Raw genomic sequence first — 576,716 nt, 5'->3', positions numbered from 1 at the left:
TGGCTGGTACAAATGTGTGTTGGAAAAGATTCACTTGGTAGCAGCTGGGCTAAAGAAGTATGTTTCCCTTACACATCATTGCTTTAGTTTGGAGGTAGAGAATGACACGGTGATTGTTACCCGCGGCTAACCTGCTGAAACGGGGGAGAGGAAGGAAGTGGTTGCCGCAGGTACGGGGAGAAGACCATTCACCACCCTGTGGAGCGGTGAATAGCCTTATCTCCGCAGTGAAGGGAGGGAATGCGCGCAGTCACCGATTGCGCTCCCTCCATCCATACTGATAGCCGCCGCCCGATTGCTGCCACCGCCAAAGCATCTCCCTCCCTCCTGATCCCCACCGCCGCCGCCTGATCCCGATCGCCACCCAAGCATCTCCCTCCCTCCCTCCATCCTGATCGCCGCTGCCACCTGAGCCCGATCGCATCTCCCTCCCTGCCTTACCTTCGCGGCAGGGAATTTCTCTAAATGTGCTTCTTTAGAAGCAGCCGGAGTATTGAAATCAAGTGTGGCTGCCGTAAAGGTCATCTCCGACACAGCAGGAAGTTGCATCAGAGATGACCTTTCCTGCAGCCACATGCGATTTCAACACTCCGGCTGCTGATAGGAAACATATTTAGAAATTGCCTGCAGCGAAGGTAAGGGGCAGGGAGGGAGAAAGGGAAGAAAGGTGGGGTGGAGAAAAACAGACGCTGAAGGGACCTGGGGAAGGTGGGGTGGAGGACGTGGGGAGAAGATGATGGGAAATGGTGAAGAGAGAGTGGGGAGAAGACGCTGGAAAATGGGGAAAAGATAGTAGGGAGAAGATGCTGGGAAATGGGAAACAGAGAGTGGGGAGAAGACGCTGAAGGGAAATGGGGAAGAGAGAGTGGTGAGAAGATGCTGAAGGGAAATGGGGAACAGAGAGTGGGGAAAAGATGCTAAAGAGAAATGGGGATGACAGAGTGGGGAGAAGACGCTGAAGGGAATGGGGAAGAGAGAGTGGGCAGAAGACATTGGAAGGGAAGAAGACAGAGATGCCAGCCTATGGGGGAGCGGAGGGAAGAAGATGGGTGCCAGATCAATTAGGGGGGATGAAGGGAGAGGCACAGTAACAGAGTAAATGGAAGGCGCAGAGAGAAGGCAGACAGTGGATGGAAGGAATTGAATGAGAAGATGAGGAAAGCAGAAACCAGACAACAAAGGTAGAAAAAAAATTATATTTCTTTTTCTTTTCTTTTTCTTTTTTTGCTTTAGGATAAAGTAGTATATTAGTTGTGTTGATAAAAATTTATAAACAAAGCCCTGCCAGCTGAACATTTCTTTCTCTAGTACAGCAGCCAGAACTTTGATTTATAAGGAAGGAATAAGCTAAATATTGCAGTACTGATGCTTGTATGGATGCTGTGGGGACGGGGATGGGGCGGTGAAGGGGATGGCGGTGACGGTGATGGTGGGCTGGGGACGGGGCAGTGCGGGGACAGATTTTTTTCCCCATGTCATTCTCTATTTGGAAGCTCAAGGAAAGAACCCTGGTGAAAACCTCCCTATGATGACCATTGTCAAGGAAAGACATGACATGCTCTTATTTCTAAATCTAGAGAGAAATATTTGGCTCTTTATGGGTGTGTATTTATTTTGTGCATGTACCTGACTTCCTTATTTAGGGCACTGTATAAAACTTACAAATCGAAAGAGTTGGTCAGTGAAATAGAGAAAAAAGCAAAAGGGGAAGATCTATGATTGCCGATGATGGTCCTTCTTTGTGGAATTTGCTGCCAAGATCATTTAGACAACAGTTGACTATGTGGCTCTTTCAAAAATATTTAAAGTCAGATTAAACAGTTGTGAAAAATGGTTACCTTTGGAGTTTCAGAGGAAATCATAAATGGAACGCACAGAACTGCTTGACTGGGCAAATTGATGCTCTGATGCATTATTAGGTGATCCGCCTTGAACCAGAAGGTAACTTGGAAAAGAAATGCACAGGTTAATATTACCTTTGTACCATGGGGTTTGCAGCAAATACTGACATGCAATGCTGTCCTTCAGGGTTGGGGCGACTATTGAGGGAAACTACCCCTTCCAACTGGCACACAGTATAGGAGCCAGTCCCAACCCAGTTCTTGGACACACCTAGTCCCGTTGGTTTTCAGGATATCCACAATGAATATTTATGAGTTAGATTTGCACTCACTTGAGGCAATGCATGCAAATCTGCCTCATGCATATTCTTTGTTACCAAAATATCAATAAATTTAGGACTGATTAAACCAATTCAATAGTTTTGCTACAATGGGAACTCACGGCAGCCATTTTGATGACGGCTCTACATGGGGAAGATCGCTCCTGCCCTCTGTCACCGCTAGACCAGCAGGTAAGGTCCGGAGAGCCTAAAAATAGAAGAAAAATTAGACAAAAAATAAATCACGAATAATTGAATTCGCAAATATGGAAACCGTGAATCCGGAGGGAGAGCTGTACATAAAAAATTGAATTGTCAACTAGCAATCATATTAGAGAACCAAACAACTTTAAAATTTTGAAAAGACTGTTCTGAGTGAATAATTAGAGAGTGATGTGTGGACATAAATTCATTGCAATAAAGTATATACACTAGGTAGGATAGAAATAACCACAAATACACAATAACTCTGTCCTCTCCTACTGAGAATGAGGCAACTGAGGTGGAGAAAGAGACTTCACTTCATACGACAGCTATTTCTGAAAGCGAGTAAGGGCTAGAGTCACTAAATCTTCTGATCCTGTACCGACGATCGAATAACCAGTTTTACTGGTTTTGCGATCATTCCCAGATCCCCGACCCGATTCATTAAACAGCTTCCCAATCAATCTCCGATCCGATCCGATCCATGCAAATGAGGGGAATTTGCATGCAAAAGTAGGAAGGGATCGATTCACTAAGCAGAAGAAGAAACACCGATTGGGTTTGCCGATCCGAAAAGAAGCGACTGCAGAGGACCAGTCGCTTACTATCCTTGCCGACTCTCCTGCCCAGAAATATCAGTATCGAGGTTACAACCCCATATAAAACAACCATTAAAATTAAAAATAAAACTGTAAAATAACTTTACATATGCGTAAGAATTCATTCCTGTTTTATATATTCTGTAAAAAGCGCATTGCGAGTCTGTTGTTTTAACCCACGGATTTAAAGCGTGTTCTGTTTGATAAATATCCATAGTCTGGCTACACAAAAATCGAATCCACTGTGTCGGTCACAAATCATTCCTTTTTAAAAATGTCCAACTTGTAGGGCCAGCAAAAGTAAACTGCAGCCACCCCTCCCCCTTTCTTTTGAGCTCGCTTGTGCTTTGCAGGCGGCGCTTTCGATGCCCACCAATGACGTGCGGGAATAATCCCCGCCCACTAACTACGTAGAACAAGCACAGGTGTAAATTGCACCAGTAACCGACAAGGATACTTTGCGCATGCGTTTCAGTCGCTCTTACAGAGAAATGTGGGATCGCTATAGGGCGTGCGACCAATCAGATCATTTGCATGTCGAATCGGTTCTGAATCGGTCGCTTGGCAAAAATCAGCCATGAATCGTCCAACAACGATCCAGTTGGCAAGGTTAGTGAATCGGGCCCTTAGTTCACTTATTATCATTGCCTACCTAAGCATTCATGCATCTGCCAGCACTAACCTAGCCTTGCTTTGGGGGAGATGGGGAGGGCTGTTTCCTCCTGCCCCTTCGGGCTTTGGGCTCAGTCAGCACTGCCTCTGTCTGGCAACTGGGGATTCCCCCTATTTTCAATTGCTCAGCAAAGTCACCTAGCCCAGTCATTGAAACAGTAGCCCTTGGCCCAAGACACTTGCTTGGATGAGCATTACAGATCTCTCCCCCCTTCCCCCCACACCACGCTTTCACCCTCTATTCCCCGCCCCCTCCTCCCATATCTCTATAAAATTTTCACCAGCGCAAGCAACTACTCTAACCTGCTGCCTGGCTCCCTCTAAAATCACTTCCGGCGTGCAGGGCCAGGAAGTGACATCAGAGGGAAAGCCAATGCCAGCATGAGCAGCAGGCTGGAGAAGCTGCTCGTGCTAGTGAAGATTTAAAGAGGCACGGGGGTGGGAAGGGAGGGCCCGAGTGTGCCATAGGAGTGTGGAAGGAACGGGGGGCTGAGATGAGGGCACATGGGGTGCCCCGGGCGTCTCCTACCCTCGCTATGCCACTGTTTGAGATGGACTAGGAGTTTACTTCTCTTAAGGGCTCCTCACTAAGGTACAACTGAGTTACAACTTAAGAACTTAGGAAGGGGAACGGTCGTTTGAGGCCAGGGCCTTATAGTTGGTGGCACTCAGTGCAGCCCTATGAATCTGGAAGAGAGCAGAGTCAGTCAAAAGAGACGATGCTGAGGGATGAGTCAGGCCTGTTCCTTACGGTTGGTGGAAATGAGATCCTGGGTGATATGAAGAAGGCCTTGGCTAATGGAGGAGAGGCAGCGGAGAAGTATAAGGTATAGAGAATGTGATGTTCCATTTTGAACGGGACCATCCCGTTTTTAGCTCCCCTGTCCCGTTGTCCCCATGCACAGCTTTGGGACGCCGAAATGTCCCGTTTTCAGAAAAAGCGAGACAGGCGAGCTGCCGCTGCCTATTTCTCCAAGCCACTACCACACTAACATATCATCTTCGTGCAGCGACTGCACAAACCTTCCCCCCCCCCACCTCCAATGTCAATTCTGATGTCGGAGAAGTAGTTCCGGGCCAGCCAATTGCTGCCTAACTGGCCCAGAACCTCCTCTCTGATGTCAGAATTTATGTGCAGTCGCTGCATGAAGATGATCTGTTAGTGCGGCGGTGGCTTGGAGAAATAGGCGGCAAAGGCAGCAACTTGGGGAGGGGGCCAGGAGAGAGAAAGAAAGACAGAAAGGGGGGCAAAGAAAGAAAGGATGCACAATCAGAAGGAAGTGCAACCAGAGACTCATGAAATCAGCAGACAATAAAGGTAGGACAAACGATTTTATTTTCAATTTAGTGATCAAAATGTGTCAGTTTTGAGAATTTACATCTGCTGTCTATATTTTGCACTATATTTAACGGGTTCGGGGGGGGGGGGGATCCTGTCCCATTTTGAGGGAAAACATAAATAGTCATGTTAGTTAGAGAGCAGATGAATCAGTGGGTCTGATGTCGATGGATCTGGAGCTGAAATGAAAGTCATCTGTTGTTTCTCTTCTGGCCCTTGGTTTGGATTGCAGCCAATGGCCATTACACGTGGCCCTGCCTGGCAGAGCTGCCTCCGACATTGATTTGTCAGCTTTGTATGGAATGGAGATGGATGTGGTGCGCTATTGGACTGAACTGACGTTTTGATTTCTTTTTATAGATTGAAATGTCTTTTTATTTGATCTTATTTTTTTATTTTGCTATGTCTACTTTTTGCCATTCTGTTGTATTTCCTTTATATTCTATACTCGATATTATAAATTTCATATTCTTTCTTCCTCAGGCACTGTGGTTTAGATTGTGAGCCCATTTGGGACAGAGAGGGAAGTTTAATGTGCCTTTAATACAATATATATAAACTGATTGATTGTTATTATTTGCATCCTTATGTAACCTGCACAGAAATGTGGATACAGCGGGTTATAAATCTTTAAATACATAAATAAATTTTTTTTTTTTTTTGGGGGGGGAGGGGTGCTCCTTGTAAAACTAGAGGAGCAGAAAAGGATTTTTAAAAAAAGAACTTGCAATGGTTTGAGGGCCTTTTTCTCTGGAGACCCATCACCTGGAAGGCTACGTCCACTTCTTTTACAATTCCAACTGAATGCAAACCAGGGCTGGGACATGACACCAGGGGGGTCTCCATTTGCAAATAGCTGGGTGGGGGAACCTTTCCTCTGTTTTATATCCTCTGCCCTCAAAGTGCCCAGTCTGGTCTTTGCAGTTCTGGTCCAGGACCAGGAGCTCTTTCTGGAACCCTGAAGACATAGGCCTGGAATCTGGTCACATAAAAACAACATGATCTCCACCCTTATTGGGGGGGGGGGGGGGAAGCTGGGGGCTATCAACAATGCCTCCAAAGCATCCCAGAGGCAGCAAATGGAAAGATGAGCTAGGGATCTTTCCCATGCGGGGCATTGCCCTTGGCACAGAGACGTCAACTTTTTTTTGTTAAAAAAAAATGCACGTTTAAGTCACTGAGACAAAAGGAGCTGGCTATCATAATAGGATTGTAATCAGTTTGCAAGAATGTATGTGTTATTGCAACACCCGATGCTGTAACCCAGAACTCTTAATACCAATATATCACTAACTTAATTTAATTACGCAGTCTTGTAGATGAGAAACTTGAGGCCAAAAATTCCAGAACAGGATATTCAGAAGAGCAATAGAACTTTGCTTTCAGGTCCTGGGATCCCTCCACATTCAGCTCTGTCACCCTACATCTCACAAACGAGTGCTCTGAGGAAGACCCCTTGTGTGAAAACTGGAGTGGAAACCTCCACACCCGCCCACTTCCCACTCACAGCCAGGTTAACACACCACAAGCTCTGCGATGCTCATTCACTCTGTGGTTGCAAAGAGCCTCTCGGTACATTTTGGTGTCTTCCTGTGTTTGGGTACATCCATTACCTCAAAGGCTCTCATGCGAGTCACCCTGCCGAAACTCTTAGGTGTTGATGCGCTAACGGGTTGCAGAGAGCAGCTGACGGAGCAGATCCGCAGCCCTCACCTTTCCTGGACCGAATGAGACCATTTCTGGCAAATGATGTCACTGCCTGGCCTATTTGTTTTCTTGTTTGTTTTAAACTTTCTTACTCACACAGTAATGGAGAAGCTGCTGTATTGAGAGTTATGAGAAAGACATTAAAAGAACATGAAATCTACGATAAAGCATCCGACTGACTGTGGGACTCTTCTGAACTTAAACCTATAGAAACTCATAGCTGAGTAGAAAAGTTGTAATGGAGAGCTGTAGAAAATCCAACCGATGGGTACGGGTGGAAACTAAAGACTGGGGATAAGGGGGAAGCAGGGGGAAATGGGTAGGGCTCAGGCATGCCCAGTGGGGCCCGGGCACTGCACGTGCTCAGAGAGAGAGAGAGAAAAAAAATCTCTCTGAGCTATTGGAGAGCTTATCCGCAAATTGGGAGCTGTTGGGACAACACCCATATGTGGCTGACTCATCCTGCTTGTCCTAGGAGAAAGTCTTTATAGCCATCCATCTCTTCTTTTTGACATCCTCTGGGCTTAGAAACATACAAGATGGTGGATAAAGACTATACGGCCTATCCAGTCTGCCCATCCATACCATCTACTATCTCTTCCTCTCCCTAAGGCAGGGGTGTCAAAGTCCCTCCTCGAGGGCCACAATCCAGTCGGGGTTTCAGGATTTCCCCAATGAATATGCATGAGATCTATTTGCATGCACTGCTTTCATTGTATGCTAATAGATCTCACACATATCCATTGGGGAAATCCTGAAAACCCAACTGGATTGCAGCCCTCGAGGAGGGACTTTGACACCCCTGCACTAAGGGGTCCCACTTGCTCCTCCCACACGTTCTTGAATTCAAATGCAGTCCTTGTCTTCACCACCTCTATTAGGAGGTTATCCATGCATCTACCACCCTTCCTGTAAAAAAGTATTTCCTTAGATTACTCCTGAGCTTATCATCCCTTAACTTCATCCTATGCCCTCTCATTGCAGAGTTTCCTTTCAAATCATAATCCTATATCTGCAAAATCTTCTCAGAAATTCCTGCAAGACTTCTTGGAACTCCATTTTAGTTTTCTAAATGATTTGCTAAATTTGAATTCTAGTTTTGAATATGATGAAATCACAGCTGTATCTGGAGACAGATTTGCCTAGACCGAGATTAAGAATCGAGTGCCTGACTGTAATGGCTTTGCTGCCAGCTCTACTGCATTACTAGAGGGAAGGCTTAGGGGACATTCCCTACAGGTCATCAGAGCAGTGCCCCAGGGGTGAGAGAAAGAGAGACAGAATTGATCAAGGGAAAGCCCCTAGTTGCAATACCAAAGACCGAGGCCTATAGGGTAGTGTAACGCTTCAGGCTGTGTGACTTAAAATAAAAAGAATACCAGAAATGGAGAAAGATACATTGGCAACACTGATCATATGGCATCGGTGACATAGCAAAGGGTCTGCCCTGGGCACATTCTTGGTAGTGTCATCGCCCCCCTCCCCCCTCACTTCCTACACGGACAACCTCACTAACTCATTGTCCACGCTGGTGTCGCCTCTCTCTGATGTCACTTCTGGACCCTGCATCTAGGAAGTGATGTCAGAGGGATAGCCAAGGTTGCTTGCACCTGGAAAATTTGAAAAGATACGGGGGTGCACGCATGACAATGGGGGTCGGGAAAGAGCGGGAGGTGGAGGGGAGAGTGGGGGAGAGGTGCCACAGCCCCAACCGCCACTCACACTCCCTACGCCACTGTATGGCATTATTAACAGGAAAGGAGTCTCATAACCATATCTAGGTATCCCAGAACTCCATCTTTCCTAATGCATTTCTCATACCATTTGGGGACATAGACTTAGGCGCTGATGCTATAAACAGCACATTGGGGAAGAATGATCCAAATCACAGTTATCGGATGCTACGGTTCACCTTAGGGGGGGTCAGCACTCAAGAAAAAGATCCGGGTGTTATCGTGGATAATACGCTGAAACCTTCCGTCCAATGTGCAGCAGGGACCAAAAATGCAAACAAGATGCTAGGAATCATTTTAAAAAAGGGATGGTTAACAAGACTAAAGATATTATAATGCCTCTGTATCGTTCAATGGTGCAACCTCGCCTTGAGTATTGCATTGCGTTCTGGTGTCCTTATCGCAAGAAAGATATAGCAGCACTAGAAAAGGTTCAAAGAAGAGCGACCAAGATGGTAAAGGGGATGGGACTCCTCTCGTATGAGGAAAGACTAAAAAGGTTAGGGCTCTTCAGCTCAGAAAAGAGATGGCTGAGGGGAAGATAGGATTGAAGTCTACAAAATCCTGAGGGAAGTAGAACGGGTACAAGTGGACTGATTTTTCACTCCGTCAAAAATTACAAAGACTAGGGAAAACTTGCTGAAACTGCAGGGAAATACTTTTAAAACCAATAGGAGGAAATTTTTTTTTCGCTTATAGAATAGATAAGCTCTGGAGTGAGTTTCCAGAGAATGTGGTAAGAGCGGTTAATGTAGCTGTTTTTAAAAGGGTTTGGACAAGTTCCTGGAGGAAAAGTCCATAGTCTGCTGTTGAGACAAGACATAGGGGAAGCCATTGCTTGCCCTGAATCGGTGGCATGGAATGCTACTACTTTTGGGGTTTTGCCAGGTACTTATGACTTGGATTGGCCTCCGTGAAGACAAGATACTGGGCTAGATAGACCATTGTTCTGACCCATTAAGGCTATTCTTATGTTCTTACCATTAAGATGCACTTGGGAAAATCCACTTCTTATTTCTAGGATAAGGACCATAAAATATGATTTTTCTTTTTTGGGCTGTTGCCAGGTGCTTGTGACCTGTTGGAAACCGGATACCGAGCTTGATGAACCTTTGGTCTGTCCCAGTATGGCAATTCTTATGTTCTTATGTGAGCCGAGTATAGGACAATGACACCATTGTGACATCACTGATGGTGCTGGCTCTTAGGCATTGGTGGAATGAGGCATTATGACATCACAATACCAGCTCTGGAATGTTGCCACTATGGGTTTCTGCTAGGTACTTGGGACCTGGGTTGGCCACTGTTGGACATAGGATACTGGGTATGATGGACCTTAAGGCTGTCCCAGTATGGCAATCCAGATCATTTCAGGGTGGGTGTACACATAAGCAGAGTCTGGTCAGGGCATGGGCTAGGTGTAAAGTTATGCACATAACTTATAGAACATATGATACGCCTTTGTTGCAGATATACACATGTAACTTATCTTACCTGTCACACTAACGGGAGGAGTTCATGAAGGAGCGCTAACCACATTATCACATGCGAACAATTAATGCACATTAAATTCTGAGACACACCCAATTAAGAATTACCCTCGTAGTCGTAGGGCTGAGTTACCCAGGTAACTCTTTAAACTCTGCCTCAGCCAAGCTTCTGGAGATGTAGTGAGAGGAGCCCAGATGGTCACAAACGTTGGCTCATGCCCACAAATAATGGAAAATTTGCCTGGTCCAAATACCAAATTTAAGAAATATTTGGTAAACTTTGAGACTATAATACAAGCTCCTGGCATGATTTAAAAGGCATCTGTTGTTGTTAAGTACCATCGACTCATGTTCGAATCCTAGCGACCTGATGAATTTCGAATCTAAAAAGAAATTGGTTTTGTGCTAGTCTAGAAAGATCCTCTGGCGTCATCTCCGTGGTTGTTTTCAACGTGTCCAAACCGCTGATTGCAGGTTGCTCTCTTCGCCTGGTTCCTTCGATCTTCCCAAACATGGTGTCCTTCTCCAGTGATCTCTCTCTTCTAAACTAAACTAAACTAAGCCTTAAGATTATATACCGCATCATCTCCACGGAAGTGGAGCTCGACATGGTTTACAATGTTTAAAAATATAGGAAGAGAGAGGAGAAAGATTTACCAGACCATGTGAATAGAGGAGGATGTGGACAGGAGAAGAGATGTTAGATGTTAGAGAAAAGCCAGGTTTTCAGTTGTTTTCGGAATAGTTGGAGGGAGCCCAGGTTCCACAGCGGGATAGTGAGATCATTCCAAAGGCCTGTGATTTTGGAGAGAAGGGATTTTCCCAGTTTGCCAGCGTGGAGGATGCCGTGTAGAGAGGGGAAGGATAGTTTATATCTGTGAGCGGATCTGGTGGTAGCAGGCACCCGGACGAGGAAGGATAGAGGGATTAGGGGCGGAAGGATGCTGTGAATGATCTTGAAGGCGGTGTGACCAAAACAAGACAGTCGTAATGTCATCATTTGGGCTTCGAGTGACATAGCTGGTTTGATCTCTTCCAGAATCGATTTGTTAGTTCTTCTGGCGGTCCATGGCATGCAGAAAATCCTTCTCCAGCACCAAAGCTCAAATGAGTCAATCTTCTGTCTGTCTTGTTTCTGTAGTGTCTAGCTTTCGCATCTGTAACTGACCACTGAGAAAATGAGAGCGTCGACATCTAGAAATAAGAAATTCAACCTCCTGAGAAAGTAAAAATAAAATCAAAAAGGTTAAGGCAGCCATTTTAAAGTGCTATTTCTGCTTTAAATGACCCAGTCCTGGCAAATTATAAGTGTTTGTGGCCAAAACGTATCAGCTAATATTTTACAAAAGAAAAAAGCCACTAAAATGTCTGGGCTGGACAGAGGTATGGAACTATCTTGGCTGATATGGCAATCTCTACGACCATCCCCGATGTCTAGGTAACATAAGATCAACGCTGGGACTTACATTACCTTTAAATCACAATAAGTGTCGCCTCAGCTTTCCCCTGTGGCTCTTTGCGCTGATTTTACATAGAAACATAGATGACGGCAGATAAGGGCCAAAGCCCATCAGGTCTTCCCACTCTACTGACCCACCCCCAAGTCTACTATCCTAGGGATCCCACTCCTGATGACAGGTTCCCTTGGCTTAACCCTCTAAGGGATCCCACATGGGCATCCCATTTGCTCTTAAATTCTTGCACGCTGTTTGCCTTGATCACCTGCACCAGGAGCTCGTTCCAAGGATCAACCACTCTCTCGGTGAAGAAATATTTCCTGGTGTCGCCATGAAATTTCCCGCCCCTGAGTTTGAGCGGATGCCCTCTTGTGGCTGAGGGTCCTTTGAGAAAGAGAATCTCTTCTTCCATCGCGATACGGCCGGTAATATACTTAAACGTCTCGATCATGTCTCCTCTCTCCCTACGTTCCTCGAGTGAGTACAGCCGCAAATTTTTCAGCCTTTCCTTGCACGATAGATCCTTGAGCCCCAAGACCATCCTGGTGGCCATCCGTTGCACCGACTCTACTCTCAGCACATCTTTTCGGTAGTGTGGCCTCCAGAAATGCAAATGAGGCCTCGCCATGGTTCTGTATAATGGCATTATGACTTCAGGCTTCCGGCTGACTACAAGAGAGCTGAGCAAAAGAGTCTGTGAATCTGATTCTCATTTCTAGCCACCCAAGTCTGTCATATGTCTAAATTCTTAGCTCTGGCACACTAAACAGAGCAAATGTTTTTCAAGGCACATTATAATCGAAATGATAAAATTAAATTTTGAGAGTTATTTCTTTAAAGTTCTTTAAGCTATGTATGTGGATTTGTAACAACGGTGAAACTAAAGTCGATAGGATTGCTAATCAATGCGATGGATGAGCTTGTTTTTGAGTGCAAATTAACTCAAAATGCAACTCGATAGTCGACAAGCAAACGCGCATTTCATCATCTACCATCTGCCATCATTCTCTTTATATTTTTAATGTTATTTCCGTCAGAGCTGAAAATCCAAGTTTGCAAAGATAAGAAGATTCAAATGGTGACAAAGCCTCGATTGCTTTGTGGCTCAAGTTAGGAGAACTACTGCATAAGAAATAAAAATTAAAAACTGACCAATGACCAAAGAATGAGGCTTGTCTGGGCAGTTGTATCGTTACGCACACAGGCGCCCATAACATTGAAAGACTCTTGCGAACGCGATGTACATGGCATCTATTCTACTTATGAAGGGGAATTTTTTCAATGAAAGTATAATTCTGGAATTTCTTGTGGCACACAGTTTGAGAGACACTGTTCTTAATGATACAACCAAAGGGACTGACGATGAAGGGTTAAGTGGCGTACCCAGAACCCTAAAAAGCCACAGTGGGAATCAAATCAGTTTCCCCTCTGTGCTAAGAATCAATTCATTAGTCCCTTGAACAGACCACAGTGCTAAAGAGTGAGCTTGGCCATGGCAAGTGTGTTGTTACTTGGTTGTGCTACCTGAAATGGGGGGCTTCGGACTCCCCTCCCTGTCCTCAAGAGCTACCTGCGGTGTTGCACCTTTCTTCAGCCCATTCCATACGGTTGAGGTTATTTGTAACTTTCTGGATTAAGCAACGCAGAGACAAAACTAATTTTAAAAATATATATCTATATATACTGGTCTAACTCTGAGCCAATGGTGGTCTTCACTTTCCATTCTGGTTGCAATAGCAATAATAATCATAATTTTCTGCCATTTGAAACTGCTCCAGGTCAGTGACCTAGCAGATGAAGTTCAAGTTTCAAGTTTATTACCTTTTGATGAATCGCTTATACAAACTTTCTAAGCGATGAACAATTTAAAAAGCCACTAGTTAGTGGTCTCACAGATAATTGGGTATAAAAGACAACATACAAATTAAATAAACCGACTGACATTATTGCAGTCAGATTAAAGACAGACATGATTAAAGAGGGAAAGGGGGGAAAAGTTACAAATTCATTTTATATTGAAAATTACATAAAAAGGAAAAAACGAGAGGGAGGGAAGGGGTTAATATCTGTTACAAAATATGAAGGGTCCAAAATTAGACATATTAAATATTAAAAGCGTCTTGAAACAAAAAAGTTTTCAAAAATTTTTTAAAAGAGGTAAGATCTTTTTCATTTCTGATATAATGTGATGAACCCATCACAGAATCATTCTTACATGGGTCCAGGAAAATCAAGCACTGCCCACACAGAATCCAGTTTCCTCCTGGCCCAATATAGCTGCTTCTGAGTCTTTCAAATCACCGTTATGAAATTCCATAGAAGCAGCAATGCCTGGCTGGGCTAAGAAAGGAGCAGAGAAGTCATGTGGAGAGAAGAGTCCCCCCAGCCCAAGACTGCCTCAGCCCTTCACCAAAAGCAAAACCTCCAGAGTACAGGATTGCTTAAGGGGGCACATTTGGATGAGTAATGGCACGGCCAGTGTGATTGTGAATGTACTTGCTCAGACATCACGGCAGTGTCACAAGAGTGAGAAGGACATTCTGTGTAACATGTTACTATCACTCGAAGACTCCTGGCAACTGCGGTCAGGAAAAAAAGAGGGGATTTTGGCAAATATGAAATGCACGTGTGCTGGAAACCCAAGAAGAGAGACAATGGGCTTTGTTGGGTTTTGCTTCTTTTAATCATTTATAACCCGCTTTTAACAGACATCAACATACATTATACAAAACTACATCAGCTCTTCCTCTGATGTCACTTCCTGGACACGGCAGCAGCTTGGGGGTTGCTGCTCACACCGGGAATGTTACAGAGGACAGGGGAACGGAAGTGGCGTGTGCGGCAGGAGGGGATGGGGTAGGAGCTTGGGAAGATCGAAGGAACCAGGCGAAGAGGGCAACCAGCACTCAGATGGCTGGACACATTGAACACAACCACTGGATGACGCTAGAGGCTCTTTCTAGACTAGCCCAAAACTGTTTTCTTTTTAGATTCGCAATTCATCAAGTCCCTAGGACTTAAGCATGAGTCGATGACACTTAACAACAACAGATGTCTTTTAAATCATGCCAGGAGCTTGTGTTATAGTCTCAGAGTTTACCAAATATTTCTTAAATTTGGTAAACTTTCCATTATTCGTGGGCATGAGCCAACGTGGTGGGCAGGGGAGGGGCACCATTGCCCCAGGTGACCTTCACCCTTGCTACGCCATGGACTGGACGTGATGAAAGTTCACCTTTCTCCTGCCACTGATGGGACAACGATCGTTACAAGTCTCTCCAGCATCAGCTTTGGCAACAAAGCAGTCAGAGCCAGAGCTGCCACTCTGTCGACCAAATACTGGATTTACAAATAGGGCAGTCAGTAATGTGCCATGACACCAACCAGTCATATTTGGCACAATCGCGGAAGAGTGATTCTATAACTGTCTCTTCTCTTCTATATAACACTTATGGTCCACTCTAATCTCCAATCAGATTCTAGGCGGATAAGAATATTTAAAAATAAAACATCAAAGATCTCAGCAAATTCAAAATTATGAGTTTTTAAACATTTTCATAAGATATAATATGACAAAACGTTCCTTAATTCAGCAGGATGATCATTCTATATGCAAAAGATTTACTAATCAAAGACTTCTGATGAATATATTTACTGGTCGGATGACTGAGCTTCAAAGAATCCTGGAAAAGAGAAGCAATCCTACTTACTGGAAAGGATAAACCTTCAGGTCCCAACCATTTAGCATTTTCTAGATCAATGTAGCTACCTTAAAATTTATTCTCTTCTCAATAGTCAACCAATGCAATTGATTCAAAATGGAGTCATATTTCTTAGCTTTGAATATCAGACGTGCCCCTGGGTTCTGAAGAAAATAAGAACCTAACTGGGCTAGACCAATGGTCCATCAAGCCCAGTAGCCCATTCTCACGGTGGCCAATCCAGGTCCCTAGTACCTGGCCAAAACCCAAGGAGTAGCAACATTCCAAACAGAATCCCAAAGAATAGCAAGATTCTAGAACCCTAAAGAGTAACAAAAGATTCCGGAATCCCAAAGAGTAGCAAGTTTCAAGTTTATTAAATGATATTTTATGCCGCCTATTCAAATTTCTAAGCGGTTTACAATATATAATTACATAAAAGCAAATTATAAAATTACATAAGAACACGTAAAAATGGGGGATACAAATAACATCCAAACATAACAAACAGCTATGATCAGAACATTCATAACTTAAAGCAAAGGATAGTGGGGAAGAAGTACAGTAGGTTAGGATAAAAACGGCAGTTAGTTTAAATTTTAGATTTTGCCCTCATATGGTCAGTTTGGGCATCTTTGTGGCACTTAGACCCTTCTAAAACAGGTCTGGTTCCAAATGTACAAGTTCCATCCTGGAAATCTTGCCAAATGTCGGCTTATCGCTGCATGACGTCCATGTCTAATCCACCCTTGAGACTGCCCGTAACATGCCTCCACCGTATCCATCTCGTGCTCAGAAGGTACAAAGGCTGGAACACCTCGCTAGATGTACAGAAAGACGGTTTTATCGGCACTTGGACATTCTCCTGATTTAGAATGCTTTTTGGTTGCCCATATTTTGGGATTATTGGCCCCGAAGACTGTAACATATGTAAAGCAATCCACCTCTTACCTCGACTTCCGGAAGAAACTTGAGACACACCTCTTTTCTCGTTAACCAATCTTCTGGACCTGTTGGGCCACCGCGTGTGCGTACTGCTGGGCACGATGGACCTCTGGTCTGACCCAGCGGAGGCGCTGCTTATGTTCTTATGTTCTTCTATCCTCAATCTCTTCTCTCTAACAACCATAAGATCAGGATCTAATTTTTATTGTAAACCGCTTAGATTCCTTGCAGAGAACTGCATTATATAAGACCCTGTATTGTATCTGAATTCAAGCAAGCTTGGGAGGAGAAGGTCTAACAGATGGGAGTAGACTGGATAGGCCATGTGACCTTGTCATTTGTCCTTTTCTAATGTTGGAAAATAATTTCAGGGAGAGATGAGGGACAGAGAGAGCCTTTCAGCTGTGTCTCTTATTTCCTACTGCTTGTCCATCTGCTGTTACTTAAAAGCAGACTATTTCCAACAAGAGCAAAGCCCCTCCGGTCCAAACCAATCACTGGCCTCACCCCCCAAGCTCTCTAGTAGAGAATGACATGGGGACAAATCTTTCCCTGTCCCCGCAGGAATTCCTTATCTCATCCCCACAAGTTTTATCGCTGTTCCTGCCCCATTCCTGTAAGCTAGGCCTCGAACCCTTATGATTTGAGCCTTGTGCAGATGAGGAGGGAGCCTGCAGGAATGGGACAGGAAAAGAACTCGCCGGGATGGGAAGATGAGCTCCCACGGGGATGGGGGAAAATGTGTCCCCCCTTGTCATTCTCTACTCTCTAGCTTCTAGGAACGTGACCCCCAGGGAGCCACCTCATTCCACTGCCTAGGAAGCCCAGTACCGTTTGGAAGGAGAAGGAGTAACAGCACAGTGGTGTTAGAGCCAAACCGAATACACAGAATACAGGCTACATGGAGGCCATGAGAACCGGTCTGCTCTGGCCAGTTAATCAGAGAAAGAAAAAGAAATGCAAAACTCCACACCAGGACGGAGATTGTCTAGAAGGGCTTAGAGTCGTTTTATTTCAAATTTGATATACACGCTTATCAAATATTTCTAAGCGATTACAATTTGAAAATGGGAGGACAATAACATGCAAGGACAAACTTTAAACACGTACAAAATGGGACTAGTACAGGATGGAAGAGGGAAAAGTAATAGTGCAGAAAGGAACATGTAGGGTTAGAACAACCAGGAGGGGAAAAAGTAAAAATAGAATATACACCATAAGAAATTTAAACGATATGGAAGTCTTGGTCCTTGAGTCTAACTGCCTCTTTTGCAAAGCCGCACTAGTGGCTGCCACGCGGCAACGGCCCCGAAGCCCTTTAAATCTCTATGGGCTTCGTAAAAGAGGCCCTAAGTTTCAAAGGCATCCTTACAAAGGAAACTTTTGAGGGAACCTTTGAATCTATCCAATGCTGTTTCATTTTGCAGGTAACCTGGTCCCAGAGCCTTTTATCCCCCTTACATAAGTCTGGCTCAGAATTTTGCGTGATTCAAGTTGGGTTTCTGTTTCCAGTCAGCAGGGGGAGCTGTTCAGAACTCTCAGCCTGCTTGCTGAGTCACTAGTCTGTGGCTTTTAGCAATTGTAATGGAATATTTTGACACTTAAGAGGGGTGCCATTGAAGGCCCTGGAGGTGAATGATGTGGTTAGGCAGAGGATGCCATTGAAGGCTCTGGAGGTGAATGAGATGGGTGGTGCTTTTGAAGGTGACACCACTGATACCATGTGGTTTGGAGGGCGGCTGTCACCCTGGCAGCTAGGGAGGCGCTGACAATTTCTCTCTGTAGTCCGACCCCTTTAGAGAGCAGTAGAAATCTGGAGCAGGCTTGAGGCGGGATCTCTTTAGACATTGTGATCAGTTAGTGACAAGACTGGCAGGGCTTTATTTCACAGTCTTCGAGCTTCCTATGGGTTTCTTTCGCAATCAATGCAAAGGGATGACGGCTGATCTGAGTTGGGTAAAAGCATATTTCTTCCAAAACTAGATCTACTGAGGCTGACAATCACTATCTCATTCTCTGACTCATTCACTAATCAAGAACTCTAAAGGAAGACCAAGGCTTTGCATAAGAGAAGGAAGGCAGGGCTGGGCAGGCCTGTCTAGTTTCATTTCTCTTGAGGTGTAATGGGGATTCACCATCTTTGCCAATTGTCCAGAAGGGGTTTTAAGCACAGATAATCAGCAAAAACTTTATTTTGAAATCAAATTAGTGTCTTGGATTTGTAAAGTGCTGATGTCTAGAGAGGGAAGACCTGGCTTACATAAGGTATTTGGTGTGGTTTAAGCAGACAGGAGGTTCCTGTCTGCATAAACCATTCTGAGCTGAATATTGGCTATGAGATAGAGAGAATGAGACGGGGACAAATGTTTTCCCATCCCTGAAGGAACTCATTTTCCTGTCCCCGCAAATTCTTTTTCCGTCCCTGCCCCCATTCCTGTAAGCTCCGTCCTCATCTGCAAAAGTTTCAAACATTTTAAAATCATCAGTGTTCGAGGCTTATGCTGTTAAGGCTGAGCTTACAGGAGTGGGGCATTGAACCGCAAGGTAATGGCTTCTAGAAATCTCTAATGTAATGTAATGTAAGTGATTGTTCATGTCAAAGTCTGTGAATAGGTGTGCGGGTGTGAGCAAGAGACCCTTCAGTCCATCCCAGTATACTGAAGGTCACCCAATGGCAAGTCTCAGCTTGCTTCGAACAGATTTTCAGGCAAAGAGGGGGAAATGTTGCTAAAAACGACCTATGCATTTTGACTTTCAGCAGAGAAAAATCACAAGTTGGCTGGAGATGGGGCAACATTCAGGAGGTTTGAGCATATAGACCTGTCAATGATTGCTGAGGAGGGTCTCCATGAGAAGAAACGGAAGTATGCATGAGAAAAGAGGGGATTTCTGCCATTACTACTACGACTACTGAAAAGCATATGCAGTGCTGTACATTTGGACATTTAATAGATGGTCCCTGCTCGGGACAGGCAGACATGAATAAATTCATGTAAACCATTCGGAGCTCCCCTGGGAGAATGGCGTAGAAAATTGAATAAATAAATTAAAATGATTAGTTGTTAATCTTTTTTAAAAATGTATTTATTAACCTTTAATCATTATTCACAAGAACATTCTTGTTAAAGAAATACAGAAGGACATCATAATATCAAAACATTATAACAGAAATGAGAAAATTATATAAATCTTCCTTAGACCCCTATTAGAGGGGAGGACGCAGGAAAAAATGAAAGGGATTACTTATTACAAGAATCTATTATATAGGAATGACTTAACAGCTATCCCACAATTATATTTAACTGTTCACTAACACTGTACATTACCAGTTACCAATTTCTTCATATCTATAAATTCTTTTAGCTGCTCCGGAGCAAAAAACATATAGTATTATAGCCCAGATATTATTTATTTCCATGGGTAAGACAAAAGGAACGAGGCCCCCAGAAAAACCACTTCAGGTCTCATCGCAAGAAATAGTTTTCTTTGCTCTCTCCTTTGTCTAGTGACGTCTGGGAATATCCATACCTTTTTACCGGTGGCAAGTCAAATCTGCGCAAGACAAATGCAGGCAGTCAAATGCGAGCAGGATAAATGAGCGTGAGACAATAAAACAAGACATTCCCGAGCAAGACAATCGCACGCACGACATACGCACCTACGCCGCGCACATGGCCAACGCATGACGTAAAGGGTCGCTGGGTCACGTGACTGCATTTTCGTTACTATGCTTACGTTGGCTCTTTTTATATATGCTGAGAACATGGGTCACGTGTCTGCATCTCATGCAAATGGGTTACAAGAGTCCACGCATAATATTTAGTATCATAATCATGATCCAATCCTACTGCAGAGACACTAGCGCAGATGGAGAAATCACAGCAATCAATGAGAAACTTTCTTTTTTTTTTTTTTTTTTTTGAAAACTTCAGTTCAATATTTTTATTAAGCTTTATGAAAAGATACAGTCCAAAAATGCATTCAGATACATGTACGATACCGGGATCTCGAAACTAATAACATTTAGTGTAACACAGCAGTAACTACAATCAATTGTAATTGGGTTTGAAACCTTCTAAGAGATCCAAAATACTTGGACTGCTTATAAGAAAACAGAAAGAAAGAAAGAAGGAGAAAAAAGATAAAAGAAAGAGAAGGAGAGAAAGAGAAAGAGAAAGAGAGAAGGACAGGAGTGTCTATGAAACAGATCTAACATAGGAGTCTAAGAATTTCCAAGGTGAGTTGCATAGTGTCATGTTCATGGATAGTCGAGCAATATTTTTCTTCTCATAAGCATATGATTCAAATTTATGATACATGCACAAAGATTTCCACCAAAAAGTATAATCCAATGATGAAGAGGATTTCCAATTCTTCAATATATGCATAATGAGAAACTTTCTAAAATATCAAAATGGCCCTCAATACATCTAAAACCAAGACTATGCTCTTTCCGTGTTGGGAGGGGCAGAAACAAGGAGCCAATATAGCCATAAACACAACTAACCTTAAAGTAGATACTAAGGTAAAGATTCTCGGGGTCATATTAGACCAAAAGCTTAACTACCACAACCAAATTAGTTCACTGGTAAGAACTTGTTTCTACAGGTTAAGATTAATCAGATCACTGTCTGCGTTTCTCGATAAATCATCACTAAACATCTTAATACATTCCCTAGTCATTTCTAAAATTGACTATTGCAACGCCCTATACAAAGGGACGGCCTTAAAAGAAATTCGTAGACTACAAAACACCGCAATAAAAATGATCATGAAAAGGAAAAAATTGGATCACGTAACTCCACTGTTAAAGGAAAATCACTGGTTACCGGTAAACCATAGAATTACTTACAAAATAGCTTTACTCACACATAAAATATTAGTAAATAAAACCCCAGCATTTTTAGAAAGATTTTAATACTATACATCCCTGTAAAATCTTTAAGATCAGAAGAAAAATCTCTGTTAGTAATTCCCTCATTAAAAATCATCTATTCAAGGAGGAATATGATCTTTTCTGTTAAAGCTCCTCAAATTTGGAACTTGCTTCCTTTCAACATAAGAGAAGAAAAATTACTTAATAAGTTCAAAGGCCTCCTAAAAAGTTGGCAGTTTAAGGACGCCTTTAACTGACCCATATGACCTCATTCTGGAATTTATCCTTTCCCACCCTCTTTCATTTATTATGGAATTGTATTTAATCCTTTTTTTTTTTTTAGCCCCCTCCCCCTCAATTGCATTTTTTTGTCATAACTGGTTTTTATGTTTTGTTTGTTGGATTTTTTATTTTGTCTATTTTTAATCTTTGTAAATCGCAGTGGATTTGGATATTGCGATCATATCAAATATTTTAAATAAACTTGAAACAGGTGACAACCCCACAGCGAAGGAGACAGAAGGACCAGGAGGGGAGAGGGGGAGGGACAAAGCAGGTTAGCTTGGGGTCAGACAGGCACACAGGTAGCGGGCATAGGAAGGAAACACTGGGGGAATAGAAAGGAGGCACTGGGGGCAAAGGAGCACAATTGCAATAAGTAAAAGGAAACACAATACTGAATATAGACCTGTGCGCATGTGTCCGCGTGCATTTATCTTGCACGCTATTGTCTAGCGCAATATAGACCTGCACGTATGTGTCCGCGTGCATTTATCTTGCACGCTATTGTCTAGCGCAATATAGACCTGCACGCATGTGTCCACCTGCATTTGTCTTGCACGCTATTGTCTAGCGCGATATAGATCTGCACGCATGTGTCCGCGTGCATTTGTCTTGCACGCTATTGTCTAGTGCGATATAGACCTGCACGCATGTGTCCACGTGCATTTGTCTTGCGCGCTATTGTCTAGCGTGATATAGATCTGCACGCATGTGTCCGCGTGCATTTGTCTTGCACGCTATTGTCTAGCGCGATATAGATCTGCACGCATGTGTCCACGTGCATTTGTCTTGCACACTATTGTCTAGCGCGATATAGATCTGCACGCGTGTGTCCGCGTGCATTTGTCTTGCACGCTATTGTCTAGCGCGATATAGACCTGCACGCATGTGTCCACGTGCATTTGTCTTGCGCACTATTGTCTAGCGCGATATAGACCTGCGCGCATCTATCCTGTGCTTCGTTGTCTTGCGCTTATTTGACTATGAACCCTTTTTACCATAGAAGTGATACCTGAGAATTTAGTTGTTAATCTTTCATAGCTGAAAGTGACGCTATCTGCGGAAGAGTAAAGGTGAGTGAGCTTATCTAAAATGGATCCTTGTAAACTCAGTCATATGAGAGACCTACTTTTAAGAATCCCCAAAGGCTCTTCAGGGTAACATTTCCACTGGTTTTGTATCTCTGTTCTATTAACAAATGTTCTGTGTTAACACGTGCCGAGGCATTTAAGGTGCATTCAAATGCCAAATGATATATTGCTAGCTTTTGCAGTTGTAGATGGGAAATGACAGAGCACAAGCTTCCTTGTGACAGCCGGCTCCATTCATAGTACAGAGAAGCTCACAACTTACACAGAGTGGAAGTGTGTGGTGCAGTGGTTAGAGCTACAGCCTCAGCACCCTCAGGTTGTGGGTTCAAATCCCATGCTGCTCCTTCTGACCCTGGGCTTTAGACAGAGTTTGAGCCCACCAGGACAGAGAGAGAAAAATGCTTGAGTACCTGAATAAATTCTGAGCTCCCTTGGGATAACATTATAGAAAATTGAATAAATAGCATGAAAAGTTTCTGTCTCTGATAACCAGAGCTGGCATTGTGATGTCATAATGCCTCATTCCACCAATGCCTAAGAGCCAACCTCATCGGTGATGTCACAATGGATTTATTGGAATCACTTTTACTACATTTTGATTTCTAGAATAATGCAGTGGTTAAAGCTACAGCCTCAGAACCCTGAGGTTGTGGGTCCAAATCCCATGCTGTTCCTTATGATCATGGGCAAGTCACTTAGATAGAGTGTGAACCCACTGGGACAGCTAGGGAAAGTACCTGTAGTGTTTTCCAAATTCCATAGACAGTCCGCTCTGTTTTTCACCCTCTTAACCGTTTCATTACAGTGTGAAGACTCAACATCCTCCCCCCCCCCCCCCCTCCATCGCTTCCTGTGTGACACTGGGCAAATCATTTGGTCAGATTGGCAGACCTGACATTTCTCAGCAGAACACCTGTGATCAGTCTTAGACAAGCTCCCTATAAAAGGGAACTTCTAACCTGAAAGGATGGGCTAGTTTGTCCTTTCCCTGCCATCATCTCCTATGTTACTACAGTATAGCAGGACTTTATTAGTATCAAATTAAGAATTCTGGACATCATCTGTGTAGGACTGTGCAGGTTACGCCCCCTACAGACTCCATCTGGTATGTCTTTAAAGAGTTCTTTCTATTCTTCTATATAACACCCATATTAAGTATCTTCAGAAACAGCTTTATCAAGAAGCCAGTGGAAGTGTCTACGGATCAGAAATTTCTCCCCATCAGCTTGACTTCCACATCCTAAAAGGAGTTGCTGGTTTGCGGGTCTCGCAATGTCTCGTCAGGTAGAAAGTGACATTTCAGCCATCATGCTGTGGCTTTCTTCAGGGTCTGTACTTTGTCTTTGTAAATAGTGGATTCGCTGACCTGACTGGGAAAGGGCAGTCCACCAATTTGAATGTTGGCGGGAAAGTCAGTTGGTCTCTTTTACCATAGCACGGAAAAGTCTCTGGGGAGTTTAGGATGTTTTCCCCATGAAGCTGGGTCACACGTTCTCTCCGGGTTTCCACAGCTGCCATTGTGCTTGTTGCAGGCTTCTGGGACTCACTGCGTCTTGTCAGGTAGAAACCAACTAGAAGTATTTGAGTTTAGTGCCTTGGCGTATTTATTCATTCTCTACTGTTCTCCCAGGGGAGCTCAGGACAATTGACATGAATTTCTTCAGGTACTGAAGCATTTTTCCCTGTCTGTCCTCACGGGCTCACAATCTTTCTAATGTACCTGGAGCAATGGGGAATCAGGCAACAGGCCCAGTGTTGCAAGGAGCAGCTCTAACCACTGCACCCCACTCTCAGGCATACCCAGTGGTGAAGTGAGGGAGGTGCGGGGGTGGGGCGTTCCGCCCTTATCGCCTCTTCCTCTGGGCACTGCTCCCCTCCCCCCACCTGCTCTCTGCCCCCCTTTCCCACTCCTCCTCCTGCCTTACACCACAGTGTCGCTGCTCACATCGGTTTCGGCGCTCTCTCTGATGTCACTTTCAGGACCCGTGCCAACGTGAGCAGCCACTTCACGAGCACACATGCATGGCGGGGGGGGGGGGAGGGGGATGGAGAGGGGTGCCACTGCCTCGGGCACTGCTCACCCTCGCCACGCCACTGGGCATACCCTCTATGTATTTACCACACAGGCTTTGTTTTAGTTAAGGTGTGGTCCGTTGAAAAACGTTGCACTCTCACATCACTCCATGGTGAGACTCCGTTTGAGGACTGCGTACAATTCGGGTCACCACATCTCAACAAAGGAGTGGAATGAGAAGAGCGACCAAAATGATTCGGGGGAAGGGATAACTTCCCTACAAGGACAGGCAAAAGAGGCTAGAGCTCTTCAGCGTGGAGAAGAGATGGTTAAGGAGAGATATGATAGAGGTTGATCAAACCCTGAATGGAGTGGAACGAGTAAATGCAAATCAATGCTTTACTCTTTCAAAAAGTACAAAGATGGAGGGACTTTTTAAAGAAATAGGAGAAAATATTTTCTTACCCAGTAGCTCATTGCTAGAACAAGTGGCAAAAGCAGTTAAAAATAGCTGATTCCTGGAAGAAAAGTCCATAAACCATTCGGGGAAAGCAGCTGCTTATCCAATCTCACTGCCTTTTGTGATTTTGCCAGCTGCTTGTGATCTGGACTAGCCACTGGACACATCGATCCTGGGTCTGACCCAGTACTGCAATTATGTTCTAAAAGATCCCAGTGGTGGTGCCCAACCCAAGCTACAATCCTCATAGATACCACTCAAAAATGCCATCTTCAGCTATTTCTGCTTTTCCTGAGCATGGCTGCTGGTGAAAACTGAAATTCAGAATTCTGTCATTCTCCGGTTCATCCTATACACACATACCCCTTCCTAATTTATTCCACAAATGGTCTGAAATTAATTTGTTCCTGTCCGAATATTCTTTACAGAAATGGTTCCTACAGCTTTCTTCTCCTGAATCGAAAACTGCCAACTTACCAACTTTAAGGCCAGTCCTGATTTTATAATTATACTCTAAAGTAGTGGTTCTGAATCCAATCCTTGGGGACACCCAGCCAGTTGGGTTTTCAGGATATCCACAATGAATATGCATGAGATAAATTTGCAAGCACTGCCTTCTTTGTTCACAGATCTATCGTATGCATATTCATTGTGGAAATCCTGAAAGCATGACTTGCTAGGTTGAGAACCGCTGAGATACAGAAATGGCAGTCACCAGTTCCATCCATTGAAACCAGTGCTGCAGATCCCATAATGCAACAGAATAGGGTTGTCAGAAATCCAGAACTGTCCCACAATCTCCACTCTAGAACTCAGTAACTTGGCATCGCTGCATATTTGCATCGTTAGTGGTAGAAAACGTACCAGTGATCAGAATTTAGGTTTTACACTAAGGCACGACCGTTGGCGGCTGCTGCATTAAAAACAGCCGCTGATTACGTAGCAATCACGCAGTGCCATCGTTTATAGAATCTCAGCTTTGGGAAAGGCAGGTGCTGAAACGTAGGCCAGAGTTTTCAAGGCCTACATTTCCAGTGCATACCTTTCACGTGAATCGCGCCTACAGAGGTGATTTATGATGCCCATCACCACTTTCGGCGTAAGCCGTGCTTCCAGTGGTATCAGGCATCGTAAAGCGCCTCCGTAGGTGTGACGCTGGTGCTGTTTTTCAGGCCTTGGTAGATGCTTAGATTTTTTGTAACACTTTTAAATGGGGCCTCACGTGATTAACAGAGAAACACCCACTCTCCACCCCAGACATGCCCCCTCAGCCAAAAAATAATATTTTTTTATAGCACATGGGTAGTGCACACACATTTGAAACTTACCACGGGATGCCTCAGCACAGTAAGCACAGCAAAAGGACCCATTTGGATTTTACTGTGACTAGTGTGCCCTGCCCCTGTGATCTAAAAGATTCTCTATGTAATAAGCAAATACAGTTCCATTGGGATCTGAATCCTAGATGCTAAGCGTGGTTTGTTGATATTTATAAGTTGCCATGGATGACAGAATTTAGACTGAAGCTTAATTCAGAAAAAAACAAAATTCTTTGTAGCTTCGCCACACCCGCCTGATACGAAAACGTCACTATGCATCGATAAACGTAGTTACCCTATTCAATCTACTATGAAGGTTTTGGGTGTAATATTGGACCAGAGCCTAACCATGAAAGACCAGGTGGACTCTTTGGTTAGAAAGGGTTTTTTCACTCTCTGGAAGCTTCGGCCCATTAGGGCATATTTTGATGTTTCATCGTTTAGAATTTTGGTACAATCCCTTATCCAGAGCCAGCTCGATTACTGTAATATCGCTTATCTGGCAATTTCCCAGAAAAATATGGAGCGATTACAACTGGTGCAAAATGCAGCGGTCAGGCTGATTTTTGGGTTGAAGAAGTTCGATCATGTGATTCTCTCCTACCGACTTCCGCATTGGCTGCCGATGGAGGCATGTGTGACGTTTAAGTTTGGATGGTTTTGCTTTAACCCTTTCAGGACCATAAGGATCGTAGGCCAATTTTTGTGGTTTTGACGACATTTTTATGGTAAAAAGGGCTTGCAAATGCCAAAAAATTGATTTTTTTTGTGAAATATCATTATTTTTATTTAAAAAAATCACACTTCTGGCTTATGGACAGTGTGGCAAGTGAATCTTCTCGTCAATCTAGCAACGACGCTAATGAATGAATGTCGGAACCAGTTTGTTTACATAAAGGCAGTATCATATGGAATCCGTACATATCAAATTTAGAACTGTAGACTATCCCAATCAAAATTTATAGGATTTTAAAGTTATGGGACAAATATGTCCCTTGGTCCTGAAAGGGTTAAGGTACTGTTCGGTTTATCCCCTAAATACATCACTGACCTTTTCTCTTTCTCAACCAATAGACGTAAGAGAAGCTCACACTTGAATTTTGTGTCTCCACCGGTTAGAGGATGTGAATTTAAAAGACATCATCAACATCTGTTCTCATATCAGGCAGCATTATGGGGTCAAGATCTGGAACAATTGCTTATGCATGCTAATACTTATGGGGAATTCAGGAAAAACCTGAAAACATATCTGTTTAGGTAACTGACCTGTACAATCTTAGTCCACAATAACTGATCTCCAGAGCTGTTAGTCACTAGCTTTTAACTTTGTAGCATTTTTAATCATTGTATACTTCACGGTCCTGCGGTATATGAACTGTTGTTATTATTATTATCACCTATTCAGAGAGAAAGAACTTAAAAATTATCTGGTGACTGAGAGGAAAATCCAGATTAGGTATGAAATGTAACATCGCAAACAGCAAAAAAAATACACCTTCCATGACTGTAGACTTGAGGGCACGAAGTGTCTCGTGCTCTTTACTAACCACAGAAAGACAAAATTTGCAACTCATGTAAAGTGATAGGGTTTTTTTTTTCTTCTTCTTCTTGCATGGGGAGGGGCTGGGGAAGTGAAGTTGCCAGGAATTACTAGTGACTTTACCTTAGACCCACTATTATTCGGGGGAGGGCAGGAGAAAAAAGGAAAATCCATTACCCTCCTCCTCGAGTATATAAAAAGCAGCTTGAGGGTCAGGGCTCTGGGGTTCTCTTTCTGTCGTCAGGGGGTGCATTTTAGGGTGATTGACCTAGAACCAGAAACCTATGGCTTCTTCGGCTGAAATGATGAAGGCTGTGGCTGTGCTCACGCTGATGCTGGCTTGTGCCGATGTGGGCTACCAGGTCCTATTGGTGGATGAAAGCTGCAAGAACATTGCCAATGTATTCCCAGCCAAACTCAGAGAACTCCGCCTCACTTTTGACAAAATTAAAGAATATTTTGTGAGTATGAGTCATATTGCCTTAACTCTTTATTCCGATTTAATGTGATGACAAATGCTGTTATTATGTCTTTCTTGTTTCCCCTGAGATAGAATGCTTAATTCCCAGTGGTTAACCTTATTCCTTAAGTTACTGGAACATATTCCAAGTAGACGCTCTTTGGTTTTTGATATCTGCCACGTCAACAATATTTCATGCAGGCAATAATTTTCTTAATCAGTTTTCCAGCAGGTTTCTTTTTTTTTACTTTTTCCAGCTTCTAATATTAATTTCTAAGGTGCTGAATACTTGAAACTTTTTCTGGGCTTGAAGTGGTTTTATTTGCCCTTCTGAGACGGATATTTACCTGAGCATGGCAAAATCAAAAACTTTGAATAATCCAAAATCAATTCAAATATTACCATAGAAAGCAGATGCAGAAAGCATGTCTAGCATGCCACAAATATATTTGGGGTCCAGGAAATAGATTTGCAAGGTGCACCACAGATAATGGCAGGGTGGCACAATCCGCAGGCTCTAAAGGGTTACAAGTGTGGCATTTGAGGTCACTGTTAAGAAAGGACAGACACATCATGATTTGCGGAAGAAGAGAAGCTCTCCTGGCACTGCTAAAGTGCAGTTAGTCACTTGGAGCGGATTGGCAGTTACGGGGGAGGGGAGGGGGGCAATACTGGAGAACAGAGACCCGCAAAAGCCTTGCAGACATTTAGCAGGTGCCTGGGCTCCCATGAATGCCAGAAACATTTTAGGAAATGTCTACAAACACATCTTATTTTTCTTTCTAATTGCTAACTAGATCTGATCTAAATCTGTTAAGTATTTTTATGCACAGAAGATTCGGTCTAAAAATCTAAAGATTAGATTAAGGCTTCTTTGCAAGAATTTTAACTCTATTTCTTGCCTTCTCGTTGCCATGAGTTGTTCTGGCTTCATCAATACAGGATGTTGTTATTATTGTCAAGTGTCAAATAGGTCTTGGAAGCAACTTACCTGATGCCTTTAATTGCAGCAAATGAAGGACGAGGAGCTGGATATTCTCCTCCTGCGAGACGACCTGTTGCAAGACTTTAAGGTGATCATTGATGTCCCTTTCCACCTCTGGGGGGGGGTTTGGGGGGGGAGATGGTGCAGCCACTGCCTGGACGCTTCCTTCATCCCTTTTTTTTTCCACTTTTTAAGGGATCCCTGGGTTGTGAATCCGTGTCGGAAATGCTCCACTTTTACCTGGAGGAGGTTCTGCCCAAAGCTGAAGCCAATGACCAAAGCACCGAAGTAGCCCTGGGCTTCCTGAAGTCGATGTTGCTGGACCTGAAACGCAGCCTGAAGCGTTGTGTGAGTATTAAGCCCAATTGCTTATTCCTAATGGCTAAGGAGGGAAGAGGCTAAGTAGCCCAATCGGCCCTTCCTCATGACACCGGGGGGGTTAAAAAATGTGTGCATCTGACCTCGCGGACCTCCCCCATCTGAACTGCACATCCTTAAAACGCTGAGGTCCGTACCACTTTTAGTCTCAGCCTATGCCACTTTAGTCTCAGCTTAGGTTATGGCTTGACCGACCTCTCTGACGGATCCTAATGCTGAGCTAACAGTGGCAAAACTTTTGCCCTGAAGTCGGTGCCACTTTTAGGCTCAGCATAGGGAGGAAAAAGCATTAGGGTCCGTCGTAGAGATCTGTCAGAGCCATAACCTAAGCTGAGACTAAAGTGACATAGGCTGAGACTAAGTGGTACGAACCTCCGATTTTTAAGGACCTTCCCGTGCCAGTCCTGCCTTCCTCTGTGCACACACGCAAACATCGCGCTGCTGCCCCCCCCCCCCCTTCCACACTGACCCCGGGACCCCCAAAGAGGCGGATTTCCGAGTCAGCGCTCACCACCGAGGGCTAGTTCGAGGAGGCACCCAGCAAGTGCAGAGCCGGGGGATGGACGACCAGAAAAGAAACCCAAATATCATCTTTATTAGGACTAAAGTCCCAACAAGGATCTGAGTCTCTGCACCTTCTTCAGGGGACACTAAAAAGCATAAAACATACAATAGGATCCAATGTGAAACATCAAATGTGAATAAAACCTATATGGTTAAAAGAGGAAGAGCAAACGTGGTTAAATATAGAAACATCGTAGCGTATGGGAAATCCCAGGAGATAGATAAGAATTCATCAAACAAGGTCCTAAAGCGGCATTGCTGACTTCCTATCTAGGCACAAGGAATCATTGATAGGATAGAAATAAACCCATTGTAGCTTGCTAACTAGGCGCCTATTCTCATCCCCTTCCACAGATTCGCTCTCCAGCACACTGAAAAGGAAAAAAATGTTAAGAATAATTATATCCTGCCATACCACAAACAGTTCTAAGCGGTTTACAATGATAACAGTATCTGTTTTCCTCTTTCAGCATCGATTCTTAGCTTGTGAGGGACGAAGCAAGACGATAAAGCAGATCAAAGAGACGTATCACCAGGTAGGTTCTTAATGAGGGCTCCCAAATCAGGAAACTCTGTTCCCCATAGAGCAGATTAGCTGTGGCCTGCCAGGGATTGTATTAATCAGAAGTAAAATGCTGTGGGAACCATGTTGGTCCACTTCTAAAGGCAATATATAGAAATAAAACGATGTTAATCAGGCTTTCGGTTCAATTCAAGGTCGGATTATATTACAAGAGGTTGGGTCAGTTACCCAGGAAGTTATAATGGACACTTTGACACGGACATTCAATAGAGTTGCTGGTACAGGTAGATCAGTTGGGTCATAGTTCCAAATACGAAGTTAAGAGTTCAAGGACAGTGTTCCACCGGTCGTTCGCGGTCCCGGTCATTCGTGGTATTCTCCGACCAGGACTTCCTGTGCTAAAGTCGGGCTTCACCAATCAGGAGCTGCGTGTCAAAGCAACTTCTGATTGGTGAAGCCTGATTTTAGTGCAGGAAGAGGCGGTCGGAGCAGACCGCAAGTGATTTCCTTAACTCGCCGCGCTCCAGCTGCTCTCTCCTGCCTCCCCAAGTGAAAAACCGTATTCGTGGGGTTTTTTATATTCGCATAGGTTCCTGGAACGAAACCCCCGTGAATACTGTAGCTCATCGTGGGCTCATCGTTATGTCCCAGGAGTTGCATTAGACAGTTTAGAAATGGGCTTTAAGAGTTTCCATTTTAGTTACTTCATGTCTTGGTACAGAAATGCTTTTAAAAGTGTAAGCGATAATTGGGTCCAGCATTTTGCTAATTGATATTGGATAGATAAGGAAATTTGCCTGGTAGACTTTATATTGTTGCATGCTGGGAATTTTAAGTGGAAAAGATTTCTGGTGGAATATCCCTGGAGTAGGACGGGTCAGGGGTCATTCCCTCTCAGGATCTTAAAGGCAGTGATGCCTAATTTAAACTTGATCCTTGCTGTTATCGGCAGCCAATGTAGTTTCATAGAGTACAGCTGTAGTTGTTCCGATTTCCATAGTCCGTATCCACGTCTTACTGTTGCATTTGGAACTAGTTATAGATGCGAAAACAATGTTTTAGAGCAAAGAACTGGTGTGTCATTACAGTACATTTTTGATTAGGATATAAGCGGGATCGAAATGTTAAAAATTGGGAATGCTTTTATGGTTCACTTAGTTATTTAGATGTTTGTCAAAACTTGCTGATTTCTGACATGCAAGAAGGAGGGTTACTTTCGGGGGAAAAAAAGGTATCCCTCTTTTTCCTTGAAGTTTTGTTTTATTTCCATATATTGCGCAAACTCTGTATTGCCAAAACTTCAGCTCTAGATACAAACAGGTGGGCAAAATTAATTTTTTTCTTTTTTCAACCTGCTGAAGCAGAAATTTCTCTATAAAGAAACCAGCTATTAATGGCAAATAATCCCCCTCATCTCTAGACATCGGAGGTGCAGATGTAATAAGCTCTGCGTTAGAACTTCTGCGCTAAGCTTCAGTACAGACCATTTGAACACATGTAGGTTCAAACTCCACGCTGCTCCTTGTGACCTTGGGCAAATCGCTTAAGCCTCCCATGAACCCACCAGGACAGGGAGGGAAAAATGCTTGAGTACCTGAATAAATTCACGTAAACAAGTCTGAGGTCCCCTGGGAGAACAGTATAGAAAATGGAATAAATAATAGTGTGAGAGCTGGTATTGTGATGTCACAATGCCTCATTCCACCAATAAGAGCCAACCTCATCAGTGATGACACAATGGCTTCATTGGCCTAGACTTGGCTCACTTTTGCTGCATTTTGATTTCTAGAGTGGTGCAGTGGTTAAAGCTACAGCCTCAGCACCCTGAGGTTCAAACCCACGCTGCTCCTTGTGACCCTGGGCAAGTCACTTAATCCCCCCCCCACACACACACACACCACCACCACCACTGCCCCAGGGACATTAGAGAGATCATGAGCCCACCAGGACACAGGGAAAAATGTTTGAGTGCCTGAATAAATTTATGTAAACCATCCTGAGCTCCCCTGGGAGAACAGCACAGAAAATTGTAGAAAGAAATAAGGCACACAGATTACTACAGGGTTTAAAAGTAAAACATGCCATAATTTGCATGGTTTTCACATTGGCCGCAATTCCTTCTTCAGTGGGTTTGCACAGAACCGCACTGCTGATTGTTACCTTTAACATAATGGCTTTACTGTGGATTTTTTATTTTTAAAAATGTATTGTCCACAGCATCCCACAATATAACGTGCAAAGTCACAACATTTTTTCCACTCTAACGCTGGCTTTTACTGAACCATGAGTCAGCCAAGTAAATGCTCCGATGCTTAGAGGAACTAAATGAGCATCGTAGCATTTACCTCGCCAGCGCCTGCTCTTCTGTGGTTTAGTACGAGGAGCCCTAAATGTTCACTGTATCAGGAGTAAAGTTAGTACATAAAACCAGCTTTTTACTGGACTAACCATGAGAGAAATGCAGCTCTTGGGGATAGGGTCCTTTCATATTCCTGTGAAAATTCTAGCTCGATTTTTCCTCTGCGTGTGAAAATCACCATTTCGGAGCTTCAGTGTTTGAAACGGTAGGAGTAATGGAAGTTAGTGAAGAGGCTCCTATTAGAGAATGGCACGGGGACAAATTTGTCCCCATCCCCACAAGAACTCAATTTCCCCATTCCATCCCCATGAGTTTTGTCACTGTTCCTGTCCCTGCCCCATTCCTATAAGCTCTGCCTTAACCGCACAAGCCTCAAACACTTATAATTTTAAAGTGTTTGAGGCTTGTGCAAATGAGGGCGGAGCTTAGGCATTGGTGGAATGAGGCATTATGACATCATAATCTGAGCTCTAGAATGTTGCTATTTGTGATAAAGTGCTTGAGGCTTGTGCAGATGAGGGCGGAGCTTAGGCATTGGTGGAATGAGGCATTATGACATCACAATCTGAGCTCTAGAATGTTGCTACTTAGGATTTTAAAGTCTTTGAGGCTTGTACAGATGAGGGCGGAGCTTAGGCATTGGTGGAATGAGGCATTATGACATCACAATCTGAGCTCTAGAATGTTGCTACTTAGGATTTTAAAGTCTTTGAGGCTTGTACAGATGAGGGGCGGAGCTTAGGCATTGGTGGAATGAGGCATTATGACATCACAATCTGAGCTCTAGAATGTGGCTACTTAGGATTCTAAAGTGTTTAAGGCTTGTGCAGATGTGGACAGCATTTGCAGGAATGGGACAAGGACAGGAAAATAATTTGCAAGAATGGGAAAATGACTTCCTGCGGAGATGGGGAAAAATTTGTCCCCGTGTCATTCTCTAGTTCCTATTTCAGAATGTACCTTTCAACCCTATGACATATTTGGACTCCTGTGTTCCCAGTATTTCCAGTGCTGCCCTAGAAAATTGGTTCAATCTTCATGTTCCTTGTGTGTAACCGTGAGCAGCAGTGAGGACAGGAAGACCCTAGAGATCTGCTCCTCTTCCACATGAAACATTTGACGGTTGCTTTGCTCTCTCTCCCCAGATGCAAGAGAAAGGAATCTACAAAGCACTGGGGGAATTTGATATTTTTATTAATTACATTGAAGCCTATGTTATGGAAAAGAAGAAGAGACAATAGCGGGGGACTTTGTGCTACGTTTTGGCCATTGATGGACTCAAACACTCTTCTGCCCCCTCCCCTGATTCTGAAGCTCAGGAGGAATGATGGATTCTACTGAATGATGACGACATCATCATTCCGGGACTGAAAGAACCTGTGAACTCATTGCAAAGTCTATTTATTTCACCATAATATACCTCAGCTGTTCTTAATGTTTATTGTTTGTATTATATTTATGGTTATATTAGAACTGTGGTATTCTTTATTCTCAATGTACGTTGCCAAACATAGGGGTCTTTTAATTAAGGTGCGTTAACTGATTTAGTGCGCATTAAATGCTAAGATACCCATAGGAATATAACGGATGTCTTAGCATTTATCTTTAGCATGTGCTAAATTGGTTAATAAAAGGACCCTATAGTGTGGATATGATGTACAAAAATGGCACAGACCAGTCATTACAGCCTTCACCACCTTACTGGCAAGACAAGTCGGGCCATTGAAGTCCATTGCTGCTAAGCAGTTAACAGAACTGTGAGTATGTGTTGTTAGCATAAGCTAATTCCCGCCTTAGCTAACAAGCCTGGAATGCTGCAGGAAATGGGCAGAGACTGCGTCGTACCATGCATTAACCGTTAACGCTGCAGATCAAGTGGGGCAGCTAGTGTCACCTTTGCAGATGGTATTACAGGCACGGCTGTCTCCTGCGGTACAGTTAATGAAAAGTAAGTATATTGTCTTGGAAGATGCAAGCATTCCCCCCCCACCCACCCACCCCCACCCACCAGTGAGCACAAGGTAACACAGTAAAAGAAGACAGATGCAGACCACGTTTAAGTGTTGTAGCTGTCACTTTATTCAAATTGCATCCCTCGGTGCCTTTCTAGATGGTTCTTACCCTCCCCCCCCCTATGAAAATCATTTACATTTTGATTTGATTACATCCTCCTGCTCTAAAAGGTCCTGATGCCTTTTCAAATTCTCTTACTGTTATAATAGCATAGGAGCAATATTCAGTGGCCAGGGTTTCTTTAAAGGCATCTAAATGACCCAATATTTAGGGCCAGCCCCTATCTGGTAATGGTGTTGAATACAGAGGCAGAAGGGTACCACCATTATACGACTTCAGCCACTAGCTGGGAAGCTGAGTTTCGCTCATTAATACATACGTCTGTTTTGCATTTTCATCTGTTTCAAAAATGTCATGGGCTGCGTGATATGTTTTGTTATCATATGGATTACGATTTTGTAGCTCTCTCTCCCCCTCTTGTATTAAGGCGTGCTAGCCGATTTTGCGTGCATCCGTAGACACGTTAGCATTTAGCGTGCGCTAAATCGGCTAGCGCTTCTTCGTAAAAGGACCCCTGTGGTTCTCATTTTGTTATCCGCATAGAACTGGAAATAAAGCGTTATGTTGATTTAGGATAGTTAACCGGAGAGTTATCTGGGCAGTGCCCACATCACTCCTGGTTCTGACCACCCTAGCACTAACCAGAGAGTGACTTGGTAGGGTAGAGCTTAACTGGCTGGTTAATGGCAGTGTGCCCACACAGAGGCTTTTCAGTTCCTGAATGCTAATTACGCCAATTAGCATGCAGTAAGTGATACATTTGAATGCACCTTCCAATCTGCCACCATTGGCGGTCTTACTCTTCTGCGCTCGTGGTCTGTGCCTATACCCTGCAAACAGTAGCCAGGGCAATTCTGGTCGCCATGTTGGACAGCTTGGGTGGATGATGCAGGTTTGGGAGGTGAGCTGCTGCCTCTGTACCCAGAGGTTGTGGGATCAAATCCAACCACTGTTCCCTGCGACCCTTTATCTGTCATTTACTGTACGTTACCATGTGTCTAGTTTGAATTACACTGCCTACATGTCTGGATGATATGTTACTTTATGCTATGTTTGGTGCAATCTTGTTTTGATACAGTTAATAAAATTCACAATGATACAATTTGGGCTCTTATGGTCTCCTTTTATTTCTATAAAAATAGAGGATTACAGGTACCAGAATCCTCTGGGATGCTATCTGCTTACAAAGATGAAAGGGAGAGACCCACCTTGCAATCAGAAACCTAACTTTATAATCGAATCATGACTTCTTAATTGCACTTATCCAGTACAGGTTCCAGGCGATTTACAAGCCAAGAGGCTCATGCAGTGTCATGGGGAAAAGGTTACATCATGTCACAGAGGAAGGTTACACTGTTACAATAGGGGGAAAAGTTGCAACACATTATACAGGAAGGTTACACTGTTGCAATAGGGATTTAGCTCATTAACAGCGACATCCGGATAGGCCCACTTATCCCCTTCTAACTCCCAACCCCCCCAAGCTCAAATGCCCCCAAATCATATAACATCACCACAATGACACATATTGGTGGAAACATAGCCGCAGCCCTGTAGCAACAGAACAATTTGTCCCAAGCTACAAAATATCAAAGTATAGCCCCCAACCCTGCCATGTCAGCAAGAATCTGAGGGGTTCCATGTACCCCATATACCCCATTAACCAAGGTCACCTGACCCCTAGCCATGGCTCCTCACCTGCCTGCAGCTCATCCCCCCGATGAGTCCCGAAGCCAGTAGCTTGGGATACCACATCCAAGTACCACCTGTGAACAACCCTCAAAAGCTCCCACAAGGGAGGGTGGGTGGGAAAAGCTGCCTCGGAGGACTAGGAATGCCCCATGTCCTCTGAGGTCCCGGCTTTTAATCCCTCTCTCCCAACTTCCTCCGCGGCAGCGGCCATCCAATGGCCTTCAAAATCTTCCCCCACCCACCCGCCTAAAAAAGAGGGTTACTTTGTAACCCTGAAAAAGACATAATAGTATCCAATTGTCGGAGTGTATTTGATAGGTCATCTCCCATTCAGTACGTGAATTTGTTGTGTGCGCAATTGATGAGTCACTGGCACCACCTGCCTACCTAGCCAATGCAGCTCTAAAGCAGGGGTAGGGAACTCCGGTCCTCGAGAGCCGTATTCCAGTCGGGTTTTCAGGGTTTCCCCAATGAATATGCATTGAAAGCAGTCCCGACTGGAATACGGCTTTCAAGGACCGGAGTTCCCTACCCCTGCTCTAAATCTTTGGAAAACTATTTTTATACTCTGGCCTCAGAGCTGGACTGTGGTTATCCATTTTCATGAGAAGAAGTTTTAGATGTATGTGAAAAAAAGACAGAATCGTGGAGGAGGTGGCTTTGAACTAAAAATTCATTCAACTTTTTCATTTCTAAACTCAGGACTTTAGCAGCAGAGAGCTCATTGGTGGCACTGCTGTGGTCAGATTTTCAGTAAGCCCTTTTTAATGCTGGTTAAAAGAACCAGAGGAAGGAAGTTGGGGATGGAGGAGGCAGAGACAGAGAGAGCAGTTGGTTACTGGCCAAAGGCAACCTCATTCCTACAACTTCAACCTCCGCGCCTTCTGCATCTCTTGTTTTGAGACTGAAAGAGTTCTGAAATTCATCATCCTGACCATGCAGAAGAAAAAAGGATCTATAATAGAGCACTTGAGAAATATATACGAAAGAGGATTTTGTTTAAAAAATTACCTTCATTTCTAAATAGTATACACTTCTCCCTCTTTATTCGTGGTTTCGCTTATTCGCGATTTTTCACCTGCCGACCCCTCCCCCCCAAAATTACATCATGAGTAAAGTACTGTACCGTTAAAAAGTTTGGCGCTTACCAGCTTTCTGTCTGAAAATCGCTGCTATTATTCATGATTTTAATATATTAAAGGATGTTACAAAAACCCCACAAATAACATATAAAAAGTTATATGCAGGTTTTCTGGATTTGCGGTCATGTTCTGCCCCTAACCACCACGAATATGGAGGGAGGAGTGTATATATACAGTAAAAAAAAAAAAATATATATATATATATATATATATATACTGGTAAAACCAGAGGACATAATTTGAGGTTGAGGGGTGGTAGATTCAGGGGCAATGTTAGGAAATTCTACTTTACGGAGAGGGTGGTGGATGCCTGGAATGCGCTCCCGAGAGAGGTGGTGGAGAGTAAAACTGTGACTGAGTTCAAAGAAGCGTGGGATGAACACAGAAGATTTAGAATCAGAAAATAATATTAAAGATTGAACTAGGCCAGTTACTGGGCAGACTTGTACGGTCTGTGTCTGTGTATGGCCGTTTGGAGGAGGATGGGCAGGGGAGGGCTTCAATGGCTGGGAGGGTGTAGATGGGCTGGAGTAAGTCTTAACAGAGATTTCGGCAGGTGGAACCCAAGCACAGTACCGGGTAAAGCTTTGGATTCTCGCCCAAAAATAGCTAAGAAGAAAAAAAAAAAAAAAATTTAAATTGAATCAGGTTGGGCAGACTGGATGGACCATTCGGGTCTTTATCTGCCGTCATCTACTATATGTTACTATATGTATATATGTTTTCTGTGCAAGTGGCTGGTTTGGTAAAAATTGAAAAATTATAAATAAATTTTTTTTTTTTCTTAAAAGTGCATTTTGTCCCAGAGTGGCATCAATGTGCAAAAAACAATCCAGAAAGCTACAATTTAATGTCAATCCATTGCATTTTGGCAGCACATAGGAGCCCTGAGAATGCGCAGAAGGAGTCTGCCATATGACGGCACCTGGGCACCCAGGCTCTGCGAATAACTATAGGGCTAACTCTGGTCCAGCCCCGCAATTTACTTTTTAAAGCTCGGTGGTCTAGCGGTGAAGCGGGGCAGTAGCAATCTTCCTGCGCTTTTGCCCCATGCAGAGCCACGAACAAAACTAGCTGTCATGAGTTCCTGCTATAGTCTCATGGCAGCCATTTTGTTACAAAGATTGCTCCTGCCCTGCTTCACAGCTAGACCACCAGGCTTAAAAAAGTAAGTTGTGGATGGGTCCAGGAGGCAGGAGGGAGCCTGGGGTGGGTCAGAGTCGGCCCTAAGTGGGTTGTGGAGGGGTCTGATAGGCGGGAATGGGTCCAAGTTGGCCCTAAGTAAGTTGTAGAGCTTTAAAAAAGTAAGTCCAGGAGGGGGGAAAACCCATGAATAATCGAAGTCACAAGTGCTGAACCCGCAAATATTGAGGGGAAGTGTACTAGCATAACTCGGTATCAGCACACTTAATTTTACCCAGACCCTCAGTTACAGCAGCTATAGACCTGGCTTAACTGCACTGCATGAGGGCAGCAAGGACAGGTTAAACATAGTGTTCACTTATCTCCCCTCTCCCTCCCCCCCACATGATCTTCGCTCATCGGGTAAGCCCCTCTTATCTGTACCCTTCTCTTCCACTCCGTCCCTTCTTTCTTGTGGCACTGTTTGCCTGGAACAGGCTGCCTGAATCAATGCGTCGTGCTCCGTCCCTGGCAGGGTTCAAATCCAAGCTAAAGGCCCACTTTTTGGAAACTGCTTTCAACTCTTAACTCCCTCTCACTGCTGTCAGATACCTAGACCCACTATAACCTCCCCAACCCTGAAATGTCCTGTCCAAATTAGGTTGTAAGCTCTTCCGAGCAGGGACTGTCTATTGTATGTTAAAATGTACAGCGCTGTTTACGCCTTTTCAGCGCTATAGAAATAATAAATAGTAGTGAGTCACCTGTGTAACTGGGAGCCCTGCCAGTGTAGACACTTTCTTCCATCTCCACATGCTTTAAATTAGGTTCACTGGTACGGAATGGTGCTTAAATGCCCTACTGGCACTCATGTGGGTAGGTGTAGACTTCCAAGCCTACCATAAGTGCCAATATCCTAGACATTCATAAGTAAACAGGAGAACCTGGATTATGGAATTGCTTTTCACATAGTGACATAGTAAACGATGGCAGATAAAGACCTGAACGGCCCAAAAGTCACACGCAACCCCCTCCCCCTTTTTACTAATCCGCGGGGAGCTGCGCTGAATGCTCCGTGCTGCTCCCCACATTCTTAGGAACGCTATGAGCGTCGGGAGCAGCGTGGAGATTCAGCACGGCTATCGCGATTTAGTATTAATTCATGATTAAATGGTCTTTCTTTGCCATTTCTGGGACACAGACTATAAAGGTCTGCCCAGCCCTGTCTTTCAGTTCCTAATTACTACAGTTTCCATCAAAGTTTTCTGCAGCCCACCCTAAACTGAATTGCCATATACAAGACTTTGTGGTTCACAGTGCAGTGATTTGGACAGGAGATTTCAAGCCGGTTCCTTTTTTGTGTTCGTTTGATCCAATTTGGTTTTCTGACATGATAATAATAATAACTTTATTTTTCTATACCGCCATAGTCAAAATGACTTCTAGGTGGTTCATATCATGTGCCACCAGAAGGACCCCTGAGGAAGGAGTGTTGCTCCAAAACACGGACCGTGTTAGTACGGTCCATCTGTATATCAGGCCCAGTTTTGGGGATATGTTTATTTAAGTTATGTTGCATATGTTTTTAAGATTTTTGTCTTACAAATAAATCCCTGCATCCCGTACATTGTCCTGCAGTTTTGTTTTGGTTTTGATATACAAGGCAAAGACCATGCAAGTGGGCCCAGTGTGCTAGCCCTGGCGAAGGCCAAACCCCCTCTTGCTCATCACAGTATTCTGAATCCCCATTTCCCAAACTGAGCCCATGCCATCCTCAGACAGCTGCAACCAGGAGGAACTGGACCCACTCCATTCCCACCCCTGCCCCGAGCACTCCTCTCTCGCTCTTTCTGATCACAGTTTCCCTCATTTTCATAACAATATTTTTGTTTCTTCATATTCCTTTCTCTAGAACAGTCTGTTCAAATAGATTCAACTGCGATAAACTGAAATAAGTCCCCACACTTTTTCCCACCATGGCTGAGTCAGTGACTTCTGTTACAGCACACCCTATGGCTCCAGCGGCAGCTTCACCCAAGCCCTGACGTTTCTAAAATTAAAATGACTTGGTAAAACGGTTCAGGAAATCTTCAAACTATGCAATCCTGGTTTCCTATTCCTAATAAAAAAAAAAGCTAATTAGAAAGTGCATGCCCCAAGAATTGCACAAAGGCAAATTTCACTGACTGAGTAATTAATTGACTGGGGGGGGGGGGGGGTGTAGCACTATGTGGCTGATAGTGGGAGAATTCTGGGGGTGAATGAATGTAGTGCAGTGGAAGTATTATTCCCTGGCTATTTTTAGCCCTGTGAGCCCTCCCTTAAGCCTTACCTGGTGGTCTAGCGGGTTTTCAGGCAGGGACAATCTACCCATGCTCCTGCCCCATGCAGATTGCTCACAGGAAATGGCTGCCTTGAGCTCCCGTAGTCTCTTGAGCCATTTCCTGTGAGCAATCTGTATGGGGCAGGAGCGTGGGAAGATCGCTCCTGCCCCAAAAACCCGCTAGACCACCAAGTAAGGCTTAAGGGGGAGCTTACAAGGCTTAAAATAGCCCAAATAATGAAATTTATTTATTTTTTTTTTTGTTTAAAACCGCGAATAAGCAAATCCATAGAAACGAAATTTGCAAATACAGAGGGGGAAGTGTACACTGTTTTTTTTTTAAACTCCAGAATACACGGTGTCTCGTTCCATTCTGCATGCCTCATTTCAGTACATATGCCGAAACACAGTGTCACTTTCCTGGTTTATGGGATAATGGGTACGTAGGCAAATTCAGTCCTATTAATAGCAATGGCTGTTGCCGTACAGTGAGAGATTAGAGAAACTGGGCCTCTTCTCCCTTGAAAAGAGGAGACTGCGAGGGGACATGATCGAAACATTCAAGATACTGAAGGGAACAGACTTAGTAGATAAAGACACTCTCCAAGGTAGGGAGAACGAGAGGGCACTCGCCTTCCCTAGTCATTTTCCCTTTACTGAGTCTTCGCGATTATTGTAATATTATCCATCTGACAGTCACCAAGAAAGAATTAGCAAGACTTACAATAATACAGACCTTTAGCCAATGACATTTTAAAATCATAGATTGACAAACTGATTGCCCCACTGCATGAGCAAAGAGCTCCTCAAAGTCCAGCAAGTCTCCGCCATCGTCAAGGCAAGACACACAACGATCTCATTTCGGATTATTGATTCGGTGGAGGCCCAAAACACTAAACACTGAGGCCTGATTTCTGCCAGGGTAATACCGCGGCCAAACACAAATATGATCATGTTACTCCTTTCTTTAAGATACTTCATTGTCTTCCTGTGTTTTGGAGAATCCAATTGAAATGCACTTGTGTGATATTTAAAATTTTGTATGGGATTTTTTTCCCCTTTAATTCCTGTTATTTTTAATTCTTGCCTATCATCTCAATCAAGAAGTATTCAGAAATACAAACTTAAGCCTCCTTTTACAAAACTGCAATAGTTTCTAGTGCAGGGAGCCGCGCTTCTCCCGACGCTCATTGAGTTCTTATGAGCGTCAGGAGCAGCGCAGGCCATTCAGCGCGGCTCCCCACGCTAGATACTGCTATTGCAGCTACGTAAAAGAGGGGGCTCTGCTTTTCCATCCATTAAGAGAATCAAAACCATATCCAATCTGCAGATTTTTTTGTATTTTCATTTGCAAAAATTTGGAATGAGCTCCCATCGGAGATTAGATTACTTTCTCGATGAACAACTTTTCAGAAAATGATAAAAACCTATTTATTCTAGAAATCTCTGATGAACTCACCTGCCTCAAATTAATACTTGAAGTAGAAACTATTTCTACATCTGAATTAGGAGATTTTGTTAACCGAGTCGAACCCGTCTTGTGAGGGATGAATCGGTAGACAAAGCCAAAGATTGGGTTGGATTGGACAAAAGGATTGTCAGACCTCCCCCTCATTTTGACCGATGAGATAGATAAAATACTGTGTAGTCATCTGGTAGGGCTTGGAATATATGGGATTCTTCTCTCTTGTGGAGCCACATTTCTGTTACGCAAGGGAGATCTAGTTCGTGAGCTTGAATAAGATTCTGTATAAAATAAGATTCATTCCAAACAGATCTACAATTCAGTAGGCCACAATGAACTGGAGCCTGAAGATGGGCAGCAGGGCACTGAGTCTGACAGATGATAAAAATTAAAGTTACTAGTTACAGCACGGAAAAAGTAATACATATCTCTCTCTGTATTCACAGGTTCAGTTTTCTCAACTTCGGTTTTTCTTTTTTTTTTTATAATTCTTTATTCATTTTCACAAATTACATTAAGTGTTAATATTTTCATTCACAGTAATAATAAATACATCACTTATAAACAATCATTGGTATATTACATATATTCTTATCCCTATCCCTCGCCCATCCCCCCAACCATATACTCCATTATTGTATGATATATGTAATAATAAAATACCCCCCTCCCTACCTCATAAACTGATAAACATAAGGGAAATAATTTTACTTAATCCTGACAATATTTTGTTAATGGTTTCCACACAACCTGAAATTTCTTAAAATATCCCTTTTGTAAAGCAATAAATCTTTCCATTTTATAGATATGGCATAAAGAATTCCACCAAAAGTTATAATTTAATCTCCTCCAGTCTTTCCAATTATATGTGCTTTGTTGAATGGCAACCCCTGTCATTATAAGTAGCAATTTATTGTTGTTCGCAGAAATCTGACTTTTTGCTCTCATATCCATACCAAATATCACAGTATCATAGGATAATGCCACTGGGTTCTCTAATAAATTCAGTTTTTCACAAGTGTCCCATCATGATATAAACAAAGCCTCTTGTGCTTGTAAGTTAGCAATGTTAATGTATCCATTTTTCATACATCTCTCTGAGATCATTGCGGAACAACAATAAAATCTGCCCAGAGGGATGTTGAAGAAGCTGTCTCCCTTCTCCACCACCCCCTCTGAAGGGACACATCCTCTTTTTCTTGTGTGAATTGTGAGCCGGGAAGCAAATCCACTTGCAACCTGCCTCAATCCCTCCTGCGGAGCACAGAATGCTCTCCTTGACCTGGAAGCAGTCAGGAAAAAATAGATCAGCAACCTTATTCCTTCCAGCCATTCTAGAAGGCAAAGGCTGGTGAGTTCTGGTTCTCGAGCTTGACAAGCGGTGGAATTAATTTAAGAATATAAGAATAGGCATACTGGGTCAGACCAGTAGCCCATTCTCACGGTGTAGCAACATTCCAGAATCCCAAAGAGTAACAAAAGATTCTAGGACCCCAAAGAGTATCAACATTCCATGCAGAATCTCAAAGAATAGCAAGATTCCGGAATCCCCAAAGAGTAGCAACATTCCATGCTACCGATCCAGGGCAAGCAGTGGCTTCCCCCGTGGCTTTCTCAATAATAGACTGGACTTTTCCTCCAGGAAATTGTCCAAAACTTTCTTAAAACCAGCTACGCAGTTCTTTGACATAGGGGTACAGGTAAAATACTATAACACTGAAACCTTACACACAATGTCTAATACTGCATGAGCCATCGTAGCGCTATATGACTAACTGTGACTGCTTGCTTGAGTCAAGGCATCTTTAATTCTTTCTAAGTTTTTTGAGAGCTCAAAAGTCAAGGAAATCTAAAACACCCGATAAAATTTTGTAAGTTTGCTTAAACTTTTCTGAGCCCTGGACACTATTTCTTGTTGTAATGGAGAGAGAAAGTTATTTGTGAATTTATGGTATTCGCAAGGGGACTGTGCCCCAAAACCCCACGAATATGGAGGAAAATCTGTTAACCGGAACTCAAGCAACCATACAAAAAAAAAATCTAAGAAATACTGTAATACTTTAAATAAAAATTAAAATAAAATCAATTTCTGGCGGAAATTTAAGTGTAAACTTGGCATGTCAGTTTGCCGACCACATGTCCAGTAGTTTGTCTGGAACAGTTTATGGTATGGTATAGTATTAGTTAGGAATATTTTTAACAGTAACTCTCAAGCAACCAGAAACTACATTTATCCAGCATCTATCAATCCCCATGGGTGCCGGTTAACTGAGAGCCCACTGTATTACAGTTACTGGTTACGTGTATAACGACAGTAATAGGTTAAGTTACTGTGTAATATGTTACTTTTTATTACACTTACAGGAAATTAATCATTACAGTTACTCATTATGTTTTAAAGTAATAAATTACTGCCCAACGTTCCCCCAGAGTCCCTGGTCCCCAGCTCCCACCCCCTATTCTATGCAAAGCTTTTGCTTATGCAAGGGCAAGAGCCCACAAGAAAAATTGCAGAAGCAATAACATCCAAATAGGAGTATTTTTGATGCTCTGAATCATTGTTGAGGGAATTGGGCACATGCTTTTCAGTGCATTTCCTGGGTGGTTCCCCTTGTTTGAGCTCAGCTGAGACACATCCATTAGCAGATGGATGGTGGATTGGTCCACATTATTATTACAACAAAGAGCTACGTTAGATAACACACGTTATGCAACCACCTTAGACTCAAAATTCACAAGAATTTCTTTTGCACATATAGAAAGGAAGTATTCTATTTTGAAATGTTCCGTACACTGGTTTGGGGTTTTTTTTTTGTTGTTTTTGTTTTTTTCAAAGAAAATGAGGAAAATGAATGGCCTAACTAGGGCTTCCGATTTTAATTTTTATTGATAAACACTGATTTAAAACAATCCTTGACACAGGGCTCCTTTTACTAAGCTTACTGCAACTTAAGAGAGCTTATTGCGGGAAGCATGGCGAGGACTGGCCTACAGATTATCCAAGGGTCAGACGCGGCTGAATGGATGGCAGTGGAAGTATGCCTGATGAGAATCCAAGTCCTAAGTGTGCCTAGGATTTGGACACAATGGAGACAAAACAACCAGAAATACGTCTAGAAAGCCTGTTTTGAAAATGCCCACTCGGACGTTTTGACTAGTAAGACGTCCGAGTGCTGATTTATGCTGTCTTTTGGATGTCTATCTTTTTGAAAATCAGCCCCCTACTCATGTTTAACTAGGTTACCTCAAGTGTCTGAAAAGTGGAGTTTGAGTGAGAGGGAGGACTCCCACTAGAAAGGAAAGTCTTCAGTATGGCTGTCACACAGGGATTAAGGGCTCATCCGCTGCGATTTCAGGCGTCCTACACTTTTCCAGAAAACAGAATCTGCATCCCGTTTACACACAGAAATCCCAAGGTGGGCCCCTCTCCGAAGAGCGCTTTCACTAGAACAGACAGGGTCTTTGGACTGCATTTACAGACCATACCGAACTGCTTGTCAATTCATTCCTCTGCATGGAATACCCAGTGAATTATTTTTCTTTGAGCCCCAAACGTATGAAGTTAAGAGGTAATAGGCTCCGAAGTAATCTAAGGAAATACTTTTTTTTTTTACAGAAAGGGTGGTAGATGCATGGAATAGCCTCCCGGAAGAGGTGATGGAGACAGAGACTGTGTCTGAATTCAAGAGGGCCTGGGATAGGCATGTGGGGTCTCTTAGAGAGAGGAAGAGATAATGGTTACTGCGGATGGACAGACTGGATGGGCCATTTGGCCATTATCTGCCATCAAGTTTCTGTGTATGTGGTGTTTTGTTCTGCTGCAGCTTCGCAAGAGGATTTCTTCACAAGCCTAAGGACTTAGAAAGATTATTGCTTGCCCCTTCCACCCCCAGTAGCATGGACTATTTGATGGCCTGTGATTACCCCAAGAACGCATGTCAACAAGAAGGCAAATGGGGCTTACAAAAAAGATCATTTATAGTACCACTGCTGCTATTTTAAGAAATAGTTGAGCGTGTAGTTGGGGAGGAGAGGGATAATGGCAAGAAGATCCGTACAAGGCTGAAAATATGATTCCGGATGCAATGAGCTTCCAGTGTAGCAGCTGCCGACCTCTGACCCCTGTACATTCTTGTGAGAGAATTACTCAGTAGAAGAATCACTAAATTACTGAGACCTGCAAACCTGCCACCCCAGAGAAAAGGAGAAGATAGATTCTGAGAATGTTTCAGCCAGATCATACTTGACTTCACTCAGCCAGAGACCCTTGTATAAACACCACATTACTACAGAACTTACAAATCGAAAACTGCTTTTGGGTGCTACGAAAAACGGTTTGAACAGCTGCAGAGGGCAAAACTTGTCCAGAGAGGCAGCAACAGGCATCAGACACCCTTTAAACAGAATGCTTGGGTACCAGAGTTGAGGGGGAGGGGGGCACCAGTCTGGTTCAGCTAAGGTTTGTCCTTGATATGGCAGGGGAAGAGGTGAGTTGAAATGGGGGAACCCCAGGTAGCTGCAAATGAAAACTCTTTCACCACAGCCTAAGTAAAGATTTGCTTGAAAGGAACAGGAGGAATATGAGGGGAAGGGGGATAGAACGAGCAACAAATATGGCCATGAAATAAGCATCAGGCATTCCACGTTTTATGGAATAATTTACCTTTAGATCAGTGATTCCTAAACCTGGTCCTGGAGCCACTCCAGCCAGTCAGGTTTTCACAATGGCATACCTAGAGTATGCGACACCTGGGGCCGATCATTTTTTTTAACCCCCCCCCCTATAAAAGATCAGAGGAGAACCCCCTAGGAGCTGCACCCCCCCCCCCCACTTTGGTGTGCCACTGTCTGAGGAAGGGGATTTGGGTCACTAAAAGTTAGTAAAAAAATGTATTAAAATTAATCCAATAAAGAGATTACCTTTCTTCCATTTTCTATCTATAAATGTTTATCAACATAGCTACAATACTATTTTACTCTAAAGAAACAAAATCTTTTTTCTACCTTTTGTCATCTCTTGTTTCTGCTTTCCTCATCTTCTCTTCACTCTCCATTCCATCCAGCATCTGCCCACTTTCTCTGTCCCTTCCATTTTTCTCTTTTTGTCGCCACTCTCTCCCCCATGCTCTGGTATCTCTCTCTTCTTTTTTTCTTCCCACCCCAACTCGTCCCATGGTCTAGCATCTGCTTCCTTTCCCCTATGCCCTGGGATCTGTATCCTCTCTTCTCCTTCCATCTCTTCCTCTCCCTCCATGCTCTGGCATCTCCTTTCCTTCCTTTTCCTCCCTCCCTTCCCGAAGGTCTAGCATCTCAGTCCTTCCCTTCCTCTCGCCTCTCCTTCCCATATATCCTTCCCCCTCCATGCTATGGTATTTCCTCTCTTTCCTTTCCCTCCCTCCCTTCCCCATGGTCTTGTCCATCAAACTCAGTGTCCCCATGGTCAGGCATCACTCTATCCTCTCTCCCCAACCGGATGGCTTTCTTCCTTACCCCTCCCTCCTTATGTGCATGGTGCAGCATTTCTCTACCCCCCTTCCAATGGGTACCTCTCTTTCTCTCATTGTTAGCAACCTTCACAATTTACTGCTCTGCTGGGTCCCATCTACTTCCTGCTTCCATGAAGGCAGGACCCGGCAGAAAGGATGGCACAACACCAGAAGAACAGTGAGTTGTAAGGCTGAAGCTGCTGGAATGGGAAGTTCCTGAACCATGACGCTGATGCTGACCCCGGGAACAACCCCTTATGGTCTGCACCTGAGGCGGACCAGCCCCCCTCCTTGGTACGCCACTGGGTTTTCAGGATATCCACAATGAATATTTATGACAGTTATTTGCATAGCAAGGAGGCAGCCCATATAAATCTCTCATGAAAATTCAGTGTGGATATCCTGAAAACCTGACTGGCTGGGGTGCATCCAGGTTTGGGACCCACTGCTTTAGATAGAGCAAAACTCCTCTTGTAAGAAATTCTACTCCCTTCTGCTTTTGCCAAGTATTCACCTCTGGGATAATTAAGAACCCCATTTCCTTATACTATTCTGATATTGTTCCCTTCCTACCAAACTCTTTTTGTGGTGGATTTGGCATTCCCCCCCTTCCTGTTCCTTTTTTGCCTGTTGTGTCAAACTGAATTAGAAGATGTAAAATTTAACTCCCCTCCTGCACCCTTTTTGTCTGCCCCAAATTTTACTTAACTATTGTAAACCAATTTGATGTTTTAAGTAATTTTGCAGTCCATGAAATAAATGTGAACGATAAACTTTTTTAACAGTCATCTTTCTCCAACGTGGACACTTGGGGGTCTTCCATCTCTGCTGTTAGTATTTTTATATTTAAAGAACCCTTGAATGAGAGCATAAGTTGTCAGGCCCTCCAGGAATTTGGCTTCAGGACTTGGCATGCATTAAATTCTCTGTGATGATTTGTTTAGAGCTCTCACTGCCCGTAAACTTCACTCAGATCAGCAGTCAGACTCTCATAGCGAGATATTCAAATTCATCAGAGCTTTCCCTCGGCGGGGGAAGGTATTTTCTGATGTGTTGGCGGGCTAAGTGCCTTAGAAATGTGCCCACTGGGGAGAAAGTCTTCTTCAATTACTTTCAGGTCTTGCTCTAGAAAGTCAGCTGAGTTACTCCAGAATCTTACACAAGCCCTAGGAGCCAACTTTGAGGATACTAAACCATGCAACTTCCATCTTCTTGAAACAGTTTGCTTAATAGCAGGGAAGCTCATGCCTTTTCCTAAGTGGCAAAATTCTTCAAATGTCTGTACTCTTTTCACTTGTGAAATGCATTAAAGAGAGCGCTTGAGTCACAGTGAATCTACGCAATACAGTGGAAATAGTAGAAAGATAATTAATAATAAATAATAATAAATTTATTCTTCTATACCGCCATTACCCAAGAGTTCTAGGTGGTTTACACCATAAGAAACTGAACAATCAGCGAAATACATACATATCATTAGGATGAAGTCAGTGAGAACCATTTCCTTATCAAAATTATAATAATAATAGCAGTTTATATACCGCAGTAATGTAATGTAATGTAATGTAATTTATTTCTTATATACCGCTAAACTCCGTTACCGTGAAGTTCTATGCGGTTTACAAAAGATTAAAAGACGGAACAAATTAAATGAACTTAAGAGTTGAAGGAAAGTGGTTAATAGGTCAAGAGAACCGTATTGAGGAGAAAGAGATGTACGGGTCAGCTGTCTAGATATTTCAGGAACAGATATGTTTTTAGGCGTTTCCTGAATTCCTCATAAGTAGCGGGTGAAACTGCCTGATGTGAGAGAAGGTGTTCATGGTGTTTTTTCAGTTTACATCCTCTAACTGGGGGGAAACAAAGTTCGAGTGTGAGCTTCTCTTGTGTCTGTTGGCTGAAAAGGAGAAAAGGTCAGTTATGTATTTAGGGGCTAGTCCATATAGTGCTTTAAAGCAGAGGCAGGCAAATTTAAACTTTACACGTACTTCCATCGGTAGCCAATGCAACTGCCGGTAGTAGGGTGTCACGTGATCAAATTATAATGCATTTAACAACCCACAAAGCAGTTTACATAAGAATTGCCATACTGGGACAGAGCGAAGGTCCATCAAGCCCAGAATCCTGTTTCCAACAGTGGCCAACCCAGATCCCAAGTATCTGGCAGAAATCTAAAGAGTAGCAACATTCCAGAGCTGAGATTGTGATGTCATAAAGCCTCATTCCACCAATGCCTAAGAGCCAACCTCAGCAGTGATGTCACAATGGCTTCATAGTCCTATATTTGGCTAACATAAGAGTTTCCATACTGGGACAGAGCGAAGGTCCATCAAGCCCAGAATCCTGTTTCCAACAGTGGCCAACCCAGATCCCAAGTATCTGGCAGAAATCTAAAGAGTAGCAACATTCCAGAGCTGAGATTGTGATATCATAAAGCCTCATTCCACCAATGCCTAAGAGCCAACCTCAGCAGTGATGTCACAATGGCTTCATAGTCCTATATTTGGCTAACATAAGAGTTTCCATACTGGGACAGACTGAAGGTCCATCAAACTCAGTGTCCCGTTTCCAACAGTGGCCAACACAGGTCCCAAGTGCCTGGCTAGATCCCAAGGAGTAAAACAGATTTTATGCTGCTTATCCTACGAATAAGCAGTGGATTTCCCCAAAATATCTCAATAATGGCCTACGGACCTCTCTTTTAGGAAATTATCCAAACCTTTTTTTAAATCCCGCTAAGCTAACTGATTACACCACATTCTCCAACAACGAATTCCAGAGTTTAATTACACGTTATGTGAAGAAATATTTTCTCTGGTTTGTTTTAAATCTACGTAGTAGCTTCATTGCATGTCCCCTAGTCCTGGCATTTTTGGAAAGAGTGAACAAAAAATTTACACATCTACCCTTTCCACTTTTCTCTTTACGTATATGGTGCTTCTGGTGTAGGGCCCTTAAAACTGTTTCCCCTTAAAATGAGGTCAGGCCAAACATCAAGTTTCAAGTTTATTTACATTTGATGGATCGCCTATTACAATATCTAAGCGATGTACATATTAAAAACCAACAGATTTTGGTAATACATTTAATATTGTAGGACAAGACATTAGACAGAGGGATTGGACATACATGAATGAGTGGGTAAGAGGGGAAAAAGTTACATGTATAGTTCATGCTAGGTTTTTCCATTCCCAGCATAAAACAGAGTGGAAACCAGGATGTTCAAACAGCAGGATCCATCAATTTAAAATGCAGTTGCTTGGCAATAGCCAGGCCAATGGAAAATGTAGCCAATGACATTTGTTGGTTTAAAGGGAATCCCGAGATGAGTCTAGAACATACATAGGCAACTCCGGTCCTTGAGGGACGGAATCCAATCGAGTTTTCAGGATTTCCCCAATGAATATGCATTGAAAGCAGTGCATGCAAATAGATTTCATGCATATTCTATTCATTGGGGAAATCCTGAAAACCCGATTGGATTCTGGCCCTTGAGGGCCGCCCATGTCTGATCTAGAAAGAAGGGAAGAGATTTTGTGCATGCTATTTTCAATTGTAGTTCGAGCTTCTCCAGTCATCTCAGTACTACCCTTTTCCTATTGAGCACCCAAAGAAAGTGAATGGCTTCTTCCAGTAGAGAACAACCATCTGTCAACCCCTCCCTTCTACTTTGACAAACCAGGTCATGTCTGTACGTGAGACTGTGGTGACCTAAGGAGTGGGGTGGAGGGTTTTCTTAAAAAGGTCATATTTCCAAAAAGCCTCAAACAAAAGGTGGCAATCGCTCTGTATCACATAGCACAATTCTGTCTCGGTGATTGGTGTACAATTTCTTTCAAGAAGCAGCAGTAGCAAAGCCCTATCAACACTGCCTTGTAAAGTCAGAGCTTGCAGGCCCTTGCTACTACGTAAGCAGCACCAGGCCCATTTAGAACTAAGAGTGGAACCACAAGGAAGAGTTTGCATGATGGGCTGCAGAGGTCAAGGGTAAACCAGTGCAATATGGTGCTAGAAATAGGAATCAGACAATAGGGCAGTGCTGTGATCGCCCCACTGCTGACAAGAGCCAAAAATTATCATTCGTTCTTAGGGAGATATGAGTTTTTCAAAGTTCCTTCCACTTACTCCCACAACAGTTTAAGTAAATAGAGGGTGCTGCTGGACTGATCAACATCAGAAGCCCCTGCAGTCATCACAATGATACACATGAATCAGAGACACTTGAAGACAAGGAGATCTTTGAAGAGTCAGGAAGTGTCATACTAAATACACTCAAAGCAGGAACACAGCACTAATGACACGGGGGTCCTTTAAAAAGTTTAAAACAACATGCAATCAAAACCAGAATTTTATAAAAGAAAGGAGATTTGGGAATAGGAGGCATCTAAATAAAGAAGCTGACAAGCAAGTTGCCCAGTGTTATTGCAGAAGTTAGGCTAAGCAAAAACCAGGCCCTTTCTCACCACACAGCGCACACCTGAAAGCCAGGCTTGTAAAAGAAAAAGGGTGATTCATTCTTTCAATAAGTCAAAGATTTGCATGTCTTTCTTTTTTTACAAGAATAGGTAGGCTTTCACATTACAGAGTGTCAGGACAGATGCTAATTAGGTCAAGAATGTAGGTTGAATATAGAAGACCTGACTTTGTATATGCTTCCTGTTCTCTAAAGGTCTATATGAGCCACTGTGGCTATGCTTGCTGTTATAGCAGTTTTCTATATGCATGGCTAAGTGACAGAAGCTCCCTGGCCTTTGGCTTCTGATGCTGCAGAAGGACTCACAGAACAGCTTGTCTCTGCACTTCATGGGCCATTCTTTCTAATAACAGGGATCAAGAGAAAATATGCCTCAAGAATTGCCATACTGGGACAGACCATAAGAACATAAGAAGTGCCTCTGCTGGGTCTGTCCTATCACACCCTCCGGAAGCACATTCCAGGTATCCACCACCCTCTGAGTGAAGAATTACTTCCTGTCATTGATTCTAAACCTGTCCCCTTTTAGTTTCTCCGAGTGCCCCCTTCTTCTTGTAGTTCCCCGTAGGCTGAAGAATCTGTCCCTCTCCATCAAGCCCAGGACCTCATAATCACCAAACCAGATGATTAATTAATTTTTTTGCTCATTTAGCTTGAGAAAATTGGGCTGTGGCCCAATTGCCTTAGCGATTCAAGAGTCTTGGAGTTTGAGTCTAGTGCTGGGCATAGCAGGAAGATATCAGCATCTGACAATACATATAGGCCTAAGGAAATTAAGAAGTCCCATAATGATTCTAGGTAAATGTTGACTAGTAAAGGAGAGAAAGGTGAGCCCTGTGGAACTCCACATTCTGCTTACCAAAGAGCAAAAATTTGACCTTTCTTCTGTACTCTGTGTGATCATTTGCAAAGAATTTCAGTCAACCATGCTAGGACAGTTGCTGTGATACCCAACTCATTCAGCCAGAAAATCATGACATGGTGATCTACATCAGTGGTTCCCAACCCTGTCCTGGAGGACCAACAGGCCAATCGGGTTTTCAGGCTAGCCCTAATGAGAATATGCATGGAGCAGATTTGCATGCCTGGTACTTCCATTATATGCAAATCTCTTTCATGCATATTCATTGGGGCTAGCTTGAAAACTTGATTAGTCTAGTGGTCCTCCACTGATCTACAGAACATAAAAACTCACTTGTATACTGCAAATACGATTAAGTTCTTTGCGGTTCACAGAGATTAGCAATACAAATGAATAAACATCCAATGTCTATCTTCCAAAAGATTCTATAAAAAGATGTGTCTTTAAAGCACATTGAAATTGTTGATACAAATAGGGGGTGTAAATATATGAGTTCTTCTTCATCCAGAGTGGTAGAAAACTGGAACGCTCTTCTGGAGTCTGTTATAGGGGAAAACACCCTCCAGGGATTCAAGACAAAGTTGGACATGTTCCTGCTAAACAAGAACGTACGCAGGTGAGGCTGGACTCATTTAGAGCACTGGTCTTTGACCTGGAGGCCGTCCCATGAGCAGACTGCTGGGCACGATGGACCACGGGTCTGACCCAGACCCGTTCTTTTGAGTCAGATCCCTAATCCATGAGGCTACCTGGAAGGACAGCCATCATTCCTGGAATTTCTTATATTGCATCCCGTTGCAGAAGGAAATAAAAAAAAAAAATAGTGAATGAGAGTTTCTAGAATGTTTAGAATTTGTAATGATGAAACTCTGCGATTAATCTGTTAATAAAATAAAACATGTCCAGTGCTTTTGTTTGCTCTTCCATGTGTTTTTCATTGGGTCTAGGTTTATAATTACATCTGCTACTAATACTCTTTATTTTTATGTCACTCCTATGCAATTTGTTTTTATATAAGATTGTATGGTCTTAATATATTCTTTTTATATGTCACCATTCTCCAATAGTGTCCCCTTAGGCCCACCTCCTGCAGGTGGCTCAGAGGAACCGAGTACAAGACACTTTGAAGTAACTGTTAATCAAATGGAGATCTAGGCCTGAAGCCATGCAGAATTTTTCTCTTCCCAGCTACAGCACCTGCGTGGAGAGCTTTGCTCTTTTCATATAGCTTTCTGCTTCTCACCAGGCTTACTGACATCGTCAGGCACCAAGACTGCCTCTGTGAAAACGTGATAAAGAAAACCACCAGCTTGCATGTCGCCCTTTGGTTGTTTTGTAGTCTAGAAATGAGTCACTGGACCAGCACATACCAGAGGTGAAAACTTCAAAGAGGAACTAGCTATACTTGAGGCATTTGGTTATGCAACAAAGAGGCCCAACACAGCAGCACAATGAAAGAATCCAGACTGACAGGATGAAGCGGAGACCTCCTTTCTTCCCAAGTCTCATCCCAGCTGTGGCTAAAGGTGCCACATCGAAGCAGGAAAGTAGTATAAGAAAATCATATTTAAAAACAAACACACACACCCTTTATTCATTTTTCAGTCTAAAAACAGTGCATAAAGGAATGCATACAAGTAGTTTGAAAAACAGCACTTACATCTATCAATAAATTCATGAGAAAACCATTTTCACCCCCTCCCACCCCAATTCCAATGAATTCAATAAAACCTTACACCAGTACATACATGTAGTTAATAAACAAATCCTAATAGAAGATCCCTCTCCCTCCCTCCCACCCACCCCCCTTCCCTGGATGTACAAATCAAACCAGTAATAGGGGGGAAAACCCATTTAATTTAAATTAAAATTGGTCAATGAACCCCATGTCAGATTAAACAACTTATTACCCATTAGTTCAGAACTCATTTTCTCGTTTATAACACAAGCATAATAAATTCCACCAAAAAGTGAAATTTAATTGGTCAAAATTCTTCCAATTTTTAGTGACCGTTTGCATGGCTACCCCGGTCATTATACCAAGTAATCTGCTCTTATGTCTATCTATTGGAGGAGTAGGAGATAACGTCCCACAGATTACCGCTTCACACGACAGCGGAACCGCACTCTCCAGAATCAAATTAATATGTCTCCATACAAACTTCCAAAAATTGATTTATCAAAGGACAATAGAACAACAGATGATCCAGTGTCCCTGTCAAGATGATAGTGCCAGCATCTATTAGATTTTGAACTATCTAGCTTTTGTAATCTAACAGGGGTCCAAAAACCTCTATGCAACAACAACAACAAAAAAAAAAACCAACCATGTTTGTCTCATAGATGGAGGATGAGATGTACAACATCGGCAAGTCCAAATTCATATTTTTAAGTAGAAGGATCCACCCAAATTCAAACTGTAAGATTCCATATTAGTCAATATCACAAAAAAAATATAAATTTTCCCCCATCCCTGCAGGATCTCTCTGGCCCCATCCCATCCACATGAGCTCTGTCCATGTCTCTGCCCCATTCCTGCAAGCTCTGCTCTCATCTGGTTACTGTGCATGGGCAGACTAGATGGGTCATTTGGCCTTTATCTGCTGTCATGTTTCTATGTGACCCCACCAAGAGCGCTTTATCTGCACAAGCCTTGAACAGTTTAAAATCATAAACAACCTCTTTGGCACAGATAATAGTGCAAAACTACTTATCTCATGTTAACACCAACGATGGCCAGCGTTTCACAATTCCATGCTGCCTCAGGGTGTAACCGCTAGTCGATCCTCCTCGGTAACACAAACAAGCACTGGCGTGCCGATCCTTCGCCCGAGATAAGTAGTTTTGCACTATAATCTGGAACTTTTGGGTTTTTTCACTACGTTGCACATAGTCATTCTTAATGTGTTGAAAAGGAGGGTTTTTCCAGACAGTCCATGAGCTGCGGCTGGCGTACGCTGCATTTTCTGAGGCTTTTTCCTCCTTTTCACATTTGAATTAACTCGTGCACCTCACTTTTTGACTAAGTTCTTTGTGGAGTCGCATCCCACTTGAGTACTGTCTGGCCCATTACTAAAGAAATATTACACATTGAATGTTCCCGCTGTCCTTTCCATCTGTCCTGTGTTTTGGCTGCAGCTCTGTGTTCAAGTATACATTGATCTTTCTTTTAAAAATTCAAAGCATCCAATAACTCAGAATTTGTTTTTCTCCAAAAAGCATGCAACAGCCCGATTCTTCATCCAGGTGTACTTTGATTCGCTCACCTACTGTGACTGGAGACAGGTGGGTTCTTCTTGTTGGCCTGGAGGCAATTTGGGGACACAGCTAATTTGACTTTGCATAAATCTTTAAGCCTTGGTTATAACACGCCTAATCCTTATAGGGATATTCTAAAAGTAAGAATATTTTGTTCTCACACATTGGGAGTGAAGCAGCAGCATAAAACTGCCCCACTGTAATTTGAATTGTACTTTTTAGGAAGCAGAGCAAGAAACATTTACAAGGCATGGGAGGGCCCTCTTCTGGCCTGTATGTGGCATTGCAATACTCAAAACAGAAGTGCCCCTGCCAAGCAAACCAGTTCTTGAATCCCCTCCACTCTTAAACATCCTTACCTGGAGGGCTCAGGCAAATGGTTCAAACTTCAAGGCAGCTCTTGGCAATGACAGTGTGAAGTGGCCACATCCAAGGGCTCTAGCAGAAACATTCACAATCACTACTCCCATTCAGATTTCTATCAATCAATCACTAATGCGGTGGCCAGGGTGACTTACTAAACTCAGCCTATCAAACAGGACGCTGCTGGAGGGCAGTTCCATCAGATGGAGTTACCCACTTGTCTGCGTTATCAATCCTGCCTTCTACAGAAAATCCCTGTTCTGGCTTAGCAGACAGCCCTGTGATCAGCACAATGCATCATCCGAGAAACTCTCTCAATGGATTCTCTGGTTGGATTTGAGGCAGCGCCAAAGTTACAGAAAAATGCTGATTAATAGCAGATACCTTATAACATCTCCCTCCAAAAAAGTCATCCTTAAGGCATGCATGGCTCCTGCCCAACTCATCCACCCAAAGGCCATGCACCACCCATTAATAAAATGCAAAGAAAACACGACAAGCGTTTCCAGTAGTAAAACTGCTTTAGTAAAACAATTGATCATACAAAATTATGTTTTTACCACAGTTTGATTGGAAAATGCATTTTGGGCAGAACATGAGTTTTTAAGTTAGAACAATTGAATTCGATTTGGGTCAAGTTGAGCAGAAAACCTTAAATACAAGATCAGTAATACATTGCGATATTCAGACACCAGTGTTCCTTTGTTACCTGCTATGCTATATGGCTTATGATGGATTTATAGAGGCAGAGAACCGAACCATTGTACAACAGCTGTGGCCTTTTTGGTACATTGTCCCATAAGACAAGGCCCTTTAGAAGCTCAGTCCTAGATACAGTATCTCCCTCAGTAAAACAGCATCTAAAATTAAACACAGGCCTCTGACATTTCCAAGTTAAGAAGCATCTCGTACAGGTAACTCAAGAGGACTTAGCAGAGAAAGCAAGGGGAAAAAAATTTTCAGTCAGTCCTAGAGTCTTTTGTGCTCTCCCTTCCTATTTTCTCATCACATCTCACCTAACCCAAGGTAGCTTTTCCCACCACAGTCCTGCGAAGCTGCATCAGAACTTCCTGAACTGGCTTTACAATATTCATGAGCACAAAACATCAAGTTTCCAGTATATTCAAAACTTAGCACATAAGGAATATGCATGAGAAAAATTCTACACGGACTTCCCGAAAAACCCAACTGGCTACGATGTCCAGGACAGGTCTGGGGAACCTTTGTATAATTACTACCTCAAGAAACCTAAGCTTAAAAATTCAGCCCCAGCCTCCACATTCAAAATAATCTTTAAGGGCCTGTGATTTTTTTTAAAAATTGCCCTGTCTCCTTCAGCTTCAATTTCTTAGAACAGCACAAGAAGGAGATGGTCCAAAATTAGACCTGACCTCGACGCTTCCTCCTGCTCCTCTAGGCTTCTGGTTGAATTAGAGCCAGGGTTTGCATCCGGTGCCATAAGCCTACAAACTATGCAATGACTTCCTTCCCACCTCCCCCCCCAGAAGAACGGAGCTGGGACTCATACTCTAGCCCAGTGGTCTCAAACCCGTGGCCCGCCAAGTACTATTTTGAGGCCCTCGGTATGTTTATCATAATCACAAAAGTAAAATAAAAAACTGTTTCTTGATCATGTCTCTTTAGCTATAAATGACAATATTATTATTAAGACTTAGTCAAAAGGAAAGATTTATAAACTATAAAGAGTTTTTTTTACCTCATGCAAAATTGTCATTTCTTTAATAAGACATTAACTACTTTTTCCAAGTACCTGAAAAATCCAAAACGTGGCCCTACAAAGGATTTGAATTTGAGACCACTGCTCTAGCCCTACCAGGTTTACCCTAAATTTGGTTTTACCAGACAAAACCTCCCTCCTTCCCCAACATATCTCTCTGTTAAAAAGGCTGAAGGGAAGTTATTTCCCCCTTTCCTCTTCTCGTTTGACATGTCTAGTACGAGAGGTAAGAGCGCTTTCCTTGCTGGAATAACAAGTGAGCCCTACCAGCCTGAACTGAGCACAGTAATTAATCTCTGGTCTCTGCAATCCAGAAACAAGAATCTGGGAAGCAAACCGCTAGAGCGAAGCACAAAAAAAGGGGACACAACCTCTTTGGCAAATCAACACACATTTTGTCACACAGTGCATGAGAACAGCAGCCTTTTCATAGAGTCCAAAAGGAACTTTTTAATTGCTAAGAGATGGCTTTATGGTTGATCGCAAGAAGTAAAAAGTAAGAGACATTTACACAAACCAGAAAAAAAGAAAATACATTTCAGGACACTAACATTTACATTTTAAAACAGCTTTAAAATGGTTTTAAAACCAAGATAAGATTAACAGAGATCCACAGTGGACTTCAAGTGGTCATTAACTGCTCTAAAGGAAACCGTCTCAATTTAATTTAAAAAAAGATATGGGGGAGGGGGTGAATTTTCAGCCACTCGGGGATGAAACTAGCAGCACATCAGTGAAACCTGGTACAAGGGCTCAGAAATCCAACCCCCTGAAACCAATGGCCTGGACATGCCAGAGGGAGGGGCCCTGGCACAGATGCCTCACGATGGGATCCAAAATAAAGTCCTAAAATAATCCCACCCTTAGGAGGAAAAGCAGAAGAGACAACTGTGGAGGGTTCCAGAAGTTAAAAGGACAATGGCTGGGCCAGAAATTCATACACCGACAAGCTGAATGCACCCGGGAGCCACACAGGCAGCCTACCAGCCACCTTTGCAAGACACTAGCCCTGGAAGTCAGAAGAGGGGGATGTTAACCCTTAACAGGGAGATCACGGTGGAAGTTACACGCTAAAACATATGTGCAGTTCTTTGCGGTTTCTTTTATGCCTCAACATGGCAGTTACAGAGCCCAGAATGGAAAGGCGGAAAGGTACGAAAGCTGTCAAAGGCAACACCTGCCACAGTTAAGGCTGCTTCAAAGCTACCAACACAGCATATCACAGCCTTGTGGGAAGTAACCTGAGCAGAGGCGGAGAACTATCAATACTGCACAAAACCACCCGCGCTCCACAGGGTAAGCGTGAATACGAGTCACCTGAAGACTGGGAGAGGGCCCAGCCTGACAGGTTCATTTCTAAAGATCACCCCCCCCCCCCCTGAGCTCCGCTCAGCTTGAGAAAACACAAGACCCTGCACAGCAGTGCTGCAATATTAAAAGCACGTGCCCCGGATGCCCCCTTGTGGCCAACCCATGGAGAAGCCACGGGACGGAATGCGCAGGAAGCAGATCATTACAGCAGGTAGTGAATTCATCCCCAATAGAACATTTGCTTGGTTTGGCAGCTCAACAGTGGCTGACAAGACGCTGACGAGCGTGGAACGAGCCCTCAGACAAAACACACATCTACTGCTTTGGTAAAGCCCCTCTGCATTTGAGATAGTAAGTGTGAAAATAGTGCGGGTTTAATAGCACTGGCTTTAGTGAGGGTTAATACAGGCTTTAATAGGCACAATGCTGTCCACACCCCTTGGCTTCTGGCACACGCTTTTATTACTAATATCAGTGCCAGTCAACCAGGGAGGCCTGAACAAACTGTTCATCCGGTTCCCGGAAAGTACTCGGGATTGCCATTGGAGAAAAAAAAGGCACACATGTATGACGGAGGATGGAGAGGAGGGACGTGTGTCTTAGCTTGCAGCCGAGGGACAGAAATCTTTTTCTGGCTGCTTCAGACAGTTTAGGCACTAATACAGGGAAAAACTATTCAGCTGTTTGGTACTGGGCCACACCAAACAGTCCCACCAGTGTGTGGCCTGTGAGTTTCCACTACAGGCTAAAATGGGTAGCCCCCCAAAAATAAGATTAAATAAAAACCACCACACGTCACTTATGACTTCAGGAAAATGGGCAACTCTGGACAATTTATCCAGCCACCGGTCCTTAAAATACCCCGGGGTGCCCAATGCCCGGAGAAAACACTGTTTAATTATACAACATATAAATAGGACAGAGGGAGCAGAACCTCAGATAAACAGATGTTAACACTACATTGGCCTTGAATACATACAAAATTGACATAATACATGATTCCTCTCTCTGCTCCCTCGTCCCTGCATAGCATCTGTTGCACTGAAAACGTCCCCTCCAGCACAGTAATAAGACCTTAGCCAACTGTGTAGCTGATCCGACTCCTGACAGTTTGCCGTATTCAGGCCAGAGAGGAACGAGATGGGCGTTGGAGACCGCTTTATGAGAAATCGTCACTTGCACCAGCTGACTTGGACCCACTGCCACACCGCAGGCAGCGAGGAAGCCTTTGATGGACGCTGAGTGGGTGGACAAAGCGGGTTTTCATTAGGAACCTGAGCAGCAACAAAAAAAAGGTCTCATTCTTATAAAATGAACTATTTGGAGGACATTTTCAGATGGTAACAGTGTTTCGTTTTCACAGAGCAGCTTAAAAAAATATGTCTAATATATATATATATATATATATAAAAAGGTACAGTTTAAAAATCACAGCAGGCACACGCAGGGCCTGAGAAGCAGTTATTTCAGCTTTCAGTCCCATTCATTTGGGAGTCTGAACCAAAACTAAAACAGAATCCTCATTCCGTGAAGGCCACAGGCTCAGTTAGGAGCCTTGAAAGCAAGCCCACCAGAATGGGCTCAGCTCCAGGCCACGATGACCACAGTTTTTCCTCACAAATAAAATTCACTTCATGGTTATTGCTTCTGTAAAAATAGCAGGGCGGATTTGGTGAGTGAAGGGGTCCAGGAGAGTTCAGTGGTCAACGGCCTGGCTGGGAAGGGTCCCTTTCTTCCGTCTCTTCATGAGCAGCGGGTTTGACGAGTCTTCTATCTTTTTGATTTTGATTTGTTCATAGTCAACCCTCATGGTGGCCAAAGCACTGGTCATCTCCTCCTGAGAAGCGAGAGAGAAGAGCGAAGAGCCAGTTACAGCCAGACTGCAAAGGATCTCACAGACCAGGTCAACCTACCTAAGCCTAGGTTGTCATTTTCACTCCATACAAGCAAGAAACATGGCACTGGAATCAATGTTCTTGTTGCTTATAAACAGGAGAATAAGAGCTTCAGAGCTCCCTTGCACCAATCTCAGACTGCACATTAAGCCCAAACCCTAGATACTATCTATATTTATAATAAAGTGTCCAACATGGAACAGAAGCACCAGAAACTTCTAAGCTTTGTGTATCAAACTTAAGAGTAAACCTAGGATAAAATATACCAAAGTCTGTGTTTATACGATGACTCACTTGAAACTAAAAGCGGGCGAATCTCCCCAAAACCTAGAAAGTCAAGGAAAAAGCTAGTTACCTTCACATCTTCCCACAAGTCCTTCTCCTCTTTCAGCACCCGGCTGGTATGCAGTGGCGTCTGGGGAACCTGCGTGGACTGCTGCAGACAGACAAGAGAAAACAAAGAGGCCAGAAATGAATCATTATCTCACAAATTAGAAAACATCCCTCAGAAGCCGCACCGGAATTTCGAGGTCTCTGAAGCGACTTTACGCTGGAGCTCTGCTACGTTTCATCAGGATGAGGCATCGTCCCTTGCCTGGAACCTGTGCTCTTTGCAATGCTGCACACCACAAAACACTGCACTTGGTAACGTTAAAGCTAGTGACACAGGCCAGAAGATTAAGCTCGTTGTGCTGTAGAGGTACGAGCCCCTCGCCACAAACGGGTGCATTATAGAGATCGACATACAGAGCAGGAGAGTCACCTCCGCGAGTAAATCGCAAGCCAACAGTGGAGATGTCCAAAGAAAACAGGTGTGCTGATCTGTTCGACCGCTCTGCTTTATTCATTCAATGGACTCGACGTGTACATGTTTTGGCCCAACTGGCCTGCATCAGGAGTCTTGTGCTCGAAAAACTTTGCGACTGCTTCACAGGTGTCAAAGTCGGTCCTCGAGGGCCAGAATCCAGTCGGGTTTTCAGGATTTCCCCAATGAATCTGCATGAGATCTATTTGCATGCACTGCTTTCAATGCATATTCATTGGGGAAATCCTGAAAACCCGACTGGATTCCGGCCCTCGAGGAGGGACTTTGACACCCCTGGCTTAGAATGTTAGCCTCTCTCATTGTGCAAGAGTGCTTTATGAGCGCATACACTTTTTATCATGTCAAGTGGGCCAAGCCAGAGGTTTGAATCATCTCATCAGTGTTTCTGCTAAGCATGACTCCTGTTTGCAGGCCAGTTGGACTGAAACATGTACACGTCGAGTCACTGAATGAATAAAGCAGAGCAGTCGAAAGATCAGCACACCCGTTTTCTTTGCTTATAGAGTGACAACATAAGCCTGGTGCTTCACAATTTGCTACAATTAGAACTCTACAGAGTTGTGCCTGTTCTAAATAAAGGATTTTGGCATGCTTGGGCCCTTGCAATACAAGAGTCAGTTGATGCAAAATCATTTTGAAAGCCATAACATAAAAAAGGGACACAGCCAACCATCTTCTGAGATATTATCAAATCAGACATTATTGGTGGCAAAAATGATAGAAACGCACCTGCCAAGGCACCGATGATCACTACAACATACCAGTGGCAGCATTGCCTATGACCGAGGCCTGCCGTCCCAGCTGTCTCCAGGAGAAAGAGACTTACTTCACCGCCAGGTATTAACCCTTTCAGGACCAAGGGACATATTTGTCCCATAACTTTAAAATCCTATAAATTTTGATTGGGATAGTCTACAGTTCTAAATTTGATATGTACGGATTCCATATGATACTGCCTTTATGTAAACAAACTGGTTCCGACATTCATTCATTAGCGTCGTTGCCAGATTGACGAGAAGATTCACTTGCCACACTGTCCATAAGCCAGAAGTGTGATTTTTTAAATAAAAATAATGATATTTCACAAAAAAAATCAATTTTTTGGCATCTGCAAGCCCTTTTTACCATAAAAATGTCGTCAAAACCACAAAAATTGGCCTACGATCCTTATGGTCCTGAAAGGGTTAAGCTAAGCTCAGTGACCACTCCCACTGGGGTACAGACAGGCAGCACCTATTTTGTGTGATTTGAGGTCCCAATATTTGATTAGCACCTTTCCTTTTGCCAATACAGAATTCCATTTTTGTATATAATCCTATTTCTTTATAATAAAATCCTATGATCACTTTTTATTGGGTTAACGTGATGCTTGTTGAGTACTATGTGTGTACCGACTACTATTTTTTACTTCATATGTTATCAAATCATCATATGTATATATTACCATGATCTGCACAGTTAATTGGTAAGTTTGTTCATTTATATCATAATATTAATAAAATCTATTTAAAAAAAAAAAACATTCTTATTTTTATTTGTTTCATGCTTTAGGGCTCCTGTTATGAAGCCAAGGTAGAGGCTTCTACTGTGGGCCTGCAAGGTAAGTGCTCCAATGCGCCCAAGAACTCTATGAACATTGGAGCATTTCTCTTGCCGGCCCACGGTAAAATCTTCTACCGCTGCTTTGTGAAAGCCGGCATTAGTTTTGCAACATAAACATAAAGCAGCGAGAACTCAGGTGTCAGTATTATATTATTTCCAGAGTGCTAGCATATTATAGGATGCATGTTTCTGCCTACACGGACCAGTAGGGGGATTACATTTCTACCCCTACACTGCCCGTGGTAAGCAGACTATCAGAACATAGGGCAATTATGTTCCCTCTAAGTGGACTGTGCAAGTGAGAGAATGACACGGGGAAAAATCTGTCCCTGTCATCGGGCCACCGTCCCCATCTCCGCAGCATCCACCCTTCCCTCTCACCACCTCACTGTCCTTAGGCACCCCTCGCGCAGTCCATGCATCTCCCTCCCTCCCCTTTACCTTCTCGGCATGTTTTAAGGTTTCAGAATACTTGTTGAAAGCCGCCCGAGCCTCCGTGCATTGCTTGCATATTGCGAAACTTCTCCTCCGACGCAACCGAAAGTCAGCGGTAGAAGCTTCTGCCCACGCACGCAATGCACGGAGGCTCTGGCGGCTTTCAAAAAGTACTCTGAAACCTTAAAACGCACCGCAAAGGCAAGGGGGAGGGAGGGAGATAGATTCGTAGGGAGGGGGACGCGCGCGTTCCCTCCCTTAACTGTGGGAACAAGGCCATTCACCGCTCCACGGGGCAGTGGATGGCCTTGTCCCCGCAACTGCGGTGAACACCTTTCCCCCCCTCCACCGTTTTGGCGAGTTACCTGCAAATACTCACGGCTAGCCGCGGGTTACATCCACCGTGTCATTCTCTAAAAGTGATCACTCAGATTTTACATGGTCACTGACAAAAAAAAAAAAAAAATACCGACCTGACTTTCAAACACAATTAAACTAGGTTTGATTTTTTTTTTTGCACTATATACAGAAATGCATTGCTAACACTGGGATCAAAAATTGTTGATTTTTAGAAACTTGTTGCTCACATGAAAAAAAAAATTGCACACACCAGGCCACTTCTTAGGAGGGAATATTGATAAGGTGGTCTGGCAGTAAGTGAACTGAGGAAGGCTGCATGCTGAAGCCTCAGCTTACCATAATCCAAGGGTGATTCATGAACTCTGCGATGGTCATTCTCTGTGTGGGGTCCGTCTTCAGGAGGTTCCTGATCAACTGTTTCACTAAAAATGGAGAAGAAAGTCATTTGCAGCACAGCTTGGGTACAAAAATAGCAATCCTCCTCTATTCTAGCCCAGCTCTCTCCCCTATATTCACAGACATTTTAACAGTCACAAGAGAGTCGAGTGAGGAGGGTTTTGTTGAAGTACTGATCTCCTCTCTGTACTTGATATCCTGTTGCATATGATGCGTCAATATTTGACCTCTGAATCTTTTGTGTTTCTGTGTATTGCTCGCATTATTGTATGCATCAATAAAAATTGTTTGAACCTAACAAATCACCAAATATACCCCCGCCCAATCACACCCGGCAGTCCTTACTACACTCTCCATACCTTCTTCAGACATCTCTGACCACTCTGGATTGGGAAACTCGTACTGCCCCATGCGGATCCTTTTCTTCATCCCTGGAGATATAGCCAAGCCGTGATTGGAGTAGAAAGGAGGGTAGCCACAGAGCCTACACAGAGACCAGACTGTTTTAGATTCTAACATAGTTATCGGAGCATGTAATGACCTGTCAGCAGATAAAGACCATAAGGCCTATCCATGCCATCTATTTCTGCTATCCCTTCCCTTAGAGACAGACTTCGTGCTTGTTCACTTCCCCTCTATTTAATAAAGTAGTATATCCTTGGATTACTGCTAAATCTGCCCTCCCTCACATAGAAACATAATGGCAGATAAAGGCCAAATGGCCCATCCAGTCTGCCCACCCGCAGTAACCATTATCTTTTTCCCTCTCCGAGAGATCCCAAGTGCCTATCCCAGGCCCTCTTGAATTCAGACACAGTCTCTGTCTCCACCACCTCTTCCAGAAGACTGTTCCATGCATCTACCACCCTTTCTGTAAAAAAGTATGTCCTTAGATTACTCCGGTGCCCATCATCTCTTAACGTCATTCTGTGCCCTCTCATTCCAGAGCTTCCTTTCAAATGAAAGAGACTCGACTCATGCGCATTTACATTACGTAGATATTTAAACATCTATCAGATTTCCCCTCTCCCGCCTTTCCTCCAAAGTATACAGATTGAGATCTTTAAGTCTCTCCCCATACGCCTTATCACAAAGACCACACACCATTTTAGTAGCCTTTCTCTGGACTGACTTCATCCTTTTTATATCTTTTAGAAGGTGCGGCCTTCAGAATTGTACACAATAGTCTAAATGAGATCTCACTTTGTTCCAGAGTATTCTTTCAATTGAAACCCCCCCCCCCAAAAAAAAAAAAAAATAAACCCTCACTAGTGTTAACACATTTCAGAAAACAAAAAGATGAATTTTAGCTTAGATTGATAGTTCAGAAGTACTCACAAAATGTACATGATCACGCCCAGAGACCACATATCGCAGGACTTGTCGTATTTCTCTGGTCCAAGCACTTCTGGAGCTGAAACAAAAAGCAAAGTGAACGGGTTGATCAGTTTCTATCAAATCGATAAGTTCTGAGCAGGAGCAGCAACCACAATTAGGCAACTTACCCACATAGTAAGGTGTGTAACAGGGGGTGGCGAGGGAATTATGCGTTGTCGTCTCTTTAGCAAAGCCAAAGTCTGTGAGCTTAAGGACCGCATTGGGCCGTTTTGAGGTGTATAGAAGATTTTCTGGCTGTAACAAATAAAAACATTTCATATTTGTTAGTTTAAAAAAAAGGAAGCATTGAAAAGCGTGTGTGAGGTTTCAGCACTGGGACTGCCAGCGTGGCAGGACTATTTTTTTTTTTTTTTGGGGGGGGGGGGGAGAAGAAAGAGTGTAGCATAGCTTTCAGGATCAGGGTCTGCCATGGTCCTCCCTACTTGCTCACTCTTCTAACTTTGATCAACCAAGGGCCACAACCCAGTCTGGTTTCCATACATATTCATTGAACAAAAGAATAGCCTTCCTGGGTCAGACCAACGGTCCATCAAGCCCAGTAGCCCGTTCTCACTAGCACCTGGCCAAAACCTAAAGAGTAGTAACATTCCATGCTACCGATCTAGGACAAGCAGTGGCTTCCCCCATAACAGACTATGGACTTTTCCTAGTACCAAACCAGTACTTGCAAATTTACTTCCATGCATATTCATTGAGGAAATCTTGAGGACCCCCACTGGTTTCCCCTCCTTTATGTTAAAGGCTATGGGATCTCGCAGACCTGAAAGAACCCCCTCTCCCCCCCAGCACTGTCTTTACTTTTGTGAAAGGAACAGGTAGAGGATGGCATCAGAAGGAAAGAAATGCTGAAGACCTGAGGATGGCAGGTGGCTTGCCGAGGGTAAACCCCTCTGGGATGGTCCTGAGCATCATTATTCTTAACAATTCAGAGCCTTCAAGCACCAGAGACTACTTGGCCAGACGGTCCTCCATAGCTTATGCGTCTTGTCATTTCTGTTACTCCAGACTAACCTGGATGAACCTTTAGGGATGTTGAGAATACTTAGAAACATTTCCAAGTTAGACTCAGCAGCAGCAAACCAACCTGCAGGGCAACACAGCCTACTGTGCCAGCTAATCCCAAATCCTGCAAGCCCTCAGATCTCATCGACAGACGCCCTTTTAAAGATTTATATCGCTGAACAGCAAGTCTGCTTTCTCATCCTGCAATCTTGCTATCGGAGCCTCCTAATCTAATCTAATCTTTGGTTTATAGACCTGGTCATCTCCCAGTGGAGCTCGACTCGGTTCACATGTAATTAAAAGACTAGAGTACATAGCAGAAAACACAGGAGAAGGAAGAACTAATTAAAAACTAAAGTACATAAGAAAAGCATAAGAAAAATAACTACAATATTATCATTTCGTTGAGGCTGTAGTTAAACCATTTAAAAATTGCGAGAACAAAGTTTTCAGGAATTTACGACATAATTGCAGCTGGCCTAAAAGCCTAATGGAGTCGGGAAGTTCATTCCAGATCTCTACAAACTTAAAAAGAAAAGATCGACTGAGCTTCCCAGCAGATTTAATTCCCTCACTGGTCTACCTGGAGCCTCTGCAGCTAGAGCAAAGGGTCATAATACCTTAACATCTCTATGTGCGATGTTGATGGAGTGTAAATACAGAATTGCTTCTCCAATACTCTTCATGATGTCCGAAGCTTCTGCAGTAAAAAAAAATATATATATCACTAAATAGTGCCAGCAATTTTTCCAAATTCAGCATTTTCCTCCTGCTCTTTGTAGTTTCCTACAGAGTCAGATCCAATGCCAAGATCCCAGGGCTCCTGCCAGACACCTCAAAATGTTGACCATGACCCCCCCTCTGGGGGCTGTGAAGACTGCACTCTCTCAACATTTTCAAGTTTCTGGCAGGAGCCCTGGGATCTTGGCATTAGATCCAATTCTGTTCGTGTCCCTATCCCGCAACTATGTACCAGAATCATCCGGCCAACCTCCTTCCTGCCTTTTAACGGCTCCTACAAGCTGCCCACAGCTGACCCGGAAGTCTTCCTCCTGACAGCTTCTTTGTGAAGCAGCAAGTGCAGCTGGAAGGCAGGAAGAAAAAGGCCTACTTGGACACCTTACAGTAAGGTAACAAACCCTTAGGAGCCCCAGAGGTGTTTCCATCCCCGCGGGATCCCCGCAGATTCTGCGGGATTCCCATCGGCTCCATTCTCATGGAAATCTCTACTGCTGAAACACGGTTTAGTGCCAGTGTCCAAGCCGAGCGTGGATCCCAAAAATTCTGTAATACTGCACATACCTTTAGGGAAACCCCTGACCCGCCCATGCTCCTACCATGGCCACACTCCATAAGTTCCACATTAAGACCTGCACGCACATTTTTATAAAAGTGCACTTAGGCCAGATGCGCACAGAAATCCAAAATGTCACCACCAGTGATTATCACCCAATCATTGGAGTGTGCCACTCAGAAAGTGGCATAGTGAAGGGGTGGGGGGAATTTTGGAAGGGGTGTAGGCACCTGTCCTCCTCAAATCTTCTCCTCCCTGCTCCTCAGCTCTCCTCCCGATGCCACTTCTTGGTCCCGCCAAGACTGTGCCCATGGAGGTCCGCCCGCCACCTCACTATGTCACTGCCCAAGTTGCATGCGCTAATCTGCTCCAATCATCATTGGTGTCGGCAACGTTTCGGATTTGTGTGCAGAGGCACCACTGCCCCGGGCACTTCCTTCCCTCGCTATACCGCTGAACTCAGATGACGTAACTTTAAAGAATCTGACAGTAGGATTACACGCACATATTTCCATCACTTTCCAGGGCAAGGAGAAACCATGCACAATGCTGGGGCTGGTTCTTGGTGCTATCTTATAAAAGATGGCTAGGCTTATTTTTATTAGTATTTATATACCTCTTATAGCCTAACTCAGGGGTGTCCAACCTTTTGGCTTCCCTGGGCCGCATTGGCCGAAAAAAATGTTTCTAGGGCTGCAAAAACGCGCAAATGCTGCAGCAAGACAGAAGAGGGAGCCGGCAAGACAGTAAACACCCGGGGGCAGCAGAGGAAAACACTGCATCGCCCTCGACCGAGGCCGCACAAAATACTTCACTGGGCCGCAGGTTGGACACCCCTGGCCTAACTGGTTCACATTCAGGTACTCAAGCATTTTCCCCTCTCTGTCCCAGTGGGCTCACACTATCTAATGTACCTGGGGCAATGGGGGATTAAGTGACTTGTAACTATATTATACAGGTCTTACTAGGAGAGCAAGTTATCAATAATCCCCCCCCCAAAAAAAAACCCAACAAATAAACCTCTCCAAAATTACCTTATTTATAAGCAATATGTGACAATAACAGTTCAAATGGAGACTGCTACAGTCTATATTTGAAATGTTATTTTCACAAATTGCTTATAAATAAGGTGATTTTGGAGAGGTTTTTTTTTTTATTATGTTACTTGCCCAGGGTCACAAGGAGCAGCATGGGATTTGAACCCACCTCAGAGTGCTGAGCCTGTAGTTGTAACCACTGTGCCATCTTTCTGGACTTCCCACATAAATGACCAGTTTAAGATCAGGACCTTCACAAAAGGATGCCAGTACACCAGGTCCAAAAACAACAATGGATTACATTAAAAAAAAATTTTTTTTAAAGTGTGCCACATTATACGTGGCAGATTGTAAACTTTAGTCTATGGGACAGAAAAAAGGGTTGGAGATGTATGTTTTGGCAAAGGGATCCACAATCTGTGAGGGATAAAGCCATGGGAACAGTACCTTACCTCGTTCTGTGAACGCCTGGTCCGCTCTGTCCTGAATCCTGCTGAAGAGCTCACCCCCATCCAAACTGAAAGAGGAAAGTGAATGTTTAGAAGCTGGGTTTCGTCAGAGAATTCAGATAGGCAAATGTTCTCTAGCATAGGATCATCATCTGTGTACTCAGGATTAGAGAATGACACGGTAGTTGTTATCCACGGCTAGCCGCGAGTAGCCGCAGGTAACCCACCGAAACGGGGAAAGAAAAATAGTAGTCGCTGCGGGGACAGTCTTGTCTCCGCAGTGAGGCATCAAGGATCGTGCGGTCCAGCAGCCCCCAACCGCCTGATCGCAGCGTTTAGCTAGCTCCCTCCCTCCACCTCACCTTATATGCTGTTTGCCGGCTTTCTTTTTCCCGAACCGCATGCATTGAAAAAGACGCGCAGCTGCGCAAGTTGATCAATCTTCTCTGACGCAACCGGAAAGAGGAAGTTGCAGGAGAGGAGAAGACTGATCGTCTTTTCAGCTGTGCGTCTTTTTCAATGTGTGCGGTTCGGGAAAAAGAAAGCCGGAAAACAGCATATAAGGTGAGGTGGAGGGAGGGAGCTGGCTAAACGCTGCGATCAGGCGGGTGGGGGCTGCTGGACCGCGCGATCCTTGATGCCTCACTGCGGAGACAAGACTGTCCCCGCAGCGACTACTATTTTTCTTTCCCCGTTTCGGTGGCTTTTTGAACGCGTGTGACTCGGGAAAAAGAAAGCCGGCAAACTCGGCATACGAGGTGGAGGGAGGGAGCTGGCTAAACGCCGAGATCGGGCGGGTGGGGCTGCTGGACCGCGCGATCGCGTGTGTTCCCAGCTCACACTAGGAAGGAGGAAGTGAAAGGGAAAAAGATTCTGGGCCAAGGGGATGAAGAGGGAAAGAAAGAAACTCACAGTAGGAAAGAAAGGGGGGAGAACAGGCAGGTGAGCCAAATGCTGGAAGTGGGGGGGGGAAGATAGAGGGAGAGAAGCTAGATGGGATTGAAAAGAAGAGAAACACTGGTATGGAAGAGGAAGACAGGGGAAATCTGGGCACAGGAAGGTAACAGAAAGAGGGGAAATTATATGCATGGGGCATAGGGACAGAGACATAAAGGGGACATGCCATGGGGATGGTATATGGACACAAGGGGGGGACAATGCCAGATACATAGGGAAGATATTAGAAATGGGGAAAATAGGAACACAGAAGCGAGATGGTTTGTGGGGATGGGACAGGGACCGAACTCGCAGGCACCAGCTGCTTGCACAAATTACATTGTAACGTGCCACGAAAATAAGAGGGAGGGAGGTAGATAGATAAGCCACGTGAGAGGAGCTGAAGGGTGGTAGAAAGGAACAGATGGTGAAGGAGGGAGGGAAGGGTGGTGGTAGAAAAAAATAGAACAGACATTGAAAGAGGGTAGAGAGGAACAGACCTGAAGGGAAATGTGGAAGAGAGAGTGGGGAGAAGACGCTGGAAGGGAAGAAGACAGATGCCAGACTATGGGGGAGCGGAGGGAAGAAGATGGGTGCTAGACCAATTGGGGGGGGGGGGTGAAGGGAGAGGCACACTAACAGCAAATGGAAGATGCAGAGAGAAGACACACAGTGGATGGAAGGAATTGAATGAGAAGATGTGGAAAGCAGAAACCAGACAACAAAGGTAGAAAAAAAAAATTATATTTATTTATTTATTTTTTGCTTTAGGATAAAGTAGTATATTAGTTGTGTTGATAAAAATTTATAAACAAAGCCCTACCAGCTGAACATCTCTTTCTCTAGTTCAGCAGCAGGAACTTTGATTTATAAGAAAGGAATAAGCTAAATATTACAGTATTAAGGCTTATATGGATGCTGCGGGGACGGTGATGGGGCGGAGAATGGGATGGCAGTGACGGTAACGGGGGTGGCGGTGAAGGGGACGGTGGGCCGGGGACGGGGCGGTGACAGATTTTTTCCCCGTGTCATTCTCTACTCAAGATCTCCCAAATGTCTTCATTTCGACACGCTCGCAGAAGTTTATGAACAAGAGTGGGCTGAAGTGAAGCAATTTAAAAAGAGGGGATGTTGAATGTTCTCAACCCTATCAACCAACTTTGTACACTGAGCGTTATTTTGCCCTTGTAGCTGAAAAGTGTGTTCTTAGTTCATTAAGAGCCAACTTGCAGAAATGAAATTCTGTCTTGACATTGTTTCAGATCATTGATTGAACCATGTCCACGTCATTCTCTTCTTGGTCGGGCTGAGGAAAACACCCTCGCAGTGTGGGGAGTTTCAGTCTCTGCTAACCAGAGCTGAGACTGTGATGTCATAATGCCATGGTGACATCACTGATGAGGTTGGCTCTTATTGGTGGAATGAGGCTGGATTGTCCTATACTTGGCTCACTTATTACATATGGAGGGGGTGCTGAAAAGTTCTCAGTCCAACCAACCAACTTTGTACATGGGACAAATTTTTCCATCACCGCAGGAGCTCAATTTCCCCTTTGTCGCTGTCCCTGTCCCATTCCTGTAAGCTCTGCCTTAACCACACAAGCCTCAAACACTTATGATTTTAAGTTACTCCTCCACCCTATACGATTTCATCACTTCCTTCCTGGTAATATAAACCCTATCCTTTTTAAAAAGAACTAATTTGGCAAGATGATCCTTCTCCAGCCATTTAGATCTCTCGGGGCCTTCACTCCATGGTGGAAATCTACTTAAACAGGGTTGTTAACAGTTGCCCCTGGAAAGATGGAGTGATCCCAGCTATCGCTATCTGTAGGAGGAAACTGATAAGGGATGGTGGGGGACTTGCAGTAATGGCGAGGAAAAGGGGATGTGAACAGGGTATGGGGACCTGTAAAGCAATATGATATGCATGGCGGAGAGAGCTGCGAGATGGGGTAAAAGGTAGGATGGTAGTTGAGTAAGACAAACTCATGCAGACATGTCAGAAAGGAGTTGGAGGGAGGAATGGATCTAAATAAACCCCAATACAATAAATAGCTAGCTCACTCCCAGATAAACAAAAAAACAAATAGACAGAAGATGCTTTGCCCCTCGCACAGACTTTTGCTATTCCGCCCCTAGGGAGAAAGGTACAGAGTACTATGTAGGTTGGCTGAGTGTTGTCATTTGAGTCTGGATTCAGGTTTGTGGTTTTAAGGGCAGCAGAGAAGGTGGGGTTTTCAAATGGATTATACGTTGTTTTGCAGTTTCTGATTAAATTACTGCTTAGATTAAATGGAAACAAAACTGGAGATCTTATTTTTTTAAGAGAATAAGTTATACGTGCCCTTGCCACACTTAGATGTGCTCAGTTACACACCTCTAAGGCTGGTACAACTGCGACTGTCCAAGATGTGCTAATGTGTATTCTACAATGGATCTGCACATCCAGATGCCGTTATACATACCCCGCGTAGAATCAGGACACCTACATGGAGGGGCCCACTTATAGAACTGCCACTTTAAGAGACCCCCGATTATTATAAACGGAGCGGGTGCATGTGTGTAGCTAGGAGTGTAAGTGTCTGAATACAGTTTAAAACTCCTCTTGCTGACCTACAAGTGCATTTGCTCTGAAGCCCTCCACCCCTCTCCCCCTATGCTCTCTACTTGTCAGGCAACCCTTATCATCTGTACTTTTCTCTTCCACTCCGTCCCTTCTTTCTTGCGGTGCTGTACGCCTGGAACTGGTTGCCTGAATCAATGCATCGTGCTCCGTCCCTGGCAGGGTTCAAATCCAAGCTAAAGGCCCACTTTTTGGAAACTGCTTTCAACTCTTCAACTTCCCTTCACTGCTGTCAAGATACCTAGACCCACTATAACCTCCCCAACCCTGAAATGTCCTGTCTAAATTAGGTTGTAAGCTCTTCTGAGCAGGGACTGTCTATTGTAAGTTAAAATGTACAGCGCTGCGTACACCTTTCAGTGCTATAGAAATAATAAATAGTAGTAACTAACGACGCTCACTCACCATTCCATGACGATAAGGAGACATTTTCGACCCTGATACAAGTTTTCATACACATCTATAATCTTGACAATGTGCGGGCAGTGAGATGCTCTCCAGTGCAGTTCAACTTCTCTACGCGCTTTGGGACAGTCCTGCAGCATCTAAGAGTAATAGAAACATAGCACTTAAGAAGAGAAAAGGCTTTGTACATTTGTCAATACACCCAATCTGATGGTCATATATTGCAGTGTCTATCCATGCAACAGTCCTCCGGTGCACTGACTAGAGCATGTGTTTCTATGGAGACTACTCTCCAGGGTTTGTGCATATTTTAGCATATGATTTGCTTATTATATTGGCCTTCTCTTATGTGATGCTAAACTGCAAAGTTTTAAGACACAGCTCATGGACTCGTGCACTAAATCAAGTGCACATTTCTGGGCTGAGAATGTCATTAAGCCCCTGTGCAGAAAGACATAGCAGTGGCCTGCAGTGCCACCTAGTGCCTGGATTTGAGACAGTGGCAAAAAGGCCCAATGGCCAGAACTAGGAAAAAAAAGTCTACTGGGTCCTAGACGAACATGTGTTTGCAAGCCCCCGCCTCCCCTCCCCACCACATGGTCTCATTTCTTCTTCCCTCATCCTCTCCCAGTGTCATTCAATTTTCCCTGATCTCCCCCACCCCCGTCTTCATTTCTAACCTAAAAACTTCCCTCCTGAACTTGGCCGAGAACTAGGGAAGCCAAGCAAGTCATTTTCACTTTCTATTACCTCTAGCACAAACTAAATGTTTGTAAGGGTGGATGGCTCCGAGGAGCCAAGATTTATACATAATGTACCTGATACACTACGTACGTATGGAAGAGACGCCCTTCATAAATAAAAAGTGGCTGCAGAAAATTTAGATGTGGCCTTCTTTGCTCTTGTGAAAGGATATAGCAGGGGTGTCAAAGTCCTTCCTCGAGGGCTGCAATCCAGTCGGGTTTTCAGGATTTCCCCAATGAATATGCATGAGATCTATTTGCATGCACTGCTTTCATTGTATGCTAATAGATCTCATGCATATTCACTGGGGAAATCCTGAAAACCCGACTGGATTGCGGCCCTTGAGGAGGGACTTTGACATCCTGGGATATAGTGAGAGTGAGGGCAGAGTTAGAGCATTTGTACCAGTGGACCTCTGCATTTCAGCTCAGAGGGAAGCTCCATTTAAAGCAGGGATCTCAAAGTCCCTCCTTGAGGGCCACAATCCAGTCAGGTTTTCAGGATTTCCCCAATGAATATGCATTGAAAGCAGTGCATGCACATAGATCTCATGCATATTCATTAGGGAAATCCTGAAAACCCAACTGGATTGCAGCCCTCAAGGAGGGACTTTGAGACCCCTGATTTAAAGAGACTTTCAAACCCCTGATTTAAAGAGACTGTCAAACACCATGTCCTCTCACTTTGAGAGACACATACACCACCACATTTCAGTCACACACCGTCTCCTGCTGTTCGTGTGCTCAGTCACTTGGTGCTCATCAATCAGCAATATCCACTGCCATAGGAAATACTTGACCTACAGCAGACCCTCTCACTTCTCCCTCTTTCCATCCCCTATTAACACTTCCAAATGTAGTACAGTGGCTCCAGATTCAAGCACAAGGTTTACTTCCCATTATAGCTCCTTATGACCGTGGTCAAGTCACTTCTCCAATGCCCCAGGTACAAGTATATATGCTTCGATTGTAATTGCAGAAAAGTGGTATCGGAGAAAATATCTACAAGGTTTGACAACTAAACCTTAAGCTTATATACTGCATTTCCTCTATAAATATAGAGCTACATACCACATTGCTGAATAACACTACATAAAAAGAACTCCCCTTGGGAAGCTTGCCACCCCACCCGAATACTGCAACTCCCTCTACTACGGTGACACAGAGAAAGAATGAACGTGCCTGCAGATGCTCCTTAACTTGAGAGGGCAAGCCTCCTATTATACAAACCACACTGGCTCCCTATGAAAAAAAATAAAGAATCTACTATAAGCTAGCCTGCATGATTGACAAGTCCATTTTCGGAGAAAACTCCAGCAGACTAGTGACCAGCATTCCAGTCTCACACACCTTCCTTAACTCAAGGACTATGCAGCAATTTAAGATCCCATTTCCATCCTCTCAAGGAGTACATTGGAAGAGGATGTTTAACTCCAACTTCGAGTTCCTAGGGTTTTTCAGCCCACCCTCAATGACTTCCCACACATTACCTGTTCAAGAAAAGGATTAAAGACTTTCCTCTATCCCCAGTAGACCCAACTCCTCCCAGCCTTCTTCCACACACTGACATCCTCAAAACCAGGGCTATGGAGTCAGAGACAATTTTGGTACCTGGAGTCAGAGTCATGGGTACCAGAAACTGAGGAGTCTGAGCAGTGGTGTACCTAGCATATGTGACACCCGGGGCCCATCATTTTTTGGCACCCCACACACCCACACCCCCGCCATCTGTATGAAAAACATGATTTTTAGTAACAAGCCACACGTCACACATGAGTACCTAGGAAAAGGCAGCATCTTACATACTGCAGTGAACAGTACAACATCAATACACCCATTGTAAAACTAAACAAGCCAGACTAGTACAGATCAATCCTACACTGTCAATCCTAACAGAAAACCATGTCTTTCGAACACACAGAAAACACCTTCGCCTAATATGAAATATGTAATCACAAACTAACCCCTCCCCTTTTTACAAAACTAGTGTGGATTTTAGCCACGGTGGTAACAGCTCTGACGCTCATAGAATTCCGAGCATCAGAGCTGCTACCACCACGGCTGGCGCTAAAAAACGCTCCACAGTTTGTAAAAGGGGGGGGTATAAAATAGAAATACATAGACAAAGGTTAAATTGAATCAGCAAGAAGCTGGACTCTGCATACAATGCAACACCACAGAAACAGTGACACATGTCCCCTAAAGCAATAAATAAATAGAAAATTTTTGTTCTACCTTTGTCTTCTCTGGTTTCTGCTTTCCTCATCTTCTTGTTACTCTCTTCCTTCCGTCAACTGTCTCCCTATATGGCATCTTCTCTCCTTCTATGCCCCTTCCAGAAACTGTATGCCTCCCCCCCCTTCCATCTCTCCTTTCACCCTCATTGGTCTGGCATCTCTCTCCTCTCCTTCCCTCTCCCACACCTCTCTACTGCAATCCCTTTCTTCCCTCATTTTCCTTTTCAATTTATTTTCTGCATCCATCTAGATTACGTTCTTATTACCCTCTCATCAATTTCCTTTTTTACTGTCTACCTACAGCTCGCCACCTCTTTCCCTCACCCCCTCCAGTATTTCCCTAACTCAATCCTTTTCCCCATCATCTGCCCTCTTCTCTCTCCCCACTTCCATCATCTGCCCCCTTCTCTCAATCTCTCCATCCACCACAGGCCCATCTTTCTCCCTTCCTCACCTTTCCGATTTTGGCAACAAGATCTGCAAACCCCCCCCTCCCCCCGCGATGACACGTAAGATCCGCAACGGGCCTCCTTCTATCCCTGGCATCAACAGAATTTCAGATCGGCAATGTGGTGCTCAGTCAAAAGCGGAATCAGGAAGCTGAGTCAGAGAGAAGCTTTGACGTGAGCACTAGAGAATGCCATGGGGAAAAAATCTGTCCCCGTCACTGCACCGTCCCCTTCATCGTCCCGTCCCCGCCATCCCATTCACCGTCCCCGCAGCATCCATACAAGCCTCAGTACTGCAATATTTAGCTTATTCCTTCCTTATAAATCAAAGTTCTGGCTGCTGAACTGGAGAAAGATGTTCAGCTGGCAGGGCTTTGTTTATAAATTTTTATCAAACACAACTAATATACTACTTTATCCTGAAGCAAAAATAAATAAATAAATAGAATTTTTTTTCTACCTTTGTTGTCTGGTTTCTGCTTTCCTCATGTTCATTCAATTCCTTCCATCCACTATCTCTCTTCTCTCTGCGTCTTCCATTTGCTCTATTACTGTGCCTCTCCCTTTCTCCCCCCCCTTCCAAATTGGTCTGGCACCCATCTTCTTCCCTCCGCTCCCCCTATAGTCTGGCATCTGTCTTCTTCCCTGCCAGCGTCTTCTCCCCACTCTCTCTTCCCCATTTCCCTTCAGCGTCTTCTCTCCACTCTATCTTCCCAATGTCCTTTCAGCGTCCTTCTCCCCCCCTCCGTCTTCCCCATGTCGTGTCAGCGTCCTTCTCCCCCCGTCTTTCCAATATGCTTTCAGCGCCCTCCTCCCCTCTGTCTTCCCCGTGTGCTTTCAGCGTCCTTCTCCCTCCTCTGTCTTCCCCATGTGCTTTCAGCGTCCTTCTCCCTCCTCTGTTTTACCCATTTCCCTTAAGCGTCTTTTCCTCTCCATTCCACCTTTCCTCTCTTTCTCCCGCCCCCCCTCCCCCCGCATCTTTCCTCCCTTTCTCCCCCCCTCCCCCCCACCCGACCGACAACAGGCCCGGTCCGACAAACCTCCCTGCCCTGTGGCCGCAAGTCTAAATTACCTCAACTCCTCAATTTCACTGCGCCACACTCTCCCCTAACCAGAGCTCTTGCCGTATTACCCTTGTAACTTTTTTTTTTTTATATATACGTTACTGAGGAATATGTAGGTCTTGCTTTTGTGTGTTGATATTAATTTGAAGAATGACTTGTACTGTTTTTGTTTTTGATTTATGCATGTTCATTTGGAAACTACTGTGACTCCAGGCGGTATAAAGTTTTTTTAAAATAAATAATGAGTGGCCATTACTTTTTGCATAAGAAGTGGAGGTTTTTTAGATTTACTTTAAATTTTAATGATGATTTGTGTGTGTCATATGTATGAGACAATCAAATCTCCATAAAGTACAATATATTCATGCAAAGTTGTGTTTGTGTGAATATTTCTGGGGAAGGGGGTCCATAGCTTTCAATCAAATTCTTAAAAGGGTGCGTGACCCAAAAAAAGGTTAAGAATCACCAACTTAAGCTGTTCTCTCCACATTACATCCATCCATCTTCGGGAAAAATCAAATCTCTCATACGTTTAGTTTGGTGAACAATTGCTTCTCCATAATTCACACTGAAGAGCTGGAAAACCCTCCCTAGAATTAAAAGCTGATCACTAGCAATGACAAAGGAGGAAGAGGTAACAGTTGAGGAAGAAAGGGGTGGAAAAGCATAACCTGGAATTAGTCAAGGTGGTTTTTTTTTTTTTTTGTAATTTCAAAATCAAAATTTCCCAGCTCAAGACCCCCTGAATGAACAGGCTGACTCATATCCTTCTGCTTCCTGTTTCTCCATAAAATACACAGAAATAAGAAATACCCACATGTACATCGTAACTTTGCTTTTTCTTCCTCCAGAACAGCATTTAAGACTCTAGGCTGTGTCACCATTTATGCAGGAAAGATCCTAGCCCAGAGAGATTAATCAAATTTTCTGATTGTCCACAAAACATGCCACAAAAATCAATTTGGTGTCATATTTCCTTGAATTATTTAATATAATAAAGAATGAATACTACCAATGGCAGTGTTATAGCCGTTACACTGGTTGCCAGTGAACTGCTGAGTATCGTGAAAACTGCTATCCTAATCTATAAAATCCTAGAAACATAGAACATGACGGCAGAAAAGGGCCACGGCCCATCTAGTCTGCCCACACTAATGGCCCACCCCCTAACTACCTCCATGAAGAAATCCCACATGCCAATCCCACCTTTTCTTAAAATCTGGCACACTGCTGGCCTCAATTACCTGTTGTGGAAGATTATTCCAGCGGTCAACCACCCTTTCGGTGAAGAAATATTTTCTGGTGTCACCATGAAATTTCCCACTCCTGATTTTCAACAGATGCCCTCTTGTTGCCATGGGTCCTTAAAGGAAAAAGAGATCCTCTTCCACCTCGATATGGCCCGTGACATATTTGAACGTCTCGATCATGTCTCCCCTCTCTCTGCATTCCTCGAGTGAGTACAGCTGAAACTTACCCAGTTGTTCCTCATACGAGAGATCCTTGAGTCCTGAGACCATCCTGGTGGCCATTTACTGAACCGACTCAACTCCTAAGAACATAACAGCCATACTAAGTCAGACTCAACGGTCCATCTAGCCCAGTATCCCGATTCCACAATGGCTAATCCAAGTCACAAGTATTTGGCAGAAACCCAAATAGTTGCAAGATTCCATGCTACCGATATCAGGGCTTCCCCCATGTCTATCTCAGTAGCATACTATAGACTTTTCCTCCAGGAGCCTACCCAAACCTTTTTTGAACATAGCTACGCAAACTGCTGTTACCACATCCACTGGCAGAGTTCCAAAGCTTAACTATTCTTAGAGTAAAGAAATATTTCCTCCTATTGTTTTTTTTATAAAAAGAAGATTAGGTTCTTACCTTGATAATATCGTTTCCAGTAGATTATGCTGAACCAAGGGTCTTGCTCCCGCGAGCCCATTGCAGGAGATACTAAGCGCTGTTTTCAGTACCTCCTCCTTCTTCAAAGGAGGAGTCCTCTTGAGCAGCTACATTCACCCTATAAAACTTGGTGAAAGTAGGATGGAACGACCAAGTCACCGCAAGGCAAATCTCATCTGAAGGAATAGTCCTGGCTTCAGCCCAGGAAGAGGCAATCAGCAATCCCTATCATTGAATGCGCTCAAAGTGCAAAGGGAGGCTGCCTACCGCAGGCAATGTAGCAGGAAAAAAATAACTGACCCGATTCATCTTGAAATGGAAGCAGTCTAAAGTCATTCATAACCTCCAAGTAACGCAAAATCGCCCTCCTGACATCCAGCAACTTCAGGACTTTGTCCTTTTTAGAATTTGAGGGCTAGAAAGCTGAAGGGGAGAGTGTGGCACAGTGGTTAATGCTACAGCTTCAGCACCCTGAGGTTGTGGGTTCAAACCCACGCTGCTTCTTGTGACCCTGGGCAAGTCACATAATCCCCCCATCATGTTCCTATGTCCAGTCTGCAATCCTGTTGATCCTTAAGCCACTACACCCTCTCACTGGGAAGGGATGTGCGCTTGGTCACCTGAGCCACCAGAGATTCAACTTTTGGCAAAGCAAACATTTGCTGAACTCCTGATCCATAGGTATAGCATGGACATTGCTTTTGCCACTTTAAGGGAGCCTTTCAGGTTCTCACAGTGCTCAGAAATCAGAACATTCACATCCAGGTGCTGGGAAAAGATGGTGGTCTGAGAGTGAACCCCGCTTAGAGAACAGTGGGAAGTAGATAAGAGGATCAATTTTGAGCTCCTTCAGAGACTCAAAGAGCAGATCCGTCAGAGTACAACAGCCTGCGAACTGAGGGGTCCTTGCCCTGATTTGCAGCAGCACAAACCCTGATCCACTTCGCCCAGTGTCGCATTCTCACTGACCAAGGCATCTCCAGATCATCCTCAGGAACCCCGTCCGACCAGGTCTCCGTGGAGAAGCAGAAGCTGGAATACAGGGAGGCTGCACAAGTGGTTGCTGTCCAGCTGACCTAGAAGGCACTGTGGCGCTGTCGACATAAGCAAGTTCACAAAGTCAAGCGCAAAGGGCATAGAGGACCGAGAGCCCCCTTCAAGAGGAGGGTTAGAGCCATCAGAACCTTTAGTAGGCACTGGTACTACATTCCAGGATCCCGAAGAGGGTAAAATTGCCCCTTATTCATCCCAATAGTCGTTTGGCAGCATCAATAAGATAGTCTAAACCAAGGTTCTCGCCTCCCCAGCATGCGCGGCAGAACACGCAGCACAAGGCGCTCTTTGGATGCTCAAGATCGACTGGGATGGACTCCTCAGGCTGTTCTACCCCCTCTGTCATGCCAGTTTTACGCTGGATGGATGGCCGAGGAGCATCCATGTACTGAATGCTGCGGCGCACGCAAGGGAGGGGGCGGGAGCTTTGGGCTTAGCCTCCTCAGAGTCCTCTAGGTCTGGGGATTTGCAGTGGTAGGGAGAAAATCCCTCCTGGAAGGCACAAAATGAAAGCGCACGGACACGGGGGCCCAGAAGCCAGTCTATAGTCCTTCATAAGAATAGCCTTACTGGGTCAGACCAATGGTCCATCAAGCCCAAGTAGCCCGTTCTCACAATGGCCAATTCAGGTCCCTAGAACCTGGCCAAAACCCAAGGACTAGCAACATTCCATGCAAACAGTGGCTTCCCCCATGTCTCTCTCAATAACGGACTATTTGCTTTTCCTCCAGGAGCTTGTCCAAACCTTTCTTAAAACAAGCTACACAATCTGCTCTTACCACAACACTTTAAATGCTTGTATTGTTCGTAGCTGCTTGCCAAGAAGGCTGATCTGGAATAAAGTGGTTAAGAAGGAAATTTTGAATAATTCAACCAGAACCAGAAGATATCTGAATCTAGGGCAAAGCACCATATATGGAATTTGTTCTTAACCACTAATTATTTTAGAAAAGTGGAAAATTTTAAGAACATAAGAGTTTCCATACTGGGACAGACCGAAGGTCCATCAAGCCCAGTATCCCATTTCCAACAGTGGCCAACTCAGGTCCCAAGTACCGGGCAAGATCTCAAGGAGAAAAATAGATTTTATGCCGCTTATCCTAGGAATAAAGCAGTGGATTTCCCTCCAGTCAGTTTCCAAAGTGAAGAGAGTCTGACCTTAGAGTCACTTACAGCTCTGTTCAAAGTAGATGGAAGCGCCATCATGGCAGCTAGGGAAGCCGATGCCAGTGTAACATCACAGGTACCTAGCTAACACCAGCCACTGACAGTGCAGCACTGCTCATCCTCCAGCACGCCCCCACCCACCCGAGATCCCTCCACTGTATATGTTCAGACAGGCAAGCATGGTAGTGCAGAGGTAGGAGCAAATGGGAAAGAACTTGGGATATGCGATTCCACACCCTGCAGCCTGTCTGCCAGATCAATATTTTCCTTATTTGGGAATCTGTCCAAAAACCTGGAATTTTATTTTTTTTTTGGGGGGAGGGTTGTGGCAGGGGTAGTGTTTAACACTAGGGAACTTTCTTTACAGTCATGGGGAGGTCAGTCAGACTTTTTAAGTAGAGGGGGGCTTACCTTTTTGGGTCTGGGATGGGGGAGTCACGTCAGGCTGCTAGACTCCCAGGGATGGGTTACCAATACGCACTGCTGTTAATTTTTTTTTTAAGCCCTGCTTCCTGTCGGTGTGTGACCAATCACCACTCAAGAACTAACAGGAAGGGCAAAATTTTGCAATGAGCTGCAGATTACTGATGCAGTTTAAATGGCAGTAATTTGTTATGTTCAATGATTACTGAATCCTGGTGGGTTTTGGGTTTTTTTGTAGTAACCAATTTAAAGCTGTAAAGCTTTCTGCAACAGGCCTTACGTTTGTACCCAACAATAAAGGGTTCAGCAACTTGTCTGAAGGTCGCACAGAACTACAGGGGGCTTCCCTGGTTCTCAGCCCACTCTGCTCTACCCATTAGCACCCAAAACCAGTTTGAAAGATCACAAGCAGACCTTCACAGCATTGATCCAAGACACATCAGGAACAGTTTGTCCCAGTTCAGCAGGGCTCCTTACCCATAGGCTTGCAACACTTCACTGCCTGGGGCAAGCCTTGGGAAAGACAAGCAAGGCTAACCACCCACAGGCACCCCGACTTATGTAACAGCACCAGAGACCAGCTGTCGGATGAATCGAGCCGAGACGGAGCTACAGGTCTAAAAAGCCTGAGCTATTTTCTATTTCTGCCGTCACGTAGCACAGAAATAAACCTACAGCTGACAGCACAGAATGAATCAGGTCACAACAGAACCAGTGAAGCCTGTTTTCCCTCCCGTTTCCTGTGTCAAGGAATTAATCACTAGTAATTTATGGAGCGATGCTGAGGCCTCATTCACGTTCCCCCAAGTCGGCCAAACTTTTCAACAACTTGCCTTACATATAAGGATGGGAGTACAGCGTTAATACTCGTGAATTACCAGCAGGTAAAAATATCAACCCCCCACAAATACGCTTTTTGTAGTATTAAATAAAAAATGTTTTCATACAGGTTGGGGCAGAAGCAGCAGCTGTGCACATCAGAGCTATAAGCACAAAAATATGCCAAAACCAGTCATCAAACAGGTCTCTAGTGTCGGATCAATACAGCCGGCAGCACAGAGGACACTACATTTTAAGGGCAAAGACGGTCCTGTTCCTGATACAGCCATAAGCATCACCATGACAAGAGGCAATTTGGGACCACTTTTTGGCAGCAGTACATATGAGGGGTAGAACAAACCAACACTATCCGGCCATAATAGCCTTTCAGCATTCTAGAAATAATATAGTTTGCGCAGTCCAAATTACACATGTTTAGAGAAAGTAACAGATCAGATGTACATCAGCTTTTATAATTCAGTATACAATGCTGCTGCTACTACCGTGTTTCCCTGAAAATAAGACAGTGTCTTATATTAATTTGGGGTCCAAATAATGCACTAGGACTTATTTTCGGGGTAGGTCTTATTTTTTTTCATGTACATGATCATCTCTCCCTTCCTCAATTCTTCATCTTTCCTTTCTCTCGTCACCTTCTCCCAATCCGAGAACTTCCCATTTATGCCCACCCTCTGCAATCTGTTCTCCAGCCATTTGCCTATCCATCTTAGTATATCCCCTTCTATTCCATGGCTTTGTAGTTTCCTCAGAAGCCTTGCGTGTGGGACCTTATCGAACGCTTTCTGGAAGTCCAAGTTTATTTTTTACTTGAAATACATGGTCAAGTCACATTATTCTGACCACTGCCTACCTCAGCCAATGAACGAACGCATGTCTCATGTGCCGACTTCGTGTGTACATAAGGTGCGATGTCTGCAAGCTGCCAACATAGCAACCATGCTTGTCGTGGGGGAGGGGGCGGGGCGATTTATCAGACATTGAAAAAAAGGCACAATCATCTGCTACCAGGTCAAGGGCACAGCATTTCAGAAACAGCAGAGTTTGGGAACTGTTCACTTGTTGCTGTGGTTAACGTGTACCATAAGCAGATGAAAGGAACCTTTAAAACGACATAAGAATTGCCACTGCTGAGTCAGACCTGTGGTCCATCATGCCCAGCGGCTCTCTGGTCTAAGATCAGCACCCTAACTGAGACTAGCCCTACCAGCGCACGTTCTTGTTCAGCAGAAACTTGTCTAACTTTGTCTTGAATCCTTGGAGGGTGTTTTCCCCTATAACAGCCTCTGGAAGTGCGTTCCAGCTTTCTACCACTCTCTGGGTGAAGAAGAACTTCCTTACTTCCTTACGAGGTAGTAACTGAGGGACAGCATGAGCCATCGACATGGCAGGTGAACGTCAGCTGCGTAGGTTGGTATGGGCCAATTGGCATGCTACCATAGAGCAACTTTCTATCCAATATGAAACAGGGGGCTTCCACATGTATGTCCAAAACAACTGTGCAGTGAACCCTGTTGCAAAGGGGGCTCTGCAGCAGACTACTGGTGACTGCACTCATCTCATGAGCATTCCTTGCAAAAAAATAAAACAGCTGCAATTTGCACAGGAGTATTGACAGGTTTGGACAAGTTCCTGGAGGAAAAGTCCATAGTCTGTTATTGAGAAAAGACATGGGGGAAGCCACTGCTTGCCCTGGATCGGTAGCATGGAAAGTTGCTACTCTGGGGATTCCGCATGGTCTTAGAAACATAGAAAACATAGAAAAAAGCGGCAGAAAAGGGCTATAGACCACAAAGTCTGCCCATTCCAAGTATCCCCCCCCCCTGAGTTTACTCCCTTAAAGATCCCACATGAATATCCCATTTTCTCTTAAAATCCGTCACGCTGCTGGCCTTTATCACCTGGAGTGGGAGTCTGTTCCAATGATCCACAACTCTCTCGGTGAAGAAATACTTCCTGAAGTCGCCATGAAACTTCCCTCCCCTGATTTTCAGTGGATGCCCTCTGGTGGTCGAGGGTCCCATGAGCCAGAAGATATCATCTTCTGACTCGATGCGTCCCGTGATATACTTATATGTTTCAATCATATCTCCCCGTTCTCTTCTTTCCTCAAGTGAATACAGCCGCAATTTCTTTAGTCTTTCTTCATACGTGAGATCCTTGAGCCCCAAGACCATCCTGGTGGCCGTTTGCTGTACCGACTCGATCCTCAGCACGTCCTTTCGGTAGTGTGGTCTCCAAAACTGAACGCAGTACTCTAAGTGAGGCCTCACCATGGCTCTGTACAACGGCATCATAACTTCAGGTCTCCTGCTGACGAAACCTCTGCGGATACACCCCATCATTTGTCTTGCCCTGGAGGAAGCCTTCTCCACTTGATTGGCAACCTTCATGTCCTCGCTAATGATCACTCCTAGATCGCGTTCCGCTGTGGTCCTAACCAAGGTCTCACCATTTAGTATATAAGTTCTACGCGGGTTTCTCTTTCCCAGGTGCATTATCTTGCATTTTTTAGCATTGAAGCCTAGCTGCTAAGTAGTTGACCATTGTTCTTGCTTTGGGCGTTTGGGATTTGGACAAAATTTTGGTCAAAAATGTGGTATAAGATAGCATGTCCTGGCAGTCTGGGCAACACGATGGCCTTGGTGTCCTGATACGACGATTTTTTAAAAAAGAAAAATTTTTAGACGTATTTTTAAAAAATAGGCATTTTTCCACTGTCAACTTTGGGCATCATAGAAAACATAGAAGATGACGGCAGAAAAGGGCTACAGCCCATCAAGTCTGCCCACTCTGCTTACCCACCCCCTGTCTATGCCCTAATGACCCAATTTCCTTATCTTGACCCTCGTAGGGATCCCACATGGGTATCCAATTTATTCTTAAAGTCTGGCACGCTGTCTGCCTCGATCACCTGCACTGGAAGCTTGTTCCAATGATCAACCACTCTCTCTGTGAAGAAATACTTTCTGGTGTTGCCATGAAATTTTCCGCCCCTGAGTTTGAGCGGGTGCCCTCTTGTGGCCAAGGGTCCCTTGAGAAAGAAAATATCATCTTCCACTTCGACACGTCCCGTGAGGTACTTAAATGTTTCGTCATGTCTCCCCTCTCCCTACGTTCCTCGAGAGTGTAGAGCTGCAATTTGTTCAGTCTCTCTTCGTACGAGAGACCCTTGAGCCCCGAGATCATCCTGGTGGCTGTCCGCTGAACCGATTCAATTCTGTGCACATCTTTACTGTAATGTGGCCTCCAGAATTGCACACAGTACTCCAGATGAGGTCTCACCATGGCCCTGTACAACGGCATTATGACTTCAGGCTTTCGGCTGACAAAACTTCTATTGATACAACCCAATATCTGTCTTGCCTTAGATGAAGCCTTCTCCACGTGATTGGCAGTTTTCATGTCTGCACTGATTACTCCTAAATCTCGTTCTGCTGAAGTCCTAGTTAAAGTTTCTCCGTTCAAGAAGTACGTCCTGCATGGATTTCCGCTTCCGAGGTGCATGACCTTACATTTCTTAGCATTGAAGCCTAGCTGCCAGGTTGAGGACCAACTTTCCAATGTAAGCAGGTCCTGCGCCATATAATTCTGTAAACTGCATTCACTTACTATATTACATAGTTTGGCGTCATCGGCGAATAGTGTTATTTTACCTTGAAGCCCTTGAGTCAGATCCCCTATGAATATGTTGAAAAGGAGTGGACCCAGGACCGAGCCCTGCGGCACTCCACTGGTCACCTCCGATGTTTTAGAAAGGGTACCATTAACCACCACCCTCTAAAGTCTGCCACTCAGCCAATTATTGACCCATGCAGTTAGTGTCTCTCCTAACCCCATCGATTCCATCTTGCTTAGCAGCCTGCGGTGTGGGACACTGTCAAAAGCTTTACTGAAGTCCAGGTACACGACGTCCAAAGACTCTCCCAAGTCCAACTTTCTTGTTACCCAGTCAAAGAAGCTGATGAGATTGGATTGGCAGGACCTACCCTTGGTGAATCCATGCTGACTGGGATCTCGAAAATTCCCTCCATTCAAGATCGTGTCCAATTTGCTTTTAATTAGTGTTTCCATGAGTTTGCACACTATTGATGTGAGACTCACCGGTCTATAATTCGCAGCCTCTGCCCTGCAACCCTTTTTATGCAGAGGAACGACATTAGCTAATTTCCAGTCCAGGGAGAGATTGAATAGCTCAGCCAACGGTTTCGCCAGGACATCGCTCAATTCTCTGAGCACTCTTGGGTGCAAATTGTCTGGTCCCATGGCTTTGTTCACCTTGAGTCTTGCCAGTTCACTGTAAACTTCACCTGGTGTGAACTGAAAATTCTGAAACGGGTCTTCTGTGTTTGTGTTGCCTTCAACTGGGGACCGTGTCCTGGTGCCTCACAGGTGAAGACAGAGCAGAAGTATTCATTCAGTAGTTCGGCTTTATCGGAATCTGCTTCCACGTAACTTCCGTCCGGTCTTCTAAGGCGTACTATCCCGCCTATGTTCCTTTTTCTGTCACTAATATACCTGAAGAAGGATTTGTCCCCCTTTTTAATGTTTTTTGCCAGAATTTCTTCCACTCGAAGTTTTGCCTCCCTAACTGCCATTTTGACCGCTGTAGACCTGGTCCTATATTCTACCTTTGCCTCTCGTTTCTCCGTGCGCTTGTAGGAGAGAAACACTTTTTTCTTCTTAATGAGGTGCGAGATCTCCGCAATGAACCATTGGGGTTTATTGTTTCTTTGTCGTTTATTTACTGATTTTATGAAGCGGCTAGTTGCTTCATGTATGGTTGATTTCAGTGTTAACCACTTAGCTTCTACATCATCGGTCTCCGCTTGGTCCCGCAGCATCCAATGGACGAAATCTCCCATGCGTGCGAAGTCTGTGCCCCGGAAATTGAGTACCTTTGTTTTCGTGTTTGATCTAGGGAAGCCTTTCCTAAGGTTGAACTATACTATGTTGTGGTCGCTGGAGGCTAGCGTATCTCCTACTGAGACCTCTGAGACGCTTTCCCCATTGGTGAGGTACAGGGGGAAGGTAAAATGAAGGGAGAAGAGCTGCTGCTGGACAGGGGAACCAGGGAAGGGGTGCTGCTGGATAGGGGGAAGGTAAAACGAAGGGAGAAGAGCTGCTGCTGGACAGGGGAAGCAGGGAAGGGGTGCTGTTAGACAGGGGAGGTAAAAGGAAGGGAGAAGGCCCACTGCTTGGCAGCGGGAGCAGGGAAGAGGTGCTGCTGGACAGGTGGGAGGTAAAACGAAGGGAGAAGAGCTGCTGCTGGACAGGGGGAGCAGGGAAGGGGTGCTGCTAGACATGGGGGAGGTAAAAGGAAGGGAGAAGGGCTACTGCTGGACAGGGGGAGCAGGGAAGAGGTGCTGCTGGACAGGGAATAGGTAAAATGAAGGGAGAAGAGCTGCTGCTGGACAGGGGGATCAGAGAAGGGGACACGGGGGAGGTAAAAGGAAGGGAGAAGGACTACTGATGGACAGGGGGAGCAGGCAAGGGGTGGTGGTTGACAGCCGAGGAAAGAGAGAGACAGAAAGAAAGAAAGACAGACAGAAAGCGGCCAAGGAGAGAGAGAGAGAGAAAGACAGACTCACATATCTATTCTAGCACCCGTTAAATGTAACGGGCTTAAAGACTAGTTTCTATATATTCACCTTTCTGACTTTGTGCACTTTTAAAAGTTAACTCATTGTTAATTCCTGGTTGTTGGCCAGCTCCTCTAATTGTGATTCGCACTAGACTGAAAGGTATGTTGCGGAATAGATAAATTGTTCTGTTGCAGTCTTGGAAAGCAGTAGCCATCTGTCAACCATGTGCATAAAGCAACAGAAAACACCTTACCCTAAGCCATGCAACCTCCCCCCCCCAACCCCGCATCCCCCTCTCAAAATAGTTTGGACACCTTCAGAGAGGTCCCTGCCCTCTTATAAGTCACAAATGCAGCATAAGCATGCGCCAGGGCCCATACTGTATGACAAGCATCACAAAACACCAAGATGCCTCTGAAAAGAAATATGCATGCCACCAGCAAAATTACACAGTAGGAATTCCAGACCTATGAGCTCAGTAATAGAACCAGAATGTGAGCCACTATTTAACTCCCAGAAAGAAATTAAGCGTCCCAAAAGTATCCATATTAAAAAACCAAACAGCAGCCTCTGAGCCTGGAATGCAGTGACGCCAACAGGGCTCTCGCCAGCCTCACTTATGAGGTCACGGAAACAGCCTTGGCCACATCGCTAAGACACATGCTCAGGACGGCTCTGCTGTGACTCAAACGTTCTTTCCAAGTCAATAGCTTTGCAGAACACAATTGTTTACACGTGACAAGTGTTAAAGAGAGACAGAACACTGTATGGAACGGTTCAATTGTGCCACAACATACCTGTGGCACCATCAGCACCTCTTTCTCACCACAAAAAAAAAAAACAAATACACAGGAGAATCTTACGATAAAAAAAATCCTGAACGTACCAAATCAGATGGGATCATGTGACCCTAAACGGAACAAGCTGCTGGCCCTCAAACACACACACACCTACAATGAGCTAAAGGCAGCAAAGTCCATTCACTTCCCTTTTCACAAACAGACTGCTAGCATCAAACCAGATACGCCAGATTGTGGGGGTGTGGACCAAGATAAAGGAGCACCCATCGCTCACTGTGTGCTCAGCTTCGGCAAGCCGCACACAATAGGACCCTACTATACTATACAACAAAAGCTGTGTGTGTTGTGAAAAACCTGTTTTGGTACATGTTTGGTAACACAACATTCGTTTTACCGTGAAACCCCTCATTACAACCGACTCCTTATAATTACCGTCACTGTTGACCGTACCCTAGCCATCCAAATGGAACAACTGGTAAAGCAAGTACCAACGGAAAACACAAGCGGCTTCAGTCTCTGCTTGAAAAAGCTGAACTCGGTCCAGAGTCCACATTATTTCGGCATCTGAAACCTGCTAATCTTAGGCCAATGCCTCGCAGTCAGACACAATCTCACACCCGCCCAATAACCAAGAAGAAACTGAACACACTTCTCCCTCCGGATTAGCTGTGATAGGGGATTAACATTTAAAACAGTTATTCGCGGTTCTGTTATTTGCTGTTTTCTATTAAAAACCATTGTGAATAGGGTGAAACCGCGAATAACATGGTGGGAGGCCTGATCTGTTCCTGAAGGAGAGGCAAAACACGGCGAAGAAAGTGCCGGGAATCGGCAATTTCTCTATGCAAGCTGATATAATTTGGGGGAGGGGAGGAGGAACCAGCAACCTAAAAACTGTGAATAATCGAAACCGTGAATATGGAGGGAGAAGTGTAGGACTTTTCTAATTTCACTTCTAGGAATTGCTTACTCTACTAGCCAGTGGCGTATACTGGAAGAGGTTAGTTGTGTTCATAAACCAGCTAAATACTACTACTATTAATAATTATTTCTATAACACTACCAGACATATGTAATACTGTACAGAGTACAGTCCCTGCTCAAAAGAGCTTACAATCTAAACAGACAAGAAGAAAGAGCACAGAAATGCTCCTGGCACTTGATTCCATGGGTTCTAGGGACTGTGTCTTACACGTTGAATGTACAGCGCCGAGTAAGCCTTTCAGCGCTATAGAAATGATAAATAGTATCGTAGTAGTAATAGTTATGGTTTCTTTTGAGATACCTACAAAAAAGTCATCTAAGCATTACCTGGAAAAAAAAAAAAGTGAGCAACTCTCGTATGAAGGAAAGACTAATGAGGTTAGGGCTCTTCAGTTTGGAAAAGAGACGGCTGAGGGGGAGATACGACTGGTATAAAATGGGTTCAAGCGGTCAATTTTTTATTCCATCAAAAATTACAAAGACCTGGAAACACTTGATTTTATAGGGAAATACTTTTAAAACCAATAGGAGGAAATATTTTTTCACTCAAAGAATAGTTAAGGTATGGAACGCATTGCCAGAGGTTGTGGTAAAAGCGGATAGCGTAGCTGGTTTTAAGAAAGGTTTGGACAAATTCCTGGAGGAAAAGTTCATAGTCTGTTATACTCTTGGGGGTTCTAGAATCTTTGGGGATTCCGCCTGGAACGTTGATACTCTTGAGATTCCTACTGGAACGTTGCTACTCTTTGGGGATTCCGCCTGGAACGTTGCTACTCTTTGCGGTTTCCTCCTGGAACGTTGCTACTCTTTGGGGTTCTAGAATCTTTGGGGATTCTGTCTGGAACGTTGCTACTCTTTGCGGTTTCCTCCTGGAACGTTGCTACTCTTTGGGGTTCTAGAATCTTTGGGGACTCCGCCTGGAACGTTGCTACTCTTTGGGGATTCCGCCTGGAACGCTGCTACTCTTTGGGGATTCCGCCTGGAACGCTGCTACTCTTTGGGGATTCCGCCTGGAACGCTGCTACTCTTTGGGGATTCCGCCTGGAATGCTGCTACTCTTTGGGGTTCTAGAATTTTCAGGGATTCCGCCTGGAATGTTGCTACTCTTTGGGGTTCTAGAATCTTTGGGGATTCCGCCTGGAACGTTGCTACTCTTTGGGGTTCTAGAATCTTTGGGGATTCCGCCTGGAACGTTGCTACTCTTTGGGGATTCCGCTTGGAACGCTGCTACTCTTTGGGGATTCCGCCTGGAACGCTACTACTCTTTGGGGATTCCGCCTGGAACGTTGCTACTCTTTGGGGTTCTAGAATCTTTGGGGATTCCGTCTGGAACGTTGATACTCTTGGGGTTCTAGAATTTTCAGGGATTCCACCTGGAACGTTGCTACTCTTTGGGGTTTCCTCCTGGAACGTTGCTACTCTTTGGGGATTCCGCCTGGAACGTTGCTACTCTTTGGGGATTCCGCCTGGAACGTTGCTACTCTTTGGGGATTCCGCCTGGAACGTTGCTACTCTTTGGGGATTCCGCCTGGAACGTTGCTACTCTTTGGGGTTCTAGAATTTTCAGGGATTCCGCCTGGAACGTTGCTACTCTTTGGGGTTCTAGAATCTTTGGGGATTCCGCCTGGAACGTTGCTACTCTTGGGGTTCTAGAATTTTCAGGGATTCCGCCTGGAACGTTGCTACTCTTTGGGGTTCTAGAATCTTTGGGGATTCCGCCTGGAACGTTGCTACTCTTTGGGGTTCTAGAACCTTTGGGGATTCCGCCCGGAACGTTGCTACTCTTCTAGAACCTTCGGGGATTCCATTTCGAGGGCCGAGGCCTCCGCCTTACCTTGAGCGCGTACTTGGTGCCGCTGCTCTTGCTGTAGATCTCCAGCACGCGGCCGTTGATGCCGAGGCCCAGCACTTGGCTCGTCACCTTGTAGTCGTCCGTGATGGCGTTCTTCTTCACGGGGGGCCCGGGGGGGGCCGGCGCCAAGTGCGACATGGGCTCGCTCCGGCTCTCCGGGCTCGCTCCCGGCCTCTCCTCTGGGCCTCCGACGGCCGCCTCACGGGCTGAAAGCGACGAGCGCGGCGCCGCTTCCCTTCGCCTCCGACCCAGTGCGCGTGACGTCACCGGCCGCCGCTCTTAAAGGCGACGCGAGGGACGTCCTTAAAGGGGAGGAAGCGCGACGGAGCCCAGTCCCGCCTCCCGATGACCTGAACGCGCTGGGGGTGGAGCCTCCCTCTGGCTCGCGCCCTTTTCCCCACAAGCTGACACTCCACTCTTAAAGAAAACAAAACGAAGTCAAGGGATACCTTTTTATTGCCCTGACTAGAGCCAGTGGTGCCCCCTGTTCCTTCTTCTCTGCCCTCCTCACCACCCCATGCTCCTACCGTGCCCCCCCCCCACCCCCTTATTTCTTCAAATCTTCGCCAGCGCGAGCAGCTTTTCTGGCCTGCTGCTCATGCTGGCTTTCCCTCTGATGTCACTTCCTGTTCCCAAGACCCAGAAGTGACTTCAGAGGGAGCCAGGCCGGCGCTCCTCGTGCTATCGAAGATTTTACAGAGCTACGGGGGCAGGGAAAGGAGGGCGTGAGCATGGTGTGGGGGTGAAGAGGTGACAACACCCAGGGGGTCCACCTCCCCGCTCGCCCTTACTATGCCACTGACTAGAGCAGGGGTAGGGAACTCCGGTCCTTGAGAGCCGAATTCCAGTCGGGTTTTCAGGATTTCCCCAATGAATATCCTGAAGGGCATAGACAGGGACAGATTCTTCAGACTGTGGGGAAGTACAAGTACAAGGGGGCACTCGGAGAAAGGGGACAGGTTTAGAAAAAACACTAGGAAGTTCTTTTTTACCCAGAGGGTGGTGGACACATGGAATGCGCTTCCGGAGGTTGTGATAAGCCAGAGCACAGTACAGGGGTTCAAGGAAGGTTTAGATAGATTCCTAAAGGATAAGAGGATTGAGGGGTACAGATAGAAGTAAAGGTAGGTTATAGGAATAGTCAGGGACCACTTCACAGGTTATAGGCCTGATGGGCCGCCGCGGGAGCCAGTGGAGGCAACTTCTTATGTTCTTAATATGCATTGAAAGCAGTGCATGCAAATAGATCTCATGCATATTCATTGGGGAAATCCTGAAAACCCAACTGGAATACGGCTCTCGAGGACTGTAGTTCCCTACCCCTGGACTAGAGCATCGTTAGATTAGCTTTCGAGATTCACCTCATGCACATTTATGCTAGGTATGACTCCCCTCTCCCACCTTTCCTCCAAAGTATACATAGCGAGATCTTTAACTCTGTACCCATCAGTGGCAGGTGCCCAGGGCAGTGGTAGGCGTACCAGAGGTCTGGTTTTCCCCAGACAAGTCCTCCTTTTGAGAACATGTCCGGGGGTCCAGATGGCTTTTCAAAACCCGGCACTGTCTCCAGGTTTTCAAAAGCTGTGTTGGGCAGGAAGGAAGTCTGCGCACACGCGGACTTCCTGTCTGACAAGAGCAGGCAGCGGGGGCAGGGCTTGGAGGCAGAATTAAGGCGGGATGGGCGTAACTAGGCAGCCCTGGGGGTGGGGCTAGGGATCTGGAGTTTCCGATATGAAAACCTGGCAACCCCAGGCAGTGGCACCCGGCCTCCTCACCAGACATGCAAATAGTGGAATCAACGATCGAGTACTGAGCCATATGAGCTAAAGCAAGCTACTAGGATCTACTCTATCGCAACCCAAACCAATAAAATATGGAGTACCATAGGGTGCTCTCCTGTCCCCTCTGCTTAATCAAACTGGTAATAGGCATCGCCTTAAAGCACCACATAAAGATCCACTTGTGCCCCAGCACCCCACTGTGCTTCGTCGTATGTCTGACCATGCCATATTTTGCCATACACAATTCTTCCACACTCTGTCATACTGTTCGCCATCTTTGTCCTACTACACCATATTTGCCATACGATATCTGCCATGCTACAATCTCTCATGCCATGTTTGCCACACAGTGTTTGCCGCTCCATGTCTTCCATGCGATGTTTCATCATGCACGCTGACCTTACCATTTATACCAAGTTGTGTTAACTATGGTTTGCCATTCCTGGATCGGTACCATGGAATGCTGCTATTGTCTGGAGATTCCGCATGGAATGTTGCTACTCTTTGGAGATTTTACATGGAATGTTGCTACTCTTTAGGGCTCTAGAATCTTGCTTACTCTTTGAGATTCTATGTGGAATGTTGCTACTCTTTGGGTTTTGGCTAGGTACTAGGGACCTGGATTGGCCACCGTGAGAATGGGCTACTGGGCTTGATGGACCATTGGTCTGACCCAGTAAGGGGCAACATTTTGGGGAGTGGGCATCCTAGTGGAAGAAATGTTAATGTGCTGGGAAGCAGGAAACCAGGGTTGGAAGTAGAGTAGTGAAGTAGAACGGGTACAAGTGGATCGATTTTTCGCTCCGTCAAAAATGACAAAGACTAGGGGACACTCGATGAAGTTATACGGAAATACTTTTAAAACCAATAGGAGGAAATGTTTTTTCACTCAGAGAATAGTTAAGCTCTAGAACGCGTTGCCAGAGGATGTGGTAAGAGCGGATAGCGTAGCTGGTTTTAAGAAAGGTTTGGACAAGTTCCTGGAGGAAAAGTCCATAGTCTGTTATTGAGAAAGACACGGGAGAAGTCACTGCTTGCCCTGTTTTGGTAGCATGGAATATTGCTACACCTTGGGTTTTGGCTAGATACTAGTGACCTGGATTGGCCACTGTGACCTGGATTGGCTACTGGGCTTGATGGACCATATGTGTTTTTCCTTAAATGTTTCTTTTTCTTTCCTTAAAAATTGTAGTTCACCCCCTTTGCCTTTTGTACCAGTTTGTAATAGAATGTGAAAATTTGTTTATATTATCTTGTTTTGTCCTCCCCAATTTTTTAATTGTTATTTTAAAAAACAGTTGTTATACGCATTGAAATATATGATATTGCGTAGATAACAAATCCCAATAAACTTGAAACTTGACTTGAAACTTGAACTTGTCTGACCCAGTAAGGTTATTTTTATGTTCTTATCAGGCCATCTTGTTCCCCTCTCATTTCATGTTTTCTCTTATAACCTGCTCATCCTTAATAAATGTTTTGCTTCTATTCGATTGGGTTGGAAGGTGCCCAGGGCAGGGACTCATACGCCTATGAGCTCTACTGTACTACACCCTGGTTTATGGCAATCTTTCAACAGATCCTAAGCCTGCAACGTTAACCAATGATTTTTTGACTGTGATTGCAGATTTTAAAAAAAGAAAATCTGAGGAAAATGTCAAGAGTGCTTTAGCTTGTCTGTTGGCCCTTTGCAAGCTTTGCTTACTCTAATTTAACTGGAAAGCTAAGGCGATAGTCAAATCGTGGACTATCTGAAAAGTCATTCTGCTGTCATGTGGCATTCAGGACCGCTGCACAACGACTTCAGAATCTGTTGAGGCATTTCCTAATTACCTTCCAATGTTTTTTAATTACATAAGCCATGAGGAACCTGCTTGGTATTCTGCCTGTTCAACGATGATCTAATACGTCATTTGGAAGGAATGCCGCTGCTGCTTATGTCTGTGGCAGCATTCCCAGGCTAACATCCTGAAATCCCATTTGCTCCTGGGTTTTTTGTCTCACATGCCGGTGCATGCTCTCTCTTATTTCTAATTAAACTTATATACTGCCTTCCTTTCAAAGCAATTTAGGTGGCAAAGCTAGTGGTCATTATATGATAGTCTGAGCTTTTAATTACCTGATAGTTTTCCTTTGTTTGTTATTTTTATTTTGTGCTGTCTTGCTGTCAGTTATGATTTCATGCTTTTTTGTTTCTGGAAAAATGACTTATGGATGCATTATGGGAAGGGGGTAAAACGCGGACCTCGCGGATCTAAACCCGCACATCCTTAAAAATCTGAGGTCCGTGTCACTTTTTATGTAATCTATTTTTATTTTCAAACAGAAAAAGCAACCTACAAAGTACAGGCAACTGTGGAAGAACAACAAAGTAGAACCAGAATACAAACAGACTATCCCAGCACCCTGCCACTGTTAGTCTCAGCATAGGTTATGGCTCTGACCGACCTCTCCCTCCCTATGCTGAGACTAAAAGTGGCAAAACTTTTGCCCTGAGGTCCGTGCCACTTTTAGTCTCAGCATAGGGAGGGAAAAGCATTAGGATCCGTCAGAGCCATAACCTATGCTGAGACTACAAGTGGCACGGACCTCAGATTTTTAAGGACGTGCGGGTTTAGGTCTGCGAGGTCCACGTTTTACCCCTTCCCCATTATTATCAGTTCATGAGCAACAAGCCCTTTAGTTTCCTCTACAACTTCCTTGAATTGATTAGGCAGAGAGAGGAAGGGGAAGTGGTGTTTTTGGGTGAGCCTATAGGTGTGGTTCTGACCCTTGAAACACTGTAACTCCCTATCACTGGGGACCTTCTAGAACCTATAAGTAGAAAACAGCTGAAGGCCCTCTGTATAGCTACTGATGCAGAGAACATTCAACAGAGTCTCAGCCTGCCTGTCTGACATTGCCGCCTGTATGTCTCACACCATCTAAAACTGAATATGGCTAAAACAGAGCTGCTCATCTTCCCGCCTAAACCCATCTCCCCGATTCCCTCGTTTTCCTCATTTTCTGTCTCTGTGGACAACACTCATCCTCCCTGTTTTGTCTGCTTGTAATCTCGGGGACATCTTTGACTCCTCTCTCTCCTTCACCATCCAGATACAACATATCGCTAAAACCTGCTGCTTCTTCCTCAGTATTACCAAAATCTGACCCTTCCTCTTTGAGCACGCTACCAAAACCCTTATCTAATCTAATCTTCTATTTGTGCATCGCTCATACCTATACAGACTCAAGGCGACTGTAAAGAGAGGCAAGAGGGGAGAGGATGGGTAGGTAGGAGAGAGGAAAGGGTAAAGGAGATTAGGTGTCGAACAGATGGCTTTTCAGTTTTCTTCAGAAGATGATGTGGCAAGGTTCAATTCTGGTCCTTTCTGTAAGGCTATTCCAAATTTTTACTGCTAGGAAGGTAAGCATGGAGTGGAAAATTTGTTTGTAGAGAAGATCTGTTGTGGATGGGAGATTTAGTAGCATCCAGTTGAGGGTTCTGCGAGAAGTAGGCCATGCTATTGAGAAGAGTTGGATGAGTGGGGCTGCAGAGTTTCCATAAAGTATGCGGTGAATGATGCAATATATTTTGTGATGGGATGGGTAGCCAGTGCAGTTGTTTGATGAAGGTTGTGACTGAGTCGTATTTTCTCAGGTTGAAGATGAGTATTTTGGATGAGTTGCATTTTATGAATTAGAGCAGTGTTGATTCCCATGTAGATGGAGTTGCAGTAGTCTAGTTGTGGTAGGATCATCTGCTGTACGATTAAGGCAAAGTGGTGTTGGTGAAAGTACCCTCATTACCTCATGCTTAGACTACTGTAAACTCACTACTCTCAGGACTTCCGCTTAGACATCTCGTTCCCGTCCACTCCATCCAGAATTCAGCTGCATGACCGGGAGAGCCGCTATACTCACAGTACCCCTCTCCTAAAGTCACTTAATTGGCTTCCCATCCATTTCCAAATATAATTCAAACTCCTCTTACTGACCTACAAATACACTCACTCAGATGTCCCTCACTATCTCTTTTCACTTATCTCCCCCCTATGTCCCCCCCCCAAGAGAGCTCCGCTGAGCTGCTAAGTCTCTCCTATCTGTGCCCTTCTCTTGCTTTGCCAACTCCAGACTCCGTCCCTTCTGCCTTGCTGCGCCATATGCTTGGAACAAGTTGCCCGAATCCCTTTGGTAGGCTCCATCTCTGGCATTGTTCAAGGTCCAGTTAAAAGCCACCTCTTTGAGAGTGCTTTCAACTCCTAACTCCTCTCACCTTGTGTTCTGCATCCCCAACCCTTTATGTCATGTCTGTCTGTCTAAGTTAGATTGTAAGCTCTTCCCAGCAGGGACTGTCTATTAAATGTCAAAATGTACAGCACTGCATAAGTCTTTCAGCACTATATAAGTGATAAATAGTAGTCAATTCTCCCTTTTTATTTAAAGTGTTAGGACAGATGGGCTTGAGGAGTTGTTTTGGGTCATGAATTAGGTCACTGTATGCAGCTCCTATATGCATATAAATAAATATATATATATACATACATACATACGAGGAGCATTTAATAATTTATCTACCTGTGTATGACAGAAAGTAGCAAGCATGCGAGTCTAACATTTCAAGAGACAGGATGTCAGGAAAGTCCTCACAAAATACTGTTGAAATAAGATAGATTTAATCATTTATTTAATCATGATCATTTCACTAGTATTATGTGCTTAACAAACCTACCCCCCTTTTATCAAGCTGTGCTAGAGGTTTTTAATGCAGACTGGCGCAATAAATGCTCGGACATTCATAGAATTCCTATGAGCATCAGCAGTGCTGTAGCGAGAGTAGGAGGTGCCCCCCCGTACCCTCATTTCTGCCTCCTCCCCACTCCTTCTGTGCCCCCCGCCACACTCATGACCTCCCTTTCCACCCCTGTACCTCTAAATCTTCACCTTCATAGAAACATAGAAACATAGAAATAGACAGCAGATAAGGGCCCACGGCCCATCTAGTCTGCCCACCCTAATGTCCCTCCCCTACCTTTGCCCTGTGAATAGATCCCATGTGCCGATCCCATTTGGCCTTAAAATCAGGCACGCTGCTGGCCTCAATCACCTGTAGTGGAAGACTATTCCAGCGATCAACCACTCTTTCAGTGAAAAAGAATTTCCTGGTGTCACCTCGTAGTTTCCCGCCCCTGATTTTCAACGGATGCCCTCTTGTTGTCGTGGGACCCTTGAAAAAGAAGATATCTTCCTCCGCCTCGATGCGGCCCGTAAGATACTTGAACGTCTCGATCGTGTCTCCCCTCTCTCTGCGCTCCTCGAGCGAGTATAGCTGTAATTTGTCAAGCCGTTTTCCCTCTGATGTCACTTCCTGGCCCCGTGACATGGAAGTAATTTCAGAGGGAGCCAGGTTGGCACAAGCAGCAGGCTAGAACAGTTGCTCGTGCTGGCAAAAATTTTTGAAAGAGGGATGGGGAAGGGAGGACGCAAGCTTGATGTAGGGGGTGGAAAGGTTTTGGTGCCCCCACCAAGATGGTGCCTGGGATGGTCTACCCCTCCCCCCCTTACTACAACACTAAGCATCAGAGAACTTACTTTGCCTGACTGCACAAAAAGCATCAAGCTTTATGTTGAGCTATCCCTGATGTATAGCACCTTGGGCGGATTTCTTCATAAAAGTGGTGATTAAATCCCAATAAATATAGACATTTCACTAGCCTGCCTTGTTTGTTAATAGTCTTGTCTTGCAATTTTATACCCTGTTCTAAGCTCCTGGGAGGACGAGTTAGAAATTGAAGCAAATAAATAAATACAGTAGACTCTCAGTTAACCAGCACCCATGGAGATTGGTAGATGCCGGATAAATGTAGTTTCTGGGTGCTAATAATTTAAACAGAGGATACTCAGCAAAATAGATCATGAATAAGTAAAGAGAATCCAGTATAAAATCCAATTACCCGACTCTATTAGACAAAAGAATTTATTCTTAGTAAAAATATATTAATCAACTTTTATTACTTTCTAATATAATAGTCATTATAAAGAACATACAAAGCCACACATATATATAAAATTCAGAGGACTGACATCAATAAATGAACAGTAGTTACATAGAAACATAGAATTAGACGGCAGATAAGGGCCAGGGCCCATCTAGTCTGCCCACCTTAATGACCCTCCCCTACCTTTCTCTGTGAAGAGAACCCACGTGACGATCCCATTTTGTCTTAAAATCGGGCACGTTGCTGGCCTCAATCACCTGAAGTGGAAGACCATTCTACCACTCTCTCGGTGAAAAAGTACTTTCTGGTGTCACCGTGCAGCTTCCCTCCTCTGATTTTCCACGGATGACCTCTTGTAGCCGTGGGACCTTTGAAAAAGAAGATATCTTCTTCCACCTTCATACGGCCCGTGAGATATTTGAACGTCTCGGTCATGTCTCCCCTCTCTCTGCGTTCCTCGAGTGAGTATAGCCGCAACTTATCCAGCCGTTCCTCGTACGGGAGGTCCTTGAGTCCTGAGACCATCCGGGTGGCCATTCGCTGGACCGACTCCAGTCTCAGCACATCTTTGCGGTAATGAGGCCTCCAGAATTGTACACAGTATTCCAGATGGGGGTCTTACCATGGATCTATACAATGGCATAATGACTTCAGGCTTATGATTGACGAAACCCCTACGTATACACCCTATGATTTGTCTAGCCTTAGATGAAGCCTGCTCCACTTGATTGGAGTGTATTAAACTCCCCAAATTTACACTGCTAGAATAAAGATATACTTATTGGTAAACTGATATACTCTTTAACAGATAAAGTGCACTTATCTGGGCCAACTCCTAAAAGCAGAAGTTAGAAAACAGTCCCATAGTTATTGAAACTTGTTTGTTGAAATCCGGGAAATAATGTCTGTCAAATAGGTAGTGAAGTCCAATTGAAGAACTACAATTCCATGTGATCTCAAATCTCAAGCTATCCAAAATAAAACCATAAAGTGCATGTGAATATATCGGTGTAAATCCATTTTCAAAGTGATCAGTGCAAATTCAGGGTGAAAATTCAAGAATCATCGTTTTGTTTTATTTCTATATATTACCTTGGAAAGCGGACTAACATGGCCACCCCACCATTTCACTCAGGCTATGAAAATAAGAGAAACATTCCCAGGCAGCGTGGATGAAGCCCGACAGTCTCAGATTTCAACCCAGCATGAAAGGAAAGAACTGCTGGGTCAACCATGAGAGAGACTGGCAGGGTTAGCGCAATTGTTTAAATATGCTATATTGGAAGCACAGATAAATTGCATTCCCCATATGAAAAGAAAATGTTTAAAGGCTAAGTGATGAAGTGAGAGTGTGGTACATAGTAGAATGGTACAGTATATTTGATACAGCCATGAATCTCCTTGATATGTTTCTTATGCAGCTTTTTTCTGCTTTTCTCCACTTCCAGTGAGTCCATTGAATGTGACTAATGCCAGGAAAGCAAACAGAAAACCCTTGGTCCTTCTCCCTCCAGCATCATTGCAATGTGTGTGTGTGGCCTAGTGGTTAGAGAAGCCAGGGTTTAAGTTTCAACTTTATTTATTCTTCATATTCCACATGTTTGCTGGCCGTCTGTGTGGTTTACAATACAAATATATAAAAATATTAGCATTAGGAAAAAAAAAAAAAAAAAGCCTGACAAGCAAAGTTCTAAAGTTCTCCCAAGTCCTTACACTGTCCTTCCTCAAAATAAGATTAAAAGAAAGATTTTTTGCTCTAACATGCTCAAATCTCACTGACATTCCTTGTGACCTTGGGCACGTTACTTCACCTTCCATTGCTTTAGTACAAACTTAAGGGCTCCTTTTAAAAAGTCGCTGTAGTGATCCCCTCCCCCTCCCCCAGCAAATGCACCAAAGTCCATTCAGTCTCTAGGGCAGGGGTGTCAAAGTCCCTCCTTGAGGCCCGCAATCCAGTCGGGTTTTCAGGATTTCCCCAATGAATATGCATGAGATCTATTTGCATGCACTGCTTTCACTGTATGCTAATAGATCTCATGCATATTCATTGGGGAAATCCTGAAAACCTGACTGGATTGTGGCCCTCAAGGAGGGACTTTGACACTCCTGCTCTAGGGGCATTGGTGCAGCTTTGTGAAAGAGACCCTAAAACTAGGGTTACCATAAGGCTCCAGAAAAAGGAAAACGGATTGAGACATCCGGGTTTTACTTCTATTGCTTTCTTGTTTTGAAAAATCTTGCACTGCAAGGATAACTATGGCAAATTGTAACCAGTAAAACTGTGTCTTATGTGTATTAATATTAGACCCCTAGTATGTATCAAGTTAAGATAAAAACCTCTATTGTAAACTTGTGCTGAAATTATGGCAAATTGTAACCTATTAACTGTATATTATGTACTAGTGTTTAAGCCCGTTAGATTAACGGGTGCTAGAATAGATGTGTAGACTTAACAGATCACAAAATTTAATGAAAACTTACCATGTGAGTGTCTGTCTTTTTTTTTTTTCTCTCTCTCTCTCTCCTTGGCCACTGTCTTTTTTTCTTTGTCTCACTCTCCTTGGCCGCTGGCTGTCTGGCTGTCTCTCTGGCCCCCTGTCTGTCTGTCATTCTTTCTATTTGTCTCTCTCCCTGGCAGATAATGTTTAATGTGGACAACTGCAAAATAATCCTCAGGTATAAGCACACATATGGAGACCTATATGGGCCATCCAATCTTCCCAGCAAGATAAACTAATTAGCATAAGATATTGTGGGCTCCCTAGTGGTGGAGTGGTGCAATTACTTCTAAATATAAATTGATGGGAATGTCACAGTGTCTGGAAAGGTTCCCAAATAACTCTACACAACCAAGGGATTCATCAAGAAAAATAATTGTAGAATTTATTAAATAGAGATAGAAGATGAGTGACGGGTAAGCTCTTCACATGGGTACATAAGAATTGCCATACTGAGACAAACCGAAGTATCCTGTTTACAACACTTGCCAACCCAGGTCATAGGTACCTGGCAAGATCCCAAGGAGTAAAACAGATTTGATGCTGCTTATCCTAGGAATAACTAGTGGATTTCCCCAAGTCAGTTGGTTCAGCTAGATGGTACAAGATGTTAATACTTTAGGGTACATTACAAAAGTAATAGGATGTTACATTTAACCCCTAAAGCTGGCAAAAGTTCAATAGTCTGTTTAACTTCTATAACCAACAACCACAAAGGAGACAGTCTTCAAACCCACTTTAATAGCAACCAATAAAAATCATACATGAAACAGTCATGTCAAGCATAGGCTTCTGGTAAATCAAGGATTGTGTTTCGGCTAGAGCAGGGGTGTCCAATGTCGGTCCTCGAGGGCCGCAGTCCAGTCGGGTTTTCAAGATTTCCCCAATGAATATTCATGAAATCTATTTGCATGCACTGCTTTCATTGTATGCTAATAGATCTCATGCATATTCATTGGGGAAATCCTGAAAACCCGACTGGATTGCAACCCTCGAGGACCGACATTGGACACCCCTGGGCTAGAGTGCCTGGATCAGGAGTCCTAGAATAAATTATAAAAATGTTGCATGACATAAATAAACTAATCAGTAAGGGAATACAGCAGTATATAATTTAATTTAATTTAATTTAATTCTTATATACCGCTAATAACCGTGAGGTTTCTAAGCGGTTTACAAAAATGATGCATTAAAAGATACAATAAATAAAAATAAATAAGATAGGTAGTTGGAAATTCAAACTTGGAAGTACAAACAAAACAAAAAAAGTGCTGATGGTGCGATTAGCAGGAATTCACATTCCTCCAATAAAGCAATAAAAGTAGACAAAAAAAATCATTAAAAAATGGAGAAAAACGGACCTCACACACGGACAGCCAGGACTGCAGTGTACCCTAAGCCATCTGGTCTGACAAAAACTCCATACATTGTTAATAAGTCATGCATGATACACTGTTGCAAGATCATACATCAGCAGATAATGGACTCTAAGTGGGCTTAAATGAGGTGGTTAAAAAGACTTGAATGTGGTAGTAAAAATTGTCTACACAAGTTTAAATAATGTAGTTAAAAAGGAAGATGAATAAAACGTCATATCAATTTAATCACCATATTACCCAAGCTCTTAAAATGCTAACCACCGATATATAAAACATTATGGGCTCATAATCGAAACTTAAATATGTCTAAAAACCCACCAAGTCGGCACTTGGACGATCTAAAAGACAGGTTGTCCAGGTGCCGATAATTGAAACGACTTTTTGGCCTCTGAATCCCACTGTGCACCCAGAGCTGAAAGGAGCATTTTTTTGAGGAGTGGTTAGGGCAGGATGTGGGCCGACCTAGACTTAACTGTCCTGCAGGGATAATCAAATGTTTGATGAGACTGCCTAGTCAAAACTTATACATTGTGAGAATGGACATTTTGCTGCTGCCGACTTTGTCCAAATTGGACTTAGACGTTTCTTTTGATTACGACCCTCCATGGCTCTTTACACCTGCATTGTAAGGTCATAGAACTTTATGGTTATAGAAACATAAACCTGATGGCAGACAAAGGCCACATGACCCATCCACAGCATCCACTAGCTCCTCCTCTCCCTATTGGCTAAGGCTCTTAACATTTGCATCTCCTCTTCCTATAGGCTAAGGCTCTTTACACCTGCATTGTGAGGTCATAGAGCTTTATGGTTATAGAAACATAAACCTGATGGCAGACAAAGGCCACATGGCCCGTCCACAGCATCCACTAGCTCCTCCTCTCCCTATTGGCTAAGGCTCTTAACATTTGCATCTCCTCTTCCTATAGGCTAAGGCTCTTTACACCTGCATTGTGAGGTCATAGAGCTTTATGGTTATAGAAACATGATGGCAGATAAAGGCCAAATGGCCCATCCAGAGCATCCACTATCTCCTCCTCTCCCTATTGGCTAAGGCTCTTAACATTTGCATCTCTTCCTCCTATAGGCTAAGGCTCTTTACACCTGCATTGTGAGGTCATAGAGCTTTATGGTTATAGATACATAGAACATGATGGTCGATAAAGGGGATAGAATGGCTCCTATAAAGAGGTTAAACAAGTCAAGGCCCTGGAGCTGGGAAAAGGAATGTGATGAAGTTTATAAAATAAAGAGTGAAGTGGAGCTCATAAATAGAGAATAAGCGTTTCCCCTTTTAAAAATAGAAAAGTACAGGACACACCATGAAACTAGTAGGTGGCACAATTTTACAACATGCCGGAGAAATTATGTCTCTCCTTAATGCACAATCAAGCTGTGACATTTGTTGCCAGAGGATGTGGTTAAGGCATCTTGGTTTCAGAAAGAGTTTACACAAGTTCTGCAGGAAAATTTCACAAATTATTATTTGCCAAGTCACTGGGTGGGAGGAGGAGTTGGTTTGAGACCCTTGGAACGGGATAGTAAGATTGAATAAGCTTGGAAGCCGTAGCTTATCCCTGCTATTGGTCAGCAAGAAATGGCTCTGCTGGGTCTTTTAAAGACCTAGATTGGCTTCTGTCAGGTGTACGGTGCTGGGCTGAACTGACCTTGGCTCTCACATTGCTCTTTTTTTTATTCAAAAGCTTTCATATAAATGAAAAGAAACAAGGCACATAATCCATAGTCATCCAAAAAGGATAATCCAATTGCTCTACTATCCACGTAGCCCACTTCAAGGGGAGAATAGAAATCACAAATTAAAGAACTATGTAGCAAAAACAATCTAATCTTAACCCCCCCCCAAACTGGTACCATAAATTCTAACGCCAATTCTACCCTAGAATATTGGGCATATTGCATAGGATGTCATTGGAATGTATGAGGGATCTTCAAAAGGTTTCGGCACTGTAATTTTTTTTAAACACAATTTATTAAATATAATAATAATAAATTTATTTTTATATATCGCCATACCCGGGAGTTCTAAGCGGTTCACAAATTACCTCACTACCTGCAAGGTGAGCCGGCTTGCCTGAATGACTAGTCACATGACATCCTACGACACGCCCTCTTACCACTTCTCCCGCCCTAACCATTTCCCATGAAAGTGTAGACATTTTTTTAAGTATATGTGATGGGTGGAACACAGAGCACTTCCAGCATTTTTTTTTTTAAATTGATTTCAGCCTGATTTTAACAGTTTTTTAAAATATCATTTTCTAGCACTTAGATTGCAGGAGTGCCTCTGTACAAATTTTAATTGTTTTTACATTGTTTGAGCCTGTAATCTCGGATCCTTATACATAAGTATAAGTATAAGTAGGGTTAGCAGACATCTGGATTTAGAGGTATCCAGATCGTTTCCTGGACCAGAGAGTTTGTCTGGGTTCTGGACTCACTTCCTGCAGACCAGCCCCCATCCCGGAGTCAGGTCTGGCGCTCGTGAGTCTCCCCTGTCCCTAGTACTTTCTCCAGTGCTGCAATTTAAAAGCAGCGTTAGCGACATTATCCTTCTGATGTCAGCCTGCCCCAGAAGCCTCCACTTTGCAGCACTTGCTGTTCCAGCATAGGCAAGACAGCGGCAGAATGAAGGCTTCCGGGATAGGCCGATGGCAGCAGGATCACCTGGCTGCTGCTGGCGGCCAGCCTGAAGATTACATATTCAGCAGAGGAGGTAGGTGGGGGACAAAGCCTTCATATTTAGAAGGATGTTCAGACACCCAGATAGTCTTCCAAAAAAGAGGACATGTCCAAGTAGATCCAGACATCTGGTAGCCCTGTTTATAAGGGACTTTTTGACTTCCTGTCTCTTTCACAGACGGACTACTTTGCTGTGAGTTAGGTTTATTTATTTTAAAATTTACATACCGCATAAAACTATGTGGTTAACATTTTGGTTACACACATAATATCCTAATCGCCCTTTAGTCGCATACATATATACAAACAATAAACCAACACATCATCAATCAAAAATTCAGCAAGTGGAACAGATGTAGCAACCTTTTCCTAGGAAGTTGCAGGAAGTGTGCCTGCCAGCTGTTTGGGTAAATCCTTTCAACATAGTTAAACCTCTTTTCTGAATGATGCTGCTGTACTTTTGTATTTATTTATATTTATTGTAAGTTTTCCCTGATTTTTTCTTTATTTATTTTGAAATTTTATACCAGAAGTGCAAAACCATCAATCACAGTAACTTCCACAACTTTTCAACTGTGATCACTCATGTTGTTCCTTCATGGAGATGTACTACTGTAATATACAACGCAGTTACTTAGTTATTATTCCCCCCTACCATAATTCCAATCCCACCTACCACTGTTCCCTCTAACAGAATGTCGAGAAGGGCAGTATCACAGACTTGTACGGTGTAGCTGTAGAGCAGTGGTCTCAAACTCACGGCCCACCAGGTACTATTTTGAGGCCCTCGATATGTTTATCATAATCACAAAAGTAAAATAAAACAGTTTCTTGATCATATGTCTCTAGCTATAAATGACAATATTATTATTAAGACTTAGCCAAAAGGAAAGATTTAGAAACTATAAAGAGTTTTACCTCATGCAAAATTGTTATTTCTTTAATAAGACATTAACTCTTTTTTGAGGCCCTCAAAGTACCGACAAATCCCAAAATGTGGCCCTGCAAAGGGTTTGAGTTTGAGACCACTGCTGTAGAGCATACAGTCCCTCTGTGCCATGTAGACTAGTCTCTGATTGTCCAGTAGATGGCGTCAGTCTCTAACAGTAGCTGCCAGCATCAGCTTGGTGCTAGAGAATGACACGGGGACAAATTTGTCCCTGTCCCCGCAGGAACTCAATTTCCCCATCCCATCCCCATGAGTTTTGTCACTGTCATTGTCCCTGCCCCATTCCTGTAAGCTCTGCCTTAACTGGTCAAGCCTCGAACACTTATGATTTTAAAGCATTTGAGGCTTGTGCAGATGAGGCATTGGTGGAATGAGGCATTATGACATCACAATCAGAGCTCTAGAATGTTGCCACGTAGGATTTTAAAGTGTTTGAGGCTTGTGCAGATGAAGGCGGAGCTTGCAGGAATTGGGCAGAGACAGGAAAAGAACTCACCAGGACTGGAAGGGAAAATGAATTCCCATGGGGACGAGGAAAAATATGTCCCCATGTCGTTCTCTACTCGATGCCTGCTTTGTACTTTCTTCTCTGTATTTGTTGCTGTGCCACAGGAAAATCCCAGGTTCACTGCTGTATCTCATATATTGTTAGCATAGGACCTTCAGCCTTCTAGTTCTAAGGCATGTAGAGCAAGCATGGCCCCTACCCCAAAGCATATGTCTGTACTTGTATATAAAATTAAAAAGGCTCCCTTTTGGCTATGCATCCAGGCTTTGGGGGGGGAGGGGCGGGGGTTCCTTTGTTACAAAGGCTATGTATTAAACCTGTTAGATCTGGGGCTTTTAGTAACATATCCCTCCCCCTTTTATAAAACTACGCTAGTGTTTTTTAGTGCAGGCCGGCATGCTGAATTCTCTGCACTGCTCAGAGCATCGGAAGCAGCATGGAGCATTCAGTGTGCCGGCTTGCGCTATAAACCGCTATCACGGTTTTGTAAGAGGGGGTTTACCTAGGTAACATAGTAAATGAGATCAGAAAAAGGTCCATCCAGTCTGCCTAATAGTTATAGACATTTTAAATTCATTTTAAATTAAATTGAACTGGCCTTAGCTCTTCGATTTATAGCCTTCATTTTCTGATTAGAGATCTTCTGTATTTATTCCGTGCTTTTAGGAATTCTGTCACCGTTTTCCTCTCTACCACCTCCTTCGGGAGGGCATTCCAGGCATCAACCATCGTCCTAAGGGAGATAGTGGAGAGGAAAAGGGTGACGGAATTCAAAAATGTTTTTACTATGTTATTGTATTTGTTTTTTTGATACCTCTGTTTATAAAAGTAACAATTTTAAATTAAAAATAAAATACCCCACAATAGTACATACCATCCTAATGTATATCTATAAGGTCAGTGCCATGTAGTATGCCTAAGAATGGGCTGTGTAGTAGTAAACCAGGAACCCCAGACTGAAACTATTCATAATTTTATTTGGTGGCTCCGTTAATCTTTGAAAAAAGAAATGGGAGGAAGGAAGAAACTGAATTTGTGTCATCCTAAAACCTAACCATAGACTTGTACTATCAAGACTGCAGGTGGGTCTCAGAGATTACTGCATAGTGTATAATTGATGTTTAATTATTACAATCCCATTTCTTCCTCTTTAAAAAAATGTACTGTATTCAGAGAATCAAATGTATGTTTCTGTCCTGAATCAACAGAGGGCGCCATTGCTGCATTCCTGGCTCTGCCTTATCTTTTTTTAAAGCAGTACTTTTTACTATCTGTACAATGATCTCAAATCATTCCCATGCACTGTCAACTATATTTCAGAGGCTCATATACCCTCTTACCTTGACTTGCTCCCAGATGTGAGATTTTGTGGTCTGTTTATTTTACACCAACTAGCAGTGATGACAGGAAGGGAGTGGGTCATTGGTATGGGCAGACTTGATGGGCCATGGCCCTTTTCTGCCGTCAATTTCTATGTTTCTATGAAGGGGGGAGGAGACCCAGGGGACCAGAGTCTGGTCGTGGCTCTGTAGAGTACTGGTTGTTGGGTGGACATCAGTGGCACCCCTAGGCTGAAAAAAAGGCACCATGAAGAAAACAGGGGACAAAAGGGGGGGGGGGAATCTGCTTTAAGTACCGGATCATTGCATTTTCTCTCATTTACCAGACATTGTGTGGTTTGACCCTTTCTGGAGCTAGGCAGAAGATGAGGCCAAGGGAAGGAAATTCAGTAGAAACAGTCAGTATTTTGCCGGGATTGTACCAATACGTCACATTTCACTACAACCCAAGGTTAGGTTGGCAATAGTGAGGATAGAGAATTTTAGCTTTCTAAACAGGTTGATGGAATCTGATAGCTTTATAACACATGTTTTAGTCAGAAATGAGGATCTGGTTTGAGTCCACTCCATCTCGTGTGCCTTCAATGAAGGACTTTCAAGGGAATATAAAGTCTGCTGTTTTTCTTAATGAACAAGGACAAGCAGAGGTCTGTGATGCTTCTGAACAACTTCAGACCCTGAGCAATTGGAAGGTGCCCTGGTCTCCCTTCAACCGGCCTAAGAAGATGGTGGCAGGGGTTCTATTTTTATCCTTCAGTGAAGCAGCTGTTGGCTCATGAGCACATTTCTTTTAGAATGAAACCTAGAAACATGATGATAGATAAAGGCCAAATGGCCCATCCGCAGCATCCACTATCTCCTCCTCTCCCTATTGGCTAGGGCTCTTAACATTTGCATCTCCTCTTCCTATAGGCTAAGGCTCTTTACACCTGCATTGTGAGGTCATAGAGCTTTATGGTTATAGAAACATGATGATAGATAAAGGCCAAATTGCCCATCCACAGCATCCACTATCTCCTCCTCTCCCTATTGGCTAAGGCTCTTAACATTTGCATCTCCTCTTCCTATAGGCTAAGGCTCTTTACACTTGCATTGTGAGGTCATAGAAACCTAATGACAGATAAAGGCCAAATGGCCCATCTGCAGCACCCACTATCTCCTCCTCTCCCTATTGGCTAAGGCTCTTAACATTTGCATCTCCTCTTCCTATAGGCTAAGGCTCTTTACACTTGCATTGTGAGGTCATAGAGCTTTATGGTTATAGAAACATGATAGCAGATAAAGGCCAAATGGCCCATCCAGAGCATCCACTATCTCCTCCTCTCCCTATTGGCTAAGGCTCTTAATATTTGCATCTCCTCTTCCTATAGGCTAAGGCTCTTTACACCTGCATTGTGAGGTCATAGAGCTTTATGGTTATAGAAACATGTTAGCAGCTATGTATGGTGTGATGAATGAAGGATGGGTAGGCTGGATCTTTCCAGTGGACATAGCCATCAAGAAGGTGAGATATGATGGTTCAGTAAGATTGAAATCTCTCGGGGGCAGCCAGTCATTTGGTGCTGAGCGCTGTACTCAAAACTGCTCACAATAGACGTGAACCTCAAGCAGTGAGATCTGGAGAGACCATTACAGCCGTTGCTGTGCTGGGGGGGGGGGTTCCCCCTGCAGACAGAAATGATGAGAGGCCCAGGAGCACTCTCTTCTCCAGGATGTCATGTCAGGGTATTCACACGTTGCCACCTGCCAGGGCTCTGAGAGCTTTGGAATGTAAATAATCCAAATATAACCCTTCCAAGCAGCTCAGCCTTAACATAGCTCCTTCCATGGAATAATGCCCTCACCTTATTTGTCCATTACTCAGGAGGAAGGTCAGCAAATGTATTCTGTGTGATTGATGCCTTTTTACTGGACTGAAAGACTTGCTCGGAAGAGAAGTCGCCTCTGAAGTATCCTTACTAAGTCTTTGTTTCATAGAGCAGACACTGGATATATGAAATTGAAAACCTTGCTTCCCTTGTGCCATGTGACTGAGGTAGCTGCATCCTTTGCACCTTTCCAGCCCATTTCAGCATGGGACAGCACAGGTCACAACCACTCATACTTAGCCCCTCGGAGAAGAGAGAATAGGGGAAAGTTGGGTTAAGGGGTAAAGATAGAAATCTCAGTCCTGGCCATGTTCAGTTTCAAATGGTAATGGGTCTGGAATTCATTGTCAAAGAATGTGGTGAAATCAGTTACCTTAAAGGGGTTTGGATAATTTCCTAAATGAGAAGTCCATAGGCCATTATTGAGACAGCTTGGAGAAATTCACTGCTTATTCCTAGGATAAGCAGCATAAAATATGTTTTACTACTTGGAATCTAGCTAGGTACTTGGGAGCTGGGTTGGCCACTGTTGGAAACAGTCCCACTATGGCAGCTCTTATGTTCTTATAGGTCAATGAAGCCATTGTGACATCACTGCTGAGGTTGGCTCTTAGGCATTGGTGGAATGAGGCATTATGACATCACAATCTCAGTTCTGGAATGTTGCTACTCTTTGGGTTTCTGTCTGGTACTTGGGACTTGGGTTGGCCATTGTTGGAAACAGAATACTGGGCTTGATGGACCTTCGGTCTGTCCAAGTATGTCAGCTCTTATGTTCTTATCAAATGCATGGCCCATACTCATAAGTGTGAAAATTATTAGATAATAGAGAGGGAAAGAATTGAGGTGGAAAAGTCTGAGATTGAGCAGATGAAGAAGTAAAGATTAAGGTATTGATAAGTAAAGGTAGTGGAATAAGGCTGGAGACTGAATGAAGAGATTAAAACATGAAACTTGAGGTATAAGAGTCAAAGGGATCATCGAAATCAATGTGGACATAGTAACATAGTAAATGATGGCAGATAAAGACCCGAATGGTCCATCCAGTCTACCCAACTGTACACACTCTATAAATTAATGATTTAATTTAAATGGTCATTTTTCTTAGATATTTCTGGGTCAGAAACCCAGAGCTCTGCCCGCTAGTGTGCATAGGTTCCATTTACTGGAGACTCCATCAAAGCTTACTCCAGCTCATCTAAACCATCCCAGCCATCAAAGCCCTTCCCAGCCTGTCCTCAACTGAATGGCCAAATACAGGACACAGACAATGCAAATCTGCCCAGTACTGGCCTTAGTTCTTCAATATCTACCATTATTTTCTGATTCTAGATCTTCTGTGTTCATCTCATGCTTTTTTGAATTCTGTCACCATTTTCCTCTCCAACACCTCCCCTCAGGAGCGCATTCCAGGCATCAACCACCCTCTCCGTAAAGAATTTCCTAACATTACTCTTGAGTCTACCGTTCCTCAACCTCAAATTATGTCCTCTGGTTTTATCATTTTCCTTTCTCTGGAAAAGATTTTGTTCTACATTAATACCCTTAAAGGATTTGAACATCTGAATCATATCTCTTTTCCTCTAGGGTATACATATGCAGGGCTTCCAGTCTCTCCTTATACGTCTTCTGGCGCAAGCCTCCTATCATTTTCATTGCCCTCCTCTGGACCACTTCAAGTCTTCTTACGTCCTTCGCCAGAGAGTGGTAGAAATCTGGAATGCTCTTCCGGAGGCTGTTATAGGGGAAAATACCCTCCAGGGATTCAAGAAAAGGTTAGTTCCTGCTGGACCAGAACATACGCAGGTAAGGCTAGACTCAGGGCACTGGTCTTTGACCTAAGGGCCGCCGCTTGAGCGGACTGCTGGGCATGATGGACCACTGGTCTGACCCAACAGTAGCAATTCTTATGTTCTTAGAAATAAGGTAAACTGTAAGTGAAAATGGTCATAGCAGGAGTAGAGAGTGGGGTGGTTGAGAGTATTTTCATGTACGGAAACGTATACAAGTGGGAGAGTGATTGATTTATATAACATAAGTCATTTCTATACCGCATAACCAGTAAGTTTGATGCGGTTAACAAATGTTTAAAAAAAACGATATAAATGGGGAAGATTTAATTAATTAGCAAACAGGTGTGTTTTCAGTTGCTTTCGAAAATGATGATAAGACTCGGAGCTCAACAGCAAAGGTTTTAGTTCCTTATCCCAGCAAGCCGCCTGGTATATGTTTTTTTTATAACGACAAAAGCAAACAAACAAAAAAAAAAAAAAAGACTGTGGATAAGATGTTCTGTGAATGATTATTACTTTTCACAATAAAAGCAACAAAGTCCCAATACAAATGTAATAGTCCAACCAGACTCTACATTGTCTGTGTTTCGGTGAACTCGCCTTCCTCAGGGGTCCTGAAAGGATTAAGGATTGGCATAAATAATAACGGATAGTGAATAGTTTCAAAGTGACTGTTGGATTTTATTCACTGTGGACTGCTGGGTCTCTTATAATGACAACCTTTAATTGGTGGAAAATTAAAGAGACTATGTGAGCACCGTGGGCATTTCGATTGAACAAAGGAAAATAACTGCGATACATAAATCAGTGCCATGCCAAAGAGCACTAACAAACATTTCTTGGCTGTGTACAGGGTTTTGGTCCTGTACAAATTCAGCTCGTCTATGTAAGATCTTCAGTTCTATTTGCATTCGATTTTTTGTAATTTGAATGTATTGTTTGCTGCCTGGAGCACCAGGATGACTGCGAGCTTAGAAATAAAAAGTGAACAGCTGGAGTTTGTGGTCTCATTGGGCAGGTCTTCAAACCGGCAGACTATTTACAGCCTCTCGTCAGGATTAGAGACCTGTCAGCACCCCGGCCTTCCCAGATGATCCGGGAGTCAGATACCTGCCATCTGTTTCTCACTCAGCCCTGGTTCGCAACTCTTTGAGCCCATGGGAGGCTGCCAGGGATCTAAAAGCCTCCACTATACACAAAAGAAGGTCTTAATACCTCTTACTGAGAGATGTAGGATTGTGGTAGCAACACTCACTCCAGCGCCAACAACTGCAGCACTTAATGGACTGGGGAAGGGGGCTTCAGTATCTCTAATCCATGCTCATAAAACACCTGAGAAAATCTCACTTTTATTCTGGCAACCAATTACACAAGAGGGGTCCTTGCTTGTTTCATCAGCATGTCAAGAAAGACACAGGGCGTCAAGTGCTCTTGGCCCCACATGCATTATGGGTATGTCTGCTTCCCTTCTTGTTCTCTCCCCATTATCTTCTCTAAGCTTGACCTCGCATAGGTCGACTTGTACTGCACAGGGTCATGGATTTGATTTACCGCTCTTCTTCTGTGGGTATTTTCTCTATCCCTAGTGGGCTCACGGTCTATGATTTTGTGAGTGGAGCAATGGAGGGTTGCAGTGGGTACTAAAATCAGAGCCGGATTCTCTAATATCCGCGCTAAAATCCGACAGGCCGCTATTGCGGCTGTAACTGTAACGATTTGAAAAAGACGAGTCTTTCTCTAAAATCGCGCATGCAAATGATGTTCAGGGAGGGTCGCTAAATTTACATGCGATGAGTAGCTGGTGATGGCGACTTGCACATGCACAGAATACACCCCACAAATATTTTTTTAAAAGAGACCCCCCTGAATCAAAGATGGGCAGGAGGGATGCTCACTCCCTCCCGCCGCTGCCGCTGGGGTCCCCTGACAACCCAACACCCCCGAGTTGTCAACCTGTTGCTCTAACCATTAAGTTATTCCTCCAGCTGATCTGACACTTTCTGCCCCCTCCCGCTCCCTACATAATTGATTTAAATCTCTTAGCCTTCCCTAGGTATTAAGGGCACGGAAGCCAGCTGCAAAGCCCTGAAGGGTCGTGGTACTCCTAGGGATGAGCTGTGCTTGGTTCTAGGAGGAATTATATTTGCTATTTGTGGACCACTTTTCCTTGAAAGCCAGCACTGTTTGCCAGATTGTATGTTTTGATTTTCTCAGTGAGCCTATGCAGCATCTTCCCGTGTCTCCATACGCCCTGCAGAGCCACATCCTGGAAGGCATCTCCCTGTCTTGTGCCAACTGGGTTAAACAGGATAAGCAGGATCTGGAGGCCTCCCACGCTATTAGCAGGCCCGTGACTGGCCCGTTACCAGGCACACAAGGATGTGCGAGAGGCAGAGTTCCCACAAGATGTGCAATTTCTGCCTCTGCCTGACCTGTTCCTGGTTTCAGGAGTGGCCGACTACCTCCCAGCCTTCCGAACCTGTAATGAGTCTGACCTTTGTGTTCCAGTTGTGTGCAAGGTGATGGCATTGTAGCATCGGAACGTGCCCGATGTGGTTAGTGGGTGGCTTCCTTTGTATCGGGGTGTTGTCCTCCTTTGTGATGCCACAACAAAGACATTGCGCACGCTTCCTGCAGAGCCATGACTATGGATTCCTGTGAGAGGATACTCCCAGTCAGTCAGCTGTAGAAGGTTCCAGCTTGTTCCTTTGGGTCAACACTGACGGCACCGCTGCTGAGCCGACAATAGCGTGGTCGGAACTTCTAGACTCGGGTTCCATTGACACCACCACCTCTCACTAGATCGGGTGGCTTTCATTCTTCAGGTATTAAGGCTAAAACCTCACAGGAGACATTTTTTCCCTTCAAGGATTTTGGGTAAATTCTGCAATACCTCACAGTTCAGTGCGGTTTTCAATAAAACACAGCGAATTTACACAACAAAGCACAGTACATTATATAAGAACATAAGCACATAAGCATCGTCTCTGCCGAGTCAGACCATAGGTCCATCGTGCCCAGCAGTCCGCACCCGCGGCGGCCCCCCAGGTCCATGACCTGTAGTGTTCTTTCACTTAAGACATTTTATCCTTTATAGTACCCCTCCAGCTATACCCCTCAATCCCTTTTTCCTTTAGGAACATGTCCAACCCCTTTTTGAAACCCAAAATCGTACTCTGCTCTACCACCTCCCCCGGAAGCGCATTCCAGGTATCCACCACCCGCTGGCTGAAGAAGAACTTCCTAGCATTTGTTCTGAATCTGTCTCCCTTAAGAAATGATTAAGTCATGTAGATTATACAGATTTATCAAACAGATAAGTGTTGAACGATCTTCTAAAGTCCTGGTAAGAAGAAGAATTTAAGATCAAACCACTAAACCTTTGTTCCAAAGACCTTTTATTGAGGGAGAAAAAAAAATAAAGTTGTGTTTCGTGAAGAACGTCTGGTTTTTTTACTAGTTCAAAATGATCTGAAAGGTAACTTGGTATAAGACCATATAATGTTTTAGAACAATTTAAAAATTATTCTGGCCTCTACCGGAAGCCAATGCAACTTTCGATAGTATGGTGTGTTACATGTTCTGATTTTGCCATAGTTTGGATGATTCACATCCTCCTAATGATTTTTTGATAAGAACCTAGATAAATGATGTTACAATAGTCTAAAGTACTCAGAACCAAGAACTGCACAATTAAAAGGGGTCCTCTTATTAAGGCACGCAAACCGATTATATTCCATGGAAGCCTTAGCATTTAACGCTTCCTAAATTGGTTAGCACAGATAATAACAGATGAAAAGTCAAAATAAAATTTTATTGCCGTCCTGTCAAAATTCTGCACGAAACTGACCTGATATATTCTTTATGCTTTTAACCTCTGGGACCAGGAGGCCCTATAGTGGGGGAGGATGGGGGGGTGCAGTGACTTGAGAGGGTCAGCATGTGAATGATAGAAGAAAGAACTGGGAGAGGGAGAGCAGATGCTCCTAACTCTCCCCCCTCTTATTCTGGCTGTTTATTATACCCCTCCCCAGTGTAATCTGGGACCTGCAGTGCTCTGTTCAGCTGGAAGCAGGACTACAAAATTCACAGTCCTGAGATTCATGGCCAGAACTCAGGAGGTCCCTGGACTCGGCTATTTTTCTGCAATATTTGAAGAGGCCTATATTGTGAGCAAGAGCCAACAGCTGCCTCATAAGCCTGTCGGGCTTCTCACCTAAAGCCAATGCTTTGACTCGCTGACAACATGAGCTGCAATCACTGGGCGTTACTACAGCCAGAAATAACCTATTTACAAGTGCAGCCTTCCAACATAGCAACCAGCAGCTCAGAGGTGCTGCAATTAAGCACATTCCTTAGGCCTGACTTTGGCTGCTTCTGTTTTTCCTGATGTAGGACACAATGCAGAACCTCAGAGGTATCTGCATTTCTAGTCAGAAAGAGCCATTTACGGTGTTTCCATGTACCGAAGGTGTTGGGTTACAGCTGCATGAAAAGCCAAGGTGGCAGCGCCAGCATCTCTGGCATGCATGAAGGTTAGAAATGTCCCAGAAACAGGATTTGCAAACAGCCGGGACTTTTTCAGTGATTGGCACCTAATGGCCATGGCTCTAGAATAGAGAATGACACGGTGACAAAATTCATCACCGTTCCCGTCCCCGCGGATAACCGCGGGAAATAATCCCATGTCATTTTCTAGTGTCTATTTCAACCTCAGTCCTTCTACACCAGCATTCTTCAAAGCAAAGCTTGCGGGTCAGTGGTTGTGGCCATTCATACTCTGATTCTTATGGGAGCCAAGGATAATGAAGCCATTGTGACATCACTGATGTGATTGGCTGTTAGGCACTGGTGGAATGAGGCATTATGACATCACAATCTCTGCTCTGGATACCAGAGACTATCATTCTGTAGTGTCTGTTTCAACCTCAGTCCTTCTACACCAGCATTCTTCAAAGCAAAGCTTGCGGGTCAGTGGTTGTGGCCATTCATACTCTGATTCTTATGGGAGCCAAGGATAATGAAGCCATTGTGACATCACTGATGTGATTGGCTCTTAGGCACTGGTGGAATGAGGCATTATGACATCACAATCTCTGCTCTGGATACCAGAGACTGTCATTCTGTAGTGTCTGTTTCAACCTCAGTCCTTCTACACCAGCATTCTTCAAAGCAAAGCTTGTGGGTCAGTGGTTGTGGCCATTCATACTCTGATTCTTCCCTCTCTCCTTAAAGAACGACATGAAGATGGTTTCCCGCGGTTATCCGCGGGGACGGGAACGGTGATGAATTTTGTCACCGTGTCATTCTCTACTCTAGAACCCGAGAACTTAACTAGAACCTTCCTGTCCTACGAGAAGCCTGGCTGATCAGGCCATGCCAGAATGCGGCAGCATTGCGTAGTGAGGAGCGCAAGGCTCCTGGGTATGGCAGAAGACGAGCAAACAAGAAGGGGAAAGAAGAATTGTGCCTCTAAAATGTCACAGTAACCCCAGCAAAGGGAGGCAAATGAGAGGTCAGAAGGTCAACCGAACAGTTACTGTACTGTGTAGATAATAAAAAGTCACGTAATGTCCATCTTGATCAGAAATACAAACTGATTCTAGGACATACCTAGATTGTCCCAACTAGGATCCGAAGATGCCTTCATCAGGGGATGATAAAAGCACAAAGTCGGCAGGCAATATATAAACGTTCTGATTGCGAAACAGCGTCTTGGAAAGCAAAAGCGCACCAAAATAGTTGAGACAACTATTTTGGCGCACTTTTACCTTCCATGACGATCAGAACATTTATATATTGCCTGCCGACTTTTGCTTTTATCATCTCCTGATGAAGGCATCTACGGATCCTAGTTGGGACAATCTAGGTATGTCCTAGACTTAGTTTGTATTTCTGATGAAGATGGACATTATGTGACTTTTTATTATCTACACAATAATAAAAATAATAATTTTTTTCTTATATAAAGTAACTGTTCGGTTGACCTTCTGACATTGCATTTGCCTCCCTTTGCTGGCTACCATGGCAGAAGGCAGCAATTGGCAGCTGCTGGAATCCAGGAAGTGGACTCGACTGGATTGTTTTCTTGTGGACCAGTATCATACTCCAAGTGTGCTGCTCAAAGAAAAACCTAGTACAACCCCCTCCACCCCCCCCCCCCCCCAAGAATTGTTACTAATATCTAACATTGTTTTCTATTGTGCTCCTACCTTGATATTCGTGATGGCATGGCACCAATGGTATCACAGGTAGCCATCTTGCAAAAACCTAATAATTGCATCAATGCTTTTTTCCAAAAATATAAACCAAACAAAATGCTTTGTAGGAAATAACCCTGGTGGAATTTTCTTGGTTATTTGATGAGGTCCCCCGATAACTGATAAGCATCCCCGTTGGGCATGTGCAGAGGAATAAATGTAGTTATTATTGAGGGTTACAATATAGTTCCACTGTATATTGATTAAAGAGACATTGGGCAGGCTTTTCTGTTTAGTTTTCCCAAAATATAACAGGTAACATTAGTTCACCAAAACAACATTTTATAAAGAAGCACAGTTCACTTATCTGAAGACCAAACACTTGTGAGTTGTGCGGTCACTTGCACATAAAGCCCTCAAAAATCAATGTCCTTATTCAGAATGACAGACAAAAAGATGTATAAATTAGTCACAGGTCCCCGACCTGTTGGATTGCAAATGTTTTCTAAAGTTAGGTTGATGTCCTTATTATGAACAAAATTTGGAGCATAAATTATGGGGTCTCCCTGAATCAGCCAGCAAACTAGGACCTCTCTCTCCTTGCCATCATAGCCTGCTGACTTCAACCAGTCTGTTTCCATCCTGTAAATTATTACTAAACTATTTGGGCTATGACAGAACCCCTGAGGGAGGGTTGATAGTACCATACATGAGACTGGACCTAATTTCCTAGAGCATTCTCAACAAGATACAGGCTAAAAAAAACCAACACACCATATTGAGAGTTCAATAATCCCACCCTGGTCTATTATATTCATAAAGTACTCAAGCCTCAGAAATCCTTCAGCCTCCCACCCAGGGAGAATTTTTAATCGGAGTAGCCCCAAAGTGCCTTTCTGTGGCAGGCGTGCAAATGGCGCTGGCCTGGAACCAACTCTTTCCTGGTTTAGACAACTCCTATTGTCTCTTTTAAGCTCCGACAGAGTCAGCACCAGCTGCCGACCTCTGCTATCCCTGAACAAGGTCCCTCCCTCCCTCTGGTGGGATTTAATAATCCCTGCTCAGAATACCTACAGAGGAACTCTGATCCCAGAGATGCCGAACATAGCAGCATGAACAAGATCAGTACTGTCACAGCACTCAGTCAGCTTCTCATGGGCTTCTTGAGTCACGGGATTCCAGGGAAAAGATCATTTTCTTCCTTAGGTCCGATGGTCACCTTTTAATATATATAAACATAGAAACATGATGGCGGATAAAGGCCAAATGGTCAATCTAGTCAGCCCTTCTGCAGCATCCACTATCTCCTCCTCTCCCTATAGGCTCACGGCTCTAACACTTGCATTGCGAGGTCATAGAGCTTTATGGTTACAGATACATGGGGCTTTTTTCACTGGAGAAGCGGAGACTTAGAGGGGATATGATAGAGACTTATAAGATCACGAAGGGCTTAGAGAAAGTGGAGAGGGACAGATTCTTCAAACTTTCGACAACTATAAGAACGAGAGGGCTCTTAATTGGGGTTTTTTATTAAGTTAAATGAAGAGAGTAACATTGGATAGAGAGTACTATTGGGTGAGAAGGGGTGGGTGTGAAGAGGGATGGTAAAGGTTCAAATTCATATAGATAAACGGGGGCTTAATGATATTGGAATTTGTCTTTTATTATGTATATTAATAATTGATGCATTATTGATGTCTTTTGATGTTGTATTTATTGTATTTGATGATATTTGCATCAATAAAAACTGTTTGAATCTAAAAGGGGACAGATTCAGAACCAATGCTAGGAAGTTCTTCTTCACCCAACGGGTGGTGGACACCTGGAACGCGCTTCCAGAGGGAGTGATAGGACAGGGTACGGTATTGGAGTTCAAGAAAGGATTGGACAATTTTCTGAAGGAAAAGGGAATAGAAGGGTATAGATAGAGGATTACTAACAGGTCCTGGACCTGATGGGCCGCCACATGAGCAGACTGCTGGGCATGATGGACCTCAGGTCTGATCCAGCAGAGTCACGGCTTATGTTCTTATGATGGCAGATAAAGGCCAAATGGCCCATCCAGTCTGCCCATCCGCAGTATCCATTATTTCTTCCTCTCTCTAAGAGATCCCATGTACCTATCCCAAGCTTTCTTGAATTTAGACAGAGTTTCTGTCTCCACCAACTCTTCCAGGAGACCATTCCACACATCTACCACCCTTTCTGTAAAAAAGGGTGGTAGATGCGTGGAACAATGGGACTAATGTTTCTATTTATTTGACTCCTTGAGCTGCTGACTGGAAGGCAGTCTTTCCTGACTGAAAGATCGCTGCTTTGTGGCTGAATTGCGCATAGGGACCCTTCACTAAACCACAGAAAAATCTGGAGCTAGCACAAGCTAACATAGGACTTTCCTGTGCAGTAAATCTAGATTTACCATGGCAGTATAGGAAGGATTTTTTTTTTTCTACTTAAGAATATAAGAATAGCCTTACTGGGTCAGCCCAGTAACCCGTTCTCATGGAGGCCAATCCAGGTCACTAGTACCTGGCCAAAAACCTAAGGTGTAGCAATATTCCATGCTACCAATACAGGGCAAGCAGAGGCTTCTTCCCCATGTCTTTCTCAAAAACGGACTATGGACTTTTCCTGCAGGAACTTGTCCAAACCTTTCTTATATCCAGCTACACTATCCGCTCTTACCACATCCTCTGCCGACGCGTTCCACAATAATTTTTGCATTAGCACTTAGGACTTCCAAAAAATAACATGGGAAGTGCTTCCTTATTAAGGGCCCCTATTATAAATCCACCAAAGCCCATTCAATTCCTGTGGGCTTTGGGGCATTTGCCACAGGAGAATCACTACCGCGGTTTTGTAACAGGGGCCCTTAGTCTGCGTTATCCAGATAGGCATGCACTAAGCCGAATAACACTTCTATGCCCATTCCCCATCCATGACAAGAGCCCTCCCCCCAAAAAATTTTTAAAATTAAATAGCATGTAATTAATGTGCAAATTACATTCCCTCAAAATGTTTTACCTTGTTTTGCGGTAAGCCTTTTTTCCTGCTAGCACTTAACGCACACACTCCCTTTTATGAAGCTGCATAAGGCTTTTTTATCGCCAGCTGCAACGGTAAAAGCTCTGATGCTCATAGAAGTCCTGTGAATGTCGGAGCCAGCGATAAAAATGCTAACGCACCTTCATAAAAGGGGGCCACAGTTAGCAAAAGGGCCCCTTTAATGTACAGTTTACTGTTTAGTAACTGCTATCACACGAGCACATCAAGGGACTTAAGAGAATGAAACGGTGACAAAATGAATCACCATTTTCATCTCCATGTTATTCTTTAAGGACAGAGGGAAGAATCAGAGTCTGAATGACACTCAAACCTTGCTGCTGTAGAAGGATGTCATAATGCCTTATTCCACCAATAAGAGCCCACCTCATCAGTGATGTCACAATGGGTTCATTATCCAATAATTGGCTCACATAAGAATCAGAGTCTGAATGACACTCAAACCTTGCATTGAAGAATGCTGCTGTAGAAGGATGTCATAATGCCTTATTCCACCAATAAGAGCCCACCTCATCAGTGATGTCACAATGGGTTCATTATCCAATAATTGGCTCACATAAGAATCAGAGTCTGAATGACACTCAAACCTTGCATTGAAGAATGCTGCTGTAGAAGGATGTCATAATGCCTTATTCCACCAATAAGAGCCCACCTCATCAGTGATGTCACAATGGGTTCATTATCCAATAATTGGCTCACATAAGAATCAGAGTCTGAATGGGCACAACCAGTACTTTGGCAGTTTCCATGCGGTAAACCATGGATTGAATGCTTTTTGTGTTAGAGTGGGTTTCGTGGGCAGAGATTCAGAGTGGAAGGTGTTTTGTAGCTACCAAGATGCAAATGCTGCGCACTGATCAGCATTTTTGCCGTTAGGGCAGGATCAGTTACCACTTCCTACATACTGTAGAAGTTGCAAAGTGCTTTTGCACTAACGCCAAGCTAAGTAGCATGTGGTAGCTGCATTTTAATGCGGCATCTATAACGGCAAATGCTGCTACTTTAGATTTCCATGTAATTAAACTCTGGAATTTGTTGCTGAAGAATGTGGTGAAATCAGTTAGCTTAGCGGGGTTTAAAAAAGGTTTGGATAATGTCCTAAAAGAGAAGACCATAGGCCATTATTGAGATGGCTTGGGGAAATCCACTGCTTATTCCTAGGATAAGCAGCATAAAGTCCCCTTTTATCAAGCTGTATTAGGAGTTTGTTTTTTTTAATCACAGGCCGCTGTGGTAAAAGCTCTGATGCTTATCATATTCTTATGAGCATCAGATTTTTTTTACCGCAAAGACCTGTGATAAAAAGAACCCTAAAGCAGTTTGATAAAAGGGGGTCAAAATCTGTTGTACTACTTGGGATCTGGGTTGGCCACTGTTAGAAACAGGATGCTGGGCTTGATGGACCTTCGGTCTGTCCCAGTATGGCAATTCTTATGTTTTTATTTGAGCTGAGTATAGAACAATGAAGCCATTGTGACATCACTGATGAGGCTGGCTTTTAGGCATTGGTGGAATGAGGCATTATGACATCACAATCTCAGATCTGGAATGTTGCTACTCTTTGGGTTTCTGCCATTGTGACATCACTGCTGAGGTTGGCTCTTAGGCATTGGTGGAATGAGGCATTATGACATCACAATCTCAGATCTGGAATGTTGCTACTCTTTGGGTTTCTGCCATTGTGACATCACTGCTGAGGTTGGCTCTTAGACATTGGTGGAATGAGGCATTATGACATCACAATCTCAGATCTGGAATGTTGCTACTCTTTGGGTTTCTGCCATTGTGACATCACTGCTGAGGTTGGCTCTTAGGCATTGGTGGAATGAGGCATTATGACATCACAATCTCAGATCTGGAATGTTGCTACTCTTTGGGTTTCTGCCATTGTGACATCACTGCTGAGGTTGGCTCTTAGGCATTGGTGGAATGAGGCATTATGACATCACAATCTCAGATCTGGAATGTTGCTACTCTTTGAGGTTTTTCCAGGTACTTGTGACCTGGGTTGGCCACTGTTGGAAACAGGATACTGGGCTTAATGGACCTTTGGTCTGTCCCACTATTGAAATCCTTATGTTCCCTCACTGAGCATTATGTTCCTTCTAGAGGTCTGCACGGGAACGGGGATCGCGGGGATCCCGCGGGTCCCGCGGGTTCCCCCCCTGGCCCACGGGACTCCCACGGGGACACCCCCTGGCCCACGGGACTCCCACGGGGATGCCCCCCTGACCCACGGGACTCCCACGGGGACGCCCCCTTGCCCACGGACTCCCACGGGGATGAAAACAACCTACCTAAATTCTGGCGATGCAGGCGTGCAGCTTACAAGTCTGGCGTCGCGTCGGGAAATAGCCATGTTGAGCAGTGAGCTCAGCACGTACACAGATGAAAGCCTTGCTTGCTGATTGGTCCGGCGGCCCCGCCCCACCGTGCCGCCGGACCAATCAGCAAGCAAGGCTTTCATCTGTGTACGTGCTGAGCTCACTGCTCAGCATGGCTATTTCCCGACGCGGGCTGTTTTTTGTCATTTCGGGTGGGGGATGGCAGCGGCAGCAGCAGCCTGAAAAAGAAATCATCCTGGCCGGGGTCGGTGTCATGCTCCGGAGATCTACAGCCTTCCTATCTCCCTCTCCCTTCTACCTGCTTCCGGCCACATCCCCTGCTCCGCGGCTCTCTTCGGCAACTCAGCAGCAGCTTCTGACGTCGGGGCCTACCCTCTGCGAGTCCCGCTTGTTTCAACTTCCTTTTTCCACAAAGGCGGGACTCGTAGAGGGAAGGCCTCGATGTCGGCAGCTTGTCTTGATCACCGCTGCTGACGAGTTGCTTAAGAGAGCCGCGGAGCAGGGGGGTGTTGCCAGGTGCAGGTAGAAGGGAGAGGGCCAGATGCAGGACTCGTGGGTGAGGGAGGAGAAGAGAGAGGGGAGAGAAACAAAAGGAAATATTTCATACTGGGCTGGGCCGGAGTGGAGAGAGGGTGGAAAGATTCTGGCTACAGGGTGCAGTAACAAAGGAAAAGGGGGGAAAGCTGAAAATGGAGATTGTGACACAAAGAAGAGAAAGGGTAAGCAGGACCTACTGAATAAGGATAGAGATACAGAGGGGACATGAAGAGGAGGTGAAATAGAGACATAGAAGTAATGCTGAAAAAGTGTGTGTGTGGGGGGGGGAGATAAAGACATTGAAAGGGCAAATGGTGAACATGGCGTAAAGATAAGGACAGAGACAAATGAAGATTCTGAAAAAGTGGTGAGATAGGGATATAGGTGAGATGGACACAAAGAAGGGTGATGCTGGAAAATAGGTGGAATGGTAATTCTGACAGACACAGAAGGGAAATGCTGGATCAAGGAGAGATGGGGCTCAGGCTGGATGGAATGAGGAGAAATGCCTTGTTGGCCCGGAACTTCCTCTCCTACGTCAGAATTGACGTCAGGGAGCGGAATGCTGGTCAGCGCGACGCTTCTGCAGGGAAAGCTTGGGACAGCGGTGGCTTGGGGACTATTCCCCGATGGCGGTGGCAGCAAACCGAGTGGCTTGGGGGAGGGCACGGAGAAAGAAAGAAAGGGGGCAGACAGAGAGACAGAAAGAAGGGGGAACAGGGAGACAGAAAGAAAAAGTTGGGGGAGAGAATGAGGTCTGGAGGAGAGGAAACATACAGGAGGCTGAAAGAAAGGAAGAAAGATTGGATGCACAGTCAGAAGAAGAAAGTGCAACCAGAGACTCATGAAATCACCAAACAGCAAAGATAGGAAAAATGATTTTATTTTCAATTTAGTGATCAAAATGTGTCTGTTTTGAGAATTTATATCTGCTGTCTATATTTTGCACTATGGCTCCCTTTTACTAAACCGCAATATTGTTTTTTAGCGCAGGGAGCCTATGAGCATTGAGAGCAGCGCGAGGCATTCAGCGTAACTCCCTGTGCTAAAACCTACTATTGTGGTTTAGTAAAAAGGGAGGGGGTGTATTTGTCTATTTTTGTATTTTGTTACCGAGGTGACATTGCATAGAGTCATCTGCCTTGGGAAATGTATATGGCAGATATCTTTGTTTTGTGTTCAAAAGAAAAGGAAATGCATTTCTGGTTTTATTTCTACAGTGTTGAAGTACTTGTTGGCCCTTGCTGTGACTGGTGGGGATCCCCAAGCACCGCCAGCAGAGGACCTCCTCTAGAGATGGTCAGAACTCCCCTCCACCAAGCGCAGCAGTCGCTGGCAGCATCCATGAGCCACTGAGGTGCCAGCATCTGTGACTCAGGGACGCTACTGCTGCCTGCCAAGCTTGGCAAAAGGGACCCCAGGCCAACTGCAAAGGAAGTCCTCAGCTGACAGTTTGTGGGTTCTCATCAGCTGAGTATTTATATTTTATATTTACATTAGAGGTTCTGGTAGAAACCCATTTACAAAGTATGTATTCTTCCCAATTAATATTTCCAAATTAATAGTCTCTTTGCTTATTTGTAAATGGGTCTCTACCAGAGCCTTTAATTCAGTAGCATAATTAAATAAAATAACTATTTCTGAAGTTTATAGGGAAGGATGGTGACGGAGGGGATTCCTCGCGGGGACGGGTGGGGACGGAGGGGATTCCTCGCGGGGACGGAGGGGATTCCTCGCGGGGACGGGTGGGGACGGAGGGATTCCTCACGGGGACGGGTGGGGACGGAGGGATTCCTCATGGGGACGGGTGGGGATGGGTGGGATTTTGGCGGGGACGGGTGGGGACGGGTGGGATTTCTGTCCCCGCGCAACTCTCTAGTTCCTTCTACGTAATTCAAACCATCCAGTTCTGTGCTCACGGGATCAAAGAAAGAAGGGACAAGAGAGGGAATCAGAGGACTGGACAAACTCTGGACAGCTGCTTGGTGTGTGTGTGGGTTTTGTTTTTCAGCTACAGTACCTACAACATTCAAACTACAAGGAGAGCTGGGTTGGTTTGTTTTTTGTCCAATGGCTTCTGCTCTTATTCTGCCAAATCTAATCTCAGCAAGGGGTGCTTAGCTGTAAGAGCCTCCCCTGCCCCATAGTTTCCTCTGAGCAATGCAGAAATACCTGGCATATATTTGAAATGGTGGTTGTTCTAAACTAAACTAAACTAAACCTTAGGCTTATATATTGCATCTTCTCTATAACAGAAGAGATGGACACGGTTTACAAGAAATTAGAAAGGAGAACAGATCCAATAGGGATTTGGACTAGTATGGAAAGGAGCGGACTTTACAACTTTGAAAATAGCCAAGTTTTCAGATGTTTTTGAAATGGTTGGAAAGAGTCCAGATCGCGCAGTTGAATAGGAAAATTATTCCACGACTCGGTAATTTTGAAAAGTAGAGACTTCCCTAATTTGCCAATGTAGGTAACGCCTTTGGACGTAAGAGAGGACAATTTAAATATTCGAGTAGATCTGGTAATGTCAGATCTTACAGAATTCCAAGACAGGGGAATTAAAGGAGGTAGGATGCAATTAGTATCAAAATCATTATTGTTGATCTGGGCTTTAGGAGATTTGTAAATATATTTGCTTTGCTGCCAAAAGCTAATCTTTGGAATTTTGGTGGGCTAAAAAAATATTAATTATGTAGAAAATATTCTACAACAACCAGCTTGAGCGATGCAGAGGGGGCCGAGGTCTCCGTCAGGGCTCACCCATGAATTGACTCCTTCGGAGAGGTTAATGTTCTTTCAGCAGATGACAAACATGGGAAGAAATGGAATTAGGGTTACCAGATGTCCAGGAAAATCCGGACAGGTTCTTTTTTTAGAGGACTGTCCAGCTGTCTGGACAGATTTTTCACAACCTGGCAGTTTGTGTGACATCATCACTTCCCCTCCCCGAGCCGGAGGCCTTCCAGCCTCAGGGAGGAGAGGAGAAGAGATGAGGTTTGGGTGGGGGTGGGGCCATCTGTCCTCTTTTTTTTTTTTTTTCTTGAACAAATCTGGTAACCCTAAATGGAATGGTATTTTTTTTTGTCTTTTTTTTCCTGTCTGTGACCCCTGGGCTGCTGCAGTTTGTTCCTGAGCTGCAAGCTCATGCTAATTCGACCACATGGCCCCGAGTGCAGCAAAAAATAACACCCCCTTCAAAGGCACAAGTTCAATGATCAAAATGCATAAATTCTTTTTGTTCTAGGTTTTAAACAGCACAAGCTCAGAAATCTGTTGCCGTTCTAAAAGCCCTATTCAAATTCTCTCTCACTTCTGTCCCCTTTGATGCTTTTGTAAGGAAAGAAGGTTCAGTGGAGACTCAAAAGCACAACAGTTACTAATCTAGGTGGCTGTGGCCCCTTGTGGCCCTGTTGTACGGGCCAAGGCAACAATAAGACAACCACACTTGCTAGCAGCAGTAACATTTGCACAGCAACTATTAGGCGAAATAAGTGAAATCATGAAAATCCCTCCCCCCACTCCCGATTCTGTAAACTTGTGTGCCCAACTTTACCCTTAGCGCTTACAGAATAAGGTCAATAGCGCATTTAATTCATTGGCGATGCTTGGCACCAATTAGCAGTTGCAGCTACAACTCTCCATAATTGGCATGCACGCAGCATCTTCAAGGGGTGTGGCCATGGGAGGAGCATGTTGGATCAGGGGCGTGGCTAGCAGTTAGACACACAACTTCTAGAATACCAGATTTAGGCACCTAACTGCCTAAAGTGAGCCTTTGACATAGCAAAAGTGCTTGTGTCTGTACATGTGGACTCATACTAGGATTCTATAATGGCGACCATTATAGAAGTCACACTTAGCGCGCATCCAACTTCAGGCACCCTTTCTTGAAACTACCCAAGCCAACTACTAAAACAATGCAGTGCAAAATCATAGCTCCTACCCACCGTGGGACTGGCGAGAGTCACAATCACTCTGGCCAACAATTCAGGGCTTCCCATCTTAGAGCAAAGCAGCTTAACTGCTCCAGGTGGCAAATACAGGATGCAACAACCCCACCCCTTTCCTCTTTGCTAGCTGAAAGTATTAGTGGGGCTGGTCTCACCACTGCAAACCAGTCAGGCCCATGGCTTGGGCTTGGGTACTCTTAAGCCTAGAGTTGCCTGAGAAAACCTGGACATGTCTTTTTAGAGCAGCGGAAAGTGACATTTATAGAATCATTTACAGTTAGAAATAAACAGGTCTTTCCTCAACCTTGCACTGGATTTCTGTAAAGTAACCTACCTCTCAACTTCATTGCATGAATAGAAAGATTTAAGGCACAGTGGAAATGGGCCGCGTAGGCAGCAAAGAAGCGATCACTACTCACTCAGACCTCAGTATCAGATGCTGGGTTATTTAACAATCTGCTACGAATTCTCTTTAAAAAGGGGGTTGAAACCCTCTTGAGAATAAATATTTTGGGATTTGTTTATAACCCAGATATATGGCTTATGGTGCTACCCTTCACATAAAATCTCAATGATTACTAGTCTAAATTGTGGAATGAAATGGATCCAGTAGAAAGAGCTTGGTACGTCCAAGCACAGATAATCCATAAGGTGTGCCGAAAACAAATCTAGAACAGGTCTGGGAAGTTGGGCAGCTAAAAATCATTGCCAGAAGTATTTCTCACTCACTGGTAATTCAAAAAGTGGAATTGAGTCTAGCGAGGGCCCAACCCCTGGATTGTAACTGAGCAGGTCTGTCTCAGCAGCTTAGATGATGCCTGTCCAAACAATGGCAGAAAGGATTGGTTAAAAATAGAAATCTAGACTTCTGACTAGTCCTGCAGGATGTACCTGGTTTTAAGGCTATGCACCTGCGGCCTTAAACAGTTTTCAAATGAGTCCCGTTTCTCAGCCATGTCTATATTAGAGCAACAGTTGGGTGAATTGATTCTCTTAAGAACATAAGAACAGTCTTACTGGGTCAGACCAATGGTCCATCAAGCCTAGTAGCACCTTCTCACGGTGGCCAATCCAGGTCACTAGTACCTGGCAAAACCCCAAATAGCAGCAGCATTCCATAGCTGAGATTGTGATGTCATAAAGCCTCATTCCACCAATGCAAAACTCATCAGTGATGTCACAATGGCTTGATTGTCCTTTACTTGGCTCACATAAGAATAGCCTTACTGGATCAGACCAATGGTCCATCTAGCCCAGCATCCTGTCTTCACGGAGGCCAATCCAAGGCAAAAACCCAAATAGCAGCAGCATTCCATAGCTGAGATTGTGATGTCATAAAGCCTCATTCCACCAATGCAAAACTCATCAGTGATGTCACAATGGCTTGATTGTCCTTTACTTGGCTCACATAAGAATAGCCTTACTGGATCAGACCAATGGTCCATCTAGCCCAGCATCCTGTCTTCACGGAGGCCAATCCAAGGCAAAAACCCAAATAGCAGCAGCATTCCATGCCACCGATCCAGAGCAAGCAGTAGGTTCCCTCACGTCTGTCTTAACAGCAGTTTATGAACTTTTCCTCCAGTAACTTGATCAAAACCTTTTTTAAAACCAGCTACATTAATCGTTCTTACCACATCCTCTGGCAACGAATTCCAGAACTTAAATATTCTCCGAGTGAAAAAAAATCTCCTCCTGTTGATTTTTAAAGTATTTCCCTGTAACTTTGAGTGTCCCCTAGCCTTTGTAACTCGATCCACTTGAACCCGTTCTACTCCACTCAGGATTTTATAGACTTTAATCCTGTCTCCCCCTTAGCCATCTCTTTTCCAAGCTGAACAGCCCCAACCATTTTAGTCTTTCCTCATACGAGAGGATTCCATCCCTTTATCATCTTGGTCGCTCTTCTTTAAATCTTTTCCAATTCTTAAGTTTATCAAAATTTGATATACCGACAAATCTTAACATAGTTCTCAGCGGTTTATATAAACACCAAATATGTAAATTAAAATTTAAAAAAAACCACCATTTGAAATAGAAAAGCACATAGAGGACAAACAAATTACATAACTCAAACTTAAATTACAGTGTGAATTTTTAAGGAAAATCCGTTGACATCTTCAATAGATGTGATCTGCCTGTAAAGCTAGTTGAAAGAAATGTGTTTTGAAAAGCGTTTTGAAAGCTTTTATATTTGTCTCCGCCCTGATATTTTTTGGGAAGGTCATTCCAAAGTCTGGGTGCTAAATCGAAGAAAGCCTTGGAGCAAGTCGATTCCCATTTTGTTCTATTTAATGTTAGGAGAACAAGCCTATTGTCCTGTATCGATCTTAATACACGTGCTGGAGAATAGGGAATTGTTAGAGAGCTAAGATAATCAGGAACCAGAGTTTTTGAGGTAAGGAGACCAGAACTGAACACAATACTCAAGGTGAAGTCGCATTATAATATTTAATCTCGTTTACCATCATTTCTATAGCGCTACTAGAAAAAAAGATAATAAAAGCAACATTTCTTTCTGCTTTGGAGACAGCGGCTCAACTCTGCCAGGGATATCAGGGAACTTCATTTGTGAGAGGTGTGTGAACCGCTGTAGCAGAAGCTCTGGAATGAGGGGGTACAGGATGAAGGTGACCTCAGAAAATACTTTTTTTAACAAAAAGGGTGGTGAATGCTTGGAATGGCCTCCTAGTGGAGGTGGTGGAGACAAAAGCTTGGGACAAGTATGTTGGATTTTTAAGGGAGAGGAGATGGCATGGATGGGCAGCTAGATAGGTCACATGGTCTTTATCGGCCTTCATTTTTCTCCGTTTTATGCTCAGACTTGTGCATATTCCGTCTTAATAGAGTAATGTTAGAAGCCTGGTAGATGCTACCTTGTCCTATGGGCTGTGGCAGGCTCCTTGGCAGTTTGATGCCGGCTTGTCCATCATCGCCCTTAGGAGGCTATTGTATGTATCCAACATCCTTTAGATGAAGAAATATTTCCTTTACTTACTCTTGCAATCTCCTACCCTGATGCCTTGTTCTAGCTAGATCTTAGGCCTGGATTTTGCACATTATCTGTGTGTTCCTCGTCTTGAGAACGTTGCTGCAGTAACCAGCTTTTCCATAAAAGCAGAACAAAATTAGACAAATGTGGATGATAGCTTAGGACTCCCGTCCAACTCTCTATCCTAGAGTCTGGCAAGATCGGACAAGGACATTCCTGACTGGGTCACAGGTCATAGTCAAGAAACAGCAGAATGTTAGCCAGCTTTCTCTCTTTCCTGGCACTCAGCTTTCACTGCTTAACATCTGCCTCCACAGTTAGGGAAAAAACTGCTAATACCTTTGATCTGAAAAGTCAGACAGTTGACTATTTTGCTACAAAGTTTACTGACAGGAACTCATTAAACCCAAGTTCTCTTCCCAGAATTTTTTTACCAATCAAACTTTCGGCAAGCTGGAAAAGTTTTCAGAGGTTTAACAAACAAGGACTGGATTTACCCTGCACCCCAGTGGTCTGTGGTGACTTTTGCCTATTCCTCCCAATAAGTTGTTAATCTCCCTCCTATCCTGGGGGTTACAGCTGCTTGGTGTCATACCTACTTTTTGGGGGCATCTGTGACCCTGCTCCAGCAGACTGGGGACATTCAGCTCCCCCAAATCTCTGCCTCAGGCTCTGGAAGGATCTCTGGGTCGAAGAACCCGCTGAGTACTGATGAAAACATCTAGAGCCATGAAAATTACCTCTAGTACAGTGTTCTTCAACCACCGGTCCATGGACCGGTGCCGATCCACAGAAATTTCCTGCCGGTCCACAGGACCAGCACGTGCATCAGGCCCAAAACAGTGTTCTTCAACCGCCGGTCCATGGTGCGATCGATGCGGCATTATCTTCGAGCCAGCTCCCTCTTCCTGATTCAGTGCACAAAGCCATGAGCAGTGGCTCCTACGGGCATCCTGCACCTGAACCGGAAGCCTTCTCTCTGACATTGCAACGTCAGAGGGAAGACTTCCAGATGAGGCACAGGACGTGCAAGGTGCAATTAGTACTATTATGGGGGCGGGGTCTGGGGTGGAGATTAGATAGAGATGGGCGGGGTCTGGCCCATGACTTAGCCCAGTGTTCTTCAACTGCTGGTCCACAGAACAATTCTTTTATTTCTGCCGGTCCATAGGTGTAAAAAGGTTGAAAAACACTGCTCTAGTAGACTCCCTAAGGGCCTTTGGGCTGCTATCTGGTAGAGACTTAGGTTTGCGATCCTGCACATTAGCCATCAAATTGTTCAGCCCTTTACCAAAGAGCAACTGAACTTTGAAAGGCAATTTGCTAAGTCGCTTTAGAAGTAGAATCTCCCGCCCATTGTCAATCCACAGCATTTTGTGGGTGGAGATGGCGTATGCAGAGTCCTTGCTGAGTACTCTGAACAGATCATACAGTGCATCTGCAACATAATCCACCCCCTCCATCAGAAACTGAGCATCTGCATCATTTTTCCCTGCTGGGGTTCAACATAACTTTGAGTGGTACACCCGTGTGCTGTAGGACGCTGCTGCCGCCGCCTTCAATCTAAACTAAATCTTTAATCCCAATGCTTCCAACTTCAAATTGTCTCCTATGGACAAAATCCAGTCTACGATCTTGCGGATCATTTAACGTGACACCCCCTTCGATGGGGGGGGGGGGGTACACTTGGAAATCTGCTACCAGTGAGTCCACCTTATGCAAGATAAAAAGCTGTTGGAATTCAGCGTCCATGGGATACAGTTTTTGCTATAGCCTTTGCTACCCAGTGGTGACCCTCTGGAGCAGGGGTAGGGAACTCTGGTCCTCGAGAGCCGTATTCCAGTCGGGTTTTCAGGATTTCCCCAATTAATCTGTTTGCATGCACTGCTTTCAATGCATATTCGTTGGGGAAATCCTGAAAACCCGACTGGAATACAGCTCTCAAGGACCGGATTTCCCTACCCCTGCTCTGGAGTATACCAATGGTCCATTAGCATCCTAATGGTGTTTGGATGCAAAGGAAAGCACCTAGTCTGAGTTTTTGTGTTGCTCTTAAGTGAGACTGGAGCTACTCTATCTTTAATTCTGAAAGAGACTCAGCAATTACCACTAATAGCACTGAAGGCTTAAAAAGACTATGCACTGCTAAGTCCTCTCCTAGATTCAGGGCCACTACCTGGTCAGCCTCTGATAACTCCAAGCATGAATCCGAATTGCCAGCTAATGAGGATCCAGACTGGGAGAGTAACAGCATGCAAACCAAATTTTCTTCCTCCCAGTCTTCATCAGACTGGACCCCGTCACTGAAGCATGGTTTTGCTGCAGTGAGTGGGAGAAAACCCTGGCACTACAGCTGCCAAGAACCCTCATAAGGGTTAGCGCGGCTGCTGTAAATTCAAGTAGGCTTTGTACATCATGCTGATAAATTTAGGAGCAAACCTCTGACCAGGGCGCTCCTGTGTTTTCCTGGTAATGGTACAGCTATTCTTCACCAGGGCTGCAGTTGGCATCTCCCAGCTCTGACTAGGATTTATGACCTGGACTGACTGGGAACTGGGAACCCAAACCAGCAGAGGAACTAATGGGGGGGGAAGGGGGGTGCAAGCCCGTGCTGCACGTGGTGTACTGCATGTGGAACACGGATGGTCTGTGGCTAGCATGAATCCAGAGTATCCTGGCCTGAGAGTTCATCTAACCTGAATTTCAGCAAAATCAAGGTGTTTTGAGAGAGAGAGGCTTTTATTAAAAAAAAAAAAAAAAAAAAAGAAATCAGGAAATCCAAGATAGCTGCCACAGCAGCTATTTTGGCGCTAAAAATGGCCCATGGGAGCTACACTGGGTGTCAAAAAACAGTGATTTTAGGAGTGGGTAATCCTGGTACCTGACCAAGAACCCTAAAAAAAACCTACTTTTGGAGATTCCTCCCTCCCCCCCCCCCTGCGATTTTGTTTTGTGGGCTGTCAGTCCTATACTCACTGTACCATGCTTGAGCTGGATGCTGCCTAGGATGACACTACAGCCATCTGGAAACTGGACTGCTTGCTTCTTCGGACTGTATCTCAGTCCCTCCGGTGGGGCTGAGACTTCAGTAAAGCAGTTAGCCCCTAGCCTGGAAACCACCACGGAGCTGTTCAGCCTGCGCTCAAACCCACTGTGGACAGAACCCGAGGTAAAACTTGCTCTCAAGGGGACCAGTCCCCGAGCTCTTGAACCATTAGAGCAGAGAGACCAGCAGTGCAGGCGGCCCATTGACTACAGACTTCTGACCCGAAAGTCTGTGTTCTCTCGCAGCCAGAAAAGTCCTCAGACCGGGAGCCTCTGCAGCACTAAAAAGCCTCTCGACTGAATGATAAAAACCCTAAAAAGAAATACACATGAGCAGAACACAGGCTCCTACCACCTTGCGTGTAGAGAGAATAACTGAGGAATAAGGGACAGCCCAGGGAGAGAGGAGGTGGAGCAGAAAAATGCAAATGAGGCTCTTTATACATGAGCCAGACTGAACTTTTATTTTTCATTACATTCTGCTTCCCATTCTATTTATCTTTTATTGTGATTTAATATTGTTTCTTTTTCCCTTCACCATTCTTGGAATTTTGTTATATCTTTTTTTTTTCTTTATCTTAATTGTTTACACACTTTAGCTAGATTGTGAGCCTTCGGGACAGATAGGGAAGTCCTGCTTAGATCTGTAATATGCTTAAGCAGTATATCAAATGTTACTAAAACATAAACAGAGCCCAAGGATAAAGGCGCATAAACCCCCTGGTTCAAGACTGACCTTCCTATTAAACTAGAATGGGAGCTGTTGGCCAAGAGCTGTCAAAACTTGAAAAGTAATTCTAACGCCTCATTTAAATAAGGGGGAAAAAGAAAGGGAAAGGGGTTGGGACCTGAATATCACTTTTTTGTAGTTATACACCCACACTCAAAGCAGTTTACATACAGGTGCTTCAAGCATTTTCCCAATCTGTCCTGGTGGGCTCACAATCTATCTAACGTACCTGGGGCTTGCCCAGGGTCACAGGGAGCAGTGTGGGGTTTGAACCCACCTCAGATCTAGCCACTATGCCACACGCTCATCCCCCATAAAAACGCAACTGTGTACATTTATTTGGTTTTGCTCCATGACTGTCATTTTAAACAGTTGTAATATTTTTGGCACAAACAGGTGAATCTGAACTTCAAGCAAACCAGTCTGCTTTTCATAAGACATGTGAATTTAATTACTTGCCTGTGAAAATCTGTACCGAAGATGCTTACAATTCAGGTACAGTAGGGTAGGTCCCTGCCCTAGAGAGGGTTTACAATCTAATTTTGAAAGCTTAGGTAATACAGAACAAAAAACTTCATTTCATTTGTTTATAAACCACAATATCTCAGGCCTAATAAAAGCCCACTCAAAACAATGTATAAAAGTCTAAAATTACATTAAAAACAATATCAACTAATATACAAACAATACATCCACCAGAGGTACACACAAGGTGCACGAGGTCATAAGGAACATCAGTGGAAGAAGCAGGATCCGAGTCCCGGCCTACACTTCCACTCCATCCAATGGAAGTGTGCTGTATAAAAATTTCATGTACGTTGGATAGAGAAATCTGAAAACTTGACCGGTTTGTGGTCCTCCAAGATTAGTTTCATGTCCCTGAGGATTTCATATCCTAGAAACCTTGCACATTAGTTTCTTAAACCTTTTGCAGCTTGCAACGCGAGAACTGGCAAACCATGATTGGAGGCACCAAAAGGTTAAGAATCAAAGTATAATGCCACATTAAGGCACCAAGTCGGCACTTAACTTCCATGCACATCAGTGCGCCAAGGTGCTAGCGCATAACTGCAAAGGGGGCGTTCACAGACGAGAGGCTATGGGTGTGTCACCAAGCAATACTGTCAGCTGTGCGCGCAGCATGGCGTAGGTGAGTGCACAAGTTTGCCTTCATAGAATACCAACTTAGAGGCTCATTTTCAAAGCACTAGACACACAAAGTACCTTAGGTTGCTATGGCACGTCTAAGAGCTTTGAAAATGAGCCCCTTGGTGCTCATATTTTTTGAAGCCTAATTTTTTGCGCCCGTTAAGACAACTGTCTCCTATTTGCTTTTAGAAGAGCCGAGTGACTTTCTCTACCTGATTTCTGACTGCTGGAAATGATTTCAGGCCTTCAGGTTTCTAGAACAAAAGTAGCTCCTTATCTCAAACTGAAACGCCTACGTCCAATTCAAAGCATCATGGTATTAGCAAAACAAATGTATAAATAGACTTTAATAGAACCATCTGACCCTCGTGGCTAGCCCCATTTTGTACAAAATATTTATTAAGTAAAGCAGAGGCACAGCCCAGCTATCACACACGAACCCTCATCTCCCCAGTAAGCCTGATGGGGACAAACACTTTAGTAACCTCTGCAAAGCTGCTTTTGCAATTTCATTAAAACTAATAAAGGTAGAAAGTGTGAGTGTTGTTTTCTTGTAGAAATAGATGCCACAGGATCTGGCTACCTATGAGATAGTGTTCTCATTCTGTAATGCTACAAACTGATAAATATTACAGCGGTAGCTTCATTTAAATGGAACTACATGCAGACTCATTAAAAAAATAAGGAAAATATACCCCAATGAGAGTTGAAACCAACCTGGTTACAACAGCCCTTGAAATGTTTGTCATTCACTTCAATGTCCTATACACATGGTCCATTTTATTTTCAATAAAAGCTGAAAGTATGCGTTTAGTTTTTATTACCAAACTATTTTCCCAGAGAATATTAACTAACCAGTTTGGGTAGAACAGTCCGTAAGGGTATGCTTCCGATTGAGTCATTGATCAAGTTGGCCCTCAGTTTGCTAGCCAAGCCAACAACAGGAGGCAATTTAGAACTTATTCCTGTGAAGGAGCCAGAGTTTGAAATTCTTTTTGCCAAGGTCTTGTCTAAACTAGGGGGTTTGGGCAAATGCTTACAGATCCAAGGGTGCCTTAGGGCTTGATTAGGGCTCATACGAGCAGATGGCTCCCAGTGAAGACATTCCTTTAAAAAGTCGATAAACAAAGGATCATCGCAGCCTTTTAGGGCTGCTACCCAGTCTTTGCTTCCGGGTGCCCCCCGCATTTTACCCCTGCGGGATCTGCTTCCAGTCAGAGTCACTGTCCCATCTGGGAGCGTAGTAGTTGTGCAGTAACGAGGATAACCTTTGGAACTGATGAAATTCTTGGCTCGTTTAGATTGCTCCAAAAGTTTCACAGGTGGCATTCCAAGGAGTTCCATCATGCAAGCCAGCTGATCTCCCTCATCCTCCCCAGGAAAGAGAGGATAGCCAGTGAGCAGTTCCCCCAGAATGCAGCCAAAACTCCACATGTCTATGGGCATTCCATACCGGCTCCCTAAAATGACCTCTGGTGCTCGGTAAAACCGGGACTGAATGTAAGTGTAGACTCTTTGATGTTCGAAACAACTGGAACCAAAATCAATCACCTTAATACCACTCCGACCTTGCTGCTTCAGAAGGATGTTTTCTGGCTTCAAGTCACAGTGTATTATTTTGCATTTGTGGAGCCCCTCTAAGCATTGCAGGATAGAGTGGGCAAACTTTCTTACCAGCTGTAGGCTGAACCCCTGGAATTTATTCTTCTTGATCAGCTCATAGAGGTTCATACTCAACAGTTCAAAGGTCATGCAGATGTGGCTGCGGAAGGTAAAGCTCTCCACCATATGAATTATGTTCATACTTCCTGTTTTGTCCTGTTTTTTCAGGTGCTCCAGGATCCGAATCTCCTCCGCTGCCTGACGATGGAACCTCTTCTCGTTGCGGACCATCTTCAGGGCACAGTGCTGGTGAAGCTTGTGGTCATAAACCTTGGCGACCTGGCCAAAACTGCCTTTGCCAATTACCTTGATGACCTCATAGCGGTAGGCCAGGTGGTCATGGGGAACAAGAATGTAGCCCCCTTGCTCATCATCGTAACCACCATTGCTGGGGCCACCAACACCACCTGGTCGCTTTTTTGCATTTGGTCCCACAAAGTAGATTTCAGAAAAGCTATTGATTTCCTGCAATTCAAAGGTGCTCAGCTGGTGCTTGCATTGCTTGAGCGCCTGCTCTGACGTGAGCGGAAGCGTCCTGGTGGATCTATTGGAGCACTCGCTGGATTTGGCTGTGCTCAGGTTGTCCATGCTTTTGTCTTTGGTCAGGGGAGGGAATGATTTCTCTGAACCCTGCAGTCCAGGATTGGTCCTCCTGTTGCCAGAGTCTTCAAACAGCTGCTGCAGTTTGACTTGGCTCTGGTTTACCACCACCAGCTGCTCCTTCATGGTCAATTTACTGCTGTTCACCTGTATAGATTGAAAATACAAAGGGCTTTAGTCACCTGGCAGAAACAATGCACACCTCAGAGCATTCAAATTAACACAGTGCTATGACCTTCCAAGGATTCATCTAAGCAACGAGAGAGCAATCCTGGGAAAGATCACAAACCAACATAAGCCACAAGAGTCAGATTTCTAATTCTGTATACAAGTGCAGACAGGAAGTAGCAGTTCCTGTTCCACAAACTGTCAGGAAATAGTTCCAAGATGTGTCATAATCTAATACTTAAGATGTTCTTTTACTTGATTGCTTCGAAATGGGAAAATCCCTGCCTTGTTGAGACATGTCAGGGTTTGGGGGTATGAAAGGAAAACCCGAAAGCAACTGAATAAGTCAACTGTGCATTTTGTATCATTCCTATCTAGAATAGTCCTAAATTCCTTTTGCTTTGACCTGATGGCTGAAGTTGCTGTGTCCATCTGCTTGAACGAATGGAAATAAAGGTCCCACTGCAACAATAGGGCATCCGCTAAAACTTAAGGGGGGAAGATTTCATGGTGACACCAGGAAGTACTTCTTCATCGAGCGGGTGACTTCAAAAATCGATGGGACAAACAGGCGGGGGTGCTACAGGGTTATGCATAAAAGATGGGTAATCCAGGGAGGGAGGGGCCTTGAGTGGGCAGACTTGTTGGGCCGCCGGCCCTCTTCTGCCATCACACTCTATGTTCCTATGTTTAATGAACTATGTACGTTGGGTGATTCAATAAAGAGGTATTGCTTATATACTAGTAATAATTTGTATAGTGCTACTAGACAGACGCAGCGCTGTACAATAGATGCTCAGTAGAGCTTACAATCTAAATAAAATAGACAAACTGCATAAGTTGGGGGTGGGGGGAGAAGGTCAGAGAGTTTCCAGAGAGAGAATGCTTCCCAAATGAATGAGGAAGTTCTCTTTGACCTTTCATTCTGCTGCTGCCTGAATTAAGTCACCCAACCCTTCATCAATAGCACACACAAGTGTCAGAATGTCTTCCTCCACATCTTTTTACATTCTGGACTAAAATCCAGGCATTGTGTTATCTCTCTAACTAGTACTACCCCAGTATCTTCCATATAGACTGAGCTCTCGTCTACGCTACCACAGTTACTTCCATCGTTAATAGGAAAGATCCTGTAAGTATCCATCCATCAACTCTGAACTGCCTTACTCAGGGCCTGCTTGAAAGAACAGATGGCTGCTTTCACTTGTGAAAAGAGACTGAACTATCCATCCTCCCCAAGGATACATCTGCTCCCCATTTTGGGAATCTGAGACACGAGCCAGCTTTGTCTTAAGAAAGGGAAATCGGCTCCAGAAATACAGAGGTTAGTAGAGGAAGCAAACTTCACCTATTTGCACAGCAGGAGGCCTGACTCCCTTTTGAATTGTATGCAGCCTGCAGTGAGCGAGGCTCTCTCTCTTCTCTCTGTATGGACCCACAGCCAACAAAGAAAATGATTTGTGTCTATGCCTTTGAGATGAGTAAATTAAATACAAGCCTCACCAGCCCTTTCCAGAAGAACAAACAAGAAGACAAAAGGGCCTGTGCGATGCTGACTCAGGGCCGGATTCTCAAAACGTACCGTGCCCTTAATGATGGTAACTAAACCAGTTCCAGACAGTTCAGCGTGCCATTATTTTACCAGCCGATTATCTGAACGGCTCACTGTGGTCTTTTCCAAGCTTCCTAACAGAGTCCAACTCTGCCATGCAAATGTAGTACAATGAGGTGCATTAATATTAAAATGGTAGTAAAATGGGCTCTTTAATATTTAAACTAGCATGTTGGGCGATTCTCTATCATTGCCGGGCGATTCAATAACCTCACGGAACTCCATTTGCGGGCAAACTTTTACAGCAGAGTCTGAGCTGTCACTAATTGGCTCAGGCACTGACAGGAAAATAAGGATTGACGGTTCAAACTCCCCCTCCCCCCTTGAAAATAAAAAAGACCCCCCAGGTCCTCCCTCCCTCTTTCTCACTGATCCCAGGGCTGTTCGATGCCCTCTGTTCTGCCACCAGTGTCCCCTGATACCACCCCCCCCCCCAACAGCCCATCTTTAAATTGAAGGAGGGCAGGAGGGATGCCCACTCCCTCCTGCCGCTACACTCCTCTGACAGCCCCCCGCACCTTTAAGACGAGGGCCAGCAGGAGGGATGCTTATCCCCTATAGCCGGCAGGCTCGCCTCTTCAAAATGGTGGGCCTTCCCTTTACTGGTGCATCCTGGGATGCACTGGGGAGGAGCCTAAGGCTCTGATTGGCCCAGGCACCTAAGGCCCCTCCTATGAACATTCATATAATATAAATATGCTAACACAAAACAAATGAAACACCTTAGCAGGCAAAGATTAGAACGCTCAAATAATTATGATGCTATCGCTTCCATTCAGTACAATGAAACACCTTAATAGGTAGGCAAATGAAGCTGGGATATACAGACGGGACAAACTGAAGGCAAACTAAGATAAGATATGAGAACTAGTAAGTGGATAGTCAGTCACCACATGTATTAAAGACTTGGGAGAAGAGCCAGGCTCTCATCTGCTTCCATAGTCTAGAGTTTGGCATAACTCCTCTGGGAGTGAGTTCCAGAGTGTGGGAGTTACACCGGAGAAGGCTTGCTGGTGGGCATCCCATTGAACAACTTCTTTTGATGAGAGGACAGATAGTGATGTTGCTTGAGAGAACCTTAGAAGGGTCCACTTTGTCCGAGAACCTTGAAAATAAGAGTTTTAAATTTAGACCTATAAGGTGCTTCTTGCAGAAACTACACTGGCTACAAGTATGTGATGTGGTCACACTGCCTGGAGTCATCTATCAGTCATGCTGCAGCATTCTGAATTAGTTGGAGCTGGTGCAAACTCTTTTTGGTTTGATTAACATATACAGCATTCAAGTAAGTCCAAACGTGACAATATCACAGCTTGGACCATCTTGGCAGACTTGTCTTTTCAATATATGGGAGAGTTTTGTAATTGCTGTAAGTGATAGGTACAGGTTCTAACTGTACTAAAAAGTTCCTTCCTGTTCGCTTTTAGTGTGAAAGGTTCAGAGTAAAGTGAAGACCACATATATCAGGCTGGACTGTTCTGCATTATAAACCAAATCCATAAGTAGCAAGAAAGAAAACCCTATTGTTATATGTTTTTCTGTTTCCTGTACCCTAGGCTTCTTATATTTGTAATAATTCCTTGAAACATAGTAAGTGATACCATTTTCAATAGCGCGTCTAAGTTCGACTTTGGATGTTTCCCACAAGTCATCCATTTTCAAAACCACTGGACATCAGTTTTTTTAATGACCTATTTAGATATCTTGGCCCTTAGGACATCTAAAAGTTTTAGTTTCAAATACAAAAATGTCAAGTTCAAAACGTCCAAATCAAGCCCATTTGAATGTAGGAGGGACCAACCTCTTAATGGATGTGGACAGGATGTGGGAGGGACCGGCCACACAGACATACCAACAGGGCAGAGAGACACCTTAGGGAGCACTGTTGTGAACTTTATATAAAGGGTGCCAGGTACATATTTCACCAGAACCCCCATTATGGTGAATAGGGAGCCCTCCAGAGCTCCCCAAAAGCTACTATACCCACCTACCACCCCAATAGCCCTTATGGCTGTAGGTGTCACCTATTTGGCAGTACAATAGTTTTTGGGTGGTTTTTGGTGGGCTCTCATTTTCCACCATAAATGTAGTGGGTAGCATGGGATATGGGCCGGGATCCCCCTCTCTATGATTCACTACACCACCTACCAGGCTACTCCAGACACCTGCTTGCTGCTGTACTAGGAAGTCCCATAATATCTGCAGCCGTTATGCAGACTAATATGTACTCTTTCTTTCACATCTTTGGGGGGGTGGGAGTGACCACTGAGGGAGTGTGGTAGGGTAATGCTTTCATCCCTCCAGTGGTCATCTGATCAGTTTGGGCACTTAGACGCTTTGAAAATAGGTCTAACTCCAAATGACACCCTGGACTTCTTCAAAAAGGTTTGATTATCCCTACAAAACATTGCTTCTTACACGTCCTTTTAACATTTAGATGTCTTGGAGAATGAATGCCCTGCAAGACATTTAAAAACTTAGTTTCAAAAATCAGCTCTTGGACGTTTTAGTACCAGTTTTGGACGTCTGCATTTTTTGAAAATGAGCCCCCGGGTGGCCTATGCATTCTGCTTATCCATACTAACTCCCGAGTTCTACAATCCCTTCCTATGCCTCAGAAATCCTGCTTTTAACGGTATTAAATCAATAGGAAAGCTTAGTCTATCTTTTGCCTTCAAGCTGGTAGAGATGTGGAATGGACTTCCAGGCTAGCTACAACAATTTTGTAAAGCCCTGAAAACTCTGCTGTTTACACAAAATTTAAATGGCTTAACTATAGTATCAAAGAATTGACGATAATCCAGCTTTTTTTCTTTTATCCCCTCTTTCTTCTGTACTTAGTCTTAATTACATGTGAACCGAATCGAGCTCTGTTGGGAGATGACCCAGTATATAAATTGAAGACTAGATTAGATTAGAAAAACCATTTTAGCAGCTGCCCTCTGGACTAATTCCATCCTGTTTCTATCTTTTTGAATGCGAGGTCTTCAGAACTGTATACAGTACATCAGATTATACAGGGGCACTGTATTATCACTCACTCCTCCCTTTATTCACCCAAGCATCTTTCTGGCTTGTGCCGTCACTTTTTCAACTGTTTGACCATCTTATCGGATATAATTCCCCCCTTCCAAGCACTACTTTCCTCTGCAATGTATCACTCCCCTATGTTTTTGCAGTAAATTCACAAGACTTTGGTTTGGTCTGCATTTTTAAAAGGTGTATGACCTCTTCTCCCTAATTCTAGGATCTTGTGCGCACAATTTTGCACTTAATGTGCAGAAATTATGGAATAGTATCAATTGTGTGCATAACTTAATATGCTAATTAGCTGCTAATTGATGCTGGCAGCATTTCGTTGCACTACATTCGATTCATATGACCCCAGCTCAATTTCTTTATTTATTCATTCAATTTTCTATATCGTTCTCCCAAGGAAGCTCAAAAAGGTTTACATGAATTTATTAAGGTACAAAAGCATTTTTCCCTTTATGTCTTGTGGGCTCACAATCTATCTAATGTAACTGGGGCAATAGGGGGATTAAGTGACTTGTCCAGGGTCACAAGGAGCAGCGTGGATTTGAACCCACAACCCCAGGGTGCTGAGGCTGTAGCTTTAACCACTGCGCCACACTCTCTCAAAGAGGTGAGGCTGCTGCTCAAGCTGAATGGCACTTGGAAAAAGTACTGCCAGCTTAGAGGTGGAGTGCTCTGTCTAGTGGAAAATGTGAACCTGGCAAGGGGTGAGTACAGACATGCAAGTGAATCAGCAGAACAGTCCTACCGCTTTATTATGTCCTGAAATCCAACAGAGTGACAACAGCAGCCAGAAACAGAAAACAAGCATCTGAGCTCCCACAGGGTCAATGTCAAACCAGCAGAATTTATGGTTCTGATAGTCTAAGATGCTTGCAAAACATTATTATAAGTTTGATTTTGTTTCCCAGAATGCAGCTTTCATTGTGCACCTCAGGCTTTAGCTTTGAAATTCACAGAAAAAAGTTATTTTGTTCTTTATTTCTGGTGCTGATGGATACAACAGGAAAACACTTAAAAAAAGATAGACAGACACGTGCTGTCATCATTACATGCTGAGTAATGTTATATATTTAGTAAACTTCTGCTTTGATTAATTAAATAGCAACACCCAAAGTTAGCACAAATAGCATCCGTGTTTATACATTCTACAGAAATGAGACAAGGAAAATCCCAAGAAGTATTCAGAAAAACCTAACATTTAATCAACGGTGCTTAATAAACCAGAGCTCGGGGATGGATTTCAGCACAGATACACTTAAGTCAATTAGCTTTGTGGTTAGCAAGCTAAGTTGCTACAAAAACCTAGGGTCCTGCATTCATGAACTGCAAAACTGCATTCCTGTCCTGTGAGAAAAATATTTTAAAATTATTAAATTGTAAAAATCTCGCTGTACTTACTGCACATTTCCCAAGCAAAGGCAGAGGAGAACTTCTTTCTTCATTTCGGACATCCTGGCACCCAATCTCATCTATCCTCATGTAAGAATCATACAAGCCATCCCCAAATCGGACTGTAAACATTACATATGTGCAAACATTAGTCAGTAGAACAAAAGCAGTAGAACAACCACAACCCCGTGTGCCTTCCCTTTTAACAAGTCACTTCCTAATCAGGTTTGCACACTTTACTATGTGGCTCTTTGTCCCAGCCACAAGATGAAAATGAGTTTCAGATACAACATTAATACTGAAGTTGCTCAGTTCGCAAGTTTATTATTCTATGATACATGTTGTACCATCTTCTGGCTACAGTTTGAGTCAGAGGATAAATATGAGCAGTATATTACATTACATTTTGACTTATATCCCGCCAAAGCCCTTACAAGTGAGTTCATGGCAGATAACAATATATTCCTATTACTGGGAACAAACCCAGTTCAACATAACACAATGACAAAAAGTCAAATAGAACATTAACAATACAAGATGATAAATTTCAAGATAAATATTGTTTAAACTAGAATGTCTTTAAAGGTTTTCTAAAAATATTGTTTATTTAAGATGCGCTAAAGAATTGTTGAAAAGATTACAAACTTTGCAGAATACAGTGGTGAGGGTAATTTTTCCCATCTCTAAATATGATAGAATTACACCATATTTCATTAAATGACATCGATTGCCAGTAAATGCAAGGATTTATGTTGAGCTTTGTATTATGATTTTTAATATTCCATATGGCCAGGTGCCATATTATTTAATGGAAGTGATTTCATTATTAGCAGGAAGACCAGGCCATATTGTATGGAAGCAATTCTATCATTTGTTCAGTGGAAGGCATCCTTCTTTTATCAGGGGAATGATCTCCTTATTTTAATAAGATCAGTAGGTCAATATACTGTTAAGAGTATTCTATCTGGGAAAGAATAAGTGATTGAACCACAAATGCAAAAACTAACATATCAAAATATTTCTGAACTACTGTACCTGTAATTTCCTTAAAAGAAAAAAAAAATGAATTTTTACAAACCAACTACCTTGATGCTCAAAACTCAATAAATCAACTAATTGAATGCCCCAAACTCTAGTTTGCATATCAAACGTGTAATTACTTTACACGATGAAGAAAAGAAAATGTATACAGACAACAGGAACCAGAGAACCGTCAAAGTTCTCAATCCAAGTAATAGGGTTGTAATCCAGGATATAGAAACTGTTTATCATAGATTCCTTTTAATCACACATCACTGGAGAGATCGTAAAAAGAATAACTACAATATAGCAAGCAGAGGGTTTCTAGTGGATGTTTACAGCCCTACTGTGTCCCTTAAACAATAGGAATGTTTGAATGCATTCTAAGTGACATCAAAGAGCTTCCTTTTTACAGGAGTTGACATTTAGATTTGGTTCTTTTTTTTTTAATGGACTTGTTTGTTTTCTTTCCCTAAACTGATAAAGGGAATGGAAAATCTCCCATATACCGACAGGTTGAAGCAGTTGGGACTTTTCTCACTGGAAAAGCGGAGACTTAGAGGAGACATGATAGAAACCTTCAAGATCCTGAAGGGCATAGAAAAAGTAGACAGGGACAGATTTTTCAAATTAAGGACCACCACAAGTACAAGGGGGCACTCGGAGAAATTGAAAGGGGACAGGTTTAGAACAAACGCTAGGAAGTTCTTTTTCACTCAGAGGGTGGTGGATACATGGAACGTACTTCCAGAGGCTGTTGTAGACAAGAAAACATTAAATGGTTTCAAAGAAAGTTTGGATAGATTCCTAGAAGAAAAAGGGATTGGGGGGTATAGATAGGTATAGACCACTACTCAGGCGATGGGCCTGATGGGCCGCCGCGGGAGCGGACCGCTGGGCAGGATGGACCTATGGTCTGCCTCAGCGGAGGCAACTTCTTATGTTCTTATGTTCTTAATAAAAGTTCCCAAGAGAAATGCTAAGAATGTCAATTTACAAGAGGCCTAAGCTGTGGTGGCTGAGCCCCTACAGGAAACCAGTAACCCCACAGCATACATACATATACAGTAATAATCTGGGACCATCTGAGAAAACATGACAAAGTCATGGATCCATTCTGAACTTTTAACCTTCAGTTTCTCAAAAATTATTTTAAGCAGTCACATGTTTGAACTTCTGTAACTTCTATTTTTTTTCACATAAATCGATAGGTTTGGACTGTATTACAGTATTATAAATTGTAATCAGAATTTATTTAAACCTCAATTTTGTGTTACTAGTGACTTTAGCCGTGTTTTCCTAAGGACAATCACACCTACACACATATACAGAGAAACTTTTGTGCCATAGCTTCACTGGAGATCTGTTCAGTTTCTATCTGTAGCTTAGGGAAGGGATTTGATGAGTGCTCGCTCCCCTGTGGGACTCGACAGTACTGAGGGATAAGGGGGGGGGATTGGAGGTGGGGTTTATTCCACTCCATGTGGGGCTCAGGGGGTTAAAAGATGTTGGCACAATCTGTTCTCGTTATACACGCATTTGTGATGCGTGAATTCGCATATCTGCAGCTGCGTCAATTGCAACCAATATTTCCCATTTGTGCTGCTGTGTTTGCATATTCACAGACTGGTGACCCCTAAACTGGGAGACTTTCTCCCCCCCCCCCAAAAAAAAAAAAAAGAATGGCCAACAATCCCCCTCACTCTCAGAACAGACACCACCAACTCCCTTTCTCAGACCCAGAGGAAGGTCTTCATGCCTATCCTGTTTCCCTGGTGGTCTAGCGGCTTGTTGGGACAGGAGCAATTTGTGAGTTGGGATTTGTCCCTATGGGGCTCAAGGGGTAAAGGAGGTTGGCATTCGTCCCTTTTGACACTGAAAGATACAGTCATTATATCTGGAGAGCCCAAGGCTGCAGTGTGAGTGTTGTGAAGAGTTGGGGAGGAGGAGGGGTTATTGCTTCTTGGGGTCCCGAGGAGGATGTTATTACCCGGGGGTAAGGGAGGAGGTTGAATCTTGTCCTTGGGGTGGAGTTGTGGGATGAGGGTGCTGTGTGTGGTGGTTGTTGTTGCCTGGGGGTGGGGGGAGGGAGTCGAATCTTGCCCTGGGGAGTGGAGCGAGAGAATAGGGGTTGGATGTTGCAGAGTAGGGGTTGGGAGGTTTGGGGGGGCAGGGCATGGTTGTGGTTGTTACTTGGGAGTGGAGGAGGGAGTCGAATCTTGCCCTGGGGAGTGGGGTCGAGAGAATGTGGGTTGGATATTGCAGAGTGGGGTTTGGGAGGTTTGGAGGGGGGGGCAGGGTATGGTTGTTGTTGTTGCCTTGGGGTGGAGGAGGGAGTCGAATCTTGCCCTGGGGAGTGGGGCGAGAGAATGGGGTTTGGATATTGCAATGGGGGTTGGGAGGTATGGGGAGGGGCAGGGTGTGGTTTTTGCCTGGGGGTGGGGAAGTCAAATCTTGTCCTGGGGAGTGAGGGTGAGAGAATGGGGGTTGGATATTGCAGAGTGGGTTTTGGGAGGGTTTTTTGGGGGGAGCAGGGTGTGTTTGCTGTTGTTGCCTGGGGATGGGGAAGGGAGTTGAACCTTGCCCTGGGGAGTGGGGCAAGAGAATGAGGGTTGGATATTGCAATGGGGGTTGGGAGGTTTGGGGGGGGCAGAGTGTGGTTGTTGCTTTGGGGGTGGAGGAGGGAGTAAAATCTTGCCCTGGGGAGTGGGGCGAGAGAATGGGGGTTGGATATTGCAATCGGGGTTGGAAGGTTTGGGGGGGCAGGGTGTGGTTCTGGTTGTTGTCTGGGGGTGGGGGAATCGAATCTTGCCCTGGGGAGTGGGGCGAGAGAATGGGAGTTGGATATCACTGATTGGGGGTTAGGAGGTTTGGGGGTCTGGTTGTGGTTGTCTGGGGGTGGGGGAGGGAGTCAAATCTTGCCCTGGGGAGTGGGGCGAGAGAATGGGGGTTGGATATTGCAATGGGGGTTGGAAGGTTTGGGGGGGGGCAGGGTGTGGTTGTGGTTGTTGTCTGGGGGTGGGTGGGGGAATCGAATCTTGCCCTGGGGAGTGGGGCGAGAGAATGGGGGTTGGATATCACTGAGTGGGGTTTGGGGGGGGGGCAGGGTATGGTTGTTGTTGTTGCCTGGGGGTGGGGGAGGGAGTCGAATCTTGCCCTGGGAAATGGGGGGCAGGGTGTTGTGGGATGAGGATGCTGTGTGTAGATGTTGTCGCCTGGGGTGAGGGAGGGGGGTCGAGTCTTGCCCTGGAGGGGGGGGGGGCAGCGCGGTCGGTCGGTCCTACCTGCCGCGATGGGTCCGTCCGGTTTTCGGGTCAATAACATCATGGCTGTCGGGGGCAGCCGAGCCCTGCAGCCATGTCCCGGGCGGGGGGGCGCTTCCTCCTGCTGCCCCCGGGACCCCCCGGTGCCGTCAGTCCCGCCGTCGTCCAGCTCCGGTTGCTAAGCACTGAAGGCGACTCGCGCCGGCGTCCTGACGTCGCCCAGGCCACGCCCACGCGAAGTCGCCTCCGAGGCGGAAGGCGGCGATGACGTCAGCGCCCCGCCCTCTCTTCCGTCCTCGCGCTCTCCGGGGATCGAATCCCGGCGCCAGTGCAATCGCGCGCATTAATTCATGCAACTAGTCGTGGAGTGTCATTTGCCCGCAAACAATGGGTTGCAGCTCTGGGGCTCCTATTGCAGAATCCCTGGAGACACCTTGTGGGGATGCTGTCACCCAGCCACCCTCCTCCCCAAAGATCTCAAAGCATGCTATGCTCGTCTGCAACAGTGTCACTCCTGCCTTTCTCTGTCCACATAGAGAACTTCATGGGATACTTTAAAACGCGAGCTGACAGGAACTGCTTCTTTCCCAGCTAATTAGGGGCCATTTAAGCAGGTTTTAGGTTTTTCAGAGGGATAGTGACATTTTATTGCCTTCTTTGGCCCAGGACATCCCAAGCTTGTAAATAGTTACGATTATAATAGTAGTTGGTACTTAATGAATTTTGTTTAAATACTGTAAATCTCATTTGAAATCTTGGGCTTGTGGGAGGGGGGCAAACACTGTCCACACAGGGCCCCACAGTTGCTAAAGTTGGCTTATATTTGAAAGTTGAAAAAAAAATAAAAAAATCTCTGTTTTACCAGCTTCTAAAACACAGAGGACCTGGCTTTGCCAAGGAAAAGCAAGTAGAATGGAGAATTGGCTTCTTTTAGCAGTAGTCTGGTTGTGACCCTCAACTTTAAACTGATCCTCAGTATCTGCCTTTAAATTTCTAGGCTCCTCCACTATATTTTGTTTATTATATATGTATGAGTGAAATTGTGCAGTGTCATACAAATTCCCCAGGCAAGCCCTAACTTTTTGTATTGTGACTTTAAATTTCTACTTAGCATAAAGACAAATCTGACTTTATTGCTAAGAAGAAACCTATAGGTAGATCCACAGGATCCAGAGATCTCATCCACAACCTCTGGATTGGCTTTTAGATTAAGGGTATCCTAAACCTAAAATTAAAAGCTTAAGGGAAGACTATTAAAAAGTCTAAGATATTTCATCCTGTAGAGTGGAAGATGGAACTCCTACTGACCCATCCAAGTACATTGGGGTCATTATTCAGGAGAGGCTCCTGTCCAGTTAAACTACACTCACTAAGGGCAAGATGTTCCAAGCTCAGGCAACCCAGTAAAAAAGTACTGCTGGGAGCAATTTCTCAGCACAAATAGCATGCAAATCATATACAGTACATGCCTATTTGTACTGAGTAGCCCAGTAAAAGAGGAGTGGAACTATGCCTGATACCTGCTCAGAAGAGCAAAAAGGTAGACACAGCTCTTCTGAGCAGGACCAGTGGTTTCCATCCCTGTGCAATCAGCTCAGGCTCCTCTAAAGTGTCCTTTGCCTGCTGCTGCCACCACTCCTTCCTTCTGCTGGCAGAACTGACCAGAGCTGTGATCAGCTGCGCTGGCAGGATTCACCAGAGATGTGATCAGCTGATTGCACTCTTCCCCTGCCAGCTCAGCTGATCATGGCTCCAGATCCCAATTCCAGCTGACAGTGTGGCTCAGCAGATTATGTCTCCTTTGTCTTTGTTAGTGTAAGGCTGGATATGAGTGCAGTTATGCATGTGCTGTGTGCACGGACTAGGTAACAGGTGGGTGTTCCTTTTATTACAAGGAGTGCTCATTTAAATACTTATGAGCTCCTTGTAATGCATTTGTATAGGGTTCTTGATGGCTGCTACCACGATTGGTAAAAGCCCCCACCACCACCCGAGAACCCTTTTGAGCATTGGAGGCTGATCTGCCTTGCAAGTAAGACTGGTTAGAACAAGTCTTACTTGCACAGCAAGTTTCTAAGCTTCAAGGCCTGAGTTGGGAGCAGTTATTCAGCAGCACTGGGTTAGTATTGGAACAGCCTGGGGGCAGAACTGGGCGTTATCCAGGCACTGCCGATATTCAGAAGTGGTATCTGTATAGCTCCTTGGTTACAGTGGCGTAGCGGGGGTGAGCGGTGCCCCTGTCCCGCCCGTACCCCTTCCCCGTACCATTTATTTTTGGCATGAGCAGCCATGAACTTGCCGCTCGTGTCCGCTTCGGTGCTCTCTGTGATGTCACTTTCTAGGTGTGGCTCCCGGAAGTGATGTCAGAGAGAGCGCCGAAGCCGTGAGCAGCAAGTTTTTGGCTGCTTGTGCCAAAGTTAAAAAGGTATGGGGGAAGGGATGTGTGTGCGGCAGTGGGAGGGGGAGGGGGGAGAGTAGGAGGGGTACCAGCACCCCAAAGAAGACTGCACACCCTTACTACTTCACTGCTTGTTTAGCAGCAGAAAAGTTGTCCTAAGTTACTGCTGCTGAATTTATAATTTTTAAGAACATAAGAATTGCCGCTGCTGGGTCAGACCAGTGGTCCATCATGTCCAGCAGTCTGCTCCCATGGCGGCCTTTAGGTCAAAGACCAATGCCCTAACTGAGACTAGCCTTACCTGCGTAAGTTCCTGTTCAGAAGGAACTTGTCCAACTTTGTCTTGAATCCCTGGAGGGTGTTTTCCCCTATAACAGACTCCGTAAGAGCGTTCCAGTTTTCTACCACTCTCTGGTGAAGAACTTCCTTACGTTTGTACAGAATCTGTCCCCTTTCAACTTTAGAGCGTGCCCTCTCGTTCTCCCTGTCTTTATCTACTAAGTCTATTCCCTTAATTATCTTGAATGTTTAGATCATGTCCTCTCTCAGTCTCCTCTTTTCAAGGGAGAAGAAGCTCAGTTTCTCCAATCTCTCACTGTACAGCAACTCCTTCAGCCCCTTAATCATTTTAGTCGCTCTTCTCTAGACCCTTTCGAGTAGTGCCGTGTCCTTCGTCATGTATGGTGACCAGTGCTGGACACAGTATTCCAAGTGGGGGCGTACCATTGAAGTGTTATGCAGTCAGGTACAATACCGTCAGGTAATTTTTCTGTCCCTGAAAAGCTCATAATCTGAGTTTGTATCTGAGGTACTGGAGGATTAAATGACTTACCCAAGATCAAGAGGAGCTGCAGTAGGATTTGAACTGTATTTCCCTGGTTCTCAGCCAACTGCTGCAACCATTGGACTACTCCATTCCATATAGTACAGCAAACATGGCCTAACATGGGATGCACTAAAGCATTCTGCATTAGTTTTGTCATTTGGTATGCTAAGCATGCAGTACTTATTTATTTAACATATTTTGGGAGGAGGCACACTGGCATTACCACCACAGTAACTGGCTAGTACATCCATAATACAGGAGCCTTTAACTACTCCTAAACAGGAGACAGCAAGGGTGCTTCTGTGGCCATTTTTTTTTTTTTTTTTTCAAATGGCTGCACCCCAATGTTAACTGTGAAAGCCATATATTCAACAAATAGAAAAAAGTGCTTTTTGGCAACCGTGCTACAAATAGGCTTAGCATGGGATAGTATAGCAGTGGATACCATGGCTATTCTTATCACATGTATGGGGGGAGATAAAGATACCAGATTGCAGGGGTGGGGAGGCACTGGGGCCTGGGGTGCTGTAGGGGTGTTTCCTTATTTGCACCTGAAGGTTAGGCCTCTATGACATCATCAAGCCTGAACCATCATTTAAGCCTGATCCATTGTCTGCAAGAAATCTTTCCAGCATGAACCTTGCAAGAAGAGAGAGAAGAAAATATCTTTGTTGTTTCTGCCTGATGCCTTCTGGGTATGTACCAGAACTGTATTCTAGTCAAGGACATCTAGCTATGCCCATGTGAATCTTGGGGGAGCTATGCTCCTATGCTGTGCTTATCTATCGAAGGCGCCTCTGTCTCCCAGATAGTACGAGACTTTATACAGAAAGGCTATTCATCTAAGTTCTGTTTCTGGATTGGTCCGGAGAGGTCATCTGACGAGATCCAAGTGAAAAGGTGCTAATTATAATTTAGTCTGTGTTAGGATGTGGGTGAACTCGCATCTCATCATAGGTGTTCTCCACGCACCTCTTTTATAATAATTAAGACCTGAACAGTTACCTCGTGTGACTCTCTGTCTGAGAGAGTGAATCGGACTTTAAACAGATCTAGATCCCATCACATCAAGGAAACTTTTGCTGCCAATCTAAATTATAGCTGTGCCAGTGGCTGATGAACTCTTGTTCAAACTCACGGCCCACCAGGTACTATTTTGAGGCCCTCGGTATGTTTATCATAACCACAAAAGTAAAATAAAACAGTTTCTTGATTATATGTCTCTTTAGCTTATGCTTAGCCAAAAGGAAAGATTTATAAACTATAAAGAGTTTTACCTCATGCAAAGTTGTCATTTATTTAATAAGACATTAACTATTTTTTTCTGAGGCCCTCCAATCCAAAATGTGGCCCTGCAAAGGGTTTGAGACCACTGCTCTATAGGGATAGATGGTAAACTGGGATTTTGCTATATTTTATCATCAGTGCCCTGAACCAATGCATCACCTGGTCCATCAGAAAAGGGGGAGGAGATACCAGATGCTGCTACTTTGGTTTCTTCCAAGTATTTGTGATGTGGACTAGCCACTGTGGAAACAGGATACTGGGCTAGATTGAGATGGTCCATTGGTTTGACCCAGTATGACTGTTGGGGGGGGGGAGGGAGAGATAGCAGATTGCAGGGGTGGGTTTGCGCTAATGCAAAAGCTAGCTCAGAGCACTACAGTCCCTTGAGCAGGTCCAGACTGGTCATTAGACTGAACCTAAGCTCTCTGTGCATTAACCTTCAAAGAGCCACTAATGTGTACTTTCACCTGCAGGAAGGTTGAGCAATCGTGGAAATTACCTGTTGTATATAAAAGAAAGAGAGAACGTGCACACCTAAACACCACCATGTACTTAAAAGCATGATTTTGGGGAAGGGGGCCTGAATGTCACCAGAGAGGGGCGGAGCCTTAGACTGCAGGGCAGGCTAACCTAGGTGGCCAATCCCGTTGCACCGCCTCTGCGTCATCCCGTCTCAGCTCTGGCTTTTGCCATTGGCTGCGCTGCTTGCGCTCGCCGCCCGCGTGCCCACGCCCTCGCTCTGCCATTGGTTGCGCCTGCTCGCGCTTTCGCTCTGCCATTGGCTACTCGGCGACAGCCGGGAAGTTCTCTCACGTACTGAACCAAGATGGCGGCTCCCAGGCAGTGATGCAGGAGCGGCTTCCTCGCCTTTCTGCGTCCCGGGACACAACCCAGCATCCCCGTCACCGTCTCCGGGGGTCGTAGGCATGTTCTGCAAGGCTTTCAGGGTGAAGTCCAACACTGTCATGAAGGGGTCGGACAGGTGAGCCTCGGCCCTCTTCCCACTCACGTCTTCCGCTTTTTCTTTACAGGGTGATTATTAGTGCCGTGTAATAGCTGCTATCTCTTCTCTATGCGCACCTGCCTGCACTGGCTTAATGTGATAGAAAAGACCTATAAGAACACGAGAGTAGTCTTCTGGGTTAGACCAATGGTCCATCCGGGCCACTATCCCGTCTTCACGGAGGCCAATCCAAGTCACAAGTACCTGGCAAAAACCCAAAGAGTAACAAAAGATTCCAGAATCCCAAAGAGTAACAAAAGATTCCATGATCCCAGAGTACCAACATTCCAGAATCCCAAAGAGTAACAAAAGATTTCGGAACTCCAAAGAGTAACAACATTCCATGCAGAATCCCCAAATTGTAGCAGCATTCCAGGGCAGATCCAAACAGACTGGGGATTTTAAATTACAGTCCACTTGAGGGGGCAATACTTTCAAAATAGAATAAAACACAAAAGACCCCCCTCTCATCAATACTGGGCAAGTTTCTCAAATAATATCATCATATATCATGTAAAGGCTTTAAAATATTTAAATGTGCTCATAAGCTCTTCAGCAAGGCGCCACAGTAGCGGTACAAGCCCCTTTCCAGCGACATTGTACCACTGCTGTGGCGCCTTTAAATATTTAAAAGCCTTTAAATGTTGTATGATGATATTATTTGAGAAACTGATCCAGGGCAAGCAGAGGCTTCTCCCATGTCTATCTCAACAGCAGACTATGGACTTTTCCTACAGGAACTTGTCCAAACCTTTTGCTTTTATACTATAAAAAGGTTACAGTATATGCTCTTATGTGCCTTGTTATGTAACCTCTTATAAAATGAGGAAAATATTAGTACAATCTATCCTTTTTTGGATACTAATATCATTTCTGTTACATCTACTCTGGAGTCTATACAGTAGGTGTGTTATCTCAACCTGCGAACCGGGTCTTGCAGAAAACCACATACTGTTTTCCTCTGCTCCTCCCAAATAGCTGAGAAGCACAGAACCCCCTATAGATTTTATTTCTGCAAGCAAACCGTGCACAAATGCTTCTGATCTGCTCTGTTACTTTTTCTTATTATTTGCCTAAATGTAACCATGATCTGCAGTTAGTGCAAAATTATCATCCAGTTTCTTTATTGAACCTTGATTATAAAATAATTGCTAAACACAAAAATGTTGGTTCATACTCTTCACAGGTTTGGCTTCCCTGAAACATGCATAAATCTAATTACATTTTTGTCCTCTTGAGTCCCCTTCACCCCCTTATCTACGTTTTAGTGAATGAACTGGGTAGATAAAATGTTGATAGCAGTTTTAAACTTTAAATTTTTATGACTGAATATGTATTTTGTGTTTTGCAGGAGAAAGTTGCGCACAGATGTGGTAACTGCGTTCCCAGCACTCAGAAGTGAGGAGCTGTCCGAGTTCATACCAAGCAAAGAAGAATTGAATTTGGTGAAGTTGTACACCCATAAGGGAGAGGCTGTGACTGTTTATGTCCAGAACAGGAATCCAATTTTGTTTGAAGTGGAAGGAAGACTCTATCCAACAGGTACTAGTGATAGTGTTAATCCAGAGTATCATACGTATAATTAGCCAAAGAGCCATAGAAGCTGTGAAAATGTTTTATTAAACTAGTTAACAATGCCCCTGAGTTGTGGTACAGAAGCTTTTGAGATTGTTTAGTTTCCTTTTTTAGATGTGATGAAAAGAGGATGTAAAAACTAACCTACATCTTTTTCGGGAATGTATTATGTTGAGCTATTAAAAGGGTTCACAGCCTGCAAACTGGCCACATCATTTTGCATTGGTAGTTCAAATGTTAACATTATCACAACTCGATTATTGTAATTCTTTATATTTGAACTGAAGTTGATATATGGTTTGAAGAGATACAATAGTATTTTTATATTCTATAAGAAACTTCATTGGTTGCCTATAGAGAAACTTTAGAGTTTAAAACTGTTTTTTTATTTTATTACTTATATACCACTTATATCCTAAGTGGTTTGCATTAAGGTACTTGAGCATTTTTCCCTATCTGTCCTGGTGGGCTCAAACTCTATCTAGTGTACCTGGGGCAATGAGGGGATTAAGTGACTTGCCCAGGGTCACAAGGAGCAGCGAGGGATTTGAACCTAACCCCTGCGCCACACACTCCCACAAAGGCAGAGGTTTTCCGATCATCTCACTATGTTCTTTTCATGTTTGCATTATTCATCTAGCAGACTGATTTAATTCTTCTTTTACATATGCTGCTATTGTTATTTGGAATGATTTACCTATAAAAATAAGGACAGAAGTTAGTTATTGGAAATTTCATAGAAAGTCGAAAACATTTTTATATGATAGATTGTAAAGGAATTGTATTTTCCCATAGAATTATTATGGCTTCTTTGAGATGTAAATCGCCTTGAACTAAATGGTATTAGAGCAATTTAGAAATCTTGTATTAGATTAAATTAGATTTCTTAAGGACTAAAACTGTATGTTTTGAACAGTGAAACTGAAGGTTGAAAAACAGCAATTAATGAGTTTTTTTCAGGGTAAAATAATGAATTCTCTGGGCTCTATTGCATGATGCATTTGACAGTAGAGCTGTTATAGTTATATTTCTCTTTCTCTTTATTTTTTCCTCTTCTTCCCTTTTTGACCTAGTTTTCCTCCCTATTTTGTCTATTTTTTGTCTATTTTGTGTATTTCGTATATATATATCACAGGTCGGGAGTAGGGGTGGATGGGGGGGGGGTTGGAGGGTAGTTTGGATCCGGTTTTCTACGGTGTATTCTAATGTATGTTATAGTATTGGGATGCTATGATATGTCCTGGGGGGGGGTTTCCCGAGGGTTTTACATGGAAAATTGTATTGAGCACCTCTTGTTCCTGAGACATCTGATCTTGGTTGTGTTTATGACCATTGCTCTCTGTATGCCCGGTAGAGCGTTTTTTTCTGGATTGATGGATGTCCCTTTACTCTGTTATGTTATGTGTGTACTGGTTTTCTCAATAAAGCAATATTATATATTTAAAAAAAAAAAAAAATTACTTGAGGCAGTGGTAGTCACTCTGATGAACTCTGCCAGTGGGGAAGCATAGATTCTTAGCTGGCCTTTTATGTCTGCTTACTTTATGGAGGATTGGTGAGAATGGGAAAGTCGTGTATAATGCTAATGTATATATTTTCCACTTTCTGGCCAGTGTATACTCTTTGGTCTTATTCAGACCTTCTCCCAGCTTTTGTGACATGGCCCCCTGTGCTGCAGAAGCTTGCTGGAGGAGCAGGTAAGAAAGAAGTGTTTTCACCAGTAGATTTTCTTAGCAAGCATAAATAAATTACATTTACAGTACAAACAGAAAAGGGGTATCAGCTGCACATAGGAATGTTCCTTAAGTACTTGTAAGTGATAGGGTATCAGGCCACAGACTGCTCCAGTGGCAATGATGAAAAAGGTTTTATGGTAAATAGAAATAGAAATGCTGAGCATACCACAGAACAAAAAAATGTTTGATTTCCCATCGGTTGCAGTGGTTCTCAACCCTGTCTTAGGGGACACCCTCCCCCCCCAGCCAGATGGGTTTTTAAGATATCCCTAATGAATATGCATGAGAGAGATTTGCATTCCATTATTTGCAAATCTCTCTCATGCATATTCATTAGGGATATCTTGAAAACCCAACTGGCTGGGGGGTCCCCTAGGACAGGTTGAGAACCACTGGGTTAGAGGATATTGTTACAAAAAATTTCATAACAGATTGCTCTCATATCAAGCAGCTATTTGGGATTCCGTTCACCGCCGATTATTCTTTACTTCTACATCATATATGAATTTTAGAAAACAGTTAAAAACTTACTTGTATGATAAATTTTTTAAATTGACAATCACATACCTTCTTTTATAATTTGCTGCCATCCATATAGAATCGTGGTATACAAATGCTATGTTTTATTATTATGTTTTCTTAGACTTCCTTGGCTGGCATCACGATTTGTTCTAGTTTTCAGGGTCTCGCTGCGTCTGGGTAGGTAGAACTGACGTTTCAGCCATCATGCACACCCTGAAGAAAGCGCAGCGTGATGGCTGAAATGTCAGTTCTACCTACCCAGATGCGGTGAGACCTGGAAAACTGCAACAATCAAAATCTGATTAGTTTGTACTGGGCATTTATTGTATTTTGAAATCTGACTGTAATCTGCCTTGAGCTCAAGGTGGAACACAAATTAAAAATATAGAAAAAAGTAAGAATGGGACATCATTAAAGCTGAGAATAGATTTAAATATGCTTTGAGGGTGATGGGGTCTTTGCAACTTTAATATCGGTCTTGATTATTCTTAAATAATTTATTGGTTACTGGTTTGGAACTGAAGAAACTTGTATCAGGGTAAAGATTCAGGTAACAATATCAGCAATTCAGTTTTCACAAAGTCTTAAGAGAATTTTAATATATTTTTTTTTGTCTTCAGATCTGATGCTGCCTGGTGTTGTACTGCCACCTTCTGGTCTCCCACAGGTACAGCAGGGTAATATATGTGCTATTACCTTAGTGGGAAACAGGTACAAACTTTTTTTCCCCTCCAAAATGAAAATATTATAATTTCCAATGTTTGATAAATAATTATTTAAAAAGAAATACTAGAATTCTGATTGCATGCTATGAAAGGGGGAGAGGTGTTAAAGAAGTTGTTAGCAGTGGCCCAATTATTCCAGGGTGTTGCATTCTGGTTAATATTTGTTTGCGAGTCCTGATCACTTCTTGCCCACTTCTCCTTTGAATCTTTTGGGAGCTCTGTAGTGATACATGTTGGTCATGTTACATGCCTGAACCCCTTCTGGGCTGAGACATGAGTAGTGTTGGAAGGAGTATGCCTTGATAACTTTGTATAGTTCTTTCGTAAATTAGTCAGTCATATCTCAAAGTAATGTAACTTGTTATAAAGTTGTGGGTCATTTTTTTTCCCCTACCTGAGATCCATGTGATTAAACATTTAGTGAGTTACAGCAGTGTCTGCTTGTGTCCATGTACACAACCGATCGTAGACTCTTTTCTCTGTCAATGGCACTCTATAGAGTGGTTTCCTCGGTCAGCAATAAGGAGACAGACATAATGTTCATTTCTAAGTGGGAATGCAAAGGCTTTGTGGATATCTGCTCCCAGCTTTAGAATGGTAGCTTTCTTTTTACTAACACGTCTGATATTTCTGTGTTAAAACCCATATTTCCTTGTTGGAACTTTTCTACAGAGCTCCTGTAGCTGTAGGGATTGCCACCATGTCCACTGCTGAGATGCTGGGTGCAGGGATGAAAGGGAAGGGTGTTGCTGTTCTGCATACCTACACTGACCAGCTATGGTGAGTACTCAGACTTCTGGAATCAGTTGGTGTGACGTTGAAGCGTGACTGTCTTTCCACACGTCTCCCTTCTCTCTGTCTCTCCAACATGTGTAACATATTTCCTCTTCGTCCCTCAAAACCTGTCCGTACACATGGATTTGTACTGTCCTAGCAGCAGTTAGAGTCAGAGAACTGCTGATTTGATGATATTGTCATTTATAAGTGCTTGTGCAGCCCATATTAGCTAGTATTTCTCTGTCTCCAGCAGATGGTAGATGAGGAGAATGTCCATATTTTGATATAAAGATAAGAGATAAAAGAAGATTGGACTGGGATCAGCTGTGCCTTTCCATAGATCCTGTGGGTTTGCAACCCAAGGGTTCCAGTTCTTCCCCCACTGGTAACTGTTAGGGGCAATGGGCTAAAGTGCCTCCAGTCCTCTTCCTCCCCTGATTTTATGTGGGCAGGGGTAAGAGGTCTTGACAGAAAATATAATGACTCTACAGCAAATATAAAATCAAGTAATTTTGGGATTCCTCAGGGATCAATCTTATCACCATTAATGTATTTCTGGCACCCTTATTAACTCTCAGTCAATCAATAGGACTGATACCCTTTGCCTACGCTGATGACGTGCAGCTTCTGTATCCTTTAGACACAAATGTAGCCGGTGACATCACGGAAATCAACGATAAACTCTCAAAAATTACTCGATTGGCTACAGGACAATAAGCTAGCACTTAATACACTTAAAACTGAAATCATACTTTTTCCCTGTAGAGAGGGGCTAGAACTAGGAACCGATATTATTATGAATAAAACAATCCTTAAAGCAGTTACAAAAGTGAAAATTCTGGGAGTTATGTTAGATCAAAAATTGAATTACCATGAACAAATTAGCACACTAGTAAGAGCCTGTTTTTATAGGCTAAGAATGATTAGATCACTATCAGTTTTTCTCGATGAATCAGCGCTAAATATTTTAATACATTCACTGGTAATATCAAAAATTGATTATTGCAATGCCCTATATAAAGGAGCCTCTTTAAAAGAATACCACTTTTAAAGGAAAAACACTGGCTACCAGTAATCCATAGAATCACTTATAAGATAGCTCTACTTACTCATAAAATACTCATGAATAAAGCCCCAACATTTCTAGAAAGATATTTAATGCCATACTCCCCATTAAAATCTTTAAGATCTGAAGTCAAAGCCCTATTAACAGTCCCTTCTTTAAAAGTTATATACACTAGGAGAGACATGATCTTTTCTGTTTCGGCCCCCCAAATCTGGAACTTACTTCCACTTAATCTAAGAAAAAAAAAACTATTGAACAAATTTAAAAGTTTTCTAAAGAGCTGGCTTTTCAAAGATCCCCCCCGTTTTGTAATTTGACTGATTGTACTGCTGTGGTGGTCTGAGGTATTTTTTTGTTATAAATAAACAATTGCAAAAAAAAAAAAAAAGAGCTGGCTTTTTAAAGACGCTTTTTAACAGATCAGTCTTACTATATTTTAGGGTAGGACGAGGAGGTTCATTGAAATTTGTGGGTATTTGTCTCCTATCCTGTGTGTACTAAACCTATACTCGATTTTATTTTTGGTTTTATTTTTTAATATTGTAATTTAAGCTGCCCTTTTCCCTAATGTTTTAATGTCAATTAGCAGTATATGTGATATATATGGATTTTATTATTTTATCTGATTTTTATCTGATGTAAATCGCATTGAAATGAGATTTTGCGATCTAATCCAAGAATTTATTAAACTTGAAACTTGAAGTAAAGTTATAAAAAAAAAAAAGAAAAAGAAATGATGAGGCAGTTGTAAAAAGGATTCTTCTGGAGACTGCCAGATTGGGGGGGGGGGGGAAGGAATGAGCCTGTGCTGGAGCCAAGATGTCAGGGAACCACGGGCGATGGTGGCACAGAGCAAAATGCGGTAGGTTTTGTGCTCCACTTCAGTATCAGCATTAGAAGCTCACATTGCATGGGGTGCTTAGTTAGATTTTTTTTAACCTAAGACTCCCATACCATTTTAATTTTATTTTGTGAAGGTGGGATGGGGCTCTGTATATTTAGTCATCAGCATTTTTTTTGCAAAGGCCAGCTTGGCCATTGCAATTTTTCTTTTGAGTGGAGGAGTAGCCTAGTTGCCTGAGAAATTGAGTTCAATCCTCAATGCAGCTCTTTGTGACTCTGGCAAGTCACTTAACCTTCCACTGCCCCAGGTGCAAAATAAGTACCTGTGTAATATGTAAACCACAGAAAGGCGGTATTTCAAGTTGGGAACCTGTTTCCCTTTTTGTTTACTAGCAGTTAAATAAGAATATACTATTCATTTATAACAAAAGTACAAATTATGACTTGAAATTTCTCATATTAAGGAATGGAGGGAGCCGATTATTGTACATTCTTATAATTTAAAGCACATGGTTTGTATTTCAGAAAGAAGAAAGCAACGTGTCTTAAGAAAAAGCCCCTAATTTAACTCTGAGGTTGTAACATGAGCTCTTCAAAAATGGGATTCTTAATCAGGAGTAGATTCTGAGCAGTGAAATGTTTTTGACTGGAGGCAGTGCTTGCCTGCTCTCAACTGCTCTGGAGGTTATGAGTCTCTTCATTTAAGGTGTTCATCCCCACCCCATAATCTGCTGCCACGCTGAACTTAAGAAATGTCTAGGCTGGACTTGTTGGCTTTTCTTTCTTGTAAAATCACTTTGAAATCAGAATTATTATTATTTTTTTTTTTTGAAAGGGCTTTGGGGGAGAAATGTTTGCTACCTATAATTGCTTCCCTTGAGCTGGAGACCACAAAGCCTGGCAATGCTAGTGAGGAGGAGGAGAGACAAGCAACTTGTTTACATGACCCATCTCCAGCTCCATGTCTGCAAAATGCCACTGAGAGCTTAAGTCTGAAGGAAGCAGAGAATGATCTGATGCTGCTGCCACAAGAGGACCTGAAGAACGCAGAGGACAGTGCAATGCAGCCACCACAAGACGATGTGGAGGAACCCAGAAGCTCACAAGGTACTCGGCCTAGTTTTGATGGGCAGCTCATCCTTATCGGCGAATGAAATGCGAAGAACAAAAAGAAAAGAGCACCTTCACAGAATAAAGCACACAATAAACCACAGCGAAGATGACCAATGGCTCTACAAACTTTATTGACTCAAAGGGACTTGACACGTATGTGTTTCGGCCTACCGGCCTGCACCAGGGATATCTAAATAACAATAAAAACATAATACAATTAATGCAATGTTTATCATTTGTTTTTATTATGCTTTTTTATTTCTAATTTATTTTTAATCGCTTATTTTATGTTAGCGCTGTTTAATATGTTTTTATTGTGCAGGCCGGTAGGCCGAAACAAGTACGTGTCGGGTCCCTTTGAGTCAATAAAGTTTGTAGAACCATTGGTCTTCTTTGCTGTGGTAAAATGAAACGAGGCATTTTCTGATGCCTTCAAACATGCTGCGATTACATCACTCCTCAGAAAGCCTTCTTGCCCTTTTATCATTCATCTCCCTGCGTGAGTTATTTAGTTCAGCATTCAAAGAGCCCCTGCAGTCCCAGCACTGGCCACATTTGTAGACAGGTTTGCTGTTTTCTACCCCAAAAGACAAAGCAGCACCTTCCCCATCCCCCAGCGACAGGGGTGTTTGTCACCTGGACTCAGGTGGTTGGGGGGGGGGTCAGCTGTTAAGCTCTGTCACATGTGGGTACTATTAAATCGTGTTTTTTCCCCCTCCCCAGAACTGATGGATGAGTTGCTGCTTCAGTGCTTTTTCCAGGCTTTAAAAAGCAGAGTGAAGAAGTTGGACCTGCCTCTCCTCACCAGCACCTTCCTGCGCAATTACATGTTCTCCTGCTGGTAATGAAATATTTACAGACTGAGTGCATTTGAGAGAGCTATGTGAAAGCACTGTGCTCGTAGCTACTTGAAGCTCCGGCTACTTAGGTCACCACTCGCTAGTGGAAGAAAAGAAATAAACTTGGTCTGTGGGACATGGCTGGGAGGCGGTGTGAATGTTTCCCCTATATTTTGCTCTCTGCTTCTGCAGGAGGATCAGTGTTTGGTGTTTTGTTTTGTTTTTGAGAAGGGGGAGGTTAAGCCCTACTTCTAGTAAAAAAAATAAGTTGAAAGATTTCCCATCCCTCTGATTCATGGGATGCAGCAGGTTTTCATCACCTCTGTCGTCTTCAGTTACTCTCTCATCTCTCCATAAGGCATCTCATATTATCCAGTATACTAACCATATGTGCATGCTGGTTCGTTCCAATACAGATTTTGTGTGTGTATTGAATTCATTTTCTCTCAACATAACAGCCCTGAGGGAAAACAGATGGACATTAAGAAGTCGAGTTACAAGAAGGTGAGAGCTGGTGTCGGCAACCCTTCCTTAGGTGATTTCTTCGATTGTAGGTTGTTGCGGTCTCTGACGCGGTCTTTATTCTCTGTCTCCTGTACACAGCTGTCCAAGTTTCTGCAGTGTATGCAGAACAGAAAGATCCTGCAGGTGAAAGAGCTGAGCAGAGGTGTGGAGAGCATCGTAGATGTGGACTGGAAGCATCCAGAGTAAGAGACACCCATGTGTATTTTCTCTCACCTGGTCCTCAGACAGATCCTTGTTTTTAGGGTGCCTGATTCATTTTCATATCCGGATTGGATTTCCTTATTCACCTTTTCAGATTTGAGCTCAGGAGGAGGAGAGGGCTTACTGTCTGTTTGTGACTGAAACAGTAGCAGGTGCAATGACTTGCTTGAGTTACGAGAACAGCCCTGGGAGAAGTGAGATTTGAGCCCAGGCTTCTCTAGTTCTCAGCCTCCAGTTTTAACCGCTAAGCCACTCTTAAAAACTTTCTGTCCCTTATATCTTCTCTTACCTGATTCTGCTGTTAAGTAGGACATGATGGAAAACATAGGTGGTGGCTTTGGCAGGAGTTGGGTAGTCACAAATTTTAATAGGAGAGCCTCAACCATACAATAGGTGATACCAGTGTGGCAGGGCTCCAGGTGTCTGCTCAGCCCTTTCCCTCTGGGTTCAGTGCATGCCATTTCTGCATTTGCCCCATATTGGAGAAACTCCTAAGGCAGGGCATGTTTTCCGTATAATTACAACAGAATTCAGGCAGTTCTCGGCAGGGTTTCCTAGAGGCATGCAGATCAAATGCTCATGACTTAGCTCACACTGTGAACAAGAAAAGTTTATTGAGCCCAAAGTAAAGACTTTCTTAATGCAGAAAATTCTTTCCTTTATTGTCTACATTATTTTTGTAAACCACTTTGCTATTAGCATATGAAAGACAGTTAAGAAAATGCTTGAACATAATCCAGAAAATAACCTTGGTGGGGGATGGGGGGGAGTAAAGACAGGCCTTTGTTGACCTGATTTAAGCTTTCCTAGCAGCATTGAACAAGGCTTGACATGACTCTTTTCAACTATTAAACACAATGTGATTGCTGGGCTAATAAAAATTGAGGAAAATAAAGGAAAAGCACTTTCCTGCTTTTCATTTCAGTATCCGAGCCTTTGCCAGTATCCCAGACTCAGCATGCACAGTGCAAGATTCTGAGAAGAGCAAGGAGAAAACAGGGGAACAGCTGTACCACCCCCCTGACATTGTCCCACTCTATGGCATTTCTGCTAAGATGCTGCCCCTGTTCCAGGAAGCAGGACGAAGGTAACTCCAGTTGCACCAACACAGTCGTCCTGCTGTCGCATTACCAAACCAATCTTATTTATTCATTCAATTTTCTCTACTGTTCTCCCAGGAGAACTCGGAACGGTTTACATGAGTTTATTCAGGTACTCAAGCTTTTGTTCCTGTCTGTCCTGGTGGGCTCACAATCTATCTAATGTACCTGGCGCAATGGGGGGATTAAGTGACTTGCCCAGGGTCACAAGGAGCAGCGTGGGATTTGAACCCACAACCCCAGGGTTCCGAAGCTGTAGCTTTAACCACTGAAAATATAAGGGGTTTTTTTTTGTTTGTTTTCTTTCATATTTAAGAGTAATTCCATGCTGTAGTTACCAGCAAGGTGGAAAACGGACTTCCTTTCCCAAAACTGAATAAATGTTTTCAAGGTGTGGTGCTCTCCAGTGTTTTGATGTGATGATCAAGTCATAAAATCAAATTTGGTGCATAACAACTTGCAAAGTTCTTTTATTTTATTTATTTATTTTTAAATCATTTATATTCTGCATATCCTACAATTCTATGTGGATTACAAATTATTCAGGTACTCAAACATTATTTTCTAACTGTCCCGGCGGGCTCCCACTCTATCTAATTTACCTGGGGCAATGGGGATTAAGTGACTTGCCCAGGGTCACAAGGAGTGCGGGATTTGAACCCACAACCTCAGGGTGCCAAGGCTGTCGCTGTACCACTGCACCACACACTCCCACAAAGAATGTAAAGAATTACGTTTTGGTACAGGTCTGACAGACATTTGATCTCAGAATAAGAATCGCAGCACAGCTGTTTCTCTCTTGTTCTGCTATTTCAGGAAAGGGGACGTCCTCTCCTGCAGCGATGTCAAGAGCTGTATCATTAGCTATGTGAAAAGCAACAAACTTGTTGATGAAAAGAATAAAAAGTGAGTAGGAGGAATCGGAATCACGTTCTCAGTTTGAGCTAAAACTGTTTTGGATGGCTTGAAGCTGCTGCAGTAAGTCCTCGGTTCAAGTATTCCAGCAGCACCTAGAGAGTTTTAGTGTAGAAATATTACCTTGATATTTGGACAAACAACTAAAATGCAGAAACGGGAAAGTTGGAGGAAAAAAGCCTCAAAGTCCTAGTGCACACAGCATGATAACTGAATTGCCAAACAGTAAGCAGGACTTGTTTCTATCATGGGCAAAAACCCTCCAAATCAAATAGAACAATGTTTAGTTTAAGGTAAGGCAGTTTCAAACAGTAAACAGATTATCTGTAAACATAATAACATAGTAGATGAAGGCAGATAAAGACTCGAATGGTCCATCCAGTCTGCCCTACCTGATTCAATTTAAATTTTTTCTTCTTAGCTATTCTGGGCAAGAATCCAAAGCTCTACCCGGTACTGTGTTTGGGTTCCCACTGCCCGAATCTCCATCAAAACCTACTCCAGCCCATCTACACCCTCCCAGCCCTTGAAGCCCTCCCCAGCCCATCCTCCCCCAAACGGCCATATACAGACACAGACGCAGACCGTGCAAGTCTGCCCAATACTGGCCTTAGTTCTTCAATATTGACTATTATTTTCTGATTCTAGGTCCTTTGTGTTCATCCCACCCTTTTCCTCTCCACCACCTCTCTCGTGAGCGCATTACAGGCATCCACCACCCTGTCCGTAAAGTAGAATTTCCCAACATTGCCTTTGAATCTACCACCCCTCAACCTCAAATTATGTTCTCTGGTTTTACCATTTTCCTTTCTATGTAAAAGATTTTGTTCTATGTTAATACCCTTCAAGTATTTGAATGTCTGACTCATATCTCCCCTGTCTCTCCTTTCCTCTAGAGCAGGGATCTCAAAGTCCCCCCTTGAGGGCCGCAATCTAGTCGGGTTTTCAGGATTTCCTCAATGAATATGCATTGAAAGCAGTGCATGCACATAGATCTCATGCATATTCATTGGAGAAATCCTGAAAACCCGATTGGATTACAGCCCTCAAGGAGGGACTTTGAGACCCCTGCTCTGGGGTATACATATTCAGGTCTTCCAGTCTCTCCTCTTACGTCTTCTGGCGCAAGCCTCCTATCATTTTCATCACCCTTCTCTGGACCGCTTCAAGTCTTCTTACATCCTTCACCAGATACGGTCTCCAAGCAATCTTGTAATTCCCGACAGGGACCCTTTTCACCTGTGGCTTCGTCAAGGGATTGTAAATTGCTGTAGATCGCCCATAAATTTCATTGGGTTCTTTTTGTGAAATTTATGGGCGATGTACAGCACTTTACAATCCCCTGATGAAGCCACAGGTGAAACGGGTTCCTTGTCGGGAATAACAAGATTGCTTTACAGATCATCTGTTTAGAGACTGTTTGAAACTGCCTTACCTTGAACTAAACATTGCTCTATTTGATTTGGAGGGTTTTTGCCCATGATAGAAACTAGTCCTGCTTACTTGCACTGGGACTTTGAGGCTTTTTTCCTCCAACTTTCCCGTTTCTGCATTGTTTCTTTACATTTATTTGGTGGCGTCTCTCCTTGATATCTGGTCCATATGCTGGTGGAGATTGTTTACCAACTTTAACTCTGGCTTTCTTTTTTATTTTTAGTTTTGTGACAATCAATCCCATTCTGTGTGACTGCGCGCTGGAGAAATCAGAGCAGAGCGACGTTGCCAAGCTGAAGTGGGAAGATCTGCTCAGCAGGTAATAAAGAAAACGCCAATATCCCATTCACACCCCTTTACATAAGGGCAAAGGCCTTTCCTAATTTAGCTCTCTACTTCTATAAGGGTATATTTGGGTGCAGGGTTTATGACTCCAGGTTTGCTAATACAAAGAAATACTTAAGACCCGATAGGGAAAAGAAGGAATATGGCTTAAACGGTCAGACTTTTGTCCCTGTGGACAAACGGAGAGGCTTCCTATGAAGCTCTTCTGGGTCCAACACAGGATCCTTGTCAAGAATTTGGAGGAGTGGGCAAATAAATGGCAAATGAACTTTAATATAGAGAAATGCAAGGTCATGCATATAGGGAAAAAGAACCCGATGTTCAGCTACAAAATGGGAGGATTAGTACTAGGGGAAAGTAACCTTGAAAAAGACTTGGGTATGCTGGTGGATACAACAATGAAATCAATGGCACAATGTGCAGCAGCCTCAAAGAAAGCAAACAGAATGTTGGGTATTATTAAGAAGGGTATTACAACCAGGACGAAGGAAGTCATCATGCCGCTATATCGTGCGATGGTGCGCCCACATCTGGAGTACTGTGTCCAATATTGGTCACCGTACCTTAAGAAGGACATGGCAATACTTGAGAGGGTTCAGAGAAGAGCGACGAAAATGATAAAAGGTATGGAAAACCTTTCATACGCAGACAGATTAGAAAGGCTGGGGCTCTTCTCCCTGGAAAAGCAGAGACTCAGAGGAGACATGATAGAGACTTTCAAGATCATGAAAGGCATAGAGAAGGTAGAGAGGGACAGATTCTTCAGCCTATTGGGAACCACAAAAACAAGGGGGCACTCGGAGAAATTAAAAGGGGACAGGTTTAGAACCAATGCTAGGAAATTCTTTTTCACTCAGAGGGTGGTGGACACCTGGAATGCGCTTCCGGAGGTTGTGATAGGAGAGAGTACATTACAGGGTTTCAAAGAAGGATTGGATAAATTCCTGAAGGATACAGGAATTGAGGGATACAGATAGAGGTAGAGATAGGTTATGAAAGGGTATAGATAGAAGGAGAAAGGGGACTAAAGGGTTTTAGACAAGGATCACCTTACAGGTCATGGACCTGATGGGCCGCCGCGGGAGCGGACTACTGGGCGCGATGAACCTCTGGTCTGACCCAGCGGAGGCAACTTCTTGTGTTCTTAATGGGAGAAGCTGGCCTGAAAGTTGCTTCATTTTTCAGCGTTGAACAGCACATTTCATCCAATGGTGCCATGGACAGATAAGTTCAGAAAAGCCTGGAAAACCCATTCCGAGCATGTGCCAGCCCTTCCCCCACCCTGCTATGCTCACTCATTTCCTGTCGAGTGTGTTCTCCAACAGTAGGCAGGTTCATCTGAGAGGGGAGATGGGTCGGCTTTTGTGACAGACTTAACCCTGCTGTCCATAGAGTAACATAGTAGATGAGGGCAGACAAAGACCCAAATGGTCCATCCAGTCTGCCCAACCCTAAATTACTGACTTAATTTAAAATTTCCTTCTTCTAAGCTATTGCTGGGCTAGAACCAAAAGCTTTGCCCGGTTCTATGCTTAGGTTCAATCTACTGAAGCTCCCTCCAGCCCATCTCAGCCATCGTAGCCCTCCCCAGCCCATCCTCAACCAAACAGCCATATACGGACACAGACCATGCAAGTTTGCCCAGTACTGGCCTTAATTTTTTCTGATTCGAGATCCTCCATCTTCATCCCACACTTTTTTGAACTCTGCCACCGTTTTCTTCAGGAGCGCATTCCATGCATCCACCACCATTACACACTGGTGACTCCCAAGCACAGGGCTGTGGTCAGATGGAGCTGGGTAAACGCAAAGATGGCAACAATGTGCATGTCAGCATGAAGTACCAACAGGTGATTAAAATAAGGGAAAAACTGTAAAATACTGTGGGTTAGGCATTAGAGATTACCAGGGTATCAGTAGGGGGGAAATAACTATAGAGAACAGTATTCGGAAACAAATTGGTTGGCAGGGTTCCAAAACCTGACTAAGGGGGTCTTTTACTAAGGCGTGCTAGCCAATTTAGCGTGCACTAAATGCTAACGTGTCCATAGAATATAATATACATTTGCAACGAGATGCAGACACTTTGGCCAAGGGGGCAGGGGCTTCCTGCACTCACGTGTCTTTTCTGTCCCTGGGGTCTAAGCAACTGTGCCAATAGACCCAGTCAGAGCTAGAGGGGGAGCACAGATAACAAAATGATGAACAGCAGAAAAATACACATACTTGAGAGGAAATGGGTGAACCGCTGCTTGGAAAGGCCTCTCTGGGCTCTAGGAAAGATAAGCCCTGTCAGTTGTTGGAGAAATGGGAATCCTTCTCCTTGAATTGCTTCATGTTCTTTGATTAATTGCCTTGCTTTGGTCCTTCCTATAATCTTTAAATAAAAATTTGTGTAAAATCTCTTAAGTATACCTGGAAAAAGTAGTAAATGAGTATTTGGTGTGATTTCCATTTTAGAACGTGGGCAATAGGGGGAAACATTGGCATGCAAATGACATCAGAGGTGCAAGTAAGGCCAGTTTTCTTAAGCAGGTACAGCTCCAAAGCCGCCTCTAAACCTAAACCTTATTTCAGGTGTATGGAAAGACTTCAGCCCTTTCACCAGCTCAGCTTCCATGGCCAAGAGCCCATGATTAGGAAAGGAAGCCTGGATCCAATTGATATCATTGTGGCACAGAGGGCATCTAATAAAAAGGTACCGCTTTTGCCTTGCAGTCATAGATCACTATTGTATTCGTCAGACAGAATTTGTGCTAGGTATGACGTACAGATACCGGAGCGAGCCCTCCTCTCCCAGGTTCACACAAATCTATCTTCTTTCGTTGTGCAGGTCACCCTGATTAAAAACCTGGAGCTGTATGGGCTGGACCCACACTCTGTTGCCGCAGTGCTGCAGCAACGAGTCCAAGCCAGCGCCACAGTCACTGCACTTCCTGGCTCAAAGGACAGAGCGCAGGTCCAGATCCAAGGCAATCAAGTTACTGCTTTAGGGAAGCTTCTGTTAGGTGAGTTGTTATTAATCGTGTCCTTGATGGGTGTTTGCATATGACAGGGAGAGCGGGGCTGGCACCCCCAGGCTCTGTTTATGTCATCTGTTCTTTATTATGATAAACAATGCGTACTGAAGTTACTAGTGTCCCTATGCTCGAATTGGGCTAGTCATGTGCTCTGTAGATGTCTCTGTTAGGATCACGCTGCTCCTTGTGACCCTGGCTAAGTCTCTTAATCCCCCCATTGTCCCAGGTACATTAAATAGAGTGTGAGCCCACCAGGACAGACGAGGAAAAATGCTTGAGTGCCTGAATAAATTCATGTAAATCGTTCTGAGCTCTCCTGGGAGAACAGTATAAAAAATTGACTAAACAAATAGTGTGAAAAGTTTCAGCCTATGATAAGCAGAGCTGGTATTGTGACATCATAATGCCTCATTCTACCAATAAGAGCCAACCTCATCAGTGATGTCACAATGGCTTGATTGTCCTATATGTGGCTCACTATTACTACATTTTGATTTCTAGAGTGGTGCAGTGGTTAAAGCTAAAGCCTCAGCACCCTGAGGTTGTGGGTTCAAATCCAACACTGCTCCTTGTGACCCTGGGCAAGTCACTTACTTCCCCCATTGCTCAGGTACATTAGATGGAGTGTGAGCCTACTGGGACAGAGAAGGAAAAATGTGAAGGCTATTAGTGGTTTATAAATACTAAAATAAATATATACAAGCTTGAAGGTGAGGTGGCGTGAATATTACAGGCCACTCGCTTTTGGAACTGTATACACCAGGGATCTCAAAGTCCCTCCTTGAGGGCCGCAATCCAGTCGGGTTTTCAGGATTTCCCCAATGAATATGCATTGAAAGCAATGCATGCACATAGATCTCATGCATATTCATTGGGGAAATCCTGAAAACCCAACTGGATTGCGGCTCTCAAGGAGAGACTTTGAGACCCCTGGTATACACCCAGCTACTCAAACATCTTTCTCTGTTAACAAGGGAGAAGCACCTGCCTGTGGCATGGTTTTATCTACCAGTCTGTCCCTCCTCTTCGGTAGAGAGAAAAAGTTCTTGCAGTTATTCACATATGGTAGTGGTAACCACTAGCCAGTCTTAACCCTCCAGAAGTGGCCTGTGAAGCATCCTCCTCCTCCAAACGTCCCTAACCTTGTACTTTCCTTGCAGAGGAATACAGCCTGCCTCGGAAATATATCCAAGGCCTGGAGAAAGCACCAAAGTCCAACAAAAAGAAGTGAAACCCATTTGGAATGAAATGCATCACCTCCCTGGAGCAGGACCTTTACAAAGTTGCACCTCTTGAAAGAGGACTCCACTGTCTTTAGCTATAAAATAAAATGAAAGATTTTTATTTGAGGTGTCCTTTTTTTCCTTTGTTAATTAGCAGACTGCTGCAGCTGATCCTTTATGGGATTTTACAAAGGCCCCAAAGCCCAGAGAGATTTAAAGGGCTTCGGGACTGTTTCCGCGTGGCTTTGTAAAAGAGGCCGTTTATGTGTCCTGCTGAATCTCAGGTTCCCGCGCTCTGCTTTTCACTAGGGGCCTATTTACTCCTATAGTGCTACAAGATGTTCACAGTGCTGTACACATTATATGCCGATACTTTCCCTGTTCCCAGTGGGCTCATCGTCTTAAGTTTTTATTTATTTGGTATCTGGCTATCTTCTAAAATGTAAACTTTGCTGCTCTCTCTACAATCACTAATACTTATATTTTCCTTTCTTTAAAGTTTTTGTAAACGGTGCCGATGCAGTTTAGTTTATCTGGGGCGTTGGAAGGATAAGTGACTTGCCCGGGGTCTCAGCGCTAACCCTTAGACGACAGCACTCCACTCACAAAGCTGTTCTGTTATTCCTTTGTGTGCGTTAACATTTACTTTGGGGGATGGCTGTGGTCTTGAGTTGTTGCTAGGAGCAGGAAGGGATCGTTGCCTGAAAAAACCTAACTAAGTTTATAAAATAGTATAAAAGAAACAAAAAAATTCTATTGGTCTGACGAGGATAGGACACTTAAAGCCATAGACTATGAGTCTCTGGTGGTGTCGCTGAGGACCATGAATGATTGACTGAGAAATCCTATTGGTTGCTATCTGAATATACTAACAGCCTCCTAATTACTATCGTTGTGATTGATTTCTCTGAAAGCTAATTTCATACTGAGTGCCTTGAATAGCTAAATTAACATTTACTGTGGCATCGCCAGCACTGGTACATTATTTAACACAGGGGAATTCCTCCCATCTTAACAGAGCAAAGCTATCTGCGTCGATTCAGGTGAAGGCAACTCTATCCTGTCCTTTGCGATGCAGTTACCCTCGAATTCCAGAACGTTTTGTGCCCAGATTTCTGAGTAAGGTCAGTTGGATGTGTAACTTGGTGAATGGTTGATCAATTAGCTATAATTAGTGTTAATTGGCAGTTAATGCATGTAGCAGCCCTTTGCACACTCAGATTCCAGAGCGTGCAGCTCCAAGTCTGGGGGAGGGGGATCGGGCAAGGGCAAGTTGGGTTTTGGAATGGTAGAAATGATGCACCTGACTACCTACTGTGACAAAGTTAGGTGTGTACCTATGGATTTGGACAGTTCCACACACCACCACCATTGTCAAATTCACACTTAGGCACCAAAGATTCTATGCATTAACTTTAATGCACCTTTAAGAAGTCTCTCTGTGTTAATTGATTGAGGAACTGTTGGGAGTTCAGTTACTGCATGTTGATTTTGGCAATTCGCATGGTAATGGAAAAAAATCTTCCTGTACTTCTGTGAACAGGGCCTGAAAGCTTCCTGTTGACAGGTTCTTCACCCTCTCCTGAAGGATAGACTAAAATACCAAAAGGTTATATCATTAAATACACTTGGAAGAGATAATACCTTGTGGTGGTTTACCCAGTCAAACTGCGACTGCCTCTTCTCTCCCGACTCGTGTCAAAAGCCAGGTCTTAACTTGGGCCAAGGTTGGTGAAAGGAATCTGGACTGTTGAAGAACCTCACAGAGGCCTTGAGGAACCACACTCAGAGCGAGAGAACAAGCACTTCAGGAGGTTCAGGATTTTTGGCTCCCACGTGGACCAGGGAATGTCAAGCACAGGCTCAAGAAGTGGACTTGTCAAAAAGGGACAGTCGGAACTGGCTTCATTCATTCTTTATATTTGGTGAGAGAAACACTTCTGTGCACTTAGAGGAAATGTGATTCAAACCTAGGAACAAACCAGCATTTAGAATTTTTTTATTTTGTCATTTTAATACCATTTTAAAAAATGTACAATATTTTCCTGTGAGCTAAATTTTCCAGATACTTTATATATAATTTAATACAATTCAGGCAAGTTGTAAAAATAAATTAAAAAGCATGTTACAAAAATGCATTTTAAATTTTGACACACGCTTTGTGCCTCTTTTTCGAGTAACTTTACGGTAACATGCCACCTCACCTCCTCCCGCTCTGCAAGGGCACTGCCAACAGCCATACGTACACCCCTTCTGGAGCTCAGGGCACTAGAGAAGATCTCTGCACCTCTGTAGGACTCTGGCATTTTGGGGGCTGCTTCCTCCTAACAGTAGCAGGGATGGGTTTGGTTACGGGAGGACAGCAGTCGCACTGCGTGTGATTTGCTTAAGTGAGACAGGGATGTGGCTAGAGAGGACAGCAAAATAACTGATACCTGCTGGGCTGGAAGCACTCTCTAACCCATAGCTCATAAGACTGGATTGGACAGTACAACATCCAGCCCTACCCACAGTTTAATTTTGAGTCTGACTGTACAAACAAACTTCTGTGTAGTTTTGCAAGCTCTCATGCACGATGTTACAGATGGTAGCATATGATTTATCCTTAGCAGGAGAAGTTATATGGCCGTCCTACTTCAGGTAGGGCATTATAGGTGTTGCCATACCAGGTGTGTCTAGGGAAGGTATTTCATCATTTCCCTCCAAGTACAGAAATTCATGTAATGACAGTTCCCATTAGTCATACTGTTGCATACAGCTCAATGGACTGGCTCCTGCCCAGAGTATATATTTTTATAATATATAAATAGATGAATCTTTTGAAGAATAAAACCCCCAACCAAACCATGACTGTACCGTTTTGTACATGCACATGAAATAAATCAATGTTCTGTAAATGGTCACTATTAGTTGCTCTGTGCAGCATAGTTTATGAGCTGGGGCAGGAAAGACAACCAATGTAGCTCAAGCCTGTTTTATCCAAAAGGATCTTGATTTTTACAGTTTCAAATTACTCCTTATTTTTTTTATTTACACACTCTGAAGATAAATTAGAGCCTGCAGACCAAACCCTGGCTTCATTCTGTGCATGGATGAAATTGGCTCAGCCTCCTTCGTTCTTCAGCTCGTAACCAAGATCCTTTTCTCACCAGAACTGGTGTGTTTGTTTGCAAAGTTGTTCATTTTGCTTGGCACCTGCCCAAATAGCTCGGTTTAAATGGTTGCAAACTGTAGCACAGAGAAACGCATCTGGCCTAGAAACACACATCTCACATTATCAGGGACTCAGCTGAGGGGGTGATGCAACGACTGCATTCATCACAGCCCATTCTTTTCCGGATGTAGCTTCAGCCTGAGCCCAAGGTGGCCACTTAAAGCCCAGTCTCTGTTTCGTTTTGCACAGGAAGTAATGGTTGCAGGTTCCAGAAACGCATTCGGAGCTTTCCTCCTTTGTTCGGTTTCTGGCCTTGGGTCTGGTTATGCAAGCTTGGTATCCGTTTCTTTTAAGACTTCTCTTAGCCTCTGCCGGAAAGAGTCATATTTCTTTTGAACCTGCTGGATTTTCTCTTTTTCTTCTCTCTCCAGGATCAGTAGGAAATTCTGTAGCTCAGGAATAGAGAAGGCATCCCACTGTCAAAATGACAAGAAAAAGAAATCAGTTAAGTGACTTTTCAGACAGGTTCTGCTAGGTGGGGTTGGAAATCTGCTAATGCTTTGAACAGAGGGCCTGGCCCTGGCCTTGTAGAACATCTTTTATTGAGACGAGACCTACCGCTCTTAAAGAGTAGCAATTTTCAGCACCTAGCAGCCCCTCATGTTTGGATTGGACAGAAGAGGGAGCAGTTCATTAAATGGCCCCCAGAGGGCAGTGGGATGATCTGTGCTGAGGTGAGGAGTGGCCCGGTGGTAGTGGTGCTGCCTCAGTACCCAGAGCCTGTGGGATCAGATCCCAATGCTGCTCCTTGTGACCCTGGGCAAGTCATTTAATCCTCCACTGCCCCTGGTATAAAATAAAGCCCTGTATAGCTCATATGTAAACTGCTGTGAATGTATAACCACAAACAAAGTAGTATAGAAGTCCCTTTACCCTAATTGTATTTATTTATTCATTCGGTTTTGTATACCGTTCTCCCAGGAGAATTTGGAACAGTTTACATGAATTTATTCAGGTACTCTAGCATTTTTCCTTGTCTGTCCCAGTGGGCCCACAATCTATCTAATGTACCTGGGGCAATGGGGAGATTAAGTGACTTGCCCAAGGTCACAAGGAGCAGCGTGGATTTGAACCCACAACCCCAAGGTGCTGAGGCTTTAGCTTTAACCACTGCACCACACTTTCTACCCAGAATACCTTTGACCACACACTAGCTTAGTGTGCATTTCACATTTAACCAACTGCCCAAGGACTGATGTAAATGTTCGTACCCATCTGCTGGCAGGTGTGCAAATGAAGCCATGCTATAACCACACCTGCCCATGCCCACACTCCTTCTAGGCACACGTTATAGAATAAGGGTGCTGAATCGGAAGCCAAAGACAGGCCTCAACAATGAGACGAAAGCACACAACGAGGGAGTGGTGAGGGCAGGATGTCAAAGAGATCAGCCAAGGGTGTATTATTCAAAAAGGTCACTTTATTGAGCCATTACGGCATAGTCATCAACAGACACGACACTGGCAATGTTTTGGCATCTGTGCCTTTATCAAGAGTCTGGCTTGAATGACGCACAGTGCATATGTGCAGTCGGGGAGACCCGCTGTGGCGATATCAATGGAAGCGAAACTAAAAACTAGTGTTCGATACATATGCACTGTGCTTCATTCATGCCAGCCGCTTGATAAGGGCACAGATGCCAAAACACTGCCAGTGTCAAGTCTATTGAGCCACTGTGGCATATCCATCAATAAAGTGACCTTTTTGAACAATATACCCTTGGCTGATCTCTTGCCATCCTGCCCTCACGACTTCCTCGTATAGAATAAGGGTGTACAGCTGATCTGTGTGCTAACTCCTAATTACTGCCCAATGAGTGCTTGTTAATGGCAATAGCTAATATCACCCAATTAGCTAATTAATAGCTAATCTGTGATCCATGCCCAGGAAGATGGGATTTGATGTACCACTTTTCTGTGGCGTCCATCAAAGCAGTTTCCATATCATATACAGTTGCCTGGGCAATGAAGGGTTAAGCGATTTGCCCAGAGTCACAAGGAACAACAGTGGGAATTGGACCAGGGTCTCCTGGCCCTCAGGTCACGGCACCAGCCATAAGGCTACTCCTCCTCCTCTCTGTTCTTCAAAGCTTTGAAAATTGAAAGAAAAAAAAAAAAAAAAGAGGGTAACATGATGCAGGTCTGTTTGGAATATTTCTAGGAATTTCTCTGTACCTCAACCTCTCCTGTTTCATTCTCCTTCAGTACAAATGTGAGAATGTCCGTGTCGGGTCCTGCCAGCAGCCGGAGGTGCAAGGGGTGATCGGTTATGGGTAGCTTCTGGAGCAGCACTGCAGACAGACAGATAGACAGACAGATGTTAAAGCCTCCTCTAAAGCGGAAAGGGAGTGGCCTAGTGGTTAGAGCCCCTGCCTCAGCACCCTGAGGCTGTGGGTTCAATCCCCTTGCTCCTCCTTTTCCCCAGGGACTGTGAGCCTGCAGGGACAGAGAGGGAGAAATACTTTGAATAGAAGCAGTATATGCGAAATTAAAATACTACTTCATTCTGCAGGAGCTCAGAATAGCAGAAAGGAAAGATGGTGTGTCACGGGAGGAGGGAGCTACAGCACAAGGCATGAAGGCTCCAGTTTGGTGCGGTGAATGGAGTTAATTGGGGGAACAAGAAGGTTATAAATTATGTAATAATCTGATTGCTTCCATAGTTCTTTGCATCTTGTATAGACTTAGCCAAAACTGAGCAGTGCTTAATATATGTACTGAAAAAGAAAGACCATGTGCCCGGAGGTGGTAACCTAGGCAATTGCCCTGGGGCACCCTTTCCACAGGTGGTCCCAAGCACATCCTGAAAATGGGCTTCAGGGTTTCCAGCCCTCAGTGAATCCACTGCTTCATGAGACAGATGGATTCTGGTCTGTGTTCTACAGAATGGCCCTAATTGTTTAGCTTGTAAGCTCTTCGAGCAGGGATTGTTTTCTTCTTTGCGACTGTACAGTGCTGGTAGCGATATAGAAATAATAGTAGTAATTACAAACCCTATCCAGCAGGTGGAGTGCCAGTATGTAGGAAAGCAGTGTGTTATAGCAGGGGACCCCCTGCCCCCTCTGTGCCCAAGCACAGGCCTCTCATTCAAATAAAAGTACTAGGAATAAAGGTCATATATAGGCAATTAATTAAAATCAAAGAAATACTCAGCCCTGGAGTGAGAATTACAGCACTCTTGAGATGGGCAGCACTCTACCTTGTCCCTCTTTCTTCAGTTGCTTGAAGAGTGCAAACTTTTGAGGGTTGTCCAGCACCATGAACTTCTTGAGAAGCCCCTGAATCACCTCCGCGGCAGTCGTGGTGCTGCTGATGTGCAGCTGTTTCACAGCGTCAAGGGGAAGATAGAAGGACGTCCTCCTCTCGGTCTTGGCTGCTGGGTTCACCTCTTTCAGGGCGTCGTAGATGGACTGGGGTGGGATGCCTGCGGGCACAGTTACTGGCCGGCGCAGCTTTAAATGCACTTTAATGAAGCCTGTGTACGTCCCATCTTCACTCTACCAGAAAAGGGGACAAGGTCAGCTATCCTTTACACCACTTGCATATTTTGATTTGATATGCTGCTAGCCCATACGTATTAAGCGGTTTACATTACAGACTGTCCCAGTGGGCTCACAATAATAATTTATTCTTATATACCACCTGGCCGTAAAAAAGTTTGAGGCGGTTTACAGTAAGAAATACTGAACAGTCGGTAGAAAACTACAAATCATCAGAAATAGAATTAAAATTAAAATAAAAGCAAACGATCGAACAGCTGAGTTTTTACTAGTTTTCTAAAAGTAAGGTAAGAGGAAGCATGCATAAAAATTTTCCCAAATCAAATCGTTCATTCTGCCAGCTTGAAAAGCGAGAGTTCTAGCCAGATATCTCTTGGACCTACAAGCTTTTAATGTTGGATAGGTAAACAAGTGAATTTGATGTGCAGATATTAGAACAGTCTAAAGAAAACTGAAACCAAATAAGCAGGAGCCATACCAAATATTGACTTGAAACAGATGCAAGTAAAATTTGAATAGAATTCTTGCCTCTATTGGCAACCAATGCGATTTTTTTAAATAAGGACTAATAGGCTCCCATTTTTTCAAACCAAAAATCAATCGAACCGCTGAATTTTGAATAACTCAAAGTCTAAGGGTTTCCTTTCAAGTTCCCAAATAAATAATATTACAATAGTCAATCATACTTAATATGGAAGACTGGACTAGCAAACAAAATGAGAAAGCTTCGAAATATTTAATGGTTCGGAGTTTCCATAAAGCTGAGAAACATTTTCTAAACAGTTGGTCCATGTGTTTCTCTAAAGTAAGATGTCAGTCCAGCGTCACACCCAAAATTTTTATGGAATCGAGTACAGGAAAATCCTGACCATTCAAAAATATCGATGTGTCCCTAACTGTGTCATTGGGACTTGCCAGAAAAAAACCTAAGTTATATTAAAGATAGAAGATGAAACTAATTACTAAAGAAACAGGAAGAAAAGAAATGTGCTTTAGCTACAAAAAGGCAAAGCAAAGAAACAACCATGTCATATAAATCAATCATATTGCGTTCCTCTAATCCAGATATATCAATACCACTGTTGTATAAAAAAAATGGATTTCCTGATTGCCTTAGCTATCCACCATATTGTTTCCAATTGGAAAGACAATTCTAGGCTTAATTTTTACGAATGGTGGAATCACCTTTGTGTCATCAGAAAGAACGAGGAAATAACATTCAAACAAAATAACAGCCAGATTCACAAAAATTTGGACCCCTCTTGATGAATGTGTAAAGACTCAGGTAAATCCTAACTAACCTTACTTTGTATATTAACTATACTGTATTTTGCATATTATTATGTATATTTTGGTATCTGGAGCTCATTGTTGTGTTTTATTCTTATACTTTTGTATTTGTAAAATTTCAATTAAAAAAACCCAAAACAAAACAACCTACAGTATCAAGGCATAAATAAAAGTAGAAAGCAAAGAGAGGGAAAAATAGGTAACACCTACCAAAGAAAAGTAAGTCTTATCTATATATATATATATATATATATATAAAATCGGAGGTATGTATGTGTGTATGTATGTGTGTATGTGCCGCGATCACGCAAAAACGGCTTGACCGATTTGAACGAAACTTGGTATGCAGATCCCACACTACCTGGGGTGATATGTTCTGGGGGTCTCGCGGCCCACCTGCACACGTGGGCGGAGCTACAAACAGAAAATCAGATTTCTCCCATTCATGTCAATGGAAAAAAGTGTAATAAGCTGCCATTCTCACAGTAATTCAAAAACGGCTTGACCGATTTGAACGAAACTTGGTATGCAGATCCCTCACTACCTGGGGTGATATGTTCTGGGGGTCTCACGGCAGGTATGTAAAAAATTAATTTCATTCACCACTATAAAGTATCTTTATTTGAATCCATTTACAGTGTTATTGCTATAATTAAATACCCGTGCAACGCCGGGGCATCAGCTATATATATATATAAAATCGGATGTATGTATGTATGTTCCAGCATAACTCCGAAACGCATGGACAGATTTCAACCAAACTTGGTATACATATCAATTGCTATCTGGGAAAAAAATACTGTGGGGGTGGGAAGGGGATGACATGTAAAGACTCATCGAAAAAGACAGATATTGCTTTGACCAATGGTGTGAAGCTTGGGGAATGATGTCACACAGTCAGAATGATGTCACAGTCAACAGTATATAAGGAAGTGGTGTGGTGTGGTGAAGCCGAAACTGAAAATTTGTGTGATGTTATTCCTCAAGTGAATGTTCCTGAAGGGAATTTATATCCGGGCAACGCCGGGTGATCAGCTAGTGTGCTATATTCCCAGTGGCATTCTAAGGGGGGGAGGGGCAGACCACCCCAGCCGCCATCTTGTGGAAGCACCTCTCTGCCCTGCCATGCCTCTGCTGGCACCTCTCTGCCCTGCCATGTCTGCCCCCTCCTTTCCCCTCCCCTCAGTACCTCTATATATCTTCTCTGGTCTGCTGCTTGCGCCAGTCTGGCTGCCCTCGGAAATCACTTCTGTGTCGGGTCTTATATTTTGAACTAAAGCATGTTTCGTCCCAGTTCTAAAGGCGGTTTCAATCTTTTTGGTTGGTGGTGTTTTCTGCTGTTTATTTAGACTCCCTTTCTCAGTGTAAAAGCCCGGACATTTGGCCTGCCCTAAGAACAGACAGGCACCAGCTGGGAGAGTACGATCTTTCAGTGTAATCCTCAGGGGGATGATTGTAGATAGATTGAAACCAAAATAGATCAGTGAATGGGATGGATGTTATTTCAGTATTGTCATTTTAGCTGTATTTATTATGCTAATGTAAGTTGTCCCCTCTGTCCCAATGAGTACATGTGAGGGCTACAAATCTTAAATTTAACTGAAACCCCAGATTGATAGCAAAATTAGTAAAATTTTGTATTTTCAGTTGAAATTAGTACACAAAAAAGTCTGTTAGCAGCACGAGGCCCCGGCATTTCTGGGTTCCCAAGGTCGGGAGGGCATTTTTTTAAAAATATTTTTTTGTTTTGTAGGCTGGTCCGAAGGGAATGCTATTTGCCTAATCCTTGTTTTGCCACCAGACACCTCTGAGCATATCATGGCTCCATGGCAGTGGTGCTCCATGCTACCTTAGGAAGAAAGGGGGCCTGTGTTCGATACCCTTCTACTCTTCGAGCTTGCCAGAGCTGTAGATGCTACAGTGTTCGCAGCGGAGGGAATCGTAGCCAGTAATGAACAATGCCACCTAGACTCAGAATCAATGTTGCCAAAGCCTGTGGCCTCTGGCTAAGAACTCTTGCTACGGTGAAGACATGCGACACACCAGCCCAAAAGAGGCCACTTCTGATTGAGGGAAACTTGCTGGCTAGGAAGAGGCAGCCTACACCCACCTGTTTCATCAACAAACAGTTTTTGACCTTGGAGTTATATCGTTCGATTTTCTGTTGAATCTCCCTTGGCGTAAAGTCTTTGGGGATTTCCTCCACCGTCACATTTCTCTTCACATTCTGTAAAGAAGAAAAAGACAATTCAGAACAGAAAAGTAGTCAATCCTGGCCCCTTTACAACAGGCACTAAGGGCCTGATTCTGCATAGGACGCCCGGTTTCAACAGCCACCTAAGCGGCTTTTGAGAATCGCACACAGGTGTCCTATATATAGAATTGCATCTTTCCTAATGGACAGACATCTAAACCCGCCTAACCACCTCGATGTCACAGATGCCGTTTAGAGAATTGTGTTGCCGTTGAGCTGATCGTGGCAAGAGAATCTCCCTGCTGCGATCAGCTGAGCAGCAGTGGCAGGGAACCCCGAACCATGCTCACTCCCTCCTGCCACCACACCTGAACCCCCCCTCACCCCCACACACACTGTCCACAGCAGGAGGGATGCCCAATCACTCCTGCCGCAAATCCCTAAACAATCTCCGGCAGGAGGGATGTCCCATGGGAGCGGCCTTAGGGATCTGGCCAATCGGAGTCTTAGGCTACTCCCAGTGCATCCCAGAATGCACTGGGAAGGAGGTCTAAGACTCCAGTTGACCCAGGTGCCTAAAGCCTCTCCTATGGGAGGCCTCAGGAGCCTGGGCTAATCATGGCCTTAGGCCCCTCCCTGGTGCTCGCCAGGATACACTGGGAAGAGGAAGGCCTGCCATTCTAAAAAGGTGGGCCTGCCAGTCGGAGGGAGTAGGCATCCAGCTGGCCTTCCTGTTAAAGGTATGGGGAGGGGGTGTCTGGGTGGGCTTCTGGCAGGAGGGAATGGGCATCCCTCCTGCTGGGTATGTTGGGGGGATGCAGACAGGAGGAAGTGGGCATCCTTCCTGCCAGGGATTGTTTAGGAGTTTGCAGCAGGAGGTATTGGGCATCCCTCCTGCCGTGGAGAGTATGTGTGTGTGTGGGGGGGGGGGTCAGGGGTAGTGGACACCCTCCTGCCAGCTGACTTACAGTTGGGTTTGGGGGTTCCCTGATCAAACTTTCTGACACTAGTACTAGAGAATGACACAGGGACAAATTTGTCCCTGTCCCATTTCTGTAAGCTCTGCCTTAACCGCACAAGCCTCGAACATTTATGATTTGAAAGCGTTTGAGGCTTGTGCAGATGAGGGCAGAGCTTAGACATTGGTGGAATGAGGCATTATGACATCACAATCGGAGCTCTAGAGTGACTTGCCCAGGGTCACAAGGAGCAGCGTGGGGTTTGAACCCACAACCCCTGGGTGCTGAGGCTGGAGCTCCAACCACTCTCGCCACACAGTCCTCCTGGCCACCATAAGATCATCACATACAATCACACCCAAGTCCCGCTCTTCCGTTGTGCACATAAGTTCTTCACCCCCTAAACTGTACTGTTCCCTCGGGTTTTTGCAGCTCAAATGCATGAGCTTGCATTTCTTAGCATTACATTTCAGCTGCCAATTTTCAGACCATTCTTCAAGCTTCCCCAGATCTTTCTTCATGTTATTCACACCATCCAGGGCGTCTATTCTAGTGCAAATTTTGGTATTATCCGCAAAGAGGCAAATCTTACCCAACAGCCTTTCAGCAATATCGCTTATAAGAATGTTAAAAAGAACAGGCCCAAGAACCCTGCTCTCTGAAGATATCCTCAATTATGAGACTAGGCGATTAGAGCATGAGTTTATGAATGTGGGTTAGGGAATGTTGTAGCAGCTTCACTCTAGCTAAGAAACAGGGGCCTCCAGAAAAATCAGTGCTCCTGGGACAAGGAGTAAAGTTAGTCTTGAGGCTCTTGGAAATGTTATTCAAGGACTTGTGGAAAATTCTCTTGACAAGTCCCAACAGAACAATAAAAATGTATTCCAGATGGTGTTCCAAAAGAAAAGAGTTTGTGGAAGTGCATGATGCAGATGAATTGCCTGGAAATCAAAACATTTCAAAGAGAAAAGTCTGCACCCACTAGGGGATTTCATCACAAACAAACCCCTAGAAAAGGCACCTTGGCATAATAATCCACCTAAAGTTCCCCCTCCCTTATAGGTACCTGCACAGATGAGCTCCTGAATCCTTGAGAGAAAACAATTCAGTGGAATTACTACTTCCCAACAGTCTCCCACACTCCAGAACTCACTCCATTTCTCAGACTCAAGGTAGCTTCGTAATGTTTCAAGTTTCAAGTTTATTTTTAGCTTGTTGAATCGCTTAATTTAAATTGCTAAGCGATTTACAGATAAAAAATAGGTACAACAGAGTAATTATAAACGTATACATAAATTTAATACATTATCTTAAAATCAAACAAACTAACAGACACATGAGGAAAGAAAGGGTAGAACTACAATCGTATATATTAAAGAGAACATAAATGGAAAATACACCAGGTAGGGGAAATCACAGGGGAATAAAAAGATAAAGAAAGTAAAAATTTTTATAAAAATTCTTACTAAAATTCACACAAACACATCTTTAAAAAGGAAACTTTTTAAGCTGCTTTTAAACTGTTTCAAATCGCTTTCTATTCTAAGATACTGGGGTAACCTGTTCCATAATTGTTTGGCTATAACGGAGAAGATGTCAGTGCGACGAGTTCCAATAACTTTTAATGATGGAACCATTAGAAGTTTTTGATCAGTGGATCTTAATGAGCGTGAAGTACTATACGGAATGAGTAATGATAGTGAAAGGGAAAAACTGAGATAAAATGGGTCTAACTTTAGCTTCCGGTCTTCCTCTTAACATTCCTTTGGATCTGAGGAGACTCCTGTGTGCTCAAGAGCTTTTCCCTTAAGCCTCAGCGTTGGAACAGAAGGAAAGAACCAGACCCAAGTGGTCTCAAGTTTTTTACAGAATCATAATCCTGTGAAGATTCTTCAAGAGTGACGAGCGAGATACAGCAAACCTCTCTAGCCTCATCATTTGTGGCCAAACGCATCACGACACCCTTGCACTTAATGGAAAGAGGCACCCAGCGTGCCAGATACAGAAGTGACATGTTCTCTTGAGGATTTTTATGTGTGGCCAAAGTATAAAATTAATTTGCTCTGATTAAGGTCATCTATGTAATGATTTACAGTTAAACCACGGTTAATACCGCTTAAGCTTTTAATGCATAAATTTCCAGAGTTGTCTAGGAACAGATTTCTGGTACAACGCAAGGTCAACAGCAAAGACTTGGCACATTATAGAATAAGGCATCTGCTCTGGACAAGAAATTACATCTGAAGCCCAGGGAAAGGGGGGAGACAAAGTGCTTACACTTATTAAAATGGGATTAAGATCCTAGGACAATATTAACTGACTAATGGCCAAAAGGAACCCGTGTTGAATTTGCTTTTAAAAATTCTATTGTATGGGTGACTAGGGACTTCTGATAGGATCATGGACATTAGAGGGCTCATAATCGAAACGAAAATACGTCTAAAAACCCGCCTAAATCGGCACTTGGACGATCCAAAAGACAGGTTGTCCAAGGGCCGATCATTGAAACGGGTTTTAGACGTATCTGAAAGCAGTTTAGGCCTTTTCACTGCTGCTGTGCGCCCAAAGTGAAAAGGGGTGTTTTTCGAGGAGTGGTTAGGGCCAACCTGCAGTGATAATCAAAAGTTTAACGAGACTTCCTAGACGGAACGTATATGTTGCGACTTAGGTGATCTAAAAGCAGGTATAAGTGCCCAGAAGGCATCCAAAGTGACCAGATAAACCACTGCATGGACAAAGTACAGACCCCACACACACTCCCCAGTGCTCACAGACACTCCCCCAAAACACACCACCGTCATAAAAATTGGAATACAAACATACATACCTGCCTCCAGAACATCAGCACCTTGCATAGGAAAGCCTAGTAGAACTGCACAGAGGTGGCTTAAGTAGTCGGGGGTGGGGGGGGGGGCTAGTGAACCACAGAGAGGAGGACCCAGGCCCATAAGCCACTCTAACCACTGCATTCTTGGTGAAAAATGCGAGCCCATGAAAAAACCCCAAACCCTACTGTACTGCCATATGTGTGGCACCTACAGCCATAAGGGCTATTGGGGGTGATAGACAGGTGGGTATAATAGGTTTTGGTTGTTTTTTTTTTGGGGGGGCTCACCATAACCTATAAGAGAGTTGTGATGAGATGCTTTTGTGGCACCTTTTTGTGAAGTTCACAGCAGTGCCCTTTAAGGTGCCCCACTATTCTGTTGCCACGTCTGGGTCTCCAGTCCATCACTTTGCTGACCCCTCCCACGTCCAAAAGGTCTTGTTCTAGGCCAGGGGTGTCCAATGTCGGTCCTCGAGGGCCGCAATCCAGTCAGGTTTTCAGGATTTCCCCAATGAATATGCATGAGATCTATTTGCATGCACTGCTTTCATTGTATGCTAATAGATCTCATGCATATTCATTGGGGAAATCCTGAAAACCCGACTGGACTGCGGCCCTCGAGGACCGACATTGGACACCCCTGTTCTAGGCGTTTTGGACTTGGGACAATTTTTTGAACAAGAATGCAATATAAAGATAGACTACTTGGCGGTCTGGACGATGAAATGGCTGGATGTAGAAGTAGACGATTCTTGCAAAAAAATTTTGGATGTATTTTTCGAGAATGGACGTTAACTTTATTTTTGTATACCGCCATACCATCAAGAAAAGCCGGGCAATCAGCAAATCATATAAATACATCACATAGACATATAATAAATACAATAATAAAAACCATTAAGATATACATTTATCAAACAGGTAGGTTTTAATGCTTTTCTAAAAGCAAGATAAGATTGATCTTGAGGAATCAGAGTCCTCCACCAGGTATTCATTTTACTGGCCTGAAATGCTAAAGTTTGGTCAAAAAATCTTGTGTAATGACAAGCTTTAGGTGATGGAAATGCAAACCCGTAAGATGCTATGAAACAAGATAAGCTGGGGCTAAACCAAATAGGTTGGATACAAATAAACTTGCATTAAATATTAACAAAACAAAATCCATTCTGTTTACCTGGAAGAAAGAAATAACACTTATTAAACCTTTTCATCTTAATAACATTCAAATTGATTTGGTTCCCTCGGTTAAAATCCTTGGTATATTGATTGACGCGAATCTTTCATACCACGACCATATTTCCCTCATAGTTAAAAACTGTTTCTATAAACTTCGTCAAATTAGGTCAATCTCTAAATTTCTTACCACATCATCTTTGAAAATATTAATCCATTCTTTTATAATATCAAAAATCGACTATTGTAACGCTTTATTTCTAAATATTACCAATAAGGAAAAAAGGAGACTACAAATCATCCAGAATACAGCCGTAAAACTAATTTACAATGCAAAAAAGTTTGACCATGTTTCCCCTCTCTTGAAAGATGCACACTGGTTACCTATTGGTCATAGGATTATGTTTAAAATAATGTTTCTTATTTTTAAGACATTAGCATCTAATGAACCACAATTCATTTCCAAATTATTAATCCCTTATAAGCCAAAACGCTCACTACGATCATCGGAACAAAATCTCCTTTCGGTACCCTCATTAAAGATTATTGGGACTAGAAGACTAGATATTTTTACAGTTATGGGCCCACAATGGTGGAATGCTTTACCACAGTATATTCGATCTGAACTAGATATTCTTAAATTTAAAACACTCTTAAAGACTTATTTATTTAAAGATGCCTACGATTTTTAAAAATTTAGTTTTTCTTTTTTCTTCTCTTATTTTTTACATGGTGCTCTGGTTTTATAACACCCTTCCCATTGTTTTTTCCTTATTTTTAACTTTACCCAAATATTGTAACTTTTATCCCCATTCCTCAAACTCATGTATGTATTGTTTTAATTTTGAAATTTGAATTATTTTGTAAGTTTCTTCTATTTAAATTGTAATATGTACATCGCCTAGAATCTGTAATAGGCGATTCATCAAAAACTGAATAAACTTGAAACTTGAACTTGAAACTTGACTTTCAAGCAAATGCAACCAAATTTGGACAACTAGCGCCTTAGGCCCAAAACGGATTTATACTTTTGCTGTTTTATTTTATTATGCCCCTCTAGGAGTTTAAACAGAGAAAGAGGCTTTTTTGCTATCAGTCTGTTCTATACCAAGGACTGTGAAAATCTGTTTGAAATGTCCTAGAACTTTCCAACTTTTTACTTTTGTCTCTAAAACAAAACCGAGACGGATACGCCCGATCAGGTTCTGGTGAATTTCAGTTAGTCATTGCAGCAGCAAAGATGACCTACGAGCAGCTCTGTGGGACGAAAGAGTTAAAACTTTCAACTAGATTAATGCACAGTCAGAAAATACAAGGTACAATTTATTTTTTTTTTTTGGTAGCAGCAGCGGGAGGGGACTTCATTTGAGCCATGGTTGAGGGAGGCTTATGCGGAGATTTAAAAATCAGTTTTCTCCTCCAGGACAGCGGTAGATCTGCAGAATTTGAAAAAAAAAAAAAAAAAAAAGGCCACTTAAGGGGGAACCCCAGATTCCCCACAGGTAAATGGTTTGGTTCCATATGGGAAATTGTTTACTCTGGATAAGATTCAAAAGTGACCATTAGAAGGCACTACCATGCATTGTGGCTTTTGACTAGAAAAGTTGCATGGGAACAGACATTTCACCCATCTCCAACGTCTAACCCATACCTGCCAAGATAGATCCTATCCCTACCCGTACCCACAGGAGTCAATGCTCACAGTCCTATTTCTCCCAAATTTAACAGCCTCCTAGGGGGGGTTTTGGATGGTAGCTGCCTCTCTAGGTATTCCAAGTCTCCTTTCTAGTGCTCCAACTGCTTCTCTCGATCTGTTCCAAGTCTCGATCTGGCACTTTAATTGCCTCTCTCAATGCATTCCAAGCCTCTTTCTGGTCTCAGATTTTGACTCTATGCTCCCTCAGGATTCCCACGGCAACTTCTTCCATTCCCACAGGAATTCTGTAGAACTTCTTCCATAACTGTGGGAATGCAGCAAAACAGAAACGGTATTCCTGCTGGGTCTGTCCTACCCTTCGAGACTGACCGCTTCAGTCCATTTGACGCATAAGGAGGTTGGGGGCGGGTGGGTGGGTGATGGACTCTAGAACAGGACCACACACCAAGGAAAAGAGAAGTTCATTTGTCAGCTAATCAATCTATTTTGTAACTTCATTTTCGTTCAGGAAGTGATGTCTCAAGTAGCCAGGGTGAAGACAGCATGCCTTTAAAGGGACACAAACTTATTTCATACTTGGCATTAGGTAATACCTTGAGTTTAGAATTGCATCAGGCGCTACCTCTCATGCAAAAGAATTTAGTACAGTTTTTTGCAGTTAATCCTGAAGTGTTGGGAGTTCGCACCGCCTTCATCCCAGCGCAGACTCAGCCACTCAGAGCTCAGGTTTTGAGTTGGCACCGAGTACACCTCCCCAAGCTCTCTCCTGGAATCTGTGGTCAGTATCACTGGCCTCAATCCTCATCCAAAGGCGCGTCAGATTGTCAGGAATAAGAACATAAGAATTGTCATACTGGGTCAGACCGAGGATCCTATTTCCAACAGTGGCTAACCCAGGTCCCAAGCACTTAGCTAGATCACAAGTAGTAAAAGATTTTATGCTGCTTATCCTAGGAATGCTCAGTGGATTTCCCCAACCCATCTCAATAATGGCCTACGGAGTTCTCTTTTAGGAAATTAGCCGAACCTTTTTTTAAACCCCGCTAAGCTAACTGATTTCACCACATTCTCCAGCAACAAATTAAAGTTTAATTACATGTTATGTGAAGAAATATTTTCTCCAGTTTGTTTTAAATCTACTACTTTGTAGCTTCATCGCATGTCCCCTAGTCCTAGTATTTTTGGAAAGAGTGAACAAGTGATTAACATCTACTCTTTCCACGCCAATGAATATGGATGAGATGAATATGCATGAGATATTGGCATACAATGGGTCTCCAGCATATGCAAATCTAATCTAATCTAATCTAAATCTTGGGTTTATATACCGCATCATCTCCGCAGATGGAGCTCGACACGGTTTACATGGTTAGGGAAGGAACGGAACTCCAGTGGAATTATATAAGTATGAGAGAAGAGAGGTTGGTGTGAGAGTGCAAATATATGTGGTAATCCTGAAATGCCATCTGGCAAAAGGGTGCCTCCTGGAGAGGGTTTAGAAACACTAGTATGTGCCAAATTTCATTTGTAAAGTGGAAGTCTATAACCATAAACCCTCCCCTCCCCCAACCATTGCTACATTTCCTCTTGATACAGAGGCACCGAGCCCAACAGCTGTCAAGAAATGCAAGTTTAAAACATCCTGTAAAGAATGAGAGAACTACACACTTCCGGAGTTCAGGTTACAGGACAGCCATGTAAGATGCATTCTCAAAATGAAAACCCATCGTTTGTACCTCAAAATTCAAGACATTTGGGACGCAACTGGACAGCAATAGGTAAATTTATGCCAAATCTTTTTTATATATATTGGAAAGTCAAGTCCATATAACAAATAAGAACGTACAATAAGTCAATCAATAAAGACATTTTTGAGCAAAACCTTATTGTCTTCACTCCATTTAGAACCCTAATCCTCCCTCCCCCAACCAGATCCTCCTTCCAGAGCAAGTGAACCAGTTAGTCAAAGCAACCGGCTATGAAGGTCTGGCTTTGAGAAAGGAAGACCTGGTGTAGGACCATTATATAGAACAAACACCACCAATTGGAACTGAGCTCCCCCTCCTCCCCCAAGCATTCCAACAAGCAAAAAAAAAAAAAAAAAAAGGGGGGGGGCAATCACACTCCGAAATCTCAACAATAAGTAAATTTTAAAAATACAGTATTGGGAGGATTCAAGGGACACCCCCCCCCCCCCCCCACCCAATACCTCTTTGCTGCCTACACGCCCCAGAAAATGTTGGGAAAGTAAGATTCAAACTCCCCTCCACCAAACAAATCACAACTTGTTGATGGTTTGATTGCTGGTTATTTGATAGAACACTTTATATTTCCAAATTCTAGACATTCCTTATGTATTTTGATCAGGGGCTCTCGATATAAAAAGATATCACAATAGATTGCGAGCATATCAAGCAGCCATCTGGGACGTTGATCTTCCATTTCCACATCCTACATGAATTGTAGGAAATGTTTGTAAAATTATCTATATGTGAAGTTTTCTGAAGATTAACCTGTAGACCTTCTTAATTTGTTAACTGCATAGATCTGCAAGGTATTGTGATACACCCGTTTGTGTTATGTTATGAGTTTTATGTGTTGTGTTATGATTTCTATGATGTAGTGGGTCTCGGCACCTTCTGTTTGAGGAGGCGGCCAGAGAGTACAGGAAGTGCTTCAGCTCAATCATTAAAACATCAACCAAAGGCCCCATTGTGTTGGGAGGGGAGGGAGTAAGATATAGGGAGCACATGTGATTCAGTGGTCTTCATTGTCAGGCCCAAATCCAAAGCCCTTGGATCAGATTTGCCCTGTACAAGATTCTATCATTAACACATTCAAAATTCCTCCCTAGGGTAGTCTCAGAATTCCACCTCAACGAAGTCATCATTTTACCTGTTTTCTTTCCAAAGCCAAATTCCCATCTTGGACTGCAGGCGTGCTCTGGTACATTACCTGGACAGTTCTCTGTTCCCTTTAATCCAAAAGAAGAATCTACACTTGGCTAGTGGACTGTATCTACTTTGTGTATACTCGGGATGGGTTGACGTTACAAGACCATGTAACAGCCCACAAGGTCTGGTCTAAGGCTGCCTCCGGAGCTCATTTTCAATCTGCAAAGCAACCACTTGGGCCTCAATCCTTATGTTTAGAACACTACTCCAGAAGAGAGTCCGTTTGGGCGAGCAGTTCTGCAGAATTTATTCTCTACTTAAAGCCAACTTTCCTTCCAGCTCTGTAGAGTTTTGCCAGCTCTTCCAGAGACATGATTCTGGTAGAATGGAGTCCCACATGTGAGAATATTATGCCTCCGTGTCCTCAGAGAAAGCAAAGATACTTACCTTTAGCAGGTGTTCTCCAAGGACATATATTCTCAAAACTCACCCACCTCCCCTAGTTAGCTTCTTAGCTTTATTATTGATTTGATGATCCTGCGAGCCAGCATTGGGCAGGAAGGCATGCACGCACGCAAACGGTAAGGGCACTGCTTAAAGATTTAACGAGACAGTGCAACTGGCTGTGTCCATACCAGGTTTCTTATACCGCCTAATCAGACTTCTAGGTAGTGTACAATTATAGTAAAAACAGATATTGACTGACTATAATACAAATTTAAAATAATAGACATCTTTAGGGGTCCTCGGAGAACACCTACTATAGGTAAGTATTTTTACTTTCTCTTCTATGTGTGAAGAAAAGATTCTCAAATACCAAATAATAAATATTCCAACTACGGAGCAAAGAATGTCCAAGTGCGTCTTGTTAAGCTGGGACCTGTACAGGCCACTGACGAACCTTTCTACGGCACAGTGCAAGCGCTGACAGAGCGCTCAGTTCATATCAGGGCCTGAAATCATGCCCCATGCACCCTGGCAGAGGGGCGAGCTTCATTCCTGTTATAGTACGACCCATGCAGACACCTTACCCAGATGTGAAACGCACACTGCAGAGCAATCCACCGCCCGAGTCTTTGATTGCTCTCACCTGTAAAATGGCACGAAAGGGCACCTCGGAGAAAGCAGTCGGAGACCAACTTTGTCTTGGAAAAGTTAAACAAAAGCCTTGGTTTTCATCAACAGCACCAACTCTCATTGGGGTCATTACTATATGGCCATGAAGTCTCCAGCGAAACAAGCTGCCCAAATCCCTACGATGGGCTCCGTCTCTGGCAGTGTTCATAAGAACAGCCTTACTGGGTCAGACCAATGGTCCATGTAGCCTAGTAGCCTGTTTTCACAGTGGTCAATCCAAGTCACTAGTACCTGGCCCAAACCCAAGGAGAAGCATCATTCCATGCTACCGATCCAGGGCGTCCCCCCCCCCCCATGTCTCTCTCAATAACAGACTATGGACTTTTCCTCCAGGAAAATGTCCAAATCTTTCTTAAAACCAGCTACGTTAACCGCTCTTACCAAATCCTCTGACAACACGTTCCAAAGCTTAACTATTCTCCGAGTGAGAAAAAAATTCCTCCAATTGGTTTTAAAAGTATTTCCCTGTAACTTCATGGAGTGTCTCCTAGTCTTTCTAATTTTTCACGGAGTGACAAATCGATCCACTTGTATCCGTTCTACTCCACTCTGGATTTTGTAGACTTCGATCGTATCTCCTCTCAGCCGTCTCTTTTCCAAGTTGAAGAGCCCTAACCTTTTTAGTCTTTCCTCATACGAGAGGAGTTCCATCCCCTTTACCATCTTGGTCGCTCTCCTTTATACCTTTTCAAGCGCCACTATATCTTTCTTGAGATAAGGAGACCAGAATTGAACGCAATACTCCAGATGAGGTCACACCATAGAGCAATAGTGAGGCATTATTGCATTCTTAGTCAGTGTTTAAGGCCCAGTTAAAAGCCCACCTCTTTGAGAGTGCTTTCGACTCCTAACTCCTCCCACTCTACATCACCAACCCTATATGTCATGTTGTCTGTCCAAGATAGATTGTAAGCTCTTCCGAGCAGGGACCGTCTATAAATGTCAAAATGTACAGCGCTGCATACTCCTTTCAGCGCCATATAAGTGATAAGTAGCAGTATTGCGTCTCCAAAAGGGTTAATTTTGTGCATACCATGACAGTAATGAAGCTTACTCCTGTGCCAGGGTGTGCTAGAGATAATCCTCTGCTCTCAGATTCCTGCTGTTTACAGGTTCAGAGCTGTGTGTCAGACCGCTGAAACCAACTGTGCCACAACAGGCAGCATGTCCGAGCCAGTGCTCCGGAAAGTCATGCGTCAGCATCGCTGCTGGAAACTTCTCCTGTTACTGGTCTGAACAAAAGCACCGGCATCTTCGGTGACCTGATGCCAGGGGACTGTCACAGGCTCCCTCCCCTAGACCAGCTTCAACCGTACAGACTAAGGACAAAACCTGGAGCGGCTTGTACCACAGGGCAACAGGCAGAGGGGCCAGCTCAGTGGGTGCTAAGACCCTCAATATGGAGCAAGCTCCTTCACTGTGCCTCAGGGGTAATTTGCAGTGGATTTGCCCCCTCCACAGTTATTTTGAACTGCTGATGCCTATACCAACAAGAATGTACAGTTTGAGAGATTATACACTGCCATCTCCTCGGGCAGCGACAGTTTCTTCCATCTGGGACTCGAGTTTACCTCACAATATCCCAGGGCACCAGGGGCGAGGGGGAGAGACATTTTGGAGTTATATTCAGGCTCACGGAGCATTTTCTAAATCATTCTTCCCAGGCTCACTAGAACAATCGTAATTGCAAAATTATGATTTAACCCTTTCTGGCTTGTAGATTCTCAACTCCAGGACATCACCTGACATCAGCCAAAGGGTTACAGGTGGCCGGACTAACTCCTAGGACTCCCACAAGATGCAAAGATTTGGGGTTACTAAGAAGTGACCCAAAAACAATTCTTATCCCTGTTTCGCAGGGGTCGGTGCTTGGACCGCTGCTATTCAATGTATTTATAAATGATCTAGAAACGGGGACGAAGAGCGAAGTAATAAAATTCACAGACGACACCAAGCTATTTAATGGGGCTAGGTCTAAAGAGGACTGCGAAGATTTACAAAGGGACCTGAACAAACTAGGGGAGTGGGCGACGAGATGGCAGATGAAGTTCAATGTAGAGAAATGTAAAGTCTTGCACATAGGAAACAGAAACCTGAGGTACAGCTACACAATGGGAGGGCTGTCATTGAGTGAGAGCACCCAAGAAAGGGACTTGGGGGTAATAGTGGACAAGACAATGAAGCCGTCAGCACAGTGCGCAGCGGCCGCTAAGAAGGCGAATAGAATGCTAGGAATAATCAAGAAAGGTATTTCAACCAGAACGAAAGAAGTTATCCTGCCGTTGTATTGGGCGATGGTGCGGCCGCATCTGGAGTACTGCGTCCAATATTGGTTGCCGTACCTAAAGAAGGATATGGCGATACTCAAGAGGGTTCAGAAGAGAGCGACACGTTTGATAAAAGGTTGGAGAAACTGGAGCTCTTTTCCCTGGAGAAGCGGAGACTTAGAGGGGATATGATAGAGACTTACAAGATCATGAAGGGCATAGAGAAAGTGGAGAGGGACAGATTCTTCAAACTTTCAAATACTACAAGAACGAGAGGGCATTCGGAAAAATTAAGAGGGGACAGATTCAGAACCAATGCTAGGAAGTTCTTCACCCAACGGGTGGTGGACACCTGGAATGCGCTTCCAGAGAGTGTGATAGGACAGAGTTTTGGGGGTTCAAGAAAGGATTAGATGATTTCCTGAAGGAAAAGGGGATAGAAGGGTAAAGAGGATTACTATACAGGTCCTGGACCTGATGGATCACCGCATGAGCGGACTGCTGGGCGCAATGGACCTCTGGTCTGACACAGCAGAGGCACTGCTTATGTTCTTATGTGGGTCAGTCATCACCTAACAGATGCTGTAGCAGAATAATGGAGGAACCACATGATTTCTGAATCTGTGTTAAAAATGCAGAACAAAAAAAAAATAGACCGACATCACTTTGTCTTTCTCATTAAAACCATAACTTAGTAAACGTCTCTTTTTTGTTTGTAACAGTCAGTCACTTTGCTGACAGTTTCATGACAGAGATGCTCAAACTATCTTGAAATCAGTATGTACCAGTCTGCTCTCCTGGACAGGGGGACTAAGGTAGGATTTTAATTTTTTTTTTTTTTAAACACTGCTGTATCCTTTAAGAATAGTACTAACACGATTTAATAAAGGAGCTTTTCCACTCGCATCCTGGGGGAAATCTGACCTGTCAAATATAGGAAAAATCATTCATGTATTTTGAAAGATCAAAGACACTTTCTCACAAACAGGAAATGTCAACTCTCAGCACAGAGCGCCATTGGGTAAGTGTCTGCCAGCACCTGGTGCCAGGCTCTTTTTGAGCTCCCCAAGTCAGCTCTGCCCACCCTCCGGGGTTTTAGGATAAAGAGCGGGTTTCTACCTTTGCCGCAGGGCCCCCCTTGAAGAAGGTCGACTTGGCTGTAAAGAAACATTCCTCCAGCTCTTCATCCAGGCTGCAGTAGCCGCTGCTCATGCTGCTAGCCCAAGGGTCATGGGAGGTCAAAACCAGTGGCTTCAACAAGCCATAGGGCAAGTGGTCATCTGAGTCCCACGAGTTCCAGTACCAGCACACTGTCCTGATCCAGTTCGACACTCTGCCAACAAGATGTCAAGTGCATGTGTTCCGGTTCCAAAGAGGCTGCCCTTCCCCCCCCCTCCCCCCTAGGAAAGAACTGGACTCTCCATGGCTCTGTAGGGCCTCTCCTCTGCAAATGCTGTGGAACCAGAGCAGGTCTTGAACTGGGCACTTCTCTCTCTCATCTGTGGTTTAATCTCCCTGCAGCATTAGAAGCGAGCACCTCCTCCCCCCCCACCCCACCCCCCCTTCCTGCCTTGCTCACAGCTAGAACACTTTAAGCCACTTCCTCTTGCAAGATTTCTCAGCAAAGGCTGAGGAGGACTGACAGTATTTCAGGGCTCCTGTGACTCTTAGGTGACAACGTCAGTAGATGCTCTGCTCTATGAAGGCCAGGCTGGAACAAGGATCCAGCCCAGTGCTAAGATACTGCCAGGCATCACCCGATGCCATCCGTGGCACTGAGCATCAGCAAAACTGATCAGTTCACACCAAGTCCTTCCCGTGGATACAGGACGAGAGAAACCTTAATGAAGCGGGCCACATAAATATCTATACAAAAGCAATAAAAGATTCAGGCCAAACTAGTAGGGAATGTAGGTTCAGAGCCATCGTTCCGTTCTTCAGGATCGGATAAATCTAATTGCGTAGTCACAGGTGGGTCTGGCTGGGCAAGGGCCCGCCCAGTTTCAGTTCAGGCCCACCCAGCAGCAGTGCAAATTGCTAGTATAACCAGTGGGGATCCCCAAGCTCCGCCAGCTAAAGAGTCCTCTGCGGAGCCTGGATTGGCCACTGTGAGATTAGTCTACTGGGCTTGATGGGCCATTGGTCTGACCCAGTAAGGCTCTTCATGCAGGTGAACAACATTAGCCCTCTTATTCACTTAAATAATCCCTAGAATTTACAGACTTTTCCTCCTACTCTTAGCAACTCAGTCGAGCACAGCTGTGATTTTCTAGTTAATAACACGGGAAATTTGTGGAAAACTCTAGAAACCCTTCAGAATTATTTCAGTTCCTTACAGAGGTTTAACGATTTCTTGCTGCATAACCAGGGCCACAGCTTCAAATCACAGATAGTAGGTAATAGTGGAACCGTTACTGACCTGGTCATCCATATGGCAGGTGCTAAATTCTCCATCTGACCTTGAAAATTGATTCATTTATATATAGAAATTCGTTTAGATGTGAAAGAGCACGAAACCTTCTATAAAGAGAGATTTGGGACTGTATATAATAAACGAACAGGGTACCCACCCCACCCCACATTCCCTTAAAGCAGATCCAAGGTGGGAGTTTGCCTCAGCTTAAGTTTCTCCAAGCCCATCACTCTGAAATGGCAAATGTCAGCCTTTCTAATAATTAAAGACCAGTTCTGGGTATCAACTGGCACCATATGTACGAGGCAGATTTAGGAGTAGTTATGGTCCTGTTCCCTCCTGCAGGGATGCCAGGTTTCACACATTAGGAGTGTGTCACACTCATTTTGAAGACTTCTCGCTCAGAGCCTCAGGCCCTATGGCATGGAAGCTTAGCCTCAGATGGGTTCTTATGGGGCAGCCACCAAGAACCCTATGCAAATGCATTACAAGCAGCTGTCCTTATATTGCACAAAAGGGGCATTTTAAGGGGCAAAATTTGATCATAACAAATATTGATTTATATACTGTAGTACCTTAGGAGTTTTATGTGGTTTACAAAAGAACATTGAAACAGTGACAACAAAAACAAATGACCTAGAAATTACAAAAATTTCTTAAATAAGTAGGTTTTCAATAATTTTTTGAACTGCTGGCAAAAGTCAGAGCTAACGGAACAGATTTGCGAACTCCTTATCACAAAAAGCTGCCTGGAAAGATAGGAGTCGTTGAAAATAGCTCTTGTATAAATGACCCTTTACCGATGGAAAAGCAAACAAATTACAATTACGTCTTGGGGATTGTGAATTAATGAATAAAAAAATGATCCACAAGATAATCAGGTGGTAAACCATGTAAGACTTTATAGCATATACAACTTAACTTAAATCTGACTCTGGCCTTGACTGGTAACCGATGTAGTCTTTGGTAATAAGGTGTGACATGAGCCGATTTTTTCAGATTGAAAATTAATTGGACTGCTGTGTTTTATATGATGCGGAATATATGAAAATTTTTCTGATAACCCGACAAGTAAACTATATTACAATAATCCAAGATACTTAAAATTAATGACTGTACCAACAATCTAAAAGAAGAAACATCTGAGGATATTAGGGAAGCCCAGACCAGATATACTCCATGTATTAAAAAAGGAGGCGGGAAGACCAAATAGAAGCCGGCGTGGTTAATGACCCATTTTAGCTATTAGAGCTAAAAGAGAATCCTTCCAAAAGTGGAAGAAGGATCCAACTGAAAATAATTGCAAATGGAAGCCGCTAATAAGGAAGGCAAAGAGTGACCTTGAAAAGAAAACCGAGTTGGAAACAAAAACGCACAGTAAAAACATTTTTAGTTATATTAAAAGTAAGAAGCCGGGAAGAGAAAACAGTTGGACCGCTAGATGACCAAGAGATAAGAGGTTCTCAGGGAAGACAAGGGCATAGTGGAGAGATTAAATGAATTCTTTGCTTCAGTCTTCACTGAGGAAGATGTGGGGGAGATACCAGTGCCAGAAATAGTATTCAATTCTGATGAATCAGAGAAACTTACACAAATCTCTGTAACAATAGAAGACGTTAACGGGTCAATTTGACAAACTGAACAGTAGCAAGTTGCCTGGTCCAGATGGTACACATCCCAGAGTGATGATAGAATTGAAAAATGAACTTGCAAAGCTATTGTTAGTCATTTGTAATTTTTCTCTAAAATCTAGCATAATATTGAACACTGGAGGGTGGCCAACATGACGTTGATTTTTAAAGATCCCACATAGTTGTCTTATATAGATCCGGCTGATTATCACAACATTGTCTTAGTATTTATGCTTACATTCATTAGGACCCCTGAGGAAGGCGTGTTATCCGAAACACGGACCGTGTCGGGTCCCTTGGTTGGCTATAAGGTTGTATATGTTACTGCATTTATCAATAAACAACGCCTGCATCTTGTACATTATCTGCAGTTTGTTTGTTGTTATCAGCCAGGACCCGCGTGAGCTCTGAATATTCAGTGGCTGGGGCTAATGTACCAGCGTTTTTTAAAAACCATGGACTGCTGCCAGCTGAATAATGGGTGAAGTTATCGCCATAGGAGTCAACCTTTCACTACACGATCAGGGGGTGTCAAATACAACGTAAATGAATCTTCTTCATCAAATTAATAGCGTTTTCTCAGTATTGAGCGTGCTCAAGTACTCACAGGACCCACAAAGCTGGCTCTAACATCATCTCTAAGGAGAGGAAGGGATAATGGAGATTAGTAGTCGGTATGGATGGGCAAACTGGATGGGCTACATGGTCTTTATCGGCCGTCATTTTCTCTGTATATTTGTTAATCTTGTGTTAGAAAGACAGACAGGCCTTTTTTTTTTTTTTTTTGCTGCACACTTTGACTGAGTGCACTAACTGCAGTTACACATTTGTGACAATGGAGGCCTGATAAGGATAACAACTTTTATTTGTAGGCCGCAAATACCTCGCAGTTCAATGCGGTTAGCAACGAAGAGGGAAATTGTACAAAAACACAGTGATCCAACAAATTAACATTAATATCAACAATGCGATAAAATTAGCATAACATTGTAGAGATTTACCAAACAAATGAGTCTTCAATGATTTTCTGAAGTCTTGGTAAGGGACGGAGGACATAATCAGACTTCTTAGCTTCCTATTCCATTTACCTGCTTGGAAGGCTAAAGTCCTTTCAAGAGATCTTTCACACAGCAGCCAAAGCCTTTTGAGAAGTCTGCTTAATCCAATCCTGCGTCATGAAAGCCTTTTAACTGCTGTGTGAGGGGGTGGCACTGGAAAGTTGGGGGGTATTTTTTGGCAGAATACTGCTAGTCATTGAGGGAATATTTAAATTCATTTTCACAGAGAAATGTCACCGCCTCTCTGTTTGTGCTAAGTGGGAATGAGATGTAAATGTTTTTCTCTCCTTCCCCCCCCACCCTCCTCTCAATCTTCTGGTGGTTAGTTCTTGAATGAGTCGCATAAAAGCGTTTCAGATACGTCAGAGGACAGGTACACAGGGGACAGGCATGTTCTTCAGTGTCAAAGAACTAAACTAAAATGACAGGCTTCCTATCACTGAAGCCCCTCTTCTGATTTTACCGAGCACCGGCTGCATTATATAGGCCAGGGGTGGACAATCACATCCTCGAGGGCCACAACCCAGTCGGGTTTCAAAACTAACACAATGAACAAACACAAGATCTGTCTGCATACAATGGAAGCAGTCCATGCAAATCAACCTCATGCATACTCATTGTGGAAATCTTCAAAACCCGACTGGGTTGTGGCCCTCGAGGACTGTGGTTTAGAGAATGACAGGGGGACAGAATTTGTCCCCGTCCCTGTGAGAAACTTTCCCGTGCCATTCTTCCGTGTCTATCTCAACCTCAGTCCTTCTACGCCAGCATTTAGATTCAGATTCTTCCCTCTCTCCTTAAATAACGACATGGGGATGGTTTCCCATGGTTAACCGCGGGGTGTGCATTTGCCCACCCATGATCTAGGACTTAATGGGTCTGATATTGTAAAACAACTGGACATTCAGTGGCACAAAATCACTTATGTAACTTCTGGTGGCTACTGATGAGCTGAATATTCAAAGCCGATATCGATTTGTCCCGGCATCGAAGATACTTTTTTTTTCCCCTACATTTGTGGTCAACATCATAACAAGTTGCCGACTTCCATGGGATCAATGTTGCACTCTTTGTCACCACCTTTTAAAGTTACAATGATGGCAAATAAAAACCAGCACAGCCCATCTAGTCTGCCCAGTAAGGTGATTAGGGTTATAATTCCTACTGGGTTGGTTCCCCCCTCCCCAAATGACTTTCACACTTCAAAAAACCATCGATTGGCTTTCAGTGGGCAAATGCTTCTAATTTGATTCCATCTTCTTGCTACATAAGGATCATTTATGCTTCTGCCAATCATCACTGCTTTTGTCCCCACCGCCTCCACAAGGAGGACATTTTAAGCATCTGCCACCTTAGAACATAAAAATTTCCATACTGGGACAGACCGAAGGTCCATCAAGCCCAGAACCCTGTTTCTAACAGTGACCAACCTAGGTCCCAAGTAGTAAAACAGATTTTATGCTGCTTATCCTAGGACAAAGCAGTGGATTTCCCCAGGCCATATCAATAATGACCCATGGACTTCTCTTTTAGGAGATTATTCAAACCTTTTTTTAAACCCTGCTAAGCTAACTGATTTCACCACATTCTCTGACAAAGATGTCCAGAGTTTAATGAAAGGAATATTTTTTCCAGTTTGTTTTAAATGTACTACTTAGTAGCGTCATCACATGTCCCCTAGTCCTAGTGTTTTTGGAAACAGTAAACAAACGATTCATATCTACCCTTTCCACTCTACTCCACTCAGTATTTTATAGACCTCTATCATATCACCCCTGAGCTGTCTCTTCTCCAAGCTGAAGGGCCCTAGCTGCTGTAGCCTTTCCTCATAAGGAAGTCATCCCATCCTTTTTATCATTTTGTTTTTGCCATTTTCTGTAACTTTTCTAATTCTGCTATATCTTTTTTGAGATACGGCAACCAGAATTGCACACTATATTCAAGGTGCAGCCATACAAGAGCATTATGACATTTTCATCTTTCTTGATCATTCCTAATATTCTATTTGCTTTCTTAGCCACCACCATACATTGAGCTGAGGGTTTCAACATATCCTTAACATCGACACCTAGATCCTTTTCCTGGGCAGTGACTGCTAAACATGGAACCCTTAAAACGACAGATACATCAAAGAATGTCCGTGAATAGATCTATGATTAGTTTGTCAAAACCTTATCCATGAAAAAATATTTCCCCAAACGGCTTTATCTTTTCCCTCTTTCAGTTTCTCATATCCTCTACAGTAATTCTATAGAGATTCATTTTCCATTAATATATTTCAAGTATTCTAATATCTATTAAATCTCTACTTTTCCTCCTTTTTTCCAGGGTTTACATAGGCCCCAATTCACTAAAGTCAGAGATCGTCGCTAAACCTGTTTTCACAGGTTTAGTGACGATCGCTGCTAACCAACCCGATTCACCAAACAGCCCACCGCGTGTTTTCCCCCTCGATCGTCAATTTTCCAATCCGTCATGCAAATTAGTAGAACCCCATGCAAAATAGCCAAGCGATTTATTCACTAAAATTTGCTTGGCTATTTTGCATCGGGTTTTACAATCTTTAAACCTGACTGCTGTAGACCTGTCAGTAACTGTTACCAAAAAAAACTGTTAAAAAAAAAACAAAAAAAAAAACAACCTGATATTTTGCGATTGTCGTCAGGTCGTCGGTGGTGGTGGAGGAATTTTTATTTTAGGGGAAGGGGGGGCAGAGGGGGACAGATATTTTGCGTGTGTAATATACGCAAAATATCAATGCTATTAATTAAAAAAAAAAAAAAAGAACCCCCCTCCCCCCCCCAGCAGAAGCCTTGACAGGAGGCTGCTTCTCCTGTCAGAGCTCTGTACAGACTCAATCGCTCACTGAGCGATTGGGAGTTGGTGAGTTTGCATGCAAATGATTTGCACCTACCTCTAACCCTTTCATCTTCTAGAACAGTGGTTTTCAACTCAGTTCTCAGGATATCCACAATGAATATGCATGAGAGAGATTTGCATGCCAAGAAGGAAGTGTGTGCAAATCTCTCTTGTGGATATTCATTGTGGATAACCTGAAACCCAACCAGCCAGGTGGGTTGAAAACCAATGTCCAGAAGATCCAAGCCCTGTATTGATTCTGCCTCCAGAAACAAGTTTGAGTTCCATCCCCAGATTTTCCCTGATGTTTCAACTCCTTTGCAATTTTCTAAACCTCATTTTCTGGATATTTGCAGACAGGAGCGTACAGGATAGACAAAATACTCTTTAACTGCCTAACTCTGAAATTATTGGTATCCATGAAGGAAAAAATATGGGCTACCTGTCCGGTCCCCTGCCTCCTCCACAACTCGCACACCCCTGGGGGTTCTTTGGATAACTCAGAAGTACAAGAAACCTTTCAATAATTCTAATGATCCTCACGACACCCCCCCCCCCCCCCCCATCTGCACCCTGGAGGGATCTGTGGCACCTACCTGGAAGATAATAGCTTCTGGGGACGGTCTACCCCGCACCCATTCTTCCTGCCGGTTGCAATCCAGCTGGATGAGGCTCTTGCACTGGGGATGGCATGTGTATTCACAGACTGTAGAAAGAAGAGATACATGAACATTAACCAATGAGATGGGGGGGACAATCGCACATTGCAACAAGAGCTGGTTGCTGAATGGGGCTCTTGTACCATGTAAGTAGCCAAATATCCCTGGGAATTCTCTTCTCTTTTTATTTTTCATATATTTCTTTAAAAGACTTGCACGGTCTGTATATGGCCGTTTGGGGGAGGATGGGCAGGAGAGGGCTTCAATGGCTGGGAGGGTGTAGATGGGCTGGAGTAGGTTTTGATGGAGATTTCGGCAGTTGGAACCCAAGCACAGTACTGGGTAGAACTTTGGATTCTTGCTCAGAAATAGTTAAGAAGAAAAAATTTAAATTGAATCAGGTTGGGCAGACTGGATGGACCATTTGGGTCTTTATCTGCCGTCATCTACTATGTATGTTATTTTAAATGTTAAAAAAATATTTTGGGGGCAAGAGGTACTCAGATTATAAAAGAAACCCCTCCCTATAAATTTACTGCCAGACTGAGCATGGCGACACTGACCTGGCCTGATCCACCTCAGCCGGCGTGACGTGTTTCTGACATACAAGATATTCTTCAGATACAAGAATACATGTAGGGTTGCTGATTGTCTCCAGATTTGCCCGACAGGGTTGATCCAATGCTGGGTTTACCTGAGAGTTACCTTATGGCTCGAGACATCAGGGTTGGGTAAACCAGCATTGGCTCAAATTTGTCTGGTGAAGCTGGAACCAGCTGGCAACTAGTAATGTCTTGCTTTCTGAAAGGGATAGTTAAGATGGTATCAGTGATAATTTGAAGGGGCATCTGGTGCAGAGAGAGTGAACTGAATACAGCTGAAATTACCCAATAGTTCTCTGTGCAATAACAGCCTCACCTACAGGAAGCAAGCGGTATTACAGAGCATCCTCATAGCAACCCTGGGCACAGCTGCCAAAGTGGGAACATACACTGAAATAAAAATGCAACTCCACTTTATACCTTGCTCTGAATTTCAAATTTTGTTTGTGTGAGGCAGGTGGGAAGAGATCAGCAGCTCTGTCTAGAAACAGGAACTTTTCGGCTTGTAGTGTTCCAGGTCTTGCCGCGTCTGGCTAGGAAGAACCAACGTTTCTTCAGGGTATGCCTTGAGGTCTACAGTTTGTCTTGATACATCTAGTAGGACCTCAAACTTGATTGGTTGGGGCTTCAGGTGAATGAGACAGGAAAGTCCTTTGGTCACCAATTTGAATTTTGGTCAGAGAATCAGTTGGTCTCTGAGATTGGAAAATTCTTTGATGAGTTTTAACCCTTTAAGTTTCAAGTTTATTAAAGTTTGTTGTACACACAATATCAAATACTTCAATGCATATGACAATTTAAAATTAGGAGACAAAAATAAAACAATTTATACAAATAAACATACAATGTATGTACCCAAGTAATTAGCGATACAAAAGGGAAGAGGGGTGAACTACAATCTTTGAAGAAAGTACGAGAACATTTGGCAGATGGTGAAACTGCTGCTTTACGTAACTTCATGTTGAACGAGAACAACGGTGCCAAGTAAACGGGCATTTGGAGATGCAATCTCCCATAAGAGCCATAGAAGACTCCTGTTGCTTCTGAGCCATAAGGCCAAATAAAGGGTTAAAGATGTTCTCCCGGCAGACCTCACAGCATACCCTGAAGAAAGCCACAGCATGATGGCTTTTACCTAACTAAGGAAGCTAGGGTTCAAATCTCAATCCCCATGTCATTCTCTAGATGGAGTCCTTAAGCATGGGGTGAGAGGCAATGGTACTGAAGTTTGACGCAGTGGATCATCAGTTGAGTGAGTTGGGAATTTATGGTAAATGTTTTTCAGTGGTTGAAAGGATTTTGGGATGGAAGAACACATCAAGTATGAGGCTGGACGTAGTGTGCCTCAAGGTTCACCTTTATCACTTTCTTTATTGAGTGAATTAGGAAAAATTTTCTCAAATTTGGTTACACAATAAGGGCTGGATTCTATAAATGGCCCCCGTCTGCGTGTCAATCCTGCAACAGCACCTTCGTGAAAGGTAGATGCCAGAAATGTAGGCACCTACCTTTTGACGTGAATCGCAGCTAGGGAGGAGGTGCTTCACGACGCACTAATGCCTCTTCCAGCTTTCAATTATGGCGGCTTTATTATGAGCTGACCATTACAAATCACCGTCAATCTTCCTTTGGAGATTTAAAGCCTAGTGAGGAACCTTGACCCTGAAGAAAATCTTTTGAAACGTGGTCATGGTAGGAGGAGCAGTCGTTACAATGATCTAAGTACAGATAAGTGCAGTTATATAAAAGATAAGAAAAATTGGAAATGAAATTGCTATAAGGATTAGGAAATGAATGAGAATAATATATGAAAATAGGATCCTATGAAGATAGTGACTGAAGTGCTCTTTTGCTACTTGGGACCTGGGTTGGCCACTGGGCTTGATGGACCTTCAGTCTGTCCCAGTACAGCTATTCTTATGTGAGCCAAGTGTAGGACAATCAAGCCATTGTGCAATCCCTGGTTTTGTAAGAGGTGGGCATAGGACTGAGAGCTATAAGATCCGTCTTGTCACAATCCAGTTTTTGAGTACTTTGTCAATTGATATTGCCATATTTGGATTACTGCAATTCTGTTTAATGTGGAGCATCTGAAAAGGTTCTTGCTAGATTACAGTTGCTTCTAAATACAACTGTTCGGACCAATCTTTTCGGCTAGAAAATTTGAAAGGGTTTCACCGCTCTTGCGTAAATTGCACTGGCTTCTGATTAGATACAGGATTAAGTTTAAGGTTTCTTGTTTATATGGTAATGTTCCAAAACAATTAACATCTCTTTCATGTATTCCAACTAATGTTTATTACAACACAGAGTAACAGTAGCTTTAAACTTCATTTTTCAACTGTTTTAGAGTAATTATGAAGAGTCAACAGTCTTCCATTAGAAATAAGCCTAGATTCATATATTATTTTTTGCAAAACTTTAAAGACCTACTTTTTTGATCAATTTTATTCTTGATATTTTAACTCTTTGTGTAAATAGGATGAAATTAAGTTTGGAGGCTAATGTTGATTATGCATGCTAGGATTGGAGCATCAGTGATATCAGTGGCTGGTGTAGAATTATGGAATGCCTTGCCTGGTATCTTGCGCTTCTGTATGGGGAAGGATGAATTCTTTTTAAATGGTGAAAACCCATTATTTGCCAATGCCTTTCTATGCTACGGTATATTTTAGTTGTCAATTACCTCTTCGAATGTCTGACAGCAATGGATGATGTAAAGCTTGCTTGTATTTCTGAATTGCTTGAATTTGCGTTTTATCCGTGTTTACAACAGGGACAATTATGGTGTTGTTTAGACATGTCTATGTTATATGTGGTAATCGTAGAGAAATAAGATTTTATGTACGTGTTATGGAAACGCATAGTTGTATGCAGTATATAAATTTTTTTGAATATGTGCTCCCCTTAATGTAAGGTTTTCCTTGCTGTAATCTGCTTTGGATCTGAATTGATAAATAGCAAAATATAAGATTACTAATTAGATACTATTTTATATCGGATGGGCCATTTCTCTGTTTAATACCAGAGTACAACAGCTTTGGATTTTCTTCTCCGGCACTGCCAGGGGTTCTTGTAATCCTAGGCCTATCAATTCTGGTCTGTCTGGAGCCACAGGCTGCGAGTGATGAAGCATTTGATCGCAAGGCTGATTAGGCAGGTCTGCTCCTTACGGTCAGGCAGGATGTGGCCCTGTTTTGCCATTCCATCAACATAGGCTTCCCCAAGTGCAACATTACTGCAGCAGGCTTGGTTGCGCACAGGTCGAGGTGAGGGAGGACCACGCCCTTTCTGGTTAGGCTGCATTGGCAGCCAGTCGGTTCTAGAACTCACATGAAGCTTTTATGATTGGCTATTAGGACCCTCATTCGAGCCAAGCTTTAAACCCCTCCTTAGCAGCGGCAAACGCTTTCTGTCTTTCTCTGGAACTCCGCGTTACTGAATTTAAAAACTAGCCCAAAATGTGGCATTTTCTTCATGCTATGATCAGGACTAATGGGCTTTCTGGGTCCAATTAGCAGTGTGGTTAGGATTCAATTTTGTACTGCGGTGTTTATTTTCTGTTGGAGGATTTTGGGTGGTTCTCCATCATGTTTTATTGAGCTGTAATCAAATGTACTGTTTTATTATAAAGCTATTGGATCTCACTCTGTCACTGAACAACTTGAAGCTGAAAGCCCTCTCATTGAGGGACTCCATTTCACCTTCCTTTTTCCTATGCCGTACGTCTTTGCCAGCCCCTCCCCCCACCCCATTTCCATTCTCTGTGCTCCCTCATTCCTCAGCTTTCACCCCCTTCTAGTTTCTGATCCTCTTGCTTACCTCCAACTCACATTTACTCAGCCCTGCACTGTCATAAGACTAGCCTTACTGGGTCAGACCAAAGGTCCATCAAGCCCAGTAGCCCATTCTCATGGTGGCCAATCCAGGTCACTAGTACCTGGTCAAAACCTTCCACCAAGACTAGTTTTTTTTTCACTCTCCCTAATTCAATCCCTGATTTCCACTCCTGAGAATTCACAGCTGCTTCTTCTATCTCTGCCCCCATCAACCAACGTCTCTTTACACATGGTCACTGCCAGCAGGTGGCATCAGTGGCTCAGCACTTCTAACCTGCTCCCCCCAGTCTCTCCCCCTTCTGGACACTCAGATCAGCTGTTTTCACCACATGGAAGGGAGATATGTCTTAGAAAAATGTGCCCATCCAGTCTGCTCATCCGCAGCATCCACTATCTCCTCCTCTCCCTATTGGCTAAAGCTCTTTACACCTGCATTGGGAGGTCATAGAGCTCAGATAAAGGCTAAATGGCCTATCCGCAGCATCTATCTCCTCCTTTCCCTAAGAAATCCCACGTGCCTGTCCCAGGCTTTCTTGAATTCAGACAGTGTCTGTCTCCACCACCTCTTCTGGGAGACTGTTCCACGCATCTATCACCCTTTCTGTAAAAAAAGTATTTCCTTAGATTACTCCTGAACCCATCACCTCTCGATTTCATCCTATGCCCTCTTTATTCCGGCGCTTCCTTTCAAATGAATCTCCCTCATGCGCGTTTATGCCATGTAGGTATTTAAACGGCTCTAATCATATCTTCCCTCTCCCACCTTTCCTCTAGGAGGCAGGGAGAAGACCAGAGTGGGAGAGTAGGGAGGAACATAAGAACATAAGCAATGCCTCCACTGGGTCAGACCCGAGGTCCATCTTGCCCAGCAGTCCGCTCACGCGGCGGCCCACCAGGTCCAGGACCTGTGCAGTAGCCCTCTATCTATACCCCTCTATCCCTTTTTCCAGCAGGAAATTGTCCAATCCTTTCTTGAACTCCAGTACCATACTCTGTCCTATTACGTCTGGAAGCGCATTCCAGGTGTCCACCACACGCTGGGTAAAGAAAAACTTCCTAGCATTCGTTTTGAATCTGTCTCCTTCCAACTTTTCTGAATGTCCTCATGATCTTGCCAGCCCTGCTCTTGTCCTGCAAGCCAATGAAGAAAGTTGTTCAGAAGGTGACTGGGAGAGAAGGCCATTGCACACTGTCCCCTGTGGGCCACCACAACCCTCAAAATAGAAGTGGGGGGGGGGGGGTAATCTTCAGCCCTCTATTCACCCTCAGATTTGTACCTTCATAAACCCCTGATACGAGCTAGATTTGCAGTGGTAACAGAGGTGAAAATCTGTGATATTATAACAATCCCTCCATCCAGTTCCCAAACTGCCTAAAAAGTCATTAGATGAGGATTTGTAGGTATCTGTAAACAAAACCAATGAACTGGATTTTGGCAAATTCTACATTTTACTGCAAATGTGATGGACTTCCATAATAGTAAAATTTTGACATTGAATGTTTAAGCCATGACATTTAAAAGGGCCAGGATGCTTCATGAGTTTGGGAACAGAGACGTCCTGCCATTCCTTGCCCAGAGCGTGGGCTGGGATCGAGGTGGCACAAGGGCTTTAGCCCCATAGTCAGAAATATGTTTTGTTCCCATATCTGACAGAAAATCTTCAACAGACCGTAATCAAAGTGAGTACACTTTGCTCAGGAAAAAGCCCATCTCCATGGCTACAGGGCCATTAAGAAAATCCCTTGCAGGGCTCCAGCAAGCCACAGATCTACAGGTAAAAAGGAACAAACATGGCAGCATTCAGACCCTTGGACCAGGTCTGAGAGACACCATTTGTCCCCATCGATTATTCATTTTTAGTATTTTTAGCCTAAAAGGTTCATATCCAGGTACTTGAGCATTTTTCCCTGTCTGTCCCAGTGGGCACACTATCTGTCTAATGCCCCTGGACAATGGGGGATTAAATGACTCTCCAGAGTGACAAAGGAGCGGCCTGGGTTTGAACCCATAACCTTTTAACCACTTGGTCGGGCTGAGAACTTTTCTGCAGCCCCTCCTATTGTGATGTCATCATGCCTCCTTCCACCAATGCCTAAGAGCCAACCTCACTGGTGATGTCACAACGGCTTGGTTTCCCTATACTTGGGCCCATTTACCTGATTGAAACAAAAAGCATCAAGAGACTCCACATCATATTTTTAGACAATTTTCTATGCTCTTCTCCCAGGGGAGCTCTGAAAGGTTTACATTCAGGGACTCAAGTATTTTCCCTGTCTCTCCTGGCGGGCTTACAATCTATCTAATGTACCAGGGGCAATGGGGGGGGGGGATTAAGTGACTTGCCCAGGGTCACATGGAGCAGCATGGGATTTGAACCCACCACCTCAGGGTGCTGAGGCTATAGCTCTGGCCACACACTCCCCCCACCACCAGTAAAGCTATTAGATAGCTTCAAAAGCACAACTCCAGTGCTAAAAAAAACAACTAAAGAGGTTTTAGCCAACCCAAAGAAAGCTGGTTAAAGGAGCAAGTCCAAGGGGGTCAGCTAGGTTGCGAGAGCTTGCTGGTGTCACAGATCAGATTTGCTACAGGGAAATCTTGTCCCCCTTGTCTGTCCACGGAGTAACATCCTCCTCACGGTGCATTCCAGGCAGGGCAGGGCAGGGCAGCTTGGCTGTGGAAAATCCCAGCAGGACAGTCCATGACAGGTAAGGGCATGCTGGCGGAGAAGCTAAGAACTGGGAAAAGGTTCAAAATTCCATCCTGCATATCACGCTGATGTGCTGCGTTACTGGAAATAGCAGTTCTCCCGTAATCGATTGTCCCTTTCGGCTTCCTCCTGGCGACGCTGAATCTTCAGCATCGTCGTGTGCCAACCTCCTATTTGTGGTATTTTAAAAATCCTGCTGATTACCAATAATATTTTTTAAAGCCACTCGCTCAGGATTAAACTTGTTTTTAAGTTGGCAGAGATTTTATTTTTAAGATGAAAAGTCACTTTTCCAGGCAGTCACTGGAAGAATTTTAACATCTTGTTCAGAACAGCTTTTCAATCGCTAATTAAGGCTTTCCAGCCTCCCACTCAAATGGATCATTAGTTCACATGGAAACGCTGAAAAACATTCATTAACTTGCATCTTTTTTTAATCAGAGCATATTCAGACAGGCTTGGCGCCTTAGCAATCGCTTGTACGACAGGGTCTCTGCTTAGCCATTCTGTTCTTTTTTGCCCACACAATTTTTCAAACAGCCAGAAACCCAGCAGATTAACAGAGGCTAAATTAAATTTAATGTGGACAAATGCAAAGTGATGCACATTGGGAATAACACCCCAAATCAGTTACCAGATGCTAGGGTCCACCTTGGGGGTTAGCGCCTAAGAAAGATCTGAGTGTCATTATAGACAATACGATGAAACCTTCCAACCCAATGTATGGCAGTGGCCAAAAAAGCAAACAAGATGCTAGGAATTATTAGAAAAGGGATGGTCAACAAGACCAACAATGTTATAATTTCTCTATCACATCATGGTGCGACCTCACCTTGCTTATTGCATTCAATTCTGATCGCCGTATCTCAAAAAAAGATATAACGGAATTGGAAAAGGTTCAAAGAAGAGCGACCAAGATGATAAAGGGGATGAACTCCTCTCGTATGAGGAAAGACTAAAGAGGTTCAGGCTCTTCAGTTTGGAGAAGAGACAACTGGGGGAGACATGATTAAGTCTGAAAATCTCTGAGTGGTGTAGACTGGGTACAAGAGGATCAATTTTTTACTCCATCAAGATAACAAAGACTAGGAAACACTCACTGAAGTTACAGGGAAACACTTAAAACCAATAGGAAGAAATATTTTTCCACTTAAGCTCTGAAATGCATTGTCAGAAGTTGTGGTAAGAGCAGTTAACCAGTTTAAGGTATGGACACGCTCCTGGATGAAAAGCCCTTAGTCTGTTATTGAGACAGATATGGGGGGAAGTCACTGCTTGCTCTGGATCGGTAGCATGGAATGTTGCTACTCTTTGGGGGGTTTTCCAGGTACTTGTGAAGACACCATGAAGACAGGATACTGGGCTAGATTGACCACTGGTCTGACCCAGTAAGGCTATTCTTATGCTAAGAAGGGAGAACAGGGGCAAAAGAACAACTTTTTGGTTGGAAGGGCCAAATTGGTGTCTTTCTGTCCCCTCCCCAGGCTAATTGCTAACGCTGACTTGGAGAGAACATTGGAATGAGATTCCACAGATGTGGAAGAAAGAAGTATCACAGTATCTTAAGGCCACCAAAGAACAAGCTTCCTGTAAGTTAAGCATTACAAAAGATCAGACCCGGCCACTGATTGATTTTTTTTCACACTTAGCCCCCCTCCCCCCAAAGGAGTAATTTCATGTCACCTGCATCCCTCATTGGCTATTCCTGCAAAAAAAGATACTTCAGATGAGATCACCGAGGTCTGGAGGGTGAGTGATAGGGCCATCTTACTAGGGAGGAACTCAACCTTGGAAAAAAAGAAAAAAAAAAGATGATTTACCACAAAAGGAGAGGGAAAGTAAAGGGGAAGAAATGGAGGAAACCCAGCAAGGGTCTTGCATAATGAGATGAGAAGTATACCGAAATGAACGACACCACATCCTGTGGCCCCTGGATCTCAAACCCTTCATGCTTCCATGTTGGTTTAGAAGACTCGGCTCATAGATCAGACACTGAAAATTTGACTGTATAATAACAGAGACCAAGTTACCCTGTTGCAGGCTGGAGATTTTAGGACAATCCTGGATTTCTGACCACTCCATCTTGGTGTATACGGGAGCTGAAACACTGATTTCAGTGGGCAGTATCAGACACTACAAATCTCACCAGAACCGGCCAAAGTGTCTCCAGCCTGGAAATGGGTAACTTGGCATCTCTGTATTACCAAATCAGGTGGCTGAAACCTCCTATAATAATCAAGATTACAGGGGATATATATATATATTTTTTTTGTAAACTCTACCAGGGCAAGTGTCAGTTCAATAACAGGTTTGCACTTCAAACTAAACAAACAGGTTAGCTCTTAGAGAGAGAGAAAAATGACAGAGTACAACGCCTACATAAGAAGGGAAATAAATGGAAAAGATCCCTGGGTCTGAACAGCTCTTAGACGTCATTCGCCTACACCGTTTGCCCTCCCTGTGGAATGGCAGACTGGAGGGGCCTCGGCTCCAGCTCTCTCTCAAAGCTCCGTTTCTTAGGAAGTTCAACTATCGTACAGATTTAGATCCATCAAAACACAGAAGTCCCCTGCAGGCCCACCAAACCAGGGAAGCGTAATGAGAAAAGCCAAGACAGTGCGAGCACCGACACCACACTGAATTCACTTCATAGAAAATCAGTAAGAAGGAAGTTGCATCACTAACCCCCCCTCACACACACATGTATACATATACACAATGCCTGTAAGCCTTTTGTTGTTCACTTACGGCTTTTTACGTAAGAACTAAGAATTGCCATACTGGGACATAGTAACATAGTAGATGACGGCAGATAAAGACCCAAATGGTCCATCCAGTCTGCCCAACCTGATTCAATTTAAATTTTTTTTATTTTTTTCTTCTTAGCTATTTCTGGGCAAGAATCCAAAGCTTTACCCAGTACTATGCTTGGGTTCCACCTGCCGAAATCTCCGTTAAAACCTACTCCAGCCCATCCTCCACCAAACGGCCATATACAGACACAGACCGTGCAAGGCTGCCCAGTAACTGGCCTTAGTTCAATTTTTAATCTTATTTTCTGACAGAGCGAAGGTCCATCAAGCCCAGATCCAGCAGTGGCCAACCCAGGTCCCAAGTAACCTAGCTAGATCCCAAATAGTAAAACAGATTCTATGCACTTATCCTAGGAATAAGCAGTGGAATTCCCCAAGCCATCTCAATAATGGCCTAGGGACGTCTCTTTTATAACAGCTCGTTTACCCAGGTATACGATAATAATATTATTACAAGAACTGCTTCTTTACTCTGGTATAATAATTATCCTATATTGCTCGTTTCCAGGTCCTCTTACTAAGCTGCCTCCCGCCCCCACCTCCCTTAGCCTAGAGAGTGGCAGGAAATGTTTGGACGGTGAAGCAGACACCCAGAGTGGAAGAAAAGATAAAAGGGATAGCAGAGAGAGCAATATTTCAAAGCTTGCAGTGGAGGCAGAAATAGCCATCCTCATTTACTTATTCATTTTTATCCCATTTCACCCCCCCCCCCCCCCCCAAGGAGCTCAGAATGGGTTACAGGTTGAACAAATATAAAATGCAGTTAACAAATACAATATGACAATTATAGAACAATTTTACGAAACAAGGTTGTGTCCTAATTCGATGCATATTACGGGTTTAATAACAATACACATAATATAGAGTTTACAAGTTACAATGGAATATGTTTCAATACAAGTTTTATATTTGATCTTTTACTGCCATCGTTATGTCCTCCTAGTGACAGACATAGAAACATGATGACAGATAAAGGCTAAATGGCCCATCCAGTCTGCCCATCTGCAGCATCCACTATTTCCTCCTCTCCCTATTGGTTAAGGCTCTTAACATTTGCATCTCCTCTTCGAGGTCATAGAGCTTTATGGCTGTAGAAACATGATGGCAGAAAAAGGCCAAATGGCCCATCCAGACATCCACTATCTCCTCCTCTCCCTATTGGCTAAGGCTCTTAACATTTGCATATCCTCTTCCTATAGGCTAAGGCTCTTTACACCTGCATTGTGAGGTCATAGAGCTTTATGGTTATAGAAACATGATGGCAGAAAAAGGCCAAATGGCCCATCCAGAGCATCCACTATCTCCTCCTCTCCCTATTGGCTAAGGCTCTTAACATTTGCATCTCCTCTTCCTATTGGCTAAGGCTCTTAACATTTGCATCTCCGCTTCCTATAGGCTAAGGCTCTTAACACCTGCATTGTGAGGTCATAGAGCTTTATGGTTATAGAAACATGATGATAGATAAAGGCCAAATGGCCCATCCAGTCTGCCCATCCGCAGTAACCATTATCTCTTCCTCTTTCTAAGAGATCCCATGTGACTGTCCTAGGGTTTCTTGAAATCAGACAGTCTGTCTCCACCATCTCTTCCGGGAGACTGTTCCACACATCTACCACCCTTTCTGTAAAAAAAGGGTTTCCTTAGATTGTTCCGGAGCCTATAAGAACATGCTGGGTGCTCTTAACTTCATCCTATGCCCTCTCATTCTAGAGCTTCCTTTCAAACAGACTCTGCTTATGTGCCCCTTTAACCGTAAAATTTAGGCATAGATTCCGTGCCTAAATTTGCACATGTAACTTGTAGTTGCTCATTAAGAAGCCAATTGTTGGCACTAATTAGCTCGTTATACGATTAAATTGTAATCTTGAGCACATTTTATCAAATTTGAGGGTTATATTAATGCCTTACAGAGGTCCTGGATATGGCAATATGTACTTCAGACAAAATGCATTCCCTCTGCGTTACAGAAACTTTATAATCGGACTCTATTCCTAATTAAGGCCAATTTTGCCTATTTGCTATTAAATGAAAAAAAAAAAAAAGTATAGTTTAGGAAGCCACAAGAAGGAAAGAGTTTCGATAAAGAGAATCAGTTCTGCAGCACTAGGATGATAAAAGTAGACCAGTTTGTGCTGGTGAGAATTGTGCAAGCGAAAGATAAAATCAAGCTCACATTACTCTTGATAAAAATGGGGGGGGGGGGGGGGGGAGGGGGGAAGAGAGAGATTTCTGCTAAACTCACCTCTGGCTCACGGCCCAGTTACACAAACTGCACCAGTTCCACGTGACCCAGCTTGGGAATTTTACACTTGACTAAGGAAGACGTAGAAAAAGATTTTAAATAAAAATCCCATTCCAAAGTTGGTCTTTACTCTTAGCAAAGGTTCCAGAGGGGGGAAAACCGACTTTGTTTACTGGGCAGGATCTAAAATGATCCAAAGAGACTGGTCTAAGGCCAAACCCCTTCCTCAGCCTTTGGTCATGGGATCTGTGTGAGCTCAAACTCAGGCCCTGGGAATTTGGATTTAGGAGCTTAAAAATTAGAAACATAGAAATAGACGGCAGATAAGGGACACGGCCCATCTAGTCTGCCCACCCCAATGGCCCTCCCCTACCTTTCTCTGTGAATAGATCCCACATGTCTATCCCATTTGGCCTTAAAATCAGGCACGCTGCTGGCCTCAATCACCTGAAGTGGAAGACTATTCCAGCGATCAACCACTCTTTCAGTGAAAAAGAATTTCCTGGTGTCCCCGTGCAGTTTCCCGCCCCTTGTTGCCGCAGGAACCTTGAAAAAGAAGATATCTTCTTCCACCTCGATGCGGCCCGTGAGATACTTGAATGTCTCGATCATGTCACCCCTCTCTCTGCGTTCCTCGAGTGAGTGCAGCTGCAACTTATCCAGCCGTTCCTCGTACGGGACATCCTTGAGTCCCGAGACCATCCGGGTGGCCATTCTCTGGACCGACTCCAGTCTCAGCACATCCTTACGGTAATGCGGCCTCCAGAATTGCACACAGTATTCCAGGTGGGGCCTCACCATGGATCTATACAATGGCATAATGAGTTCAGGCTTACGGCTGACGAAACTCCTGCGTATGCAACCTATGATTTGCCTTGCCTTGGATGAAGCTTGCTCCACTTGATTGGCAGTCTTCATGTTCTCACTGACGATCACCCCTAAGTCTCGTTAGGATCTCGCCATTAAGGGTGTAAGTCTTGCATGGATTTTGGCTGCCCAGGTGCATGACTTTGCATTTTTTGGCATTGAAGCTGAGTTGCCAGGACCTAGACCAGCGCTCCAGTAGGAGTAGGTCGTGCATCATGTTGTCGGACATTGAATTTATGTCTGTTGTGCTTTTGCCCACTACATTGCTTAGTTCTTATCAAATGTAGGCCTGCCACTTATTTGCCTAGATTTATGGGTCTAATAATGCATCGAGCTAATGATGAAACCTGCCTCCATTACCACTCACTTATTATGCTCTTAGATGTGGCAGTTTAGTGAAATTTTGAGTCTACACCTCCCTCCGTATTCGCTGTGATAGGGGATTAACAGCACCGCAAATACAGAAAAACCGCAAATAACTTTTTTATAGGTTATTTGCTGTTTTCTGTTAAAAACCATTGTGAATATGGTGAAACCGTGAAGAACATGGTGGGAGACCTGGCCTGTTCCTGAAGGAGAGGCAAAACACGGTGGGAATCAGGGATTTGCTCTGTAAATGCTTGGAATCAGCGATTTCTCTATGCAAGCTGATATAATTTGAAAGGGGGGGGGGGCGGAGGAGTCAGCAAGCTAAAAACCGTGAATAATTAAAACTGCGATTACTGAAACCGCGAATACGGAGGGAGAAGTGTACAGTTAAGGCACTGAATCCTAGTAAAATTTTTAGAGGAGAATAACTGAGCATAAATCCTTTCAATATCAATCACGAAGGCTGCGATGCTCCATTAACAACCCACAGAGTCACCAGGATTACTGGAGCTTCACCTCAGCAGCACAAAAGACGTTTACCCCAGAGTGATCCCCACAAAAACTGCAGGTGTGTAACACCTTGAAGGAAAGAAGAGTTCATGAATTTAAGAGAGAGGGCTACCATTCTCCGTCTTTCCCATCCTTCCAGCCTCGGCACATCCAATTTATTCCAGGCTTGCCGGGGTGTCACTGAAAAGCTCCAGGGAGGTTCCTGCTTTGTGTATCGATTTCACTGCAGTAGGAAGAACAGCCAGGTCAGAGCTCTTTCCGCTAACTGCCCTCATCCTCCGAGGGATGCTGTCCCCCACCCGGCCTGAATAAAGCACTAGCTTAGAATGCCCCCCATCATGAATAGACTTGTAGTAAGGGGAGGGTGTTCCTCCCTGGGCGAAGGGAAGGAGCTTCTGCTTAACAGGCTTGTGCCAATATTTATTTATTTAAAAGATGTGTGCACCCACTCGAAGTGAGATCTAAAAGGACAGAACCGGATCTGAGAGAACGTGAGAGAAACCAAAGCCATACCAGGACAGATTAAAGGTCCATCAAGCCCAGAATCCTGTTTCCAACAGTGCCAAATCCAGGTCACAAGTACAGATTTTATGCTGCTTATCCAAGAAAAAGGTAGTGGATTTTTCCAAGTCCATCTTAATAATGACTTATAGACTTTTCTTTTAGGAAATGATCAAAACCTTTTTTAAACCCTACTATGCTAATTGCTTTTAGCACAACAAATTGCAGAGTTTATTTACATGTTGAGTGAAGAAATATTTTCTGGGGTTAGTTTTAAATTGACTACTTAGTAGTCCTTTAATTTTTGGGAAGCATAACCAAGCAATTCACGTCTACCCATTCCACTCCGTTCAGTATTTTACAGACTTCCATCATATTTCTCCTCAGCCGTATTCTTCTACTGAACCTTTCTTCTAAGGGAAGTCATTTTCGCTGCCCTTCCCTGGACGTTTTCTAATTCCACTACAGTATATCTTTTTTGAGATGCAGTGACCAGAACTGCACATGATATTCAAGGTCCAGTCGCACTAGGGAAGGTTACAAAAAAAAGCATCATATTTGCAGGGTTTTGTTCTCCATTCTTTTCTTAATAATTCCTATTTGCTTTCTTTGCCACTGCAGCACACTGAGAAAAAGTTTCAACGTATCGTCAATGTCGACACCTAAATCCTTTTCCTGGGTAGCGACTCCCATAATGTGGAACCTTGCATCATGGAGTTCTTTTGCCTTCATGCATATTCTGCACTTGCTTACCTTAAATATCATCTGCCATTTGGATGCCCAGTCTGCCAAGGGCCTCTTGCATGTCGGTAACAAAAATCTTATGCATGAATACAGGATGTCCGGGGCAGTACTTGGAGAGACCTCCCAGGAAAGAGACTTGGGAGTTCTGATCGACAAGTCAATGAAGCCGTCCACGCAATGTGTGGCAGCGGCGAAAAGGGCAAACAGAATGCTAGGAATGATAAAGAAGGGGATCACGAACAGATCGGAGAAGGTTATCATGCCACTGTACTTGGCCATAGTGCACCCTCACCTGGAGTACTGCGTCCACCACTGGTTGCCATATATGAAGAAGGACACGGTACTATTCGAAAGGGTCCAGAGAAGAGCAAACAAGATGGTTAAGGGGCTGGAGGAGTTGCCGTACAGCAAAAGATTAGAGAAACTGGGTCTTTTCTCCCTCGAACAGAGAAGATTGAGAGGGGACATGATTGAAACATTCAAGATACTGAAGGGAATAGACTTGGTGGAAAAGGACAGGTTGTTCACTCTGTCCAAGGCAGGGAGAACGAGAGGACACTCTCTAAAATTAAAAGGGGATAGATTCCGTACGAACGTAAGGAAGTTCTTCTTCACCCAGAGAGTGGTGGAAAACTGGAACGCTCTTCCAGAGGCTGTCATAGGGAAAAACACCCTCCAGGGATTCAAGAGGAAGTTATACAAGTTCCTGCTGAACCGGAACATACGCAGTTAGGGCTAGTCTCAGGGAGCTGGTCTTTGACAAGAGGGCCACCGCGTGAGTGGACCACTGGTCTGACCCAGCAGCGTCAATTCTTATGTTCACAATACTTTAACAACTTTGTATATCTGTGTCATTACCAAATTTAAGTTACTTCATTAGTTATTCCCGTTTCTGGTCTGGGCACTACCTTTCTCCTCTGAGAATACTGACCGTTTAACTCCGTTTCTCTTTTACCCAGTTCTTAATCCACAATAGTTCACTGCCTCCTATCCCATGACTTTCTAATCTCCTCAGGAGTCATTCATGATGTACTTTATCAAATGTCTTCTCAGTATCAACTGACTCATCTTTAGCCACATATTTATTTAATGTCTTCAAAGAAATGTAGTGGATTGCTGAAACAAGATTTTCCCTGGCTAAAGTCATGTTGGCCTTGTCCCATTAATCCACTCTTATTTTATGCTCAGTCATGTGTTCTTAATAGTCTACCATTTTCCCTGACACCGAGGTCAGGATCACCTCTGAAAACCTTTTTAAGGATTGGCATTGCATGGGCCACACTAATAGCTCTGCAAGTTAATTATTATTCTTTTTTTTTTTTTTAGTCCTATCAGCACTCTGGGAATGTGGTAACAGCGGTTAATGTAGCTGGTTTTTAAAAAGGTTTGGACAAGTTCCTGGAGGAAAAGTCCATAGTCTGCTGTTGAGAAAAAAAGACATGCTTGCCCTGAATTGGTGGCATGGAATGCTGCTACTCTTTGGGTTTTGTCCAGGTACTAGGGACCTGGATTGGCCACCATGAGAATGGGCTACTGGGCTTGATGGACTATTGGTCTGACCCAGTGGGGCTATTCTTATGTTCAGGTGGAAATTGCTGCTCACCAGCACACTTTTCAAGAGGTATGCAGGAACAGGGGGGTGTTCGTCAGTGATGTCAGGTGCCACCATCCTGGTCACCAACTTCCCCCCCCCCAAGCTTCTTATCTTTCTACCTAAACACTCATTCCCCCCCCCCCTCTTCTCCCTGTCTTCTGCTCACAACCTCAGGATCATCTTTGACTCTTCTCTCTCTTCTCCGCTCAGATCCAACAAACCGCTAAAGCCTGTCACTTTTCAAGGACTGCCCTGAACATGCCTCCTTGAAATATATGTCACAGCCCGCTTTCTTACACACATGCTGATTTACATATACATTTGCTTTCTACAAGCTTGTAGACTTGCAACACCTCCATCCCTTTTCCAATTTTTATAACTGCCAAGAGTTCCCTTGACATCTTGTTTTGACAGTGATCCACACTTGGGTCATCCCTTGGCTTTCCCCTAGCCCTCTCCTAAACCCAGAAAATCTTGCTGAGTCCCCCCCCCCCCCTTTATTCAAATGTACCCGACAAGCATAGGCTTTCTTCTTGATGTCTTATCGCCATAGCTTGAACATTTGAGGACCTGCTAAGTCTGGGTTCAACTGGCTTTCAGTTTCTAAATATTCAAGGCAGTGGCAACTGCCAGAAGGATGCTGGGCTATATAAAGAGAGGCGTAGCAAGTAGAAGGAAGAAGGTGTTGATGCCCCTGTACAGGTCATTGGTAAGGCTCCACTTGGAGCATTGTGTTTAGTTTTGGAGACAGTATCTAGAGAAGGATGCAAGAAGACTTGAAGCGGTCCAGAGGAGGGCGACGAAAATGATAGGAGGCTTACGCCAGAAGACGTATGAGGAGAGACTGGAAGCCCTGAATATGTATACCCTAGAGGAAAGGAGAGACAGGGGAGATATGATTCAGACGTTCAAATACTTGAAGGGTATTAACATAGAACAAAATCTTTTTCAGAGAAAGGAAAATGGTAAAACCAGAGGACATAATTTGAGGTTGAGGGGTGGTAGATTCAGGGGCAATGTTAGGAAATTCTACTTTACGGAGAGGGTGGTGGATGCCTGGAATGTGCTCCCGAGACAGTAAAACTGTGACCGAGTTCAAAGAAGCGTGGGATGAACACAGAGGATCTAGAATCAGAAAATAATATTAAAAATTGAACTAAGGCCAGTACTGGGCAGACTTGCACGATTTGTGTCTGTATATGGCCATTTGGTGGAGGATGGGCTGGGGAGGGCTTCAATGGCTGGATGGGATGGAGTTGGTTTTAACGAAGATTTCAGCCGTTGGAACTCAAGCACAGTACCGGGTAGAGCTTTGGATTCTTGCCCAAAAATAGCTAAGAAGAAAAAATTTAAATTGAATCAGGTTGGGCAGACTGGATGAACCATTCAGGTCTTTATCTGCCGTCATCTACTATGTTCCTATGTTCCTGAAATGTATACGAAACTGAAATTGGGAAGAAGAGGCGATTCAGGGGTTTCCTCACTTATCGAGTCTGGCAAGGCTGGGAAATTCCTCTCTCAGTGGATGCCTCTTAATCTAAGAGAAAAGCCTTTCTGCCAGGGTTTGTGTTTTTTTACAAATTATTTTTAATGGTTGTGTATTTCAAGGAAAACAATATATAAAAATCCCCTATTGGCTTCTTTTTTTCATGAAGAACTTGATGAAAACAGATTGTGTGTGTGTGTGTGTGGGGGGGGGGGTGGTGTTGGTGTTTCTGCTCTGGTTTAACAACCTTCAAACTGATTCCTACCATTCTAGATGAAGTGTTACTGCTCACAAATCCTTATTTTGACCTGCTCCAGTCTCACTATTGTTCTCAAATGTGTCATGATTTTTAGATCTGACAATCCAGGTTTTTTGTTGTTTTTTTTTTGGGGGGGGGCGGCTATTGTACTCAACTTTTGAGTGTGTAGTGCAGGGGTAGGGAACTCCGGTCCTCGAGAGCCGTATTCCAGTTGGGTTTTCAGGATTTCCCCAATGACTATGCATGAGATCTATTTGCATGCACTGCTTTCAATGGGGAAATCCTGAAAACCCGACTGGAATGCGGCTCTCGAGGACCGGAGTTCCCTACCCCTGGTGTAGTGACTGGTAATAGAGTTCTAATAAATATAGATATTCATGGATCTACAAGAACACTAGTCAACCTTAGCTAAGCTACGACTAATTATAACATAGCGAGAGGGACTTTGGTGGGCTGCAAGACAAGTGTTCAAATCACTGGTGTTCCCTGCACAGACCTGTCCTTCAAGCACTAGAGATGTGGATTTTATTATTGCCATAATATAACAGCATAACGTATGTTTCAGAATTTGGAAAACAGCTTTTTATCTGGGGGTTTCTTATGGTAAAGAGTATTTCTAAGGCATTAGCATCCAGTGTACCAGCCAAGCAGACCCAAGCTTATATTATATCATTGGGCAGTTCCCCTCCCCCTTTAGTGGCCACTGGGACAGTGTTTGGTTAATGACTTCCCTAGAAGCAGCCATCGTGCCCCTCCAGATGGGGGTTCAATTTCCATCTTATCAGGGCTAAAGAAAAAAAAAAAACAACCCTATTAATGTCAATTTGTTGTTGACAATCTGAAAACAGCAGACTCGTTATAAAGAGTCATTATGCCAAGAAACTCTGACATTAATCACTGGAAATTATGCCATAGATTTGAGACAACCCCACTGGGAGCTGTCTCGCTCCAAGGAGCGTCCGCTAAGGACAGGCGAGGTCTCCTGCTTCATTCAACACCCAACTGCAGGTATAACTGGGCAATCACAAAATGCTCTGAAAAGAAGAGACACCCCACCACCAAACGGATGCAAGGCAACTCGGAGCTGTGTATTAAGGACACCGATATATTAGACACACGCTTCCCACTATCAGCTCTGGTCCCAGAGATCATAAGAACATAAGAATAGCCTTAACTGAGTCAGACCAATGGTCCATTAAGCCCAGTAGCCCATTCTCATGGTGGCCAATCCACATCACTAGTACCTGGCCAAAACCCAAGAAGTAGCAATATGCCACGCTACCAATCCAGGGCAAGCAGTGGCTTCCCCCATGTCTTTCTCAATAACAGACTATGGACTTTTCCTTCAGGAACTTGTCCAAACCTTTCTTAAAACCAGCTACGCTAGCCGCTCTTACCGCAACCTCTAGCAACGCGTTCCAGAGCTTAACTATTCTCCAAGTGAAAACACATTTCCTCCAGGGATTTCTTCCACCTCCCTATTAAGGACACTTAAGAAACAAGACATGCTAGCACACCAACCTCCAATTCCTTCCTCTAGCTGCATCATCTGAACTAGACCAAGACCACAAACCAGAATTCAATAACTTGGAAATTTAGTTTTAATGAACCTTCCCCTCCCCCCCCCCCCCCCCAAGTATAAAAGGAGACAGAATACGCTAGGGTACAACAGCTGGAGAAAATACCCACCCTCCCTCTCTGCTCCCAATTTCATATTGCTTCAGCTGCGTCTGTCAGATTTCCATCCATTTGGGAAAGAGTTTACCAGCGACACCTCCCTATTTGCCAGACCAGTAGTCAATTAAAGGGGGGGTGATTTAAAGAAGATTATTCACATGCACAGATGCCAACATTTTGATAATTCGAGGGGTGCCAAACAATACAAGTTACCCCTCTCCAGAAACAATTAAAGAGCCTATTTAAAATTAGGGGTGCTCAGCACCCACAAACCTAGCTCTTATGTTCCCATGACTAAAGGAAGGCAACACCCACCACAGGATTATGGTCAAACAGACACACTTAAGATCTTACACAACTGTACATGGTCCTTGGGGCACACCCAGACACTCCAGATTTCTATCTGCAGTAAACAAGCATGCAAGGTTTCCCTATTTTCAGGCATATCCTTTGTGGCTATTCCGGAAAGAGCCAAGAAGCACTGATTTAGACCAGTGTTTCTCAACGCGATCCTGGAGTACCCCCTTGCCAGTCAGGTTTTCAGGATATCCACAATAAATATGCACAAAAGAAATTTGCATATAATGGAGACAGTGTATGCAAATCAAGTTTATGCAAATTCATTGTGGATATTCTGAAAATCTGACTGGCAAGGAGGTACTCTTGGACCGAGTTGAGAAACACCAATTTAAACCACTGAAACATTTTTTTCCTCCCCCCCCCCCCACTTTCTCACCTTATGTTCTTTATATTGTACATAACTACTTACAAAGAAACGTGAAGGCAGATGACACCTTATTTGGAATATTGCGTACAATTCTGGAGGCCTCATCTTCAAAAAGATATAAAAAAGGATGGAGTCGGACCAGAGGAAGGCTACTAAAATGGTGTGTGGTCTTCATCATAAGGCTTATGGGGACAGACTTAAAGATCTAAATCTGTATACTTTGTAGGAAAGGCAGGAGAGGGAAGATATGATAGAGACATTTAAATACCTATGTAATATAAATGTGTACGAGACAAGTCTCTTTCATTTGAAAGAAGCTCTGGAATGAGGGGGCATAGGATGAAGTTAAGAGGTGATGGGCTCCGGAGTAATCTAAGGAAACACTTTTTTACAGAAAGGGTGGTAGATGCATGAAACAGTCTCCCGGAAGAGGTGGTGGAGACAGAGACTGTCTGAATTTAAAGAAGGTATGGGATAGGCACGTGGGATCTCTGAGAAAGGAAGAGATAATGGTTACTGGGGCAGACTGGATGGGCCATTTGGCCTTTATCTGCCATCATGTTTCTACGTTTCTATAACCATAAAGCTCTATGACCTCACAATGTAAAAAGACTTAGCCTATAGAAAGAGGTGATGCAAATGCTAAGAGCCTTAGCCAATAGGGAAAGGAGATAGTGGGTGCTGTGCATGGGCCATTTGGCCTTTATCTGCCGCCATGTTTCTATGTTTCTAAGAGCGTCTGCCTATCCAGTCTGCCCATCCATGCCATCTACTCTCCTCTCAACTTAAAAAAGGGGCTTTTATCGAGATGAATTACAACAATCAACAAAAATAGATCAGTCGGATTCAGAATTAAGCAACTTTCTTGGCACGACGTACAATGGGGTCCTAAATTTTGAGGTTATTTTGCCACTGAAGCTGAAAAGAGTGTTACGTATCTTATTTTGTTAAATGCCAATTTGCAGAAATTAAATTCTCCATTTCTGACATGGTTTCAGATCAATCCACATCATTTTCTTGGTTGGGCCGAGAACTTTTGGGCACCTGCTCTTATTTCGTGGTTTTTTGCGCCGACCGCAATGGTATCAGCTCTCACGCTCACAGAAGTCCTATGAGCATCAGAGCTGTTACTGCTGCAGCCAGTGCTACTGTTTTATAAGGAGGGGGTGAGGGGGGGATAATGCCATTGACAGGTTAGAGACAAAACAAACCAAAAGATCATTTCAAGCAGCATAACTGACATTCATGCATTAAAATGCAGCACAGGAAAAAAAAATATCTGATTTTATTGGATAGCTTGTACAATGCATATGATACCGCTAGGACAGGGAGCACGTTTCCATTAAAAAGGGGGTTGGGGGGGGAATACCAGATGGCCGAGGTCCCATCTGTCAGACTGGGCACATGAGGCAGAATCAGCGAGACCCAAACAGCAAGAGAAAAGCCAAAGCTGCAACAAAACAGACTCGATAAAGGACAACTTGATCGTTTGTCCGTCCCCCTCCCCCCCCCCCCGTACCCCTAAAATCCCTATAGAACATCCCGAGAACTTAGGTGAGTTTCAGCCTCTTTGGCAGCTCTGCGATATCCAAGGCAGGAAACAAGATGGCAAACTGGCATAAAAGCCAGCGTTTTGCCACCTAGCGAGTCCCGACCAGTGCTTTGAAAAAGAGAAGCTGCCAGGATTTGAGGAGACAAAGTCCCTCCCAATCAGTCTTGGTTTTTAAAGTCCTTGCTTACAGTCATCGCTCAAGTATGCTCACTATTTTATGAGAAAAGCGTTGGCACCAGACAGGGCTGAGATCTAGCAAAGTTCTCCTTACTTTATAGCCCCTTCCCATGGCAGGGTTCGCTGGACCAGGGCTCCTCCCCCGGCATTACACCTATAGGCCCTGGATCTAGCCTCCCCTCCCCCCCCCCCCCACCTCCATATTGCACATGATGGGGGACTCCCTTCCCTAAAGTCACCTCCTCTCATGTTTAGTAATTTGATCCCATCACTTTTTGCATTATTTATTTGAATGGATTTATTGTTATATTGATCATTGTAAGCTGCATTTTGGATCCAGAACACAGTTTATGGGGGTGGGGGGGGGGGAGGCTAAACTAAAGATCGGAGGCTGGAATGGGACCCATTGGGCTGCCAAAGACATTGCATCTAGGCTTTACTGTTACTCAGGACACATACTCCCTCCCTCCCTTCCCCCCTTGGCTTGAGTTATCACCCCTCCACAAAGAACTTTACCTGCAGGGGCCAAGATTATCCCAAGAAAGCAATCAATGCTGAAGTCCCCCTGCAGTTCCCAATAAAACCAGATTGCTTCCATATACAGCTAGGGAAATATACTGTATGTATATCTCTCCCCTCCCCCCCCTCAAAGGTCAGTCTTTCCGTCAAATCATATCCCAGAATCCAGAGTCCCCCCAACACCCACAAACCCGGGTTGCTTCCTTTAGTCTTAAGCGAAGCTCTGAGCCTGGGGATAACCTTAGTCAGGGACTTAGGGTAAAACCTGGCCTGGATCAGCCATGACAGCTATGGGGGGGGGGGGGGGTGGACGGGCACTGACATCCTTCCCCGAGGAGCAGCCCCCGATCCTATCAGCTACAAAGTACACAAGCATCCCGCGCATTGACCTATAGAAATCTATAGGTGCCCTTGCAAAGAATGGCGGTGGATCCGGGGTCGGTACTCACGCTCGCAGCGCAGCGCCTGCCCGTGCACCGGCCGCCCGCACAGGTCGCACCAGCCCCGCCAGCCCGGGCAGCCGCCGAAGCGGTGGCCGTCGCCCGTCTCCCGGGGCACTCGCGGATCCCGCGGCTGCTCGAAGATGGTCCGCACGTCGGGGAGGCGAGCCGAACCCCTGGCGGGCCGGAGCCGAAGTCGCCGGTGCATCTGCAGCCCCTGCACCGAGAGCCGCTGCTGCACGGCCGGGGACGCCATGATCGGGCCGGGGCAGCCCGGCTTAACCGCCCGTCGCCCCCGCTCTTAAAGGGCCCGCCCGGCTTCGGCTCCACCCCCGGGATGGGGAGGGGGGAGTGTGCAGGGAGGAATCCAGGATGCGGGGAAGAGCTTATCAAAGGGAGCCTCCCCCTTCCCCATCACACCAGAATGCAGGTGAGGAAGAGCTGGGGGAGAAAAGGGAAGGTCTCGGGGGGGGGGGGGAGAAACATTTGCTGTTGTGCCCATCTGAACATTTCTACAGCCCCTCAAGCTCTGGTTTCAGCATAGGCGCAGGGGGGTCAAAGTACCTCCTCCAGGGCTGCAATGAATATGCATGAGAGCTATTAGCATACAACGAAAACAGTGCATGCAAAGAGATCTCATTCATATTCATTGGGGAAATCCTGAAAACTGGAGGAGGGACTTTGACACCCCTGATAGGGGCAGTTTGGGGAGGGGGTTGCAAAGGGTAAGGAAGCCATACTGGCAGTTTGGGGGGAGGATGATCAGGAACATGTGGTGATCATAGCAGGGAAAGCTTCTTCTCCCCAACTACACCTAGGGGTGTCCTCAGGTGTTATTGGGGGGTCAAGGTGGAGAAGCCTCTTGTGGACTCTGCAAACTTGGCATCTTCATCCTGTGTGGAAAGTGCGTGGAGGGGGGAGATGAAAAGGGTAGGAAAGTGTGGGGGTGGGGGAGAGAAAACAGCTCATCCCATTCCAGGTCTATTCCAAGAGCTGGTGGTTTTCCTTGAGAGGCTAAAACCTCACCTTCCTACAAAGTGCTCAAGGGTCCAAAGCAGGCAGGTGGATCCGGTATCTTACCTTAAAGTTAAAAAGAAAACAAGCTAATTAACCTACAAATTAGAAACATAGAAAATGACGGCAGAAAAGGGTCATAGCCCATCAAGTCTGCCCACACTAGTAACCCTCCCCAAACTACCCTCCAAGTGGTCACCCTCTGATGGTATCACCTCTACACTACCCTCGTAGAGATCTGACGTGGACATCCCATTTTTTCTTAAAATCTTGTACGCTGCTGGCCACGATTACCTGCACCAGGAGCCCGTTCCAATGGTCAACCACTCTTTCTGTGAAGATATACTTCCTGGTATCCCCATAAAATTTCCCGCCCCTAATTTTCAGTGGATGTCCTCTTGTGTCCAAGGGTCCTTTGAGAAAGAAAATATCGTCTTCCACCTCGATGCGACCAGTGATATACTTAAATGTTTCAATCATGTCACCCCTTTCCCTACGTTCTTCGAGAGAGTAAAGCCGCAATTTGTTCAGCCTATCCTCGTACGAGAAATCCTTGAGCCCCAAGATCATCCTGGTGGCCATTCGCTGAACCGACTCAACTCTCAGCACATCTTTACGGTAATGTGGCCTCCAGAATTGCGCACAATACTCCAGATGAGGTCTCACCATGGTTCTGTACAATGGCATTATGACCTCCGGCTTCCAGCTAACAAAACTACGAATCCAGCCCAGCATTTGTCTAGTCTTGGATGAAGCCTTCTCCACCTGAATGGCAGTTTTCATATCTTCACTAATGATCACCCCTAAATCCCGTTCTGCTTCAGTCCTAGCCAAGGTCTCGCCATTCAGTGTGTATGTTCTGTTCGGATTATTGTTGCCAAGGTGCATGACTTTGCATTTTTTTGCATTGAAGCCCAGCTGCCACGTCGTGGACCAATGTTCCAGTAAGAACAGGTCTTGCTTCATGGTGTCGGACAAATCATTTTTACTTACAGTGTTACATAATTTGGCATCGTCAGCGAATAATGCAATTTTACCTTGAAGCCCCTGAGTCAGGTCTCCTATGAATATGTTGAAAAGAATCGGACCCAGGACCGAGCCCTGCGGCACTCCACTTGTCACCCTCGACGATTTTGAGAATGTACCGTTAACCAACATCCTCTGAAGTCTACCACTTAGCCAGTCATAGACCCATGCAATTAGCGTTACAACTAATCCCATTGATTTCATCCGCATTAAAATTAACATATGTAAAGTCAATTAACCAACAATAAAAGCTGTATATATGAAAGCAAACCAAAAAAATGCCAGAAAGTATCCAACATGACCTTCTTGGCCCCCAGTTTATTTTCTGTGCCCTTTGCTCCTCTATGGTGACCCTCTAGGGCCATTTTCCAATCTGCTCGAAGCACCTCCATCTCATCACCCTGAAGCCCTTTACCTGCTGACCACTGAGCCCGTCCCCCATCCTACCTTGCAGGTATACTCACAGGAAAAAATGCATCTGTCCTTAGTATCGATCATTGCATTGGTTGCCCGTGGAGGCACGAGTAATGTTCAAGTTTTCATGCCTTTGTTTCAAGTTAGTCTGGGCATTGGCCCCTACCTACCTGTTATCTCATTTCATACTATATAATCCCATGAGGGTAACCAGGAATTGTAACTTATTTGCATATCCAAAGATTTTAGGCTGTAAATTTAGGTCTTTTTTAGACAGGACGCTTCCATTTCAAGCAAGTAAACAACAGTCCTGGTTGGGTAACTATATTAGCGGAGCCATGCTGTCCTATGGTGCCTTCCGAAAAGAAATTAAGACAGTACTATTTGATAAATTTATCTCTTAATTCGAGATTTTATTCTCAACATAATAATTTTACTGTCTTAACTTAAATTTTTTACTGCCCTTTTAGTTAATATGCTGTATTCTTACCGTTACTATTTTGGATTTTTCTTTTGTGTAAACTGCCTAGAGTTCTTTGGATTGAGGCGGTATAGAAAAATAAAGTTATGTTATATGTTATGTAGTTAAGCTTTTTCTACATTTTTTGCACTTGTTCAGTTTGTTTCACGTTTGTATTGTAATAAAATATGTTTAAAGGCACAGTACGTAATAGACGTAACATCTATTCACTTGGAGGTCAACCGCATTAAAATCAAGTTATTCTGGACTGTAAATCGCTTTGTAGATTAAATTGCTGAGGGCATCAGCTTTCTGTTGCATTTTCGGGTTTCCTCTGTTTTACAGGCTAACAGGAGGGGGTGGGGGTGGGGGTGGGGGATGTCTCAGAAGTTTCCAAAGCAAAGAAATTCCCTACTGAGAAAATTTTCTCAGAGCTCAGGCACTAGCGATGGTCAGAGCTTTACCCACAAACTGCCCCCAGAAAAGTCCAAGGGGATTTTTAAAAATGACGATCAGAGCATTTCTTGTGCCTGCTTGAGTAAACCAAATTATGGTGAACTTGACAGTCTCTGGACAGTCCTGGAAAGAAGGAAGAGATGGGGCTTAATATGATGTAGGTTCATATCAAGCATTAGCAATCGCTTAGAAAAGGGGCTGATGCAGAACCTACCACAGGCACAAAGACCTGGTGAAGCTTGAAGAATAGTCTGAAATCTGGCAGCTAAAATTGAATGCTAAGAAATGCAAGGTCATGCATTTGGGCTGTAAAAACCAGAGGGAACGGTACAGTTTAGGGGGTGAAGAACTTATGTGCACGACAGAAGAGCGGGACTTGGGCGCGATTGTATGTGATGATCTTAAGGTGGCCAAACAGGTTGAAAAGGTGACGGTGAAAGCTAGAAGGATGATAGGTTGCATAGGGAGAGGTATGGCCAGTAGAAAAAAGGAGATATTGATGCCTCTGTATAAGACTCTGGTGAGACCTCAATTAGAATATTTTGTACAAGTCTAAAGGCTGCACCTTCAAAAAGATATACATAGGATGGTCCAGTGGAAGGCTACTAAAATGGTGTGTGGTCTTCGTGATAAGGCATTTGGGGACAGACTTAAAGATCTCAAGCTGTATACTTTGGAGGAAAGATGGGAGAGGGGGAGATATGATCTTTTCAGCAAAGGTGAAAGCGCATTTATTCTGCAACTTGACCTCAGCAGTGCGTTCGACCTAGTAGACCACGAAATCATGCTACTATGCCTTGACGCAATAGGAATCTCAGGAAAGGTAATGAAATGGTTCCAAGAATTCCTAACAAATAGATCCTACCGAGTAACCACCAACGGAAACTACTCCAACCCATGGAAAAACCCGTCAGGGGTACCCCAAGGCTCCCCTCTATCTCCCACATTATTCAACATCTACCTCGCATCCCTAGGTCACCTACTACAAAAATTAAACTTAAAACACTATATATACGCAGAAGATATATCAATCCTAATCCCCTTAAATGACATCACAAATGAAACTATAGATAACCTCTCACACACAATGACAGAAATTGAAAAATGGACCACCAGCTTCAAACTAAAACTAAACACAGAGAAAACAAAAGTCTTTTTGGCAAGCCCCAACAACAAAATAACAAAAACATCGTTAAAAATAAACGGCCATGAATACCCAATCGCCAAAACCATAAAAATACTGGGCATCACTCTAGATACTCACTTAACCATGGTTGACCACACAAACCTACTGGTGAAGAAATGCTTTTACACGCTGTGGAAGCTAAGAACTATTAAAAAATACTTTGACACAACATCCTTCAGATTACTGGTGCAGTGGCTGATCCTATCCACACTAGATTACTGCAACATCGCCTACCTGGGTATCCCCAAAAACACAGTACAAAAATTAAGATTAGTGCAAAACACTGCAGTTCGCTTGATCTTCGGACTGAGAAAAAAAGACCACATTAGCCCCTATTACAAGAAATTACACTGGCTGCCTGTGGAGGCGCGAATACTGTTCAAATTCGCCTGTATCTGCTACAAACAAGTCTGGGGCCTTGCACCTTCCTACCTGCAAACTCGCTTCACTCTACACAACCCCACACGAACAATCAGAAACAAAACATCTTTGCATACCCAAAGATCACAGGCTGCAAATACAAATCCTTCCTAGACAGAACCTTCATGTTCCAAGCAAACAGACAGCAATCCTGGCTGGGAAACCACATAAATAAAGCCAGACAGACCTACAACGCATTCCGAAAATCAATTAAAACCGCTCTATTTGACAAACTCCTTGCTTAATCAGATGACCTCTCTCAGGTATTCTTTCCCCTTTCAACCCCAATGTATTATGTAACATCTTTCTTCTTTCATATATTCATCCTTCTCCAATTTACTATGTAACATCCTTCTTCTTGCATTTTGTAATTCGCTGATTGTCCAGCCTTCTTTCTATGTGAACCACCTAGAAGTCAGTTTGACCATGGCGGTATAGAAAAAGAAAGTTATTATTATTATTATATGATAGAGACATTTAAATACGATCAGCAAAAAAATTTTGTTTTGTTCTTTTTCTGGCTCCCTGTGCACAGTGATGGCTTTGGTCCCGTTTTGAAAAGTTACATTTTGAAAAGTGTGGAGTTTTTTGCCTTTGATACAGAGCAGGACTGGCTTAAGAACTCATTGGGTTGCCGTCCGTATATCGTTGATAAGTTGAGGCTTTTTCTCCACCTATTATAAATGTACTTTCATGGGGTATCTCCACCACTAGGCTAATAACAATTTTTTTGCTGATTGTATTTATATTTTGTTATTGCGATTTGGATTCTTGAGAGATGTTTAAATACCTATGTAATGTAAATGTGCATGAGTCGAGCCTCTTTCATTTGAAAGGAAGCTCTGGAGTGAGAGGGCATAGGATGAAGTTAAGAGGAGTAATCTGAGGAAATACTTTTTTTTTATGGAAAGGGTGGTAGATGCATGGAACAGTCTCCTGGAAGAGGTGGTAGAGACAGAGACAATGTCTGAATTCAAGAGGGCCTGGGATAGGCCCTTGGGATCTCTTAGAGGAAGAGATAATGGTTACTGCAGATGGGCAGACTGGATGGGCCATTTGGCCTTTATCTGCCATCATGTTTCTATGTTAGCAAAGTCTGCAAACACATTACTGGCTGCACGATGCAGGAAGGGGTCAATGCATATGTAACACACCTGGTATGGCACCCCGTTCTACCAGTACTTAAGAATCCATATCCACAACTTTATCTGTTATCGCGGGCTCTTTACTCACTTGTTTTTTTTTGTGTGTGTTATTGTGATTGTATCTGACGCTGATCTTGTCTTGCTCCGAGGCTATGTGTAGTTGTACCCTCACCACTTACGTACGGTCTTTAGTTAATTTCTGTTAATCACATCAAACTCATGGTGTATCGCGGTATATAAAGAACATGTTATTAAAATGAATGGGATGGAGGCTGTTGCTTATTCCACCCTGATGCTGAGAAGTTCACATAAATGAGCATAGTGCAAAAAATTTACCATCAGGGCTAAGAGGAAGAGAAGGTTTAGTTTAGCCTCCTGAATGGGGCAGAAAAGCTAAAAGCCCCCCTCCGAGATGATCCGCTGAGCTCTTGATTTCCTGGAGTCCCTTCAAACCCCTTGGGACAACCCAACGCCGTTGATCCCTCATCCCCTTAGATGACCCCCTGATCCTCCTAACTATTACTATTTATGCCTGCTCTCGTCAAGCAGGAGAGCATCCGTGCATGATGATGATGTCATTGCGTGGCATCCACGCATGTGCAGATGCCGTCCTGCCCAATGCGATTTCAAAGAAGCTTTTCAAAACCCGGACAAAGTGTCAGGTTTTGAAAAGCCTTCTGGACCCCCGGACATGTTCTCGAAAAGGACATGTCTGGGAAATCTGGACGTCAGGTAACCCTGTCTTTATGGGGTCAGGGGGAGGGGGGTTGGTACTTATTTTTGGGGGGAGGGGGTCCTAGGGGATTGGATGGTAAGGAATGATCCTTCATAGGGCATCTTACTTTAATGTCCCCTTCCTGTTAGTCCATGAGCCAGGAAGGGGGATGTTTTCGCTACTGGTCTGCAAATTACTGCCATGGTGTGGATTGTTTTTTCAGCAGCGCACACTTTTTAACAGGACAAAAATTTGCATGCTCAATAAATACTGCTTTGGCGCAGGAGACGCTGGGCACTGAGGCTCCAGGGCCTGTCTTTCAGCATCGACCCGTCAGCGTGTTAAGAGCTGTTCCTTTAAAAGCAACGCAGTGCTTTGCGAGCAAATTTATGATGTTGGCTCTGTTGCAACCACTAGGTCACCGGCTCAGTTCCTCTGTGTGAAGAGAGAAAGCAGGATGGAGAGAAATTATGCTCAGGAGAAAATGAGCTTACTAGAAACACCCCAATTCTAGGAGGAGCTGCGTAGATTTAGGAAGCAGCACCATGAGTAAATTTCAGTCTGGTTATGCGCTATTCTGTAAGTCAGCCCCCCCCCCCCCCCACACACACACATATATGTTATACAGAACCTATAGAAATGCTGATTCAGCAAACACAAAAAGTCACTCTTGTTTCGGAGCACAGGGATCTCAAAGTTCCTCCTTGAGGGCCGCAATCCAGTCAGGTTTTCAGGATTTCCCCAATGAATATGTATTGAAAGCAGTGCATGCACATAGATCTCATGCATATTCATTGGGGAAATCCTGAAAACCCGACTGGATTGCGGCCCTCAAGGAGGGACTTTGAGACCCCTGAAAGGAGAACGAGAGCATTCAGAAGCCGCTTGTTAAAAGCACATCTGCCCCTGATCCTGGTCTAAAGACACATAAGAATAGCCTCACTGGGTCAGACCAATGGTCCATAGAGCCCAGTAGCCCGTTCCCATGGTGGCCAATCCAAGTCACCAGTGCCTGGCCAAAACCCAAGGTGTAGCAATATTCTATGGTACCGATGCAGGGTAAGCAGTGGCTTCCCTTATGTCTTTCTCAATAATAGACTATGGACTTTTCCTCCCAGAACTTGTCCAAACCTTTCTTAAAACCAGCTACGATATCCGCTCTTACCTCAACCTCTGGCAATGCGTTCCAGAGCTTAACTATTCTCTGAGTGAAAAAAACACTTTTCCCCTATTGGTTTTAAAAGTATTTCCCTGTAACTTCATCGAGTGTCCCCTGGTCTTTGAATGGAAAATCGATCCACTTGTACCCGTTCTACTCCACTCAGGATTTTGTAGCCTTCAATCATATCTCCCCTCACCCTTCTTGTGTGTAAAACATCTGGTTACTAATGCCAGAAAAATCTTCATAGACTCCGCAGCAGTCCGGTTAATTTTAAATCTGAAAAAAAATCAGCTCATGTTACACCTTATTACCAAAGACTACATTGGTTACCAGTCAAGGCCAGAGTCAGATTTAAGTTTGGTTGTATATGTTATAAAGTCTTACATGGTTTAGCTCCTAATTTTTTATTCATTAATTCACAATTGTAATTTGTTTGCTTTTCCATCAGTAAAGGGTCATTTATACAAGAGCTATTTTCAACAACTCCTATCTTTCCAGGCAGCTTCTTGTGATTAGGAGTTCGCAAATCTGTTCGTTAGCTCTGACTTTTACCAGCAGTTCAGGAAATTATTGAAAACCTACTTATTTAAGACTTTCTTGTAATTTCTAGTTCGTTTTTATTGTCACTGTTTCAATGGTCTTTTGCAAACCACATAGAACATTTTTATGTTATGTCATATCTGCTGACCACTAGACCGCGGAGCTTGCTGACTTGGAAGGGCTGAACAAAGAATTCGGCTGGCAACGGTTTGATCTGGAAACTTGTAATTCTGGATACCTCACCCCTGCTTAGGTGCTTACAACTGGCCAAAATAGTTGAGAAGCTGAGTAGTTAGGCAGTGAAAAATAAACCACATCACTCCTCTCGTAGAAAAGGACCAGCAGGATTGTCCTTAAAATGGCGACTTTGACACAGAAATGGTTTTAGTTTGGGGTTCCTACCTTCTTACTAATACCATACACCTTAACGTAAGTCCTTCGTACCCCTCAGCAGCTTGGAGTTTACTAAGCATGCTGCAGAATGGATTACCCTTGACTTCAGGTTTGAATATTAACTTGTGAAATCTAAAGCAGGGTTGAAGATTTACTACTTTGAATTCATCAAGTAGGATTGATCAACGCAGGGCAGGTTACTGGCTGGACATGATGGAAGAGTTGTGACTTATTTCGTGCCTCTCTTGGTCTTGAACTGGGCTTTAGTGGTGGTTAGGTTCAGCCCAATCTTTAGCAGCTCTTTTCTGGGTAGAGCAGAGTTTGCATCTCGTATCTAGACAAGGACCAGTCACTGGATTTCCAGTGGCATTTCCTGAATAATGCTGTTGAAATCTGGACAGAAGAAAACCAAGAAAAGCATCCTCATTGGGGTCTCCAACAAAAAGTAAATCCCAAATGACCTCCAAACAGTCCTTATTAATTGCCCTTGTGAATAACAGCAGGGAAAACCCACAAAAAAGTCGTCAACCCTTTCCCTTATTTCTACAATATTACCATGAATACAGGATGTCCGGGGCGGTACTTGGAGAGACCTCCCAGGAAAGGGACTTGGGAGTTCTGATCGACAAGTCGATGAAGCCGTCCACATAGGGAAGGGAAACTTGCTTGATTTGTTCCACCTCCTCCATCCCACCCCACCCCATCCCCAAAAGACCCTCCACCCCCGAGACCACTGGTGTGCTTCCACATCCCCCCCGTGAACCGGCATCGCTCCCCCTCGCAAACGCCCGCCCGCCCAAACTGAAGCCTTACCCCCCCATCTGGCACCGGCATGCAGCACCTACCCACAGAAGGTGCCGGTGCTTGAAGATCATGCTGCTTGCCGGACTGGGCCTTGAGAATCTGCACATGCTCAAGGCCTTCTGGCTCTCGTTCTCTACGAGAATTTCGGAGAGAGGCAGGAGCCAGAAGGCCTTGAGCATGCACAGATGCTCAAGGCCCAGTCCGGGCCCGAAGCAGCACGATCTTCGGGCACCGGCACCTCCTGTGGGTTGGTGCTGCGTGCTGGTGCCAGATGGGGGGGTAAGGCTTCAGTTTGAGTGGGCGGGGTTCAAGAGAAGGGGCGATGGCAGTTAGCGGGGGGGGGGGGTGGCGTTCACGGGCGGTTTGCAAGTCACGATTTGCAAAAATGTTTTGCAAAACACTTGCAAAACGCGGTTTGACTGTAGTTACATTTTTAAATTCTGTTCGAATAGAGGCTGAAAACTTTGAGATGGAGGGAGAAAGCGTTTGGCCCTGGTCCCGATCCTTTTTACTCTAAATTTCTTTTGGATGAGTAACAGATCGCATAGGAAAACCGCTAAAGATAAACAGCATCAAACCAGCCGACAGAAACTTGCATCCACCCTCACACGCGCGAAAGGCCAGTTACCTCTGCTCCAAACCCCTGGCACATTTTCACCGACTTTCTCCACAGCCCTGATTTAAACCTTATGGTCTGTGCAGTGGCATAGCCAGGGTAGGAAGCGCCTGGGGCGGTTGTGACCCCCCCTCTCCCCCCACTCCTTCCGTACCCTTGCCACACTCGCACCCTTCCTTCCAACCCCATACTTCTAAATCTTCATCTGTGCGAGCAGCTTCTCTGGCTCGCTGCTCGCACTGGAGTTCCCTCTGACATCACTTCCTGGCCCCGCGACCCAGAAGTAATTTCAGAGGGAGCCTGGCCTCACACCTCACGTTTCTTTCTATGATAGCAGGGGCCCAATGGGAGGAGCCTTTAAACTCCAAATGCTGCTGGAATCAAACAATGATATTACAGTTATTTCTGACAAGCAATTCAGAGAGAGCAACTTCTTCTCATACAAGTATTTTATTATTTAAAAGGATTGCACAGGTTTCTAATTCAGTTCTTCCTGGAATCTCTATGAACTGTATTTCGAAACCTGGATTTTACACAGGAGCTAACCCTGGGGAAATATGAGCCCTGTGGAGCTGCAGTAAGACATTTTGGGGTGCAATTTAGTCAGACAAAATGGGGTTCCACAATGTGACGACTTCTAGCTACATTAGGAGGTGGTGTACCCTTCTGAGTTTTGGGAAGGGTCAAGTAAATCATATCTTCAAATCTACATGCATTCTCCCCGATATTCAGCAGTCCTCAGCCAGCTGGGAACGTACCACTTAGCTGGCTATCTGCCAAAATTCAGCAGTTGGCCGGCTGAGGCCTAAAAGGTGGGTCTATCTTTTGCCATTTTGCCTTACCTGACCACCCACTGAATATTGAGTTGGCTGGTTAAGTCCAAACCGCAAAATTCTGTCCCAGATTTTCAATGCTGGCCCGGCAATGAATATCCGGGATTGCCATGGACTGTGGGCAGTAGCTGGGCTGCCTCTCAGTCTCAATATTAAGGCCATTATTTTCATGCCAAAGTCCACCGTTACTTTGTATGCGCATCTGTTTTAAAGTGGCCAGTTTTGAAAGGGTATTGGCTTTCTATGGTACAATCCAAGTGGTTTAGATATTACGCACAGGTGTTTTCTCTGTCCTACACCACTTTGGTTATCTGAAAGTATGTATGGCCTTTTCAAAAATTATCATTTTATTTATATCCTACTTATATCCTAAGTGGTTTTACATTCAGGTACTTTATCATATTTCCCTATCTGTCCCGACGGGCTCAAACTCTATCTAGTGTACCTGGGGCAATGAGGGGATTAAGTGACTTACCCAGGGTCACAAGGAGCAGTGAGGGATTTGAACCCACAACCTCAGGGTGCTGAGGCTGTTGCTCTATCCACCGTGCCACACACTTAAAAAAAAAAAAAAAAAGTGCTTAGCACCCAGAACCCTGTCCCCCACCTTCGTATCTTTCCCCCTCTGGCTGGCTGCATCCTGGATCCTGTCAGCCACCCAAATTTCCTTTGTACCAAAGTGAAAGACGTGCAGGGGAATGTCTCTCTCGTGCTTTTGTAATGCTCCTCCATTTTTCTGGGGTATTTTTCACCCAAGTCACCAGTTCTTCTGAACATGCCTCGATTCTCATCAAAACTCAGACACCTGGTGCAGGGGTTACTCCACCCAACCTGTCGGAACAGAATTGAAAGGCTTAGCTTGTCTGTGCATGGCAAGAAAAATGTAGTTACTTACCTGTAACGTAGGTTCTCCATGGACAGCAGCAAATGGGTGCTGACTCATCCTGTTTATCCTAGGAGAAACCACTTGTTTTGGCTTCCATCAGCTGTTCCCACACTCAGGCGACTGAGCATTTGACCCCTTATTATGAAAAGTTATTTTACTGATTCAGGGTTGCCATGCGCTTTTATTATTCTGATTAATGTTCTTTCAAGCCTAAATGTTGCTTCCATCCATGGTGGCTTGAAGTTCTTGTGGGACTCCATCAGGGAAATGGGGTGTTGAAAAGCATGTCACAGCTTTTATGGAGTTACTGGACAGAAAACTGGAAGCAACTCCCTCCCCCCAACCCTTTCCAAAATAACAAAATAACTTTTCTACTGATCATACTGTGAAGTCACTGCTGGACACCTGTATTGGGCGTTCCTCTGGCAGTCTGAGGGTTCAGGCCTGCAATTCCATTTTCTTATTATTTAAGACAGTTCTGGTCATTTAAGATGGGAAATTGCCACTGAAAAATTCAGGGCTGGAGGAAACCAGGGGACAAAATACATATTCACTTTACTGCACGTGGAAAATGTCCACAGGTTGTTCAAAGTAACCTGGGGCCCTCTTCCTCCCTCTAGTGGCAGGGCATCTTTCAAACTAGTCGGGGAGGGGGAGCAGTTTACAGTGGAGGGAATTGAGTGGAGTTACCTGAGAAAGTCATGGTAACACTTTTAAGAGGCAACTGTGTCTGAATTATGAAGGGGGACAGAAAATGGGGGACTTGGTGAGTGATGCAGCCACACAGAGCACCAGAGAGACAGAACTGTTCCTGGTCCTTTGCTTTCTGGGCTGTAAACACTAAAACACGGCTTTTGAAGAAATCCTTACCAAGGCTCCAAAGAGACTCAGAGTCACCCGAAGCAGTTGTAATGATCAGCTCCTATTTATGATATATTACCTCAGATTGTTTGTTCTCGTAGAATTTGTTAACTTTATGTAGCATGGATAATTCTTTTTAACATATTCTAAACAGAATTCTATGTAACAATACGTCACCTGTAACCTGCCTAGAAGGCTAATTAATGAGGATTCGGTGGGATATAAGATTGAACTTAACATAATGTGTTAAATAAATGGTTAAACACCTGAGCACCTGCCAGTCTCCCTGCAAATAAAAACATAAGAACATAAGCAAAGCCTCCACTGGTCAGACCTGAGGTCCATCGTGCCCAGCAGTCCACTCACGCGGCGGCCCAACAGGTCCAGGACCTGTGCAGTAATCCTCTATCTACACCCCTCTATTCCCTTTTCCAGCAGGAAATTGTCCAATCCTTTCTTGAACCCCAGTACCGTACTCTGTCCTATTATGCCCTCTGGAAGCGCAGACTTTAACCTGCCTCTTTCTTACCTTTCTATAATGCTGTTATTATGCTGTAGATCATGGGCCACTGTCTTTATTTCACCCAGGAGCTGCTGCAACCTGTTTCAGACAGACGGACAGAGAGAGAGAGAGAGAGAGAGAGAGAGAGAGAGGGAGGGAGGGAGGGAGGAAGAGTACAAGAGGGAGAGAAAGGGAGAGAGGAAAAGTACAAGAGAGAGAGAGACAGGGAGGAAGGAAGGAAAAGTACAAGAGAGAGAGAGACGGAGGGAGAGAGAGAGAGGGAGGAAGAGTACAAGAGAGAGAGAGAGAGGGAGGAAGGAAGAGTACCAGAGAGAGAGAGGGAGGGAGGGAGGAAGAGTACAAGAGAGAGAGGGAGGAAGAGTACAAGAGAGAGAGAGGGGGGGGAAGAGAGAGAGAAATAGTTCTCAATATGAGCTACAAACTCACTAGTGCAAAACATCTGCTGGATAACCTTTCCCAGGACAGTTTACACAGAATCCAATTTGGAGAATTCTTTCTTCTCCTAAAACACTTAAAATTCAGGGGAATGAAAACAGACCATTTTCTACATTGTTCTTTCATCTTTAAAATCTGCTAACTTTCATAAATATGGCCTCATATGTTTTGCTCTTGCCCTTATGATCTTCAGAACCATTTGGCACAAAGCAGACACTCAAATTCAAAGAACCGAGTGCGAGAGACGAGATGAAACGCATGGGGCAGATGGAACCCTGAGCAAGATGTAGGTGGCACCTTACTCCCCAGAGATTGGGGGGAAGTGTACGCCTGGGTGGGTTGGATCAGTGAGGGGAAGGGGCATAGCCAACCCTCCAATTTGGGGGGCAGGGGTCAAATATTCCTTCCTCCTTTGCCACCCCCCTGCACACACGCTAAACATATATTGGCAGGCACAGATGCCGAAATCCTGCCAGCATGTTTCCAAGCAACAGATTCTTGAATGCAGAAATCGGCAGCTTTCCTCCAGCTACTACTGGCGCTTCTCACACATGCTCAGAACCGAGTAGTCTTGGTGGCAGCTGGAGACAAGCTGCCGACAAGAGAATGACACGGGGACAAATTTTTCCCCGACCTCATGGGAACTCATTTTCCTGTCCTGTCCCTGCCCCATTCCTGCAAACGCTGTCCGCATCTGCACAAGCCTCAAAACACTTTAAAATCCTAAGTGGCAACATTCTAGAGCTCAGATTGTGATGTCATAATGCCTCATTCCACCAATGCCTAAGCTCCGTCTTTACACTTTAAAATCCTAAGTGGCAACATTCTAGAGCTCAGATTGTGATGTCATAATGCCTCATTCCACCAATGCCTAATCTCTGTCCTCGTCTGCACAAGCCTCAAACACTTTCAAATCATAAGAGTTCAAGGCTTGTGTAGTTAAGGCAGAGCTTACAGGAAGGGGGCAGAGACAGCGACAAAACCCGCGGGGATGGGACGGAGAAATTGAGTTCCTCCAGGGACAGGGACAAATTTGTCCCTGTGTCATTCTCTACTGCTCACCTCTACAGTCCAGAATCAGCATCAGGAGGATGGGAGTGGTTCAGGAATTGGAGGGTGGGGCTTCAGCATTCCTGCCAGCATTTAAAGGGTGCTGCACCCAAAGCACATAAGCAGGATGAATGGAAGAAAGAAACCTCTACTTTTGGGCTGGTAATGCTGTAACCTTGTGGGAAGAAGAAGCAGCAGCATGCAATGGGTTAAATTCTCCTTCTAAGTGCACTGAAATGCACATACATAACAGAACATTTGTAGATCTATGCGGTTTAACAGAATTTTTTTTTTAAATTGCCAAACATAGAATTTAGTACAACTTCAGTCTTTCAAAAATTTCCTGAATAAAAGTAGGTCTTTAAGAATTTCCTAAAATTTTGATATGATGCGGATGCAAAGAATAACCAACGAAAGTCGGCGTTCCAGGTGGCTGCTCGGAATGACAAATGATTAAGATATCTTTTGCAGCGATGACCTTTAGGCGATGGAAAGCCTAAAAGTGTAGCTCTTTCAGCAGAACGTCTAGGATGAGAGAAGAGAAATTGATCTCCTAAATCGGCTGGAGCCATCCCAGATATTATTTTAGAAGCAAATTTAAACCGCACTCTAGCTTCCATGGGGAGCCTATAATAGGGAGTTATATGGTCCAAGTTCTTCAATTTAAAAATCAGACAGACTGTATTAATCAAAGTGGAACCAGATTTTTTGGATTAACAGCCAAGTGGACAATGTTGCAATAGTCCAGGGTACTCAGGACAAAGGACTGAACTTGTAATCTGAATGATTTCTCATCAAAATACGATCTAATCACTCAGTTTGCAAAGCATAAAGAAACATTTTTTCACCAATGCATCAACTTGTAGGATTGATTCTTATCCAAATAAACACCTAATATTTTGATAGTACATTCAACTTAAAGTCATACTCGTTTCATCACAATTATGTGGGGAAATTAAAAAAAATTTCGTCTTATCCGGATTCAACTTTAATTTAAAAATCTTTCATCCAGTTATCAACCAACAAAATCCCTGATGATAGAAACTGAGTGACTGCAGATAAACTTGAAGTTAAAGGGATTACGATGGTGATATCATCAGCATGCATCCCTTGCTTACCCCACTACCGCATCCAGAGTCTGGCCGATGCCTTCTGGGGGAGACACTGGAGCCCGAGGCAAGTGGATCTGCTGCATTCTCTGAGGGACTTGGTCCAGGACCTGCCAAGTTAAATTGTACGAGTCTGCAAGAGATGCACTGATTTCTTCTTATCTAGCCAACTTGCAGCCATTCACCTCCTACAGACATCCTTCCTTCCTTCCATCACTAACTCATTAATTGGTTTAAATGACTTCCTTTTAATCAGAAGGCGTGCAAGAAGGTTGATAATTAATCTGGATCCTAACAAGAAACCATACAAAGAAATCTATCCTACTGGCCCCTCGGCTATAGGTAAGCTGAATTGTAGAAAAGCATTAGCGTCATATCTGGCTCCGGAGTAATCTGAGGAAATACTTTTTTACGGAAAGGGTGGTAGATGCATGGAACAGCCTCCTGGAAGAGGTGGTGGAGACAGAGACTCTGTCTGAATTCAAAAGGGTCTGGGATAGGCACGTGGGATCTCTCGGAAAGAAAAAGAGTTAATGGTTACTGTGGATGGGCAGACTGGACGGGCCATTTGACCTTTATCTGCCGTCATGTTTCTATGTTATTTGAATGTTCCGATGTGTGCTTATTAGGTGTTGCATAAGTATTAGACTGACATCTACTTGAATTTCAGTGCTGTTATACAGTACTTTGAAACTGTTTCATGGTAATCTCATTATAAAGTTTCAATTTGCTGATTTGGAGTTTCTCTCACTCATTGTATTTGTTCATATTTGGTCTTTATGCTGTTAACAAAATTGTAAGTTTTATGTTGAATTGTACTTGTACTCCGCCTTGGGTGAATCTCTTCACAAAAGGTGCTTAATAAAGCCAAATAAATATATGAAAGCCCAGTATAAGCCCCGTGTTAATCCACACTTATGATTCAGTGCATCCTACACCACTAGCGAGGTGGCTCTTCTTCTTCCCTCCCAAAATACAAGATGGGCAAAACCTCGCCACTCTGAAAAGTCACAGTCACCCTGTGCCTGGGTTCAAAACCCCAGCCCTACCACCGATCCTCTCTGCAACATCTCTGCCATCCAAACTGAACCTTAAGGCCCGATATTCAATTGAACGTTTGCTGGCAGGTGGTAAACATACAAGTCTTTGACCTGTGGATTTTCAGCCATCTACTATTTGTATAAACAGCCTGAAGGGATGGAGGGAAGGCAGAACCACAGACTTATTCGGAAAGCAGCAAGTTCAGAATTGCCGGGACAGATCAAAGGTTCATCAAGCCCAGTATCCTATTCCAGCTGTGGCCAACCCAGGTCCCAAGTACCAGACAGAAACCCAAAGAGTAGCAACATTCCAGAGCTGAGATTGTGATGTCATAATACCTCATTCCACCAATGCCTTAAGAGCCAACCTCAGCAGTGATGTCACAATGGCTTCATTGTCCTATAAGAACATAAGAGCTGCCATAATGGGACAGACCAAAGGTCCATCAAGCCCAGTATCCTGTTTCCAAGAGTAGCCAACTCAGGTCCCCAGCTAGATCCCAAGTTATACATTTAATTTGGATCTGCTGAACAGCGACAGTGACGGTCACCACATAAATGCTGGACTGCTGCCGCTGCTCAGATCCCTACTGTGAAAATGTGAAAGAAAAAAAAGAAGAAGAAACTCTTTACATTTTCAAGAGAGTCCCGACATTCCTCCAGATCCACCTGACAGGCAGAGATGGAGCTGCTCATTCGCTTCAAATGTTTACTGATCTCCAATATCATCCTACGATAAAGCAGATAAATAAGGAATTTATTACACCTTCTATAAAGAAAGAAACAATGACACAAAGGGAGACTGGGAAAGTTTTATTCTGTACTTGAAATTCCATCTATCAAAGTGTACCTAGATGGTTTACAATACTAAAATGTAAAAGAGCCTACGGATAAAAAGGGGGAACAATTCCTAATAAAACTATGTTTAATAGACAAGACATAAACATACTGACATAGGAGGATCTGGGGTTAGGAAGGTGCAAAGGACATGGAGGTAAGAGGACAAGGAGAAAACAAGAGGGCTGGGATGACGCTTCTTATTCATTACTGTGCTTTGACCGAGTAGGCTAAGTATGTCAGAAATGCGTTCCTAAATAGGAAAGTTTTGAGTTTGCTCTCAAATTCATCCAGACAGTGAGGGTGAAGATTAACAACAACAAATGCAGCACATTTCTAGAAACAACACTGAGAAAAGAGAAGTCAGCTTAGAAACTTTGATTGATTGATTTTTAAAATTTTGCTATGCACTTGGGTCCTGATTCTATAAAAGGCACCTAAGAGACAGACGCCGAGAAACATGCCAATTATGAGTTAGGCACTCATTATAACATTGCGCCAATGAGTGTCCCCTATTAATGCCAGGGTTTCTTTGGTCTAAATACCAGTGCCTACATGCAAAACATGCCCACGATCCACCTCTAACCATGCCCACTTTCTGGTAGGCGTCTACCCAAAAGTGGTAGGCATCTATCAAGATAGGCACTTACCACCCAATTAATTTTAATATGTGCCAGTTATGAGCTCATTATTGGCAACGATTAAGATTTTTAACCCCTCCCCCTCTTTATAAAACCGCATAAGAGGTTTTTAACGCCAGCTGGCACGCTGAATGCTCGGCGCTACTCCGATGGTCATAGAGTTCCTCTGAGTGTTGGAGCAAAAAATCTCTTGCACGGTTTTGTAAAAAGGGGGGATAAATAATTAAGTTAGGCGGTAAATAATTAAGTCGGGCGCTAACAGAAAGGCGCCGTTTATAGAATCAGCTTTGCTGTCTGACATTCTTCAGACATCAAGAAGTCAAAGCGGCCAAGTTGGTCTTCTTCGGTAAGCGCTGTGCACAACCTGAATACAGGGCCACGTGAAAAAGGTAGACATTAGGAATGAAGGATCGGGGGTAGGGTGAGGGGGAATTTTGCAGAGACTTCAACAAATAATTTGTATTTGTTTGAAGTTAGATCCCTTGGTCTTATTACAGAGTGGCTAAGATTTTCCATCTAGCATAACATAAGAACAGGTTTAGCAGCCATTTCTGGTTTTAGTTCCATGAATTTGTGGAATTCAGTTCCCGGTTCTCTAAGAAAAACAGCCTCGGGGGTAAAACCAGGACATGGGGGCCGAGCCGGAACCCAGTCTTTTTACCTCATTTTGATGCCGTGTGCTGCTAGAGCTGTCTGGTACCTCTGAACACCTTCCTCCTGGAATATGGACATAACCTTTTGGGCCAAAGTTCCCAAAGTTACTCTGGAATGAGAACAAAACAACAAGTCAGTCATTAATGGGAAGCAAACGGAAATGCAGAGACAGAAGTGCCAGTGATGTGGTATCTTCCAAGACTCAGGCTGCGGTCTAGCATTCCGCATAGCTGGAAAACCAGACACCAGAAAACCCATCTAAGTTACAGGGAATACTTACCACTTCCTGTTCAACTTTTCCTAGTGTTAATGGCTAATGGAGAAGAAGAGAAGCCCTGTTCACGTTCCTACTTAACCCTCCACTGTCGTAGGTACAGCATTAGACTGTAAGCTCCCTGAGACAAGGAAACGCCCAAATGCACCTCACCTTGAGTTAAATCACAATTCCGTTCCCTTCTTCTTTTATGTATCAAAAAATGATGTCCACTGCAGACCAACGGAAAGACGGACCCTGCATCTGGCAGCTGAAAGCAGTCGCAGGCAAAGGCCGGACAGTTTTCAAAGTGATTTAACTGGGCCTCTCGCCCAGTTAAATCATTTGTTCCTGGTTAAACATTGACTTTGCTGTTGAATATAACATAACATAGTAACATAGTAGATGACGGCAGATAAAGACCCGGATGGTCCATCCAGTCTGCCCAACCTGATTCAATTTAAATTTTTTTTTTATTTTTTTTTTCTTCTTAGCTATTTCTGGGCGAGAATCCAAAGCTTTACCCGGTACTGTGCTTGGGTTCCAACTGCCGAAATCTCTGTTAAGACTTACTCCAGCCCATCTACACCCTCCCAGCCATTGAAGCCCTCCCCAGCCCATCCTCCACCAAACGGACATACCCAGACACAGACCGTACAAGTCTGCCCAGTCACCACTAACCACCCCTGCCCTGGATGGGTAGTTTGGAAGGTTGCTACTTCCTTGGGTTTTAACCAGGCACTAAGAACCTGGATTGGCCACCGTGATAACAGGCTACTGGGCTTGATGGACCATTGCTCTGACCCAGTAGGTTCACTACACCACTGCTGCCATGGACTGAATCTTGTAGTTCCTGAGGAAATGCTACACTTTGAGGTTTTTCAAACCAACTCACACCCCTAATGAATTACAGCAAGTATGGGAGAACTATTATACTGATCAGAACCCTAAGCAAATATTACTCTGATAAACCTAAAGCATGAATACAGCACAGACGGCTGAAGGGCAGATCCCCATCAGAGCCCCAAGCAGGAGTCACCCTGAAACGCCTAAAGCATGAATACAGCACAGACGGCTGAAGGGCAGATCCCCATCAGAGCCCCAAGCAGGAGTCACCCTGAAACGCCTAAAGCATGATTACAGCACAGACGACTGAAGGGCAGATCCCCATCAGAGCCCGAAGCAGGAGTCACCCTGAAACGCCTAAAGCATGAATACAGCACAGACGGCTGAAGGGCAGATCCCCATCAGAGCCCCAAGCAGGAGTCACCCTGAAACGCCTAAAGCATGAATACAGCACAGACGGCTGAAGGGCAGATCCCCATCAGAGCCCCAAGCAGGAGTCACCCTGAAACGCCTAAAGCATGAATACAGCACAGACGGCTGAAGGGCAGATCCCCATCAGAGCCCCAAGCAGGAGTCACCCTGAAATGCCTAAAGCATGAATACAGCACAGACAGCTGAAGGGCAGATCCCCATCAGAGCCCCAAGCAGGAGTCACCTTGAAACGCCTAAAGCATGAATACAGCACAGACGGCTGAAGGGCAGATCCCCATCAGAGCCCCAAGCAGGAGTCACCCTGAAATGCCTAAAGCATGATTACAGCACAGATGACTGAAGGCCAGATCCCCATCAGAGCCCCAAGCAGGAGTCACCCTGAAACGCCTAAAGCATGAATACAGCACAGACGGCTGAAGGGCAGATCCCCATCAGAGCCCCAAGCAGGAGTCACCCTGAAACGCCTAAAGCATGAATACAGCACAGACGGCTGAAGGGCAGATCCCCATCAGAGCCCCAAGCAGGAGTCACCCTGAAACGCCTAAAGCATGAATACAGCACAGACGGCTGAAGGGCAGATCCCCATCAGAGCCCCAAGCAGGAGTCACCCTGAAACGCCTAAAACACAGACGACTGAAGGGCAGATCCCCATCAGAGCCCCAAGCAGGAGTCACCCTGAAACGCCTAAAGCATGATTACAGCACAGACGGCTGAAGTATCTGCCCAGTGAAGGAGCTTTCTACAAAATCAGAAGTTAGGACTAAGGAAATATATGTATCTTTTATTCCAGGAAGAAAAGGAAAACTTGTGAATAACATAAGCAGATGAAACCTGATGGTGCAGTCGATGCTGCTTGAAAGAATCAGCTGGAACTCAAGTGTGAAAAAAGTACCAATAGCTTACGCTGCCAGGATAATCCTTGCGGTCCACTTACTTATCCAGTTTATGAATCTGCTCGTCATTGTATGGCAATCCTACCAGAAAGAGAGAGACTTGTTAGAGCAGGTCTCAGTTCCCAGTGAAGTTCCAGTAACAGGCTTAGTTATATTCTACTTGATATACTGTGTAAGGTGGACATAGGCCTCAAGGTGGCTCACAAAGTTAAAATGAAGACTGTATGAGAGGAGAAAGAGGAAAGGGGGAAGGATTCAGAGAAAAGGTGGGTCTTCAAAGCCACAACTGTGGTCCGATTTCTAATACAGACGGGAAGCTCATTCCAGGATTTGGAGCCCAGATATCTGAACTACTTGACCCTCCCTTAACCAGTATCACAGCCAGAGAAAGAGACACAGGTGCCCAACCTAAAACACCCACCGACAGACGAGTGGTACAGACGAGAACCAAGAGTCCAGATCAGAGGCCTGGGCACAGGGAAAGAGACGGGGGCAGCTGGTTACCTGCCTATCTACTGAACACTGAACAGAAGTCCAGCTTCATCAAGAAAAGTGCTCAGAATGAGTGAATCACAAATACAGTCTGAAACAGGAGGGAGACTTCGGGTGCATTGCGAGATGAGCCAGGTGATTCCGTGGCCTCAGTAGTTTGTGTGAGTTCTGGATTTACTGTCTGTGGAGGTCTCATTCCTACAAAATCAGGACTGGCTCAACCTGACATGGAGCCTCTGATCTCAAGTACTCACTGGGCTGCAGCCGGCTCTTCCTGAACTGCTTGTAGACAAAGTGCATCTTTTCCAGACAGTACTCGATCCGCTGGATGCTGTCAGACAGAAGGAAGGACAGACTCAGATGGAGGAAAAGTGTCCTGCTGCATCTTTAATTAGCCCAAGTCCACCTATTTGCCTCTCTTCCCTCCCCCCAACTTCTTGACTTCAGGGCTGCTCTGGTAAATGCTTGGGAGTTTGTCACCTCAACCCAGCCTTCAAGGCATGAATATGCATGAGGTGACTTTGCATGCACTACCTCTATCTCATGCATATTCACTGTGGATACCCTGAAAACCTGACAGGCTAGGGCAGGGGTGTCAAATGTCGGTCCTCGAAGGTCGCAATCCAATCGGGTTTTCAGGATTTCCCCAATGACTATGCATGAGATCTATTTGCATGCACTGCTTTCAATGCATAGTCATTGGGGAAATCCTGAAAACCCGACTGGATTGCGGCCTTCGAGGACCGACATTTGACACCCCTGGGCTAGGGTGTCCCAAGGACTTGACTGCAAAGCCCCGATTTATCTGAATAATGACCATCCTCAGGATGTTTATTCCTTTACTCTAATCATGGTCATACTTGTAACAACTGTGTTCCAGGAGGGGGGAGGCATGGTGGCGGGGCACTACCTTTGGAGCAACAAGGGTGAGAGGCGCCTGAGGCGGTACGCCCCTCCCCCGCACCCCCTTCCTTTCCCCTGTACCGCTTTAATTTTCCCTGCACAAGTAGCATCACCAACTTGCTGCCTGTCTTGGCATCGGCTCTCCCTCTGACATCATTTCCTAGGTGCGGGACCCAGAAGTGACATCAGAGGGAAAGCTGTAGCTACTCATGCCAGCAAAGAGCTAGAAGTACAGCTGGGGGGGGAGAAGTGAAGGCATGTGCGCAGTGAGGGGGGCGAAGTGGGAAGGAGCGAGGGAGGGGGGAGGAGAGGAAAGAAGTGGGAATGAGGGAGGAGAAGTGGGAAGGGGGAGGAGAGGTGAAGTGAGAAGGAGCAGGGAGAGCGGGGGGGAGAGGTAAAGTGGGAAGGAAGGAGCGGGGGGAGGAGAGGTGAAGTGGGAAGGAGCAGGGAGAGCGGGGGGGGGAGAGGTAAAGTGGGAAGGAAGGAGCGGGGGGAGGAGAGGTGAAGTGAGAAGGAGCAGGGGGGAAGAGAGGAGGATGGATGCCAGCACCCCCACCAAGACAGCACCCTTGTGGACTGCACCCCCTGCACCCCCACTAGCCTCTATCCAAGTCCAGAATTACACAAATTATTGATTTTAGCCAAAACGCATAGCAGGGACCAGTCGCAGCTCATAGTTCAAACCCTGTGCCTGGATTCTTTAGCAAAAGGTATGTGGTCGGGAGTTTCAAGTTTCAAGTTTTTATTGGCATTTGATAAGAACATAAGAACATAAGCAGTGCCTCCGCCGGGTCAGACCATAGGTCCATCCTGCCCGGCAGTCCACTCCCGCGGCGGCCCAACAGGTCACGACCTGTCTGAATCACCAGAAGGGGCCCCCTTGCCACCCTGGTTTCTCATTTAAGTCCTAATTTCCCATCGAAGTCCTAACCCTCCGGCCCTGCACATGCACGACCTGCTTGGCTTTCTATACTATACTTATTACCTGGTTAGTTTTCTATAGTTGTGTTACATCCCAGCACTTCTCTCAGATTTACTAAGCGATAAACAAAATTATTTTAAAAAAGGGTAAATTACATAAAGACAAATCAAATAACAAAAATTCTTTAATATTATACGAACATGAATAGGGAGGGAAGAAATAGATAAAGAAGTAAAAAACAAGAGGGAATGGGAGAGGTAGAAACTTGAAGACATTTAAATTTGTGATAAATTTAAATGTTAAAAGCATCTTTAAAAAGATAAGATTTTAAGGATTTTTTAAAAAATGTAAGATCCTTTTCGTTTTTAATGTATTGTGGCAAAGAGTTCCACCATTGGGGGCCCATTACGGAGAACATGTCTGATCTTCTCGTGCCTACTATTTTCAAGGAAGGGACAGATAAGAGAATTTGGTGTGATGACCGAAGTGAACGTGAAGTGTTATGGGGTGTTAACATTCTGGCTATAAATTGGGGTTCATTAAAAGTTAAAGTTTTAAATATAAGCAGCATGACCTTAAAGGAGATGCGATGACTGATTGGAAGCCAATGGGCATCGATCATTAATGGGAGCTATTCTACGGAAGACAGATTAAGTTCACCAACCTTCTGTCCTTGTGCACCTGCTCCCAAAGCTGCAGCCAGTTAGCTCGGAGGCTGCTCAACTCATCCTGCTTCTCAACGGCATTCTGGGAACAGTTGGACAGCATCCCGCTGACCTAGAGCCAAAGGAGACAGGCTGGCATTAAGCACAGCTCAGGAGGCAGGAAGGAATTCTGTACAGTGGAGCCAGCAAAGGGGAGGCAGAACGGGGGAAGCTCCTCAACACCCCTCCAAAGTCCCTGTAGATACCGACATGCAAATGAGCGTGGCAGGGGCTTCCCAAGATGCAAAGCCAGATATGCCTTGCGCTCTTTTGCACTTTACCATAAATGCCATCTGTTTCATGACATCAATTATCCCCCACCCACAGATGCCATCCCAAACGTCCAAATCAATTGATTTGGTACATGGAAAGCTAGTCTGATGGGGAGGAGGTCCTTAAAAAATATGTCTTGAAAGCGTCATACAAACACCTGAAGAAGTGAAGATCATATCAGGGGCTTCTAGAATATTCTATGTTACTAAGGTCCGCATGTAAGAAGAGGGTCTGTCAGCTGGACTAAAATGTGGAAGTTTGAAAACTTGATCTCATAACAAGCCTCTTGAACTTCCAAAATTCCTTTTGTGGTAAGTTTTGTGCCTGCATCTCCCTTGCTCAGGAAGGTAAAAATTTCTGGTTCTGCGTTGGCAATATATAAGTATTAAAAAAAAATAGTCCATCAGTTCATTCATTTAAATCAGGGGTGTCAAAGTCCCTCCTTGAGGGTCGCAATCCAGTCAGCTTTTCAGGATTTCCCCAATGAATATGCATTGAAAGCAATGCATGCAAATAGATCTCATGCATATTCATTGGGGAAATCCTGAAAAGCCGACTGGATTGCGACCCTCAAGGAGGGACTTTGACACCCCTGATTTAAAGCATCTCCCTCTAAGCCAGGGGTGTCAAAGTCCCTCCTCGAGGGCCGCAATCCAGTCGGCTTTTCAGGATTTCCCCAATGAATATGCATTGAAAGCAATGCATGCAAATAGATCTCATGCATATTCATTGGGGAAATCCTGAAAACCCGACTGGATTGCGGCCCTCGAAGAGGGACTTTGACACCCCTACTCTAAGCTGAGAACACCTGAGCCCTTTGCATGGACTCCGGAGGGGGCAGGACTTGCTCTTCTCAGAATAAGGACAAGAAAATCGGCCCCCACCCTTTTAGTGCCACTCACCGCCTGCAGCTTCTTTTTCAAGTCCGAATTATCTGTCAGTTCTGGAATCACAATGTTTCCGTCACAGATGGTTCGACACCTGAGCACACACAAAAGCCACGTCACTGGAGTACTGGTTACGAATGATTGAATTTAGCTCTACGTAATCAGTTTTTCCACAAATCTCCAACACATTTGGATGCAAGTCAAAAGAAACAGTGAATTAAGGTCTGGTTTTCGCCACGATATTATTCTTGTTTATTTACGTATGATTTTGTGTTTCTTATATGTGGGACTGTCAGCAGTCAGTTTGATTTTTTTATCTAGTGCCCAGAACCTCATGTGACAGAGTTCTCTGGACAATCTCTGCAGAAGAAACAGGAAGGGGTTAACAGTGTGGCCTGAAGAGTGTTACCAGCTAGTTCTAAGAGACCACTTACAGCGTAAAAACTTTCTCCGTGGTCGTCTGCACGCTGGCCAGAGACAGACAGGCCTCCTGACTTCTCTCCAAGACTCTCTCACACTCGGCCTTCAAGAATTCACTGAAGACAGGGGAAAATAGGTGGAAGAGCTTACACGTGTCTCAGCAGAGCTCGGAACCAAGAACAGAATTCTAAAAAAGCACAGACCGAGAATTTTCCAGCAACCACTACACATCCTGGTCGCAGAAGGTGAACTGTGACAGGAGGAAGCTTCATTTGCTGCAGGTGGGAACCTGGTCTTTGCACACATATTCTGGACGTGCGATATTTCATTCTCTATTTGCTTCTTGCACTATAAGTAGCTGGGAACCTCATTTGCATGCCCTCTTTTTTAACGAGTAAGTGTGCACTCACACAAAGTGTACACTCAAAGCAGCTATTCCATAAGGGTGCCCTAGTGATATAGTACATAAAAAAGGGATTGAACACATGGGTGGATGGGGCTCCCAGTCAGTAGTGCAGTAGAGGAGGGGGTGCGGATCGCCATGGGCATCACGTCAGTGGGGGTGCCGGCATTTTTTCACCTCCCTCCCCCCGCCCCCCGCCCCGTACCCCTGTAGATCTTTGCTAGTGTGAACAACTTCTCCTGCCCGTTGCTGGTGCCAGCCTGGGTCCCCTCTGAATCACTTCCAGGTCATGGAGCCAGGAAGTGATATCAGAGGGAAATCCAACGCTGGCACATGGATCATGCTGGAGAAGCCATTTGTGCTGGCGAAGAGTTAGAGGGACAGCGTGAGTGTGTGTGTGGGGGCGGCGGCATTGCTCTGGGCCCCTCCTACCCTTACACCACTTGTCCCTGCTGCATTTACAAGTTCGTAGTTACTTCAGGGCTACGGCTGGTGCAGCTTCACTAATGTAAACATAAGGTGTGCCAATGCTGTTACATTAGTGTTCTAGAACAGAATTTGGCACCCGGATGATGTCATAAAATAGGCTCTCAGCCAATTATAGAAAAGCCCCACCTTGGAAGGCTGTGCAGTGACACCACAGACTATTTTCAGTGACAATATGAGCTCATAAGGGAACAAAAGGACATGGGGTGTGTGGTGGGGGGGAGGGGGGTTGTACCTCCAGGCAGTGGTGTGATTTGGGGGCCCAAAGGCTCTGCCCTAGCCCCAACAGGATCCTATGGCTCAACCTCTCTCTCCGACTCTCGACTCCCCCACCTACCTTCCTTGGTTGCTGTAATTTTACATCTTCTGGCAGCCGTCACGCAGCGTCAATGACCAGACCTGCTCCGGAAGTCGTCATTCTGCAGCAACGCTGCCCGGTGGCTGCCCGAAGATTTAAAATTACAGTGGCCACAGCCATAACTGACCCTTCCGACTGCCAGTTTTTGGGGAGGCCAAGGGCCCTGTGAGCTCCCCAGTACCAACGCTTATGAATTTCAGCCCACTGATATGGGATGCCCTTACACTAACCCCCATTCCCCCCCCACACACACACACAACAGCAACATCATGTAGCGAGAGGAAAGTGGGGAAAAGCCATCCATGGTGAAACAGAGAACAGAATCAGAGGAGGAAGACGGAGTGAGGAATCCTCAGGAGCGGATGGATGAGGTGGAAAATCCTGAATGAGCGAGGTGGATGAGTGGGCAGAAAGAAGGTGGAAAAGTGGGTATCAAGGGAGAGGCAACTATGGTCCCTTATGAGGCGGGATGAACAGATGGAGAGATTTGGCTTCCATCCGTTCTCTTTCTACAGCATACAGGAAACGGTGTTACTGCAGGAGGGGAGACAGTGGTGGCAGAATCTGGGGGCAGAAGAGGAGGGGGGGGGTGAGTTCAAGTTCCGTTGTAGATGGCTAAGGTTAGGGGGCTCACACAGCTTCCCAAACTGTAGGCCGGGACCTCAAATGTGGTCACAAAACTTGCGTTTGGAGTCGCGACCTGGTAGCCCCTTCATAGGTGGGTGGGTGGGTGTCACACAATTTATATTGGCCATGATCATGGAGATTGATGAGCACTGCCAAAGGCTAAGGGTCTTAATTCAAGGTGACTAAGCTTCAGCCACTTAGATTCTGGATGGTTTTTGGCCACAAGTCTAGCCGTAATCAGCTTAACTTAACCACCAGCAACTGGCAGCGAGTTAGATGCTCCATAGCCTGTTATTGAGCGGGACATGGGGGAAGCCACCGCTTGCCCTGGATCGGTAGCATGGAATCTTGTTACTCTGGGGGGTTCCGGAATCTTCTTACTCTGGGGGGTTCCGGAATCTTCTTACTCTGGGGGGTTCCGGAATCTTCTTACTCTTTGGGGGATTCTATTTAGAATCTTGCTATTCCTTGGATTTTGGCCAGATACCAGGGACCTGGACTGGCCACCGTGAGAACAGGCTACAGGCCTTGATGGGCCGTTGGTCTGACCCAGTAAGGCTATTCTTATGGTCAAGCATTCTTTTTATGAAGGTAGCATTAGAAAAGGTGCCTGATGACATGAAAGGACCCAAAATAGTTACAAGAAGTTCCTTGGGATACAATTTTTAAATCCCGTCTACAAAAGGAAGGCACATGGGATAAGGGATACCTCCGAGTACTTACATCTGCCAGTAGGTGCCTTTCAGGAGCAGCTCTTGACCCTGCAGGAGTGACCGCGAAATCCGTAAGATCTGATAAACGGCACTGAGAACATTCTAGAAGACAGAAGTACCATCAGGAGTGAACATCGAAACCCAAATCCAGTAAAGGACCTCAGAGAGGGTGGGGATTTGCACACACTGGCCTGCATTATCACACACGCATGCACATTTAATTAGATGTACACCAGGGATTACTACTACTGCTACTTATCTCTTATGTAGCACTGAAAGGCGTTTGCAGTGCTGTACATTTTGACATTTATAGACAGTCCCTGCTCAGAAGAGCTTACAATCTAAACTCGGACAGACAGACATGACATATAGGGTTGTGGATGCAGGACCCAAGGTGAGAGGAGTTAGGAGTCGAAAGCACTCTCAAAGAGGTGGGCTGACATTTATAGACGGTCCCTTCTCAGAAGAGCTTACAATCTAACTCGGACAGACAACAGACATGACATATAGGGTTGTGGATGCAGAACCCAAGGGGAGAGGAGTTAGAAGTGGAAAGCACTCTCAAAGAAGTGGGCTGACATTTATAGATGGTCTCTGCTCGGAAGAGCTTACAATCTAACTCGGACAGACAGACATGACATATAGGGTTGTGGATGCAGAACCCAAGGGGAGAGGAGTTGGGAGTCGAAAACACTCTCAAAGAGGTGGGTTTTTAACTGGGTCTTGGAACACTGCCAGAGATGGAGTCCGCCATAGGGATTTGGGCAGCTTGTTCCAAGCATATGGCGCAGCAAGGCATAAGAGATGGAGTCTGGAGTTGGCAGAGGAAGAGAAGGGCACAGCTAGGAGGGACTTACCAGCTGAGTGGAGCTCACCGGGGGGGGGGGGACATAGGGGGAAATAAGTGAAGATAGTGAGGGGCGGCTGAGGTAGTGCATTAGTAGGTCAGTAAGAGGAGCTTGAATTGTGTTTGGAAACGGATGGGAAGTGACTTTAGGAGAGGGGGGAACATGAGTAAAGTGTGCGCCCCTTCCCTTCCTCTTCCTTAATTTTCCCGGCACGAGCAGTATCACGAACTTGCTGCCCACATCTGTGTCGGCTCTCATAAGAGCCTAAGAATAGCCTGAGTGGGTCAGACCAATGGTCCATCAAGCCCAGTAGCCCATTCTCGTGCAGAATCTGTCAGTCTATAGGAAGGCGTTTCTCACCTTTGCGGTATTACAGTCGGCCACAATGTCAATGTTTGGGATGAACTTCGGGAAGTCCAGGGCAGCTGCAAGCAAAGAGAGCGAGAATTACCGCAGGCAGCGGGAGGTGGAATTTTCACGCTGCACCACATGATCTGTTAGGAGACTGATTAATAGCTGGGGAGAGGGACTTTGTGGGACAAGTTTCAAGCTTATTAAAAGTTTGTTGTACACGCAATATCAACGCGTATGACAATTTAAAATTAGGAGACAAAATAAAACAATTTCTACAAATAAACATACAATGTATGTACCTAAGTAATTAGCGATACAAAAGGGAAGAGGGGTGAACTACAATCTTTGAAGAAAGTACGAGAACATTTAGGGTGATGAAGAATGGCTAAGCCTAAAAAAGAGGATAGGGGAGGTTGTGAGCCCGGGATGCATGACATCTATTTGCATGCACTGCTTTCATGGTGCATAATTATTGGGGAAATCATTGCCACTGGGCAACCAGGATTCTCAGGGTCATATTGACCAGAATTGATTTCTTCTCTGCCTGAGCATCACTAGTGAAAGGGCCCTGGTGAGATATATGGAGTTTATCGACATAACTATCAAAATCTGCTTAGTTACTCTTAATGGGTTTAGACCAAATCCAAGGTGCTCTTATCCCCTATTTGCACAGTGGTGCCCCCTGACCTCTCCCTTAAAATTGCAGAGCCGAGGACATCCCAGGAACGATCAGAACATAAGAATCGCCTTGCTGGGTCAGTCCAATAGTCCATCAAGCCCGTTCTCACGGTGGCCAAATCCAAGGAGTAGCAACATTCCATGCTACCGATCCAGGGCAAGCAGAGGCTTCCCCCATGTCTTAATAACAGACTATGGACTTTTCCTCCAGGAATTTGTCCAAACCTTTCTTAAAACCAGCTACGCTATCCGGTACCCCATTATTTTTTCAACTCATCATGAAATGTCAGTAAACCCACAGCCTCCCTCCTTATCATGTTGTTAACATACTGTACACAACTTTCTACTAGTTAAGTCAGAAATTGCTGCCCCCCCCCCCAAGAAAAACCCAGGCTCTGATTCACTCCAGTGACACACAGAGTATACACTGAGGTTTTCCCTTTCTTTCTGCTTCTCCCCCTGCCCCTGACCTGTGTCTGCCTCGTCAGCGAAAGGGGAACTCATGAACAGCACCAGCACACAGAAAATTAAAGACTCTGAAGCCAAAATGTAATACTTCATCAGTATTTACCTCTGTTGGCTCAGCCACGGGACTATGATGTCCTAAGCCAACTTCTGAATCAGTGCCTCGTCCCCCATCCCACTCAAGATCCAGTAACTCCCCCCTCTCTCTCAAGGTCCAGCAGTTCTTCTTTTCTCTTCCCACCCCATTGCCTACAGTCTAGCACACCAAGTTTATAGTTTATTTAATTTTTGATTAAACGCTTTTTCGTTTCTTCAAAGCGTTGTACAGAATATAAAATAACATTACAGCAAAAAAGAAAATAAAGTTCATCAAGTTTATTATAAAATTTGCTTAATCGCCTATTCCGAATTCTAAGCGATGTACAAATTGATAAAAATTACAAAGTTAAGGAAGACAAACATAACTGACAAGTGCTAAATCTACTAAAACATATTAATAAGTCAACTTGCACATACATCAAACACAAGGAAAACTAGGAAAGAAATCTGGTTATAAAGAAAAACAATTAGGGTTAAAAACAATAGGAAAGGGAAATGAAAACTATCAAAAAGATCTAAAGATGGATTACGAGCCATAAGCAATTCATTTAATCATTGAATGCATCTTTAAAAAGAAAACTCTTGAGTTTGCTCTTAAATTTTTCGAAATTCTTTTCTTCTCTTAGATAAATTGGAAGGACATTCCAGGATTGAGGAGCCGTGACTGAAAAAATAGATTGCCACCATGTGTTAATAATTTTAAGAGAGGGAATGACCAATAAATGTTGGTCATTTGACCTCAATAATCTAGATGAAGTATAAGGAATTAAAACTTTATAAATAAAAGCTGGGGTTTTAAATGTCAAAGGCATAATTTGTACCTTATACGATGAGCAACTGGAAGCCAATAGGATGTCACATGATCAGATTTCTTGGCTTTCATAATAAGTTTAATTGAGGCATTCTGGATAATTTGCAGATGTCTAATTTGAGCCAATCCTTTAAACAGGGCATTACAATAGTCAATTTTCGAAATAACCAGAGAATGAATTAGTATATTCAGAGATTTTGGACATAAGAATTTGGATACTGAACGAATTTGGTGGAGTCTATAAAAAGTTGATTTGACAACATGACTGATATGGTCATGATAAGATAATCCCAAGAATCCTAATTCTGTGAATCAACCGCCTTCTCACCCTCAGTTCACCTTTGGACTTCTAGGGGCCACCAGCAGTGGCACAAATTCACATATGGTACCTGCGGCTGGCCTAGAGTCTTCCTGTTTCTGGTGTGGTTGCACATGGATATGTTTATATCTTATTAATTTTTAATTTTTGGACTTCGCTTAGTAAAACTAAATAAGCGATTCATCAAAGTCCAATAAAAACTTGAAGGTTTTGAGGCAAATCGCTGCCACCGCTGGAGCCCTCGAACCTCTGAAAGAAGCCTGGAGAAGACAGAGGGGAGGATGCTGAACTGTGGGCAAGTGACAGTGAAGCTAGAACACAGGGGGCTCCGAGGTACCAGTGATTTTTATTGATCACCAGCACCCTGAACCAGATCCATATGTTGAGCAGGCTTTGGGCTCAGCTATCTAGGAAGTGCAGTGCATAGGAGAAGAGGACAAAACCCGTCCTGATTAAGGAATGGTCACACTACGATCAGCAGTTCAGATAAATCATTGCCAATGAGAATACAATGGACCAAACGGGTGATGTGTTCTTTTTCTGCTGTCATCTGTTGTGTTCTTGGGTCCAACACCTGCCTAAGAATATTTCACAGTTTAGCAGATAACTCAGTCAAAAACTAATCAGGAACAATTAACCCTTCGGTACGTTGATTTGCAAACTTTTGCAGGGCATTAGAGTTCTGAGTGGGATCCGGCGATCCCTCGATGTCGGGGGTCCACCTGCCTCACTGCACGAGAATGAGCAAAGCGCTACTTACGATCTCTGTAGAGCACCCCGATGGCGGGTTCCATCTCTGTGCTCACCAGGATGAGGGGGCTATTCTCCGAGGTGCAGCAGAATTGCTGGGCTGGGAGATTCTGCTCCAGGACACAGAGGTGACCATCGAAAAAGTACAGCTGCTGCTCAGGGACTATTTTCGTCTGTTTAAATACTGCGTCCAAAAATATGGCAGTACTGAAAAAAAAAAAAAGGATAAATGAGTCACGGCCAAGATTCCTGAAGCCAAAGGCAAATGCGATGCCGCTTAGTGTCTTTCACAGGGAGGGGAGACTTGCGAGCAAATGTAAGCAGAGTAAAAACCTCTAGGATGGAAGAATAAGAGGTGGAGGGCAAAGATCCAGATGCCAGTCCCACCACCTTCATTTACCGTAAGGCCTCGAGAAAACCCCTTAAATTGCTTGCGTCTAAACACATGTACTTTGTACTTACACATTGCCCAAGGGCAAGCTCTACGTAAGCAGTGTGGCAGCAGGTGCCAGGGAATAGTTACGTGTTGTAGGAGTGGATGTAGATTTTGTGCATGGTCGCTTGCTGCAGTGAGAAGACGTGAAGAACTATTCTATGAAGGATGTCACTGGTCTCGGCAAAGAACTGGTCGAATCCCCAGCATCTCTCCTGATCTGCCTCCAGGATACTGGACAGGACGGCAACCAGTGGACCCTTCAGCCCTCTGAAAGAGAGACACACAGGAAACCGGTTCAGGCTGAGCTTTTAGTCTGGGCACTGCCAGAGATCCCTTCATGTCCTCCTGCCTGTTTTCAACCAATCTACGGCAGACACACAGACCCCCCCCCCCCCCCCAAGGACCAGGAAGTCGAGTTTGTAACGCCGCAATCTCATGCGACACATTCCTCTACAGCGTGCACTGAATGAAACCTCAAACCAGCTGTTCCTCCAAGTTTCCTTTCAGTTATCTAAAGAAAATCACGATTAGTCCAATTTGTACCTCAAATATTTCCTCCCTCCCCCCCCATCTTACCTTGTGAAGCTCTTACTTCAACCAGAGGGTCTCACGTACCAGTTGTACCACATGGACTGGTGAAAACAAAATGTTTGTATTTACCACATCCATGACTGAGAATTGGAGCAACAGAAGATGACGAGATGCAGCTTCAGAGTCAGCACTTGCCACCAATGTACTGGCCCAAGGCAGAGAGAAGAGGCCCTAGAGCTCATTAGCAGGCTGGGTTCTCATCAGTTTTGGAGCCCTCCCCCCCTTAGGTGGCACCGGGTGTTGGGCGGTTGCCCTGGTTGTAACCCCCTAATGCCAACCCCTATGTATCATTAAATAGAGACTCCCCTCTATACACATGGCATCCTGGGAAATCAAGTCCAGCTAATTACAGTTTCCTGTGTTTTGCCATCGGCTAATTAATGCAACCTGCGCACTCACACTGAAAGCCTGCATGTGATCGGCAGATCGTACATCCATTCAATGGCGCCGTTCTCCTTCCTCTGCACTCCAGCAATGGCTCCATGCGGCTTCTCGGTTGTAATTTTATGCCTGAAGAGAGGCAGAGATTTTGTAATTATGTCTGGAGAGAAGTAACAGGCGCATGTGGAGGTCTCAGTCCTGGAAACAGCAGGGGTGTTGCAGGGTAGGACTGAGGTGAATGGGCAGGGCTGAGCGCAGAAACTGCTGGGCTATATTCTAATTAATGTAATCACATCTCACTCTTATAGATCTGGAGCGTAAACCTAAATTGCACAAAGGATGAAAAGGGAAAAGAGAAAAGCTCTGGAATCAGGATGACATTACATCACTTCCTTGTTCCTGCGGGGACCTCCAAAGGGGACGAATGGGAGACTGCCGGTGGCCGCATGGTAGAATGTCACCCCAATACTCCACAGATCCACGGTCACCCCAAAAGCCTTCTGCTGGGGTTTCTTCAGTACTGCACGCTCATACATATCTGGGTGCTATAATCGGAAAGAAAGAGAAGAATCTGAAGGAATGTCCTCCTGTCTCCCCACATTCAATCCAGAGGAAACATCTGACATCTCTCTCTCATGAACCACCTTCAGGAAAATGGCATGCTCCACCAAGGTTTGCTTCCTCTCCTACTGCTATGTACTACACTTCCCAGAATCCTCCAAGGCAAGTTTAAAGGATTCCCTGAGCTTGCTGGTAGGTCAGAGTGCAAAGATAAAGCATTTGTGTCTCTACTGCTTGTACTAAATAGTTTTGAATATGTAATCTGGAGATCAGAAAATAAATCACACCCACTGTTTTTGATCATGAAACTACACATAATGATAAAGGGGAAACCTAAAAAAATGGAATAATTCGTATTATCATATACTTTCAATATCTTTGTCCAGTGTAAGCCATTCTCAGCAGTCAGGAAGCAAGACGCAAAGCCTGGGATGGACAGGATCAATTCTTGGTGCTGGAGAAGCGAGCGGTAAAGCTTTGGATGGATAAAGGCCAGGGATCTTCGGCAGGGAGGCATCGAGGTATAATAGGTTGCAACAGATACATTGAATGGATGTGCTGGATTCTTAGCGGCGAGAGAGTGAGGTTGGGAGACAGACTTAACGATTAGAGGAACTCAACTTCCCCCTCCCATCCCCGCACGTTTTGTTGCTGTCTCTGTCCCATTCCTGTAAGCTCTGCACAAGCCTTGAACCCTTATGACTTTAAAGTGCAGGAATGGGGCAGGGACAGGAAAATGAGTCCCAGTGGGACTATTTGGAATTCCGGAATCTTGCCATTCTTTGGGATTCTGTTTGGAATGTCCCTGCAGGAACTCAATTTCCCCGTCCCGTTCCTGTGAGGTTTGTCTCTGCCCCATTCTTGTCCTCAGTTATGCAATTTTAAGGGAGAAGGCAGGGGGCACCGCTGTGCTAATAGGTGATAAGAGCCCCTTGGGTTTGGTCTAAAGCCTTTAAGAGTAACTAAGCAGATTGGGTCAAATATGTTGGATCTCTAAAGAAGAGGAGGGGAGAATGGATGGCATGGTTAGGCAGACTAGATAGGCCATATGGTTACTGGCCAGACTTTACGGTAGATATCCTGCAAACAACGGGATGATTGGATAGGCTGGAGTGAGCTGGGACAGCAACTTCAGCGTTTGGAACCTAGGACAATACCAGAAATATCAAAGAAGAGACAAGTTAATCTAATCATGGATTTTTAAAATGAGTATAACTTATGGGCAGACTGGATGGACTGTTCAGATCTTTATCTGCCTTCATTTTTTTAATGTTTTCTAAGGCAGATACAGCTTGTGGTCCATCAGGTGCCCAAGTCTCTCACTTCACTGATTTTTGTGTCAAGTTACAAACCTAGGATTAGAAGAACCACAAAATGCATTAACCAGGAAAAAGCAGCCCCAATCTGTGAAGACCCAGAAAGGGACCCTGCAGTCTTAGAATTCGGCACTAGGGGGAATCATAGCCACTGTACTCACCAGATATTCCTCTGTCCCATAGATGGACACAAATTTCTCGTCATCGTCCAGCTCACGAGCCGCTCCAAAATCTGTCAGCTTGTAAATGCTCTGTCCACTTTCCCCTATCTGACGCATTATGTTTCCAGGTTTAATATCCCGGTGGAGCACGCCGTTTTCCCGTAGGTGGTTCATGCCAGCCACTGGAGAAGAGAGAGAAAACAATATCAGAAACTGAAGAAAATCTAGGTTCATCCCAATCTTGGAACGCACATCCTGTGTAGCAGACTCACATGATGCTAATGGCATGACGGTTTTACACCTGCTGCTACAGTAATAAAGGGAGAAGATCATTTATAAAGTTAGTTATTTGATAAACTGCCATTATTTTTTTTATTATAAATTTTTTATTAGCATTTTCATAAACACACTCTTATACATAAATAACACAATCCAACATACATAATATTATATGTAATACAATACGAAATATACTATGAAGCCATACAATCATCCACAGTAAAGGAAAAAAAAACAAATATTATAACTCAAAAATTAATAATAAAGAATTAAAACATGAATCTAGAACAAAAAAAAGCTGTAGACTAGTGTTCAAGCCCATTACATTAACGGGTGCTAGAATAGATGTGTCTTGTCTGTCTTTCTTTCTTTCTCTCTCTACTTGGCCACTGTCTGTCTGTCTTTCTGTCTCTCTGGCCCCATGTCTGTCTGTCATTCTTTCTGTTTGTGTCTCTCCCTGGCCCCCTGTTTGTCTGTCTTTCTTTCTTTCTTTCTCTCTCTCTTTCTCTTTGGCCGCTGTCTGTCTGTCATTCTTTCTCTCTGTGTCTCTCCTTGGCCCCCTGTCTGTCTGTCTTTCTGTCTGTGTCTCTCCCTGGCCCCCTGCCTGCCTGTCCTTCTCTGTAGCGCTATGCCTGCCTGTCTCTCCATGGCCCCCTTCTGTCTTCCCCCCAGAGCAAACCAAGATTGCTGTCTGCCTCCAAGCACACCCCCTCCCCCCAAAGCAGCCCCCTTTCCATCTCCCCCCCTCCACTTCCATGTGCAGCAGTAGCAGAATTTTTACCAGCATGGGATGCCTTGCAGCACCCATAACCTGTCCAACTCGTCCAGGCCGAAGGACACCCTCCTGCCGTTGCTCTAGCCGCCAGCTATCAGGAGACAAACCGCCGCTGAAACTGCCGCACGTGCCGCAAGCCGCTGTACACGCCACAAATGGAACATGGCCACAGAGGCACAAATCATGGAGGCATGCGCGCTTAAGGTTTTATTATAGAGGATAAACTGCCATTATTAACAAACAAAAGTCAAATCAAAAGTGGTTAATAATAGATAAAAGTCAAAGGGAAATAATTTAAAAACAACAATAAAATAAACACAACAGGGAAATGTACAATTAACAATACTAGACACAAAATGACAATCGAGGGCAGGAAAGGTTGACAATATCAAGAGGTAAAAACAGGAGGATAGGGGGGAAAATGCGAGAAGAAGGAAGCAAAGGAAGAACTAAACGGAAGTATTAAAAGTAAAAGAGAGGCCAACAAACCAGAAGAGGGGAAAGTGTGACGCAGTGGTTAAAGCTACAGCCTCAGCACCCTGGGGTTGTGGGTTCAAATCCCACGCTGCTCCTTGTGACCCTGGGTAAGACACTTAATCCCCCCATTGCCCCAGGTACATTAGACAGGGAAAAATGCTTGAGCACCTGAATAAACGCCTGTAAACCATTCATAGGAAATTGACTAATAAATAGTATGAAAAGTTTCATCCTCTGATCACCAGAGCTGGTATTGTGACATCATAATGCCTCATTCCACCAATAAGAGCCAACCTCATCAGTGATGTCACAACGGCTTGGTTGTCCTATACTTGAATCACTTCTACTACATTGATTTCTAGAGTGGTGCAGTGGTTAAAGCTACAGCCTCAGCACCCTGAGGTTGTGGGTTCAAATCCAACACTGCTCCTTGTGACCCTGGGCAAGTCACTTAATCCCCCCATTGTCTCAGATACATTAGATAGAGTGTGAGGTCACCATTCTGAGCTCTCCTGGGAGAATGGTAGAGAAAATTGAATGAATAAATTAATAAAATTCCTGGCCTGGGGAATTTTTCTTGTCGTTGACCTTCTCGTTTTTCAGTTTCTATTACTTTAGCCTCAGACCCGCCCAGCAGTGACGCACCATTCGTGTAGTTGGTGGAGATCCCCAAGCCCTGCCAGCTGAAGGTATCCAGAGAAAGTTAGAACAGCCTGGAGAAGCCCTAATCTAACCAGGTAACTCCCAGCTCTGCCTTTCCAGCATTCAGGTAGCACCAGGGTGGTCAGTGGTAATTTTCAGTGGCATTATCTAGATAAATGCTGCCAAACATTGACCCCCGTCCAGCTGTGCAGAGTTGGGGGAAGGGCATCTCCAGGTGTTAGAGAGATGAGGGGGAGGGAAATACGCCCCACTCAAGTCTTTATAAGCAAGCAATTCACCCCAACCCCTCCCCCATCCCATAAAGGGCATCCAAGCTCCCTTAAAGGAGAATCCACTCACCAACACCCTGTAGCACAACGAGAAATTCAGACTCGGACAATCCAAAAGCATTTTCCGGTTCCTCCAAGACCGTCAGCAGGCTGCCGCTGGAGCAGTACTCCATCACAAGGACCTTCAGTTTGGTGATTCCCTGGGGGGGAGGGGGGGGCAAGAGATGCCTCGTCACTGTGATCTTCAGCACCCAGAACACATTCAAGGTCACTAACTGACCCCTATGCAAGGAAAGCAAACTTCCCGGCATCCTCCGCACAGCAGCTTTTTTCGATATCCCACAACGTGAAACAAAATTACCTACGCGGGTTACAATGTTAAAGCAAATAAGAAATGGAGGAAAGGGATGAGAGAGGGGATACGATAGAGACGTTTCAATATCTTTGTGAGCCTTTTTCAAACGAAGGAAAACTTTGGAAGGAGAGGGCATAGGCTGAAGTTTAGAGGCGATAGGCTCAGGAGTAATCTGGGAAAATACATTACGGAAAGGGTGGTGGATGCGTGGAACAGTCTCCCAGTAGAGGTGGTGTCTGAATTCAAGATCGTGTGGGTCGGGCATGTGGGATCTCTTAGGGAGAGGAGGAGATAACGGATGGTGTGGAAGGGCAGACTGGATGGCAGTGGCGTAGTAAGGGTAGGAGGTGCCTGGAGTGGTGGCGCCCCCTCCCGTGCCCCCCTGCTCCTTCCATGCTCCCCCACCCCCGCCTCACACTCGCGTTTTCCCTTCGCCCACCACCGGTACCTCTAAATCTTTGCCAATGCGAGTGGCTTTTCTCCAACATGTTCCCTCACACCAGCTTTGGATTTCCCTCTGACATCACTTCCTGGCCTTTTGACCCGGAAGTGATTCAGAGGGGAACCAGGCTGGTGCAAACAATAGGCAGAAGTTGCCCGCAATAGTGAAGATCTACAGAGGTATGGGAAGGGGGGAGGGATGGTGTGAGTGTAGCATGTGTGGCAGGGTGGAGAGATTCCGGCGCCCCCACCGACACGGTGCTCAGGGTGGTCCTCCCCATTTACTAAGCCACTGCTGGATGGGCCATCCAGCCTTTACCTGCCATCATGTTTCTATTTAACAAAAAAAAAGGGGAAGACGTGAGGACTATCGGTCGAATAACAGAGGATGTAACCATGGGATTGATGTCACGAACGAAGGGGGTCCCCGAGTTACTCAATAGAGAACAGTCAAGTGTAACAATAAGTGTCAAGAGCTCTTTTACATCTTCTCTAAGAAATCTAGAATGAATATATGGTGGCAGAGTTTACAGGACGTAACATAGTAAGTGATGGCAGATAAAAGACCTGAGCAGTTCATCCAGTCACACTCATTATCAATTCACAATGAACCCATCAATAAATGCAATATAAAATACTGTACTTTGTCATGGTCTTTTTTTTTTTTGGAAGTATTTTGAATAATCTGTGAAGTTGTGTGGGTGGAAGAGGGAATTCCGGTAATCAGCTCTCGGTACAGATCATGGAGCGGGTTCGTGTTTCCAATCCCACCACCCCAAGCTATTCTGGCAGGTCTATGGTAAAAGTTTAACGGGTGGGGGAAGGGACCTTTGCCAGTGCAGTGCTCTCATAACGCCCCCCTCAGACATCGGGAGAAGGTGGTACATACGCATTCCTCCACTGCAAACAGCCGGACGATGTTCTTATGATTCAGTTTCCGCAACATCTCAAACTCCCTCATCTGGACCTCATACGGCCGCAGATAGCTGACATTATTGAACACCTTGACAGCAACCAGCTCGCCTGACTTCTGCAAGAACATACCAGGAGCATTAAGTAACAGAACTCAAATAAAAGGCTGGAGCCACTACAAGCCATTTCAGTGCACCTATGAGATTTCCAGGGTGCATTCCTTGCCCTCCAAGGGCTGCCCAAGGCACGCTGGAGTTACAGCAGTTATGCCTGAAGGCTGTGGGGGTCTAAGCCAGTCAGTCTGGTTTGCATGAGACATTTGCAGGCTCTGTCTCTGTTTCGTGAACATCTTTCTTGGAGAGACTCAGTTGTGAAAACCTGGCTGACGGGTGTGTCCAGAGGACTGGACTGAGAACCCCTTCTCTAGGCCATGCGGGGAATTGCGACCACCCACTTTACTACTGGGCACGTGGAATGAAGCTTGGCAGACCCAGTGCAGTTAGAGCTGAAAGGTAGAGAATGACACGGGGACAAATTTGTCCCTGTCCCCCACAGGAATTCAATTTCCCGATCCCATCCCCATGGATTTTGTCCCTGTCCCATTCCTGAAGACTCTGCTTTAACTGCTCAAGCCTCGAACACTTAGGATTTTAAAGCGTTCGAGGCTTGTGCAGATGAGGGCGGAGCTTTCAGGACTGGGACAGGGACAAAATCCATGGGGATGGGATCGGGAAATTGAATTCCTGTGGGGGACAGGGACAAATTTGTTCCCATGTCATTCTCTACTGCAAGGAAGTGAACGCACAGCTGGTGGCAAGCCTCTGCACAGCCTACTGGGAACACTGGACTCCAGCACAATGCAGATGCTGGTAATTCCAGAGAACATTGGGTTCGGGAGGGGGTTAGCCCTATTTCTCCCCAATATCCTACCTTGTTGCGAGCTTTATACACGTTGGCTGTTGCACCCTGGCCCAAGACATCCTCCAGCTGCCAGAGATAGTTTGGGGTACTCTGCATGTTCAGTATCTGGCAGCACTTGGCATCGCAAACTTTCCTACAGGAAGAAAGAGATTGAGTCGCCTTTGAGCATTCACTTTCTGTTCTAGAAGGCCGAGAAGCCCTGCTGGCTGGAGGCTGATTAAAAGAGACAGGGAAACAGGAAAAGGGAACTTGGAGATTACACGGGGACAAATTTTCCCGTCTCGTCCCCACGAGTTTTTTCCTGTCCCTGCAAGCTCTGTCCTCATCTGCACTTTAAAATCCTAAGTGTTTGAGGCTTGTGCAGTTCAGGCACAGCTTACATGAACGGGACAGCGGAGAAATTGAGGGCCTGTGGGGGGAAATGAGTCCCCATGTCATTCTCTGCCCTCAACTGTGTGGAGAGTCAGCACAGGGACAGGAGTGATAAACTTTGGCAGAACCAGCTGCGAGGTCTCAGCATCCAAGAGAGTAGGATAGGACTGAGGTGCATTAGCAAAGCTGTTTGATTTCTTTCACAAGCTCACTGAGGGTGAGTTTTAAAAAGAACAGCAACAGTTTCTCTGTGTTATTAAAAAAACACCTTGCCACAGTGTTACCCCCCTTGCTTTCAAAGTAGCAGTTTGCGGGGGGGGGGGGGGGAGCTCTGTAACTCTGGAAGTTTTGCTCTCTTGCAGCAGGAAGTCAGCTCTTCCTCTTTACTGGTTCTTCGTTGCAACATGTTTCTTCTTGCAGGGGAGAGAGAGCTGTGTCTGGTTTGCAGCATTCAGCCAAATGAAGATGTTAAAAAAACAAACAAATTTACAATCTTTGTCTTAGCGAATAAAGATAAAAGGCTGGTTCTTTCCTGTTAGAATAAAAACATACTTTTTCCCCCCTTCCCAGGCATTGCCTAACGCCTTATGCACCATCTGACGCAAGAATGTTTATTCCAGACCAGCATCTCATGAGGACCCAGACCTAAAGCATGAACACAGCAGCGACAGCTGAAGAGCAGATCTCAGGCTAATGCACAGATGATCCAGCCCTAGCTCCAGACAAACTTCCTCCCCGGCTTTGCTCTCGACAAAATCAGGGAAATGTTAAACCTGACAAAAGTACAGAGAGGAGCCGGCGCCATCTCGAGGGAGGAACTCACCTGCGTAGCGGTGCCCGGCACAGGCTGGCAGCCCCCTGCCCTACTCAGCTCTCACTTCCTTCTCCGCCTCCTCCCAAGACGCCCCGCCTCCTAAAGAGACATGACCACTAGGTACAAGAGCTACAGCCTCAGCACCGTGAGCTTGTGGGCTCAAATCCCCTGTTCCTGCTTGTGACCAGGTACATTAGATAGATTGTGAGCCTGCCAGAACAGATAGGGAAAATGCTTGCATACTTGACCGCTTAGATAACCTTGATAGGCAGTATATAAATACCTATAATTAAAAAAAATTGTCAGCCACTTTCCAGCCCTCACTACCACCTTGGAATCTGCAGCTTTCCACTTTCCAGCCCTCTGAGCTGAATTGCTCTGAGATCAGGAGAAACGCATGTACCTGCGCTGGTATCAGAAGTATGAAAAGGAGGACGGATTGAGACATCCAGGTTTTACTTTCATTGCTTTCAATGGCAGTAAAACCCAGATGTTTCAATCCGCCCTCTTTTTTCTGGAGCCATATGGTAACCCTAATCAGAAGGGAGCTGGTGGAAGATGCTACTCATGCTGATGAAAATTTCAGGGGTGCTCAAGTGTGTGTGTGTGGGGGGGGGGCAGTGCATGGCGCAGCGATGCTGAGTGCCAACCTCCCTCGCTACACCACTGTCAGTGGCACCATCGGTTAAGTGCTGCTCAATCTGGGAAAATTGCATGAGTACCTGAATAAAATTCATGTAAACCATTCTGAGCTCCCTTGGGAGAAAAATATAGAAAATTGGATAAATAAATAGTGCGAAGAGTTTCAGCCTCTGGTCGCCTGAGCTGGTATTGTGACATCATAATGCCTCATTCCACCAATAAGAGCCAACCTCACCCGTGATGTCACAATGGCTCACTTCTACCGCTACATTTTGCTTTCTAGAGTGGTGCCCTGGTTAAAACTACAGCCTCAGTACCCTGACGTGTGATGTGATTGCTGACTTGAGAGAACTGAATGACTGCTGTACTTTTGGACAAGTTATGATCTTTAGGGAGATGACTTAAACAAGTTACAAGGACTATAGCAACGGGTAGTCAGAGCAGGGTCAGAGTAGCCAATGTCTCTTTATGCAGAACAAATACAGCAGAGCTTACGAAAGCAAGACTTCACCACAGAGGAAATTTGAACTCAGGAGCCAGAAAGACCCTCATGGGGAGTTTGAAAAGGAAACCCGATGCCCTGTAGGAGTAGGAGGAGTGGACAGCGGTTGGTACCTACCTATAATCCATATGGCTGAGCGTAATGGGTTTAGCCATCAGTTATACTGAGCTGTGTAGACGTCTCTGCCAACACAAGGAACTAGCACTGGAGACAAAGAAACTGGGTGGCAAGAGTCAAGTTCAATGGATGATGTTAAAAAGACGACACGCTATTAATTGCGAGCACCACTGAGCGGTTGCTGCGGACATATCGGCACTCGGATTTATTACAAATCCACAACATTTTCAGTTATTCTGACATAATATCGACATGTGAAACCTTAGGGGCCGAAACACGAAGTGTCATCCATTGCTTTCCACAATAAAGGCAATTGAACTTGTCCAGGGATCTCAAAGTCCCCTCGAGGGCCGCAATCCAGTCAGGTTTTCAGGATTTCCCCAATGAATATGCATGAGATCTATTAGCATACAATGAAAGCAGTGCATGCAAATAGATCTCATGCATATTCATTGGGGAAATCCTGAAAACCCCACTGGATTGCGGCCCTCGAGGAGGGACTTTGACACCCCTGGTTAAGAGAATAAAAACTGTGGTCAATTTTTGTAAAAGTTTGGACTGACCTTCCTTCTATAATTAGAGTTCTCTCTCATCTACCTACTTTTCGTAAAGCATCGAACACATATTTATTCCAGAAATTTATCAATGATTCTTCTGTTTCAGAATAATTAATCATAAAAGATAATACTTTTGACTTAAAAGACACAGTTTCTGTTCTAATCTCTTATTCTGTTAACCGAGTTGAGTCCTCCTGTTGGGCTGAATCGGTAAATAAAATCAAAGATTAGATTAGTTTGTTTGTCTCCATCGCTGTTTCCTTGCGTTGGACCTTGTTTGCGGTGGATTTTGTTCTTCAGTTTTTCTGTCTAGACATCTCTGGCACCAGACAGAGAACAAGGGGAGATAAATTCTGCACAGTGGGATTCTCCAGGAAACTGGGCATAGTGTTAAGATTTGCCGCTGCTGGGTCAGACCAGTGGTCCATTGTGTCCAGCAGTCCACTCACCCAGCGGCCCTTAGGTCAAAGACCAGTTTCCTATTTGAGTCTAACCTTACTCGCGTATGTTCTGTTCCAGTAGGAACTTATCCAACAAAACACCAGAACAGCCTTAATTCAGAGGTCAAGATGATAAAGGGGATGGAACTCCTCTCATATGAGGTTGCGACTCTTCAGCTTGGAAAAAACACAGCTGAGAGGGGGGGGGGGGGATATGATTGAGGTCTACAAAACACCTGAGTGGTGTAGAACAGGTAAGAGTGAATCAATTTGTCACCTTTTCAAAAAGTACAAAATCCAGGGGACAGTCAATAAAAATGACACGAGAATACTTTTAAAACGGAAGGATTTTTTTAAACTCACAGACAATTAAGTGGAGTGGCCTAGTGGTTAGAGCGGCTGGCTCCGCCCCCTGAGGTTGTGAGTTCCATTCCCACTGCAGCTCCTCTGACATTGGACAAGTCACTTAGCACTTCTTCGCTTTGATTGTGCAAACCACACAGAAAAATCCGTATAGTGTTGAATCTTTGATGGATGAATTGAGAAAAATAAAACCTTTTGTGTGGCGTCATTGGATGTGTAATCTACTTTTGATATGGTTGATACTAAGCTTTTATTAGGTACTTTTTGTCTAATATGGGGATAGGAGGTTGGTTTGTTTTCTACTTTTAAGACAGATCTTTGAAAGTGAAAAGCAATGGATGTATTTCTACAAAGCTGACTATAGATAGGGGTTACCGCAAGGTTCTGCGCTGTCTGCGTTTTTGTTCTGGTTCTGGGTGGCCAGAAATATTTAAATGTTAAACACTGACAGCTCTCAAAAAGCTAATAGTCCGGCAGAAAGATTTCACCTGAGCCTCATTTTTACAAACTCAAGCAGCCCAACCTTTCCTCCAGATGTAAGTAAGACTTTTCCCTTCAGGGAATTTCAAGTCTGGGCAGAGCTCCATCTCCTCTCACCCCCCTGGAAAGGGAGTGGTGATCAGATGAATACTCCCAGTCTATTAATCAGGTACTTTTGTACAACACAGTGAGGCCAAAACCAAAGCCAGCTGATTGTCTAGGCCATATAGGGGGGGGGGGGGGGAGGAAGAAAAGATCAGGAAAATACCTGCCCCAGAGAGCTTATCTTACTGTAAAGGAGAGTTTGTCTGCCCATCCTTCTCACACTTCCCCCTCTAGTTTCATTTTCTGCTGGGAGCAAAGGTGCCAGATGGGTTAAATATACTGTAAATGCTTGCATCATCTCAAAGAGAGCTTCCTTCTGGAGTTCATTGGATAGAATATGTGTGGGTATTTGGAAATGACTCAGTAAGGCCTGCGACACTCAGCATGATGGGAAATCTTTGTGTATCTTTCTGTCAGGAGGCCGTCTCCAAATGGATTAGTGTTTGTGCATATGACAGCAATGAATCTCACTCCTGCTAGGAGGACAGATTGAGATATCTGGGTTTTACTTCCATTTGGTAACCCTAGAGTCCTGCCCTTCTGTGGAAACCCCCTTCAAGTCTTCAGAGACTTGTAGACCACTAGGTGGCAGCCAAGCTCTACACAACAGAGATGTGTGTCCTGTTGCATTACCCAGATATGTGAAACAAACTTGAATCCCCTTCTGGCCCCGACACTTAATTATTGCCAAATGCCCATCCCAGAGGTGGCTGCACAACTCTATTAATTAATATTAGGGGGATTGTTACATTTCACTGCTCCCCTCAATGGACAACCCCCCTTCCCCAAACCACACTCTGAACTCTTCCCATGAGTGCTTTGCTTTAAAATTTAATGTAATATTTGCCTGGCCAAGATCCTTATCTGGTACTCATAAATCTGCTTTCCTCTGAAGCGAAAACGGCAGCAGCAGCTCCTTAAACCTGGTTTAGAACACTCCCTCAAATGATGGGACAGAGCCAGGAGTGAGCCTCCTATGTTAACCCCTACAAGAAGCAGTTTTATTATGGCTGTTAAGGATCACTAGAAAGCATTCTATAAGGACCAGCTCAGGAACACGAGTGCTAACTTCTGTATTGCTCAGGTTCTGAGTCTGGTATTGCTGAGGAAAGAGGAGGGGCTGATATGGCATCGTTCATCCAGTCTCATCCCCTCACCAAGCTCTAAGAACCATCTCCCTAACCCTGTCCTAGGAACCCCCCCAGCCAGTTAGCTCTTCAGGATATCCACAACGAATATGCATAGACTGAAGGAGCTGACCTAGTGCTTAGAGCTGCTGCCTCAGCACCTTGAGGTTGTGGGTTTGATGCCAGCTTGTTCTTTGTGACTCTGGGCAAGTCACTTCACCCTCCATGGTTAGATTGTGAGCCTGCCAGGAGAGATAGGGGAAATACTTAAGAACACCTGATTACTAGTCAATGAATAGTAAACCTCGCTGGGTGAATCTCTTCATGAAAAGGTGGTTAATAAATCTAAAAACTATATCTCATAGAAACATGATGGCAGATACAGGCCAAATGGCCCATCCAGAGCATCCACTATCTCCTCCTCTCCCTATTGGCTAAGGCTCTTAACATTGGCATCTCCTCTTCCTATTGGCTAAGGCTCTAACACTTGCATTGTGAGGTCATAGAGCTTTATGGTTATAGAAACCTGATGGCAGATAAAGGCCAAATGGCCCATCCGCAGCATCCACCATCTCCTCCTCTCCCTATTGGCTAAGGCTCTTAACATTGGCATCTCCTCTTCCTATAGGTTACGGCTCTTTACACCTGCATTGTGAGGTTATAGAAACCTGATGGCAGATACAGGCCAAATGTCCTTCCGCAGCATTTACTATCTCCTCCTCTTCCTATTGGCTAAGGCTTTTAATATTTGCATCTCCTCTTCCTATTGATTAAGGTTCTCTACACCTGCACGGTGATGTCATAGAACTTTATGGTTATATAAACATAGTAACATGATGGCAGATAAAGGCCAAATGGTCCATCCAGTCTGCCCATCTGCAGTAACCATTATCTCTTCCTCTTAGTTATTGCAGATATCCTGAAAACCTGACTAGCTGGAGTCAGTGGCATAGCAAGGGAGAGAGGCATCTCGGGCAGAAGCGCTCAGCATCCCCGCAGTGCGCACCTCTACACTTCTGCCGCCCTCACATATCTCTTGAAATGCTTGCTAGAATGAGCAGCATCTTCCATCTCCTACTCACGCCAGCCTCCCTTCCGACATCACGTCCTGGCAGCCATTTTGCAAGAGCAGATACGTCTGAGCGATCTGAGATGATTTTTATGGCACTTTAAGTGCATTCTTTCATTTAGTGGAAAGGTGATGCGATTCCTGAGGCAGACCTTGTGGCTGAAATATGCCTCTGTTGAGTCATTTGACTTTATCCAGTAAAGACTTTTGCATTGCACATCCTTTCTGCCATTGGCGGACAGTCGTCTCTACTGTCACAAATAAACACCACGGTCAGCACTGATGTCAAACACCGATGGCAGCATTAAATTTATACTTGGATACTCATCAATGGGCCACTGGCTGTTATCTGGTCTTGGAGCTGAAGATCCAGTTGATAGTATCCAGGTGTCATCAGTAGTACCTTGATTATTTCTATCTCTGCCCATATAGTACCAAGATGTTCGGAGGTGATTTTCAGGAGAATTATCTGCATGATATCACTGTTTATGGTGAAGCACTTATTATTGGGTTAGCAGTTGCTGTAATCTGGATAACCAGCTTTAAACATTGGGTCTTACAGGGGTTATACGTATACTTCAGGAAAAGCAGATTTAATAAGGAGGATGGGGTGGGGAAGTCCGCTGTTTATTTCCTAGGATAAGTAGCATAGAGTCTGTTTTGCTACTTGGGATCGAGCTAGGCGCTTGGGTCCTGGGAGGGCAACTGTTGGAAAGAGGATACTGAGCTTGACGGACCTTTGGTCTGTCCCACTATGGCTATCCTGAGGGATAAAGGGATCGTGGGATACTGAGAGAGGTGCTGGGATGTAACACAGGTATAGAAAGCTAACCAGGTAATAAGTATAGAAACCCAACAGGTCGTGCATGTGCAAGACCGGAGAGTTAGGACTTCGATGGGAAGATAGGACTTCAATGAGAAACCAAGGTGGCAAGGGAGCCCCTTCTGGTGATTCAGACAGGTCGTGACCTGTTTGGGCTGCCGCGGGAGCGGACTGCCGGGCAGGATGGACCTATGGTCTGACCCGGCGGAGGCACTGCTTATGTTCTTATTCTTACGTTCTTAGGCTAAGAAAACCAGCCAAAGTCTTTTCTTTGCGTTAAAAAACAAGCGCTCTTAATCCATCATCTCTTTCTCTTTTGATACTTTACACCCAAAGGGGGGAAAAAAGCACAAGGCAAGCTGAATTTCAGTGATAAGAAGGATCACTTTTATCAGCAGATGGTTCCTTGCCTGGGCAATGACTTTTCCACCTCTGGATGTCAGTGGCTGGAACTTTACTTTGGGATCAGGGACACCACCACAAAATCCAGCCTTTGAAGAGAGGGGTTGTTTTTTCTCCATTTCATTCCTATTCCCATCAGTGCAAAGTGTCCATAATTCCTTCCTTAATCTACAGCAGGAGGGAGGCAAAAAAAAAAAAAAAAAAAAGCATAGCCTGAGATATTAAAACAAAATCTTTGCCCGTCAGGTTCCGTTTTGTAGTTTCCTTTTACTGAATCGCATGATTCAAGTGACTTCACTTATGAGAGTACATCACATGGGCCGCTTTTGGACCTGAAAACTCGTGAACACAGGGGGAAGTTGTGGCGAGTGCGCTCCAGCTACTAGACCATAAGAAAACCAGGGTTTCATGGTCTGCCACTAACAATTATTTCAAGAGCCCTACAAGGCGCAGGCAGCACTGCACAGAGAAATTAAAAATAAGACACTGAAATTAACAAGGCCATGGATAGGGGATTCGAGATTTAAAAGCAGATGATGTTAGGGTGGGATGACATTGAGGAGAAGGAGGTGTTCTCAGGGAGCAAGGGTACGAGGGTAAATCATTAGGGATTTTTATTCCGCCATTACCTTGCGGTTCAAAGCAGATTACACAAGAGAACCATTTCCAGTTCAGGTAGATCTCTTTCATCTTCTTCCATAAATGATTGAAATGCTAGATTTTAGACGGCTGACAGCAAATCTGCAGTTTCATTGTCAAATTCTTCAGCTATCATCCAGCATCCATGTTGTACCTCTACTGGATTTATTTTGAAACATATTCATGGGAGGAAAATGGGAAACTGTGTTTTTAACGTGTACTTACATAACTTGGCTAAAGTGCTCATATAGAAACAAGAATGGCTTTATATCAAACAAGAGGAACCTAAAAATCATTTTATTTTGCAATCTTGATTTTTCTGTTTCAACATCTGTCCGAGTTCAGGTCTAAAAAGCATTTTGACATGTGTGTACACAGATTATTCCAGTTCAACACTTTTGTTTAGAATATATCATTAAATTTTACACATACGTTACATTACAAACATTGTGAAGTATTCAAATTCCTAGTTGCACTTCCCCTGGAAGATCCAATGATTTCCTTATGAATGACCAAAACACGGCAGGAGAAATTCTGAGGGAAGCTGTCCCAGTGACCTGGAAGTTGAAATTGTATTGCAAAGCCTTGTGCTAAAGAACGCTGGGTGAACTGAGATTTCAGGAACTACTGAAGCCCCGCATGGGGTAATGGTTTGGACCAAGCCTTTTACTTGGAGAAGTAGGACCATCTGAACCTTTTTATTTAGCCTTCAAAAGCCCAAGCATTTGAAGCTAGACAGAGTAAAACCTGGAGTGGCTCTAGCTGCTGTGTGGTGAAATTGTCAACACCCGCTGGGTTAAGTCTCAGGCACCCTGCTACTCCTGCAAGGTCTGGTTGCAAATGACCACTGGACAGGTCAAACTGGGCAGCAATGTCACCTTAATTTACTGTTCATAAGTGCTACACTGTCTATTACTATGCAGACCAGGAAGTAGCGAAGGCAGTGTCCAGTGTTTCAATGTTCTGCCCAGGGCGGAGGGGATTGGATATAAGAATTATCATCAAACCTCAGCATTCATTTGGAAATTTGCAGCACACTCAGAGACTAGGCTCAGTGCCAGAGAGGGGGGCAGAAAGGCACATGATACACTTATGACAAATGAGATATACAGTACGTTATCTGTGTGTCGTTCGAAACCAGCTTCACTGAAAGTTCCTACAGAACATTACAGCTGCTGTGAGGCAGTAACCGTTCCATGCATGTGTCCTGTGGGAGGCATCAACACATATGCATCCATTCTGTGCATATCACACGTTTCTACAAGCGCCCATTTTTATGCAATATTACTCTCCCACTCCAGAAATTTTATAACTGCATAAAATGACGTTCTCTGTATTCAGTTCCTCTACATAATTATGCTCACAGGGCAGTGTTCTTTGATGCATGGCCTGCGGGTCAATCGTGGCCCTCGGAGACCTCGGGGGCGGCCCTCGTCATCATTCTGGTTATTTTTCCATCACTCTCTGCCTCTCTAACCAAGTTCAGGACAGAAAAGGTGGAAGTGGCTGGGAGGAAAAGCCACACGCGTGAAGGACAATGCCCACCTCCTTGAGGATATGCTCAATAAACAGTCGGAAGGTGAGCTGGATGTCATTGGCACGCGCTACTCAGCAGCGTCGTCATATTGCATGGGAAGACATTTGGCAGCTCTCCTTCAGTTCATTGGCCCCCATCTTAAAAATGAGTGAAGACCACGGCCCTAGGGAGTCATTGTTAGGACACTTATGGCAAATCCAAAAGCCAATCTCTCAACTCCAGCCAGTTCGGATTCAAACAATCAAAATATCACCCTTTCTTTAATTGTACTGATTTCGCTCAGGCCTTTCTCGGAAGTAGCTCAGGGTAGTGGAGATATTTCTCTGTCCCTGGAGGCTTACAGGCTAAGGGACCCTAGCACTAAAGACTAGTGCATGCTAACGGAAGTAGTGTGTGCAAAATGCTTAGTGGTTCATTTTATGCCTACGGGTTTCGTGTGTGCAACTGGACTTAGCACATGTTAAGCTTTAATCAAACGCCCCCAAGTTTGTACCTGAGGCAGCAAAATGATTTGTCCAAAGTCACAAAGCCGCAGTGGGATTTGAACCCAGCTTCCCTGCTTCTCAGGCTACTCCTTCACAAATATAATCTATGGGGGACTATTAGATAACTAGCCAAGTCTCAAAAATGCCACTGACTGACCAAACATTCATAATTATTGGTAATTTATGATCAATTTTATCACTTTTTCCCCCAAACCTCTGCAACCTTTTTGTCCTTCAACTTATCCCCCATTTAGCTTAGTGATTTCACCAGTCTTCAATATCACGCCAAGACATCTGACATATCATATTTCATTGGAAACCACCACTCGGGGATGAAATCTTCCCCCTCCCTGCTGGAATGAAGCCATCTTTAACGTTGCATTTCTGAACAGGAAGTGAACACGATAAAGGATTCTGAAAATTATTTTAAGAGCTGGAAGATTTCATCCCTGGCCATGTTTTGCATCAAAACTTATATCTTGGAAGGAGGGCGATACCAAAGAATGGTGAAATCACTAAGCTAAGCATTTCTGGGTTTTTGGAGCATTTTTTAAAGTTTTAAATAAGATTTAAAAAAAAAAAAAAAAAGTGATAAAATTGACAATAAATGACCAACGATTCCAAATGTTTGATTGTTCAAAGCCTATGATATTGCCGAGACTTGACTGCTGATCTTTTTAAAATAGTGACGCGACTTTCATAAGTGACAATCCCCTCCAAAACCCTGGCACAAATTGTCACCTGCTCCAAAGACGTACATATGTGCATATGCCCGATGGCAGTTCTAGAACAGTGGTTTCCAACCCTGTCCTGGAGGACTCCCAGGCCAGTCGGGTTTTCAGGCTAACCCTAATGAATATAACATGGAGCAGATTTGCATGCCTGGCACTTCCATTATATGCAGATCTCTCTCATGCATATTCACTGTTCAGCAATTTACACGAGATTCCATGGGTGTATATTGTGTTGATTTGTGCGATCCCCGATACCGTAACTCTCTTTTTTTAATCGGTTTAAACCGTCACCGTAACTTTTCAGTTGGGGGCGAACTTTCAAACGAGGCTTTCATCTATTGTCGCTGGGGTTGGGGCTTGCCTCCTTTGCTGTTCCCCAGAGGTGGTTGGGTGGGTTTTTAGATTTATGCCTACCGTGACAGGAATGAGGCTCAATCCTAAACCAGGGCACGTACAATCTGATCTCAGACTCTCAAATGTATTGCGAACGCTCTCCGTAGAACTTGCATTGAGCCAAAGAGAGTTTCTCTCCGGAGATCCTAAGAGGTAACGCGTAAAGGCAACTTATCCAGGTGCGCTTGGAAGTTCTTTCTAATCAAGCCTATGGCACCCAAAACGATGGGGAAGATTTCTGAATCTTTCTGCCACATTTTCTCCGTTTCAACTACATTCCTTGGATCTGTCCCCGTGTGTTTTATGCAATATGAAGTATACTTTCCTCTCTCCATCCCCCCACTCTGGCCAAACTGCCTCCCAGGGCGGCGTTTACACAAGTATACGACCAGAGAATTTTATAACGGCCATTTTCTGCATGTAAAACCCTTAAATTTATGTGGCACTTGTTCACTTACATGTAAAGAATGCACCAACTTATGCAACAGAAACACTCAGCAGAGTGCGCACTCAAAATTACACACACAGATTTAATTAAATGAGCCAATTAGCAGCAATAATTTGGCACTAACAATTACTGGTGCAAACTGCACGGGTAAATGTTTACGCACAGATCTCAAGGCCACGCCCACTTTTGGATCTGGTAAAGAGCACGGTAGATCTGCGCCTAATTTACGGCCTGAGGACTTACAGCAGCTTTCAGCTAACGTAAATCCTTGTATTTGGGCACGGATCTCAGCACTACACGCTACGTCCTCATTTCCTTGGGGGCCCAAATTTCAGCCCCATTTACCGAATTCACCCTTAGGGCCCCGACACTGTAGGCGCCACTTGGGGCAGCTGTCAATCAACCGCCGCTCCATTAGGCCAGCTTTTCACTCACCTAATTTGGCGGTGCCACGCCTATTCTCTGCCCACAACCACACCTACTTTTTAACATAGGCGGGTTAGGCGTGGAAGGGCGCCGCCACTTAGGTGTCTAAGAGTTCAGTGCCGAACTCTTATTGCTTAATGTTTTTTTGGGATTGGCTGATAACCGATGTGGTCAAGTACCACGCCGATTAAGCCAATTAAAAGAATTCAGTTTGGCGCAGTTCCTGAACTTAGGTGTTGCTAGGCGGCCACAATTGAGGCGTCATTTATAGATTATGGCCCTTCGTACATAAAAGGGAGGGGGTGCTTCCGGGGAGAGGCCTGGACAGGTCTAACATTTAGAATACTGCAAGTTCATGCGCACGATGCATTTAGACCAGTCAAAGACTTGGTGTAACCGGTTACACATCTACTCGTAGGCATTTTGATGCCGCCTTTCCAGAAGAACACTTAGCATGTGACTGCTCTTCCAGATTAGCTCACGTAACGTTGTGGCACCCAGATATAGAATCGTCCCCAAAATGTTTCACCTGCGTTACAAAACTCTCTACAAACAACTTGGGAGCATCCCAAAGGAAGAACTTAAGGGGCAAAGTCCCAGTTCCAGGACTGTGGGCAGTCGAAGAACTGTCGGAGAACAGATCCATCCAAACGCTGCCCTGGACAAGGTAAACCACTAACGAAAAGGCAAAATACAAAACTGTAGACAGAAGAGCCCAGCTGAGCACTTGGAGACTTCTTAACGGAAAACTCTCGAGTTCCAATGATGAGCTGGTGAGCAACAAACCTGGCAGCATCCTTCAGGATAAGGAAATTATGCAAACGAAGGCAGATAATTAACTGATCTTTCTCTAACACACAGCACTGCCCAACTGCCAAAGGAAGGTTCCAGTTCTTCTACTGCTCCAGTGGGCAACTGAGTCCTTAACCATTTCCTCTCCACGCTCTGAAGTCTGATGGTCATCTGCTCATTTGCTCATGAGACCCGGAGCCTGTTGACCACTCAGTTCCTGCCACATTATCTCTAAGGCTTAGTGGTTGTTTTGCTGTTGCAAATTTGTAGCCCCAGGAAAGTTTTATGACCACCCAGCGGCCACATGATCACTGGTATCCCAGCCTCTGCTGCCCCTCGGTATCAAGAAAGAAGGCAGAAACTACACATACCCCCCTCCCTCCCCCCAACTACTTTGAAGCCCCTTCCCTGAGCTCCTCTAACCCATGAGAAACAGGTAAGTTTCCTTTTCCCCTTGGGGTGAGGTCGCTTGCACCAGTTAAGAAACAATTCAACACAGAAAAGACATACATCTGTACAGTGTGAGAAGATGAAGTGTGTCCACAGGAAAATAAAATTATAAAAAACAAACCGTGTGTGTCTCTCTCTCTCTCCCCCTTCCAGTTTGTCTTCACCAACAGACACTAAGTCTCTTCCTCAGTCTGTGACCCCCCCTCAACACATACAGTCTCAGAGAGAGTCTAAGAGGTGGTTACAGCAGCACATGGCTCTCTCTGCAATTGGGATGTTTAAGGCCAATGTTAAGAACAAAATCACATGGAAGGCGTCAGACTGACAAAGCAGAGAAGGCCTAGGTAGGGATAGTGCAAAATATCACCTCCCCTCCCCTTCTTCAGGGTCTCCCTGGCACACTCATTAAATAAGTATAATATTACACAAAGACGCATGGGGGCTTCTCCTGAGAACCAGTGGCACCAGCTGATTGGCAAAGTTCTTGTCTCCCTTGTGGTTAAATAATGAGTTAAGTCCTGAGAGCGGCTTCTAGTCGCTCGGAATGAAGCATTTCTCCCCCCAAATGCTGCCGCAGGATCCCACGGCCTGTGGGTGATTTTTCCCTGTCGCTCACGGCCGAACCCTGAGATTGCAGACAGTACAGGAGGACAAAGCCTCGGCTCAGCCATTCCGAATACCAAACTGTCCACAGTATGACTCTTGTCATCCCAGCACAGCCTCCTCCAAGCCCTTCCCTCAGACTGGGCAGGACTTGTCAGGAGCTGACTGAGGAGCCGAAGAGCCGCTGGGGTTTGTCTTAGGGAAAACAGGTGGCTTCGGCTTTGTGGCCGGGGGACGGACTTGGGTGGCCATCTTGACAGTTTTGGCTGGCCTGAAAGCACAAGGGAGGTCTCCGGTGACGATGGTGCTGCGCTGGAAAGCAGGGTCCGAGTCCCTCAGCACCTGGGAGTGGAGAGGACTGGAGGGCTCTGAGCCAGAGGCCAGAACCGGTGAGGTTTTCAAGGGCTCCAGCGTGTCGAGGACAACATCGGGTGTGTGTTTCACGTTGCTCTGCCTTTCTAGCTGTCTCAGTTCATTTAGTGTAGAATTAACAGACACATCCACATCCTGAAACAGAGAAGATACAAGAAATCAGTGGGTTTCCGCAAACCCCCACATTTTGGCACTTACCATGGGTTGTCACCATACTGCCCTCTCCTCCTCCTCCTCCTCCTCCCACACGGTACATGCTCAGTTTTCACATATGTGCACAAACTGAGAATGTGTGGATGGGAGCTGGCACAGTGGTGACCCATGGAAAGTGCCACCAAATTTTGGCCAGCAGAGGAGGACCAATTCAACTGGCGGAGCTTGGGCATACCCTCAACTTAGCTATTAACAATTTGAACAGAGGGTCTTGGGGTAGGGCATAGAGAACAGGGAAGAGGGGGGAGACAATTTTATACGCACCCACTTTGGGCTCAGACCCCCCCTCCCAAACCTGAGCATCTGGCTAAACCCTCTCAGAGCAGCCGGTCCGATACCTGTGCCAAATCTTCCACCTCCATGGGCCGATGGTTATTGAAGCTCTTGGACCGTGCTGCTGCCATTGTCCTCCGGATCTGAGCATTCTCCACCCGGTTCTTCATTGACGAGTGTCTGGAAATGGCGTTGGGACCCCCATGGCCTCCCACTGAGCACCTGTCTATCACATCCTTGGGCAGAGTGTGGCTCATGTTTGGTTGAGACGAAGGCCGTGAACTGGACTCTGCTCCTGACGAGGCTGGTTCGCCACAGGGGCTGGCCGCTCCAGGTGCAACAGACTGGCCGTCACTTTGCCGGAATGTTCTTCTAATGCTGCCAGACTCTGGCTTTTTCCGCTGCCTTTAAAAGCACAAAATAAACCAAAACATTATCAGGTGACAGAGGAACTCTAGGGACAATCTCCCAGTTATAGAGGTGTTTGTTAAAAAAACAACAAAAGCCCCTCAAAACACTACTCTGGTCACACCTTCCCACAGGTGTGACAACACATCCAGGTTCTAGAAAGTGCTTGAGCAGGCGAGGAGACCCAGCGAGGCAGTGGCAGGCATGGAACCCTGCATCTCCAGCTCCTACCACGCTGGAGTCAATATTCAAAGTGATTTATTTGGCCAGAAATGGCTCCGGGCTGGTTCAATCGCTTGTGCAGGCTACCTGCCGATCTACTCAGTGGCACTTAACTGGTTACTTGTACTGAATACCACCACAGACCGCTAAACTCGAAGCCAGCTATTCTGAGGGCGAGCCAGCAGCGGAGTCGGCACTAATGCGGTTGTGCGTTCAACCACCTAAGTTTAGTGGTTAAATTGGACTGCGTAAAAGTCAGTCCGGTTGTTATGCGGCGTCGCGTAGGCAGTTGAATGCGCAATATGGTCCGGTCTTGAAAATCCGGGAATAACGCTGGTGGTAGTTTAAAAAAAAACAACCCCAAAACGCTCACCACCGCCGGCTAAATAGCAACCCCTCTGTATCTTTAGCTATGGATTCTCAGGGGAGTGACAGAACGCCAGGTCAGAGGTCACACTGGGAGAAGAGGAGGGGGATGGGCTTAGAGTATCTGACAGAAAAAACTGTAACCGCCTTGTATGTCTCTAAGAGAGGGCTCTATATGCTGATGCTAATGGTGTCTTATATACTGCAGTATCTTCTGCTGCGTTCAAAGTGGTTTACAAAAAGAAAACCAAAATTTCACAAAGGATGAGTAAGAAGAAAAAATTATAGGCCTAGCATTAAAGATTCCCTTTACTCCTTTTGTATTTCGCCTCTCCTTTCTGTTATTTTAAGCAACAGACCCTCCCCATTTGCCCTTAAATATCTTATATTATATTAGTGTTTTCTATCTCGCCAATACCTTTCAGTTCTAGGCGGTTTTCAAAAACAGTTGACCTGGGCATTCCTAGGGAGCTTACAGAGTTGATAGATAGAGTCTGTACTGTTATTGTGACTTTGTTCCCCTCTGTATTTGTGTTTCTGCACTCACGAGTTCGATTATTTGTGTTTTTTTCGCTTTCTGGCTCCTCCCCCCCAAATTACATCATCCATGGCCATCATCTCCGCTGGGACCCGCGGCCGCCCCCCAGGAGCTCCTGTTGGCCGAGACCGTCACATGAGCGCCACTGGAATGCTAATGAGAATTTGGGACGGCGGCTCTGAGGAGAGGAGATGGGCCGGGCGCGAGGGGGACCTGGAGGTCAGAGCTGTGGCTTGGTGGGGTGGGAGGGGTTGGAGCGACACAATGGGATGGGAGTTGGCGATGCAAAAGGAGTTGGCAACGCGATGGGAGTTGGCTTCTCTCTCTCCCCTGCTCTGTAGACGGAGCCAGGGTTAAGGAGAGACCCAGGCAGGCAGGGGGAGGAGGAGAATAAATTTATCATACGTTATTCATGGTTTTATCCTATTCTCGAGGGTTTTTTACAGAAAACCATGAACATATGAAAAAGTTATTCGTGGTTTTCTTGTATTCGCAGGTCTGTTAATCCCCTATCAGCGCGAATGTGGAGGGAGAAGTGTATATATTTTTAATACTTTGCACATAAAAGTAGTATATCAAGACCTAAATAAACTTGAAACTAAGCATTATGGATGAAGAGAAGCCCATTTCTCAAAGAAGAAGGTTTCAATTTGTGAACTCAACTGTAAGTGGGTAGAGTTTTAATTTCCATTGGGAGATCATTCCAGATTTTAGCTCCCAGGTATTGAAAGGTGCGTTTCTGATGTCTTTTATATTTGACATATTTGAATGGAGCCTGTGTTGTGAAGTCGATGACAGTTTTCAGTGAACGATGGTGAACACTGGCCAGCCAGTGCCTTTAAAATGATACACAATATCCGGAAGTGGGGAAGGATAAACCTGAACTCCCTCAATCGCGGGAAATCACCGGGGAGACAGTTCCCAACCTTTTAACCGTCAAATAAATAAGGAGGTTTCAGTTTTTAGATTTATTTGACGGTTAAAAAGTTGGGGACTGTCTCCCCGGTGAATTCCCGCGATTGGGGGAACCTTCTATTCTTCATTTTAAAAAAAATGATACAAGCAAATCTGAATTTGGTCCTGTGGTGCACCCGTAGCCAGTGCAGCTTAGGCAGAAATAACGTTACGAGGGGGTGGAAGGGTGCAGAGCATTTCCCAGGTATAGGCACACAGAAACATAGCATCCTGTACTTATTAAAATTACCCTTCACGACAAACTGAATCATTGCTAAGCACACGGTTTTGACAAACTATGACGTCACTATATGAAGTTCAAAGCAAGCAGTAAAAAGGTTTTAAAGGCTCTGACTCTGGGGTAAACTGCCAAACTTACTCGCACATCACAATACGGAGACCCTGGGCCACAGAGTCCGATTAACCCCAGCCACCCAGGCATTCTTACTTGTTAATGCTGGCCAGGTAAATGTCGGCCACGTGACCTCCACTTGGACAGCCTGTGCTGGCTCTGCTGATGACTTTGGCTTCGAGTGGTGGCTCCGGAGGGACCTCAAGCTCGGACTTGGGGCTTGATCGCTCCAGGAAGCTTTCATCCCTGCAGAGGAGCCGGATAAAAGGCCATTAATATCCCCAGACGCTACAGTCACCAGCATCTCTGTCCAGAAAACTTGTCCCCAGTTCTCAGCTATATTTAAATAAAAAGCAGAATCTTACAAATTTAAAAAAGTGCCTCTAATACGCGAAAGCCTATCTCCCATTCTCACAGAGTTGGCACAGGATAGATTACCATTTAACTTTAAGATATGGTGTACAGGTCATGAATATAGAAATCAAAAGTTATGGCATAATTAAAGGAAGTAAGAACATAAGAATGTAAGAATAGCCATACGGGGCCAGACTGAAGGTCCATCAAGCCCAGCATCCAATTTCCACCAGTGGCCAACCCAGGTCCCAAGTACCAGGTAGAAACCCAAAGAGTAGCAACATTCCAGAGCTGAGATTGTGATGTCATAATGCCTCATTCCACCAATGCCTAACAGCCAACCTCAGCAGTGATGTCACAACTAACTTTGTCCGGATGGGGGTTTACGTCAAGAATTGTTGTCTGGGTGGGAACGTCTGGAAGGAGTGGAAATGCGGTGAGCATAACTGAAAGGATAAGGCAACAAACCATTTTGTAACGAAAGGAAGTAAAAGTAAGTGGAAAAAAAGGACATTTTGGTTCTCAAAAGTAGTAGCTGAGAAGGTAAGGAAAAAGAGGTTAGCTTTCATAAACTACAGAAGATTGCAGAAAGAGGAAGACAGGCAAAAATATCTGGAAAAGTTAAGAGAGGCTGTTCAAGTAGTCAGGAAAGCAAAGATGCAAATGGAAGAAAAAATAGGCAACATGGTAAAATGAAGGGACAAGACATTTTTTTGAGTATATTAGTGATAGGAGGAGGTGCAAAAGTGGCATTTTGAGACTCAAAGGTGAAGGGGAAAAATATGTAGAAGCTGATAAAGATAAGGTTGAATTCCTTAACAAATATTTCTGTTCTGTGTATGGGCCCCAAAGTGACAGAATAGGTCAGAAACTGGTTGAATAGAAGGTGACAGAGATTACTGGTCAATTGTGTTCACTTTGAGGAAAGGGATGCTACCAGTGGTGTGTTCGGTTCTTGGGTCTATTCTTTTAACATTTTTGTAAGCGATAATGCTGAAGGGTTGGCTGGTAAGATTTGCCTCTTTGTGGATACCACCAAAATCTGCAATAGAGTAGATACCCCTGAAGGTATGGAAAGCATGAGGAAGGACTTGAGGAATGGTCTGAAATTTGGCAGCTAAGATTTAATGCTAAGAAATGCAAGGTCATACATTTGGGCTGCAAAAACCCAAGAGAACGGTACAGCTTAGGGGGTGAAGAACTTATGTGCACGACAGAAGAGCGGGACTTGGGTGTGATTGGATGTGATGATCTTAAGGTGGCCAAACAGGTTGAAAAGGCGATGGCCAAAGCTAGAAGGATGCTAGGTTACATAGGGAGAGGTATGGCCAGTAGGAAAAAGGAGGTATTGATGCCTCTGTATAAGACTCCGGTGAGACCTCATTTAGAATATTGTGTACAATTCTGGAGCACCTTCAAAAAGATATAAAAAGGATGGAGTCAGTCCAGAGGAAGGCTACTAAAATGGTGTGTGGTCTTCATGATAAGGTGTATGGGGACGCTCATGGTATGAATCAACCCCTTAGATCAGTGGTTCTCAACCCTGTCCTGGAGGACCACCAGCCAGTCAGGTTTCTTAGGATAACCCTAATCAATATGATCCAATCTGCCTACTTTGGAGGAAAAGCGAGAGACGGGAGATATGATAGAGATGTTTGGGTCCGTTGAATGCCAATGTAATCAAGGTGGATAAATTTTTTAAATTGTTTGAAGATTTTTGCAAGAAATAAAAGGAAAGTCAAGAACATTGTAGTTTCCATAGTATGTTTGTGTTTGGACTGCTCCGTTTCCTGCTTTAAGATAATTCAAAGAATGGCCCCTTTATATATAAATTAACTTGATTAAACTCTTGTGTTCAAAATCAATTAAGATGCAAGAGTATAAAATCCAGCAAGAACTTTTCTCTTTTCAATCTTCCTATCAAGCAGCCAAACTTTGGAATGCTTTACCAGGAAAAATAGTCAATCTGAATAACTATGAAACATTTAAATCTTGCATTAAAACAATCTTTTTTTAAAATACCGTATTTTTCGCTCCATAAGACGCACTTTATTCCACCCAAAAGTGGGTGGAGATGTCGGTACATCTTATGCAGCGAAGATACAAATTTTTAACATCCCCCAGTACCTTTTTAAACCCTGCCCCGGTCCGTCGTACCTTTTAAAAACACCCCTCCCCCATACCTTTTTAAATCCCCCTTATAGCCTGGTGCTCCAGCATGTATCAGCACGGGCAGGAGCAAGGTTTCCGGGTCTGTGTAGAAAGAACCACGATGGCTGAAACGTCAGTTCTTTCTACACAGATGCGTCGGGACTGGGAAACCTGCTACAGTCATTCTCTGCATACACAGGGCTTCTCTATACCCTCGTTTGTAAAATTACCCTGTTACACTACAGCTCCCACACACCATGCTCAGTGGTAACTTACAAATCTTGGACGACAATATACTGATGTGGGATGAGTCCATCCACGCCATTGTGCCGGCCTTCCCACCACTCATCGGAAGCCCTGTGACAGAGCAGAAGTGAAGCTCCCTTCTTAAAGGACAGTTCCCGGGCTGAGCGGCCAGTGTAATCAAACTTGGCAATGGCTTCGATGGGGTCACACTCTGAAGGAGAAAGAGGGAGCCTCAGCTTAGCTTCTTAGCAAGTAAAAGGGAGTTCCAATCCCCAGAACTATGCCAGCTGGAAAATGGGCTCCTACTGGCACAAGCTGCTCACATGATACTTACCATCCTCACTGGTATGAGGTTCTACTAAAATGTCCTGAGAAGAATCCTCCACCGATGCCAACTCCCCATGAGTGCTGTCACTGCCCATAGAAACAAGAGAGGTAAGTGGTGGGGTGCCACAGGGGTCTGGAATCACTTAAGCTAGTCACTAACAATCTGGTAAAGGGAACAATGTGTGAACTGAGCAGATTTACAGAAGACACAAAAATATTCAAAGCACTTAGAAGAGAATCAGACAGAAATTGCAGAAGGACTTAGCCAGAATGGAAAAGTGTCACTGAAACAGGGAAAAGCAATCCTAACCATATTTCCCTTCAATTGTGGGCAATGGGTTGAAGTGCAATACTGCCCACAAAAGCAGAACAGAAATGAAACAAAAAATAAACAGCACGTGACAGATGAAATTTAATGTGGACAAATGCAAAGTGATGCACATTGGGAAGAATAACCCGAATCATAATTACCAGAAACTAGGGTCCACCTTGGGGGTTAGCAACCAAGAAATGGATCTGGGTGTCATCGTAGACAATACGATGAAACCTTCCACCCAATGTGCGGCGGCAGTCAAAAAACAAACAGGATGCTTGGAATTTTAAAAAAAGAAATAGTTAACATGACTAAGGATGCTATAATGCCCCTGTATCGCTCCACGGTGCGACCTCACCTAGAGTACTGGGTTCAATTCTGGTCTCCTTATCTCATGAAAGATATATTGGCGCTAGAAAAGGTTCAAAGAAGAGCGACCAAGATGGTAAAGGGGATGGAACTCCTCTCGTATGAGGAAAGCCTAAAAAGGTTAGGGCTCTTCGGCTTGGAAAAGAGATGGCTGAGGGGAAGATAGGATTGAAGTCTACAAAATCCTGAGCAGAGTAGAACGGGTACAAGTGGATCGATTTTTCACTCCGTCAAAAATTACAAAGACTAGGGGACACTCGATGAAGTTACAGGGAAATACTTTTAAAACCAATGGGAGGAAATATTTTTTCACTCAGAGAATAGTTAAGCTCTGGAATGCGTTGCCAGAGGATGTGGTAAGAGTGGATTGCGTAGCTGGTTTTAAGAAAGGTTTGGACATGTTCCTGGAGGAAAAGTCCATAGTCTGTGATTGAGAAAGACATGGGGGAAGCCATGGATCAGTAGCATGGAATGTTGCTACTCCTTGGGTTTTGGCCAGGCACTAGGGACCTGGATTGGTCACCGTGAGAACGGGCTACTGGGCTTGATGGACCGTTGGTCTGACCCAGTAGGGCTATTCTTATGTTCTTAGGGGCTGAAATGGACCCCGATTAATTTCTGGTTGGTGGGTGTACCCTGATATTCAATGCCAGGAGCCCCGCATGTCCCAACATTGAATATTTGGGGTTAGTTCAGTCTGCCACTTATGCCCATGGTCTGAATCAACCCCTTAGATCTGTGGTTCTCAACCCTGTCCTGGAGGACCACCAGCCAGTCAGGTTTTATAGGATAACCCTAATGAATATGAATGAGGCAGATATGCATGACTTTCATTCTCCATTATATGCAAATCTCTCCCATGCATATTCATTAGGGCTATCCCCAAAATCCGACTGGCTGGTGGTCCTCCAGGACAGGGAGCCATTGCCTTAGATTGTAAGCCTTTCTAGAACAAGAAAATACCTAGTGTACCTGAACGTAACTCACAATGAGCTTCTAACGAAAAGATGCGAGCTAAACCCAAATTTTCCCCTCATGATACGCACCAGTAATCCTCTGTGCTGTACACTGGCCCCGCCAGCTCCTTGGCTCCTGGGAAGACGCTCTCATGTTGGATAATGATGGTCTTGATAAGTTCATTTACGTGAGCCTGGCAGGACACCTGGTCGTGGCCCTCGGGAACCGCCATCAAGGTGGGGCCAAAGCAGATGGCCAGGTTGTAGGGATCCATCTTATTCTCCTCACTGAATTGAGACAGGCTGTGGAAAACATGGAAGCACAGGTTTTACAAAATGATTCAGGAATGGAGTGGCTCTAGTCCAGGGGTAGGCAATTCCGGTCCTCGAGAGCCGGAGCCAGGTCAGATTTTCAGGATATCCACAATAAATATGCATGAGATAGATTTGCATCTCAAGGAGGCAATGCATGCATATCCATCTCATACATATTCATTGTGGCTATCCTGAAAACCTGACCTGGCTCCGGCTCTCGAGGACTGGAAATGCCTCCCCCTGGTCTAGTATAATGAAAGGTTAAAGAGGTTTGGGTTTTTCAGGATGCTTTTGAATAAAAACAGTGCATAGATGAAAGAGCGTGGGACAAATGCACACCGGATTAAAAGTTAAATTTAAAGCGCTCCGAGGGGAGAGATGTGGGGGAACCCTCCCACAGTTTACTTAGAAGTGTTGACGCTGCCTTTGGGGAGTTTGGGGAGAACCCCCCCCCCCCCCCCATTACAGAGGAAAGTGTAATTTTTCTCTGTTTAAGGGAAAAATTAGTTTCCTCTCTAAGTGGGGAGGGGGGTTTCTCCCCACTTCCACGGCAGCACCAACACTTGTAAGTAAAGTGGGAGGGTTCCCCCTCCCACACCCCCCCTCGGAGCGCTTTAAATTTAACTTTTAATCCGGCGCGCATTTGTCCAAGCGAGATTGTCTGACGCGCTTTAGTCCCGTCACCATAAAAACTGCCCTTCTAAGGACAAAACTATCCTCTTCTGATTTTACCCTCCCTATCGTTCTTCCCTTCTCTGTTCTTTTTGCAAATATTGTAGTTCTTCACCATCTCCTTATCTCTGGTGTATGTCCGTAAGTCAAGCAATTTGTTGTTCTAACATTCCCTAGTATTGTCCATCTTTGTTAACTTTTACTGTATCTATGCTTTGTATTATTAGTATTGTAAACCACCTAGAAGCCTGATTAGGCGGTATAAGAAATTTTTAAGAAACTTGAAACTTGGTAGAGGTCTATGAATACAGAGGAACAGGTCAATGTGATCCAACAGTTTTCTCTGAAAAAGTTCAACGACTAGAGGGAACATCAACTGGTTACACAGTAGCACATTTAAAACAGGGGAAAATATTTTTTTACTCAAATTTAAACAATTTGTATTCGTGATCAAGGGGAAAACCCAACATTGCACTGGAACAAAAGATAAAAAACCTGGATCTATAACTTAACACCCGCCAGAATCTGAAAATTAAAACCAGCACCATCATTGTTCTGATCCCTCCCTCTCACCCCTACCCTGTTCTCCCCTGTAACTAATAACCAGTGTAGGTCCGGAGACTGGTATTGTCACCTCCGGTGCCTATGAAGATACATCACACAAAATCATGCCCCCAAATCAGTTGCAATATCCCATTTGGAGAGCAGACCTATAGGGGAACCTCATAGAACCATTCCAATGACCCCCAAAATATTTATTTACTTAATGCTTAGTTAAACTTTGGAACTTATTACTGGAGCGAGTGATAAAAGCAGTTAATGTAGCTAGGTTTAGAAAAGTTTATTCGGCAGTCAAGTTCCTGGAGGAAAAGTCCATAGTCTGCTATTGAAACAGACATGGGGGAAGCCACTGCTTGCCCTGGGATTGTTAGAATTTGGGGATTCTGAAATGTTGCTGCTATTTGGGTTTTCGCCAGGTACTTGTGACCTGGATTAGGCCCTGTGGAAACAGGATACTGGGCTAGACCCAGTAAGGCTATTCTTATGTTCTTAATTCACAAAAAAGAACTGATCAGGCATCACTGGGACAGGAAGCGTTGCAAACCCCTTGCACCCCTCCTTGAGAGAATAGCCCTAGACCCCCCCCCCTTTCATCTTATTTATCTGCTTTCTATCAGGGCGGCACTTCCTCTGCCCCATATGGGTGGGTGGCTGGATATCCCTGAGAGACGCTGAAAGATGCCTCTGTCTTTAACCAGTGTTTTATCACTGGAGTGTCAGCGTCTGGGAGACAGTGGGAGGTAATGAGAAACCTCACAGTCTCTCTCTCTTCCTCTGAGGCTTTGAAGGCCTAAATATGACTCATGCAAAATGCCCTGTGCTCTGTCTAGCTTTTGTCTGGCAGCTCAGTTCAGGCTCTGGATGTCACATTTGCATTTTAGACTGCTAAACACAAGAAGGAAACACAGGTAGAGAAACCCCAAATCTGCTCCTGCCAGAGGTGCATCTGCATCCTCTGACTGGGCTGGGGGGCAGGAGAGTCTTATTCAAATTAGAATTACCCCAAATTCTATTTAGGGCTCACCCAATTAACCCCTCCCCCACTTTTACAAAACCACGCAAGTGGGTTTTAGCCCTAGCCGGCATGCTGAACGCTCTGAGCTGCTCCAATGCTCACACATTCATTGCGCTGGGGGGGGGGGGGGATAAATTAGCTCTTGGCAGCAACTAGGCATTAATTTTGATTTACGTGTATAAATAATTCACGCACCTAATCTGTAGACATTTCACCCGATATCCAGCACATTTCACCCGATATCCAGAAACGGCTCCTGGCCAGTTAAATCACGCTAAGCTAAGCGCTAAAATTAAGGATGAGATGGCCACTCAATATTAGTGCTTAGTGCAGGGGTGTCCAATGTCGGTCCTCGAGGGCCGCAATCCAGTCGGGTTTTCAGGATTTCCCCAATGAATATGGATGAGATCTATTTGCATGCACTGCTTTCATTGTATGCTAATAGATCTCATACATATTCATTGGGGAAATCCTGAAAACCCGACTGGATTGCGGCCCTCGAGGACCGACATTGGACACTCCTGCGCTAGACGGCTAAATTTAGTGACCAAATCAGGCCGCCTAAGTAGTTGGGTCTATCTCTGGCCACTAAACTTCGCTGGCCAGCACCGAATTTCGACTTAGCTGGCTAAGTTTATGGCGGCCACAAACTGGGTATTTGTTGCCGGTCACCGGAAACGACCTGGCGTTTAATATCTCGGCTCGGCCTGGCTAACTTCTGCAATCTAAATACCGGTCACATTGGGCCTGATTCTGTATAGGATGCTGGTATCGGCGTGCGCTAATCGCGTGTAGATCATACGTCGTGTCCTATGCAGAATCGTGCCTACACTCCCGGACAGAGGCCTACATTTCAGGCGTCTGTCTCCTGTCTCCGGAGCCGCGTACTGACGCTTAAGCCCGCCCCAAGGCCACTGCTGGGTCATGGCATGCTTAAGAGTCGCTACGAACTCCAGAGGCCTACAATCTGGGTGTCCTGCCTTGAGGAGGTTTAAAAAAAAAGCGTCCTGGTTGGCTGCCTAACGGCAGTAGGACACATGTTTTCAAGAATCAGGCCTATTGTGCCTAATTGCTATGGCGTAGAAATGCAAGGGGGAGGGGCACAGGAGGGTCAAGGGCATGCCAAACAATTATTCACTAAGTTATAGAATACTAACTATTTACACCAGCCGTTGACTTAAGTCCTAGCGCAGAGAGTTAGACACCAAAATGTGGACTTGTGCTAGTCCCAAATGTGCAATATTGCTGTTACAGAATTGAGCTTCCTTTACTGAACTTGGCCCTTATTGGGACCTCCCCAGCACCTCCTCTCTCAAATGAGACAAGCACTCACTGACTGAGGAAGGCGAAGAGGTATCGTGTCACTATCAGTGTGGCTTCGGGTAGGTTCAGCAGCACCTTCCGGATGTGCATAGCCCGCTCCTGCATGTTATCTGTGCCTAGAAGGAAAAGGAGACAAACACCTCAGACACACCACTGGTTCCAGCTCCCTGCGTCCCGCGTGTCTCTGGAATTCCCAGCATCCTTCAGTCCCTGCGTACTGCTGGAGTATCTCTGCCCTTAGACCCCAGCAGAGGAAGGGTGAGAGTGGGAAGGGTGCTGCTGCACTGTTTGTCTTTGCACGTAAGGTGCAAGAACAGAAACATTGTAAACATGATCTTAGGGAAACAAAGAGCCTAAAGCCAAATCCTTTGCCCAATTTCATTTCTGGTGTAATGTCAAAGACTCCAGTAAATTTTGGCTTTCTCTTTAAGCCGAGTTTATCCCATTCTCAGGGATGTATAACTAGCTAAGGGGCGATCGATTCACAAAGCGAACAAATTCAAATTAGGGCAATCGGAGGACCGCACGGATTGCGAGTTTGCGATCCTGACGCATGCGCAGACCATCTGCTTTCCCAGGGGAGAAGAAATGTGCATTTTTTTAATGTTTTGATAAAACCCAAACTTCAATGTCTACCCAGCAATTACAGAAAGTAATATATGAAAATAAGGTGATTGATACCTTTTATATTGGACTAACTTAAGGGGAAAGGAAGTGGGACCTTTTTTAATTATACAACCACACTCAAAGCGGTTTACATACAGGTTCTTCAAGCATTTTCCTCTCTGTTCTGGTGGGCTCACAATCTATCTAATGTGCCTGGGGCAATGGGGGGATTAAGTGACTTGCCCAGGGTCATAAGGAGCAGGGTGGGGTTTGAACCTACAACCTCATGGAGCTGAGGCGGTAGCTTTAACCACTTTGCCACACTCTCCTCCAATAGAGTATCAGAAGTGAGCCAAGTATAGAACAATGAAGCCATTGTGACATCACTGATGAGGTTGGCTCTTATTGGTGGAATGAGGCATTATGACATCGGCGAAAGGGGTTGGGACTTGTAGTTATACAATCAAACTCAAAGCAGTTTACGACAGGCATTTCAAGCATTATTTGATTAGCTTTCGAAGGCAACACCTTCTTCTGATCTGAAAAAGGGGTTAAGGGGTGACCTTCAAAAGCTAATCATAAAATGTATTGACTACAATATTTTTTTATGGACTAACACGGCCACCGCACCATTTCAGAGTCTGAATGAAAAATGGGGCCCTTCAATGAGATTGTTTTACCTGGCAAATGCGTTACCTAAATTTGCAGAGAGGGAGGAGGATGAGAGGCTTTGTTTTTGGTGGGGGGGGAAGGGGGCATCTACAAGATAACACCTGAGGGGATGACCAGAGAGTTAACGGATGGTCTACAACAGTGTTCTTCAACCACTGGTGCCGGTCCACAGAAATTTCCTGCTGGTCCACAGGGCCGGCATGTGCATCGGGCCCAAAACTGTGTTCTTCAACTGCCGGTCCGCGGTGCGATCGATGCGTTGTTAATAAGATTATATTGTGTGTATATATGAATGGAAAAAAATAGTGTTACAATTAGGACTATGGGGGCGGGGTCTGGGGTGGAGATGGGCGGGGTCTGGCCCACGACTTGCCCCAGTGTTCTTCAACCGCCGGTCTGCGGACCGATGCCGGTCCACAAAATAATTCTTTTATTTCTGCCGGTCCATAGGTGTAAAAAGATTGAAGAACACTGGTCTACAGGATGGACATAGAAGCCTGAGTCAGTGTGTGTGTGTGTGGGGGGGGTAGGCAAATCCCGGGGGAAGTTTTTCCCCCTCTCACAGTTCAAAAGGGGCCAACCAATTGGTGAGCCTGCTGCGATTACAAAGGCCTCATTCTTTAGCGATGCAGGAGATGGATATAATGATCCCATTCAGGCCCTCCAGAGGAAGACAGAAACCTGATCAAAGCTGTGGGGCTGTGAAAAGGGCAGCGTGGAGGGCAAAGTCCCAGCCACATCACCAAATACTCCAGAGATCCAGGAAATACAGTATAAAAGACTCGTTTATTTGTCACCTCAATTTGTTTCTAGTTGGCAGTCAGATTTTGATTTTAGGATTTTAAGCGGAATATATGTTTGTTTTGTAAATAAATTAATATACATCTCTTTTAGGGTCTCCCCTCCCCCACACCTTCTTCCTGTTTCTCCAAAGTTCTCAGGATCCATCAGAGCAATGAATTGATAGAAGTTGCTCACTTCAAACATTTTCTTTTCCTGCTTATTTTGTTCCTGTATTTGAGCCAAAATTAAATTATTTTTTTCTTAGAAAATGCTACTTAAATATTCAGGACTGGACACAATAAATGGCACTTAATGGTGTTCCATAAAGGACGTTCCAGGATGGGCAGAGCACCAGGATTGGCACTCAGCTTCGGGCACAAGGATTTACACCAACTGAAACCTGGTATAAATGCCCGCATGCAAGTTGGGGAGTGCATGGCGCAGTGGTTAAAGTTACAGCCTCAGCACCCTGAGGTTGTGGGTTCAAATCCCACGCTGCTCCTTGTGACCCTGGGCAAGTCACTTAATCCCCCCATTGCCCCGGGTACATTACACTTCTCCTTCCGTATTCGCGGTTTCGATTATTCACGGTTTTTAGCTTGCTGGCTCCTCCCCCCAAATGACATCAGCTTGCATAGAGAAATCGCTGATTCCAAGCGTTTACAGAGAAAATCGCCGATTCACGGCACTTTCTTGACCTGCAGGAGCAGGCCAGGTCTCCCACCATCCCTCCATCCCATTGTCCTCAGGCTCCTCACTACAGTTGGCGTTCTCAAGCAAAGTTCTGGCCATCACCATTGATTCCTCACTATCCTTCAACGACCACCTCAACTCCTTGATAAAAAAAATGCTTTTTCAGCCTTCACATGCTGAGGAAAGTAAGGTTCTGCTTCCATCAAAACCACTTTGCCGTCCTCGTACAATCCACCATCCTTTCCAGATTGGACTATTGCAACTCTATGTACTTAAGCCCAACAAAGAAAAGCCTCCATAGACTCCAACTAATCCAGAATACCACTGCTAAGCTTATCTTCTCAAAAAGTAAATTTGACCATGTCTCACCACTCCTGTCCAAGCTCTACTGGCTTCCTGTAATCTCCAGGGTCCACTTTAAATGTGCCTGCTTAACCTTCAAGATCCTACACGGCATCCTAACCTCCTTTTATTCCATTATCCTGGAATTCCTCAAATCCAAATTCCACTAGATCCGCCCATAAACTAAAATTATCCTTCCCCTCTTTAAAAGGCATATCCCATGTTGGTAAACTAGGGTCTTCCCTCCCCTTCAGAATCACGGAGCTCTGGAATAATCTTACCTCCCCACTTCGTAACTTGAGCTCCCCTTCAACTATTCCGTAAGCATCTGAAAACTTGGCTATTTTCTAAAATGCAACTTTTCTTTCCCTCTAACCTCTCCTTATACTTACTTCTATAATTCCATTGGAGTTCCGTTCTATCCCAACCCCTGTAAACCGTGCCGAGCTCCACGTTTGTGGAGAAGATGCGGTATATAAACCCAAGGTTAGGTTTAGTTTAGTTATTCGCGGTTTCGCCATATTCATGATTGTTTTTAACAGAAAACAGCAAATAACATATGAAAAAGTTATTCACGGTTTTTCTGTTAATCCCCTATCACAGCGAATACGGAGGGAGAAGTGTAGACAGATTGCGAGTTCACCGGGACAGACAGAGAAAAATGCTTGAGTACCCGAATAAATTCATATAAACCATTCTGAGATCTCCTGGGAGAATAGTATAGAAAATTGAATAAATAAAAAAAAAATATGAACGATTGTACCCATTCCCTCCCTTCCTTCCCCCACATCTCAAATGTCAGCGGCAAGCCAGATGTTCCAGTCCAAGCAGCATCTGCATCTCTTCCAGCCTCTGAGAAGGCAGGGCAGGAAGAAGCTGTGCTGGATTCCTGGGCAATTAGGGTGGGTCAGATATTCTTAACATCACTGTGACAAGCTCCGTGACACTAATTAAATGGATGACAGAGCTGAGTTAAGCGAGTAAAGCTCCACAGTCAGCCAGGAGAAATTATTCAGGGCACATCTCTCATTAAAGAGGTACACGTGAGCCCATTTCCAGCTGCCGTGAGGAACCGCTTCTACTCTTCAGGGATCCGGCAGAGTCGACACATACATTGTGCAGATTTTAAAACCTGCCTCCCTGAAAGCTGACACACAAAGTTTACCCTGCTCCAAGGCTGAAATAATTCTGCAGCTTCCCCCCCCCCCCACCACACACACACTGACCTGTCATTCAACCCCACAACCACATATACACTGGCCCCAGTTACTTGACCCCCCCCCCAATACACAATGGATCCAACCACTCTGCTCCTACAATCCTTTCACCACACACACTAACTTCAGTCATTCGGCCCCCGCACTCTCCCCCATCCACACACTCTGGCCCTATTCACTCAGATCCTACACCACTCCCCCCCCACCATCCACCACACTGGTCCCAGTCACTTGCCCCTGCACCCTCCTCCACACACACACACTGGTCCAGTCATTTGGCTCCTACACCCACTCACTTCCCCCCCATCACATCAGCACCCACATACTCATATGTGATCCCTGAACCCTTCCCCACCCCCCATCACTCAACTCAAGGTTTAATCAACAGATTCACGTGACAACTACAGGCCATGTGAACGGGAAACCCCACTGCCCCCCAGCAACGGCTCTCATTCCTTCAGTCACTTACTGACACAGGCGGCCAGGTCCAGAAAGATTTCTTTGGGGAACAGTGGGGGCTCTAGGCCCCGGAAGTAAAGTTTCAGGACACCTGCTATGGAGTCCATATCATGGTCATTCTGGTCACCAGCCAGCGGATCCTCTCCTGCAGAAAGACCCCAAAAAAAAGAGGCTTGGAATGGGATGAACAAAATCAAAACAATAGGCTCTTTCTTAAAAATACAGGTAACAAACACAAATTTGATTCATTTGATTTTTATTTACAAACTGTGCTGTTAAACCGAAGTGTGGTCAAAAATTTTTAATAAACAAACGTTATGCCACCGATTAACTCAACGGGGTACAGTATATATGCACAGAAATTAAAACAGCAAAACAAATCTTACACATCAATACACTGAATCATATCTCTTAATATACGAAGGCTTTGCCCTCACTCTGCGTCAAAACAGGCCTGTGCGAAACACACTCGGCTCCATCAACGTCCTCAACCATAAAGTTAATTTATTCCACGTTACTGGCCTACCGCAGGCAGCGCCTGCCGCCGCAGTCATCAAATGCAACTTCATCAGCAAAAGCAGATGTTAATTGCCGTGCACAGTCTCATCTCAGAAAACACCGAGATAGATAAAATTGCAAAACCTGCATCGCCACGTTGAAAGCCTTCAAAATAAGAGCCAGCAGTTTACACGGTTATCACACCAGCTTATGAAAGATACAGAAACGGAAAGAAAAGATAAAGCGAGATGGACTGGCCTACCCTCTGCGAAATGCGCCAATTCACAGCTGCTGAAGAAAGCCAGCCTGAACAATGTCAGGAAGTCCCTGCAGAGCATCGGCTCGCCAGTCTATGCCTGCTGTGGCTGTTTCTACAGAAGCTGCAAATTCCCAAAGAGCCCTGGAATGGGAAGGAAAAGGAAAAGGCTGGGCCGGGGCCCCTTTCCCTAGAGCCGCATGGATACTTCCTCAGTCAGGCGGCACCTGGGCGTCCAGTGATCCTTCAACTACGTCCTAGAGACCAGAGCAGCTGCAAATCCCATCCACTTTCCCTTCCCACTAGATCGGGACACACAGAAGAAGGGGGCAGCTCTTTGATTAGTGGCTGAATTCCTCACCTCTCTCAAAGGCATTTCGAATATCATTCACTTCCACCTGGGATCCCGATACACGGAAAATGCCCTCGTGTCGCAATCCTGGAAAGACAAGACACGTCAGATATTTCATTTTACAAAAGTGTAAACATTTTGTATTTTAGGAGTTCTACGGGCAGGAAATGGACCAAGTGCCTGTCAGCGAGATCTTGTTAGGCCATGATGTACCTTGTCCACATATGAGGCAGCCCTCTGTAGGGTTTTACATGCCACATTTAAGAAAAAAGTTACTATATATAAGCATCCAGGTAGCCTCAGCAAAGCACAAAGAAAAACAGAAGTCACTCCAAACTAAAGGCTAGATACACTAAAGTCAGCGATCGTTGCGAAACCTGTTTTCACAGCTTTAGTTATCGACCCGATTCACAAAATGGCCCACTGTGTGTTTTTCCCCTTGATCGCCCATCTGGACATGCAAATAGTCAAGTGATTGATGCACTAACATCGCTTAGCTATGCAAAAAACAAACAACAGGGGTTTTGGCTTTCGGAAAAAAACAACAGGTCTGCCTGTGTTTTTTTCATTTTTTTTTTTCAATGGCACAGATATTTTGTGTGTGTTACACATGCAAAATATGTCCCTTAATGAAAAAAAGTCCCCCAACGCTGATGACAGACCTCCCCAATGACCCCCAATGAATGTGGAACCAGGAATCCCCCCCCACATGAGAGAAAATTGTCAGGAGGGATGACCACTCCCTCCTTCTACCGGATGCTTCCCCGACCCCCCCCCCCCCTTGCTAGACATTGGGAGCTGGAGGGAAGCTTGTCACTACAGCTCCAAGCCCCACCCGTGGAAAATGACGGGCCTTCCCCTCCCCGGTGCACCATGTGATGCATGGGGAGGAGCTTCCCTCTGTATTCCATGTAATACACAGGAAGGGGCCTAAGGTCTGAGCAAATTAGGATCTTAGGCCCTGCCCCATGCATCACATGGTATACAGAGGGAGGAGCCTAAAGCCCTGATTGGCTCAGACGCCTAAGGCCCCTCTCAATGGTCTGCATGCAAATGATTTGCACGTCTGTGCAAACTTGGTAATGCATCGATCACTGTTCCGTGGTCAGCCAGAGAAATCGGCCAACAGTGATGCAGTCGGCATTACCGACCAACTTTAGTGCATCTAGCCCTAAGATTGCTCCAGATATGGAAAGGAAAATATCTTGGATTTAGCGTCACGCGCTTTCTCAATTCAAAGTCAGTTACAGTAGTTACATTGAGGTCCACTAAGTATTTTTCTGTCCCCAGTGGGCCCATAATCAAAGTCTGTACCTCAGACTGTATGTAACCTGTCCAAGATCTTTAGGAGCTGTGGTAGGGTTTGAACCAGGCTTCCTTCATTCTCAGCCTGTTGCTCCAACCACCAGCTCTTGAACATCTAGAAGTCTGTCCCTAATTGTCCATCTAGTGGCATCCGCCATGTGACAAAGCGCTACACCAGAAACCCCTTGGAGGGTGGGCATCGCCATCAGGGAGAAAACCAGTTCAAAAAAGCTCCAGCTGCTAAATTAACACAGGTACAACTTCTGCTTGAGTTTTTCTACAGGGGCCTTCACCTGATGTGGCAACTGTGTCTCTCTGGTGTCCTCCCATCTGATTACAGAGCACCAGCAACCCTTTTATAGTCCTTCCTGGTGGTGTCCCTTCACCTCTTGGTTACTATACTGTGGAGGTGGTCTTTTAACCTCTGTGACTAAGTGACAGCTTTATGCATAGGGGTCAGTACCATATAGGTGAAGGCAGTGACACAGTAAGGAGGGGGCGGGGGGACGACAACCCAGGTGCCATCTCGGTGAGGCGCTGGCACTTCTCTGCCCCCCCATGCCACTTTAGCACCGTCTCCCTCCTCCTCCCCATGTACCTCTTTAAATCTTCGCCAGCACAAGCAACTTCTCCGGCCTGACGCAGAGGAGGGCGCAGGGGGTGCCATTGCCCTGGGCACCTCCTATCCTCACTACACCACTGGGTGAAGGCCACAATCACACTCTGAGATCTCCCAGCAGTGAACAAGGGTCTCCTTACCATGTCTGCTGATAAACCGGATACAGCTCTCCACAACTAGAGGAAGCGGCTGGCTGGAATCCTGTGGAACAGAGCATTGGGAAACGTGAAAGGGCCCCGTCCCAAGAGGGTAGAAGCCCAGTGTTTGAGAGAACAAAGGCAGCCAGTTATTGTGCGAGGACTGTGTGTGCACTAGGAATGCATATCTGAAGAGAGGCCCATAGAGCAGTCTGCAGAGCTGTGTGGGTACATCTGTGTATATGTGGATGATGACATGCAGTGTTTCCCAGGGAAGCTTATTCCCAGTGCTCCCAGACTTCCTGTACAGCACATAAAGGGAGAATCCTGGGGAGAGGGCTCAGTGCACGGAGCACACAGGACTTCAGGAATGGATCAGCTCCAAAAGCCACACTTGGTGTGAAACTTCAGGAGGGGGGGGGGGAGTGTTCATGAACTATCCTGCACGTGAGTGTGTGTTGGTGGGCTGTGTCTTTATGCTCTTGTTAACGAAGGGGCTGGTTGCATTTTTCCACAGAAGGGCCTCTTTTTAACTTCTTGTTTTATTATTTTGATACTGTCATCTTGAAAATCTTCCAAGTTCAAGTTTATTAATTTTTGACATACCGCTTACGTATTATCCAAGGCAGGGGTGTCAAAGTCCCTTCTCGAGGGCCGCAATCCAGTCAGGTTTTTAGGATTTCCCCAATAATTATGCATGAGATCTATTAGCATACAATGAAAGCAGTGCATGTAAATAGATGTCATGCATATTCATTGGGGAAATCCTGAAAACCCGACTGGATTGTGGCCCTCGAGGAGGGACTTTGACACCTTTGGTCTAAGGCAAGCAGTGTAGATCATCAACAAGACTAAGCACTAAACTAGACTTGGGTGACAAAAAACAGACCTACAAGTGAAGTTGAGGAGAGGTGGGAATAGAACAAGAACCACTTAAGGGGAGATTCGCTTTCTCGAGCATCTTACACTGGCAGTAGGGTATCTTGCTGGGCGCATTTTACTTTGAACTAAATCAGGTGTAGGGAACTCCGGTCCTCGAGAGCCGTATTCCAGTCGGGTTTTCAGGATTTCCCCAATGAATATGCATGAGATCTATTTGCACGCACTGCTTTCAATGCATATTCTTTGGGGGAAATCCTGAAAACCCGACTGGAATACGGCTCTCGAGGACCGGAGTTCCCTACCCCTGAACTAAATGAACACAGGATCCTGCTCCCCTGGCTCCGGTCCTACTAGCTCCACATGAAACAAAGGCATCGTGGGGGCTGCAGGGAGGGGCAGTGTCTATGTGACATTAAATTACCTTTCATTCACACTTTTTGGGGGGCTTTTGTTTGCACTGCGACATGAAAGAGAAAGAGAATCCATTTTTTTTTTTTTTTTTTTTTTACTTAGCCTCACATAGCAGAGGACGTGACCTTGAGTCACTTGATGGGCTGACATTGCATCACTAGGAATTTCTGCCCCCATCAGTGCCTCAAATTGGTTATATTCAGTTGAAATGAGCCCAAACTGCTGTCTTGGCCCTTCTGGATGATTAATGCATTTTCTTGGTGAAATGATAGTGCAGGATGCATGGTGTCACCCGACTAGAAGGATAAGTTTTAGATATCGAGACAGGGATAAGGCTTAAACAACAAACACAAGAGAAGCTCCCACTCGCACTTCGTTTCTCCCCCGGTTAGAGGATGCAAACTAAAAAAACACCATGAGCATCTTCTCTCACATCAGGCTGCTCTAGGGGGTAAAGACCTAGAACAACTCCTATTGCCCACCACTTATGAGGTATTCAGGAAACGCCTCAAAACTCACCTATTCCTGAAATACCTAGACAGCTGACCCACTTCCCTCCTTCCCCTCTCTTGCCCTTTCTCCCCGTTGTTCCCACATCCCTTAAGTTAACTCAACTTGTACGTCAACTCAACTTGTACTCCACTAATCTTCTGTAAACCGCATAGAACTTAACGGTATTGCGGTATATAAACTGTTGTTATTATTATTATTATATTAAAAGGGAGATAGGATCAGACCATCATCCAACCCTACATTCCCTGCCATGAATGGGGTGCAGTGGGCAGCCTTCCCCTCCCCCCCACTCCACCTGACCTCACGGAACCTGAAAAGCCAGATCCAAGCCTAAGCCTGTTCTGAATAGCGACCCAAATGCCTCTCTGCCTGCAGCTTTAAATCGCAGTGAAACAACATAGAGTGTACACGATGGGTCCTCCCCCTCCCCAATAAGCGGCAAGCATATGGGATGAATTATCCTGGTAGTGGAGTGTTCATAGAGAGTACAGTGTTTGAAGGAAGTGAGCTGGAACGGGGCAGGAGCATGGCCTATTACCTGCTATCCCCTCCACCTCATTCTCACCTGCCCCCTCCCTCTCTCCCCTCCCTTTTCAGGAATAAAGTGCACTGGTTGCCATGCAGGTTCATGCACATACACCGACATACAAGCTACACAAACAGGTTGTGGGTGGCTGAGTGCTTTTTATAGAAGTAATTCAACACATTTCTCCTGAGCTTTGGAGGGCTCTGGTCCCTTCATCTTAGAAAATAAACCCAGTCAGTCGCCTGGGGGACAAAAGCCTCCTTTGCTTATTTTTCACAGGCCTTGTGAAGGGAGCCATCGCTCTCCAAGGCTAACTGAAATGGATTATGGTAGCCCTATATTAAACAGGCCACTCACTAACTCCCCTCTGCTCATCAACCACCTTCGCTCGAATTCTCTCTGGGCCCCAACTGAGGGTTCAAACACAGACGAAAGGGGACTCTGCCGATGCTGGAGACAGGTTGGGGGTGGACAGATGATTACACAGAGGAGCCAGAAGTTAAGCTCTGAAACGCATTGCCAGAGGTTGTGGTAAGGGTGGTTAGCGTAGCTAGTTTTAAGAAAGGTTTGGACAATTTCCTGGAAGAAAAGTCCATAGTCTGTTATTGAGAAAGACATGGGGGAAGCCACTGCTTGCCCTGGATTGGAAGCATGGAATCTTGCTACTCCTTGGGGATTCCACATGGAATGTTGCTACTCCTTGGGGATTCCGCATGGAATCTTGCTACTCCTTGGGGATTCCGCATGGAATCTTGCTACTCCTTGGGATTCCCCATGGAATGTTGCTACTCTTTGGGGATTCCGCATGGAATCTTGCTACTCCTTGGGATTCCGCATGGAATCTTGCTACTCTTTGGGATTCCGCATGGAATCTTGCTACTCCTTGGGGATTCCGCATGGAATCTTGCTACTCCTTGGGGATTCCGCATGGAATCTTGCTACTCCTTGGGGATTCCCGCATGGAATCTTGCTACTCCTTGGGGATTCCGCATGGAATCTTGCTACTCCTTGGGGATTCCGCATGGAATCTTGCTACTCCTTGGGGATTCCGCATGGAATCTTGCTACTCCTTGGGGATTCCGCATGGAATCTTGCTACTCCTTGGGGATTCCGCATGGAATCTTGCTACTCTTTGGGGTTCTGGAATCTTGCTACTCTGATATTCTAGAATGTTGCTACTCTTTGGGTTTTGACCAGGTACTAGTGACTTGGATTGGCACCATGAGAACAGGCTACTGGGCTAGATGGACCTTGGTCTGACCAAGTAAGGCTATTTTTATGATGTCTCCCCCACTCAGATTTAATTGTTGAAAGTTGGTTTTCACTTTTGATAAGGTTCCTTCTTTCACCCTTCATATATCTATTGTGTTGTAACTTTGTGAGGGTGTTTTTTATCATACATTGCCCAATTGCTGGAGACTGTCACAGGTGAGCTTTTATGGTCACAACTGGAACAGAGAGCAGCTCTGACCCCCTCTTCCCCCCCCCCCTAAGCTAGGCAGCCCATCAGGACATTAGGCCTCAGTGAAAGGAACAGAATGAGAATTTATTAAATCTTAAATGAAGATTGCTTTAATTACCTGCTTTCTTACCGTAGAACTCCGCCTACCATGCGAACGTGTGTCAGGATGTACCACGGGCAGAGAAGGCGCAGAAGAAAGAGAGAGAAACAGAGAAAACAGACCATTAGATGTTTAAAAACGAGAAGAGCAAAATCTTCCTCCCCAAAAGAGGAAGACTCTCTCAGACCCCATCCCGTCTGCTCTGGTCTCTCTGATCCTTTGAGAGAGGCTGGAGAATACCAGCAAAGTGACTAGACATGGCTCCTGGCAAAGAAACTTGCAGGAAAGAGCCGAGATTCTTGTGTCTTCCAGAAGGGCTCTCTCCATCTCCTTGAGCAAGAAAAAGTGGCAGCTGGCTGAAACCTACTCTGAAGACCCATCTAACCATGTCAGGCTTCCCTAGGAAAGCTGATGCTGGCAGCTAATATCTCTTTGATTTGCTTAAAGCATGGAACAAGCGGAGAGAATGGCAAAACGCTATCAACGCAACCATCACTTGCTATCCTGCTATACTTAGTAAGACAGGCCGCGTGGATCCCGACTCCTCCAGGGCACCACCTGTTGCGCTCTAAACCCCCTTCTGCCCTCAGAAATACAAGACAGCAGAAATCCAGCCACTGCCTGGATTTGCACTACTTTAAGTGGACAACTAGTATACATGTGTGGGAGTGTTTGCCGCAGTGGTTAAAGCTACAGCCTCAGCACCCTAAGGTTGTGGGTTCAAACCCCCACTTCTCCTTGTGACCCTGAGCAAGTCACTTAATCCCCCCATTGCCCCAGGTACATTAGATGGACAGACAGGGAGAAATGCTTAAATACCTGAATAAATTCTAGAATCAGAAAATAAGATTAAATATTGAACTAAGGCCGATACTGGGCAGACTTGCACGGTCTGTGTCTGTGTATGGCCGTTTGGTGGAGGATGGGCAGGGGAGGGCTTCAATGGCTGGGAGGGTGTAGATGGGCTGGAGTAAGTCTTAACAGAGATTTCGGCAGTTGGAACCCAAGCACAGTACCGGGTAAAGCTTTGGATTCTTGCCCAGAAATAGCTAAGAAGAAAAAATTAAAAAATTTAAATTGAATCAGGTTGGACAGACTAGATGGACCATTCGGGTCTTTATCTGCCGTCATCTACTATGTTACTATGTTAAATTCATGTAAACTATTCTCCTTGGGGAGCTCAGAATGGTACAGAAAATCGAATAAATAAATAAACCAAGATAACACTTTTCCTCTATGAAAGGGGTAAAATATTAACCGAATAAATACTGAGCGTTTATATTCAAGTATTCCTCTCTCCCCTATGTCCTCTTAGTCCGTCCCACTACTGCCTCCTTCACCCACCCTCTCCCACTATGTAGACAAAGCCCCCCTCCCCCAACCGATCCGCCTTAGAGCCCTGGTGGTCCAGTGGTGAGCTGGGACAGGAGCAAACTCCCCACGCTCGTGCCCACGTGGTCTCCATAGCGAAAATAACTGCTGTGAGTGGAGTGGAAGTCACAGCAGCCATTTTGGGACCGGAGCTGGCACAGGCAGGAGTGAGCACGGAAGTGCCAGAATCTGAGGCTGAAGCGTCCCGCCATCTTCCTTACAACTTAGGCAGGAAGGGCGGGGTCTCGGACAACAAATTTCTTCAGTTGGTGAGGCTGTTTGAGTGGGGGGAGGATGGGGCAGCAGAGGAGCTGAGAGGAAATGCTTGTCCCCCTTCCCCCAAGTCTACCCCAAAATTGGACTTCTGGCTACAGCCCTCTCCTCCACTCTACTGTAAGGCTATTCCAGGTCTTACCGAGTTCTTTTGGTTTTCAGAAGTCCCATATTTAAACCAGCATCCAGGCCCCTTCCTTATTCATTACGCAGCTTTTGTAATGATTCTCACACTTACTGAGACATCTGACTGAAATCTTTGGTCACCCGCTGATCTTTGATATTAGGGCAATGAATGTTCTCAAAACCTTCTTGAAGCCTGAACGGACACTCTACCCCTAGGCCTTCCGTTCTCCCCTCTCTAGGCCTTAATCCCCAATCTTTACATGCCCAGGGCCCGCCACGCTCCACAGAACAGGAAGTGCAGGCCGATGGAGTTGTACGGCCAAAAAAACAGAACTGCAGAAACACCAAAAGCCCCTCCAATCTCCTAAGAAAAGTAGACCAAAAGGACACACGTACATCTGTATCACAGGAAAAGCTCTAGCAACTCCCTCACCCCACCAGTGGACTTGGGGCACATTTGGGAAAGATGGCAATGAGAAAAGGACTGAGACAGTTAGAAGACTTGGGGGGGAGGAGGCAGCTGGTGCTGGATATGGGAATTTAGACTTTCATCTTTCCAAAGTGGGAGAATCTCAACAAGAAAAGGCCAGATGGACCATTTATAAATACATTGAATAGCAGCGGTCCAAGCACCGACCCCTGCGGAACACCACTATCTCTTAGGGCCGGATTCTCTAACCAGCACCACCGATCACGTGATGGCGCTGGTTACAGAATCGCTGGAAATGTAGGCCAGGGTTTTCCAGGCCTACATTTTCGGCACCTACCTTTGATGCGAATCACGCCTCTGCAGACGTGATATTAGGGCCTTAGGTCGACTAACACTGCTTTCAGCGTTAGCCACACTTAAGCCGCATTAGGTGGCAAAGCATCTACAGAGGCACGATTCCAGCATCTTGAAACTCAGTTGAAAACATCGTTTAAACTGCGTGGGTTTGTTGGTTCTTTTTAACTGAGGTTAGGTGCCTAAAAACACGGCACCATTTAGAGAATTCGGGCCTTAGTGGCTAACCCTGGCATGTTGACTTACAGGCCACATTCCCTCTCCAACTATATCGCTTCGTCTTCTGGATTTTTCGCTAACTCCGGCCAAGAAGTTCCGATACCCGGGAGTCTCGCTTGATTCCCAATTAACTTTTTCATCTCACGTGTCTTTGGTAGTCAAATAACTCCAAATAATATGTCAAGAGACCCAGTGTTTCAATAAATATTATTCGTATATATGGTCTCTAAAGGTACATCTTCATGGATACTTTCTAAAGTTTATAAACCTCATTAGTGTCGGCTGCAGGAAAACAAACTTTCATCCATACAGACGATATGTCGGAGTGCTGTCCCCACCCGCGTAGGCTGAGATGAGTATGACTATTTATACTACATGAGTTAATAAAGAAAATTGCACTATCAATCTCAGCGTGTCACTCGTCTGTGTGGAAGAAAGTTTGTTTTCCTGCAGCCGACACTAATGAGGTCTGGACACTAAAAGGGCTGGAACACTGCCCATACGCTGAGAGGTTGGATAGGCTGGGGCTCTTCTCTCTGGAAAAAAGGAGGCTCAGGGGAGATATGATAGAGACCTTCAAGATCATGAGGGGCATAAAGAGGGTGGATAGGGACAGATTCTTCAGACTGAAGGGGACAACAAGTACGAGGGGGCATTCGGAGAAACTGAAGGGAGAAAAGAAATAAAAAACCACACTTTTCAAGAAATTCCTGAAGCAGCAATAACACCACGACCTCTTAGTAACTCTAAAACTGACATTTGATCTACCCATTACTGCACTAATAATAACAAAAGAATCTCCACTATGACCACCTATTAACTCTCTTACAAACCACCTCACCCTCAACAACCCGCTAAATGTTCATAAGATCTACAACTTACCTCTCTAGCTAATCATTGTAACTCTGTTTTTTAAATTAACCTTTTGTAATCCGCCTTGAACCGCAAGGTAATGGCGGAATAGAAATCCCTAATGTAATGTAATGTAATGTAATAGGTTCAAAACAAATGCAAGGAAGTTTTTTTTCACCCAAAGGGTCGTTGGCACTTGAAATGCGCTACCGGAGGAAGTGATCAGGCAGAGTACGGTACAGGGATTCAAACAGGGATTGGACGGATTCCTGAGGGATAAAGGGATCATGGGATACTGAGGGAGGAGCTGGGATGTAACACAGGTATAGAAAGCTAACCAGGTAATAAGTATAGAAATCCAACAGGTCGTGCATGTGCAAGACCGGAGGGTTAGGACTACGATGGGAAGATAGGACTTCAATGAGAAACCAAGGTGGCAAGGGAGCCCCTTCTGGTGATTCAGACAGGTTGTGACCTGTTTGGGCCGCCGCGGGAGCGGACTGCCGGGCAGGATGGACCTATGGTCTGACCCAGCGGAGGCACTGCTTATGTTCTTATGTAGACCATATATATATGAATAATATTTGGTAGTCAAAGCCATTTGTTTCGCATTCCGTAAACTGAGCTCTGCATTTGAATTTCAGATCTTCACATACTCCGTTTCATGCTTTTTTTTTTTGGGTCCACATTTAGACTTATTGCAATATGGTCTACTCTGGAATCACTACGGCAGAACTCAAACGCTTACAGACCACGCAAAATATCGCAGCTAGGCTTCTTTGTCATGCTCCTAGACGTGACCTTATTTCTCTGTTATTGTTTAACATTTTGACTCTTGCCTTTGAAGCGCATCATTTTGGTTTCCCGGATTACCTTGCCTCACTTACTGTCCCATACACTTTGGCCCGTTCCCTTCATTCCTTCACTGATCACAGGCTCGTCCCCCCCAAACCCTAGGAAAGCATGCTGGGAGTGATGCAAAAGAGCGTTTCTTATTTCACAGCACTTTTCCTGTGGAATTTCCTCCCTGCATATCTTAGATCTTAAAATAGGGCTAAAGAGCTATTTTTTTGGCCTGCCTTTGAAGGTCAGGTTGCCAATTCCCCTTAAACTGTTTTTACAAGCTTCACTGCTGGCACCCCTCCTGGGTACAGGACACAAAGCCCACTGGTTTCTTTTGAGACTTGCTGTATTTCGCGGTGTTGTACTTTCCTATGTATTAATGGTGTTCCTTTTGTTTATTTCTCTTTTCTACTGTGCTTTGACTTGCTAGTGTAATAAAAGCGGATCTGAATAAATGATAAAGTACTGAGTGGAGTGGAACAGATAGGGAAAGGGAATGGGGACTTGTATTCCGCCTTTTTGTGGCTTTGGCATTCAAAACGGTGGGCACTGGAGGATTAAGTGACTTGCCCAGGGTCACATGGAGCAGCACCGGGATTTGATCTCACAAGGCACACCTTCCTTGATTATCTTTTCAAAAATACTAGAACTAGGGGGCACTAATACTACTATTTATTATTTCTATAGCACTGAAAGGCGTAAGCAGTGCAGTGCTGTCAGTCCCTGCTCAGAAGAGCCTACAATCTAATTTAGACAGGACATTTCAAGGGTGGGAAGATTATACTGGATATAGCTGACAGCAGTGGGAGTTAAGTAGTAGATTTAGAACAAACCAGAAAAATATTTCTTCTGTTAATGTGTAATTAAACTCAGAGAATGTGGTGTAAGGAGTTAGCATGGCAGGGTATAAAAAAGTCAATCAGCCATTATGAAAACGGACTTGGGAAAATCCACTGTTTATTTCTGGGATAAGCAGCATAAAATCTGTTTTACTCGTGGGGACCTTGCCAAGCACTTGGGACCTGGGTTGGCCACTGTTGGAAACAGGAAACATGGCTGGATGGAACTTCGGTCTGTCCCAGTAGGGCAACTCTTATACATTGCACTGTGGTGGGCGGTTTCTCTCTCTGTCACACAGCAGTAGGCACAGTTTGGGAAAAATTTCTTCAGAGCGCCTCAGTGAAATGTATTATTACTTATTATTTCTATATGCAGCACTGCACAGAAGCTCGTAAGAGATTTAGAGCTCTGTTGAACAGGGACCATTTATTCAAGAGAGAAAAACAGAACACAAGAAATGAGGGGGCTTCATGTATTATGGGAATGATGCACAATATGGGGACTGAACAACTGATCACTTATATAGCACTGAAAGGCGTATGCAGTGCTGTACATTTTGAAAATTATAAACGGTCCCTGCTTGGACAGATAGACATGACATATAGGGTTGAGGATGCAGAACCCAAGGGGAGAGGAGTTAGGAGTCAAAAGCACTCTCAAAGAGTTGGGCTGACATTTATCGATGGTCCCTGCTCAGAAGAGCTTACAATCTAACCTGGACAGACAGACACGACATATAGGGTTGGGGATGCAGAACCCGAGGTGAGAGGAGTTGGGAGTCGAAAGCACTCTCAAAGAGGTGGGCTTTTAAATGGGCTTTGAACACTGCCAGAGACGGAGACCGCCTTAGGGATTCGGGCAGCTTGTTCCAAGCACACGGTGCAGCAAGGCAGAAGGGACGGAGTCTAGAGTTGGCAGTTGAAGAGAAGGGCAGAGATAGGAGGGACTTGCCGGCTGTGCGGAGTTCTGGGGGAGGGGGTACACAGGGGGGAGATACGCAAAGAGAGATAGTGAGGGGCAGCTGAGTGAGTGCATTTGTAGGTCAGTAAGAGGAGTTTGGGAAGCCGATGAAGTGACTTTAGGAGAGGGGTAACGTCAGTAAAGCGGTTCTCCCGGAATATGGGTCTTGCAGCCAAATTCTGGACAGACTGGAGGGGAACGAGATGGCTAAGCGGAAGGCCTGAGAGTAGCGAGTTGCAGGAGTCTAAGCGCGAGGGGAACAGGTCCAATGAGACACAACCGAGATGCCATGTGTGCTTATAAACTGGGCTCGTACCAGAACCTCAAGCAGGGCAGAAATGTTCCAAAGGAGATGGAGGTTGACATTTGATGTAACTGACATACCATCCAATTTCTTATATCGATTCGATGCAGCTTCCCATATTTTGTCCCTGGGGTGATGGAGAGCTAAAAGAAGGAGCTGCAGGGGGGAATTAAACCTGGTTCTCAGGCCGCTGCACTAACCACCTGCCTCCTTCTCTACTCCCAGGAAGGCCATTTCTGAACAAATCACCTCTGTGAGAAGGCCAAGTGGACCCCTATTTGCAGTCCACATATGCTCATAAAATGCCGAGGGAAAAGCGGCAGAAATCACAGCGCGGCGGAATTTTTGGACATTCACATTTACTAGACGAGGGCATAAGCAATTTGCATAAAGTAGAAGATCCAGACGCACTTTATAAACAGGTACATCTTGACTCCGCCCTGCTCCATACATGGGTCGTGCAATCCTATTCACCTTTCTCATCACCTGGAGTCTTTTCCTAAGATCCCTTTTACACACTTCCCCCAGGGTCCACCTCCGCTCGGCTTCTATACAGATTACATTCAAACAGGAGCATTCGGGGGGGGGGGGGAGGGGGCCCTGCTTTTTGTGAGTGTATATTCATGCACAATTTCAACACATTAAAAAATTGCATTATAAAGTTTCATCCAAGGGCCTCTGACCCCAGCTGACCCACTCTTTATAAAAGAAACCATTTTGGCACATCGGGAAGTCAGGGCTCTGCACCTCCTTTCACTGTGACCCAGTGCTCCCAGCTCTGTATGAGAGCCAGTTAAGAGTGAGAAGTGCATCAAAAGTCATTTCCAATCATTACACCCACCTGGCAGGGGAACAGTCTGTCCGCTGACCTGTAAAGAAATCAAGAGATTTAAAAAGAAAAGTTACAAGATTTTGCATTTGATATAGCAACAGGAAACATTTCGACTGTCAGAGTTAAGGTGAAAAACAAGAAAAAACTGCAGACAGAATGTACAAGATGCAGGCTATGTTTATTATATCAAATATTAAATGCGTTTAATGTTACCACCTTTCAACAAACCAAGGGACCCGACACGGTCCGTGTTTCGGTGGACACGCCTTCTTCAGGGGTCCAAGGTTGATAAGGTTATGAATTAAACCGCAATTCAAAATGATTATAAACATAAACCTATACAAATCTGGGGTAATCATTGATCGACGATCTCAGGTAAACTTTCACCGAAGCAAAACAAGAGTTAAGGTGAACCCACTAGGGACAGAATGAAGTGGCTGAGGATGGAAAGATTCTTAAACCCCCCCTCCCTCTCCTCCAGTAATGGAGGATCCCAGAAAGTGGCAACCAGTCCACGGAGATGGTCTGCATTCACTTTTTTTCTCATTTACACCGTAAAACAGGGGTGTGCAACCACGATCCTCGAGGGCCCGGCTGGGTTTTCAAGATTTCCACAACGAATGCGCATACGATCGATTGGCCTGTCCTGCTTTCGTTGTATGCAAACAGATCTCAGCCCCTGACTGGGTTCGAGGACCGCGATTGCCCACACCGGCCCTCACAGATTCAGGTTCAAATCCCACCCCTTCCCCTGAGCAAGTCGTTTACTTTTAGGCCGACATGGGGCGTCTCGGCAGTATGGACAAAACTCATCATCCAATCTGCATATCGCTGCTGCCGCATGGCAGTTAGAGAGAAAACAGATTGCTCGCGTTCTTTCCCCTCCCTCCTTATTCTATTATGTTAAAGGGACTTATTTAGATTCACAATCACCAAAGGCGTATGCATAAAACCAAGCAGCAGACAGTAATTATTCTAAAGAAGGCTGAATTTAGATCACTGGGTATTTATCCAGAGTCTGGGCAGCGCTCATACGCTCTGCCTGGAAGCCCCGACACTATAATTACTGCTCTCCACAGCCAAAATAGAGGTCGCTGCCTGTCCATCTCATCTTCGAAGTGGAATACACAAAATTCAAATCCTTGAATGAACTTAGGACCAGATGTAAGGGGGAGGGGACCAGCAGAGACAGCAGGAACCCACATGCTCAAGAATTGGGTCTTTCTTCCAAATTTAAAGTGGTTCATGGAAAAAAAAAATAAAACATTCCAACACTGAGAAGAACAAAATCCAGAAAAAAAAAATAATCCTGTGTATGCCATGCTGAAACAGGGCAAGGTTTGAAACCTTCCTCAGCTCTCAAAAGTTGTCCCTACTACAGATGTTGTAACATATAAAATAACTTTATTCTTCTATACCGCCATAATCAAACAATTTCTAGGCAGTTTACACAAAAGAAGGCTGGACAATCAGCGAAATACAATACAAATAATTAATATACAACAAGTTTCTTAAATATGTTCAATGTAAAATTTTGTTAACAGTAATATCCACATTTAGGAAATGAATTTATCAAACAACGCTGACTTAATTGCTTTTCAAAATGCACCATACGACAACATAACTCCACCAATACAATTACCCCACCAGGACTGCAAGAGTCCAATCCCCAAAAGTCTGGTATCTGCAGCCAGTAATTTTTGCAAAAGCAAATAGATTGGAATTCCTAGTTATCCAGTTCCCCAAACATCCCTGCTATTATGCCACAGCTCCCATAAACTCACTGTGCCAGTCTCCTGCCAGATGCCCGAGATTTGGGGAGGGGAAGGGGAGGAGAACGAGCGCCTCAGATTTGCCAGACACGTCACAAAAAGAGCTCCAGATCTACCCAGTCCCCCACCTAGAAATAAACTGGCAATTTATTTTCGAAAACTGGTGTCACAGAAACACCCCTCTCCTCTCCTTACGTTCCTGGAGAGTCATCCAGCCAGTGACGTAGCAAGGAAAAGAGGCGCCTGGGGTGCCCCAACCCCTGCTCTTGCCCTCCTTTTCCTCCCGTACCTCTCTAAATCTTCACCAGAGCGAGCAGTTTCTCCAGCTTGCTACTCACGCCGGTGTTGGCTTCCCCTCTGATGTCACTTCCTGGCCCTGCGACCAAGAAGTGGTTTCAGAGGGGAGCCAGGCTGGCGCGAGAAGCAGGCCAGAGAAGTTGCTCGCGCGGATGTGGATATGAGGCATGGGGGGGAAGGGAGGGCGCAAACATGGTGTGGGGGAGGGCATAGTGGTGCTGGCGTGGTCTGCCCCCCTCCTCAACACGCCACTGTATCCAGCCCTTCTCTTTATATAATCTGCTGAACAGCCTGGACAGGATCTGAATCCTTATCACAATGGTAGGATAACTGGGCTGCAGTTGCCTCTCACCCCCCCCCCCTCTGCACCCAACAAGCATAATTCCTAAAGCGTGAAAGGCTGAGTCTATGATCCTGCCAGACGCCCTATGATGTCCTGGGCACTCACCTTCTCCCAGCATCTTCTGCAGAAGGTCCCGCTTGGCTTGGAGTTTGGTGATTAGGGTCCTGCCCTCCAGGTGCTCTTTCACTTTCTTTTGGGATGGGGAGGGGGGGGGGGAGACAGAAGCAGGTGGTCAGTCAGTCCTCAGACATAACAGCCTTCTCTCATGTTCCACCAAACTATGCAGCTATAATCAGTGCTAATGACAGAGTGCAATGAGCTTCTTTGAGCTGTTAACCATCTGCTGATGATTGTCGGGGGGGGGGGGGGGGAGGGGGGGGGTGGAGGCTTAAATTATCCCTTATTAGACGGCTGTGTTGTGCTACTGAACCTGAAAGCTGTAATATTCTGAGCAGCTGTAATAAGCATCCTATCTCTGACTCCGGCACCGAGAGAAGCCTCGGTTCTGCCACAGCACAAGAGAAAGGATGTTCACGGGAAAAAAGCCCGCCATCAAATCTGCAGTGGACGTCTCCAGACCAAAGTGAACACAGCTACTGCAGAAACACATCCTGTGCTTTACCTTCCAAGTTAGCATAGCATAACAGCAAACATATCCTGAGCTTTGTCTTCCAAAAACATATTTGGCCAGGACCTGGAATTTAACCAGGCACTAGCCGATATAACTGCCCATATAAAGACAGGACAGCCTTTTTTGTGTCTTGGCTTTACGCAGTTGCGCAGCTGGTTAGCGGACTGAAAAATTGTCGCTACCTGGTTGTGCTTCCGCTCTGCCTTAACTCTGCTGCCGGAGGTTTAGATGGGATATTCAGATAAGTCCCTGGAGAGCCCTGCACAAGCCATTTAAATGGCCAGGAGCCTCTCCTGGCTCTTTAAAATGCTTTGAATGTCTGCCCCGAGTTCGAAGGTGTCTTACTGTGAAGTAGAATTGCTCGGTCTCCTGCTGGTTGGCCCGTCTCTTGGCGATGCTTGGTTTGCTCATGAAGGTCTCCGAGACAGTGGACTTGACAGACTCCATTGAGTTGCTGTGCTGGAAACAGTCGGATACGTCAAAGTCCTCCACTGTGACCATGTCCTGGATGGTCTGAAGAGTGGCTTCCAAAGTTTTCTTCACCTGCAGCCATGAAACACTGGAGGTTAATAAGAGTACCAAGCCAGTGCCCCGGGGGGGCTTCTATCCTACTACTGCCAAGCTAGAGCCTGTGTGGGATATGGGACATATGCGGAGTGGCATCCAGCTGGGATGGACAATGATACCCAGGGCCTATGAACTTCCCGCAAAGTCTGCGGGCAGAGGAAAATGAGGTACATTCACATCAATGGTTCTTCCATTCTGCAGCTCAGAGAAACTACAAAGCCATCAGAGCTACGGAAACAGATTTGTTCCTTTTATTTTCTGCACTGACCGGGACCTGTGCTCGGCAGATGCCATTCTGCCACCCTTACCTCCTCATTTTCTATATGGAGCGTGGAGAGCCGGGAGTGCAGCTGCTGACACCTCTGCATTAACTCAGTCTGGACAGGTGGCTGGACACAAAGCTGCGATACCTAAGGGAGACAGGAAAGAGTTAAACAGTGCTTGAACTGAGTTGACAGAATTCTGCTTTACAGGCCCTGTGCCATCAGTGTAATGCAGCAGGGCATCCACCTTACTTTTCACATATGTGTGGTTACCATATGGCTCCAAAAGAGGACAGATTGAGACATCCGGAGATAAAGAGACCCGTTTCCACCCTTCCTAGTGTCTGCTAATGCCCCCTGCCCACCAACCATGCCAGGCAGAGCATCCCACACACCGATGCACAGAATACTGCATAAATTCAACACATGGAGTATTTCCCCTGGACAGCAGATGTCTGGGCAAAGAGCAACCAGCAGAGATGGCACTCAGGGTACACAATGTGCAAATACCAATCCTGCCCAGACACACGCCCAGGATTCCTGCACAAGCCACGGCTGGCAAAATACATATGCACACACAGTGCACAAGCACACCCAACAGACAGTACCAGGGATGCGCACACAGCATCTCCGTGCAAGCATGCCCTGCAGACATCACCCAGGATATAAACAGCACCTGGCATACAGACAAAGTGCACCAGTGGCATCCCGGCACAAACATCCTTCAAACAGAGACAAACACAAAACCGATGGAGTTAATGCACCGGAAAGAAAGGCATCAACAGATGCAGACAGAGCGAGGGAGAAGGACTCACCACATCACCCATGTGTGGCTGGAACTCAAACTTCATAGGGGGGCAGAAAACAGTGTTGTACATCTCCATCAGCCGTTGTTTATCGCTGCTGGCATCCAGGTTCTCCACAGCGCTCTCAATCGTCTCCAGGCCCTCGTGCCGAGACTGCTGAAGGTTAAACTCTGCCGATAAGAAGGTGCGGAGCGCCCGGTTCAAGCTGGCATGGTAGCCCAGGTCACAGCACTGCAAAAGGCAGGCAGATACCCAACATAAGTTAACGGTGGCATTTGCCAGGCAGACGTATGTTCCTCTGGAGACACAAAAAAAACCCACCATCAATTCCACACTTTCATCACAGATGTTCTTCTCCCCCTCCCCACCAATCCAAAGAGCCTCAAATCCAGCTTCCTGCTTGGCAAGCTAGGAACTTTCCAGAATCCTCCACTCTGTCCCACCCACCTCTAGAACCAGACCATGCTTAATAAGTGAACGACAAGTTAGCATAAATAATTAGCCTAAAAAGTCAGAAACCATCTGTTGGGCTCCGATTTCAAGTCTGTGAGCAGACGTCACTCTCAGGAGAGAAGACTGCAGCGTCTTGAGACACCCAAAGTATGAACACAGCACGAACAGCTGCGAGATATCTCTGTGGAAGGGACAATGGCACCCTGAGAGACTCAGCAAATACAGCCCAAGCAGCAGACACACTGGCTAAAATACAATGCAGAAAACAATTAGGAAATGGAAGGAAGACGGCACTGGAACATCTGGGAGAATGCAGCTGTGGAATCCAAACATGGAACTAAAGCGGCCTGGTGTGTTCCAAAGAACTAGGAATAATAATTTGGACTTTACAGCACACCTTTCAGTCAAACAGGGTTTCAGCTCATTCATATTTGTTTTTATTTATGATATATCAAATAAATTGCACTTCCACAACTGTTAAAAAGGACTAAAGGAAAAAATAAATACAAGAGCTGAAACCACAAGCAACGGTTCATCTCTAGGAATTCATCTATACAACGGACATCGTGGATGACGTTTCTTACTCCACTGGGAAATGCAAGCACTTGGGAGGGGGAAGTTCTTGCACTTTCCCCCCCCACCCCGACACGGGGCAGACACCCTCTGCCAGGCACATTAATATTTCATGCCACTGTCAGGATACCATATTTCATGAAAAGGTGACAGTTTGGCCCAGACTGGAAGGTTATATAAATGTTTGATAGGAAGAACCTCAAGGGAAATCAGTTTCTTATATGATTTTAACGATTGCTGTGAATCAGACTCCAAATTAACCCCTCAGCTGCCAACACCACTAGCCGTAGCTGGAGTCATAGGTCGGGCTGCCAAGTTCGAACAGTAACTCCATGGGGTCAGAGAAGCAGCTCCAGTTTCCAAGCTCTGCTATTCTGCACTGAACTGCTGTTTTCGGCATCCCTCTTGCGATTCCCATCGCTTTAAATAAGGGACATTTTCCAGTCAATCCACCAGGGGAAAATCCAAGATATGTCACCAGGGGAACAGGGTTTGAACCCACAGATATTCTCTCCAAAATAAGAATATACAAGCTGGCTTCATGAATACCAAGCTTATTTCTTTCTTTCTAGACCACCTAGAACTAAGCGGTTTAGATTTACTATTCCGCCCCTAGAGTCAGAGCCTTCTGGGCGGCTTACATAAATCATATAAAAATGAAAATAAAAACGGTATAAAAATGAAAATAAAAACAATTTAAATGAATTTTAAAAAGTACATAAACAAATGATCAACACAAACAAACCATAAAATTAAAGTTTATTAATAGACTTTCTGGGATTCCCAAGCACTTGGGAGGGAGAATCTTTCTCATATGCATCAGAAAAAAGAAATGGTTTTAATTCAGTTTTAAATTTATCTAAATTCCCTAAGGGTATACTGTTCCAAACTTGAGGGGCCTTTACAGAAAAAGTTGTGGCTCTAATATGTTCATGAACTAATTCACGATACCACGTTTTTGATTTTCTGATCTAAGTGATCTTGGTGGCACAAATATAATTCAAAAGGCGTACCAGGTAAGGAGGTTAATCCGTCAGTATAACTTTAAAGGTTAATAGAAGTATTTTATTTATTTAAAATATTTATAGACCGCTTAATATCTAAGCGGTTTCCAGCAGCAAACATCCATAAAACAACGATCTCTATTTTCCCATTTTATATGGTGACAGTATGTCAAGGCAGTTGAAGAAATTTCATTTTCATTACATGGAGGTATCAACACAGTCGTGCTTTTAGCAACTTCTTACAGTTTGCACAATTCATGCATAATCTTAGATATCCAGGTAAGTTGTTCCACAAATGAGCCCCAGCACTACAAAACATTCTTTCCTTACTCGCTGTCGTTAATTGGTAGCCAATGTGAGCTTTTCAATACAGCACAGAAGCATGACTTCGGCTGAATCCCTCTCCACAGCACATGCTAAGAAACTACAGGGCAAGAAATGCCCACAGGCATCAGATGCCTTTCTACGGTGTCTCACCTAGGTGGCGCAGTGCATAACTGCTGTGGAGTTATATGTTGGTGTATGGCTTGTCTCCAACTTACGCATGTAACTTATAGAATACTATGGGGCCTAGGTATTACCATGGGCTGCCGTAAAATGGGTTTACTGTTAACCCCAGTTATTAGTAACTACCGTATTTCCCCCATATATAGGCCGCTGCCCATATATGGGTTTTGCGATCCAAACAGTGGGTGCGGCTTCCTTATATGGGGAGGCCTATCTAATGACATCGTAGATAAGCCGCCCCATTAGAAGATCCTCCAGTACCTTTTAAAATAATGTAGCTCCCTGCTGGCCTCTTGCCTCCTGCCATGTCGTGGCCGCGGTGCAGGGCAGGAGCGATCTTTTCAGCGTCCAGCCGGCCCCACGCTGCATCCGCAATTCAAGCATCAGTTCTTGTACTGTTATTGTTGAGCTTAAAATCTTGAGAACGGATGGTCTCCACATAGACGAACATTGGGCAAAGTCAACTTTAGGATTACAACCATCGTTTGACCTGTAATTGATGGTGGACTGCACAACTGCTCTGGAGCTTGTGTTGCAGCACCTGGAACAGACTATAATAACCTCTAGGTAATTTTGATAATCTTTATGTGCCGAGTGACCTTTACGAGCTTGTAGTGTCCGGTTTTTTAGCCAGAGACTTTTTCTTCCCTAGGGTTGGGGAAGATTTTTCTCTCTGGTTTGTTTCCACAGTGGACCTATGATTATAAAATAGACTCTTTAACGGAGCTGTATACTCCAGGAGTATTGATCCTTTTGGATTTTGAGGTCCATTTGATAGCTTTTGGTGAGTTTGACTGACCACTTGACACAAAAAATGGAAGACATATTGGGTTTTGGTTTTACTGTGAAGTAGTAGTGTCTTCCCTTCCCAGGATTTTTTTGATAGTTGCCCCTAAATTTTGATATGCTAATTCAAATTTACTGGAGTATTCTGTAACAGCATTTTGGCTCAGACATCATTATGGAATGTGTGCTCTGTACATGGAATTGGCTCTCCTCACTGGAGGCACCACATTCTAGAACTACCCCTTCACCTCTCTGTGTACATTAAGCTTTCATGGTGAAAGTAGTTAGCACAGCAGGGTTTAAAAAAAAGGTTTGGATAATTCCCTTTAACAGAAGTCCAAAAGCCATTAGGGACTTGAGGGAAATCCACTGCTTAATGCTAGGATAGGCAGCATAAAATCTGTTTTATTATTTGGGATCTGGGTTGGCCACTGTTAGAAACAGGATATTGGGCTTGATGGACTTTCAATTCTTATGTGAACCAAATACAGGACAATCAAGCCATTGTGACATCACTGCTGAGGCTGGCTCTTAAGCACTGGTGGAATGAGGCATTATGACATCACAATCTCAGTTCTAGAATGTTGCTACTCTTTGGGTTTCTGCCACTGTTGGTAACAGGATATGGGCTTGATGGACCTTCGGTCTGTCCCAGTATGGCAACTTTATGTTCTTATGGGCGCAGACAGCGACCGTCTAAATTATCTTGCCCATCATGAAGCACGCTTACACAGAGTAACAATAAATTAACTACAGTCTCTGGAACCGTTTCATGAACATTTTCACCCCAGACACACTGATAAGGTAGAGAAACTTTCAGACAGACATGCCATCACATGGTCTCAGCTTCTCAATCAGGCACACGGATGATCAGAAAGCAGCTTTTTTATCTGCACGCCCTCCTTTCACCAGTCTACTTACATCAATCAGATCTGCCAGGTCGTGGATGTAATATTTAAAGACGCAGGCGTTTGTCGCTTCCAGGGCTAGCACATACTCATTTCTAGCCTTAATGGCTTTCAACTTGTTCTCTGTGTATTTTGCCTGCCGCTGAAAAGAAACAGGAGAATTAAAAGAAATAAAGAAAAACAATATTTTTTCATTTAAAACTCACACTGGGATAGGGAGACGTCCTCGCCCGTTTCAGAACCTGTCCTTTTAGGGTCATACAATTAAGGATTTCCCAACTCTGCTTTGCCCATGCTACAGCAGTGAATTAATCCAAGAATCGAATATTTCCCAAAGCCTCAGATCACGGCAGAAAGAGTGGCATATTCTATGATATTTTCACAAAGAAAACTTAGCGCTTCTATGATTACCGTATATGCTTGAATAGAAACCAATCTGAATATAAACCTATGTAATAATTTTTCTCCTAAAGAGGAAGAAAGAATTTAACTTGAATATAAAACAAGGGTTTCTATTTGACTGCCCTGCCCTTCCCTGCCAGATTCTGCCCCTTGTGCCCACTCCCTCCCTCCCTCCCCTGATACCTTGCAGGCCTCTCTCCAGGCCCAGGAGAGGCTTGAAACAGGTCTGGGAGGGAGGCAGGTGGGTGCCAACTCGAATATACAGTAAACTGAGACCCCAATTTTGGGGCCATTATTTTGGTTTATATTTGAGTATATATGGTATATAAAAAAGAAATTAGAGGCAGTGGTGTAGTATGGAGAGGGGAAGGGGGGACCACCCTGGGTGCCGTCTTGGTGGGGGCATTGCCACCTCTTCACTGCCCCCCACCACGCTCATGTCCTCCCTTCCCTGATCCCCGCCCCTCTTTAAATCTTCACTAGCCTGAACAACTACTCTGGCCTGTTGCTCACGCCGCCCTGGCTGCCTCTGACATCACTTCCGGGTTGTGGGGCCAGGAAGTGATGTCAGAGGGAAAGCCGAAGCTGCTGCTCACAGGGGTGGGAAAGGAGAGCGCGAGTGTGGCGTGGGGGACGTGCAAGGAGTGCCACCGTCCCGCCCCTGACGCCTCCTTACCCTCGCTACACCACTGCAAAGAGGGTTGTAAAAACATTTTAAAAGCATGGGTAGCATCACTTCGGAACTCTGGCCCTTGGATCAATTGTCAGGTTCACTCTACATCAGGGGTTCTCAACCCAGTCAAATTTTCAGGGTGGGCGGTCTGCCTCGGGCCCTGGCAACCCCCCTCCCCGCTACTGCGCACCCCTTCTCTCGTACTTCTTTTAACGCTTGTGACGTGAGCACCAACACCAACCTGCCGCTCTTCCTCTGATGTCACTTCCTGGACCCACGTCTAGGAAGTGACATCAGAGGAAGAGCCGACGCCGATGCCAGTAGGTTGGGGCTGCTGTTTGCGCCGGGACTGTTAAAGAGTTACGGGGGAAGGGAAGGGGTGCACAAGTGTGTGACAGGAGAGGATGGTTTGGGGGTGGAGGAGGGGGCCACGGGGGGGGGAGCGCCACCACCCTGGGTGCCTTTCACCCTCGCTATGCCCCTGTATGCATGACAGAGATTTACTTCCAATGGAGGTATTGCATGCAAATCTATCTCATGCATATTCATCGTGGGAATCTTGACAAACTGACTGACGGGGCTGCGAATGTCTCACCTAAACAGAGCAGAACACAGAGCCTGTCTGAAGAATTTTAACGTTTCCGGCTGTTTCAGGTGTGGACACAGATGCACACTGCAGGTTTAATGCTCAAAGGAATCTCCCTTTTTTTTTTTTTTTCTTTTCCCTGTTCTCGTTCTTTCTCGGGAGGTTCATGTTCTGCTTCCGCTTCGTGCCTGTTCTGTCCTCCCACCTTGGACATGCTGGATGGGGTTTCTGTTTTTTTTCTCTCTCTCTGTTCTTGTTGTTGGGGGATGGTGGGGGGTTCTGGGGCTTGGGATATAATTGCTATACGGCCTTTGGTGCATCCGTGTGTTCTTTGTTGTACTCCTTGCCTTTTCTGCCTCTGATGTGCTCCATAAACCAACTGTTTCCAGTACACATGTCAACCAGACTGCGGGAGATAAGCTCTGTACTTTTTCATACCATGTTTACTGACATACTGGTCCTTTATCTTTTGATATTCTATATGTTTGACCTTCTTTAATAAAACAGATTTACACTAATGCTCAAAGGAATGACCTTGAAGATTTGGGCAAAAGGACACACACCTTCTCCTTCACCTTCTCTATTTTTTTGACAGAGCTGCGGCGGACATGCTTCTCTTCGAACCTGGCGCTGGCAGTGGCATCTGGGGACCGTGGCGTCTGGCGCTCCTCCTGCTTCACCGACCTGCCGATCTGTTTCTCCTCCTGTTTTTCTGCCTCCTTCAGCTTACTCTGAGCACTGATGCTCTCTGCGTTGTACATGTGGTACGTTTTCATCACCTGTGGAACACCAAGAGTTAATTAACCCTTCCATTTCCAGCCACATTGCAAACAGAAGAGCCTGGAAAGGCCCCGACTCCCTGGCTGCGGTAACAAGAGGACACATCATGCCCAGAGACCTCTTCTCTGCCTTCCCCCCTCCCTTCGTTAATAATAGAGGTGGTGGGAAAACAGGTCCAATACTGGCACAAAGGGCCTTCCTGGGAGTGAGCTGTGGCTGATATAAATTAGAGATCGACATGGGGATAAATTTATCCCCGTCCCCACAGGAACTCAATTTCCCCATCCCGTCCCCCTGAGTTTTATCGCTGTCTCTGCCCCATTTCTGTAAGTTCTGCCTTACACGCACAAGCCTCAAACACTTATGATTTTAAAGTGTTTGAGGCTTGTGCAGATGAGGACGGAGCTTGCAGGAATGGGGCAGGGACAGGAAAAGAATTCGCTGGGACGAGAAAATGAGTTCCCGCGGGAACGGAGAAAAATTTGTCCCCATGTCATTCTCTACTTGGGAGAACAGTATAGAAAATTGACTAACTAAATAGTGTGAAAAGTTTCAGCCTCTGATCACCAGAGCTGGTATTGTGACATCATAATGCCTCATTCCACCAATAAGAGCCAACCTCATTAGTGATGTCACAATGGCTTGATTGTCCTAGACTTGGCTTGCTTTCACTACATTATGATTTCTAGAATGGTGCAATAAATTCACTTGATTACATACATCTCATTTTTCTCTCTTAGAGAAAAGAAGTGAAGGGGGTGGGGAATATGACAGAAAATTCCAGACAAAAAAAACCCAACATAATTTGAGCTAAGATTACCCTAAAGTGACACACACATGAGGACCATATGGCCTCTCCAGTCTGCCCACCCCATTCCATCAACTCTCTCTTTTAAGCCCTTAGAGATCCAACGTACTTGTCCCAAGACTTCATGTCCACCGGGAGGCCATTCCATTCATCCATCACCCTTTCCGTAAGAAGTATTTCTTCCAAGTCTACCTCCTTTCACCTTCATCTTATGCCCCCTCATTCCTAGGGTTATCATGTGGCTCCGGAAAAAGGAGGACGGATTGAGACATTCGGGCTTTACTTCTAGTGCTTTCAATGGATGTAAAACCCGGATATCTCAATCCGTCCTCTTTTTTTTCTGGAGCCATATGTTTTGCGATCTAAGAGAAGGTACCAAGTCTTAGTAAACGAGGCAACAATGTCAGCTGGGCTCTGGCAAATGAAATGATGGAAAGATGTGGCTTGTCTGCATTTGAATCCGCATCTTCTTGATCACTTGGCCAGCTGAAGAAGTCCATTTCTAAGACTTGGTCCCTTTTCTTGGATTATGACACATACGGTTAGCCCTCCTCATTCCAGAGCTTCTTTTTCAATGGAAGAGACTCTCGCCTGTAGGCATTTAAAAATCTCTCTTATCCTATCTCCCTACGTTTCCATCTTTCTTCCAAAGAATACCTATTGAGACCTTTTAAGTCTGTGCTCATATGCTTTGTGCCAAAGAACACTGACCATTTCAATAGCCGTCCTCCGGTCCGACTCCATCCTGTTTATATCTTCCTGAAGGCTCAGTCTCTGGAACTGTACACAGTCCTCGAAATGAGGTCTCATCAAAGACTTCTACAGGGACCTTATCGGCTCCTTTTCCTGCTGGCTGTTCCTCTCCCTCTGAACCCAAGCATCCTTCTGGCATTTGCCATCGCCTTTTCTAGTTATCTGGCCACTTTAAGATCAATGACCTCCCCCCCCCCCCCATTTTCCTCAAGTCCTGCTCCTCTTTCATACAAATAAATACTTCACCCCCCTGTGGTGGTGGTGGGGGGAGCTGATGCCCAGAATTAACAATGACAGACGTAAGAGTGTTTGGGAGCACTTTAAGATCAGAGCAGCATTTGGGGGGAAGCAGGATAAAGGAAAGTAGTGAAGAGAGAAAGAGGGGTAACGCCTGGATATTTTAAGGGCTCTAAGACATACCTGGAGAAGGGACTGGTCAGCTAGGATGAAGATAAGTGATAAGGAGGAATTCCTGCAGGGGGGGGGGTCCAGCTTGTCTTTTATTCCGCCAATACCTTGTAGTTCTAGGTCAGGGGTGTCAAAGACCCTCCTCGAGGGCCGCAATCCAGTCGGGTTTTCAGGATTTCCCCAATGAATATGCATGAGATCTCTTAGCATACAATGAATGCAGTGCATGCAAATAGATCTCATGCATATTCATGGGGAAATCCTGAAAACCCGACTGGATTGCGGCCCTCGAGGAAGGACTTTGACACCCCTGTTCTAGGTGGATTACAAAAGAGGTGATCTGGACATTCCCAATAAAATGACAAGACAGATTAGTAGGTGAGGCATTAGGATCCGGGGATAGATTGAAAAGGTCAGTAGATCATTTGCTAGATTTGACAAATCCTTAATTGGGGTTACCAGATGTGTAGATTTACCAGACATGTCCTCTTTTAACAGGACTATCTGGGTGTCCGGATGGATTTTTAAAAGCAGCAGTTCATCCGGGCTTTCATATTTGGGGCCATGTCTAGAGGGCCTCCAAGCATCAAATGCACCCCCTTCCCCTTTGAAAAGCAGAAGCCCATAAGGGGAAAAAGAGCAAACAAGGATCTGAGCAGAAGCCCCCCCAGTGTGAGTGGAGATGATTTGAGAGGAGGGGAAAAAAGGATGAGCAGAAACATTAAGAAAAATCCCTGAACGGAAAGGCAGAGGGGTGAAGCTCCTCCCCCTCAAGGCAGTCAGCAACATGACAGCTCAGCACCAAAAAGTCCGGACTTCGATGTAACAAGTCATGTCATTCTCTAAAGAGGTATTTATACAAAGCAATGCCGAAGCAAACAACGGCTTTCCCCACTTTGTGCACCCCCCCCCACACACACACGTCTCCTACATCCCCCCTCCTCCCAATGCCAGAGTTTCTTTTGCCTCAGGCGATGAAGCCACTTCTCTCCCCTGCTCTTCTCACATGGAACTCAAACCCACAACATTCCAGTGTGGCTTTGAAATTCGGGGAAACTTGTTCTCTTCTTCCCAGCTGTTTATCGTTTTTGCTCCTTCCTCCTAATAGGAAGACGGAGACCCTCCCCATTCCTCAAATCCTACCATCAAGTCACAGACCAGGGCTGCACCAGCCTTTATTTGGGTCTTGATTCTTTCAGTCACAGATCGCAATTAGCTCCAGATGTGCAGGAAGGAATTGACTAGCAGCCAGGGTGGCCAGCTCAGTGTTAGCACAAGGCCACCTGACAGAAGCAAGCAGCTGAAGCCTGCTTTGTGCCAGCAGAGGCGCTGCAGGCGAGGTACAGCGAGCGAATGTGCATTCTGGCGTAATGTGGCTGCATCGCTCGCAGCGTGAAATCAGATTTCTTAGAAATATCCCTGAATCAGAAGCTTGGAATCCACAGCAGCCAAAGACCACATCACCCTGCTCCCTCTCCTTCCCTCTCCTTTTTTTATCTGCCCTCCCTTCTCCCCTGGCTTACCGAGTACAGCTCATTCAGCACCTTCATCAGATCCTCCTGAAGCTGGACTCCCACTTCCTTACTCTGCAAGAAAAGAGCCAGCCTTGAGACAAAAGAACAAGTGCATGCATTTCTCTATGTATATCCATGTGCATTCTTGTGCCCATTTATATGCTTCTGTGTGTATATCTGTGCGCATGTGTGTGCTGTGTACATGTTTGTGTGTAAGCTGTGTGAATGTCCATATACATGCTTGTGTATATATGTTCTGTGCATATACCGTATGCATGCGTGTACCCAGACATGTTTCTGTGCATATATCCGTGTTCATGTGTGTATATCTGTGCGCATGTGTGTGCTTATATGCCTGTGTACGTGTTTCTGTGTATATGCTGTTCGCATAACCATGTACATGCTTGTGTGTATACCCACACGTATGTGTGTGCCCATGCCTGTGTTTCTGTGCGTATATATGTGCTTGTGTGTCCGTGTTCTTGTGTGTATACCAAGGCGCATATGTGGGCCCGTGCTTCTGTGCACATACCTTTGCACATGTGTGTGCTTATGTGTCCATGTATGTGTTTCTGTGTGTATGCTGTGCACATGTCCATTCCCATGTATATACCCACAGGTATGTGTGTGACCGTGCACATGTTTCTGGGCATATACCTGTGTGCATGTGCGTGCCCTTTTTTCAGTGTGTATACTCGTGCACTTGTGTGCCCATGTACATGTTTCTGTGTGTATACCAGTGTGCAAGTGTGAGCTTTGTGCCCATGTATGTTTCTATGCATATACCCATGTGTGTGTGTGCTTGTGTGCCTGTGCTTATAGCCATGATGCTCTGTGTGGTTGAAGGCTGGGGTTCAATCAAGACAAAGGCTGAAGGTTATGAGGGTGGGAATCTATGACTCTACATAACATCCAAAGAAATTGAGGCCACGTTTCAACTTAAGACTTGTTCTGGTTTAACAAATCAATCCAGAAGCATCCAACTGCCCCCCCCCCCCTCACCTCTCACCAATCATCAGTAACCCCATGTCTCCTGCATCCTCCCCCCACGCCAGAGGCTTCTTTCACCAGTCTCAGGCGATGGAGCCACATCTCTCCCTGCTCCAGCAACCATTTAACTGAAGAGAGAGGAACTGGGCCACGAGACAGAAGAGGCAGGAAAGCATTTCACAGAAACGTCTGGCGTTTGGTTACTAATTTAAGGAACTGTTTAATGCCTCTGCACATCATACCAAGCCTGTAGTAAGGAAAAGGATCCACTCTGCTTAAAATGAGTTCACACTTGTAAAAACAAATTACATTTATCTTATTCACACACATAATTTTATATCATTTCCTCTCCTGTCTTCCTTTCAGACCATAGCAAGTCGGCCATCTTTGCCAGGACACTGACTGAAGAAAACCAAGCTGCACTCTTTTGCCTCCAAAGGAGATTCTAGTTCCAGAATTCTGACTGCTGTTGATTAGAGGAAATGAGGACTAAAAACACAGATTTGTTTTCCACATCTAAGTTGGTTCTGCAATACCCTGGCTCAATCAGAGCACTTAAGACTGTAGGAAACCCAAGTCACATTCTATAAACAGCACCTAAGAGGGAAACGCCGTTTAAGAGTTCTTTTAAAAGACATTTCCAGGCGCCAACCAGTGCCTAAGGAAAACCAGAACTAGAATCACGCCTCCGGTCCGGTAGACACTTCCCATAGGCGCAATTCACGTCAAATGTAGGCCTTGAAAACCCACCATCAGAAGAGAGAGATCACTGGAGAAGGACAACATGTTTGGGAAGATCGAAGGAGCCAGGCGAAGAGGGCGACCTGCAACTGGGATGACGCTGGAGGACCTTTCCGGACTAGCATAAAGCCCATTTCTTTTTAGGTCGCTAGGACTCGAGCATGAGTCGATGGCACCTAACAACCACCACCTTTGCCAGAGGCATGATTCTCTACACAGCGCAATCGACAACGACTCCTTTTAGAGAATCCAGGGGGCTTGCCCAGGGCCACAAGGAGCAGCCCTGGGATTTGATCCCACAACCTCAGGATGCTGAGGAAACAGTTCCACCAGCAGACCACTTGCTCACCTCATGCATGTCAGAATCACAGCTGGCGCTCTGACAAGGCACAAACCCCTGCTTCCCACCTCCCATCGCTACTGAGGGCGTTAAAAGGGCCACATGTCCGAGAAGGGCAGGAGCGGGGGCTCTTGTCCGGAACTGTGCCTCACTCTCACGTGACCCTTCACGTTCTAGAGCACAGGTGTCAAAGTCGGTCCTCGAGGGCCAGAATCCAGTCGGGTTTTCAGGATTTCCCCAATGAATCTGCATGAGATCTATTTGCATGCACTGCTTTCAATGCATATTCATTGGGGAAATCCAGAAAACCCGACTGGATTCCGGCCCTCGAGGAGGGACTTTGACACCCCTGTTCTAGAGCCTAAATTTAGAAGCACAAATCACATGATGGGGAAGTGGCTGAACAACAGACAGTGTGTGTCCGTTTGCAGCCGTGAGGGTTGGAAACTGCAGCTTTCTCCAGTTGTGCAGGAGGAGACCCCATTTCCATGATCTGAAGGAGGCAGCTGGGTTCCTTTAACTTTACAACTGGACTGTCAAGGGAGAGAGCCCCAAAGCCCTTATCCAGCCAAAGGTTTCACACGTGGGCACTCCAGGAGCAGAGTGTAATCACAGGTCTCATTCACTGCTCATTAGTGAAATGGGCTGGCAAAATGCTCTAATTATTACTGCTCCACTTCATGTTTAGGACACGTAGTCATTTTAGGAACAGGCTGCCTGACTCGTGTGGCAGGAAACATGTAAAAGGTTAAACCATTTTCCTAATTACCTCATGCAATACACACACACACACACAAACACGTGCATATGTACACAAAGTGACACAGATACACTTCCCCTTGTTATCTTGCCTGTGTGTGTATGTGCATATATGCATAAAAAAACAGCAAGATCCAAACGTTAAAAAAAAGGCAGACTACAGCGAGCCAATGAGAAGACTGAACTTCATCTTTACCCAGTACTTGCTCTGGGAGGTCAAGAACAGGTGCTCAACTTGGCCATGTTTTGTCAAGCGCTGCTTCAGTGGCACGTCTCTAGCCCTGAAGCAGCCCTAGGCGAAACACGGCCACGTTGGACACCTAGTTTTAAAACAAAAAGGCCGGGATGTTCCACAAAACCCGAAGAACATAAACAGAAGGAGTGAAACAACAAATCTGGCTGAACATACATTTATTCAGCAGTCAAGTTCCTGGAGGAAAAGTCCATAGATTGTTATTGAGAAAGACATGGAGGAAGTCACTGCTTGCCCTGGATTGGTAGCATGGAATGTTGCTACTCTTTGGGATTCCGGAATCTTTTGTTACTCTATAGGGTTCTAGAATCTGGCTATTCTTTAGGATTCAGAATGGAATGTTGCTACTCCTTGGGTTTTGGCCAGGTACTGGTGGCCTGGATTGGCTACTGGGAGTGATGGACCATTGGTCTGAATCACTAACAAGATAAGGAAGATGGTAAAGTAGGATCAACTGGAAACAATCCAGAAATACAAATGATCCCACTTTGGAGTGTCAAATATGAGAAAGGAGGGTAAAGGGTCTCAGAAACCCGCTTGATTTAACACATAAATGTGTGGTATCAAGACTAGATGGGTTAGAGTCTTAATCACTGACCCTTATCTCCACCTCCTCCCCAGTAAAAAAAAACAAACCTAGCCACTAAATCAGGAAGGACGCTTCAGGATAGTGTCCTCAGAACCCTTGACAAAGCCATTTCATGGCGAAACGGGTCCCGCCAGGGCAGGCTAGTGACTCTGCACACCAAAGATAAGTGAAAATACATACTGTTAAAATTCTCTGAAAAGTAGGAGTATATAATATATTGATTACAGTAGATTGAAGTCAAACACTGGGGAAGAGGTGGAGATAAGGGTCAGTGATTAAGACTCTAACCCAGGGGTAGGGAACTCCGGTCCTCGAGAGCCATATTCCAGTCGGGTTTTCAGGATTTCCCCAATGAATATGCATGAGATCTATTTGCATGCACTGCTTTCAATGGGGAAATCCTGAAAACCCGACTGGAATGCGGCTCTCGAGGACCGGAGTTCCCTACCCCTGCTCTAACCCATCTAGTCTTGATACCACACATTTGTGTGTTAAATCAAGCGGGTTTCTGAGACCCTTTACCCTCCTTTCTTATATTTGACACTCCAAAGTGGGATCATTTGTATTTGTGGATTGTTTCCAGTTGATCCTACTTTACCGTCTTCCTTATCTTGTTAGTGATTCAGGCCAATGGTCCATCAAAGCAAAGAATATGAACATGGAAAGAGGCTTCAGGGTCACCACCAACCCACAGCATTCACACAGGCAGGTCAAAGGATGGGTACGAGACTACGGTTCGCATGGGGCACAAATTTAAATGGGCACAAGCATTATAAACAACCCAACCATCGCTGACCGAGAGCCAGCCAGAGCTCATGTCTTCCACCACCAACCTCCAAAAAACACCTGAGTTTCTGCAGAGTACATAGGATGTATATTTCTCTATGTTTAGGTTTATTTAAATTTTTTTTTTTTTTATTTTATTTATAATTATACAGTCTTATTTTACAAGAATTAATTCTTGTTACATTAAATACAGGGAAGAAAATTTTAACACAATAATACTTTTACAACAATCATCATAATGATAAACCCCTTCTTAGACCACAATAAACAGGGGGTGACCAAAACTAAAATTAGAGAGAAATTTAGAGGAATAGTGCAAAGAAGAAAGGCATAATGTATCTAGCGCCCATTACTATTATTATCCCTTAATCTTTAATCCTTAATGATCTGCTTAACATCTAGAAATTCCTTCAGATGGTTAGGAGAGAAAAAAACATATTTAACACCTAAGTACCTAACCAGGCATTTGCAGGGATACACCAATAAAAATGTTGCTCCAATATTTATAGTCTGTTGTCGCATTGCAAGAAATTTAATATACTACTAAATATATGAGTTAAAATTTAAAAAAAGTCCGCCATATAGAATCGGAAAGCACACAGAAATTCCAAATTTACGTGCGAGCTGTTCAGTGCACTCACCTTTTTGAAGAGCCGGCCCGAGTCCTCACTGACCTGGCCAAAGCGAGGGACGATATTGTTCAGGTAGATGTCACTCAGAGTGGCATGGTCCCGGCTCTCCCGCTTCACCTGGCTCAGCAGAAGGTTCCAGCAGTTCACCGGAGAGAGAACATTCTGGTCTTTCCTGGAGGTGAACAGCAGAACAGGAATGAGACCCCCCACGAGACCCCCACCGCGCTGCGCTGATTACAAGGAGCTCTCATTTGCCTTCTCCGTGGCCCTGCCTCAGCCTCTGAGCACACCACTCACATCCCGTCAGTACCGCACATCACGCGTGTCCAACGGTCTCTCCTGCCCATGAGGGCAGAGTTCAGGCTGCTCTTTTCGTCAGCTTCTTTTGAGAAATCATGTCTTAGCAAGTTACAAAGCTGACGAGTTATAATTAACATGCAATTAACACGTGGACCGTGAACTCTGCTGTGGTCACCCCAAATCTGCGTTTTGGATTCAAATATTAGATTTTAATTGCTCCTTTTCCAAGTTTGAGTTCAAGGTGAGTTGCATTACTACTTTGACTAATCATTTCTTTAGAGCTACTAGACATATGCAGCCTGTTCCAAAGAGCTTACAATCTAGTCAAGACAGACCAACTGGACAAGAAGATGCATCAATACACAGGGCTCAGTTGGGGGAATTACAGAGGGAACGATAAGACAGATATTGGGGCTTAGCAGGTAGGTTGGAGTTTGGAATTGAAGCAGCTTCAAAGAAAAGGGGGCTTTGAGGCTGGATTTGAAGACTGCCAGAGACGGAGCCTGACGTATTGAGTCAGGCAGTTTGGTCCAGGCATACGGAGTAGCAAAGTAGAAGGCGTGAGGTCTGGAGTTGGCCGAAGAGAAGAAGGGTACAGATAAAAGAAGCTTATCTGATGAGCAGAGTGTCTGGGGAGGGGGAGGAGAGAGAGCAGAGGATACTGAGGAGCTGCTGAGTGATACACTTGTAGATCAGGGGTGTCAAAGTCCCTCCTCGAGGGCCGCAATCCAGTCGGGGTTTCAGGATTTCCCCAATGAATATGCATGAGATCTATGTGCACGCACTGCTTTCAATGCATATTCATTGGGGAAATCCTGAAAACCCGACTGGATTGCGGCCCTAGAGGAGGGATTTTGAGACCCCTGCCTTAGAGAAACATGTAGTGCAGGGGTGTCAAAGTCCTTTCTCGAGTCGGGTTTTCAGGATTTCCCCAAAGAATATGCATGAGATCTATGTGCGTGCACTGCTTTCACTGTATGCTAATAGATCTCATGCATATTCATTGGGGAAATCCTGAAAACCCGACTGGATTGTGGCCCTCGTGGACCGACTTTGACACCTGCGCTCTAAACCCATAAATTAATCCCTCTTGGTAGGAATTTAAGGCACAGAATAAGATGGCCTGGCAAAAGCAAGAGAGTGTGTGGTGCAGTGGTTTGAGCTACAGACTCGGCACCCTGAGGTTGAGGGTTCGAATCCTGCACTGCAAGTCACTTAATCCCCTTTTCCCCAGGTAAATTAGATAGAGTGGGAGCCCATCGAGACAGTGAGGGAAAAATGGTTCAGTACCTGAATAATTTGTAATCTGCATAGAATTGTAGGATATGCAGAATATAAATTAATTTTTTTTAAAAAACCCCAAACTTCCAAAAATATAAGGTAATAAGTACCCAATAAGCCGTGGGGACCCTTTAATCACATAGCAGTCCTGAAGACACATAGCAGTCCAGGTCATGGACCTGATGGGCCGCCGCGGGAGCGGACCGCTGGGCGCGATGGACCTCTGGTCTGACCCAGCTATCCAAAGACTTTGGAGAAAACTTAAGAACATAAGAAGTTGCCTCCACTGGGTCAGACCAGAGGTCCATCGCGCCCAGCGGTCCGCTCCCGCGGCGGCCCATCAGGTCCATGACCTATGAAGTGGTTTCTGTCTAATCCTATAACCTACCTCTACTTCTACTTGTATAGAAAAATACTTCTTATTCAAGTTCTTTTCTCATCTTTCACATGTAACTGCAGACCCATAACTGGGGCATTGATTCTTAGGTGTTCATGAATTATAAGTTCAAGTCCTTATTTTCCAGCTAATCAGAGGTATAAAAAAATCTGTGTTCACAGGTTCTACTGTATGATACCTTTACTGGCATCACTTAGGAGCTGGTGGCACAGAAAAGGCTCCAAACTCAATTGTTTCGGAGTGTTTTCTCTGAGTTTTCCAACTGAAACCTTCTTTATAACCTACTTGAACTGCTGGTCTTTGGCGCTGCGGGTTTTGGCCAGGAATCTCTCAGCCAGCTTTTCCAGGTTTCGTGAGTAATCCATCTCAACCTCCGCCTTCTTGCGAAAGAAATCCTGTAGGTCCTGGAGGAGCTGAACGCGGAGTTCACACTGCTGGTCCAAACACTTGAACTGCTCCGTCAGCTGAGCACGGATCTCTGGCAAGGAAAGCAAGAATGGTCAGGCATTAACAGGGTAAAGACATCACGTACGGTAAAGACATCACACACACACACAAACACGGTAAAGACATCACACGGCGACACACGGTAATGACATCACACGCCGACACACGGTAATGACATCACACGTCCACACACGGTAATGACATCACACACCCACATACGGTAATGACATCACACACCCACACATGGTAATGACCACATGCCCACATACGGTAAAGACATCACACGCCTACGGTAAAGACATCACACGCCTACGGTAATGACATCAAACGCCCACACATGGTAATGATATCACACACACACGTCCACACATGGGAAAGAGATAATGGTTACTGTGGATGGGCAGACTAAATGGGCCATTTGGCCTTTATCTGCCATCATGTTTTTAAGGTAATCACACACACGCCCACACATGGACACAGGTTGAAGAGAATACACACAGCAAACACACTGCAGTCTAAAAGTGACTTGCAAATGTAAAAGAAAATCTTTCACGACACTGCTCTGAAATAGCTAAGAAGAAAAATTTAAAAAATTTAAATTGAAACAGGTTCGGCAGACTGGATGGACCATTCGGATCTTTATCTGCCGTCATCTACTATGTTACTATGTTATGTTACTATCCCACAGCGAGTTGCTTTATAGCCTGTACTTAACATTTTTGAACCCCATTCCAAAAGAAAAATTAGGGGTTAGGACTTGTTTACCACCTTTTTGTAGCTACACAATCACACTCAAAGCGGTTTACATACAGGTACTTCAAGAATTTTTCTTATCACAATCTTATCTAATGCACCTGGTGCAGTGGAGGATTAAATGATTTGCCCAGGGTCCCAGGGATCAGTGTGGGGGTTGAACCCACAACCTCAGGGTGCCGAGACTGTAGCTCTAACCACTGCACCACACTCTCTTGCCACAACTTAGTTTTATTTCAAGTGCATTATCATGCCATTGTTAATAGTTCATAGTTCACCTTTATTTGACATATTGCAACATGACCACCGTGAGAACGGGCTACTGGGCTTGATGGACCATTGGCCTATTCTTATAGTCTTATGTTCTTAGATAGGAGAAAGGGTCAAGAAAATGGGAGGGATATGCACAAGTGGGTGTGGGTTACAAACCCCACCCTTAAAATCCTAAAAAGGATTAAGTTAATTTAAGGAGAGGACCAAGACACAAAGGAGGGCAGGGAATTAGAAAGCTAAAAATTGTGGATCACCGGTAAAGAGGAATGAAGGGAGGAGTTACAGGCTCATTTCTCTAGTACACGTAAGGGGAAAGGGATTTGAAACACTGCCTTTTCTGAGGTTACAATCAAAAGCGGTTTACATATTATACACAGGTACTTATTTTGTACCTGGGGCAGTGAAGGGTTAAGTGGCTTTCCCAGAAGGCGCTGCCCTGGGAATTGAACCCCATTTCCCAGGTTCTCAGGCCGCTGCACTAACCGGAATGTAATGCATTAAGGGTGAAGAGAAGACGAAGGAAGGATTTTAAATGGGACATGGCATGAGAAGGGGAGCCAGTGCTCGTCCCCAAAGCAGAGGGGTTACCCCTATGGGACGCTGTCTTACCACAAAGCGCTTTCACCGTGGCTTTTTAATTAACTGTGGACATTTATAGGAAACATTTTAAATCAGAAAACCAGAAGTTAAAACAGTCCAGTCGAGAAAGCACCAGTGTGCCAGTAATCAAAGGTGGGGGGACTGTGATTTCTTAACTGGTGTAGAAATGAGCAAATCAAAAGGTGAGAGATCGATTGATTATTCCTCCTACTAGACACACGCAACACTGTACACTCAGCATGTATCAGTCAGACCCTGTGCCTGGGATCTTTACAGTCAGTGAATGGACATAGGGTAAAGGGTAATTGTGAGAAGGACAAGCCCCAGTGCAGAAAATGGGACCTTTGGAAAATAGTGATACGCTAACACCCAGGTGACTAAATCTAACCCTAAGTTTGTACCTGAGGCAACCGAGGGTTAGGGATTTGAACCCTGGCTTCCCTGGTTCTGTCTCCTGCTCTAACCTGCAAAGTCACTAAGGGAAGAACCGGAGCGATCCCTGGCGGCATCTAACCCAGCATGTTCAGTTAACAAGGACCGCTTCAGGCTCCGTAGCATGTGGAAGGGGTCATTTGGAATTCTATTCGATATAGCATGGATTAGAGAACTATAAAAGCAATTCAAATATACAGCAGAATCTCAGCTATCCAGCACCCATGGGGATTGGAGGATACCGGATAACTCTTTTTCTGGTTAACTGAGAGCGTGTTAGAAACTTTGTGTAACACACTCTGAATTCCCATCCCCTGAAGCACCACCGCGGCAGTGGTCCTTGGCCGCAAAACCCTCCTCCCTCCCTCAAGCCCCGAAGCAGAAAAAGCAGGTGGCAGTCCTGAGTAGCAACCCCAGCCTCTCTCTTCCTTACCCAAGGCGCAAAGGTAGCGGGCGGCACAGGATGCTCACGGCCAGCCCTGGCAGGGCCTTTCCTCTGACATGTCACTTCCAACAGCTGCCGCGCTACTGCTTCAGGGTGGGAGGGAGGGCGGTTCGTAGCTGCTTCGGGGCTAGAGGGAGGATTTGTGGTTCAGGACGCTGCTGCTGGTGCTTTGGGTGTGCTTTCCCCCCCCCACCCCCACCAGTTTCAATGGCAACTTCAGTAGTTGCAATAAAATTTAAAATCCAGGCTGTCTCCCACAGATCTTAGTTTGGTGTGTCCCCTATAACTTGGGGAACTCTCAGGTCTCTTTTCACCAGGTTTGCAGGACAATATTTGTAGGTAACCTTTCTCTCTTGGTAATAAAGCAGAATGGCTTCAATTTCTAAGCTTTTACTATGGAACACAGCAAGCAACAAAACATCAACTCCTTCTAGAAACAGTATAAGATAAAATCAAAACCTCAAGCCAAAACATATCACATTGTTTTCTGCTCAAAGAAATTTCAAAGGAGGGAAAAGAGCGCCAGAGCTTCCAATCTACTGTTTACTTCACAAGAGCCTGTCCGTTAGCCACAGCTCTATAATAATAATGTCCAGCTCAGTAAAAATAGCACAGTTCAAAGAAACTCAGCACAGAAAGTAAGTATTCACATACAGCACTCATGTTTTGATGGTTGTGTGAGAGTCCTGGTTAACCGAGACTCTACTGTACATACAATTTTTTAAATATACTGTATAAACTACCACAAGACTACCACTAGGGGGACTGAGGCTGCTATTTTCAGATGATGGAGCCTCCAGGGCAGGAGCACCCATGTATTGCGCCTGTCCCCCCCACTCACTACCCACCACCTAGTAACCAATGGAGATCCTTTAATATAAGAGAGATATGTTCATATCTGCCTAACCTCCCCCACCCCCAAAGATGTTTTGCAGATGCCTTTTGAAGATATTGGGGAATTTAACTTTCCTTGAATAATGCATTATTCATTTTGCATTTGCATGCTTCACAGATTATCTAACTTGTACTCTGGTAAAAAAACAAACAAACCTTAGCTGTGTTATTGCCAAATAGGTCAGGTTACTGCATTAATACAACTTTAGTTAACAGGAACTTGAAACCTCCAGTGCAAGCCACTGTATCTGCATTTCAACACTACTTAACAGAGCTGAGCTAAATCCATATAAATGGATCACCAACCCGGGGAAAAGACAGCCCACCAGGCTCTGCATTACCGTATATTGCCATGGGAAGTCTCTCAGCAGCCATGTTGGTTGTGGAACTGGCAGGAGCGAGAGACTGGGGCTTGCTCTTGCCCTGAAGATCCACTAGATCTCCAGGAAGTTTAACGGTAGGTCTAGGGTGGTGGTGGGAGGGAAGAAGGTAGGGTGCCAAGTGATGGAGGGGGAGCGGGTGTGTACGTGTAACAGTGAGAGTGATTGCAAGGGGGGGGTGCTGCTGCAAATTTTGGTTGCCAGTTCGGCTTTGGCCAGCGTCCAATTACAATGAATGGTAATGAAGCCATCAGGTATTCCTTTGCAGTGCACAGATGTTTTCAATGCCTGGTCCAGGGCAGCACAGTAGGGTTGGGGGTCATTTCTGGATCCTACTCTCTCCTATGTATGCATCACAAATTTCCAACTTATTGAAGAAAACCTCCTATAGGATGAAGCCACTACGGCTGATTAAACCACTTTTCTTTGAACACCACTTTGCTGTTTTGGTCCAAATGTTCATAACTCGAAAGGGTCCAGAGAAGAGCGACTAAAATGGTTAAGGGGCTGGAGGAGTTGCGTACAGTGAGAGATTGGAGAAGCTGGGCCTCTTCTCCCTTGAAAAGAGGAGACTGAGAGGGGACATGAGCGAAACATTCAAGATAATGAAGGGAATAGCTTTGCGCATCTGGGTCTCTGCCATCGGTGGGCAGCTCTACTGAGTGGCTTTCTGCATCGTTCTCTGAGCAGGAAGCAATCTTCAGTCTTATGGGCTCAAATAAGTAGGAGAAATGTTAGCAGGGACACAAGGCCTCCCTGGGTTAGGGAATCCAGCACATGCAACCTACAGATCACAGAGCTTGTTTGGCTCTTTCTGCTGAACTGTCAAACTGCCCAAAAAGCAGCAGAACTCGGCTTTTGTACGTCGGACAGGAGCACTTGAACCCCTCCCCTTTCTTGCAATCTGACAAGCACAACCATCGTCGAACATGCCGGCTGTTGACTTAAAACCCTCTTCCCACTTCCTAAGATAAAGAAAGCACAGAATTAGTCAGTTTAATTTTCCAAGTATACGGATAATAATCAGGCCAAAATCTGGTCTGAATGGCCAAATACCATCTGTAACGAGTTAAGTTTAGGGTAAAGGGTGGGTTTCTAGTTATCTGAACAGTGACAATTCTCAGCTGCTTTCTGGATCTGTTACAGGTTTTAGTTTGGGGCTTGCTAAATACCAGGTGCAGTGACCGTATTAAATGTGACTCTGGATTAATTTAAAACACCAATAATGAAATGAACAAGGTCGCTGCAGCAGGTAAACACTGGCCCCAACGCGAATGTGCTAAAGACAACATGCCTGTGTTTTTCAGAGCGCATATATCTAAGGGTGTCAGAGGCCCGGAATCTAATTCCACCACTTACTGTGGGAACCTGACCTGTTCTTGTGCAGAGAACACACCGTAAGGGGTCTTTTTGTAAGAGTGTTGATGCAGAAAGGCCACGAGATGCCTCCGCCCCTCTCTCAGGACCAGCGCCCACAGCACACAAACGTACACGTGCTCTGAAGACCGTGTGAGCTTCATATGTCATCAGATTTTGTGACATGCACACATGCATCCCAATTTTGTCTCCACACAACCTGCTTCTAAGAATGCCTACAGAGCGCGCCAAGGCGGGCACGCTCTCTTCAAACACGAGTATACCAGTGTACATTTATAAAAGCTCTTTTCTGAACGTGAAACACTTTACACGTGGGAAATGTGTTACAAAATTTACCTCCATAAACCTTTTTCTTTTTCCCTAGGGTCCTTGTGTCAATTGGCTGACATTGTCCCCTTAAATGCCCCATCCCCATGTCTTGGGGCCGCTTGATCCACATGCTCTTCCACTCCGTAACGTGGGGCCCCACTCTGCCCTGGGAGCTTTTCATCCACTGCCTTCCAGCCTTCTCCGTCAGTCTGAGTCCCATTGTCGCTCCTCTCTCTCTCACATCAAGTGTTTGACTGAACTAGGAGGCTTTACCTGTTCTTTTCTGAGAGGGAAGCGGCCGCCCCAAAGGGCTAGAAACTAAAGGTGGCAGTGCCAGTGTTCCCAGACCCGTCATTACAGGAGGGTGTGCCACACATTCCACGAGGGCCTGGGTGGAGAAGGCAGGAGCGAAAGCCAGAGCTCTCCAAATAGCACAGAAACACTTTCCATCTCAACTGGCTCTTCCCTTTCACTTTGTCCAAAAATGTGCTTTGTTTCTTGTGTTTCTAACAGCACTCATTAACAGAAGTGTCTCCCTGTTTCAAGAGACTTCTGACACCCCACCTCCCTTCTCCTGAGTCCATGTCAGCTCTCTACAATACATAGAATTTGGTTTCTGATGACAATCAGCACAGCAGCACCTTGACGGATACATTTATAAGGAAAGAAAGTGTTGTCAAAATGCAAAACACTCCTTAGGATTTTAAATGTGCCAGCACTCTTTTAAAAAGACTGGCACATCTTAAGTTCCTCCATGAAACCAACTAACTGGCATAGGTCAGGGTATGCCACACACAGTTAAAAAAAAACCAACCTGCATCTCAAAGGTAGGTAGAGAGGTGAAGTGAGAGAGCAAAAATACTCCCCATTTCACATGCAGGAGACAGAGAGAGCTTTGAAGTCTCAATATGTGGATGAGATGATAGTGAAGGGAAGAAGGTTTAGATTTATTTTAAAATGGGCACTTTCCAGGAGGGTAGCACCAGCAGCCTGGTTCCAAGGTTTAAAAGCTGTCATTTCTTCTTTTTAATCTACAAACTGAGAGAAAGTCAAATGCTGCTCAGGAGAACAAGGCTCTAAGTGAGTGAGGTACTTTTGAAGGATACTACCAAACAAGGACATAAGAACATAAGAATAGCCTCACTGGATCAGACCAATGGTCCATCAAGCTCAGTAGGCCGTTTTCACGGTGGCTAATCCAGGTAACTAGTACCTGGCCAAAACCCAAGGTGTAGCAATATTCCATGCTACCAATACAGGGCAAGCAGTAGCTTCCTCCTTGTCTTTTCTCAATAACAGACTATGGACTTTCCCTCCAGGAACTTGTCCAAACCTTTCTTAAAACCAGCTTAAAATCCTACAGAGAGATTGCAACAAAGGCAAAAGTAGCTAGGAGCCTTTAAGGAAGAGCAAATATCAAAGACTGCAAATTATCCCTGTCAACTGCTAAGCAGATTGTGGATACAACACAAAGCACAAATGGTAGAACCCTAAAAAATTATATTGGAAGAATTAGAGTATACAACACAATGGGGGCAATTCTAGAATTCAGCACCTCCATTTAGGTGCCCCAAGGCCATAGGCTAAGGGCTTATTCTATAGTGGAACCTAGATAGCATTATAGAATACAAACATAACCTATCGACAAACCTAACATTCAGATGCTCACACTTACATCAGTCAAAGAGCTGCCATAACTGGGGATGTATAAATGCAACTTATGCTATTCTATAAGTTATATGCATAAGTGGAAGCCCCGCCTCTTTGTGAGTTAAGTGTCATTCTGCAAATATCTGCTTAGGCACTCTACTAGCACCTAAGAATATAAGAAAAGCCATACTAGAATAGACCAAAGGTCCATTTAACCCAGTATCCTGTTTCCAACAATGGTCAATCCAGGTCACAAGTACCTGGCAGAAACCTAAATAGTAGCAACATTCCATGCTACCGATCCAGGGCAAGCAGTGGTTTCAATAATAGACTATAGACTTTTCCTCCAGGAAATTGTCCAAACCTTTCTTAAAACCAGCTACGCTATCCAACCTCTGGCAACTATTTTCTGAGTGAAAAATATTTCCTCCTATTTCCCTGTAACTTCATCGAGTGTCCCTTAGTTTTTGTAATTTTTGACGGAGTGAAAAATCGATCCATTTGTACGCGTTCTCCAATGTGGCACGACCTCTCTCTTCAGCTGCCGACTTCCCCACATCTCCTCCCCGATGTTTGTTTTTTTAAATTTTCAGGCAGCGTCAACGAGATCAGCGTGCTGCCGTTGGCCTGCCCCGGAACCCTTCATTTCCCAATGCGGAAACAGGAAATCGCTGCTGAAAGAAGACTTCCAGGGTAGGCCGACAGCAGCACGCTGATCTCGTTGACGCTGCCCAAAAATTTAAAATAACAAACACCGGGGAGAAGATATGGGGGCGTCAAGAGTTGAAGAGAGGTGTCAAAACGCAGGGTCCTGTTAGGGGAGGGGGAAGAAGGAAAGAAGAGCATACGCCGACTATTTAAAGTTAGAGAGGCCAGAAGTAGGTGGGGCAGCAGAGCCGCCGTCAATTTTGGGGGGAGGCCAGGCCCCCCACCCACCCCTGTTCCGACGCTCCGATTTCTTGCGGGTCTTCTATTATCAAATGCGGTTCAGGTTTTCAGTCCGGATACATCTATAATAGCAATACAATTTCACCAAATTATCTAAAGGCAGTTTGATTTATTCTTCTCGAGCGGCAGGAGAGGTTTTGTGCTCTAAGACAAAACAAAAGGATTAAAGGTATTTTACTACTGTTGTCTAGTGTTAGGTAGAATGAAAACAGAAAATAGATCATTTATGAGTGTCAAGGTGGTGAAATTGTATTGATATTATAGATGCATCTGGGCTGAAAACCTGAAGCAGCTTCAGCTCCTGAGGACGCCTTCGTGGCGAAACGCAAGACTGTGCTGGGCTGGCTGAGTATCGTTTTGTTTGAAGCCATCGGGAACAAATCAAGATTGCCAAGAGGTCATAGAAATCACAGAAGGAATCGTTGGCGAGTTGGATTTTAAAATGTGGACATTTTAAAACCCTTCTCTAAGGCAACTCCACTCTTTGTGGGTATTTTGAAGAAATATTGGCATATACTTCAGGGCCATGAACCTTTGATAAATTTTCCCTTAGTAGCCTATTCTCGGGGGAGATCATTAGGCCACCAATGTGGTTTTCAAAGATATGGAGTGAGACAACTGATGGTGGGGGGGCGCCACGGCAGTTGTGGTAGATGCCAGTGGTGCCCTCTCACTATCCAGGGAGATAGTTGGCAGGTCCCGGGAAGGAATCTCATTTTGAGGTCGAGAGGTGACACAGATTGCAATTCGCAGGGGGTGGTTTATGCAATTATTTGCCCCTGCGATCTGGTATATATTGGACGCACCAGTCGGAAGATCAAAATACGTCTTAACGAGCATAAGTCTCGTATTACCAACAGGATCGCTCAGGCTCCTTTAGTGGAGCACTGGGAGAAATGGAATCACTCTGTTGAGGATTTGAAATGGCGGATCATTTTTAAGGCTAACGAGATCGGAGGGGAGGGGGATGGGAGACAATTGAATGAACAAGAGCAGAGATACATCTTTAAGGTGGATACTGTGGAGCCCAGAGGGTTAAATAGCATGATCGAATGGGGTTCAGTATCATGAACTCCTTAATGGTTCGACCAATAGGCTGCTGGGGGGCGTGAACTTTGGAGGAGGGAAGTATTTAAACTGTTTCTGAGGACGCCGGCGCCATCTTATGCTCTTTAAACTTTTTGGAGTCGGATGACGACGGCGGCCTAGGTGAGTGTTTGACAAAAAATATTAATTGTAAGGTTAGCATGAATGGTTGGATGGAAAGTAATGGGCAATTGTACGCTTACATTCCGTCTTTTTATGTATCTTTTTTAGGGAGACCCTTGAAAAAGCACAACTCTTGTGCGAAACATGTCGGGTCTGACTCCCCAGGGTTGGCTGAGTTAAACTTAACTGAGATAAGTACTAAACCAGTTTGCTAATAATGCAGATAAGATAAATAATAAATAAAAAAATATTTTTGATATAACCAGTACAAAACCAATTAAAAGAAATATAGATTTATAATATTGAATGACGAATAAATGGGAAGTGACAGCCAATGATGAAGCACCACACTATGCTTCCCGCGATATGAGCTGTTATTTTGCGGTGGAGTGGTGGGGCTGAGGCGTCCTTTTCAAATATCTAAGATAATTCAAGACTATTTAATTCGGACATTCCAGTATATACTGGGCTTGTGAATGTGATCTTTTAGTTGTAGGTAAAGCACATTTATTGGAAAGAATAAAGTGATTATTTATAGTGAGTTAGCGTCTTCTCTTTTTTGTATATAATGACTAGGCATGAGGCAAATGTGCATATAATAGAGGTGACAGGTCTTGCCAATCGGCCTCATGTCTCAAAAACCCGACTGGCTGGGGGTCCCCCAGGACAAGTTTAAGAAGCACTAGCCTAGAGCTGGGGGCACTGTTTTGTGGAAGATGATTCTGCAGGAGTTAATTCTATTTGATGCTAGACAAAATTAGTTTTGTATTACACTGATTTTTCACAACATTTTGCTGATTCCACCCAATTCTAAATGGTCACTCAACATCAGCCCCCTTTCACCCCCTCCCCTCTCCCAGCTCTCAAAGGATGACAATACTTTGCTGGAGGTCTTGGGGTGGGCGGCATGGGATAAGCACATGAGATTTCTGCTACTGAACACAAAAAGCACAATCTAGCAACAGGTGTTTTAACATTTCACCGCACAGTGCTCGCCCGGGGCACGACAATCCACCTTGGGGGGTTTTCCAGAATGAATAGCAAAGCGTTTAACACGACACATCACAAGTCCTGACCATAAGCCAGGCATCCACGTGGCTGGGCTGCCTCACTGGCTGTGATGGTTAATAACCGAGTCTTAATGGAAATCTCAGGGACTGAAGTAGCAGAGATCAGCCCTAGCACTCCTGCCCCATCCCCTGCGCTGCTGCCCCCATGGGGGAGACAGTGGATGGGGGAGCGATTCTTTTGCTCAAGTCTCCTCTGCGACCTAGCGAGGGAGATCTGCTATTTATACATGTGTGGAGGTTTCTGCAGCAAGAAGGGAAGAGTGTGGCCCAGTGGTTAAAGCTACAGCCTCAGCACCCCGAGGTTGTGGATTCAAATCCCACACTATTACTTGTGACCCTGGGCAAGTCACTTAATCCCCCATTGCTCCAGGTACATTAGACAGATTGTGAGTCCGCCTGGACAGATGGGGGGAAATGCTTGAGCCCTGAATAAACTCATGTAAACTGTTCTGACCCCTCCCGGGAGAACGGTATAGAAAATGGAATAAATAAATAGTGTGAAAAGTTTCTCTCTGATAACCAGAGCTGATACTGTGATGTCACAATGCCTCATTCCACCAATAAGAGCCAACCTCATCAGTGATGTCACAATGGCTTCATTGGCCTATACTTGGCTCACTTTTGCTACATTTTGATTTCTAGAGTGGTGCAATGGTTAAAGCTACAACCTCAGCACCCTGGGGTTGCGGGTTCAAACCCACGCTGCTCCTTTTGACCCTGGGCAAGTCACTTAATCCCGCCCCCCTCCCCATTGCCCAAGGTACATTAAACAGATTGTGAGCCCACCGTGAAAGACAGGGAAAAATGTTTGAATACCTGAATAAATTCATGTAAACTGGGAGAACGGTATAGAAAATGGAATAAATAAATAAGGTTATTTCCACAACACAAGCTAAAAATAAAGGTGGGCCCTTCCAGCTATTGCCTTCGAAAGATAATTAAAAAATGTATTAAGTTAGTTTACTAAAAAATTATGGTCTTATTCCAACGTCCAGCATGATGCCCTCACTCCACCTTCCCATCAGATTGTTTTTTGTTGGGGAACGGCAAGGCACTGCCCGGTAACAAATGGCCAAGAAGCCTTCCAAATGAAGATCTCGGTGGGGCCACAGAACCAGGCGGGAGAGAAGCCGGAACCCCTGCCTGTCTGCTTCCCCTCTCGTCAATACGCCCATGTGATGCAAGCAGATCTCGGTTGCTATATTTCTTCATTTTGGGTGGATGCCCACAAAGCTCACGTTCTTTCACATTTTCCCTGCTTGATTTCATCTTTATGCTTTCAAAAACACTGCACAGCCAAGATTTCCATGAACCAGCTGTGATCAAGAACAAAGCTGACCTCATCTGAATTAAACCTCCACAGTGGGATGGTCCTGAGAACGCATCACAGCAATCGATAATCATCTTAACTCACAGCTGAAAGCGGGAAAGTCCTCAAGCAGAGATCAGTCACCAAAGAATCCATATGCACCCCCTCCCCCCTCCTACCGAGGCTGGTCTCAGTGCAGGGTCGGCGTCCTCTCCCAGCCCAAACCTATTCCAGAACACAGAATGAGACTCCCCGAGAATCCTGAGACACATGGGTGGGGGGGAGAGAAAGCGCCAACTACATCTCCAAGAGAGAAATCTCACCGTCTTTGCCTATCTAGGAAGGAGACAATACAGCACTTTCAGGGGTGGAGGGAGAAAGGCATTTACTAATTCAAAGTTCATTTCCTTTTACCAAGAATAAAGCCTCGCTCAAGTATCCCCCATTCTCTTTTTAAATAGTCAATCCTGCCAGTCTAATTAGAATATCTGATGATAAATCTGATAGCCAAAGAAAAGAAACAGAGGCTGTCCCTTGTACTTCCGTTCTAAGACAAATCCCACAGTGCCTGGAAACATAAGATAAAGCTCCAGTGAAGACCCTCAACAATGTACATCCCCCCCACCCCTCACCCTGACCATGTTGTGCACCAGAACTAGCCTGGTCCCTTCCTACTGCCTCTAGGATACCTCTGCTCTCAGTAGCTAGCCAGAGACAGGATCTCCCATCCTAACCAACGAGAACATCTAAGCCTGTCAGTGGTTAATAAGAGGGAATACCTTTTGTCTGTCTGTTATGGTGGAAAGCGAGGGCTATGCTTTTCCTCATGGCTTCAGTCTTCAACTCACCCAATCCCTGAATTTCTAACCTAACTTAACTCAAATCAAACTTCCTCTTTTCCTGGCGACTCAGCACAGACTTGAAGTCTCTGATACTTTAGGTTTCACTCTGACATCAGCTCGAGAATAAATAGCTCCCCCAAGCTTAGAGAAGAAAAATCCCCCAGAAACCACACAGGGAAAGTTCCAGAATTATTTCAACAATACCAAACTAACACCTGCTAATCAAATTCTGACAGTCTGAACGCTCTCAAGGAGAGAGAGCTTTCTGCCCCCAGCTTGTCCCAGCAGAGAATCTCCCCAGAAAGGCACAGGTACGCTAAAGTGGGAGGAGCTCCGACAGCGTCTCCTACACACCTAAATCTGTACCTAGGTCTGAAGCTTAGAACTCTCTTCCAAATCCACCTTCCCAAGGAGCACGGGTTCTCCGTCAGAAGGACACATTTTCCTGCTGGGTTGTGCTCATGGAGCTTTACAGAACCCAGAAAAGCCCAACATACAGGGTCTCCTATTTACATAAGAACATAAGAATTGCCGCTGCTGGGTCAGACCAGTGGTCCATCCTGCCCATCAGTCTGCTCATGCGGCGACCCCCAGGTCAAAGACCAGAGGTCTAAATGAGTTCAGCCTCACCTGTGTACGTCCCAGTTCAGCAGGAACTTGTCCAGCTTAGTCTTTCCCTATAACAGCCTCCGGAAGAGCGTTCCAGTTTTCTACCACTCTCTGGTTGAAGAAGAACTTCCTTACGTTTGTACGGAATCTATCCCCTTTTAACTTTAGAGAGTGCCCTCTCGTTCTCTCTACCTTGGAGAGGGTGAACAACCTGTACTTTGTCTTGAATCCCTGGAGGGTGTTTTCCCCTACGACAGACTCCGGAAGAACGTTCCAGTTTTCTACCACTCTCTGGTTGAAGAAGAACTTCCTTTCGTTTGTACGGAATCTATCCCCTTTTAACTTTAGAGAGTGCCTTCTCGTTCTCTCTACCTTGGAGAGGGTGAACAACCTGTCTTTAACTACTAAGTCTGTTCCCTTCATTATCTTGAATGTTTCGATCATGTCCCCTCTCAGTCTCCTCTTTTCAAGGGAGAAGAGGCCCAGTTTCTCCAATCTCTCACTGTACGGCAACTCCTCCAGCCCCTTAACCATTTTAGTCGCTCTTCTCTGGACCCTTTTGAGTAGTACCGTGTCCTGCTTCATGTACAGCGACCAGTGCTGGACGCAGTACTCCAGGTAAGGGCACACCAGGGCCCAGTACAGCGGCATGATGACCTTCTCCGATCTATTTTTGATCCCCTTCTTTATCATTTCTGCCACTTACACAAAGTATGATCTGATCTTTACTTTCTTCTTCACATCCGCTAGTTCATGACCCTTTTTTTCCCCCTCATTACACCAGCAGTGATTTACCAAGCATTGATTATAAAAGGTTACCGTTTGAAGGTTCTGGGGTTTATTGTGGAAGTTGATGGAGTCAATGGTAAATTAGACTATAGGAAAAAAATTACAGAATATGGAAAAAATTTGGTTAAAATCCAGAAAACAGGAGAATTAGGATAACTGGAGACGGAATCTGAAAGAGTATAAAATCTTAATTATGGAAAAATGAACTAAATATTATGTCCCCAAAATTGGAGCCACTAATATTAATAGTAAAGAATTATTTAAATTGGTTAACCACTTATTCGATACTGAAGCAATAAAGCGCAGATACCTTGCTGAATTTTTTTTAAAAGTAAAATTACTCAGTTAAGATCTAATTTCGCTTCACGAATTGAAAATGATGTAAGTGTAATGTTGCAATTGGTGGAGGGTTCAAGAGCAGATACGAACTGGTCACAGTTTAATCCTCCAGACTGGTTCTTTTTCTGTAAGCTATATACGAAGCATGTAAAATCTAATTGCAGACTTGATTGAGAAATGAGCCTTTTACCTTTAAAGTTGAATTATTTAGATGGATTACATTCTTATTTAAAGAGGGTCTATTTCCAAAAGAAATAGGTCATATTGACGTTACTCCTATTGTCAAAAATCAAAAAGAGCCTGTAGAACTAATTAGAGGCCCAGAGCCAGTATTCTGCTGGAGGGATTGGTAAATGCGGATTTGGTAAACTATCTAGATAAACTGGACATTCTTCACGATCGTCAGTCGGGATTCCGTTCCGGCTACGGCTACGTTCCGGCATCGTTAATGGATTCTCTCTATAAGCACAAGCGTCCTGATTCTCCAACTAGATCTAAGAAGTGCACTTGATTTGGTCGATCATGAACTGTTACTATCCTGCTTGGATACTATAGGAATGTTTGAAAGTGGTTTAAAGGCTTCTTGCAAAATAGATCGTATCAAGTTTACTCAACTGGGAAATATTCATCTACTTGGAGTAACCCATCGGGAGTCCCACAGGGATCTCCACTGTCGCCCACCCTCCTTAACATCTGTTTCATCTCCGTGGCTAATTTGCTGCAAGATCTGAAAGTCAAATTTTATATTTTTGCTGACAATATCGCCATACTTTTGCCTATGTCAGCCTTTACAGAGCCACACTACCAGGCTCAAGTGTTTCAGACCTCCTTTAGAATAAAGCAATAACTAACTAACTAAAAGGAGTCTTTAGACTTAAAACATTTAATATTTGTTCAGGCTAACAGACCTCAGAAGTACCATAGCTTTAAAGATCATACAGACTCAATTGGCACCCATGGTCGTCATAGGCCTCTATAATACTTTTTCTATATATATAAAGATATAGATACAGTGGTGCCTCGCATAACGAACGCCTCGCACAGCGAACGCTGCACACAACGAACTTCATGTCATGATTCATACAACGAACTTCGTTTCACACAACTAAGTCGCCCGAGCTTCCACGATCGCTGCCGATGTATTGCATCCTTCCGCGCAGGCACTGCAGGCAGTCGTTAGTCACTGCGCTTAACGCGTTTCACATAACGAACTTTTCGCATAACAAACTTGCTCCTGGAACGAATTAAGTTCGTTGTGTGAGGCACCACTGTACTTTAAATATCAAAATATACTCATCTTCATCTACGCGGGTGGGGGTAGGCACTCCGACATAGACTATGTTTCGCCCCGAACGGGCTGTATCAAGGAAAATCCCCCTTACATCCAACGGCTCATGCTTCCCGCGTTAGACTTTTAATCCAGCCTTTACAGAGGACATAAAAGATTAGATTGCTGTTATTCTGTTCAGATTTAGGGCTCCTTTTACAAAGGTGCGTTAGGGCCTTAACGCGCGGAATAGTGCTTGCTAGCCACTGCCGCCTCCTCTTGAGCAGGCGGTAGTTTTTCGGGTAATGTGCACTAAAAATGCTAGTGCACCTTTGTAAAACTTAATTCAGAAAAAACTACATAGCGATACATAGAGTATGATGGCAGAAAAGGGCCGACGGCCCAACAAGTCTGCCCACTCAAAGAACCCTCCCCTAAGCATTTCCACCCTTGAGTTTGAGTGGATGCCCTCTTGTTGCCGTGGGACCTGTAAGGAAAAAGATATCTTCCTCCACCTCATTTTTTCTTGCCAGTCCAAATGACATCATTACAGATAAAAAAAAGCCCTTGAAATTAACGATCAAATCTTTGATATAGTCACCTCAATTAAGATCTTGGGGGTGACATTAGACCGTCACTTAACGTTGGAAGTTCACACAGGCCTTATGATCCTCTGGAAACTTTGATTTATTAAAAAATATTTTGACTTAGTTTCTTTCAGACGGATAGTTCAGTCTCTAATTCTGTCTGCTCTTCATTATTGCAACATTATTTACTTGGCATCTTATAAAAAAATCTTAAATCGTATTCGAGACATACAGAACACGGCCTAAAAAAGAAAAAAACTATGACCATATTAGTCCTTTTTATCAGCAGTTACATTGGCTACCATTCGAAGCGCAAATTCTTTTTAAATTTGGCTGCATTTGCTTTAAAGCTCTTTTTGGTCTGGCTCCGGGATACCTATCCTCCCAATTTAAATGATATAGATCATCTAAAAATATCCGTAACAACGGTATGCTCATGCACCCTTCTGTAAAGGCTTGTCGCTTCAAGAGATTTTTAAATAAGACTTTTTCTTTCCTGGTCCTTTCATTCTACAAATGCATTCTTATTATAATAATAATAATAATAATAACTTTATTCTTATATACCGCCAACAATCTTGCGACTTCTAGGCGGTTTACAATAAAGAGAAGTGGTTTACAATATAGAGAAACTGTAGATACAATAAAGAGAAACTGTACATACAGCGAATTAAAGGGTATAGCATTGTACATCTGGTAATTCCAACATTAATAATATTAACAGCAGTTTGTGTGCCATGCTGCTTACACAAGATTAGAAATGTTCCTTAAATTGAATGGAGTGTTCATGGTTAGTGATTGGGTTGGGGTTTACAATTTACCGATTTGGGTATGTGGTGGTATTATGAGGGGGGCTGATGTTCTGGTTCGTTATCTAGGTATTTCAAGAACAGGTAGGTTTTTAGGTGTTTCCTAAATTCGCCATAGTTGTTTGTATGTGCAATTAGTTTTTCTAAGTCTTTGCCCCATGTGGCTGCCTGGTACGATAGCAGTTGTTGATGGTATCTCTTATATTTACACACTCTAGCCGGTGGGGAGACAAATTTCAGGTTATGTCTTCAGAAAGTCCTTGAAAACATATTTGTTTGATAAGTTTGTAACATGATCCTATTTTATGCACGCTTCACCGATTGTACAGTTCTTCTTGGTTGGGTGGTATACAAGAATAAAGTTGTTATTAAATGACAACATATTTGATAATGAAGACTTCTTTAGGAGAGTGGTAGACCTGGTTGTCATCATTTGCTCTTTTGACCACCGTACGCTTTGTATCGAGGTGTCTAACCCACACAACACCATGGCAGGACTTTTGTTGAGAAGAGAACTAGTGTTTCCCAAATGTCGTCTCAACTATCTTAGCCTTCCGACTCTAATATTTTAAAAATCTTATTACGTTTAACGTTTAAGATTTTGAAATATCGGGCTCCTCCTTTGCTCTGCCCCTTATTCGAGTTTATCCTCCCAAAAAGCCTTTATGATCCGGTCAAAAATTGTTGAAATGTCTGGTTTTTTCAATGTTGGAAAGGTAGAGCTTTTAGACAACTGAGAGTGACAGATGAGATGAGATATATGACAACCATTCTGAACTTTCATTTATTTTCTAGAGGAAGTGTTGGTTGTTTTTACTTATTTTTAATTTGTATGTATAAGTTTTGTATTTATTTTTGCGCTCCAACTTCAACTTCGCCTGCCCCTCCCTGCAAGGAAGACCTAAGAAAGCTTACATGACCTACCAAGCAGCTCACTACAGCCGGGATGTCCTCCCCATTACTGGATCCTCCACCTCATACACGCATTTCAAGCGAAGACTAAAAACGTTCCTGTTAAACAAATTCCTAGCGGATCACTAAACCCTGCACCTTCCCCGCTCCTCTAGTTACGGACTCTCTCTTCTCTTCAACCAGCCCCCTCACCTCTTCCTCCCTCTCGGGTCTCCGTATCTAGACCCATACTGAGACCCTACCTCTGCTCATCCCTTGAGTTCTCCTTGTATTCCCTACTTCCTTTGGCCCTTTCTTATTTGTATTCCTTATGTACGATCTCTTCAGTTAACTCCTGTTAACCGCATCAAACTTCACGGTGTATAGCGGTATACAAATAAAAGTTTATGTTAAGTTATATTATATTTGTAAACCATCTTGAATGGCTTTTGCCAAGAAGAAAGCGTAAGGGGACACTGTCTCACAATGTCAGGACCACCTTCAGCCACAAAGAGGAAGTGATATAGGAGGGGTGGAGCCAGAAGGACATCTGCCAGGAAGTTAAAAAGGAGGGGACAGTTGGGTTAAGGAGCCTCAGGGAAGGAAGAAGTTGATCTACAGTGCGTGCTTTCACTACCCTGTCCTGGCTGACGTAACATAGACAATCTGTGGGAATCCTGTTCTTGAGGCCTGACTGGAGCCAGGCCAGCGTTTGTGCAACCCAAAAAAGAGACTGTATAAACTGTGTACTTGTGCCTGTCCACTGCAGGCCTATGTCAAGATTTTCTCCGACTCTCAAGAAACTTACACCTCACTTTCTGTACCTGTGAAGTAACAGGCCTCAGTCTTTCAGTTAAGAGTTTTGTTTTACCTTTAAGACTTTGTCTGATTGTATAATCTGAAGGCCCGCCCTCAACTCTTGCTCACATTATCACAGAGGGTATAACGTTTTTCTTTTGTTTTTTAAATAAATACATGAAGTGCCCTGGTGCATTAGTTTTTCCAGTTACCTTTCATTGACAGGTGATACTCTGAACCTGCTCCAAGAGTCGTTTGCCCTCTCCCGCCCTCTCATCGTTTTTCTATTCTCCTGATAGAAGATGCACCACTTTGGCTCGAAATACAGTTATAAAAAGTGCTTATAAAGAAATAAATGCGCATTATTAGAAAGCAGGCTCCACTGCATAAAATGGGACCTACTGGAACTAACGTGTCAATGCATTTTTCCATTCATCTGCCCTCGGTCTTTCCATTTTGCACATCAAAAGCAAAGTATCTGCAACGTCAACTCAACAATCGGCAGCCAACAATCAATATCAGCCCTTCAACAGACACCAAACAGCACCATCAATTCCCCCCCCCCACCCCCTACGATAGGATGAACACAATACGGATATAAATAGAGAAAGCAATGAAGCCCAGAAAACTAGACTCCGAGGAAGATAATATTTCAAAGAGAAACATAAAACAAAACACAGATATGTGTAAAATAGATTATATTTAGTTGAAATGGCCTTAGGAGGTCATTGTGTACTTAGCTGCAAGAGTAAACCTAGTATGATATGTGTATATACGGAGGACGATTGATTTGGTATAAACATATGCATACGAGTAGGATGATCATAAGTAGGATAATGGATTATGGCACAATTATGCCGGTATTATAACACCTTTACAGAAGCTCATGCAAATCGCTCTGAATTGACTCCCCAGTCATTAGAAGCGGTAGAGAAGCTCTCAATAAACAATATGGTGCCCTAATTTTAACAACAGCTCAACGGCAGCTGCAAATTAGCAGCATTAAGAATTTCAACAACTGCAAACACAACCCCCACTATCAATTCCCATCCAATGGCCGATAAAGATGGTCAACAGCGCGTCTGAAAATGATGAACTCCACTCTTGCATGGAGCTGGGGATTATCGGTGGAAGAGATTCAGGCACAACGGGGTCCCCTTGCTCCCCCTCCGTCCCCTCACTTGCCTCTTTTTCGATTGCTTATTTTCTTTTGTCCTGTAACTTTACTGTGAATGTCAATTGTAACCTGTTCTGAGCACCCGGGAGAACGGAATAGAAATCTAAATAAATAAATAAATTATACAACTTCGGCCATTAACCCTTAACTACCAGAAAAAAAAGAGGAGAAGAGACTAAATGCTAGAAAGGTATGAAGGACGGCTGACTTACAGCAACAGAAAAATGAATGAAAGCCGAGGGATAGGGGAGAGAAACATAAAAATATTTATTAGAGTAATAAATTTCTTGTAATATTTGCTGGCTTTTTCTCAACGTGTAATGAAATCTCCACAAGTCCCGATTTTCTGACATCACATACTGATCTTGCGGCTTTTTCTCGCCTTTAAAACAAAGCCTGCCAGAATTCTTTCAGAAAGGACACTTGAAGGATGGCAGAAGCCCCTCCCTAGGCAACTCGGTCCTGGAGTAGCCCCCCCTTGCCAGTCAGGCTTTCAGGAAATCCGCCATGAATATGCATGAAATAAATGTGCATATAATGGAGGCAGTGTTTGCATATTCATGGTGTATATCCTGAAAGCCTGACTGGCAAGGGGGGGGCCAGTCCAGGACCCGGTTGAGAAACACTGGACTAAGGAATGCTAATGGTCAATCGGATCCTCTATGTCAGAGCAAATTAAAGCAGGTCAAACCTGCTCCTTCTGGGATTAAGCCTGCAGCCTCTACCCCACCCTCTCCACCAGAATAATCTCTCTCAGTATTTAGGGCCTGCCCTTATCACTTCCTCCCCATCCGCTTTTCTAACTGGTCCTTCTGCACAGATAAACCAGGAATCACTATAGCAACGCCAGGCTCCTGCAGCAGAACCATTCCCATTCCATTGTTATCTGGTGGGTGATAATGGTGCATGTGGGATGGGTCTTTCCTGTGCTTTAAATCAGCACATGGGTTGACCTCCGCTTTTGTGAATGCTCCTGAAGCACCCGGGGAGGCCACAGTGGTGCATCTCCCGACTGCTAGCTATAACCACAACCACCACTATTGTTCAAGGTGAGAGTTACGATCGTTGCCAGAGGAAACGTTTGACATCGTGGGTGAGGTGGGGTCCCTCTCTCCAGTGTGTGTGGGGGAGGTATCTTACCATCGATATGTGCTTTGCCAAGTTAATCAGGAGTATTCAAAGTTATTGGCCACCATAAGAACGGGCTACTGGGCTTGATGGACCATTGGTCTGACCCAGTAGGGCTCTTCTTATGTTCCTATGCTACATGTCCAGACAGGCCTGTAACGGAGATGCTGCATTATCATCACATATGTCATGCCTGTCATGTCCTGACCTATATTTCGAATGTACTCCTGTAACCCGTTCTGGGCTCCTTTGGGAGGACGGGCTTTCAACATAAAAATAAATCATCCACATAAGAGCCTTAAAGGACCTAGTCCGCTAGGGATACAGGACCCAACACGGTCGCAGTGTCTCACTTCCGGCTCACCACACACTTGTTTCCCACGTACTCACCTTTATAGGACCCCCAGGGACCCCTGAAGAAGACTTTTTGGCGAAACGCGGACCGTGTTGGGTCCTTTAAGGCTCTTATGTGGATGATTTTGGTGTACCTTCAAATAAAGTCCATTTAGGAACATCGTCACTCCACAGAGGTTTTTTTTTTGGTTTTCTCTGGATTTTCTTCCCTGTGGATATTTTGGGGTCAATTCCTTTTGTTTTTTGTTACTTCGGATTTTAAAGTGTTTGAGGCATGCGCAGATGAGGACGGAACTTAGGCATTGGTGGAATGAGGCATTATGACATCACAGACTGAGCTCTAGAATGTTGCCAACACAAGCAGTGTCTCACTTCCGGCTCACCACACAATTGTTTCCCACGTACTCACCTTTATAGGACCCCAGGGACCCCTGAAGAAGACTTTTTGGCGAAACGCGGACCGTGTTGGGTCCTGTATCCCTAGCGGACTAGGTCCTTTAAGGCTCTTATGTGGATGATTTACTTTTATGTGGATGGAATTATTTTATGTGGATGATTTTGATGTACCTTTGGAACTTTGACACTTTCAAATAAAGTCCATTTAGGAACATCGTCACTCCACAGAGGTTTGTTTTTTTTTGGTTTTCTCTGGATTTTCTTCCCTGTGGATATTTTGGGGTCAATTCCTTTGGTTTTTTTGCCACTGCTTTCAACATCAGTATCATGAATTTGAAAACCAGACACAAAGTCTGGCTTGGAGCAAAAGTGGCATTTCTAACACTGGGATATCATGAACCACACTCTAAAAGCCTCCTAGAATTTTCTCAGCGGCATTTTGTGCTAGCTGTAATCCATCTGTGATAAAATGAGAGCGTTAACAGACAGTCGCCAAATCTGCCGCACCAGCCGTAAAATCCAGAGCCCCGTGTGCAGTTGAAAATGGTGCGGCAGATCACCAGTCTGGTTCACATCTATTCATGTCCCCTAAGCTGTTAACCTGTGATGAATCTCATCCAAATTCACCTGCTCTGGAAAACCAGCGTCAGCACAGCCCCCCCTTTCAGATCTGCAGGGGTTCAAATGCTACAATAGCCACCATAGAACCTTCCTTGTGCATTCTGTACATCAAGTCACATCCTGACCCTAATCTTTCAAAAGTACAGCCCCCACCCCCACCCCCATTCCACTTCTCCACTCTTATATGACAATGCCGGCCAGCGCGTCTGTATGTTGGAGTCAGCACTGCTTACGCGGTGAGCAACCAATCAGAGCCCCCGAAGGCCTGAACGCGATACCTCCACTCCAGCTCTCAGACAACCTGGAATTAACAGCCCAAAAGACTTGACTAGGACTCAGCCAGTTTCACTTCTGCACTGTCCAGCATTATCTGTCTTTGCAATTCATGCTCCAGATTAAGACTGGGCAGAGTCATCCATTTATAAACCATAAGATCCTCTCAATCCCTTAAAACGCAGCTCACCCTGACTATGAAAGGAGAGAGAAAAAACCCTCAAGCCAAATTCCTTAAAAACAAATACTGTATTTCCTGCCAAGAATACAACTCCAAACACATACCAAAGAATTACAGAGCTCTTCCAAAAGTCCATCTCTGCTGACACTCAAAGTGGGTTCTAGTCTCATCATCTGTCCTGATACGAGAGGAGTTCCATTCCCTTTATCATTTTACTCGCTCTTCTTTGAACCTTTTCTAATTCTGCTATATCTTTTTTGAGATAAAGTGACCTGAATTGAACCCAATACTCAAGGTGAGCGACATAGAGGCATATTATTCTTGGTAACATAGTAAATGATGGCAGACAAAGACCCGAATGGTCCATCCAGTCTGCCCAACCATACATGCTCCATAAATTAATCATTTAATTTAAAACGGTCCTTTTTTTTTTCTTCTTCTTATTTGCCACTCATTTCCTAATAATTCCTAGCATCCTGTTTGCTTTTTTGGCCGCTGCCACACACTGGACAGAAGATCTCAGCGTAGCGTCTACAATGACATCCAGGTCTTTTTCTTGGGTGTCAACTTCTAAAGTGGACTCTAGGATCTTTTAACTAGGATCGTAGATTAGGCGTTAACTGTGCAGAAATCACAGAACTGGACTTTCAGTCCTCTAAGAACAAACGAACGCCAGTCCTTTTAAGAGCAGCTAAGAGAGACCTAGGGCAGGGGCAGAAAATCACAGGGGTACGTTAACGTTTCAGAGACCTCAACAGGTGGGCATGTTTTCCAATTTGCATGCTTTCAAGTAACACCAAGTGCAAGAGCGCACATTCAATTCGCATGACCATCCCCTCCTCAAGCCCACGCTGTGCTGGTCCTTGTATTTTAAGTAAAGGCTGGTCTGGGAGGGCTGGACAGCAGGCACCTTAATGAAAAGGTACCCTTGGAGCAGGCTATGGCTGGAACGAAGGTGTTAATTCCAGTTGCTGAATGCAAAGCCTTTATCTGTGATATGTAGGAGGCAAATTCTAATCCGTGCCAGGGCACTCTCGGAGCAGGTGCTAGGCAAAGGCTGCATCCACACAGGGGCCACCGGTTACCCCAACAGCGGGGCAACGCCCCTCTCTGATGCTCAGAAAATACAGTCAGAGGCAGGCCAAGATTGAGGCTCATCCTGAGACATCTCCTGAGCAGCCAGCCCATCTGCTCGATTTTCCACCAGCCCCAGAAGGGGATATCCCCAGACACCCTGGGCAAAGTTTCCAGCATAGCAACTACTAAGCAGTGGAAAAAGTGTCTCGAAGGTCTCTTGACTTCAAGCTGCTCTCTCGTATACACTGCTGTTCAGGCCGGGTTAGTTATTTATTTCAAAAATTTCTATTCCACTTATAACCTAAGCCAGCGTGTTGCAAACTTTTTAAGCTGCGGCACATGAATCTTGGGAATGCAGTTTACAGAATTATATGGCGCAGGACCTGCTTACATTGGAAAGTTGGTCCTCAACCTGGCAGCTAGGCTTCAATGCTAAGAAATGTAAGGTCATGCACCTCGGAAGCGGAAATCCATGCAGGACGTACTTCTTGAATGGAGAAACTTTAACTAGGACTTCAGCAGAACGAGATTTAGGAGTAATCATCAGTGCAGACATGAAAACTGCCAATCACGTGGAGAAGGCTTCATCTAAGGCAAGGCAGATATTGGGTTGTATCAATAGAAGTTTCGTCAGCCGAAAGCCTGAAGTCATAATGCCGTTGTACAGGGCCATGGTGAGACCTCATCTGGAGTACTGTGTGCAATTCTGGAGGCCACATTACAGTAAAGATGTGCGCAGAATTGAATCGGTTCAACGGACGGCCACCAGGATGATCTCGGGGCTCAAGGGTCTCTCGTACGAAGAGAGACTGAACAAATTGCAGCTCTACACTCTCGAGGAACGTAGGGAGAGGGGAGACATGATCGAAACATTTAAGTACCTCACGGGACGTGTCGAAGTGGAAGATGATATTTTCTTTCTCAAGGGACCCTCGGCCACAAGAGGGCACCCGCTCAAACTCAGGGGCGGAAAATTTCATGGCGACACCAGAAAGTATTTCTTCACAGAGAGAGTGGTTGATCATTGGAACAAGCTTCCAGTGCAGGTGATGGAGGCAGACAGCGTGCCAGACTTTAAGAATAAATGGGATACCCATGTGGGATCCCTACAAGGGTCAAGATAAGAAAATTGGGTCATTAGGGCATAGACAGGGGGTGGGTAAGCAGAGTGGGCAGACTTGATGGGCTGTAGCCCTTTTCTGCCGTCATCTTCTATGTTTCTATGAGATGGATTTGCATGCATGCGATGTATGGAAACTATTGCTGTACATCAAGGGTCTTAACCTACTTAGCTCCTACAACATGTATTCAATTTTTTATGCTGTATATAGAAATCAAAAGACACTCAAAACATGAAGGCAGTAAAAAAGTCAATAAGTCCTGAGAGTGGTAACCTGGTAATTGAAAACTTGTGTGAAACAGCACAATACGATAATATCAATTAAACCATAAAATTTACTGTAAAACTAGGGTTCTTTGACCCTCGTTCCACCCCTCATTTGACTGCAAGACCTATGGACACATTTTCAAGCTAAGTCTGAGTTTGATATTAAGAACATAACATAAGAACTGCCATCTCTGGGTCAGACCTTTGGTCCATCAAGTCCGGCGATCCGCGCACGCGGAGGCCCAGCCAGGTGTACACCTGGCGTCATTTTAGTCACCCATATCCCTCTATGCCTCTCATAAGGAGATGTGCATTTAGTTTGCTTTTAAATCCTAGAACGGTGGATTCCACAATAACCTCCTCTGGGAGAGCATTCCAGGTGTCCACCACTTGCTGCGTGAAGCAGAATTTCCTGACATTTGTCCTGGACTTGTCCCCCCCCTTAGCTTCAGTCCATATCCTCTTGTCCGTGTCACAATCTCAGCTCTGGAATGTTGCTACTCTTTGGGGTTCTAGAATCTTGCTATTCTTTGAGATTCTGCCTGGAATCTTGATACTGTTTGGGGGTTCTAGAATCTTTTGTTACCCTTTGGGGTTCTGGAATCTTGCTACTTCATTGTAACATCACTGATGAGGTTGGCTCTGAGACACTGTGGAATGAGGCATTATAAGAACATAAGAACCGCCATCTCCAGATCAGACCTTCGGTCCATCGAGTCCCTCGATCACACACGCGGAGGCCCAGCCAGGTGTACACCTGGCGTCATTTTAGTCACCCATATCCCTCTATGCCTCTCGTAAGGAGATGTGCATCTAGTTTGCTTTTAAATCCTAGAATGGTGGATTCCGCAATAACCTCCTCTGGGAGAACATTCCAGGTGTCCACCACTCGCTGCGTGAAGCAGAACTTCCTGATATCTGTGCTGGACTTGTCCTCCCTTAGATTCAGTCCATGACCTCTTGTCCGTATCAAATTGGACATTGTAAATAATCTTTTTTTCCTGCTCTATTTTGTCGATTCCTTTCAGTATTTTGAAAGTCTCGATCATATCCCCTCGCAGTCTCCTTTTCTCAAGGGAGAACAATCCCAGTCTCTTAAGTCGTTCCTCGTATTCCAAGTTCTCCATACCTTTTATTAGCTTCGTTGCTCGTCTCTGCACTCTCTCCAGCAGTTTTATATCATAAGCACATAAGCATCGCCTCTGCCGAGTCAGACCATTGGTCCATCACGCCCAGAAGTCCGCTCCCGCGGCAGCCTCCCAGGTCAATGACCTGTAGTAATCTATTACTCTACTACTCTATTACTTTACAGCCTTTTGTACTGTATAGTAACCCTCTAATTGTACCCCTGGATCCCCTTTCCCTTCAGGAACTCGTCCAATCCCCTTTTGAACCCCAAAGTCGTACTCTGCTCAACCACCTCCTCTGGAAGCGCATTCCAGGTGTCCACCACCCTCTGGGTGAAGAAGAACTTCCTAGCATTTGTTCTGAACCTATCTCCCTTCAATTTTTTTTTAGTGCCCTCTAGTTTTTGTTGCCCTCGCCAGTCTGAAGAATCTGGCCCTCTCTACCTTCACTATACCCTTCATGATCTTATGAGTTTCTATCATATTCCCTCTAAGTCTCCGCTATTCCAGGGAAAAGAGCCCCAGCTTCTCCAGCCTCTCAGCATATGAGAGGTTTTCCATGCCCTTTATCATTTTTGTCCTTCTTATGTTCTTGGTTGGGAGACCAATGTTGGACACAGTATTCCAAGTGGGGTCTGACCATTGCTCTATAAAGCGGCATCATCACTTTCTCCCTTCTTTATCATGCCTAACATTCTATTTGCTTTCTTTGCCGCTGCCGTGCATTCTGGGAGTTGGCTGGGGGGTTCTCAGAGTGGTTCTTCCCTGATTGATTGTTCACATGTATGATCTATATTTTGTATCACTGTTTAAAGGTTCACAATTTCAGCTGAGCACACGTGAGGTATCCCATGAGGTTTGCTAACCTTTGCCTTGCTGGAGAACCCTCTCCCTTCGCTGACCTCTCACACTGAGGATACCCCGTTTTACAGTAAATTTTACGATTTAATTGATATTACCGTATTGTGGCGTTTCACACAAGTTTTCAATTACCAGGTTACCACTTTCAGAACTTATTGACTTTTTTACTACCTTCATGTTTTGAGTGTCTTTTGAAGCTTCTTTGGCAGTTTTCTTTTGGAGATTTTGTATTGTATATAGAAATCATACATAGTTCTGAAAGCGGATATTGATCTCTCATGCTGTATATAAAAATTACCTCACTACTTACTACCTTGCCGCTAACCACCATCATGGATGTCTAATTGTAACCTTGTATTGAATGTGTAACCCGTTCCGGGCTCTTTTGGGAGGACGGCCTAGAACACTGAATAAATAAATAAATTTATTTTAGGTAATTATATATCGCCTATCAATCAGATACTCAAACATTTTTCCTGTCTGTCCCAGTGGGATCAAAATCTATCTAACGTACCTGGGGCAATGGAGGATTGAGTGACTTACTATTATTAATTATTTCTATAGTGCTGCCAGACACACGCAGCACTACACAGAGCCACAAAGAATAAGAAAACAGTCCCTGCTCAAAAGAGCTTACAATCTAAACAGGCAGGATCACAAGGAGCAGTGCAGGATTTGAACCCACAACCTCAGGGTGCTGAGGCTGTAGCTCTAACCTCTAAGCCACTCCTTCCCCCAACAAAATAAAATAAATAAATAAAACAGGAAGTTCTGGTGATCGTTCTAGCAGCTGAATTCTGTAGCACTTGTAAAGCAAGCACTTTGGATTTCACCACGCCCCAAAACAACGCATTACAGAAATCCAATTTCGCAACAAGACTTTGTATCACTAGACAACATTGGCTTCACTCTGAATAATGTCCTCAACTCCCTTAACCTCCAAATAGACACCCCACACTCTTGCATTTTTATTTCTCGCAACTTTAATTGTTCATCACTTCTGGTTTTTGGCCAGAGTAACCCCCACTTAAATTCTAGCCAGGTCCTCAGCGGAAGGCGCCGATGACAGAAATCGAGCTATGCAAAATCCACGTTCTGATCCTTCCGGTGATGTCACAATCCAGCCTCTGTGACATCACAGGCCTCTGTTGATAGTGAACCTAATACTACAGGAGAAAGCAGGACATTAATCTGTGGCGGAGGGGGGGGGGGGCACACCTTCAGGTGTTAGAGGCAAAGTCACTAAGGGCTCCTTTTACCAAGCCGCGTTAGCGCGTGCTAAACTGCCCCGCTCGCTAGACCTTAACGCCAGCATTGAGCTGGCGTTAGTTCTTGCCACGTAGCGCAGGTTTAGCGCTAAAAATGCTAATGCAGCTTAGTAAAAGGAGCCCTAAGAGAGTCCTGTTATATACTTCCCCCTCCGTATTTGCGAATTCCGTATCTACGGATTCGCTTATTCGCGGTTTTAAACCACAAAATTCATTTTCATTTTTCAGGCTATTTTAAGTCCTGTAAGCCCCCCCCCCTTAAGCCTTACCTGGTGGTCTAGCGGGTTTTTCTTCCCACGCTCACAGGAAATGGCTCCAGACTACGGGAGCTCAAGGCAGCCATTTCCTGTGAGCGATCTGCAGGGGGCAGGAGCGTGAGAAGATCGCTCCGGCCTGAAAAACCGCTAGAACACCAGGTAAGGCTTAAGAGGGGGGCTTTCAGGGCTTAAAATAGCCGGGGTTAGGGCAGAACCGGCCCAAATATTCGCCGATTTTTTAATATTCGCTGCCCGGCTCTGCCCCTAACCCCCGTGAATACGGAGGGGGAAGTGTACACAAACCTCCAGGAATGAGGGAGCTGGCGGTAGGCATTAGAATTGGACTTTCCTGCACATTCATTTGTTCTCCCAGGGGAGCTCAGAAGGGGTTATATGAATTTTTCCGTGTCTGTCCTTTAAACGTTACCAGGTGATCTGCCTGCAGCCAGCTCACTTTGGAAACACTTGGGCCTGCTCTCAGCTTTTTGAGCACAGAAAACAGCAAGCTAAGGATCCTGGCAGACAAGGAAGGGATTATTCCTGGTTACAAAAACACATCAATTCTTCCTCAAGCACAGAAAGAATTAATTGCTCTCAGCTTTGTTTGCTCTTTCACTTCTTTTTTCAAACACTTGTTCTTAACTCGGCAGAACCAGCCAGGGCTATGGAGTTGGAGTCGATAAAAATGTACCGACTCCAACTCCAGATAATAAACAAAATACAGCAAGTTCAAATGTCGCATTTCACAAACAATAGTCATAATTAACACATTGTTTGCGGGCATTTTTCGCTGATCTACGCCACAAAGCGGGCAAATTTTTTAAATGTTGCATGGGAAATTACGTTTTGCGTAAAATAGCTGTAACTTCTGAACCATTGTTTATTTTTTAACAAAACGTTCAGTTTCTTTTCTTATATTGAATTCTTTATTATAATTTGAACACATTTTTAAATTATTTTGTTATAAACAATTACAACATTGAAGGCTAATTTCAAAATTATTAAAAAAAACTACTCTTTTATACTGAAGAAATTTAAGGAATGACAACTGAATTTACCGCTATTTTATTTACGATTTTGATCTCCCGACCCTAATTCCACAAATCATCAGGTATCTCTTCACCGCCTAACGTCTAACGATAGATAATGCGTAATTTTTAATTCTCTGAATAGCTGTGTTTACACTTTTGCCGCACCCCAGCGCTAATATGTAGAAACCGAGTTTTGTCAGCTCCCGCTCTCTAGTGATAGTATGCGAAAAAGGCGTTTACTCGTATCCCGCCAACAATGTGTTAAGTACTTCTCTGATGTAAGAATAAAGGCCAGTGCATAGTTGTATTTCTACTAGTATGAAGTGGAGTTGGAGTCATGGGTACCAGAAAGTGAAGAGTCGGAGTCGAAGGATTTATCTACCGACTCCACAGCCCTGGAACTAGCAAGATGTCTTCTGCTCGTTAATCCAACCTGAGTCTCCAACTTCTCATCTTATTCCTAGGTCTCCTTCCCTGTTCTCAAAATACTGTATATCTCTCAGTCATACTTCCCAAATCTGCTCTTCAACATTGAGTTTACACCTTTTCTCACTAGCGGTTCAAGGAAAGTTACGCTCGCGGTCGGAAAAGCGTTTCTCTGCTCCCTTTCCCTTTTCGGGTATCGGTGCTGGCTATGATTAAGTAGGAGATCAACTCTTTATGAAATTTAAAGTACTCGGGAATAAAGTACACAATCAGAACCGAGAAAAACCTAAGACTTAGGGCTCCTTTTACTAAGGTGCGCACGCGTTTTTAGCGCAGGCAAAATATGCAGCTAGAACTAACACCAGCTCACGCGTTAATGCCCTAACGCAGCTTAGTAAAAGGAGCCCTAAGCTCATCACACAATTCATAACCAAAAAACCTAAAACTCCTGCAAATTCGTAAGAAGACTGCACTGCTGAAAACAGGTTTATTTTATTTAGCAAACAATGTGGAATCTGCTGATCCGTTGCATTTAGTCATCAGCAACGTAGAACATAAGCATGCCATATACATGAAACATTAATCCCCCCCCCCCTTTTTACAAAACAGCAAAAGCAGTTTTTAGCGCTGGCCGGCACGCTGAATGCTCTGCGCAGAGCATTCCGTGCGTCGGCCAGTGCTACAACGTCTTTCACGGTTTTGTAAAGGGGGAGGGAGGGGTTAACTAATAACAGAAAACAAACATCATAAGTCAATTGCATCAACAATCCAAATCACTGGATTTTTACCCAGCATTAGAGAATGACATGGGGACAAATTTGTCCCCCGTCCCCGCAGGAACTCAATTTTCCTGTCCCCACATGTTTTGTCTCTGTCCCATTCCTGAAAGCTCTGTCTTAACCGCACAAGCCTCGAACACTTATGTATAAAGCATCTGAGGCTTGTGCAGATGAGGGCAGAGCTTAGGCATTGGTGGAATGAGGCATTATGACATCACAATCTGAGCTCTAGAATGTTGCTACTTAGGATTTTAAAGCGTTTGAGGCTTGTGCAGATGAGGGCGGAGCTTAGGCATTGGTGGAATGAGGCATTATGACATCACAATCTGAGCTCTAGAATGTTGCCACTTAGGATTTTAAAGCGTTTGAGGCTTGTGCAGATGAGGATGGAGCTTAGGCATTGGTGGAATGAGGCATTATGACATCACAATCTGAGCTCTAGAATGTTGCCACTTAGGATTTGAAAGCGCTTGAGGCTTGTGCAGATGAGGGCGGAGCTTAGGCATTGGTGAAATGAGGCATTATGACATCACAATCTGAGCTCTAGAATGTTGCCACTTAGGATTTGAAAGCGCTTGAGGCTTGTGCAGATGAGGGCGGAGCTTAGGCATTGGTGAAATGAGGCATTATGACATCACAATCTGAGCTCTAGAATGTTGCCACTTAGGATTTGAAAGTGTTTGAGGCTTGTGCAGATGAGGGCGGAGCTTGCAGGAATAGGGCAGGGGCAGGAAAAGAACTCGCTAGTAGGTGAAAATAGTTACCATGGGGACAGGAAAAAATGTGTCCCCCATGCCATTCTCTACCCAGCATAACTAAGAAAACACTTGTATTAAAAATAAAAATTAAAAAAAAAGAAGTGTTATAAGGAGTGCATTTTGGCAGCAAAATCATCAAAACCTTTATGAACCTGAGAGGCCATAATAGAGCCAAAGGTCATTCATTTTTCAGCAGAGGAGACAGACAGAAGAGGCTGGACAGAGCCGAGTTTATCGTCAGTGCAATGGCCGCCCTCCACCTTTACCCTGAAAAGTCTGGGTGCAGGCCAAGCTCTCTCAACAAGAGAAGGAGGAGTTTGCTGTCGAGCAATTAGCCGGCTTCAACCTCCTCAAATGCAGCTTAAAGGCTTCGCAAGAGCTTTTGTTTAGGTTTTGTGTTGTCTCCACATAATAAAATGAGAATCAGCAAAACCAATGTTTATTGATTTTTACTTACAAGTTCCCAGGAGAATTGCTTGTTTATTTAAATGAAAAGGGAGAAGCAAAGTCTGAAAAGCAACAGAGAACCAAACTGGACTGCGTTGAACAGACCGATTCATTCCCTGGACTACTCCAACTCATCATACAAAGGAATAAGACAAAATATCAGACGTCCACAAACCATTCAAAACACTGCAATACAAAATGATTGAAAATGCTCAAAAAATATGATCATGTCACACCAGTCTTGAAGTCAATATGGGACAGATTAATCTCTTACTGGATTCAACAATCCCTTTGACGTACGAGGTAATTATATGTGGAACATTGTTGCATATCAAGTCTACTATGGATCGTTACAAATGCAGACTTTTCCTTCGATGCAAATGAAACACGCAACTGGAAAAATTGCGACCGCCTCAACTTTTCATTTTGGTGGGCCAGTCTATGTTTAGGTTATAAATACGAAAAGATGAATGTGGATATTTTGGGGCATAGCAAAGTATTGAAATTGATGTGGGGCCCGTTGACATCCTTTGTTAATTTGACATAATTGTCTTGATTTAATTTTCTGTTTATTTTTATGCATTTCCAGGATGGGGTGGGTGGGGGGGGATATCTTTTTTGGTTTATTCTTGGTTGAATTGCTGGAAGGAAGAGGAGGGATATTTTTCTTCTCTAATGTTATTGATGGAATTTAATTGCATATGTTGTTCATTAATGTTTGTATAGTTCATGGCACTTTGTATTAGTTTTGAAAATTAATAAAGATTTTACAAAAAAAATAAATAAACAAAAGCACCCTGGCTCCCCATACCACATAGAATAAGCTATAAAATCAAGCTCTTAACTTTCAAACTGATTCATAACTATCATTTTAATTCCATATACCAACACCTCAGTACAGGCAAAAAAAATACTGCTGATACAATGAGACCTTTCTGCAGCCTTTGACTTGGTTGACCACGACATACTTTTACAAACTCTCGACTCAATAGGAATCTCTGGCAAAGTACTTGCATGGTTTAAAGGATTCCTACAATCAAGAACTTACAGAGTCAAAATAATGCAAGAAAAATCTGAACCTTGGTCCAACCCCTGCAGAGTTCCCCAAGGATCACCCCTATCACCTACTCTATTTAATATATACATAGCTTCCCTCAGCTACTACCTGGATAATCTCGGCATAATTTCATACAGCTACGCAGATGACATCACTATTCTTCTACCCTTCAACCAACCAGAATCCTTCATAGCAAACACAATACACAGAACCCTCGAATCAGTGGCTATATGGATGACAGAGCACAAATTAAAACTTAACCCTGACAAAACAAATTTCATTCTACTTGAAAATGACAAAACTCCAACGTTAACTAATCTTGTAATAAATTCGTTTTCATACCCAATACAACCTACTTTAAAATTGCTTGGCATCACGATTGACAGAAGCTGTAACATGCAACCCCAAATTAACAAAATAATAAAGACATCATTCATGACCATGAGAAATCTGAGAAAAATCTGATCATTCTTCGAAAAGAAGCAATTCCTACTACTGGTACAATCTCTAACCCTTGGGACGCTGGACTACTGCAACATACTATACCTACCATGTCCCGCGACCATGGTGAAGCAATTGCAGATGGTGCAGAGACTTGTCGATTCGCTAAAAAAATATGACCCTATCACAGAGGCAGACCATGACTCGCATTGGCTTCCAAATTCTACTGCTTACTTTACAAGGCTATCAACAGAGAAAGACCAACTTACTGGAATAACAGACTCAATCAATCCTCCTCAATCAGACACAGAAGAACACATTCACTATTCTATTACCCACCATCCAAAAATGTCAAACGAAAAAAACTCTATGACAACCTAATAGCCTCCAAAGCAGCTAAGTTGGACAAACAACTCACCACTCTGTTATCTTCATCCACAGATTACAAAACCTTCAAGAAAGAAATTAAAACCATACTCTTCAAAAAACACGTTAAACCTAACCCAACATCCAACACTCTATAACCCTTAGTACTCTCTAAATTTTTTTTTTTTCTAATTACCAAACATTATCTAAAACCCATAATTATCCCTTAAAATTTTATCTCATCGTTTATTCTATTACTTCAAAGTTGAAATGTAATTCTTGTTTTTAGTTTGGATGTAATCCGCCTTGAACTGCAAGGTAATGGCGGAATAGAAATCACTAATGTATTGTAATGTAATATAATATAATATAATATACTCTGTCCAGAATACTCAGAACCCAGACACAACATGTATAATTTGGAGGAAAGGTGGGAGAGGGGAGATACGATAGAGAGGTTTAGATACCTATGTGGCTTAAGTGGGAAACTCCAGAGTGGGTTGAATGGGATGAGATTGGGAAGCTTTTCTTTTCATTCATTCATAACCCGCTTTTTACAGAGCTGCTCACAATAAAGACATCAACATACATAATAACAAATCGACATGAACAATTCAGCGACCAGCGCTTACATCATCATTCCGAAACTCAAAAAAAAAAAAAAAGTGATAGGCTCAGGTGTAATCTGGGGAAATACTTTTTCACAGAAAGGGTGTAGATGTGAAATAATCTCCTGGAAGAAGTGCTGGATAATTTCCTAAAAGAGAAGTCCATAGGTCATTAATGGCATGGCTTGGGGCAATCCACTGCTTATTCCTAGGATAAGCAACATAAAATCTGTTTTACTACTTGGGATCTAGCTAGGTACTTGGGACGTAGGTTGGCCACTGTTGGAAACAGGAAACTGTCCCAGAATGGCAATTGTTATGTTCTTATGTGAGCCAAGTATAGGACAATCAAGCCATTGTGACATCACTACTGAGGTTGGCATTGGTGGAATGAGGCATTATGACATCACAATCTCAGCTCTGGAATGCTGCTACTCTTTGGGTTTCTACCTGGTACTTGGGACCTGGGTTGGCCACTGTTGGAAATTGGATGCTGGGCTTGATGGACCTTCGGTCTTTCCCAGTATGGAAGCTCTTATGTTAGCCAAGTATAGGACTATGAAGCCATTGTGACATCACTGATGAGGTTGGCTCTTAGGCATTGGTGGAATGAGGCATTATGACATCACAATCTCAGCTCTGGAATGCTGCTACTCTTTGGATTTCTGCCAGGTATTTGGGACCTGGGTTGGCCACAGTTTGAAACAGGATCCTGGGCTTCATGGACCTTTGGGGCTATTCTTATGTTATGTTCTTATGTGGTGGAGACAAAGATTGTGTCTGAATTCAAAAAAGTGTGGGACAGGCACATGGAATCTATTAGGGAGAGGAGGAGATAGTGGATGCTGCGGATGGGCCATGTGGCCTTTATGTGCCATCATGTTTCTATGTGTGTTAGCCTAATAGCTTCCCAAGTTGGACGTAGTGTACCCTTTGCCAGTCAGGCTTTCAGGATATCCACAACAAATATGCATGATCTTCATCTCTTTCATGCATATTCATTGTGGATAGATATCCCTGAAAACCGACTAGCAAGGGGGGTATTCAAGGACCAACTTGGTAACACTGGCTTATCCTGTCAAATGCAAAAACAAGAGGACACTCAGGAAGTTAATGATCAGCAGATTGACAACCAAATTTTTTAAAAAATGTTTTGCTTGTTTTTTTTTAAATTTGGTACATGATCAAGGTATGGAACCTGTTTCCGGAGGCGGCAACCAAAGCCGACTCAAAGAAGGTCTGGACAAGTTCATAGAGGAAAAGTCCAGAAAGCTCGTCTGTGAAATCCGGATCAAGTTTTTGGGACGGCTGAGGCATCTGTGGCCTGGACTCGGCCGGATTGCTGGACTCGGTGGCTCTCGGTCTGACTTTCTTGAGTTATTATCTGTTCTTCATTTAAGGGCTTTGCAGTATTTACTAATCATATTTAAGAAGAGATTCAACCAAGGTGGAACTGGACTGACTCCTATTAGCTCAACGTAAGCTCCCTAATTATAGTAAATGTATGCAAATGTCTGTGGGATACACAATTAGAACAGTGAGGTAATTTGGGAATAGGCAAATTACATTAATGATATAGTACCTTGATATAACCGAAACAGGATAATCAGGTGTTTATTTTAGAAGCTCTAATCTTGTTTTGGATGTCTGAAAACCGGGATCCATCTTGCATGGGCATCCAAATCCCGATTTTAAAAAGGCTGGATATTGACATTTAACGCTGCAGTTTATCCGTATGACAAAGGGGTGTGGTCAGGGGGTGTTTTGGGTAGGACTAGGGAAGGGCCAAAATATGGACATCTGACCCCCGTTTCAGAAGGGGGAGGAATGAAAACAGAAAGACGCTCCAATTGAGGGATAGAGCACATCACCTCCTTAATCCCCCCTGAGGGATACCAGGCCCTATGACAGCTTCAGATACTACTGGACATTCCTAATAGACTTCCATGGAAATTTGACCCGAAGTGATGTCAGAGAATGCGCCAAAGCTGACACGAGCAGCACCGCTTGCACCGAAGTTAGAAAGACATGCGGGAAATGGAGCGCGAGGAGCAGGGGGAGCGGAGAGAAGGGGTGCTGGAGCCCCAAGGAAGACCCCGCCCGGGGTGGACCGCCCCCTCGCACCCACCTTACTATGCCACTGATTACCTTTTAAGGCAAGTTTGGATGTCTACATTATAAGGCAGGGTAAGGAATGACTCCAAGGAATTTAGTTGAACATTTTCATTTCTCTAATTCTCGACGTTCTTTACGAATATCAACAATGTTTGATTTTCCATCGGTCAAGGGATGCCGTTACAAAAGATTTCTCAACCGATTGCTTTCATATCAAGCAGTCATTTAAGATTCTGTTTTTCGCCAATTATTTTCCACTTTCACTTCTTATGCAAATTTTAGAAACCTGCTCAAGGCTTATCTATATGATAAATTTTTATAGTTGGTAACTTTTGATTTGTTTGATGTTCAGCTCCTTTTGCTTACTGTAAATCACAAGGATCCACATGGTTTTGCGGTATACAGATGACATGTTATGTTATAACCAATGGCAAGTACCGTATTTTTCGCTCCATAAGACGCACTTTTTCCGCCCCAAAAAGTGGGTGGAATAATGGGTGCGTCTTATGGCGTGAATACAATTTTTTTTTAACACCACCCCCTTTTTTTAAATGCCGGTGGTCCTGCGTGGTCTCGCCAGGAGCTTTCTGCACTCCTGCTGGATGGCTGCCTCCTATGTTGCTGCAGAGTGGCGAATAAGGCAGAAGCGTGAGCTTTTTGCTTGCTGCCTGGTCCCGCGCCACTCCGCGAATGGCTGCCATCAGTTCTCAGGCAGGAAGCGATAAGCTCACGTGCCTGCCTTATTTTTTATGCAGTAGTTTATCCTAACTTGAGCAACAAAGCAATCAAGGCTTTGTTATCGTTTGGATCTTATCTTTGCGAACTTGGATTTTTCAGCTCTGACAGAAATTAAATTTTTAAAAAAGAGAAAGACTATAGATGGTGGATGATGAAATGTGTGTTTGCTTGTCAACTAGCGAGCCACACTCAAAAACAAGCACATCCATCGCATTGATAAGCAATTCTATTCTATCTACTTTAGTTTCACCGTTGTTACAATTCCCTATTCACAGCTTAAAGAACTTTAAATAAACTCTCAAATTAAAATTTTTGTTGGTTTTGCAATTTATAATTTCAATTATAATGTGCCATGAAAAACATTTGCTCCATTTAGTGTGGCAGAGCTACAAAAAATGTTTGAGAGACACCGTTTTAGGCCCTAAACTGCCAGATGCCACAGGGATCCACGCCATCGCCGATCTGCCTCAAGCCTTTAGCTGGGCTGCTTCGATCAATTGTGCAAATGATCACACCCACTAAAAAAGATCTATCCGCCTGTTTGACAGCAACTCAGCAATGGGCAAAAAAGCCAACAAACTCTGCCTGAACCCAAGCAAAACAGAGATTCTGTGGGTTCCTAACATAAGCAGACAAGTACCCGACTTCAAGAAATTTTACCCAGAGCTTCATAAACCTCCTGCAGAATTCAAAGACTCTGCCTGTAGCCGGCATTTGCTCCTTAGCAAGACCCCCTAGCCCCGCCCAGTTCTCCAATCCCGCCCTAGCCCTGCCCCCTGCTGGTCGGGCAGAACGGCATCCGCGCAAGCGATGTGATGTCATTGTGTGGCATTGCGCATGCGTGGATGCCCTCTTGCCCGACGCGATTTCGAGGAAGCTTTTCAAAACCCAGACAACGGAGGACCTGGCTGTGGAAATCCGCTAGGCTCGCTCATCTTCACCTCTCCTTCACTGACAGGTTTGAATTGTTCTGTTGTACCTTGGGGAGAGTTTTAGGAGATATAATTTGAAGTCTGTAGGGTACCCGTGTGTTTACTCTGTAGTGATTTATGTAAGTGTAAGCATCCTAGCTTGTTCAGTGCATAAGCCTCATATTTCAATTATACTGTTTGGCCACTCCAGCTGCCAAAAATAACTTATTTTTCTAATGCATTGATCAACGGTATTGTGGTTCAGGAGCTGAAACTTAGATCTCAGGGAATGCAGTAATAAATCAGAGCGTTAATTAGAGATCCATTACATCTTTTAATTCCTCACTGCACTAAGAGCACCCCTAAACTGACCTAATACGCTTACAATACCTTTAGGGAAATAGGAACGCCCCACCCCCTAAAATCACAGGTCAGGAATCTTGGGATACTGCTAGACTCATAATTTATTCTGATTCCATAAATTCAAACCACCTTTAAAAGCTGTGGAAATTTCTAAATCTCTGTCCAAAGATGAAATAGACAAGTCTCACCACAGTCCATGATACGATAATGTCACAGCAAAGCCACTGCCACACCCTGTAGGGTGGTCAAACCAAAAAGTCTGCAACAGCTCTGACTAATTCAGAAAGCTGCAGCTCAACATATCAAGCTTTATGTGGTATGGCCCCTGGTTGCATGCAAGGTACGATTGCTCTCCCCCCTCCCAAAAAAACAAAACCCAACATGCTATAGGCTCAAGAGAATATCTAAACCTTCATAATATTTTGTCAACTGAGTCGAGCCCTCTTGTAGAAATGAATCGGTATATGAAACTAAAAATTGGATTGGATCTTATGAGAGAAGCAAAAATTAAAGGCAATAACCGGAAAAGAGCTAGCGAAATGCAACATATATACTTGTACAATGCCTGCTGGATAACTCATCCACACAAGGTCAGAAACACGGACACTCCGTTGCACTGTCAGATATTGACTAAGTATGGACATACAGTAGCATCATGAATCAACAAAAGGTTTATTTTATTTATTTATTTCTTCCATTTGTGTGTCACACATATCTATACAAGCTCTTGGCGACATTACAGAGGAAGGGGTCAGAAGAGGGTAGGGAGGACAATGGAGGGCAGGAAGATACAGGAGGAGAAGAGGATACAAGTGATTAGGTGTCAAATAGATGAATTTTCAGTTTCTTCCGGAATTTTGTTTGGTTAGGTTCCGTCCTGGTCATTTCAGTAAGGTCATTCCAAGTTTTTACGTCTAGAAAGGTGAGCATGGAGTGGAAAACATGTTTGTATTGCAGATTTTTTGTGGAAGGGAGATTTAGAAGTATTCTGTTGAGGGTTTTGCGGAAAGTAAACCATACCTTGGAGAAGAACTGGATGAGAGGAGCCACGGAGATTCCGTAAAGTATACGGTGAATGATGCATAAAGTTTTGAAGGTTATTCGTGACGGGATGGGTAGCCAGTGCAGTTGCCTGATGAAGGCTATAATCGAGTCATATTTTCTCAGGTTGAAGATTAGTCTGACAGTGGTGTTTTGGATGAGTTGCATTTTGTGAATCAGAGTGGTGTTGATTCCCATGTAGATGGCGTTGCAGTAGTCAAGTTGTGGAAGTATCATCAGCTGTACACTAAGGCAAAGTGGTGTTAGTGAAAGTATGGTCTGACTAGTCTTAGTTGTCTCAAGGTATAGAGGGATTTCTTTTGGAGATTTGCGGTTCCATGGTAAGTGTGGAATCCGGGATGCAACCTAGGAGTTTGGAGGATTCTTCTACAGTTAGGGTCTTGCTCGATCAAAGAGTAATGCTTGGGGTGTGTGGAAGTATAGAACTTTGGTTTTAGTTGTTTTTATGTGTGGGTAAAAATGTTTAAAGCGGGAAGAACAGGTCATTCTGGTCGCCCATCAACATCGTGCACACAAGAGCATATTGACAGGACGGTCACCTTGATTAGAGAAGACCAATGGATAACGGTGTCTCAATTGGTTGCAAATTTGGATAGCGGCTATGGATCTGCATATGCCCTTATGCACAATGGCTTGGGATACAGGAACGTCTGCACACGACGGGTTCCCAAATAGCTTCCTGATCTATCTGTGGAGGTTGCGACCCAGTTTCCGAGACATTATGAAGAAGATCCGAGTATTCTGGAGAGAAAGTCACCGGTGACGAGACATGGGTGCATCACTGCGACCCGGACAGCAAAAATCAAATCATGATGAAGTAAAGGAAACGTCTCTTATCTGGCTTTGGGAGCGTCCGAAAAACTTCTCGTCAGGAATGCAGAACTTAGTTGAACGATGCAACAAATGTGTCATCTTGCATGGGGACTAAGTGCCAAAGTGATATGTTCAATTGCTCACAATTACTTCTATTAAAGCTGTTAAAATGTATTTTGCCTTTACTTTTTGATTTATCCTCGTATGTGCAGAATATGAAATATTAATCTGTTTATTCTGCTGGGTTTGCCTATCAAGGAACTAAGCAGTAGAATTCACTTCCACCGGAAATTAGGGAACAGGGAAATTATCTAATGTTTCATAAACTACTTAACAAAACAACTAAATGCAAATAGCACCCAAGGGTTCCATAAGAGAATGAAAGAAAAAATTGTGAACAAGATCGAACGTACCAAAAAACATAACAGCAGTCCACATATATATAAAATTGCAAGTGACTCGACATGGGCCGTGTTTTGGCAAAACTAAAAATGTCTTCCTCAGGGGTCTTAATGGGTCCTCGGTTGTCTTATATACTGAATCCCAGGATGCACCGGGCAGGGACGGGATGCCATCTTGAAGAGGAGGGCCCGAGTCAGAAGGGAGTGGCATCCCTCCCACTGAACTTTTCTACCGAAAGGTATAGGGTGTTGGTGTGTGTGTGTGTGTGTGGGGGGGGATCTTGGCTCTTACAGCCTGGTGGTGGTAGGGAATATGTTGGGGCCAGCCCATTAGACCACAGGTGGGGGGAGGGTTGTTTGTTGTTGTTTTTTTGGGGGGGGTCGGCAGGAAGGGGGACAGAGGGTTGGGATGGCTATGGGGGGGAACAAAGATCTTTTTATTTAATGGGTGCAGCTGTTCGCTCACACAACACATGCACAACGGCTGCATTCATTAAGCAGAAGAAAATATTTCTTCACTCAATGTGTAATTAAACTCTGGAGTCTGTTGCCGGAGAATGTGGTGAAAGCAGTTAGCTTAAAAGGGTTTAAAAAAGGTTTGGATAATTTCCTAAAACATTACTGAGATGGCTTGGGGGAAATCCACTGCTTATTCTTAGGATAAGCAGCATAAAATCTGGTTTTCTTTTAGAGATCTTGCCAGGCATTTATGACCTGGGTTGAACACTGCTAGAATCAGGATACTGGGCTTGATGGACTTTTGGTTCATCTCAGAAAGGTAATTCTTATATTCTTTGATCTGTATCATGTTATTCCTGTTATTGGGTTTCAAGTTGCCTGTTTCCAAATTTACCAAACTGACTGGACTTATCTTTATGTTTACTTAGTTCACTATTGTCCTGCAGTTAACAAAATAGTAGGTTTTTTATGACAAGCTGTTCACCATCTTAGGAGGAGATTAATCTTAATAATTGAATATAAAGAACCTAAGAATAGCTTTGCTGGGTCAGACCAATAGTCCATCAAGCCCAGTAGCCCGTGGCCAATCCAGATCCCTAGTACCTGGCCAAAACCCAAAGAGTAGCAACATTCCAAACAGAATTCCAATGAATAGTAAGATTCCGGAACCCTAAAGAGTATCAACATTCCAAACAGAATCCCAATGAATAGAAAGATTCCGGAACCCTAAAGAGTATCAACATTCCAAACAGAATCCCAATAAATAGCAAGATTCCGGAACCCTAAAGAGTATCAACATTTCAAACAGAATCCCAATGAATAGCAAGATTCCAGAACCCTAAAGAGTATCAACATTCCAAACAGAATCCCAATGAATAGCAAGATTTAGGAACCCTAAAGAGTATCAACATTCCAAACAGAATCCCAATGAATAGCAAGATTTAGGAACCCTAAAGAGTAGCAACATTCCAAACAGAATCCCAATGAATAGCAAGATTCCAGAACCCTAAAGAGTAGCAACATTCCAAACAGAATCCCAATGAATAGCAAGATTCCGGAACCCTAAAGAGTATCAACATTCCAAACAGAATCCCAATGAATAGCAAGATTCCGGAACCCTAAAGAATGGCAACATTCCAAACAGAATCCCAATGAATAGCAAGATTCCGGAACCCTAAAGAGTGGCAACATTCCAAACAGAATCCAAATGAATAGCAAGATTCCGGAACCCTAAAGAGTATCAACATTCCAAACAGAATCCCAATGAATAGCAAGATTCCGGAACCCTAAAGAGTATCAACATTCCAAACAGAATCCCAATAAATAGAAAGATTCCGGAACCCTAAAGAGTATCAACATTTCAAACAGAATCCCAATGAATAGCAAGATTCCAGAACCCTAAAGAGTATCAACATTCCAAACAGAATCCCAATGAATAGCAAGATTTAGGAACCCTAAAGAGTAGCAACATTCCAAACAGAATCCCAATGAATAGCAAGATTCCAGAACCCTAAAGAGTAGCAACATTCCAAACAGAATCCCAATGAATAGCAAGTTTCCGGAACCCTAAAGAGTAGCAACATTCCATGCTACCGATCCAGAAGTAAAAAAAAAAAAAAAAAAGATTTCTATGTCTGCTTTATTCATGTAACAAATATGGTCAAAGAAAGAAAAAGCAGTAAAAACTAAGAACCTATCTTGGGGGGAGGGGAGGGAAAGATAAAATAAGCTAGAGAAACAGTTGTAATTTACAAAAGGAACATTTTGAAATGGGGCATTGAACAACATCTGCTGTCCTGCACATGCAAATCCATGCAAACATACCACAACATACTTTCCAAGTCTAGGAAACCAGGAGTCGGACTCATATGGGACCATCGGGATTCAGTGGGAGGGAGTGGCAGCGGAAGGACAGCTCTAGGGATGCCGTTTCTCAGGAATGTCTGCCGAGCATCCCTTGTTCACTGGTTTCAGACACACAATGTTGTGTAAGATGGGCCCAGGCTCGGATCCAGGTTTAAGATGATTGAAAACAGAAGGCACGGCAAGACGCATTTCATTCCAGAATAAACTATCTAAAGGATAGTAGAGGTTTGGAGACAACAGAAAGGGGGCCAGAGCCAAGACTCAGGACTGCCCCCTCTCAAGAGAATCCTTCTAAATCCAGTCACATCTACATGCCCATAGAAGCTGGATTTTGTCAGAACTTCAGCAGAGAACTGCGACAGCTACGTCAGCCCAGTCAGATATGTGGTCCGTCATAATCAGATTGTAAGCTCTTCAGAGCAGGGACCATCTTTTGAATGTACAGTGTACAGCACTGTGTGCGCCTCGTAGAGCTATAGTGAGAATAAATTGCTGTTGTTTTTCACCAATCACGATGTAGATGATCATATTTTTATTGGACTAACAATGTGTCTTGACAAACTGACCTGCCAAAGACACATTAGTTAGGCCAGTGTGTCACAAACTTTTTAAGCTGAGGCACAATAATCTCGAGTCTGCAGCTGGAGAATACCCAGAAATGCGCGGACAAAGACGTGATAGCACGCATGACGTCGATGTCCACGCATGCGCGGATGTGCTCCAGCCATGGCCCTGAGGGGGGTTGCTGCAGGAGAGGTGATGCGAAGGAGTGGAGGCAGCAGCTGACTGACTACAGGATGTGCCTCTCGCCGCAACAGACACATCCTGCAAGAAGTCAGCCAGTGCTGGCACCTCTCCTGCTCACACGCATCTCGGAGAAGGTTATCATGCTGCTGTACCGGGCCATGGTAAGCCCTCACCTGGAGTACTGCGTCCAGCACTGATCGCCGTACATGAAGAAGGACACGGTACTACTCGAAAGGGTCCAGAGAAGAGCGACTAAGATGGTTAAAGGGTTGGAGGAGCTGCCGTACAGCGAAAGATTAGAAAAACTGGGCCTCTTCTCCCTCAAGCACAGGGGACATGATCGAAACATTCAAGGTACTGAAGGGAATAGACTTAGTAGATAAGGACAGGTTGTTCACCCTCTCCAAGGTAGGGAGAACGAGAGGGCACTCTCTAAAGTTGAAAGGGGACAGATTCCGTACAAATGTAAGGAAGTTCTTCTTCACCCAGAGAGTGGTAGAAAACTGGAACGCTCTTTCGGAGGCTGTTATAGGGGAAAACACCCTCCAGGGATTCAAGACAAGGTTGGACAAGTTCATGGTGAACCAGAATGTACGCAGGTACGGCTAGTCTCAGTTAGAGCGCTGGTCTTTGACCAGAGGGCCGCCGCGTGAGCGGACTGATGGACCGCAGGTCTGACCCAGCAGCGGCAATTCCTATGTTCTTATGAATCTGCCGGGGCACGTAGTTTGCGATACACATCTTTGAGACCTCTAAAGGTGCCTGACTATCTGTACCTTCAAAGAAACTGCACAATGTGATACCTGCCAGCGAGCCGCTGCCCCCGGACTCTGAAATTCGCAGGTAAAAGCCTGGCTTTTCTCCCAGCCCTTTAATACACGTGGAGACAGACCTCTTCAGCTTGGGAAAGAGACGGCCAAGGGGAGATATGATTGAAGTCTACAAAATCCTGAGTGCTGTAGAACGGGTACAAGTGGATCGATTTTTACTCTGCCAAAAATCACACAGGCTAGAGGACACTCAATGAAGTTACAGAGAAATACTTTTAAAACAAATAGGAGAAAACATTTTGTTACGCTCTGGAACATGTTACCAGAGGTTGTGGTAATAGCAGTTAGCGTAGATGGGTTTAAAAAAGATTTGGACAGTTCATAGTAACATAGTAACATAGTAGATGACAGCAGATAAAGACCCGAATGGTCCATCCAGTCTGCCCAACCTGATTCAATTTAAATTTTTAAATTTTTTTTCTTCTTAGCTATTTCTGGGCAAGAATCTAAAGCTTTACCCGGTACTATGCTTGGGTTCCACCTGCCGAAATCTCTGTTAAGACTTGCTCCAGCCCATCTACACCCTCCCAGCCATTGAAGCCCTCCCCAGCCCATCCTCCACCAAACGGCCATACATAGACGCAGACCGTACAAGTCTGCCCAGTAACTGGCCTAGTTCAATCTTTAATCTTATTTTCTGATTCTAGATCCTCTGTGTTCATCCCACGCTTCTTTGAACTCAGTCACAGTTTTACTCTCCACCACCTCTCTCGGGAGCGCATTCCAGGCATCCACCACCCTCTCCGTAAAGTAGAATTTCCTAACATTGCCTTTGAATCTACCATCCTAGAAGAAAAGTTCATATTATGTAGTATGTTATTGAGACAGACATGGGGGAAGCAACTGCTTGCCCTGGATCAGTAGCATGGAATGTTGCTACTACTTGGGATTCCCAAATCTTGCTGTTCTTTGGGACTCTGTTTGGAATGTTGCTAAGAACATAAGAACATAAGAAGTTGCCTCCACTGGGTCAGACCAGAGGTCCATCCCGCCCAGTGGTCCGCTCCCGCGGTGGCCCACCAGGTCCTTTGACCTGTGAAGTGATTTGACCATTTTTATATCCTAACTCTGCTTCTATCTGTACCCTCAATCCCTTTATCCTTTAGGAACCTATCCAAACCTTCCTTGAACCCCTGTACTGTGGTCTGGCCTATCACAACCTCTGGAAGAGCGTTCCATGCGTCTACCACAGCTACTACTTGGGATTCCCGAATCTTGCTATTCTTGGGAATTCTGTTTGGAATGTTGCTACTACTTGGGATTCCCGAATCTTGGTATTCTTGGGGATTCTGTTTGGAATGTTGCTACTCTTTAGGATTCCCGAATCTTGGTATTCTTTGGGACTGTGTTTGGAATGTTACTACTACCTGGGATTCCCGAATCTTGGTATTCTTTGGGACTCTGTTTGGAATGTTGCTACTACTTGGGATTCCCGAATCTTGGTATTCTTTGGGACTCTGTTTGGAATGTTGCTACTACTTGGGATTCCCGAATCTTGGTATTCTTTGGGACTCTGTTTGGAATGTTGCTACTCTTTGGGTTTCTGCCAGGTACTAGTGACCTGGATTGGCCACCGTGAAGACGAGATACTGGGCTAGGTGGATCATTGGTCTGACCCAGTAAGGCTATTCTTAAGTGCTAGTTTCATTTTTAAAATATTTCTTTTAAATGTTTTGTAAACTCTGATTTAAAAGCATTTATGCCCCCCGTGTCAAGATTTTTTAAGCAAACCACAGATAGGTTTGATGCTTTTAAGCTTAGAGAAGATGGAACTATATAAGGCAGTTGACAGTCGACTCCATACCACAAGATTCAATCAGCCAACACATCTTTGTGCTGTGGAATGAAAGGAAGAGGCCTCTCCCCTCCCCAAATCTAGCAGCAGTCCCCACCCCTACAAGTAATGCAGGGAAGGTTTAATGGAACTAAATATATAAGGCCTGATAGTTGCAAAGGACGAGAAGCCAAATCGCAATCAATTAGAACAAAGTCAACATAAGATCCAAACCAGCAGGCATAAGTGGAGCACAGCCTCCCATCCCCCACTTTTCCTGTGTTAAGTCTATGCTAATTATGTGCAATGAACGTCTCCCTTGTCTTGGCACGGGCTTCCCTTGCCCTGTGCCCCCGATGCTTGGATTCGGTCTCTGGCAGCAAAGGGTGGAATCTGCTGCGATGTAGAAGCCAGCAGAAGGAAAGTGACGCCCCCTCCCCCTCCTTCAGATCTTGCCAAGCCACACACGAGCCAGAGCGCACTAGAAATGTTTCCTAGAGGGGAAAGACAAAGAGGGACCCTCACCCGGCTCACCAGCTCCTCTGTGCTGTTTACATTCCCATCAATGTGTGCCTTGTTCACTTGTATTCTAACAAGTGCTCTTCAAACAACAAGGCCGCTCTTCGTCTGCCTGGAAGTCACTGCTGTGTCCCAGCGTATGGTAGCGAGCCCTCTGCTAGCACAGCCCACCTCAGTCCAGCTGAGAACCCCTTCCAGAAGCAGGACACCAGCTGGTCGAGGCCGTCCATCCACTTGCAGGAGAGCGAATACCTACCTGCTGCTAATTTCATAGAATCAAGGACTGGAAAGGGATTCCTACGTCTGCTCTAATGGATATGTAGCCAAGACATGAAGCAGAAAAGAGGCCTCAGCAATCCAAGGATGCCGAGAACAGAAATCTATCCTGAAGGCTCAGGCATGACATGCAGATGTCTCAATCTGTTGGAAAGGGTGGCTACAATTCACAGACTGACAGTGCAGGAAGCGCCAGCAAGACTAAAATGCCTCTGTACACCTGGAAAAAAAGGGGCATGTGGAGGGAGAAGGTCCCAGGATGCTGCTAAAGGTTATATTTCCATGGGTATTATATAATGGGGAGAGTGTGGCGCAGAGGTTAAAGCTACAGCCTCAGCACCCTGAGGTTGTGGGTTCAAACCCATGTTGCTCCTTTGTTACCCTGGCCAAGTCACTTAATACCCCCTTTGCCCCAGGTACTTTAGATAAGATTGTGAGTCCCCTGGGACAGACAGGGAAAAATGCTTCAGTCCCTGAATAAATTCATGTAAACCGCTCTGAGCTCCCCTGGGAGAAACGTATAGCGAATGGAATAAATAAATACATGAAAAGCAGAAGCCAAGGAGACAGGATGGAAAATTCTACAATGCAAATGACTGCTTATCTTAGATTCTTCGACTTTATTCCAGGGGTGTCCAAGCTCGGCCCTTGCCAAGGTTGGGTTTTCAGCATGCCCTCGAGGACCGGCGTTGGACAACCCTGCTTTACACGTTAAGAAGCCTGTACGATTATTACTCTGTAGATGACACAGAAACATCTTTGCAGAAAGGGCATGTGCGGGGATTGCAAATTTCCAGCACAGCTCAGACCCTTCAGCATCAGGCCTGGATTTGCCATCAAGTTAATGAGAAACAGCATCAGGTCGCCTCTTCCCCGAAGGAATCCTTCATCCCCCCCCCAAAAAAAAAACCCTTGCATGTTCTCCTCGCTAAGCCCCACCCTACGAGTTTTAAAACAGCCCTGAAATGTGGAAGAATGTGCTACTGGAGCTGGATCCTTTCTGCTAGCCGCTGGCCTCCTGCCCTCTCTGTGTTATCCCCGAGCGACTTAATTTCCTGCTGTTCTCCCAGCAGAGCTTCCTGCTAGGGACCGAGTGGAATTAAAATCTGAGAAAAGCCTCCTGAACGAACCATTGCACAGAAATTGTTCCACCTGTATTACCAGGAGAAAAACATGGAAGGGAGGAAATAGGTAATGAGCCCACCAGTTACCATCACCAGCAGTATTGATGTCTCTGTATAAGACTCTGGCGAGACCTCATTTAGAATATTCTGTACAATTCTGGAGCACCTACAAAAAGATATAAAAAGGATGGAGTCGCTCCAGAGGAAGGCTACTAAAATGGTGTGTGGTCTTCGTGATAAGGCGTATGGGGACAGACTTAAAGTATTAAACCATCGCAGTCACTGAGCTACAAGTGTATTTTATTTGGATTTAGCTCAGGCATTTTCGGTCCCGGCTCAAGGCAAGTTACCCTCCCCCCCCAGGGACAGGGAAGACCTTGTCCACCTGAATGTAAGTGACCCACCCAAGGTCACAAAGAACTGCAGTAGGATTTGCATGCGGGCTTCCCCAGTTATCAGCCAGCTGCTCTAACGACGAGGCTCCTCCGCCCCTATCCTCTTTAAATGTTATAACCATATAACATATCAAAAGCAAATAAAATGGCTCGTGAATGGTACAAACACTCCCATTCACGGCAGGATGGGAGGGGGGGCGCCGATTTCCTGGTGCAAGACGAGCTATTTTTGAAATTGCTCTGAAGTATTCTCTCAGTAAAACGGTGTGGTAGCTGCGTTAAAGGGGAAGATACAGAAATCAAACCCAAAACATAAAGGAGATCAGGCTGAAGGTAACCCTTTTGCTTCAGACCTGACCAAAAAGAATCTTGATTTCTTGCTAGAATGCAGCTTTGTTCTCCCTTCTCCTGTTTCAACTGTGGGAATGAGGGGCGGACGAGGTTTTTCCCCGTTAAGACTGCCTTCATCCTCTCCGTGTTCAATTGTGGTGCAGGTTGGGCCCCACCTCCAGCTGCTGGGCTGCCATTAGCCAGAGCTCAATTTGCCACCCGGCTTTATGACACCCCCACCACGCTGATGGCTGCATTAAGCAAATTTTAACAGGTCTAGCATGATTGCCACATGCATGCTCCATATTCCATTATCTGGCACCACGCCCATCTTTTTTTTTTTTTTTTTTAAAGCATTCCATTTCACAAATGCTTCCAAAATGTTTAAACACCCAGGACGAGAAAGGCTGCCTCCACGTGTGTCTCCTTCCTGCAACTGGACACGCCCGGCACTGCAATGCCGGAATGTTATCCCGAGCACACGCTACAGCTATGTAAACAGCTGTCCAAGCCTTGGAAAACATGACGGTGGCCAGAAGCCTGTCCTAGCACAGAACCAAAGTCTTCCCTTCCCATCCCCCCCCTCATAACATTCCTACAAAATGAAAAGGCAGCGACCACAGAAGGCAGAGAGCGCACATCCTTTCCGCCTTCACGCTGAAGCCTTTGCAAAGTGGCTGCGCTCAATTACTCGACAAGGTCTTTTGCATCCAATATCAGCTGTTCTGTGTCTACCAGTTCAGCTGGACTCTCCCTTCTAGATAAAACGACCTCCCTCCCCCCAAACAATCACACATTCTGCACTATCTTCCCTCTATAAAGAGATTAGCCCATAGGCACCAATATTTCATAATAATTGGGGGTGCCAAATACAACAGAAAATTACCCCTCTCTGGACAAAGTGAAACAGTGATGAAAATGATCAAAGGATGGGACAATTTCCCTATGAGGAAAGGCTAAAACAGTTTGCAGAAGAGACGATAAGAGGTCCATAAAAAATACTGACTAGAGTCGAAAAGGAATATGTCAATCGCTTGTTGCCATTTCCAAAAAGGGGGCATGCGATGAAGCTTCTAAATAGTAGGTTTAAAACAGACCGTAGAAAATATTTCTTCACATTAACATGTAATTCAATTCTAGAAAAGTCCATAGTCTACATGGGGGAAGCCACTGCTTGCCCTGGATCGATGGCATGGAATGCTGCTGCTATTTGAATTTTTGCCAGGTACTTGTGACTTGGATTGATGTCCGTGAAGACGGAATGCTGGGCTAGATGGACCATTGGTCTGACCCTGTAAGAGTTTTGTTATGTTCTTATGTCGGAGAATCTGGTGAAATCAGTTAGCTTAGCGGGGTTTAAAAAAGGTTTGGATAATTTCCTAAAAGAGAAGTCCATAGGCCATTATTGAGGTGGCTTGGGGAAATCCACTGCTTATTCCTAGGATAAGCAGAATAAAATCTGTTTTTCTTCTTAGGATCTTGCCAGGCACTTGTGACCTGGGTGGCCACTGCTAGAAACAGGATATTGGACTTAATTGATCTTTGGTCTGTCCCAGTACGAACATAATAGCCTTACTGGGTCAGACCAATGGTCCATCAAGCCCAGTAGCCCATTCTCACGATGGCCAATCCAGGTCTCTACTACCTGGCCAAAACCCAAGGTGTAGCAATATTCCATGCTACCAAGCCAGGGCAAGCAATGGCTTCCCCCATGTCTTTCTCAACAACAAACTATGGACTTTTCCTCCAGGAACTTGTCCAAACCTTTTTTAAAAGCAGCTACGCTATCCGCTCTTACCACAACCTCTGGCAACGCGTTCCAGAGCTTAACTGTTCTCTGAGTAAAAAAAAAAATTCCTTCTATTGGTTTTAAAGTATTTTCGTGTAACTTCATCGAGTGTCCCCTAGTCTTTGTCATTTTTGACAGAGTGAAAAATCGATCCACTTGTACCCGTTCTACTCCACTCAGGATTTTCTATCCTATCTTCCCCTCAGCCGTCTCTTTTCCAAGCTAAAGAGCCCTAACCGTTTTAGTCTTTCCTCATACAAGAGGAGTTCCATCCCCTTTACCATCTTGGTCGCTCTTCTTTGAACCTTTTCGAGTGCCGCTACACGTTCTTATGTTCCTAGCATGCTTAGCTTAGGGGTGCTCAGCCCCGACAGCGCCCACAGAGCTGGCTCCAATGGACCAGGCCCTGGTCTCTTCTCTGTTCCTAGCAGACGTGTTTCATGCCTGTTTCTTGATGTGATTGTGACGTTTTTGGTCAGCGATGAAGCTTGTAATTTTGTAGGATAATTAGCATTTTCAGTTGTTAGGGCTTCCGTCAGTCTTTCCTTAGGCTACAGAACTCGGTTTTGTTATGTTGGATTTATCCCCTAAACCTCTCTGAATGACTGATGGGTAATGATATATAAACATCTGTGACCTGCTGAGGATCTAATGGAAGGGAGATTCCAGAAGAGGTAGAAATGTACAATTTCAGTGTCAGGCTAAACCCGAGCATAGGCCAGGCGGCACTGACGGAAATGATAACAAAGGGTGCAGAGCAGGCCAGAATATGGGTGATGGGTATTGAGAGACAGGGGATTAGCGGGAGGGGGCCTACTGAGAAAATACCTTTGGATGCTTCAAAACAAAACTTACATTTGGTACACACTAAATATAATGTGAAGGTAGGAGCGATGCACTTTTTATAAGCAAACCTCAAAATGAATTTCTGAGCAGAGCCTGTGGAAATAAGGCAGAGAACTGAATCCAAGATAAATAAAGAGAGAAGCAGTTTCCATACGAAATAAACAAGGAGCAGGGGCTGGCCTCACAGTGGAGGCAACGTGACTCAGGCCAGCATTGGTAAATGCCTCTCTGAAAGGCCCCAAGCTGAGCTTTTGATCCGATAGTAGGTGTGAACACTCCAGGGATTAGCCTGTTTCTGGATAAGGGAAACCAGTTGCTCCAGAAATTTAAGACCTCTGTATTAAATGGAAGCTCATGCTGAATCAAGAGCTTTTTAATCCGGAGACTTTGGCAATTTCCTTTCTGTTTCTTCCATCCCCAAGTATTTAAAATTCAGTATCCAGGGTCGGTCTTTGTTGGCACTTTTGTAGAAGGACCTGGGTTTTGACTTCGAGGTCTTTTGAGGCTAGAGATGCTGTGGAGGCTACACCCAAAGCCTACAGGAGAGAGAGTCTCAATCTCTGTGCCACAACTCCTAGTGGACAGATTTAGAACTGCAGGGTTCAGGAAGGAATTCCAGTCAAGAACTGTGGCTATAGCAGGGGTCTCAAAGTCCTTCCTCGAGGGCCGCAATCCAGCTGGGTTTTCAGGATTTCCCCAAGGAATATGCATGAGATCTATGTACATGCAAATCCGACTGGATTGCGGCCCTCAAAGAGGGACTTTGAGATCCCTGGGCTACAGTGACTGGGCCCCAGGAATGGGGGAGGGGGGAATCCCCAAGCTATTGTGAATGAGGGCTCATGGCACCAGATTGCAAACCACGTTCTGGCTTCTCTGGAGGCTCAAAAGAGCATAGGATAACAAGGTGTCATAAAAGTCAGCCACAAACAAAGTGTCCATTAACTTTCACATCACTGCATCCCTGCAACATGATGGGTCTGGGAGATTTAAAAAAAAAATGGCAAATTTACAATGGTCACCACTGACTGCCTCACTCCAGCCTTATTATAAGATTCAACTCCAGGCCTTGTTTTCAAGTCTTAACCTAATGATTAAAAAAAATCTTCTTGTCAGAGTCCAGCAGGGTAAGGACAATGTGTCCTGACGGTCCCTTCTTACTCCACTGGAAGTCTCAAACTCCGCCTACCCGACGCTGAAATCAGACTTAGCCGAGGCAGGTCGCTCCCGCCAAAGGGCCCTTTCATGTGGACTGAGAAGGCCTAGGAAGGACTACAGAAACGATACAAAATGTGAGTAACCATATATAACATTCCTAAATACCTCTCCACATAACTCCTCTAGCCAAGCAAGCCACAATCTCCTTCAACCACTTGGAGACATAAACGGAAACACACTGAAGACCCCCAACACAGAGAACCTACCTAAGAAGCAAACAAATTAAATAACTTAATGATTCTAGAACATCCAAACTACAAAAATGGCAAATACATTAAATTCTCTCAATCAACAAAGAAAAAAAAAATACCCCATGGAAGCGAGACCCATTTTAAACAGATTATCCAGAACAGGCTGCAAACTAGACATACGCCCACCAAATGCCGGATGATGTACGGTACTCATATGGCTGACCAAGAAAATAAACTCTACCCTGGCACAAGGATGGTTCTTAGAAGCATTTGGAGAAATCTTACTCACCCTAATCCTGAAAGGAACAGAGACCCCCATTCCAAAAAAGTTACAGACCGATTGCCAGTATACTTTTCATAACTACATCTACGTAACGTAAATACGCACGAGTCGAGTCTCTTTCATTTGAAAGGAAACTCTGCAATGAGAGGACATAGGATGAAGTTAAGGGGTGATGGGCTCCGGAGTAATCTGAGGAAATACTTTTTTACAGAAAGGGTGGTAGATGCAGGGAACAGTGTCTCAGAAGATGTGGTGGAGACAGAATTCAAGAAAGCATGGTGGATCCCCCCCTCCTGTCAGATTTTTAATATATCCCTAATGAATATGCACGAAGCAGATCTGCATGCCTATCACCTATATTATATGCAAATCTGGAGGGGGGGAGGAGAAGAGTTACAATTCTGAAACTTGGTGTGTGTGTTGGGGTGGGGTTGGGGGACTACACTCCTTTCTACAGCTTGGGGCGATCTTGCTCTGCCACATGTTTCACAAACAAGTTATCCTTTGATGGATTTTGCCTTGTCCCTGCAGAGTTCTGGAGTATGTCGTCAATCAGAGTGAGTGAGTGGAAATCCCTACACTCGGCTACAGAATGCACACTGGAGATAGGGGATTGGGACTTGTATACCGCCTTTTTGAAGTTTTATAAGCACAGGTCAAACATTTTCCTTATCTGTCCTGGGTAGGCTCACAATCTATCTAATGTACCTGGGGCAATGGGGGGATTAAGTGACTTGCCCAGGGTCATAAGGAGCAGTGTGGGGATTGAACCCACAACCTCAGGGTGCTGAGGCTGGAGCTCTAACCACTACGCCACACTCTCCTCCTTTTGTTAACTGCTGAGGAGGGTGGATATAGGCTCCTTACAGAGCCAGAGGGGACAATTGGTCAGACAGGTGAACTGGGTTCTATTCCTAGCCCTGGCAGAAGCAAACCCTGCTGCTGGAGGACAGAAACCCAGCATGTGGCCAAACAATGATCTCAGGAGCAAATGGCATTCTGCTGTCTCAGCCACAGGAGGGCGCTATGGTGCTGTGTCTGGAAATGGGAACGACCCGGGACAGTGATTCCCTAGAGTAAAAAGCTGAGCGTTTCCCAGTGAAGGCCTGGCAGGAAGCAAACATGTCAAGCAAGTGGCATTTCTGAATTGTGACAGTCCCCTCCCCTTACCACAGCAGTCTGGTCCCCTCCTCTAATGTGGCTCCTGTTTGTAAAGGATCAGCTGGGTGGGGGGTGGGGAACCAGAACGCTGGGGTAAATGAGCTCAGTTTTCTTGTAACAATGGCTGGTATGAGGACTCTGATGAGGAGCAGATGTGGAGAGAAGCCCAGCAAGAGGGCTAAACATAGCATTTTCCTCCTCCACCAGAATAAAAGAACAGTGTAACATCTTCATACCCAAACCTGCCCCCCCCAATAAATCAGCAGCAACAAAACAGTCCCCCAAACCACATGCACTGGACAGGCAAGAATGCGGAGACATCGCTAGGTGGGGAGCAAGGGAAGCAGACATTCCCCCAAAGGTATTTTGAATGAAATGGCGCCTATGCCTTGAACTGGCATCTATTTTGTAAAAGGTCTGCTGCTCCCCCCACCCACCCCCCACATCAAAACCTGGTTTATGCTCCTGGGAGGAAGGTTGCGTGATCTAGGCAGGAGCCTCCAGGTTTAAAATCCAACAAGGCCTCCTCAGAATTAGAGATTCAAAGCAGCAATGCCAGGAAATACCAGAGCTCCAGGTCCCTACTGACAGCCCGCGACTGCCAAGACAGTCAACGCCGCCCAAAGATCCTTAAAATCCACATTCACCCCCCCCCCCCCTCTTCCAAAACACGGTACCAATGCCTGGTCCTGAACCCCTCCCCGAGCCAACAGCCATCCCTGGGATCCTTCATCCCCAAACTATGTCAGCTTCATCTCTCTGAGGAACAACAGACGATACCTCAGCAAATAAAAAAGACAGACCTAGTTGTCTCGGTGCGTCAGAAGGTGTCAAGAGTGCGTCTGTATCAGCATTTGCGTCTGTGTCAATGTGAGCGTGGGACACTTTAGGGTTCATTCTATAAAACCATGCCTAAAATATAGGTGCATAACTTAGACGCCTGAAATGTAGGCCATGGTTTTAAAAGTCTATGTTTTTGGAGACCTTAAGCGCTAAGTGCATTGCAATAAGTGCCTATCGCCCAATTAATTAATTTTTTTTTTTTGAAACAATTACTGAGCCTATTAAGGGAGCTCTGACGAGCGAGTTGGGTGCCCTTTAAAGAATCAGCCCCTCCGTGTTTTGAACGCAAACTCATTGATGCTTTCACCTGGATTCTGACCCGAGGCGAGAACAATTGCAGACTGGGCGTTTTAACAGCGAGCGCCACATTCAAAAGCCACTGCCCCGCTGCCATCTCCAGTCAAGAAGAGTAAAGCAGCAAACAGATGGAGGAATGGCAGCATCCCAGCCGCTCAGCTGATCTCACTGTTTCCAGGAAGGTTTGCAAGCCAACGGCACATCTGGTCCTATGTAAGAGATTTTCAGAGCTGTTCAATCCCAAACATCCTAACTACACTTTAACAAAGTTTCTGTGCCCCTGAATTGGACTCTCTCGAGTGGCCCAAGGAATCAGTGGACAAGTGCAGACAACTGTCATTTCAGAATCCCCAAATAAAGGACTTTTACTGCAGCTCCCTTGGGCAGTGGTCCCCAACCCTATCCTGAAGGACCACCAACCATTCAGGTTTTCAGGACAGCCCTAATGAATATGCACGGGGCAGATTTGCATGCATGCCACCTCCATTATATGCAAATCTCTCTCATGCATATTCATTAGGACCTTTTCTGCTTCTCTACCAACAAACGCAAGAGAAGCACACTTTCAAACTTCGTTTCCCCACCAGTTAGAGGTTCCAAACTGAAAAAACACCACGAACACCTTCTCTTACAACGGGCGGCCCTATGGGGTAAAGACCTAGAGCAATTGCTCTCGCCCACTACTTACGAAGAATTTAGGAAGCGTCTAAAAACATACCTGTTCCTGAAATACCTAGACAACTGACCTGTTCTCCCCCTTACTCACTCACCCTTTCCACTCTCAAGTCCAATTATTCTGTACCCTCTCTATTCTTCTGTAAACTGCATAGAACTTCACGGTATTGTGGTATATAAACTGTTATTATTATTATTATTAGGGCTATCATGAAAACCCGATTGGCCTGGTGGTCCTAGAGGGACCAGATCCAGAAATCGTCAGGGGGGACTACAGTGAACCCCAAATTGACTCCAAAGCAAATATTTGATTTCCGTGGTACATCCAGAGTGCCGAAGAAGGAAGTGGAACATCCCTTCTCTCCATCTAAGACACCCCTGGACACTCTCGTAGGTAAAAAAAAAAGATCGGTCACTGCCATGCATATATTATATAGCTGTACAACAGCAAAGACCATGATCAGGATACTGACCTAACAAGGAGCGTTGACCTCAGTCTATAAAACTCGTCTGGCTCATACGCTGGCCACTTTCAATGCCTTTCCATTTCAGGTCACTGTACACACATTTTCTCGGTCCTTTATCAGGGAGAGGAGGTTATAATGACCTGAGAGGCTGCCCGGACCTGTCAGCCTAGATTCAAACACCTGTGAGCAATACCAGGGCAGTAAGCAATCACCATAGCCTCCCCTCCCCCTCCAGACACTTGTCTTCAAATATCCCTCTATTAATGAGCTAATCGATCGCTAGGATTAAAGTGACAGGGGAAATGCAGCCATTTTCATTTCCATTACACACAGCGTCAATGCTGCAGAAATATCTTGATGGATGGGATGTGAAGTACTCATCTGGGAAAAATAAAAGGCCAACAATCAATGTACTGGGGGGGGGGGGATCTACCATTTCGAGCAGCAAGATGGGGTGGGAGAAAGGACAGGAGGAAAGCCTAACTGGTCACTTGTAAGGAAGGAGGCCTGGAGGAGGCTTTTAGCCCCCCCTCCCCACACACCTCTTTCCTGCTGCTTCTAAGCGTGAAATTTTTTCTCTTCCTCATTCCTGAGCCCTCTTAAAGAGGGAGAGAGGTGCCCCCTGGCTCGGTGTTCTTTAAAATTTGGTACATTTTACGAGTTAAATCATAAAAATGGACTCCAATATGAGGGGAACGCGCTCATCTTTCTGCTCAGTCAGTCACAGTTCCCCCTTCCCCATTTAAAACAAAGAGACCGATCTCTGGTCTTTAAGAGGAACCATTGGAGAGTCATTCTCATGAAACTTAGGCTCTTTCTCCATCCTCCATCTGAGATTCTCCTAGCATCACGAGAAGGATCGCTCGCAAATCCTGTCCAAAGAGACCTCCAGCTCTTAAGTTCTAGATATCTATCCACAATCAATATATGAGAGAAATGTATGTAGACAAGATAGACAACCAAGTCTCCAACCTATTGACAACAACCCAGACTACAAGATGTTCAGAAAGGAAATAAAAACTATACTCTTCAAGAAATCCCTTAATAAAGCTTAATACCATGATAAAGCTTAACCCCCCTCTTACCATCCCCTCCCTAACCCCAGATCCTACTTTTCCCTCTCTTGGAAACCTTCTCTGATCTAACGTTCTAACCCTTCTTCCATAACTCTTTTTGTAATCCGCTTTGAACCGAAAGGTAATGGCGGAATAGAAATCTGTAATGTAATATATGGAAGCGGTGCATGACTATTCATTGGGGATATCATGAAAACCCGACTGGCTATGGGAACAGGCTTGGGAACGTCTGCTCTCGAGGCCTGGAAGAACCACACCTGCCTGCCAAAAGCGGTGCAGAGAGCCTCAGATCACCTTGTAGGAGGCCAAATGAGGGTTTGGAGACAGTGATGGCAGAATCACAAGTGGCTCTGAGCTGTACAAGTGCAGAGCAAGAACACTTCAACACTTCTGCTGCGTAGCAGACTGATCCGCTCCGGGTTTCTACCAAGAGTTCAACCAGACCCGTAATCTCCACACTTGTTCTAGGGGAACCCCCAGCCATTCAGGTTTTCAGAATATCCACAGTGGGGTAAATTCTATATATGGCGCTGAAATATCCCACCAAAACACCACGCACCACGAACGTTTGGTCCCCTACTCATCATCCAGGGCCCTCCGATCTAACAATCAAAACCTACTTTCCATACCGTCAAAATGCGAACTGTTTTATGATACCACTCGCAAATCCATTTTTTTCAGTCCCTGCCCCCTCTCTGTGGAATTCCTATTAGATCTTCAATTAGAGAAGTTAAAACTTTTCTCTTTAAAGACGTCTTGTACCTGGTATTTTGTGTCACCTTCCATTCAGGGAGGGGGAGGGAACTGAAGGATGTATGAGTAGGATGGAATTGGTTATATGGAACTGTATTACAATGTAATAAATTGAATATAAAATAAAAAGAAATGGGGGGGGTTGAAATAGGTCATATGGAAATATATTTTGGAGGAATGTAAACTGAAAAAACACCATGAACACCTTCTCTCACACCAAGCAGCATCATGGGGTAAAGACCTAGAACAATTGCTTTCGCCCATTACTTATGGGGAATTTAGGAAACGTCTAAAAACACACTTGTTCCTACAGCATCTAGACAACTGATCCTCTCTTCTCTCTCCCCTCTATAGCGATTAACTTGTCCTTTTGATCACTCTCTCCTCAACAATGAATTTCCTGTCCTATTAATTCTCTTTCTTCCTCCCCTCTTAAATGTAATGTAATGTAATTTATTTCTTATATACCGCTACATCCGTTAGGTTCTAAGCGGTTTACAGAAAATATACATTAAGATTAGAAATAAGAAAGGTACTTGGAAAATTCCCTTACTGTCCCGAAGGCTCACAATCTAACTAAAGTACCTGGAGGGTAATAGTGAAGTGAAAAGTAGAGTTAGAGGAAAAATAAAAATAAAATAAACATTTTAAAAAGACAGCATTGATCTAAATACTTTGGAAGGTAGAAGAGAGGAGAGAAAGGAATAGAAGCAGAATGGGTCAGCGTCAGTGATGAAGTGGAGCAAGTAAGTTTAGGAGGAGCGATTGACGTATCCAGAAAGGGCTTCTTCTGGCCGACAGTCCCAGGATGCCTATGTCTCCTCCCCTGCGATGTTCTCCCATCCATGAATTCCCTCAATTCAATTTGTTACCTTTGCTTAATCTTTTGTAAACCGCATAGAACTTCACGGTATTGCGGTATATAAGCTGTTATTATTATTATTATATATATGGAAATATTATAATTGTGAATTTAATCGTAATGCTTATCAATTTGCTTTATATTACTGTATATTTACTTGTTTCCTGCAATAAAATGTTATAACATATAAGGGAAAGGGGGGAATGGGATTTGTCTTATAAAATATTTGGAGGAATGATAGTATTTAATGGAATATATGGATTTGAATTTTCAAAATTAGTGAAATTATTTGTAATGAAATATAATTGTTTTACTTTGTTCCTTCACTAAAAATGTCTGAAAGTAAGACGCCTTTACTCTCCAGTAGCAGCTCCCGCTTCTCAAACCTTTAACTCTTGAAACACCAAACGCTTCTTCTGAAGCGATCCCTATTCTAATGTCTTACCACTCCCCCATTTACCTTCCTTTTTACTCATTTTACTTCGATGTATTTTAAAAAACCTTTCCCTCCCCAACTTCCCTTGTGTTCCATGTACGTCAATGTGAATCCGTCTAGTATTTTTAATATTTGATAAAATATTGCTTTTATTTACCTATTTTAATTGCTTTCTTCAATCTTTTTATACTGTACACCGTTTAGACACTTGTTTTGATAGATGGTATATCAATAATAATCAACAAAGAAAAATGGGGAGACCCGATGATCCACAGATAAAAACAAAAAACTGTGGATACAGATGTTCTGGAGTTAATTTATTAAACACTGACATATAAAATCATGAAAATTCAATTAAAAACATACAATGATAAAAATTACAGTGATAAAAATCCAACCGGACCCTACACAGTCCATGTTTCGGCAAACACACCTTCCTCAGGGATCCTAAAGAATAGCAAGATCCCAGAATCCCAATGAGTAACAAAATTCTAAAATCCCAAATAGTAGTAACAATCCAGAATCCCAAACAATAGCAACAACCCATTCTACTGATCCCAGATCAAGCAGTGGCTTCGCTATGGAAAAGGGAAAGGGATTTATATACCACCTTTTTGTGGTTACACATTCAAAGTGGTTTTATATATATATATATATATAAGTACTTATTTTGTACCTGGGACAATGGAGGATTAAGTAATTTGCCCAGGGTCACAAGGGTCCAACCCTTTTTTTAAACCCAGATAGGCTCACTGATGTTACCACACCCTCTGGCTACAAGTTCCAAAGCTTAACTATTCGATGAGTGAAAACCTGTTGCAGCAACTGAGATAATTTGTAGTGATCTAAGGCAATGTTCCCTCTAAGCAGCTTGGCCACGCAGCCGGAGGGGTCAAGACTAGCACCTTTTCCCTCACCACTCTCCCACCTTCTGCTACTTTCCTGAACCAGAAGCAAACGGAAACAGACCGGCTGTGGGACATTCCCAAACATACAATGTAACAAAAATTTTTGCTCATATGAACTCAGTCCTTAGAGGGAACACTGTATCATTGCCCTCTGTTTCTCCTAGAAAATGACATGGGGACAAATTTTTCGCCGTCCACGTAGAAAATCATTATCCCATCCCGTCCAGTTTTTTTCCTGTCCCTGCCCCATTCCTGCAAGCTCCGTCCTCATCTGCACAAGCCTGAAACCCTTTAAAACATAAGTAGCAACATTCCAGAGCTGAGATTGTGATGTCATAATGCCTCATTCCACCAATGCCTAAGCTCCGTCCTCATCTGCACAAGCCTCAAACACTTTAAAATCCTAAGTGGCAACATTCCAGAGCTGAGATTGTGATGTCATAATGCCTCATTCCACCCATGCCTAAGCTCCGCCCTCATCTGTACAAGCCTCAAAGACTTTAAAATCCTAAGTGGCAACATTCTAGAGCTCAGATTGTGATGTCATAATGCCTCATTCCACCCATGCCTAAGCTCCGCCCTCATCCGCACAAGCCTCAAACACTTTAAAATCATACGTGTTCGAGACTTGTGCGGTTAAGGTAGAGTGACAAAACTCACGGGGACAGGATGGGGACAAATTTTCTAATTTCTCCCTTTCCGAGTGGCTCTATTTTCCTGGTTCATTTTCTAATCTTGGTACAATGGTAGGAGGAACAAGGTGAAGAGCTTCAACAGTTCTACAGGTCAGGGATGGCAAAATCCAGCTCTTCTGTGAGAATTCTCTGGTTACTGCAAGAACAGAGAGTCTTTTTGAATTTCATTACCTGACAACAGCCTAACAACGACAGCTGCGTCTGCTCCTTTCCTTGAGAAGGGCCGAACTCTCCTAATGGGTCTCTGGAGATGGTCTGGTGCAAAGTACATCACTCTCATGAAGAACGGATCTATTCGGACAGCACAATTCTCACCAGGAACACAGCCTCTAGCCAGCGCCCCTGAAATAGCCCACAAGTCATTCACTGGGGTCCCTAGCACAACGAAAGCTTCCCAGGCCCCGAATTCAGGAAGGCGGCTGCATTTTCCTAGGGAGAGGGAGGTTAAGAAAAGCCGCATTCAACGCAGCCAATTTGAAGGCTCCACATTGGGATTTACACCGCAATAACTCCCCATCTAGACCTAAATGGCTTTTAATACTCACAGACCTGGTGCTTTCCAGAAATATGACCACGTTAAGCCACACTGGCTCCCTATCCCCCATAGAATAACATATAAATTCGTCCTGATAATATTTAAAACACATAAAATGAACATAAGAAACGCCTTCACCGAATCAGACCTTTGGTCCATCTAGTCCGGTGTCCCGCACACGCGGAGGCCAAGCCAGGTGTTCCCCGATGAAAACCTTGTTCACCCGTATCCCTCAATGTGATTCGCAAGAAGGTGTGCATCCAGCTTGCCCTTGGAACCCAGAATGGTGGTCTCCGTCACAACCTCCTCCGGGAGAGCGTTCCAAGCGTCCACCACTCGCTGTGTGAAACAGAACTTCCTGGTATTTGTCCTGAGCCTGTCGCCTCTCAATTTCAGTCCATGACCTCTTGTTCGTGTCACATTTGACAATGTGAATAACGATGTTTCTTGCTCTATTTTGTCGAAACCTTTTAGTATTTTAAAAGTCTCTATCATGTCCCCTCGCAGCCTTCTCTTCTGGAGGGTGAACAATCCCGATTTTTTGAGGCGTTCTTTGTAGCTCAAATTCTCCATACCCTTTACTAGCTTCGTGGCTCGTCTCTGCACCCTCTCCAGCAGGGTCACATCCTTCTTTAGGTAGGGAGACCAGTGTTGGACACAGTACTCCAGGTGTGGTCTGACCATTGCTCTGTAAAGTGGCATTATGACGCCCGCTGATCTACTCGTGATCCCCTTCTTTATCATGCCCAACATCCTGTTTGCCTTCTTTGCCGCCGCCGCGCATTGCGCCGACGGCTTCAGGGTCCTATCAATCAGAACCCCCAGGTCCCTTTCTTGTTCGCTCTTGCCCAATGTCACACCTAACATTTTATATTCATGTTCCTTGTTTTTCCTGCCCAGGTGCATCACTTTGCATTTTTCTATATTAAACTTCATCTGCCACTTTTCTGCCCATTTCTCTAGCTGGAGTTCTCTTTGGAGTTCTTCGCTGTCCATTAGTGACCCAACTGTCCGACACAGTTTCGTGTCATCTGCAAACTTGATTATATTACTTGTTGTTTCCTCTTCCAGGTCATTTATGAAGATATTGAATAAAATGGGCCCAAGAACCGAGCCCTGGGGCATGCCACTCGTCACCTTCTCCCAGTCCGAGAACTTCCCATTTATGTCCACCCTCTGCAATCTGTTCTCCAGCCATCTGCCTATCCATCTTAGTATGTCCCCCTCTATTCCATGGCTTTCTAGTTTCCTCAGAAGCCTTGCGTGTGGGACCTTGTCGAATGCTTTCTGAAAGTCCAAGTATATTATGTCCACCGGGTCTATGCTATCGATTTGTTTGTTCACCTTCTCAAAAAATTGAAGCAAGTTCGTCAGACATGATTTCCCCTTCCTGAAGCCGTGAACGGACCAGCATTTCTAGATAAATTGATTTTTCCTCATGAACCATCTAGGTCCACAGTGGTTCCTAACCCTGTCCTGGAGGACCACCAAGCCAATCGGGTTTTCAGGTTAGCCCTAATGAATATGCATGGGGCAGATTTGCATGCCTGTCACCTCCATTATATGCAAATCTCTCTCATGCATATTCATTAGGGCTAGCCTGAAAACCCGATTGGCCTGGAGGTCCTCCAGGACAAGGTTGGGAACCACTGATCTAGGACACTTAGGGCTCCTTTTATGAAGGTGCGTTACAGGTTTTACCGCACGCACCGGATTAGCGCGCACTAGCTGAAAATCTACCCCCTGCTCAAAAGGAGGTGGTAGCGGCTAGCGCACGCACTATTCCGTGCGTTAAGGCCCTAACGCACCTTCGTAAAAGGAGCCCTTAGATCCTCAAACCAATACCTTCTTTTTGTACCCTCGTTGAAAATAATTGGCACTTGCCGTACAACAATATTTTCTGTAACAGCTCCCATAATCTGGAATTCTCTACCTTTACACCAGGGGTGTCCAACCTTTTGGCTTCCCTGGGCCGCATTGGCCGAAAAAAATGTTTCTGGGGCTGCGCAAACGCTGCAGCAAGACAGAGGAGGGAGCCGGCAAGACAGTAAACACCAGGGGGCAGCAGAGGAAAACGCTGCATCGCCCTCGACCGGGGCCGCACAAAATACTTCACGGGGCCACAGGTTGGACAACGCTGCTTTACACATTAAATCTGAAACCAACTTAGAGAAATTCAAAAGCGCCTTAAAATGTTTTTTATTTAAAGATGCCTTTGAACTTTAGATACTCTTTTCTGCTTAAAGATATCTAGTGACGCCCAAGTACCCTTTACGTATCTCCGACTCGCCTCGTTCTGTCTCTTTTCTCTCTTTTAACAGAATCTTAGCAGCACAAAATGTGTCTTCCCCTTCCTTCTGTTTTCTTTCATAACTTTATTGTAGCTCCTTCCCCCTTTCCATGTATAACTTGTATAGTTTGTCCTTAGTTTGAAGATATCTGTGTTTTAAACTATTGTGCCCTAATTTTTTTTCATTATTGTACTATTGCCTAGAATTTTGATAGGCTTGTAATCAAATTTTAAATAAACTATGAAAGGACTCCTCTGCCATCCAGTACTTGCTGATCAGAATGGCTCTCAAGAGACAGCAGCTAGGGGGGACCTAGTAGACAGCCAGGGTGGGGGAGCTCCACTCGGAGAAAAGCTGTTTTTTTTTTCTGTCATACATGTGGCATTTGGGGGAGCAGGCCTCTGCTACTCTGATATAACAGGGGAAAGGAACCTCAGTCAAGTGTAGCAAAGGGAGTGGGCATGTGTGGTGCAGTGGTTAGAACTACAGCCTCAGCACCCTGAGGTTGTGGGTTCAAATCGTGAACTGCTCCTTGGGACCCTGGTGCATTGCCCCAGGTGCATTAGATAGTGGGAGCCCACTGGGAAAGATAGGGGAAAATGCTTGAGTATCCAAATAATATATAATCCGCATAGAATTTTAGGATAAGCTGAATATAAATTATTTTTTTTTTAAAGGGGGGGTCTGGAAATATAATAATAAAGGGGGGGGGGAACCCAGTGACAACCAAGGAGAAGAAAGAACACAGCTGAGGAGTCCAAATCCAGAGTTCATCGGCAGCAATCAAGCGTTTTGGCATGCAGATGGCATGACATAGCAATGTTTCAGTGTATGTCGCCTGCCTCAGTGGTCTGCTCTATCCAAATAACATAGTAGATGACGGCAGATAAAGACCTGAGTGGTCCATCCACTCTGCCCAACCTGAGTCAATCTAAAAATATATATATATATTTTTTCTTCTTAGCTATTTCTGGGCAATGTGAGAAAAGAATATCATTGTTAGCAGAAGAGGCAAGTCTTTTTCCAACTGGATCAACAACTCTTAGAAGTGTTTTGGATTTGGATACAGGCAATAAACCCTGGACTCCTTGGCCGTCTCCGTCCCTCCTCTTGGCTGTCAAAGCTTTTTTTTTTTCTTAATTGTATTCAACGCTGCGGATACCTTTCCCCTTTTGCTTTTCACGCATAGTCGTTGCAGACATCCTGCAAATATGGCCTCCCTATAGTACCCTAGGACCAAAACTGCCCATCCCCGGTGCATAGATTAAACACGAGAAAAGGCAGAACGAGAGATGCGCCAACAGCCCTATAAAATGAGATGTCAGGTCATAAACAGCTACTCCGGCAGAGGAAAAAGCTTTGGAGGAGGGGAAAGATGCAACATAAATAACCAACATGAAGAAAACCTATTTAGAAATTAGAGCAAGGGGTCAAGAGAGGTGGCTCCCCCCGGAGGTAGTCAAGGAATATGAGAAAATATTTCTTCACAGAAAGGTGATGGGTGGGTGCTCGAGGGGGGAGTGCTGAAGGCGTAAACACTGGCAGACATTGAAGCATTTTAATCTGGCCTTTACACACCTCAACTCCTCCAAAGTCATAACAGGCCCATGTTGTCCTGGTATGCTAAGAATAAGCTAATTACAGACTCACTGATCACTTTATCTGTAATTGAGAAAGGTTATCTTCTCAAAACAAAAGGCAAACTGTTACAACGTTATTCTCTGTGAGCAAAATATTTACATAGTTACTGTGTGATAAAACTGGATACTGGAAACCAGGCCCAAATAAGAGATGAAAGAGAGAAAGGCAGAGCGGTTTCCGTAACCAGATACAGTACCCCCTCCGTGAACCTTTCCTAAAAGTGAGCTGTGCTACAATGACCTGTGATCTTGTGAGCAGAATGAGGATGGAAAATCCTGACAGCTCTGCCGGACAGAAGGCTGAGCAAGTAAGATTTCAGCGTGAAACCCATGTCCAGTGTGTGAACTCACTCTTAGGGCTGGATTTAAAGGTAACACACGGACCTTGCGGATTTTAACCGCATGCCTTTAAAAATCTACTCACCTCGGGGGTGAGCGGGATCCATGAGGTCCTCAGGAGTTAAAACGAGGATATCTGTGGACTCCACGTCACGGCCGCTTTCTTTTTAAGGCCATGCGTCCAGGTAGAAGGCATTTGGGGCACTGGGGGTAAAGAAAAGCTGGGCACACCATAAGGAAGAATTAGAATGAGACTCCAGTATTCAATGCCAGCAAAAGTTGAAGTTAAAAAGAGGATCTCACATACCCCACAGAACTAAATGCGCATGGCCTTCAAAAGAATGCGATCGTGGCATGGGGTCCACAGGGATTCTCGGGTTTTTTAACACCTGTGGACCTCATGGATCCCGTTCACTCTACAGATTAACTCCCGCAGACCTCAGATCCCGCTCACCCCCGAGGTGAGCAGATTTTTAAGGGTGTGCGGTTAAGACAGAAACATGGTGGCAGATAAAGGCCAAATGGCCCATCCGGTCTGTCCATCCGCAGCAACCATTATCTCTTGCTCTCCCCGAGATCCAGGCCCTTTTGAATTCAGAGCCAGGTTCACGTTCTGCCCAGTCCCGTTTTCCCCTCAGTCACAACCTTCTCCTAAAACAAAATGCCCTTTGGGGCCGAGACCCAACCCATGGTCCTCACCGACAGGAAGACAGACATTTCGTAAGACTTTTCGAATGAGAAAAATCACAAGGTCCAAAGGTTTCAATTCAAGAAATATCACCTAAAAGTCAGCGTCTACATTTTATGCACATTCTATAAGAGCAATTAAAAGCCTATTCGCTGTTATACAACTCTAGCATGTCGGCATTTGTGCACCGACCCTTGCACCATGGCTGGGGCAGGTGTAAACACGCCACCTTTTGTGCGCAACTGATAGAATTTGCTGAAGGGTTCACTAAAATGGCTGGAAGACTCGTGCCCCCACCTGTGCCCCTCCCATGTAAAATTTACATGCGCACTTTACAGAACAGGGTCATGACTTGTGCGTGCAACTGTAGATTACTGCTAATTAATACACCTTAGGCCAATTATTGATAGCTATTGCCAATTAAGACCCGATTAAGTAATTAATTTACATGCATGACTGGAATTCTTCAAAACTATTACACACTTGTGCATAATTTGTTCACCATTTATAGAATAACAGGGAAAGAGCTCAGGGACACACAGTGAATGGTGGTGATGGTGAGACTGGAATCCAGTTTGCTAACATCTCTCTGGTCTTGTTGTTGCCAAGTATCTTATGATGGAGTAGTTAAGTGATACCTATTAGGTATGTGACATTCATAGAGAATGACATGGGACAGAATTTGACCCTGTCCCTGTGGGTAACCACAGGAAACTATCCCGTGTCATTCTTTAGTGTCCATTTCAACCTCCATCCCTCTACACCAGCATTCTTCAATGCAAGGCTTGAGGGTCAGTGGCTGGGCCCATTCAGACTCTGATTATTATGTGAGCCAAATATAAGATAATGAAGCCATTGTGACATCACTGATGACGTTGGCTCTTAGGCATTGGTGGATTGAGGCATTATGACATCACAATATCTGCTCTGGATACCAGAGACTGTCATTCTTTAGTGTCTATCTCAACCTCAGTCCTTCTACACCAGCATTCTTCCATGCAAGGCTTCAGGGTCAGTGGTTGGGCCCATTCAAACTTCAATTCTTCCCTCTGTCCTTAAATAATGACACGGGGATGAATAACCACCCCTATGTCATTCTCTGTGAGTCTTTTTCCAATAGACTTAGAAAGTCATTATATCACCAAGGCCCTAAGAATGCACACTTCTTATTCATACACTACAGGCAGACAGACTAGATAAGGGGTAGAGGTGAGGAGTGGCCTTGTTCGTGCAAGGTCAAAAATGTGTGTGCAAGATTATAGAATGAGGGAGAACATACACAAGGACAGAACTAAAAATCTCGGAAGAAAGGCAAGTTATGATGGAGACCTTTAAAGATCAATGGAAAAGAGCAGAGGTGTGGGACATAGAATGACGGAAGGTGAAAGGGGATAGACTTGGAAGTAACCTGAGGAAATACTTCTTTACAGAAAGGGTGGTGGGTGCATGGAACGGCCTCCCAGTTGAGATGAATTGTGTCTGATTTCAAGAAAGCACAGAGGATGTCTTAGGGAGAAGAAAGGTCTACAGAATTTAGAGAGTTGATATGAATGAAAAGCCTGGATAGGCCGTATGGTCTTTATCTGCAGTCAGTTTCTGTTTCTAAGCACAGGGGATCTTTAAGGGAGAGAGGAAGGGATTGTAGAGTTTAGTAGTTCAGATGGATAGACAGACTGGATAGGCCATATGGTCTTTATCTGCTGTCTTTTTCTCTGTTTCTATGACTATCACATTCTGAACTCCTGGGGAATGCTGTGGGGTATATACATGCATTTGGGCGAGACTATACGCCTCCCCCCCAAACCCCCCCCCCCCCCACAACAAAACATTCCCCTTCAAGGCACAAGCACAAAGCCAAATGTACTGTTCTAGGACTGTCCCCAAGATCCTTGACCAAAATATTTCATAGTCCCCTCCCTCTCAACAGAAGAGAAATAGCCCACTTGGGGTTAATACCAAGGCGAATCCACCCCTGACAATTCACTGGTACCCACCTTTCTCAGGAAGGAAGAAAAGCTAGGAGAGCCTTTGATGTGGGGAAAGCCCTAAGGCAATGGCACGTAAGCTTAAGCAAAAGGCTCTAGGTTCTCCATGGCTAAGTCAGATCTGATCCCTTTCTTTGAAAAAGAGGGGAGGGTTCGTCAGAAAAGACTACACAGTACTGCGCTCTTCAGACAGCACACTGGTTCTGTGTTATTGGGGGGCACCTGCTGACTGGGTCTCTTAAGAACCAAACCAGCGTCACCCACAGCCACAATGAAAGAATAAAGGAGAAAATAGTTCAGATTAAAGGGGAAAAAAAAAAAGCATACTGGTGAAATGACTCACAGCTGACAAAAAGGTGGCTAAGCCCTACTGGGAGAGCAGGAAGGTTTACAGCGGGGGAGGAGAGGAGAGCAGCAGCCATGTGCACAGTTCTGTTTGTTCATGCTTTCCAACAGATTTGGGGGCAGGCGGCCAGGAAGGATGTAGGTCAGAAGGCCATAGCACTGTAGGGAAGCTTTAGACAGTCAACAACTCTGGCAAAAGAAAGCCCGATTGTGAGATCCAGATCTGCTCATGGGAGCTTTAGGGAGGTTCCCCCGTCCTCAGTATCCTATTCTTTCAAAAGGGTTGCAGCCAACCTGACCAGGCTGAGCCCCATGCAGATAAAACCCACTGCAGATCTTTCCCATCAGGGTACTTCAGGCATCCCCTCCCCCATAGCGCAGACTGCAATACACCCAGGCCCAAAACCCAGCAAGGAAAAGCCAATTCCACCTACCTTTCACTTGAGTATCATATTCACCTATGATTTCCTTATCCTTTTTGAATTTTGCAGGCGACGTCATGTTTTCTTTTAGAAAAAGAGAAGCAATCCTCCCCACCCCAAAAAAAAAAAAAATCTCCAAAATTATAAGGCAATGGAAATAAAAAAATCCGCAGGGAGGGGAAAGACCTGCATGCAGCCCTCAGAGGCTCCTCAGCTCAGTGACATGAAGAGAGCAACAGCAAAATCCTGCCGAAATCTTGCAAGCAATCTGCTCCGATGTTCTCGCCTTGCCTGTAAAGAAAGCAAACAGATGAAGACTGTCACCAGGGAGGAGGAGAGAAATGCAAGCAGAGCCCACCCGGGTTCAGGTAGCAACAAGCAGCCACCTGTTAACTAAAGGGCAATCTTGACATTGGCAGATTCCAAAGCCCAGATTTGCAACGAGAATCTGCTCATCGAACCCGTTCCATGAACGTCATTTCTCTGTTTTAATCCGGCTGATCCACCATCAAAGGAGGCAGGAAAACCAATCAGCCCTTGCAAACTGCCCCTACCTAGGTGTGGGATTGCATCGGCTTTTCTGGCTCAACTTCAACCCGGGACCAGCGGGCTCTGCCTTGCAAGCCGCGGTGCAAACAATGCATGCACCAAAGCAGTTGCAGATGCATCCCACGTCCCCAAGCCAACTTCCAGGGCCACCAAATCAAGCAGTGCACGTGCAGGCGCGTGGCGCTTTACCGTGCTTCAGCCTCCCGGACGCCTCATTCCTTCCCGTTTTGCAGCCCCAAAGCCAAAGGCAGAACTTTCCTTTTTCCCCTGGAAACTCCAAACCCGAGGCAGCGGCTAACCCCGCCCCCGAGCCCCTCCCGCCAATCGCAGCTCCTGCAGGGGCTGAGCGACAAAGCTTCGAGCCAAGAGCAAACAGGGGCGTGTCCTGCAGGACCGCGCCTCTCTGGCTGAGCGACGAGTCAGTCGCCCAATCCAACTTTGGGACCGAGGGCTGCGAGGACCAATCGGAAGCCGAGCACGCGGCTCCGGGAGCGCGATTGGCCAGACGTTTCCCGCTGTGACGTGGCGGTTGGGTGGTGCGGGCGGGGCTAGGCCCGGCCAATGGGATTCCGTGCATTGACGATTCAAACTGTTGCGGTAGTCGCTGTCGTCAGGGCGGCCGGCGCGATGTTGTTTCGGGGTCCGGGAATGCTGTGCCGGTGAATCGTAGAGCAGCGCTTCGCGGAAAGCCGCGTAGGGTCGCGATATAAAGTATCGCGATTGATGAGCCTGCGATATAAGAAGCGTGTCACACTCGGCCTGTGATATATATCATGACACATAGACCCCTGTAGACGTTTGATGCGCCTGTCGTGCTTAAACTGGGTTGCAAGGCACTTGTCGTGACAAGCAGACTCGCTTGCCCTAGGTATAAGGAGAATGTCATGGCTAGTGCATGTCTTAAGACATGTCACAATAGAAGAAAATGATTGTGACTGATCTGGTGCTCAGTTCTGAACTGGTCTAATACAGTATATAATACACCGCACTGCAGATCATTTGCACTGGCCCAGGGATTGCTTTGTATTTTTTTAAACTGAGAAAGGCTGAATCATGTCTAGCAGTCCTTGTAGTTTTAAGAACAGATGTGTCTCGCTCTTATGCTGCACCTTTTGCCAGCATGTTCTCAGCTCTAGGGGTATGAAGGCCGTGCTGCTGGCAGATAGCGAGACGGAGCTCTATTCCACTGATATCCCCCCTTCCAAGTGAGTAACCTGAACATGTGGCTGGAGGGGGATGGGTCCTGCCTAGCTCTTCTCCCATCCCCCAAACTACCGACTATAAAGGATGACAGAAATCTGAGAAGAATTTAAATGTGATCTCGAAATCAGCTTTGGCAGATCAAGCAGTCCAAGTCCTTGGGTACCTGAGGGTCCCTTCTCTCTTTTCCTTTCTTTGCTGGTATCTTGCTCTTGCTCACATCTCCATGCACTGCCTTTTGGGGTCTACAGAGCTTCATTGCAAAGTGCCCAAAAGAGGTCCAGCACTACAATAGTTGTCCTGTTGCTTCATTCCTGGAGTCGCTGGTATTCTTGCACTGGTTCTGCCCCCAGTACTACTGGGTCCAGCCTTACGCCCTCTCAATTTTCAGGTCCTTACTGTATGATCATCCTACAATTGTATAAAAACTGGGCATCGTACTTTTAAATATTAAACGTTGTTTTCAATTTAAAAGTATGGACCGATTGCTCTTTGAGAAATCAATTGTGTTTTGCTTCCACCCCAGGCTATCACTTGTCTTAGTTGTAGTTAATAGTGGGCTGGCCCTGGGAAAAAAGAAGGGGGTGTTTGTGGGGGTAAGAAAGATGGGGGAATATGTGTGGGAGGGGGACAGAGAATTAGGGGTCATGCCAGGAGAGAGAAGAGGGGGGGTGTAAGGAAGGCAGGGGAGGGTGAGAATTGCAGTTGGAGCAAGAGAAAGGGAGTTGACAAGTTGGGGTTGGGGGCTTGGCGAGGAGTCAGGGCTTATGATGGCAGAATTCTGCACAAAAAGTTACAAGTAAACTTAGCAGAATTTTAAAATGCATGCAGAATTAATTTTTTTTCACAGAATTCCTCCTGGGAGAGAAGAGCTGGGTATTAGGATGAAGGTATCCAGCTTCTGCTATTCTTGGACATGGAGGCTTTCAGTAGGAATAATGTTTGTAATGGGTGAAAATCAGGGAGTTTTTCTGAGATGCTTCTGTTTTTAGGACGCTGGGATCCCTCTTTTGCTGAGCTGTACTAAGTGGTGTATTAAACTTTACTTTCAGTGCTGTGGACTTTGTTGGGAGCTGTTATTTCACAGACATTTGTGGGTGTAAACTGAAGGATGTAGCGTGCTTGAAGTGGTAAGTCAAGGATTGCTCTTGCTTCATGGAGTTCATCCCCCCCTCTAATGGTTGCTGCGGGTGGGCAGACGAGATGGGCCATTTGGCCTTTATCTGCCGTCTAATAGGGTTTTTCAAACAGGTTCATTTCTTGTACTAAGAAAAACACTTTATTTTGTTTCTGAAAAGGAACTGCTTGCAAAATTAGGACAAGAAGGGGGGGGGGAGTCTTGTATCTTGCAGTCCAGAGGGTGTAATTATCAACATGACAACTCAAAATCACTGCCCTATGTAATAATAAGTGAGCCAAGTATAGGACAACCGAGCCATTGTGACATCACATGTAATAGATAAATCGTTGAAAAGTGTGACATAATAGCACATTCCCCATTTGCAGACCTGGGCATGTCTGTATCTGGAGCTTCGCTGAAACAACCCTAGTAAATTGTGTCTCGGGGCACAGGGGATGTGTGCGTGAGTGGGCATAGTGTGTGTAGTGACTGATGGTGTGTGTGGATCCGTGGTACGATGTGTGTGCCAACTTCCACAGGTTGGCATTGGCGTGCATTTGCCTCCTTCCCCTCACACTCTCCTTCCCTTCTTTCCAACCATCTGTGCAGTCTCCTTCCTCTGCTCTCCATTTTTGCACTCTCTTACCCGCCACTTGCCTTTCATTCCCTCTGTCACAGCCCCTCTCTCCTCGCTTGCAGATCCTGGGGACTCTCCTTATTTCTTCAGGCTGCTTCATTGCCCTGCTCTTCAAGATGGAGTAAATCCCCTCACACCTGTTTGAGCATGCAAGGGAACATAAGAGTCCCTCAAGCCCAGTGTCCTTTTTCCAACAGTGGCCATTCCAGGTCCCAAGTAGCAAAACAGATTCCTTGCTGCCTTTCCTAGGAATAAGCAGTGGATCTCCCCAAACCATCTCAACAATGGCGTATGGACTTCTCTAGGAAACTAGCCAAACCTTTTTTAAACCCTGCTATGCTAACTGGTTTCACCACTACTCTGCAGAGAGATGGATGCTGTCATGTGAGCAAAATACGCTTAAGAGGGAATCCTATTGACTACTGGTGACTTGCGTGTTCTCATCTTGTGTTCCAGTGGCAACATCGTGGGCTATCACGTGATTGTCCCCTGCAAGTCCTGCCTCCTCTCCTGTAACAATGGCCACTTTTGGATGTTTCATGGCAAGGCTGTTTTTGGTGTCAACAGACTGGATCCGTCAGGTAAGAAACTCTTTAAGACCAGAACAGTCTCTATGAACGGCCTGTACAGTTGGGCCTTGCTCAGAACGCAGCTTGGCTGTTTGCAGTTTCAGCCAAGAATTTTTCGGTGCAAACAGGACATCCATGTCGTCAGTACCCAAAGCAGAACAGAACGGTTCCCTCTGTGCTGCTCAGTTTGGTCGTTATCTCGCCTGTGTCGCCTGCCTGAGATGAGTGAAATGTCGACCCCAGCTTATGGGGTTTAAGTCTTTTGCTGAGCCCAGGAAAACTGATGTTTCATTCTTATGTCGAAAGCTACACCTACTGTACCCCACAAAGCAGACTGCGGAGTCAAGAGTCGGTAAAATGTACCGACTCCAGCTTCAAAATAAAAACTTACATTATAATGTATGAGAAATGTATATTTTTACGCTTATACTGTATATCTGAAGTACTGGTTGTAAGCTATATTTACCAATACTTTAGATCCACAACAAGAAATATAAATCCTAATATCAGAGAAATAGAGCATTCGGCTTCGAAGGTTTGGTGAACTGACTTCACAGCCCTGCCAGTAAGTTTAAAAAAAAAATTTTTAATTCTTCATTGATTTTCCATACTTCAATAGTGCAATATATGAATATATAGCAATACAAGCACATTCAATTTACAATTATACATAACCAATCATTTTCTCCCACCCACTCAATGATTAGTCAATAAAACACAGAGACATAGATTTTCCCAGTAACCTTACCCTAATCAAATTAATAATATCCTCCCACCCACCCCAAGAGAAAGTGGAGAGGGACAGATTCTTCAAACTTTTGACAACTACAAGAATGAGAGGGCATTCGGAAAAATTAAAAAGGGACAGATTCAGAACCAATGCTAGGAAGTTCTTCTTCACCCAACGGGCGGTGGACACCTGGAACACGCTTCCAGAGGGAGTGATAGGACAGGGTACGGTATTGGAGTTCAAGAAGGGATTGGAAAATTTTCTGAAGGAAAAGGGGATAGAAGGGTGTAGATAGAGGGCTAGTATATTGGTCCTGGACCTGATGGGCCGCCGCATGAGCGGACTGCTGGGCATGATGGACCTCAAGTCTGACCCAGCAGAGGCACGGCTTATGTTCTTAAGGTCAAATTAGGACAGAAATATCCCACCCTTCCCTGGATGTGTATGAAAATAAACAAAAACTGACTTATAATCAGAGACCTGCTATAGTGAAGAAATATAAGATGTCAACGGGCCCCAAACTGTCGGCATTCATTTTTTCATATCTATAGCTGGAGCACAAATTTGCCCACCAGAAAGGGAAATTTAGACGATCGTAATTCTTCCAATTTTGGGTTGCCCTGCCAGTAAGTTTTTAACAAATGAAGTCAAAGAAACGGCTTTCAGTATTTTAGGCCTTTTGTACAGGAGTTGAGAGAGATGAAAAGGTTTGAAGCCAACTTTCTTACAATAAGATCTGTAATTTCTGGCTGCTCTTAACTTCTTTCCATCTCGGTTGTTCTCTTTGGATTGCAAACCACGTTAAACGGTATTTCCACAAATGTGGTATAAAACCCAAGATGATGGCGATAGTTACCTAATATAAAGGAGGCGAGAGGTCGTGCCTTCCATTTCAAATCCAGAACAAAATAAAAGCAGAGTCTAGGAACTTAGTTGATGCTTTTTCAGAGCTTCTATACCGCCACTAATGACTGGGGAGTCAATTCAGAGCGGTTTACATGAGCTTCCGTAGAGATGTTACAATACAGAGTTACAAAGAGCTTCTGCGAGGGGTTACAAGACATGGGCTCTAGACTGAAATACACGGAGCTCTGTGGTGGTGTTAAAATGCAGCGTTATTAATACTGGCATGATCATCGTCCTCCGTATATAAACACATCATACACCTAATACACTATAGGGCTCATAATCCAAACTCAAACACGTTTAAAAACCTAAAAGGTTGTGCAAGTACCGATAATCAAACCTATTTTTTGGGATTTTTAGGCCTCTGAATACCGCTTTGCGCCCAGAGCTAAAAGGGGTGAATCGGAAGGAGTGGTTAGGGCGGGATGGGGGCCAACCTAGACTTAGTCATCCTGCAGGGATAATCGAATGTTTTACTAGAAGACATCTTGGACAAAACTTAGATGTTGTGAATTTTATGATGTGAAAACAGGTATAAGTGCCAAAAAGGTATCCAAAGTGACCTTAGACACTCCCCCAGTGTTCACTGAACCCCTTACACCCCCTCCACCCACCCCCGCAAACATCAGAATAAAAATGTACATACTTGTCTCCAGAACATCAGCTCCTGGTATAGGAAAGCCTAACAGAACCATGCACAGGTCTCTTAAATAGCCTGGGGGGGGGGGGGGGGGGCTAGTGAACCATAGAGAGGAGAACCACTACATTCATGGTGGAAAATTTGAGCCCAGCAAACCCTACTGTACTACCACATAGGTTGCACCTGCAGCCATAAGGGCTATTGAGGTTGGGGGTTGTAGACAGGTGGGTATAGTGGCTTTTGGAGGTGTTCTTGGGGGGCTCACCATGACCTATAAGGGAGTTCTGGTGAGATGTTTATGTGGCACCCTTTTTGGTGAAGTTCACAGCAGTGCTCTGTCTGGGTGGCCCGTCTATCACAATGCTGGCCCCTCCCATGCCCAAATGGGCTTGTTCTGGGCATTTGGGAATTTTGGTCAATAATGTGGTATAAAGATAGACGTACGGTCTGGACGAACAATAGCCTGGACGTTCAGATGGACGATTTTCGAAGAAAAAAAATATTTTCGATGGATTTTTCGAGACTGGGCATCTCGTACAATACATCCCAACCTGACTTAGACGTATGTTTTGACTATGCTCCTCCACATTTACACACCTTCTAAGGAGGTTGGTCATTTCAGCTAAATATTTACACACATCCCTGAAAGTTCGAGTTTCCTCTCTCTGTCAACTACATAATTTCAGTTGAAGTAGTCTGAGAAAAGGACAGTCTTCATCCCTTTCCTGAATTTTCCGATGTCCTTTTCTGGCTTTAATTCCTTCGGTAGTGCGTTCCAACACGTTGGGGCCATTACCCAGGCCATTCTTGCCCTGGTGTGTTTGTATTTGATGTCACATTGATTCTTGCTCAGCCACCTTTCATTGGATGCAACAAAGCGGTGAATAGTCTATAATAACACAAACAGAGAAAGAAATACATTATTAGTTAGAGGAAATAGCAAATTGTCAGTGATAAATAATGTCCATTACATGAAGGTGGGACAAAGCCTGACCTAACACCTTATTTGTCTCATTTTCAGAAGTGCTCCGTATAATTAATGGAATTCATTGCCGGAGAATATGGTGCAATTAGTTAGCTTAGCAGGGTTTAAAAAAAAGGTTTGGATAATTTCCTAAAAGAGAAGTCCATAGGCCATTATTCCTAGGATAAGCAGCATAGAATCTATTGTACTCCTTGGATCTTGCTGGGTACTTGGGATACTGGGCTTGATGGACCTTTGGTCTGTCCCAGTATGGCAATTTGAATGTTCTTATGATCATTCACAGAGGTACAGCTCCAATCTACTTGGAAAGATCCCCATAGGAGAAAGCCATGGTAAACGCTGGTAATAAATCCAGGTTTTCAGTAAGTCTCGAAAATTGGCCTCTGTATCCAACCCCAGAACAGAGGAAGCCAGGCCATCCCTGGGGCTGAGAACCAGCTGGACTTCAGTATGAGAAGGTAAAACGGTTTGCTTTCATTTCAGGTATGAACTTGCTTCTGTGGGGAAACCTGCCTGACACCGAGGAAAAGGAATCGGAGCAATCGTTTAGCCTCCCCGAGGAAGAGTGCATCAGATAAAAGTCCAGCCTTCCGGTGGCCTTGTTCTCATCGCTGTGGCTGTCAGAACTGTATCTGTCAAATGCAAGTGTTTGCTCACAGCCTGACTGCCAGTCCTGAATGAGGTAGATCTCCGTAGTCCTGCGATCCATGAACCTGTCCTAAAAGTGAGGAGAGCAAGGAGGGAGAATCCTTTCAGCTCTTTGGGACAGAAGCAAAGTGCTTTTTGTTAACACCTTGATTTGGAAGTCTCATCGACTCTGTGGACATTCGCACTCCTGCTACTTTTTCTTTATCTGTGCATATCTTAAATTGGAGGAGCAGATGCCTCACTCTTAAAACTAACAAGCTTCTTCTGTGGATGTTACTCTTTTAGGACAGCAAATGTTTTTTCAGAAAACAGTATTGTAATGGGTTTTGTGTTAAAAGTGCAAGTCTAAAGGCCCCACTCATTTTCCTAGGCTGGGCTTTACACACCTCTGTTAAAATAGTCCCATTAGATTTGCATAGGAGGAGGGGCCTGGGCAAGTACGCACCAGTGTACTCTGATGTAGAAACTGATGACAGATAAAGGCCAAATGGACCATCCAGAGCCTCCACTATCTCCTCCTCTCCCTATTGGCTAAGGCTCTTAACATTGGCATCTCCTCTTCCTATTGGCTAAGGCTCTTTACACCTGCATTGTGAGGTCATAGAGCTTTATGGTTATAGAAACGTGATGGCAGATAAAGGCCAATGGCCCAACCAGTCTGCCCATCCGCTGTAACCATTATCTCTTTCTCTCTCCAAGAGATCCCAGGTGCCTATCCCAGACCCTCTTGAATTCAGACACAGTCTGTGTCTCCACCACCTCTTCCGGAAGACTGTTCCACGCATCTACCACCCTTTCCATAAAAAGATTGAGTAAAGTATAAGAGGGAGTCATGAGAAAAGGGGACATAACCTACTTCCTACACCTGCAGTGTCTGGATTTTTTTTGTGGGGGGGGAAGGAGGTTGGCTTGATAGGCTTCATCAGGGTTAACAGATCCTTAGCTGAGCTAAGGAGCTTTACCGTAAGGTTTCATATTGAGCATTAACCTGGCGGGTCAAACAGGGAAGCCAGGATTCAAATTAGTGGAACAGGATGTCACTTTGCCCCCCAGCTCAGAATGTAACCCCTCTTTGGGGTGGGGTTCTATCTACTGAACCCAAAATTTAACTCATCTTGGGCATAGATTTAGAAAAGCAATGAACTGAATGCTAAATAGCACATGTGTTGGATAGGCAGATAACGATGAGGTCCCTGTTTAAAAGAATCTACGTGCACTTTGGGTTGCGTAACTTTTAAGAGAGAGAGAGACGCTTGTGGCCTTGATTTCCTGTGTCTTAGGACTCCTCCAGGGATGCACAATCCCTTATCCAGCACATCTCCCCTCTGCAGGGAAAATGTTTCCTGAAGTGATTTAGTCTAGTGCTTATGTCCCAGAGATGTCACTGTGGCATTGCAGTTTTGCACACGATATGGGCTTATTAAAAGTCCAGCTGTCGGCATGCAGTAAATGGATCCTGTTCAGAGCGGGCGCAGTGGCCTTCAGCGTATGTCTCGTCTTTCTGGGGTGCTTGGTCTATTCGACGTCACAGTACTGCTTCGCTCCTGCCTTGAAAAGTTTGCACCCTGGAAATATTGGTGAGTAGTGAAAGGCATGGTGTGTTCCAGGCTTGCAGCTGGATGTGTAGTAATTTTTAAAAAATGCGATGCTTATTGAAGTATTGCCTAGATTATGGGGTGTTGTTTTTTTACTGTAACTGTTAGGATACTGTGATGTACATTCTCAAATATGCATTTCCGAAAACTGTTAAAAGACATTTCTTTTTGTAAAATTCTTAGGAAAGTAAGGAAGATGATATTTCTCTTGTATTTCACTGTGATGTGGAAGGTACTGCGGTCTAGAAATGTATTTTAATGTAATGTTTGTATTCAAAAGCATAAACGTATATTTTTGTGGACGTTTAAGCTCCATTCAGTCCGTGCTGCTGGGCCTTATCCCAGATGCTTTTTGTTATCTTTCCCCACTGCACTGGCATAGTAAGAGGGGTGCTGGGGGGGGCAGTCTGCCCCGGCAACGGTCTTCTCCCTCCTCCTTCCCAACCCTCCCTGCGCCCTTCCCTGGTACCTCTTTCATTTTTCCTGCGCGACCAGCTTTACGAACTCGCTGCCCGCGTCTGTGTCACCTCTCTCTGACATATCGTTTCCAGACCCCGCACCTAGGAACTGACATCATGACGCAGGCAGCAAGTTCTCTCACCTGGAAAATTAAAGAGGTATGGGGGAAGGGGGGTTGGGAAGAAGCGGGGGAGGGGTGCCACCTACCCCCGCTACGCTACTGCCCCACATCTGAGTATTAGTGTTGCCCGATTCGGGAAAAAAAATTTTAATTCGATTTTCCTGCCCAATTGGGTGTTTTTTCAAACATCCTGATGGGTTTATTTTATAGCCTCTTCCCCCCCTTTGCCCTCTCCTACCCACACTGGTGTTGTGGTAGAAACAAAATAAAGAAACAAAAAGGATTTTACCTCTCTCTTTTAGGTCCTAGTTCACACCTGCTGTCTAACACCAGCTCTGGCAGGATACACATTTCAAATCTGACAATCACAAAATAGAAAATAAAATTATTTTATCTACCTTTTGTTGACTGGTCATTATTCAAATCATGTTGGTCCCAGGCACTGGTTGTCTTCTGATAACTCGCTTGCCAGGGTCTCCTGCCCATTTGTGTTTTTCTTCTTTCTCTGTGCTAACCATCCATCTCTCCTTTTCTCAAGTACCCTTTCATTCAGCATCTCTCCCTCCTTCCTCATCACCCCACAATCTCTCATTTTCTCTTCCCAACTATCCTCCTATCCAGTATCTTTATCCCCCCCACACCATCCCTTGTGTCCAACTTCCCTCCCTTTCTGTTCCCTCCCTAAAACCCATTGTCCACCATCTCTCTCCCTCTCCTGTTTTTATACCCATTATTTCTCCCCCCCCCCCCCGCAGTCCGGCATATGCACGACTTTTTGAAACCCCCCACCCCCATTCCCTCCTTCCCTCCATGTACTTCTACACCAGGGCCCCCCCCCCAAAGGCTTGCATGTTCCCCCTTCTTTGCAGCATCCTCCGGCCTCCCGGTCTTACCTTTATATAATTATAGCACCAGAACAGCCTGCAGAGTGGATCGCCGGTGCTGTAGCGATCCTTGCAGGCTGCCGTCGTCCTCAGCAGCACGTTCCCTCTGCCGCGATCCTGCCCCTAACGGGCTGACATTGGAGGAAAGCTTTCGGGACAGCAGGGGTCCCAGTTACCTCCTTCCTGCCTTCAGCAGCACTTGTTGGAAGGACGCGTCAGCAGCTCTTTCACACTGCACATAGCTGACCCGGAAAAGAAAACTGCACAGGGGCTTGGATTTTACACTGTTGAAAGTGACCTAAGCTGGAAAAGTTTTGAAAATTAAAGCAGATTCAGGATTTCCAGTTTCTTCCCCCTCCTAAGTTTATGCTGGGTTATGTACAGGAAATTAAAGGTGCTTGGGACTCCAAGATGGATTCAAGAAGACACCTCGGTGCTTCTAAGTCGGCAGCCCCTGATACTTGGTTCCCTCTCCCAACACCAATATAAAGCTTCCACTCCTCTGACCTCTCAGCTGGGCATTTGTGTTGCTGGTTCTATGTATTGTTCCTTCTTTTATCATTTCCTTTGGGCTTGATATGGAAAAGGCAGCATTTGAGGTTTAAGCAAATAAAACCACTGAACAGTGGATTCATAGAAACATGATCAAGTTTCAAATGGCCCATCCAGGGGGCCCATCTGCAATAACCATTATCTCTTCCTGTCTCTAAGAGATCCCACGTTCCTATCCCAGGCTTTCTTGAATTCAGACACATTCTCTGTCTCCACCACCTCTTCCGGGAGACTGTTCCATGCATCTACCACCCTTTCTGTAAAAAAAAGTATTTCCTTAGATTACTCCAGAGCCTATCACCTCTTAACTTCATCCTATGTCCTCGCATTGTAGAGTTTCCTTTCAAATGAAAGAAACTCGACTCATGCATATTTACATCACGTAGTTATTTAAACGTCTCTCATATCTCCCCTCTCCCGTCTTTCCTCCAAAGTATACAGATTGAGATCATTAAGTCAGTCCCCATATGGCTTATGACAAAGACCTCTGGATTAATTCCATCCTTTTTATATCTTTTTGAAGGTGCGGCCTCCAGAATTGTACACAATATTCTAAATGAGGTCTCACCATAGTCTTATACAGGGGCATCAATACCTCCTTTTTCCTGCTGGCCATACCTCTCCCTATGCACCCTAGCATCCTTCTAGTTTTTGCTGTCACCTTTTCAACCTGTTTGGCCACCTTAAGATCATCTCATACAATCCCACCCAAGTCCCCTAAACTGTACCGTTCCCTCTGGTTTTAGTAGCCCAAATGCATGACCTTGCATTTCTTAGCATTACATTTTAGCTGCCAAATTTCAGACCATTCTTCAAGCTTCGCCAGATCTTTCTTCTTGTTATTCACACCATCCGGTGTGTCTACTCTTGCAAATTTTGGTATCATCTGCAAAAAGGCAAATCTTAACCGACAGCCCATCAGCAATATCATTTATAAAAATGTTAAAAAGAACAGAACCTTGAGGCACACCACTGGTAACATCCCTTTCCTCAGAGCGATCTCCATTGATCACTGCCCTCTGTCGCCTTCCACTCAACCAGTTCCTGACCCAGCCCATCACTTTGGGACCCATCCTGAGGGCACTCAGTTTATTTATTAGATGTCTGTCTGGAACACTGTCAAAGGCTTTGCTGAAATCTAAATACACCACATCCTCTATCCAATTCTCTGGTCACCCAGTCAAAGAAATTGATCAGATTTGTCTGACAAGACCTACCTCTAGTGAATCCATGTTGCTTCCGGTCCTGTAATCCACAGGATTCCAGAAACTTGACCAATCTCTGTTTTAAAAGTGTTTCCATTAATTTGCTTACCACAGAAGTCAGACTTACTGGCCTATAATTCCCTACTTCTTCCTTACTTCCACAATTGTACATTCATTGCCAAATTTTATTTTTTTTTTTAAACCCCACCAAACAGCAGGCTTCATGATCCTGGATGTAAGGGTGAACTTCCCATTTCTGTCCGTATTACTGTCTCAGCGGCCAATGAAAAAAAAAAAAAGCTGATAGGGTGCACTCATGAGTTAAGAAAGTAAGTCCTGTTTGTTTTATATCTCTCTAAGGAAATTCTGTATTCAACAGGCTCAATTCCTCTTTCAGGAGAGCATAAAGGATTATCTTTACCCGACTGGCTAATGGGTTCAGTATTACCACGTTTTACCTCTCGGCTGTATGATTATTGGTACATAAAGAAGTCTTAAGCTGGTGTATTTATCAAGCCAAACAATGCGACAGAGCTGGGGGTTAAGTGCTGGGGTTATTCCTGAACACAGCTGGAACTGTCTCACCACTGCTTTGAACTCCAGCCACTAGGCAATTGTATGTGTAACACAATTAATTGTACAAAGAGTGTTCAATGCAAAAACCATACAAAAGGAAAACTTGGTTTAGCATTGAACTGCAGGGAAAAAATGAAGCTGATAAGGTTCTCATTTATTGGGTCACTGCGGCACCTAAACCTGCCCGCTAAGAAGCCTCTCCAACCACTGCAGCGCTGCTGGACTGGCGTGCAAATCGGAAACCAGTCTAGTACGTTCAGGGGACGACCCTTAGTTTCTTTTGTTCAACCATTTATATACGCTTCTCCCTCCGAATTTGCCGGTTTAGTACTTGCGAATTCGGTTATTGGCAATTTTTTTCTTATAATTTTTAAAGGCTGCCCTGACCTCCCCAGACCTTACCTGGTGGTCCAGCGGTGACGCAGGGCAGAAGCGATCTTCCTACGCTCCTGCCCCATGCAGAGCCATCAAAAAATGGCTGCCGAGACTACAACGGGAACTCACGGCAGCCATTTTTGATGATGGCTCTGCACGGGGCAGGAGCGTAGGAAGATCGCTTTTGCCCTGCGTCTCCGCTAGACCACCAGGTAAGGTCTGGGGAGGTCCGGGACGCAGGAGAGAGGCAGGCGGGAGGCAGGTGTGGGTCAGAGTCGGCCCTAAAAATTATTTGCGATTTTCCATTTTCGCAGGCCGGCACTGCCCCAAACCCTCGTAAATTCGGAGGGAGAAGTGTAAAGAGGTAAATTAGACAGTAATAAAGAGGTGTTTTAATGCTGAGGGTTCTGGATTAGACAAGCTCCTCTAAATATTTCTTTTTTAAAAAAAGAAATGTTCGCACTGTTCTATGTGCCAGAGGTGCTCTTGGCAGAGAAAGTGCATTTCACACAGCTGAGCCCTTTGCCAGTTGGCTCAGCTTCTAGGAAAGTGCCGCAGTAATCTATGTACAGAATCTGTCCAAAGAAGCCTCTGGGCCGGGAGGTGCCTTGAACTTTTTATTGTCTCTGTCCATTGGATGGAGGTGGGCGTATTTCTGTAGGGTTGAGTATCCCCTGCCTGTCCTGCAGCGGGGCTAGAGCTGAGCTCTTCCTTGGAAAGATCACCATGTCACCTGGCACCATTTTCTCAAAATTGCCGTTCTTCAGCCTCCTTTATTGGTGAATTTTCAAATGAAAGGTTATTATTCTCTTGGCCCATGAGCCAGGACATGGTCTAAATATTAACCAACTTGTACAGTAATGCAGAGGGACAGACAACCAGCAGGGGCAGCGATCCGGGGCTGGCGGATGGTTTGTCCCTGCTCTGCCATTTTTTTCCCCAGGTAAACGCTTCAGCGACACTTTAGCCACTGAAAGGGAAGAGAATGGTGGATAAGCAGATCATCAGGTTTATTTAAAATTTGATATACAGCCTTATCAAAACTCAAAGCGGTTTTACATAGTATATATAAAAAAACAAGCAATTATAAAAATATATATTAAAAACAAATTTCATTAAAATAACATTAACATACTGATACATTGACAAACAGTGACATACTGGTACAAAAGGTGACTGGGCAGAAATTTAAATAGGAAAGGCTGGGAAGAGGGTAAAAAAACAGGCAAATAATGTAAAATACAAGGCAACTGGAAGAGAACTTAACAGGACTATCAAATCTCATGTGAATCTTTAAATAGAAAGGGCTTGAAGCTACTTTTCAATTTATCGAGGGATGGAGTTTCTCTTATATGGCTTGATAGAGAATTCCAGATAGTAGGGGCTGTACGCGTGGGGTTAATCTGTCTAAGTGAAGGGAGGCTAAAGTGCGATGCGTAGTACGAGGGGTTAACAGCCTGTTCATGAATTCTGGTTGGTTATTTATGTCTTAAAGGTTAGTAACATTATTTTATAAGTAATTCGGTGCTCAATGGGGAGCCACTGTGTCTTGATCAGAAGGGGTGTAACGTGGTCGTATTTACGTGCTTTTGAAATCATTTTTATAGCAGTGGTTTGGAGAATTTGAAGGCGTTTTCTTTCTTTCTTTGTAATTCCTTTGTCCAAGCATGAAACGACTAAAGAGTGAATAAGAATATTTAATGACGATGGATCTAGTAATGTGACAAGAGGTCGGAGATGGTGGAAACATTTTCTAACTACATACACAACATCTGTGCCATAGGAAAAAATGAAAAAACATGGCAGACCTGTTGGTAACACAGCCAGCGATTTGCTTATGGCTTTGCAATGTTAGGCCATCGACTGGCTGGCTCATTTTTAATATTAATGACCTCATATTAATAGTAATGAGGTTGTTTGCATGCCAGAGTCGGAGAATCTACGGACGTACGGAAAACCATGCGATGAGCCGTTGCTAAACCAATCAAACTGATTTAGCGACCATTGGTACACGATTGGAGCATTAAGTGTATCTAGGCCTAAGTGTATAGCTCTCAATGGAAGCCCCCAGAATTCCCCCCAAATAACTGGTTTCAGCTGGGTGCTAACTCTGCATTTTCAACAGCACTATCCATTTAAATACCACTGGGGAGATGAGAGTGTGATGCAGTGGTTAAAGCTACAGCCTCAGCACCCTTAGGTTGTGGGTTCAAATCCCCACTGCTCTTTGTGACCCTGGGCAAGTCACTTAATCCCCCCCCATTGCTCCAGGTACATTAGATAGATTGTGAGCCCAGTGGGACAGACAGGGGAAAATGCTTGAGTACCTGAATACATTCATGTAAACCATTCTGAGCTCCCTAGGGAGAACAGTATAGAAAATTATATAAATAGTGTGAAAAGTTTCTGTCTCTGGTAACCAGAGCTGATACTGTGATGTCATAATGCCTCATTCCACCAATAAGGGCCAACCTCATCAGTGATGTCACAATGGCTGATTGTCTTATACTTGTCTCACTTTGGCTACATTTTGATTTCTAGAGTGGCGCAGTGGTTCATCCTTCAATCTGTTCCCAAATGCCATGTGATCAGTTATAATCCTAATTTCTGTAGGTAAATTATTCCACTCTTTTGCTGCTTGAGATGAAAATAACATTACAAATCCTTTTATATCTTAATCCTTTCAATGTGGGAAAATGTAATCATAATTTCTTCCTAGTATTTCTCTTGTCAGCAGTGGATGGAAAGAAGCCTGACTCACAAGAAGGATCAAAGAAAAGAGTTTAAACGCTGCCTTTATTTCAACTGGCGTCCAAAGAGCAACAAAAAGAAATCCAACCAAATCTGCAGGAAAACCAAACAATGTACATGATGCAGGCAAAAATTTATTGTACCAAAGTTAAAATGCAGTAATATAAAAACCTTTTTACCAACCGAGGGACCCAACACGGTCTGTTCAATACGTCGGAAACGCTGCCAAAAATGAAGCCACTCGAAAAGTGGCAGCGTTTTCGGCGTTTTCAACAGTTTGTTGTTATCTTCATTTTTTGCGGTACATTTTATACCTTATTTACCATGACCCCCTGACGAAGGCGTGTTGTCCGAAAAGCTTTTAATAGTACTGCATTTTAACTTTGGTACAATAAACTGGCGTCCAATGACATTTCTGCAACTTAAGGTTTTCGTTTCCAAATCTTGCAGCTGTGTTTGGAAGAGTTTTCAACCTTTTCCACAGTCCTGAGCACCCAACAAGTAGCATAATATCAACACCGAGAACCATTTTTGCCTCCGGTTTGGTTAATTCGTCACCCGACATTTTGATCAAGACATTAAAAAAATTTGGAGATGGCCCGGAGCCTTGTGGCACATTTGTCTCTTGGGCTGATAAGAGAGGAGGGATGTTGTAGGATACAACTTTTCAAAACCCCTATTACCCCTCTCTGGACATGATGATGATCACAGGGGAGTGTGTGGTGCAGTGGAGAGAGCTACAGCCTCAGCCCCCTGAGTTTGTGGGTTCAAATCCCACCCTGGGCATGTCGCTTAATCTCTCCATTGCCCACCTATATTAGATAGATTGTGAGCCCACCAGGACAGACAGGGGACAATGCTTGAGTACCCGAATAAAGTCTGAGCTCCCCTGGGAGAACCGTATAGAAAATTGAATAAATAAATAGTGTGAAAAGTTTCAGCCTCGTAACCAGAGCTGGTATTGTGATGTCATAATGCCTCATTCCACCAATCCAAGGGCCAATCTCATCAGTGATGTCACAATGACTTCATTGTCCTATACATGACTCACTTTTGCTGCATATTTGATTTCTAGAGTGGTGCAGTGGTTAAAGCTACAGCCTCAGCACCCTGGGTTCAAATCCTTGTGACCCTGGGCAAGTCACTTAATCCCCCACGTACATTAGGTAGCTGTGAGCCTACCAGGACCTTGAGTACCTGAATGTAAACCACTTGGATTATAAGTGGTATATAAATGCCAAAATAAAGACCATACCCTGCATGTCGTGGAAGAAGTTGGGTTATGTTACTATGTGTAGTGTGTTGGCACCAGCTTTTACCTCTGTTTTCATGACCGATGGAGAGGCAGCTGCAGCCAGCAGCTGAGATCCTGCTTTCCGATGGCAATTACTTAGCTCAGGTGTGAAACATATATGTTTGTTATGTGTATTTCTTGGGTTTTATGTTTTCAGATTGTTATGAATTTCTTATTGCGTTGCAAATAATATAATTGTGTTGCGTGTAGCCTCATTGTAATTGGCCTTGAGCTCAGATTTGGAAAAGGCAAATACTAAATGTAAAATCCAAATCAGGATATATTTAATAGTTCTCTGCTGAAAGGCAGGATAGAAATTGAACTCGCTGATTAAATGCAGAAGCCTAATTAGCTACATTTATTTATGCTACTGTGAAACTGAGCTCATAACTTAAAGAGTTTCCTTGTTAAAGAATCTTTGAGCTTTGGTTGGTAGTTGGACAGAATGAGAGGCTGATGTAACAGCTGTCGTTTTAATCCCAGTGTGGTTCGTAGTGTTTGACAGGGTAAGCCATGGATCCCTTGAAAATTAATGGCATGGGGCAGATTTGCAAATCTATCTCATGCATATTCATTAGGGCTATCCTGAAAACCCCGACTGTCTGGTGGTTCTCCAGGACAGGGTTGGGAACCACTGCTCCAGAGGGCCTTATGATAGAGTTATGACTAGAACATTAGGCTGAAGCAGAGAGAGGACAAGGATGGAAAGGAAGACTTGAAGGAGTAGAGGGTAGAAGGTGATGCTGGCTTAGTAACAGATAAAGACCATGCAGTCTGCCCAACCATACATGCTCCATAAATTAATCATTTAGGCTTAGGTTTCATGTGTCTGTCTGTTGAATCGGGATGCTTTATTGCACTTATTCCATTTAACATGAGGTATATTGTACTATGTGCAGAGGAAAATGGGGGTGGAACAGGTTGAGTTGGTAGATTTAGTTTCCTTTCACTCATTGTCATTGTCTAGAGCAGGGGTGTCCAATGTCGGTCCTCGAGGGCCGCAGTCCAGTCGGATTTTCAGGATTTCCCCAATGAATATACATGAGGTCTATTTGCATGCACTGCTTTCATTGTATGCTAATAGATCTCATGCATATTCACTGGGGAAATCCTGAAAACCCGACTGGATTGCGGCCCTCGAGGACCGACATTGGACACCCCTGGTCTAGAGGTTCCCAACCCTGTCCTGGAGGAACACCAGGCCAATTGGGTTTTCAGGCTAGCCCTAATGAATATGCATGAAGCAAATTTGCATGCCTATCACTTCCATCATATGCAAATCTCTCTCATGCATATTCATTAGGGCTAGCCTGAAAACCCGATTGGCCTGGTGTTCCTCCAGGACAGGGTTGGGAATCACTGGTCTAGATCACCAACACAGATGTTCTTGATCATATAAACCCAGAGTTGTCCCTGGAAGGCAAGATTACCACCTGGAATACTGTGTCCAACACTGGTCGCCGTACATAAAGAAGGACACAGTACTACACGAAAGGGTCCAGAGAAGAGCAATAAAAATGGTTAAGGGACTGGAGGAGTTGCCGTACAATGAGAGGCTAGAGAAACTGGGCCTCTTCTCCCTTGAAAAGAGGGGACATGATTGAAACATTGAAGGTACTGAAGGGAATAGACTTAGTAGATAAAGACAGGTTGTTCACCTCTTCAAGGTAGGGAGAACAAGAGGGCATTCTCTAAAGTTGAAAGGGAATAGATTCTGTACAAACGTAAGGAAGTTCTTTTTCACCCAGAGAGTGGTAGAAATCTGGAATGCTTTTCCAGAGGCTGTTATAAGGGAAAGCTCCCTCAGGGATTCAAGACAAGGTTAGATAAGTTCCTGCTGAACCAGAACATACGCAAGTAAGGCTAGACTCAAATAGGACCTCAGGGCCACCGCGTGAGCGGACTGCTGGGCACGATGGACCATTGGTCTGACCCAGCAGCTGTAATTCTTATGTTCTTATTTTGGACAAGTGATGAGGGCAAATTCACTATAAAAGAAGGTGTTACTCAGAATGGTCAGTGGTAAAAGGAAGCAGGGGAGACCAAAGGCCCTTTGGCTGGATACCATAAAAATGACATGGTAACGAACATCAAGCAATTGAAAGAAGCCATGGATAACAGGGAAGCACGGTGAGGACTGGCTTACAGAATATCCAAGGGTGAGACATGGCTGAATGGACAGTAGTAGTAGCAGCACACTGGGCAGAAGATTTCAGCATATTGTCTACAATGACATCTAGATCTTTTTTTTTGGATGGTGATCATAGCTTCTGGGAAGTCCATAGGTCATTACTGAGATGATCTGGGGAAATCTACTGCTTATTCTTAGGATAGATACATAGAAGATGACGGCAGAAAAGGGCCACAGCCCATCAAGTCTGCCCACTTCAACAACCCTACCCCCTTGAATTTACCCCCCCTAGAGATCCCACATGTGTACCCCATTTCCTTTTAAAATCCGGCACGCTGCTGGCCTGAATCACCTGAAGTGGAAGTTCATTCCAACGATCGACCACCCTTTCGGTGAAGAAGAACTTCCTGGTGTCGCCATGAAATTTCCCACCCCTGATTTTCAGCGGTGGTTTTACTACTTGGGATCTAGCTAGGTACTTGGGACCTGGGTTGGCCACTGTTGGAAACAGGACACTGGGCTTGATGGACCTTCAGTCTGTCCCAGTATGGAAGCTCTTATGTTAGCCAAGTATAGGACAGTCAAGCCATTGTGACATCACTGATGAGTTTGACTCTTAGGCATTGGTGGAATGAGGCATTATGACATCACAATCTCAGCTCTGGAATGTTGCTACTCTTTGGGTTTCTGCCAGGTACTTGGGACCTGGGTTGGCCATTGTTGGAAACAGGACACTAGGCTTGATGGACCTTCAGTCTGTCCCAGTATGGCAGTTCTTATGTTCTTATGTACTCTGCATTTTTCCACATTAGATATCATCTGCCCCCTCATTTTAAGGTCACCTCCTATTATTCCACCTTCCCTTTACTTTCAAATATTCAGTGTAAAGTGGTTACCCTCTCACTGTTTTCAAATTCCCTGATCTCTCAGCCTTCAGGGGCAGATATGGCTCCCTAGTAGAGCTTCTGCATCTGAACCCAGAGGCTGTGAGATCAAATCCCAGTGCTGCTCCAATCCTCCAGTGCCCACCACTTTGAAATGCCAAAGCCACAGAAAGGCAGCATACAAATCCCCTGTCCCTTCACTTTCCCTCAGTCCTTTGCCTGAAGATATCTCAGTATTGACTCTTGTCAAAACTGAAGCATCTTCCCAAAATCTGTTTACCTCTATCAGCGACCGAAGATCGTCACAGCGCTGGGAGGTGATCTGTGGGGGCCAAGAACATATTCTGTGGCAATGATGCTCCCCAGAGGCAGCCTATTACAGCTGTGTGAAGAGTTACAGAGAGAAGGTGGGGAGCAATCAACCTCATGATGAAGAAGAGATCTGAAGAACTCGGAGCTCAAATATTCCTTCTATGATTGTCCAGACCTTGAACGGTTCTCTCTCCCCGGAAATCAATCAGTGTGAGAAGACAGATCCAGTTCCTTAATTCCAATTCTGCCCGTCAGTATGACGAGGCGGACTGTAGAGGTTAAGACTTGGTGCTGTATCTTCACCAAAACGCAGGGCGGGGTGGGAGCCTCATGTCCAGCTCTTCCGAGTCACTTCTCTCTTTGGTTGTTCCTTATTTTCCATGGTCAACTTGTTCAGAGCACAGTACAAGAAACTCTTGTCTATAGAGTAACTCACCAGCCATAGGTACAGTCCAGAGGTCAGAAATTCCATTTTCTGAAATCCATTACAGAGAAAATGGGATCTGCCAGTGTCAAAAAGTGATTGAAGATGTACATAATGCTTTGCATTTTGGTGCAGAGGGTGAGGGCTGTTGAATTAGGTTATTACTTATCTTTTTTTCTTCACATTCTCCTTTGAAATATCCTTAGTTTTCCGAGTCATTACAAGAAAAGATCACATTATGAATTAGTGACAGTGCTGGAGATACTAACACAGCAGGAAGTGATGTCGCCACACCTTGGCTCAGCCCTGGGCACGAGGGCCACCAAAAGGCACTTTGCTGCCGAAAATGACCTTTAAAAAGTCTTAGGGGAGGTCTAAGACATAACAGTGGAGAGGGATCCATTTTTAAACTATGGAGCTCAATTTGCCAAACTGTGTTAATTCATATTAATGCCTGTTAAATAATTCAAGCTCTTTATTCTCAACAGGAACTGTAATTTGTAAATTATGAGCTTAACTTGAATTAATGTGCATTAGCACAGCTTAGTAAATACAGCTCCATGTTTCCTACTTCTGAAAACAGCCATCTTTAAATGTTAGATCTGTAAATAGTAAATGATATCCTTCCTTCCCTCTACCCCCCGTGACTCTAATCATAACATAAAGAAAAAAAATAAGCCAGGGTAATCAAAGGAGAACAATTTCAACTGTCCAGACGGGACTGGTTAATGCGGGCATTGCAGACCCCACAGAGGAAATATTTTTTCACTCAGAGAATAGTTAAGCTCTGGAACGCATTGCCAGAGGATGTGGTAAGAGCGGATAGCGTAGCTGGTTTTAAGAAAAGTTTGGACAAGTTCCTGGAGAAAAAGTCCATAGTCTGTTATTGAGAAAGACATGGGGGAAGCCCTGGATCAGTAGCATGGAATGTTGCTACTCTTTGAGATTCTATGTGGAATGTTGCTACTCTCTGGGTTTTGGCCAGGTACTAGGGACCTGGATTGGCCACCGTGAGAACAGGCTACTGGGCTTGATGGACCATTGGTCTGACCCAGTAGGGCTATTCTTAGGTTCCTATGACCTTGGTTTGTAGTTCCAGTTTATCTCTGATAGACGTATAAAAGAGGATTCCACAGACTTCGCATGGGGTCTGCAGGGATCCTTGTTTTAACTCCTGCAGACCTCACGGATCCCGCTCACCCCCCTCCATTGGGATCCAGGAGGTCCATACCACAAGAGTTAAAATGAGGATCTGTAAAGTGACCAAGATCCGTGAAGTCCATAGGAGTTAAAAAATGAAGATCCCTGGGGACCCCAACCACAGCTGCTTTCTTTTTAAGGCCATGTGCTTTTATTTATTTTTATATAGTATTTCTATTCCACTTATAGTCTAAGTGGTTTACATTCAGGTACTCAAGCATTTGTCCCTCTCTGTCCTGGTGCGCTCACACTCTTTCTAATGTACCTAGGGCAATGGGGAATTAATGACTTGCCCAAGGTCACAAGAAGCAGTTCAGGATTTGAACCCACAACCTCAGGGTGCTGAGGCTGTAGTTCTAACACACTCCCACTGTGGGGGGGGTCTGTGTTTTAACTTCTATACTTGCTGATTTCTTTTCTCTTTGTGGTTGGGATGGGGGGGGGGGTAAAACCTGGACCCTGCAGAGATCCTCATTTTAATTCTCACAGACCTCATGGATCCTGCTGGCCCCCGAGGTGAGCAGATTTTTAAGGGCGTGCGGTTCAGACATGGGCAGGAGGTCACAGGCTTTGATCCTCGGTTTCCACATTTCTGGCTCATCACAGCATTCAGGTGTATGTGCCAAAGGATGAGATCAGGAAACAGTTTACTGCAGCCCTTCATGGAGGCCACACAAAAGAAGGAAGAAGCAATTGGTGGTATATTGTCCCAGTTTGCCCTCACAGTCCAGTGAACCTCAGGACATTTTCATTCACTCCCATTACAAAGCATTTTGGGACTGTTGCATTCACATGATTTGGAGGAGGCGCTGCCTTCTCTTTTGCTTACTGGCGTTGCTTTTATCGAGAGGCAGGAGGGACTGGGCAAGAGTTCTTTCCAGCCCAGGACTTGCATGATTTGTAGCCCTTCCAAAAACACTTTGTCTGGCAATGATCACTTTTACAATCTTTTGGGCTGGTGTAATCCTCGAGTTAATGTATTTCCCATTGCTATGAGGTAATGTGTGTCCCTCTGCAGCCTGCTTTTTCCCTCTGATCTTGAGCTGCTCTTAAATGGATGTGAAACCCTCTGCCAGGCTGAGTTTTGTGGTTTCTGGCACTTTTTTGGACTTGAGAGAGAGGAAACCTAATGTATAAATTGTAGCACTCTTGCCATGAAGGACTAAAGGCACTGGCAGAGAGGCAAGACAAACTTTCTTATTACTGTGAATGTACACGCAGTGCTCTGGAGCGGGGGTCTCAAAGCCCCTCCTTGAGGGCCGCCATCCAGTCGGGTTTTCAGGATTTCCCCAATGAATATGCATTAAAAGCAGTGCATGCACATAGATCTCATGCACGTTCATTGGGGAAATCCTGAAAACCCGACTGGATGGCGGCCCTCAAGGAGGGGCTTTGAGACCCCTGCTCTGGAGGGAGGCCAGGATGTTGATGTAGAGTAGAGAATGGCACAGGGACAAATTTGTTCCTGTCCCTGCAGGAACTCAATTTCCCTGTCCCTGCCCCATTCCTGTAAGCTCTGCCTTAACCACACAAGCCTTGAACACTTATGATTTTAAAGTGTGTGAGGCTTGTGAAGATGAGGACGGAGCTTAGGCATTGGTGGAATGAGGCATTATGACATCACAATCTGAGCTCTAGAATGTTGCCACTTAGGATTTTAAAGGGTTTGAGGCTTGTGCAGATGAGGACGGAGCTTAGGCATTGGTGGAATGAGGCATTATGACATCACAATCTGAGCTCTAGAATGTTGCCACTTAGGATTTTAAAGGGTTTGAGGCTTGTGCAGATGAGGACGGAGCTTAGGCATTGGTGGAATGAGGCATTATGACATCACAATCTGAGCTCTAGAATGTTGCCACTTAGGATTTTAAAGGGTTTGAGGCTTGTGCAGATGAGGACGGAGCTTAGGCATTGGTGGAATGAGGCATTATGACATCACAATCTGAGCTCTAGAATGTTGCCACTTAGGATTTTAAAGTGTTTGAGGCTTGTGCAGACGAGGACGGAGCTCGCAGGAATGGGGCAGGAACAGGAAAAGAACTTGTGGGATGGGAAGGGGGGATGGGAAAACATTTGTCCCCGTGTCATTCTCTAATGCAGAGGGTGGATTAGTCACGTTTTCTGCCTCATTCTTCTGAGGCCAGTAACAAAAAATAAATTCCATCTTCTCCATAAAGGCAGGCGAAAATGCAAAAGAAATTCAGATGGTGGTCTGCAGAAATAACAGTAGCAGACTATTTTCTGTGTTATGCTAACACCGCAGGATGGGATGGAGCAAGGCAAGGGTGGCTCTGGTTTTATACCGGTGACTAAGTATAGCTTTGCCTTGAGGCCAGAGAGACTAGAACCTGCCCTCTGTGGTATTGCGACTGATGCATTCAAGACTCCTGAAAATTGCTCCCTTTGATGAAGCCTCAGCGTCTGGACCTCTGTAGCACCCTGAAACCAACGCTCAGCTCAAGGCAGTTTACAAAGCAAAAGACAATGACAAGGGCAATCGATAACCCTCCTTTCCGCAGTTCCAAATGGCTGCTCACAGTGTTCGCCAAGCCTCTAAAATGACGCAGCGGGTGTGATTGCACCACTAATTGGCAATTTCGTGTATACATGTCAAAATCATGTATCCCCAGGTTCTATATAGGTCACTCAAATTTGGGTGCAGAGCCCAAATGCTGACACACTGATTAATAAACTGGGCGCTAACAACCGGTCATTGATCTTAATTAGCGCTTAATTGGCGCTAATTAGGGCTTGTGCATGCATTTGCCTTTACATTATTCTATAATGCCACATGCCTAAATGTTTCACGTGTAACCCCAAAGTGGGCGTGGCCACAGGAGGGGCATGGTCAGCAAGAAGCTCAAAAGTCCCGAATATGTAGGCGCGATGTTATAGAGTCAACATTCCCAATTCGTGAGCCAGGATTTCCACCAAGTTTCAGCTGGCAAAAGTCCTCTCCCTAAAGCTCTTATTCTAAGAGCTATTATTCTACAGAGCAGTGTCTCACGGCACACTGAACTCAGGGCCATGTCTAGAGGGCCTCTAAGCATGCGCGAAGTTGACCAATGATGTCATACGCATGTGCATGACATCATCATGCTCAGAGGCTCTTCAGACACAGCCCTGAGCTCGGGGGCTTTCCAAAATCTGGACAAACTGCTGGGTTTTGGAAATCCCTCCATCTGGTAACTCTAAAATTTCAGTACATCGGGGGTGGGGGTAGGGGGCAGAGAGGAGGGGAGGCGCTGGCACCAGCGCTAGTGCTGGCAGTGACAGAGGCATACATGACCGATCTCTTGTGGCACAGCTGGAATCTCGCCGCAGCACACAGTTTGTGCTATAGAGGGCGCTTAGTGGATTTTTGCCAGCACCTAAATTCACGTGCCATTTACTGAATCTGGCCCTTTGCGCAGAAGCGCCAGAGGGCGAACAGCTGGTCAGAGTATTGGTGGGTCAGGGGGTGTCTCTGGAACTTAGAGAATAGTATCAGTTACGCACACTTCAGGGCACAATTAGATGCCAACGCTGTTGACGGCGTGACTTAAAGTGCACTAGTGCCCACTTACACTCAGTGGCGTAGTAAGGGGACGGTCCGCCCTGGGCGCGGTCTTGGTGGGAGCGCCGGCACCTCTCCTCCTCTTTGCCCCCCCTCCCCCGCTCCTTCCCACTCTTCCCCCACTGCGTGCGTGCTTTCACTTCTCCCCTACCGTACCTCTAGCTCTTCACCAGCGTGAGAGGCAGCTCCAACCTGCTATTCACACCAGCCTCGTCACTCCCCTCTGACGTTGCTTCCGGGTCCTCCTTTTTCCTACTGGCCAAACCTCTCCCTATGCAACCTGGCATCCTTCTAACTCTCGCTGTCACCTTTTCACCTTAAGATCATCACATACAATCGCGCCCAGGTCCCGCTCTTCTGTCGTGCACATAAGTTCTTCACCTCCTAAACTGCACCGTTCCCTCGGGTTTTTGCAGCCCAAATTCATGACCTTGCATTTCTTAGCATTAGATTTTAGCTGCCAAATTTCAGACCATTTTTCAAGCTTCGCCAGGTCTTTCTTCATGTTATTCACACCATCCTAGGTGTCTACTCTATTGAAGATTTACCCAACAACCCCTCAGCAATATCGTTTATAAAAATGTTAAAAAGAACAGGCCCAAGAACAGAACCTTGAGGCACACCACTGGTAACCTAGAGTGACATGGGTAAGGGTAAGCTAGATGCACTTCTCTTTACGAGAAGCTTAGAGTGATATGGGGACTAAAACTATGCCAGGGTACACCTGGCGGGGCCTCCGCGTGTGCGGATAGCCGGACTTGATGGACCTAGGGTCTGTTCCGGAGATGGCACTTCTTATGTTCTTTCCTCAGAGCGATCTCCATTGATCACTGCCCTCTGTCGCCTTCCACTCAACCAGTTCCTGACCCAACCCATCACGTTGGGACCCATCCTGAGGGCACTCAATTTATTTATTAGACTTCTGTCTGGAACACTGTCAAAGGCTTTGCTAAAATCTAAATACACCACATCCTCTATCCAATTCCCTGGTCACCCAGTCAAATAAATTGATCACATTTGTCTGACAAGACCTACCTCTAGTGAATCCATGTTGCCTCCAGTCCTGTAATCCACAAGTTTCCAGAAACTTCACCATTCTCTGTTTTAAAAATGTTTCCATTAATTTGCTTATCACAGAAGTCAGACTTATTGGCCTGTTAATTCCCTACTTCTTCCTTACTTCCACCTTTGTGGAGAGGGACCACATCCGCCCTTCTCCAGTCCTCCGGTACCACTCCCGACTCTAAAGACTCATTGAAAAGGTCAGTTAGCGGAGCCACCAGAACTTCCTTCAGCACCCTCGGATGTGCACCAGAATGCATAAGGAGATCTCTCCATCTCACCTTACAGAGGAGAAGTTTTCCATTTCTGTCCCGTCTTTAATCAGCCAGTGCGTGAGCTTGGGACTTCCTCTGAACACATTGATTGAACCCAATCAGCAGCTTTTCCCAGGACTGTAGGACTATGAGCCAAAGCACTCAAATCCTAGCCATTAAAATCAAAACCCAAGGCAGGGGTGATTATTTCTAGTCAGCAGCTGTGCTCTCCTCTGCAGGCCTGCCCCACCCTTATTAACTGAAGAAAGAATTCATGACAGAAGGGAGAGGTGCAAAACTTTTCTCATAAAAATCATTTGTACTTCTAAAGAGTTAACTTTTGGATTTATGCCAATAGAGCCGACTCCTTCTTAGCAGACAAAAGTATTTTTGGATTTATCATGTCCTCTTAGGCTTCCGCAGCCGGTGTCACGATTGTTGCTGTTTTCTGGGTCTCGCTGCGTCTGGGTAGGTAGGAATGACGTTTCAGCCATCCTGCTTGACTTTCTTCAGGGTAAGCTGTGAGGTCTCCAGTTTGTCTTTACACATAGTGCGTTCACTGACCTGATTGAGAACAGGGAGGCCTGTTGGCCATGAATTTGAATTTTGGTGGAAATGTCCATGGGGCCCAATTTTAAATTCTGGCAAGGAAGTCTGTGATCACATTTATTGAATTCTGACATTTTTCGAATTCCGCCATTTCAATACATAAAAACATACGAATATCCTTACTGGGTCAGACCGAGGTCCATCAAGCCCAGTATTTTCACGGTGGCCAATCCAGGTCCCTAGTACCTGGCCATAACCCAAGGACTAGCAAGATTCTAAATAGAATCCCCAAAGAGTAACAAGATTCCATGCTATTGATCCAGGGCAAACAGTGGCTTCCCCCATGTCTTAATAACAGACTATGGACTTTTCCTCCAGGAACTTGTCCAAAGCTTTCTTAAAACCAGCTACGCTATCCGCTCTTACCACAACCTCTGGCAACGCGTTCCAGAGCTTAACTATTCTATGAGTGAAAAAGTATTTCCCTGTAACTTCATCGAGTGTCCCCTAGTCTTTGTAATTTTTGACGGAGTGAAAAATCGATCCACTTGTACCTGTTCTACTCCACTCAGGATTTTGTAGACTTACATGCACAGTAACACCTGCGCTTCAGCCCTTTGAGCAATCAGTGTGCAAGAACATGCACAAAATCAGGTGCTTTGCAGTTTTAGTTTTCAGCATCAGCCTCAAAGTTCATACCTGGAGGGTAAAGGGATCTGAAGCCTGACTTGCCTGGTTCTTAGCCACTTCGCCAGTATTGCAACATTCGGGAGGTGTAATTGTTTCGAAGCATCCTCTGGCAAGGCAGCCCTTCTTCACACCAGGACTTGCCTTCCCTGCATCTGAAGTGATGTTTAATATGATACTGCTTTGCTATTTTGGGTTGGCAGATGTGCCATGTGAATACCTCCGCAGGGTCTGGGTGCAGTCAGAGCACAGATGTGGGGTTGTGTAAAAGAGGCACGAGGAACAGGGAGGATCCAGAAATCTACCAACCAGCCAGACTTGCCCTGTTCCTGCTTCAGAAAGCAGGATAACACTTAGGGGGTGAAGTCCGGGCATGCAGGCTTTGCCTACCTCATCGTCAAGGACTTCTCAGGAAAACACCAAGGCAAAAAGCACCTAAAGTTAGGGGCAATTGGCAATGAATTAGGGGAAACATAGATGTGGGGGGGAGGGGGTTCAGAGATCATTGCATTAACGAACATAGTAAATGACGGCAGATAAAGATCTGAACGGTCCATCCAGTCTGCCCATTTAATTATTCTCATTAAAAAAAAAAATACATGATTAAGTTAACTTGTCTCTTCTTTGATATTTCTGGGTCGTAGACTTGTAAAGTCCACCTGGGATTGTCCTGGGTTCCAAATGCTGAAGTTGCCATCTAATCAAGCCATTGTGACATCACTGCTGAGGTTGGCTATGAGGCATTGTGACATCACTGCTGAGGTTGGCTCTTAGGCATTGGTGGAATGAAGCATTATGACATCACAATCTCAGCTCTGGAATGTTGCTACTCTTTGGGGTTCTGCCAGGTAACATAGTAACATACAGCAGATAAAGACCTGAACGGTCCATCCAGTCTGCCCATAAGTTATACTCATTTTAAAAATCCATGATTAGATTAACTTGTCTCTTCTTTGATATTTCTGGGCCGTAGACTGTAGAGTCTGGTATTGTCCTAGGTTCCAAACGCTGAAGTTGCCATCTAATCAAGCCATTGTGACATCACTGCTGAAGTTGGCTCTTAGGCATTAGTGGAATGAGGCATTGTGACATCACTGCTGAGGTTGGCTCTTAGGTATTGGTGGAATAAGGCATTATGACATCACAATCTCAGCTCTGGAATGAGGCTACTCTTTAGGGTTCTGCCAGGTAACATAGTAACATACAGCAGATAAAGACCTGAACGGTCCATCCAGTCTGTCCATAAATTATATCCATTTTAAAAATCCATGATTAGATTAACTTGTCTCTTCTTTGATATTTCTGGGCCGTAGACTGTAGAGTCTGGTATTCTCCTAGGTTCCAAACACTGAAGTTGCCGTCCCAGCTCACTCCAGCCTATCCAACCATCCCTACCGTAAAGTCTGGCCAGGTACATTCTCCTGTTTCATATTAGTGGAGTTCCCATTGATGCCCATCCTACAACAAATCACCATATATGAGACACGGACCATGCAGGTCTGTCCAATACTGGCCTTAGTTCTTTAATTTACATCCTTCATTTTCTAACTAGAGATCCTCTATTTTTATCCCACACTTTTTTGAATTCCATCAACGTTTTCCTCTTCACCACTTCCCTCGGGAGGGCATTCCCTCTAGACCAGGGGTGTCAAAGTCCCTCCTTGAAGGCCGCAATCCAGTCAGGTTTTCAGGATTTCCTCAATAAATATGCATGAGATCTATTTGCATGCACTGCTTTCATTGTATGCTAATAGATCTCATGCATATTCATTGGGGAAATCCTGAAAACCCGACTGGATTACGGTCCTCGAGGAGGGACTTTGACACCCCTGGTCTAGAACGAGGGAGTATGGGATAGTAGATGGCATGGATGGGCAGACTAGATAGGCCATATGGTCTTTATCTGCCTTCATTTTTCTAAGTTTAAATGTGAAAACCAGCCCAGTGGCCAGGGTTAAAAGTGGTCATGAAGACATCTGAAACCTCAGTCACTAGTCCTTTGCTGAGAGTTTATGAATCAGCGTGTAACTCTAGCACCCCCTGCTGTTAGAAATACATAACAGATTCAAAGATATTTACCGGCAGGAACTCATTGTACGCTGCCTCAGCTCTTTCCCATAGGTGCTTTCCTCCCATAGGGCAGCCCAGACTGCTTTGCTCTATTTATACAGGGGCGCCTGGTTGGAACCCTGGTTTTCCAGAGACTGATCACGTGAACGACAATTGCAAACAGATCTGACCATACGTTTTAGATATTAGAACTCCAATCTACGTCCTGTAACATAAGAACATAGTAAATGACAGCAGATAAAAACCTGAATGGTCCATCTAGTCTGCCCAATAGTCACATGGATTATACATTTATGGTTAAATTGTCTGTTTTTCTTTGGTATTGAAGTCCATCCAGTAGCATCTTTAAGTTCCCACTACAGACCCCTCTAAATCCTCCAGCATTTCAAAGCCACTGTTTATTCAGGTGAAGTGGTGAAATGGTGGCAGTGGATCAGGGATGTAAAACATTTCTCAGGACACAGAAACCTGTACTAAGAGACAAGCATTTCAGTTACCGTCTCTAATGCAGCCAAATAAGATGCTGTGATAATATTTTTGTAAGGAAGGCGACTCGTTCAAGCTCAGAATTAATTAGCCTTCATAATCCAGCCAGGAAGGATATGTGTGTGCTTTCTAGGTCTCCTGTAGAGCTCTCCTTAGCTGGACCTTGCCCATTTTAGTTTGTGCTGTGAGACTGGAGGAAGAGGGGGAAAATATTTGGTTTGTGTTTCACCCTTGAGATGTCTGATTGAGGACAGGAGGGGCTGATTTCTCCATCAATGAGGGGTCCTGGAGGTCTTGCCCATGGGGAGAGACCCTGAAGTCGCTCTTCCTGTACAGCTGTTACATGACAGGACATGAGGGGATGGAAGGGAGTATGGGAAGAGCAGCTCCAGGACCCCAGGCACAAGCAGGAAGCAGGAAGAGCTCCATGTCTCTCAGGCTTTAGCAACAATGCCGCTGAGAAAATACATGAGAAAGGTAAGGAGTGATCACAAAGACACAGGCAAAGGAGATGGTGCAGACCATGGAGCCCACCCAGCCTATGCGGGCTGCAGAAAGGAACCCAGAGCCTGTGAAGGCATGTGCCAGGGGAAGAACAGGCATCAGAGAGCTCCAGGTGAGAAAGGCAGACCAGGGATAAGAGACCCCTCAGCCCTCTTTCCAAAAGAGCAGGAAAGAGTTCAGTGAACAAGAGAGAGAGAGAAGCAGAGGGCTGAGCTGCCCAGCCTGGAAGAGAGCAGGAAAAGAGGCTGTGAGAGAGCCAGGTTAGCAGAGAGCGCAGAAGCCAGTAAGACAGTCAGAGAGGTGCTCAGAGCTGCCCTTTCTCCAAGAACAAAGGAATATAAGTTGTGTAGTAAGCTATAAGCAGAAAAAGAGACAGCCTGTGCAGATGAAGGCTGTGAGGAAGTGCAGGCAGCAGCCATCCTGCTAAAGAGAGAGAGAGAAAGAGAAAGGAAAAAGAAAAAGAGAGAGAGGAAGAGGAAGAGAGAGAAAGAGAGAGAGAAAGAGAAAGAAAGAAAGAGAGAGAGAGAAAGAGAGAGAGAGAGAGAAAGAAAGAGAGAGAGAGAGAAAGAAAGAAAGAGAGAGAAAGAGAAAGAAAGAAAGAAAAAGAGAGAGAGAGAAACAAAGAGAGAGAGAGAGGAAGAGAAAGAAACAAAGAGAGAGAGAGAGAGAAACAAAGAGAGAGAGAAGAAGAGAGACAGAGATTGTCAGCATTTTCTACCCTCTCTGGGTGAAGAAGAACTTCCTTACGTTTGTACGGAATCTATCCCCTTTCAACTTTAGAGAGTGCCCTCTCGTTCTCTCTACCTTGGAGAGGGTGAACAACCTGTCCTTATCTACTAAGTCTATCCCCTTCAGTAGCTTGAATGTTTCAATCATGTCCCCTCTCAATCTCCTTTGTTCGAGGGAGAAGAGGCCCAGTTTCTCTAATCTCTCGCTGTAAGGCAGCTCCTCCAGCCCCTTAACCATCTCTGGATCCTTTCAAGTAGTACCATGTCCTTCTTCATGTACGGCGACCAGTGCTGGACGCAGTATTCCAGGTGGATGGCGCACCATATCCTACTTGCAATTCCCTGATAAAGGTGCAGGAAGAAAAAATGCTTCTGGGACAGCCAGGGAAAATGCTTGAAGTACCTGATTTGTAACCTGTTCTGAGCTCCTTTAGGATAGCAGGCTAAAAAAAAACATTTTTATAATCAAGGAGCTCTTTTACTAGTATGGTAAAGGGCCATTTGGCCTTTGTCTCTATGCGGTAAGTGTCTCAGTAATAGCACTGACCATGCACTACCTCTAGAGGGCACTCCCAGCCTGTTCCCATATACTGTAACTACTGCACAGAAAGTATGAATAGCTTGTAACAACATGGCAAATATCCTATTATAAATATATTTATTTTAAAAATTTCTATACCATCTAATTCCTAGGCGTACAATATATATTGTTTATATCTCCTCTACAGGAAGAGAAGGGCCCATATGCAGGGCCAGATTTAGATGAAAAGAGGCTCTAGGCTATTCCACTTATGAGGCCCTTTCACCTCCCATTTTTAAGTTTGTAAATTACATGAGAGATAATAAAATACATCATTACTGTGATATATATCAATATGTTAAATGAAACATGTTGTTATTGGTACTAACCTTTATAAAAAATGTGACACGGATAATAAATAAAAAAACGTCGAGAACACTTATTTGGACATTTATTCTCAGCACCATATATAGTACTTGTAACAATAACTAATCAAACATAACACACAGCCTGCCTCCCATCCCCCTTCCATTGAACACCCCCCCATGCCATTCTGCCTGCCTGCCTTCCATTAACCCCCCCACCTCCCCTCCGATGCCAGCCTGCCTGCCTCCCATCCCCCTTCCACTGAACCCCCCCCCTCACCCCCAATGCCAGTCTGGGCCGCCCTGTCCTGACGGATCCACGTTTTGCCTCTCTCCCCGCGGGGCTGGGCTTTGCCCAGCTGTTTCCAGACTGACGTCTTTCCCTCCCCGATCCTCCTCCCAGGGCGAGAAAAAGAAAGGGAGAAGCCGAGTCGGCGCCCCGTTGCGGCCGGAGCCAGTTCCAATTCCGAAGCGTAGAATTTCTCCTTATTTTCAGTTCACTGTTTTTAGAATAGTGTAATTTTAATTTTGCTAACAATTTGAATGTAGGCCCCTCTTGATCTTGAGGCCCTAGGCTGAAGCCTAGTTAGCCTATAGGAAAATTCAGCCCTGCCCATATGATAATTCCATAAAACAAAGGAGGGAATAAAGTTCGAGGGGTGCCAGGAATAGGCAGAGCATATGTGAGCGAAGGAATCAGGGCACAAGAACCGAAGCCACAATATCAATCCCTGCTCTTGAAGGAACCATACCTACAACAAACAATATGGGGATGACTTATCCATGTGGACTATTTACCCCTAACTCCCAGAGAGACCTAGAGCAAATCCATTTTAGTCCCTTTTCTATGATGCCTTTCAATATCACCTGAAAACGTGGCTATTTTCCGCTTCCCCTAACACAAACTCCACTGCACTCCCCTTTTAACTTTTGTAAACTGTGTCGAGCACTATATTTATAGAGAAGATGCAGTATATAAGCTTAAGATTTGGTTTAGTATCACCTCTATGCTGACGACTGCCAAACCTTCCAGGTCTCAGCCTGATTGACATGGCTGCCTGGATGTCCAGCTGCCACTTAAAAAACCGAACATGGCCAAGACTGAGCTACTTATCCCTTCTGCCCAAACCTACTTCTGCTCTCTATCTCGGTGGATGACACTATCATCCTCCCTGTCTCATCAGATCGCAACATCAGGGTCATCAATGACTCCTCCCTCTCCTTCTCGGCACAAATCCACCAGTCTGCCAAAAGCTGCCATTTCTTTCTCTATAATATCACCAAAATCCAACCCTTCCTCTCTGAGCACACCACCAAAATAACTCTCACTGGTTTCCCGTTACACCACCCAGGTGCCAAGTCAGTGGGGGTGCTGGCACCTCTCTTCCCCGCTCTGCCACACCTTGCTACTCTCCCCTCAACCTGTACCTCCACATTATCTTTGCTAGCACGAACAACTTCTGCCTGTTGCTCATGCCAGCCTGGTTCCCCTCTGAATCACTTCCGGGTCATGGGGCCAGGAAGTGATGTCAGAGGGAATCCAACGCTGGCACGAGGAGCGTGCTTGCAGAAGCCACTTGCGCAGGTGAAGATTAAGAGGTATGGGGGAGGGGCACGGAGAGGAGGATGCGGGTGGCACCACCACTCCGGCCATCTCCTACCCTTTCTACGTCACTGCCTCTCTCCCCTTCAGTCTGCTGCACAACTTATTTGCTGCCCGAGTTGCAGGTTGCTTCATTGGCTCCCTAGCCATCACCACAGCCATCTCTTCCTATACTCCTCCCTGAGAACGCCGATCAGTCTCTCTTGTCTGAGCCCTATTCCTCCACACTACGTCCCTTCTCTCTTGCTGTGAGCAGACTGCCGGAGTCAGTAATCGAGCCTCATCCCTGGCAGTATTTAAGTCCAGACTACAAGCCCACTTTTTCAAGGTTGCTTTAAACTCATAAGCCCCTCAGCCTAAAGCACCCACTGTAGCCTCTTTGTGACCCTTGCCAGGTCACTTTGCGCTCTATTGCCCTGGCTACAAAACAGACTGTGAGCCTGCTAGGGACAGAGGGGTTGCTGAAAAGTTGTTCCTCACTTTTCATTCCATATCATTGAAAACAAAAGTGTCAAGAAAAGTGTGGAATTACTTGTAAGTTTCAAGGCTCCACCTCATTCTCTTCTTGGTTGGGCTGAGAACCTTTCCCGGCCCGTCCTATTGTGATGTCATAAGGCATTATGACATCATAATACAAGGGGCTGCTGAATAGTTCTCAGCCCAACCGAGAAGAGAATGAGGTGAAGCTTTGAAACTTACAAGTTGTTCCTCACTTTTCATTTCATATCATTGAAAACAAAAGTGTCAAGAAAAGTGTGGAATTACTTGTAAGTTTCATGGCTTCACCTCATTCTCTTCCTGGCTGGGGTGAGAACTTTTCAGCAGCCCCTCATAGCTGCCCATGCCATTAGCCCTATAGAAATGATTAAAAGTAGTTCCAGTAGGATCCCAATTACCGAACTTCAAACCAGTCAACACATAAATATAGAATAATAATATAATTTTTTTTGCATTTTTCAATGTTAACCATAGAAAGTGTCCTGTCAAGTTTCCCCAATAGAAATATGAGGTGGGAGTAAGGAAGTCCTGGGAAACATTGATGGTGAAGGAACCAACCAGCTGCCAGTGCTTGTGAATGGGGCTCAGCCCCCTCCCCCTCCCTCCCCAGATGACGAGTTGCTGCTAGGAAGGAGCAAAACTCATCTGTGCACACAACCATTTGGGCTTTGCAATCCACGCTTGGATCTGCCTTCTTTTTACCTTCCTCTTCTGGCATTTTAAATTTAAGTTGGAAACCATGACAGGCACAGAAGTGACCCGATGGAGGAGGAAAGAAATACAATAAAACCATAACCCCAGCGGGAATTAATTTGAAAGCCGTGTAGGGGAAGCTTGAAATACTTAGAAGGCTCTCCAAGGACCACTTACCTACATCGGAATTCAAGAAATCCCTTCTGTTTCTGGCTGGTTGAATACGATGGATCCTGCCATTGAAGACCAGCCTCGAGCGAGCAGAAACCAGTCTTCCCAGAATCCAAGCGACCCCCGGGACGAAGAGTTGGCCAAAGTAGAGATCGCCGTCCTAGCCCTCATCTTGGTTGGGACCGTAGCGGGCAACCTGCTAGTGCTTTTGGCCGTGTCCAGGCTCCGAAAGAAAAGGAGGAGGATGCACCTTTTCATCCTGCACCTGGGAGTGACCGATTTAGGAGTGGCACTCTTCCAGGTCCTTCCCCAGCTGATCTGGGACATCACCTTCAGGTTTCTTGGCTCGGACTTCCTTTGCAGAGCCGTCAAGTATCTTCAGGTGCTCAGCATGTTCGCATCCACCTACATGTTGCTCCTAATGACCGTGGACCGCTATATTGCAGTGTGTCATCCTCTGAAGACCTTGCAACAACCCACCAGGCAAGCTTACGTGATGATCGCAATGACCTGGGCCATTAGCTGCCTTTTAAGCACCCCCCAAATATTTATCTTCTCCTTGAGAGAAATCCGCATGGGTTCCGGGGTGGTTGACTGCTGGGCAGATTTCAGGTTCCCCTGGGGAGCCAGGGCTTACATCACCTGGACCACCTTCTCCATCTTCCTCGTCCCCGTCTGCGTCCTCTTGACTTGCTACGGTCTCATGTTCTGGGAGATCTTCAGGAATCTGCAGAGAAAGACCCAGGGGTCTTCCAGGGTCAGCAGCGTGAGGACCATCTCCAGGGCCAAGATCCGGACAGCGAAGATGACCTTTGTCATTGTTCTGGCTTACGTCCTCTGCTGGTTCCCCTTCTTCTGCGTCCAGATGTGGACAGTCTGGGATGAGGATGCTCCCGATGAAGGTAAGAGCTCCATGAAACCCTGAACCACAGGGCACTGGACAGCTGGGGGTCAAAGGACAGTGCTGGGCATAGGGGCCAGCTGTGTGGGTGCTTGAGCACCCTTAAAATTGAACAAATTCCAGGTTGGGAAAAGTTGCTTTGGGCTTTGAAAAGTTGGTCCCTTTTTCAGGGGCGACTGGGCAAAGAGCAACTTGGAAGCTTATGTAGCAGCTTTCAGATTGGCATCATTCAAACGAGCCTCTCGGAAGAGCCGAACCACAAGAAACTCAAAACAGAACCCCCTCCCTCCCCAAATGTTCCTTGAATAGGGGGTGTTTTATTTTCTTAGTCTTTGGTTTAAGATTGAGCTGTTTCTCAGGGAGAATAATTATAAACCTGCGCTTGCCTAAATCAATGAAAAAATGGGAGAAATATCGATCACGAACCGAGAGATTTAGTCTTAGCCCGTATTGGACGACGCAAGAGTTAAGACGAGGTTCTACGTTGGAGGAGCTTTGCTTAACTAACTGCGTGCATGTGCATAAAACTGGCTGAATTTCCCCAGAAGACCAATTGCGATGAATGAAACATGACTTGTGCCGCCTTTGGACCCGCTGTGCTTTCTCCACAGCTATAACTCACTGTCTGAGGCAGATCTAAGCTCTGGGTGAACCGGCTGCATTTAGATTAATGACCTGCAAAGACTAAACTGGAGCTGATAAAGGAAGAAAGATCATTTCAGCACAATTCATCTCTTTTACTTTTGATTAAAAGCTGAAGTAATCAGTCAGGACTCGGGGAAGTGGATAGTTTTATAAGTAGCAGAGGCGTTGAAGAGATGAGTGCGTGGGGTGAAGCTGTTGCCCTGCCAGGGGTGTCAAAGTCCCTCCTCCAGGGCCGCAATCCAGTGGATGTTCAGGATTTCCCCAATGAATATGCATGAGATCCATTAGCATACAATGAAAGCAGTGCAAGCAACTAGATCTCATGCATATTCATTGGGGAAATCCTGAAAACCCGACTGGATTGTGGCCCTCCAGAAGGGACTTTGACACCCCTGATTTAAAGCTTTTCTCTCTAAGCCAGGGATGTCAAAGTCCCTCCTCGAAGGCCACAATCCAGTCGGGTGTTCAGGATTTCCCCAATGAATATGCATGAGATCTGTTAGCATACAATGAAAGCAATGCAAGCAACTAGATCTCATGCATATTCATTGGGGAAATCCTGAAAACCCGACTGGATTGCAGCCCTCCAGGAGGGACTTTGACACCCCTGATTTAAAGCTTCTCTCTCTAAGCCAGGGATGTCAAAGTCCCTCCTCGAAGGCCACAATCCAGTCGGGTGTTCAGGATTTCCCCAATGAATATGCATGAGATCTGTTAGCATACAATGAAAGCAGTGCAAGCAAATAGATCTCATGCATATTCATTGGAGAAATTTGAAAACCCGACTGGATTGCGGCCCTTGAGGAGGAACTTTGATGCCCCTGTGTTGCCCTCACCAGCTGGTTTCAATTGCACTTCTGCGATTTGCTACAACCCAGTCCTGGGGGACAATTCCTAGCCAGTCAGGTTTTCATGGTAATGAATATGCAGGAGACCGATTTCCATGTGCTACCTCCATTCTATGCAAATCTGTCTTATGCATATTCATTTTGGAAGAACCAGTCCCCACCCTACGCTGACTTAAGTACATTTGGCATACTTTCAAATAAAAACAACATGCTCATAAACATTTAGAATATTAAAGAAAGAAATTGAGGCGACTTCCGGCGGAAGCATGGGGCTGTGAGCAGGACAAGCTCGTGGCTCCGGCGCGCCCGCTGCAGACAACTTCATAAACGGCATTGAAAATCTCAGCCCCGGGGTCGGCGTGCAGGAGAGTGCGATCGGGCGTCTCGGGTGCGATCTGGAGGCGGTCCGTGGGATGGCCGCGCGTTCGGGCAAGGCGGACCGTGAGCGCCGAAAGCCGCCGGAGCTAAAGATGGCGGCGCACGTGGCACCTACATCGCCGGAGGCGCCTGAGACCCCCAGCTCTCTATGGGTCGCGGAGGTGACTGCCGAGGTGCAGGCCGCGCTGGAGGGCACGCTGGGAGCTAAGCTCCAGCGCATTTTAGACAAGCTGGATACGCTGGATCAGAAATTTGCAGCCCTGACTTCAGAGGTTCGGGAGACCCAGCAGAGAGTCAGTGCTGCTGAGGACGCGGTGCAGAGGATCTCCCAGGAACAGGAGGGTCAGTCTACTTCTCTGGCAGCGCTCCGGGCCAAGGTGGAGGATCTTGAGAACCGGTCCCGCCGCAATAATTTGAGGTTCGTGGGCTTGCCGGAGTCGCTGGGGGACGCGGATCTGGGGGACTTCCTGGAGAAGTGGCTGATGGAGTCCTTGGCCCTTCCGCAGCAATTGGGTCCCCTCTATATTGAGCGGGCGCATCGTTTGGGATCCCGGCGAGATGGAATGGAGCGCCCGCGGGTGGTTATCTGTCGCCTGCTCAACTATCGGCTTAAACTTGCGGTTCTCCGGGCCCTGCGACAGGGGAAGAAGCTGCTCTATAACAACAAGCCGGTCCTCTGCTTCCAGGACTACTCGGCGGAGGTTTCACAGGCTCGACGCAAGTTTTCTCCTTTGTGTTCCAGTCTAGTCCGGCGCAGTATTCCTTTCTCTCTTCAATATCCTGCTCGGTTGCGGGTGCTGCATTCCGGTAGACCGCACCATTTTGATACTCCAGAGGCGGCTCGGCAGTTTGTGGAGGAGAAGTTCCCGGAGGTGGCGTCGTGATCTGCGGCTGGGCGTCTGTGGTGGAGCTGTCCCCGTTGGGAGCTGGATGCTGCGGATCTCGATTTGGAGAGAGCTGCGGAGATTTCATCGAGGGCCTTCCCCCAGGGATGTGGAGGGCTTCTGCTGATTTTGCTCCTCGGCCTGAACATTGTTATTGTTTTTACTTTATTTCATGTGTTGGGTTTCCTGCACTTGGAGTGTGTTCCTCTTTGCTATGAGTGTGAGTGTGTGTGTGTGGGGAGGTCTGCGTGCTTTGTGACCAGAGGCAGCGGCGGGGGGTTGGAGTGGCTGTGGTTTGGATTATGGGGGGTCTGTCTAAGGGGCGTCTTTGGGAGGTTCCTTTGTATGACTGAGGGTCTGGGTTGGTCCTGGCGGTGTGGATGATGTGAGTATGGATGCTTGTCTGGAGGGGGGGTTGTCGGGGGTTCTGTTTACTTGTTGGATGGTTGGGGTGCTGGCTGCGGTGTTCCTTGTCAGGGGGGTTTATCTACTCTGGCTCTTCTTCGGTGGCAGCCCTTGGTTTGTTAGTTTCAGGGTGGGTATGGGGGCTGAAGGGATTAGTGTGGGACCTGCAGTGGGCGTGCCTGCTTCCTGGAAGTAGCACCAATTGGGGTGCGGTACTTGGTTTGGTGTGGGTTTTGGGGGGGGAAGGGGGATGTTGGGGAGGGAATAGGGGGGGTGGGGGGTTTGGGTGGAGCTGGGGATCTCTTTTGGGTTGGACAGGTGGGTGATAGGTGGTGCATTTTGAGTGAGTGGTTAGAGGGGTGGTGGCTGGGACGCTCCTCTGGCCTTTTTCGATGGGATATTCTGTATCTGCTTTTGGCTCTTTTTCTAGTCTTTCCTGGAACATAATTTGATATCTTGGAATGTGGGGGGGATACATTCACCGATTAAACGGTATAAAATATTGCAAGCCTTGAATCGCAGGAGGGCATCCATTGCTTTTCTCCAGGAGACCCGGTTGACATCTGTGGAGCATGCTAAGCTCTGCTCTTGGTGGGTGGGCACGCATTTGGAGGCTCCGGCTCTGGGGGGTAAGGGTGGGGTGGTGATACTTTTTCGCAAGGGTCTGCGCCTACAAACTCACAAGGTACTTCGGGATCCTGAGGGGCGGTATCTTATTGCCTCGGTCTCTCTTAACAATAAACCCTTATTGCTTTGTAATCTATATGCTCCTAACAATCCCTCTGCCAGGTTTTTTCGGAAGTTGCGTAACCTTTTGTTACGGTTTGGTGATATTCCGGTGCTCCTTGGGGGCGACTTCAATGAGGTCCCGGATCCGCGGTTGGATCGGTCTTCTTCCGTGGGACGAGAGTCTCTGCGGGCTTGCACGGGGGCTGGCATGCTGATTTCCTCTTTGAATTTGTTGGATGTTTGGAGGGTTCTTCATCCGGTGGAGCGGGACTATTCCCATCTGTCTCGTGCCCATGGGACGCTTTCTCGCATTGATTATATTCTTTTGTCCAGGGACCTTCTCCAGGCGGTTCAAGAAGCCATGTTGGGCCCCATTGAGATCTCGGACCACGCTTGGGTGGGCCTGCGTTGGCTTTGGGGTTCACCGAGGGTGGGGGGTGCCTCTTGGCGGTTTCCCTGTCATTTATATCGTAATGTTCGCTTTCATGACTTTTTGTTGGCTAAATGGGGGGATTTCCAGACTGCCAACAAGCAACATAGGGAGGATCCGATTCTTTATTGGGAGGCTGCGAAGGCCGTGCTGAGGGGAGAAATCATGTCGTTTGTCTCTTTTGAGGCTAAGGCGCGTCAGAGAGAGATTCTTACTTGGGAAGCGAGGGTTCAGGCTTTGCGGCGGCGCTTTGCCAGTGCCGCTACGTTGACGCTTAAAAAGCGGCTTTTGGAAGCACAACAGGTTTTGAATGAGCTCCTGCACAGGGGGGCTCAACGGCATAGGGAGCATTATCAATTTCAACTTTTTCGGTTCGCCAACAAGAGTAGCAGGATGTTGGCGCGTTTAGCTCGCTCGTATCGGGGATCCGAGGGTGTAACCGCTCTGCGAGATGCGAGGGGAGTGCTTCACCATAAGACTGAGGACATTGGTCGAATTCTGAAGGACTTTTTCGCTGACTTGTATGCTTCGCCTGGCCCGGATTTTCTAGCAGGGGGGGTCTATTTGGATAGCTTGGATTTACCTCAACTCAGTGCTGCTGACTCCGACCTGTTGGAGTGCCCTGTGCGAGCGGAGGAGGTGGAGTGGGCGATCCGTGCCAGTCCGTTGGGCAAATCTCCGGGGCCGGATGGCTACCGGGGCGAATTTTATAAGTTGTTGGTGGCTGAGATAGCTCCGTTGTTGTCGGAAATCTTTAATTTGAATGTGGCTAAGGGGTTTTTGCCCCGATATTTGAACTCGGCGCAGATCGTTGTTCTTCCTAAGCCGGGTCGGGACCCGACCTTGCCGGACTCCTATAGACCCATATCCCTGCTCAATTTTGAGACTAAACTAATGGCTAAGGTGCTGGCGAATCGGTTGGCCCGTGTGCTACCTTCCCTAATTTCAGAACAGCAGGTGGGGTTTGTACGGGATCGGCCTGTTTCTAAGACCCTTCGCCGTATCTTGCTGGCTCTGGAGAAATCTGGAGTGGATGGAACCCCCGCGGTGCTGGTGAGCTTTGATGCCGAAAAGGCCTTTGACCGGGTACGGTGGGGGTTCCTCTTTGATACGCTGAGGGCGTACGGGTTTGGCCCCTTTTTTCTTGGTGCTCTTTGGGCCCTCTATAGTGACCCGGTGGCACGGATTTCGGTGAATGGTGGCTCATCTGACTCCTTTTCTATCAGTAGGGGGACCCGTCAGGGCTGTCCCTTGTCGCCTCTGCTGTTTGTGCTTTCCTTAGATCCCCTGATTCGGGAGATTCAGGCCAACGCGGACATCAGTGGCCTTCAGTTGGGAGCTTCTCATTTTAAAATTGCGGCCTTTGCTGATGATCTTTTGGTTTTTTTGACTAACCCGCAACGCTCTCTGTCCACCCTTTTGGAGAGTATTAGGGAGTATGGGGATTTTTCCGGGTTCACCCTAAATTTGAGGAAATCGGAGGCCCTGGCTTCATCGGGGGATCTTCGGCAATCTTGGAGGGGGACTTTTCCACTGCATTGGGCGGATTCCTCCTTCCGCTATTTGGGAATTCGATTGTCCATGGATGTTCGGGAGCTTTATAGGTTGAATATCGCTCGTTTGCTTTCCACTACAGGCTCTGTGTTGGCCGCCTGGCGTAATTTGCCTCTTTCTTTGATGGGGAGGGTGCAACTTTTTCGGATGGTTTTATTCCCTAAGTGGCTTTATGTACTTCAAACGTTGCCTTTGTATCTCTTGCGTAAGGATATCCGGGCCCTGTCTTCTTTATTATCCAAGTTCTTTTGGGGTGATCGGCGACCTAAGTTGCGGTGGCAGTTTTTGGTGGGATCCTGGAGGCGGGGAGGCTTTGGGGTGCCTGATATGGCTCTTTATAACCAGGCGTGTTTGTTGCGCCACGTCCGAGACTGGGTTATGGGTACGGATCTGTACACGGATCTCGGTCTGGAGCGCGATTATTACTATCCTTTTCACCTTCTCTCATTATTGCATGCTAGGCTGGCGCTGCTGCCCGTGTTCTGTCGGCGGAGTATTTTGTTTCGCCCCCTTTGGGAGGTCTGGCGACGGCTGCTACCGTTTTGGCGGCAGGATCCACATGTTAGTGTGTTACTGCCTTTGACCGGCAATATCTCCTTCCCTCCGGGTCTCTTCCCCTCTCTCTTTGGGCGTTGGCGAGCTAAAGGGTTTGAGTATCTTTTTCAGTTAATGCGGGAGGACGGCACGCTTTTTTCGTGCGATGAATTGTTGGGTAGGGGTCTGCCTCCCTTGGGTCTTTCATTTGCTCATTGTCAATTGAGCCATTACGTGCGGTCTCTCCCTAGGAGCTCTCTTTCTTTGGAGTTTGGGATTCGGTTTCGAGATTTTTTGGAGGGGGGAGAGGGTTCCGCATCTGGGATCTCGGTTTCCTTGTATCATAGACAACTTGGGGCGCTTGGTCCCCCGCGGGAGTTTTCCTTGGTGCTGTTGGCTTGGCAGAGGGATTTGGGGCGGGAACTCGGAGCGGGCTTCTTGCTCCGGGCTCTTCGCGGGGTCCCTGCTTTGGTGCACAGTGCGGAACTTCGTGAATGCCATTTTCGGACCTTGCTGAGAGCCTATGCTTCCCAGAGCCGGGCCTACCATATGGGATGTGTCCATACTCCTTATTGTCTCACCTGCCATTCGGAGGTGAATTCTTATTTTCATGGTCTTTGGGGATGTGAGAGTGTTCAGAGCTTTTGGGGGGCCCTGGCTTCCTTTCTTCAGGGTCTCTTGCGAGTTTCTGTTCCTGTTTCTGTTAATCATATGTTATTTGCTCATTTTTCCTTGTTTTCTGTGTACACATCTGCGGAGAAATTGTTTTTGAGCAAATGTTATATTTTGGGGAAAAAATGTATCTTGAATTTTTGGCTGGCGGAGGTTCCTCCCTCCTTTTGGTATTGGCGGAATAAATTACATGCCCTTTTTGGATGGGAGGCCCTCCTGGCTTCTTCCTCTCGCCGCCGGAGCAGAGACTTTGTGCACATTTGGACTCCTTATTTGGACAGTTTGTCTCCCCGGATGCGCAGTCGTATCTTGAATAGCCTACATGCATATTCTATTCCGCCTGTCTGATGTGGGGGGGTGGGGTTGGGGGGGGGGGTGATGGGCGGGGGTTTTTGGGGGGGTAAGGGGGGGGTTGGGCTACTTTGTAACCTAAGAGGACATCAGAGTCCAGTCCTCTTGGGGGTAGGGAGCTCTGTTTTCTATGTTTGAAATGTTTTTGCCCTGCTGTGTCGTTGTGATTTGGTTGTTGCTTAATAAAAACAGATTTCACATAAAAAAAAAGAAAGAAATTGATAAGAGTTTGAAATTGAGATTGCATGAGGAAGTTAGTAGAAATTGCCTTTTGGAACCCCCTCCCCCCTCCCCCCAAATCCATAAGGGTCACTTCTGAAGATCTTGTGAATAGTATGAAAACCTGACTGGGTCGAGAACCCCTGCTCCAGAGAAAGGACTGAACTTTGCAGAATGAATGGCATCTGATTTCTTTTCTCCTCTTCAGAGTCCTCCGACATTGCTTTCACCATCACTATGCTCCTGGCCAGCGTAAGCAGCTGTTGCAACCCCTGGATTTACATGTTCTTCAATGGGTCCCTCCTGCAGGACACCCTCAGGCACTTCTGCTGCTGCTGCCGGACCACCCACTCCAGCCTGAAGAGGGAGAACTAGTGGTTGGTGTGTAAATGAATGGACAGTTCAGTTTGTGGAATCCAGTGGCTTACAGGATAGGGGGCAGTGGGAGCACTGGATGCGGTGCTTTGCATTGGCCAAAAAATTTCACTTTGGGTTTGTTTTTTTTCATTTCACTCATTCATTTTTAAGGTACTGAAATTGATTTACAGCACAAGTGTTATTTCATAGGTTAACATGCATGAAATTGATTTTGCACACATTAACATTTTTAAGGTGAATTAACAAGATTAATAAATGCAATTCCATGTTGACAACATATAAACTGAGCTTTACAGAGACTGCCTGGATTATTGTGAGGAGACAGAAGGTAATGTGTGAGGAAAAGGACATTACCATGGTATGCCACAGGGATTATAGTCCTTGCTTAGATTCTAGTAATATTGTAGAAGGGCAGTTTGGAAAGGTTCAAGTTTCAAGGTTGTTTTTTTTAATTTTATTTCTTATGCCGCTTAATCAAACCTTCTAGGCGGTGTGCAAAAATGTTAAAACCATCTACTGACTAAAATACAGTTTAAAAATCACACAACAACAGAAGGGCAAATACTAGCTTTTAAGGACTAATAAACTACCAAAAAATTAACAGAGACAAGCGGGAAAGGACGGCTGGAACTACAATATGTAAAAAAAAAAAAAAAAACAACGAGAAGGGGAGCAAAGACCTTTACTTTCTAGATTTGTTTTCAGGGTAATTGCAGGCCAGTCTGCCGTCCCTTGCCTGTATTCTGGCTTTCAATTAGTGTTCGTCCCTTGGAAGGAGCTATAGAAAATTTTATTAATGAAATAGCTTTTTATTCAGCAGAAAATGCACCTCTGGAATCAGCCCTCACGTCACAGATTCTCCAGAGCTTTCCAGCTGCTGACAGCCAGCCTCCAGTGATCCGGAGACGGACATGACAACACCAGACGTTTCCACATCTGCCTGGAGCCCTAGAAGTGCATTAATGGCTCTGGCTGAAGCCCCAGGACCACGAGTTACAGAACTGCTATTAAAATGTCTTTATTAGTGATCAAGGGGTGCTGTGTGCTTTGTATTTTAATGAGGAGAATTTTCACTGCTCCTGGCAGGAGGGGGGCAGCCATGCTTGCTAAGTGGAAATGTGTCAGCAGCCAATCTAATGAAGTAAGCTTAAAAGAGTGGACACTGGATATTAAAGTCCACTCTGCTCCTTTTTGAAGCCGCTGGACGCTAATGAAGGGATTGGATGAGCGGCTTTGCTTTCCGCTGAACCCTGCAGAATTCAGCCGTTTTATACCAGACGCAATCTGACGGGTGTGGCAGCTTCATTACTGTCCAGGGTGATTCACACGCTCTGGAGTTTCGATGGCCATACTGCATGATACGATAACGTATGGAATCCCCCGATGAAACATGAAGGATAATCCCGCTGCGTAGTTAAATACAAGAACAGACACTCAATATTACACCAACAAAACAGATATTTCATGCTGCGTTCTGTATATACATATTGCACCCAGCTAGAAGTAGCCTGGCAAAGCCAAAATTTAATGTGTAATTAAAAATCAGCATGAATCAAGGACAGGATTTTAGTAACTAGGAGCATTTATGCACATTTATGCACCGTAAAACATCCATGAGAGTTTACTAAAGAACCATCATATTTTTGATTATGTTGTGTTAATTTTACAGCGATGCCCTGGAGGACTGCACCTCCCCCCCCCATTTGTAATTTTTGTATCCCTGAAAGTTCTTTTCTTTTCCCATTACATTTCTTACCCTCACTGTATGTATCTTGTTGTAAACATCTCATACTCTAATTGCATGTATCTTGTTGTAAACCGCTTTGAACTTATGTATCTCATTGTAAACATCTCATACTCTCATTACATGTATCTTGTTGTAACTTATGGTATAGCGGTATATAAAAAATAAAATTATTATTATTATTATTATGTTGCTATTGAGAGAGGGACAGTGGGTGGGGACCAGCCTTCTGTGGAGAATTGACTGGAGAGCAACAGTGCAAAACTGTTGTGAAACCAGAGGAGGCGTTGAAAACACTGGTCTTTCTGCATGAGAAATGTCTTTGTGGCCAGTTGGTTGAAGCCAGTCTACTTCTTTGTCAGGAATTTCTGCATCTGGCCAGGAGATGGCGGTCATGGAGCGCTGACTGACCAGCCTCTGAAAGGTTTAGCAGATCTAAGATGTCCCAGAGACAGAGAGAAGAGCTTCTCGTGTGTGCGGCATGGCTATCTGAGACCACTGGGTGACTCACGTGGCCATCAGACAAGTAGCCACATCACCCACAGGCCTCAGATCCTAAACAAATATTATCTTTTATTTATTTTTTAAATTTGTTTTCTATCCTTTGTCCCCAAAGAGCTCATTACAGATTAAACTTACATAACTTTATTCTTGTATACCGCCCACCCACAAAAGTTCCGGGCAGTTCACAAAAAAGAACCGGACAATCAGTGAAAATATACATATGAAACATAATAAAGTTAAAATTGAGAACAATTATGTAATAAATTTATCAAACAAATATGTTTTAAAAATCCTTCTGAAAGCAGTATACGAAAACATTTGAAAAATCAAAGGCGTCAACCAAGAATTCAATTTTCCTAATTGAAAAGCAAATGTCCTATTTAAAAATCTTTTAAATTGACAGGACTTAATAGAGGGGTACATAAACATAAAATCATTACGGTATTTTTTAATGATCTATAACAAATAACCTGGAGCCAGCCCAGAAAGGGCTTTAAAGCACAGACAGCTAAACTTAAAAAGAATACGGGCTTCAAAGGCAACCAATGCAGCTGCCGATAAAAAGGACCAAAAATGAAACGCACGGCTGCATTTTGTATTAAACAAATACGTTTTACATTTTTCTTGTAAGATGCCAAATAGACGATATTACAAGTCAAGAATTGATAAAATTAAAGATTGTACTAAAAGTCTAAAATATCTTTTAATAGTTCGTCATTTCCAAAGGGTCCGAAAACATTTCTTTATCAAGAAGTCCGTATGCTCTTCAAATGCTAATCGCGGTCTAGTATAACCCCCAAAATCCTAATAGAAGGGACAATATCAAAAATTTGATTATTAATTAAAACCTGTTTGACTGAAATAATGTCAAAGATCTTGAGGCTTTTTTGGAGTGTGTTTCTGTTTCTCTCTATGCTTATTTTTATCTCTGTTTTGTTTACTTTAATTATTATTTTAATTCTATCTTTAGAATATTTCATTTCTATCTCTACCTCTGTCTTTTTATTTTTATTTTTCATACTGTTTCTTCAGGTACTTTAGTTAGATTGTGAGCCTTTGGGACAGTTAGGGAATTTCCAAGTCCCTATCTTACTTATTTAGTTTTTATTTATTGTATCTTTAATGCATCATTTTTGTAAACCGCTTAGAAACCTCACTTTTATTAGCAGTATATAAGAATTAAATTAAATTAAATTAAAATTAAATTTGGACTAGCGGGAAAAAGCATAGGGCTCCTTTTACGAAGCTGCGTTAGGGCGTTAACGGGCGGAATAGTGCACGCTACATTGAGCTGGCGTTAGTTCTAGCCGCGTAGCGTGCAGTAATATCCTGTGTGCGCTAAGACTGCAAGAGCACCTTAGTAAAAGGAGCCCATAATTTCAGTCTAAGATTACAATACAAGTTCTTATCCTAACTTGGCACACACCAGGGGTCTGATTACGATTTGCCTTAGTTATCTTTACAAGTTTTCCTTACATAACACCTACTGGTTCTGGTACCAATCTACATTTCTTTGTGGTCCATGGGTCAAGGGCAGGGGTTTAGGTGAAGAGGTAGGTTTTTATTGCTTTTCTACGGAGGAAGTTTAGCCATCACGTAGCCCGGCTTCATGTCGCACAAGGATTTGAACGCTAGCATCAGGCCCTTGAAGACACAACGGTTGGCTACGGGCAGCCAGTGAGCCGACGCTAGAGCCTGGGAGACGGGATCGTGGGCATGGAGGTCTTCCAGAAGTCTGATCACTGCGTTTTGAACGCACTGGAGCCCTTGTGCATTCTTCGCCTTGAGATCATTGGAGGAAAGGCGGGAGAGGGGAGATATGATAGAGACGTTTAAATACCTACATGATGTAAATAGTTGAGTCTCTTTCATTTGAAAGGAAACTCTGCAATGAGAGGACATAGGATGAAGTTAAAAGGTGATAGGCTCTGGAGTAATCTAAGGAAATACTTTTTGACAGAGAGGATGGTAGATGCATGGACCAGTCTCCTGGAAGAGGTAGCGGAGACACAGACTTGTGTCTGAATTCAAGAAAGAGTGGGAGAAGCACGTGAGATCTCAAAGGGATGGGCCATTTGGCCTTTATCTGCCACCATGTTTCTCTGTTTCCATTATGGTAATATAATACAAATTATTGCCTTTTAATGTGTGTTATGACCATTACCCACCTTAATAACTCCCCCTTAATCTTTCCTTATACAGAGGGAGTAACTCAGATGAACCCTGGCCCTCTGTCCCCATCAGCCTAACAGACTCCAATCAGTGACTAATTCTGAACAAAGCAATTAGCTCAAGCTGTTTGCACTCAGCCTGATATATTTGCTTACGATTTGCTGACTACAATAGCCTTATCAAAGTTCCCCCAATGGCGTCCTGGTTAGGGTGGCACTGCTTTCTGTAAGTAGGAGAAGGGTAGACCCACTAGTAAGAGCGAGTGAGAGGTATTTGCAGAATCTGCAGCTGGAAAATGAGGCATCTTCTCCTGTTAATGGTCTGCATCTGGTGCGTTCATGGGTTGAGGTGAGTGCTGAATCCTTCTAACCCTTGTTTAGGGTCTGCATTCTGCTCATGGACACTCTGTTTGACTGCCATGCCCCTTCCCTTGTTTAAAAACAGACTGAAAACCCACCTTTTTGATATAGCCTTCCATCCTTAACCCTACTCCTCTGCCCACCAACCTAGTCAGCAGATTAACCGTTCCCCTTAACTGTATCGATGACATCCTGTTTGTCTGTCTTGTTTGCTTAGATTGTAAGCTCTTTGGAGAAGGGACTGTCTCCTTTGTGACTCTGAACAGCGCTGCATGCATCTGGTAACGCTATAGAAATAATTCCTAGTAGTAGAAACATAGAAGATGACGGCAGAAAAGGGCCATAGCCCAACAGGTCTGCCCACTCTACTGACCCACTCCAAGTCTACTATCCTAGGGATCCCACTCCTGGTGTGAAGAGTTTCAGTCTTTGGGAAGCAGAGCTGAGATTGTGATGTCATAATGCCTCATTCCACCAATAAGAGCCAACTACATCAGCGATGTCACAATGGCTTGATTGTCCTGTACTCCCCTCTGCCCTCCAACCCAGCCAAAAGATTAACCCTTCCCCTTAACTGTATCCTGCTTGTTTGTCTGTCTTGTCTGTTTAGACTGTAAGCTCTTTGGAGCAGGGACTGTCTTCTTTATGACTCTGTACAGTGCTGTGTACATCTGGTAGCCCTATAGAAATAATAGGAGTAGGAGTGCAATATACCTGCAGGACACAGGGCTGGGAATATAGGAGGAGGCTGACTTCACATATCTGGTTCTTGCTTTAGACTGCCGCTGAAGAGACAGAAGTCCATAAGGAGAATTCTGAAGGAGCGAGGCAAATTATCTGAGTTCTGGAAGTCCCAGCATCTGGACATGGTTCAGTACAGTGAGTCCTGCCCTTCTGACCAGAGCACAAATGAACCACTTATCAACTATATGGATGTAAGCATTTGTTGCGCCTGGACAAATCCACTTTATCCTCCTTCTCTGCACTTAACTTCTGTCTTCCTCGATGTTCCCTCTCCTGGGTCTCATTCTAGAAGAAGCAAACTGTTTCTGCAGATTAAGCTAATCCATTCCTGGTTTTATTATTTCCCTTTTTTGAACCCACTTCCAAACTGCCGGTAGGTTCCTGAGACCACTGTACAATGTGCATTTTCAGCACTATCACAGACAGTCTATCTATAAGATAAAAACAAATAGACCACAGCTAAAATACCTTAAAAACATACAAAAAAATGTCCATTGCATACATTTTTTCTTTCTATGAGGTTGTTTTTTTTCAGCATCCTGCCCAAAACTCCTCAGAAGAGAGACATTAGACTAAAATAAGCAGCAAATAGAAACATGATGGCAGATAAAGGCCAAATGGCCCATCCAGTCTGCCCATCTGCAATAGCCATTATCTCTTCCTCTCTCTAAGAGATCCGACATGCCTATCCCATACCTTCTTGAAATCAGACACCGTCTCTGTCTCCACCACCTCTTCCGGGAGACTGTTCCACTCCTCTTCCACCCTTTCTGAAAAAAAGTCCTCCGATACCACTCCCGACTCTAGAGACTCATTGAAAAGGTCAATCAGCGGAGCCACGAGAACTTCCCTAAGTTCCTTCAGCACCCTCGGATGTACACTGGCCCCATCTACCTTTATTTTAGCTAGCTCCTCATGAACACAACCCTTTGAAACTCCATCAGGGTCTATTACTTCTCCATCCCTATTCATGTTTGTCTTCTGCGGTTCCCCTCCCGGCGCTTCAGCCCTGAACACAGAACAGAAATTTTTGTTAAGCAATTCGGCCTTTATCAGCCTCTACATATTTATCCCCTTCACTTGTGAGTCTCACAATGCCACTTTTGCACTTCTTCCTATCACTAATATATCTAAAAAATGTCTTGACTTCCCATTTTACCACGTCAGCTATTTTTTTCTTCCATTTGCATCTTTGCTTTCCTGACTACACAACCAGCCTCTCTTAACTTTTCCGGATATGTTTGCCTGTCTTTCTCTTTCTGCGTCTTTTGTAGTTTATGAAAACTAACCTCTTATTCCTTCTCAACTTTACTTTTGAGAACCAAAGCAGCCTTCTTTTCCTCTTATTTTTACTTACTTGCCTCACAAAAAAGTTTGTCACCCTTACAATTGCTCCTTTCAGTTTTGCCCACTGCATTTATACATCTTCCAGATGTTCCCATTCAGACAACAATTCCTTGACGTAAACCCCCATCTGAACAAAGTTAGTTTTTTTTAAAAGTCTAGAACCTTTGCTTTTGAATGAAGCCTCTCTAGATCCATCTTAATATTAAACCGTACCATGCAGTGATCACCATACTTCAAGCCCCCTTTTCCCATCCGTATAGAGTTATTCAGTGATTTACTTACCCAAGGGCTTATACTCAGCTGGGTGCTTTGATCACGCTGCCCCTTCACTTCTAGTTCAAAGCCCTCTTCAGTAGATTAGCCAGCTTGCTGCTAAAGACACTTCTTCCCTTCTTTGATAGATGCACACCATTCCCACTCAGCAGCCCTTGGAAAATCATCCCGTGGTCCATGTAGCCAAAATGCTCTCAACGACACCATCCATTCAGCTCCAGGATGCAAGCTTCTCTACCCTGGCCTTTACCCTCGATAGGGAGGATGGATGAGAATACCACCTGTGTACCTGACTGCTTCACCTTCTCTCCCAGAGCCACAAAGTCACTTTTGACATGTTCGCAGGGGTACCTGGCAGTATCGTTAGTGCCAATGTGGATGAGCAGCATCGGATAGTAGTCATCAGGCTTGATGAGTCTCGGCAATCTCTCCATAACATGTTGGATTTTGGCACCAGGCAGAAAGCATACCTCTTGTGACATCATGTCTGATCTGCAGATGGATGCTTCTGTACCCCTCAGAAGGGAATCGCCAACTATCACTACCTTACGCCTCGTAGTGGTCATGGATCCTGTAATTTTGGGGATTTCAAGCTTTGGTTTTTCATTTCCTTGGGGTGCTTTCATCTCCTCCGCTTGGAGGACAGCATACTGCTTCTTCAGTTCAAGGGTGGGGGAGTCACAGTACCAATCTTGTAGTGTTCTGTAATCTGAGTCCAGCTGTCTTCCCTCAGCACAGCCTCTTTTTTCCCACTGTTGGAAACCTTTGACGCCTCATGAACCATTTCATTAATGTACCTCTCATTCTCACAGATGCTTCTCAGTCTTGCCACCTCCTCTCTCGGTTCCTTTGCTTTCTTCATCAGAGAGTCAAGCTGAAGACAGCTTGTACATGGAACTACTCCCTCTGCCTGGGTAACATTTTCTGTCTGCACAGAGACAGAAGCTGTAACCTGAGCAGCAGCTTTGGTGACACGATGTTTCCCAGCCTTACTGTGGTGCAGAAGTACTTACACATGGAAGAAAAAAACAGAAAGGGCAGGAAAATCCTACCCAAGTAATGTCCTTTTCCTGGTTGGCTGGAGAGCCTATAAATCACAAAGCTCTGCCTTGGGGTAGGCAGGAGGGGATTAATTTAACACCAGAGCCTTTCCGCAACAGCTATTTATGCCCTAATCTGATATTATGCCCTGAAATGCAACTTAAAACATTAATCTAGGCCAGGGGTGTCAAAGTCCCTTCTCAAGGGCCGCAATCCAGTCAGGTTTTCAGGATTTCCCCAATGAATATGCATGAGATCTATTAGCATACAATGAAAGCAGTGCATGCAAATAGATCTCATGCATATTCATTGGGGAAATCCTGAAAACCCGACTGGATTGCGGCCCTTGAAGAGGGACTTTGACACCCCTGATCTAGGCCAAAACATTGTCTTGTATTAAACCCTAACAGAGACTCTAAAGGCTACATTACTGCCTAACTGATTTTGCTAAGCTAAAAAAACAGAGAACTACAATGAGATAACTACTGAAACCCAAGTTTGAACGCCAGCAGGCAAGATATTCCAATGGATGTTTTTTTTTCTCCTTAGCAGAGCAGATCCTCCCTCAGTACTTCTTCAGGTGTGGGGAAAAGGGTGAGTTTCCAGATCTGGTGAGAGGGTTGGGGGGTTTAGGTATTTCAGGTTTGTACAGATTGTCCTTGTTAAGATCAGCTGGAGAAACATGAAGGGTAATTTAGGAGTAGTATAATTTGAGCCTAGGGGTGGGTGGGCAGAGGCAGTTCACAGTTCCTCTACAACAGGGGTCTCAAAGTCCCTCCTTGAGGGCCGCAATCCAGTCGAATTTTCAGGATTTCCCCAATGAATATGCATTGAAAGTACTGCATGCACGTAGATCTCATGCATATTCATTGGGGAAATCCTGAAAACCCGACTGGATTTCGGCCCTCAAAGAGGGACTTTGGGACCCCTGCTCTACAACCTCTCTCTTAGAACCAGGCTTACTGAGGGTTAGGCACTAGGCCAGCATTCCCCCCCTCAAGGGTTACCTCAAGGCCAGCAGTTGGAGCCCAAGCATAGTACCAAGTAGAGCTTTGGATTCTTGCCCAGAAATAGCTAAGAAGGAAAAAGATTTAAATTGGATCAGGTTGGGCAGACTGGATAGACCATTCGGGTCTTTATCTGCCGTCATCTACTATGTTACTACGGAGTCTAATTTCTTAAGAAAGTCCTCAGAGTTCAGTCTCAAACTAAGAGGCTGCAACCGGCCAGAGGTCTCTCCTCAAGGAGTGCTTTTAGGTTATGGTGAGAGGATTCACCCCCCTCCCCCCCCCCCCATGAAGTAATCCTGAACTAATTAAAGAAGCTGGCAGGAGAAAGGACCGTCACATAGTTTGTCAGCGTTTTGCAACCCTCTCTTGGAGGAGATAACAGATCAATTGAACAAGGCTCTTCAGAGAATCACAAAGTCCTGGAACTCAGATGACAAAATAAATAATAATCATAATCCAGATATGGAATCAGATGTTCTATGGTTCAGATATTTCCATGACTAGCAAAGCTTCTCTGGCTGCGAAGGCTGATTGATTACAAAGGTCCTCTTTTATTGAGCCAAATAGCACAAACTGGCGCAGTAGATGGGGATTGAACAGGCTTCGGTGCATTTGCTGCGCGGCATTCGCTAATGTAGCTTGAAAAAAAAAAAAAGGGACTAAATTAATGCATTTTTGATTAGCTTTCAAAGGCAGTATTTTCTTCTTCAGACCCCTTAGTCACATCTAGCTTCTTGGATCGGATTCTTCTGGGGTTATGAGAAGGGTGATGCTTTTTATTGCCTGCGTTTCCTTCTTTTCTGCATTCGTCCTTTGATATTTGTACTCCTAGATGTGGGCTATAGATTGTAAGATACTTTCCTTATTGTTGCAAAATAGTTCATTCTGTATTTGTTTTGATTTGTTTCTTTTTCGTTGACATGTGGTTTGTAATCTCAGTGTGAAAAGTCTAATACATTAAAAAAAACCAAAAAAAAAAAAAACCACACACAACAATCCAGATATAAGAACATAAGAATAGTCTTACTGGTCCATCAAGTCCAGTAGCCTGTTCTCACAGTGGCCAATCCAGGTCACTAGTACCTGGCCAAAACCCAAAGAGTAGTAACATTCCATGCTACCGATCCAGGGCAAGCAGTGGCTTTCCCGTGCCTTTCTCAATAACAGACTATGGACTTTTCCTCCAGGAATGTGTCCAAACCTTTCTTAAAACCAGGCAGATCTGTAGCTCTAAAAGTGTGCTGACTTGTTTATAATTAAGGAAACAAATCCGGGAGCCAAATTAATTTCGTGTTTAATTAAAAAATATATCAAACCAATAACCACTTTTTCCAAACAAAGGCCCAGGCCAACCCCTCTCTTGCACAGTCGTTTTGCTAAACTTAAACATCCAACTGGCTAGGTGTGCTTCCTGGAGAGGATGTTTACAAGATGCAGAATCGAGAGAAATGGAACCAGCTGGCAACTGGATCCTATAGCTTTGTAAAATACATTGTGACAAGCATGGTAAGTCTTTCGGCAGGAAGGCGATTTTGACTTTGTCTCTCTTTGCCCTCAGGTAGAATACTTCGGGGAGATCTCCATTGGGTCACCACCTCAAAATTTCACCGTGATCTTCGACACAGGTTCTTCCAATCTCTGGGTCCCCTCTGTATATTGCACCAGCAATGCCTGCAGTGAGTAGGAGTTGAGTTGGGTCTTCACTCAAGCATGAGGTTTCAAGTGATATAAGGCTTAGTCACTTCTGTCTGTTGGTACGAAATGAATCCAGGTTGGCTTTGCTTTAGTGCATGCACGGAGATGAGGTCCTCATTCCTCTTTGAAGAATTGCCATGATTTTTGCCTGATCCGTTCAGGGTTCTGGGAGTTGGGGTGGAGTGGGGTGAGGGGCTCTGATCTCCCGTGCAGTTTCTTTTTCCTTCTTTTATTAACAGAGCAGCATACGTTGTATCAGCCTTCTACGTCCAACACATATAGTGCAGATGGCCGACCCTTCTCCATTCAGTACGGCACCGGGAGCCTGTCAGGGATCATTGGAATTGACCAAGTCACTGTAAGTGTTTCTCTGGATTCACAGCCCTCATAAAAACCTGGAGGCATCAGACTTACTGTGTTTCCTTTGTCTGTAGGTGGAGGGCATCACAGTCTCAAATCAGCAGTTTGGCGAGAGTGTGAGCGAACCAGGGAACACCTTTGCAGATTCAGGATTTGATGGCATTCTCGGGCTGGCCTATCCCTCGTTAGCAGTGGGGGGCTGTACCCCTGTGTTCGATAACATGATGGCACAGAATCTGGTGGCAATGCCCATATTTTCTGTCTACATGAGCAGGTATGATCAGAAGGCAAACTGCAGGGCAAAGGGCACTTATATGTCCTTTGGTCAGAAACTCTACTTCCGCCGTACAAGTGGCAAAGATCCTCTTCGCCTTCGGAAATGCCCTTTTCCCAGTGTAGTGGAATTGTCTTGAAAGCCCAGTCCTTTGTCTCCATTTCTGTCCTGGCCTGACCTTCTCCCAACTGAAGGTCAAGCATGATGAATACAAGAACAGGAGAGGATCCGGACTACTAGCCATTCTTGCAGTTTTAACTTTTCTTCTATTACTGTTATGGATTTCTTTCTAACATGAGCTTATTTAAGAAGGTCAAAAACTTAGCCCATCTTTCAGCGTCCTTCCATGCGGGTCTTATTTCAGACAGAAGACGGACATCTTCAATTGAAGATCATTGCAAGGTGTTCTATCACACACACACACGCACACACCCCATGTGCAGCAAGAAAACCGTGAGCTCAACTTTCAGCCGGTGGCACTCAGGCTCGGATTCTGGAAACGGCACCTGCACCGGCCAGTGCCTCCAAAAACTGGACCAGCTGTGTGTCAGTCATGCATAGGCACGGTTAGCAGAAGCTTACGTCAAACTTAGGTGCTGTTAATGTAGGCCAGGGTATTAAAGGTTTGACTGAAAATCACGCAAAAGGCGCTTAAGGTCATTTCTGGCCCAAACCACACCTACTTTGACCTTAGGCTCCTCTAGAGATGTGATTCTGGCCACCTACATTTTTTTTAAGTTTTTTAACAGTTACCATGCCAATTACAGTCAATTAAAGCAATTAAGTTAGGCAGCACTTATCCCTTCCCCCCTCTCCCCAGCGTTACCTGATTTTCCAAGCCCACACAATTCCGCCCCGTTCCGCCTGTGTCATGTCCATTCCACTCCCCCATCCCCGCCCCCAGATGTACATGCACAGACGTGATGCAATGACATCACAGGCACGGACCCCCAGACATATCCTTGAAAAGGAGGACATGTCCGGGGAAATCTCTACCCCCACCCACCCCCCTTTTTACAAAATTGTACCATGGTTTTTAGTGCCAGCTGTGGCTATAACAGCTCCGACGCTCATAGGAATTCTATGAGCATTGGAGCTGTTACCGCCATGGCTGGCGCTGAAAAACACGCTACGATTTTGTAAAAGGGGGGGATATTCAGCTAAGGGTTACTGCATAACCTCCCCCCCCCCTTTTTACTAAGCCGCAGGAGAGATTTATACCGCAGCCTAGAGCGCTAAATGCTCCGACGCTATTCCGATGCACATAGAATTCCTGTGAGCGTCGGAGCATTTAGCGTCCCGGGCAACAGTAGAAACCTCTCCCACGTCTTAGTAGAAGAGGACCAGAGGTAGGACTGACTTTAATGTGGCCCCATTTATGTGCTGAACAGTTCTGGATATCAGCACTTAAGCGACTTCGCCCCTGAAAAGCCCCCAAAACAGCAGGTTTTGTCTTTGGCGACAACCGAACCCTTCTTTTGGTGCAACCTTCTTTAGCAAAGATTCAACGATAGACAGATGCTGCACAATGCAGGCTCAAATCAACAAGACAACCCAGAAAGCTTTTTTAATCATGAGAAAATAAGAAAATTCTTCGACACAGAGCAATACAGACTCATTGTCCAATCCCTAGTCTTAGGTCTACTGGACTACTGCAACTCCCTCTATCTGCCATGCCCTGCCAACATGCTAAAACAACTTCAGACCATACAAAACACTGCTCTCAGATTGATCTACTCACTGAGAAAATATGACCATCTCACCTCTGCCTACCTAGACTCTCACTGGTTACCAATACAAGCACGAATTCAATTCAAACTTTACTGCCTACTATTCAAAGCATTAAATGGCTCTGCCCTCTCCTACCTAAACAACCGCCTAAATCAGATCCGCTCCACTAGACAAAGATCTCTGACCCCATTTACCTACCCTCCACTCAAAGGTACTCAACGCAAGAAGATGTTTGACAACAAGCAGCAAAACTCGACCACTCCATCTCCAACCTGTTGACAACAACGAGCGACCTCAAAACATTTCGAAAATAAATCAAAACCCTGCTATTCAAAAAATGTATCCGGTCACCTTAACCCCACCCGTCTTCCCTCCCCTCCCTGATATAACCCCTCTCAATTCCACCGCTCTTCTGGTACTCTTTTCCACTCCAAAATATTAACCAAGAATACAGTACCCTAAAATGTAATGCTTCTGGAAATACCCAGCTATCTAATTTGTAATATTGCCTAGAAATGTCCAGTTGTTCTACTTGTTATCTAATTTACAATATCTCCTGGAATAACCAGCTATCTCAGCTCATTTGTAACCCAAAATTGTAGCCTTCCTGGAAATTTCCAGTCAGCTGTTTTGTAATCCGCCTTGAACTGGGCGGAATAGAAGTCACTAATGTAATATCATTCAATATGTTGGCGCTCTCCCTTGCTGGCCTGTCTCTATGGAATAAACTTTCTGGAAACATTCGGAGGCGTCATCCATTGCAGAATTGAAGAAAAGACTGAAAACACAACAGTTTATTACAGCTTTTCTGGAATATAAAGCTCTGGATTGTTGTCTGTTGGTCCCGTACCAGAATTTCAAGGTGGGGCAAAAAGGCACCTGGTTGTTTTTCTGTTTATATTTGAAGTACAGACTGTACTATGAAGTGATTTTCTTTGGTTTTATGTCTATATTTATTTGTATTGTTCCCTGCCTAGTTAATAGGTGGAATTTAAATGTAATAAGTAAAAAAAAATAATTAATAACTTGTTCTTTTCCAGTGGCACTAACCAGGTCAATGCTGCTGAAAATTAGCGGTTAGCCCTGACGTAGTTAAATTGCTTGGAAGTCTGCATTTTTTTCTAACCCGGTGTTCATGTCATTTCTCCTTTTGGCAGGAATCCAGACTCCTCTGTGGGTGGGGAGATCATTTTTGGCGGTCTTGACTCTTCACATTTCTCTGGGGATCTCAACTGGATCCCAGTCACTAATCAAGGATACTGGCAAATCCAGCTGGACAAGTAAGCGTCATCTGTCTTGTATCTCGAGGGAGTAGTTGGGTTCTGTGAGGGAGTCTATGAGACCCTACCACTCCCCCTGTGGGATAATCCCTCACGATGCTGAAGCCACCTTAATAGAGGTGGCACCTACTTAGGGGGAAGTGACACAGGAAGCAGAAGCCAGGGAGGCAAGGACCAGAAAGTATAAGAGGCAAGGCTGAAGGTAGGATAGGGAGGCCCAGAGGGAGAAAGGTGAAGAAGTGGCCCCAACCTACTCCTTAACTACAAACACGAGACATTCTGTTTGGCTGAGGTAAGTCAAATCTTTTCTTGCTCAATACTTAGAAGCCTGACTCTTAGGTCTGCTTATAACCAAACCTTGTTATCAGGCTGAAGAAAGACTGGGGCATGGCAGTCACAAGCCACAGACTATATCTTGGGTCCTGTCAGCTACAGGCCAGGATTTTTCTTTCTACCTGTGCTTATGTCTGGCTGTTGTGTACCAGCCCAGACCTAACCCTTGCTTGTACTCTTACAAATTCTATTGCGGGACTTGGTGTGAGAAGTAATTGTGTTGAGGCTGCTCGGTAAAAGTGATCATAACATGATCAAATTTGAAATAACTAGAGTGAAGATACTAAGGAAATCTACCGATGTCAGCGTTTAACTTTCAAAAAAGCAAGAATGATAATATGAGGAAAATGGTGTTTAAAACAAAACAAAAAAACAAACCCTAAAAGGAGCAGCCACAAAGGCTTAAAGTGTTTAAATCAGGGATGGAAGTTCTTTACAAATACCATCTTGGAAGCCCAGACCAGATGTATCCTGCCTATTAATAATGATGGAAGAAAGTGCCCCTTCGGAGCTTGAGGAATTTGGAGATTTTTTTGACACCCTCTTTTTGGGGAAATGAAAGGGAGGTAAAAGTAAAGTGGTCCAATCTACTTCGGTGAAAGGACCAATGGACTTACACGTCCAAAAGTGAGCTGAAACTTCAGGAACTCTCTGGAGACACCTTCAATGTGCCCCTCAATTAATTGCCGACTGGGTTTTCTGGATTAGATTTCAGTTCTCTGTGTGCAGCTTGTTTAGCAGCCCCCAGCTCCTGATACCGAAATCCCATTCTCTAGGCCCCCACTACTGCCTCCCTTTCTGTCATAGGGTGGTATGAAATCGGATTTTACGAATTTGTATTCTGCTTATTAATCACAATGCAACATACTGTCTACGTATTCCTGCCTCCGCATCCATGACAGGACCCAAATTCACAATCTTAACACTAAAGTATTTTGATTTTGATTTGTTCAGTTTTCTAAACCATTCTCCCAGGGGAGCTCAGAATGGTTTACATGAATGCATTCAGGTACTCAAGCAAGTAACATGGATGAGTGAGGTCGGACTCACTTGAATGCCTTCTCTCACTCTCTCTGTCGTTACCTCATCCCTGTAGCATCATGGTTGGTGGACAGGTTACGTTCTGTGCAGAAGGCTGCCAGGCCATCGTAGACACGGGCACCTCACTGATTACTGGGCCTTCTAAAACTGTCCTACAGCTGCAGAATGACATTGGGGCAACTCCTGTGGATGGTGAGGTGAGTTACAGCCCTACATATGGGGTGACTCTGAAGAATGAGACCCATAGCTCTAAGCAGAAGGGTAAGATTATGTTCTTATGATTAACCTGACTAAGCAATTATAAACCTGGCCTTAGATTTTGACCCTCTAAGGTTTCCAGCAGAGGTAGATATTGGGAAAAAGACAGGACTGTATGATATCTGGGTCTCTGTCTATATTTATTGAATTTGATTAACTGCCTTTTAAATGAACCAACACGACACCGTACAATTAAAATTACATAAAACACCATAAGCAACAATTAAAACAAAAAACAAAAGCGCATAAAACCTATCAAATACTTATACAAATTAAATTCATATTCAATCCACAAACAATAAAAGCGATGAACAGCTTACCTGTAGCTAGACACCAAGAAACGCCACAATAAAATGAAATCTTCAATCCAGAATTTAAAACTTCACATAAGAGGATTCAAGTTAGTTATTTTTATTTGATATACCGCAAATATTAACAGAATAATGTTAGGTCAAAGCGGTTTACAATAATGAAAGCAGGGATAAAATTTAAAAAGTAAAACTGACAGGGTAGTAATTCCAGGTCAAGGAAACAAACAAGACACAAATAGGTTAACAAGGAGGGAAAGGTTTACAGTAAGTCATGGGAAAGGGATTAACCAAGGAAAACTTGGGGCTATTTTTACTAAGCTGCATTAGGGCTTTAATACACAGAATAGCGCACGCTAGACCTTAACGCCAGCATTGAGCTGGCATTAGTTTTTCCGCATAACGCACGGTAACTTCCTGTGTTCATTATAAACGCTATAGCACCTTAAAAGGAGCCTTGGTCTATGAGAGAGGTATTACAAATGCCTTTGTAAAATAGAAAGCTTTTAGTTGTGACAAGAAGGGAGTTTCAGATGAGGATCACGGAGTATGCTCCAATTAAGGGCCTGTTTTACAAAGCCATGCTAGCAGCTGCAGCGCGGTAACGGCCCCGAAGCCCATAGAGATTTAAAGGGCTTCAGGGCCGTTGCCGTGTGGCTTTGTAAAACAGGCCCTAAATCTTTGAGGGTAACGGCAGAAATAAAAGGCTTAGTTGTGGAGGAAGCAAGCAAAATGCAAAGCTTAGGATCTTAATAGGTGACCAATGATAGCGAAAGGAAAGGAGTCACTAGCCTGGCTCTCAGTTTCACAGCAGTTGAATTCTCATAGTGGTGCGCTATAGAAATAATTAATAGCAGTCGGTCTTAATCCATTAAACAGGGAATTACAGTAATCCAACTAACAGACAACCAAAGAATGGGCATAGAAATCCTTTCCTTCCAAAAGATCGAGTTCTAACAAATCCTATGTTATGTGTAAAAAATACTTTAACTAAAGACGATATCTGATGGTCCAACCACAGGTCAGAGTGAATCCCACCCCCCAAATCCTCGCCCTATCTTTAGAAGGAATCTGCATGCTTCTAACGTAAGGACAGGAAAACATTGACATTGACTTTTAGTTTCTAGCAAATCAAATGGCTTCTAGTTTGTTAGGATTAAGTTTCAATGTAAATTAATTTGTTAACATCAGATTATACATCTTCAGTAGAGGCAATGAACAATATATCATCAGTATAAAAAATACCTGCTGATATCCAAATCCTACACCAACATAAAAACAGCCATACTGGGTCAGACCACTGGTCTATCCAACCCAGTTTCCTGTTTCCAACAGTGGTCAATTCAGGTCACAAGTACCTGGCAGAAACCCAAATAGTAGCATCATTCTGTTCTACCGATCCAGAGCAAGCAGTGGTTTCCGCACGTCTGTCTCAATAGCATGTTATGGACTTTTCCTCCAAGAACTTGTCCAAACCTTTCTGGATGGGGCACATGAGGTTGAAGATGAAAACCACCTGAAAAGAATGACCCTCTAAATAGAAACTAAACCAATCAAGAACAGTATTCCTAATATCAAGTTCCTTAAGGCAACTGAGTAAGAATGGATGGTCTACCAAGTTGAAGGCTGAGCTATGATCCAGCATAACCAATAAAGCCTTCTCTTCCAGAGTCTAAGTTAAGAAGAATATCGCTACGCATTGCCAACAAGGCAGATTCTAAACTATGACCTGTGCAGAATCCAGACTATCTTGGTGAAGGACATTAGTTTTGTCCATAAAGTCTACAAGTTGAGTTATTCCCACTTTCTCAAGGATTTTAGATCTAAATGGTAAGTTTGCTACTGAGTGTAACATATTACTTTTCTTGCAGTACGCAGTGGAATGCAATAACCTGAATGTGATGCCAGATGTGACCTTCACCATCAATGGGATTGAGTATACACTCACACCTCAACAGTACACCCTGTCGGTAAGCGGTTGACCAGAGATCTTTCATAAAATGTAAGTGCAGGCAGAGGAAAACTGGCGGACCAAGCAGTGGCCTTCTGAGTCCCATGTAAGAATAAACATGCAAAGAAACCCAGCTCCGAGACCACAAATATCTATTCACCCTTCTTTGTGGCTCTCTGGTAAAGCTGAGCTGTTTGAGAATTCTTGATGTAGGTCAATGTTCTTCAGTGTAAGTAGCAATTACTATCAACCGTAGCTCCCCGACTCTTTTCCACGAACAAGTGATCCTTATTGGCTTTATTAGAAGAGACTGAGCAAGTGCCCGATTTGGGAAGGGGTACGTCATGTTTGCAACACTGAGCTCAGCTTTTCATTCCTTTTCTCTCTGTTTGCTCCCACCACTAGCAACAAGCAGATGGGATGGACTTTTGTACCAGTGGCTTCCAGGGGCTCGATATCCAGCCTCCTGCCGGGCCACTCTGGATCCTGGGGGATGTCTTCATTGGCCAGTTTTACTCTGTATTCGACCGAGGAAATAATAGAGTTGGGTTGGCTCCGGCTGTTCCTTAAGATGAGAGTGTGAAGAGCAATTCTGGAACAATCTGCTGCCCCTGAGGCAGACTGGCTGCCATGTTTTCTGATTGAATGGGACTGGGTTATTGATGTATACAAGAAATTTTCATGAATACAGTAACAAGGGGAACTGTTAAATTGTAATAATTGTGCTCCTTCTGACAAGATATAGATCAGTTATTTTGCTAACTCAGAATAGTCACATTGGGTCAGACCAAAGGTTCTTCTAACCCGACATCCCGTTTCCAACAGTGGCCAGTTCAGGTCACAAATCCTTGGCAGGATCCCACGAAGTGGCAAGATTGCAGGCTATTGATCCCAGGGATAAGCAATGGCTCTCCCCTTTATAATGGTTTATAGACTTTTCTTTCAGGAGTCTGTCCAAACCTTTTTTTAAACCCAGTTAAACTAACTACTTTTATTGCATCCTCTTGCAAGGAGTTTTCTCTGATTTGTTTTAAATGTAGTACTTAGTACCTTCATAGCTTATTGGAACATTTTGCCCCCGTCTCTTTGTATAAGAGCTTTGCAATCACACTTTTTGGAGAAGTGATTTGGTGGTGTTGGGGGGAGGGTGGAATCTCTGGGCGTTTTCCTGCAGTCGGTGAAATGGTGATTTTAAAACTTCTCTGCTTGCATGGATGAATGCTGACAGTATGTGTGACTCGTTTCAATTTTTTATGGGGTTTTGCCTATAATTTTTATTAGTCTGTATATCACCTAGATCTGTTCACCAGAAAAGAAAGTCTAGTAAGTCTGAATAAATGAAAATTGATATTTGCATTCGTATTGTTTATTATTTGCCTTATACAAAGCGAAGCACAGATTAGCATACTTAATAAAACTTCAACATACAAACGCATACATAAAACAGTATAACACAAAGCATAAAACTGTTGTCATATGCAGCAGAACCCAAAATCAGGCTCACTGCACCTTCAACTATGCAGAAAAGATGACATTTTGTTAGATCCATTGTTGTTCCATGCCTCAGGACCAACGCAGAACACTCTTGCCCTCATCATTTGCATTCTGATCTCCTTTCTTGACGGGACAGAAAAGTCCCAGTGTCCTGAGGAACGTAACTGAGGAAGCACAGTCTAGTCTGGTGTTTGGGGGCCAACCTATGGAGGCCGAAATCGACCAACAGCAACACACTGCCGGCTGCCTGCCCACAGGGCTTGCATCTCATGGGGGGATGACTCTCTTCCTGGCTGGCGTCTCTCCTCCTCTCCCTGCACCTCCTGGATCCCTCCATCGAAGCGGGTCGCAGCCAGATGGGCCTCCACATATGCGCATGACATCATCGTGTCGACATCTGTGCACTTCCGGGTGCCTTCCGGCCGGGGCACTGGATTTAGTGTGCCGCCGGCCGGAAAGTTTGCGAGACACTGGTCTAAACAATACCCTAACGATGGAATTTTGTACGACCCGCAAAGCATGCAACACAGTAGCGGGAACGTCTAACAACGCAATGTTGCAGTAGTCAAGGCTGGACGTCACAACCATCTGGAGAACATGCTTATAATCACTTCAGGAAAGATATAAATATAGATTACGCAACAACTGCAGATACAAAGCTGTTTAAGGGTTAGCTGCAAGTCTATAATAACTCCCAGGCCTACTTAATTACAGAATCTAACAGCTTTGCTTGACGGTACTAGGCCTGGTCTAACATCCTTTGATAAAAACAGGACATTGGTCTTGTCAACAGTCAGCATCCAGCCACCCTTTTATGCTAGCCATGGTTTCATTCAAAAACCAAATGGACGCATCAAGCGACTCTCTCACCGGAAAGAAAAATTGTATACCGTCCGCATAGACACGATATGTTATGTTATGTTTCTATTCAGTTCAAGGTCGGATTACATTACAAGAGGTTGGGTCAGTTACCCAGGAAGTTACAATGGACACTTTGACACGGACATTCAATAGAGTTGCTGGTACAGGTAGATCAGTTGGGTCATAGTTCCAAATACGTAGTTAAGAGTTCAAGGACAGTGTTCCCCCAGTCGTTCGCGGTCCCGGTCATTCGCGGTATTCTCCGACCAGGACTTCCTGTGCTAAAGTCGGGCTTCACCAATCAGGAGCTGCGTGTCAAAGCAACTTCTGATTGGTGAAGCCTGATTTTAGTGCAGGAAGAGGCGGTCGGAGCAGACCGCGAGTGATTTCCTTAACTCACCAGCGCTCCAGCTGCTCTCTACTGCCTCCCCAGGTGAAAAACTGTATTCGTGGGTTTTTTTTAATATTCGCAGGGGTTCCTGGAACGGAACCCCCGTGAATACTGTAGCTCATCGTTATGTCCCAGGAGTTGCATTAGACAGTTTAGAAATGGGCTTTAAGAGTTACAATTTCACTTCCTTCAGGGTCAGCTCCCTGTCTTAGTGTATGTGGTAGTGGCACCGGTCAGGTTGACATTCTGGGTCTGTTACAGCAGATGAATAGGAAGGGTCATGTGGTCTGATCACTGTTTAATCTCTTTAAATCTTTATTTCCCCCATCAAAAGATATTAAACCATCTCTCCCAAGCCAAAACATTCTCATACAGAGATTTCTCTCAATTAGAAAGTTCAGATATTTCACCTATTTTAGCCCTTCTATTATTATTCCTTCATTTGAATCTATCGACGATCAACTCCATTATTGGAACACACACCTAGAATCCATACTAAACACTAAAACACCTTTAATCACGAAAACAGTAGTCAACAGAAGAATAAAAAACCCGTGGTACTCTAAAAAGCTCTCTTTAATAAAAACTCAACTTCGTGCTGCAGAAAGAAAATGGCGCTCTGCTAAATCACCCACCAACCTCCAAAAATTTAAGGACACCTCTCTCTATTATAAAAGTGAAATTTCTCAAGCAAAAAAAACTTACTATAATAACAAAATCCAAAAGGCCAAAAATTCTTCCGTTCTCTTTAATATTCTAAAATCAGTTAACCCGGAAAAAAAAAATAAAAACACATCAATGCAAAAATCGATACTAACATCACAAGAACTTGCAAACTATTTCTGCCAAAAGATATCGAAAATAAGACAAACTTTCTCGACCAACATATCAACCTCTTCTGTTTGTGAAAACTTAACCACAGATAACCTCATTCCAACAGCCAAATGCTTAAATTTTAGAACTCCAACTATAAACGACATTGAAAGACACCTTAAGTCAATCAACTTAAAAAGTTCTCCTACTGAACTTATTCCTCCGTTCTATTTAAAGAAATATTTTTCTTATTTTGGCCCATTTATTCTATCACTTATACAAAAAAGCTTTTCTTCTTCTACTGTTCCCACCTCTTGGAAATCCTCTATTGTTACACCAATCCTAAAAAACTTCAAATCCAGTCCAGATGACTCATCTAACTATCGCCCCATTTCAAACTTACCATTCTTAATGAAATTGACAGAAAAACTTTCGGAATTCATCGAATCCACTAATGCATTACACCCCAACCAAACAGGTTTTCGAAAATATCACAGCACTGAATATTCTATGATCGGTCTAGTTACAAACATTCATTACTTTCTTGACCATCATAAATCTGTAGCACTTTTTTCTTTAGACCTATCCGCAGCTTTCGACACCATAGATCATGAAATTCTTCTTAATCGTCTGCAATCACTAGGGATTGATGGCCAAGTCTTACAGTGGTTAACATCCTTTCTATCAAACCGAATTTCGAGAGTTAAATTTAATGAGTCCTACTCTGAAAACTTTTCTTTATCTTCCGGAGTTCCACAAGGATCAATATTATCCCCTCTGCTATTTAACATTTTCTTATCCCCACTCATCACCATGTCACAGTCACTAGGATTCACAACATTTTCATACGCTGATGATATTCAACTACTGCACCCTCTCAATCCAGAAAACACAGAAGAAATAATAACTATCACTGACAAACTAGAAAAAATAAAAACCTGGTTAAATAATAACAAATTGGCTTTAAATACCCAAAAAACAAAAACCATGCTTTTCAATTGGAAAGGTGACATATTTCAAAAAACACCATTCATACTTGATAACATCCCATTAGAATCAGTATCTAAGTTGAAAATCCTCGGCGTAATAATCGATGTTGATCTATCTTTTCATGACCATATCAGCGCAATAGTTAAATCTTGTTTTTACAGATTACGTCTCTTACGTTCAATTTCTACTTTTTTGGAAGCAAAATCACTCAATATTTTAATTCACTCTCTTATTATTTCCAAACTGGACTATTGCAATGCTCTCTTTATTAACATAACTCAAAAAGAAAATAGACGTCTCCAAATCATCCAAAACACAGCAGTAAAATTAATATTCAATGCAAAGAAATTTGATCATGTTACCCCCTTACTAATTAAATCACACTGGCTTCCTATAACTCACCGAATTACCTTTAAAATATTATTTTTGGTTTTCAAAACATTAAGCTTCAATGAACCCCAATTTATTGCAAAAATGATTGTCCCACACAAATCTGCTCGTTCCTTAAGATCCTCTTCATTAAATTTGCTATCAGTCCCTTCATTAAGAATCATAGGCACAAGACGCAATGATATATTCTCTGTAAAAGCGCCCACACTGTGGAACTCCCTTCCAAATTTTATCAAAAACGAAAAAGACCTTGTTGCGTTTAAGAAAATTTTTAAAACATATTTATTCCAGGACGCATTTGACCTATAAAACATAGTCTTTTTTAGGTTTCCATACCCTTCTTTTTCATCTTAACCCATCTTTACCCAATGTGCTTTTACCCTTGGATGTTAAACTTTAACAGATAACAAAATTGTAACTTCTTCCCTTGCTTCCCACCCCTTCATGTTCGTCAATCTTTGTCAGTTTCTTAAGTGATTTTTTGTCAACTAAATGTATGTCTGTCTCTTAATTGATTTTTATTAACTAAATGTATTGCCACACTCTGATGGTTTTTAATTGTACATCGCTTAGGTATTGTGATAAGCGATTCATCAAATAAAGGTAAACTTGAACTTGAACTTGAACTTGGTGATGCCCTAAAAGCCAGAAACCAAGAGCAGAAGGGGCCAAGTCTTCAATTCAGCAGCTCCCCGCTCACTTGGAGAAAAGTGTCCGCCTTCTGTTTGGTTCTGGCTGCCACAGTCCATATTGCTTTGAATTGCGTGTTATGATCTCAACACCATCATTTTAATCTTTCGGGTTACAATATTGACGCCTTGTTTCATTGGGATTCTGCTTTAACCGATGCTCCCACTCTAGAAATCAAAGTGTAGTAAAAGTGAGCCAAGTGTGGGACAATCCAGCCATTGTGACATCACTGATGAGGTTGGCTCTTATTGGTGGAATGAGGCATTATGATGTCACAATACCAGACAGAAACTTTGCACACTATTTATTTATTCAATTTTCTATGCCGGTGGGCTCACAATCTATCTAATGTACCTAGGGCAATGAGGGCATTAAGTGACTTGCCCAGGGTCACAAGGAGCAGTGTGGGATTTGTACCCATAACCTCAGGGTGCTGAGGCTGTAGCTTTAACCACTGCGCTACACACTCCCCTTGAGATCATAATAATAATAACTTTATTCTTTTATACCGCCAGGCAGTTTACACTAAAAAGAGCCGGACAATCAGTGAAATACAATAAAAATACAGATATATTATAAAATACAGTTTCAATGTAAAACTCTCATTAAGTAATAAACTTATTGAACAGAGTGGGATTAATTAATTTCCTAAAAGAGCAATAAGATAACATAGCTTGTTGAATACATTTACCCCTCCCTAGGGCCTGCCTCACATCTGTGGTGGTTCCATAGGGGTATCCCCACTTGCTCCTACTGGCATTTTAGCCTATGGATCCGCTCTGAGCAAATGGGGATTGGAGCTGCAGTGCCCAGGATACCTCCACTGAAACACTCGACCAACGTAAGAATTATTCAGAGATGCCATAAAAATGCTCAGGCCACGTGCACTCTCAGAGAAAGTATTGTTGTTAAATCTATAACCCTGAGCAATGAGGAACTAAGCAGGAGACTCATGACTGAAAATGAAATCTGGTAGAATATCCTCCGGTTTCGGGCCTCTAGACAACTGTCACAAACATCTCAGTAATTGATCTAAGCAGAAATTTAGCCGTTAGCTGTGTTGCTGACTCACTCACCCTTGAGGATGAAGAAATGAAAAAAGGAACTCACATCACACCCCTCATCCCTCACTATCTCTCAGCTTCCTAATTTCTCCTCAAATGTACCCTCTCCACCACCTCCACTCACTCACTTTCCCCCACTTCTTACCTTCCATTAGAGAAGGACATGGGGGACAAATTTTTCCCCATCCCCGTGGAAACTCATTTTCCCATCCTGTCGAGTTCTTTTCCTGCCCCCGCCCCATTCCTGTAAGCTCCGCCCTCATCTGCACAAGTGTCAAACATTTAAAATCCTAAGTGGCAACATTCTAGAGCTCAGATTGTGATGTCATAATGCCTCATTCCACCAATGCCTAAGCTCCGTCCTCATCAGCACAAGCCTCAAACCTTTAAAATCATAAGTGTTTGAGGCTTGTGCGCTTAAGACAGAGCTTATAGGAATGGGGCAGGGACAAGGACAGCAACAAAACTCATGGGGACGGGACGAGGACAAGCCTCCAACACTTCAAAATCCTAAGAAGCAACATTCTAGAGCTCAGACTGTGATGTCATAATGCCTCATTCCACCAATGCCTAAGCTCCGGCCTCATCTGCACAAGCCTCAAACCCTTTAAAATCATGTGTTCGAAGTTTGTGCAGTTAAGGCTGAGCTTACAGGAATGGGGCAGGAACAGGGACAGCGACAGCGACAAAAGCCACGGGGACAGGACAGGGAAATTGAGTTTCTGCGGGGACAGGGAAAATTTTGTCCCCTTGTTGCTCTCCTCTCACCACCACACATTTCTTGCCTTCTCCGCCTCTCCTTTCCCATCTTCTCCTCCTCTCTCTAATCTTTGCCATTTACCTTTGTCTCCCCTCAGTTTCCACCTCTCCCTCCCTCCCTTCTCACTCTCCTTTCATCTCCCACCATCCACTACCACAATTTGTCTCTTATCTTACCCATCTATCTCACCACTCACTTCTCGCCTCTCCTTCTGACAGCACCACCTCCTGTCTCTCGCCCTTACCTCTCACTCTACACCAGGGTCGTCCAACAGGTCCAGTCGTGTTTTCAGGATTTCCTCGATGAATCTGAGTGACATCTGTTTACATGTACTGCTTCCATAGTATGCAAATAGATCTCATGCAAATTCATTTGGGAAATCCTGAAAACGTGACCCGGCGAGGACCGAGGTTGGATGCCCCCTGCTCTATACCCTTCCCCTTCCTTTCCTTCTCATCTCCTGGATTCACCCACCTCTCATCCCTCACGTATTGGTGTTCTAATCTAAATTATCCATAGGATCTCTATAGAAATACCAAAGGATAGAGAACCCAAATTGCAGAGAGTTACATGAAAGGCTGCATGTGAAAGAGAGTTAGAGGAATTTAAACCCTCTACAGCAGTGTTTCGCAACACATGGTACGTGTACCCTTAGGGGTACGTGGCCTGGCTGCTGTGGAGGATATTCCCGCCCATCTGTAGAAGCTGCCGCCGCTGGGGATCCCACCTTCCTGCCTGCCCCCTGCCAGGATCTCTCCCTCCCTGCCCGGGCATTATAATTAGTACTGTTATTATGGGGGTGAGGTCAGGGGCGGGGGTACTTGGCTTGAAGAGGTTTACATGAATTTATTCAGGAACTCAAAGCGTTTTCCCCTGTCTGTCTTGGTGGACTCACAATCTGTCTAATGTACCTGGCCCAAGGGTTTGAACCCACAACCTTAGGCTGTAGCTTTAACCACTCCGCCATAGAGAGCTGAACTGGGCTGGTTTTGCACTGGAGCCCAGTCTGCTGTGAGCGAGTGTGTTATTTGAAGAGACTTAGCTGTTGTGTGTGACCCAGGATTTGCCTTCAAATCCTCTCCCAAGGGCACATGACAAGCCACCACCCATGTGACGTCCACTAAACGTGGCAGCTCTTTGCTTATGATTAGGAGCCTGGCAAACACAGTTTCCTTGCTGGTGCAGGGGAGGTCAGCCACGCCCTTTGCTTGTGGATTTTCCGGTTTGCCTGTAGTCATGGAGGCTTCTCCTAAACACCAGTCAGGGCTGATGCAGGTATGAGGTGTAGTGCTGCCAAATGGATCCAGATTCACCCGAAAGGGCTGATCCAGTCCTGGGTTTACCCCCACTGCATGCAGGGACTTGTAGTTCTGATTTCCTGATTGCATTCCCTAAGAAAAGCAAGACCTACAAGCCTGCCAGAAAAATCTGGAGTCAGCTGGCAAACCTTCTGAGTTGTGCCCTCCTCAGTTGTCAATTGGACCCCTAGATGCCCCTCCCCCTGAGATTTTTATAATTAAACCCAATCACCCCCAGCTCTACCAGAAAAATCTGGACATTATAGAATCACAAAGCCCTAAATGAAGGCAATTACTGTCTTTGAAAACAATCCACTTCTTTCTGGGTAAAGGATGGTTCTCTGAGGACCCACTGGAGTGTTTTGAATGCATCTGCTCTTTGCCATCCCTTAAGCTCAGCCTAGGTAAGCTGGCCCTGACCTCAGCCTTGCTAAGCAGCATTCCCCCACCTACCCTACTCTAATACCGAGGCTCAAACACAGCTCTGCTCGATAGCACCCCCTGCTGTTGCTGTTCCAGGACTGAGGCTCACAGACACAGCCCTGCTAAATCCTGGCCACACCCCCTCTGAAGCTGCGCGCAGAATAAGTTAGGCGCCTAGGTTCTTTAGGCCAAGAGAAGCACAATAGCTGCCGATCACCAATTAGCGCTTGCCAAGTGCTAAAAATGGGTTGTGAGCACCTCTTGGTCGTTCAAAATTGCGCGGCCATCTTTGGGTGACCTACGGGTGGTACCGACGGCATCGGGATTGCATAAATCACCTAAAGAAGGGCTGCTTTCATCGATGCCAGATGGGACTCTGTAATGCAGACCAACCCCCCCCCCCCCCCGACCCCTAAAACTCGGAACTGGGGAGGCAGCTGCCATGTTTACTGCAAATGGCCGCAGCACTTACACGGGGCAAGAACTGCTGCTTCTTATCCGCCTACCCCCCCCCCCCCAGGAAAAGTCTGGCTTACAGCTGGGCTCCCCCCACCCTGGAGAAAAGGAAAAGCTGTGTCAGAGAGAGAAGCGGGAGGAGAAAGAGAGTGGGTGGGGAGAGATGAGTCACAGAAGGAGAAGCAGGAAGGAGAGAGCCAGAGACCCGGGCAGGGAGTCGGTTCTTCTGGAGGCAGAGCCCGGTTCGGAAGGGGGCAGATGCGAGTCGGTTCTGCTTTGCTTTCATTTGGGGCTGAGGAACAGAGGAGACAGACACCGGACTGGTATTATATGTGTCTATACTCTATGTAGGATGATTGACTGGGCAATTCCGGTCCTGGGAGCCAGCTCAGGTTTTCCGGATATCCACATGAGATGGATTTGCATCTCAAGGAGGCAGTGCATGCAAATCCGTCTGGTACATATTCATGGTGGAGATACTGAAAACCTGGCCTGGCTCCAGCTCTCGAGGGCCGGAATTGCCTACCCCTGGACTAGGGTCATAAATGTAGGAAGTGGGACAGTTCACATCAATCTTGGGGACTGCAAGATTTATTTATGTTTACATCATTTTTATTGAGCCCAAGTAAACAGAAACAACCAACACATGAGAAAAACAGCCAGCACAGGGCTCAAACAATTTTCGTTCAAAACTAACCAGCCCCCCCCCCCCACCCCCCAAACCCCATCTATCCAATACCGAAAACAACACAGGTGCAAGGGAGTGAAAGAAGAAAAAAAAGAGAGGACCAAAATGCTACTGTACGACTGATCACAGGGTCTTAAAAGTTTGCAGCGGGGGAAAAGGAATTCCAGAAGGGTCCCCAGATGTGCGGAAATTGCCCACCCTCTGGAGAATCCAAAGAGCGAAGCTGGGTGCGTTCCATCTTTATGTGTTGCCGCCATTGCTGAAGGGTGGGGGGCAAGATTTAGTTCTATTAATACAAATAAAACCAGAATACACATACAGAAATACATAACGACAATGTCCTTTGTCTTGGGGACCCGACCCAAAAGGGTTAGTCTCTAAAATCGGGTTACACTTCCCAAAAACTTTTTTGGGCTTTTCTATGGTATAAATCTCAAAAACCATTACAGAGGCTCATGTAAACTGCTCTGAACTGATTCCCCAGTAAACATAAACTTGCCACTCAGGGCTCTGGTTTATCTCCTTCTTTACGAAACAATATTTGTTTTATTACTTATATTTCTGAAAATACATTCTCATTGAGATCTTTGGACTGCCAGTCGGCCAGACACCGACTATGACCTCCGCCCCCCACAGATCCTCGCCACGCGGTCGGGGGCGGGAAAGGCAGCCTGCGCCTTGAAACCTGGGTGGGTTTCACTCTAGATGCGTGCAGCCTGCGCTTAAAACCCGTAACAAGGTCAGCGGGCAAACAAACTCCCAGGGGAAGGGACCCCGAGTCTAGAAAGGGTGGCACACAGCGGGCTGGCTCCACAGATCCACGGCAGGACTGCATCCTTTCCTCCGACAGGAGCCGTACAGGAAGCAGCTCAGCGCCGAGCAGTAGCGCCAAAGCGTGCTCCTGCTCGGTACTGCTCAGCAGTTGAAGCCAGAACTCGTGGCAGCGACCAACCGGGTTAGCAGCAGGGCAGGAGCACGGAAACAAATGCCCTTAGTTTTTTGGAAGTTTAAGGCAAATTTGGTTGAGTTTAAGGTTTATTTCTTGAACATTTCCTGGAGCATTAGGATTCATCTCCATATGCGAAGGGTAAATCCTATTGATTGAGCGAGAGTCATGAAGAATGTTGATTTGATTTGATTCAATTCCCTCTTTAACATATACCCTCTCTTTTACGAACGCATAGCGTGGGTTTTAGCACGCTTATAGAATTCCTGTTGAGCGTCAGAGCAGTTACCGCCGCTAAAACCCGTGCTCTGCGTCCGTAAAAGAGGGGGATAGTGCAACCCCCTCTCCAATCTGATTTACTCTATTCTTGCGATATAATTTGTACCCAGGTAACACAGTGTCCCGTTAATTGTCCTCATTCCACCAGGTCTCTGAGACGCCTCATCATTCAATGCTATATACTCTCCTACTTTATTTTTTAGGCTTCTAGCATTTGTAAACAGACACTTTAAATTGTGTTTTCTCCTTGTATCTACAGTCTGCTGAGAAGATGACTGAGATAATTTGAGTCCTTTACTCGGCCTTTCTCTTACGCACGCACTCCTGGCTTTCTTTCACCATTATTGAAATCTGAGACTCCCTAAATATCCTGTTTCAATAGTATCCTTCAAGGATACTGCACACCGAACCAACTGCTCCCAGAAGACTGGCCGCTTACAAGCTGCTCTATCTCCTTTTGAAACACAAATTGAGCAGATGATTTTAAATTATTGTCCACAATGACCCCTTAATTCCCTAATATCATGTAGATATAATATAAATTATTCTTCACAATTTGCAACATTTTACACTTATCCACATTAAATTTCATTTGCCATTTGGACACCCAGTCTTCTAGTCTGCCAAGGTTCTCCTGCAATTGGGCTCTTATTTCTAGTCCCTATTGATGTCACTAGTCAGTCAAGATCTTTGTCTTCACAATTAAGTTTTTATTTCCATTGATCTTTAGAATCAAATCTCTCAGATTTTCACTTTTAGCTAGTAGCGTGATATCATCAGCATAGTGAAGGATTTTCACACCTCAGCTTTCTTCATTCAGTCCTGTGTCTCTGATGTTTTGTTCTATTAACTTTGATTATGTCTCTTGTTCCTTGCGCTTTCCTGAACCCTCATTTCGCTTCAGATAGTTCTTGTTCCAGGTATGGTTTCGGTCTCTTCTGCCTGAACTTAAGTAGAATCTTGCTGACAGGCAGGATCAGAGTGATTGTGTAATAATTTCCACAGTCAGCTGGACCACTTCTCCGCTCAGTCAGGAATAACATTGTTATCCAAATTTCCTGGCAGAGCTTTGTAAGAACTGTAGTGGCTGCATCCGATTGCTGTAATGTTTCAGTGGGAATACCATCAATGCCTGGCGCTTTGTCCTTGATAAGGCTTTCTAGATTGCACCAACGGTTTCTGATCATAAGGTACAGATTGAAACGGCTGTTGATCCATTTGATCTTTTCGGTATAATGACTCTCTGGTTTCTATGCACCAGATTCTCTGTTTTGTTCAATACGGATCTTTGAGCATCTTTTAATATTGCAATTTGAGAAGGTGGTAAGTGTTTCTGTGCTAACTTTTAAAACAAGAATGACACCATCCCCGGGGTTGATCATTAGATGCCTTACTCCATATACACCTACATGTTTACTACACTGAAGCAATCAAAATCTATCAGAAATTCCATCACCACGTCATATAATATACGATACCATCAGAAAATCACATTATTCTCTCACTCCCCCATCATTATGAGACAGTATGCTTATATACCATTGAGAAGACTCCTCTCTTACCAAATTGAAATCAAATTTAAAAACATTTCTTTTCAAAGATGCGTTTAACTGCTAATACGGTCTCTGCCTCTTTTATCTTGCAGAATTTTAATGCCCTCCCTATTGTCTTTCTCTTTTGATGTCTCTCTTTCCCTTGATTATTGTATTTCTAGTCTGTCCTGGTTATTGTGATTACCTTTTTATTATTTAATTTTAGCTTTATAATCATGTACACTGCTTGCATATTTGATAAGTGGTATATCAAATTTTAGTAAACTTGATTAGCTCACTTACAATGTGCTAAAGCAATGTTCTTCAACCACCGGTCCATGGACCAGTGCCGGTCGACAGAAATTTCTTGCCGGTCCACAGGGCCAGCACATGCATCAGGCCCAAGTTTCCAAGTTTCCAAGTTTATTAGTTTTTAATAACCCGATCATAAAATGAATATCTGACCGGTTTACAATTATATAATAATTAAAAAAGAATTTAATATAGAATAGAGAGAAATAAAAAGAGTGTAAAAGAGTATTTAGAGTGAACACGTATGACATTTACAGACAAACTAGAAAGTGAGGAAAAATGGGGAGGTGGGAAAAAGTTACATAATTGTAGAAGGAAAAAAGGATATAGAGGGAAAAGGGGACGACACATAAGGGGTGGGGGTATAATAAAAAAGAAGGTGGACTGCTCTAAAATAAAAAAAAAAAATAAAAAAATATATTATTATTTTATGATTAGGATTTATCGTACGCATCTTGAAAAAGGAAAGTTTTGAGATTGACCTTAAATTTTGGTAGTTGTAGTTCATCGCGAAGATATTGAGGGAGAGAGTTCCATAAGGTGGGTGCTGTTATTGTGAAATTAGTTTTTCTAGTGTAATAGGATTCTTTTAAGGATGGTATATAGAGAAGTTTTTGATCAGTAGATCTTAAAGAACGAGGTGAACTTTGGGGTATTAATAATTTATCAAGAAATGAAGGTAGGTGAGAGTTTTTAATTTTGAAAGAGAGGAGAATAATTTTATAAGTTATACGGTGAGTGATCGGGAGCCAATGAGCCTCCTTAAGGAGAGGAGTGACATGTTCGAATTTGCCTTTTTTATTTATTAATTTGATTGCTGTGTGTTGTATGAGTTGTAAGCGTCGAATTTCTTTTTGAGGCAGACCATTAAGAAGGGAATTACAATAGTCTAAATGTGAGATGACTAATGAGTGGATTAGAATGTTAATTGAATCTGTATTTAGAATAGTACTGAGAGAGCGGATGATACGTAATTTGAAGAAGCAGGTTTTAACGACAGAACTTATGTGGTCATGATAAGAAAGCGTACTGTCAAAAATGACACCTAATAATTTTATATGATTTTTCATAAGTAATGGGATAGATTTAATGTAGATAGTTCCTGGTAGTGATTCTGAAGTTTTAATCGGGAGAAGAAGACCACAGGATTTTTCAATATTGAGTGAGAGTTTGTTGGAAAGGAGCCAATCACTTAGAATATCTAATTTGATATTTAGATCTATAATATCTGAAGGATTTGATGTATTGATTGGATAGAGCAGCTGTATATCGTCTGCGTAGGCGAAAATTGAAAATCCTATTGATTGGGCTAGAGAGAGAAGAGGGGATAAGAAGATGTTAAAAAGTAAAGGAGACAGAATTGAACCTTGGGGTACTCCAAACGTTTGAGTTACCGAAGAAGAAGTTTGATTATTTGAAGAAACTATAAAGTTTCGGTCGTGAAAGTAGGATATAAACCATTGGAGAGCATGACCTGTGATATTACAATCCGAAAGTCTAGCCAAGAGTAGGGAATGATCTATGGTATCGAAGGCTGCTGATAAATCGAGAGAAATTAATATAACGGATTTTAAGTGATCATGAAAGTATTGTATGGTTGTAGTAAGACCAAGTAGTGATAGTTCAGTAGAATGAGAGGTGCGAAAACCGGTTTGATATGGATGTAGGGCATGAGTTTGGTCAAAAAATTCTGATAGTTGGGAATGAATAATTTTTTCGGTAAGTTTAGTAATTAATGGTAAGTTAGCAATAGGACGGTAGTTGTTAGGGAGGGAGGGATCTGTATTATATTGTTTGAGTTTTGGAAAAACTAAAGATGTTTTCCATGCGATAGGAACAAGGCATTCCGAGAAAGATTTGGAAATCATTTCTCGTAGAAAGGGACCAAAGAAAGAAAAATGTTTTTTAAGCAATAGTGGGGGAATGCATTCCATAATATTGTTAGGGGAGTTAATAGTTTGAAGAATAGTGTGAAGATGAGTTAATGAAGGGACTTTGAAATTGGAAAAAGTACTAAAAGATAGAGAAGTAAGATTATCGTTAGTTGGGGATGAGAACGTAGGTAGAGAAGGTCCTAGATTTGTTCTAATTGTTTTGACTTTGGAGTCAAAAAAATTGGAAAGTTGATCGGCTGATGGTAAAGTTGATTCGGGAGGGGAGAGTTTTTTTTTTTGAATATTTTGATAGAGACTGCGCTATGCGAAAGAGTGTGGATGTTCTTCAACCGCCGGTCCACAGTGCGATCGATGCGGCGTTATCTTCGAGCCAGCTCACTCTTCCTAACTGATTCAGTGGACAAAGCCACAGGCAGTGGCTCCTACGGGCATCCTGCGCCTGAACCAGAAGCTTTCTCTCTGACGTCGCAACGTCAGAGGGAAGGCTTCCAGATGAGGCACGGGATGTGCAAGGTGCAATTAGTACTATTATGGGGGCGGGGTCTGGGGTGGAGATTGGGTAGAGATGGGTGGGATCTGGCCCACGACTTAGCCCAGTGTTCTTCAACCGCTGGTCCACTGACTGATGCCGGTCCACAGAATAATTTTTTTCTTTCTGCCGGTCCATAGGTGTAAAAAGGTTGAAAAACACTGTGCTAAAGGACTTTTCTGTCTGGTAACTGTGTGAAAATCTGCTGGGACCCCCGTCACCCCCTCCCCCCCCAGCTAGCACACACAAGTCTTATACTTTCCACGCATCAAGTTTTCCATCTGACGCACAGTAAGTGCAAACTTTATTGCATTTTAGTTAAAGAGTCTCTACATTGGACATCTCTCATATGGAATAAGCTGCCACGTGGATGGTGGTGTTACGACGGTGACAGAAGTGTTTTTAAAACCATTTCTGAAGTTACATTTTTGATATACTGCTAATGGCAACACCTTCAAGGCAGTTTACATGAATAAAATCACAGCAAAATGTTAGAAAAAAGAAATTACATCAAAATAAAAGAAAATTCAAAGTAGAGCTCTGCTTAAGTTCGCCAACCCTGGCCCAAACCGCCACTGACCATTTTTAACCACCAAATGCCTCAGTAAATAAATATGTTTTAAGTTGTCTTTTGAATGACAAAAATGAAGTTTCTAATCGTAGGTGTTAAGATAGTGAATTCCAATCAGATGCCATATAGCATTGGTGGAAGGGATCATTAGGAGATTTTGTGGTGAACGTAGAGTTTATGTGTGAGAATACAGTATCAGAAGCCAAGATAGAAAAGCTGGTGAATTATATAGAGAGAATGACCCGGGGAGAAATTTGTCCCTGTCCCCACGAGTTCTGTCCTTGTCTCTTCCCCATACCAATAACCTGCAAGATACCTGGAATAAAGACAATGTTAATAGTCAGCTCCTATTCTGATATATTACCCTACACTCCTGTATGATTAAGAAGGGGATCACAAACAGATCGGAGAAGGTTATCACGCCGTTGTACTGGGCCATGGTACGCCCCCACCTGGAATACTGCGCCCCACACTGGTCACCGTACATGAAAAAGGACATAGTATTACTCAAAAGGGTCCAGAGAAGAGTGACAAAAATGGTTAAGGGGCTGGAGGAGTTGAAAAGAGGAGACTGAGAGGGGACATGATCGAAACATTCAAGATAATGAAGGGAATTGACTTAGTAGAGAAAGAGAGACTGTTCACCCTCTCCAAGGTGAAGAGAACGAGAGCAGGCAAATGGAGAAATACTCGGTCATTAGCTATTCATTTTCTCTGTTCTATCCCCAGCATTTCTCATGAATTCCAGCAAGAAAGTTGACCTGAAGATTATCATTCTGGGCTCGATGGGGTAAGACTCTGCAAATTCCCTACAACCTTATACCCCCAGACCTGCAGGTTTGGGGGGTCCAGTCGATTGTATCTAACCCTGTTATAAAAACAGTATAATTTTAAAAAACCAAAGTAGAGTGATCCTTTGGAAACCAGCAACCATCCAGACAGATTTATTCTCTGCCCAAATTATCAACTCCTCAAGAGTTTTATGTTTCTATTTCCTTTCATCAGGGTTGGAAAAACATCTTTGCTGCAGCAGTATGTAAATAAGAGATTTTATGAGGATTATCGGACCACCCTTGGTGCAAGTGTCCTTACAAAGAGCATCAAGATCGATGATGCCAGCATCAAACTCCAGGTAAGCTCTTCATTCACACCTGGGAAGTGGGAGGGTTATCAGATGTCTGGGAAAACACAGGCATGTCCTCTTTTTAGAGTAGAGAATGACACGGTGACAAAATTCATCATTGTTCCTATCCCTGCGGATAACTGTGGTAAACCATCCCCATGTCATTCTTTAAGGAGAGAGGGAAGAATCAGAGTCTGAGTGGGCCCAGCCACTGACCCTGAAGCCTTGCATTGAAGAATGCTGGTGTAGGAGGACTGAGGTTGAGATAGACACTAAAGAATGACAGTCTCTGGTATCCAGAGCAGATATTGTGATGTCATAATGCCTCAATCCACCAATGCCTAAGAGCCAACGTCATCAGTGATGTCACAATGGCTTCATTATCTTATACTTGGCTCACATAAGAATCAGAGTCTGAATGGGCCCAGCCACTGACCCTCAAGCTTTGCATTGAAGAACGCTGGTGTAGGAGGACGGAGGTTGAGATGGATACTAAAGAAGGACACGGGATGGGAAAGGTGATGAATTTTGTAACCGTGCCATTTTCTATTTTAGAAGACTGTCCAGGTGCCTGGATGTTTTTTTTTAAAAATGGGGAAGTCTGTCCAGGTTTATTCGGCTCTCCTGACTCTCCCACCTACCTCCTTCCCGGGCCTGGCTGGTGTAATATAATGTTTGAGCTGGCAGCAACAATGAGGTGAGTCTGCTACCACCAGCCTGGCCTGGAAGCCATCTCTCTGCAGATCCCACCTATGTGGGAACTGGAAATCACTGTAGAGAGGTGACTTCTGGGGCATGCCAGCAGCAGCAGACTCATCTTGTTGTTGCTGCCAGCTACCTGAAGATTATATTATAGTGGCTGGACCCGAGAAGGAGATAGGTGGGGTAATTGGAAGCTAGAGAGGTCGTGAGGGGAAGCAGCATCAGAGGCTGGAGGATGGAGGGGAGGGGAGCTGGGGGACTGGAGAAACAGCATGGATGGAGGAAGGGGGATGGAGAAACAGCATGGAGGGAGGAAGGGAAGGAGAAACAACATGGAGGAGGGCTGGAGAAACAGCATGGATGGAGGAAGGGAGGGAGGGGATGGACAAACAGCATGGAGGGAGGAAGGGAAGGTGAAACAACATGGAGGAGAGCTGGAGAAACAGCATGGAGGGAGGGCTGGAGAAGCATTATGGAAAGGAAAGAGTGCTAGGGAAATGAGTATGGAGTAGGTTAGTGATGGATGGATGGGGATAGACAGAAACAGAAGGAGAGGAGGTTGGAAGGAGAGAGAAAGAGAAGCACCCATGGGGAAGGAGGGTTGGAGGAAGGGAGAGAGTAGCACTAAAAGGGTACAAAGGATGGGAAAGGGGGCCAAGGAAATGGGTGGAGCGTGGGAGGGGCTGTGGGTGGATTGGGGGCGGGATCATGTGTCCTCTTTTTTTTCTTTTTTTTTATCTTCACAAATATGGTGGCCCTACTTCGGGGGCCTTGTTGGAGTCTCACTTTAACTCTACAGGAAATCCCAGTTATATAACAACAGTAACGTAAAACCCCCATAAGTAGCAGAAATAGACAATTTTGGGCCCTAGTGGGCACTGAGACCAAACACAACCCACCCTCCATAACGGCTACTCCTTCAATGGAGGATCAGCCTAGCGATTAATGCAGCAGTCCTGAGAACCTAAGAGACATGGTTTGATTTCCACTATAACTCCTTGTGACTCGGAGCAAGTCCCCCTTACCCTCCATTGCCCCAGGTACAAAATACCTACCTGTATATAATATGTAGAACACTTTGATTGTAATACAGAGGCCGGACTCTGCTACTACAACTACGATTAATTATTTCTAGAGCGCTACCAGACGTACGCAGCGATGCACAGAATCATGAATGAGACAGTCCTTGCTTGAAAGAGCTTACAATCTAAACCAACACACCCGCTTCTCCAGAACACTGCTTGGCATCTCACACCGGCCCTGCAGGGCGTGAGGGTAACTTGTCCTGCTCTCTTGGTGGTTCTGAAAGTTTGAGATGTTTTCACAGGGAAGAATAGATGGAGCGTGGTTGGAGTGCTCTGGAGGAGCGGGTGAGTTTGTGTAGCTTGGAAGTTCTTGGGAGCAAGGACTGTCTCATTCATGATTCTGTCTTGTGGAAGGAGCTGGGATTTCTGTAGTCTGAGCCCTTCCTCGTGTCTCACCGTGTGATCTTTTGTGCATCTCTCAGATCTGGGACACAGGGGGTCAAGAGCGTTTCCGCTCCATGGTATCCACTTTCTACAAGGGCTCAGACGGCTGCATCTTGGCCTTCGATGTTACAGACCAGGAATCCTTTGACTCGGTAGAAGACTGGCGACAAGACTTTCTGCAAAGGATTAGGCCATCGAGAGAAGACTTCCCCATGGTGATGCTGGGGAATAAGATTGATATCGGTGATCGGCAGGTAAAAAGGTGGGCTCAGTGCCGGGAGCTGGAGGGGGGGAGGGGGTGGATTCTGTCAGTGGTACGAGAGCCCCGAGTCACTAACACTTCGCAAATCTGTGACTGGAAGGTTGATGGTGTTGGCTTTCGCCCTTCTCCAAATGCCCCCAACTGAACTGGAGTTTAAATCTGTTCTGCGGAAGGCTTTGGGCTGGTTCTGGGGTAGTGAACTGCTCTTGAACCGGGGAGGGGTTGATGGGAGACTGGGTGGTCGGTTTGATTAACTTTTTTTTTTTTTTTTTTAATTCTTATATAGTGTTCCATATTAGGTGCTATTATATTTTCATTTTTTAAACTATGGATGGTTGGGTTTAGTTATATATTTTTATTTTTCTGTGAGCAAAATTATGCACATCGCCTTTTGGTTTACCGAAAGTTGATCCAGTGCGTTAGTAAACCTTAACAAATACGGGTAAACATGAAGTGCACAGGGCGCATGAGGCATCTGGTCCCTGCCCCTTACTCACGTTACTGGGCCAGACCAATCGTCCATCAAGCCTAGTAGCCCTTTCTTACGGAGGCCAATGCAGGTCACTATATCTGGCCAAAACCCAAAGGGTACAACATTCCAGAACCCCAAATAGTAGCAACATTCCAAACAGAATCCCCAGAGTAGCAACATTCCAAACAGAATCCCCAGAGTAGCAACATTCCAAATAGAATCCCCAGAGTAGCAACATTCCAAACAGAATCCCCAGAGTAGCAACATTCCATGCTGCCGATCCAGGGCAAGCAGTGGCTTCCCCTATGTCTGTCTCAATAACATAAGAAAATCCTTACTGGGTCAGACCAATGGTCCATCGATCAAAGTAGCCCGTTCTCACGGTGGCCAATCCAGGTGCACAGGGACAGTCACCTGACAGCATGCTTCCATCTCACAGGTATCGAAGGAAAGCGCCACCTGCTGGTGCAACGAAAGAGCCATCCCTTATTTTGAAGTCAGTGCCAAGGATGATATTAACGTGGATGAAGCCTTTGAAACTCTGGCGAGGAAAGCCCTGAATCAGGTGAGTGTCTCTTGCTCTGAATGGGTCATACTGACATCGTCCCAGCCCTGAAAAAGAACCATCCGGTCTGAACCCCATGACAAACCTATGTGCCCTTGTGGGAGGAATGATAGCCCTGGGTCCCTGAGCACGGTTGTTGCTGGTTATCCAAGTCACAGAGACAGCTCCTATCAAATTGAGGCTCTCCGGTGTCTTAGGTTCTGTAAAAACTCCTGAAGGTGAAAAAGTCGTCAAGGTTCCCCCTACAGAGACAGCTGAGAACCGAGAGAGAAAGCTCCTGTGCATTAATTTGCAGCTGGAATGGTTAAAGCCACATTTTCAACCAGACACAAGTGCATCTTCCCCTTTTCGGGCTCTGACTGTGCAGGAGAGGATGCATGTGGAGATGAGTTGCAGACTTCACGTCAGGCTCGTCCTTAAGGGGATTTCTGCCTCAGATTGGGGGTTGTGGGATTGGATTGCTGGGGTTTGCTAGTTTGACACGAGGGGTTAGCTGTGTTGAGTTTTGGAAGTCTGGTATTTAGAGGGGCAGGTGTGGGATGCAATTAGTGTAGTTACTTACCTGTAACATAGGTTCTCTGTGGACAGCAGGATAGTCAGCCATATATGGGTGTTGCCCCAACAGCTCCCAATTTGCGGATAAGCTCTCCAATAGCTCAGAGAGATTATTATTATTTTTTTTTTTTTTTCTCTGAGCACGTGCCGTGCCTGGGCCCTACTGGACATGCCCGAGCACTACCCATTTCCCCCTGATTCCCCCTAATCCCAAGGATGTTCCTAAGTGTGGCCGGGTCAGCCGTACGGGGAGGCGGGTGGGTTGTGTGGCTGACTATCCTGCTGTCCACGGAGAACCTACGTTACAGGTAAGTAACTACACTTTCTCCTAGGACAAGCAGGATGAGTCAACCACATATGGGTGACTCCCTAGCCGAGGGATGTACCGACTGGACCTGCGCCTTAGCGCTATGTGCATCTCTCGCCTGGCTGTGGAGGCTGAGCCGGGCAGGGTAATCAGGCGAAGCAGGTTAAGATGTGTAAACAAGGTTTTTGATAAAGTGCTGTGTTAACTGGGCAATAATACTCACAGAACAGTGCAACTGGTCAATAGCTCTCAATGAACAGTGAGAAATCAACTGGTCAACAGTAACAATTCGTAATTGCATGTGACAATTAGTACTTGCATATTCAACCTTCAGTCTAAACATGTAGTACTGGAAGACCTACTTAATCAATATCTACGACACCCTACTTGATCAGTGTTTGTCAAGGTTGTGCTAGTGGTTGCAAGGGAAGGGCCGCTTGCAAGACTGTTTGGCCGAATGCATTCGGGGTGTGGAATGCTATGTCGAGGCAGTAGTGCTTGGTGAAGGTGTGCATGGAGGACCAAGTGGCTGCATTGCATATGTCCTCTATCATTGTGTGCTGTAGGTGAGCCAGAGTGGTGGCTACGGCTCTGAGCTGGTGGGCGTGGGCTCCCACCGGCGGTTCATGCTGCGCTCTTCTGTAGGTGCACTGGGATATCCAGCGTGAGAGCGTGTGTTTGGTGACCAGCAGTCCTGGTCTGTTTTGGTCGTAGGAGACGAACAGTTGTGAGGCTTGTCTGGTCTGTTGCGTCCTGTTGATGTAGGTGGTCAGGGCTCGCACACAGTCCAAGAGGTGTTGCTGAGGTGGCTGCAAGCTTCCCTGTGGGGTGATGTAGAGTGCAGGGAGGATGATAGACTGGTTGATGTGGAACGCTGAAGCCACCTTCGGGAAGAATTGGGGGTGGGTTCTGAGCTGTAGTTTGTGGATCCCCCACTGCTGCATTCCGATGAGGATGGCTGCTGGAGGAAGATTCTCGGGCCTCACTTCTCTTCAAGAAGTCTCTCAGTGCCCTCTTCCTTAGCTTGCGTGCACGTGGAGACAGGCGGGCACAATGCAAGCAACACTGGTCCTCGTGCACCGGACCCAAGCAGCGGACGCACAATTCATGAGGATCCAGTGTACTCATCCTTTTCCTGCATCCCGGGCATTTCTTTGATGTTTCTGGCATCTTCAAGATGGTAAGTAGAAAAGTTGTAATGGTAGAAAATTTTTAATGGAGAGCTGTAGAAAAATCCAACTGATGGGAACAGGCGGAAACTAAAGACTGGGGATTAGGGGGAAGCAGGGGGAAATGGGGTAGTTTTTTCTCGGGCATGCCCAGAGGAAAAAAAAATATATATATATCTCTGAGCTATTGGAGAGCTTATCCGCAAATTGGGAGCTGTTGGGACAACACCCATATGTGGCTGACTCATCCTGCTTGTCCTAGGAGAACAGTGAGTTGATTTGGAGTAATGATTGATTTCTTTTAAGGTTTGTGTTACAGGGTTGGCCTGGTGGTCAGGGGTGGGGGATGGAAGGGGGTATTCTGTAGCTTAGGAATTAATCTGTATCAATTACTGTATTTTTATCTGTTATGTAGACTTCTTTGGGTTCACATCTGTGGACGGATTTTGGGGAATACTGCAAATGTAAGATCATCCATTAGAAAATTGTTCCCAGGGACAAGTTCCAAAACCTAGTCAAGAACTGTATGAAGTTACTCCAGTAAAGAAAGGTGTCGCTGTACGTTCTGGGGTTAATATTCCAAATGAGTTAACTGAGCAGGAGATCCACTAGCAGTTACCACAGTAAATGACGGCAGAGGAAGACTCTCATAGAAACATGGCGGCAGATAAAGGCCAAATGGCCCATCCGCAGCATCCACTATCTCTTCCTCTCCCTATTGGCTAAGGCTCTTAACATTTGCATCTCCTCTTCCTATAGGCTAAGGCTCTTTACACCTGCATTGTGAGGTCATAGAGCTTTATGGTTATAGAAACATGACAGCAGATAAAGGCCAAATGGCCCATCCAGTCTGCCCATCCGCAGTAACCATTATCTCTGTCTCTCTCTGGGAGATCCCACGTGCCTATCCTAGGCCCTCTTTGAATTCAGACACAATCGCTGTTTCCACCACCTCTCATGGTCCATTCAGCCTGCCCAACAAGGTGGCCAGAGCTGCTGGCCTCAGTCACCCATGATTAAATGCTGGCTGTGAAGTCACCACCATGCCAACCATATTGGCAGCCAAACATGATGGGGATGATAACATGCTTATAAGCAAGATGCCAAGGATTGCTGACAGTATTAATTGGACAGAGCCACTGAATAGCAACAGTAACCACCCCTGTACTGACCAGTTAGTGCCATGGCGTTCTGTGAGTGGAGCTTGTACTTCATTGGCTAAGAACATAAGATAAGCATAATCTTACTGGCACAAACTGAAGGTCCATCAAGCCCAGTATCCTGTTTCCAGCAATGGCCAACCCAGGTCCCAAGTACCTGGCAGAAACCCGAGTAGCAAAATGCAATCCCAGGGCAAGCAGTGGCTTCCCCCATGTCTGCCTCAATAATAGACTCTACGGACTTTTCCTCCAGGAACTTGTCCAAACCTTTTTTAAATCCAGCTACGTTAACCAGTGTTGTCACATCCTCTGACAATGTGAATAAATCTTTCCTATTGGTTTTAAAGGTATTTCCATGTAACTTCAATGAGTCTGTCCTAACATTAGCTGCTAAGTTAACTGGGCACTAGTCCAAATATCAGCCAGTGCCCGCTTAATTTCTGGGTAGTAGTATGAGGGATGCCTGGTGCCCTCTCACTCAGTGGCGTAGTGAGGGTGAGAAGTGCCTCTTTCCTGCTCTCTTCTCCACCCCCTTTTACCTCCACACGCTCCTTTCCTGCCCCCTCCTGTCATGCACACCTGCTTCCCTTCCCCCATACTTCTGTAATGTTCCTGGCACAAGCAGCAACCCCCAAGCTGCTGCCATGCCAGCATCGACTCGTACTCTGACATCAGAGGAAGAGCCGACACTGGCGTGACAGCAGATTGGAGGTTGCTGCTTGAGAAGGGAAGCGGCACGCCCATGCGGCAGTGGTAAACTTGAGGGGGCTCTATGGAATGTGGGAGGGATGGGGGTCCAGTCAAGAGTCTCTAATTATCTTCAGAGAGGGTGAACGTGCCCCTTTCCCCTTGTGCAAGTCCTGGCCAATATCAGATGGGACCCGCATAAAATCCAGCCACCATGGCCCTGAATATTCAATGCCACTGGCTGTATATTGACCCGTCCGTTTGATTTTTTTGTTGTTGTTGTTAACCTTTATTTAAGTGAAGGAAAGTTAAGCGTTTATCTAGGGGCTGTTTTTCTGTCTGTCTTACAGTACTGGGAGTCAATTGAGAGTTATCTGACCGATTCCATTAAGCTGACATCGTTGGAGTCCACCAGTAGCAGTTGCTGTTGGTGAAACCTTCTGACGTCGACTGCAGGCCTCTCGTCGTCTGTACCTGCCCTGCCTCCACCTGCAGCCTGGAAGATCTGGGGCTTCTTCTCTGCCAAATTCACACCTTCACGGTCAGGGTGATGAGGTCTGAGTCCCACAGGTCATTCCTGGTGGGTATCAGGGTAGCAGAGGGAGGAGGCAACGTCTAGCACCTGAAGACGAAGGACAGAGAGATGGGACTCCTTGGACTCTTCAAAACACACGTGACCGAGTGACTCTGTCTAAATTCCAGGCTCTGTCTCACAAAAGAGAAACTCAAATTTGAGAAGCATTTGCGCAGTCAGTCCATCTCTTAACAGCAACCAGAGAGAGACATATTAAAGTCAGGCAGTGCTGGGACTCATCTGAATCTTCCACTCGTTCAGTCTGTGATCAGGAAAGTGTCGGGGAGACCAGCCTCTGGGAAAGTCTTCAGTCACATGAGAAAAATATGAAACTCTGATCAGCAAAAGCCCAGACTTTGAATTCTGCTTCTGAAATCCTCGCAGCTCATCCCCCTCGGCTCTTACACACCATCCCAGCTTTTAAATCTCTCTGTGACATTTTCTGTTGCCTTTGTTTATCCTCAGAAATCTAACATGCGGCCAGATTCAGAAACGCCCTCATTTGTAAACTTCTAGACAAGGAAACGAGTTCACTAATTTAAATCATCTCTACTTCCGCTTTCCAGGCTCTTCGTTGCTCTAATCTTGGTTTTAAGATTTAATTTCAGCTATTTGAACCCTATCTCAGCTGGAGCTGCTATTCCCAGTATGCAGTACAAACTGGAATCTCTCCAGGCAGCAGGCCAAACTGGATTTTGTTACTATACACCACACCCATGCTGATAACATAGGGGAGCCAGGGCAAGGCCTTAGCCTCAGCCTTGTAGATTATAGGGTTACCTGGCTCTGGAGCTGAGTCACTTTCAAATTAGCTAGAACGCAACATGCATTTACTTATCAAACAGACTGAGTTACAGCCGAGAGTAAAACTGAAACGCTGCTGATCTGGAAAGGGACTTTTCCTCCAGGAACTTGTCCAAACCTTTTTTTTAAATCTTTGAGACAGTGAAAGTGTGCACAGATTGTGACACACACCATTGGCTTAACTAGGCGTGTACAGGCAAAAATGGGCATTTTCTTTAGATTCCTATCATTTATGGAATGTTTCTTTATATTTGTTTTGTTCAGTTTGAGGGTAATGCTATCACAAATTGGGAAGGGGGTTGGGTGGAAGAGTTTGATTATTTCATTTTATTATCATAAAACATTTTAGGCTAATTTGAGAGGTGGGGGGGGGGGGCCCCCACAACCCAGTTGGAGCTTCAAGATTGCCAAAGTGAATACGCATGAGAGTCATTTGCATAAAATGAAAGCAGTTCGTGCAGATCAATCTCATGTGTATTCATTGTGGAAATCATGAAAACCCGACAGGATTGTGGACCGTGGTTGCCCAACTCTGAAATCAGTAAATAGAACTGGTTCTCATTAATGTACATTATTGAAATGGAATGGGGGAGGGGAATGAAATCTGCTTTCCTCCCCCCCCACCCCCCTTTTCTATCAGGTTACAAATGACATGACGTGACTCGATGGAGTGAGCAGGACCTTTGCTGGATAAAATGGTGCAGTGAAAAGACTAGGGGGACGGAGGTGGAAGAGGCCAGTGGCATTCTGAGGGGGGGGAGAGAGGCGCCCGGGGCAATCATAGGGCGGCTTCCGCTCAGAATATTTTTCCTGGTCCCGTCAAGAGCTGAGATTCTTCTCTTCAGTTTCAGAGAGCTTTAAAGACATTTTTCTGTCTTATACATTTCAAATGAAGTTTAGCTTTATTCTTTTTTTTTGTAAAGTATCTTTATTGGTACAATAGGAAACAGACATCGCCACACAACCAGCAAAGTGCGTAGCAATGCATCCAACAGGGTAAAGTATCGCTTAAAATAGTGATGCAAAACCAAAACAAACTGGACACAGTCAACCAGTGCAGAAACAATGTACCAAGGTAAACGCAGCAACCCCCAACAAAAAGGGGGGAATCCAGCTCCTCCAACAAGTGTGTCCAGAGAAGAATATTCCCGCAAGCAAGCAAGCAAGCAAAATAACCCCCCCCTGCACCCCAAAACATTCCCGACACCCCCAAGCACACCACTCACCCAACAGGCACCCAGCCCCTAGGAAGTAGGGGCACCCCTCAGATACCCACAGAGATGGCTAGCAATTCACACCCAGGCCAAGCATTGAGTCCACAAATGCAAATAGCGCTTTTGCTCAGGGGTAGACAATTTACACTTTTCCAAAGTAATTTCAAATCGAGCCGCTTGTTTCATGGAAAGAATCCAGGCTTGAAAGGGAGGCTCCAGCCCCTCCGCCCAGTGTTGCAAGATCAAGTGGTTTACCAAGAGGAAAGCAATAGTGAGACATTTACGGTCAGGCGCAGGCCTCAAGAGACCACTGATCACCCAAAAGCAGTCACATAATCCCAAGAAACAGATAAATGGAGCAATGCCTCTAACCGAGGGGGTACTGCAGCCCAAAGGATCAGTTTAGGGCACTTTCATAAGTACCAACATGGATTTTGCCACGGAGGCTAAACGGATGCGCCCCAAGAGCGGGTCAAATAGGCCCTATGGAGAAGTTTAAAGTGAATTTGCTGCAAATTTGTGGCCTTTAGAAACCCCCCTTCCTGAACAAGTCCTGAAAGTGGGCACTTTTGAGTTAGCTTAGCTTTATTCTGACTATTCTTGCCAAAATATTTGTTCTGGCTCTTTGTTATTTAACTATATGATTTTGTAAACCACTTTGGGCTCTGTTCTATAGGGAAGAGGTGGTATATAAGTCTGATGATCAGTATAGATGGATTTGATATTCTGCTTTTTTATGGTATAATCAAAAAAGTTAATATTTATTCTGTGCAGATACTTTTACTGTCCCTAACTTTCGGTACTTGAAAGTTATTCTTTCCATTAAAAAAAAGCCTTGAAAACGTGGACATTTTTAGGGGAAAATAATATTTTTAAATGGCATGAAAAAGGAATTGGACTTCTCCAGATACTGGAACTCAGGAATTTGGTTGGTCTTTATGCCTTTTAACTGGGAGTAATTTTAGGGTCTAGCCACAGGAGGGCAGCAGCGCAGCTTAGAATGAGGCACAGCGCTTGTTACCAGCTTGTAATTTGCAGTCGTTCGGGTTCTGCCACTCCCTGGTCAAGAACCTGCCTCTCTTCCTGTGCCAGGGGCAGCTAGGGCACCCCCCCCCCCCCATGCCGAAGACAGCATACATTTGCACACAGACCCAGTGTAACTTTCAACCACAGGTGTCTGACATGCTGACTTCAGGAAAGGACCAGTGGAGTCCCCAACTTGAGGGCAGAATAGAGAGTCAGGATTAGGGGTCAGTAAAGTGTTGCCCTGATATTTTTTCCATCCTCAATGACTGCAATTCTATTTTGTTAAAGTTTGCACTTTCATTGCTAAATCTAGATTGATTTTTGTACCCATATGTGATGGAAACATCTTGCTTGGTTTGGAGATTTTTCTTATGTCTTTATATACGTGATCTCCACGTCATTCATTCTAATTCTTTGTGCAATTTAAACAAAATTTAAGAAAGTATTGTAACCCATGCCCAATTAAAGATGGAGAATGTAGTGAAGACCTTGGTACAGCTGGACTAAAAGAGGTTTGGGTGAGCCTGGCAGACTTGGGCAGTGCCATCGGTTACTGCTGGAAGGAGACCAGGAATGGATCTTTCCGGAAGGATCTCCTGGATTCTTACAAGTGACCCAGACTGCCCTGTTTCAGGGGTAAAGAGACAGTTGGTTCTACCCATTACGGTACTTAAGAAGTGTTATTAAAAAGGAAACGGATCTGCTTCTTTCTGTTCCCTTGCTGTACTTGATTGATGGGCAAGAAACTGACCTGACAGGAGACTTCATAAGGGAAACCCCCATGAAAATAAATGTAATCCTAGTTTTAAAATAACAGTCCTGTGTAAGCTTTTATATTGTGCAGGGTTTAAAAAGAGAAAAAGACCACTTGATTTGCAAGGCAGCAGCCTGAGCGTGGCACTGCCAAGCACACAAATCTTTAACAGAGCAAGGCAAGATCCAAACTGCAGGTTGAGAGAGAATTCCTTTGCAGGGGTGTGAAATGAAATCTGGATTTTTCCTTGAATCTTGTCACCTTGTGGCCTCTTTTTGGCTGAGCCTGAAGCAGAATCTGACCCCTGAGCTGAGGATGGGCTTCTCCTGGCCAGACTGAGAACTTCTACTCTAAAGGGGAGGGAAAGCATGGAGTTTAAGGGAGAGTATAGCATGGTGGTTAAAGCTACAGCCTCAGCACCCTGAGGTTGTGGGTTCAAACCCCCACTGCTCCTTGTGACTGGTCAAGTCACTTAACCCCCCCATTGCCCCAGGTGCATTAGATAGATTGTGATCCTTCCAGGACAGGCAAGGAAAAATGCTTGAGTACCCGAATAAATTCATGTAAACTGCTCTCAGCTCTCCTGGGAGAGCAGTAGAGAAAAAATAAATAGTGTGAAAAGCGTCAGCCTGTGATAACCAGAGCTAATATTGTGACATCATAATGCCTCATTCCACCAATAAGAGCCAGTCTCAGTGATGTCACAATAGCTTGATTGCCCTTGACTTGGCTCACTTTTACTACATTTTGACTTCTAAAGTGGTGCAGTGGTTAAAGCTACAGTCTCGGCACTCTGAAACTGTGGGTTCAAATCCCATGCTGCTCCTTGTGACCCTGGGCAAGTCACTTAATCCCCCCATTGCCCAAGGTATATTAGATAGATTGTGAACCCACCGGGACAGAAAGGAAAAAATGCTTGAGTAGCTGAATAAATTCATGTAAACCACTCTGAGCTCCCTGGGGAGAATGGTATAGAAAATTGAATAAATAATTATGCTGCCATCCTACCCCACTGGGGATCAAAATGATATGACAATTGACAGAGAAATAAAACCTGTATAAAAATATGGCCCCCTGTCGCTGGAGCCATCTTTGCCCTGGGTCAGTCAGTCAGATCATGAATGCAGGAGGCCCCAGCCCTTGCAAGGAATTTCTCGGGGCTTGCCAGCTTCCATGCCCCACTAGCCTCATATTAATGAGGTTTCATGGCCAGCTGCTCTCTTGTTTTCTATTGTGAAATAGTTTTACAGCAGAGCAGAATTTATGGCAAAGAAAGGAGTGTGCCGACTGGGATGTTACATGGACACATGTTCTCACCCCTGGAACAGGCGTTTGGAGTGAGAGGTCCAAGGGCTGAGCACTGAATACAAGAAGCAGCTCATGGTCTCCTGAAATCTTACATAGGGAGAGGTCTTGATGCCCCTGTAAAAGACTCTGGTCGGACCTCATTTAGAATATTGTGTACAATTCTGGAGATGCACCTTCAAAAAAAAATATAAAAAGGATGGAGTCGGTCCAGAGGAAGGCTACTAAAATGGAGTGTGGTCTTCGTGATGTAAATGCGCATGAGTCGGGTCTCTTTTATTTGAAAGGAAACTCTGCAATGAGAGGGCATAGGATGAAGTTGAGAGGTGATGGGCTCCGGAGTAATCTGAGGAAATACTTTTTTACGGAAAGGGTGGAACAGTCTCCCGGAAGAGATGGTGGAAACAGAGACCATGTCTGAATTCAAGAGGGTCTGGGATAGAGAGAGGAAGAGATAATGGTTACTGTGGATGGGCAGACTGGATGGGCCATTTGGCCTTTATCTGTCATCATGTTTCTATGTTACATTTAGAAGCACAAAAAGTGGGTGGCAAAAGCAGTGGATGTAGGTTGGGGGGGGGAGAAAAAAAGAAGCTTAGCACCAATTGTCAGAATCAGGCTCGTAAATCTGGGGAAATGAATGAAGGATCTAAGTTTAGAAGCATAACTTTTAAGCACCTAAACCTAAATGAAGCCTAATTTTCAGCTGGCAACACGGGCGCTTAAGTTTGGCTGAAAATAGGCCACGCAATTAGGTGCTCAGATTTTTCTTGAATGTCACACCTTTAGTGAAATTATCCAGGACTGACCAGTTGTTGGTACCCACATAAGACACTTCTACAGGTCCCGAATGAATAGAAGGCATTTTGGATGGTTCTCCCCCTCCCTGCCAAATTTCCGGGTGACCGCACATATCCAGATTTCCAATGCCGGAGCCTGAAAAACACTGCCACAGGCGGAACATAAACATCACCCTTTGAAAAGTTATCACCTCGGTCTATCCCCTGCCTCAGCCCCTTTCACTGAGCTGTGCTAACACGGACAGCCTAAAATCCTATAAACCAACTGACCTGAGAGAAGATAACTCAAAAGTTTGTCAAAGACACATTACATTGGCAGTGGGAAAGTGGGTCACTGGGGCCAGGACCCCAACAATCCTTGTTAACTAGAGATCCTTGAGAGAGAGGTCAAAGATTGCTTTGTTTGGCCCCCTCCAACCCAAAAGGTGTTCTGCTGCCCCTGATACATTGATCACCTACAACTTAATTTCACAAATCTCTTTTCATTCAAATCGCAATCCAAGGCATTGTTAAGAGCACTACGACTCGCGCATGGAAGACCTAGCTGGCAATTGGTGATCCTTCGAGTATGCCTATAGGGAACAAAGAACAAGTTATTATAGTTACAGAGGAAAAAGTGACACCCTGCCACATGCAAAAAGGCCTGGGTCACAATCTATACATTACTTTCTCTGTCGTCTAGTAAAGACCAACACCCACCCTCCACCCGCATCCCCAAGACCATGGGAACTTTCTATAATTTCAACATAGAGCTAACACCAGTACTGATAAGTCAATCCACAGCTCATGCCAAGGAGGGATTCCAACACTAACTGCTGTTACTACTAGTAGTACCATTAACTAATAATGAGCTCACCCCAGAGGAGGCTGCACAGCGTGGAAGTGGGAATCCAATACCGATTGCTGTTACTACTAGTGGTACCGTTAACTAGTAATCAGCTCACCCCAGAGGAGGCTGCACAGTGTGGAAATGGGAATCCAGTACTGATTGCTGTTACTACTAGTGTTACCATTACTAGTAATTATTATTGGATTCCCATTTCCACACTGTTCAGCCTCCTCTGGGGCGAGCTAATTACTAGTAAAAGTACTACTAGTAGTGACAGCAATCAGTTCACCCCAAAGGAGGCTGCACAGTATGAAAGTGGAAATAATTACTGCTGTTACTACTAGTAGTATTGTTACTTATAATCAGTTCATCAAAGGAGGCTACACAATGCGGAAATGAGAATCTGACACTACTACTACTAGTAGTACTCTACTACTACTTCTTATCAGCTTACCCCAGAGGAGGCTGCACATTGTGGAAGTAGGAATCCAACACTGACTACTATTACTACTACTGTTACTATTTCTTGATGTCCCAGGGCCCAGCACCTGCAGAGAGTCCTGAGCCCTGCACTTAACCCTCGTGTATGCTTGTAGACAGAAGAATTAGTCCCAGCACCGATCGAGACAAGAGCATCTGAATTTCCGCAGTTGCTTCCTATGGTCCATTGTCCAAGTGTTTATGGTAAATATTGATGGAGGCCTTAGTGCTTTCTAAAGAATCTTCCTCCCACACAGCTGCTAAAACGCCTGCACCAGCTCGATTCCTGACTCTGGTGGATGCTGTGAAGATGAATTATACAACAGCTTGAAACTTTTGAACAATTCAGCCACTCTGGGTTGAACTTCCTGAGGGGGAGTCAGGGAAGCGTGTAATTAACCCCAGTTCCTTTCATCCTAGGGTCTGCTGTCAGAGCTGCCAAAGTAGCTGGGGGTGACAGCCGGGGAGGGCTGAGTCTCTTGCCTCTGCTCTGCTCTTTGCAATTCACTTCAGATTCTCACTTGTGATCACGTAGGAAGAAGATCACAATATAATAAGGACATAAGAATTGCCGCACGGCAGCCCCTAGGTCAAGGCCAGTGCTCGAAATGAGTCCAGTCTCACCAGTTTAGCATGAACTTGTCCAACTTTGTCTTGAAACCTGTTATAGGGGTGTTTTCCCCTATAACAGACTCCCATCAATCAAATGAGACCAAGCAAAATTCGTCATCATCGTAAGAAGAAACAAACTTAACAGGAGATAACTAACATCGGTTGTGAACTGCAATTATAATGGGGCCAAAATGAATAGAATTACAGTCAAATCTTGGTTTGCGAGCATAATTCGTTCCAGGAGCATGCTTGTAATCCAAAGCACTCGTATATCAAAGCGAATTTTCCCACAGAAAATAATGGAAACTCAGACGATTCATTCCACAACCCCAAAACTTTAAAACAAAATACTGTACGTACTTGTATTGCAAGACTTGCTTCGATGCGGCCCATGAGATACTTGAATGTCTCGATCATGTCCCCCCTCTCTCTGCGCTCCTCGAGCGAGTATAGCTGCAGTTTGTCTAACCGTTCTTCGTACGGGAGATCTTTGAGTCCCGAGACCATCCGGGTGGCCATTCTCTGAACCGACTCCAGTCTCGGCACATCTTTGCGATAATGTGGCCTCCAGAATTGCACACAGTATTCCAGATCCATGGTGAGGCCCCACCTGGAATACTGTGTGCAATTCTGGAGGCCACATTATCGCAAAGAATGCAAAGTGAAAAACAAACCGCGAAGCAGACTTCTGATGTTCAATGGCTTTTATTGTATCTCACGACTCGACACGATGGTGTTTCGGCCCCAAAGGGCCTGCCTCAGGAGTCTGAAGTTTGTAGGTTGAATGTGTACGCTATTCTTTTAAAACAGTCAAAAGAACAATCTTACAGAATATGAGAAAGGCTCAGAGGGCTGGTGATGTGGTCCTGACAACAGCTTGTCCGTAAATGCCTGTAAGCAATTAGCTCCACAGGCATTTACGGACGTCCCTTTTAGCATTTTTGCTGCCCTTCTCTGTACCTTTTCTAATTCCTCTATATCTTTTTTGAGATACAGCGATCAGAATTGTACATAGTATTCAAGGTGCGGCCATACCATAGAGGGATATAAGGGCGTTATAACATTTTCATGTTTGTTTTCTACTCCTTTCCTGATTCCTAACATTCTATTTGCTTTCTTAGCCACCGCAGTACATTGAGCCGAGAGTTTCAACGTATCCTCAACGATGACGCCTAAATCCTTTTCCTGGGCAGTGACTCCTAACACAGAACCCAACAATCACGTACCTATAGTTGGGGTTCCTCTTTCCCACATGCATCACTTTGCACTTGCTCACATTAAACCTCATCTGCCATTTTGACCCCCAGTCTTCCAATCTCAGAAGGTCATCTTGCAACTTTTCACAATCCTCTTGCGATTTAACAACTTTGAACAACTTTGTGGCCCAACAGTCGCACTCATTATTAATTCACGGTTAAATTGTTTTTCTTTGACGTAGGGACATAGACCCTAGAAGTCTGTCCGACACTGTCCTGAGGTTCCAGCTACTGGAGGACTCCACTTCCATTCTGCAGGTCTAAGCCCAGCCCTTCATCTGTGAGCACAGAACAGAAATATTTGTTAAGCAATTCCACCTTATCCTTTCCCTTTCACCCTTGAGCTTCACAATGCCTCTTCTCCACTTCCTCCTATTACACTTAACACCTCTGAAAGTGCTAGATGGAAGAAGTGATGTCACGCTGACTGGATAATTATTCATTTAAGCCTTTTTCTCAAGAAATAGTGATTCAATGTTACTTTTAGATACTTTGGAGATAACGCTACCCTATAAGAACTGTTACTTCATCAAGCCCTGTAGCCTACTTCCAACAGTGGCCAAACAGGTCACACGTACCTGGCAAAAGCCCAAATAGTAGCAACATTCCATGCTACCGATCCAGGGCAAGCAGTGGCATCTCTAATATCTTTCTCAATAAGAAACTATGGACTTTTCCTCCAGGAATTTGTCCAAACCTTTCTTAAAACCAGCTACGATAACCACTAGCAAAGCGTTCCAGAGCTTAACTATTCTCTGAGTAAAAAAATATTTCCTCCTATTGGTTTTAAAAGTGTTTCCCTGCAGTTTCATCGAGTGTCCCCTAGTTTTTGTAATTTTTGATGGAGTGAAAAATCGATCCACTTGTACCCGTTCTACTCCATTCAGGATTTTGTAGACTTCAATCCTATCTTCCCCTCAGCCATCTCTTTTCCAAGCTGAAGAGCCCTAACCCTTTTAGTCTTTCCTCATACTAGAGGAGTTCCAGCCCCTTTATCATCTTGGTCGCTCTTCTTTGAACCTTTTCTAGCGCCACTATATCTTTCTTGAGATAAGGAGACCAGGATTGAGGTGCTCCATGGAGCGATACAGGGGCATAATAACATTCTTAGTCTTTTCTAATAATTCCTAGCATCTTGTTTGCTTTTTTGGCTGCTGCAACACATTGGATGAAAGGTTTCATCGTATTGTCTACAATGACACCCAGATAGATCCCTTTCTTGGGCGCTAACCCCTAAGGTGGACCCTAACATTCAGTAACTGTGATTTGGGTTATTCTTCCCAATGTGCATCACTTTGCATTTGTCCACAGTACTGGTTTATGATTTATTTGAGTTTTCTACACCACCAAAGTGGTCTATACTATAACAATGAATTAAAGAAAGACGAAAAAACTGCAAAGAACTTGGAAAAAAACCCAACCATTAGAAGCAGCTAGACATTCTGACCTCATCCCTCTGGAAAAGCCATCCGGACCCCTGGACATGCCCTCAAAAGGAAGACATGTTCGGAGAAATCCGGATGTCTGATAACCCTACCTAAGGCCCTCAGTCTTCTTGCGATTGAATAACTTTATTGTCAGCAACTTTAATGACCTCATTCCTTATTCCTCTTTCTAGATCATTTATGAATGTGTTACATGGCCGTGGTCCCAGCACAGACCCCTGGGGAATCCCACTCTTTATCCTTCTCCATTGAGAATATTGACCCTGGTCAGCAAGGGCTGGTCCCATAAGCTGGAGAAAGCAAAGGCGGTGTGTGGTAAAGAGCCGACATGTTCCCCACCACCACCAATCTCTCACTGCCGTCCCACTTATCTTATCCCACAATCAAGGCTAAATAAAGTGCTTAATAAGACTCTCTAAAACACACTTCCCAGTTCCCTCTGAGCCAGCTTCTGATGCCATAATTAATTCCCAACTTTAAATTCTTAGACTTGTCGCCCTCAGATTTTTCACCCCCTCTGCAAACATATCAGCTTTCTCACCTCTCCGGCCCTTTCATAGCTTTGAAATGGACAGCAGTGCCTCGTGAAATGTTCACTGCCACAAGCAGCATTTTCCACTCGCAGCTCGTGCCAGCCTTGACTCCTTTCTGATGTCACGTCCTGGTCCTTCGACCAGGAAGTGATGTCAGAAGGGCGCAAGCAGCAAGTGGAAGATGCTGCGCGTACTGGCAAATATTTAAAGAGATACACGGGGGGGGGGGAGGAGAGGTATCAGCACCCCCACAATGACATTGCCTGGTGTAGTCTGCCATCCTGCCCCCCCCCTTGCTATGCCAGTGATCTAGGTGCCCAGGTTCCATTGCGCAAAAGACTCGGGTCGATTTAGGAGTAACATCAGGAGCCACTCTGTCATGGAGAGGTCCCGGCGGTGGCGTAGCGAGGGTGAGAGGTGCCCCTCCCTTGCTGCGTATCCCCCCTTCCCCCATACTTCTAGTTGTTCACCGCCGCGAGCAACAAGAACTTTGAAGTGCTCCTCGTGACTCCGTCGGCTCTCCCTCTGATGTCACTTCCTACTTGCGGCGCCCAGAAGTGACGGCAGCGGGAGAGATGATGGGGTCGCGAGGAGCAAAGAAACGATTCCTCTATGGAAATAGAATGGAAGGAAAAGAGACTTAATGGTGCTTAGACGGAAACTCCAGTAATTGGGAAATGAGGCCAGTACCGGGAAGATCTCGATCGTCTGCGCCCCCAAAACTGCCTATGTTATATCGCACCATACTATATGCTAAGATGGTTAAGGGGTTGGAGGAGCTGCCGTACAGCGAAAGATTAGAGAAACTGGGCCTCTTCTCCCTCGAACAGAGGAGATTGAGAGGGGACATGATCGAAACATTCAAGGTACTAAAGGGAATAGACTTAGTAGATAAGGACAGGTTGTTCACCCTCTCCAAGGTAGGGAGAACGAGAGGGCACTCTCTAAAGTTAAAAGGGGATAAATTCCGTACAAACGTAAGAAAGTTCTTCTTCACCCAGAGAGTGGTGGAAAACTGGAACGTTCTCCTGGAGTCTGTCATAGGGGAAAACACACTGCAGGGATTCAAGACAAAGTTAGACAAGTTCCTGCTGAACAAGAACGTGCGCTGGTAGGGCTAGTCTCAGTTAGGGCGCTGGTCTTAGACCAGAGTGCCACCGCATGAGCAGACTGCTGGGCACGACGGACCACAGGCAATTCTTATGTTCTATGAGTTGATCTTGTTGAGTAGAGCGGTGGATCATGCAGGTCTTTATCTGCCATCGTCTACTACGTTACTATGTGTAAGCTCTTCTGGGATGGAACCTGTAGTAATGACAAAGTGCTTTCTTGCTCTCAAACATTCATAGTTCAATCAGTCTGTCTATAAGGTGCCACCAGACTCTTTGGTGCCTGCTCTCTCTTTCGGAAGCCAAACAGCAGACTTGCATGTAGCTGATCCACCCTGGAGGTGGCTGCACGCATACTTCTCCTTTCCGTGAACAAAGGCTTCGTGGAGTGACGTGCTCTTTGATCTAGTGGATTTTATCATCAGTTCTCTAAAGAAAAGTGTCTTGGAGAGTGCGGCCAAGACTCTGGCGAAGCCTGGCAGAGAAAGCAGCAGAGCAAGAAAGTCGAATTGTCAGCAGCATCTCGAGAAAAGTCTTGGAAACCTTTTGGGAAGTTGTTGTGTGAGGCAGGTGGCACATTCCTGGCAAGGGCACCCTGCCTAACGGCGGCTCACACCCAGAGCCTCACACGGGGTCACTTTACAGAGACCCTGCACGGCGCCAGCAATTCCACTGATCAGCAGCACTCCTATCTTGCGAGAGCCAGTCTAGGTCTCTATTATCCATGCAGATTCAGTCCTGAGCTGATTCAGTGTGTCTAGAAGGATAAGGGCAAGAACAGGTCCACAGGCAAATCTCAAGAAATGAATATGACTTTACATAAATAACTCAGGATCTCACAGTCCTAGAAGGTGCAGAAAGTTTAAAATAAACTTGATTTTTTTTCAGCCCAAAGTCCTGCTGCATTATCTTCCCTGTTCTAAGGGCTGCGTGAAGGGATAAGGGAGATGGGGGTGCTAAAATCGCTCCCTGTCCGTTACGCAGTGGGTCGGGTCGGGGACACGTTGCACAGGGTGTGATTTCAGCTCAGTAGAATCTAGGCTGAAGTTTAAGTGGGCTTTTGTATGGTCAATTACGTCATCAGATTGTACCTTTGATACTTCATGTCATAGATCTGCTTCATAAGAACATACGAATCGCCTGACTGGGTCAGACCAATAGTCCATCACGCCCAGTAGCCCGTTCTCACGGTGGCCAATCCAGGACCCTAGTACCTGGCCAAAACCCAAGGAGTAGCAATATTCCATGCTACCGATCCAGGGCTTCCCCCTGTCTTTGTCAATAACAGACTATGGACTTTTCCTCCAGGAACTTGTCCAAACCTTTCTTAAAACCAGCTACGTTTTGCTGAATGCTTTCTCAAGGAAATACCCCATTAACCATTGTGGGGAACACCACTCACTCCAGCTCTTCCTCGGACCAAGACCCCTGACCAAGCGATACAATGTATCTAAAGCTAAGTGTTGTTTACATTTAACCTTAATGAAAGAATGTTTAAAACACATAAACATACCGAAAAGCTATATAAAATTTATGAGAGGACCAGTGACAATTTGAGCCCTGAGTTGTGTCACTGAGAAGACTTAATGAGTACGATTATAATAAGGCTGTGGAAGTGATTATTGAATGTGCTCAGGCTTTAAATAATTTGCTGCCTTTGTTGTGAAGAGATGCATTATAGAGCAGTCTACAACCAGATGTGGGAGCAAATCCTAACTGGTAGTGGCCAATTTATTGCTCGTTAATGGTTCATTGGCCAATTAAGATGCATCTTAGGTTCGTGCTGAAGGGGTCCAGGTTTTCCTACCATTATGGAACCTACATCTTGGCAAAAAGTGGGGATTGAGCCAGTGGTGTAGGAAGGGGGAGGGTACAGACCACACCCCAGGTACCGTCTTGGTGGGGTGCCATCACCTCTCCGCCCCCCCCATGCCATGCTCATGCCCCCCTTTCCCCAGCATGAGCAACTACTCTAGTCTGCTGCTTACTCCGGCCTGGCTCCTTCTGAAATAACTTCCGGGTCACAGGACCAGGAAGTGATGTCAGAGGGAAAGCTAGTGCAAACCGCAGGCCAGAGAAGCTGCTCACACTGGTGAAGATTTAAAGAGCTACGGGAGTGAGAAGGGAGGGTGTGAGTGTGGGGTTGGCGCAGAAGTAGCATGGGTCAGAGACGAGGTCATGGGGGCAGGCATCCCTCGCTTCGCCACTGGATGGAACAACTGGGGAGGTATTCGCAGAATTAAGTCACTCTGTGATGACAGATTCTTCCAGAACGACTCCACTTGAGCCGACATGCTCTGTGGTTCCAAGACATTACAAATACCCCTGAGGAAGGCTTTCTGAGCCGAAACACGGAGCATGTTGGCTCCAATAAAGTTGTTTTGGAAGAATCTTCCATCACTGTGACTGTGTGAATACATCCCCAGCTGTCGTGTGCTGTTCCATCCCCACTCTTTGGATTTTGTTGGTTCGTTCTGGTGTTTTTGTTCCTTGTTTCTTTTCTGGCACCTTCATCTTGGTGTCACGCTGTACAATTGCCCCTTGGTTTCCTCCTCCTCCTCTGTCTCTGCCCCTCTCCTTTCTCCCTCCTCCTCTGGTCCTTATTTGCTCTTTTCTCTCTTCCTCTACCACCTTAGATGGTGGGAGAAGAGCCAAATCCTCCCTGGCTTTTCATCTGCTGCTGACTTACATTTCAGTCATTTTTCTGCCCCCCCTGGAGGGCTTTGTGACCTGGGCAACTGCCACTCTCAGCCACAGCCCTAATCACAGACAAAATCTATGCAGGGAGCTTCCCTCTGAAACTAGGTACCCTGACTGGCATAGAGAGATGCCAGGCTGGAGATTTTGGGTCAGTCCTTTTGGGTATTCCAGCACTAATTTCAACGAGCCGCATCAAGCACTACAAGTCCCACACTGCTCTGGGATGTAAGTAGAAAAGCAGGACTGGCCAAAATCTCCAGCCTGGTATCTCTGCACAGAGAAGTGGCATCTGAAGTCCACCCTGTGTTCTAACTAGCTGCATTTTCTGATGTCTTAAAAGGTAAAGCAATTAGTCCCAAGAAAAGCCAGAGCTTGTATTAACTAAACAGACCTGAGCAGGTGACTCAGCAAAGACCCCCCTAGACCCCACATCCTACTCTCCCGAAATGGCACAACTAACCTCCCCCTGCCAACAACTGTTAATAATTCTCAATCACATATCACTAGTCAGACCTGCGTTTTAGGCAGCCCTTTGGCAATAAATTAATTAAAAGCTCGGCCATAAACAAATAATCTATTAATTGCCAGTAATTCAGCTCCTGTTGGTGACACAGCCCTCCACCGTGCTGGAAAACAAACTCCTTAGGAAACAAGCAGCATTTCCTACTTCGCCTGAGGAGAGGCCTTCGGAATGTAATGTAATGTAATGTAATGTAATTTATTTCTTATATACCGCTACATCCGTTAGGTTCTAAGCGGTTTACAGAAAATATACATTAAGATTAGAAATAAGAAAGGTACTTGGAAAATTCCCTTACTGTCCCGAAGGCTCACAATCTAACTAAAGTACCTGGAGGGTAATAGTGAAGTGAAAAGTAGAGTTAGAGGAAAAATAAAAATAAAATAAACATTTTAAAAAGACAGCATTGATCTAAATACTTTGGAAGGTAGAAGAGAGGAGAGAAAGGAATAGAAGCAGAATCACAAAACTTCTACTCTCCGTGGACAGGGGGATGATCCCCACCACTTAGTCCCTTCCACCTGGGCACTTCACTAGGTGTCCACTACAAGCGTAACGAGCTTTATTATATAAATAGGATAATCAGTCCCAACAAACCTGTTTATTCTATTTTTATTGCAAAGCTTGTTACGCTTGTAGCAGACGACGGCCTTGGCCTTTCTTTGCTTTGTTCGCTTCATTAGGCAAAGTTTTCTCCCATTTTTTGTTTGCGTTCACTATGAACATAGTCAGACCAGTGGTCCATCGTGCCCAGCAGTTCGCTCACACGGCGGCCCCCAGGTCAAAGAGTGAGTCCAGCCTCACCTGCGTACGTTCCAGTTCAGCAGGAACTTGTCCAATTTTGTCTTGAATCCCTGGAGGGACTAAGGTTACCATATGGCTCCAGCAAAAGGATGGATTGAGACATCCATTGCTCAATCCGTCCTCCTTTTTATGGAGCCATATGATAACTCTACACTTCACTAGGATTTCCTCAGACATGTCCTCTTTTTTGAGGACATGTCCGGGGGGGGGGGGGGCGGACAGCTTTTCAAAACCCAGCGCAATGTCCAGGTTTTGAAAAGCTTCCTCGAAATCGTGTCTCTGGTAACCCTACTCAGACACATTCTGTCGAAACACGGATCGTGTTGGGTCCAGGGTCCAAAGCTTTTCAGTGGACTGCGTCCTAGAGGTTTTTATGTGGTTTTGCCAAGTTTTAATATTATTTTCATATTAATAAAGTCCACCTCAGGAACATCATTTCTCCGCATTGTTTTTTGTTAACCCTACTCAGACCACCAGCTTACGTGCTCAATTAAAAAACAAGCACAGGCTAGGAAAAGGACCATCATCGCACTCGCCAGTCCCAAGGGATTCTTTACATCAATTTCACTGTGGCACATTTAACTTTTACACATTACTTATCTTATGGTTTGTCATCTTGTTTCCATTATAACATGTCTGTGCTCGACTGCTCTCTCCACCTTATTCCCCAACACTGTGCATTGAGCCAGCCACCCCCCCCCCCACCCGACTCCAGTTTCGTAATGATAGCTTTCTCCGGAGGGGACACTTTGCTTCCTGGCCCGTTGAAGAGGACTAACATGGCCACCACATTATTTGAATAAACATAAACCTACAACAAACCCACTGAGAGTAACGCGAGCTGTGTTTTGATAAATAACGAAGGCCTCCTTTACACGATTCCCTTTCATTCAATGCCCACGGGCTTTGGTAGGGTTAAGAGATGTCTGGATTTCCACAGACATGTCCAGGAGTCCGGACGGCTTTTCTAAACCTGGCACTTTATCTGGGTTTTGAAAAGCCCTCTTGCCCGACCAGAGCAAGCAGCGGGTGCAGAGATGGGCGGGCCTGGGGATGGGGCTAGGGGGGTCCAGATTTTACAAATGTAAGCTTCGGTGCATTTGCCACAGAATAATTGCTACCACAGCTTTGTAAAAGGAGCCCTAAGGTCACTTTTACTAAAGCTTAGTAAAATAGTAGATGATGGCAGATAAAGACCCAAATGGTCCATCCAGTCTACCCAACCTGATTCAATTTAAATTTTTTTAATTTTTTTTCTTCTTAGCTATTTCTGGGCAAGAATCCAAAGCTCTACCCGGTATTGTTCTTAGGTTCCAACTGCTGAAGTCTCTGTCAAAACTCACGCCAGCCCATCTACACCCACCCAGCCATTGAAGCCCTCCCTACTCTATCAACGGCCATACACAGACACAGACTGTGCAAGTCTGCCCAGTCCTGGCCTTAGTTCTTCAAGATTTACTATTATTTTCTGATTCTAGATCCTCTGTGTTCATCCCACGCTTCTTTGAACTCCGTCACTGTTTTCCTCTCCACCACCTCCCTCAGGAGCGCATTCAAAGCATCCACCACCCTCTCCGTAAAGTGAACGCTAACCGACATTAATGCAAGCTGAATGCTGTGGGCCACGTGACCCATCAATGTCTGTTAGCGTGTGCCAAACTTCAGTAAAAGGGCCCCTAAAGCAGACCACAGATACCTGAAATTCTGCCAGCATGCCCTCGTTTCACCACATGGGCAAAGCGCCCAGCCTGGAGCAGAGACTGTAAGCTAAATTTCCTGTGAGTCATTCTGTTTAGGAGAAATTAACCTACCCTGGATGCAAAGACCGATACCTCTTCACCTCCCAGGCCAAAGTGTTTGAACTTGGGAGGGGGATGCTGGGCTGGCTTAGGAAATCACCCTTAAATCAGCAACTTTCACTAATAGCATCTACCTTTGGTAACTGGCTCCTGATAGCAGGTTTCAGGTCAATTTCTGCCAGGGTCTATCTCTCTAATGGTGCCATAGCCTGAGCAGTCCTCAGACTCAGCTGTGGTATCAAGTGCTCCTAATGCAGAAATAATTGCTGATTATTCACCTATCAGCTCTGTTTTATTTATTGATGGTTGTTATCTAGAAACCCTTCATGTGGTGCTCTGACTATTTAATGGTGCAGAGGTGCAAAAAACGATGACTCCTGAGCTCAAAATGATAGGGATAATTCTCTGTTATACCGTATCTTGGTGCGGGCATTCACTACCCCCTGGCAGAGTCTCTTTGCAGGGCTGAATAACAATTCTCCATTTTGCATCTTTGGTGTGTGGACACTTAATGCTTCTCATAAGAACGTAAGAAATGCCGCTGCTGGGTCAGACCAGTGGTCCATCGTGCCCAGCAGTCCGCTCACATGGCGGCCCTTAGGTCAAAGGCCAGCGCCCTAACTGAGACTAGCCTTACCTGCGTACGTTCTGGTTCAGCAGGAACTTGTCTAGCTTAGTCTTGAATCTCTTCGGAGAGACAGCGATGAATTCTTCACTTCTGATACTTCCTGGTGTAGTCTCTTTGGAATTTTGCGTGGTCGATATTTAAAGCGATCTAAATGGCCAGGAGAGTCTTCCGGACTTTAAATTGCTTGTGTGAGACTGTACAGGGATATTCAAAGGCACGTAATCAGAATATCCGCTCTATCCGCCCATGCTGACACAGCTAGTTTGAGGGCGGTCCAAGGATAAATTAGATAAGCATGGAAATTCAACTGGTTAGCATCGATTTTAGTCTGCTAAGTGACTAAAAATAAACCAGAAAGCTAGGACAGAAAAAAAGGCTGTCCTAACTCCCCACCCCCTACTAACCTGTGGTAAAAGTTTCTAAATATTCTGACGCTGCCCCAACCCTCTTAGAATTCCGTCCTATGAGCTTCGTAAAAGAGGGTCTTTATGCTGCAAGTTAACTGGGCCCCTGTCTGAATATTGGCCAGTGACTAGTTAACTTACAGGTCGGCAGCAGTACCTGGATATCCAAGATCAGGAGCCCTGCATAACCTGGCACTTAATATCCGAGGCACCATCTGGAAATAGTTTGCAAGCTCCTCAGTGCCATGGCTGCAGATCGATCCATGTATATCATCCACATAAGCGGGGCCTAGGCCGAAAACTTCAGAGAGATCCAGGGGGGGCCTAGGGAATTTGCCCTGTTTGCCTCCCCCCCCTGCTTGTCTACTAATATTATAAAGATTTAAGGAGACAGACGGCTGGTCCAAAGCAGTGGCGTAGTGAGGGTAAGTGGCGCCCCCTGCTGTGCATGTGCACCCCTTCCCTTCCCCCGTACCTCTTTAGTTTTTCTGAAGCGAGCAGCATCACAAATTTGCAGCCCTTATCGTGTCTGCTCTCCCTTTGACATCACTTAAGAATAGCCTTCCTGGGTCAGCCCGATGGTCGATCAAGCCCAGTTGCCCGTTCTCACGGTGGCCAATCCAGTTCACTAGTACCTGGCCAAAACCCAAGGAGTAGCAATATTCCATGCTACCGATCCAGGGCAAGCAGTGGCTTCCCCCGTGCCTTTCTCAATAACAGACTTTTCCTCCAGGAACTTGTCCAAACCTTTCTTAAAACCAGCTACGCTATCCATTCTTACAATGCGTTCCAGAGCTGAAGTATTCTCTGAGTGAAAAAATATTTCCTCTTATTGGTTTTAAAAGCATTTCCCTGTAACTTCATCGAGTGTCCCCTAGTCTTTGTAATTTTTGATGGAGTGAAAAATCGATCCACTTGTACCCCTTCTACTCCACGCAGGATTTTGTAGACTTCAATCACACCTCATCTTTGAGTACAGTGTACAATTCCGATCATTGTATCTAAAAAAACAACATAGTGCAATTCAAAAGATACAGAGCAGATGGGGAGAGGGATTTTGGGGTGATAGTGTCCGAAGATCTAAAGGCAAAGAAACAGTGTGACAAGGCGGTGGCTGTTGCCAGAAGGATGCTGGGCTGTATTGAGAGAGGCGTAACCAGCAGAAGAAAGGAGGTGTTGATGCCCCTGTACAGGTCATTGGTGAGGCCCCACTTGGAGTATTGTGTTCAGTTTTGGAGACCGTATCTGGCAAAGAACATAAGAAGACTTGAAGCGGTTCAGAGGAGGGCGACAAAAATGGTAGGAGGTTTGCGCCAGAAGACGTATGAGGAGAGACTGGAAGCCCTGAATATGTATACCCTAGAAGAAAGGAGAGACAGGGGAGATACGATTCAGACGTTCAAATACTTGAAGGGTATTAACATAGAACAAAATCTTTTCCAGAGAAAGGAAAATGGTAAAACCAGAGGACATAATTTGAGGTTGAGGGGTGGTAGATTCAGGGGCAACGTTAGGAAATTCTTCTTTACGGAGAGGGTGGTGGATGCCTGGAATGTGCTCCCGAGGGAGGTGCTGGAGAGGAAAACGGTGACCGAGTTCAAAAAAGCATGGGATGAACACAGAGGATCTAGAATCAGAAAATAATGGGTCTACCTTGAAGGAACTAAGGCCAGTACTGGGCAGACTTGAACGGCCTGTGTTCCGTAAATGGACATTCAGTTGAGGACAGGCTGGGAAGAGCTTCGATGGCTGGGATGGTTAAGATGGGCTGGATTGAGCTTTGATGGAAACTCCAGTAAATGGAACCGAAGCACAATACCGGTTAGAGCTCTGGTTTTCTAGCCCAGAAATGTTTAAGAAAAAGGACAATTTAACTTAAATCATTAATTTAGAGAGAGTGTACGGTTGGGCAGACTGGATGGACCATTCGGGTCTTTATCTGCCGTCATTGACTATGTTACTATCCCACCTTTTACAAAACCATAGCACGGTTTTTAGCGCTGGCCGCAGCAGTAACAGCACCAACGCTCATAGAATTCCTATGAGCGTCGGCGCTGTTACCGCCGCGGCTGGGGCTTCAGTTTTGTAAAATGGGGAGTATGTTTCTGATTTGTATTTGTCTTACATATTGCATAGCACTTAAATTAAATTTCCTTTTAGAGCGAAATGGCAGGTTTTCAAATAAATAAGCCTGTCAACCTTTACAGCACGTTAGTCCAGGTGTGGAGTGAGTGGAGGGTCACAGCCAAATAACAGGGAAAGGGGTGGGTCAAACATTGACTTTAAAGGAGACTCGCACAAAACACAGTCTAAGTAGGGTCCAAAGGCTGAGGCTTAGACACCCCCACTAAATCTCTTCTCAAATCCACCATGTCACCCACTGGCTTATATAAAGGCAGGCAAAGCTGTACGAGGCCATGAAAGCAGCTGACTGTGGCTGAATAGAAACCCTGGTCCAGCAGTGAGAAGGAAGCAATTAGGCTGAGATAGGGTGTAATGCCTAACGGCGCTCCCTGCCCCTCTGAAGAAAAGACCCACAAGGGGAGCCTGAGGAATCCACCTTTGATGACCAAGAAGCTCATGGAGGATGAGGTGCTGGAGATGAGGCCTGAAACTCAAGAGCAGCAGACAGGTAAGGCTGATTGATTTTAATTATTTGTACTTCGCTGATGGTCCAGGCTTCTACTGTGTAAACCGCCTAGAAACTGTTTGATAAAGTTATGTTACGTTATGTAAGAGACACCCAGAGCTGCAGAGGAGGAGATCAGAGCCAGCTGAGAGGGTCAGACCCTGAGAGGTGAGAGATTTCCATATATTTATTAAAAGGAACTAGGTTGGTTGGGCTAAGAGTGGGGTGGAGAAGGGTTAGTGAAGTGGGCTTTGAGCCCCACGGCAGCTCCCTGTGACCTTGGGCTCTTCATTGCCCCTGGTACATTGACCTTGGGCTCTTCATTGCCCCTGGTTCAAAACCAAACAATGTGTACAGTGCTGTGTACATCTAGCAGTGCTATGGGGATGATTTGTAATAGATACATAGCTGATCCAAGGTGAGTTATAGTCAGATGCAGTAGGAATTCCCGTGTGATATAATCGTGCTATACCACCCAAATTGGTGAGTGCAGGTCCAAGTTAGATTTCTACTCTGTGCTGCCGATGCATCCGTGTGTGGCGATGCCTTGGATGTGCATTATTAACTCATAGCTGCCAGTGTGTTCAATAAATACAGTAGCGCATTTCAGTAAATCTTGCCCAAAGGTTGCGTCTGAGGCAATAATGAGTAAACTGACCTGCCCAAGGTCACAGGGAGCATTGGCCGGCTTCTCTGTTTGCTGCTCCAACCACTAAGCTCCGCTGCGACTAGAAAGCATCGTTAGGATAGCCAGAAGAGTGCCAGTCCCTTGAACATGCTTCTCAACAATGCACTCACCGAAGCTCCTGCGCATTTCATGTCGTCTTCCATCTGAGACATCCTGGGTCGTGTTTGACTAACTGAGCTGAGCAGGCCCAGGCTGTCCTCAACAAGTACCAAATAAAACCCTTGACTCCATCACTACCACCAAGACCACTAGGACCAGCGCCCTACAAATGCTGATGGTTAAAACCAGCCGATACCTGCCCCCAGGCGCATTTAAATGTCTTGCTTTTTCAGCTGGGAACCAGAAAGCCCCCTCCTCAGCGTTTGGGTGGAATTAAGCTGCCCCCAATCCACAATGCACCTTATTGTCTTGTCTTCAGCTGCCAGAGCCACAAGAAAAGGGAAGAAAAGCCGATTGCAGAGGTACCAGCCAGGAAGCCGCAACCCCTTCCAGTCCATGGAAATCAAAGCCCCTGCTAGGCTGGGGGGAAATGTTGGGAAATCTGAGGGGGGAGCAGTGAATGTAAGGTATTGTCTCTGCAGCTCAGCAGTGTGAAGGAAATTGCAGAATCAGATCAGGCTAGAAGAGGGAGAGGGAAAACAAAAAAAGGCTGTTCTTCTAAATCCCTTCTTATCTACCTCTCCTATCTCCAGGACTGGGCCCAATGTACCTTTCGTAATCACTTCCAAGCCTGCCAATCAGACGCTGAGCACAGCCCTCACTGCCCTGGCTGAGGCAATTATAAAGGACTTGTCTGAGTGTATGAGAAGGGCATCGACGCTTCCAGTGCGCCCACTCAGAAGAGCTCGTCCACTTTCTCATTCCCTTCCTCCAGAGTGGAGGTAAGCTCTGCGTGACAGGGACTTAGTCAACTGGGCTTGCTTGTGGCTGTGTGTGCGAATATTTGTCTCTGCAAGTGGCAGGTTTGTGTAGCAGCGTGTGGAATGCCCACTTGAGGAGGGGTTACGTTGTAGTCTGCAATTTTCGCTTTGAATTTATTATAAAAGCGCTTTTATCAGATCTTAATAAAACCTGAAACTCACATCACCGTGGAAGGGTCATGCAAAGAGCCTTTTGGCATAAAACTGGGTAATCCGTGCAGTTTAGGAGACTTGCTTGGAGCAAGAGGCAGCAGCCCATACTAGGATTTCAAGGCATCATCTGTGCTTAGGATTAAGCCATTTCCATCCTCACTGAGCTCTGCTTCTGCAAAGCTTCAACGAGATCCAATACAATAATGAAAACCAGAGGAGGGCCAGATCCATTGGTTTCTAAAAATGCTTTCTTTCTTTTTTAAATAAGGATCACACAAATTGGTTTGGTTGTGTTACCGCTGGAATCTTTGAAAGTCACAGGACCTTTTTGTGCTTTTAAGAACTTCTTTCTAAGCTCTCACATTTCATTAAGAGTTCAGTTTTTTTTCTAGTCAGTACAGCTACGAGGAACTGCTCAGCTTCTCTTATTATTAAAACTGCATTTTATATGGTTGGAAACAGCGTGATCAGAACACAATCAACGGCACACGTTGCAAGGTTATAATGTCCCTGTCCCAAAGAGCTTGCTAGTTTAGTTTGCAGAAGGTCATGCAATGAGTGTGGGGGGGGGGGAACAGAGAAACTCACCCCTGACCGGTCCAGCATCTTAGCGTCCTTGTGGCTTGGGCTCACCTGCTCTGACTAAGTTTCAAGTAGTCGGGGGTTTCTTCGGGTCAAGGTTAATCTGCTGAGTAGATGGCGTAGGGAGCCACAGAAATCAAATCTTCTGTCCACAGCGTGCCTTCCTGTCGGCCCCACTCAGGAGAATTTTGATTAGAAAACCAAACAAAGCTGACAAGGAAAACAAATGACTTTTTAAATGTGTTCACCTGCCAGCTGTTTGATTTTCCAGCGCATTGCACAGACTGGAAACAGCTGGCATGGATTCAGTCTGTGCCGTGACAGAATTCGCACAGCGTGACCACCGAATTCACATGTGTTCTACATATCAGACGCCAGCAGGCCGAGCCTCAGTGCCTGTACCTTTGCCAAATGCCACCACATGCCCTGCATCATTGAAGGGTTTTGCTGTGTAATCATTAGTGAAAGCTTTTCTCTTTTTCAATTCCCTTCCCTTTGGGAGCAGTCGAGCTGGCTGGAAAGTTATCAATTCCAAGATTGGATTGAGCCGTTGTGGTTCTGATGGCATCGCAGGTGTGAGGGTTTAGAAGCAGTGAGTTACGCTTTTGAGGGAGCAGTTCTCCTACTTCAATGAATTATTTGTAATAGCACTACCAGACGCACGCAGCGCTGTACAGAGTCACGGAGGAGACAGTCCCTGCTCCAAAGAGCTTACAATCTAAACAGACAAACAGAATACAGTTAAGGGGAAGGGTTAATCAGCTGGCTGGGTTGGTGGGCAGTGAGGAGAAAGGTTATGGATTGAAGGTTACATCAAAAAGGTGGGCTTTCAGTCTGCTTTATGCAAGGTAAGGGGCTTGGCGGACAAACTCGGGTCATTTATTCCAGGCATAGGGGGCAGCTAGATGAAAGGAACGAAGTCTGGAATTGGCAGTGGAGGAGAAGGGTAACGCTAAGAGTGGCTGATCTGAGGAACGGAGTTCTCTGGGAGGGGTCTAAGGAGAGAGAAGAGAGGAGAGAGATTGAGGGGCAGCGAAGTAAACACACTTGTAGGTCAGCAATAGGAGCTTGAACTGTATGCGAAGGCAGATAGGGAGCCAGTGAAGTGACTTAAGGAGAGGGGTGACATGAACGTAGCGAGGTTGGCAGAAGATGAGTCACGCAGCAGAGTTCTGCACAGATTATAGAGGGGAGACGCGGCTCAGCAGGAGACCAGTTACAAGTAGATTACTGCAATCTAAGTGTGAGGTTATGGGAGTGTGGACAAGGGTCCGGGTAGTGTGCTCAGAGAGGAAGGGGCCAATTTTGGTGATGTTGTAGAGATAAAAGTGACCAGCCTTAGCAGTTTGTTGGACGTGCGTAGAAAATGAGAGGTCAGAATCGAAGATGACTCCAAGGTTGAGAGCAGAGGAGACTGGAACGATGACAGTATTATTTATGGAGATGGAGAACGGAGGGAGAGGAGCAGAGGGTTTAGGAGGAAACCGAATAAGATCTGGGAAAACTGATCATAAGAACATAAGAACATAAGCAGTGCCTCCGCCGGGTCAGACCATAGGTCCATCCTGCCCGGCAGTCCGCTCCCGCGGCAGCCCAAACAGGTCACGACCTGTCTGAATCACCAGAAGGGGCTCCCTTGCCACCTTGGTTTCTCATTGAAGTCCTATCTTCCCATCGAAGTCCTAACCCTCCGGTCTTGCACATGCACGACCTGTTGGGTTTCTATACTTATTACCTGGTTAGCTTTCTATACTTGTGTTACATCCCAGCTCCTCCCTCAGTATCCCACGATCCCTTTAGCCCTCAGGAATCCGTCCAATCCCTGTTTGAATCCCTGTACCGTACTCTGCCTGATCACTTCCTCCGGTAGCGCATTCCAAGTGTCCACGACCCTTTGGGTGAAAAAAAACTTCCTTGCATTGGTTCTGAATCTGTCCCCTCTTAACTTTTCTGAATGCCCTCTCGTTTTTGTAGTATTCAAAAGTTTGAAGAATCTGTCCCTCTCCACTTTCTCTATGCCCTTCATGATCTTGTAAGTCTCTATCATGTCCCCTCTAAGCCTCCGCTTCTCTAGGGAAAAGAGCCCCAGTTTCTCTAATCTTTCAGCATATGAAAGGTTTTCCATACCTTTTATAAATCGCCTCACTCTTTTCTGTACCCTCTCGAGTATTGCCATATCTTTCTTAAGGTACGGCGACCAATATTGGACCCAGTACTCCAGATGCGGGCGCACCATCGCCCGATACAACGGCAGGATAACTTCCTTCGTTCTGGTTGTAATACCTTTCTTGATAATGCCTAGCATTCTGTTCACCTTCTTAAGAGGCCACTGCGCACTGTGCCGACGGCTTCATTGGTTTGTCCACCAGTTCCCCTAAGTCCCTCTCTAGGCTACTTTCACCCATTACCAACCCTCCCATTGTATAGCTGTACTCGGGTTTCTGTTTCCTACATGCAAGACTTTACATTTCTCCATGTTAAAGTTCATCTGCCATTTATTCGCCCACTCTCCCAGTTTGTTCAGGTCCCTTTGTAAATCTTCGCAGTCCTCTTTAGTCCTAACTCCACTAAATAGTTTGGTGTCATCTGCAAATTTTATAACTTCGCACTTCGTCCCTGTTTCTATTTATAAATACATTGAACAGCAGCAGCCTGAGCACCGAACCCTGTGGAACTCCACTCGTGACCCTTCTCCAGTCTAAGTAGTGGCCCTTCACTCCTACCCTCTATCTTCCCCTCTAACTCTCTGTTCTGTCAGCAGCTGACCTACCAGGGCAAAAATCTATTGGGGGGGGGGTATTGAACAAGCACATATGAACATAAGGATAGCCTTAAGCCCAGTAGCCCGTTCTCATGCTGGCCAATCCAGGTCCCTAGTACCTGGTCAAAACCCAAGGAATAGCAACATTCCAGAATCCCAAAGAGTAACAAAAGATTCTAGAACCCCAAAGAGTAGCAACATTCCATGCTACCGATCCAGGGCAAGCAGTGGCTTCCCCCATGTCTATCTCAATAACAGACTATGGACTTTTCCTCCAGGAACCTGCCCAAACCTTTCTTAAAACCAGCTACGCTATCTGCTCTTACCACAACCTCTGCCAATGCATTTCAGAGCTTAAGTATTCTCTGAGTGAAAAAAATATTTCCTCCTATTGGTTTTAAAAGTATTTCCCTGTAACTTCATTGAGTGCCCCCCTAGTCTTTTTAATTTTTGACGGCGTGGCCCTCTCCTAAACATCTGAGCCCCAGTTTGCCTGAGTCTGGATCCTCTCTGCCCAAAAGTTCCTTTATTTTGAGTAGGTAAAGTCTGTCCATTTGCAGTCTACATACATTCAATGCTGTGCCTGAATTCAAGAAAGCATGGGACAGGCGTGTGGGATCTCTTAGGGGAAGGAGGAAATAGCAGTTGAAATGGATAAGCCATTTGACTTTTATCTGTCGTCAAGTTTTATGGTTTGGTTTTTGTAATAATTTATATTCCACATATCCTACAATTCTTTATTCAGATACTCAAGCAGTATTCCCTAACTGTCCTGGCAGGCTCCCACTCCATCTAATGTACCTGGGGCAGTAGGGATTAAGTGACTTGCCCAGGGTCACAAGGAGCAGTGCAGGATTCGAACCCACAACCTCAGGGTACCAAGGCTGTAGCTCTAACCTCTGCACCACCCACTCTGTGTAAAAGTTTTTCCCTATCGTATCATGATATATAGGGAAATGAAGAACCGACCACCAGCCCACGTCCTACACTTGCAGGCAGTGGAGAAGCACCTTCCAAAGAGCAGGAACTGAGCCGATCTCTCTGGAAAAGCTGGTGCGGAGACTGGCGGATGCTCAGTGTTTACTCAGGGCTCAAAGTGTACCTAAAAGGCTCATCAAAAGCTGGCACCTTCCCAGAGCCTGGCTGAGCGCTTCCATTCCCCTAACGCAAGTGCAATTTAAAACTAAATGGCCATTTGAACAAATATTTCATAAGTACCCATTAAAAATTACATTATAATGAAATGAATTCTCAAGTAGAATCACTGGCAATAAGCAGAGCCATTGTGCACCTGGGGAGTTTTGTGCAGGTCATTAGTGCTTGTTCTCAGCCTTTGTTTGACAGCTAAAAGCCAGAGAGAGCCACCTCGTTAGTGATAAATGATGGCTCTGATCTACAGCACGCGTGTGTGTCGTGGTGTCCACCCGTCTGGGTGTTATTGTCCCCTTTGTCTATGAAGCTGTTACACAAGACCCTTTTTCTGGGATATGGCTATTCCGTGAATTAAAACCTCTGTAATAGCATGTGCACGGATTGGGGGGGTGGGCTCGTGGACATGGCCAGACACAGTCATAAAGGTAACTAAAAACTCTTTATTAACTCAAAACAGATAAAAGCTGTTACATCGCAGGTTCAGAATTGAAGGCGTAAAGTCTCTTTAAATTCAAAGAAGTCTGAATTTGGGCCTGTGGCTGACAGGCCTCACGGGTAGTTTCTCTCAGGTACTCCAGAATTGGTTTGGCTCCAGCCAGACCACAGCCTCTCTCTCTCTCTAGTACTAAATCAAGATTTGGCTTTCCTCAGCCAAGTTACGGTAGCGATAGACATTTGGATAGGGTTCCCCAATATTCGTAAAGGGTATGAAAAGTCCATATGAAGATCAATTCGAATAAAGAAGGTGTGGCCAAAACTGGGACTAATGAAGCCAAACCAATTTTTCCATGCCAGCAAGTTTCCGGATTTTATCTAGCCAGAAACATTGAGAGGATCAAGGAGGATCCTTCCATTTCTATGCAATAAAGACTTTAGCAATAACTAATAATTGTCTAAAGTTAAATCCAAGTCACATATACCACATATACTCTATTGAAAGGGTAAATGTAACAACCACTATAAGACTTGTACATTTCTCAAACAATTGTTGCCAGCTCTAACCAAGAGATCTGGAGACTCTGGGGCCCTTTTACTAAGGCGTGTTACCCGATTTAGCGTGCACTAAATGCTAACGCATCCATTATATTCGATGGGTATGTTAGAATTAGCATGCGTTAAATTGGATATTGCGCCTTAGAAAAAGGACCCCCCTCTATGAGATATTTTTCTCAAACTGACGTCCCTCCCGCTGATCAATCACTGCCTATTTTATTTGTATTTATATTCTTTTACAAATTGTTAAACAATTTAGTGGAAATTAACAATTGAAATAAGAAACAAAAAAGCAAATTATAAAATAATTCCACGTTTTTGACTAATTTAGAGTCCGCAAAGTAGAGAGAGAGAGAATCCATCACCTTCAAGGGAAGTTGGTTCTCAGAAGTAACTCATAACTAAATCACATTACAGAGTACAGTCGGATTTAATTAACTAACTGTCTGGTTGAGGGACTCCATGGAAGGGTCTGAAGTTCTTCGAGCTGCCTTACCCTCCAGAAAAAAAAATTCAGGGTCATCCTCACTGCCTATTTTATAAATAGAAATTGTGCAGTCGCATAGCTCAAAACGTCTCTCGAGTTTTCCGTTTTGTAGGGTCCCATCCTTATGCTCAAGATAAACTCAAGAGGACTTTATTTTGTGCTTTTTGAGCTTTGCGACTGCATAATTTCTATTTTAAAAATCAGACACAGATAGTTAATGTTTCATAAGATGAGTCAATGCCCCAAAATAATGGCAAATCATAGAATATGGCACAGACAAAACGATAAACATAGACTGGTCTTCCCCACTCACCATTCAACAGTATCTCATAGCGTTAAAACTTTATGTGTCCTCTCGTCACTGGTCCCAATATTTATTTTAAAAATTTCTTACTTGTCTATTCCTAGGCAGTTTATAAGACACAGTGTTAAAATGCAGGCACATACAATAATTTTGTACAAATACACAATAAAGACATCAGTTTCTTCAGAAAACAATTGTCTGACATATCAATGGCAGGACCAGAAATAAGCAAACATTTAAATGCCTCCATGAATAAGGTGGGTTTTAATACCTTCGTAAATTTTTGAAAATCCAAGAGGGCTCTTAATGGTCCAGTTAGATTGTTCCATAAGGTCACTCCTGCTAAAGAGAAAGCAGATGCTCTTATGCTTTCAGAATGTGCTTTTGAAAAATCTATCAAAGACAATCGTATCGTCCCCTCGGACCGTAAGGTTCTGAGCGGTCGGTAGAGTGTCAAGTACCAAGGAATGCCCTGATGAATTACCTTAAATACCAACATCGTTGTTTTGAAAATAATTTGAAACCTTACAGGCAGCCAATGAAGGTTTTTTTAACCGCGGTGTGATACGGTCACACTTTCTCACGCCACAGACTAAGCGTGCAGCAGTGTTTCGGATCATCTGTAGGGCATTACTCTGTGCTGACACAATCTCCAACTAAAGGGCATTGCAGTAATCTATTTCACAGCAATTACTGTCTGAACCACTATTCGAAAATCCTACACTGACATCATCGACTTTAACCTTCTCAATAGTCGCATTTGAAAGAATGTAGATGTCACTCCAGCTAGTACCTGATCTTTCATACTCAGTCTAACCAGACTCCTACGATTTTCAGCTTTTTGTGCATTTCACTTATCTTTTTATGGTACGATTTCAGAGGGCTAGATCCAACATGTTTCGCCCAAAGCTGTTTCAAGGATCCTCCCCAGAGCCATCCATTGCCATCCGACTCTGCTATATTCCATGAGTCAGAGAAAAAGATATCATAACGAACCGTGCAATAAAGAAACTTTCACATCAATTAATTAAAGGAAATGATGGAACATTCGTTGTTTTGTTGTTTCACGTCTCTCTAATTACTGCTTGTGACCCTTTACAGCACAAGATGTTTTGACCCGGCCAGTTTGATACCCAGACATAATCCAATACAAGCAGTCTGTTGGTTCTAAAGCGTCATAAACAAAATGTCAAGTATTACATTGAAACGCGACAAGAAATTCAGTCATAATGGATATCTCTATTGCAATTCAAAACTCAACCATAATGAAACGGTTTAGTTTTGGCACTGTGACAAAATGTTACCAAAAATGAGCACAGAACTGAAAAGTCAAAAATGTAATTTCAAATAGGGGGAAGGTTTTAAGTACAAGTTTTATCTGGATTTGACACACAGAAAGTTTGAGTGTAGGATACAAATTATTCTTATGTGACACATACTGGTTTTGGTACCAATATACATTTCCTTGTAGGCTATCGGTCAAGGGCAGGACTGTAGGTGAAGAGGTCTGGTTTTATTGCTTTTCTAAAGTTGAGGAGTCCTTCAAGAGATCTGATCTGGACCCAGCTATCATAGCAACATCCCAAAGTCTACTCCCCAAATCTCTCTTGGCTAGGAACCCACTGGTACCCACCCACCCTGCACCACAAGCAGCCCAGCTCAGTCTGCTTGGAAGGGACTTTCTGCAAGTTGTGCTCATCAGGCAGTCAGTCTCTTTCTTTCCCCTTCCATCTGCTGTCCCTGTTCCCTTTTCATTTCCCTGTAACTTGTGCACAGGGAGAACCGAAATCTAGCAGTTATTTGCCTTCTTGTTCTGGCTCAAGGTGTTCCCGGCCAATCAGACAGTATCAGGCTGCCTAAAAGAGTCAAAGTGACTTTGTACAAAGCAGATAGCATTAACCCAGGAGCCAGAGATAAGGCACCTTTATACCAGTAAAACAAATCCTAGCATTCAGTCAGCTTCCTGCATGGCTTTCTACAAGGGCAGGTTTAATCTGGACCCTATTCCCAGGGGCTTCTCATGCCTCTCTCAGTCTTTCATGTACTGTGCGTGGGACACTGGGCAAAAACTTCAGTCTGGTGCTTATTCCTTGTCACTAGGAAACCCAACACAGAGTTCAAATCCCACCGTGGCACCTTCTGACCTTGAGCAAGTCTCAGATATAAACTTCAGAGTGATCCTGAATTAATTTTTTTGCAGGTCCCATGTGCTAATTGGACAATTAACCTAGAACCAGCAAAATTAAATAGGAAAACCCCTGTTTCACATGCTGCAGTGCAAATGGACCTCTCGTTTCTACAGCATGCAGCGCTGTTCATTACATTAACGTGTAAGAGACTTAAAATCTGATCAGACAGACAAACAGAACAATTGGGGTAGGGAATTATAGAGGGAGTGGCAAAATAGACACTGCCAGAGACGGAGCTTGGCACCTCACCCATATTTTTACCACAGCTTAGTAAAAAGGTCTCTGAGATTGGGTTTCTGCCTGGTACTTGGGACCAGTGGGTTGGCCACTGTTGGAAACAGGACACTGGGCTTGATGGACCTTCAGTCTGTCCCAATATAGCAATTCTTATGTGAGCCAAGTATAGGGTAATCAAGCTAGTGTGACATCACTGCTGAGGTTGGCTCGTAGGCATTGGTGGGATGAGGCTTTATGACATCACAATCTCAGCTCTGGAATGTTGCTACATGTACCTGTGGACACTGGGCTTGAGGGACCTTCAGTCTGTCCCCTTATGGCAACTCTTGTGTTCTTAGATTGTAAGTCCTCTGGGGCATGAAAATACCTCGTGTACCTGAATGTAACTCATTTTGCTACAACTAAAAGGGCACAAATTAAATCTCCAACAAATGGGTTCTAATCCCAGCCCTGTTGCTTAAATGTTTTCTGAGTGAAAAAATATTTCCTCCTTTTGGTTTTAAACGTATCTCCATGTAACTTCGAGTGTCCCCTAGTCTTTGTCATTTTGACAGGTGAAAAATCGATCCACTTGTACCCGTTCTACTCCACTCAGCATTTTGTAGACTTCAATCCTATCTTCTCCTCAGCCGTCTCTTTTCCAAGCTGAAGAGCCCTAACCATTTTAGTCTTTCCTCATTCGAGAGGAGTTCCATCCCCTTTATATTTACTTTGGAGGAAATTCTATAAACGTTGCTTTAACTTAGTCACCTGTACATGTCCTACCGTCACCTAAGTTACGAGGGAAACGCCATTTCAAATGGTATTTAAATAACATTTCAAGACACCTACGGGTGCCAGTGGCATAATGAGAGAAAGAGACAGCACCTAATGGCACCCCTCCCTGCCCTCTTCTCTACCCCCTCCCCTCCACACGCTCCTTCCCTACCTTCCCCCCACTGTCATGTGTGCACACAGTTTCCCTTCCGCCATACCACTGTAATGTTCCTGGCGTGAGCAGCAACCCCCAAGTTGCTGTTGCATCACTTCCTAGGTGCGGATCCAGGAAGTGATGTCAGAGGAAGAGCCAATGCTTGCGTGATGCCACAACAGCACCGTGCCAAGAACGTTACAGAGGTACGGGGGAAGGGAAACGGTGTGCACACTTGGCAGTGGAGGGGGAAGGGAAGGAGTGGGTGGCGGAGAGGTGGACGGGTGCCTGCACCCTCATGACGATGGCACTGATCGGCATTTAAACAAACTGTGTCAGAATTGCACCTCTAGAGGTGCCTACTGATGCCTAATGCCACTGAAGGCATGGCTAATGCCACAAGTGGCATTGGGCTCTGGCAGGCGTCTCTGGAGATGCGATTCATGTCAGAGGTAGGTGCCGGAAATGTAAGCCTTGAAAATCGTGGCCTACCATTTCCTGAGGCGCAATTCTCCAAACAGCACACGATCGGCCAAGTTTAAGGCAGCCGCCAACAATGGTGCCTTTTAAAGAATCTGGATCTTATTGTCTTCCTGGCACATTAGTTCAGAAAGTAATGTAGCAGAATCTAGGCATTGTGTTTGATAGATTTTATGCATATTTTTGGTATATTAGAAATTAACAGATGAATAGGTTGGTCTCAAGATTAGCGTTGCAATGATAACCTGGAGATGCTCCTTCAAACTAATCCTATAGGGCAGAGCTCCCCAAAACCCACATTTCACCATAGCTGCATCAATATTCTCTACCTCTAGGGGGGCCACACAGGTGTATTTATTTATTTATTTATTTATTTTTACTTCGTTTCTATCCTGTTGTCCCCAAACAGCTCAGAACGGGTTACAGGTTAACGTACATAATTACAATACAAGTTTTTATCCTAAGTCAACACATACTAAGCAATGATCACCGTACAGGTCATGGGCCTGATGGGCCACCGCGGGTGCGGACTGCTGGGCGCGATGGACCTCTGGTCTGACTCAACAGAGGCAACTTCTTATGTTCTTATGTTCTTATTAGAACATCAGGTTGAAGACTAGAGGAGCCTGGTTCAAATCCCAATTATGCTCCTTGTGATCTTGGGCAAGAAAAATCAGCTGGTCATACAATTAGATTTTCCACAACTAACTCTTGGGTTAATACAGTATTCTATAAGTTCTTTTGTGCAGAATAAGAAGAACTTCCCAAGCAAAAAATTCCTGTCTATCTTTATCTCCACAAGGCCAAACCAAGCCAATATCCTTTCCTGGTTGCTGTACATGAAGAAAGACACGGTACTACTCGAAAGGGTCCAGAGAAGAGCGACTAAGATGATTAAGGGGTTGGAGGAGCTGCCGTAGAGCGAAAGATTAGAGAAACCGGGCCTCTTCTCCCTCATGATCGAAACATTCAAGGTACTGAAGGGGATAGACTTAGTAGATAAGGACAGGTTGTTCACCCTCTCCAAGGTAGAGAGAACGAGAAGACACTCTCTAAAGTTGGAAGGGGATAGATTCCGTACGAACGTAAGGAAGTTCTTCTTCACCCAGAGAGTGGTAGAAAACTGGAACGCTCTTCCAGAGTCTGTTATAGGGGAAAACAGCCTCCAGGGACTAAAGACAAAGTAGATAAAGACAGGTTTTTCACCCTCTCCAAGGTAGGGAGAACGAGAGGGCACCCTCTAAAGTTGAACGGGGATAGAGTCCGTACAAACGTAAGGAAGTTCTTCTTTACCCAGAGAGTGGTAGAAAACTGGAACGCTCTTCCAGAGTCTGTTATAGGGGAAAACAGCCTCCAGGGACTAAAGACAAAGTAGATAAAGACAGGTTTTTCACCCTCTCCAAGGTAGGGAGAACGAGAGGGCACCCTCTAAAGTTGAACGGGGATAGAGTCCGTACAAACGTAAGGAAGTTCTTCTTTACCCAGAGAGTGGTAGAAAACTGGAACGCTCTTCCGGAGTCTGTCATAGGGGAAAACACCCTCCGGGGATTCAAGACAAAGTTAGACAAGTTCCTGCTGAACAAGAACGTGGCTAGTCTCAGTTAGGGCGCTGGTCTTTGACCAGAGGGCGTGAGCGGACTGCTGGGCATGATGGACCACTGGTCTGACCCAGCAGCGGCAGTTCTTATGTTCTTGTGTTCTTAATCCAATATCAATGTCCGTATTATAGAGTTTACAGGTTGAATTAGTCAGTTACAGAGCCAGATTTTTCCATACAAGTTTTTATCCTAACTCAACACCTATCGAGGGACATGAATCCATCCACATACTGTACATTTCTTTGCGATCCATCGGTTGTGGGCGGGGGAGGTAGGCTTTGATTGCTTTCCTAAAGCTGGAGAGACTTCAAGGGATCTGATCTGTAGGGGCAGGTCATTCCAGTGGCTCGGTATGAAATGAGAGTGGGAACGTGGTTTGGCAGTTTGCAGTTGAAGGGCATGTCCAGGGGGCGTTTTGGGCCGTGATCATGGAGTTACAGCCGCAGAAAAATTGAAACGCACTTCTCTAGGGTTTCCCAACCTCTGATGTTTGTGAGTGAGATTGCCGAAGGGTTAGAAGGTTAAGGTTTGCCTTTATGCAGAGGATACCAAGATTTGTAGCAGGGTGGACACCCCGGAGGGAGTGGAAAATATAAAAAAAGTTAGAAGAATGGTCTAAGGTCTGGCAACTAAAATTCAATGCAAAGACTTGCCGAGTGATGCATTTGGGGAGTAGAAATCCGAGGAAGCCATATGTGCTGATATGCACCGAAGAGGAGAGGGACCTTGGAGCGATAGTGGCTGAGGAACTGTGGGACAAGGCAGTGGCTGTAGCCAGATGGATGCTAGGATGTATAGAGAGGTGTAACCAGTAGAATTATTGTTTCTATTATTTATATTCTGCCTTTAAACAATGCGGATTACAACCAAACATACACAATGAAAATAGCAAAACAAAGTGTCAAACACATAAAAATTGCCAGATCATATAAAAAACATCATCTATCATACTTCATCTTGCAAAACAGATGACGTTTTAACAATTTTTTAAATTTACACAAATCTTTTTGCTGCTTGATATGGTCTGGAAACTTGTTCCATTCAGCAGGTCCCACATCCAGGAAATTACTAAATCTCAATAGTCTGTAAGCATAATTTCTTATGAGTTGGAATAATACAGACATTTAGAAGGTATTAATATAGAACCCAATCTTTTCCGGAGAAAGGAAAATGGTAAAACTAGAGGACATGAATTGAGGTTGTGGGCTGGTAGACTTAGGAGTAATATTAGGAAATTATTTTTCACGGAGAGGGTGGTGAATGCTTGGAATGCCCTCCCAAGAGAGGGGGTGGAGATGAAAACAACGACAGAATTCAAAAATGCATGGGACGAATACAGAGGATCTCTAATCAGAAAATGAAGGGTATAATTGGAAGAACTAAGGCCGGTACTGGGCAGACTTGAACAGTTTGTGTCCTGTAAATGGCTTAGGATGGGCTGGGGAGGGCTTTGACGGGAATTGCGGTAATTTGGGATGGTCTAGGTAGGCTGGAATGAGCTTGGACGGCAACTCCAGTAGCTGGAATTAAGCACATTATTGGACAGACTTCTACCATCTATGACCCAGAAATATCAATAAACAAAGACAACTGAACTTAATCCTGGATCTGTAATGCAAGTGCCTGGATGGACCATTCAGGTCTTTATCGGCTGTCATCTACTTCTTTTTCGCTTGTCACAGTGCTTGGGTGTAGTGCAGTCTTTTACCACAGAATGGTTGTGGGGAGGACCAGTGGGTCAAAAGGACCAAGACCATGTGAGCGTAATCTGGGAGGCTCCTAGTTTTAAATCACTGTGGAGAATGTGTCTTCTGGGGGTCAGTTTTTCATTCTGTCCTATAGCAACTTAGTTACTTTTGACCCTAGGGATTAATTACCCACAATGCAGAGCCTACATCACCTTCCTTATTAAGGTTGCCAAGCTGTCAGGTGACCTCCTCCACAGCCACAGAGCCTCCAGGTCATTGCACCAGTTCTGGGTCGGGGGGGGGGGGGCTCTCTCTGCAGCACCATAGAGGCCAATGAGCTAACAGACTGTTTGTTTAGCCTGAGTTTGATCTTGTGGTCAAGCATCGTTCCTTTATCCTTTGACTGTATTTATTCATGGTTTTATTTTCGTAGCACTGGTGTTTGGATAGACTTTGGTGAAGAATTTCAGAGAGTTGGAGTTTACCATAGCCTTTCCTGGGAGCACCGATGACTCCAGGTAGGGCAGTGCTGAAACGTCAGGCCTATCCTGCTAACCGTCCTCTCAGTGCATTCTGGCCCCTGTAGTCCTGCTGTTCTGTGAACAGAAAGGCCCACAATGCACTGGGTGTATATACAGAAAGTGTGACTTGGCTTCAATTTCCAGCAGGATGGAGTAAGGTTGATAGAAATGAGTGGGATGGGTTACAGAAGCAGTTTTTGATGTGTATTGTAACACCTTTACAGAAGCTCATTTATTGTAGCACCATTACAAAGCTCAAATATGTTAGATAGATTGTGAGGCCACCAAGACAGATAGGGACAAGTGACTGAATGTAAAACCGCTTAGACAATAGCCGATATATTAATAAATAAATAAAAAACCACTCTAAATTGATTTCCCCCCTGTCATTAGCAGCGGTATAGAAGCTTTCAATAAACAATGAACAGTGAAAGATAAGCATCTCCATAGCCAGAGCTGAACAAACAAAAACCCTTCTCAAAGGTACCAGCCCTCCTCCCTGCAAATGAGAAAACTTGCTCCAGCACTGGGAGATGCAGACTGGCGATTCCTGGCCCCAGTTAAATAGCACCGAATCTAGCATCCCCCCCCCCTTCCCTCATAGACTCCATCACCATTTGTCTGAGCAGAACACTTTGATGGGCATCTACAGTCTCTCTTCTTCTTTCTGATTCTGCATAGAAAAATAAAATGACGGCACATAAAGACCTGAATGGTCCATCCGGCCTGCCCATATGTTATACCCATTACAAATACATGATTAAATTAACTTCTCTTCTTTGATATTTCTGGGTCGTAGACTGTAAAGTCCACCTGGGATTGTCCTGGGTTCCAAATACTGAAGTTGCCATCTAATCAAGCCATTGTGACATCACTGCTGAGGTTGGCTCTAAGGCATTGGTGGAATGAAGCATTATGACATCACAATCTCAGCTCTGGAATGTTGCTACTCTTTGGGGTTCTTCCAGGTAACATAGTAACATACAGCAGATAAAGACCTGAACGGTCCATCCAGTCTGCCCATAAGTTATACTCATTTTAAAAATCCATGATTAGATTAACTTGTCTCTTCTTTGATATTTCTGGGCCGTAGACTGTAGAGTCTGGTATTGTCCTAGGTTCCAAACGCTGAAGTTGCCATCTAATCAAGCCATTGTGACATCACTGCTGAAGTTGGCTCTTAGGCATTAGTGGAATGAGGCATTGTGACATCACTGCTGAGGTTGGCTCTTAGGTATTGGTGGAATAAGGCATTATGACATCACAATCTCAGCTCTGGAATGAGGCTACTCTTTGGGGTTCTGCCAGGTAACATAGTAACATACAGCAGATAAAGACCTGAACGGTCCATCCAGTCTGCCCATAAGTTATACTCATTTTAAAAATCCATGATTAGATTAACTTGTCTCTTTGATATTTCTAGTATTGTCCTAGGATCCAAACGCTTAAGTTGCCGTCCAAACTCACTCCAGCCTATCCAACCATCCCTACCGTAAAGTCTGGCCAGGTACATTCTCCTATTCCATATTAGTGGAGTTCCCATTGATGCCCATCCTACACCAAATCACCATATATGAGACACGGACCATGCAGGTCTGTCCAATACTGGCCTTAGTACCTTAATTTATATCCTTCGTCATTCTAGTCTGCATCGAACAAAATGAAATATCCCAGCTTTCCACCATTTCTTATTTCTAAAGCATTGCCAGACGCACACAGTGCTGCAAATTAAACACGCAAGAGACGGTCCCTGCTCAAAAGAGCTTCCAATCTACTTATGACAGAGAGAGGACAAAGGTGAATTTATATATGATACTTAGGTGGGAATTACAAGGGACTTAAGAGGAAATGATGAGAGATATGGGTGCTTTACAAATTGGAGCCATATGGTAACCGTAACCAAAGTCCCCCTAGCAGCCAGGCCTTTTGGTTTCGGCTTTTTGCTCTTTGAGTTTAGCTTCAGCCCGATTCTGATCTCTTCATTGCTGCAAAAGAATTTTGTAGGGACAACTGAGAGGGTGCACACCTCTGTCCCAACTCTTAATCCAGCAGAGCCTACTGGAGGACAGCTATTTTCAAGTTGTCTTATTCTCTGTGGAAGTGGAGGTAAGTTGGTTAGATGCCAGAGAGCCCGGATGCTGTTTTCAAAGCAGCCAGTCCTGGTTTGAGTTTGGTGAGCTCTCTTTGAGTTGTAGACAGATGGGGCAAGCCCCAGCCTCCAAATGGTATGCCTTAAAACTAAGGCTCGGAATGAGTTAGAATGGCCGAACTATGACAATAGCCAATCAGCAAGATTATATGATTAATAAAGAAGTGTATTGGGAGGACTACATAAAAAATACAAACTATGTGGGGTGAGGGTAGGTTGGGAGGCAGACTGAAAAAAATGGTTAAAAAAATGAAAAAGTATGACAAAAATAATAAGCGACATGTTTGACTTTCACTGAGTCCCCTCAAGGGCAAGAGTCAGAAACCTGAGTATTTGCTGTTTGTGTTTGAAGAGTAAATGATTTTTATTGTATTCCATTATGCCTTGGGAAATGCAAACTCCAGGTGGGGAAAAGGTCTCGCAATCCATCCCCCTGGATACTGAGCTCACAGCAGTCAGCATTTCTTTTAACCATCAGCTTCCATAGGGAAACCCCCCCCCCCCAAAAAAAAAAAAACCCCTGGATATTTCTTGTCAGCCTCTGAATATCTGGAGAGAGAGGGGAGGCAGCAGCAGTATTTAGCCCCTATCAGAAGTGCTTATCCGGACAGATTTATCCCAGCCTTTTTCCTGCCTTCGTTTATCCAGGTAGTGGCTGAAAATGGCTGCTTTCTGGATAACATTTGTTTGTGTAAGGGAAATTTAAAAAGATTACAGTTACGGTAATCCAGAATACGGCCGCTAAATTGACTTATGGTAAAAAGAAATACGATCATGTATCCCCCCTTCTGAAAGCCCTTCATTGACTTCCAGTTGGTTTCAGAATCCACTTCAAATGTGCAAGTATCACTTTCAAAATTTTGTATGGAATTCTTATGCCTTTGGTCTCAATTTCTTTGACCTCATTACGGTCCATGAAGTCAAGAAACTTCCAGACGTATAAACTATCTTTCCCATCACTCAAAGGAATAAAATCTTTACGATACCTCTCTGGATCTCTTTCATATGCTTTTACATCCATTTGGAATGAACTTCCAGTAAATATTAGAACGCTTCCTTTTCATTCAACCTTTAGGAAATTTCTAGAAACACATCTTTTTGATAGATCTTATCTAGGCTGTGGATCCTGTTAAACTCATCCTTGTGTAGTTGTTAACTAGATCTGATCTAATTATGTTAAATATCTTTATGTAAACTGAGTCGAGCTTCCATTAGATTAGATTAGATTACCCCAGCTCTGCTCCCAGCTGGGTCCAGCACTGTCCGGATAGCAGTAAGGCGGTCTGGACAGCACCAGCCAGTTACTGCTGCTTAATCTGTCCTGCTGTCTGGAAAAGTCCTTTTAATTAATTAATTTATTTATTTTTAAAATTTCTATATCGTTTTTATCCAAAAAGGTTTACAAGGAATTACATACATAAAAAGTTAAGAATCCAGACAAAAATAAGAAGATAAAACAGACATATTCAGTCTAACATAAAAAGCTTCAAAGCAATAGTTGAGTCTTCAATATTTTCCTAAAGGAATTCCTCTCTCCCCTTGAGGCAATGGAGAAGGTTAGGGGGGTTACCCAGGGTCACAAGTAGTGTCAGAAAAGTGTGATCTCACCCCACTGTGCTAGTCACTCCCTAGGAGCCACTGTACCAAAAGGTGAGAGAGGTCTCTCAGAGCTGCTTCTTCTGCTTTTAAACCTAGACGTGAAAGGAGAATGATCCAGCCCAGGCCTCGCTACGTCATCGACCGTTCTGCCTACTCTGTTGCACTCTTCGATGAGGAATATGAAAAGAAGATCCGGAGCTATCCTGTCGGTGGCAAAGCCAGAAAACTGTTTAGGTAAGACTGAATGCCTTCTAGTCATGGCACACATCTGCCGGATCCTGAATGCGGCCCCTGCTCGGGCACTGAGCTGCTTTTAGTAGGGGGGTGTTGGATGTTCTTTTTTTTTTTTTATTTTATTTATCATTTCAAATAATTACATACATAATTGTACAGGAAATACTGAATACATCTCTTCAATTCATCAAAAGATAAATGAATATGAAACATAAACCATAAGAAAATATCTAACATAGTCCACCTATGGGAGGAGAAAAAGCTTCAAAAAACCACCTTGTGGGAATCAAAGAATTAACTAAATGTCATAATTAAAGAGGAAAAATTCCTAACATTCCATGTTCACATTATACTGTTTCACTCTGGACCACGGAAAACCCCCAATTGGGTAGGTTCAAAGAAAATATATTTATTCCCTTGATAGGAAATAAAACACTTACAAGGAAATCTTAACTGAAAACTTGCCCCCAAAGAAATCACTTTTATACGGTATGTAAGAAATTCTTTCCCGTGAGATTAAGTCTATTTAGATACATCTGGAAAGGATTTTCACTTTAGTACCTGCTCAAATGGAATTAAACCGAATGAAATGAAAGCACCTGAAATGTGATCATTCGGGGGGTCCCCAGGCCTGATCTTTTAGGTCCCCATCCAGTCAGGTTTTCATGATTTCTGTAATGAATATGCATGAATATGTTCAATTACTTATATTTTGAATCACCTTTCATGAGAGGCTCCATCCTTCCCCTCCCCCCTCTGCCAGGGTGATGTGCAAAAAATAACTGATAATTTCCTAAACAAAATACATTCATAACCAAACCTATAAGATATAAATTCAAGGCCCATTAATAAATCAACAAATAGAACTGCAAACCCAAACTATAACTATAACCAGACATAGCGGTTAAAATTATGACCCAGTGGGTAAAAGTGTCAGGCAATGACCCTATATGTCCCTAGAACAGTATATTTGCATAAAATGAAGGCAGTGCATGCAAAGGGATCTCATGCATATTCATTTGGATGTCCTGAAAACCAGACCTATTTGCAGTCTCTCAGGGCTAGATTTGGAGACACCTGACCGCTGTTCTAGTGTGGTATGTGTTGAAACGTACATATGACCCGTATAGGTTCAGCATGGCTAAAACCGAATAGCAGTGAGCAAGGGTTGGGTGGATTATCACAAAAATTGGTAAGACAGGAAAGGAGGCCCGTCACCTGGTCATTAGATTACATATTCAAAGACGAAGATGGCAAGTTGGTACTATTTGAGTTTCTGCCAGACACTTGTGAGCTGCGTTGGCCACTGTGGAGACAGGATATTGGGCTAGATAAAGTCTAGGGTTACTACATGGTTCCAGAAAAAGGAGGACGGATGGAGATATCCAGGTTTTACGTCCATTGAAAGCAATGGAAGTAAAACCCGGATGTCTCAATCTGTCCTCCTTTTTCTGGAGCTATACGGTAACCCTAAGATGGACCATTGTTCTGACCCAGTAGGGCTTTTCTTATGACAAGGCCTGAAATGACCCACTAATAATGGTGGTGGAGGCCAGCACTGAAATGGAGATCTAGTCGATTATTACTCTCTCTCTTTCTCTCTCTTCCTCTCTCCCTCTCTCTGTTTCTCTCTTTCTGTCCCTCTCTTTCTCTCTCTCTCTCTCTTCTTCTCTCTTTCTCTCTATCTTTCTGTCCCTCTCTTTCTCTCTCTCTCTCTCTCTTTTTCTTTCTCTCTCTTTCTCTCTCTCTCTTTCTTTCTCTTCCTCTCTGTTTCTCTCTCTCTTCTTCTCTCTCTCTCTCTCTCTCTTTTTCTTTCTCTCTCTTTCTCTCTCTTCCTCTCTCCCTCTCTCTGTTTCTCTCTTTCTGTCCCTCTCTTTCTCTCTCTCTCTCTTCTTCTCTCTTTCTCTCTCTCTTTCTGTCCCTCTCTTTCTCTCTCTCTCTCTCTCTCTTCCTCTCTCCCTCTCTCTGTTTCTCTCTTTCTGTCCCTCTCTTTCTCTCTCTCTTTCTTTCTCTTCCTCTCTTCCTCTCTGTTTCTCTCTCTCTTCTCTCTTCTTCTCTCTTTCTGTCCCTCTCTTTCTTTCTTTCTCTCTCTCTCTTTTTCTTTCTCTCTTTCTCTCTCTCTCTCTCTTTTTCTTTCTCTTTCTCTCTCTCTCTCTCTCTTTTTCTTTCTCTTTCTTTCTCTCTCTCTCTTTTTCTTTCTCTATCTTTCTCTCTTTCTCTTTCTTTCTCTCTTCTTCTCTCTCTCTCTCTCTTTCTCTCTCTTCCTCTCTCCCTCTCTCTGTTTCTCTCTTTCTGTCCCTCTCTTTCTCTCTCTCTCGTGAATGATTTAGGTCTTTTCTTTCATTATATGGAGTTATTTTCTTTTATAGTATTTTTATATTTGTTTTATTGTAAACCACCAGAATCCTAGTAGGCAAGGCAGCCTATTAAATTTTAAATACACTGTAAACCTGCGTGAGGTTGGCAGGATGGAATAAGAAAGAGCTGCTGCTGGTTCAAATGTGGATTTCAGGTACCCCTCTAGCCCGGGTGGGAGAAACCCAGAGAGAATTTCAACTGGGCCGTCTGGGCCTGATCTTTGGCCCCATGGTGCCACCCACTGCATTCTGTGGTGCAATTGGAAAGGGATTTACCAGAGCCAGGACTGGCTGACACACTCTTGCTCTCCTTCCCTTCCTCTCTTTCATGTTTTTCAGCTGCTCATCATCCAAGCTGAAATCCTTCATCTTTGGGCTCTTCCCCATCCTCTCCTGGCTGCCAAAGTATAAACTGAAGGACTACGCTCTGCCAGATATCCTGGGTGGCATCAGTGCTGGCACCATCCAGGTGCCTCAAGGTAAAGCTGTTCGGCATCAGTGCCCGCGCTCAGCTCTCACATCCTCCAACCCGGTTCAGGCCAGGTGAAGGGATCCAAAGCTGACCTCCCGACCCTGGGGAGGGAGTGCTTCACCTTCTCCAATGCCCAGCCCTACCTAATGTAACTACATTTCGAGGGGAGTGTGTGGCGCAGTGGTTAAAGCTACAGCCTCAGCACCCTGGGGTTGTGGGTTCAAAGCCATGCTGCTTCTTGTGACCCTGGGCAAGTCACTTAATCCCCCCATTGCTCCAGGTACATTAAGTATATTGTGAGCCCACTGGGACAGACAGGGAAAAATGCTGGAGTACCTGAATAAATTCATGTAAACCGTTCTGAGCTCCCCTGGGAGAATGGAATAGAAAACTGAATAAATAAAAAAAACATTTGCATCTCATAATAGGATGTTTCATTCAAGAATAATTGATAGCAGTTGGTGTGACCTCGTTATAAGGTTGCCAGATTTTCCAACTGGAAAATCTGGACCCCTAAACCTGCCCCCAGTCCCACACTAGCACCCACTGCCCGCTATTGTCTGCAAATCGCGTCGGGCAGGGAGGAAGTCTGCACAAGCGTGAATGTCACGCAATGACATCGCTTGTGTGCGTGATGTCCGCGATTTTGAAAAGCCATCCGGGGAAGTCCGGACGTCTGTCAACCCTACTCTTTCAAGGAATCCAGCGCATAAGGCGACAGGAAATGGAGAGGCGGCGTTTTGTCTGTGTTATTTCTCAAAAAAACCAAAGGAATTGACCCCAAAATAGCCACAGAGAAGAAAATCCAGAGAAAACCAAAAAAACTCTGTGGAGTGACGATGTTCCTAAATGGACTTTATTTGAAAGAGTCAAAGTTCCAAAAGTAGACCAAAATCATCCACATAAAAATAGGTTATCTGGAAGTGAGACATTGCTTGCGTTTGCAATAGAAACGCAAGCAGTGTCTCTCTTCCGGTTCACCACACAATTGTTTCCCTTTATAGGACCCCCAGGGACCCCTGAAGAAGACTTTTTGTCGAAATGCGGACCGTGTTGGGTCCTGTATCCCTAGTGGACTAGGTCCTTTAAGGCTCTTATGTGGGTGATTTCAGTGGACCTTTGGAACTTTGACACTTTCAAATAAAGTCCATTTAGGAACATCGTCACTCCACAGAGTTTTTTTTATGCTTTCTCTGTGTTATTTCTCATCCAAACGTCCAAACTAAGATGCGAGTTTTTGCCTTTCTCTTTTGCAGGGATGGCATTTGCACTGCTGGCAAACCTCCCCCCGGTTAACGGGCTCTACTCCTCCTTCTTCCCCCTGGTGGTCTATTTCTTCCTTGGTGGCATTCACCAGATGGTGCCAGGTAAGCTCTCTGCCTTGCATTCTCTGCTGTGCTTTCTGGAGATCAGTAACACTGAGGAGGACAGAAATCCATCATTGAAATATTAAATGTCATGATCTATCTAATCCTGCTGGGCACACTTCCTCCTATGGAGGGGGGCAAAAAAGATGTGGATCAATTCTTGGCCTGGGCGGGAAAGGCTGCTGCTGCTTCATGTCTCACACTCCCTGGACATAATACTGTTATGGTGACGATGAAAGAAACAGCTATAAGGCTGAGCTTCTACATTTCTGCCCTTGTTGCTGCCAAAGCTAGGAGCCTAAGGGGCTGATATTCAATGGGGTTAAGGGGGCAGGAGAGGCATCTGCCTTCTTAAACTCTACTCAGCGGTCCATTCCTAGATATTCAGTGGGACTGTGTGCAGTTAGTACGAGGGTGGTCTGTCCGGGAGGAGCCAGCAAGTATGCAGAGAGAAGCCCAGTGGTGTAGCGGTGGTGCTCCTCCCCCGCCCTCATCTCTGCCCCACCCCCCACTCCTTCCCTTCCCCCATACCTCTAGTGGTTCACCGCTGCAAGCAACAAGAAGTTCCTCGCGACCCTGCCAGCTCTCCCTCTAATGTCGCTTCCTACACGCAGCGCCCAGAAATGACGTCAGCGGAAGAGATGACGCAGTCGCGAGGAGCACATTGAAGTTGTTGCTTGCGGCGATGAACAACTAGATGTACGGGGGAAAGGAAGGGGAGGAGTGGGAAGCGGCAGGGGGCAGAGAGGAGGAGGGGTGATGGTGCCCCGACCAACAATGGTACCCAGATCAGACCCCGCCCCCCCATACGACGCCACTGCATAAGCCATATTCAGTGCCAGTGCCCAAATAGCTCACCAGGCAGAGAGAGAGAGCAAAAAGCAGTCTGTGGTTGCCGGCACTCAACATCTTCGGGGTCAGCAGCTGAATCAGATCATATTGTATATTCAGTCATGGTTAGCAGATTTTCCCATAGGAAAATCTGCCCCATGGCCCCGCCCCTAGTCCCGCCCCATTCTACCTGTGTCATGCACCATTCTGCCCCCAGCCCCGCCCCGCCCCAGACGGCATCCGTGCATGTGCGGATGCGACGCAATGACATCACCGAGTTGCATCTGGGCACGCACAGATGCCCCTTCCTGATGCAATTTTGACGGGAAGTTTTTCGAAACCCGGACAAAGTGCTGGGTTTTGAAAAGCCGTCCAGACCCCCAGATGTGTCCTCGAAAAGGAGGACGCGTCCGGACGTCTGGTAACCCTAGACTCGGTGCCCACCCATGGACCTGGCATTGAATAGCTAAATTAGATTCAGCCCACGGCAGCTGTGCGCCTGAATATTAGGGTGAGGGGAGGAGTTTAAAACTGAAAAGTGATCTTAATTTAGGAGCTTAAAAGTTAGGTCTGCTGTTCATTTGCCCGGGACTGAAAATCGGTGCCAAGCTCGGAACTATTTTACCCCCACCTCAAATTTGCCCCTGTTTCCATCCACTTTTAAGCTCCTAAATTTATGAATTTAGGCCCAGATTCTCTATAGGGCGCCAATATCAGTGGCTGCAGTCGTGTGTCCATCATATGACGGCGACCTCAGCACGGGAAACGTAGGGCCAGGCTTTTCCAGACCTACATTTCCGGTGCCCGTCTTTGTCGTGAATTGTGCCTACATGGGTGTTTTAGGCCACTCAGCCTCACTTCCGGTGTTGGCCACGCCCATAGTGGCATTTGGCGTCCTAAAGCGCTTTTGTAGGCGTGATTTTGGCACGTATTATGTAGGCACCAATAAGTGCCTCAACGGTGCCATTTTTTGCCATTTTAAAGTGTTTGTTACTTACCCCCTTTTTTACGAAACTGCAAGAGCAGTTTCTAGCATGGGGAGCCACGCTCAATGGCCCGCGCTGCTCCCGATGCTCATAGGAACTCTATGAGTGTCGGGAGCAGCACGGGCCATTCAACGCGGCTCCCTGCACTACAAACTGCTAGCGCAGTTTGATAGAAGAGGCAGCGGTAACAGCTCCGACGCTCATAAGAATTCTATGAGTGTCAGAGCTGTTACCACCGTGGCCAGCGCTAAATACCATACTACAGTTTTGTAAAAGGGGGGTGGGGAAGAGTTCCTCACAATATCAGATCTTAATATACGGCCACAGAAGAGGACACTGATTTTTGGAATCACCTGTCCAAGACGGGGACCAGCTAAGTACTTCCCTCAGCAACCAGTTCATGTCTGACCCTTATCAAAGCAGCGCACTCATAGCGCCGGTGAATTTCTGTTCAAGGCACATTTGCGGTTATCAGCATTATCGTCGGCAATCTCTGCATGGAGCTGGAACCGGAATCCAAATTTCAGACTGTAAATGAAACAACAAACGCCACAATCACCAATACTGACGCCATGAACTTAGCCAGGATGAAGATCTCGGCAACACTGGCCTGTCTCACGGCCATCATACAGGTAATAAGTGACCATTATCTACCCTGCATGCCTCTGCTGCTGTCTCTTCATGGTGTTTAGTAAGAGACCCTAACTAGAAGGGAGAAGGCATCTTTCCTGACCAGTGGCCCTTCTGTCGGATTCAGGATTTTACAGAGCAGGTGAAAGCAGTTCTCCACTCGATCTAATACAGGTCTCTCAAGCACCACAAAGGAGCCAGGGGTCCAGGGAACCAATCTTTGGTTCGCTTTATGGTACACACAGGAAGAGGGAATAATATTGTTGGGTAGGAGGGGGTGTCCTAGACCTCAAGGCAATTTGGTTCTTTGTGGGGGTAATAGCTCCCTTTGATTGTCACTAGGGGAAGATTTGAGCAATCTGTTAGGTCGGGGCAGGGGTGTTTGGTATTTAGAGAGGGACTTTTTTTATCATAGGGATGTTTAGTTAATGAGGGTGGGATGTATTTATTTCTTGTTCTTTGGGATGAAGTAACTGGAGGGTAGGGAAAGAGGGAATAGGGTTGTATATTGGAGGGGGGAGGAACACTCACAAAATTGAACCAAATTGTATCTCTGCAATTTTTTTGTTTTGATGTTCAATCAAGCTATTACCCAAGCCAACAAAAAAAATTTTTCTCGGTGCCTTAGGTTTTTTGACCTGTTCCTAGGGTTATTTAGGGTGCTGATTCAGAAAATTGCATTGGACAGACCGCATCAGCTCTAGTTTCTTAGATATGGTTGAATTTATGCCCTTGAACATTGAGCAATTGGCCTCCAAGGAAATATATGGTGGTTGGAGGACAAAATGTAATCAATGAACCTTTGGTGGCACGAGATAGAATCCTACTGCCACCACTACATAGAAAGCTAGGCCTGATGAAACAGTTCGTAAAGGTTTTGAATAAAGATGGTTCGTGCATTGAATTATAGCGCATATGTTACCTGGACTTACATCGGAAAACTGGAGGCAGGAATTTTCGATGGTCCACAGATCAGACAACTTATAAATGACCCACATTTCATAGCATCAATGAATGAAATCGAATCATGTGCCTGGTCTTCATTTGTTCTTGTTAGAACTTAAGAATAGCCTTACTGGGTCAGTCCAATTGTCCATCAAGCCCAGTAGCCCGTTCTCACGGTGGCCAATCGGGCTACTGGGCTTGATGACAACAAGAAGGCAAACAATTACATAGTTAGTAGAGGATCTGCTCTTTCATTTCCACTGGCTTGGCTGTAACATGAGTCACTTAGATGGCTTTCCAGAGAACCTTGGTGACTTAAGCGAAGAGTAAAGTGAAAGATTTCATAAAAACAATACCAAGGAAGATGGGATGCACACATGATGGCAGATCCCACTCGGAAGTCAAATGACTGGAAAGTTTGTATCATAAACTTGTTCTTTTGGTATGAAATAAGTAGATGTTCGTTTTGTTCACTTTTCTTTTAATTTTTAAGATGTTTCCTTCATGCTTACAAGATATTAATGTAGACGCTACATTTAAATATCCTGATTTTACCATGGGCGAGCAGAGTGAAGACTGGTATATGGCACATGTTCAGTATCTCAAAACCTAGAGCTGATGGGAGAAAACTGGTGCCATTTTTGGAATCAGCAGGTCAAATATACCCAGAAACAGGTCTAACGGTTGAGGCACCAAAATGAGGGCTGGCCAGTGTTATCAAAATAGTGCAGAAGTGGGATAGGGATAATCCTGAGAACAGATCTGCTGCTTCAGTCAATATGTGCATCTCTCCTTCCCACCACTAATCTCCGTTCTCTCTGTCTCTTTCTTTCCTCTCTCCTCTCTCCATCAGATAATGCTGGGATTTGTGCAGTTTGGCTTTGTGGCCATTTACCTTTCTGAATCTTTTATCCGGGGCTTCATGACCGCTGCAGGGCTGCAGATTCTTATATCGGTGCTGAAGTACATCTTCGGCCTGGCCATTCCCTCCTACAGTGGACCGCTGGCTATCATCTATGTAAGTGGCTGTCACACGGTCGTGAGCACAGCTAGTGATGAACCATACAACGCCATCCGCAGATGACGATGCCCTGACTAATGACCCCTGCAGACAGCGGCTCCTGTAAACTGCATGGGGCCGACATTCAGATCACAGGAGGCAGCCCAGCTAAGTCTCATGGTCAGCGATGAGCCCGGATATTCAATGCTGGGCCATTTCCAGTGACTAGCATTGAATGTCCAGGACTTTGTTGGCCACTATTAACTTAATTGGCCAGTGCTGAATAATGACTTAGCTGTGAAGTTAATAGTGTAATCTGATGAGCTGATGAGTCCCCAAAATGTCAGATTGGCTCCCAAATGTGACTGTAATCTTTTGTGTCTAAAAATGTGTTTTTGGCTAGTCTTTTGTGGGTGTGCTGAGAGGTCCTGGGTTCAGACCTCAAGAGGAGCAGTGGGAAGTAAATTAATGTCAATAATAACAATAATAATAGCCAGGTAGTTATAGAAAAGTAAATTTTATAGGAATAGGCTTAATATTACAGATACAATGCTTAGAGAAAGATGCACTCTACATACACTTGTTACTAAAGTACAGAAAGATATAGAGCTGCTTCTGTATGTGTATAGGAAACATGTGGCTTCCCAGAGCTTAGGATTTGCCTGAGTGTATGTGTGGTTGTCGGGGGAAGAAGAGGGGGAGAAAGGAGGCAGAGAGAGCCAAGAACCAAGAGAGAGAGGGGGGAGGTATGTGTGTGTTTTACATAGGTTGGACTCTTGTTCTAAAAATAGTCTCCATTGTAGTTAAATACATATTTTCCAGCATCTTTCTCTGCCATACTTTAGTACAATGACCCTTAATTGATAAGGAAGGTGTGACACTCTTACAGGAATGGTAGATGTAATCATTCTGCCTGACATCTTTTGTTCCATTGAAGTTCTTCTAGTTAACATATCTTCTTCTAGTTAACATATCTTCTTGAGGAATCCAGGCTGGCTGTTTACTCAAGATATGTGTATTCTGGGCAGGAGCTTTTAGGGTCTATCTGCATTAACATTCCAGAGTCAGATTGTTCAATATAATAACCCAGAGTCCTTTGCTGACACTCTGGTTAGGCCATGCTGACAACCAGCATTTAGTAATGTAAGGCTGACAAATAGTGGCCAAAGATAGGCATGCTATTTACAAGGCTCAATTTGGCAGCTGGCCAGTGCTTGAATATGTGCAACGAGATAACTACGCCGAGTGTCATAGACAGCTAACAGTGAATATTAGCGGTTAGCTGGTCAACCAGTGGCATAATAAAGGGAGGCATGGTTGTAGACCACCCCAGATGCTGTCTTCACGGAGGCGCCAGTGCCCCTTCTTCTCTCCACCCCCGCATACCTGTTGAAATGTTTGCCAGCATGAGCAGCATCTTCCACTTGCTGCTCGCGTCGGCCTTGACTCCCTTCTGACGTCACGTTCTGGTCACAGTGGAAGATGCTGCTCATGCCGGCAAGCTTTTCAAGAGGCACGCGGGGGAGGGGGCACTCAAGAAGTGGGGGAAAAGTGGGGGGACTGCATAGCACAGTGATGCCAGGTACAACTGCCCCTAGCACCAACCTCACTACGCCACTCTGGCCAACCATTCCTGGCCCGTTAAATAGCACTGAATATTGAGCAGTTTCTGTCTTTATTTGCATCATCCTTGACAGGGACCTCTTTAATTGGATCTTTAGGGATAAAATAAAGATTATTCAATGCCAGTTATTGCAGCTATGCAATGAGAGAGTAATTTTATAGTGAGGTGCTTGGGGTATTATAGCAGGAACATAAGAACTACCATACTGGGATAGACTGAATATCCAACAGTGGCCAACCCAGGTCCCAAGTACCAGACAGAAAACCAAAGAGTAGCAACATTCCAGAGCTTAGATTGTGATGTCATAATGCCTCATTCCACCAATGCATCAGCAGTGATGTCACAATGGCTTGATTGTCCTATACTCAGCTCACATAAGAACATAAGAATTGATATACTAGGTCAGACCAAAGGTCCATCAAGCCCAGTATCCTGTTTCCAACAGTGGCCAACCCAAGTCCCAAGTACCTAGCTAGATCCCAAGTCTGCTTATCCTAGGAATAAGCAGTGGATTTTCCCAAGCCATCTCAATAAAGGCCTATGGACTTCTCTTTTAGGAAATTATATAAAGCTTTTTTTAAACCCTGCTATGCTAACTGATTTCACCACATTCTCTGGCAATGAATTCCAGAGTTTAATTACACGTTGTGTGAAGAAATATATTCTCTGGTTTGTTTTAAATCTACTACTTAGTAACTTCATCACATGCCCCCTAGTCTTAGTATTTTTGGAAAATATTTTATAGACTCTGAGCCATCTCTTCTCAAAGCTAAAGAGCTTTAGCCTTTCCTCATAGGGAAGTCGTCCCATCCCTTTTATCATTTTCGTTGCCCTTCTCTGTACCTTTTCTAATTCCGCTATATCTTTTTTGAGATATGGCGACCAGAACTGCACACAGTATTTGAGGTGCGGCCGTACCATAGAGCGATACAAGGGCATTCTAACATTTTTATCTTTGTTTTCCATTCCTTTCCTGATAACTTCTAACATTCTATTTGCTTTCTTAGCAGCTGCCGCACATTGAGCTGAGGTAGGGATTACCAGATTTCCTCTTTTAAAAAAAAGGATACTTGGCCCTGCCCTGTTCTGCCCCCAGACCTGCCCCCACACAGACTTCATGTTTCCTTCCCCAAGCTGTGGGCCATGTCTAGAGGGTCTCCGTGCATGTATGCATGTCGATGCGATGATATCATGCTCATATGTGCATGCATGTGATGTAATCACATTGACATCTGCACATGCACAGATGCCCTCCAGATGTGGCTCCGAGCTTGGGGGGTCTTCCAAAACCCGGACAAACTGCCGACAAATATCGTTCTACTTGGTGCCATGACACCAATCACACTTCACGACATTCATTCCTACCAGAATACCTGGCCTTGGTCACACGTGCAGACCCCAGACAAACCCTTTGCAAATACAAGACCACAAACTAAAAGTCCTAATATACACAAATGAAACCCTAAGATGCTAGGCTCTGCGTGCAGTACAACACCAGAGAAATAGAAATACGTTTTTTCCTGAACAGTGCAAAATGTAGACAGCAGATATAAATTCAGAAAATTTGCACATTTCAATCACTACATTGAAAATAAAATCCCTTTTCCTACCTTTGTTGTCTGGTGATTTTATTTTTCTAGAAGCAAAAAGGAAAACATCAGACTAGTATGTACAAGATGCAGGCTATGTTTATTATACCAAATATTTAATGCAGTTAAATGTTACCACCTTGTTACAAACCAAGAGACCCAACACGGTCCGTGTTTCGGAGAACACGTCTTCTTCAGGGGTCCATGGTTGACAAGGTTTGTAAAAAAACGCAATAAAATGGTATTAGACAATTTCCTGTTTAAAAGAAAGTTTCATTTAGTGCTGCACTGGTGACCTTCTTTTAAACAGGAAATTGTCTAATACCATTTTATTGCGTTTTTTTACAAACCTTGTCAACCATGGACCCCTGAAGAAGATGTGTTCTCCGAAACACGGACTGTGTCGGGTCTCTTGGGTGGTAACATTTAACTGCATTAAATATTTGGTATAATAAGCATAGCCTCCATCTTGTACATACTAGTCTGACGTCTTCCTTTTTGCTTCTTGCTTGCCGCTTTTGCACTTCAGACCCTGTTGGACTTCTTTTGCTGTTTGCATTTTATTTTTCTATTCATCTTTTCCTAGTCTCTGGTTGCACTTCCTTCTGTCACCACGGCCCACTAGCCCCATGCCCATTTCTCCTTCTATCACCCTTCTCCAGCACATGCCACACCTCTCCCTCCATTCCCTCCACCACCATGTCCAACATTCCTCCCTCTTGCATCCCTTTCAGTCTGTCCCACTGTTCCCCTCTCCACGACCATATCCAATATTTCTCCTTCTCATCCTTCTATTCCTCATGCATTTCTACCTCACTCCCCTCTCTCTTTCTTCCTTTCCTCATATTCATCATCTCTTTCCTTTTCACTCACACTCTCATGCCCAATTCTCCCTTTCTATTCCCTCCCTCCCTATGTCCCAAGTTCATTCTCCTCCCTTCCTCCATCCACATGCATCTTTTCCTCTCTTCCTTTTCCCTTCCAGCCATGTGCATCTCCTCTCTTTCTTTCCTTCCATTCCACTTTATCCATGAGCACTTCCTTCCTCTCTCTTCTTTACCTCTTCATCCATGTGCATATCTTCCCTTTCTCTGCAGTTCCCCTTCCCTCTCCTCCATCCATGCACATTTCCTCCTCTTTCTTCCCTTCCTCTCTATCCTATAAGCATATCCCTTCTCCTCCATCCATATCCAGCATTTCTCCACACCCATCCAGCCAACCAGCCAGCCTTACCAACTCTCTCCATTTCCCCACATCCTTCAGTCCAACATCTCTCCCTTCCCCCCTCCCATTCCCCCAGCAAGTCAAGTGTTTCTCTTCCTCTATCCTTCCTCCTTCTGCCACTCTATCACTGCCTGACCCAGAATCTGGATTCCACACAGGGCCTGGCACCGGCATTCAACGAAAAGTCTTCATGTCCACGCACTGAGGAAGGCCCTGTCAGCTCCACCCACTTTGACAGGTTTGCGTCAGAGGGGCCTCATGAGTGGATAGACTCATAGGCTCTGCGTCAGTTAAGTTAGCGCCAGTGCCAGGCCTTGTATAGACTCCGGACTCCCTGACAGGCTACGGGAGGGTGGCAGAAGACGGAGGGCCCTTCATCTCTGGAGTTAGCTTGATGTTGCCCGGACTGTGGGGCCACCCCGGCTGACCCAGTAAGGCTAATCTTATGTTCTTATTTTTAAATAACATCCAGGCCTGATGTATATTTTTGACCTTTGCAACTGCTCCTCTAAGTTTCTTGGTTACTGTTCTCCTCGTGTTATCATAGTCTCCTTTTATAAAGACAGATAAGGTACCTGAATGAAGGCACTATTTACATGTGCTAATTTGTAGAGCAGGTGCACTTATGCGCATCAGTGACATCATTGATTGGCAGATGCAGGCATTTGTCATAGGCGCTATTCTGAAAACAGAGCGCCTGAGTTGCATAGCACACAACTACAAGGGGGTGTTAATTTGAGAGGAGCGTGGGTGTGTCACAGGCACGTTGCCTAACGATGCACACAGCTTATAGAATACGAGACGGCTATGTCATACTATCAGTTGAATGCACAGCCAATATTTAACTCCGGAACATTCTGCCGTATGCAGTGGACTTCACTGACACTTTCAGAATATTGTCCCCTCGCTGACAGCTCCTTCCTTGTTTTTCTCTTTTTGCTTTCAGACGTTTATAGACATCTGTAAAAATCTTCCCAAGACCAACATTGCCTCTCTGGTATACGCCCTGGTCAGCTGTGTGCTGCTGATTGTGGTGAAGGAACTGAATGCAAGATACAGGCACAAGATTCGCTTCCCCATCCCCATGGAGATCATCATAGTGAGTCAGGGCGTGATGCCCACTGCTCCTACTGAGTCCCAGTGCCCATCGCTCCTGTTGGGTAGGATTCCCGTCAATCATAGTGAGTGAAGATGCGCACTCCCACTCAGAGTTTGAGTGCTCATCTTGCCTAGTGAGTCACCATGTCCAGCACCTCTATCCCAATCAATATTAGAGAAGAACCTCTACTAGACCGCTTTAAATCAAAGTTGAAGTCTTTCTTATTCAAAGATGCCTTTGATTTATGAACCTGGGATAGGCACGTGGGATCTCTTAGAGAGAGGAGGAGATAGTGGATGCTGCGGATGGACCATTTGGCCTTTATCTGTCATCATGTTTCTATAGCCATAAAGCTCTATGACCTCACAATGCAGGTGTGAAGAGCCTTAGCCAATAGGGAGAGGAGATGCAAATGTTAAGAGCCTTAGCCAATGGGGAGATGAGGAGATAGTGGATACTTTGGGTGGGCAGACTGGATGGGTCATTTGGCCTTTATCTATCATCATGTTTCTATGTTTCTATAACCATAAAGCTCTATGACCTCACAATGCAGGTGTAAAGAGCCTTAGCCTATAGGAAGAGGAGATGCAAATGTTAAGAGCCATTTTATATTTATGTACTCCACTTAGAAATATGATAAGCGGAATAACAAATTTTAAATAAACTTGGAAACTTAGTTACAAAGTCTACCACCTGTAGTGAGTCACAATACCCATCAACTATATTAAGTCACAATTCTCTGTCACTGTAGTGAGTCATGATGCCCTCCACCTTTAAAGGTCAGCCAAACTTGTCACGGTTAAGGCTTTTAATCTACTCCTTAAACTTATACAACTTTGGGCTTTCTGCTTCCAGGTCATTGTTGCTACAGCTATTTCCGGGGGTCTGCACATGCCTGACAAGTACCATATGGACGTTGTAGGCCATATCCCCTTGGGGTAAGTAGTCTCTGGAGTAAGGGGATGATGCATTGTTATAGGCAGTGGGGGGAGGGGCAGTATTCAGACTGCAGAGGTCAGGCTTTCTTTAAACCTGGGCCAGTGCTTTATTGCATCATCATTTTGCTATTCTTGTTCAGTCATTTTGGCACAATTAGATTACTGCAATTCAGTTTAGCTCAGGAAACCTGAAGCAGTTGCAGCTGATACAGAACACGGCTGTGTGGACTTCCTCCCTGCCCGACAAAAGCAGGCAGTGGGGGGCAGGGCTAGGGTGGGCTTGGGGGTGGGATTAGGGCAGGGATGGGCATAACTAGGGATTCAGGGAATCCGGACATCTGATAGCCCTATTCATTGTACACTTGTAAGTCTACTGTGAACTGCATCAAGGCCTAACTTTAGTGTGGGAAGAGGCAGTATACAAGAGAAAAGATTAGATTAAATTAGATTAGGCTTGGATATACAGTGCTTTCTCCGAGCCGAGGAAAGGAGGAGCCTCCTAGTGGTTTGAGCATAGGGCAGGCAACCAGGAAACCCGGGTTCAAATCTCACTGTGATCCTGGTGATCTTGGACTTGTCTTTTCCAACACTAAGGGGATGATTTTCTTACCGTTGCCTTCATCGACCGGCGCCTCTGGAAACAGCGCCAGTCGCATGCCAATCACGTGATGGTGCCGGTAAGAAAATCGCAGCTGATGGCAAAATAGGTGCCAGAAATGTAGGCCAGGGTTTTACATTTCTGCCGCCTATCTGTCATGTGAATTGGAGTAGAGAATTCCACAGGAACAAATTTTTCCCCGTCTCCGCGGGAACTCATTTTCCCATCCTGTCCCTGCCCCATTCCTGCAAGCTCCGTCCTCATCTGCGCAAGCCTCAAACACTTTAAAATCATAAGTGTTTGAGACTTGTGCGGTTAAGGCAGAGCTTGCAGGAATGGGGCAGGAACAAGGAGAGCAACAAAACTCACAGGGACGGGATGGGGGAAAAATTTGTCCCTGTGTCATTCTCTGAATCACAGTTAAGGAGGCATGTTCCGATGCCTAAGGCCACTTCCAGCATTGGCCACACCTACCATGGTCCAACACCGCTGCGGATGGCAAAGGTGCATTTCCTCTCTTAATTTCCTTTTAAGTAGTCTTTTAGGGCTGCAGGACTCATAAGTTAGGTAGCAGTAGGACGCCTACCACGTCCCATTGAGAATCTGGCCCTAGGGCTATTTTTATTGGAGCTGTAAAAAAGCCTCTTTTATATTATTTTCATTAATGGCTGTGCACCAATTGTACCCTCCGCACAAGGCTATTTTAAAAACTTACCACAGGCAAGAAGGGCTCCTGTATTAACCATGCACTGACCAGTTACCATGTGGTAACGTAGATGTGCTAACTGGTTAGCCCAGGAATGCCCACTCTTCATCCCAACAAATCCCATCCAAAAAATGATTACTGCACGGTTAGTACCAATGCCAGTACCAATGTGGAAGGCTTCAGCCCATCCCGCGTTCGGCTACGTTCACTGTGTTAAGCACCCTTTAGTACTCCATGTTTCCAAGTTTATTAATATCTTGATATACCATCTATCACAAAATAATATGTAGGCGGTTTACAATTAAAAGAGAAGACTGAGAGGGGACATGATCGAAACACTCAAGATATTGAAGGGAATTGACATAGTAGAGAAAGAGAGACTGTTTATCCTCTCCAAAGTGAAGAGAACAAGAGGGCACTCGCTAAAGTTAGAAGGGAAAATATTCCGTACAAACGTAAGGAAGTTCTTCTTCACCCAGAGAGGGGTAGAAACCTGGAACGCTCTTCCGGAGGCTGTTATAGGAGAAAGCACCCTTCAGGGATTCAAGACAAGGTTGGATAAGTTCCTACTGGAACAGAACATACGCAGGTAAGGCTAGACTCAAATAGGACACTGGTCTTTGACCTAAGAGCCGCCGCATGAGCGGACACTGGTCTGGCCCAGCAGCAGCAAATCTTATGTTCTTATATTCTTAATAAAATATATTTTAATGCAAATGTTAAAAAAAGGGGGGAAAAGAAAAACCCATCACCAAATTTAGTGAAGAGGGGATGACATAACTTAAGACTAACATCACGGGGAAGGTAAATACATGAAGTTGCAAAAAAAATACATTGAGAAAAAAAAAGGTTAAAAGCCTGGAGAGAGAGTTATTCCAGGGAAAGCAAACGAGATCCTAGATTAGGTGTCGTAGGCATCATTGACGAGAAACACTTTGAGTTTGGTCTTAAATATAGGGAGAGAGGATTGTTGTTTTATATTCCGGGGCAGGATGTTCCAAAGAGAGGGCGCCATGACATGGAGCTTACTAAAAGGACCTCCAGGGACAGAGAAATGCCTAGTGTACCTGAATTAACTCATCTTTTGCTGATACTGAAAAAGGTGTGAGCTAAATTCAAATAATTAGAAAATAAAATATTTATCCAGGAGTTCAGTTAACTCCAGTGATTTTCAGTGGAACTATCTGGTTGTCCGCTCTAAAAATCCAGGTCAAACTCAGTTAATGCCACTTAGCCAGGTTGGAGCCTCTTCTCTCTTCCTGGCTATATAGTGCTGAAAATCAGGTCCACTGTCTGTAAAAGGTCACATCCTAAAAATGAGGGTTAGACTCCTCACCCGTGTTCTGTTGACCAGTTAGGGGATGGAGTTAGATGTGCTAGAAAGCTGCTCTCATACACAGATACTTCTTCATTGTTAATATGTACAAATGAGGACCATCACGATGGTGCCGAGAGCTAGCAGAGAAATCACTTGTTGCTTTCTTTCACCTCTGGGGAAGATGAGCTTTCAGTCCCTGACTTTGTGGTGTTCTCTGGATACTAGGATTGATCTCAACCCAGGGCCCACCTTTGCTCTTCATCCTCATGTCTGTCTTTTGGTTACAGCTTTCCTGCTCCCACTATTCCAGAGGTGAACAAGTGGTCATACATGGTGGGCACCGCCTTTTCCCTGGCTATAGTCGGCTACGTGATCAACCTCGCCATGGGCAGAACTCTGGGGGCCAAACATGGTTACAATGTGGATGCCAACCAGGTAAAACATGTACAGGGGCCACAGACCCAGCCCCTGTTCTAACCACTGACCTGCACGTTAGTAAAAAAAAAATAGAGATAAATCTCTGGGAGCTGCTGTGGACACCTGAGGCCCAATATTCAGCCGGTGATATCCCTGGAAATGCCTTGCTGGGTCGTGTCTGGGCTCTGGCATTGAATATCTGTATTTACTGAGCTGGCAAAAATCTAGATGGTTAAGTGCGATGGCACACTGCATAGAGATAGGACTGACTTCTACGTGGTCCTATTTATGTGGTTGCCTTGGTCAGTTAAGTTAGGGTTACGTATTTTTATGGCAAAAAAAGAGGACATGTGGCCTTTCCCCATTCTGTTCCCAGCCCCGCCCCTGCAAAACCTGATCTCCTCTTCTTCATGGAGCTCGGGGCTGTGTCTGGAAGGCCTCCGAGCCTGCGCAGATGTGACAAGATGACATCACACACGTGCGCGCGTGCGCAAAGAGATGTGGCCCCCAAGCTCTGGCAAAGCATGGGCCATCCAAAACCCGGACAAAGTGCCAGGTTTTCAAAATCCGGACATCTGGTAATCCTAAATTAAGTGATGGATATCAGCACTTAGCCGGCCATATCCTGACTCCGCCCCCAGATCACCTCCAAAATAGCCAATTTTGCATTGGGTGCTAACTGAACTAACTGGTTAAGTGCCACTTCATATGACTGGTTGGCCCCAAATAAGTGACATAGGAAAGGGGGGTGCAGGTCTCCCAGGGCACCATCTTGGCAGGGGCTCTGGTACCCCCTCCTCTTTACCCCATTGCGTACTTCTTGAAACATTCACCGGCAAGAACAGCATCTTCCACCTCCTGATTGCACCAGCCTCGTTCTTTTCTGATGTCATTTCCTGGTCCCGTGGAACTAGGAAGTAACATCAGAATGGAGCCAAGGCTGGCATGAGTAGGATGCTGCCCATGTCTGCAAACATTTCAAGAGGAACGCAGAGGCGGGGAGCTCGAGCAGCAGGGAAGAATGGGGGAAACACATGGTGCCTCCCGCCCTCACTACACCACTATGCACTGAGCATGGGTACACAAGCGCACGCTTTAAACAGCAGTTGCCAATTAAGCTGCTAGCTTTTGCTCTAGGTGTGCAAAAAGTACATGGAAAATAACACATGACGCAAATTTTATTAAAATAGTTATTTCGTTTATTAATTGTCATAATGGACCTCAAAAGGTTAATTTTGCGTCATCTGGGAAATCTTTAGAGACGCCAAAATGCTGGCCTTTCTGACAAAGATCTCAATCTGAGAATTTGTTGCTCCCCAATATGTACCTTTTGTCCTGCATGACATCATTACTTGTCAACCAATCCATTATTAATAATAATAATAATAATAACTTTATTTTTGTATACTGCCATACCCCAAAGAGTTCTAGGCACAGAGGCTGTCCTTAAATTTGGACAAAGAACTTCCTTTTAACATGGAATAAAAGTTTCAGAAATCATATTTTTTGTTTACATTCATTTCTGAATATACATAAACATTTTGTAACATAGCCAAAACTTTAAATCTAAACCTACTTATCTGTTTCAGAAAGCCTGCATTTCAAAGTGTTGAAAAATTCTTGTCCCTATCAGCACAGAAAAAAAGGAGGGAGGATATTCCCCCTTCTGCTTTGTTATTTGCAAAAATTGACAATTTCAAATTTCACTGACACACAAACTCAGAAACCCCCAGACCCCTCCCTATGCTGGTAGGCCTCTAGAGGGTTTCTATGGTAACAGTATTCCTAGCTTTAACCTAACCATTTCCAGATGTTTCCTAAAGATTTCTCCTTAGAGTTCCTTCAGGTTTTAAAATATATAAAATATTAGAAATTAAATACACACCATTCTTTCACATATCTTTCATACATCCATCATTCGGGGCCCCTTTCATCCACAGATCCACACAATATATTTCATTCATATTTAATGCAAGAAAGCTTTTCTTAAATGTCCAGTATTGGAATGTAAAATCAAGCTATCCAGCCCAAGCCCATCTGGTATCAATTAGACCATGAGAGAAGCTGAACAAAGGCTCAGAGAGAGAGAGAGAGAGAAAGAAACATGAAGGCCGTTTCATACCTCCATGTATTATATATATATATATATATATATATATATATATATATATATATATATATATATATATATATATATATATCCTGATTTCCTCTGTGGTCTGGCTTAATAGCAAAGTACATAAGGAGATTATTATGCTTTTCCTTAATATTAATCTGTAGTGTGTTTTTCTGGCCTCGGCAACATCCATATTCAGATTTTTATTCACCAACTTTTTGTACGCTTCTATTGGGCGTGGCCTTAACTACCACATATACTTGTATCTAACTAGTTACCCAGAACCATACGAAAAGCAGGCATTTTTGTAGAAAAACTCCACAAAATACTCCACAAACACATCTTATTCATTATCCATTCCATAGCGCCCCCTAGAGTCCACGAGTGCCATTACTAGTCAGCACGATAGCGATTTCAGGCATTTGTCTCACTCACCTTCAGTTTAGAAGGCAATTGAAGACCCACCTCGTTACCAAATTCATAGGCAATTTGATCTCTTCATTCAGATTATTTCTGTATCCTTGTCACTCTTTTGTGAACCGCATAGAACTATTTGGTTATGCGGTCTAGAAATTGATTGATTGTGTTGTATTGTAACCAGCCAGGAGCCATTTCAGGCTGGTTAAATGACTTGAAATATTGACCCCCCTTAGTTTATTTATTCAGTTTTCTATACCATTCTCCCAGGTGAGCTCAGAACGGTTTACATGAATTTATTCGGGTACTCAAGCAGTTCAGGGTCGTGTCTGTGGCTCTACTCACCGAAGCTCTTCTGATGTCTCTTACAGGAAATGTTGGCTCTGGGCTGCAGTAATTTCTTTGGCTCCTTCTTCTACATTCATGTCATCTGTTGTGCTTTATCTGTCACTCTGGCCGTAGATGGAGCAGGAGGAAAATCTCAGGTGAGCAGTGGCTAATGTTTAGCAGCTGGTGAGAAGTAGGGTCAGGTGGAGTACAAGTGGAAGAATCAGAGGCCCCATCCCATGCCCTTTATCCATCTTGGACAAACTGGTTTAGGCCTGGATCCCACCAAACACATTCAGGACACTATCCACAGAGCATAAGAATAGCCTTACTGGTCAAACCAATGGTCCATCCAGCTAAATATCTCATTTTCACAGTGGCTAATCCAGGTCACAAATATCTGGCAGAAACTCAAATTGTAGCAACATTCCAAAGCAGAAGGCCTGAGAGAAGCGAATTGCAGTAGTCTAAACATGATTCATTCCAGTCCTATAAGGAAGGCTCTCTAAGGAACACCAAGTAGGCAGGTGACTTAGCACCTGTTAGAGAACTGCGAAAACAATCCTCTGCCACCCCTGCACTTTTAAAGGCCAGCAGTAGCCCAGGCTGCCTTCTGATTGGCTAAGGCTGAGCCACACCCATGTTGATAAAGTGGTACAAGGCTCGGAATCAGACCTCATGCTGCAGAGTCCCATCAGTTGTCATCACTTAATTTCTTGGTATCCAAGCCTCTACGCCCCACTTGTAATACTGTTATTTATTTGTAAAGCTTTGTACAATTACTTATTTATACTGTTCTCCCAGGGGAGCTCAGAATAGTTTACATGAATTTAATCAGGTACTCAAGCATTTTCCTCTGTCTGTCCCAGTGGGCTCACAATCTATCTAATGTACCTGAGGAAATGGGGAATCAGGTGACCTGTCCAGAGTCGCAAGGAGGAGTGTAGCTTCAAACCCACAACCTCAGGGTGCCAAGCCTGCAGCTCTAACCACTGTGCCACACTCTCAGACATAGTATGGTAAAAGATAGCGTGGCAAACATTGTCTGACCAAATGGTAAAATATAATTAAAGCATGCCCCCGGTGTTATCTTGTATCCGGATCCCTCTTCCTCATAGCCATAGTGTGCACGGAGCTGCGTCCTGCACCTGAACCGGAAGCCTTCTCTCTCACGTCGCAACGTCAGAGGGAATTCTTCTGGATGAGGTGTGTGACGCGCGAGGAGCCGCTGCACACGGCTCCGTGCACACTACAGCTGTGAGGAGGAGGGAGCCGGCCACAAGGTAACACTGGGGCATCGGACTGCGGGCCACATAAAACGACCAGGCGGGCCGGATTTGCCCAGTGGGCCTTGAGTTTGACACCTGTGACCAAGAGGTTCATTTGTAAGGATCGCAAGAAAAATTAAGGGATGTTATACACAGTTACGGCCAGGCCCACAATAAAGGAGGAAGCCAAAACGTTACTATTTCAAAAGTCAAAACTACAGCGCTCTTGTCTTGGGAGGTAGGGTGCCTGTACAGTACTTGTGTAGCACTAATCGTTCTGCTGTTCTCTGGTGCAGCCCCAAAGAGCCTTAATTACAAATTGATGCCTTTCAGATCGCCAGTTTCTTTGTGATGATGGTGGTGATGGTCACGATGCTGGCACTGGGGACCTACCTCAGCCCCTTGCCAAAGGTAAGAAGTAAAACACTGCAGGAGAAAAAATGAAATTTTCACGTGGTGCCTTATTTTAAAGAGCAATGTTCAAAATCCATTTCCCTGTATCTGGGTCCAAGTTTATTCAGATTTGAAATACCGCTTAAAAATTGTCAAAGTGGTGTACATTACATTTAAAAAGAAGTATAAAAATTGGGGGATATATAATTAAGGCATAAACCAAAACAGGAAAGAGGGGCGGAAAGTAACCCAAATCAGGTCGACACAAAGGAGGAGGTTCCTACGTACACAGATTAAAAAGAAATGACTCCCCCTGAAATACGAGTATAGCGACAGTAGGCCCTGAATTTTGCAGCAAGGCAGGGAGTTTGGGAATTTGCCCCCTACTTACTAGTTCAAAGTCAAGCATCCTTTTTTAAGGGCTAGATTCACTCAACACACCGATCGTCCCCCGACCCGATTCACTAACCTTGTGCCCGATCCGATCCGCCCATGCAAATGAGGAGATATGGCATGCTAAGTAGGAAGCCATCGATTCACTAAACAGAACAAGAAACACCGATTGGGTTTGCCGATCCAAAAAGAAGCGACTACTGAGGACCAGTCACTGCCGCCCTGAAATCCCCGTATCGAGGTTACAAAACAACCCTCAAAATAAAACTGTACATTACTCCCCATATATTCTGCAAAAAGCGCAGTGCAGTGCGAGCCCGTGGTTTTAACCCGCGGGTTAAAAGCGTGTTCTGTTCCATTAAATTGAAATGTCCACTCAAGTAAACTGCAGCCACCCCTCCCCCTTTGTTTTGACCTCGCTTGTGCGGATCGCATCTACAACCAACCAGGATGGTGTGCGCATGCGTCGTGATCGCTCTGCAGCAATCCATGGGATCGCGGTGGGACGTGCGTCCGATCATTTAATTTGCTTGAGGACTCTGGAGTGAATCGGTCACCCAACAACGATTCAGACCGGTGCGTTTAGTGAATCTAGGCCTAAGTCTGAAGCTGTGGAGTGAGGTCAGGGCAGGGCCTACCACTAGGCGGTCACCTAGGGCAGCAAAAAGCAGCTCCAGTCCAAAGAAAACCATCAATTCTGAAAGCCACAAACCCAAAGAACCTTCAACATATACTTTAATTTGGTTTCTATGATCATCATGATTGTTGAGTTTAATTGGGGGCAGGGGCAATTGAGGGGGAGGTGTCATTCTCTGTAAGAGACATTTTCTTCTGGGTGAATGAATGAGAAAGAGGGGCTTTCTGCACTGATGCACTAGGCTCTGTTACTGCCAGTTTCTATCCCCCTCAGTTTACTGATAAAATCAGCAGGTTATACTGTACACTGATCTGATGTGTCCAGTGAAAGGAGCTGGTGAAGCTTGGGATGTGTTCTGTCCTGAGCAGATACCACAAGACAACATTTCCCCTGATACATCTGTATCTTTCAATATTTATTTATTACAGAAGCTGCTATAGCTATTTCTACGTCTACTTGCACGCTTCTGTCTTCTGATATATATAATTATGTTACACACCTGTTTGTTTCATGATGTAACCGCTGCATTCCTGTAGCCTCTCTTGTTGTAAACCATCTTGAACTGAAAGGTACAGCGGGATATAAATAAAGCTGTTAATCGCTCAGATGTACAGGCAATCCCCGGGTTAGGAACGAGTTACCTTTTTAAAGCTGTTCTTAAGTCGGATTTGTATGTAACTCAGAACTTGTAGATTTTAAGATTCTTGCTGCTTCCCTCTGCCAAAAGGGCCAACTGTCCCTACCAGTGTTCCCTCAAAGGTACAGCATGCACAACCACACACTGTTCCTGAATCTGCTACAGGAGAGGTGTAGGAGTCTATGCCACTGGAAATACTGCTCGGTGAAATCAAATGAAGCCGCAACCGCGTTCTTAAGTATGAGTCGTACTTAAGTTGGGTGTCTGTAACTCGGGGACTGCCTGAACATCTGTATATCCTCATATATCTCTGAAAGCATGTCACTGGAGCTTCATCAGAAACAAACACAGCTGTAGCATTGTGCCATATTCATGTATAGAGACCGCGAGCTGTGCTGTATCAAATCCAATTGTTTTGCTTTTGTATTTCTTACAGTCTGTCCTGGGGGCCCTGATTGCTGTGAACCTGAAAAATTCACTGAAGCAGCTCTCGGACCCCTTCTATCTGTGGAGGAAAAACAAGCTGGACTGTGTGAGTGCTGACTGTGGACACTCCAGTCCTATCCCCTGGACATTGTCTCTGGTTCCAGCGCCAATGTAAACTTGTTACTGGGAAACACCTCTGCACTGGATTCCTGAATTTTTGCCCGCTAGTATAACGTTCCTTCCCTCCTGGAGTCCCACAGCTGCTTCACCACAGTTATCTATTGGGATAAGTGCTCACAGAGGCTGGAAAAGAAAGGGGGGCAAAGGCGGCCACTGTGGTTTTTGGCACCGTCTGAGTGTAATTGAATGCCACATCAGCCTCTGTGCCCATCACCTTGGCATGCGGTTGTGAAGTGTGTCACAATCTCAAAGCTTCCGTTATTGCTCTGCCTTTGTAAATCAGCATGGTAATTACTGTTAATCTAATTGCTGATCGAATGGGGGTCACCTTCCTGATCCTCCTAATCCGACAGAAGGCAAAAATACATAGAAGCAAAGAAGGCAGCTCTGGGTGCTGAGTACCCCCGAAATTGAGCAAGCTCCTTCCATGCGTCCAGGGAGGAGTCATTCTGAAATATTGGTCCCTATGCTTAAGAGGAAAGATACCCAAGAGCAGCTGTCCCTAATTGTAAGAATCCAGTCACCTTTAGATGATTTTGCGCCACTCCTTAGATTCCCCTGGAATTGCTCTTTTCTGCCTAATCCCCAGGCTGTCATGAAAGTGTCCGAGCAGATACTAGGCTTGGGTGAAGCTGATACTTTGTTCTCTGATCCTTCCCTGCAGTGTGTCTGGGTGGTGAGTTTCTTGTCTACCTTCATTCTGGGACTGCCCTACGGACTGGCTATTGGCGTAGGATTCTCCATCCTGGTGGTGGTCTTCCATACCCAATTGTAAGTGAGCTCTACGTCTACTGGCCACCAAGCAGTGCTAGAGATGGTTTCACTGTCTGCGAGAGGATCTCAGGGGAGCTGTCTGAGGCTGATCTCTGGAGAGTGGTCCACCTAGAAAGAGTGCAGGATTACTACCCAGTACCTATCACTCACTACATATGAGGAATTCAGGAAGCGCCTAAAACATATCTGTTCCTGAAGTATCTAGACAGCTGACCCGTACATCTCTTTCTCCTCAATAACAGTTCTCTTGACCTATTAACCAATTTCTTTCATCTCTTTTAAGTTTAATCAATTTGTACATTCTTTTATTCTTTTGTAAACCGCATAGAACTTCACGGTACTGCGGTATATAAACTGTTATTATTACTACAACCGTAGGCAGAAGGGGTGTAGCCAGCCCTCCAACCAGAGGGAGATTGGGGGGGCAACACATTCCTCCCCCCTCCCACAAACACACACACACGTGGCAGGGATGTCGAGGCTCCGCCAGTCAAAGAAATATAGTTCTCGAATCACTCCCCTCCTTATGTGCTTCTGTAACGCAGAAGTTGACATTGTACTTCTAGCCGCTGATGCCAGGACTCCCTGAGCATGCTCAGTTCTTGCATAAACTGAGCATGCACGAGAAGTCCTGACATTGAGGACTGGAGGCACACCTCCGACTTCTGCTTTAAGAAAGCACGCAAGAAGGAAAGGAACGGCTGGGGAACAGAATTTCTTTGGCTGGTGGTGCTTTGGCATCCCTTCCAGCTGCTTAAAGGGGTGCTGCGGTTCTGGAGGCTGCCTAAGCCCTAAGTGTGTGTGGGGGGGGGGAACCAGGCTTCCAAGGGCCTCCCCCCCCCCCAATGGCTATGCCACTAGGCAGAATGGAGTGGTCCACAAGGGCAAGATTGTGCCCACCACAGCCTCAGGAGCTAGAGAGCTTGGGGGTGAGGCTCCAGATTCCCCTCCAACCAAAACGATGCTTTATGGCCCTGCTAGAGATGGAATTACATGAAATGATTTTTCCTTCACCAGAAGATATCAGCTATTACAAAGCGTAAACTAGAGAGAGATTTAACCTCTAACTTGTGTCCGCAGGGTTCTCCTGAGCGTTCAGAAAGCACAGTGCATTAACTCACCAAGTGATCCGATCTCTTTTTCCTTTCCTGTTCCTTAGCCGGAATGGATCATCCCTTGCACAGATTGCTTCCACAGATATTTACAAAAACCCCAAAGTCTACAGCAAGGTATGTGTCAGGTGCCTGCAGATGCCCCCTGAAATCTCACTTTTCTCCCTCAACACCTATCTTCAGGGACTTGTGGAGTCAGCCTTGGGTTTTCCAGGTCCTTCTAAGGATTCATTCCAGTGGCAGCAGAGCTGAACTCCCAAATAAATGTTAGGAATTATAACATCTACCCAGTACCTACTTATTTAAGAAATTTTAGTAATTTATTTTTTTTTCCAAATCTTTATTCATTTTAACATATACATCAAGTGTACGTTAAAATATGAACACAACATATTACATTATCACTTGATAATTCCATAACAATATATACCTAAAAGATTTATATCCCACCCCCATTTCATATCTATACATAAATAATATAATTCCTATGTATATTAATCAATTAAATTATGCACATATATATTAAATTATCATAACCCACCCATCCCCCATCCCCCCATTCTTTCAATTATCATATAAGGAAGAAGAATAATAAATTAACATTAATCATTATGATAATTTATTATTGGTCTCCACACATCTTTAAATCTATTAAAATGACCATTTTGTATTGCAAGTAAACGTTCCATTTTGTACAGATGACACACTGAGTTCCACCAGAAGCTGTAATTTAGAACAATTTTTCCAATTCAGTTTTAGTAATTTCTAAGTCATTTGCAAACCGCATAGAACCCCTAAGGTACTGCAGTATATAAATACATTTTTATGTTATGTTATGTTGTTATTGACTGAAAGCAATCCTCAACTTGATACAGAGAAACAAATATGAGATGTGATAGATGATCTATGGGGACCCTTTCTGGATTTTGTCAGCAAAGAACTTTGGACAGTTTGGTGTTGCCAATTTAGATGATAAAGGGTTACTGATTTCCTCCAAGTTCCCTCTCAGAACGTGCTCACTGATGGATATATACATCCACGTTGTTCCAGGAGCTCCGGGGAAGAGCACAGGGATGTCCTTGAACCATCTACCCAAATAAGAGAGATCCCCTTATATCAGCTAGGGACCTGCTCTTGAGTTCCTCCAGGATAACCTCCTCCTATCCCTGTTGTTTCTTTCAGACCCAAGAAATTGAAGGCATTAAGGTAGTCACTTACTGCTCCCCGGTCTACTTCGCCAACTCAGAGATATTCTGCCAGAAGGTCATTCGGAAGGTAATGAATCAATGTGTTCCTATATTAACCAATCTAACATTTGCATGCCTCGTCAGAAAGCGGTCCAGAGGAGCTCAGTGTAATGTCGATGTTCTGAGAGCTAATGCTGTCTCATAAATCATAATGTAGAGCTGTATTGTTATTTTTGGTGCATGATTCCGCCTTGATTACGACAGGCTACAAAGTGTTTAGATTTTGGATGATCCTTTGAGCCTGACTCCTCTCTCCATCCCAGACAGGACTCGATCCAGGCAAAATCTACTTAGCCAAGAGAAAGTACCTGAAGAAAGAGGAGAAAGGAGCAACCCTGCAGAAGCAACGGGGATCCCTCTTCCTGAAAAGCAAGGTGACACGCGTCTTGTCTTCATTCTGAGGGGAGGGGGGGAATCAGAGTTCAGTATTGGAAACGCAGGGGAAATGGCAGGAGTCGTAGGGTTACCATATGGCTCCAGAGAGTGGTATAGTAAGGGAGGGCGAGGGGGGTGCCATGTTGGTGGGGGTACCAGAAACTCTCCGCCCCCCCCCCCACGCCTCTTCCCATTCCTCCACTCCACGTGCATGGCCCCCTTCCCTTCCCCTCCCAGTACCTCTAGTTGAAGTGGTCAACAATGTGCTGTTCGCAACCCCGTCAGCTCTCCCACTGATGGCGCTTCTGGGTGCCGCGCATAGGAAGTTGACATTAGAGGTAGAGCCGACGGGGTCGTGAGGAGCACGTTGTTGACTGCCCTGAGCAACAACTTCAACTAGAGGTACGGGGAGGGGAAGGGAAGGGGGGCAGGGGTGGAAGTGCGGATGGGGGAGGGGCGCCTCTCACCCTCCCTACGCCACTGGCTTCAGAAAAAGGAGGACGGATTGAGACATCCAAGTTTTACTTCCATTGAAAGTAATGGAAATCAAACCCGGATGTCTCAATCCGTCTTTAGAGTGGGGACACTGAGGCACAGCCGATTGTTATCCTTTCTTTGTTTGGCAGACTGTGTCCTTACAAGAACTCCAGCAAGATTTTGAAAGCACAGCCCCCACCGACTCGAACAACAACAGCACGGAGCCTGCTCCTAGCAGCGTGTCCTACATCACGGTGAGCCCTCCTGCTGGAGCCCTGGGGCAGGACAGCACCCCCAGCCTAGAGCCTACTGAGCCAGTGGACCCCATCCTCACTGCTCCGCCTCACGTTGGCTTTCACACCATTATCCTGGACATGAGCGGTGTATGCTTCATGGATCTGATGGGTGTCAAAGCCCTGGGCAAGGTAAGAAGCCTTCGGCACCTTCGTGGAGCTTAAAAAGCCAAAGCTTCCCTCACTCCAGAGTCTTGGTGGTAATGCGTCCTTTTTCCTCTCTCTCTCTAGCTGAGCTCCAGTTATCAGAAGATTGGAGTTAATTTCTTCCTTGCTAACATACAAGGTAAGGCATTGGAGCAGGACAGACCTTCAACAGGGTGGTTTTTTTTTTTTGGATAGTATAAGTTGAATGCATAATCTGACGGTGTATCTTTCCAACACCCTGTGCCTGGTTTTCCTGACTCCAGGCTGATGCAGTGACACAGTTCAGGATCTTGGCAAAGGCCCAGAGACCTGTACCTTAGAGCTCATCAAGATTCCTGATTCACAGCTTCTTGCTTGATTCGACTGGTTTATAAAGCTTGCATTTAGAAGATATGGGTTATACTGGCATTGGATGTTTAGGTTTATTGAGAGCTTCTATACCGTCACTAATTGTATGATTGTATGTGATGATCTTAAGGTGGCCAAACAGGTTGAAAAGGTGGCGGCAAAAGCTAGAAGGATGCTAGGTTGCATAGGGAGAGGTATGGCCGGTAGGAAAAAGAAGATATTGATGCCCCTGTATAAGACTCTGGTGAGACCTCATTTAGAATATTGTGTACAATTCTGGAGGCCCCACCTTCAAAAGGATATAAAAAGGATGGAGTCGGTCCAGAGGAAGGCTACTAAAATGGTGTGTGGTCTTCGTGATAAGGCGTATGGGGACAGACTTAAAGATCTCAATCTGTATACTTTGGAGGAAAGACGGGAGAGGGGGAGATATGATAGAGACGTTTAAATACCTATGTGGCATAAATGCGCATAAGTCGAGTCTCTTTCATTTGAATGGAAACTCTGCAATGAGAGGGCATAGGATGAAGTTAAGAGGTGATAGGCTCTGGAGTAATCTAAGGAAATACTTTTTTACAGAAAGAGTGGTAGATGCATGGAACAGTCTCCCAGAAGAGGTGGTGGAGACAGAGACTGTGTCTGAATTCAAGAGGGCCTGGGATAGGCACGTGGGAACTCTTAGAGAGAGGAAGAGATAATGGTTACTGCGGATGGGCAGACTGGATGGGCCCATTTGGTCTTTGTCTGCCGTCATGTTTCTATGTAATGACTGGGGAGTCAATTCAGTGCGGTTTACATGGGCTTCTGTAAATGTATTTTAGCCATGTTGATTTATAAGTTTCTCAGTCCTGTCTGAATTTCTCTCTCTCCTCCCCCCCCCCCAGCTCAGGTTTACTGTGACATTGAAGTTGGGGGAGTCTTTGCAGACGGAGGGCTAGACAGAAGTCACCTCTTCCTTACTGTCCATGATGCTGTGTTATATGCCCTGGCAAATGGACAAGGAGCCATGATCTGGCCCAGCGCAGAGAAGGTAAAGCTAAGACCCAGGGCTCCAGCTGTTTTGCATAGCCACCCTACAACTGCCGAAGCCCTCTGCTCTGTCCCTGCGTCCCCAACCGCCCCTCATTCCCTCCTCTGAGAACAGGACTATCTCCTGATGAGCAAGCGCTAAGCAGTTCCGCGCCATGAGAGCGGAGGCTTTTCCATATTTATTTCCATATTTGATTTTTAGCCCATCCTCCCAAAAGAGCCCAGAAGGGGTTGCAATAGCAACGGTTCGAGGCGTCTGGAGCGGTGGTGCCCCACCCCACCTCCACACGCTCCTTCCCTGCCCCCTCCTGCCACGCACACGCTGTTTCCCTTCCCCCGTACAGTTCCTGGCACGAGCAGTAACCCCCAACCTGCTGCTGCTCCAGCGCCAGCTCTTCCTCTGATGTCACTTACTAGGCGTGGGTCCAGGAAGTGATGTCAGAGGAAGAGCCGACGCTGGTCCGACAGCAGCTTGGGGGTTGCTGCTCGGACCAAGAACGTTACAGGGAAGCAGCGCGCACGCACGGCAGCGGCGGGCAAGGATATACCACTGAGGACATAAACTCCTGCACAGGGAGAAGTAGGAGTTAGTACTTCAGAACAGGGTGGAGTGAATACTCTGTAAGGAGTCGATTTGAGGATCAAAACTGGAAGTTGGAGGGAATTCCTGGGTGAAAGGTGAGTTTTTACGGCCTTTCTGAAGGTCAGTACCGTATTTCTCCATGTATAGGCCGCCCCATTGTAAAGGCCACAGAAAATGTTGAGTTTTGTTTTAAACCTGTTAGATAAGCCATCCCATTAGATAAGCTGCAGTGTTACTGGAGTATCGTAGCTGAACTTTAAAAAAAAAAATCATCCCCCTTAAATACCTCCCTCGTCAGCTGCCTCCTTCAATCTTTCTGCGCAGGGCAGGAGCGATGTTTTCGATCTCAAGCCTGGCCCCGCGCTGCTTCCTGAATGGCCGCCATCAGTTCTTGCAAGATTAGAGGAGGCAGCCGTCCAGCGTTGGAGGTATTTAAGGGGGATGATTTTTTAAAAGTTCAACTACGGCACTCCAGTAACGCCGCGGGGATTTAAAAAGGTCCAGGGGCGGGGGATGATTTCAAAAGTAGATTCATTGAGGGTGAGAAGGGGGAAACTGGATGCACAGAGGTTAAGGAGAAAAATACTGGATATTAGGGGAGACACATTGACCTGGATGCAAGAGAAAGAAGAGATCAGGATAGAGCCAAGAAGGGGACTAGGTAGCGGATGAAAGACAGAGAGAAAACTACAACAGTGGTTTAAGCTTGATTTCAGGACTTTTTTTTGTCTTGTTTTCGATGTATTTTCTTTAAAATTACCTTTTATATTAATTGTGATTAATCACGATTAATTGCTAACACACAACACAATGTATGCATACACACATTTGGGTATGTCGTCTTATGCGTACTGTACTGAATTATAGTTTTCGCGAATGAGTTTTCATGTCTTTAGATAAGCCGCATCCAATACACAGGTTTGTAAAACCCATGTATAAGCCGCCGCCTATATATGGGGAAATACAGTAGTCCTTCTAGAACACTAACACAATTTAGGCAGGACCTGTGAGTAGATTTGCTTACGGGCTGTTTCCAGATGAAGGGATCAACCCGGAGGAGAGTAGAGTTGTGTTTTGTTTTGGGAGCGAAGGCATGACAGGTTGAGCCAGAAGTTCAGAAGATTCTCCAGCTTCCAGCAAACTCTTGAAGCTTCATTTGAATTTTTGCAATACTTTCATTGAAAATCCCCAGTTATGTGGTGTCTCAGCATTACCCAGTGGATTCCTGTCCACGTCCCTCACATCTCATTTCCCTTGTAAGAAGTAAAGGCCATGGTCGTGTGTCAGTGGGGCCAGCTGGGTATCCGTTCTGTATTTCCACGCTGCTGATAGGCTCCTGTTCTTTGACTGTAGGACCTCGTGGATATGGAGTCCCTGGAAGGAGACAGTGACGATTATCAGAACCTGGAAGAGGTAAGAGCCAAAGAACAGTCCTGGGCCCAAAGGCCTGTGAAGCTCAGTTACCTCCACAGTAGCTGAGTAAACAAAGTGAAATCACTCATAAGGAAAGAGCAAACCAGCGGAACACTGTTTTGTTTAGGGGGGACCCAGTGGCTCCGGCCTAGGCCCCAGCGAACGACCTCTCACCCAGTGGCATAGTGAGGGTGAGTGGCGCCTCCCCCCCCCGCTCCTTCCAGACCCCTCCCCCTGCCACACACGTATCCCCTTTCCCTTCCCCCATGCTTTTTTAATTTTCCAGGCGTGACCAGCATCACCAACTTGCTGCCCATGTCATGTCTGCTCTCCCTGTGATGTCACTTCCTACGCGCCAGACCCGGAAGGGATGTTTCAAGTTTCAAGTTTATTGATTTTCAATATAGCGACCATCAACGAGTATGTAGCCAGTTTACAATAAAATAGTAAAATAGAGATAAAAATAGTACTTAAAAGTAATGTCTATGGAAAGAAAGGGAGGTGAACATTGAAGACATCGACAAGACAGACTTGAAAGTGATGATTGAAAGGGAGGAGTGGGGTAAAGTTACATTAATAGAGTTTAGAAGGGGGGGAGAAAAAAAAAGCCGACACTGACGTCAAAGAAAGCCGACACTGACGCAAGCAGCAAGTTGGTGCTGCTGGTCACGCCTGGAAAATTAAAGAGGTACAAGGGAAGGAGTGCATGCACATGGCGGGGGGGCAGTGAGGAGGATGGGGCCAGTGCCCCCATCATGATGGCGCTTGGGGCGAACCACCCCCCCATTACTACGCCAGCTCCCAACTTCCCCACCCACCTTCTCCCAGCGCTGTAATTTTAAATCTTCAGGCAACCGCCGCACAGCATCAACGAGCAGGCCTGACCCCAGAAGCAGAATGAAGGGTTCCAGGTCAGTCCTGCTCATTGACGCTGTGCGGCGGCTGTCCAAAGATTCAAAAGTGGGGGAGCAGAGCCATAACCAACTTTTGCTCATGCCGGCTACCTAGCAGCCTTTCCCTCACCTTTGTGTCCCCCCTCAATTAACTTTCAGGATCCTTGGTCTAGGTTTACGTTACTAAAATCCGAACCCCTAGACCCGACCATCTCCTCCCCATTACACACCAGCTCCACCCTCAGCCCCACCCCCACTGTCTGTTCATCAGGCAGGAAGGCATGCGCGGATGCGACGCCATGACACCAGGCACTTACGCGCGTGACATAACCGCGCTGCATCTGCGCATGTACGGATGCCCCCTCCCGACGCCATTTCTTTTCAAACCCCGGACAAAGTGCCGGGTTTTGAAAAGCGCCGTCCGGACCCCTGTTCGTGTTCTCAAAAGGAGGACATGTTCAGGGAAATCCAGACCTCTTGGACCTCCCAACAATTATGATCACCCCGACATGAAATGAGCAGCTCCAAAACCGTCCAACCTCCCCCGCACTTGTCAGGATCGCTTGGTTTGCTACTGCCTTGGGTGACTCCCCAGTTCTGTCTAATGACTGGGCCAGGAAAACCTTGTCAACTGCACCTCAGGCTCTCTTTTCTGCTTAGGCCCAGAAACACATAAGAGTTGCCATGCTGGGAGGGACAGAGAGCTTCATACTTTCTGTCACCCCCCCTTCCCCCCCCCAGGACTTCAGCTGTGACGTTCAGTTCCTTGCAGGAAATCCTGGAGCCGACTGGACTATATGAGCGTGCACCGTCCCCAACCCCGAACCATCACACTGGCATAAGAACATAAGAAATGCCTTCGCCGGATCAGACCCTAGGTCCATCCTGTCCGGCGACACACACACGCGGAGGCCAATCCCGGGGTTCCTTGCTAAGACCTTGTTCACCCATATCCCTCAATGTGGTTTGCAAGAAGGTGTGCATCCAACTTGCCCTTGAAACCCAGAATGGTGGTCTCCATCACTCGCTGTGAGAAACAGAACTTTCTAATATTTGTCCTGGGCCTGGTGCCCCTTAATTTCAGTCCATGACCCCTTGTCCAAGTCACATTTGGCCTCAGTCACGACTCAATAAAACTCTACCATCGATTCCCCCTTGAAGCAGAGACATCTGCGCAGACTTCCTCCGTGCCCGACACAGCTTTTTAAAACCCAGGCAAAGTGCCGGGTTTTGGAAAGACCCCCGGGGAAACCCAGACGTCTGGTAACCCTATGCATGCCACAGGCGTGCCTGGTATTCTTACATCTAGTAGGCCTTGGTCTGGTAAGGTCGGGTCTCTCTAGCATTAATCAGTTCCGTTCTCTCTTCTGCTCAGGTAATGTTTGGAAGCATGTTCCAGACGGAGACCCTGACTGTCTTCTGAGTTGAGGTCAGCGAACAGAATGTAGCTTGGAGGAACGACGGGCCAGGTGACAAGAGCAGCAACCTTGACCCTCACACCCCGCCATCTCCAGCCAAGAAGCACAACGGAATGCACAATGTGCCGATCTTAGCCAAAGCACTTCCAAGAGTCTCCCACCGACTACCTCATGCTAAGAAACGTGGCCTGCTGCTGCAGCGAGATTAGAAAGCTGTAGCGTGATTGCCAGATGGTTAGTCTGTGACACGTGGGCGTCATTTAGAGGAACCGTGCAGCTGCAACGCGAGCGGGAACTGGGTGCATTCTTTAGAAACCTTGATGTCTGCATCGATTATTCCGGTGGGTCCTAGGTGGGGGGTCGGGGCTCTGCATTCCCCCCCCCCAGCCTAAAAATGCCTGGAAATCGCCTCACAAACTAGCTGAAAGCCCCCAGCTTCTCAGCCAAAATCATTTACATGGCATTGAACACCGCCCCCCTCCCCTCAAAACCAGGTCAAAGCACTGATATGATATTTCAACCTTAAAATGTCCAAAGAGAAAACAAAAAAAAAAAAGGGAGAGAGAATGAAACGATAAGACAGAGGACGGGGGGGGGGGGGGGGCACTACCTGATAGTCTGTGTACCTCATTTGAAGCTCAGGGAAGCCCAGGCCTTCCCTTAGCACTTAATTATTGGGGTGTCTCATGCCATCTGCCCACATACTCAGCCCTGGGGGGGGGGCTTACTATGGGTGGGATATAAGCAAAGTAGGGTTACGGACCACCAATCCCAGGGCTCCTTTCATCACTACTACTACTATGTATCATTTCTATAGCGCAGTCCCTGCTCAGAAGAGCCAACAATCTCAG

The 576,716-nt window shown here is 44.7% G+C and overlaps 12 protein-coding genes across 24 annotated transcripts; 7 read left to right on the top strand and 5 right to left on the bottom strand.

Annotated features, from left to right (window-relative positions):
• The first annotated feature begins 27,874 nt into the window (after window positions 1-27,874).
• Window positions 27,875-34,100, top strand: IL10 (interleukin 10). The gene is made up of 5 exons (XM_033918635.1): window positions 27,875-28,051; window positions 29,061-29,123; window positions 29,231-29,383; window positions 30,448-30,513; window positions 34,005-34,100. Exons 1-5 carry the CDS (start codon window positions 27,875-27,877, stop codon window positions 34,098-34,100), a joined length of 555 nt encoding a protein of 184 aa, XP_033774526.1.
• A 23,521-nt stretch (window positions 34,101-57,621) lies between these two features.
• On the bottom strand, window positions 57,622-94,204 carry MAPKAPK2 (MAPK activated protein kinase 2). The gene is made up of 10 exons (XM_033918551.1): window positions 93,910-94,204; window positions 74,829-74,968; window positions 70,866-70,930; window positions 68,703-68,782; window positions 67,188-67,314; window positions 67,021-67,096; window positions 66,042-66,166; window positions 65,623-65,708; window positions 62,419-62,499; window positions 57,622-62,005 (listed from the first exon to the last, which is right to left on the bottom strand). The coding sequence occupies exons 1-10, from the start codon at window positions 94,063-94,065 to the stop codon at window positions 61,865-61,867; spliced, it is 1,077 nt and encodes a 358-aa protein (XP_033774442.1). The 5' UTR covers window positions 94,066-94,204; the 3' UTR covers window positions 57,622-61,864.
• Window positions 94,205-139,498: 45,294 nt separating this feature from the next.
• Window positions 139,499-151,769, bottom strand: DYRK3 (dual specificity tyrosine phosphorylation regulated kinase 3). Its single transcript, XM_033919163.1, has 3 exons — window positions 151,513-151,769; window positions 147,218-147,330; window positions 139,499-141,147 (listed from the first exon to the last, which is right to left on the bottom strand). The coding sequence occupies exons 1-3, from the start codon at window positions 151,553-151,555 to the stop codon at window positions 139,585-139,587; spliced, it is 1,719 nt and encodes a 572-aa protein (XP_033775054.1). The 5' UTR covers window positions 151,556-151,769; the 3' UTR covers window positions 139,499-139,584.
• Window positions 151,770-156,786: 5,017 nt separating this feature from the next.
• On the top strand, window positions 156,787-175,090 carry EIF2D (eukaryotic translation initiation factor 2D). 3 transcript variants are annotated; one of them, XM_033917918.1, is made up of 15 exons: window positions 156,789-156,984; window positions 158,357-158,547; window positions 160,194-160,277; window positions 161,459-161,549; window positions 162,236-162,343; window positions 165,085-165,356; window positions 166,086-166,203; window positions 166,660-166,705; window positions 166,805-166,908; window positions 167,853-168,014; window positions 168,844-168,933; window positions 170,600-170,695; window positions 173,299-173,419; window positions 173,555-173,729; window positions 174,902-175,090. In XM_033917918.1, exons 1-15 carry the CDS (start codon window positions 156,929-156,931, stop codon window positions 174,970-174,972), a joined length of 1,785 nt encoding a protein of 594 aa, XP_033773809.1. In that variant the 5' UTR covers window positions 156,789-156,928; the 3' UTR covers window positions 174,973-175,090. The 3 variants fall into 3 exon arrangements, with proteins under 3 accessions (XP_033773810.1, XP_033773809.1, XP_033773811.1); XM_033917920.1 differs by lacking the exon at window positions 156,789-156,984 and having other exon boundaries at window positions 158,413-158,547; window positions 161,459-161,515; XM_033917919.1 differs by lacking the exons at window positions 167,853-168,014; window positions 168,844-168,933 and having other exon boundaries at window positions 156,787-156,984.
• Window positions 175,091-176,946: 1,856 nt separating this feature from the next.
• On the bottom strand, window positions 176,947-230,656 carry RASSF5 (Ras association domain family member 5). Its single transcript, XM_033917921.1, has 6 exons — window positions 230,334-230,656; window positions 206,633-206,742; window positions 185,078-185,194; window positions 181,377-181,674; window positions 180,353-180,468; window positions 176,947-178,594 (listed from the first exon to the last, which is right to left on the bottom strand). The coding sequence occupies exons 1-6, from the start codon at window positions 230,578-230,580 to the stop codon at window positions 178,442-178,444; spliced, it is 1,041 nt and encodes a 346-aa protein (XP_033773812.1). The 5' UTR covers window positions 230,581-230,656; the 3' UTR covers window positions 176,947-178,441.
• An 8,920-nt stretch (window positions 230,657-239,576) lies between these two features.
• On the bottom strand, window positions 239,577-273,279 carry IKBKE (inhibitor of nuclear factor kappa B kinase subunit epsilon). Of its 6 annotated transcripts, XR_004536773.1 has the most exons (22): window positions 272,943-273,202; window positions 272,028-272,151; window positions 271,075-271,215; window positions 269,460-269,589; window positions 266,927-267,108; window positions 265,273-265,433; window positions 264,907-265,017; window positions 264,004-264,183; window positions 263,491-263,687; window positions 260,365-260,429; window positions 259,167-259,258; window positions 256,584-256,685; window positions 256,165-256,243; window positions 254,950-255,062; window positions 252,715-252,791; window positions 252,010-252,049; window positions 249,552-249,653; window positions 248,046-248,142; window positions 246,382-246,482; window positions 243,785-243,856; window positions 242,116-242,339; window positions 239,577-239,648 (listed from the first exon to the last, which is right to left on the bottom strand). XR_004536773.1 is itself a non-coding variant. In XM_033918084.1 (21 exons), the coding sequence occupies exons 2-21, from the start codon at window positions 272,112-272,114 to the stop codon at window positions 242,306-242,308; spliced, it is 2,163 nt and encodes a 720-aa protein (XP_033773975.1). In that variant the 5' UTR covers window positions 272,115-272,151; window positions 273,214-273,279; the 3' UTR covers window positions 241,107-242,305. The 6 variants fall into 6 exon arrangements, 4 of the variants coding, with proteins under 4 accessions (XP_033773975.1, XP_033773974.1, XP_033773976.1 ...); XM_033918084.1 differs by lacking the exons at window positions 239,577-239,648; window positions 272,943-273,202 and adding an exon at window positions 273,214-273,279 and having other exon boundaries at window positions 241,107-242,339; XM_033918083.1 differs by lacking the exon at window positions 239,577-239,648 and having other exon boundaries at window positions 241,107-242,339.
• A 7,471-nt stretch (window positions 273,280-280,750) lies between these two features.
• On the bottom strand, window positions 280,751-411,143 carry SRGAP2 (SLIT-ROBO Rho GTPase activating protein 2). Of its 4 annotated transcripts, none has more exons than XM_033918028.1 (23): window positions 411,031-411,143; window positions 410,305-410,583; window positions 340,063-340,255; window positions 337,809-337,971; window positions 332,719-332,781; window positions 329,010-329,225; window positions 326,799-326,927; window positions 322,564-322,785; window positions 321,794-321,895; window positions 321,264-321,461; window positions 320,393-320,477; window positions 317,885-317,912; window positions 310,490-310,514; window positions 306,581-306,641; window positions 304,526-304,603; window positions 303,421-303,555; window positions 298,649-298,754; window positions 294,843-295,055; window positions 293,122-293,201; window positions 292,818-292,998; window positions 290,133-290,282; window positions 287,262-287,601; window positions 280,751-286,845 (listed from the first exon to the last, which is right to left on the bottom strand). In XM_033918028.1, the coding sequence occupies exons 2-23, from the start codon at window positions 410,369-410,371 to the stop codon at window positions 286,474-286,476; spliced, it is 3,207 nt and encodes a 1,068-aa protein (XP_033773919.1). In that variant the 5' UTR covers window positions 410,372-410,583; window positions 411,031-411,143; the 3' UTR covers window positions 280,751-286,473. The 4 variants fall into 4 exon arrangements, with proteins under 4 accessions (XP_033773919.1, XP_033773920.1, XP_033773918.1 ...); XM_033918029.1 differs by lacking the exon at window positions 411,031-411,143 and adding an exon at window positions 410,847-410,989; XM_033918027.1 differs by lacking the exons at window positions 410,305-410,583; window positions 411,031-411,143 and adding an exon at window positions 345,715-345,778.
• A 281-nt stretch (window positions 411,144-411,424) lies between these two features.
• FAM72A (family with sequence similarity 72 member A) lies at window positions 411,425-418,857 on the top strand. Its single transcript, XM_033918964.1, has 4 exons — window positions 411,425-412,046; window positions 413,094-413,171; window positions 414,255-414,379; window positions 418,112-418,857. The coding sequence occupies exons 1-4, from the start codon at window positions 411,895-411,897 to the stop codon at window positions 418,204-418,206; spliced, it is 450 nt and encodes a 149-aa protein (XP_033774855.1). The 5' UTR covers window positions 411,425-411,894; the 3' UTR covers window positions 418,207-418,857.
• Window positions 418,858-446,840: 27,983 nt separating this feature from the next.
• AVPR1B (arginine vasopressin receptor 1B) lies at window positions 446,841-455,710 on the top strand. Its single transcript, XM_033918634.1, has 2 exons — window positions 446,841-447,687; window positions 455,544-455,710. Exons 1-2 carry the CDS (start codon window positions 446,841-446,843, stop codon window positions 455,708-455,710), a joined length of 1,014 nt encoding a protein of 337 aa, XP_033774525.1.
• Window positions 455,711-460,428: 4,718 nt separating this feature from the next.
• CTSE (cathepsin E) lies at window positions 460,429-475,453 on the top strand. The gene is made up of 9 exons (XM_033919317.1): window positions 460,429-460,481; window positions 461,271-461,427; window positions 466,466-466,583; window positions 466,842-466,960; window positions 467,037-467,236; window positions 470,125-470,247; window positions 471,677-471,818; window positions 474,059-474,164; window positions 474,554-475,453. Exons 1-9 carry the CDS (start codon window positions 460,429-460,431, stop codon window positions 474,706-474,708), a joined length of 1,173 nt encoding a protein of 390 aa, XP_033775208.1. The 3' UTR covers window positions 474,709-475,453.
• Window positions 475,454-483,159: 7,706 nt separating this feature from the next.
• RAB7B (RAB7B, member RAS oncogene family) lies at window positions 483,160-502,706 on the top strand. Of its 3 annotated transcripts, none has more exons than XM_033919161.1 (6): window positions 483,160-483,293; window positions 491,250-491,310; window positions 491,526-491,652; window positions 493,853-494,068; window positions 494,988-495,113; window positions 499,342-502,706. In XM_033919161.1, exons 2-6 carry the CDS (start codon window positions 491,258-491,260, stop codon window positions 499,423-499,425), a joined length of 606 nt encoding a protein of 201 aa, XP_033775052.1. In that variant the 5' UTR covers window positions 483,160-483,293; window positions 491,250-491,257; the 3' UTR covers window positions 499,426-502,706. The 3 variants fall into 3 exon arrangements, with proteins under 3 accessions (XP_033775052.1, XP_033775051.1, XP_033775050.1); XM_033919160.1 differs by lacking the exon at window positions 483,160-483,293 and adding an exon at window positions 483,760-484,091 and having other exon boundaries at window positions 493,853-494,076; window positions 499,342-499,352; XM_033919159.1 differs by lacking the exon at window positions 483,160-483,293 and adding an exon at window positions 483,773-484,091.
• Window positions 502,707-522,707: 20,001 nt separating this feature from the next.
• SLC26A9 (solute carrier family 26 member 9) lies at window positions 522,708-576,380 on the top strand. The gene is made up of 21 exons (XM_033918825.1): window positions 522,708-522,785; window positions 540,724-540,861; window positions 543,558-543,697; window positions 544,947-545,057; window positions 547,331-547,506; window positions 549,303-549,467; window positions 554,833-554,985; window positions 555,841-555,923; window positions 558,833-558,980; window positions 561,867-561,980; window positions 563,424-563,501; window positions 565,587-565,682; window positions 566,421-566,527; window positions 567,690-567,759; window positions 568,825-568,917; window positions 569,153-569,263; window positions 569,891-570,166; window positions 570,266-570,320; window positions 571,414-571,559; window positions 573,495-573,554; window positions 575,823-576,380. Exons 2-21 carry the CDS (start codon window positions 540,737-540,739, stop codon window positions 575,868-575,870), a joined length of 2,355 nt encoding a protein of 784 aa, XP_033774716.1. The 5' UTR covers window positions 522,708-522,785; window positions 540,724-540,736; the 3' UTR covers window positions 575,871-576,380.
• The last annotated feature ends 336 nt before the right edge of the window (window positions 576,381-576,716 follow it).

This window comes from Geotrypetes seraphini, chromosome 13 (assembly GCF_902459505.1).
Source record: "Geotrypetes seraphini chromosome 13, aGeoSer1.1, whole genome shotgun sequence".
NCBI lineage: Eukaryota > Metazoa > Chordata > Amphibia > Gymnophiona > Dermophiidae > Geotrypetes > Geotrypetes seraphini.
This window is presented reverse-complemented; position numbering and strand designations above follow the sequence as displayed.

What these genes read in the sequence shown, in the direction of transcription:
- IL10 (XM_033918635.1), top strand. Translation starts at nt 27,875, where the DNA reads ATGGCTTCTTCGGCTGAAATGATGAAGGCTGTGGCTGTGCTCACGCTG. An exon ending in ACAAAATTAAAGAATATTTT is followed by an intron (nt 28,052 to 29,060) that starts GTGAGTATGAGT and finishes CTTTAATTGCAG; the next exon opens with CAAATGAAGGACGAGGAGCT. An exon ending in AACGCAGCCTGAAGCGTTGT is followed by an intron (nt 29,384 to 30,447) that starts GTGAGTATTAAG and finishes TTCCTCTTTCAG; the next exon opens with CATCGATTCTTAGCTTGTGA.
- MAPKAPK2 (XM_033918551.1), bottom strand. Translation starts at nt 94,065, where the DNA reads ATGTCGCACTTGGCGCCGGCCCCCCCCGGGCCCCCCGTGAAGAAGAAC. An exon ending in TCGCACATAGAGATGTTAAG is followed by an intron (nt 67,315 to 68,702) that starts GTATTATGACCC and finishes TATTTGTTACAG; the next exon opens with CCAGAAAATCTTCTATACAC. An exon ending in TTACACACCTTACTATGTGG is followed by an intron (nt 67,097 to 67,187) that starts GTAAGTTGCCTA and finishes TTTTTGTTTCAG; the next exon opens with CTCCAGAAGTGCTTGGACCA.
- DYRK3 (XM_033919163.1), bottom strand. Translation starts at nt 151,555, where the DNA reads ATGATGTTATTGACCCGAAAACCGGACGGACCCATCGCGGCAG. An exon ending in GGACGGACCCATCGCGGCAG is followed by an intron (nt 147,331 to 151,512) that starts GTAGGACCGACC and finishes TAATGTTTACAG; the next exon opens with TCCGATTTGGGGATGGCTTG. An exon ending in CTTTGCTTGGGAAATGTGCA is followed by an intron (nt 141,148 to 147,217) that starts GTAAGTACAGCG and finishes CAATCTATACAG; the next exon opens with GTGAACAGCAGTAAATTGAC.
- EIF2D (XM_033917918.1), top strand. Translation starts at nt 156,929, where the DNA reads ATGTTCTGCAAGGCTTTCAGGGTGAAGTCCAACACTGTCATGAAGGGG. An exon ending in GTGGACTGGAAGCATCCAGA is followed by an intron (nt 166,909 to 167,852) that starts GTAAGAGACACC and finishes TTTTCATTTCAG; the next exon opens with TATCCGAGCCTTTGCCAGTA. An exon ending in TTTAGGGAAGCTTCTGTTAG is followed by an intron (nt 173,730 to 174,901) that starts GTGAGTTGTTAT and finishes CTTTCCTTGCAG; the next exon opens with AGGAATACAGCCTGCCTCGG.
- RASSF5 (XM_033917921.1), bottom strand. Translation starts at nt 230,580, where the DNA reads ATGGCGTCCCCGGCCGTGCAGCAGCGGCTCTCGGTGCAGGGGCTGCAG. An exon ending in GCAGGCGCTGCGCTGCGAGC is followed by an intron (nt 206,743 to 230,333) that starts GTGAGTACCGAC and finishes TTCTTTCTACAG; the next exon opens with TCTGTGAATACACATGCCAT. An exon ending in ATGAAACAGGAGAGGTTGAG is followed by an intron (nt 178,595 to 180,352) that starts GTACAGAGAAAT and finishes TCATTTTGACAG; the next exon opens with TGGGATGCCTTCTCTATTCC.
- IKBKE (XM_033918083.1), bottom strand. Translation starts at nt 272,986, where the DNA reads ATGGTGCATAAGGCGTTAGGCAATGCCTGGGAAGGGGGGAAAAA. An exon ending in GCCTGGGAAGGGGGGAAAAA is followed by an intron (nt 272,152 to 272,942) that starts GTATGTTTTTAT and finishes TTCTTCCTGTAG; the next exon opens with GAAAGTTTGCGATGCCAAGT. An exon ending in ATCACATGCAGGCTTTCAGT is followed by an intron (nt 264,184 to 264,906) that starts GTGAGTGCGCAG and finishes TCTCTCTTTCAG; the next exon opens with AGGGCTGAAGGGTCCACTGG.
- SRGAP2 (XM_033918028.1), bottom strand. Translation starts at nt 410,371, where the DNA reads ATGACGTCGCCTGCAAAATTCAAAAAGGATAAGGAAATCATAGGTGAA. An exon ending in GCAGAAGATGCTGGGAGAAG is followed by an intron (nt 317,913 to 320,392) that starts GTGAGTGCCCAG and finishes ATTTCTTTACAG; the next exon opens with GTCAGCGGACAGACTGTTCC. An exon ending in GGACCTGGCCGCCTGTGTCA is followed by an intron (nt 298,755 to 303,420) that starts GTAAGTGACTGA and finishes TTTTCCTTCTAG; the next exon opens with GCACAGATAACATGCAGGAG.
- FAM72A (XM_033918964.1), top strand. Translation starts at nt 411,895, where the DNA reads ATGTCTAGCAGTCCTTGTAGTTTTAAGAACAGATGTGTCTCGCTCTTA. An exon ending in ACTGATATCCCCCCTTCCAA is followed by an intron (nt 412,047 to 413,093) that starts GTGAGTAACCTG and finishes CTTTACTTTCAG; the next exon opens with TGCTGTGGACTTTGTTGGGA. An exon ending in CAACAGACTGGATCCGTCAG is followed by an intron (nt 414,380 to 418,111) that starts GTAAGAAACTCT and finishes CTTTCATTTCAG; the next exon opens with GTATGAACTTGCTTCTGTGG.
- AVPR1B (XM_033918634.1), top strand. Translation starts at nt 446,841, where the DNA reads ATGGATCCTGCCATTGAAGACCAGCCTCGAGCGAGCAGAAACCAGTCT. An exon ending in TGAGGATGCTCCCGATGAAG is followed by an intron (nt 447,688 to 455,543) that starts GTAAGAGCTCCA and finishes TCTCCTCTTCAG; the next exon opens with AGTCCTCCGACATTGCTTTC.
- CTSE (XM_033919317.1), top strand. Translation starts at nt 460,429, where the DNA reads ATGAGGCATCTTCTCCTGTTAATGGTCTGCATCTGGTGCGTTCATGGG. An exon ending in TTGCACCAGCAATGCCTGCA is followed by an intron (nt 466,584 to 466,841) that starts GTGAGTAGGAGT and finishes TTTTATTAACAG; the next exon opens with AGCAGCATACGTTGTATCAG. An exon ending in TTTTCTGTCTACATGAGCAG is followed by an intron (nt 467,237 to 470,124) that starts GTATGATCAGAA and finishes TCCTTTTGGCAG; the next exon opens with GAATCCAGACTCCTCTGTGG.
- RAB7B (XM_033919159.1), top strand. Translation starts at nt 483,932, where the DNA reads ATGAGTCACAGAAGGAGAAGCAGGAAGGAGAGAGCCAGAGACCCGGGC. An exon ending in ATCATTCTGGGCTCGATGGG is followed by an intron (nt 491,311 to 491,525) that starts GTAAGACTCTGC and finishes TCCTTTCATCAG; the next exon opens with GGTTGGAAAAACATCTTTGC. An exon ending in TTGATATCGGTGATCGGCAG is followed by an intron (nt 494,069 to 494,987) that starts GTAAAAAGGTGG and finishes TCCATCTCACAG; the next exon opens with GTATCGAAGGAAAGCGCCAC.
- SLC26A9 (XM_033918825.1), top strand. Translation starts at nt 540,737, where the DNA reads ATGATCCAGCCCAGGCCTCGCTACGTCATCGACCGTTCTGCCTACTCT. An exon ending in GAGCAGGAGGAAAATCTCAG is followed by an intron (nt 561,981 to 563,423) that starts GTGAGCAGTGGC and finishes GATGCCTTTCAG; the next exon opens with ATCGCCAGTTTCTTTGTGAT. An exon ending in CTTCCTTGCTAACATACAAG is followed by an intron (nt 570,321 to 571,413) that starts GTAAGGCATTGG and finishes CCCCCCCCCCAG; the next exon opens with CTCAGGTTTACTGTGACATT.